A 576,716-nucleotide genomic window follows, 5' to 3' on the forward strand; every position below is an offset into this window, starting at 1 on the left:
AATGTTCAAAGAGATCACCCCCATGACAGAGGTAGATAACGGGAAGGAAAGCGAAAAACAAAACACGCATGAGGAGCCAAACGGGACCCCAAAGGGTGAGTGTACCACAACCATGACCGAGGGGGATACGACCAAAATATACCTTTTAATGACCAGACCAGCAGTAGGATACAGTGAGCCTCTATACATATCAGCATGTCCCACCCCCACTCCCTCACACGGAGCGGTAGCCACGGCACCACCGCCATATGATAAAGGAGGCCTATATGGCCCCACAAGCACGCCCCTGTAAATTTAGCACATCTAACTGGAGAACTAGATCATCAGTTAGCACATGCTCAATTGGAAATAACACGGCTGAGGGCACTGTGTGATAGGGGCCAAATGCTACCGGGGGGAGGAGAGGTACCACCATTAACTGCAGCAGACCTTGCACCTCCGTTAAGCACAACAGGGGAGTTAGCCACAGCCACCCCGGAGCCAGCACGATCAATATCATCCCAGGGGGGACACATACCACAAGGGCGAGAAAAAGAGTGGCAGTCGGGGGAGTTCCTGTTCCATCTAAACGACAAACCCGTGTGGATCATACGCCCACGCACCCCGGAAAGTCAGCAAGGGGAAGGGCATGAGGAGAATGACGAGCAAGAAGCAGAGTTAGAAGAAGTGTGGAGTGATCTAGACGAATATGAAGAAGCAGCCGCCATGACAGGGTCCCCACTGTCAAATCGCCGTTATGACCCAGAGACACCATCGCCACCATTATGGCAAGGTAGATTAAGGCAGTGAGTAGGGAATATGGTAGTAAGTAAAATAAAGAAAAGTGCGTTAAGTAAATTAGGAAAGAAACACAAGTTGCAAATGCCACTGATACATAAAGGAGCAGGTAGGCCACACTACATCCCGTGGGCCCAGATGGATAAAAACAATCTATTGAAGGTCCTCCCCCCACTGGCGGGAGGGGAAGGGAAATGGATACATGCATTCGAGAAGAACACAGCAGGAGTGACACTAGCAATAGGGGACGTGAAAAGCCTGTTAGTATCCGCAGTTGGTGACCAAGCAGACACAGTGTGGGAAAAGGCAGGGTTCCCTGGAGTAACAATGAGCTGTGACCGCCATGACGGATCACCCTTCAACAATGTTCGAGCACAGGTTTGGGACGCATTGCGGCACACATTTCCAGACATTCCAGATTTGCATTTGGTCATGCAGTGCTCAATGAAGGAAAACGAAGATCCTACGCAATTCATACTGCGGGTGCAAGACCTGTGGCAAAGTGAAACTGGTACAGCATGGAACCAATCCACTGCCTTGTTCTATTTTATCATCAAAAAAGGGCTTCCAAAAGAAGTACAGAAGGCCTTGGACAAGATAGCTGGGATAGAAGTCAAGGCATGGCTTGAAATTCAGAGCATAATTGTGCATCACTGTAGGAGGATCAAAGAGAGAGAGAAGGAGATAGCACAAAAACGGCTGGCAGACGAAGCAAAACTAGTACAAAATAAATTAGTGAAGGTCGCAGCCATAACCGCCAGCGTAAACACAGATAGAGAAGGTGAGGGGGATGAAGGAGCGGGAAATAGACCTGTGGGAATAGCAGCATTGCGTGCAGCAGAAGACGAAGGACAGTGGAACGGAGAGGAGCAATATAGAGGACAACAGTGGCACGAAAGGCCAGCAAGAGGAAGAGGTGGGTACCGCGGCGGCCAACGAGGGGGGTTCGGAGGTATGGGGAATAGAGGATTCGGTGGGCAAGGAATGAGAGGACAGCAAGGGTCATGTTGGAACTGTGGGAGGTGGGGGCACTATTCACGAGATTGCAGAATGCGACCCTTTGGGTATTTCCAAGGGCAGCCACCCATGGAGAATGAACTAAGTTGGGGATGCCCGCACCCAGGCAGCCCCTATGGATTACCGATGGGAAGGGGAAATTCACAGGATCAATGCCATACTGAACCCCAAATACAGCAAAGACAGCAGCTCTCACAGCCACACCACAATGCACCACAACACATGACAAGACAAAACGCAGTAGGGAACCCGAACAGCAACAATTTTGTAGCAACTGCCAATGGCGCACCTGCACCATGTCGCAGCGTAGCAGTGGTTGGAGATAACGTCATTTCGGCGCCAGGGCAAGAAAGGTATACAGATTAGGACAGCCCACAGGGAGCACTTGCGTGTCCAGTCCTATCCACCACCCTACGTGCAGAAGAGGAACCACTAGTAGGGGCTGAGATAGGAAATAAGAAGTTTATCTTCATAGTAGACTCAGGAGCAGAAAAATCATGTCTTATGGAAGGGCGGTTTCCGCTCTCGGGCAGGAATTTGGAAACGCAGGGGTTCTCTGGGGCTATTTGAAAAGTTCCTTATACTAAAGATCTTGACATAACAGTGGGGGGAAAACAATGCGCGCACCCTTACTGTACCACGAAGACGCGGCAATCAATTTACTGGGTCGAGATTTGCTGAGCAAGTTAAATATGATGATCTCTTTTACGGAGCGGGGAATAGTGTGTTCTACCCCAGGAGTGTGTCCAGTGCGAGCGATGCTGATGATCAGCACAGTGACAAATGACAGCGTAATACGGGGGGTGCCTATTGACATGGACATGTTCATCTACGGCATTAAGGTGCTGGCCCGAGTGGTACCAGAGATTACGAGGAAAGAATGGAGGACGCCATCAGACTTTATATTCCGCCCAATAACAAATGTAGATGTCGTGCCAGGCACGATAATGTCCATAGACATCGAAGCAGTACAGGTGTCTAGAAATCGTATTGTGGTCATAGGAATGGACACGCATGGGTGCGAGTGGAGAACTGTTCTGTGTGTAGGTCCGAACATAATGCTAAGAGAACTAACTGACGTAGAATTGTTCACTGATAGTGAAGATGATGGAGAAATAATAATGGAGATAAGCGTACCATGTGACATCATGATTCAACACAGAGAGGTACATAACCCACTCATGGCTAGTGTTAGCACTCCACCAACAATATTTAAGGAAGACATGACAAAGGTGGCACCAGAGATTTGGACCACAGGTCTCCATGATGTAGGGTTACTACACAAAGTAACACCCATAAAGATAAAACTCAAACCAGGAGCCCTTCCACCAAGAGTAAAACAATATCCAATTCCAGAGAAGCGGAGGAGGGGATCAGGGAAACACTAAGTGCACTCCTAACACAAGGTATCATAGTGCCATGAAATTCGCCATGTAACACAGCTATCTTCCCGATCAAAAAAGCAAAAGGAGGGGCATGGAGGATGATCCAAGACCTCCGCCCTCTCAATTATATAGTTCAAAAGGAGTTCCCTTTAGGGCCTAATCCGGCATCAATATTGTGTAGTATCCCCAAAGAATCTACCTGCTTCACTGTGGTCGATTTGAAGAATGCCTTCTTCTCCATCCCGCTCGACCCAGGATCGCAGTATCTTACAGCATTCACACTAGGCAACAACAGATATGAGCATCGCAGACTCCCACAGGGATATTGCGAAAGCGCGAGCATATTCGACAGGGTGCTACGCAAAGATATTGGAAATATAAATGTAGAAAGCACCATTATACAATACGTAGACGATGTACTCGTCTGCAGCAAAACAGAAGAAAAATGTAGAGAGGATTCAATAACACTCCTAAACGTGTTAGCAGGGAAAGGGTACAAGGATGAACAAAGGAAAATTGCAATACTACCTTGCCGAAGTACTATATCTTGGCCAACTGATATCAAAAGATGGAAAGCGAATACTCCCTTATAGAGCAGCTGCTATACGCCACATGCTCATACCCAAAACAGTGAAGGACATGCAAAAATTCCTTGGCATATGTAACTATTGCCGAGCATGGATCCTTGATTACGCAGCCTACACCCGGCCATTGCTGCAAGCCTTAAAAGAAGCACAAAAGAACAGGGCCCCAATAAAATTGACACATGAAATGATGTCACAATACTTTAAATTGCAAAACCTCATTGCAGATGCTCCAGTTCTCGCAAACCCAGATTATGAAAGGGAATTCTACTTGTTCTCACACTGCGATGGAACACTGATGACAGCAGTGTTGACACAGAAAACATCGTTAGGCCATAAGCCCTTGGCCTACTACAGTGGGACTTTAGACGCAGTGATGCAAGGCCACTTCGCGTGCGAGCAATCTCTTGCAGCTGCAGCCTTCGCAATTGAAAAAAGCGCCACAATCGTGATGGGATGTTCAGTGACATTATATGCGGAACATTCATTATTTGCAATACTTGAAAGAACAAAATCGACACTAACAACACAGAGAACCACTGCATATGAAAATATAATATCAAGCCCAAATGTGCATGTGGTCAGATGCAAAACAGTTAACCCAGCAACATTTATCACTGAGCCATGTACAGTGGAGGACATGCAAGAACACGATTGTGCGATATATGCGGGGGGAGGTTGATGACATTCCCACAGCAAGTGAAAATGCCCTGAAAGAAGGGGAAGTGTATTTCATAGATGGGTCAGCATCTATAAACCCAGAAACAGGGGAGAAACGTGGGGATGGCAGTAGTTCAAATGGAGGAAGATGAATATGTAACGATCGTCCAAAAGCGCCTCCCGTCCCACTACACAGCACAAGCAGCTGAACTGACAGCATTGATTGAAGCATTACGCACAGCCAAAAGATGTGCAGTAACAATCTATTCAGACTCTGCATATGCAACTACCACTGTCCATTCAGGACTGTCACGTTGGCACAGGAGAGGGTTCCGGAGAGCGGATGGCTCTCCAGTACAACACGCAGCATTAATGAATGAACTGATAGATGCACTAGCAGAGCCCTCGGTAGTGGCCGTGGTGAAATACCAAGCCCATATCAATAACACAGACGCGGTCTCATTGGGGAACGCGGCTGCCGACGCGGCAGCGAAGAGTACATTGTAAAAACAGCAACTTCAGAGCCAATAGAAGAAGCATACAGAAACAAAGCCATAGCACAGTTAATAGAACTACAACAAAGAGCCCCTCCTGAAGAACAAGAGTTATGGACTAAGAGAGGATGCAAACAATCAGCAACGGACCTCATTTGGAGGCAAGATACAACAGGGAAAGTGGTGATGCCCGTAGAATTATTAGAAATAGCATTCCAACAGCTCCACTTAGCAGCCCATGTAGCAAAACAACATATCGCTTCAGACATTCAAGAACATTGGTTCGTGCCTAACTTACAGGAACATCTGTCAAAATTTGTCATAGAATGTACAACATGTTAAACATATAATTCAGGTATGACTTTGCGAACATTAAGAGGAACTCTGCCCCGACCATCAGGCCCATTCCGAGAACTACACATAGAATACGCTGATATGGGGGAGAGGTGTAACGGGGCACGGTACCTAATTGTGGTGGTATGCACCTTTTCAAGGTGGGTGGAGGCGGGTCCTTGTCCCCACCCTGATGCGAAATGCGCAGCCAAATTCCTACTAAGAGAGGTTTTCTTAAGGTGGGGAATATGCAATGTAATACGATCAGATAATGGCACCCATTTCGTGAATGACCTTTTCAAAGAAGTGACTACACTCTTGGGGGTAAAACATAAATTGTGCTCCATTTATCATCCAATGGCTAATGGAGTGGTGGAAAAAATCAACGGGCCTGCTCAAATGCAAACTGTCAAAATTGTGTAACACATTGAAAAAGAATTGGGTGTATTTCTTGCCCTTAGCACTGTTCCAACTCAGAACGCAGCCATGAAAGGACCACCATTTAAGCCCCCATGGAATTGTAACTGGGAGGCGAATACACACACCAGTCTCACTGATTAGGAGAGCATCCGATGCGCACAGGGCTGCTACAGTGCTGGGGGAAGAATTTAAGGAATACCTAACCCAGTTAAAGCGCGCAGTTTGCAGTATAGCGCGACAAATAGCACCACCATTCACAGAGAATGTGGCCACTGATACCAATATGCCAGCCGCAGATAGCCCAAGCGGCCCGCTAATGCCAGGAGCACAAGTGTACGTCCGCAGTTTCGTGCGAAGGTGGAACTCACCCAGGTTCCATGGACCATATGAGGTTGTGTACAGCACACCGACCGCCGTTAAAGTGAAAGGACTGAAATATTGGGTGCACCTCGCTGACGTGAGGAGGGCACGCGATATCGCACTCCCCCAAAACGAAAACAGTAATGCAGTTAATGCGACAACTGGTAGTGAGAAAGAGTGAAAAATGTAAGTGATGTTTGAATGTACCCCACCTTATGACAATCTTACTATCTTATGACAATCTTACTACCTTATGGCAATCTTACTATCTCCTGTCACTGTCTTTTTCATCACTATGTATATATATCCTCCTTTTCCACCGTGCAATTAAACAGGGTTAAAAGTAGAGAAATTTACGCATGAAAAAAGTAATAGGTGAGACTAATGAGCAAGGGAGAAATGTATATATGAATAAGTAACTGTGCATAATGTGAGTACTTAACAATTTTGTATCACCCTTTCAGGTAACCAAAATGGCTCAACAGCCAAGGACAAAGGAAAATAACATAATGTTAGAGAGTGATAGGGATGCCATTAGGGCAAATAGATTTAGTAACATTGAATGTGTATTGAAATGTGCTGCAGTTTTATTTGCAGTAATGTTATTCTTTATGACCTGGTACTGTACAATTTTATCCCTGGTTAATGATATGCACAAGGGGGGGAGCAGGGCTCATCTGATACGAGAAGGATCGTACTTAATATGGACTGGAGTGAAAACTATTTGGGGGGAAGCATATGACGCGGATGTTAATGCTACAAATGTCATGCATCCTTCAGAAAATGCCACTGTCAACCCAACAATTACCTCCTTGCTACTCCTCGATGTAAATATGAGTATTGATTATGAACTGAATGTATATGATGGTGACTATTATTGGAGAGAGAATGTAACAGAGACCAGCATATATGCACAGACAACCACTCACCCTACCTCATATTATATTGCTGCTCCAGATGAATATATCCATGCTATACTAACTGATAATGACACAACCTGGGCTGGAATGTTCCCAATGCACTATCAAAGAATAAGAAACAACAAAGGGGAAAGGAGAAGGAGAGGGAAAAAGGGGGGCGGGTGAAAAAAGGTATGACTTCTATCATGGCTTGGGACTAGACGAAATAAAAGATCCTCGCCACCCTGATCAATCTAATAAATGGTATTCAGACATGAGTGCGACGGCAAAGCAAGCAACCAATGAGAGCTGCTATGTCTGCTCACTCATACCCCATGCGTCAGGAACACTGAAAATGTTAGTACCACAGGAAGAGCCCTTGTCGGAGGCCCAATGTTTGATTCATTTGGTTTTGTGCAGGATACAGAGCACCTTCCAGGCACGCACCATCACCATAGAGAAATTGGAAAATGAGAAAACATGCACGAGCCGACGCCAAGGAGTAATTTGCCTCAGAGATCCATTTCTTGTCATCAAAGGGACGAGGTATGCAGAGAATAAGTGGTATGATGAGACAATCGAATGCAAAACAGAAGCACTCAGGGGCCTACCAGAGGACAGTTTCCAATGGATAAAGGAAATGTGCGCCCCTATCTGGTCACAACATGTCACAAAACTAACATGGGTCACAGCACTGGAAAAACCCATAAAAGTACAAAAAGAAGTACCACATGAGCTTTGCTTCCACGGGGAAGGGAAGGTGAATATGGGAGAGGTAAGAAAGTGCAACAAGACCGTGATTATACCTGATATGAAGAAAGGCACCGCGGCACTAATGGACATGTACTTGATTTGTGGCAGACAAGCTTACCTACATCTCCCTGCAAACTGGAAGGGTACGTGTTCCTTGAACACCCTCCACACGGCCCTGATCGTAATACCAGAAAGCCACATCCAAGGAGCAGCAGGAGAATCGCTGGCAGATCGGCAGCAGGGTAATCGGCTGAGCCATCGACAGCGCCCCAACAAGCAGGAACAGAACCATCACCGTATGAGCTATTGTCCGAAAACGAATTGAAAACAAAGTTGTCACGAAATAAACGATCATACAACTATATCTCATCCGAATCGACAAAACTCCTTGCCGAGATACCGCAAAAATACAAACTCTTCTCCTCAGCAGAGACATTCTTTGCATCGCTGCTAGCTCCGGGACTCCCTGAACGGGCGAATGCCAAGTGGTTGCAGATTGTCCGCTGGGAGCTCATCCAACTGGCCAACGACACTGAAGAAGGTTTCAATGTCATAAAGACAGAGCTCCGCGCCTTGCGCCAAATGAAAATGCAGAACAGATACGTCCTAGACCTCCTCACAGCAATGGACGGTGGTGTTTGCAAAAAGATCGGGGAGGCCCTGTTGCACATTTGTGCCATCTGAAGATGCAGACAACGGGACGCTGTCACATGTGATAACTGCAGTTCACAATCTAGGAGAAAGGATGAGGACAGAGGGTGGCGCAGAAGAAAGCACATGGTTCGACAACATGTTCAGCTGGGTGCCATCTTGGATCACAGTAATGGTGAAAATACTCGTCCCCGTCATCGTTTTCGTGCTTCTACTGTTCTGTGTGTGCCAATTGGGACTCCGGTGCTGTGCAAACAGCATGCCTGCCTCAACTATGATGATGGTAACAATGGGCCGACCGACAACGGTAACAACAATGATAGATGCACAAATACAAACAGGGGAGTATAACACCCCAAAGTACAGAATGACTGCCATCTACAGGCAATATGGTGATAGGGTTGATAACTTGTACCACATTACTATTAAAGAGCCAACCGAATTGCAACGGTATAAAGAAGTTTGGGTAGATCTGGACGGGGATGGTGGAATATACCTAACATGTACCCCAGATGAGTATGCAAGGAGGGGACACAGTTTGAGAAGCGTATGCAGGGTGTGGATGCCCATAAAAGGAACTCCAGCTTGGGAGGAAGCAGTGGCTGAGGCTGAGTACTACCGAAGGGAGAATGACGAGAATAACAAAAAATGATTTGTTACTTTAGATGTAACGAAAGGGGGGAATGTGTGGTAGCGAGGGGCCATCAGGCCCGTCTATCCTTTACTTCCTAGTACATACTTGGACCAAGTGCCTCCAGTAGTGGGTACGCCCCTTGCCCTTACGCGATGTTGACTCTAGTTGACATTCGCGTAGATGGGACCACTGAGTAGGACACAGGGCCTCCATTTTTTGTGCCCCCTTTCGACTCCACCTTGGTAACTAGGCCTCACTGCGATAGTACAAAGGCGGTTCTCCTTCCATTCCTGCTACAGTCACGCACACAGCGCTCATAGCCCCCACCCTCATCCCCACTGGAAAGCTCCGTGGTTCCATTCTCACGCTGGAACCGGAGGTGTTAGCAACAAATAACAAATGTAACACATCTTTCTTCCCCTGAGATCATTGCCCTGCATGTGAACCAGCATGAGCTAAGCACATAGCTCGTCCATCTCCACAAATGTGTCCTTGCCCTCTTACCCTCGTCAATGGGAACTTACTGCCATGCCGACCCAATGCCCCGGCGAGGTATTCCTTTCATGTGCCAGAACACTGACCATGGTTTAGTGCCCACCCAATAGACCCTCAACTAACATCAGACCTCTGCCACCGTATATCGTGCCTCACATCAACAAATACCACATACTTGGGAATCTTGCAAGTACAGACCCACACTCTTGCCAATGTATTATAGCGGCCAAGACCCTTAACCTAAGACTTGTGTAATCCGATGTAATTGATAGTATTGACACATGTAAGACTTTTTATAGAGTTGTAATGAATTACTGAAAGGCCTCTTTGAACTAATGTGAATCAATGCATGACCTTGTTAGAATATACTTATGTAGCTCAGATAGTAACCACCCTGCTTCAAGGCAGCCTGACCTTCACCCGGCCAGAACAACAGATGACTGATGACCATCCTCCCGCCAGCTCAACAGCCAATCCAGAGGAGAGAAGTACGGTCCACTCCATAGGGGCTACCGCAAACCAACCAATCCGGAACCAATGGAGCACCCTATACTACCGGTGTCATCAGTGCGTCATTACTGCGCCATCAATGACTCATTTGCTGTATAAAAATGTATTGTAAAGATAATTCTGGCAGAGCGCTCTCAGAGATTTTTGGAAAAGATTTTCTTACATAAAGCCTTGCCTTGAACACTCGCAGCCCGCTCTCTTTGCCTCATTCCCAGCCCAGGGTGTGTCTGTTTATTCTTTTGCATGTCTGACAGCGGGGAGGGCACAAACACTATATTGAACAATTCCTCGGTCACAGTAATTTACCAGAGCTCCATTTAGCTCACACAAAGATTGAGATGACCATCAGAGGCGATTGCCTCCATTGTTGAGGTGTAGATTTTCCTGAAATTGAAAATGTTCAGGCCTGACACTCAGAGGATGAATAGTCCATTCAGTAACTAATTGATTATGATCACTATTATCATTAGAAAGAACTTGAAAATTGTCCATGCATAAGAACAAAGAGGCATTCACAAAAATGTTATCAATTGTCGATGAACTACAACCTCTTTTCCAGGTGGACTTAGGTGGCGTATCCGATGGAAAAGCTCCATTAAGCATGACTAAGTCATAGTTGGAGGTTAAGGTGCGCCATTTGGTTAGTCTAGATTTATTGTTGGCGCGTGGAGTAAAACAATCTAAATTTAAGTCTCCCGCAGTGATTACATTAGTAACCAAAGACTCAAGAGCAACCAAATCAAGTCATTCTGTAAAGGTCTTAAGAAAGCATCCTTCGGATATGCCAGCCACATTCCAATAAACATTAATTAATGCATATTCAATATCATGAATGGTTAATCTAATCATCTGCAGAAACTGATTTGGGAAGCACCATTCTTGGGCAACCATACCATGGCCCATTTTGACGGCTATTAAGAGGCCAGAGGTGGGTCTGCCTGAGGTCCCACGTTGAGCTGGATTGAGAAAAACATCATGATGATCCCACAAAGGGGCCGATGTCATCCAGGTTTCTTGCAACAAAAGTATGTTATGGCACATAAGACAATTGTTGTCGTTGTTAATTAAATGTGTAAAACCTCTGGTGTTCCAGCAGATGAGCGATGAAGATTGTGCATTATTTCCTGATCCTAGCTAATTTGATTGTGGGGCTACTGGGTGTGGCTGACCCGCTACAATGGAGGCTTGCTGAGTTTGATATCCTTGGGGAACATATTCACAATTAGCTAATGTGACAGAAGTTTGATTAAGGGCTAATTTGTTAAGCGTGTCAATTGATAGAACAAAACCCAAGGAAAGAAGTTCAGCTCTAGCCATCCAAATAAAATTTTGGATAGCTCTTGAGTGAATCCACATTCTCACAGAATTGACACTGTGCTGGGCTTGAAATTCTATTAGCGCAATATTGTTTGAGCTAATATCCTCAAGTGAGCAAATGTCCGAAAATATGGCCAAGAGTGAACTTCTATTCAGAATGTACTGGGTGGCAGGACTAGGTTTACAAGCCAAAAGGAGCAAGTAGTTTTCCGGAGGTTTGCCAGGGGACTTTTGAGGTGGAAGGGTCTTTTGATGAAGGGGGACATTGACCGCCTTCACGGGCAGAGTTTTCAATGTTTGTCTGGATTGGGTGGCTGTAAGTAGCATATCAATCATTTCGGGGGTGATTTTTGCCAACAGCGCATAGGGATCAGTCATGGGTGTTCCCACAAAATTTGTAGAAGGCATATGAGAAGAGACATTTGTGGGTCTTGAATGAGGCACATCAGGCATCCTGATTTGCGACTCATAACTAGACTTCATATTTTGGGCATCAATAGATGGCAAGCTATTTAAAGCATTAATGGGAGATGGTTTTTGCGCGATGGTAGATAAATAACCATCGACCGCCTTCCTAATCTCCTCCCGGTATACAGCGTCAGGATTGATAGTGGAAATGGTGCTAATTTTTGCAACAGGAGCCTCTATTAAAGCAACTTTAGAAGCAGAAGGTTTAGTAGACTCCAGTTGCAATTGTTGAGTAGCAATTTCCACTAATTGATCCAAAGGAGGATACGATGATGGAGCTTGAGCCTGATTTAAGGCATTATGTGACGCCTTAGATTGTTTTATCACAAGATATTTCTTGGTAACTGAGCGGGCCACATCAAGCGTAGTTTTTTTAGGAAGTTTTAAGTTCTTAATGAATAATTTTGATTTAGCAGTATTTATTTTGTTGTTTCCAGGGACATTTTTAGGTAATTTTGGAACAATGGGATGAGTCTTTTCTTTTTTTGAGAAAATGGTGTAGGTCTCTTTAATAGAAGGATCCGATGGAATTTGGCAAGTGGCCAAGAGGGGGATCTTGTGAGATGCATTCAAGGCCAAATCTACTTGCAAATTGGCTGACATGGGCATCAATTTTTTCTTGTGTTTGCCAGGCCGCGTCTGGGCTGATTCTGTGGGCAAGCACTAAGGAACCGTGGGATTTTGGCCAGATTCAATGGTCAGGCCGGTGTCAGGACACACAAATTCCACAGTTAATTCAATAGGGCGAATAATGCGATCAATGAATGGCAAACACTGATTCAAGGCATCCACAGAGACTTCAGTAGGATGAATAACTTGATCAATGCATGGCAAGCACTGGTTAGGGACGTTGCACAAAGGAGTTTGGGAGACAGTGACCAACAGGATTGAAAGACAATCATCAATTAGTAAGGGAGGGCCAGGATGAGAGCTGAAAGATGAGGATAGTATGCAGTTAACAGACACAAGTGGTGGGCCGGGGTGAGCAGTGCTGGGTAAAAGGGGTGGACCTGGCTTAGGATGCTCACTGGCCCACTCCGTTTGCCAAGCATTTATTTTCTCTAACAAAGTTGATTGAATTTGAAGTTTCAAATCTAGAGTGTCATATAATTTAGTTAGAGCTGTTAAGGACACATGCAAAGCATTAAGGGCAAACAGCGTGGGCACCGGGTTGTTATCAGTCAAATGCGCCTGTTGTACTGCCGGGCAGGGATTACATTTATTGCATGTACATTTCGAGAGAGATCCTTGCACCAGACTATTAACAGTCGAGGTGATCGAAATAGTAGTGGCATTATCAGGAGGAACCACTGGTCTTCGAGGAGTAGGCACACAGAAAGAAATGTTAGAATAGAAGAGCAGCAGCTCGAAAACATTATGGGTGATTTGAATAGGTTATCAGACAAGAGTTGTGGAGAAAAAGAAGAGTTAGATGGATTAAGGTCGATTATTGCAACATCAGAGACCTGTAACATGTTGGTGGAGCGGTTATGTAAAATCTCAGCAGTAGGGGGAACATTTTCTAGAATACTACTATTGGTAATTGCATTCGAGTCCCCAGGATGTTTGCTGATCAGGGCTCCGGCTGGCTTTAGCACGCTATGGCAAGCAGAGGCTTCATGTTGATTTTGAGAAGTAGAGTGAGAGCTCATGGGGACAGTGGAAGCCTGGCGGAGATTGATATTCATCTTTTTTAGCAAAGTTTTACGAGAGATGTCACAATGCACAGCCGTACAACACTCTTCCGTCAAAGCCTTTGGAGGACGAACGAGAGATTCTTTGCAAAATTTCCGTATGTCAGGAGAATTCGGTTTTTTTAAAGTGAGGTTCACGCCTCTTTTGAATCGCAAGGTTTTTGGGAGTAGAGTTCACTGCGGGTTTCTGTGGATTTTTTAATGCCACAACCCCAGGACCAATTTGCAGTTCTTTGGGCATGCCAGTTTTGAGTGCGGGAAGCATTTTTTTACAGAACAAGAGACGAAATCAAAGCAAGAAACCCACGGCCCCACGTCGCCGCGGCGAAGCGGCAAAGCAGGACTTGTTGGGACTTGCGTCGGTGCGCGTGCAGCTCTGCTTTTATGGCTCTGCCTCAAGAGTTATGCCAGAAAGCCTAAACAATGAGAAAATGATACGTGTTAAGCAGTCCTTTAGCACTAAAAGTGCTAACTTAAAGTCAATGTATATAATCACCTTCTGGTAATTGAAGTGATTACAGAAAATGTTCCAAAACACAAGAGAAAAGCGCGTCCAAATATAATCCAAAACGAAACCAGCAGGCAGCCGAGTCCGTTGCGGCAAAGCGGGACTTGTTGGGACTTGCGTGGTTGCGCGCGTGCGCGGTGCGCGCACAGCTCTGCTTTTATGGCTCCGCCTCAAGAGTTATGCCAGAAAGCCTTCTGGTAATTGAAGTGATTACAGAAAATGTTCCAAATCACAAGAGAAAAGCGCGTCCAAATATAATCCAAAACGAAACCAGCAGGCAGCCGAGTCCTTTGCGGCAAAGCGGGACTTGTTGGGACTTGCGTGGGTTATTAAATATTATTATAGGTATAATGCAAGTCATATTTTTCCATTTGCGACCAGTGTGAGCGCAAAATCGGCGGTACTCATAGACAGAAAAATAACCCCCGACATCCGAATCCTCCATGAGGGAGTCATTATGCAGTACTCCAAAAATGTGCCGTAACACAGGGGCCGGCGTGGGCACAGCCACGAGGTACGTTGAACTCAAATTCGTAGCATCGTGAACATCAGCCAAACAGAAATGTGAGATGTTTAACACATGACGGGCCAAGAAGACCCATATATTTCCAGGTTGCTCCACAATGGCGGCATAGCCATGCCGAGCAAAAGACATGGAAACTGCAGAAGGGGGCAAAACATCATATCCACGACGTTTCCTCCAGGAGCCACGATACCCCACAGCAGAACTGGCAGCAGGCGGCGTGGCAACATTAACATCGTCATTCGACATCCAGATCATTGAATTCAGCTGCAACATGGAGACACTTGCCACTGTTCCTCGCATGTTCCCGGACCCGCCTGAATGCACTCCACACACACCCACAAGCGCAAACACCACGACCAGGGTCTGAAAATAAAATGTCAAAAGAGAACAAGATATCAGTGGAGTACATCAGTCGCGTAAATAACCTTTGTCAGCCATAATATGACTCTATTTCCTCTTCCCCGGTTCCATCATAAGAACCACTTGGCCCTCTACTGCTGCAATTACATCTGCCAGAACCGGCGGACAACTAAGTTTCTCGAACCAGACTTTCGCTCCCAGAACCATTTTGTCTGATGAGCCAAAACCTCTATCCCCACGTGTAGTTATCACAGTGGGTGGCTCTCCCTTTTTCACCATAGACACTTTTACAGGTACAATGATTAACTGTACTACCCTATCACCCTTATGGATAGGTAGCATTTTCTCTCCACTATTAATCAGAATTATTTTTATTTCCCCTTGATAGTCAGCATCAACAATTCCTCCCATTACCTGGATTCCTCTTAAGGCTACCCCAGATCTAGGGCATATTAATCCCATATCCTCTGATGGAATTTGTACTCTGATTCCTGTGTCAATTACACCAATTGCCCTTGGTTCCCGTCTAATTTCTTCACTTGCATGTAAATCCACCCCTGCAGACTCTGGTGTAGCTCGATAAGGAGCTAGTGCTCCAGTTGACATTTCCCAATACACCAAGTTTCAACGACCCCATTTGGTTTAATTTGTAAAGCTGGCATTAACATACGCATGAAGGGAGTCTCTCCATTGGCAATTGGTCTGTTATTAAGCACTTGTACTGCATCGAAAACTCATTCACACCACCCTTTCAGACTGCATCCACCAGTTTTCCGCAACTGTTCTTTCAACAAGCCATCAATTCTCTCAATTAATCCCAAAGCCTCAGGTTGCCAGGGGGCGTGAAAAATCCATTCAACCCCCTTCTCTTGACAATAGTCTTGAATCATTTTTCCTTTAAAATGTGACCCATTGTCACTTTGAATTTGTAAAGGTATTCCATAGTACAATGCCACTTGATATAACAATTTAATCGTATTCAATTGGGTAGCTCTCTTCCATGGCATCAGCATCAAATATCCATAATATGTGTCCACAATAGTGCACGCATATTGACATCCTCTGCTAATTGGCATAGGACTGATATAATCGATCTGCCAGATTTGTCCAGGTAGTTTACCCCTTTTCAATGTACCCTGAATGATATGCGGGATAGACCTTTGTTTGTGATGTTGGCACACTGGGCATTGGAAAATCAAAGTTTTCACAATCCCTAACGGAAGGCTAATTCCTCGATCTTGTGCCCATCTGACAGTAGCCTTCTCTCCAAGATGCCCACTTTTCTGGTGTGCCCATTTAGCAAGCCCTTCCAGATCATCTTCCTCAGACCTCGTGTCCATGAATGAATTTTTGGCATGGTCATCTGCAACAAAATTTAACCAAGGTTCCAATGAGTCATTTGCTCAATGGGCATCTACATGATATACACAGTCACTGTACATGCATCAACATCTCAGCAATGTCTTGCCACAGCTCTTTCCCCACACCAATTTAGCATGAATCTTCGATCAATTTTTTTGCCATGTTGGCAGCCAAACTGCTAGTCCATTCGCCACTGACCAGGAGTTGGTGTATACATAACAACAACCAGGTGTCTCCTGCTTTAATGCCCGATATACTGCATATAATTATGTGAATTGACTACTCTTCCCTTTCCCTGATGTGGTCATTATTTTCTCCATTTTGGCATTATATGCCACAGCTTTCCAGCGTCGTTCGGTCCCCACATATTTGGCGGAACCATCAGTGAATCATACATGCTCAGTTTGTTCACTCATCAAATCTCCATACGGAACTCTTTCACAGGAGACTCCCTCACCTCAGTCCTCTTGTTCTCCACTCTTTTTGACTGCTTACTCTCTGTTCTCTCCTCCTTTCCCTTCTCCCTTTTCCTATCTCCTCCCCTTACTTTCTTCTATGCACTTACTCTATCAGAATTGTCACTGGACCTAATATGATAGCAACCTCGTCTGTTTCCTCCACCCTCCCATTACTGTTTTTTTCCCTCCCCACCCACCCTACAGCACTATCTGAAATGTCGTCAGGCCTAGTATGATAGTCGCTTGTTTTGTTCCTCCCCTCCCTTTCTGCACCCTTCTCCCTCACCTTTTGTTTTTCTCCGGCTCTACCAGAAATGTCGTCAGGCCTAGTACGGTAGTCGCCTGTCTGTTTCCATTTCCTTCCCACTCTCCCCCTCCCTTCCTTATCTATGTCTTAGCTCTTGCACTATCTGAAATGTCGTCAGGCCGAGTACGATAGTTAATTTCACATCCTTACTGTTCATGGCCTGTAAGAATGTCATCGTATTTTCCCTTGTTCCCTCCCTTGCCTTGAAGCGCTTTGAAACACATTGTGTATAGGCGCTATATAAATAAACTATCATATCATATCATATCACTCCGAAGGTTCCAAATCAACCAGCGGAACACCAGCCACTTACTCATGTAGATTCGCAACTCCCCCTTTCCCCGTTTTGCCACAATCTTGAATGTACCATTTCCATTTAATGATACTTGCCTCTTGTACATGTCCTATTCGAAGTGTCTTAGGAGAGCTCAGTACCCACTGCAAAATCGGAATTTCCGGTGGGATCAATCATGACCCACCATCACTTGCTCTGTATCCACAAGAGCCCAATAGCATGCCAATAATTGTTTTTCAAAAGGAGTATATTGGTCACCAGCGTTGGGTAACTTACGACTCCAGATTCCCAAAGGGACACGCTTCTGGTCCTGTTTCTGCCACAAACTCCAGTTTGCATAGTTCTCTTGTACTGATACATTTAACTCCACTTCCCCTGCCCTCAATGGCCATAAATCAAGCACTCTTTGTATGGTATCCTTTGCCAATTGAAATGCTTTTTCTTGTTCCTCTCCCCACTCAAAGTGAAATTTCTTCCTCGTCACCTTACAATGGGGCACAAGAATCTGCCTCATGTAGTATATGCTGTCTCCAGAACCCAAACAGACCTATGAACTGTTGAGCTTGTTTCTTATTCATAGGTGTGGAGAACTTAATGATCTTTTGTTTAGCCTTTGGCACCATCTCACGATGCCCATTGTGCCACTGAATCCCCAGAAAAATCACAGTCTCTGCGGGACCTTGGGTTTTCGTCTCATTAATTTCCCACACTTCCTTTCTCAGTCCCTCATTAATGAGGTCTAGGTGCATCCGCACATCTTTTCCATGTATCAAAATATCATCGACAGTGCGAAATGTGCACACCGGGTTTGCACAGAATCTTATCTAAGTGTTCTGCCACCAGCTGGTGACAGATGGTCGGACTATGCATGTACCCCATGGGCAAATGTTGAGATGTATATTGCCTTCAATTCCAAGAGAATGCAAACTGCTCTTGATATTCTTCTGCAATCGGTACTGTGAAAAATGCATTTGCCAGATCGATTATCACATACCTGGTTCCTTTGAGCCTTTGCACATTTTCAATCAAGGTAACTGCATTTGGAACTGCAAGGACTAACGGAGCAGTGTACTTCTTCAACTCTCGATAATCCACAGTCATCCTATAGCTTCCACCCGGCTTTTTAACAAGCCAGACCGGATTGTTCCAAGCCATAGTCACAGGTCATAACACAGCTGCTTCAACATATCCTTTAAAAGTGTCTGAAATCTCCTTCTGCCCCCCAGGAATATGATATTGTTTCACAGATACTTGTTTTGTGGCTGAGGGAATCTGTATGGGGGCATTTTCAATGTTCCTACAAGGACGGGCGTACAAGTCAATGCACTCACCCCAAATTGATAGGTTTTACCTTCTAACACGAGTGTCAACCCCTCCAGAATAATGTATTCTGGTATGGGAACAATCAGCACTTGATACTTGTTCCTTTTCAAATTGCCAATTTTCATGTCAACTCTGGTTTGGACTGCGGGAGTCTCTTTCCCTCCCAACCCCGTAATGGTGAAATGTTTACCATTAAGCCTTGAAGGATTCCCGTGAATCAATGAGGCCTCCTCCCGGTATCAATTAAGGTGCAAACCTCTTGTGTATTTCTCGATTGCCAAAATAATGTAATGTTCACATGAGGCTATCTGTCTACCTTAAGTCGGGCAGCCACTACGGGAGTTTGACCACAATTCTATTCGTATTTTGAATGCACGTATTGGAACTCTGTCTTCAACATTGCACTCACAACCTTCCGTAACTCAGCATAAGTCTGCTGATATGGTAAAGGCACTCCTTGCTTGTACCGCTCCTTTCCTTCTAGCCCTCTCTTTTTATAGAGCTGATACATTTCTCGGGTTTCGATCCCATCAATCTCTTCCAGCGGTACTCCCTCTTATAGTAGCACCAAAAACATATCTTTCCTGAATACTCGAGAATCTCGGCTATCGAACCTCCCTCCAGGGGTTCGTCTATCACTGCGCCCCTCTCTTTCTCTCTCTCCGGGTCTTTCTTCTGCCTTATCCCATTCCCCTAGATCAGCCAACTGCCTGATAGCACCTACCACCTCATTCGTTATTTTACTAGTCATCCCCACCAGCAAAGTCATAATGACATTTTTATATGCCGGAGGAGCAGTTTGAATAATGGTATTCCGGGCTGAGACCGATAATGCTACTACCCCCATATGTTCGGGCGTCTCAACACGAATGGCTTCTTTCATGGCATGTTCTCTCAACCTCTGAATCGCCTCTCTCTCAGTGTACCATTTTTTCTCCTCACTAGGCCAGTCCGACGCCATCGGATACTTGCGATTACACCCTTGTTCAGCTAACTGTAATAGCGATCATGAGGTGGTCCTGCACGCAAAGTCTCCTGAATATGTGTTTCCTGTGACAATGGTAGAAACCTTGCAGCGTCTGTCGCACCCATAAGCAAACCTGCCGCACCTCCATCAAATAATTAAACCCTCCATGTCAACAGAGGCTCACCAGCCCTCTGTTTCAATCGGTTGATTATCTTCCCAACCTCCTGCTGAGAGTAGTCCTCTAACGTTGTCATATCCACTAAACCACCTCGCGGATTATTCGGATTTGTGCCCAGCAAGACTGTGGATGACTGGTTTAACAGTCACTTCTTTCCGACCAAGTTCCAGTTTGGGCGGTGCTTCCCTTTCCGTCCCACTCTCTGAGCTGGTACTATCGAAAACATCTCCATCCCATTGGTCGGGGTCCCAATCAACCCCTGCGGAGGCAATTACTGTTGCCACCTTTTGGGTGTTCACTCCCCCTCTTCTCTTTCAATATTTATATCGAGCAACTCTCACAGCAGCTCACTCGGCTACTGCTTGGTATTTATCAGGCTTGTCATGATACAACTTCATTTGAAGCTGCTGCATTAACGCAATCTGTTTCTCAGCAGCTAGCTCCTTTTCCAATCTTAAATCATGCGCCTGCAACTCTACATTCTGGTGGTGTATCCTAAATGCATGCAACAAAATCAACCCTCGTCTACCTAGGGCGGAACACTCCTTCCCCTTTTCTACAGGCACCTGTTGCAGGCACCCCGCCACTTCATCCAGACTCCCCTCCCCTAAACTTGATTCCCAGGTCTCACTCAAACCTGCGCCACACGCCCAAGTCTGTGGCAATTTATCATATGGACTCTTTGTCCACCCTGGGATCGTCACCTCAGGACAGTCTCCACCTGCAGAGCTTCCCTTTTTCCTAAATAGGGAACTCATACTGTCAATGAATGTTTCAAGTCCCGATTAACAATACCTCAAAAACACACTCACATTCCTTCTGATCACAAAAAGAGAATTGCCTGTCTGAGTCCAAGCTCCAAGTTTGTCGGGTTCTTTCTCATCAACAACAGCACAAAGATCCTGCTCACAGTGCCAAAATGTTTTGATTTTCTGTTGTGTGCAGTTACCCTAGAAACCACTTACCAGACCACACAGACCAAAAGTTCTTGGACTCAGGGAGGCAATAACCCACACTTGGACCAATAGTTAGAATATAATTGGCTCTTTACAGGCCCTTTATTCACATAAAATATAAACACACACACCACTCTGTAAATGAATAGGGTTGATTATACATAAACATACACATAAGATAAGTAAGGATGGATATGTTACATCACTGTTAATGTAGTTGAAGAAGAGAACTTAATCTCGGCCACCACATCATTACCCAGGCGGATAAGCAGAGAGATCACACATGCTAACGGAGTCTGGAGCGGAGTGTCCTCCCTCTCAGCAAGACTTTATCACCAGGGCTTCCAATTCTGATTCTACTACCTGGATACCCCTTCTCTTATGGGGAAAAGATCCCCACCCACCGTAGATTGCCAACCGTCCCCGGCCGAACGACAGACAGGAAGCATGGAGCACAGAGTGGAAGAATTCAGTTAATCGTAAAAAAACACAGCTCGCCTCCTGCGTGCTTGTTCCCAGCACCCCTTATCATTGCACCTGCAGAACTCTGACTCCCTTCTTGGCTCGTCCTTGATTGAACAATGCACCAACTATCCTCCATAATGAGCGCATCTGCTTCCAAATATTCACATCACAACCGTGGTAGAACTCATGCCTGCTAATTAAGCTCACAGAAACGCAGACTTCCATTGTGGTTATGCAAGTGAATGTCCAAAATGGCTGCGCACCGGCACCATGTTTTTTAGCTCATTTTCGCACACGCATTACAGTTGGATAAATCAGGAGATCAATGTGGACATGGAGAACAGAAATGTTGCCATGGGTACAGGATTTGAGCAGGGGGGGCGGAAGCCGGCACCCTACAGTAGTGCTGAGTATGCTTCCGTGCCTGTAGAAGTGTCAGGGGAAGGGATAACAGGAGTAGGAGACTAAGAGGATTGGGAATCGGATGTAGAGCAGGGAGAGCAGGGTTTAGCAGTCCTACCTACCGATCCAGTAGCAGAGATAGAAAATACACCATGTGGTCTTAGGATATGCTATGGTACCCGTATGTCTGTAGTAAATAGCAGGGGAGAGATGGGGAGAGGCCCAGTGAAAGCGAGTGCAACCCAGGTTCTCTTCCTCCAGAAGGGTCGGGGAAAGGCGTGTTATAGTTTTTAGTTTATTTTTATTCTTACTTCCGGGGGTGTTTTTCCAGTGTTTTCAAAAAATGTCAGAATGTGTGTTTATCAGTGTTTCAACTGTTTCTTCCAGTGTAAACACACACATATATTCTTTCCATTTGTGAAAACAACATTTCTACATTGGCACTGGACAGGATCACATTTCAAAATGCTGTGAGGGCCCCCCTTACTATAGCTAGGAAAACCTATCTTTCAAATGTTAACAGAAATGCTTCGATTTGGTGTAGTTTAAGATGTTCAAACGGCGCAGCTGCAGCCCGCAGTTCATGTTATTGCCTTTGCCTGACCTCCCAGAGTTAGCGCGGTTTTAAGAGAAAATTGATGCTTCTGAAAGGCCAGTGGGGCTGAAGAGGTACCATTCATATAGCAAGCCTGTCAACTTTCCTGTAGGCTAGTCCGTCTGCCTCTGGAGCCAGATCCTCTTATTTCCAATGGGACACACTGATCACTTTTATCAGCCTTACAATCCCACCTTTAAAATGATCCATCGCTTGCATCCGGATCTGCTTATGTTTGCACCCCTCACACGCAACACGTAAACTTGTGCTTTCGAACCAGGAGCTACCTTGTCGGTAAATCCCTCCGTGCAGACAATCCTTCCTTTTGCATCCAGCACCAGATCACCCTCCATCTCCCCAGCATGCCACTGCTGATACCTAGTCTCATCTTTACACATCTGCATCACGAAGATATAGCAAATAATTCACTGTGCGAATAAGACGAAACTCCAGTGGAAGGCAAATGACCAGAAAGCAAACTCAAAAACCTGGAATTCATCCGTGCTCCCACGGTAAATTCTAGTAATGAGAAGCCAGGCCACAGCAGATGCAGGAAGCAATCATGCCTGAGGCGGGGGGCGTGTCTAAGGCTGCAAGCACTCACCGCCTTGCGTCAAACAATTTAAGAAATGAGCCACTGTGTAACTTATTCTGAACAAAAACCTTGCTCGCTGCGAGTTCCATAGAAATACATCCATGATCGGACTGGGGCATAACAGTGTCTCGGGCACCAATAAAAAAAGTGTCCCACAGTTGCAAATGGCAATTCATTCCTTTTGTGACAGACTGTTTGAGTAGTACCCGAGGGGGAGGTTTTTGATAAATGTGATGCAAATTGTACATTTAAAGACTATTTATTCAGTAACACTGGTCAAACCTACTAGCTGCATGGTGGAGAAACTTATCAAACTGGTCTATATGGACCAAAGAAACAGGCCCACACTAGCCTTTTATGTTTTTGGTTTCGGGCATTGGCCTATTGACCTATAGGCCAGTCTGAGGCCGATGACAGCCCAACTCTGTTCCATAATTGCTACCAGGTACCACACTGTTATAGAGTTGTCTGAATGTTAGCAATCGCCATACTCAAACTGAGTTGTGGACATTAGCATGTACAAGGGCCGTATGAGTGGAAAAGGAAGGCAGGTAAGGCTATGAAGGAAGTTGATGGAAGTGGAGGCCAAATGTGAATGGGACGGAGAGTATCGGACAAGCCCAGATCAGGACAGAGGCGCGGAAATGCTCCCACACCCCATCTGGGGAGATTACGCAAACCCACCGCCTCACTTCGAGACAGAAATGCCAACTAACCAATCCATTAACAATTTCCCCCTCTGCATACACCTCTCAAACTCCAAACCAAACACAACCACAAACCTACAGCACAACAAACCGCACAAACTTCACTACACTGCAACAACAAAACAAAAAAACACACATAGGGCCTCATTACGAGGTATGCCGGTAGCTGCCGAGTTCGGATGGCCCGGTAATTCCTCACCCGAGGACACCGACACGGTCCATCCCCATTCCCATTCCCATTCCAGCCCCCATAGGGCTGAATGGGAATGGGGGAGGGAGCAAACAACGGGCCATTACGAGATGGCCCGTTGTTTGCTCCCTCTTCCCCTCGCGGGAACCAGACGTGCAGAGCGGGTCCCGCGAGGGGAACTTGTAATCGGGCGGAACGGGTTGAACGGCGCCGCAACCTATTACGGCACCGTTTAACCCGTTCCGCCCGACTCGTAATGATGCCCATAGACTCACACAACAGTACACAATGATTACCGACCGCAAACACCCCAGGCCCAGCCAACGGACCCACCAGGCTGAGGCCGCCAACAGCACATCACTGCTCTCTTGCACTTTTCCAGCTACCTCCCACTAACTCACCCTCCCTTCTCCCCCCTTTCAGAGCCGCCAGAGCGCCAGGGGACCACTCCGGTGGTGATAGTGCACGGTACAAATGTCCTTTAACATTAACATTAACATTAACATAGAGCAGCTAGTGCGCTCATGTGGCGGCATTCGGACATTTCCTAACAGATGTAAATACTAGTCACATGCGCTTAGCAAAAAATGCATTTATTATTTCTAGAGCAGTCCGTTGGACATGTCAGTCATGAGCAGCCAACACATGTTTCGACACGTCGTCTTTATCAAGGCTGCCAATTGATACAAATTATACAATAAAACATGTATGTAGTTATCATTAGATAATTGAGTAATACATAAATCGGATCACATGAATTGATTAACATTGAAAAATATAGAAACAAGTGCATTCTATTCAATAAATAAATTACTAACACATACCAGAGAGGAGATGGGTATGCAGGTGGATTAACAGATGGAACATGAAAAAATAAAGTTCCAAATTATGGAAAATCATATCCTGTTACTATTGACACATTACACAATCCGTATCACCAAGTTGGTGCAGTCATTTATGCTACATAGCAATTAGAGTGATCACTGTGGCTAGAGTGCAAACAAGAGGTACCCAAATGCCAGAACATGCAAGGATTTCGATTCACCTTAGTGAATAGTTTAACCAATAAAACTAGTACTAATTCAGACCCCTACACGGAGTGTTGTATGGGTGAATTTCCGATTGCCAATGATCTTATGCATGCAAAAAAAGGGGACGGGAGTGGCAATTACCAGAAACCTGAAAATGAAAAACTCACCATTGGGCGAAACCTTGTCAATCTGTAATACAGATTCAGTCAATTGGAGGTTGTGTTAGTTAGTAACACGATAATTGGTAAGAAAATTCAATAAGAGACGAGGACCTAAAAACCTTTTTTTTATTGTTATGTGCATTTAAGACACAGTAGGTCTTTTCTCACAATAGTTAAATGTAATGTTAAAATATAAATATATTAAGCCTTTGACGTGGCCCTGTAATGATTATAAAAAATCAATAGAATACATCAACTACGGGTTACATTTGCTACTTGTGCATAAAAACCTTTCAGTTCATAATACAATTCATGCTTATACATTTCTTAAAAAAAATACATTAGGTTGGGTAATCATTCACACAAAGTTGCCTAAAAACGTTACTTAAAGATGTTGTGTTCTTAGTTAATTTTAAGCCACACATGGAAGGCAGAGGCAGAAATGACATGGGGTTCAGCAGAGTAGAGCATGCTCCAAAACTGATCAGATTCAAAATGAACAGATTTGGCATAGCCCCTTAAATATAAAGCATACAAGGCCCTGCAAATGGTCAACATGTGGCGGGCCGTTTCCACGTGTACATGGCATAGCTGACAGAGGCGAGCGTCTCTAGTGATTCCCATCCTAGCCCTGGAGTAAGCTAGTACCGGCAATAGATCAAAGCGCAGATGGAGTATAAATCTAGTAAGTGCCGGAAATCGGAGCGACACCAGATATTTGCCAGGGATGTCCCCAAATAAACCCTGTTGGGTGTAGGTAGCGTACTCGCGCGTCTCTGCCAATCTGCTGAGGGATGAGATCTGGTCAGCCATGCAAGATTTGGCCGTAAGCTTACTAAAAAATAAGGGGATATAACTCTTGTTGTGGCAAAATAAATTAATATCATAACAATGCATGCACACCGTGGCCTCCAATTCCCTAAACCATAGGCTTTTTTGTCAACTATCGGTGGGTTCCATTGTGGAAAAAGCAGAGAAGGCGTAGCACTCAAATGATATTTGATCTCTTCCCATAACTTACAGGCCGTGATTTTCCAGGCAGACAAAAGTGAGTGGAAGCCCAATTCATGTCTTACAGCCTCCACGGGAACACAACTAGGAAGGTTCAAAATAGACCGAAGAATCTTGGCCTCCAATATCGGGAGCCATGAGAGAGCCTTACCTGGGAAGACCTCAAGAGCATACAAAATAGTGGCTATAGAAGACACCCTATATGCAATAACGAGTGCTTTGATAGGCTTGATTCTGGGCGGCCATAAGAACAGAAGCGGGGAGCCTTTTAGTCTAAGGACCATGCAGTGTCACTTGGCGAGTGGCTCCATCCGAGAAAGTCTTTACTGCCACATATTTGCCCGTGATGATTGAAGCCACCTGACGGTTCATGAATGTATGTGTAGGAGGCTCAGCAGCTACCATAGCCTGGGTCACCCTTAGAAGTGGAGGGGACCCTCTACCGGACTTAGTCCTACGCCTCTTCCTCGGGGGGACTCCCGGGTCAGCAAGGAGGGACCGCTCAACATCAATAGCCTCCAGTGCTTGTTTGTGTGATCGGGCTGTTACTCTCAGCGAGAGGCCATGCAGGACCACCGGATTAGCGGTCACTTTCTTGTGTGGCACAAAAACTTGAGGAACACTTGGTTTGGCAGGCCTAACTGGCACTGCCTTATCCAGACCGTTCTTTTACTCCTGTAATTTATTGTAAGACGTATCACTAATAAGAGAGGGCATAGTTCTGTTGATCTAAGGTTCTTCTTGTCCGACAGTAGCGAGCTGAGCCACAATACATTTGATTGAGGAATTATCCTCAGCCAGCTTGGAGCAAAGTAGAAATAGGGCATCAGGTTTGGCTAAAATCAGCTCCAAAGAGGAGGAGCCTGCGATCACCTGAGTCTCCCCAAGGGTACATTTGAGACTAACCTCTTGAGCAAATTCAGAATCTCCTCCTGCCGTGTCGGTGTAGTATGAACCTTTCCGGTGAGACTAAATGCTCCAAATGTTTATTTGTTTTAATTTTATTATTTGTTATTAGTGCACAAGCACCTTTACAAATATTTCATTGCATAGCTGTATAAAACAATATTCAAATATGCCTAAAACATGCGTTTCTAAAATCGTACAAAACAAAGGTAACACATTACAACTAATATAAAAACACAATGCTAAAATCCATGTGAATAGCATAAGCCTTCGTGATCCATTATATCATAAGCCCTAAATCAGGGTGAATAGATAAAAAAAAAATAATAAAGAACAACAAAATTAGTACAAAACCAAAACAGGAAGAAGACATGCAAGAAACAGAAGGAGGTAGTCACATAAGACTCCTATTACATATTATACAAAATCTCATGGATCATTGAATTCAAAATAGGACATCCCTGAAAGGAAACTTTGTCTCATAGAAATCAGACAACTGTGCTCCAAATTAGTGGTGCCAGAAAGATTAGAGATCCCAGAGTTTATTTGACTGCAATCATGTGGAGTTAAGGAGGTTTGTTTCAGGTTTAGACAATGCTTCTAGAGGGATTGATTGTTATCAATCAGGAAGGAGCTTTGTAATAAAAATTGACCGGGTGGACCTAACATTGCTGTTGCATTGAGTTTGGACTTAACGCAGCAGAATTGGTGACTTTCGGGAGAATTTTCTTGAAAAATGCGGTCATTTTCTTTTGTGCAGAAGACAGTGGGCCTCATTACAAGTGCGGCGGTAAGGGGTTAACAGCACTGGTAAAGGTGCCGGAGCCGTCAACCCCTTACCGCCGCATTACCAGGCACCCTTAGCGGAACCCGCTAAAGGCCCAGCATGCTAACAACGGGCCCGTTATTAACGGGCCCGTTGTTAGCATGGTCCCCATTCCCATTCAGCCTTATGGGGGCTCGAATGGGGATGGGTTCCCTGAATGGGGAAATACCAGGTCCTCCAAGGTTGGAATGGCCCGGTATTTCCCCATTCAGGGAACCCGGACCCGGTATGTGGTATGGGGGTAGCCATGGCGCTTATAGCGCCATGGCTACCTCCAACCTCGTAATGACCCCCAGTGTTTATTTTTTATCCAGATTTCATTTGTGAAATAGTTTGCTTGACTGCTTTTATGTTATTTAGTGCACAGGGGCTGCGTGCCTGCTCTGCAGCCTGGGTGAATACCCTGCGTGGGACAGGTTTAGAGGGGTTAGCTTTTCCTATAATGCATTCAGCCCACGCACCATGTAATAAACAGTACGCTTGCTCGAGTGGCCCAGAGTACGTTCTGTCAGGGAGATGTAGTCGCCGGAGGCCACCACAATACAGAAGATCCCTCCAGCCTTTTCTTCAAGATGGTCTCTGCGGGTCCTCTTATGGCTCACCTGTGAGAACCACTGCAAGGAATTCTGCAGTGGCTCTAGAGTAAAAACGGCTGCTAGGAGGAGAGCGGGGCCAGGAGGAAGGGGAGAAGAAACCGAGGGCAGAGCGGGGGCCAGGCAGGGGGCGGTCTGCACTCACCGCCCTGCTCACGCTGTGCTACCCACACTCACCCCAACACCCTCCACCCCCGCTCACTAGGATTACCTCAACTACGCCAGACACCGGCAGCCAAGCAGCTGGTCACAGCCTCACGCTGTCTCTGTCCTATGTCCTCAGAAACGTGGAGCCCTGTTCAGAATGAACAATGGGCAAACCTGCAGGAGCGTTTGTGAGATCTGAGGAAAGGACCCTAGAGGAACATAACAGGAACACAACAGACCGCTGCTGACGAGACAGACCAACGCGAGCAGCCGCTTCCGACTTAAAATTAATATAAAAGGTATCTTACCCCATGCAGTGGGTGAATTCAGTCTGCCGCACTCTGTTATAGTATTTGGATGCTGTTGAGATAATATTCAAGCATGTTTTAATAATGTTAAATTGGGTAAACCTAACTCTCCAGCTCATGATTAGTGATAGCATGCACTAACCTTGTGTCGCTATGCCCTGCGGTATATTGGCAAATGAGCCTCCCAGAAAATGTATTTAGGCCATAATGGTCAACACCAAAATATTGGGTTGCGAGTAGATCTCCTGAAAGTGACATATTGTTCACTAAGAATGTATCATAATGAGCTCTCAAAATTAATAAAGGTATAACTTAACAGTGTAAAGAAATAGATCACCTACTGTGTAGTAGTAAACAGATGTCCTATCAGGAATCATCTGATGTGGCATTCACGGTCAATAAACGCGCATGCGCTTTACTGCCACCGTATTAATGCGTCGGCAACTAGACAGTTAACTTAGATAGATGTAACGTGCACTGGACCTCACTCGTGCACATTTAAACTGTTTGAAAAGAACAAACTGTCAAGAGATAATATTATACTCATGGAACCTGTTAGTTGCTGCAATCTACTTTGAATTTTTAGAGTACTATGAGACTAAATGATGCTGAGTTATCAGGTCCTAAATCATTTAGGACCTGATAACTCAGCATATTTTGAGTACCCTGAATGCACTTTCCAACATGCAAGTTTGAAGCTTGAAGTTTAGTTTATTTATAAAGCGCAACCAGGCCCAGGGGAAACCGGGCGCATACTCTTGCAAACAGGTTACAATAAACAGTAAATACACAAAGAATTTCAACAAATATATATAAAGAAAAATATACAGAAAAGATCATTAGCAGATTATATACAAGTACAGTGAGAGATGTATATACAAGCCTATATTACACAAGGAGGCAGGACTGACGTGAGGGCCTCATAAGTCATGGGAGAACAGCCAAGTTTTGGCATTGCTCTTAAAGGTTTGAAACAACGGTTCAGTTCTGATGGGAGTAGGCAGAGTATTCCAGAGTTTGGAAGCTAGGACCGGGAAGCTCACACCGCCCGCTTTTTGGAGTTTGAATCTCGGCAGTGTGAGGCTGTGAGTTTGGGCTGATCTAGTGGGTCGAGAGGAGGTGTGGAGTGTAAGGCGAGAGGAGAGGTAGGGTGGGGCATTATTATTCAGGCATTTGTGGGTCAAGACTAATGTTTTCAAGGCAATTCTTTGCTTTACCGGGAGCCAACGTAATTTGGATCTGATGGAGGAAATGTGGGAACGTCTCGGGATGTTTAAAGCTGTTCTTAAGGCATTATTTTGTACAGTTTGCAGTTTATTGAGATTGGACTGGCTGGGCACTAGGTAGAGGGCACTGCAGTAGTCAATTTTGGCCATAACAAGTGTTCTGGCGAGGGTGATACAGTTAGTAGAGTTTAGGAAGGGTCTACAAGTGGTGATAAGTTTACAAGTATAGGCTGATGCTGACCTTACTGCATTTGTTTGTCTGTTCAAGGAGAGCGTGGAGTCGAGATATTCGCCTAAAGTTTTCGTGTCTTTGGAGACCTTGATATCATTGCCGTCGATAGTGAAGGACTTGTAAATTTGGTCTAATTTTTTAAGACGATGGCTTGAACCAAGTAGTAGGAGCTCGGTCTTATCATCGTTAAGGCAAAGTTCGTGGTGAGCCATCCAGGCCTGAATGACCAGGTAGACATTATTCAGGGCTTTGGTGTCGGCTGTGTAATCACCTGTGATAGGAATGAATATCTGGGTGTCGTCCGCGTAGTTGGTGTAGGAGACACCCAGATAATCAAGCACGTCAAAGAGGGGCTTGGTGAATACGTTGTACAGCGTAGGGGACACACAAGAGCCTTGAGGAACACCACAGTAAATGGGGGAGGGGTCGGCTGATGCCGTAGGTGAGAAGACCCTCATGGATCTTGCTCAGTAATGAGTGGAGGTTCCCAGTCAATTGGTCGAAAAAATTTGGTCGACAGGACAATTGGTCGACACCATTTGGTCGAATGCCAAATGGTCGAATTTTTTTTTTTTTTTTTTTTACACTTTTTTTTTTTTTTTTTTTGGGGGGGTCCCCCCCAACCCCCTTTTTTTCTATTTTTTTTTTTTCGACACACGAAAACCCACAAAACACATATATATATATATAAAAAAAAAAAAATTCGACCATTTGGCATTCGACCAAATGGTGTCGACCAAATGTCCTGTCGACCAGTTTGCTGTCGACCAATTGACTGGACACCATGAGTGGATCCAGGCATTAGCAGAGTCAGAGAAATGGACCGCAGATTTGAGATGTTGGCAGAGTATTTGGTGGTTGACCAAATCGAAAGCCGCTGAGAGGTTGAGGAGAAGGAGTAGAGCTAACTTCCCATTGTCCTTTAGTGTCTCCATCTGAGTTTTCAAGTCAATCAGGGCTGATTCGGTGCCGTGTTTAGGGCGGAATCCTGATTGTCTTAAGCCCAGAAGATTGTTTGATTTAAGGTAGTCTTGAATCTGCAGGTAGGCTGCGCGATCCAGAATCTTGAGCAAGAACGGGACCGTAGTGATTAGTATAAAATTAGTTGGGATGTTAGGGTCGAGGGAGGGTTTTTTGAGGAGTGGGATAACCCATGCATCCTTTAGGTTATCTGGTACTATACCTGTCTTGAAAGAGGCATTTATGAATGCTGTGATGAAAGGGGCTAAGTCGTGAGATGCTTCCTTAATGGTAGGTGCCGGGCAGGGGTCACCTTGGCAGTTGGACGGTTTGAGGTGGTTTATAATTCCTTCTACTTCACGGGTGGTGAGCGAGGAGAAGGAGAAGGGTTTATGAGAGGGATTGGCTTGGTGAGTATTGAGTGTAGGTGTGGTCAGTAGGTGGTCAGACTGTAGGGATTTTTGTTTGTCTCTGATTTTAGTTTGGAGGGTGGCAATTTTACCCAGGAGTGCTGTCTGAATATTCATGCACCAAGTACTATCTTTGGTACACGAGTCAGGAGAGGCTGCAGGTGTCTCAAGTTCCTTAAGAATTTTGAACAGTTTTTTGGTGTTGGATTGGGCTGACACAATACGGTTGTTGTAGGAATCTTTTTTGGCCTGGAGTAAGGCTTCTTTATAGTTAAGGGTGGCTAGCAGAAGACTGTCCTTATGGGCGTCAGACTGGTGACTTTTCCAACGTGACTCTGCAGTACGTTTCTCTTTACGTAATACTCTGAGCTGGGGAGTGAACCACAAATTGAGGTGAGAGCATGGTTTAGGTTTCCTCAGTTTGAGCGGGGCAATAGAGTCGATGGCTGCAGGAACTGACTGGTTGTATATGTCGGCTAAGATAGTAGGATCCGAGCAGGTGTCAGGAACATTATTCAGGGTGGGAAGGATGAGTGGGAGTAGTTTTTCCGTGGTTATGTTCTTTGAGAGGCAGCTTCAAAACTGAATGTGATGATGTGGTGATCCGACCAGATGCAAGGGGTGTTTGAGAGTATGCAGATATTGCAATTGGTTTCGCTGAACCAGCCAAGGGACCGCCCTTTGATGTGGGTAGGTTCCTGTATATGGTGTGCAAATCCTAAATCTGTTAGGGTATTGGCGAGGTCGAGGGCCGCAAGGTCATTAGCATCTTGGTAACCTAGATTAAGGTCACCAAGAATGATAGTTTGACAGTTAGGTGTCGCTTTATCAAGTACTAAGGCAGGGATGCCGTCCACAAAGGATGTAGGAGGACCTGAGGGTCTGTATATTAGGTGGATGGTGACTGTTTGGTTGGCTGAGAGTTGGAGTTTGACAGAGAGCAACTCTACGGATTCCACCTCAATGCTTGGGAAGGTTCTAAGTCCTAGTGTGTTTCTATAGATAAATGCAATTCCTCCACCTCTCGAGGAGTGGTCACATCTGATGATGGAGTAATCTGTGGGAATAGCCAGCGAGAGCGCAGGGCCAGATGCGGTGTGTAGCCACACCTCAGAGATGGCAATGAAGTCAAGTTCTTGTGTCTTGATGAGATCAGCAATGTCCAGTGCGTGGGCAGCTAAGGACCTTGTGTTGATCAAAGCAGCCTTGATTAAGCGGCGTTGCTTGTTGAAGCAAGGTTGGTCTGAAGGCAATGGGGCGTAGGTGAAGTGGTCGTTAGTGGGGGTGGACTGAGTTTCAGCTTTTCAGGTGTAGGCTCAGGTACATGGGGTGACCCTTCTTGCCCATAAGTCTGGAGCCTAGTCTTTTGTTTCTTAGGGTGGTGGTGCAAGGTTGGTTAGGGGAGGGTTTTTTGGCGAAATGGTCAAGCCACAGGGCCAGAGCATTAAGGTAGATGTTGTGGTTCTGAGGTAAAGTGCTAGAATAGGTATCAGAGAGTCTGTGAGTGGAGGCCATGGATGTGGTGTGCAGGGTGCTGAATGCAGCTAAGTTGGATAATGATAGGTAGCCCAGCACCCACACTAAAAGTGGAGCTTGTAATAAGGTGAGCAGAGACCTTAGGGCGGACAGGTGTGGTAGCATGTTACCAAAGTTGGAGTGGTAGTGGGCACAAAGTTGTGTAGGAGTCACTGGATAAAGTTGCAGAGCTACTTGGATACACAGTGCGAGCTTGTGGGTTAAATTACTAGAAGATATGGGAGCAAAGGCAGTCAAGTTAAGACAAGAGATTCGGTTGTAAGAGTGTGGCAGTCTAGGCAGTTGAGGGCACCTCAAATCAGGCGTACAAAAAGGCAATGTAGATACCAGGGCTTACAACACAGTGGGCGTATCAAGCAGAGTGCAATGCGGCATACATGAGGCACAAGTCATTTGTAAGGCACAACAAGTTCAGAAAAACAGGTGCATGAAGGGTTGCAACAGATGTGGGCATATCAGTTGATAACAAAGCAATGCAGCGTATAGGGCACACGTCAAATGTGAGGCAAGGCAAGTTAGGCTATGCAGATACACTAGGGCTAGCCATAAGTGTGGGTAAATCAATATCAGAGTCAATTATAAAGCACAATAGGTGAGGCAGTGCAATCAACTGAGGCCAACAGCAAGTGTGGGTATATCAAGTAAGGAGCAGTGCAAACGTAAACCGGGCACAGACCAAAAAGTGACGCAACCGGCTGGGCATTGCACATCAAACGTTATCAAGCAAAAGCAATGTAATCTACGTCAAGAGCCGAACAGATTGTAGACACGCCAGGTTTTGACATGGTTTCAAGGTAGCTCAGACTGGGTAGCAGGGTAGCTAGGCGCATGCCATCCAGAAAGCAGGCCCATCTAGATTTGAATTATGGTATGGTAATCGGAAACCAGGCGCATTTAGAGTCAATGTGCAAACGGTTGCTTGTGAGTATGCGGAGGTTGGCCAAGGCAGATAGGTGAGTTCCACTAGGTGCGTGGCACTACAGCAGTGCATGCACAATGACGGGAGCAGTGAAGTACGTAGACGGGCGTACGTGCAACTACTAAACTAGAGGCAGCCAGGGGGGCACAGGATACATGGTGACAGCGTGCGTGCGAAAATGTCAATTCAAGGCACCGTTAGATTACATGAAGGAAGTTACCTTACACGAGTAAAGCAGAGGCTAAGTTGTCCAACCAGGGGTTCTGGCTGTCGGCGTAGGCGGCTTAGGACAGGCACAGGATAGGTGAAGTCCTTGAAACGCGGTCCTTTGAACGTGGGACGGCTCGCGCCTCACGGTTCTCATAGGGTGAAGAAAAAGGTGCAGACAGCCAATCAGATGGCTGTATGTTCGTGAAGATTCACAGGAGCTCGGAAGCAGCTCGCACTGGAATGGGGGTGGCCATCTTGGAATGGTGAATGCCGCGTGCACTGTAATGGTGCCGCAACAAAAACAAAGGCAACTGGCAACACCCACGTAGCGGCGGATTCCAAGCAGAGTAAGCAGTAATATAAACTGCAGGGACACGATCCTCTGCCTTAATGGGTAATGGCAGTAATAAGGAGATAAGCGAGTAGGTTAAGCCCTATGGCTTACCTACTGTGCTGGGAGCAAGCTGTAGGCTGTAAGCCTGCATCATCGTGGCTCCGTCGATGGAACCAGCACTGCTCCTGCAGTGATTCGAGGGAGGCTGCTGCTCCTCTGGTGCTGGGCTGAAGAATGGAGAGCAAGGATAGGAAAAATGTTTGGGGGGATATTAATTTAGTCTAATATTACTCTAAACATTCAAAGTAGATTCTCATCTCTTATTGAATTTTCTGACCAATTATCGTGTTTCTAACTAACACAACCTCCAATTGACTGAATCTGTATTACAGATTGACAAAGTTTCACCCAATGGTGAGTTTTTCATATTCTGGTTTCTTTTTATTGCCAGTCGTCTCCCCCCCCCTCCTTTTTTGCACGCATTAGATCATTGGCCATGGGAAATTCACCCATACAACACTCCGGGCGGGTAGGGGTCTGAATTAGTCCTAGTTTTATTGGTTACAATATTCACTAAGGTGAATCGAAATCCTTGCATGTTCTGGTATTTGAGTACCTCTCATATGTACTCTAGCCACAGTGATCACTCTAATTGCTATGTAGCACAATGACCGCACCAACTTGGTGATACGGATTGTGTAATCTGTGTAATGTGCCAATAGTAACAGGATATGATTTTACATAATTTGGAACTTTTATCATATTCTGTCTGTTAATCCTGCATACCCATCTCCTCTCTGGTATGTTATTCATTCATTTATTTAATGCAATGCACATGTTTATATATTTTTCAATGTTAATCAATTCATGTGATCTGATTTATGTATTACTCAATGATCTAATGATAACTACATACATGTTTTATGGTATAATTTGTATCAATTGACAGCCTTGATAAAGACAATGTGTCGAAACACAAGTTGGCTGTCATGACTGACATGTCCAACGGACTGCTCTGGAAATAATAAAGACATATTTTGCTAAGCACATGTGACTAATATTTATATCTGTTGGCTTATTTACTGTGGTGAAGGGTAGAACCACTATAATAGATGTGCAGCTGGCACACAGATTAACCTTTGGTCAGGGTTTAGGACACTGGGATTCCAGTTCATCAGAATTTAGTAGTTTGCACTTCCTTTCCTGTTTGGCATTTGTTTGAATTTTGAACCTTTCCTTGCACAATAGATGAATCTATCGTGAATGGTCCCAGGCACATTTCCCTGCTGACAGGCGCATTGAATCCTCTGAGTGAGTGTTGATTGCTCGCAAACAACTTAGCTCTTTGCATGCATTTCGTTAAGGGAACTATACACATGCTAATTATGTGATTAACTCCAGGTGCCACCACATAGAAGCTGCCATCCAGGAAGAATCCTATTCAGAGGAGCTGCAGGGTAGCTCAGGGGCAACACGTTTACCTTTCATGCAAGACAACGCAGGCAACACCGGTTTGAATCTTTCTCCAGCATAATTAATTCAATACAATAATCAATGTTTTTCAGAGTCCCCTGAAGGATCAAAAACCAATCCTGGCGGGCGCATATCAGAGTTTTTGGGAATTTACTGAAAGCCAGCCACCCTAATTATGTCCTGTGGTCGCATATGGACCGCAATCATTTGATATAAATCAATTCTAGCCAAAATGATGAAATTGGATGATGAGCTTGCCGCACACATCCAGTTAATTTAGGAGATGTGGAGGGCAAAGACAGGAGAAGCATAGGATACAAATGTGGCAATTTTTTAGCATATGATAAACAATTTTTATAAAGTGGTAGGGATGGAGGCCAAGAGTTGGCCAGAAATTTCGGCACAAATTGTGCATTTTTGTAAAAGGAGGCAAGAAAAAGAAAAGGAAAGTATAGCACAGGCTCAAAAGCAGAGGCCAAGATCATTCAGAAATGCAGCCCATAGGGGTATCTGATGTGTCCAGTCCTGTCCGTTACTACCGATCCGGAAGAGGAACCCCGGATAAGTGTGCATAGGTGACTGAACCGTTTCATTCATGGTAGACAGAGGGGCTACAAAATCTTGCATTAAGGAAGGTGAGTTCCCCTTGTCAGGCAAAACGATGGACACACATGGATTCTGTGGAGCTATCCTGTCAGTTCCATATGCTGAAGATTTACGTATTAAGGTAGGTACACAAAATTTATTTGCTCCTTTGTTGTATTGTACAGATACCCCAGCAAACCTTCTGGGTAGAGACCTCTTGTGTAAATTACGAATGTCGATTGCTTTCGCAGAGGAAAGTATAGTATGCTCGACTCCAGGTTTGTATCCGGTAAGGGAAGCAGCGCATTTGCATGCATACTGTAGTGACAGCCTGATAAGGAGGGGTTCCTTTACATTCAACTTTGTTTCTTTATGGGGTAATGGATTTGTTGAGTTGGGTCACAGGGATCAGAAATCAGACATGGTGGGTACTGATTTAATTTTTGTTTCAGGTTGTTGTGCATCAGGAAGGAACACCAGGCACCATTGTTACGATTCTCTTCGAGGCAACAGGGTGGTTCTCTCAGGCACAGATGAGGAAGGCAGAGAATGGCACACAGAGCTGTGCATCGATCCAACCTTGTCGCTAAGGGACGTGTCTGACAAGCAATTATTCAAAAACACTGAAGACACAGGAGAGATGGTTTTTGAGATTGGGGTACCTTGTCAGATAGTGATAGAGAAAAGGGAAGTACTACCACAGACCATGCTCATCATTAGAAATACATCACCACATTGGAAGGAGGATTTGGAAAAGGTGCCAGACCATTTATGGACTAGCAATCCTCATGGTGTGGGGCCGCTAAAGAGTGCTGGAGCAGTGCGTATACAATTGAAACCTGGTGCGATATTACCACAAGTAAAGCAGTACCCCATGCCTAGAGAGACAAAGGGATTTATGAGACCATTATGGCATTGTTGAAGCAAGGCATAATACAACGCGGCCATCTATCCTGTGAAGAAAGCGAAGGGGTACAGATGGAGGATGGTCCAGGATTTGCGCCCCCTCAATAATATTGTTGAGGCGGAATGTCCGGTGGTACCGAATCCGGTCACCATTCTGTGTAATATCCCTACTGGCCCAACCAACTTCACAGTGATTGATTTAAAAAATGCATTTTTCTCTGTCCCTTTACACTCCGATTCTCAGTACCTCACAGCCTTTACGTATCGTGGACAGAGGTTTGAGCACACAAGGTTGCCCCAGGGGTACTGTGAATCTCCGAATGTCTTTCATAGGGTGGTTCAAATGGATTTGGGGAATTTACATGTGTACAATACAGTAATCCAGTACGTGGATGATTTGCTAGTCTGTAGCACGTCAGAGGAGCAGTGTCACAGAGATTCAATAACGCTCCCCACCCGGTGTGAGGAATTCACCCATCCGCATGGTGGGTGTGCGCTTGTCTGGGCTTTTTCTAAATTTTAAATTAAATAGAATGCTGGTAGACCAACCTCATGAAAATGTGTGGGGCTAATCCACACACATTTTCCTATGCTCGCAGCACGACAAACGCATAGATGTGTGTACACAGCCTACAGGCACAGTCTGCCCTGTCATATTTAGTCGGGATATGACAGCAGGAGTACACGATGCATCTCCAGAAGGGGGAGGACCAAACCTTCCCCTGCCATGATTAACTAACAAAGGCTCCATGGATCTGCACGGCTCTTTCGTTGGGCCCTGCAGCTTGTGGCAGAGATTAGCATACCAGTTAAAGGGTACTTCAATCAGGCCCATCTGGGGCCTGGCTGCAGAGGTTAACAAAGGAGGCCAGAAAACCCAACAACTTTTTTCATATGCAACTGTGTCAACCTGAAGCCAGCTCCTGCCCTCAGTATCAATGATAGGGAACTGTCATGTCTGGGACTGCGTGTTTACAGTAGTCAACCCCGCAGGGGGAGCCCATTTATAAGGTACGAGAATGTGGTTTGCAGGAGCCAGAGTGTCTGGTCTTGCCACAGCTTCAAGGGAGACCTGACGCTTTAATCAGGAACCATTGAGAGATCCATTAACCAGAGAGACTCTTTGATCCACAACAGACAGGAAGGTGGATGGGACTTAGTATCACATGTTTTCACCCTTTTAACTTTCCTGTTGCAAAGCACTCTGGTTATGTCCTCACACATACAGGAGATTGTTTGTGGTTACCCCAGCATTGGTTCATTAAGGTAGGTTTTGTAACGCTCACCTGACTCCCACGGAGGCGCTGGCCTGGTTCGCGCTGCTGTGACCTCTTCTAAGGTGATGCGCAGGGTTCGGAAGACGGACTGGACCGGGCCCCCCAAATCTGGCTTGTCTGGCTCGCAGAAGTATCCTTCTGTAGGCGAAAATAGGGGATTAACTGTCTGCGGGGTAATGCAATCGGCCTCCCACTTTCCCCTCTCACCCTCCTCGAAACCCTTCTGTGATTCCTCGTAGCGTCTCACCTTAGGGTCTGGAAGGACGAGCTCTCCATCCTGCTTCTGATGCAAGGGCGCGTTGGTATCCAGTTACTTCACTGGATTTTCGGATTGGTGAGAACCAAACTTGCTTGGCTTCCAGGTAAGTTTTTTGATAAGAGGTTCCCCTTGTGTCCATGCATTAATGTACTAATGCTAGTGTCTTTTTCCCCATAGGGGCCGGGGAACGGAATGCCAGGGAACAGGCACCGACCCGAGATGAGAGGTGAAATCCTTGTAGAAATCAGGTAAGTCTTTAATGAGCGTTTTTTGGTAATGTCTTTTCATTCGCTCATTAACGCTGATGTCTCTTTTTCCCCTTAGGAGCCGGGGTCCGGAAATGCCAGGATGCGGCGCGGACCCGAAATGGAGAGGGAATTAATCAACAGGTAAGTCTTAACATGGAGATTTAGCTTTCCTTATTCCCTTCTCTCTCTCTCACCTTTTGTTCTGGTCTTTTCCTCCCTAGGCGCTGGGGCGTGACTGCGAATCCGGATGATCGCTGCTGAACATGGAGGCGCCCTGTAAAGGCGAGTGGAATGCGGCGCTGCAGCGATCGACGCGATGAGCTTTTAAATAAAAGTCTTCCTTTTCAGGATTGTCGGCGAGATGTCTCCGGGATGCGGTTTTAGCAGCTAAGGACTTTTCTTCTTCTGTTCTCTTCTTCTCTTCCTTTGCAGGTGATCCAGGATGCTGGCAGGCGTGGCAGAAGTCAGGATGCAGGAGCAGACACGGTGAGACTCCAGCTGCTAGATGCAGAACAACGCGAAGCACGTGTGGCTGTTCGGTTGGGGTTTAAATAGCCTTGGAAGAAGTTCCAGGTAGGTATCCTTCCTCCAATCAGGTATGTATCCTTTCCCGACCACGCCCGGATGGTAAATTAGTCCCACAGGTAAAGTAGTTCCTTTCAGGCCTCAAGGAGGCCGGGATCCTGCAGCATGGTCTGCATCAGGTAAGTGCACCCAAGCACTCCCATAATGAGCCTGGCGCCTATGGCGCCAGGACTGATGTCTTTTATGAGCCTTGCACCATAGGTGCCAGGACACTGTCCAAAGGGCCCCTATATAGGGTTGCTGGGCCCTTCCTTGGGGACTGGATGTCCGCTTTCGGGGACGCAGGGCTTGAACCGGATCCCCGGGAGCGGGCATCATGACAGGTTTAGCCAACACCAATCACTGTGGCCCATTTGGCTTTGAAAGAGGGCTGAGCGCCTCTTTTGGCAGATCATCTGAAGACTTCACAAGGAGTAGCAAGAATAAATCATCATTCGACCCTGGCTGAAAGTACAGTCTGCCGTACATCTTTCACCAGTGAAGGAAGGCCAGGACCTCCAAAGAGGGAAGCAAGATCCCTCCCCTGATTATCTCCCAGGGAACAGAGGGAGATACCAAATCCAAAGGGCCCTCCGTTCTCCTTCCAGAAACGGGAACCATGCCAGCAAACAGTGTGCCCTGCTAGGCTCTCCAGCAAGCTTCCTAGGTAGGAAGCGCCAGAAGGTCTCTGAACCTACAACCAAGGACAAGGCCGCTGCCTGCAACACACGCCACGGCTGTGGGCCGTCCACCTTAAAGGACACATGTCCATTGAAGAAGCTGGAAAAACTGCCTCGATGAGCTTCAACCGAAGTCTGCCTTAAATGAAATTTTCGAGCCAGTCGAGTTCCTTGAGCTGCAACTGACTGCAACGCTGACTGTTGTCAAGCTGCTGGCGTGTAAAGACATCAGAGGCATCTCGACCAGTGCTTCAGATCCACCTATCGGCAATGAGACAACAATTCCTGGCCCTGAGCCGCCGTGTAGGCCAGCCTGCAGCCGTTAGTCCAGCTTCGCTCTTCGAACCGCCTGATATTAGCAGCTCACTCCCATCTTTAACTCTGTCGCAAAAGCCTTCAAAGCGCCCTGAAGCCGACTCGACCCTGTCGCGCACCAAGAACTCCTACAGCAAAAGATACATTGTGGTTCTATCCCCCTAGTCCTTCCCATTGCTCCCTTTGTGCAGAAGCCAGGTAACCATAAACTGCTGCGGTTATTACCAATACCGACTACCGTCCTGTCAGTATTGTAATAAAATGCATGGTATCAAACAGTGAAGACATACAGTTCAAGGGTGTTTATTGAACTTCAATGGGTTGGAAAAGCACCCATCTAAACCGAAATCTAAGGATGGGAGCAAGCTATGACCCTCAAAATAAAGATAACACAGTCCTAGTAGTTTCTTCATCAAAATAAAAGGGCGGATACTAAAAAAAAAAAAAAAATATTGCTAATCCCTACTTCTAAACAACAAACAGTGTGGGAAATGATGTAGATAACAAAAGGTGCACCATGAAACAATATGTCAGGAAGACAGGATAGTTGGTTCCCCTTCCCCACGTTTTCACCACGGGACAAGGCGGTACACTTGGGCTTGCTACACACTTCAGTTTGGCTAATCACAAGGGCACGATTCCAGTTCATAATTCAGCTCTCCCCAACCAAAAGTCTCTTGCTCAATCAAGGAAGGCTTCTCCATTGCAAGACAAAAGTTCAACAAAAAGTGTTCAAAGTTCCTTTCCTCAGGAGTTTACTTTTCAATTAACAAAAGTCTTACTTCCACGTTGAGTCCCCCTCGACCGGGCTCAGACTCCCTTTTCACTTTACAATTTACCACAGGCCTCTCTCTTTCCGACTCGGGCCTCTGTATGGTTCCATTCTCAATTCACACAACTTTCACCTTTCTCTTCGAGTCCCTCTCTGTCGGGCTCAGACTCAGATTTATTTCACAACAAAGCAAAGACTTTTTATTGTGCAAAGGATTGGACTTAAACCCTCGCAGGACCACTTCGATTCTCTTCCTCATAAATCATATTCACATTTCATATGTTTTGTTAGCAGGATACATTCAGGCAGAGACCTTTCGATTGTGCACCCATGCAGTGCCGGTACACTCTGCTACTTAGTATTGTGCGTTCACTTCTCAAAGTTCAGAAAACAATTATCGGCTTTCCCTTTTCATTCGTGTCTTTCATCAAACGCTTTTCCAGTTCGACTTCATAGGACACTTAGTTGCCGACCGTAACCTTCGTTCATACGCAGCCCGGTTTCACACAGTTGCCTTCAACTCACCGGCTGTATACAAGGTTCGGGTTGCGGCTTTGTTCATGGAGCCAAGGGCGATACCACAGCAGATGCACTTCTCCCCCTACTCGACTAATCAGGCAGGAGGGCCAAATGGTATCTCGGATTACAGGATTCCCTGGCCTCACTTCTCCACCTCACACATGCTGCTTCAGAGTTTTCAACAGCCTAGCGATTACTTGTCAAATGGCCCAAGGGCATCTCCCTCCTTGGTTTCATTCCGCGACTTTCCACCTGGCTTCCTCGATTCAGCTGCAGTCTAGAATAGGCTGCTCCTTCATGTGCCCTGTCTCATTCCTTGCCTTGCTCGCAGTGTGTTCCCACACTCTGCCTTTTATCCAGGTGGGGAAGGTAAAGAGGATTCAGGTAGGAGTTGTTCCAGGCAATTGCCAGACTCTGCCTGAGCACGGCACTGGGACATGATCGAGTCGGTCTTACCCCATTGTGTAAAGGGAATGTATATGTGATCTAGGAGGTGATTCTTTAACAGAGTTTTCCATTTTCCCTATGGTGGGCTCTTGGTGAATGATGGGATTGATTTGCCTGAAGGGGCAATGTCATGCCACATGACCTATTTAACAAAAGGAATAACACATTTTGGATTTGGTACTGGAGAATGTCAATTCGCATTTATTAACTAGATTGATTTTTGAGTCATGAATTCCAGTCCCATAAGGCACCCCGCAGTTGGTCTGAGTCAGGAGGATAAAGTGTCAACTAGGGGTACGAGGGGACTCTGCTGACAATATCCCATGACAACTGAGGGGATGTCAGGTAGGGGTGTATTGGAATGGGAGGAATACCATGTCTCGCTCGAGGGCACGTCTCCCATAGACCCCAAGGACTCCCTGCCCAGGTGGTCCTCCCTCGCTCGTCTCCCCCCAGAGTTGGGATCCAAGAGCGATGGCCCTACCCTGGCCACCTAAACAAAGGAATCCTGGGGATAGCCTAGGAGAAATACCTCAGGTTTCTCACAGTATCCAGAGTGCATCACTTTTCCTTCTTTGAAACAGTCTGTCCTCTGCATCTCTTTACAGAGTGGGTTGCATTTTGTAGTGTTGCCAGAACTGTCTGTAGTGATATAATTAGATATCTTTATACAACCTTGACTGGCCAGTCCCTTCTATCATTGCGATTATTTATTATACTGACCACGCTCCTGCCAGTATCCCAAGTGAATCCCTTTTCCTTCTTTGAAACGGTCTATCTTCTGCATTCCTTTACAGGGTGGGTTGTATTTTGTAGTGTTGCTAGAACTGTCTGCTGTGATAATATGGTAGATATTTTTATACAACCTTGATTGGACAGTCCCTTTTATAATTGGGTAATAATAGTATTTTCGCTGTGTTGCAACTAACCAACGATCCACAACCTTTCGGAGATGAGCCTGCCGTTCCCTCCACGTTACCAAAATTGGACAAGGAGGTTTATAATTTGCTTGTGTTTCCAATCTGTTCAGATTCCTTCTGGTGTACTAGAACTGTGGGGCTGATTGATGGTTTAGAAACAGATATCCATCCTGGACCATTGGTGCCCCGGAAGTTGATTCATCACACCCTGCTTGCGCAGAAGGGGTACAAACTGGACGAAGAAGAATTGCAGTACTGCCAGACATAGGTAGTATATTTGGGGCAAGTGATATGATATGATCTGCCATTTATAACGTGCCTGTACACAAGTGTTTCTAGGCGTGACAAGACAAGGAGGGGGGAAACAAAGAGAGGACAAAATAATGATCTTACTAGGCCTTGTGTCATTCAGATTGCGCAAGTGCAGGGAAAAAGAAAGGGGAGAAGTGCCAGGGGGGAGGGGAAGGGGAAAGTGCAGTTAACTCACAAGTGCAGCCAGCAGGTGGCTCATAAGTGCTGAGAGAAGGGACTGTAGGGTTGCAGATACAGACCCTTAAGTGCTAGGGAGCCCAGAGTGAGTTCAAGGACAACTGGACATACAGCAGCCTGGCCCGGAGTTCAGAGGGGGACCAGTGCGCGGAGCAGTCAGTTGCATCAGCAGGTGAGTGGAAGAGAGAAAGCGGAAGCGAAAAGGAAGGTCTTGAGTTGCTTCCAGGTGGTACTGCTCAAGTTTGAGAAAGGCAGGGAGGCTGTTCCAGAGGGAGGCCTCAGCCGAGAGGATAGATCTGCCTCCAACTCTCTGCTTGGAGAAGCGTCTGACCCTTAGAGTTGGAAGGGGATGAGCAGAGAGCTCGAGAAGGACGATGTTTTGGAAGAGAAAGTTGGATGTATAGCAGTTCCAGGCCCCAGAAAGCTTTGTGGACGATACAGAGTGTATTGTACTTGATCCTTGCAGCTGTGGAGAGCCAGTGAAGATATTTCAGAGCTGGAGAGATACGATCGCAGTCCCATTCTGAATAAGTTGTAAGGGTCGAAGAGTAGAGGCAGGAAGATTTAGAAAGAGGCTGTTGCAATAGTCCAGCCTAGAGAGGACCAGAGCGCTGGAGACAGCGAGCTTCTGGGGGAAAGTGAGAAAAGGAAGAATACTCCTGAGGAGGAGCAGCTGATAGTTTGACTTCTTAGAGACGTCAGAGATGTGAGGAGCGAAGGAGATGGTGGAGTCAAAGATGACATCAAGGTTCTTAGAATCACCGGAAGGAGCAAGAAGAGGGCCCAGAGTGGGTGGCCAGAGAGAGAGAGGAAAGAAGAGAGCAGGTGTCCCAATGAGGAGGATCTCGGTCTTATTGGCATTAAGGCAGAGGTCTTTGGCAGCACACCATTCCTGAAATGAGGCCAGACAAGCTGGTATGAGAGAAGAAGCAGAGGTGGCTGAGGGGAGCCTGAAATAGAGCTGAGTGTCACCTGCATAACATTGAAAATTGGAGCAGAAAGTAGCAATGTGGTGTGCAAGAGGTGCCAGGTAGTGGTGAAGAGCCAGGGAGAGAGGTTAGACCCGTGGGGAACACCACAAGTAGAGAGTGAGATAGAAGAGAGGAAATACCCCAGTTGGACCCAAGTGGTTCGGTCAGTGAGAAAGGAGGTCAACCAGGCCAGGGCCTGATCAGTATTACAAAGGTTGTCATGGAGGCAATTGAGCAGGATGGTATTGTTGATCATATCACCTGCAGGAAGCATGGCAATGCCAGAGGGACCCACTGCAGTTCAGAATACGCCTCAGCCAGGCACTGTGAAACAAATGCAGCAATTTCTGGGGCTCTGTAAGTATTGTAGATCATGGATCTTTGACTACTCTAGTTACGTGAGGCCCTTACTGCAGGGTTTTAAGCAAGTTCAGAGGGTGAAGGGTCCGATAGAATGGTCTAAAGAAATGGTAACTTGCTTTCGGGAACTCAAGGCGGTGCTCAGCAATGCTCCGGTCTTGGCATCCCCAGCAGACATCACTAGGTCACAAACATTTATCGTACTATAGCGGACTCCTAGACTCAGTGATGCAGGGACAGTTCACTTGTGAGCAAGCTTGAGCAGCAGCGGCTTTTGCAATTCAAAAGTCTTCAACCATTACCATGGGTTGTCTGGTGACAATGTATGTGGAGCATGCGATCTTGGAAAATTCCAAGTCGACTTTGACGACGCAAAGAATTTTGTGATACAAGGGCATTCTATCAAACGCATCGATACATCTCGTACAATGTCACCTAGTCAATCCTGTGACATTTGTAGCTGAGCTAGTAAAACCTGATGACATTGTTCATGATTGTGCAACCTATTAGGGGGAAGAGAGGACAGATGTTAAAGAGGTTGCCTTGGAGGGAGGGGAGGTACATTTTGTCGATGGGTCTTCAACAATTAATCAGGACACTGGTGAGAGGCATATGGGTACAGCCATTGTGGGCCTTGTGGATGGGGGATACCAGGTCAGAATTAAGAAATGGTTGCCTTTGCATTACTCTGCGCAAGTGGCAGAACTAGTGTCACTTATAAAGGTGCTAGAAATTAGTGAGGGAAAGGCAGTCACTATTAATTCTGACTCTGCATATGTAACCTCCAGTGTACATTCAGGGTTATCAAGGTGACAGAGAAGAGGGTTCAGGAGATCTGGCAGGACCCCTGTACAGCATGCTGCGCTGCTATCTAGACTAATCGAAGCGTTAGCCCCGTCCGCAGAGGTGGGCACAGTTAAATGCGCTGCGCACACAAACCGCACTAATCCAACATCCCTTCGGAATGATGCCGCATACAAGGTGGCGAAGGAAGACGAGTACTTACCATTTACAGATTCCCAGAAAATAGGCACCATGTCCCAGCAGGTATAGTTGCCAGCTCCATACATCAGAGTGCTGGTGCTTCAAATCATAGAGATGCAAGGAAAATCCCCTAGAGAAGAACAGGAGCTCTGGAAAAAGAGTGGATGTGTTCTCTCACGCATGGAATTGCTGTGGAGACAGGAGTTAATGGGGAAGGTAATGATACCTGTAGAGCTACCTCCTTATGGCTCTGGAGCAACTACCTTAGCCGTTCCACACCTCAATGACAAATTGCAGCAGACCTCCAGGAGGAATGGTTCATACAGAGCGTCCAGGAACAGGTAAGTAGATTCATAGGAAATTGTGTAGTTTGTAAATAATTCAATCCTGAAAACACCATGAGGTCACTAAGGGGAGTCCTGCTAGGCCCTCAGGGCCATTTAGGGAGCGCCACATACATTTGGTGGACATGCTAACAAGATGTAACAATTATTGGTATCTCATTGTGATTGTTTGTCCATGTTCCCAGTGGCTTGAGGTTGGTCCCTGCATACATCCTGATGCTGTCTTCACAGTGGGGAATTTATGAGATCCTAAAATCCGACAATGGAACCCACTTTTTTAATGCCTTGTTCGCAGAAATTACTTTGTTTTGGGAATCAAGCACAGGTTGTGCTCAGTATACCACCCGCAATGGTCCTTAAGGCCTACCTGGCCAAAATATACAATGATTTAAGAAAGTCATGGTATTACTGCTTTCCTTTAGCACTGTTTTATTTGAGAAATCAGTCAGGAAAATAGCAGCAGGATAGGCATATAACTGACCAATGGAAAAAAATAAAATGTCTTGGTATTTATGTAGAGAAATCCGTTGTCGCAAGTTGCCCTTTTGTATTGTGCCTGCCAAATAATCAAGGAATTGTGTAAATGATGCTTAGGTCAACAAATTGTGCCAAAAACCCTTTATGTATACCCTTTATGTGTAATGTGCCCAGTAGTGCTCTGAAGGCAGTAAAGCAAATAAGATTCCACTAGTGATAGAGTTTTTCAATATTTTATTACTTCCTTATATTCAGATTCCATTTTTCTTTTTTATGTTCCGTTTTTAACTGTACAAATGTGGCTCCTTTGATTGTTTACAGGTTTGGTACTGCTTTCACCTCGTGAGTGTTTATTGAACTCTTCAAAGTTGAAAATGTTAAATCATTTGATGGCCTGAGCAATGTTTAAATTCCTCCTCATTTACTTTCCTCAAATTGTTGCGTTTTCTTTGTTAGCTATATATTTCCTCATATATGCTTCCTCTCATATATAGTTACTCTACACGTGTTTCACCGTCCTGTATGGAGGGCTCTTGAGGAGGGAACAATTGGTTCATATTTGTTTGATTCAATCAATTTATGAATTGAATTTGAGATGGCCATAGGTGTATGTAGCTATGTAGCTCCTTTGGGGCTGGAGGGGATTCCCTGGTCAGGTGAAAAGAGCCCCTTGTGATCTTTATGTCAGCTGCTGCAAAGTCTACTGCCAGCTACTTCTGCAGATCCTGTTAGGATGAGGAAAATAGCACCACCTCAGTCCTCACGTGATTGTGACGGGGCATAGACTACACACACCTCTCTCACCTGCACGCAATGCATCAGACGCACACAAGACCGCAGCTGTACTAGGTGAGGAGTTTAGGGAGTACCTTAGGGCTTTAACCAAGAGTGTCAAGATTATATATTGACAGGTTGTTTCTTTTCACCAACAGTTTACAGGAGAAAGCGGCAAGGAAACAGACGATCAGCACAAGCAACAACTGCTCCCGGGAGACCAAATTTACATCAGACCTTCATACGCTGCTGGATTGAGCAGCGTTTCCATGTGACACACTGGGTTATTTATGCGACTCAAACTGCTTTGAAGGTGGAGGACAACAACAGCTGGATCCACACCAGTGACACACAAGGGGATACTGGTACCCCTCCACCAGCACAGGGGTGGGAGCAGGCTTAAAGTTAAGTATGCCCTAAGGAGCTGCAGTTCATTCCAGTGGAAAAGAGGGGTGCGAACGGAAATCTAGGAATTTAATTTCTTTGTTTAGAAAAGGAAGAAAATATTTGAATTCATGATGTACATTAGGTTGAGTGTTCATATGTTCTTTGTGTTTCTTTTGCCATCATGTTCGAAGATGGCAATACGTGTAAATGTAAAAGGTTTACATTCATATGATTTTCCAGAACCTGAGGATATATTGTTAAGGTCGAAGAGAAATATTGATGTGGATTTCTTGGATGATGAAATAGATCCCACAGTAGATGCACATGGCTTTGCAACAGATAATGTGTTGTACAGCCACATGAGGAAAGTTGGGAGAGAGATTGGTAGAATTGTGCTACATTTACTCTCTCATCCCCCATGCTTCTGGTGTCCTTAGGGTGTTTATCCCAAATGAAGTGGAGTAGCAGACACACTGTGCCTAGTGTACCTAGCATTGTGAAGGGTCCAAGGGCAGGTTAAAGGGCAATCAGTCACAGCATCCATTTTACCTATCAATGAAGACTTTTCAGCCATAGATCGTAAAGAGCCGAAGAATGTTCGCTGTACACAAAGAGCCCAATTGAGAAGGGGTGGCACGGGTACATTGAGAATGTGGAAATTTGCAGCATCTGACGTGGCTCAAGGACCCAGAAAAACCTATTAAAATACAGACGCTTTCCCATTTTTCTCTGTGTTTTAAGGGCAATGGCACGGTGCACGTTTCACATCACCGATCTGGCTGGAGGTACAGCTGCCTTTTTTGATGTTTTGTGGACATGTGGATTATATGCCTATAGGCAGCCTCCAGCCTGGCGAGGTGTGTGCGATCTCCCTACACTCCTTGTTCCCATCTTTGTTATCTCCAAGGAACATTTAGTCCTGGCCTGCCCATACCCAAAGTCACACCCTTGTCCCGTGTGTCCCCTTCATCATCACATATGGACAAATCAATGACTTTATTCAACGACGGGAAGCAGGAACTATTAGAACTGACTAAACATTCTAACTACCTTTTGGCTGCATCATCGAAGGCTTTAATGGATGTTCCTGAGCAGTACCGACTGTTTAATCACACACAAACATTTTTCTCCTCTCTCCTAGTGCCCAAACCACAGCAAATGCCAAGTGGCTCCAGGTGACCAGGTATGAACTTCTGTTTATTAATTCATTTGAGTCAGCGTTCATTGCCATCAAAGAAAAGCTGTGGGCCCTGAGGCTCATGACTTTACAAAATCAATACATCCTTGACTTCCTCACTGCCATGGAGGGAGGAGTTTGTCAAAAGATAGGGCGCACATGCTGCACATTTGCGCCTCTCAATGATTCAGAGAATACTGTCACTGCCTTAAACAAGCTCAGAGTGATTATGGAAAACGAGGCACGAATAACAAATGACCCATGGCTAGATTTGCTTTTCTCTTGGGTGTCGACTTGGATAAGCCTTATGTAAAAATTCTCCTACCTAATTTTGTCTCGTTTCTTATTATTTTTTGCTCTTGGCAAATGCTCGTACGATGTTCTGCTCAAGTACCAAAAGCAGCTGCCATGATGGCTGTGACCCTGTCAAAACCCTGTTTTGTGTCCTCTAACAAGTTGGGATGATTGTGTGGAGCAGCGGGTAGATTTCAGAAATGGTGAGGGGGAAAAAGTTGGGTTTGTTCAGCGGAGGATGCCCATATCGGGACCGGTATGAAAGACGATTGTAGGGTTGTTCCACAAAATGATTTGTAAGTTAACATTTTAACTAAAGGGGGGAATGTTGCATGGTCAGGAAAGGTCCCAGTGAAGAAGACGAGTTCATGTTGTGCGTGCCATATTTGTGACTGGGGGTGTGGCGAACTGGGCGCAATATTGCAATTTCATATATATCCAGTGTAGTTAAATGTGAATGGTATATGTTACTTTAGTGTTACTTTTTGTTTGAATTTGATACATATTAGATTTGAATGCGCATGGAACAATAAAATGATAAAACCGCAAAATGAAATATAAACGATTTAGACAGAACGTGCTATTGAGTGCACAGAAGCTGGCCATGAGGAGTTTCCTAATGCACATACAGGAAAGGGAAGCCTGTCCTTTAGAACCCACTGTAAAGGAGAGATATTTATTAAACATTCATGCACACTGAGGAACATACAAAGGAATGTATAAATCTGTACGTAGTGAGCTTTTATGAATTCATTTAGACTCTGCAGCCAGCAGCTCGTGCATTGAATTTCAGCTGGCTGGGAAAATCTAAGTCTGCAGGATTGATGGTTAAAGGAGGTACAATGATTAATCAAGCAGATGGTCAGATGTTGAAAAGGACACAATGTTCATTGTTTGGTAGTCTCACAGGAGGTAGATGTAATCTCTTTAAGTAAGTGCATTGAGGTTTTGCAGAGGGACACAGCTATTTGTTTTGATCAGCAATAAAACATGGGGTGAAGTAATGCTCGAGGGAAAAGTGATCAATACGCAGGCGTTTCAATGGTATTCTGAGACGTGCTGTGTTTATTGGAATGGCAGTCATTTAGATTACAATGTTCCAATGGCGCCAGTAAGCTTGGGCGGATGAGTTAGTGATCGCCAGTTCAAAGAGAACCTGTTTCTTCAGCCTTCCTCATGTTACCTGAAGTATTCATGTAAATCATGTGCAATTGCGATTAAGGTTAAAGGACTCAGGCCATTTGTTACTAGTAATGAATTATGTTTGCACACACATTTTTAACTGAGTGATGATGTCATGACCTATAACCAACAAATCCCAAGAAGGGGTGTGCTATGAATACGATCTGAAGATGGTAGTTAAGATAACAAGTGGCCAATGAGACGAAGAATTGTAGAAAGATGGGATTTCTTTCTAGAGGTTTTGTCCAATCGCATGTCAGGGGTAGATTTTAATAAAATATATGGGAGTGCTTACTGTTGCAAAAATGTATATAATGTGTCACCTTACGTGGTTCAGCGAGCCCTTGGTTAGTTTGACTCCATAGGGTCATCTAGCTGCTCCCAGGATGATTGTACATAAACTTGCTTTAAGTACAAACGTGCACTCGCTTCTTAAGTGGTGGGCCTGCTTGGGGAAAGTGATTAGGGGCCCATCCATACACTGACCAATGCCAGTTTAAGATTCCAGAAAAAAAGAAGAGAGCATCAAGTTCCAGGTTACTCTCTGAAACCCGAGTTCCACTACTTAAAATATTGTTAGGTTTGTGAATAATGCTTGATCTCCTTTGAGAATGGTAAGTGACGGTTTGTCTCAATGCCAAGGTTGTTGGGGTCCAGAGTAGTATATTTAGAATGGCTGCCAGTTTCCATCCGTTCTTGTACATCCATGCTGTGGAATGTTCATGGCCAATCAAGTCCATATGTCAGGAAAAAAGCAGTCCCATGGCAACCATGGCTTTGTCTTTGTAGAGGAGATGATTGTCTTTTGTATATGTGTATATGTTGCCAGGGAGGTAGGATTGGACTAAATTTAAATAGTGGTCTGCCATCCCTGCAGGCTGTTTAGAAGGGTTTTGTTAAGCATCATACCCAAGCTGCAGAGGTGCAGGGTGAACAGCTCTGGGAAACATCCTCTAGGGAAGAAAATCATCCCTCTTTGCCAGTATGAACTCCAAGAAAATTAATGGACCAGAGTTGCCAGTCCATAACTTTTTCTTATGTTGTCAGATTTTGGAAGTGCACTATCCATACATAAACATGCTCCTGGTAACAAATGCATGCTTGATAGCATCATGATCTTCAACACGCATTGTCAGTAAAGTGTACATCCTTAACAGGCTATGGCCACACCAAACAGCCGCTTTGAATTCATTTTATTATGGGTTTATATGCAGAACATTCAACTGTTGCTTTGCGTTTACAAAAAGCAGCGGAGCATACAGCAAGATGATGTTGTAGGACCAATTTGGATAATCAGGCAGCTGCAATGATATTGAGATGGACTTTAGAGAAATAATGTCCCTTTGGAGATCTTTTATTGCAAATAGAACCTTGATCTGTGATTCGATTTGAGTCTTCATGTGAAGCCCAGGATTTGGAGCAACTGTAATTGGTTGTGAAACCTTATCACATGGCATGTTTTCCAGCTAAAGCTAATCTTCTAATAATATGGGTAAACATAAAAGCCCACCATTCCGAGGTCGCTCACTAGAACACCCAGCCTTTTGCTGAACACACTTGTGGCAGATATGACACCTACAGGTTTAAAGCATTACTAAACAATGTCCTGCCAACAAAAATAAAAATTTTACAAACTGTTGATTTGGAAGTATAGGTATTAAAACAATAAGCAACGATTACATTGATAGTTATGTATTCTCCACACTCCAGGACCAACATAGTATACTGAGAAAGTTAATACACAGAACATTTTGGTCTTAATTGATTTCTACTAGGAGTTGGGGCAAATATCAGATGAAAAGGACCTGTTTTTCTTTGGAATTTATTTTTAGAAGGCTCTTCTTTACCATATCCTAATTTGTACATCTCTGTAATAGGTCATTGATTCATACAACACTATTTGGGCCCAAGCATTTTCCTCTCAACACTGTACTGGAACATCTTTGGCTTAAACCAGAAAACGTTGCTGTGCCAAGTTCAACAGGAAGATGGTTTCAAGCACAGTACATATTTTCTTACAGATTTAATGTAGCTTCCCATTAAAAAGAGTCAAACAAAGCTCCACTGGGCCATATTTTGGCTTCATAAAATGAGCTACATTCTACTCAGAGCTGGCCCATAGTAGCCCACACCACAGTGTCTCTGACTGCTACCGCAACATCCTTCAATGAAGTTAATGCTTAAAGGAGGAGTTGTGACAAATTATAAGCTCCCAATCAGCATCCAAACGACTACTTAGCAGGATAATGAAAAGCATGTAAATCTATAAGAGAAACAACCTTCAAAAACATAGCTTTTAATTTGCAGGCTAAGGCACATCTAAAAAGCCTTCATCAGATGGAGATCCATATGGACATTCTTGAACCTTCAGTGTCATCCAGCCTATAAGAACCATTTCCCTTATCTGAATTACCAAGACTCAGATCGAGATTTTAAGGTAATTCACGGACAGAGCAGGAAATAAAGATTTGGTAAGGAGCTAAACACAGCTCCTTGGGGATCAGGTATTGCACAGTAAGAAGTAGCTACCTCAGGAAAAATAGATTTAGCATGCTGGAAATCTATACATTACATGTCAACTATAACCTTTTGTCTGACCAACTGTACGAGAGGTCTTAGAGATGTGCCTTATGCTCTTTGTGTCACCTTCTCAAAAATCCAGAGTTAAAGTCACATAGTTGTTTGTATGGCATTAGTTGGCTCCGGTAGTCAAAAGTAGATCATGTTGGTGTCAAGATAACCAGGCACGTCCAGGACATGTTATGCTATTTTTAGTATCACTGGTAACACGCACATTCACCCGAAAAGCATCATGGAGAGAGGATATCAAGGTAAAAGGCCATGCACAGAGTACTAAAAATGGAGCATTTTCAAAATCCACCTAAATTGAAGGTGGGTCTCCATCCCTCTCATCTCGGAAGGTAGACCATTCCACTTCTTTGCAGCAGCAAAGGAAAAGGCACGCAAGCAGAATTTTAGGAATCACCAACAAATTGGCTTTGCCCGAACAGAGCAATCGACCCGGAATATAAGGATGGAATTTATCTCCACTCCAAGATATTCAGCTCCCTGGCTATAAAAGGCTTGATGAACCAAACTCATGGACAAACTTGATTCTTTGGCCCACTGGGAGCCAATGCAAAGCCCAAAGCAAAGGACTGATATGTGCTCCGTAAGGGGAGTTGGTAGCCACCCGAGCTGCCAGATTCTACAACAGCTGCAGGCAGTGGACAGAGCCGACTGAATGAGCAAAATAAAAGGGCATTACAGTAGTCAATATGACTAGTGAGAAGCGATGCAACTACAAGCGGGTGCAGATGACATGGGAAAAAGGGAAGCCCTTTTCAGAGCACTCCCAGGAGGAAGTGCCTCGTTTTGCACAGTGCACTCAATTGCGGGGTCATAGATAATGAGGAGAGGAGTACTCCAAAATTTCTAACAACTGTCACAGGAATAGGAAGATCGCCAAACGTGGGGGGCCAAAGAGAAGATGTCCACATACCAGAACCAGACGGGGAACCCACCACCATGACTTCCATCTTGTCCTTGTTCAGCTCAAGCCAGTTCACACTCACCACTCCTCCACCGCCGACAAACCCCCCCCCCCCTTAGCCCTGACGATGCCCCAGCCTGGTCCGGATCTAATCGGACCAGAATCTGGGTGTCGTCGGCATAGGAGTAGCATTAGAAGCCATTGGAGCAGATAAGGCGGAGCAGCGGTTGACCATAGATAACAAAGAGCATGGGAGACCAGGCTGAGCCCTGGGGAACACCACAAGTAAGTGCCTGTGAGGATGATAAGAAAGGTGATAAAAGCAGTGATTGACTATCAATTAGGAATTAGATAAACCAGGCCAGGACGTGACCAGAGAGGCCTGCTGCTGTGAGCCGGGACAGCAAGACGGGAGTGGTCGACAGTGTTGCAGCCCGCTGATAGTTCTAATAAAATCAGGGTGCCCCCACCTCCCCAGTCAACCAGCATGGTCAAAACATAAACCACAGACACCAAGACACTCTCAGTGCCCGGTCAGAACCTCGACTGGAAGGAGTAAAAAAAAAATTAAAAAAAATAGCACCGTTTCCAGAAAAGAAGATAGAAGAGGGGACACTAGGGATTCAGGAAGTTTCATATAACATAGAACCAATAAGAGTTTGACAGTTCCCAGCACTCCATGCACTGATGTTATCATGACATGACAGATCATGCATGCGAAAAAGGAGATTTAGATACACAAATCACTCATAGAGGCTCAATAAGAGCCAAGTTCTCTCTCCAGTTGGAAACCTCAAGATCTTTCGGATTTTCTGGTGGCAACTAACTTGGAAATTAGCCTGCAATTGACAGTGCCATCAGTCACTCAAAAAATAGCTCTTATTACTATCACCAATATTTTCCAGTGTATAGAAGGTACGGGTTATAAATGCAAGGCCACCGGGAGGAGAGGGTAATGAATATAAGTATGGAGAGGGATCTGAGGTTTGTGGAAGGAGCACGTTTACATTTCATGAAGCAGTTTCTGAGAGTTGTGTAGAGGGGTCGATTGCGGTCTCTTGATGTCTACTTGCTGAGAACCAGCCACTCAAAGCAACATTAGTTATTTCACTGCAGAAAATAAATCTCATGCAGAACCAAATTGTGTGACCAATTATAGTCCTATATTTAATTATGTATCCAGAGTGAATGGAATGTGTAGCCTGTGAAGAATTTAATTCATTGGGAGTCATTACAAATTTCCCGCCAGTAATTCCGGCAGGAAACCGGGAAACTGAGCATACAGTTACCGGCAACAGTGTTAACCCCCATTCCATGGAGTTCCATAGGAATCCCTGGAGGGAAGTGCAAGTAATTCTGGCATTTATTTGCCGGTGGGGGGGGGACTGATTTAACTCCAGCTCTTTGCTGGAGGTAAATCAGAGCCCCACCGCAAACTTGTGTTTTGCCAGTCCGGGAAAATTGCCAGTGCCAGAATTACCAGCAATCTTCCAGGACCTGCAAACAAGTAATGACCCCCAATGTGTCCAATGACACTGTGAAATCTGCACAGGTTCAATTTTGCCATGCATTGAATGAAATCAGGGATTGTTTCTCTTCAGGATGACCACATTGACAAATCCATTGTTTTGGACATCTCTGCTGCCTCCAACAAGAAAGATCCCACTGTCCTGCATTGAATAGAGCTGAAAAGAGTTCCTAATTGCCCACAACTTTGGATAAGGTCCTCCTGCATGATGAAATAATCATTACACCAACTTTTTTGTCTTCTACTAATCTAAGCTCTATATATGCTTGTATTCCTCTCATGGGTTTGCATTATTTTTCCTTCTTTTAATATGATTGTTCTCCACTCCCCTGAAAACGCTGATCCACTTATATGGTCTTTTTTCCATGAAGATAACTTCTTCCACACCAAACTCTGAATTGCCCATTGCCACGAGGTCCTCTCTTCCTCATTCCAATTCTTACTCTATGAAGGCCATCTGCCTTCCGACAAAACTCTTTCCAAGAATCTTTTTTTTCTTTGACGCTGCCCCATCATAGCCCGGCATAATAAACATCTGACCAGTCCCATAATCATCCCTCCTTTATGTCCTTCCGGACAGTGAACCAGGGATATGCCTGCTTGTCTCCTCCCTTCCTGAAGATTCTGACCCCACTGCTGGGCTTTGTGGGTTTGTGAATCCTGTTTGTGAGTGCCCCCTCAGTCCATACTGGGCTTGGACTTCAAAAGGGGAGGGCAGTCTCAGGCTGGGTGAGTATTGGGCATCATTGAGTCTCTGCTGGGATGAGAATCAGGTATGCTCAGGCTTGAGGGTGGCTGCAGCCATATACTGTCCTTTTGCTGACGAGCATTTTTTTGTTGGATTTCTTGCTGAAAAATCTAATCGAAATGTATATGGGGTTGAGGGGGGAAAAGGGTATAAAGGAGGGGTGAGGGGGTAACAGCACAGGGAAATTGAGGGTTTGTGAGGGCCCCCCAAAATAAAAAAATACATGTCAATGAGTTTTTTCAATTGTCAGTGAAAAACCAATCAACAAAAAAAGTCAGTAAAATGATATAGAACCGGCTGCAGTAAGCCACACAGCTTGTCTATTGCTTCCAGAAACGTGGGCCCTGCTGCTGGGCTTCAGAGGTCTAAGTCTTCTGTTTGTATCCCCTCAGTCCCTGCTGGACTTGTACTTCAGGAGAGGAATGTAGCCAGAGGCCTGGTAACTAGGGGACACACCAGGAGCTGGGAGGAGCTCCATGGGCGCCCAGGCTTGAGGCTGGCTGCAAAGGACTCTCCCTGGACCCCAAAAAGGCAGGGCACTCTGAGTGATCGGACTCAACGGAGGGTGGAGTGCTACATTATGAAATGTGGACCGCAGACACCCCTCACAGGAGCCTCTATGTCACATCGAGTAGGAGAGAATTGGACTGCAGCCATGATGTTATTTTCTAGAACACGTGTAAATGGCCCCTATTCTCTTTAAGTGCCCACTCAAGTTTGAAAACAAGGTTTCTTGCAGTTCTGCTGGACTTCCCAGGTTCCTTGGTGGTGGTGCCCCATGTTTCAGCAGTGGCAGCTTGAAAATGGCAAAGGGGGGCGAGTGACATTTTGGGGATTCACAGCACAGTAGACAGATTGCCGGTGCTGCTGGGATAACAATGTCTCTGTCCCAGCCCCTCAATTGACGGAAGAAAAGCTGCATAGGAATATGTTGATGGCAGACACTCCTCCAAGGAGCCTTAAACTCACAGTGAGCAGGACTACTGCTACTGTGTTCCTCTCTTCTCTAACAGATTTGTTCTGTATTTTTGCTCCTCAGCACTTGGGGGCACTAGTCACAAGGTCATTTTGTACACATCCTCGTGTACACTGTACTCATAGCATCACTACCTCATTTGAGAAGAATCTCTTTTTCAATTCGTTTGAGTCCCACTTCCCGGACAGAGATCCAGCCCTTTGAAGGTATGAACCCATAAGCCGTATTTTTAACATCTAGTGAAATCTTAATCAACACCGTTTGTTCCTAACTTTAGATATAATCTGTCTCTTACACCTTTTGAGTGTAGGCTACAGCATTTGTTTTTAATTGCTGCGTATACCAGACCAACGGTACCGTTTTCAATTCCACAGACAGCCGTATTGATCACCCGTCGCTGAATCCACCACGGGTCGAGTAACACACCCCAGGAATTCCAATGCAGGCACTACAGGTAAACCATTAAGCCGCTTACTGCCACCTAGCAGACACAGATACTTTAGTCTACATGATAAACTCTGGCTATTGATCTCTTCTTCTCCCCATACCAGAGCGACTTCCGTAGTCCTAAACCAACATATGTAGATATCAGCACAGCCGCACCATCGGAACCCTGCGATTCCGGAAACAAGGTCACACCTCTCACACACCCCTGTCTGAATTTCAGGGCGAGTATAGAGGTGACCTTTTTGTGTATATATTTTGTAGCACATGTCTAGACTGTTCCTTTAGGAAAAAGTAATTACAGTTGTGTCTTCCACGCACTATTAACACATCTCTGTATCTTTTTCTCTCCGTCTCTCTCTCCTCCTCTTTTGCATTTCCTAGGAGACTGTGGTCGTCCTTTTTTTCCCCAAAGAAGGCTGAATTTAGATGCCGCCAATTCCGGCCAGCCGAAACGTGCTACATTGCTTCCCAAAACCACATTTTGTCTCTTTTTCTCTTGTGCAAATAGCTTGTGGTTTATTACTTTAGGAAGGTCTGTTAACAAAACAAGACATGATCAGATTCTGATCATGCACATACACACAACTATAACATCCACAGATGCAACTAGTTAGATGATCCAATTCTAACCTATGTGTATCATTGTTAGTTCACCTAAGCTCTGGATATAAATGCCTAACTAAATTTGTATTTCTTTGCATTCTTTCATCACAACTTTTTTTATGTGACTATCTAAATGTTTTTTGTGCAATAATTTTCCCTTTTGTAATCAATTGTTCTCTATTTATTTGCCTTCATATGTATTAATTGTTGATATGATCTGTGTTGGCAATAAAATTAGGCACTTCGAAGACACACCTGTACATTTTTCTTTCTTCTTTCTGAGGACTCGTTTGAGCATTCGGAATTGGTCTTTTCTAAACTACTACGACTAACACCCCTATTTTTCGCGTACCATGTTTCAGCAGTGGCAGCTTGAAAATGGCAAATGGGGGTGAGTGACATTTTGGGCATTCCTCCCACAGCACAGTAGACAGATTGCCGGTGCTGCTGTCTCTGTCCCAGCCCCTCAACTGACGGAAGAAAAGCTGCATAGGAATGTGTTGAAGGCAGACACTACTCCAAGGAGCCTTAAGCTCACAGTGAGCAGGACTACTGCTACTGTGTTCCTCTTGTATGTTGCCTCTATTCTGTCCAGATTTCATGGTTCCCCATGTTCAGGCTTGCAGACATGGCTTCTTGCAAAGTCCCTTGGGCTTCCCTGTTGCTGTCTGGGGGGTAACGATTTGGGTGCTACCCACAGTTACATCTGTGGCAGGCAGCAGTTGGCGTGAGAAATATTTGAGCTGTGAAGCAGAGCAGACTGGCTGTCAGCATGACCAGAAATCCCCTTTCTTCTGCCCCCCTTCAACAAAAAGGTGTCCCGACGCTTTCAACATTTTTGGTAAAAGAAACATATGACATGTATTACTCATCGTAATAGCATTTCTGATGATTGTATCTGCTTATATTCACATGCTGTGAGTATTGCATCTTGTCTTTCGGGGACCAAAAGGGGATGTCGGCATAGGCATGTCTGTATCACTATCCCTATCATGACGTGTAGTGTACCCAAAATCCCTCATGCGCAGAGGTTCCTCTGATTGTATTTTTTCTGCCATGAGGGAGCCCAAGGCTATTGTGAGGGAGTACATGAAGAGAGAAAGTAGAAAGACATCTATGTTCCTTCCACCCCGAGCAGGGAGGGCGCATGTGAATCTAAGCAGATACAATCATCAGAAATGCGATTACGGTGAGTAATGCACGTCTTCTGATGCTTGTTAATCTGCTTAGAATCACATGCTGTGCATAGACAAGTGAGCAGTAACCGGAGTTGGAGGTGGGTTGTGAGAAGGAACAGTAGAGAAAAGAGGTCTTAATAGTGCTTGTCCCACCTGAGAGTCAGATCTAGAATGAGTGTCTAGGCAATAGTGTCTTGTAAAGGTGTGTACAGAACTCCAGGTTGCTGCTTTGCAAATGGACTCCAGGGGAACATTTGCAATGAATGCTATGGAAGCCCCAGTGCCCCGAGTAGAGTGTGCTCTTGGCTTGACGGGCAATTCTCTCTTAGCAAGAGCGTAACACAGTGTGATGCATTTGACAATCCACCTTGAGATAGCCAATTTAGAGACAGGATCCCCTTCTCTACCAGCTGCCACTGAAACAAAAAATTGGTTTGTTTTTCTCAGTGGTTTGTTCTTTCCAGGTAGAACATGACTGCCCTGCACACATCTAGTATGTGTAGGCTTCTTTCGGCCATGCTAGTGGGATTCTGGAAGAAATTCGGTAGTTCGATCGATTGGTTCACATGGAACTTTGAGATTAATTTAGGCGCAAATCTGGGATGAGTGCACAGAACTACTTTATCCCTGTGGGCTGTAACAAAAGGGTTTAGAACCGAAAGGGCCTGTAGTTCGCTAACCCTTCTAATAGAAGTGATAGCCACTAAGAAGGCCATCTTGTAAGTAAGGTCTTTTAGACTTGCTTTATGCATTGGCTCAAAGGGAGATCCCAGGAGTCTGGTTAAAACCACATTTAGATCCCATCCAGGAGCTGGGTGAGAAATGGGGGGATGGATCCTTTTAACCCCTTCCATAAAGGCTTTAATCACCAGTATGTTCGACCATGACACTTTCTGTTGTGACGTGGTGTAGGTTGACAGAGCAGCAAGATGAACCTTTAGGGAATTGAAGACCAGTCCTGTGTCTAAAAAATGGGTTAGGTACCGCACAATGTGTGTGGGTGAGCAATCGATGGGATTGACACCCTTGGTATTACACTAGATGACAAAACCTTTGCATTTACTGGAATGGCAATAGCGGGTGTTCGGTTTCCTAGCTTCCCTGAGAATGCCCATGCATCACTGAGGGAGCTGAAGGTGTCCAAACTCTATGACCTCAGGAGCCAGGCTGCTAAATTCAGAGTTTGTGGGCATGGGTGTAGGGTCTCCCCCCCTGTCCTGAGACAACATGTTGTACGGGCAGGGTAGTTTTACTGGTGGGGAGAGGGCCATTTCCATTAGATGAGCGAACCAGGGTGGGGGGGGGCAACCAATATCATGGTGACTGGTTCCTGGTGCATCTTGTGCACTATCTTGTTGAGTAGGGGAGTTGGGGGAAAAGCGTAAACAAATTTCCCTGACCAGGTTATCCAGAATCCGTTCCCCTTGGAGCGGTTCTGGGGGTACCAGGAGGCGTAGTCTTGGCATTGGGCGTTCTCCTGAGTTGCGAACAGGTCAATTTCTGGGAAGCCCCATTCTGCGAAGACGTTGGACACGATGTCTTCGTGCAGACGTCATTCGTATTCTATGGGCAGTGGGAAATCTCTGCTGAGCACGTCTGCCAGAAGATTGAGTTCCCCTGGAATGTGGTGGGAAAACAAACATCTTGTGTTTGAGAGCCCACATCCAAATGTTTTGGGACAGCTTGGATAGCCCTGGAGAGTGTGTGCCCCCTCGTTTGTTCAGGTAATACATGGATGTGGTGCTGTGTTAGAACCAGCACTGTCTTCCCTTGTAGTAGCGCCTGAAAGGGTTTCAGTGCCTTGAACACCGCCAATAGCTCTAGCAGATTTATATGGTTGGATGCTACTTGTGGGGACCACACTCCATGCGCTGTCTGCTGAATCAGGTGAGCCCACCACCCCGTGAGAGATGTGTCCGTCGTAAGAATGGCTTCCACTGCGGGGGTGGTGAAGGACTTCCCCGTCAAGAGGTTTTCCCTCGACCACCACTGCAGAGAGAGAACAAGGGCTGGTGAGACAACTACCAGATCTTCCCATTGTCCGCTGGCCTGACACCACTGGCTGTTGAGCCACTCTTGCATGACGCCATCATACCTAGCAAGCGCATGGTTTCGCATACCGTCACCTCCCGACTGGCTACATAGTGAGGGATCTGAAAAAGCATGTTCTGAACCCTCTCGTTGAAGGGGAAGACTAGGCCATCCTTCGTCTGGATTAGAGCCCCCAGAAATTGTTTTACTTGACTGGAGACTAGACTGGATTTTTTCTCGTTGATAGAGAATCCCAGACTGAACAGAAGGTCTAAGGTCTTCTGGGTGTTCAAAAAGCATGTGTCGTAAGAGTCCCCTGTTATGAGCCAGTCGTCGGGGTAAGGGTAAACCAGGAAGGATAGTCTGCACAGATGTGCTGCCACTACTGCCAGGACCTTTGTAAACCCCCTTGGCGCCGAGGCAATGCCGAAGGGGAGCACCTTGAATTGGTAATGCCTGTCCTTTATCATGAACCTTAGATATTTTCTGTGCGCTGGCAACATTGAAATATGAAAGTAGGCATTCTTCATGTTCAATGTGGCCATGCGGTCCCCCTGTTTCAACAGTGAGATCACTTCCTGTAGCATTACCATACAAAACTTTTGAGATTTTATAAATTTGTTCGCTGGGCGCAGGTCTAACAGGGCACATGGTGAGGTCCTTTTTGGGCACAAGGAAGTACACTGAATAAATACCCTCGTTTACCTGAAGAATAGGGACGGCTTCTATGGCGTCCTTTCCCAGCAGCGCTTCCACCTCTTGATTCAGGATCTGCAGATGGTCTGGCGAGAGGCGCCGTGAGCGTGGCGGTCTGAACTGTGGTGGTCGAATTCCACGCAGTACCCATGGGCGACCGTCTTTATAACCCACTGGTCTGAAGTTATCCCCTCCCATGCCACGAGGAAAGATGTTAAATGCCCCCCGACCAGGGTGACATGGGAGGGGACCTGGATCTGTTGGTCATTTCTGACCAGAGGCTGCTGCTCCTCTGGGGTTGGGGCCTCTGCCTCGTCGTTGACCCCTAGGGGGTAGTTGGCAGGGTTTCCTGATGTTTGCCCAGAGTTCCAGTTTCCCGTGTTGTGGTTGTTCTGACCTGCACGGGACTGCCCTCGAAAGGACTGACGAGAACCGCCTCCCCTTTGGGGGGGTGGGGGGGGGAAGGCTTCCGAGTTATTTGTTGTAATGATTTAAGAATCTCATGCTCTTTCTTGGCCGTCTCCAGAGCATAGTCGACCGCTTTCCCGATGAGATTGGTCTCTTCTATGGGTTTATTAATAAGGGCGGTCTGTGTTTCAGGCTTGAACCCTGAGTTGTGGAGCCAAGCATGCCGCTTGAGTAGTGTGCCCTGGCCCGGGGGATCTGCCTGCTGTCTCAGCAGTGTCCAGTGTTTTTGATTATATTCTGATCGGTCACAATGGTGAGAGGTCTGGACCTAGCGGGTTCAGGGACCTCCTGGAGACCCTCTTGTACGAGGTTCCATTGTGCGTCTGCATAACTGGCAAGCAGCGTGGTGTTATTCGCTATGCGTGTGGTGTCTGCAGCTGCCGAGGTAACATTCTTACCAAAGGCGTACAATCGCTTAGATTCTTTATCCCAAGGTGCCTCCCCCGTAGCAAGGCGTACTCCTGCTCGTTTCCGGGTGGTAGTAACTACCAAGGAGTCGGGGGTGGCGTGGCCTTTAATATATTGAGGGTCTGTAGGAGCTGGCCGAAATAGTTTTTCCACTCTTGGATTCACTGCCTCGGGTCTGAGCTGGCGTGACCAAGGAGGGGGCCAACCTTCTCTTAACAGAGTTCAGGAGGGGAATGGATTGGCTTGAGGGGGGTTTCTCTTTGAGAATGTCTTCCACAAAATCTTGTTTGGGTACCGCCTCCTGGGTGGTGATCTGAAAATGCTCTGCTGCCTTCCTTAAAATGGCATTGAAGACCATTTGATCGTCCACAGGCGAGGCCTGGCAGGCCAGAGTGGTGGGAGGAGAATCCAGGCATAGGTCATCAGTGTCCTGATCTTGCGTGGGGAGCGTCTATGACTCAGTCTCCACTTGCTGGGTTTCTTCCCAGTTGTCCATGGCATCCGCCTGGTCATCAGGGTAGTCCTGCAGGAAGGAAGGGTCTTCTTCCTCGTCGTAGATGTCCTGGTAAGTGTCCATCTGGACCACATCTTCATGGTGTGCAGAAGCCAAAGGCTGAGTCTCAAGATTTTCCTGGAACCGTGAAGCTGACCCCAAAATAGGGTCTTCATGAGATCTCTTTGGGGAAGGCTGCTCAGAACGCTAGACGGTCCATGCGTCCTTCAAATTTCTCCCTGGTCCACTTAGATGAACCAGAAAGGCTCAAAGGTGGAAAAGCGTCATCTTCCTCTCTTTGGCGTCGAAATCTGTCCCCAAGGGTTTTGGACAGAGGCACCTGACTGTGCTCGTAGGTGTCGAGAGTACTGGGGCACCATGGCGTGTCTTTAGACTTGTCCGCGGCACGCTCCATGTGTTTCGACGGTATCTTATGCATCAGCCCAACCACCAAAGTAATCCTCGCAATACTATCCTCAATCTCCGCTGAATCGGCATGAGTCAATGGGACAGTGGTAGATCTACCGCCTACCGCGGCATCAGCGGACCTAGCTGTAGATTTTTCGCCTGTGGAAAGGCTAGAAGGCCTAGGAGTAGGTTTCGGGCCTACCAAGGCCTTAGGAGGCGCTGGAGCGTCGGATGACCACGCTCCGGTGTGTAAAACCGATTTAGAGGTAGCGCCCTTGATTTTGGAATGCCCAGTCGCAAGAAGCTGCTGCGGATGCAGGGAAGGCTGCTGATCTATCAGACCAGAGAATTCCGTCTAAATCTTTGGCGGTCCTGTTGGCGCTTTCACCTTTTCCAACGGAACCGTTCAAACCGGTGGTGGGGTTGTGCGTTTAGTGTTTCGTGGTTTCTGTACGCCCCTGTCGCCGGGTGTTGTCCCCGAAGCGAGACTTAAGTCAGGCCTAGAGGGGTCGGGGATGGGTGGGGCAGACCTAGAAGCATCTGCCTCAAGGTCGATGACATCTGATACGGATGTCTGGTCATCATCAGTGCCCCCTCACTTTCGGCGGGTGTGGCTTCGGGGGAAGAGGGTTCCGCCCGTGACATACCGTACACGGCCCACCGGTTTACACAGCGCTCCTTAAGGGTCTTAGGCCGAAGGAGATTCCACGCCACACATCGCTTCTCGTCGTGATCTAGGGGTAGACCAGAATTACACATTCTGTGCTCGTCTTTCCACGGGTACCTGACCCTACACCTAATTGGAGTCCTTTCCATAGCAAAAGGTATAAACAAAGATGACCATACCTAGAGGGGCAAAGAGGGGGGAAAGAGGAGAGACATAACGAAAGATATGGCCACCCCCGACCCCACTCTCCCTACTGTGTAGGCCGGCCTGAGGGCCAGGCCACGTGGATGGCTCAGATGCCGAAATCCACCGCCGTCGAAACTTCCCGCAGTCTCCGTCGAGGCTGCTTGAATTGCCGTCAGTGACTAAAGGGGAAATAACTGACAAAGTTGGTATAAAGATAAACAATGTCTCTTATGAAGAGCTCCGCTATAGGGCAACCAGTTATCTGGGCGGGAAAAAACTATCTGAGGGACCTCGGCGCATGAGGGATTTTGGGTACACTACAGGGTTCCGACCACATCCCAATGCAGGGAAATCTTCTCTGAACTGCACAAGCACTCACATTGCCATTAGGAGACTATGTTCAAGTTGCTGTGCGGAGGAAGCCCATATAGCATGCCTTTAGGGTTGACCTGCAGTCTGTCACAAAGATATGCGAGGTCAAAAGAGGTTTCTGATTCAATAACTGATCACCATCAATGCTTCCTTTTTTGTGCCCTGAAGAAGGCAGTGCGAGACCTTGTTAGTTTTCACACTGCTGGCCAAAACTCAAGTTGGCATGAGTCAATTAGATACCTTTGATTAGGGGTTTGCAACTATGAGTTTCATTCGATGCAATCTGTAATTTACACAGGTGCTAAAACTCACTAATTTGCACGTGGTCCAGAGAAATGGCACAGAGTGTTCCTTAATGACAGCACTTGCTGAATTTGTAAATCAGATAGGGGAGATGGTTGGACTGTTCAGCTCCTGAATTCAGTTATTAGTTTGTATCTGTTTTAACCAGTTTATTCTTTGAGTAGGTGTTTGGCACAGGTGTTAGTAAGAGTGTTAATGTGTGAATGGTGGTTGGTTGCAGTACCTCTCAAAAGACATTGTATATTTGGGGGGAGTCTATGGGTAACAATTATTTGAATGTTTCATCACATTAGGTGTACCCTTTTTGTGATTAATTATGCCATCTTGTGATTTGACCTTGTATACCTTTGAATACATTATCATTTTCCATATTACTGCAGTGCTTTATGTTTTTTCAAAAGTACTTGACAAATTGATTTCCCCGAAAAATTACAGGGGTTTCCCCTCCTTGTGTAGTCCATGAAAAGGTTTTGCAGGTGGGCTGACCGGAAAGCTACCACCTCTCCCACTTTCACTCCCCTATTGTTGAACCGGCAACATTTTTCAGCCAATCGCAGCTTGATCTAGATTACATAAGGAAGCTGGTGGAGGGTCTCTCCAGGGCACCATGCCTGGGGAAGCGGGGTTTCTTGGCAACTTAGAGAGACTGTTCGCTATAATTTTATTTTGAAGGAAACTAATAATTTTAGGTCACCTTACAGCCGCTGCGTTGGTAGTATTGGTATATCAAAATGGTTCAAGCATTGGACTACGAGCCCCACAAGTGAGCAATACCCACATAGTGCTGAATCTTGCGAGTGGGCATTCCGCTTCCTTGTTTGAAGAAGAACACACAGCTGAAATGTGTAGATGCACAGCAATTCTTACCCAACTATCATATGTGGAGCACATGAATGACATTGCTAGAAGTTCACATTTCCTCTGAAAGTGGGGAGACTTTAAGGCTCCAGCTGCAATCCGGCAGTATCTCTATTATAAAGGCAGAAGGTCAGGAAATAAGTGGTCTCTGTGCATTATGACTGATGCTACAGCACCAGAGAGGTTGGCAGGATGATCCTCTCTTGTTGGCTCCTGTATCTTGCTCTTCTATCGTCACAGGGCTTGCAGACTGGTTTAGGGCACTACGGCCAGGAGTAACGCTCTGGGTCCTAGAAACCACCAAGGACTGGTTGTTTGAACATGCTTAAGCGAAGGGTTGTGGGTGAGGACTCTGGTTTGGGTGAGCTTGATATCCCCTTGGGTAATCTCTGGGACCTGGTGTGGTTGGAGAATGCCACAAGGGATATGCAGAAACTCATGTAGGTGCTGGATGTCCTCCTTCATGATGTTTTGGCAGTCACCAGGTTTGCCACCTCCTGAATTGTCCTCTGGTACCTGCTCTGCCTTGTTTCTTTGGTGGCCCTAGCAAGTGGGATCCCCTGGTTTTAATGTGAGTTGCAGCAAAGTAGTTGGCATCGCCTTAAGTGCTCTCTGGGTTCTGCCCCCTGCCCATCTCAAGTTTCCGACTGCAGTATGGAGTGGGCACAATTTCCTCCCTCTCAGGTTTGGTGGTGCCCAGTTTCAGCAATGGGTTGCCTCCTGTCTGAAATGCATTAGACTTCTGGCCTCATTCCTGCTAGCATGTGGGTTGTTCCTGACTGGTATGTACTGGATGAAGTCCCTGTTTAAGGTAGATCCCAGTCCCTTAAATTGGAACGAGAGGCAAATGCTCCAAGTTCTCCTGAACCACTTGCCCCTCTATGAGGAAAAGTGGTGACTGTAGACCATCTTTGGGGTACTACCTTCTACCTGCAGGCTTGTGGCCTGTTCCTTGCAATGTGTCATTATTGGAACCTATGTGAATGGGTTCCCCCTCCCGGTCCTCAGACTGTTCTAGTAATTGTGATCATGAGGCTGCTCCCATGCTTGGTGAGGGGCGATTGCCTCACCCTTCCTGGTAGTTTGACCAGTTTTGCATGGCGGATTGGGGGTGCTGCCTCCGAATTAACCTCTGATCCTTTTAGTACTCATGGTATCTCAGCAGATCCTACTTGCTAACTAATAGAACCTGTAGATACATGCCCCCTATATGGGCACATTGGTACCTGTTTCCACTTTTGGTATCTGCTTCTTCAGCCCACCCTAGAGGTGGCTCTAAGGGCTGCATCCTCTTCAGGCAACCTGTTACTCTACCCTTGATCAGGGTACCCTTTGAGGGGGGAATCAGGGTCTTAAGAGCTTCTGCCTTATTGCCATCTTCACGTGACAAGTGCTTGCCCAGCTGCTCATTCGTCATCCCAGGACCCAGTCTGGCTTTGTTGAAGCCCTTTGGTTTCCTTTTGTTGTTCAGATTGGTGTCTTCTACACTCAGACTTTCACTGGGCAATAGTTGGATGGGGTGCTCTTGGATAGAATCTTCTAGCTCTGGGAATAGAGTTGCAGTTGTTGTCCCTTTTCTGTTGTAAGGAACGCTAGGCACCTGCCTTGCTCGGTTCCTCCTCTGGACTTCTCATGTCGGAGTGGACCTAAGCGTTGCTTTCTTCCCTGGCTGTTATGTTATTTTGTGGCCATCCATGGGTGTGGATGGTACAGGGCTAAAGCCCTAGGCCTACATGAAATAAGCGTATTGACAAGTCTGGTATAGCACCTGGCTTTTTACCTCTCCCAGGCTGATCTCGGGATCTGTGAGGGGTGTCTTTCAGGGGCCCCCAACCCCCTATCTTGTCTTAAAAGGAATTGCTGATGACTCACCAGGATGCACAGTAGGTAATTCCTTTTTCAGTCAAATTGTGTGCCACTCCTATCGTGGGGATGCTTCATAGAGTAAGTACTGAAACCCGAAAGAGATGGTATGGGAGAAATTATCTGATTAATTACCAGAACACCTAGTCCTACTCATCCCCGTCACAGTACCAACAACCCACCTCTACCTGCCCATTGTTAAGATTGTCTCAGTTCTTAGCAGTATAGACAGGAGGATTAGGGAACTGATCAGGTGCTTTATACCCCAGTCTATGGGTGGATGGGGCCAAAGAAGAATCTTGGGAAACTCAGAGTACAAACTGTGACAAGGAAGAGTAGGACTAGGCATAATGAAGATTAGCAGTAAGTGATCGGAGGATTGTATGTTAACAAGATATTTTTTTAAAAGACCCCATTCAAGAACAGTATCCTGGTTGAGCTTTAACAGACATCTGCCCTGTTGGAATATGCCATTAAACACTTGGAGATGTCCATTACCCGTTCACAGGATGAGAATTCTAGGGGCATACACTTGCTGCTGTCGGCCTTCACCTGCAATGACACTTCAATTTAGTTTGTTTCCCAAGTTAACTAATAAAATTCAGACTGTGCTTACACTGCTCATATCCAGAGAACAGGTCATCTGACTCTTTAGACATTCCTATACACTTCATGGTGCCCAGAAAATACAGCTGAAGTATCCATATCATGTAACTCTTATGCTCCATGAACCATGCACCAGTGAGTTTATTTCCTGCTTCAAGGCGCTTTGGTTTTTGTACCTCCCATTTCTCTCTAGAAAAACATACATCAAGCAGAAATCTTTGTGAATTGTGACCCTGTCCTTGGCTCTTCATGGGAACAGAGAAACATTATCTTTACAGGGAGCTATACTATGAAACAAACTATCTTCGTGTTTAGAGGAATAGAGGCCTTTGGCTCCTGTTTGGAGACTACTATAAACAACTTTCCAAGCCAACCAACATTCCCATTTGTGTTACATCTTCAATCCAGATTGTCTGACAGCACAAAGATGCAACTCTTGGCATAAACGCACTGTAGAACTAACCTGGAGAAGATAAAAGGATGTTATATACTCAAATTAATCTCTGGAACTCGATCCATCACCAACCCCAGAACAGGTGGATACTGCAGCATTAGTTCCATTTAAAGAAGTGTGTACTTCACAAAGACTTCAAACATATATATATATTTTTTTATGGTTACCGACTGAATATTTTCTTATAATTTGGTCATTCCCCAATGTTTTATGTATATACCATAGAGTAATTTAGAAACAAAGCGGCTTAGCGAGCTAGCTATTTGCACAGGCTCATACAATTGCAGGGGTATGGCCAGAAATAGAATTTAGATCTCCTGGCTCTATAGCCAATCACTTACCTACTGTAGATAGTGATGGTCCCAAGATGAGTAGGTTCTTTAGGCGAGGAGGCCAAGGAACGTGAGCGTCAGTAAGGTACATTAGTGGGATTCACCATAATAAGGGAGCACCAACGAACATACATAAGGGGAATTTTTCAAACGCAACACCATCACTTCTCTTTTGCTACAAAAGGTATGCCTTCCAAGCAGTAGTGGTGGTGGAAGGCGCGGGTGAAAGGGGCTGTGTTATACAGCATTTGAAAGAGGAAGGCCCCTCTCCAGCTTAATAACTTTGTTTTATTCATGAAAAAACAAATGCAAGTCGTATTTATATAAACACCGACAATACAAAGTACATGGGTTGGAGGGGAGTCAAAGTGTGTGGGTTGGGGGGGATAGAAGAGGAGGGACCAAACAAAAAACCCTCTACTGACAATTCAAATACTCTCACCAAACAAGACCACATGCCTTGCCCCCCCCCCCCCCCAATGGGCACCCACTTAAAGAGAATAAACTACTTGGAACTTTGTACACAAGAGTCTTCGTCTCTCAAGTTACATTTCCTCTCATGGACTCCTGAACGGAGGAGGCACACAATGTTCTTTTGGCAGTTCTGCTCAGAAAGTCATCACGTGTATTGCTGTGGCGGCTGTCAAAATATATGCTCCTCTGTAAAGCATTAGAAAAAAAATCTCCTTATGATGCCGCTGAGGTCTCTGCACCATAGTCGGATATCTCAAAACGCACCATGAGCATCTCCCAGTCATTCATCATTTCTTGGTCGTTTTGCGGATCAAAGCCATTCGCTGGAAATAAAGAGAGATGAGAATGATTAAGAGTACCCCTCCGCAAAGTGGATAATAAAAGAACGACAACCTCTAACCTTCCAAACCACCTTGAACATGTCCTGAACACTCACTAAACAAGCCAGTGCAGGCATACATGGTAAATACAAATAAAACTCCCTCTTCGTCCCAGAAAGACAGACTATTGTTCCAGGCATTGAGCTGGGAAATAGAGACATGTGGGGGATAGCCTTCATTACATACTGTGATCATGGTATAGAAAAGAGCTGTCTGGGGCCCCTTCGCACACCAATTGCAACAAAACTCTACAAATACGAAGTTTCCATTTCATGCAGTGAGGTAAAAAAAGTGAACATCTAGGAATAATTTTCTTTCATTTGAGTGCCATTGAGTTGGGCAGCAAACATCATCCCTCTCCTCCCCAAGGTGTAAACACACTCCACAAAATACAGCTATGTTATCCTGCAGTGAGATTGGAGGATTTATAATAGCCAAAAATGTTCTTTATTCTATTTTTTTTTGGTATTTTTATTGATTTTAACAACATAACCACAAACAAAACAACCAAACCATAAACTACAGTCATAGGCACGATTCCTAAAATGGCAAGTACACTTCCTTTTTCAGCACCGTCCACCCTCACGACCTTCCTCCGTTACTCCATCATTAATCATACCTCCTGTAGGTGTGTTCCGTCATGGGCTCATCGAGGAGTCATCTCCCCGCGTGTCAGTCCGAGCCGGCTCAAACATAGTGTAGACCAGGTGCTTCCAAGACATCAATGACTCTCCCGGGTCATCTCCTCTACCCGCTGCTTGGCTCCACACCACCATCTCCGCCTCCACCCACTTCTGGAGGTCGCGCCACCACACCTCTATCCTTGGGTCTATTGGCAGCTTTCCAGCCCATGGCAATTCTGCGCTTGGCTGTTATATAGGCTAAGTCCTTCAATTTACACACATGCTTCAATTTACATGCCCAGGGAAACCCTCCCACCATGCATGCCCACACCAAACCCACTTCCAGCTGGACATGAGGAGTTCATAAATCTGGGAGACCTCATGGCCACCATCAGATACGTCATAAATCGTTTCAATGGTTGCGTCAGGCTGACCTTCCAGCACCGCCTGCGTCCATGTGTCTTTAACTATACATACCAGCATGGAGTAAGTGATATATTGGCCCCGGTGCAGCCCGGTGTCCTCCACTAGCCTATCAAATTCCATTGCCTCCCCTTCTTGCCATATGTCCCCTAGCGTAGCAATGCCCACCAGTTCCCAATGTCTCCTGAGCACCTTACATAATTGCGCATCCACCCTATTCAGAGCAACCAACGGTATCTGCGGGGAGCATGGTGCGGGGATCTCCATAGCTCGGCATGCTCTATGCCATATTTTAACCCCCAAGTCTAGCATCCACGTGCACCCTTTCTGTTGCAATCTTGGCAGCCAAATCCACTCTCAAATAAAGCAGGGTACACTCCGCCTTATGTTCTTTACTCTAGTGATAAAATAAACCAAGAGTTACATATCTCACAGCATAGAGTTTTCAGGTGTTCCTAATTATTCAGTGATAAAGTCACCTACAAGATAAAACACTTCCAGGTTGTGGGTGCATGTTCAAATCAGTTTTTTCAAGTACAAATGTGAGCATTTATCAAGATGCCATGTCATAAGAACAAACAGAAATCCTAAGATGTTGACTGAAGATTCCAGCCGAGATAGGGGGCCTTTTGGAACTTTGACCTGCACAAACTGACCCTAGGGACCGTTGGAATCAATGGCTGAGGGGGCAGTGAGCACTGTAGCATAAGGATGTCCCCTCCATGTGCCACTGCCCTGAGCAGCCCTATGGATTGATTTGATTAGAGAGGAGGGGTTGGGGTTAACAGAGTGTACACATACTCCCCCCACCCCCCATAGGCGCCTTCACGCTATCAGTATCACAGAGGATGCCAACAAGCAATCATATTTAAAACACCATATTGCGTTAGGGATAATTTCCAGTTTCTGTGCCAATTCCCTTTAACCCCCCTGCACTACGGTTTGAAGGTCAGCGGCAGCAATGGGCAAACTTCAGATCAGCGGCACTTCGCGGTTTCAGATTCTCGTGAATAGCACCACCGTGGTTCTCGGACACCTTATGGGCTTTCCTCGCATCTGGGGTCCAGCACTCTGTTCAAGTGGTTCAGGCTTGGTCATTCCTGCTTCATGGGAGTCTGGTGGACCTTCCTGGAGCTTATGTCCAACTTAAAGACGACACACTAGATTCTTGGTGTTCCTCTCCCTGGCAATCGGTACCTGCAGCAGCAATAGGAGTACAGCCAGCTTCGAGAGGATTTCATGAGTTTGTCTTGGGGTCAATTGGCTCCACAAACCCAAGGTGAGAAGTCGTCCTTTGCAGGGCTTTTTGGTTGAGGCGAATTCAGGGCTTCACTGGGCAAACTAACAGTGCAGGTATTGCAGCAAGTGCCTCTTCCAAGTTCTTCGGATTCCTTCGTCCAGTGGTCGACTCTGCCTTCCAAGCAAAATATCTCTCCTTTTATGCAGGTATTTCCCATTCATTCGCAGCCTAGCTGTCAATCACACAGCAGGGTGGCTGTCCTCCAAGGGCAGCCAGCCGTCCAGTCACCTTTGGGTGTATTCCTGTAACAGAGGAGACTAAGCACAGGGAGTTTCAGGCACCACCCTTGGTTCCTGCCTTGCCAGACACCTCGGAGCCAGAGGCAGGCTTCGCCAGTAAATCCCAAGGACTAAACGAACAAAGGGACCAAACCTGGTTTGGTGCGCAGAGTAAATCTCAAGAAGGACCTTTCCACAAAGAAGACCAGGCCCTTTTGACAAAAATGGCACCCTTGGGTGCTTTACTGCAGCTGCGAACGCAGCCCGCGGTAAAAGCCCACCACGGTAGTTAAAAGTAAACCACTGCCACCAGCCATTCTTCGAGGAAAGGGTAACATAAAAATGTTACATGAGAAGCTAGACAAAGGGGATACCAAGTAACCCCTCCAGCACCCTATTGTAAGATAGGGTGTGCTGGGTCTAGAAAGTTCCAAATGTAAGTGAAGTCAATTTCACTTCACTGCTCTTGGAAACAGTAGTTTATCCAAGAGAAGGTATTTACACCTTTGGGAAATCTGAAAGACTTCCCTGTGCCACTGCACTGAGGGTGCTCTGTGACACAATGTAAAGATGATGCCAATGGAGCTTGTCAGACTCCATACTTAAAGAACCACAGAAAACTCATAGAATTAAAAGTACAAAGTCCCAAAGTTCAGCAAAAGAGCTGGGGGTCTCTAAGGTGGAAGGAATTTAGCACTAAACTGAACATTCTCCCTAACATCCCTACAAAAAGTCACATTCTATAACTTGTGTAGCAGGGAAATAGTTAATTTACTTTGCATGGGGGGGTTCAAAAGTACTTAACTGCTTAAGAATATTTGTTCACCATTGTTTCTTCCCTCTAACTTTTCCTTTTTACACACCAAATTCAATATTCATCTAAATGTGCCAGTGACATATCAATGTCCACAGTGCGTAGTTATTTAAGTAACCTCAGGGTGTAGGAAGTGTCTGTGTGCCATCCCAAATGGGTATCTACTGATTTATTGAAAATTAGAGTGTGTATATGTTTGAGTATATTGTAAGTGTTAACTAGTTGCTCCCTTCTAAAGAAGGCTTATTCAAACTGACTTAAATAAACAATTGTTTAATCAAGAAACCTGGAGCACGTTTTATTTGGATATTTGTCACTGTGAAAGTCTATGTTACAAACCTACAGCTCACATTGACCCCTCTTGAGATAAGCCTGGCTGCTCACTCTACCAACTTGTGTAGTACATGCTTATACCAAAGGTTCGGTTAACTATTGCTAAGAGGACAAGGCTGGTGAAGTCTCCCACAGGGTGTGCATACAATCTTGCCCAACACTAACAAACCTAAATGGCTGGTGGCAGTGGATACTTTTCTACATTTTTGTGCAGGTTACTAGCAGACTGATTTCTCAGCTGCAGTACAGCACCAATGGGTGACCTGGTTTCTCAAAATGGCCAGTCTTCTTTTCTTCACCATTTTTAAGTTTGTCAGTTCATTCTGGGCTCTCCCATCATTTTATGTAGATTTGAGTCCTTTGTGAGTTTTGCCTTTGGAAGGCTTCAGCCCTGAATCCCACCCAGGCTCCACTGTGTCTGGGAAAGCAGGAAGTGAGGGAGTCCCGGAACTTCACTGTCCTTTGTACGCGAGCCTGGCCGAAACCAGTTCTAACTGTGCAGCTGGCTGTCCTGCAGTACTCTTCAGGTACTGTGGGACTTGGGTTGTACTTACCTTAGGCCATTTTCAGCAGTCCTTGGCTTGGAGAGTGCTTGTTTTCTTCAATTTGGAGTTGAGCCCAACTCCACTGTGCAGGCCTTACAGCCTGTGTGTGCTATCATGAAGGCTCCCCTTGAGCTCCTGTATGTTCTACAAGAACAAGCGACTGGTTACTTAACTTGCCTCTGAAGATTTTCATCAGAACTGGTGCTGTCCATTTGCCTGCGGCTTTGCTGGTTTCCCAAAGGTACATCTTCTTGATCCTACTGGCTTTGGCAATGCTGGTTTCTCCATAAACCTTTATTGTGAACACTTTTTTTTGTTAAGAAATAAACTGCCTAAATGCCTCTTGGAGAGTGTACATTGTTATTTAACAGTTGCTAGCTGTGTTACGTCTAACCTTTACTTTCCTTCTAAACTGAATTTTGCAAAGGTGATACATAGAAGCACTTTTACTGACCTTAACTGAAGTCACTGTGTGATGTATATGAAAGGTTAACCCCCTGCATTATTGCTCCTTTTACAATCTTATTCCTGTTTTAATTAAATGTTATTAGCAGTTGCTACTGTTTAGATGTGCTTATGTGCCTTGTGTATATATAAATAAATTTTTTTAAACCATTTTTATTGAATATTTAAACAAACAATACAAACCAAACTTGGTGTATACGATAACATTTCAATTGTACATCATTCAATTGCGTTCCCTTCATCCCTTATCCCACCCCCCATTACGAGCCTACTTCTACTAATGTTCTATTCCTACATCTTGTGATAGGGTATCTTTCCGTGGGATCCGACGTGTCTTGCATTGACCCAAATAGTTCTGCTATCAGTAACTTCCAAGCCATCAGGGTCTCAGTCTCTTTCTCCCCCACAGCACTGCTAGCTTCTTGCCATACCATGGATTCCGCCTCCGCCCATTTCTGCAGATCCTTCCACCATACCTCCAATCGTGGTTTGTGGCATGTCTTCCACCCCATAGCAATTCTCCTCTTTGCAAGCGCATATGCCAGATCCTTCAGTTTGCTTACATGCCTAAGTTTCCGTGGCCTAGGGAACCCCCCTAACAGGCAGGCCCACACAGTATCCACCACGATCTTAATACCCTTTTCTGCCAGTTTGTGTGCGACCTCACCCCAGAAGCGCTCAATAACCGGGCATGACCAAAACATATGCACCATGCCCGCGTTTTCCTCATCACATTTAGGGCATTCCTGCCGTCCCGCATTTTCGAACTTGGCTATCCTCTGGGGTGTCAGATATGCCCTATGTGTAATATACAATTGCATCAAGTCTTGCGTTCCTCGACACCTTCTTGTGATACCCTTGGACTCGCTCCTACATCCCATCCTCCATCGGGGTTCCTACTTCCTCCTCCCATTCCAGTCTCAATTGCACCACCTCCTTCCCCACTATGGACATCATCATCTCATATATTCGGGATATCGCGTGTCCCCCCCTCTGCTATGTCATATATTGTATCTATTTTAGCATCTGGTTCTTCCTCAAGCACCGGTTCGGGGCACGTTCTCTTAATCTTCCACACCAGTCTATGGTACACAATATACTGGCCAGTGTGTAACCCAGTTTCCGCCCCGAACTCCCCAAAGTCTGTTATGGTCCCGTCCTGCCAAATATCCCCCATTGTTGCTATACCAACCGGCTCACAATGGTTTCTGATTATCATCCTTAACTGCTCTTCTCCACCCGCCACTGCAACCAGTGGTACCTGAGGGGAGCACTGGCATGGGTTCCCCATCAGTTGACAAGCCCTTCGCCACATCTTCCATCCTAGCACCATCATCTTTGGGCGCCCATCCATCACTGCTTGGGGCAACCACATAATCTCCTTCAGGTAAAATGGGGCACAGTCCCGCCTGAACAGCCTGGTTTCAGAGGTTTCGACCTCTGAGTGCCATTTGGCCACATATTGCAGCTGATTTGCAACATAATAAACTTCATAATTAGGCAACTTTATGCCCCCTGTCTCATAAAAATTCTGTAGCTTCCAGAGGGCCACTCTATTTCGTGTGCCATGCCACAGGAAGTCCCTACACATGCTGGCCAGGCTACTAAAGAACTTCTTTGGTATCATATACGGGATATTCCCAAGGTAGTGCAGGAGCCTAGGCAAGACCAACATCTTCAACATTGCACTACGTCCCATCATTGCTAAGGGCAGCTTTACCCAGAACCGCACGCAATTCTCAATTTTCTTAATGGCTACTTCTGTATTGCGCTTATGCTCTTCCTCCACTGCGTGGTATATATCTATTCCTAGATAGCGGAATGTACTTGCTGCCCATGGTACTTGCAGCACCGGTAGTTGTTTCAGGGGGATCCCTTTATATCCACCCAATGGGAACATGCTAGAATTCTGAGAGTTCACCGCTATACCAGACATTCCCGCATATCTTTCTATCCCCTCCAAAACATATTGGAGGTTTTCCTCTGGGTATTGCAAATATAATAGTATGTCATCTGCATATAATATCAGGTGTCGTTCACCACCCACAGGGATGCCTATCATGTCATATTGCTGCCTTAAATAGATCACTAGGGGTTCCAGGGTCAATATGTATAGCATAGGGGACCATGGACAACCCTGTCTGGTTCCCCTACAGAGTTTCCACCTTTCCGATATCACTGACCCTGTTTTAACTCTGGCCAGCGGTTCACTATATAACATTTTAGCCCACTGTAGATATCCTGGACCCATCCCATAGCCAGCCAGGGACGCCAACAACCATGGCCATTTGACCGAGTCGAAGGCCTTTATTGCGTCCAGCGACACAATTGCCAATTCGTCCTCGCTTTCGTTCCCATATTCAATGACCCTATGGAGCCTCCTAAGGTTATGGGATATGTTCCTATTAGGAACATAGCCCGTCTGGTCCGGGTGTATAAATTTGCCTATGACTTTCCTTAACCTATTTGCCAAAATGGCAGTCAGAATTTTACTGTCTTGATTCAACATCGACAGGGGTCTATAAGAACTACAGCTATGCCCTGGCTTATTAGGTTTGGGAAGTGGTATTATAATCGCTTCGCTGAGTGACTCTGGCAGTCTGCCTAGCTCATACGCCTCATTCAACATTTCTAACAGCAGGAGGAGCACCTCATCTTTAAATATTTTATAAAATTCACTTGGGAGTCCATCAGCCCCCGGGGTCTTACTAGTTGTCAACTGTCTCACCACCTCTTCTAGCTCCTCTAAGGTAATCGGTGCGTCCAGCTCCTCTCTTTCCTCAGCACTGATCTGTGGCAATCCTATGTCCTCCAGGGTTTCCACTACCATCGCGCGATTCTCATCCCCATATAGCAGCCCATAATAGTTTGAAAACTCCAGATTAACTCCCTCTTGGGTATCCACCACCCTTCCGTCTTCCCTTATTATTGATAAATACATTTTAATATAACTTTAAGTGAGTGTTTTCTTGGGTCCCTGTATGAACTGGTTTCTTTGTACTGCTCTACAGCTTGAACTACCCAAAGGTTTGGTAGCAATGGCTGAGCAGCCAGGTTTAGCCAAGTAGGGATAAGGACTGTAAAGACGAACACCATACTTGGAGCATACAAACTGGTTCAAGGAAGCACTGACACACTAGCAGTTATATCAATATATGTATTTATTTTATATACACTTAAGCTTTAGAAAAACAAAAGTCATGCAAGTACTATCCACACAGTAAAATCACAGCAGAATAAGAGGTAGCACACTTTAAATCAGAAATGTAAAGCACCACAAAAGTCTTGCAGCTTTAGGTAGCTCTTAAACACTCAAGTCCAACCTTATACTAAATGAGTCACAAAGTCAAGGGGGGCACTGGGGATCCAGTGACCAAGGGCAGAGGAGGAAAGAGATAGGTAAGCAGCAAACAGAACAAAGTCTATGAGGATGTCTTCAGGTTTGCAGGAAGGTAATAGTTTGTTTGAGTCATTAAGAGCCCAATGGTTTGTTTACCCCAATGGGACTCAGGGAGCCCTGGAGGAGGGTGCAATTAACAGCATAACTGCAGCCCTCCAAGAACACGTGAGCAACGCAACAAGACCAAGGTAAGTACCTAGGCTTGGAACAGTACCTTATCCATGAAGAACTTGGTGCAGCAGGTTGGCCCCCAAAGTGAGGTGACAGTTGTGCCCGGTTAAGGTATCTTGGCCTGGATAGCTGAGGAAGGAACTTTGGAGGGAACAGATGGATGCACTCTAGCAGTGGGACGCCCAGCAGTGGATCTTCACGGCACTGGTGCGTTGGAGCCCTTCACAGGCTTCAGTTCAGCAGCGGTTGTCATCCAGGAGACCTTTCTTTAGTTCTCAGTGTTAGGACTGATTTCCTATGCTCTGACCTTGTGGACATAGAAGGCCAACCTAGCTTAGTCAAATAAATATAAAGAGTACCTGGTACACTCTTGGGCCCCATCAGGCAGGAAATATATAAACACAAAAAATGGACCAAGAGCTAGAGGATTGCAGAAAAAGTATATCTAAACCCAATTTCCAAAAAATATATCTTTAATCTCATACAATATACATATTTCGTGGTTTCAACAATAAAACAAAATTATTTTTGAAAATCAATCACTAATGGTTAAAACTCACTTTTCTAACACTCTCCTCCATCATACCCACTCTTTCTCACACATTCTTAATATCCCTTAACTATACAGATTGTGTATCGGTCATGTGTCATACACGACCTTCAAACAAATTATTGAAATAATATGTTTGAAGGTCGTGCATGACACATGAGCCTCTAGCTCTTGGTCCATTGTTTGTGTTTATATACAACCTAGTTTAGTGACGGGGACAACTGTGAGAGCTGTAGCCAAACCAGTTCAAGGTAGCTAGGCGAGGGGTCAAGGCTAAGTGTCAAAGGGGGTGAGCCTGGTAAGGGGTCCTCACTGAGTACACAAAGTGAAAATTCAAGGAACACACAGAGAATGAGTTATAAAAATATTTATTTTTGGCAACATAACACTGTAAAATGACTACTAGCATGTAATACCACACAATACTAAATAAAAGATAGAATATACATCACTGGAGTATGGCAAAATACATAACAAGCCCCTGCATAGGAAGGTAAGTATTAGTATCGAGCATTAAGGGTCCACAGAGATACAACACTAACTTTAAAAGTACATCCCCAAGATGTATGGGGCCTTGTGGCCAGAAATTAACACTGTTCCACACAGTTTTGAGAGACGGGAAAAAGTTAGTGGAGGGCTTCTGGGGACCAATGAAGAGTTCCAAGGGGTAAAGGCCAAGTTGTTCTAGTGAATAAAAGGGTTCCCCATTTTTCGGAATGCTTGCACGAGCAAGCAATGGCAAAAAGAAACGGTTACAAACGTTTCTAAAAGTTACGAAACTTTTAAAAGAGAGATAGGGGTTTGGGTAAGTACTGCTAAAACTCACCCCGCATACTCCTACTTCTTACGACTTGGCAGGTCTTCAGAAGAGGGTCCAAGGTTGCTTTTACCGCTGTTGGCTCCGGTCCTGGATGCCCAGGGGTTGCAAATGTCGGCGACAAATGCTGGTGCAAGGTCCTCGGTATGCAGAGGAAGTCGATGAAGGGTCCCTCTCAAGCACAAGACTGGATGGAGGAAAGCTGTGTTGGACAACGACCACCAATGCATTGTGACACACATGTCGCGGTCAGACTTTCCCAAATGTTGTAGTACCAGCATCAAGGGTACTCGAGATACGAGGCAGAGACGAGTCCTGTAGCACAAGCAGTTCCAGGCCCCAACGCAGAATGGCAACGTCTGCAGCACAGTAGCCCAAACTCTGAGCTGGGCAGCCACTGAGTGATCCAGGCGCATTTCTGAGGGCTCTTCTTCCCAGGACTCCAAACTGATGTCAAGAATGGATGTTCCCTCCACTACAAGGGTTAAAGCTCCTTCGCAGGACTTCTGAAGATCACCTACAAGACAGGGCTCTCCCAGGACAGCAGCAGAAGTTGGTCACCAGGCCTTCTTCCAACGGGTCCACAGTCTCCTTACAAGTCTTGCAGCTGGACAGGATACTTGTCTCGTTTAGGTTTCTTCCAGGATCTCTCTCCTTCAGGTTTCTTCCAGGATCTCTCTGAAACAGGTGCAAGAGCGGTCCTCTTATCCAAAAGGCAGGTTAGAGTTGAAACGCCCACTAGCCAATCAAAGATCTGTGCCCCCACCCCCGCCCAGAGCAGTGGTGCAATCAGGGCCAATGGTAGCACAGCTCATGCATACTATTCAGACACACCGAAATCAGTTCGTGTATTGGGACCAAACAGTTCCAACCCACTTCCTGGCATCAAACACACATGGCTCCCGAGTAGCTCGTGAAAAGCCACAGCTTTCCTGGGCACTGGAAGTCCATATAAGAATTTCCCTGTCCTCACAGGTCAGGAAGAAGGGCTAGGATTGTTTCTTTTTAAATGTCCAAGGTACAAACAAAAACCTTGTGGCACAGCCATGTTTGGACAAGAGCCACCGTAGGTAGCCAAACACTGTAAACGCGGTAAGGTTAAATCAAAATAAACTAAATAGTAACTGCTGCCACCAGCTTGTCCCTTAGGGACACCGAAAGTAACCAAAAATTCCCTCACTGTTAAACTAGGGAAAAACAAAAAGTGTATCTCATTGTAACAAGACTAAGAGAAACAATGTTTCCCAGTACTGACAGCCTGAAGGACAAGTCAGTTTCCCCATGACAGATGAGCAAAGGCAAGTGTAGTGAAGGTGAAGGCTTCACTGCACTGAAAAAAGTACAGGTCAGATTCAAAAATATAAGGCAAAAAGTTTGAGGGTCCATAGAAATGGAGGGAAAGGTGCTGTAAAGAGAATATTTCCTAAAACTCGGTCCTCGATTCAGCTAAGGGGACATCAAGGAGTGGAAAAGTTTCACTGCAGGCCCAGAAGGATGCCCACAAGGTTTCAGCCCATTCCGCGCTTCACACAATGTTGCAGCACAAAATGGCACAGGTCCTAGGGTATTGGGAGTTTGGAGCCCGGGAGGGCCACAGCTCTTTTTGGGATTGTGCCACATGCAGGTATTACTCCCTGACTCCCATCACTTGCATTCCCTTCCCTCTATCCCTTCTCATCAGTCTGGTTCCTGCCTTGATTTCATTTTTTCCTCACTCCCTCCCCCCTCTCCTCTGTCTTCCTATCCCTTTTGTGCTCTGATCACCTACTACTTTCTTTGTTTACCCTCCTTATCTACCTATTTCTTCTTTGACTATCTTTACTCATTTTTATCCTTCCTTTGACTTTCTTTTCCTTCTTCTTTGCACTCTTCTCTTCCATCAATCTCGCTTTTCTCTTCTCTCTCCCCGATAAAGCTGCTAGTACTTTACTGTGCTTGACTCAACTTTTCCGCTGCACCCCTTTTCTCCTACTAAAATATGCCACAGCCCTGGCTCTCTCCCAATCTTGTTTCCCTTTTCCACAGCTTGCGCAAAGCAGCACGGCAAAGGATTCTCACTCCTTGTCACACTTTCAACTTTGCACTCCTCCTTTGACTCTGCCTTAGTCACTGCAAAAAAATATATATATATTTTTTGGAACTCGCACTTTATCTCTCCACTTTAGTCACCTACATCAGCTTCTTCACAATATTCTGTCTCCTAAAGCGCCTGATCCATCTACTTTTTCGTCCCTCTCTTCCACTGATATTGCAAACTACTTCACATCTAAAGTAGCAAATCTCTGCTCAGCTTTAATTTCTTCTGTTACTCCTCCTTCCACTCCCTGTCCTACCTCCATATTCTTTTTCCTCATTCACTCCTCTTGCTGACTCTGGCACCTCTGCCCACTTAGTTCTTGCTCACCCTACTGCTTCTCCTTCTGATCCGCTTACCTCTTCTCCCTCAAATATATCCTCATCTTCCTTATCTGACCTCTTATTAACTCACCCTTTGCAAATTCTTGCTGCACACCACTTTTGAGCATGCATTTATTCTTCAGATTTTGAAAAAAAACCACTTTTGACTCATCTATTCCTCCCAATTTCCGTCCTCTCCGTCTCTCTTCTGCCCTTTCTTTCCAAAATTATTGAGCAGGCTGCCTATGCTCAGATAACCCGCTATATGAATCTTCACTCTCCCCTCCAGTCTGGCTTTCGCCCTTGTCAATCTACAGAGACCGCTCTTCCTGTCTCAGATTCTTTCCTCTCTGCTCGTCACTCTAAGCTCCCCTCTATTCTTATTATTCTCGACTGGTCCGTGGCATTTGACACTATTGATCATTTCCTCTCTTTCTACCTTGAGCATCTCCGGGTCTGTTCTTGAATTGTTCCATTCCTAGCTCTCCCTTTGGTCCTACTCTGTAACCTGGGCTGGGTACTCTTCTCCTTCACTCCCTTACTTATATGATTGTTTTATTATTTATAATGCGCATCATACCCGGGGGTAACAGGGTGCAGCAGTTACAAGTATATGCAAGGCTTAGTTACAAAAGAGAAGGTATAAAATGTACATACAAGTCATTAATTACAAGAGGGTATATACAGAAGGTGCCTATTTACAGGCGTAGGATACAAGAGGGGTATATACAAATGATAGACATTTTACAGAAGCAATATATACAAGGTTTAGGGTGTTTATAGATAAAGCCAGGTGGGCTGAGATAAATAGAAGTATACAGGCAGTGAATGGGGCAGTTGTAGTTACCACAAGGGTAGCAGGTCGAGAGAAGCAAGGGAGGATACGCTCCATACAGGCATAGAGCACCGTAGCAGTGAGTCCTAGCTGCTTGCTGAGCAGGAGTTATTTACTGGTCATTAGATTTCAGCCACATAATGATGTTGGATCTGAAGTTTTGGTAGGATTGGTCTATTCTCAGTGTGGGAGGCAGGGAGTTCCACAATTTGGCTGCTTTCATGGGGAAGCTGTTGCCTCCGATTGTGGAGCATTTGAAGCTAGGTATGGAAAGGCGATCTCTGTTAACCATCTAGGTGGTCTCAGGGAGGTCTGTTTATGGAATCTCTCGGCCTGGTAGATGGGGCAGCATTGTTAAGAGATTTGTGGGTGAGCGATAAGGTTTTTGTATGTATATGGTGCCCCTCAAGGCTCAGTACTTGGTCCTTTTCTTCTCTCTTTATACTGCTCCTCTTTCTACTCTCATCTCCTCTTTCCATCTTTCTTTTCATCTATACACCAACGATACTCTGATCATTTTCTCCTTTTCTTCCTTTTGATTCTGCTCTTCACTCGGTTTCAAAATGTCTTTATGCTGTTCAAAACCGGATGTCCTGATTTTCTACATCTCAACCTTTCTATTTTTTTTAGGCATCCTGGTGTCCGGGGTACAGTTCTTGCCCCTACTCTCCTGGTGTCACTGACGGCCATTGTCAATTGGGTGCCGGCGGGATGGCTATATAGACTTGGGGCGGGTGTGTCTCGCATTGCGTGGTTCGTTCAGGGGGGTTCATCGTCAGAAGGGTGAAACATGTCCCACACCAGTGCTTTCCATGTGGCCCATTTGTCGTTGCCATCCGGCTCCGATCTATTGACCCCTTCCATCCACGCCTTGGTTTCAGCCTCGGCCCACCTCTCAAATTCCCCGTGCCATTTTTTGTATTGTGGCCCCCCCGCCTTTTTCCAGGCCATGGCGATGGTTCTCTTGTGCTCAGATTCATAGACCTGGCATGTATCTTAACCATGTTTGCATTTGATAACCCTGCAGTAAGCTCCGAGCAGGCACTCCCTCGGCGACCATTCATACCTTACTACGCCAGCCGCTCTGCAGGCTTGTTCTATCCGTGTCCAAAATCCCCTCACACGCCCACACCCCCAAAACATGTGTATCATGTCCGCTCCTTCGCACCATGGCCATCTTGAACTAGTGCTCTTATTGAATGTGGCTACCCTTTGCGGAGTCATGTAGGTGCGGTATAGCATATTAAAAATTGTATCAATTTAAAGTGGTGGTTCCGCAATACTGCTTTTAGGGTAACCCAATATCCTCTCCCATTCCTTTTCCGTTATTGTTGTGCCCAAATCTAACTCCCATTGCTCTTTTAATGTTGTGCTCTTGGGGTTGGGCGCGTCTATTAGCATGCTGTACAGCCTTGAAACTGGCTGCCAGTCGTCGCTCAGGTTGTACATCAGCGCGAGTATTGGTTTCGCTTGCGGTTCTTCCGAACAGCCCTCCCATCTATCTTTAGCCACCTTTCAGACTCGTTGGTACCAGAGGAACTGCCCGCTCAGGACTCCTCTCTCTTGTATTGTGTGGAACTCCCTGAATACAATGGAAATACATGCAAGGACTAACAATGGGGTGCCGTATGTCCCCCATTGTTAGTCCTTGTATGCATTTCCATTGTTTGACTGCATATTTCTGATTTCTTAGTCAGTAATCCGCAGACGCATCTGCGATTGCCGGCCCCCCCTTTGAGTGATCTCCTTCACTCACTCGGGGTTTCGGACATCCCAGTCGAGTTCTAGCAGCACGGACCGGTTAGACTGTCCGGTACTCAGACGAGCACTTTATTGTGATGCTCTTTATTCTTATATAAAAAAAACAAACTAGCCTACATTCTATTTTGTAGATTTAATATGTATTTTTTATGTTCAAATGACAATAAAATTATTATAGTTTTTTAAGTCTACTATGTTTTTTCTGGGTTGATCCGCAGTGTATGTTCTGGGTTTCTTTTTGTCATTTTTGTCAGTTTCTCTTTGCCTATTCAGCATTGTTCCACTTGATATGACTTGTTTAAATATTGTCTATTGCTTCCCCTCCGTCAGCGATGAAGGGGGTACCCATCTTCTGTTTTAATCACCCTGCCTAGTAGCGACAGCAGTAACTTAGACCAGAACTTCATGGACTTCCCCAGGCCTTGCACCACCTTTGCCGTGTTATGTTCGTGCATCTGTTCTGGCATGTGCTTTATGTTGACCCCATGGCATTTGAACGAGTCCACCTCCCAGTTGAGTCCCACTGCTGGTAGTGTGCTGGTGTCCCTCCCTCTTAGCCCCGCTATTGGGAATATGCAGGATTTGGATCTGCTAAAACTGATTCCGGACACCTTGGCGTAATTGTCTAGTATGTCTAGGATAACTGGGACGTTTAGATGTGGGTCCCTTACGTATAGCAGCACATCGCCCGCATAGAGTGACAGTAGTTGCCCCACTCCCCCAACCCAGATACCGGCATCTAGATACTGTTTCCTGAGGTATATCGCTATTGGCTCAAGGCCCAAGACATATAGCATTGGGAACAGCGTGCAGCCTTGTCTGGTCCCCCTCTTTATATCCCAGATTGCCGACACCAACCTCCCGGTTTTTACCCTGGCCCTGGGGTTCGTATATAGGATCCGAACCCAGGGAATGAAGACCTCCCTGAATCCAAACTCCCTTAGTGCCGCCAGCAGCCACTCCCAGTAAATTGAGTCAAAGGCTTTTATAGCGTCAAGGGAGAGTAGGAACAAGTTACTTACCTGTAACTGTTCTCCAGCATGGGTCTGGCATGGATTCACATGCTCATGAATATTCCCCGTCATCAGGCTGGGAATCCTCGGTAAAGAAACAAAATCAGTATCAGTTTCGTTTCTGATCTGTCTTTCGTAGTAGTAACCAATCACTGGTCTCTGCGTCATACTGACCACAGCCAATGACTGCCCTCTACCTAAGCCCCGCCTCTGGCAGCCATCTTTAGATTTGGTAGCACGTGAAGTGGCAGTATGACCAAGTGAAGAGCCGCAGAGGGGTAGGCGGGAGGGTTCACATGTGAATCCATGCCAGACCCATGCTGGAGAACAACAGTTACAGGTAAGTAACTTGTTCCTTCTCCAGCATGGGGTCTGGCATGGATTCACATGCTCATGAATAAAGAATACATAGCAGTACACACATGCACAACCACGGGAGGTGGCAAAGGCTCAACATTAAGCATTACATCAAACTCAACATTAAGCAATTCTTACCTCCTCACCAGGCTCACCTTAGGCAAACAGATTGCGCAGCACTGCTTGGCCGACCCTGGACTCCTCCCTGGAATCCCGATCGACGCAGTAGAATTTCGTGAAGGTGTGCGTCGACCTCCACGTAGCAGCCCTGCAGATGTCCAGCAAGGGCACACCAGATAGGAACGCCGTGGTAGCTGCGATCGCTCTGGTGGAATGGGTGTTGTAGTGCATCTCCTTTGGGGAGGAGATCTCTCTAGTGAATAGAGCATACATTATGATGTCATGGAATGTTAGTGCATGTTTCTTGTTTGGTTCTAAGTTGGGCAGTTGGAGGAGAGAGTTGAAGGGGAGGGAGCCCATGAGATGTGGGGTCTTCTTTTCCGATTTATTATCCTAAATAAATCCACTTATCTGACTTACCTGCGTCCGCCTCATCTTCATAACAATGGCGACGAGGAGGGGATGAGTTGCCATGGAACGCAGGTGAAGAGAAGACCCCAGCTGAGATATGCCGCTCCAGCGAGTTCAGTTTTGAGAGAGACGTCCTGTGAACTGGGCCCCGCTCCCGCTGCCAGCCGTACCCTCCAAGTCCTTCCTACATGTGCCGGCACGGCGCGAAAAGACCAACCCGTTTGGCCTCCCGTGTGCGGCCTTTGAAGTGGAACCCTGCCCACACGACGGTCGCTGAGAGGACTGCACCTCGTCGTTCGTGGCTGCTCGCTCGGTCCCGTGTGACCGGCTGACGCAATCAGCTGCAGAGATCAGAGCTGTGGAGATCAGCTTGCCATGCAAACCTTTAAACTGGGCAGGGGCTGTCGCTAAGAAGAAGTTCGCCGGCGTCAGAAGAACACGTCTGGGAGGGCCGCTCCGCTTCCCCGTAGCGTTGAGCAGCCACTGTGCAGAGGTCTTCGAGTTGGCTGCTCCGCTCCCCTGTAGCGTTGAGTGGCCACCGTGCGCAGGCCTGCGTGTACGCACCTCCCCAACACACCTCTCCAACGAAAAGTAAGTGCCTGAACTTGTTAATTAGCCCCGGCGCAGCGTTCGCTGTGTTGCCCGGCACAGACGGCTGAGGGAAGGCGTGGGGAGCGGACTCTGAACCAGAGTACCGTATTTCCCCTAACACAGGGACATGTGAGCAGAGGACTACCGTGGATTATATAATAGAGGGGCATTTCCCATTTTGTGAGGAGTCTTATTCCCTCATGTGTCATTTGTTGTATCAAAGCAACAAGGAGATAACTGAAGTGTTAGGGAAAAGCAATATTAGTTATTATTTAGGAAGATGAGCGGGACACTGCTGCATTTGCACAGCTCTCAAGAAGGTAGACATCAACCATAAACAAGATATTGTGTAGTGTGGTTTTGCAGTGTCAGTCCTTACTGTATGGACAAGCGAGCTTACAGAGGAACATTTTAGGAGACACCTGAAGCGTGGCAATTCAACTGTGCAATAGTAGTTCCAGCGCAGGGAGAACATAAAAGCACACCTAAGTGACGTTTTGCAATCAGATGAAATGGCAGCTTTGCCAGGGATATCGGGGCCCCCCATTTTTATGCATGCCCCAGGCGCGGCAAGAATTATGTGGCCCCAATGGCGCAAGGGTTTTCTGCACTACATGAAAGCAGCCGGCGGGACAGCCTATTCCAGCGAGAGGAAGTTGGCATTGTTGTTACATTTTTTGGGTTTTGAGGGCCAAAGAATTTTTGAAACTCTACCACAACTTGTGAGTGACGGAAGCGGGGATGAATTAAATGAGTTCGAATCCGCATTAGTGAAGCTAGATAGGCATTTTAACCCAAAAAGGAGCACAATTTTGGAAAGGTACAATTTCCGGATGCGCACACAAGCCCAAAATGAATCTGTTGAGGATTATGTGACTGCATTGCGACATCTGGCTCTTACATGCAAATTTCAAGGAAGTTTCGACGAACATATTCGTGATCAATTCATGACACATTGTCGATCCAACAAGATACGAGAGGAGTTGTGGCTAAAGGATGAGCCAAGTTTAGATGAAGTATTGGATTTGGCGAAACGTGTGGAGCATTCCATGGCATGTGTGGCCAAACTTTCCAAAACTGAAGGAGGGGAGCCCAAAGAAAGTAAACCGGAGGTATTGTCCGTGGCCGAGGGAAAGAACAAAAGGAAAGGAAGAAACAGACAGTCAGGGAAGAACAATCCGGAAGAAAGGAAGGGTCAAGATTATATGCAGAGATTTGAGAGGAAAGAGGATAGGAAGGACGAAAGGCTATGTTATCGGTGTGCTAGTGCAACGCACTTTGCATCCTCCGTTGTGTGTCCAGGGCGGAAAAGTATGTGCTCAAAATGCAAAAGGAGAGGACATTTAGCATCGTGCTGCAAGAACTACCAATTTGGACAGACAGGCCAACGGAGGGTCTTGTATGTAAATGAGGAAGAAGATGGAAGGTCATCAGAAGACGAAGTTGTGGTGCCATTACAAAATGTTATCGTGAATACGGTGAATGTTGTTACAAATGGTGGGGACCTTGAGGATTGTGAAAGGCCTTATGCTGTGGTAACGGTGAATGGGTGTAAGGTGTCAATGATGGCTGACTCAGGGTCGAAAATAACTTTAATATCCAGGGTTGCCTTTGAGTGCGAAATGAAAGGGGTAGTATCTGAGTAATCAGAGCCCGACATAAGTCCAGGAGGTTACAACCAAGATCGTGTTGATTTACTGGGTTATGTATGGAGTAGATTTGAATTCAAGGGACGCAGTTGTGATGGCAAAGTGTATGTCACCAAGAAGGGTCAATCTTTATTAGGGTGGAGAGAACAAAATAATTTAGGGATCAGACTCAATCCCAATCACCCAGAGCAAGTGCTGCAAATTTCCAAAGTATCTGCGAGTCATGATAGATACATGTCGGAGTTTGGGAAAGTGTTTAATGAGAAGTTGGGAAAGGTGAGAGGGTTTCAGCACCAGATAACATTGAAAAAGAATAGTGTGCCTATTGTGGCGAAACTCAGGCCCGTGCCTCTAGCTTTGAGGGAGAAAGTGCAAAAGGAATTACAGAAGCTGTTGGAGTCAGGTGTGATTGAGAGAGCTGGGGGGGGGGGGGTTGAATGGGTATCCCCAGTGGTGATTGTGAAGAAAAGTTCAGGTGACATAAGGTTATGTGTTGACATGCGTGAGTTAAATAAATGTGTGTTGGTGGACAGACATCCCCTGCCCAACATGGGTGAACTGTTGACCATGGTGGGTGGAGGAAGATTTTTCTCTAAGTTAGATATGACGTCAGCTTATCATCAGGTCGAATTGGTGGAGGCGTGTAGGAAGGTTACGGCTTTTGTAACGCATGAAGGTGTTTTTCAATTTAGGAGAATGCCATTTGGGCTGGCGTCCGCTTCATCAGTATTTCAGAAGATCATGGATCGTTTGTTGAAGGGACTTAAGGGACTTCTGTTTTCAGGATGATGTGTTGGTGAGAGGTGTAACGATGGAAGAACAGGACAGGAATTTACGCAAGGTTTTGAGGTTATTTAGGGGAGAGGTATTACTTTGAGAGGTGAGAAATGTGCGTTTGCAGTGACGAAAGTGGACTACCTAGGACATGAAGTGTCAGGGGATGGAGTTAAGCCCAAGGAAGATATGATTAATACCATTAAGAGTGTTGAGAAACCGAAAAGCAAGAATGAGCTGCGCTCTTTTCTAGGAATGACGGAATTTTATCACAAATTTGTGATAAATTATGCTGACAAAGTACAGGAGATGAGAAAGATTCTTAAGAAGGGCGCTGATTTTGTATGGAATAGCCAGTGTGACAGGGAGTTTAACAGGATAAAGGAAGAAATAAATATGGCCGGTCCATTAGGGTGTTTTGACACGAGGAAGCTAACTATGATCACAGTTGACGCTAGTGAGAGTGGACTGGGAGCTGTGCTATCACAAAAGCAGGAAGATGGTTCTGAAGAGGTAATCGCCCATGCCTCAAGGGGTCTCAAGGGAGCAGAGGTAAGGTATTGGGTACTAGAGAAGGAGGCTTTGGCATGTTTTTGGGCTGTGGAACGCTTCAGAAATTTTGTGTGGGGAGTAGAGTTTGTGTTGCGAACGGATCATAAACCCTTAAAAGCCATCTTTGAGAATAAGGGCCTTGACAAAGTATCTCGGAGAGTGGCAGGGTGGGTTACCAGGATGCAGACACATTGTTTTAGGATCGAGGTCATTCCCGGGAAGGAAAATGTTTTAGCCGACAGTCTATCAAGGATAAGGGTGGCAGCACCTGAAAGTATGGAAAGTGAGGAAATGGAATTAGTGTTTGTCAACACTGATGGTATTGTATCCAAGCAGGAGTGGTTGGATGAAATGGAGAGAGATGACATCATAAGGAGGGTAATCACATATGTTGAATCTACGGTATGGCCAAATAAGGTGGAATTGGCGGAAGAAGTGAAGCCGTTTTGGGAGGTGAAGGATGAATTATCCGTAAATTATAATATTTTGTTCAGATGGGGTAGAGCAGTGGTCCCGATGGGTTTAAGAAAGAAAGTGGTAGATTTAGCACATAGCGGTCATATTGGGATTACCAAGACCAAAGGAGTGTTAAGAGAAGATTATTGGTGGCAGGGTTTTGACAAGGAGGTGGAAGATCGTTTGGCAAATTGTCAGTTTTGTGTTAAGAGTGGAAAGGGAATAGCGGCCAGGAAACAACCTTTGGTGGATGTCGGTCTTCCGTCTAGGATATGGTGTGATATAGCCATGGACATACTTGGTCCCGTGGAACTTGGTTATGCCTGGGGAAAGTATATTGTTTTGGTGGTGGATTTGTTTTCCAGATGGGTGGATTTTAAGGTTGTGAGGGATATCACGAGTGAAAGTATGATAAAGGTTCTGCAGGAAATCTTTGCAAGTGAGGGTTTGCCTGAGACCATATTGACCGATAATGGTCCCCAGTTTATTGGAGAAAGATTTTCTAACTATTTGAGGAAGTGTGGAGTTGGCCACAAAAGAACTTCATTGTACCATCCCGAGTCAAATGGTGTGGTTGAGAGAATGAATAGGTGTGTGATGGAGAGTGTACGTATGGGAGAGGAGTGTGGTTTAGACAAGCTAGCTCTAATACAAAATAGAATGTGGGCTCTGAGGATGGCGCCGCATTCTACGACCGGTCTATGCCCGTTTGAACTCATGAGGGGAAGGAAGTCATATTCCATAGCTTGTCCGCCATGGCTGGGAAGGTGTAGGGAGACCGATCTTGTTGTGGATGAAGTGAGAAGATCATTGGTGAGGAAGAAGTCAGATTGGGTCAAGCGTGAAAACTTGAGGAGAGGAAAGAAGGAGTTGCGTGTGGAGTGTGGTAACTGGATTAGGATAAAGAGAGCAGTGATAAGGAGGAAGGGGGAGTCTCTTTATTCGGATCCTGTCAGAGTTGTGGCAGTCATGAAAGGGGCTGTGCGAGTTGCTGGAGGGCAAGTGTGGAATAAAGAGAGTTGCCTCTGTGAGGCGAGGCAATGTGTGAAAGCCATATGCGGGAAGATGCCCAGGAGAAAGAAGTAAGGAAATGGCAACTGAGCCGCTCATGGCGCTTTGTTTTAGATCAGTTTTTGAATTGTGAATTAGTTAGTGTAACATCTTTGTTTTAGATCAATTGTATGAAATGCGACGTATTTATTATAACATGCTGAAAAGGAGAAGGCGATCAGATGATATATATATAAAAAAAAAAAGGGGGGGAGATGTGTTGTAGTGCATCTCCTTTGGGGAGGAGATCTCTCTAGTGAATAGAGCATACATTATGATGTCATGGAATGTTAGTGCATGTTTCTTGTTTGGTTCTAAGTTGGGCAGTTGGAGGAGAGAGTTGAAGGGGAGGGAGCCCATGAGATGTGGGGTCTTCTTTTCCGATTTATTATCCTAAATAAATCCACTTATCTGACTTACCTGCGTCCGCCTCATCTCTCGGACGGCCAGGCAGCGGTCGGTTTGCCAACCGATGATAGTACATGATACAGCCAGAGAGCCATCTGGAAATGGAGGCCTTTGAGAGAGCCTTCCCCTGATTGACAGGTCCAAAGTTCACAAAAAGTTGTGACTTCTTCCGAAAACACTTCGTGCGGTCCACGTAAAACTTCAGCGCTCTAGCCACATCCAGCGAGTGCAAAGTCCTTTCGGCCGGCAACGAAGGCGACGGGAAGAAAACAGGCAACACCAAGAGTTCGTTGAGGTGGAAGTCTGACGGCACCTTGGGCATGAAGGAGGGGTGCGTCCTGAGAACTACCCTCGTGTCGTGAAAAGTCAAGTACGGGGGCTTGCAGGAAAGGGCCTGGATCTCTCCCACTCTTCGTGCGGAGGTGATGGCCACAAGAAACGCTGTTTTCCACGACAAGAACTTCAACGGAGCCGAGTGCAGAGGCTCGAACGGAGGTCCCATGAGCTTGGTCAGCACCACGTTGAGCTCCCACGCCGGGGCCGGAGCCGAACAGTCACTTCATGAATTCTTTCACCAGACGATGAGACCACAAAGATGTCCGCCCCGTGGTTCTGGTGTATCGGGAGATCGCAGCAAGATGAATCTTGGACGCGTGCACCAGCCCAGCCTTGGCCAGCGTCAGAAGGTACGGCAGTACCGGGGGAGCCGTAATCCGTAGAGGGTTAATCTTCTGTGCGTGGCACCAGACAGAGAACCTCTTCCATTTGTGTCCATAGCATTTAAGAGTTGAGGACGCCCTGGCCTTTGCAAGAACCTCTCTGCAGTCGGCCGGTATGTCGTATCCTCCAAACTCTAACGCTGCAGGAGCCAGGCCTGCAAGTTCAGCGACTTCGGGTCATGATGGAGGATGGCGCCTCCTTCCCTGGAGAGAAGATCCGCGTCCACTGGCAGCTTGATTGACGGGGACGCTGACAAGTCCAGAAGGTCCGGGAACCATATCTGCCTCGGCCACGCAGGTGCGACGAGGATCATCCTGCACCGTGACCTCTTGAGCTGGTTGATGAGCCGGATCAGCAATGGCAATGGCGGGAACGCGTATAGAAACAGGCCCTCCCATGGGAACGAGAAAGCATCGCCCATGCTCCTCGGCTGGGGAAACCTGCTGGTGAACCTCCGGCACTTGGAGTTTGTCGCCATCGCGAACCGATCGATCTGGGGAGTGCCCCACCGTCGGAAGAGGCGGACCACTAGATCCTGTCGTAGTTCCCACTCGTGGCACGAGCGCAGCTCTCTGCTGAGCGAGTCGGCGATGGTGTTTTTTATCCCTGCCAGATGAAACAGCACCAGAAACATCCCTTGGGCGACGGCCCAATGCCACAGATCCTGCGCCTCCTTGGACAGGGCTGGGGATCTGGTACCGCCTTGCTTCCTGATGTAGAACATGGTGGTGGTGTTGTCGGTGAAGATCCTCACCACCTTGCCCTTGAGGGACGGAAGAAAGGACCTGAGGGCCCAAAACACTGCACGGAGCTCCAGGACGTTGACATGGAGGGACTTCTCCGTTGGAAGCCAAAGGCCTCTCGCGTGCAGATTTTCGGTGTGCGCTCCCCACCCTTCCAGGGAGGCATCCGTGGTCACTGTCTCCTGGTGGCTGGGGGTCTGGAAGTCCATGCCCGCCGTCAGATGCGCTCGGGTGCCCCACCACCGGATAGCTCGTCGGAAACTCTCGTCGAGTGTGATCCTCTCCTCGAAGCTGCCTGTCTGGATCCAGCGCGCGTCCAGGAATTCCTGCAACGGGCGCATCCGGAGCCTGCACAGGCGGATGAGATAAATGCAAGAAGACATCATTCCGAGGAGGGACTTGATGGACCTCACCCTGGCCGAGTCCGCAACCAGCATTCGCTGCACCTTGCCCAAGATGGCCCTCGTCCTTTCCTCCGACGGAGAGGCCAGAAGCGACACTGTGTCGAGCTTCGCTCCCAGAAACAGAGCGTCTTGTGCGGGCACCAGGTGGGACTTGGCGTAGTTTACGGAGAATCCCAGGTCCGTGAGTAGTTGGACGGTCCTTGCCGTGTGCTCCACGGCGAGCTCCTTCGTCTTTGCTCGGATGAGCCAGTCGTCCAGGTAGGGGTAGACGTGGATCACCTCTCGGCGCAGCTGCACCGCCACCGGTGCGAGGCACTTGGTGAACACCCTGGGTGCCGACCTCAATCTGAAGGGAAGGGCTCTGAACTGGTAGTGACGCCCTTGGACCACGAACCTGAGAAACTTTCGGTGTCCCTTTAGGATGGGAATATGGAAGTAGGCATCCTCCAAATCCAACGACGACAGGAAATCGCCCTCCTCCAGTTGACCCAGGACGTGTTGGAGGGTGACCATCCGGAACTTCTGTGCCTTGATGAATTTGTTCAGTCGTCGTAGGTCCAGGATGGGACGCCATCCTCCCGTCTTCTTCTTCACGAGGAAGTATCTTGAGTAAACTCCAGAGCCCCGAAGCCTCTTTGGGATGAGCTCGATGGCGCCCTTCTTGAGCATCGCCTTTACCTCCAAGAGAAGTTGAGGGACGTGATGTTCTTTCCTGGCCACAGGGGGGACGCGCGGGCACCTCTTTAGAAACTCGAGCGCGTGACCCTGAGCTAGGGCGTCCAGCACCCAACGGTCGGTGGAGATGGACTCCCACACGCTGACGAACCTCGCCAGCCGGCCTCCCACCGGGGTGCTTCGGCCGGTTCAGTCCTGCTTCGACGAGGCTTTGCCGCCTTGTCCTCCTTGGCGACGACGGCGGGGTCCGCCTGACTTGACTCGTCCCCTGTAAGCTTCCTGTGACGAACGGGCCGCTTGACGGTAGGTGGAAAATCCGCCGCTGGAACCTTTGGAGGCACCCTGTTTGCCTCCGCCGCTCCGAAAGGGCGGCCGCCGTTGCTGGAGAACCCCAAGAGCCCGGGCCGTCTCCGTGTCCGCCTTGATGGCTTGAAGGGAATCGTCCACTGTTTTCCCAAACAGGTTGTTTCCGTCGAACGGCATGTCCAAGACTCTGGTCTGCACGTCCTGACGGAAGTCAGTAGCCTTGAGCCATCCACGCCGCCTAAGGCACACGCTGTTGCCCAACTGGCGAAATCCAGTGTCAGCGATGTCCGTCGCAATCGTAATGGCATGGTCCGACGCCACCTCTCTTTCCTGCAAGATCTCTAGGGCTTCCGCCCTCTTGTCGTCTGGTAGGAAGACCAGCAGGGGGGCCAGTTTGTACCATAACTCCCTGTCGTAGCGGGCTACGATAGCCAAGGCGTTGTTAATCGTCGTCGCTGCCGACGAGATGACTCTGCGTCCCATCGTGTCTAATTTCTTTCCTTCGCCGTCCGGCGGGGAGGTTGATGTAGAGGCCGCGCCCCCCCCCGCTTTCTTCCTGGCCACCGCGGAGACGACCGAGTCCGGGGTCGGCTGTGCCCGAAGGCCCAAGGGGGCCGCGTCTGGGACCCGGTACTTCTTCTCGTACCGATCCCTTCTAGCCGGCGTCGTGGATGGGTTCTTGAGGAGGGCGAGGCCCTCATCCCAAATATCGTCTAGTAGAGGTACAGCGAGGACTGTCTTCCTCTTGGTCTCGCGCCGTTGATAAAGGAAACCTTCCTTCTTCCTCTCTTCCGGGCAGAGCTGGAAAAGCTCGGATGCCCTGGCGATCATGGAGTGAAACGATCCAATCTCGTCGGGCGGGGAAGCCCGGGTGGGAGGTGACGACGGGAGATCCTCGTCGTAAACCTCGTCGTCTGTACCCGTCGCGGCCGTGTCAGTCCCCGTATCATCCCCACGTGTCGTGGACGGGAGGAGGGCTGAACAGGGCGCGATGGCTGAAAAGGAGGTGGAGGGTGAATCCTTCTTCTCTTAAGGGGAGGGCTCCCAGAAGGGCCTGGCTCCGGGTCCCCCGTCGGGAGCGGTTCCTCCGTTGGTGGTAACGGCAGTCTCGTCCTTATCTCCGAGCATAAGGACTGTATAGCCAACAAAATGGCCGCCGAGTTGTCTTGCGGCACTGGTTGAGGGAGATCCGACGGGCGATCAGGAGCCCCGTCGGCATCCTCGACGCCCTCGTCGTCTTCCACGTCGGGGTCCCTCCCGACTGGATGGCCTTCTTCCACGCCAGAGCCGTGGCCTAAGACTTCGATCAGCTCCTCCTCAGAGGCTGAGGCCGAGTCCACGACGACCTCCTGCCCCCCCCCCTTTTCTTCTCCGTCTGAGGTTTCACGGGGGTCCTGTCGATGGGCACGAAAGGGGACTCCCGCCGCAGTGGCAGAGAGATCCTGGGCCCCGGGGTCGCCACCACTGGTGTAGCCTCCACAGGCTGAGCCAGGGCCGCCGCGTCTGTCTCGATAGAGGCCTTGGCCGGATGGATCAAGGCTTTCACCACCTTAGGTGCGCTCACCGCCTTGGGGGGAGGGTCACCACCTAGCTCCCCCTCCGATGGGGCCTTAGGGCACGACCGGGGTCTCTCCAGGAGTTTCGCCAGGTGCTCGGCCTTCCTCTTACCCGAGCCAGAGCGTTGGCTCGTGGTTGATGGCGCCGGGGAGGATGCGCCCTGCCTGGCGCCCGTAGCGCCCGACCGTTCGGCGCTCCCGGTGCCAGCGGACTCGCGGTGCTTGGCCTTCTGTTAGACCCCCATCGCCGGGGCGCCCTCAGAGGTCTTAGAAGACCGCTCGGACTTCTTCTTCTTCTTCTCGCCTGGCGGGCTCTTTCCTTCCAGCCAGTTGGCGAGACGTTGATGGCGGTCCTTCATGGTCCGCTCCGACATATTGCCGCAAAACGCACAGTCCTTCTCCACGTGCGTCTTGTCCTCATGTAGGCAGTAAAGGCAAAGGGAGTGTTTGTCCTCCTTAAAGACATTCTGAAGCTGGCATCCAGGGCAGACCCTGAACAGCTTTCCGGGCGTCGAGCTTCCCTTCTCCTGGGCCATGTTCGAGATGGGCCTGAGAAACTTCTGGAGTCCTCCAAAAGCGTGGCTCGACGAAATCTTCACCCTTGAGGGGCGTAGACGAATCCGACATGGGTCCCCGTTGATCGGATGAAGAAACGGTGGAGCTTGAGGCTCTTTTGACCGAAAAAAGAGAAATTTTTCTGAGAAAAAACGTGAAAAATAGCGCTAACGCTCGAGAGCAATAGCACGAGGATCCCAACACTTGAACGTGCGGTAAAAATCTGAAGATGGCTGCCAGAGGCGGGGCTTAGGTAGAGGGCAGCCATTGGCTGTGGTCAGTATGACGCAGAGATCAGTGATTGGTTACTACTACGAAAGACAGATCAGAAACAAAACTGATACTGATTTTTTTCTTTACCGAGGATTCCCAGCCTGACGACGGGGAATATTCATGAGCATGTGAATCCATGCCAGACCCCATGCTGGAGAATAGCATATTCTCTTTGGGATCCCTCCGTCTGCGCCAGGATGTGTTGAAGTCTGCGTAGGTTTAACGCAGTACTCCACCCTGGTATGAAACCTGTCTGATCGCTATGTATTAGGCCCCCTATTATTCTGTTCAGGCGTTTAGCTAGTATCGTGGTGAGGATTTTAACATCATAGTTCAGCATCGCCAATGGGCGATAAGAATCACATTCTTCCGTTGGTTTGCCAGGCTTGGGTATCGGGACAATTTGCGTTTCTCTCATGGACCCCGGCAGTTCCCCATTGGTGTATGCTTCTCGGTAGACCTCAATCAACACCGGCGTGATGACCGTCTCATACGTTTTGTAGAACTCCAGAGGGAGTCCAAGGCTATCAGGTGTTTTGCTGGAGGCAAGGGACCTTATTGCCTCAGCAATGTCATCCCCCGTTATTTCCGCATCTAGGGCCTCTCGTTGTGCCGGTTCTACTTTGGGGAGACCCATTTCCTCCAGTGTGTCCAGTATGTCTGGTTGCGCCACTTGATGATCGTGGCTATAGAGGCTGGAGTAAAAGTCCCGGAATGTGTTGTTTATTTCCTGTTGTGTTTTGTGTACTGTGCCTGTTGCGTCTTTAATCTCTGTGACTTGGTGTTGTGGGTGTTCCCTTCTGCACAGCCACGACAGTAGCCTGCTCGGTCTATCTCCCTCAGCGTGTGCCCTGGCGGTTTTCACTGTGTAATCAAATTTGGAGAGCCTCCCCCATGCTTCCTGGCAATCCCCTCGCAGCTGCGTTAGTTCACCCTCCTCCTCCCGTGTCCCCTGCAGGTTAGCTTCTTTGTGTTTTATCTCCTCCTCCATTTTTTCCAGTTCCGCTCTTAGCATTTACCGCTCCTGTGATGGCCTTGCCCCTCACCACTAATTTCCTTGCTTCCCAAACTGTGCCCCATCGTTCAACGCTGCCAACATTCACCTCTATGTACTCCTCCAGTTTGTCTCGTAGCCCTTCTGCAAAAGCCTGGTCGGTCAGGGCGTCTGATGACATGCGCCATAGTGGTATGGGTGGCCTGGGGCCCCTTGCCTTCCATGTCACCAGCAGTGGCAAGTGGTCCAAGATTGACCTGCCCAAGTACTGTGCCAAGTCTATTTGTGGCTGGTGGTGCTTGGGCACGAATAGGTAGTCATTTCTGGTGTGTGGCGAGGAGAAGTGCGAGTAGCCTCCATCTGTTGGGTGGAGCTCACGCCACACGTCGACCTGGTCTAGAGCTTCTACCAGCGCATTTAATGCACCTGTCGCTGCATTGCTTCTGGTTGCTGTCGATTTAATCTGTCCAGCTCCCAGTCCCTGACACAGTTGAGGTCGCTTCCCCAGATACAGAAGCTGTCCTGATGGTGAGCTACTTTGGCCCCTAGTGCATCTAGGTGTTTTTGGATCCCGTAGTTGGGGAAATACGAATTTATTATGCAGACTTCTACCTGTTCAATCCATCCCCCAACTACCAGGTATCGACCCTCTGGGTCTGCCTCCCGGCCTATTACTTTGAATGGAACCGCTAGACTTATCCAAATGAATACCCCCCGGGCATACTTGGAGTAGGGAGCCCCATAACACTGCCCATCCCAGTGGTCTTTCACCGCCCCCATGGTTTGCTGCGTCAGGTGGGTCTCCTGGAGCAGTGCAACGGACACCATCTTCCTATTAAGAAAGGACATCACTCAGTTCCTGCGCATATAAGTTCCCAGGCCCCGGACGTTCCATGTTAGAATTTTAATTTCGTTGGCCATTCCAGTGTGTAGATCTCCACCCCCAGCCTTTTGACCCCTCTAGTCTTAGACCCCCTCCCAACAGCCCTTTTTGTCTCTCGCTCCAGGTGCCCCGCCCCCATCCGGTCGCGCACATCAACACACCCGCACTTCATGGTGCACACCTCATTTTGTGTAGGAATCAAACTGTTTACAATTCCAGAACAACTGTGCTCAGCAGCCACCTTTCGTCCGTGGCGCTCGAGTTCCCCCGCAACTGCCGGACCTTCCTGGGTCATGGCGTGCGGGCTGTGGTGCGTCAGCAACTGGCTGACGGCGAACGATTCGTAGGGCGTGTTCATTCGCTCTGTCAGAGGTGCTCGCCTCACTCCTGCCTTATAACAGAATGTAGTGCCATTCTTAGTCCTTGTCTCGCACCCGCGGGATCTTTCGTGACTATGTTCTGCCCTCCCCCACTTTCATCTTTTGGGTCTGCTGCTCTTCATGTGACCGCCTCTTTGCCATCGTCTAAGTTATTATGCTCCAGCCACATGTTGGCCGCAGCCAGCGTTTCCAGGAAAACGCCTCGTCCTTTGTAGAGTACCTTGAGCCAAGACGGGTACATCAGCATGTACTTGAGATTCAGTTTCCCGAGTTTCAGCTTGATCGGGACAAAAGAGTTCCGGGCCCTTTGCACCGCCAGGGTGTAATCCGGGTATATAGCTATGTTGGCATTATCTCGGCGGATCATGCCTCCTTCTCTGGAGAATTTCAGTATTGTTTCTCTGTCGCAGTAGTTCAGTATTTTTGCTATCATGGGGTGAGGGTGTGAGCCCGGTGGCGGCCTTTTTTGTAAGGATCTGTGAGCCCTTTCCACTGCAAACCGCTGTGATAATGCTCCTGCACCGATTTCCTGCAGTATCATGTTTTCGTCAAAATCCATTGGGTTGGATCCTTCCATCCCCAGCCGGGACTCCCAGGACGTGTATGTTGTTGCGCCAGGCGCGTCCTTCCGCGTCCTCCGCTCGAGCTTCCAGCGTCGTGTTCCTCCTTTCTAGCTCCGTCAGCCTTTTCCCCAGGTCACTAGTGATTTCTGTCATCTCCTTTAGCACGGTCTCAGCCATTGCGACTCTCTCGGTGAGGTTTCTCATATCTTGTCTCATCAGTTGTACATCCGATTTGACCTCCTCGATTTTTAGATCTATGAAGGATCGTAGGGCTGCGATTGCTTAGAGCACCTGGTCTTTAGTAGCAGTGTACTTTTCAGGCTGCTCGGCTTGTGTTTCTGAGGCGGTTTGTGGTTTTAGCGGCGTTGAAGGAGTTCATGATTGTTGAGTCCTCCTTATGTTTTGTGGAGGGCCTGCCCTCAGCAGTGTCAGATCGCGCGATGAGTGTAGACTTTCTTTTTTGGTGTGCGCTTTGCTGCTTGTGCACTATTGTCCTTCCCGTGAGGGGGTCCCTCAGATTAACTCAGCCAGGCGCCTTTCCTTGTCGTAGTTTGTGTTCTGTGGTTTATAGCTCTTCGGGCCACCATCAGCCTGTGGGGGTATGGCACTGTTTAGTGCCCCAGTGTTTCGTTGGTGGCGCCCTGTCCCCGGGCCCGAGTTGTGTAAAGCTCGAAGCGGTGCAGAGAGCCATGAGTTCCTGCACTTCGGCCAGTGCAGCGTTCCAGGTTTGCCCAGCGTTGTTTGTGCGCTGTTATCCCTCCCTTGCGGGGGTCCCCCAGGTCAGCCCAGCCGTGTGCCTTTCTGATTTGTGGTTTGGACTCGTGTGCTTATGACCCCTTGAACCAGCTGTGGCATGTGGGGGTTTGGCGCTGTTGTGTGGTGCCCTAGCGCTTCGTTGATGGCGCCCCGGCACCAGGCCTGAGTTGTGTTGTGCTCTCCACAGTGCAGTGGCCCGTGTTTCCCTTTGCTTTGGCCAGTATGGCATGCTTGGATTGCCCAGCGCTGTTTGTGCGCCGCTGTCCCTCCCGTGAGGGGGTCCCTCAGATAATTCTGCCGGACGCCTCTCTATCGTAGTTGGCGCTCTTTTGGTTTATAGTTCCTCAAGCCATCCGCAGCCTATGGGGGTTTTGGCACTGTTGCTTAATGCCCCAGCGTTTCAGTAATGGCGCCCCGACACCGGGCTTGGATTATGTTATGCTCACCGCTGTGTGATGGGCCGTCTCTCCCTTCACCTTGACCAGCGCTGCGTTCTTGGTTCGCCCAGTTCTTCTCCCATGTATGCAGGGCCCAGGGGTGGTAACTCGGCTGTAGATCGTTTACTGTGGTGTCCCCCTGCCCTCGCTAGGGCCTAGTCCTGAGCCTTCCACTATTGCCTTCTTGGGGGGCATGACGGGAATATTGTGCCCTGGTTTTATAGTCTGGTTCCATTCTCCCAGGCCAGCTCGCTATGGCTTTGCCAAAATGGCCCCCCTGCTCTCAGTGTCCCAGCGTACCTTTCCGCCGCTCGTGCGGTCCTCACAAGGCTCCTCTTCTTCGCTTCTGATGTTGCCAGGCGTGTGCGTTTTTCTTCAGCCTGCGTCGGTCTCTCCTCCTCCTGGGCGATTCTCTCCTCAGTCGCTCGCTGCCTGGTTCTCCTTACTGTCAGCCTCCTACTGCGGGTCGCTGGTGGCCCAATGCGTGTACTCGGCCCGTCTTACTGCTGCCTCCGCTCCGCCGCCTTGGTGCACCTTACACCTTTCTCGATTTCTTCTCCGAGCCAGTCCTATTGTGTCGGGGGATTTGGTAGCCACGGCAACAAGCGACTGTGCTTCCTTACGTTCGTCTCAGGCTCCGTCTGTTGTGCCGGAGCATGCAGCGCCGGCTTGCGCGGTCTGCCTCAGCCGCTCCTCCCCCTCACCGCCGGGCCTCCTCTTTGCCACCGTCTTTCTCCACCTCTGCTCTCCGTTTTTTAGATCCGTTTAGCCCGGGGGTTGGGGAATCGATTGTTGTACCCACCGTTGCGAGTGTATTCACTTGAATTAGTTTATTTGCAGGTCAGCGTCGGATCGTTGCATGATCTAGGCAGGAGCTCCGAGCAAACACGGCCTCACAGCATGAGTTTAGGACACGCACCCCATCTCAACCTTTCTATAACCGAGGTTCTGTTCTTTCCTGCTTCTATTTCTCCTAGTCTTCCCCCTCCGTCTCTCTCCTTTCCATCTCCTCTTTCTTTCTCACTAGCTGCACGTAACCTAGGCGTTATCTTTAATCCTTTCCTCTCATTTTCTCTTCACATTTCCTCTATTGCTTGCTCTTGTCATTACATACTTTTTAACCTCTGTCGTGCTCGTGCCCATTCCTCTTTTCATGCCACGAAACGTATCATTTCTCTTGTCTTTTCTCATATTGATTGCTGCTCATCTCTATTACTTGGTCTTTGTGCCTCCCATAGTCTTCCTCTTTGCTCAGTCTATATTCCTCGATTTGTCTCGCCTTTTCTTTACCCATTCGGTCTTCTATTACACCCTCCCTACTTTCCATTTCTTGACTCTTTTGAATCTCATCTTTACCACTTTCTCTAAAATGTTTTCAAAATGTGCCCATGGTCTGCCGCCCATACCCCCTTATCTCTCTGCCTTACTCTCATTTTACATGCCATCTCGCCCTCTAAGATCACAATGTATTTCTTTTAACTGTTCCTAAACACCCCCTGTGTTTCTCCTCATTTCCTTTCTTTTGCTCTTCTGGCTCCCAAACATTGGAACTCCCTTCCCCTCTCACTTCATTCTGCTTCATCTCTCCGTATCTTCCAATCAAACTTCAAAACTAATATTTTATTGTCTCATCTCTTAATCCTCTGGCTTTCCCCTCTTCTGTTTTTACCTAGGTTTACATTTTATCATGGTTGTACTGTTTTTTTGATTTACTTTGTTCAGCGCCTTTGGCGAAAGGCACTCTATAAATCCAATAAAATGAAAGACCAAATTCCTACTGCTAACCAACAACACCAACCTCACATTGCTCTTCTTCCTTTAAACATGCAGTGGTTCTCCCCATTCTTAAGAAACCTTCCCTTGGCCAAGCGTCTCCTGCTAATTTTCATCCTCCCTCTCCAAAATTCTCCATCGTATCATGTATTCACAGCTGTCTACCCATCTTCATCACAACTCTCTGCTTTCTCCACTTCAATCTGGGTTTTATCCTATCCACTCTACTGAAACTGCACTTATTAGTGTCTGTAACAATAATACAGTCAGTTAAAGATTGCAGAATTGGGTGAGGTTAAAGAGTTTATGTAGGGCAACTGCTGAGATGTGGGGGCGCTTCTTGAATAGGGTGTTACAGGAATCATCCGGTCCTGGAGCCCTAGAGGTTTTAGCACTTTTTATGATTTTTTTTTAATTTGTTGGATGGTGTGCAAATATTTCCATCTATTGCTAATGATGATGATCAAAGAATATTCACCCTCTGGTTGAAGCCCAATTGTATTAGTGCCATGTGTTGTCCAATCTGCATTAGAGACACCATTAACTAGTGCGGGCGTACGCTTGGGAGTTATTTCTGATATTCTAAAAGGATCTCTGATCTCCTGTATTGGCACAATTTGCCACTGAAAGCCAAAGATCTCTATCCTTGAGCCTAAAATTATCTCTTAACCATTTCTGGTAGACTGATGTTCTGTTCTTAACTAGTGTTGAGATAGATCACCTTGTCTTAGTTGGATTACCCTTTTGAGATGAATTTTCTCTTAACTAATTATCCAGCTCAGTCATATCCACATCTATGGTTTCTGCTTAGACCAGCTGAGATATTGATTGCCGGATTCTTCACACGTCATGATATTCAAGTCAAGAGTGTCTCGCAGTTATTTATACTGCTTTGTACCCGAAAAGAGTCTGCTAATTGTGGCTCCATCCGTGTGTTGGATTCTATAAATTCTCCTGGCAGCCTGCTCACTGAGGCACTGGCTTTAGTGAGGTTAGAAGTATTCCAACAAATGCCGTTAAGACCATTATTTATGGAGACAATACTGGTAGAGACTAATGTAGGAAAATATTTTTTTCAAGGTTCACAATGGTACATAAGAAAAGTGATTGCTTTCCTCTAACTACTTGCATATCTAAAACTAAAGGAAGAAGCAGGTGATTGAGTGTCTGTAATTTGCTCATCACACTAAACAACCCGCCATTTTATTTCTACTTGATCTATTAGCTCCTTTGAATCGGTGCATTGATATCTTTCATCTGCTTTTCTTCTTGGTTCGCTTTATGTATTTCTGGATCTGCTCCTAGCCAGTTTCAATCCCATCTCTAAGCATTCCTTTTCTATCCCCCAATTTACACTTCTCTTGCTGATATTATTAAAGCATTTTGTCTGTCCTGTCATTTTTATGCTGACTATGCCCAGTTCTCTCTTTTCCTTCTTTCTCGGATGCTATCCATACTAAGATTACTGCTTGCTTACTCCTACAATCCCGTATGCACTCTTGCGTTCTCCATTTTAAACCCTCCAAAACTGAAATCCTATTCTTCCCCCATCCTCTTCTTCTAACACTCCCACTCCTTCTACTAACTAGTTTCCCCTTCAGTTATTCACTCATCCCAATGTGTGTAGCCTTTGTGCCACCTTTGCCTCTTCACTCTCCTTCTCCAGTCACATCAACATCTCATCATACTTGATCTCTCCTCTGCCTTTGACACGGTCAACCATGCCATCCTGCTCAATCGGCTTCGCGATAACCTGGTTATCACAGATCAGGCTCTGTCCTGGCCAACTTCTTTCCTCTCTGACCAACCCTCCCAGGTCAAACTTGGGACCTTCCTCTCCATCTCTCTCTCTCTCCACCTGTGGGGTTCCCCAGGGTTCTAACCTTTCTCCCCAGTTGTTCAACCAATACTTGGCACCTTTCACCCACTGCATTGCTGCTCTCTGCTCCAACTCCCAGTGCTATGTGGATGACAGCCAGCTCACTTTCAGACTCCCCTCTGCCTCCTTCTCTCATCCCAGTATGTCTGTCTGCAATCCAAGAGTGGTGCGCCGCCAATGATCTCTGCCAGCAGCTAGATGGAGATCCTCCACATCAGCACACCGGCAGCTCCCTTTCCCTGCACTCTCTGGCCGACCTCCCTTGGGCCACTTCCTGCTCCCACCTGTGAAGGTATTAACCTCAGCATTATCTTCAACTCCACACTCGCCTCACTTCTCTGACGTCTCTAAGAAGTCAAACTACCATCTGCACCACCTCAGAGGTATTCTTCCTTTTCTCTCCTTTCCCCAGAAGCTCACTGTCTCTAGAGCTCTGGTTCGCTCTAGGCTTCACTACCGTAACAGCCTCTTTCTAAATCTGCCTGCCTCTACTCTCCGTCCTCTCCAACTCATCCAGAATAGGACCGCAAGACTTGTCCTTGGCCTCAAGTCCAAGGATCATATCTCTCCAGTACTGAAATCTCTCAATTGGCTCCCAGTGGCTGCAAGAATAAAATTCAAGACCCTTTGCCTTGTCCACAAGGCCTTCTGGGGCCTGGGACCAAAATATATCCAGCTCTCTCTTCTGAAGTATCTCCAACTCCTTGAGGGTCAATTGCTTTTGCAAGCAACAAGCTAGGGTCAGATCTCCCTCTTTCGGCTGGCGCCTCCCTCTGGAACAGCCTCCCTGCCTCTCAGAAACTTGAGCAAATCCATCTCCAGTTCCAGAAGCAGCTCAAGACTTTCCTCTTTTCTTCTGTCTTCTCTCTTTCTCTCCCCTGCTAATCTCCTGCCTGATACTACACTGGATACCTGGCCACCCTCTGAACCAGGTCCCTGCCCTCACAGTTGCACGCCTGCACTGCTCCCTGGCCACCCGGCACTTGGGGGCTGTATCTGCAACCCTACAGTCCCCCAACCTGCACTAACACTTGCTGTCTGCACTTAACCCCTGCACTGCCACCTGCTGGCCGCACTTTTATTTGTTTTGTTGATCCCATGTCCTGCACTTGCGCCTTCTCCCCTTCCCCCGGCACTTCTCCCCTTTCCTCTGTCCTGCATTTGCACGATCTCAATGTCACTAGGACTAGTAAGATTGTTGTCTTGTGCCCCCCCCCCCCCCGTTTCCCTCCCATGCCTCGTCATGCCTTGAAACACTGGTGTATAGGCGTGCTATAAATAAAATATCATAATAGTCCACTTTTGCAACTACAGCTTCTCAATACATGCAAAGTCCACTCCTTTCTGTCTTGTCAAGCCACCAAACTAAACTCTACTTGGATATTTTTGACTGGATTAATGTTCTGCTCTTTTGATTGGCCTTCCTGCCTACCTTTCATCTTCCACAATTCTATCTGCACTCTATTTACTCTCTCTGCTCATATTTCTAGTTCCTGTCATTCTATTTCCTGACTACCTTTTGAATCAAACGTATCCTTCAATTCCTGTACATTATTGTTTAATGCATACATGGTGTTGCTCTTCCAACTCCACACCCCATCTTTCTTCTCTTGTTTTTTATGTTCCTGTTTGATCATTGCACCCTCAAACTTTCTTCCAACAGACCCTAAACTACCCCACGCCGCCCCCAAAGAGTCTATCTGTTGTCGCTTTTTCTTTCTTTACTGGTCCCTAAACATTGGAACACTTTACCTCTCACTATAAGCTCTTCTTTGGACTAATTTCGAACTTCTCTGAACACTCCTTTGCTGTCCTTATAATGCTCTTTGTTTTTCATTAAATCTCTCATATTGTTGTACCATTTTATATTTCTTGTTCAGTGCTTTGGTGAAAGCACTCTACGAATTCAATAAATACAAATACACTTAACATCCAGAATTGGCTCTCTGCTATGAACCTCAAGGGTTTCACACCCCAGCTGAACAGGTCCCTTGGATTCTATATGGGCAGACACCTCTCCATCAAGTCACACAGCAAAAGAAAATAAAGACAAAACGGCTTGGCACCAACTTTCCTTTCCTATGGAAAATCGACTCTCATACAACAAACAACTTGGTGCTCCCATCTGCATGGTGGCAATGCCCTCCTAGAATGTACTCCAGCAGCCACCCTGGTACCCCTGGGATCAGTCCTACATGCTGCAGCATGACTACAAGCACTCCTTTCCTCAGGTCATTGGGATGAACTCAGAAGTTTGAAGTGCCAAGTACAGCTTATGATTCCAAGGCTGGTGATTGACTTGGGTGAGTATACTCTATTTGATGGTGACAGTCTCAAAGTTGAAGTAAGATGCTAGATCGTGAACCAGTTTTTGTGCAGGTAAGCATTTCTTGATCAGTACATTAAATTCCTTATAGATTTTTAATATTTCAGCAATTTTATTTTGGCCCACATTGACTCTCTGCTGGTGATATTGCATAAGATAACTCAAAGGTAGCCTATAGAGTGGATATTGGGACAAGATTAATTCTTGTCATTTGTTTGTCCCATTTTATTGGATCTCAGAATGATTATCTCTCCCCCCCCCCCCCATCTCCCTTTTGGTTTTCTTGATCTGACAATTTTTCTGTTCAGGACACTTTACTGAATTCCCTCTGCCACTGCAATTTTTTTTCCCCCTATACTGTCCTCAGGTAGCACATATGGCTCCTAAAGGAAGCATGTTTTTAAGCACCCAATTTTGGTCCTTAAGTGTTTTTATCACCCTACACTTGAGTTGTAAAGTAGGCAGGTGGCAGCTGCACCTTTAGTTTTGGCTTTCCCAAGTGTGCAGCCAGTTAGTAGCCCAATGTACTCGCCTCCAAGGAAGGCTTGAATAGCTTGAATGCTCACCCAAACCAAGGTACTCGCATAAGAGGTTTCAGCGATATAGGAGTATGAAATAACCCCGAGAGAAGTCTTTCCCACAGGTGCCTTTTGCAGGAACTTGAACCCTGGGCCAATGAAAGGCCCCAGCATCACAGGAAAGAAACAAAGGCTCCTCCTAGGCGCTTTACATTTAAGACGGTGGAGAAAAATCTGGCAAGGAAGAAGAGCAAACCAGAAGAAAGGTCTCTCAGCAGCAGGGTGGGCAATGAACGAAAAGATAAAATCTAAAATGCTGAATGCACATTTAGATTTTTTGTCCATAATACCAAACAGGGGAGCAAAGGTTGCAGTGGTGCAGTGCGGGGGACAAACGGGTGGAATTAAAAAGATCAAATGACAAAATACGGGCAAATGTAATTCGATCTTTTGGGATACTTTTTTTAATCTACATCCGCAGGGTGCACAAAAGAAGGCAGCAGCAAACGTTCCTAGGATGGAGACAATGGTTGGTGGCTCCCTTGGAAGTCCCAAGCTAAAGATCTGGTGAAAAGTTAAGACTTCAACCACCTTCTAGACTTCTGCAGCAAACGAGAGCCAACCAGAGGATTCTGGCAGTAAAAAAGAGCAGCGGCACAGCCTAGAAACTGTTCTGCTGTTGAGGCCTTGGGGCAGAAGTTGTGGGGGGGGGGGTAGAAGTTGTGGGGAGCCTCGACCTAAAGAGGAACCAAAATCAAAATAAAACACCTGGGCTATGCCCAAACCACTGTACCTACCGAGTATGGCCAGGTAAGGGTTAAAAATGGCAGACATCTCTGCAGACCCACTTCCAACTCATTGCAGAACAAGAAACCATGAGAGTGCATCAGGGACAGAACAAAGCCTAAATACCCTTGCACGAAGGGGCTCATGGTCCAATTAGTAGGAGTGTCACTCGGCCTTTGCCATCCCCACAAGAGGTGAGAGGCATAGTCCAGGGACCTATACTGGCCTAAAACAGATAGGACCAATATTTTGGCTGTTATTGTGAGTTCACAGAGAGCACATGATCAGAACAGCCATTTTAAGCCTGCCTTGTGTTAAGGAGATTTATCAGTTTTATGCTTAATCCCTCTCCTAGTGACACCCGCCACACTTTTTGATGGACTTCTGGATCTTTTTCTTGTTCTCCTGAATGAGGGCAGCTTCCCCCGCAACCTCTCATTCATTCTTTTCTGCTCTAATCATGTGAACCCTGTTCTATAGGTTTTACTTTAAAAAGTAGGAAGTAAAGCAAGATTCCATACAACAATGGCATCTGTGTTTCACTTTTGCAGCACACAGCACCCTAGCTGCAGTGCTGCTGGGAGCTCTTTGGGCTCTCCTTTTTATATTCTTTTATTTTCCTCAATAACTACTGTTCTAAAGGATTGAGGGACACTTTTTATACTTTCTAGCTTTTACATTTGAGGGATCAGCACTGTTAGGCAAGATTGTATGCAGTACCCTTTGGGTGCACTACAATAACCCTGACCTCCTGGCAATAGGGACCCAACCTTTGGTATAAGTCTGAACTACACAGGTTGGTAGTGTGGCTGGGCAGCCAGGCTTATCCCAAGAGGGTTCAATGTGAGCAGAAATGTTGTGACAGAGTTTCACAGTAGCAGTTATTCAAATAAACTCTTACCCTCAAGGTTTCTTGATCAAACAATTACTAATTTATTTCACAGTTAGTTGTATAAGCCTACTTCAGAAGGAAGCAATATACATGTAACACTTATAATACACTTCAGAACACACTTATTTTCTCTAAATCAGATGATACCCATTGGGGATGGCACACAGACACTTCCCTAACCCTCAGGTGACTTAAATAGCTAGGACACTGGACATTGATTTATCACTGGTACATTTAGAGCAATACTGAGTCTGGTGCAAAGGTTAGATAGGGGAATAAAACAAAGGTTAACTAATCATGAACTGAAGTACTTTTGAAACCTTACAATGTTCAGTTGGAAGGTTCCTGGGGAAAAGAAAGCACAAATTCAAAAGGTAAAGAAGAGTCACTTAGGGAGCCAAGACAGCCAATTTATATTGCACAATGTCTAGGGGAACTGAAGATGATCTTTGCAGGTAGGTAAAAAGTCTTGCAAAGTTTTTTGAAATGTTTGTTGAAAATAAATAACTTGAAGGGCCACAAGGTGGGAGGCTTGTGAGGGGCAACGCTATAGCAACTCTGCAAGGCAACCAAGACAGGTCTCAACTGAGAGCAAGCAGGGCTACAAATCAAGAGGCAAGTTCTTAGACTTTACAGTACCTCTGGTTAGAAGAAATAGTTCCAGCTGGCTTCTGTTCCTGTACAGCTCTGCAGATCCTTGTGTTCCTGAGCCTCAGTCGTGGGGACAAGAGGGAGGACGTCTGGGGTCTCCTGCTCTGCAATGTGAAGGTCAGCGGCAGCAATGGGCAAACTTCGATTCAGCGGTCCTTCAATGTTTCAGCTCCTCGCATCCGACAGCAAATAGCAACACTGAGGTTCTTGGATACCACTCTGGACTTTCCTCGCATCTGGGGTCCAGCACTCTGTTGAGGTGGCTCAGGCTTCGTCAGTCCTGCTTCAGGAAGTCCGGAGGATCTTCCTGGCGCTCGGGTCCGGCTTAAAAGCAACGCACACACAATCTGGTGTTCCTCTGTCTGGCACTTCGGTTCCAGCAGCAGAAGTACAGCCAGCTCCGAGAGGACGTCCAGACGGGCTTACTTTGGAGTGGATTGGTCCCACAAACTCAAGGGGATAAGTCGTGCTTGCAGGGCTTCTCTAGTCAAGGTGAATTCTGAGCTTCAGCACAGCATCAGGGCTTCACCGGGCAAACCAACAGTCCAGGAGTTGCAGCAGGCGTCTCTTCCAAGTTATTCTTCAGATCCCTTCATCCAGTGGTCGACTCTGCCTTCCAAGCCAAAAAGCCTGACCTTTTATGCAGGTTTCTCCCATTCATTCCAGCCTAGCTGTCAATCACACAGCAGGGTGGCTGTCCTTGCCAGACAGCCAGCTGGCCAATCACCTTTTTGGGTGCATTCCTGTAACCAAAGGGATTAAGCACAGGGAGTGTCAGGCACCTCACTCACTTCCTGCCCCTGCGAGACATATTGGAGCCAGAGGCAGGCTTCACGCGTGAATCCCGCCAAAGACAAAACGAACAAAGGGACAAAACTTGGTTTGGCACGCAGAGTAAATCTCAAGAAAGACCTTTCCAACAAGAAATGGCGAAAAAAGAAGGCCAGGGCTATTTTGACGAAATGGGCACCCATGGGTGCTTCACTGCAGCTGCGAACGCAGCCTGCGGTAAAAACACACAATGGTAGTAGAAGGTAAACCACTGCCATCAGCCATTAATTGTAGGAAGGGTAACATAAAAATGTTACATGAGAAACTAGACAAAGGGTATACTAAGTAACCCCTCCAGCACCCTATGGTAAGATAGTGTGTGCTGGGTCTAGAAAGTTACAAAATGTAAGTAAAGTCAATTTCACTTCACTGCTCTTGGAAACAGTAGTTTCACCAAGAGAAGGTATTTAAACCTTTGGGAAATGTAAGAGACTTCCCTGTGCCACTGCACGGAAGGTGCTGTGTGTCACAAAGTAAAGATGATGCCTATGGAGTTTGTCAGACTCTAAAGTCAAAAGAAACAGCGTCCAAATCACAATAAAAATACATGAGAGGGCGAGAAAAAGAGCTCACTCTCTCTAGGTTAGAAATTAAAAGTTCTAAAGTCGAGCAAAAGAGCAGGGGGTCTCTAAGGTAGAAAGGAGTCAGCACATTTCTGAGAATTCTCGCTAACACTCGTCCCCCCCAGACTAAGGGACAGGAGGATTTAATCCACTCCTGGATGAATCCCTTACTCCAGCCGGTCATATTTTCTGGAGAGACCATCAGCATTTTGGTGATTACATCCTGACCTACGTTCTAAAGTAAAATCAAACCATTGACGGCTGATTGACCATCTTAACAATTTAGGATTCTACCCCCTTCATCTGCATTAACCATCTCAAGGGTTGGTGGTCTGTTTAAATTACAAAAGTAGACCCCATACAAGTATGGTCTAAACTTCTTCAAAGACCACACAATGCCAAAACATTCACATTCTATGGTTGCCCACCTTGTTTCTTGGTCCTTCAGTTTCCTACGGATGAAGCAGACAGGGTGTTACCGGTCTTTCTCATCCAGCTGACTCAGAACTGTATCTATACCTGTATTGGCAGCATCAGTTTGTACAATAAAGGATTGGTTGTAGTCAGGAGCTCTTAAGACTCGAGCTTGACAAAGGGCTTTCTTAAGTCCTTCAAAATGCCTTGGTGCACTCATTCCACCTGACCTTCTTGGGGAATTTGGGTGAGGAGATATTCAAGGGAGAAGCTAAGGTCCCATAGTTCTCTATGAAGTTCCTATAGTAACCTGTGAGACCTAAAAAGGGTCTCACTTGGGTTTGAGCAGAAGGGGTGTCCCAGTCTTGTACAGCTTGTACTTTGCTAGTTAATGGCCTTATTTCAACTCCTCCTACCTTATGTCCAAGGTAGACCACTTTACTCTGGCCAATTTGACAATTGCTTGCCTTTATGGTCAGATGGGCCTGCTCAAGAGCCTGGAAAACATATCCTAGGTGGTCAAGATGTTCTTTCCAAGTAGGGCTGAACAAAGCAATGTCATCCAAGTATGCCACCCATAAGTCCTCCATCACATTCAGAACACGATTCACCATCCTTTGAAATGTAGTAGGTGCATGCTTTAGTCCAAAAGGCATAACCTTAAACTGGTAGAGGCCTCCTGGGGTGGAAAATGCAGTTTTCCCCTTGGCATGGTCTGTCAGAGCCAATAGCCTGAGGTTACGTCAAATGTACGGAGGTACTTGGCTGAACCAAGTTTATCCACCAGGCTCATCTGTCCTAGGTAAAGGATTGGCACCAGTCATGGGGACGAGCTCTATAGTCCACACAGAATCTCAAATCCTTGGATCCTACCTTTGGTACTAGTACAACAGGACTAGCACATGGACTTGTAGATCGCTCTATTACCCCCAAGATCAAGCACCTTTTTGACTTCTTCTGTTATGTGGGTTCTTACATGGTCTGACATTCTGTACCCCCTGCTTTTGACAGGTAAACAGTCACCAGTGAGAAGATCATGCTGGGCCAAAGGGGGCAAGCCTGGTGTCAATGAAATCAGGGAGGCAAACTGATTTAACAGAACCTTGCACTCCTCCTGTTGGTCCAAAGTCAGATCAGAAGAGAAATTAACTCCTATTTTTCCATCTAAAGGCTGTCCCCTGAGAAGGTCAGGTAGAGGTTCACTCTCCTCCTCCTCCTCCTCCTCTTGATCAGATGCTAAGAGCAAAGCTCCCATTTCTTGTCTGGATACATATGCCTTTAAGCAGATTGTGTGAAAGACCCTGGTGGCCTCCCAGGGATTGCCCAAGTCCACCAAATAATTAACCTCTGCAAGTTTTCCCACTAGCCTGAAGGGTCCAATCCATTTGTCCTGTAAGGCCCTCGGCCTTGTAGGTACCATAACAAAAACTAGCTGGTCTTGAGTAAACTCAACCATGTTGGCATTCTGGTCATGCCAATGTTTGACCACAGCCTGACCTGCTTTCAAGTTATCTGAAGCTTCTGTCATGGGTCTAATTTTCCTTCTGAGACCTAACACATAATCAGTGACTCTCACTGGCTTGTGGGAAGGAGCACTCTCCAACCCTTCCTTGATTAGGGCCAATGGACCTCTAACCGGATGACCATAGAGGAGCTCCAAGGAGCTGAAGCCAGCCCCTTCTTGAGGGACTTCTCTATAAGCAAAAGGAAGGCATGGCAGTAGAAGGTCCCACCCATCATGCTATTCATAGTTATATTAAACCTCTCCACCAACCCATGGGTTTAGGGATGGTAGGCTGTTGAGAACTTGAAGGTCACTCCAGTTTTTCCACATGGCTTGCATGTAGTGGGATATAAAATTGGTCCCCCTGTCTGAGATAACCTCCTTAGGAAAACATACCTTGGTAAAAATACCAAGGAGGGCTTTAGCCACTGCCTGAGCAGTAACAGTCCTCAAAGGTATGGCTTCAGGATACCTGGTAGTATGGTCTGCCACAACCAATATACATTGGTTGCCTGAAGATGTGGGAGGGTCCAAGGGACCAACAATGTCAATCCCTACCCTCTCAAAAAGGTACTCTTACCACTGGGAGAGGCACCAAGGGAGCCATGTTCTTGGCTCCACTCTTGCCAGAAGTCTGACAAGTGTGACAGCTTCTACAGAATGTATCTACATCAGACCACATCTTAGGCCAATAGAAATACAGACAACTCCTTTCCTTGGTCTTCTTAAAACTTAAGTGACCAGCTAAAGGAATCTCATGGGCTAACTGTAGAAACGGAGGTCTCACCACCTGAGGCACTACAAGTCTTCTGTAGTCCCCTGGGGTAGACTCAATAGGCTCACTGTAAAGGATGCCATCCTCCCAGTACAGCATGTGCTTACCTGGCTCTTGCCCTTCCAGCTGGGAAGCTGCCTGTTAGCAAAGTCCTTCAAGAGTAGGACACCCTCTTTGACCTCTGCTGAAGTCTGCCCTACAGGGGCCACCTCCTGCAAACAAAGTCTGCAGCTCAGGATGGTCTTTCGGATCCAGATTTCCAACAGGGGGGAAGGTCTTCTTCCAATACTGTTTCACCAGTAACTGTTTCACCTCCTCTGGTTGGTCCTCCCACTCAGCCTCAGCTGGTGGAGGGGTCACAGGTGTGACCTTGGACTGTCCTCTCAGGGATGTCCTTGTCTTGTGCACAGTGGTGATACTTTTCTTTCTTCCCAAGACCTTTGGTTTCCCCTTTGTCTCTTTCTTCTTAGAATTAGAAGTTTGTTCTTCCTGTGGACTGGATGTTATATGTAGCTCTGTAACAACCCATTGAAAGTCATCTAAAGTGAGCTTTCTGGCCGTCCTAGTCTGCTCCTGCTTCCTTTTACTGGGAAGCCTGGGGGTGCTTGATACAACTCCAAGAGCTTTTAAGTCATTCCCAAACAGGACTCTCCCCGGCACCACATTCTGTACACCGACAGGTATTCTTACAGTCACTGTTGCACAGGATGAGAGCTGGCGGTATTGGAACCATCTGGACAGGGCCTCCAGCAAGCTTAGTGGGGCCTTTGGGTGCCTTAGCAACATTCTCAGGTTTGAATAAAGTGTTATCCACCACTGTAATGCTGGCCTCAGTGTCTCTAATGACAGGGGTCTCCTGACCATTGACAAGTACACTGTCCTTGTAATATTCTTTTTTGTTATTTGGAATAGAGTTTATACACGTCTACATTCTGCTGTTCCCACAGACCCAGGGACACTAAAGAAACACTGTCTGAGACTCCAATGGGGTCTTCAGCCAATAGATGAAAGATTCAACTTGGCTAAGGAGGCAGTGTGGACCCCTGAAGGTTTACCCTTGCATCTGGGATCCCCTTTCACATGGTGAGTCGACCCACAAGCATAACATTTACCAAATGTTTTCTGGAATGGGGGCTTCTGCTGACCTCCCTCTGGTTTATCACTAGAGGTTTCACTAGACTGACCTGGTTTCCCAATATGGTTTACCCTTCTTATGTTTGTGGCCCTCTTTCGGGTGGTTGGATTTAGAATTCTCCTTGTGCTGCTTCCCCCTCATCCTTTTTGTGAGTGGCCCCAGAATCCTTGTCAGTGGCCCTGTCGGCAAACCACAAGTCAGCAGCCTTTGCTAGCTTCTTGGGATCAATCTCTTGAGTCAGCCAAGTGCTCTCTCAGCTCAGGAGAGCAGGAATCAAAAATAAATTACAAGAAAAACAGATTTCTCATTCCTTCAACGGTAGTTACTCTAACCCTTAACCCATCCATCTAAGTTTTTCAAACATTCACACACCCAGGTAGCCCAAGGGGTACCATCAGTCTTTTTGAGGGTCCTAAACCTCTTAAGGTACTGGGAAGGTGTTTTCCCAAACCTGGCTATCAAAGCCAGCATCACATTCTCATACTCTGTCCTTTCAAGTTACACCCCCCCCCCCCCCCAACTCCATTACAGCATCAGTTGCAACCTGGGGGAGCCTAGACAAAAGCCAAGGAATCAACGGATTCCCTGCGAGACCCTGAATCCCATGATTGTATTCAAAAGCACTCAACCAATCCAAAATATCGTTTTGCATCATACATACTCACTGCTTCTTTGGGCAGGTGAGGCCTCTTTGGACTGGAAGACCTAGAGGACTGTGGGATAGAACCATTTTCAAGAGACAATTCTTTCATTTCAAGAGCATGTTGCATTTCTAGCTCCCCGAGTTTGATGTCCTGATGTTTAGCGTCAGCTTGAGCCTGTATTCTTTTAAATTCCAATTCAAGTCTAATTTTTTCAAGAGACATTCTGGACTCTGTGATGGACCTTGTGGGGTCCCAGTGGACAAACGTTGAGGAAAAGGGGAGGCTGAGGCATAGTGGGGTTCCTATCCTGGGACTCCTCTCCCTCCTCTGGCTCTTCTAAGAGAGTTAAACTCTGAATTATCATCCTCATTATCAATTTCCACATTTTAGTAGGAGTTACAGGCCTACTATTCAACCTTTGGTGATCTCACAACCTTGTAGATAAGCCCTACGCAGAGAAAAGGGCTACGTGACTGCAGCTGCTGTTTTTGCTATGTTTTTGCTTCGTTTGCTGGGACAATTGAAAACGCTAAGAAAGTGTGTTTTCTGTGCTTTCCTGGGAGCTTATGTGCTCCATGACTACTGCTGGACTTGAACTATATTTAAAGAACCTGCCGCTTCCATCTGTCGGCTTTCAGCTGCTCCTGCATCCTTAAGGGGCTCGTCACCTTTGGCCACACCCCTCAACCCCCCCAGGGGAAGTAGCTGATTTAAGGCTGCTCACGTGACCCTTGCCGCGAGAAGCCCTACGCAGAGAAAAGGGCTACGTGACTGCAGCTGCTGTTTTTGCTGTTCGTGCTGGAGTGTCGGGAGGAGGGGCTGTCCCGAATCTTATTTGTATCCCTGAATGCCTGTGTTAAACACACGCTTTGGCGGATCACCCCCATCCAAACTATCATAAAAGGAAGGTAAGGTTGGTCAGTGTTACTGTATCCTGCAAATAACCCATTTAGGGAACCACGAGAGACTGCTGGATCTATATCCTTTGATCTCGTGCTCCCCAGGGTTTACCTAGCTGTAAACATTGGCTTCATCTCTGACTCTAATAATTCAGTAAAATCTGCTCCACACCATATTTGCAAAAAAGAGAACAACTTCTGTGAATTCTGCTCTGGTGCCACCCATAGAAGTTCTGACTGAGGACTGCGGGTCTAGAGACCTTTAACTCAGTTGGAACCTGAAAGCATAAATCACCTAGAGCAGATCCTGCGAAAGTGGTACGCTGGTGGTAAGAAAGGCAATGTCCACCACATATAATCTACGAAGTGCCCTAACGGCGGACAAACAACTGTTTCAAGAACCACAAGCTATATCTACTCCTGTTGCTCAGAGAATTTCAGGAACAAACCTCCCATTATCCCATTTCAAAGTGGGAAGCAGTACTTTTTTTTCCACCAATGAGCACCTTCATAGAAAATTTGGAAGTGCCTACTAGTTCGGGACCATTAAGATTGTAAAAAAAAAAAAAAAAAAAAAAAAAAGATCTACCACATGTTTCACATTTAAGTACTTCAGCACAAACTACTCTAATCTCCAATTTAAATGTTACAGTCACAGCCGCTTCAATGATAAATGCGATTGAAGATCATTGCTCTAGACCAACTGAGGCATTAACAAAGGATAATGCTCTTATACCCACAGATCAATTTCCTCAACCAAATCAAGCATCAGACAACTCAGACAACCAAATTGTGATTAATGCACTCTCCTTGACTGTCTCCTCACAGCTGCAAAACTCGGATTTATCAATGGAGCAGATTCCAACTTTGGAGAACTGGAATTCATCTATAAATACTGCTCCCTTAAAACACAAAACAACAACTCAAGCTTCTGAATATCAAAACGAGAATGCAATATTACCATCAAATGTAGAGGATGATCTGGGCCCTCCTACCACCATAGCTTTGAATTTTGTTCTAACCTCGCCCGGTTAAAGTGTTTGAAAATATTAAATCTAAAGTGGAAATGCACTCTGGCATCTTACTGGAACTATCGAAGGACACCCTTGTAATCAATTCATTTTTCGTTCCTTTAACAGAGAGATTCCCGATCCTGCACATATCTTTCAGTTGATCTACTGTTAGAATGATCAGGGCTTCCTGCTTGAAGTTATTCATATTAGACATGTTACAATTGCTATTCTAGTGGAGATTAGCCTTGAAGGTTTTTAGTGGAACAAAAGTAAAACAAACACTATGTAACAACTCTATAATAGATCCTCACCGCCTGGCACCAGTGTTAGGCAAGATTGTATGCAGTACCCTTTGGGTACACTACAATAACCCTGACCTCCTGGCAATAGGGACCCAACCTTTGGTATAAGTCTGAATTACACAGGTTGGTAGTGTGGCTGAGCAGCCAGGCTGATCTCAAGAGGGGTCAATGTGAGCAGTAATGTTGTGACAAGTTTCACAGTAGCAGTTATTCAAATAAACTCTTACACTCAAGGTTTCTTGATAAAAACAATTATTAATTTATTTCACAGTCAGTTGTATACGCCTCCTTCAGAAGGGAGCAATATATATGTAACACTTGTAAATACACTTCAGAACACACGCTTAGTTTCTCTAAATCAGATGATACCCGATGGCACACAGACATCTCCTACACCCTAAGATGACTTAAATCAATGTCCACAGTGTCCTAGCTATTTATCACTGGTACATTTAGATCAATACTGAGTTTGGTGCAAAGGTTAGCTAGGGTGAAAACAAAGGTTAACAAATAATTCATAAACTATAAGTACTTTTGAAACCTTCCACTGTTCAGTAAATTAAACCTTTCCTGGTGAAAAGATAAAGCACAGAGTTAAAAGGTAAAGAAGAGTAACTCAGGGAGCCAGGACAGCCAATGTTAATTGCACAATGTCCAGTGGAGCTGAAGATCATCTTTGCAGGTAAGTAAAAAGTCTTGCAAAATGTTTTTAGAAATGTTTGTTGAAAATAGAACACTTGAAGGGCCACAAGATGGGAGGCTTGTGAGGGGCAAAGCTATAGCAACTACGCAAGGTAACCAAGACAGGTCTCAACTGAGCGCAAGCAAGGCTACAAAACAAGAGCTAAGTTTTCTTAGACTTTACAGTACCTCTGGTTAGAAGAAATGGTTCCAGCTGGCTTCTGTTCCTGCACAGCTCTGCAGCCCTGTTGTTCCTGAGCCTCATTCATGGGGACAAGAGTGAGGACGCCTGGGGACTCCTGCTCTGCAATGGGAAGGTCAGCGGCAGCAATAGGCAAACTGCGATTAAGCTGTCCTTTGGTGTTTCAGCTCCTCGCGTCTATAGCAACACTGCGGTCCTCGGATACCATTGAACTTTCCTCGCATCTGGGGTCCATCACTCTGTTGAGGTGGCTCAGGCTTGGTCAGTCCTGCTTCAGGGAAGTCCGGAACGCACACAATCTGGTGTTCCTCTCCCTGGCACTTCGGTTCCAGCAGCAGCAGAAGTACAGCCCGCTCCGAGAGGATGTCCAGATGGGCTGACTTTGGAGTGGATTGGTCCCACCAACTCAAGGGGAGAAGTCGTCCTTGCAGGGCTTCTCTAGTCAAGGTGAATTCAGAGCTTCAGCACAGCAGCAGGGCTTCACCGGGCAAACCAACAGGCCGGGAGTTGAGGCAGGCGCCTCTTCCAAGTTGTTCAGATTCCTTCGTCCAGTGGTCGACTGCCTTCCAAGCCAAAAAGCCTCACCTTTTATGCAGGGTTCTCCCATTCATTCCAGCCTAGCTGTCAATCGCACAGCAGGGTGGCTGTCCTTGCCGGACAGCCAGCTGGCCAATCACCCTTGGGTGCATTCCTGTAACCAAAGAAACTAAGCACTGGGAGTTTCGGGCACCTCCCTCACTTCCTGCCCCTGCCAGACATACTGGAGCCAGAGGCGGGCTTCACTCGTGAATCCCGCCAAAGACAAAACAAACAAAGGGACCAAACCTGGTTTGGCACGCAGAGTAAATCTCAAGTAAGACCTTTCCAACAAGAAATGGCAAAAAAGAAGACTGGGGCAATTTTGACGAAATGGGCACCCATGGGTACTTTACTGCAGCTGCGAACGCATCCCGCGGTAAAAACACACAATGGTAGTAAAAAGTAAACCACTGCCACCAGCCATTAATTGTAGAATGGGTAACAAAAATGTTACATGAGAAACTAGACAAAGGGGATACTAAGTAACCCCTCCAGCACCCTATTGTAAGATAGTGTGTGCTGGGTCTAGAAATTTACAAAATATAAGTAAAGTCAATTTCACTTCACTGCTCTTGGAAACGGTAGTTTCACCAAGAGAAGGTATTTAAACCTTTGAGAAATCTAAGACTTCCCTGTGCCACTGCAGTGAAGGTGCTGTGTGTCAATGTAAAAATTATGCCTATGGAGTTTGTCAGACTCCAAAGTCAAAAGAAACAGCGTCCAAATCACAATAATAATACGTGAGAGGGTGAGAAAAAGGGTTCACTCTCTCCAGGTTAGAAATTAAAAGTCCTAAAGTCCAGCAAAAGAGCTGGGGGTCTCCAAGGTAGAAGGGAATTAGCACATTTCTGAGAATTCTCCCTAACAAGCACACATCGCCTTATGTCGAGTACTGAGTGGATACCCATTATCCCCCTTCTCTCTACTCCTGTAACATTTTAGTTACAGTAAAAACCCTATAGTTTTGGCCCCTTGGCAGTGGCAGTGTTCTACCGACCTTTTTTTTTTTTAAAACAATTTTATTAGTTTTTTCAAACAAACAATCCAAACCAAACATGCAGTTCATATATCAACAGTCCAAATGTACATTGCATAATTCTGATCACTGCTCCCCTTATCCCACCCCCCATTCCGAGCCTATTGCTTCCCCCTTTCCGTTCCTGCATCTTGTGGTTGGGTCTCTCCTTCCATGGGTTCTGCTGGGTCTTGTATTAACCCAAACAACTCCGCTATTAATTTCCAGGCCATCAGGTACTCCGTCTCCTCCCCCCCTGCGCTGTTCGCTTCTTGCCATACCATGGTTTCTGCCTCTGCCCATTTTTGCAAGTCTTTCCACCACACCTCCACTCGTGGTTTGTGGCATGTCTTCCACCCCAAAGCAATTCTCCTCTTTGCAAGCACATATGCTAGATCTTTCAGTTTACTCACATGCTTAAGTTTCTGCGATCTAGGGAATCCCCCCAACAAACAGGCCCACACTGTATCCGCTACAATCTTAACCCCTTTCTCCGCTAGTTTTTGTGCCACTTCGCTCCAGAAGCATTCCATAACCGGGCATGACAAAACATCTGCACCATATCCACCTTCTCCTCATCACATTTGGGGCAAACTTGCCGTCCTGCATTTACAAACAAAGATATCCTCTGGGGTGTCATATACGCCCTATGCGTAATATATAGTTGTATCTGCTTTAATCTCGCATTCCTCGACACCTTCTTATGGTACCCCTGAACTCGTTCCCACATCACATCTTCCATCGGGGCTCCTACTTCCGCTTCCCAGTCTTAATTGTATTACCTCCTTCCCAACCTTAGACATCATCATCTCGTATATTCTGGATATCTCATGTCCCCCCTCCATTATATTGTATATTATATCTATGGTAGCATCTGGTTCTTCGTTCAATACAACTTCGGGCCATGTTCTCTTAATTCTCTGCACCATTCTATGATACGTAATATACTGGTAACCCAGTTTCCTCACCCAGCACCTCAAAATCTATGATGGAGCCCTCTCGCCAGATATCACCCATCGTTGCCAACCCAACCGGTTCCCAGTGATTCCTGATTATCATCCTTAGCTGCTTATCTCCCCCTGTTAGTGCGACTAATGGTATCTGCGGGGAACATGGGGATGGGCTCTCCATCTGGCATGCCCTGCGCCACATCTTCCATCCAAGCACCATCATTTTAGGGCGCCCTTCCATTTCTGTCTTGGACAGCCACACCATCTCTCTCAAGTAAAATGGGGCACAATCGTGTCCAAACAACCTGTATTCGGAGGTCACTTCATCTGAAAGCCACTTGGCAACATACTGCAGTTGACTGGCTACATAATAGACCTCATAATTTGGCAGTTTTATCCCCCCTTTCTCATAAAGGTTCTGTAGCTTCCATAGTGCCACTCTGTTTCGCATGCCAATGCCTAGGAAATCCCTACACATACTGTTCAGTTTGATGAAAAACTTCTTGGGTATCAAATATGGTATATTCCCAAAATAGTGCAGGAGCCTAGGTAGGACCACCATCTTTAGCACTGCCCCACGTCCCATCATTGCCAAGGGCAGCCTCTCCCAGAATCTCATGCATTTCTCAATTTTTTTAACGGCTATCTCCGTGTTGTACCTATGCTCCTCTTCGGCTGTGTGGTATACATCTACCCCCAAATAACGAAATGTACTAATCACCCATGGTACCTGTAACACCGGTAACTGTTCCATTAGAATCCCTTTATATCCACCCAGTGGAAACATGCTGGACTTCTGGGGGTTCACCGCTATACCAGACAGCTCCGCTTATCTCTCCATTACTTCTAGAACATACTGGAGATTTTCTTCCGGGTGCCGCAAGTACAGCAGCATATCATCCGCATATAGGGAGATCAGATGCCGTTCCCCTCCCACCTCGATGCCTATGATGTCATATTGTTGTCTCAAGTATATTGCTAGGGGTTCGAGAGCCAATATGTAGAGCATTGAAGACCACGGACATCCTTGTCTGGTGCCTCTCTGAAGCTGCCATCTTTCCGATATCACTGATCCGGTTTTTACTCTAGCCAGCGGTTCACTATGTAGCATTTTCGCCCACTGTATATATCCAGGTCATCCTACAGCCCGCCAGAGATGCCAACAGCCATGGCCACCTGACCGAGTCAAAGGATTTTATTGCGTCCAAAGATACAATTGCCATTTCACCCTCGTTCTAGCCCCCAAACTCAATCACCCATTGGAGTCGTCTGTGATTATTGGATATATTCCTATTTGTCAATATCTTGCTATCCTGATTCAACATCGACAAGGGTCTATAGGAACCGCAGCTATGCCCTGGCTTGTTAGGTTTGGAAGCGGTATTATAATCGCTTCCCTAAGTGACTCTGGTAGTCTTCCCAGCTCAAATGCTTCGTTCAGCATTTCTAACAGTGGGGGAAGCACCTCTTCTTTAAATACTTTATAAAATTCACTTGGGAGTCCATCAGCCCCTGGGGTCTTACTAGTGGGCAACTGTCTCACCACCTCTTCCAGCTACTCCAATGTAATCGGTGCATCCAACTCCTCTTTCCTCCGCGTTTATCTTTGGCAATCCTATATCCTCCAATGTTTCCAATATCGTCTCGCGACTACTCTCCCCATCATCTCCATATAGTTGCTTATAATAGTCTGCAAACTCCTGATTAACTCCCTCTTGGGTGTCAGCTACACTACCGTCTGGCCTTGTTATTGTTCTAATCGTGGGTCTAGGGGTTTCGCTCTTCTATAACCACGCCAAAATTCTTCCTGGTTTATCACCTCCCGCGTGCTGTCTCTCTATATATTTCTTATAGTTGAGGTTACACAGTCTTTCCCAGTGATCCGCGCATGTCTGCTGCAGCCTGAGTATCAGTTCCATTTCTTCCTTAGTGGTATTTCCTCCTCTCAATGCCTTTTCCAGTTCCCCTTCCGTCACCCGTAGTTCAGCCAGGATCCCCCTTTGCAGACCCTTAGATTTTGCTATGGCTACCCCCCGCATCACAACCTTAAAAGCTTCCCACAGTGTGCCCGCCGAGTCCACACTGCCGGTGTTCGTCTCAAAGTAGGTATAATCTCTTCCCTCATATCGTCTCTAAAAAAGGGGTCTTTCAGTGCTTCCGCTCGGAGGCGCCACGACGGAATCCTTGCTCTCGGGGGGCAGTATTGCCATCCGAGGATCAAGGGCGAGTGGTCCGAAAGGACTCTTGCTTTATATTCTACTTGTGTGACCTCTGTTATTACCTCTAGTGTGGCAAAGACGTAGTCCAGCCTCGTTTGTAACTGCTGCGGGGCAGAATAATGCGAATATTGCCTTTCCTGAGGGTGTCTCATCCTCCACACATCTCCCAAACCAAAGTCATCTAGCAAAGTCTGCAGCGCTTTAGCAGCTGGGGCGGGTCTGTCCATCTTCCCGTCTGATCTATCTACCCTAGGGTTTAGTACACAGTTAAAGTCCCCTCCCCAGATCACTGCGCTCCCCATGCACCTGCTAAGATTAGTACATAATGTCCTAAAGTACGCCGCTGTATTCTGATTCGGGGCGTACGTATTTACAATGCTTATCTCCCCATTTTCCACTAATCCCCTCAGTAGGACCATCCTCCCATCCTTCTCAACTATCTCCTGCAACCCCTGAAAAGGGACATGCGGCACCACCCATATAAGCACTCCTCTGGCATAGGCAGAATATGATGAGCCCACCATCACTCCCTTCCATTTCTTAGCAATCGTCTCCATCTTATCCCGTGCCAGGTGGGTCTCCTGCAGCAGAGCAATATCTATCTTTTGCCTGCGCAGGTACAACATGACCATGTTCCTCTTTAAATAGCTATTAAGGCCCCTAACATTCCAGGTGATTACCTTAAGGTCCCCCATGGCTTGTTAGAATTCCACCTCGCTCCCCACCGGTGCAGTCCAGATCCAAGTTCCATCTCAATCTATATAGACTTGTTTCCCAATTTAAACTTCCCTTAACTAAAAACACAACAAACTCCCCAACCCCCCCCCCCCCCCACCCCCCTGTTGCCCAGCTCCATCCCTGGATCTCAGGCAACCCCGCATCTAGCTCTTTCTGGCAATTGCCTGTACCCGCAGCTCAGCAGGGTGAACAAGAACTACTACTACTAGGGGCAGGGTGTCTTCGTCCTGCCGCTCCAATCCACTTCAATTCGACCACGCATTGCTACTCAATTTGCTTATGTAGTCGGCATTCTATATTCCAGTCCATCAAGTTCAACAAAACCAAGGATATCACAGCCCAATATCAGCATTATTCATCCACATCCCACCATCGTTATCTCTATCTTAGTCTCTACCGGGGTGCCCCACTTTGTGTCAATTCAATATACATAATATTCCAATCACTTTCGTGCTCCTCATGGGCCTGGTCCGCATCTCGTTCCGGGCAGCCCTGTAGGTCCAGCCATGTCGCTGCTTCCTCTGGGGTGTCAAAAAAGAACATTCTGCTCTTATGCAACACTTTCAATTTTGCGGGATACAGACGCATGTATTTGATTCCAGCTGTGCGTAGCCTCCTCTTAACAGCCACGTAGCTATACCGTTGCCTCTGGACCAACATTGTATAGTCAGGATACGCCATGATGGCGGATGACGCTCTATCAATCGTTCCCCCTTTTACGGAAGTACTCCAAGACCTTCTCGCGATCTCTATAGTTCAATATCGTCGCAATTATCGGGCGGGGAGGGGCTCCAGGCCTCGGCTTCCTGAGGGCTCTATGGGCTCTCTCCACTGTAAATCCCTGCGAGAGTTTGTCGGCCCCTATTTCCTGAAGGATCATGTTCTCAACATAATCTGTAGGGTCCTGGCCTCCTCCTCCCTCCGGCAGGCCGACCACGCGGATGTTGTTCCTTCTCGCCCTCCCTTCAGCTTCCTCCGCATGATTCTCCAGGTTAGCCACCTGTTGCTTTAATATGTGGACCTCCTTTGCAACATTGGTGCTGGCGTCTGTTTGTTTTTACTGCACTCTCCAGGCTACTTGTTCTGTCTGCCAGCGCCCTGACATCCTGTCGCAGCAGAGTGACATCTATGCCCACAGTGTCTATTTTAGCCTCCGAGGAGGTTCGCAAGTCCACCATTGCTATTCCCCAAGAGTCCCGCAACTCCGTTATAGCTGTAAGTATCTGGTGGTTTTCAGTCACCGATGTACTTTCCGCAAGTGCGGTCGCACCTCTCTATGTCGACGCCGCCCGAGAATGCTGTGGCTTGGCAAATGCCTCCATCGTGGGTTGTTTGCTTTTGCCTCCTCTGCCCGTCATCCCGCGATCTAAGTTTGCCTTAGGTCACTTGGTCCGTGGCGTGGCAATTCTGCTTAGTTGACTTGCTATGCCACCCGTGAGTCACTTCCTCTCACGCGGCACCGTGGGTCAGGTTATGTCTCAAATGGGTTGCGAAGTGTTCTACCAACTTATGTGCAATTTTGCACTGCAGCTGTATTTACAGCTGCAGCTATGCACAAGAGGATCCCTTTTGTTCCAAAATGGTGGCCCCTGTTAGGTAAGATTTTCCTAATTATGATCCATCTTGTTGACCTGTGTCAACCCCAGAAAATTTTGCTTGGACTTGGTAACTATTTTACCTTGTCCCTAGGTGAAGGGAAATCTTTTTCCCCTCTCACCTAGTCTTTTACTCTTTCTATGGGTGACCTTTTTATGTCCCTCCATAGTGTATGGTTCGAGTTATAGTTTTCTATAACCTTTGGGCTTTGACTGGGTTGCCCCTTTGGGCTCCCCTGTTAATTTCTCTTCATGTACTTGTGTGAACTACAGTTTCCAAGTAGTACAGAGGGATTTCCGTCCTCTCTACATTTTGTATAAATGAGCCAGCACACCCCACCTTATGTGGAGTACTTGGTGGACACAATACATCCCCTTTCTTACTTACCTGGTAACATTTTGTTACAATTGCAAGTTTACTTGGATGGCTGGTGGCAGTGTAACTACTCTTATAACATTTAGTCACCATTACTCGCAGGCTGTTAATTCAGCCTCAGTAATGCACAGAAGGGCCACCATTTTGCTAAAATGGTGTTAGAGAGAATTTTCATTTTTGTGCCAATTCTCTTTAACCTTAGAGACCCCCAGCTCTGTTGCTGGACTTAGGGCTTTTTAATTTTTACTCCTCGGTGAGTGCGGCCTTTTTCTCAATGACTCATGTGTTTTTCTAACTATGATTTTCTATGTTCCTTACTGTTTTATCAGTATGGTACACTCCATTAGGCATCTGCTTTTGCATTGTGACACACAGCACCGTTTGTGCAGTGCCACTGAGAAGTCCCTTGGACTCCTCAATGTTTAACAACATTTATTTGGGTGAAATACTGTTCCGAAGAATAGTAAGATGACCCCTGTCTTACTTAGCTTTACTTTATGGGTCCAGCACACACCACCCTATGTGGAGTGCTGGGGGGTGCGGGGGTTACATAATAATAATTCCTTTAACCCATTCCTCATGTAACATTTCGTTACACTAACTCACTTGAATGGCTGGCGGCAGTGGTTTCTTTTCTACTACCTAGTGACATATCTGCAGGCTGATACCTCGGCTGCAGTGCTGCACACAAGGGTGACCATTTTCTCAAAATGGCCCGCCTTCTTGTTTCGCCATTTCTTGTTAGTTAGTTTCTTCTAGGCTTTTAATCTGTTTGCATCAGGTTTTAGTTCTTTGTATAGTTTGCCTTTGGCGGGCTTCAGCCCTGAAGACCACCCAAGCTCCAGTATGCCTGGAAAGGCAGGAAGTGAGGGAGGGTCCCGGAACTTCCCTGTCCTTTGTCTCTAGATGTGCCGGAGTGAAACCAGTTCCTATTGGGCGGCTGGCTGTCCTGGAGGACAGCCACCTTGCTGTGTGAGTAACAGCAAAGGGCTGTGAATGAATGGAACTTGCATAAAAAGCAAGGTTTTTGGGACGAGAAGCAGAGTCGACCACTGGAGGATAACAGCCGAAGCAGAAGATGAGAGAAGACGCCAGCAGCACCCTCCAGGACTGAAGTGCCCGGTAAGGCGCTGCGGCTGTGCTGACCCCATTTACGAATAGACAGGGAAGACCCGTAAAGAACAACATCTTCCCTTAGGCTGGTGGGACCAACTAGCCTTGAGACAAACTATTTTGGCGCAACCCCCGACTTGCTGCGACTTTGTAAGGCTGCAGAAGCCAATACCGGGGTACCTCGGCGACTTTGTGAGTGCATTGTCTTCCGAAGTCCGAACCCGGCCACATCTTCGTGGGCATCCAGAGTACCCAACAGAAGCAGGAAATCCATGTCCAGAATTCCCTCACCAGAGTCCAGGACCGAGGGATCAAGGAAATCCTAACAGGAGCTTTTCGTTCTTCGCTGGTGCAGAGAAAAAGGTGTCAAAACCACAAAGAGCCAATGAATTGATGAAAATCCATTGCTGCCGAATCCCTCTCTCGAGTGCTATCGCAGGAACCCACCAGACGTCCTTCCTTTCGTCACCACGACCAAGGACCAGGAACAAGGGTCTACTGCATTGCATCGTGAAGGCAACCAGCTAGAACACTTTCTTCATTGTGAAGGTACTGTGGGACTTGGGGTATTTTATCATTTTGCCATTTGGGGTGCTGCTTATCTTTGGGAGTGCGATTTAACCCTACACTAAGTTGACCTCAACTTACCTGTATTGGCCTTACAGCTTGTGCTTTCTAAAGGCGACTTCTCTTGAGTTGCTGTGAATTCTCTTTTGAACACTGACTATTTAAGAAAATGTTTCCAAGAGGAGCATCAGACTTTGGCTGTCCTGGCTCCCTAAAAATACATCCTTCTGAACCTATTGGCTTTGGAGTGCTTATTCCCTTACATGTTTTAAATGTTGAAAACTTTAATGCTGGGATAATAGACAAATTCTCCCAAAGGGATGAAGGCAAACTGTTCTTATAACTTATCAGTCTGTTCTGATCTAACTCCAACTCTAAACTTTCCTTCCTTAAATAACTCAATACTGCAAAGGTGATACTATATAAATGCTATACTGACCTCAAATGACATCATCTCCGGTTGTTGGAACACGTGTAACATATGAATGAATTACTCGCCTTCTTTATTGTTCACATTTTTAATTGAATCCTAACTTGGGATTAACGTTACAGCTAATTACTGCTTTTTTAAAGAATGCTTTCAATATCAGTGCATAAATAAATTATATACCTTTGCAAGTGTAAGTGTTTAATTGGATACTTGTGTTTAATGATTTCATTGTACAGCTCACATTACCCCTCTTAAGATAAGCCTGGCTGCTCAGTCACACTACCAACTTGTGTAGTACAGGCCTATATTAAAAGGTGGGTTACCCAATACCAATAGATAAGTCTTGTGTAGTTACACACCAGTTGGACTGCACTAATTCTTACCCAACACACACTACCTTATGTGAAGTGCTGAGGGGATACCTAGTATCCCACTTCTCTCTACTCCTGTAAATATAGAGGGTCGCCTATGTTCCAACATGGTGGCTCCTTTAGTTTTTCACCATCTCTTGTGTGGTTTTTCTTTCTTGAACCTTCTTCTGCCATCCTGGGAGGAGGAGGTCTTGATGCGAGTTTGGTCTAAAACGCAAAACTGGCTGAGAGCAGAATAAAAAAATAAAAAAAACAACGGCAACCAAAAAGTTATACTGAGCTTCTAAAGCAGTAAAATGGCTTACGCCCCTTGTGATTATGTATAGCTGCCACCAACCCACTCCGTAAAACCTGTGTAGGGTGATAGAATCACCATAGAGCAAACATGGTGAGCCTCACCTAACAGCACCTTAGGCACGACCCAATACCATACACCTTTCATAAGGTAAATAAAAAGGGACATAAATGCAGAAGGTCTTCAGGAGAAGTTCCTGTGGCCACCACAAAAATACAAGGGAGTTGGTGCGGTTATGAAGCAAAGATGTTGAGGGACGTAGAAGCGAAAAAAATAGGAATTCTGGCTTAAAAGGTTGTAATCCTAACTAATTTCCATAATGGATGGTTCTGTTCAGGAATTACAGAATGAACATTAAAGACATGGAATGTTACCCAAAGGCAAAGTAGTGTAGGTAATAGCCTTTCAGGTTTTGTTTTTCTCATGTTCTTTCCCCCAGGCTCCACACATAGTTTTTGCTTCATGTGTTTGTGATGCTGGCCGATTAGCAGTGCAAATGCTCCATGGCTAATTATGTGTTACATTGTGCAGTATTCCACCAATAGACACCCCATGTTCTTTTTGACAAACTCCAGGGATTCCAAACTTCACCAACTCCTGAAGCGAAGCATCAATCCCCAGTAAGAAGTCTGACGGGGTTGTTTCTGCTACTTGAAGCTTGGTGGCACACTTTCAAGTCCAAGAGGCCCACAGGTTTTGACAGGTACTTACTCATATGCCAATCCTATTCCGAAACCACTCACACATCCCCCTCCCCCCCCCGGCAAAAGCTTGGTTACGAGTGGGATACTGCATAATTCAATTGAGGCACCTACCCTTCACTTCAAGTTGGACTGTCCATGAATAGCTGGGGCACTGAAATCAAACACCCTTTCCCTGAAGAGCTACTCTCCTAAGGATATGCAGCCATGAGTTCACAAATAGCACAGAAATGAGAATTCTCCCTAAAAACTGGCTAATTCCCTTCAACCTTAAAAGACCCCAACCCCCCACTCTTTTGCTGGTCTTTGACTTTTTAGTTTTTACCCTGCAGTGAGTGAGCTCTTTTTCCTCACTCTCTGTGTTTTGACCTGATTTGGATTATGCGTTTCCTTTGTTTTTGGAGTCTGCCAAACTCCATAGGCATCTACTTTTTGTATGGTGACACTGGACCTTCAGTGCAGTATCACAGAGAAATCCTTTAGATTTCTCATAAGGTTTAAATACCTTTTCTTGTGTGAACTACTGTGAAATTAACTTTACTCATCTTCTCTTTGTAGGTCCAGCACACCCCATCTTATTTATTTAGACAGTTATATAGTGCATAAAGCCCAGAGGCATCTAGGCGCTTTTAGCTTAAGAATATGGTTACAGTAAGTGCTGAAAGCATTGAGCAACGGTAGTTACAGGCCAGATAAAACAATATACCTGGATAGTGCAGCTTATACGTACATGGAAAACTCGCCTCTTGTTGCAGGGAGCTACGTCATAGGTATATATACGGGACATGATGGGTTGGAGTGCTGGGGGGTTAGTAGCCCCTTTTCCTACCTACTTATGTACAAATGTTGATGTTACCCTCACTACTTTAAATGGCTGGTGGCAGTGGTTGAATTTTCCTACCATTGTGCTTTTCTACCGCAAGCTGAATCCTCAAGCTGCAGTATAGCACCCACGGGTGACCATTTTGTGAAAATGGCCGTGGTCGTCTTTTTTCACCCCTTTCCAGTTGTAAGGTCGTTCTTGGGTTTTACTCTGCGCGCCAAACAAGGTTTGAGCCCTTTGTTCATTTTGCCTTTGGCGGGCTTCAGTACTGAAACGCGCCTCTGGCTCCAGTGTGTCTGGAGGGGCAGGAAGTGAGGAAGGTTCCCGAAACTCCCCTGTTCTGCGTCTTTAGGAATGCCTGAATGCCCCCAGTCCCGATTGGCTGGCTGGCGGTTCTTGCAGGACAGCCACCCTGCTGTTTGAGTGACAGCTAACCTGTGCATGAATGTGAGAAACCTGCCTAGGAGAGGGTTTTGGGACTGAAGACTGAGTCGACCACTGGGAAGAACAACCCGACGAAGAAACCTTGAATGAAGCTTGCTGCATCCTCCTGTACCGTTGAACTGCCCGGTGAAGCCCTGCTGCTGTGCTGAAACCCCTTTTTCTGATCAACAATAGATGCTCCGGAAGCGAAGACTTCTTCCCTTGGGTTAGTGGTACAAACTAACCCCGAGACGAACTCCACTGGACGACCTTCCCCGACTGGCTGTAAATGTTTGCTGCGGCAGGAACAGAGTGGCAGGGGTCAAGAAATCTATAGTAGAGTGCAACGTCTGTGTTCCGGCCAGAAGTTCCAGGAGTCACCCCAGGACCCTCAAGAAGCAGGACGACCAGAGCTCAAGTCCCCTCATCGGAGTGCAGGACTCAAGGAGTGAAGGAAGCCCAACCGGTATCCAAAGATCCGCAGTGGTGCTGTTTAGCGAGCGCTGAAACCGCGAAGTGCCGCTGATCCGAAAAGAGCCCGCAGCTGCCGCCGACCTTCGAATTGCTGCTGCAGGAGTCCCCAGGCGTCCTCCCTCTTGTCCCCACGACTGACGTCCAGGAACACAGAATCTGGATTGCTGCAACCAGACAGAAGCCAGCTGGACCACTCTTCTAACCAAAGGTACTGTTCTGACTTGGGGTACTTACCTCTGTGTCTTTAGCTTGCTCTTCTCAGTTGAGACTTGCAGTAGCTGTTTTGCTAGAGTTGATTTCAGCTCTAACTTTCACAAGTATAACAGCTTGTGACGCTACAGTGACTTATCTTCAACAAACTCTCTAACTTTGTGCAAGACTGTTACTATCTAAGAAGGGCCTCAGCTCCATAGACTTCGCTCCAATTGACTGGCTGTCCCGACTCCCTGCAGACTCTATTCCATTTGACTGATTCTTACTGTCCCTCATAGGCGATGCATTGGTTTTAAACTAATATTACCGGGAAAGGTTTTTATCTAGACTTCATTGGAAGATTTAAAGTGCTCACATGCTCTGAGAACACGTTTAACCTTTTTCCTTCCTTTAACCTTTTCTTTCTACCAACCTCAGAATCTACAAAGTGTACCAGTGATATATAAATGCAATTACTGTCCTGGTTAGTGAAGTCAACTCAGGGTGTAGGAAGTGTGTAAGAAGCATCTCTAAAGAGTATCTACTAGATTTGTGTTGATTCTGGAAAAGTAATTTGAAGTGTATTTGTTTGCTGCATATGTTGCCCTTTTTAAAGAATGCTCATTTAAAAACGACCGTTAAATAGTTATTTTAACTAAAAACCTTGAGTGCAAGTGTTACTTGGCTACTTGTATTTGTGGATTTCATTGCTACAGCTCACATTTACTCCTCTTGAGATCAGCCTGGCTGCTCAGTCAAACAACCAACTTGTCTAGTACAGGCCTATACCAATAAGTGGGTTACCAGATACCAAAAGGACAAGGGTTGTGTAGACTCCCACAGGGTTACTACATCAATTCTTGCCTAACACCCGTGTCCAGTAAAGCAGCCCAAGTACTCAAAAGCTGGGTAACTACAGCACAGCACTACAAAGCCATCGCTACATTGTATTGTATTCGTCATTTATATAGCGCCTTTTCCCCATTTCCCATTTGTATGGCTTCAATGCGCTTTGTGGTAGGAACGCCCTTGGTGACCGCAGTCCATTTGTAGGAGGTTCTAAGAGTTTAAATTAGAAATGCAGGTGTCCATTTGCCATGTTAGGACTTAGGTGGGCTGGCTAGGCTCCCGTAAGCAACCCAGAGATCAGGCATGTGGGTGGGTGCTCTTGGTGGTTTAGAATAGTGTGTGAGTGCTGAAGATTCGATGCGTGTCCAGCTAGACCGAATTTTTGTGCTGTATACTAATGGCAGAGGTGTTGAGGTACATGAGGGGTTTCAGTGTGGACAGCTATGTGAGCTGCTAGACCACAATAGTATAGCCATAGCTGCATTATAGGGTGGCATGGATGGGTGGCCATAGACATGGTGTAAGGTATACGTACCGTGCACTTGGATGGATTTCGACTACAATGTTTATTTTCATGATCTAATGCGAGTTTGGTTTCGCTATTCGTGGTCTCCCTGGAACGAAGTGCTGAGCAGTGGGACAGGGGCCCGGGGGAGGGGTAATGGGAGGACGATAGTCTGTCACGATATACAGCTGCAAACATATTATGTGACTGAGTAGAGGGGAGCACATCCAACTGGGCTACAACAGTAGGTGTGAGCAGGATTTGAGAAACCTGGATAGAGAGGCGGGGGAGGCGGGTACCACAGTAGACAGTAAAACGCAGCAGCACCTAGATTTGGGACACCAGTTTAGGAGGGAGGGACCCCTAAATGGGGATACAGCTGTAATGAGTAAAATGCAATAGCACCTAGATTTGGGGCACCTGGCTAGAGGGAGATACGCCTAAAAGATATCAAATTGAATGTGGCTGCAAATATCAAAAGTAGTGCCATGCAACAAGCCTGATGTTAGGGAGATTTTTGTGCAACCCTCTGGTGATGGCTGTGTAATCATCTAACCTAAGGGCGGAGCGGTGAGTCACCCAAAAGGAAAGACCAGACTCTCCAATTGCAGCTGTAGCAGAGCAGTCAGCTTAACTTTAGGAGGAAGGAAGGTTGGAAGTGAGGTACAGATAGTACCAACAGACCAAACAAGGACGCCTCACACTGGTATACTGTAGGAATTTACACTGTAATAGAACGTCACACAAAATATTTATGATGTTGGGGAGTGGGGAGGAAGTACTCCGGTTACAGAGAACATAGTGTAGTTTAAAAAAACAGTAAATGGCCAGTAATGGCCTAACTCAATTCTTTACCTAAAATGTAGGCATCATACCTGGTGGTAGGTCCCATACAAATAAGCTCTCAGATGCAAGTTAAGAGAAAGACCCCTAGACAATATTACAAACGGTATTGAGAATAGGGTTCAGGTTCAGAATTCAAAAGGTACCAACAGAACTTGGTGCAAGCTTTGTATTACCTTCTACATGAAGTATTATACTTAACACATTCATCTAACACAGTATAGCACTTCGATGTTGACCACAGGGAAACACAATGTCCAACACAGCCAGGAAGGCTACTAAAGTCAAGGATTCATTTTAGATAGACAGGACCTAGGCCCAGACTGGCATACTACACATCAAGGAGGGAAACCATATTAATACACAAGAATACAAGGTGTAAACTATGAATGAATAATGTACAGATTTAAAAGTCCCTAGTACATGAGGGGAAGTCTCTTAAGATCCAGGGCTTGTTGAGGGACTCCTGGCACCCTAGAAGAACATCACACGACAGGTGAGTAACTTGCAGTGTCACTTGAAAGAGTTCCAGTATTGCGAACAGAGCCCACAAAGGAAACAATAGGAAAATTACGTTAAGTCGTTCTTTCAATAGGCAAAGAAGAAAGCAAATCTTCCCCCACTGGAGAGCCAGAAGAAGAGATCCAGCAAACCCAGGAACAGAATCAGTGCAGTATTCTTCAGGCTTCCCGCTACAACGTGAAGAGCTTCTCCCTAATTGCATCTCTGTCTGACCTCCCTAAAGAATTTAATCCTTCCTCCTGAATCCAGTCTTGCACATCCCAAGATCTGCGATATACTAATTGTGCATATTTAAGGATTTGTTGATGTAGTCATTGAGAGCTGCAAAAACAAACTCATGTGCCCTAGTAGAGTCAGTGGCCACATCCACAAAGCAGTCTGTGTTCGGCACTTGCAGGCTGAATTGGACACTGCATTCACTGTGCCATTCTGAGCCCATCTGGCGAGTACTCGGTGAGCGCCAAAAATCATAACTTCAAGTTGTACCAAATTGATATAGGCTCTTGTTCGGACAGCTTTTCTAAAGTCTAACTAAGGGCTTCATAAAAACCATACATCCAAGGCAGTACATAAATACACTCATTTATTGGGTATGTATAATGCACCTGTACAGCAAAAGGTGGTTCACAGCACACCTTAGTATAAGGCTGTACCACCTGAGAACATTTGGTAGGCTAGACAGAGCAGCCAGGCGTATCTCGGGGTGGAAAGTGAGAGAGAAGTGAAAGAGAAGAGAGAGAAGTAAAAGAGAAGCGAGAGAGAAATGTAGCTTGGTACAAAGAAATTGTAGCATACATATGGTCTAAAGAAACACTGAAACACTACGTATTGTAAAAATAAATGGTTCATTTAAAAACAAATAGGCCAAGATAAATCTTGCGAAAAGTACTATCAACATCATATATACCCAATTATAAAAAACAATTAAATACTTATAAGATACAACCCAAAGTATAACCTTATTAAGAATACTATCAGTAGTCAAGATTAGTCAAACCTACAACACATTCAGAATGGCAGTCAGCTATTCTTGGCAAGTAAAACCAGGTTATATATACTTTTATAATACAATCAGTAGACCCCATCCGTCATGCAGTGCCACTCCGTTATAGAGATCACATAATAAACTAACCCTGTTACAAGTATACAACCTTGCAACATTACTTTTTAGAATTCAGTTCAGAGCTAGTAAAACAACTCATACTTTCTAGAATAGCATCAAGCTACTACATTTTAAGTACGAACACTATTTTAGAATGAACTAAGCAAATGAGGGAAGGCAAAACCCAACTATGGTTTAAGAAAGACAATGGGCCTCATTACACGGTAGGTGGTAACCATGGCGCTATTAGCGCCATGGCTACCCCCTTTACCGCATTCCGGGTCCGTGTTCCCGGAATAGGGACTTACCGGTCTATCCGACCTTTGCGGGACCGGTAAGTCCCCATTCCGGGAACCATTCCCCATTCCCATTTGAGTCCCCATAGGGCTCAATGGGAATGGGGATGGAACTAATAACGGTACCGCAAATTGTGGTAACGTTCTTAGCTCTAGAGTCCCTTAGCGGGTCCCGTCCTTAAGCTAAGGGAACTCGTAGTAGGCCAGTAAGGGATTACCGGCACCGGTGCCCGTAATCCCTTACCGCCTACCGTGTAATGAGGCCCAATGTATTTTAAGGTAAGTAATTGACCTGTTCTTACATAACTATCCTTCATCTAAAAGCTAGTTATACTCCATATACATGTGAATAATACAGTTTCTAGGGTACGTAAGAACTGTAGGAAACTATTTCAGAATAGCACCAAAGCAATTCAGGGACGCATAACCCAGGGTTATAAGTGTAGAAGAGCAGCAGCTACTCAATGCAAGACCTAGATACTTATCAGAGGGGCTATCAGCAACTCAAAGCCAAGTATTAGCTCAGAGACTGTTTTAAATCTGTATAAAGCAGACCAGGGAAAGCAAAACCCAATGTTACACTTTAAGAAGACACAATGTATTTCAAGGTATGTAAACCCTATTGGTGAGCTTTTACACTCATTCAGTAAAGAAAACTAAAACAGTACCAACACTTATTACTTTTTAGAAGGGGGGCACCATTTAAAGTTAGTAAAGCAACTATTTTTAGAGGGGCAGAATGCAACTCAAAATGTTAAGCAGAAACTTAATGACACTTTTTTCAACAACTTTATTGAAAACCGGATGCAGCAGGTTACATGAATAACTTTGTGCAGTAAAGGTACCCAATGTCAAACCTGCCCTCCCCCTCACCCCCACCGTTACAGGTTGTAGATTCTTGTCCCCTCTCTCTCTCTGGTGCCCCCCCCCCCCTCCCTCTTGCGGGATCACGTGGGTGTTCTTAGGGCTGTAGGATGAGACTCTTGTCTTGGCTGGAAGGTCAGTCCCGGGAAAGCCTTGTCATATTCCAGGACCGGGCAATCTGTGAAGCGTTCCTTCTTTGGTCGCTGTGACCTTCTCAGCTACCAAGATGTCCCACACCTTAGTCCACCATAGTGGGAGAAGAGGGCCTTCCAGGGATTTCAATTTCAGAGCGTGTTACAACATTTCACAGAGATGCAGATAACACACTAACTTCTTTAGCAATTAAGTACGTTCACACATGTTATACTTTCAAGGCAGAATCCTTTTCTTATCCAGCCCTTCCCCAGTCTATTGCAGTTCTCAGAGGCTGATGAGGGAACTTAGCAGTCTAGGTGCCAGCTGCAGGCAGGGTGAGATGGGGTTCAGCTGCAGGAAAGTGAAGGTTCCATAGGAGAGCTTCTTAAACATAAGCATTCACTTTCAGAGTTAGTTAAAGTGTTCAGGGACTTCACAGAAGGCTCCCTATATGTGTTCCAGCATTAGGCATGGGGAAGTGGTATAGGCAAACTACCAACCACGCAAACACCCCCTCAGCCTCACAGGATGCACAACAGACGTAAGGTAACTATTACCCAAGCCCACACAGTGCCTTAGGAGAAAGGAAGAGCTTCAAATCAGAGTGGCTGCCTTCAGGATGAAGCAGCACAGGACCCTGCCCCTGGATTCTTGGTCTGGAGACGAAAGAACTGGACCCTGGATGGGAACTAGCAGCAGCAGTCAAGAGGAGGCTTCCAGCAAAGGTTTCTTCATGGATTCTCGTGGCTCTATGGATTTGGTACCTTTTTAAAGCAGCCAGATGAACAAATATTGCTATTGGATTCTCTTCACTCTCTCGGTCCTGCACTCTGGTGGGGGTTGGGGGGGGGTGGACTTCAGGGATTCGAATCGTGTCTCTGGAGGTCCAGCAGGAGTCCGCCAAAGTTTCAGACGGATTCAGACTTCGGAAGACCATGAACTGCACTCCGGTGCAAGGTCCAAGGGTATTGGCGGTTTGCAGCCCAGCAAGGTTGCAGCACGTTGTGGGATGGCTCAAAATCTCACCAGCCTCTGGGTAGGAGTTGCTGCATTCGGGACAGTCAGGTCGATTGGAAGGAAGGGTTGCATCAGGCTCTGTTTACACAGCAAGCTCTCCGTTCACTGGAAATCGCCCCATATGTCTGTCTTTTCTACATCTTCCTCTTCGGATTCAGCTCCAGTGGTCGACTTTTTAGCAGCTACCAGGTTCAGAGGTTTCATCAGAAACTACAGCACAACTTCTACAAACTCTCTGCAGTTTACAAAAAGGGACAGTTGTTAGGCAAGAACTGATGTAGTAACCCTGTGGGAGACTACACCACACTTGTTGTCCTGGTAATAGGTAACCCACCATTTGGTATAGGCCTGTACCACACAAGTTGGTAGTGTAACTGAACAGCCAGGCTTATCTCAAGAGGAGTAAATGTGAGCCGTAGCGCTGTAGCAATGAAATCCACAAATACAAGTAGCCAAGTAACACTTACACTCAAGGTTTTAGTTAAAATAGTTATTTATTTAACAGTAGTTTTTAAATAAGCATTCTTTAAAAAAAGGTCAATATAGGTAACAATCAAATATTATTTAAAATACTTTTCCAGAATCAACACAAAGCTTGTAGATACTCTTTAGAGATTGGTTTACGCACTTTCTATACCCCGAGATGACTTCACCAACTAGGACAGTAATGGCATTCATATATCACTAGTACACTTTGTAGAATTTGAGGTTTGTAGAAAGAAAAGGTTAAGGAAAGGAAAAAGATTAAACAGGTTCTCGGAGCATGTGGGCACTTAACTCTTCCAATGAAATCTAGATAAAAACCTTTCCCAGCAATAATAGTTTAAAACCAATGTATCACCTATGAGCTACAGTAAATATAAAAGTCAAGTGGACTAGAAGAGTCTGCAGGGAGCCAGGAAAGTCCAAGTCCATTGGAGCAGTCTATGGAGCGGAGGCACTTCTTAGATAGCATAGTATTGCACAAAGTTAGGCAGTGAGTCAACAAACTATCAGTCTATGTAACCTTCTGCAGGCCTCTACGCACCTCCGTTACCACAATTAACTGTTATGAGCGCTTGACCACGTGCATATAGACTTATCTATCTCACGTCCATCTTACATATCACAATGTGTAGGCCTACCTGGTCTTACTTTACGCTCATCCAGTTATTTTACATACCACTCGTCACTTGGCTTACTCTCACCATTACTATAGACAGACTGAGTGCTAGCAACATTGCTCAGCTGCAATGCACACAACAGAACCTCGTTAGTTAGCGTCTCTCTACCAATCCCCTATCCTCTCACCACTTACTACCATCTCCAACCACACCCAGTCTGCGCTTGCACAACCTAGTGCTCACTACCACAATTACTATGCCAGACCTCAATCCATACTTGAACTCACCAGGCTTCTGGTTAGAACATTTTGCAGCCAAACCAACGCCTAACCAACCGTGCACCACTCCCCTCAGAAATCAGAGACTAGGCTCTAGATTCTGCCACAAAGTCTACCATTCCCACTTACGCACTAATAGCAAACCAGCATCCAACCAGAATCTCCCTACTAATGCGACCCTTGCTATCGACACCACGACTCCTGCTCAAAACATCCTCTCAATCATTCATGACAGTAGCCATACCAGTGCCAAAACTCTAACAATCAAAAGGTGCCCTAATCAATGCCAGGTCTCTCCCAGCATACGCTCTTGACATTGCCGATTTCATCACAACGGAAGACCTTGACTTCCTTGCCATTACGGAAACATGGCTTCATGCTGCATCTGGCCCCGCCTTGTCCTTGGCTATACCAGACAACTATGCCATTATCAGATGTGACAGGAGTACCAACCAATCCAAAGGTGGCGGCATCGCCATAATTTTGAAAAGCTCCCTTGGGCTTAGACCTATTCCGTACTCGCAAATCCCCTCTGCTGAATGGTTATCAGTCAAACTACCTATTTCGCCTAACCACACGGCTTCTATGCACCTCATTTGCAGGCCATCAGGACCTATCTCCTCCTTCACAGAGATATTTCCACTATCCTTGCTGCTAACACAAAGCCAAATTCACAAATTACTTTACTTGGCGATTTCAACCTCGGCGTCCAAGACCCGAATGCCACCATAGTCCTTGACCTAGCCAACTCCCTAACGGATCTAGGCTTCACTTACCACATCCAGGAACCTACTCGTATCCAGGGTAGAACCCTCGACTGGCTAACAGACCTGAACTGCACAATCAACCCATTGGCAGTAACACCATGCTCATGGTCTGTCCACCACAAAATAACCTTCACCATCAAAGCCGCCCGCTAAGTACTAAAACAAATATAGCACCTGCCATTCCTACCCGTAACAAGAAGGACATCACTAAGGAGAAACTGCTCCCTTTAATCATGCCCCTTCTTAATAATAGGTCATCTAATTCTGACCCTATAGTACTTGTGGACACCTGCAACCTTACTATCCTGAAAGCGCTAAACACCATTGCCCCACTAAAACTGTGTAAACCAAAACCACATCCTCATCTGAACTTGTGATTCACACCTCATCTCAGAGACCTTCGCAAAGCAAAAAGAAATGCAGAGGCGCATTGGAAAAGTATCCCATCTTGTGCTAACAAAAGTTCCCTGATCACTGCATCATCCAACTACAAAGAAGTGATATTCCTCGAAAAAAAAAAAAAAGAAAAAAAAGATGTCTACAACAATCGTATCCTGCTGGCCGAATCTAATACTAAAGAGCTCGTTAAGATTCTTAAAGAGTTTCATTCGCCCATAGCCCCATTAGACCAGTGCAACACAGATTCTTCCTGGTGCACTAGCATCCAGAAAGCTCTTCTTGATAATGTCTCATCACTACAAACAAAAATCAATATTAAAAAAAATGGAGCTTAGTCCCAGATCCTGCACTCAACTCTGCATTTAACACCACAACTTCATCATATCCTGCCACACCATTCAGCTTCTCAACACTTTCCACATGGGAAGTAGAGAACATTATTAAAAAGCCCAAACCTTCTAATTTTCAAGGTGACTCTTGCCCAGCACCTATCATTAAGGAGACGGCCCACGAGCTTGCCCCCTTTATCACTGCCCTCAAACGCTTCCTTCAAATCTGAGATTGTACCAGACAACCTCAAGGAGGCTTGGGTTATCCCTCTAATCAAAAAACCTACCCTTGATCCAAGTAACCCGGCCAATTATAGACCCATTACCACGGTGCCCTTCCTCCTAAAAATTTTGGACAGGGCAGCCCATCTACAAATTTAGGCTTACCTTGAATCTAACAAACTTCTTGGTCTCCATCAATCGGGCTTTCGCCCTAGACACGGAACAGAAACTGCCCTTATTGACTTAAAAACACAAATTGAGGATTTAAAAGATAAAAGGTAAGCTGGCCCTACTTCTACTGCTTGACCTATTGGCAGCTTTCAATTTGGTCAACCACCAAATCTTATGCCAACTTCTTAAAACTGCTGCCCACTTCTCAGATGCAGCCACCTCCTGGATCGGATCATTCTTGGCAAACAGAACTATGCGTGTCTTCTCACCGACCGCTTCTGCGGAACCATCACCAGTCCTGTGTGGGGTCCCAAAAGGCTCTTGTGTCTCCCCAACACCATACAATGTATTTACAAAGCCCCTTTTTGATATTCTTGACTATCTGGGTGTCACCTATACCAATTATGCGGATGACACCCAGATACTTATCCCCATCACTGGCAACCATGCTATTGACTCCAAAGCACTTAATGTTTATTCGGTCATCCAGGCTTGGATGGCACATCATGGACTGTGTCTAAATGATGAAAAGGCCAAGCTGCTCATCTTAGGCTCACACACTAGACTCAGTAAACTGGACCTCTCCTTCAAATCCTTCATTATTGATAGAAATACCATTAACATTTCTAATGACACCAAAATATTAGGTATCTACCTTGATTCCACCCTGTCGCTCACAAGACAAACAAATGCTGTGATATCAGCATCAGCCTACACATGTAAGCTTATAACAGCTTGTAGCCTGTTCTTAACGGCCCCCAACTGTATCATCCATGCCAGAACCCTGGTCATGGCAAATATCGACTATTGTAATGCCCTATATCTAGGTACCAGCCAAAGAAACATCAACAAGCTCCAAGTCACCCAGAACAATGCTATAAGGGCGGCCCTTAACATCCCTAGGAAATCTTACATTTCTGACACGCGCCGAAGCCTACACTGGCTCCCTGTTGCCTCAAGAATATCACTCGAAACTCTTGCGTTGACGCATAAAATCCCAAGCTAACCAGGCACCTATCTATCTTTCCAACCGCTTCACTGCACACACTCCTAACAGACCTTTAAGATCTGCACAAGCCCACTCACTGGTAATACCTAGATTCAAGCTCCAAAAGGCTGGTGGATCCAGCTTCCCTGTCCTTGCCGCCAAACTCTGGAACACATTACCTCTTACACTCAGAGCAGAACCATCCTACTTCGCATTTAAGAATAAAGTCAAATCCTGGCTCATCGAGCAGGACCACACTACGTCTCTTATGTAAACTTGCTGCACCTTCATAATCACCTCTCCTTCTTGGTAAATACACTTGCCCACGTTAGCAACTGTGCCTCCTTAGCTTATATGTTACCCACTTCAGCTATACTGTCTTGTAGTAAATTTGTTTTCACTGTTGCATTTTGCGTTTCTTGTAAATTCACAGTTATTGTATGTACCTTTCCTTTGATACCCTCCCTGTAACTAGTGTGCCTTTCCTAAGAAATGCGCCCAGATGCCCGCGGGCCAGGTGCGCAATACAAAATAAATAAATACAAATACAAGAAAAATCACTGTAGGGTCACAAGCTGTTACACTCCTGAAGGGTAGAGCTGAAATCAACTCTAGAAAAGTAGCTACTGCAAGTCTCAACTGAGAAGAGCAAAGCTAAAGACACTGAGGTAAGTACCCCAAGTCGGAACAGTACCTTTAGTTAGAAGAGTGGTCCTGCTGGCTTCTGTCTGGTTGCAATGATGCAGATCCTGGGTTCCTGGACCTCAGTCGTGGGGACAAGAGGGAGGATGTCTGCAGGACTCCTGCGGCAGCAATTCAGAGGTTGGCTGCAACTATGGGCTCTTTTAAGATCAGCAGAACTTTGTGGTTTCAGCGCTCGGTTAACAGCACCACTGTGGATCTGGTTGGGCTTCCTTCACTCCTCCACTCTGGTGAGGGGACTCTAGCTCTGGTCGTCCTGCTTCTGAAGGGTCCTTAGGAGACTCCTGGAGCTTCTGGCCAGCTTACAGACGTTGCACTAGACTACGGATTTCTCCACCCCTGGCACTCTGTCCCTACAGCAGCAAAAGTACAGACAGTCAGGGAAGGTGGTCCAGTGGAGTTCGTCTCGGGGTTAGTTGGTCCCACTAACCCAAGGGAAGTTGTCATACATTCCGGAGCTTCTCTTGTCGATTAGAAAAAGGAGTTTCAGCACAGCAGCAGGGCTTCACCGGGCAATTCAAAGGTCCAGGTGGTTGCAGCAAGCTTCTTTCACGGTTTCTTCATTGGGTGCTCTTCCCAGTGGTCGACTCAGTCTTCAGTCCCAAAACCCTCACCTTTTAAGCAGGTTTCTCCCATTCCTGCACAGCCTAGGACAGCCAGCCAGCCAATCTGGACTGGGTGCATTCAGGCATTCTTAAAGACAAAGGACAGGGGAGTTTCGGGAACCTCCCTCACTTCCTGCCCTTCCAGACACACTGGGCCAGAGCCGGGTTTCAGTACTGTAGCCTGCCAAAGGCAAAATGAACAAAGGGCTCAAACCTGGCTTGGGGCGCAGAATAAAACCCAAGAAAGACCTCACAAACAGAAAATGGTGAAAAAAGAAGAGGATTCAGCCTGCGGTAGAAAAGCACAATGGTAGGAAAATTCAATCACTGCCACCAGCGATTTAAAGTAGTGAGGGTAACATAAAAAATGTTACACGAGTAAGTAGAAAAAGGGGCTACTAAGTAACCCCCCAGCATTCCACATAAGATGTGTGTGCTGGACCTACAAAGAGAAAAGGTAAGTAAAGTCAATTTCACTTTACTATTCTTGGGAACAATAGTAAACGCAAGAGAAGGTATTTAAACCTTATGAGAAATCTAAAGGATTTCTCTGCGACACTGTACGGAAGGTGCAGTGTGTCACCATACAAAAAGTAGATGCCTATGGAGTTTGCGAGACTCCAAAAACAAAGGAAACGCACGAACCAAATCAGGTCAAAAAACTCGAGAGTGAGAAAAAGGGCTCACTCACAGGGTTACAGTTAAAAAGTCATAAAGTCCAGCAAAAGAGCTGGGGGGTCTCTAAGGTCGAAGGGAATTAGCAAGCAATGAGAATTCTCCCTAACAGCTGTCTGGCTGTCCAGTTAGGACAGCCAGCCTCCCCCCCAACACCCCACCACCACCCCCACCCCATTGGTGCTTGGTTCCTTTCAGACTAGGTGAAAGACAAAAGGCTGCAGAGTTTTGGACTCCTCCCTCACTTCCTGCCTTCTCAGACACTCTGGAGACTTTGCAGGGAATACAAAGGAAACCCGCCGAAGACAACACTTCCACTGAGGCTGTTCCTGCCTAGAATGGCAGGGGAAGACCTCTGAAACAAGCAAACGGGAAATTGCAAAAAAAAAAAAAGGAGCCCACCATTCTAGCAGAAAGGTGGCCCTTCTGTGCATTACCAAGGCCGATTTACCAGCCTGTAAGTAAGGAGACTAAAAAGTCACTAAAATAAAATCACTGCCACAAGCCATTCAGGCAAACTTACAATTGTAACAGTAATGTTACCAGGTAAATAAGAAAGGGGAAACATGGTATGCCCCACCAAGCTCTCCACATAAGGTGGGGTGTGCTGGCTCACTATAATTAATGTAAAAGGGGTGAGGGATCCCACTTTAATTCTTGGGAACAGTAGTTCACCCAAGAAATAAGAATGAAAAGGAAGCCACTGCATTTAAAATGCAGTGTCGTGCCATAGTGGATTACAGTCAGTCCAAAGTTCTAGGAAACTATAACTCCAAACATACACTATGGAGAACCATAGAAAGGTCACCCACAAAAAGAGTTAGACTAGGTGAGATCGGGAAAAAGATTCCCACTCACCCAGGGGAAAAGGGAAAATAATTACCAAGTCCAAGCAAAAGGTTCTGGGGTTGACAGAGGTCAGGATGATCATAATTATGAAAATCTTACCCAACAGCTCTTTCAGTCTTTCACAAACATACCTCAATGTGGAGAGGAAAGTGTAACCAATGGTGTAGATGCAAACTCCAAAGCGCTCTACCAAAAGATCAAGATACATTGAAGCCCCGATAATGTAGGGCATTACGGCATTAACCACACCCCAAATTACCAGGGACCACACAAAGAAGTGGATACTTAGTGCAAGGTCTGTCAAATACAATACTTCACCTGTTTGTGAGCCTCTGTTGTGCATGCTTTCTTGTAGGGTCGGATTTCTTCTGACCCAAACCCTGGGATCCACATATTCCACTGTCGCTCTAGGTTTCCAAACAACAAATACATAAGTGAGGCCATCACAGATTAACCTGATAAACAACAAATGAATATGACATTCGTAACCACACAAGGGGTGTAAAAATAAAAAAATAAAATAAAAAAATAAAAACATTAACCCGTTGCCTGGTTGTGATTACAATCAGAAATATACTTTCTGGTGAAAATAACCCGTATCCCTGCCCTTAGCTGTCTACCTACTCCCTTTTGTATTATTTATGGAGGATACAGAGCTCTGAATATAAACCGATGAAAACAAACAGTATCCAAGGAAGTACCTTATAAAAGAACTTGTGAAACAGACTAAACCTGGTGGTGATGAGTTGGAACATAAATCGAAGGTGGTGAATATTTACAGCTGGAATTCAAAGGGTAGGAGGGTCAGTCTGAAATCCTTTCAATGTGAAGGAATTGGAGCCTAAGTGTTTTCTTGAAGTCATGGATGTTAAAAAGGTACTTACCTGTAAATACCAGTTTTACTTTCATAGATTGACATGTTGCTGAATGATCCCCTTCAGCAGGCTGGGAATCCTCAGTACTACTACAAAGCAGTTTACACACACCTATAAACAAAAGACTTCTTCCACACAAGTGTTTTTCAGTATCATGTCATGCCTTTTGGCCCCCAGCCAAAAGGCTAAAAGTCTGTTTAGCTCCACCAATCCGAGGCCATCTTCACTTTCTGGTACGTACGAAACTCAATTACATATAGTCTCAGGTGAGGTTGCTGGTATGTGATTCTATGAAAGATACAAATTCTGAAGAACTGTAGTTTACAGGCAAGTAGATTGTTCTCCAAGATTGAATACTTCATAGATGCACATGAATCGATTACAAAGCAGTAAAACATTCAATCGCATAGGTTGGAGGCAAGAAGTGAATCTCACTGTCTACAAATACGCTGTGCAGGATCGCCTGTCTGGCTAGGCGCCACTTTCTTATCAATCCAGTACTACTTTGTAAGGTGTACATGCTTCTGCATGTCATGGCTCCGCAAATATCTTCTAGTGAAATTCCCATCAGCATAGCCATAGTTGACAACATTGCCCTTATTGAAAGAGCTGTAGGCTTCCTAGGAATGGGGTTGCCAGACTTCCTGTGGCAGAAGGCAGCAAGCAGACAGACACCTGGTGATGTCAATATACCAGGGCCCAGGACTTTGGGGCCAAAGGCCCTAAAAGCTGATACTTTCGAATATGCCTCACTCGTTAAATGTAGTACCGTAGCATCCATCTGATGTCAAGAGAATATTAGTTTGTTAAAGAAAGCTGGGAGCCAAATGGGCTTGTTCAAAATGGTAGGAAAAAGGGAAATGTAGGTATGCATCTTGGATTGGTTTCTCAGGTTGACCATCTTGAGCAAATCTCTCAAATATGCATCATTTACAGCCAGTGCCGGAGTCTCACAGCTGTGTTAGCTGATGCAATGAAGACAGGAAAAGTAATTTGCCAGGATACATACTGGATATCCTGCGCAGTGGTTCAAAAGGTGCCTCCATTAGTTTTGCAAGCACTGTATGCAACGCCCATACTTTCTTGGAGGGAGAAAAAAAACTTTGCACCAGAATTATCCTGAATTGTTTAAGAAGACTTGAGTGAATCGCAATATCAGTGCAAATGTACTCTTCTGGAAAAAAAACAGGCCAAAAGGTCCACAACCAGCTGGCACAGATATTGAAGAGGTCTGAAGGAGCTACAGTAAAAAGAAGAGATTGTGATGGTGTCACCATATGCAGACACTTTTCCACTTCTTGTAATTAAAAAGCTTGGTGGAAAGAGCGGTCGCGCTGCCAAGATACCCTTGCATTCCTGATATTGGCGATATGGAACAAGTTACTAACCTGTAACTGTTGTTCTCCAGCATGGGTCTGGCATGGATTCACATGCTCATGAATAAAAAATACATAGCAGTACACATGCACAACCACGGGAGGTGGCAAGGCTAAACAGAAGCAATCTCTTACCTCCTCACCAGTCTCACCTTCAAGCGAACAGGTTGCGCAGCACTGCTTGGCTGACCCTGGACTCCTCCCTGGAATCCCTGTCGACGCAGTAGAATTTTGTGAAGGTGTACGTCAACCTCCACCTAGCAGCCATGCAGATGTCCAGCAGGGGCACACCAGACACGAACGCCGTTGTAGCAGCGATCGCTCTAGTGGAATGGGCTCTCGGACGGCCAGGCAGCAATCGATTGGCCAACTGGTGACAGTGGGTGATACAGCCGGAGAGCCACCTGGAAATGGAAGCCTTGGACACAGCCTTCCTATGGTTCACAGGACCAAAGTTCACAAAAAGTTGAGAAGTTTTGCGGAAACTCTGTGTGGGCCACGTAAAACTTCAGCGCTCGAGCCACATCCAGCGAGTACAAAGTCCTTTGAGCCGGCGACAAAGGTGTCGGAAAAAACACAGGTAACACCAAGGGTTCGTTGAGGTGGAATTCCGACAGAACCTTGGGCATGAAGGAGGGGTGCGCCCGCAGCACTACCCTTGTCTCTTGAAAAGTCAAGTAAGGCCGCTTGCATGACAGGGCCTGGATCTCACCTACTCGTCTTGCAGAGGTGATGGCCACGATGAAAGCCGTCTTCCACGACAGAAACTTGAGCCAAGCTGAATGCATAGGTTCGAATGGGGCACCCCCATGAGCCTAGTCAGCACCACATTGAGTACCCACGCTGGGGCCTGGGCCTTCACCAGCGGGAATGAGCGGAACAGCCCTTTGACGAACTCCTTAACTAGACAGTGCGACCCGAGAGAAGACCGTCCCAGAGATCTGGTGTAGCAGGAGATAGCCACCAGATGAACCTTAATGGAGGCATGAGCAAGTCCCGATCTAGCCAATGACAGTAAATACGAGTACTTGAGGGGCAGTGACCCGCAGAGGGTTGATCTTTTGAGAACGGCACCAAATTGCAAAGCGCTCTCGTTTGTTTCTTTATTTGAAATGCGCGCCAGACCCTAGGGTATCAGGGCGCAAGGTACAAGAATATTTTAAGCTTATGGTTCCAGAGTTACAAGGTTACACAATTATAATACAAATACACAGTTATGAAACATTCAGATACAGCAGCAGAGTATATACACACAGTAAACATAGTCAGAGGGCATTACATGGCAAAGATAGGATCAATATGCTGTATGCCTAGTGGTGTCTATTTACATTGTCGGGGAATAGGGATATTAGGATGGTGGCAGAAGTGCCTTTAGTGGTCGTTTTCTTTAAACCAGTTGATGTTTTGTCTGAAGTTCAAGTACATTTGGTCTGCTCTCAAAGCGGGGGCAGGGCGTTCCAGAGCTGTGAGGCTTTAAATGGGAAGCTGCCTCCCTCAGATTTTGTCAGTTTGAATCTTGGTACGACCAAGCAGTTGGTATTAGCAGTTCTGGTAGGTCGGTTGGAAGATTTTCTGTTAAATCTTTCTATGAGATAATGGGGTGCAGCGTTGTTTAGGCACTTGTGAGTTAGTGAGGCAGTTTTTAGCTGATTTTGTCGCTCGTGGAAAGCCAATTGTTCCGTCTTCTTAATTCGGAAATGTGCTCTTTCCTGGCTATGCCCAACGCTGCTCTGAGCACGTTATTTTGAAGAGTCTATTTTTCAGACGATATACTTATTGGCTCCTATGTATAGGGCGTTACAGTAGTCCAATTTGGACAAGATTAGAGCTCTGGCCAAAGTAATACAACTGGTTGTGGATAGAAATAGTTTGCCAGCTCTGATCAGCTTGCACGTATAAGCTGAAGCAGAGGCAATGAAGTTAACCTGTTTGGTAAATATTAGGGTGGAATCTATGTAAAACCTAATGTTTTTACCTCTTTGGCGACCTTGATAGTGTTTGCCATCAATAATAAAGGAGGTATATTTGTGACCAAGTTTGTTGAGATTGGATGTGGATCCCAATAGGAGTAGTTCAATTTTGTCATCATTCAGGCATAGACCACGGACCGCCATCCATCCCTGGATAATGAGGTACATTTTATTTACCAAGGCCAAATCCATATCATAATCCCCAGTAAGTGGTATGAGAATCTGGGTATCGTATGCATAGTTAGTGTAGGTGATACCAAGATAATCCAGATCAAAAAGGGGCTTAGTGAATATGTTATACATTGTGGGTGAAACACATGAACCCTGAGGCACTCCACAACTGATGGGAATAGGGTCTGCTGCTACTGATGGTGAGAAGACTCTCCTAGTCCTGTTGCTCAAAAGGATTGAATCCAGACTCTGGTCTTCTGGGAGAAGTGTGCTGCTGAGTCAAGTTGATTACATAGGATCTTGTGATCTACCAGGTCAAATGCTGCCGAGAGATCAAGGAGCAGCGGTAAGGCTAATTTCCCTCTATCTCTCAGCTCATCGACCCGATTTTTTCAACCTCTAAGATTGAGACTTTAGTTAAGCTAAAGCGTTGTGCTAGTTTAGGTGGTGGCGATGAGGTGTTAACATGTGTGGTCCTGATAGGTAGGTTACGTTTTTTATTGGCAATTTTTTCCTGAAGAGTGGAGATTTTGTTGGTAAGGGCCTTCTGTATGTCAGAACACCATGTTTTGTCCTTTACACAGTTGTCAGGCACAGGGATCGGGGCTACAAGTTATTTTAGGATGATGAAAAGTTCCTTTGTACTTAATTTGGCTTGCAGGATCCGGTTCTTGTATGTTTCCTGCTTGGTACGGAGTATTTCATTTTTGTACGTAGTTGAGATGTTGATACGATTCGCTTTATTTGCATCTGTAGGCGTCTGCCTCCAGATGCCTTCACATTTTCTTTTGTCCTTTCTTAGGGTTTTGAGGTGTGGGGTGAACCAAGAGTTCAGATGTGCTCTGGGTTTAATTTTTCTCATTTTAAGAGGGGCAATTCTGTCTAGGGCTTCTGTCATAGTTTTATTGTATTCATTAACTAGGGTGGTGGGATCAGAGGTATCTGGTAGAGAATTGGTAGTATTAGGGGTAGGAGTTTGTTTGTGGTAATGTTCTTTTTATTCCTAGTTAAGGTGGGGGGAGCGATGGGGTTATTTTTGGTTGAGAGAATTTTAGCATCTAATGCAAATGCTATCAGATGGTGGTCTGTCCAAATTAGTGGGGTTATGGCAGTGATAGCGGCATTACAATTGTAATCAGCCATCCAATCAAGTGTTCTGCCTTTGTCATGGGTTGGTAGTTTCACTTTCTGGGTGAGGCCAAGTTCAGAAAGGACATTGGCTATTACTACTGCTTGCGGGTCTTTAGGGTCGTTGAATCCCAGGTTGAGATCCCAGAGCAAGAGTACTTGCGAGGTATTTTTTAAATTGTTGGAGAGAATAGTGGAGATATCCTCCTCGAATGTGGCAATGGGTCCTGGAGGTCTGTATATTAGGTGAATGGTGAGCATTTGGGAATCAGAGATGGGTAATTTGGCTGTGAGGGATTCACAGGATTTAACGTTTGGGGATGGGGCAAGTCTCAGGGCTAGGTTGGATTTAGCTATGAGAGCTATGCCTCCTCCGCAAGGATCTGTTCAGTCTGCTCCAAGAATGGTATAGTTGGCGGGTACTGCGAGCATGAGGGCAGGGCCTGCTGCTGCATGTAGCCAAGATTCAGTAATGGCTAGAAAGTCGTAGTTTTCTGCCTGGATTAAGTCAGTTATCTCCGTAGCATGAGCAACTAAGGACCCGGAATTTATTAAGGCCCCCTTAAGGTTTGGAACATGATTCCCTGACAACGGTACAGTTGAGGTGTAGTTGTTGACTTCATCCGTCGTAGTCGGGAGATGGGGTTTGTTCTGCTTTCTATAGGTGGGATTGTCAATCTTAGGCATAGAGAGAGTGTTGGGATTTGTATTATTGGTTATGGTAATTTGCTTGTTGCAATTTCTCATAAGGCCAATGTTAGTTATAGAGGTGGCAGGTGGTTCGAATAATTTCGTTAGTCTGGAGCGGAGTCTATTATTTCTGGACAGGCAGTGGCAGGGTATATTAGCTCTAGGTGGGCTTTGGGTGGGATAGGCAGTGAATGTAGTTGTCGTTGGCACAGGTTACTAGATGCCAATGGGGTGCAGGTATCATCTGATATAGCTGTCATGGTATTCATAGTGATGAACTCTGGAACAGGAATGCTGTTTAGGTCTATGGAGTCCAGTACTAGTGCCAGTAAGATCCACCTTACATAGTGCACTGAAAGTTAGTTAGGATGTGGTGTTTTCACAAATAGGAGTTCAATGTTAAAACATGGACGGTAAGTAGGGTAGGTAATTTACGCTCTAGTAGCATAGGTTGCTTCACTTGGCCAGCCGTATAGTAGTTTCCACTTGGGTAGAATAGGCTTGTTAGGAGAGCAGGCAATAGCTTAGTTGTCTTATGGACAGCTATTTCTAAATTAGCTGTGTGGGTATTAGCATACAATCTATTTGCTAGCGTAGACAAATACACCATGAGTGCAATAGGCTAGTGAAGGTAGATTCCAAACGCATGAGGTGCCGTAGGCTGGTTTGGATCAATTCAAGAACACTGGAGATGCCCGTGCAATGCAGTAGGCTAGTTCAAATTAATTTAGGAGCACTGAGAATGCACATGAGGTGCAGTAGGCTTGTTAAAGTCAGTTTAGAACACTGGAAATGCTCAGGATGTGCAGTAGCCATAGGCTAGTTCCAATTAGTTTAAAAGCACTGAAAATGCACATGAAATGCAGTAGGCTGCTTAGGGTAGACTCACAAGCACACAAAGCACAGTAAAATAGTTAGACTCAGATACGTATAAAATGCAGTAGGCTAGTTAGAATACGATCCCATGGCAGGTTTGGCATAAATGCAGAACGTGTTGGGAGCAAGGAGGTGAGGAACATAGATGCATCCTTTAGTTTGTTAGATCAGATAATCCAAACAGGAGCCGTGAATGCTTTTGCACTAAACCCTTAGCAGAGGCATATATGGGCATGTGGGATACTTTTGCATGCAGCAGACTATCAATGCGAGGGTACAACAACTGCACTGCACCGCGGTATAGTGCGTCAGGAGATGGACACTCAGTTGAAGCAATTCGGCAGTGCTCAGGCAGACGTATTCATCTGCTAGGCATTTTGTGGTGACACGTGGCAATCAACGTGTCAGACATACAGCGTTGAGGTTAGATAGAGACAATAGCAGTGTGTATAGTGCGCTGATGGTAATGCTGGTACACGATTATAGGAAACGTTCGATAAAGCTAGTCATTGAGGTTGTGTAAGTTGCCGGGCTTCCGACGAAGTGAATAAACAGTTTCAATGATGGCTACGTAATAAATGTTAGAGCTCAGGTGACAAGGCAGTGTGGCAGTGTAGAAAGCTTACCATTGTAAGTCATGGATCATGAGGGAATGGCGCCACCACACACCAGTGTGCAAACATGTGCAAAACAGGGCCTTTGCATCGTGGGCCTTCACAGTGGTGGGCCGGCTTCTGCCTCACCGGCGGATGTGCGTCGGATGAAATTCAGATGGCGTTGCCTAGCAACACGACGCTGGCTCTGCCGTAGATGCGACAGCCATTTCAAGAGCGGCTACCATTCTGTAAACAGGCGAACGGTACAGATAGTAGATAAAAGGTGAATCTGGCAGATTGGGGTACGGAGCCTTTCAATGGCACCGATGTGCTCACCTTCGCCTCGCGTTGTGCGAGTGCTCTGCTGCTCCTGTAGGCGGTGTGGGGATCACAGCAAGTGTGTCAGGGCTGTGAGGTGGGACATGGCTCCTGCTTTGTGTCTGTAGCATTTTAAAGTAGATGACACCCTGGCCTTGGCAAGAATCTCTGCAATCCGCCGGAAGATCGTAGCCACCAAACTCTAATGCTGCAGGAGCCAGGCCTTCAGGTTCAGAGACCCCGGTAATGGTGAAGAATGGCACCTCCTTCCCTGGCGAGAAGATCCGCGACCACTGACAGCTTGACTAGCAGTGACGCTGACATGCTGAGAAGGTCTGTCTCGGCCACGCTGGTGCGAAGAGGACCACCCTCACCGGCACCGTCAGTTGATTAATGACTCGAAGAAGCAACGGAAGGAACGCATACAGAAACAGGCCTTCACAAGGGAATGAGAATGCATCTCCCATGCTGGAACCTGCTGGCGAACCTCCGGCACTTGGTGTTCATTGCGATCGCAAACAGACCGATCTGGGGATTGCCCCATTTGAGGAAAAGGTAGTCCACTTGATCATGTTGAAGCTCCCACTTGTGGCAAGAGCTTAGCTCCCTTCCGAGGGAGTAAGCGCCAGTGTTTTTTTACTCCTGCAAGGTCTAACGGAACGAGCAACAACCCCTGGGCGACGGCCCAGTGCCACAAGTCCTGCGCCTCTTTGGAGAGCGCTGGGGATCTGGTGCCCCCTGCTTCCGGATGTAAAACATTGTGGTGGTATTATCTGCGAAGACCCTCACCTCCATGCCCTTGAGGGACGGCAGAAATGACCTGAGGGCCCAAAATACTGCCCACAGTTCCAGGACGTTTATGTGCAACGTCTTCTCCTTCGGTAACCACAGGCCTCTGGCATGAAGACAGCCGGTGTGGGCTCCCCATCTTTCCATGGAAGCGTCCGTCGTGACCGTCTCCTGGTACGGGGCGGCGGGGGTTTGGAAATCCGTACCTCCGGATAGATTGGAGCGCACGCCCCACCACCTTATCGCTCAACAGAACTCCTCATCGAGCGCAATCTTGTCCTGGAAGCCTGAGGACACCTGGACAACGCGCGTCGAGGAACTCCTGTAGTGGGCGCATCCGCAACCTGCAGAGTCGAATGAGGTAAATGCATGACGACATCATGCAGAGAAGAGACTTGATGGCCCTCACCGTGGCGATCTTCAGTGCCAACAGCTGTTGCACCTTGCCCAAGATGGCCGCTATCCTCTCCTCCGACAGTGACGCTAGGCATGACACTGTGTTGAGCCGAGATCCCTGGAACAGAGCATCCTGCAATGGAGTCTAGCAGGATCTGGCATAATTCACTGAGCACCCCAGATCTGACAGTAGGCGGACAGTCCTCGCTGTGTGGTCGTCAGCGATGTCTCTTGTCCTGGCCCGGATGAGCCAGTCATCGAAGTAAGGGTAGACGTGGATCCCTTGCAGTCGTAGATGGCCCGCCACCAGCGCCAGGCACTTGGTGAAGACCCTGGGCGCCGACTTCAGTCCAAAAGGAAGGGCCTTGAATTGGTAATGTTTCCCCTACACAACGAAGCATAGAAACTTGCGGTGTCCATTGTGGATGGGGATGTGGAAGTATGCATTCTCAGGTCCAACGATGACAAAGTCTCCCTTTTCCAGCTGTCCGAGCACGTGTTGAAGAGTGACCATTCTGAACTTCTGGGACTTATTGCATTTGTTCAGTCGTCGTAGACCGAGGATGGGCCTCCAGCACCCGGTCTTCCATTGTACGAGGAAGTACCTGGAGTACACTCCGGAGTCGCTTTGGAATTAGCTCTATCGCCCCTTTCCTTAACATCGCCCGCACCTCCAGCAGCAGCTGAGGGACGTGGTTTTCCTGCCGGGCCACCGTTGTATTCGGGGACACTTTCGCTGAACTCTAGTGTGTGTTCGTGGGCGAGAGCACCCTGCACCCAATGGTCGGTGGAGATCCACACGCTGACAAAGTTCGCCAGCTGGCCTCCCACCGGGGTGCATGGGTGGGGGCCCCGACTTCGAGACCGGTTCAATCTTGCTTGAGAACGGACCGCTCTGTGGTCCCCGACAGCGGCGACCGCCCCCCGAAGGTCTTGGAGCAGACCCTGTTGGCTTCCTGGGTTGAGGAGCGAGAGGGCTGGCGGTAAGAGGTGGAGCCACCGCCGAAACTACTCGGAGACCGGCTAGACTTCCCTCCTGAAGAATGAAAGGACTGCCGTCGTCGTAGAGTGCATGTGTAGGGCACGTACCGTCTCAGTGTCCGCTTTGATGGCCTGATGGCTTATCGTTGGGGAGGAAGTCCAGGAGAGGAGCTAGCTTAAACCACAGCTCCGAGTCGTATCTGGCCGCAAGGGCGTTGGCAGCCTGGACCATGGTCGCCGCAGAATAGATAACCCTCCTACCCATTGAGTCCAATTTCTTCCCCTCGCTGTCTGGAGGGGTGGATGAAGCAGAAGACATTGAACCAGACAACTTCTTCCTGGTGGCTGCCAAGACCACCGAGTCTGGCGACGGTTGAGACCTGAAGCACCTGGGCGCAGAGTCCAGCACTCTGTACTTCTTCTCCAGCCGGTCTCTCTTTGCTGGGGCTGGAGAGGGGTTCTTCATCAGAGCCAGTCCTTCGTCCCAAACATCGCCCAGTAGAGGGACCAAGAGGATGGTCTTCCTCTTCGCTTCCCAGCGCTGATGCAAGAAACCTTCCTTCTTTTACTCCGGCATGAGATGGAAAAGCTCTTAAGCTCGGGAGATCATTGCGTGGAACGATCCTATCTCGTCCGGAGGAGAGACTCTGGGCAGAGGCGATGGGAGGTCTCCCATCTAGCCATCATCATCTGTGCCAGTCGTCGCTGTGTCCGATTCAGTCTCCCTTTGGGGGGAGAGGGGCTGTGTAGAGGATTGGGAAGGGTGGCATTGAGGCGTCAGGTGTCTCCTCCTCTTCTTGGTTGGTGGTTCCCCTGGTGGCAATGGGGTGACCAGCACTGGTGCCGCAGGAGGGGCGGACAGCGGGATCGCCGATATCCTCCTCTGTAACTAACGAGTTGAGGGCTGAGATGATATCCCTTGCAAAGTCTCTAGGCAGCCTCTGGAGCATAGGGGAAGGGCCGGGGCTGGGCCCCCCGTCGTCGTGGGGCCCTTCATCGTAGTCTTAGTAGTTGCCCCTGTCGTGGGGCGCGTCCACAAGCACTTCAGTCGTCATCGCCCTCCTGGATGGTATGGACGAAATGACCTCTTCCTCAGCCGAAGAAATGTCAGCTCCCTGCAGACCTTCCACAGAGTGTCTCGGGCTGAGGTCCGGCATCCTCTTCTCCGGAGTCTTATCAGCGGGCATGTTCGAAGCCTCCCTCCTGGGAGGCAGGGTCACACTTGCTGTTGCCGGCGCACTCTGCGGGTCCGCCCCTACGGCTTTTGAAAGCAATGCCACCACCACCACCTTGATGGAGGGTGAAGGTTTCGCCGGGTGCACCTGGGTCTTCACAGTGAGACCGGGCCCCTTGTCTTGCTTGGCCTTGCCCTTCACAGCCGAGTCAGAGGTCTTGGCCTTCTCCTTCAGGGCCGGATTAGACCCTTTGTCTCCTTTGGCCTTCTCTGCTGCGGGTAGGCAGGACACCGTACCCTCCTTGGCCTTCTCCTGCCTGGCCTTCTCCGGGTTCTCCCGTGGCTTAACTGGGTTATCCGACTTTCTCTTGGATATGGAACCAGAGCGTTGACTGGAGATCGACGTAGATGGAGATGATGGGCGCGCTGTGACTGCCGCGGGACTCGCAGCAGCAGCAATCCCGTCGGTAGTGGACTCGCAGTGCTTGGCCTTGTGTTGGGCCCCCACAGGTGGGGTGCCCTCAAAGGACTTAGCAGCCCGCTCAGCTTTCCCTGATGCTGGAGAGGCATGCCTTTGGGTACCACCCGGTGCAGAAGTCTTGGCCTGCAGCCACGCTTCCAACCGTTGTCGGTCCCTCAACGTGCGCTTCGAGAAGCCACAGCAAAACGCACAATCTTTCTCCTTGTGCGTCGGGTGCAGGCAATACAGGCACTAGGAATGCTTGTCGTCCATGTATACATTCCGCAAACTGCAGTCGCAGCAAAGCTTGAAGAAAGGGTTGTCCTTTTCGTCCTACATGATCCACGCGGTGTAGCCTGAAGAATCTTCTGGAAGCCTCCAAGGAGAAAACTCGATGAAAACAGCCCTTGAGGGGCATTGGAAAAAAAAAAAAAAAAAAAAATCAAAAAAACGGGTCCCTGTTAGTCGGAAGGATGATCAATGGAGCACACAGGCTCGATTGACCGAAATATAGAGATCAACTCTCAAAAAGCGAAAAACGCAGCAAAAGCTTGTGAGAGCACAGGACGAGGACTCCCAACACTTCAACGTGCGGTGAAAATCTGAAGATGGCTGCCTGAGGCGGGGCTTGGGTAGAGGGCGGTTATTGGCTGGGCAGTATGCCCCAGTGCTCAGTGATTGGTTGTTAGGAGAAAGACAGTTCAGAAATGAAACAAACTCATTTTTTCCTCTTACCGCGGATTCATGAGCATGTGAATCCATGCCAGAGCAGGTCCTGAGTTGGGTGAAGATGAGCCCCGTTTGATCTAACTGAAGGAGGTCTGAGAACCAATACTGGTGGTGCCAAGTGGAGCAAATTGCATCATTCTGAATTATTCAGTTTCAATCTGTTAAGGGCTCTTGAGGTATTTGGCAGAGTGGGGTGACAGAACCAGCGCTGGGCATTTAGGAACTAGTTGTTGTTGGGTAAGATTTTCATAGTAATGATAAATCTTCCTGACCTGGGTCAACCCCAGAACTTTGTTTTTACTGGTGGATTACTTTTCCTTATACCTCTGTGGGAAACTTTTTCCATACTCAGAATCTTTTACTCTTTCTATGGGTGTTATTTTTAGGACTCTCCATAATGTCTTTTAAAAGTTATCCTCTTTGACACCTTTTTGGCAAGAAGTGCCTATTGTTGCTGGGTTGCCTTAGGGGCTCCCCTTTTAACTTTCTCTGGCTAACCTTGTGAGAACTACAGTTCCCAAGGGTAGAAAGGATCTTTGGATCCATTTTACATTTTATTCGGTGAGACCAGCACCCCCACATTATGTAGATTGCTGGGGAGATACGGAGTTTCCCCTTTCATTTTAAATGTAACATTTATGTTATAAGGACAAACGTAACTTTAATGGCTGGTGGCAGTGAACCTTTTTATTAATTACGTGTACCTCTACCACGGGTTGTTTGCACAGCCACGGGTGCTCATTTAACCAAAATGGCCCCGGTCTTATTTTTTCGTCATTTTAGCGTTTGTCCATTCTTGTTCCTTACCCTGACCTCCATGGTGGGAAATTCCTTTGTGTGATTTGTATATGCAGTGGGAAGCCTCTGCACTCCGCGCCCAGGCTCCAGAGTCTGAAGGCAGGAAGCAAGGGAGGAGTCCAAAATTCCAGAGCCCTTTGTCTTCCAGCCTGCCTGTGAGAATCCAGTTCAAACTGGGTGCTGGCTGTCCTGAAAGGACTGCCAATCCCCCCCAGCTCCCCTTCTCCAGTTTGAATGTTGCATGCCGTTTGATTGGCTGGGTTCCTGCATAAAAGTCAGATCCTGGAAACTGAAGAGGTAGTCGACGAATGCAACCAAAACCAAAGAGGAACATGAAGAATTCACGGCCAAAATGATTTCCCGCGACCGGAGAGCTCGCTGTGTAACCAGAGTCTGCTGTTACCCTTCCTTCCAATCGACATGGGGACTCCGAAAACGACTACCCCAACCCAAAGCCTGGTGAGACCCGGTAGATTCAAGAAGACCAACATTTTGAACCATCACACACCGTGCTGCGATCTTGCAGGGTTGCAATACCCCAATACCCTGGACCTCGAGCCATTGTGCAGTGCACAGTCTTCTGAATTGCAAATCTTGCTGAAATTTTGTGAGCATCCCTCTGGATACCCAGAAATGTGAATAGAGTCCAAAAAGTCTCCTAATCAGAATGTCGGAACATGCCAACGACGCAAATACGACTGGAGTTATTCTGTCTTCTTACGGGCTCCTGAAAAAGGCGCCAAATCCATAGAGCCGCATCCAGCCGCGAGGAAAAACTTGCCTGAAGCCTTCTGACATGGTCCCTGCTGCAAATGTCCTTTCAAAGTCTTCTAGACAAAGGAATCCATCGACCAGGTTTTTGGCTGCATATCCTAAAGTCTTCCTGCTGCAACACTTCTTCTATGCCAAAGTGCTGTGTTGGCTGGGGTGTTTAGTTACCTTGAGTATCTTATGATTTCTGTGTAGTTTTGGGGTGTTTTCTTTGATTGGGAGGTCTTTCGTCCAGTTCACCCAGGCCCATGCTGGAACCCTCCTAGGGTGTCTTCTCCGTCCCTGACCCTCAACAAACTCTAAAGTGAAATACTTATTTGTTTGAACAGTGTTCCTTTGGAACTCTGAACTTTGCCTGCAACTGAGCCCCATCTCACCCTGCCTACAGCTGGCTCCTAGGCCACTAGGGCCACTCTTCTGCTTCAGAGAACTCATGTACTGGAACTGGGAAGGGCTGGATACTTTAAGGGGTCTGCCTTGAAAAGTAAAACAAGTGTTGACAAGTTTACTAACTTGTGGATGAGTTAGTTGGTAACTTTAAACTCAGAGTGAATAGTTATTACTTAACTTAGATATGTTTTGCCATTCTGAAAAGTATATATAGGATTTGCTTACATTGAATAAGCTGTGTGCCTTCTTAAATAATAATTCTCCAAGTCTAACTTTTCTTAGAAACTGTCTTGTCATTCTAACAGAAAGCAGATAGAAGGTTAACGTACTCGCCCGTGAATTGGGTTCCCCTCTTTCCAAAAGTAATGCTGTTGGGATAATTGTATGAGTGTCCCCAATTGGGTCTTGCTTCCCCACGACTTGCTGTTAGCCTGTCCAGAATAAGTCTGCCTAGGTCATACTTAACTTTTAGGTTGCTGGTAGCTCCTTACAAACGTTTATAGAGGTTGTACTTACCTTCACTATAACTGTGTTATCCTAAAATAAGTGAAGAGTTATTGCTTCCCTTCGTCTGTGAACTGAAACAAACTAATTGAAAACTACACCTCAAGGTCCAACTCGCCTAGAATAACTTATCCTGAAACAGAGTTATAGGTTGTTACTGTTCCTAGAATAAGTGTTGCACTATTCAGAAAAGTATATTGTCCCGTTTAATTACTATGCAATTTGTTACTGATCGTCACTGTACAACTGTTAGGGTCTTCTACCCATGTATTACTGAAGGTAATCCAAAAGTAACTATTGGTTTTTACTCCCAAAGAATAGGTGTGACCTATACTGAATATGTATGAAAAGGTTTGACTTACCTAGACTATTAGTTCTCTAAATAAGGTCTATGCTTTGGTCTGTGAACTTTAAAGCATAGTGTTTTATAATTTGGCTTACATATAATGTGATGGTACTTATTTCCCCTCAAGCTTTATCTGGGCCTACCTGTATTTAAATGAACCATTTATTTTTTACAATTTTTTTGTTTTGTTTTTATTGTGTTATAATTCAAAAGAACTTTTCACAAATCAGATATCAAAAACAATTACAGAGGAAAAAACAGATATAAAACAGAGATAAAACATGTAATCATCAATGATACAGTTTCACACTTAGAAAAATTAAAAGAGATTACAAAGAATATAAGGTAACAATATCAGATATATAAAATAAAATATTCTTTGTAGTTTGATTGCATCAGAAAAAGAAATAAGGCATAGCATACACTTAAAAGATAACAAAAGATCAAAACAAGGGAAGACAGACAACACAGCATGCTAATAAAGCATGACGCACTTATAACGCAGCTAATAATTTCTTATTTTCTTCAAATTCCCTGAGGCGAGTATTCGCCACCTTCCATATTTAGGTGATAGCAATAATAAGGCTCCTATTACACCCTGCTAGGCATCTCAACCAGAAATGTTCACTTGCAATATAGTCCAAATCATATTCATATTTTGCAAAGTATTTCTCATAGATGGAGTTCATACTTTTGCAGCAAGTGAGCACGTATCTGACTGTTTCAAACTCTGTTTCGTCACAGCACAATCTACAGAGCTTTCTTTCCATAGGAATTCCTGACCAGGCTCCTCGTACCCCCAGAACATTAAGTCGGCTGAGTCTCATGTCTAGAAATATTTTCCGGTTATCCTTAGAGGGCATCAGCTTTAGATAGTATTGGGGCTTTTTGTAGAGGAATGGCAGTTTAGCAAATGTACACAAGGAGTTTAATTCGGCCACCCTGTCATTACTGATGGCCAATCCCACTTGTCCAAAGAGTTCAGGGATTTTAGAACCACCCCCTCTCAGTGTTCCCATTTAGGGGAGAATGCAATTCTTTCAAAGATAGATTTTCTTTTGAGAAGTATTCAATACCTCCTTAGTTCCTCCCTCCAATCCTTCACGAAAATGTAGCAGCGTGCCTTAATGCGCATATTTTATTTTAACATATAACTTTGCCCTGTTATATTCAACCTGCGCAGATAAGTAAATTAGCCCCATTTCTAACCAAATGGCCTGTATCGGTGTATAATTAGAAAGACCAAGCAATCTTCTCCAGATCAGACCCTCAGTCACATCAGCCCAATCAGAGAAAAAGGCTTCCAGAGCATACAGAAAAACTGCAACCAACTTTTGCTTGTATATATTGACAATTCCCAGCAGACTGAACCCAGCTGTTTTCATAGAGAATGACAAAACAGCTGTTAGTGCTGCCATTACTTTAGTTCTTTTACCAAGTTGGACTAAGGGATTCTCGACATATCTCCTGGTCCAAATATTTATAGCTCTTAACTTTCCTGATCATTCCAAAGGAGCACGGTTTGGTCATTTCTTTTGCAGCAATGATGTCCCACCGCCATAAATTACGTTTTTTTCAGATTTATAGAAAGACCATTAGTTTTTGCATACCCACATAGGTGTTGTGTAGGATAATTATGTCATCTGCATAGCAGATCCAGCCAACCTTATTTGGGACAATTTCAGGAAAGGCACTCATTTTGTCTTTAAAGAAACACCCGAAATCAGACAAACTAATTGTACAGCGAGTGGGGTGTGGCTAGCTGGCCATGTAGGAGGCTGGGGAACTCCAGAGCTCCTGTCGATCCGAAATATATCCTGCCTTCCCAGCGGCAAAAACTTGGCCCCAAACACAGGATGGCGGATGGGAAGACAAGCAGCGCGTAATGCGGGCATCGATCACTTAAAGGGCAGATTACCGAGGAAGATATCTGAAGTTCTTTTTTCGGCAGACCTGAGCAGTGCCACTCAAAATAGCCGCTGTGCCCCAGGACAAAGGCTTTGGAAGCGGGGCGCAGCGGTGAGGAGGCAGTGGCATCCCGTGGCCACCGATTGTGGACCCGACGCGAGGGGAAACACCTGCAAGGAGATTGCACGGTGCTGCATAGGCAGTGCGCACGGAAGAGTGCGACGGGCGCCTGTGTCGGTGTTGTGCCCGGAGCGTACCTGGAGGAGAACGAGGGACGGAGACGGGCGATGCGAGGGGGCAGGAGTTGCCGACCCTCCCCTGCAGCTTCAGGGCGTGCAGGGCCTGTGGTCGCTGTCGGGACTCTGCAGCACAAGTCCCCTCACTTAAGACGAGCGGCGTCCAGGAGGCTGGTTGCAGTGCCGGGCGGGGCGCGCGAACACTGAAGCCTGTGGGGAGGAGCAGCGCGGGGCAGTGCCAGCGGCCCTCCCAAGCACAGGTGGGTCGCGGGCCACCTGAGCGACACGGGAGCCAGGGCCCCAGATTGTGGCTTGGTGCGGGGCACAGAGGAGACCCCCCAGCTGGAAATGGGGGGAGAGTTAAAGCGCCTCGGGTGCGCCCTGGGCGCCCCTGCGAGGCAGGCACCCACGTGATCACCTGGAAAGGAGCTGATCCTCCTGGTTCACCAATGTTAAAGCCACATATGGGTCTAGCGCAGCTACGCTCTGGCCCATAAACGAGTACCCAGCCCCCACACGAGGCAGCTACTATGAGCCGAGGCAGACAGGCCGGGGGACGCTGATGCACCGGCCACGAGCACGCACGAGTTGGGACTGTGAGGCCCATCAGGATATGAGAGCTGGGAAGCTACAGTAGTCTGAGAGGCCACAAGGTGGTAGGAACTGCGGCTCTGAAGCACGCCCAAGGGGCACAATCCGGGCCTGCTGTGCCAGGACCAGTGGACAGATCCTGCGCCTTACACGGGTCAGACCCCCCCCCCCCCATGCAGACACAGAGGGGTGAGGCCCCAACATAAGCAGATCACATGAGAATTGCACGGGATTGTCCGACAAAGTAACCCTGCTGGAGAGAATAGCAATTGGAGAGGATCTCTGCCCTGGGGGCGGGTTACTTGGTCACCCATGCTCACGAAGCTAAGCCCCTGACGGCGGCACTGAACCGCAATGCCCGAAGCAGGCAGCCGGCTTGCCTAGTGAAGCGATAGACATGGCGACCAAACTCAACAAAACCAAAGTGAAACAGCCCACGATGGAAGATTACACCAAGACCCCGCAACCTACAGAGGGCGCTAGAAGCAAGGACAGCAGCGCCCGGCAAGCAGTCTCCCCAGCAAGGGAAGACCGGCATATCCTGGAGGCTATTGCAGACCTGAAAGCTTTGTGGGAGACAAAATTGGAGGCCGCCATGACAACATTGAAGGTGGCGCTGCAATCAAAAATAGACGCAGTGCAAATAGACCTGAACCTCCTTCGACAAGATGTAAGGTTGATAGCTGATCGCACAGGAGAACTGGAAAAGGGAGTTGAGGCCAACTCTGCGGCTTGTGCTTCGCATGCCCTGGAGATCCATGCGTTGCGTCAGCAGGTGGGCAACCTGGAGAGCAGAGCTGAGGAAGCGGAGGGAAGAGCGCGAAGGAACAACATACGCATTGTGGGGCTTCCCGAAGGAGAGGAGGGTGCGAACCCTATAGAGTACGTGGAATCCTTGCTCCTGCAAGAGATCGAAGGAGGCACACTGTCTCAGGGATTTGCGGTGGAGAGAGCGCACAGAGCCCTGGCAAGGAGACCCCCCCCGGAGCCCACCCCGAGACCCATCATCGCTAAAATATTAAACTACCACGACAGGGAACGCATACTGGAATACTTCCGCAAGGGAGGCACAATCCAGAGGGCATCCGCCTCAATCACAGCATACCCTGAACTACACTCTTCAGGTGCAACGAAGGAGATTACATTTTGGTGCAATTAAGAGGAGGCTACGGGACTCGGGCCACAAGTATATGCTGATGTACCCAGCGAGACTGAAGATATTTCACAAGAACAGAACACTGTTTTTCGACACCCCAGAGGAGGCGTTGGACTGGCTGGACACACAAAACTGCCCAGAAGGAAGGGGAGATCAGAAGGGAAGCAGCGCGGATAAATGATGCAGCGATTCAACGAGTGAGGTGCTGTATAAAGATGCGCCAATGGGACTTGATTATAGTTGTACTAAATAATGCAAAGGCAGAGTATGATGATGCATGACCGGGAGCAGAAGAGCACCCGACCTCAAACCCCCTTAGATAGGTTAGTTCGGTTGCCAGTAGTGTGGTAACCTCCTGCTGGGTGTCCGGTACCGGAGTAGCTGGACGGAACCAAATGCGGGATCGCCTGAGATCCAGGGATGGAGCTGGGCAATTGTTAGGGTGGGGAAAGGAGGGGTGAGGGGAGGGAGTTGGGGTGTGTGTGGGGGTAGTGCTTAGAGAACGAGCATGTACCCGCGCGCCTGGGAACCCCGGAGCAAGGGAAAAGAGGAAAGACCGAAAGGGGGATGGGTGACCTTAGAATGATAACCTGGAATGTCAGGGGGCTCAATACTTATCTGAAGAGGAATAAAGTAATGATGTACTTGGAGGCAAAAAATAGATGTAGCCCTGTTGGGGCTAGACCCACCTTACGAAGGAGAAACAGGAGGTAATTAAGAAAAAGTGGAAGGGCACCACTGTGGGTGCCACTTACTCAGCATATGCCAGGGTGGTGATTATATGGGTTGCACCTCAGGTGCCTCTTCAGATATTACAGACTGTGGTGGAGCCTGATGGGAGGATGGTGGCACTTCGGGGACTCCTGGAAAACAGGGAAATAAGCATAATAAATACATACGCTCCTAATCAGGATACTGTGTCATACTATAAAATGCTATATAGGAAGATTACCCCCCTCGTAAACGAGTTGGTCATTTGGGGGGGGAGGGGATTCAAAGACTTAGCATACATCCTGGGCAAGAGGAGAATCGCCATGAGCTGGAAAGCCGCTCACAGACCTAGAGTGGAGAGGTGGTGGGAGGACCTCCGCAAGTGGGCAGATGCTGAGACAATGGCATGGTATGAGGCGGCTAGCAAAGGAGAGGGAGAGGAAGTGGGACCACTGATGGAATGGAGACAAATGATAGCCTCGCTACATGGGTGCACCCGTAGTGACCCCAGTGACGAGGACTTGCTTGAGAACCCTGAGGAGGACTTACCCTGAGCAACAGATACCGGAGGTACAAGGTGTAGTGCTCGAGTTTTTGGGGGAGCGAGGGGGGGGGGGGAGACATTATAGAGACAAACATGTAATGCATACTGTGAAACACATGAAATTGGAAATGTTGGGAGTGTTATATGTTGTGTGTGGAATTAATAAACAAATAATAAAAAAAGATTAAAAAACAAATTGTATAGCATGGGGGCTAGTTCAAAACCCTGTCTTACCCCTTTTTGAATAAGGATAGGATCAGATAGTGTGCCCCGATTATCTAAGCAAATCCTAGCCCTACTATCATCATAGATCACCATATAAAAGTAGAGCAGGTGAGCGGGCATACCAAAAGATTTAAGTTTCATCCACAACCTGCCCTGCTCAACAGAATCAAATGCGGAGGAGAAGTCGACAAAAAGTACATATAATGGTAACCTTTTATCACAATTAGCCTGCTCAATTAATGCACTCAGAATGAAGATATTATCCACCGTTGCACAGCCTTTCCTAAAGCCAGTCTGGGCCTTATCAAGATGTTATCCTTCTCAATCCACTTATTTATTTCCTGTAGGATGATAGTACAGAAGATCTTGCTGGGTACGTCAGTAAGGGATAAGAGCCTATAGCTCTCTGGGAGATTACGGGGGCCACTCTTAAAGACCAGTATATTATTAGCATCTTCCAGGAGTCAGGCACCCTCCCCGTATTAATGACCTTTAGAAATAATATTACCAGAATATCGGCCCAGATTTCAGGATTTTCTTTAATGATTTTACAAAGGTCATCCGGGCCTGAGGCTCTGGAGCACTTTAGGTTCTTAAATGCTAACAAAATATCATCACTATATATGATCATATTGAATATCGTTTGTTATCAAGCTTTAGGGAATCACCTTTAAATTTGTTAGTTAAGAAATTAGCCCATGTATGGCTGTCAATGGGAATTAGGAGCTCCGGGCTGCCAGCATTGTTAATGGTTCTAAAGCTAGCCCAGAACTTCCTGGCATCACCCTCAATAAGCAGGCGAACCATACGTTGCCATCTAATGTTCCTATCAGAGGCCAGATACTATGTATTGTACAAAATAAATGCTATTTCTTTGGACCATTTGTATTACAATTTCTTTGTACTGATTCTACAGCCCTCCCTCCCATTCCGGGATAATCCTGGCTGCTCTCTCTACCCTACCATGAACTCCGGTGGTACAGCCTTATACTAAGAGTGGAGTCTTGTACTCCCTCAGTTGAATGGTTTTACTAAGTCCTTCGTTGGACTTCAGAAAAACTGTCCCAACACTAGTTACTCCACGGAATGGCACATTCTCCTCTCCCCCCCCCCCTCTCCCCCCAAGCTGGCCTCAGGCCACAACTTGCTGGTGAAAGCTAAGCCCATAGATCTTTGCAACTTGAGAAAGCATGTTGAGTGGAGCGCCCCCCCCGCACTTCTTGAAGATAAAAGCTACTTTGATTTGTGTTTCCTATTTGCGATATAGGGCAAGGTCTCTGCTGGATAAGTGTGCCGATGTGTTTTGACCACCAGGGAGATGACATGAAATTAGACATCTTTGCTGGAGAGCTGTTAGGGAGAATTTTCATTTCTGTGCCAATTCCCTTTAACCTTAGAGACCCACAGTTCTTTTGCTGGACTCGGGGCTTTTTAATTTGAACTCCTTAGTGAGTGGGACTTTTTTTTTTTTTTTTTTACTCTCTCATCTCATGTGTTTCTGGCTATGATTTTCTATGTTCTTAACTGTTTTATGAAGTCTGGTAAACTCCATAGGCATCTGCTTTTGCATTGTGACACACAGCACCTTTTGTTAAACTATATTTTCTTGGGTGAAGTACTGTTCCCAAGAATAGTAAGATGACTCCTGTCTTACTTTCCTTCAATTTATGGGTTCAGCACAGAACACCCTATGTGGAGTGCTGGGAGGTTACATAGTAATACCTTCAACACTTATCTGCTTGGTATTAGGTAACCCACCTTTTGGTATAGGTCTGTACTACACAAGTTGGTAGTGTGACTGAACAGCCAGGCCTATCTCAAGAGGGGTAAATGTGAGTTGTAGAGCTGTACAAGTGAAATCTGTCAATACAAGTAACCAAGTAACACTTACACTCAAGGTTTCAGTTATAAATAGTTCTTTATTTAACATCAGTTTTTAGTAAAGCATTCTTTAAAAAGGCAATTTTTTAATAGTCAAGCAAACTTTGGAATTACTTTTCAAAAATCAATAACAAGGATAGTTTGAATTAATATACAACACCAGCATACTCTTTAGACTCATTTTCAGAAAGTAAGGGTTAAGGAAAAATAGAAAGGTTGGAACATTTACTTATAAAGTGGGGACAATGGGAATCCTCCAATGAAGTCTAGGTAAGCCTTTTCCAGCAGAAAAGTTCAACAAATTTCAACCTGTGAGGGATAAGCAATGCCAAAGTACATGGATTCAGAGAGGTGCCTTTGGGCAGCCAGGACAGCCAAAGTCATTTGGACAAAGTCAATAGTTCTGATGCACTTCTTGGATAAAAGTATTTCACAAAAGTCAGATAGTTCAGGAAATCAATGTAGGCGCACACACACACACTGTTATGCCTGTGCAAAAGGGAGTTGGAATCAACTCAAAGTTAAGCAAGTGCAAATCTCAAGTGAGACTGCACAACTTAAGGTAAGTACCCCCAAACCTAAACAGTACCTCTGGTTAGAAGAAAAGTGGTCCAGCTGGATTCTGTCTTGCTACAGCCAAGCAGACCCTGGATCCTGAGCCTCAGTCGTTGGGACAAGAGAGAGGACGTATGGAGGGCTCCTGCTGCAGTACTCTGGAGGTCCTCGGAAGCTACAGGCTTTTTTTGGTTCAGCAGCACTTTGCGGTTTCATCGCTTCCCAAACAGGCCTGATGCAGAAAAAATCTCTGGGTGGACTTTCCTTGCTCCCTTGGTCCTGGACTCTGGTGAGGGAGTTCCTGCTTCTGGAGTGTCCTTAGGAGGCTCCTGGAGCTTATGGCGAGGTTTGTTGTTAGGCAAGAATGTATGCAGTAACCCTACACCAGTCTTGTGCTCTTTGTATTAGGTAACCTACCAATTGGTATAGGTTCGTACTACACAAGTTGGTAGAGTGACTGAAGCCAGACTTATCTCAAGAGGGGTAAATGAGAGCTGTAGGGCTGTAGCATCGAAATCAACAAACAACAAGTATCCAAATAAAAGGTTTTCTAGTAAAATAATTATTTATTTAACTATCAGTTTTAAATAAGCCTTATTTAAAAAAGGGCAATGTGCAACAATTAATATATACTTCCTAACACTTTCTCAGAATCAAGATAAGCAGGTAGATATTCTATAGAGGTGCTTCATATACTCTTCATACACCCAATTGCCAGGACAGTATTGATATATATCTATCTCTTTTGCACTTGGTAAAATTATGAGATTGTGGAAAAGGTTAGGGAAAGAAAAAGGTTAACAGGTTCTCAGAGCATGTGAGCACTTTTCAATCTCCCAATTTAGTCTATAACAAACCTTTCCCAGTAAACCAATGTACCATCTATGAGGGGCAGTTAGAATCAAAGTCAATGGGTCAGAGTCTTCATGGAGCCAGGACACCCAAAGTCAAGTTGAAAAATGTCTATGGAGCTGAGGCACTTCTTAGATAGCACAAAGTCTTGCACACAGTTAGAGAGTTTGTAGACAATCATTGTTGGGCCACAAGCTGTCAGGCTTGTGAGGGGGTAGAGCAGAGATCAGCTCTGCAAGAAGTAGCTACTGAAAGTCTCCAGTGAGATAATGCAAGCTAAAGACAAAAGAGGTAAGTACTCCTTAGTTAGCACAGTACCTTAGGTTAGAAGAGGATCCATCTGGCTTCTGTTCTGGTTGCAGTGTTGCAGTTCCTGGGCCTCAGTCGTGGGGACACGAGGGAGGACGCCTGGAGGACTCCTGCACTGCAGTTCAAAGGTAGTCGGCAGCTACAGGCTCTTTCCAGATCAGTGGCACTCCGCGGTTTCAGCTACAAGCAAATAGCACCACCGCAGCTCTGGGACACTTTAAGGGCTTCCTTCACTCCTTGAGTCCAGCACTCTGGTGAGGTGACTCGAGCTTGGGTTGTCCTGCTTCGGGAGGGTCCTCCGGATCTTTGGTCCGGTTTAAAGACTATGCACTCTACCACAGATTTCTCAACCCCTGGCTCTCGGTTCCACCAGCAGCAAAGAAGTACAGCCAGTTGGGGAAGGCACTGCAGCAGAGTTCATCGAGGGGTTAAGTTGGACCCACTAACCCAAAGGAAGAAGTCGTCCATTCCGTGTTTCTCTAGTTGATTCGGAATTGGTGCTTCAACACAGCAGCAAGGCTTCACCGGGCAGTTCAACGGTCCAGGAGGATGCAGCAAGCTTTGCTTCAAGATTCCTTCGTCAGACGCTTCGTCCAGTGGTCGACTTTCTTCAGTTCAAGAAGCCTCGCCTTTTATGCAGGTTTCTCCCATTCATGCACAACCTGGCTGTCACTCACACAGTAGGGTGGCTGTACTGCAAGGCCAGACAGTCATCCAGTCAGCACTGGGTGCATTCAGGTAACCAAGGAGACTTAAGGACAGGGAGTTTGGTGCACCTCCCTCGCTTCTTGCCCTGCCAGACGCATTGGAGCCAGAGGCGGGTTTCAGTACTGAAGCCCGCCAAAGGCAAAACGAACAAAGGGCTTAAACCTGGTTTGGCACGCAGAGTAAAACCCAAGAAAGACCTCACTAACAAGAAATGGCGAAAAAATAAGACTGGGGACATTTTGACACAATGGGTGCTATACTGCAGCTGAGAATTCAGCCTGAGGTAGAAAAGCACAATGGTCGGAAAATTAAACCACTGCCACCAGCCATTTAAAGTAGTGAGGGTAACAAAAAATGTTACATGAGTAAGTAGGAAAAGGGGCTACTAAGTAACCCGCCAGCACTCCACATAGATGGGGTGTGCTGGACCTACAAAGAGAAAAAGTCAAGTCGATTTTACTTTACTATTCTTGGGAACAGTAGTTCTCACAAGAAAAGGCATTTAAACCTTATGAGAAATCTAAAGGATTTCTCTGTGACACTGCACTGAAGGTTCAGTGCCACCATACAAAAAGTAGATGCCTATGGAGTTTGTCAGACTGCAAAAAACAAAGCAAACAGAATCCAAATCAGATCAAAATACATAAGAGAGTGAGAAAAGGGGCTCACTATCCACGGTTAAAGTTAAAAAGTCCTAAAGTCCAGCAAAAGAGCTGGGGGTCTCTAAGGTTGAAGGGAAGTAGCACAGAAATGAGAATTCTCTCCAACAGGGGGTCACTTAGTAGACCTGTATCCTACTTTCCCCATGTAACATTTACTGGTTACCCTCACTACTTTAAATTGCTGGTGGCAGTGGTTTCAATTTTCCTTTTCTACCGCAGGCTGAACCCTCAGCTGCAGTACAGCACCCATGGTTGACAGATTTTGTCAAAATGTTCCCGGTCTTTTTGTGCCATTTTCTGTTCTGCCTTTGGCGGGCTTCAGCCCTGAAGCCCGCCCCTGGCTCAATTATGTCTGGAAGGACAGTATGTGAGGGAGGGTCACGAGACTCCGCCTGTCCTTTGTCTCTAGGAATGCCTGAATGAAACTAGTCCCGATTGGCTGGCTGGCTGTCCTTTTAGGACAGCCACCCTGCTCGGTGATTGACCGCCTAGGCTGTGCATGTGTTTGGCAAGATTGTATGCAGTACCCTTTGGGTGCACTACAACAACCCTGACCTCCTGGCAATAGGAACCCAACCTTTGGTATAAGTCTGTACTACACAGGTTGGTAGCGTGTTGAGCAGCCAGGCTTATCTCAAGAGGGGCCAATGAGAGCAGTAGGGGAGTTACATAGAGGTTCACAGTGACAAGTATTCAAATTCACAGTGAAAAGTATTCAAATTAACTCTTACACACAAGTTTTCTTGATTGAACAATTATTAATTTATTTAACAGTCAGTTTGAGTAAGCCTTCTTCAGAAGGGGCAATATAATAGTAACACACAAATACACTCCAAAATACACACTTAGTTTATCTAAAATCAGCAAGTACCCATTTGGGATGGCACACAGACACTTCCAACACCCTCAGGCGACTTAAATAGCTAGGGCACTGTGGGCATTAATAGATCACTGTTGCATTTAGGGCAATACTTAGGAGGATGTCAAAGAAAAAGTTTATTAGAATAAAACAAGAGCACTCACAAATATTCTGAAGTAGGTAAGTACTTTTGGTAACCCCCAATGCAAAGTAAGTTAACTCCTTCCTGCAAGGAAGGCAAAACACACATAGGGAAGAAGAGTCATTCAGGGAGCCAGGCCAGGCCAAAGTCAATTGGACAAAAGTGTAGGTGAGCTGAAGCACTTCTTGCAGGTAGGTAAAAGTCTTGCATAATGTTTTAGAAGTCTTTGTAGAAAAGAAAAAATCAAAGTATGGCCACAAGCTGATTAGGCTTGTGACTTAAAGAAGCTGTTAGCAACTCTACAGAAGCAACCAAGACAAGTCTCCACTGAGAAGAAGTGAGGTTACACAACAAGAGGCAAGTTCTCTTAGACTTTACAGTACTTTTGGGTTAAAAGAAAAACAGTTCCAGCTGGCTTCTGTTCCTGTGCAGCTCTGTCGTGGGGACAAGAGGGAGGACGTCTGGAGGACTCCTGCACTGCAACGGGACGGTCAGCGACAGAAAAGGACCATCTTCTATTCAGTGGCACTTCGCGGTTTCAGCTCCTCGCGTCTCAGAAAATAGCACCACTGCGGACTCTTGGCTGTTGAGATGAACCTTCCTTGTATCTGGGGTCCAGCACTCTGTTGAGGTGGCTCAGGCTCCGTCAGTCCTGCTTCATGGGAGTCCGGAGGATCTTCCTGGAGCTCTTGGTCACCTTAAAAACAACGCACACGATCGGGTGTTCCTCTCCCTGACTCTTCGGTTCCAGCAGCAACTGCAGTGGAAATACAACCAGCTTCAAGAGGATGTCCAGGTGGCTTACTTTGGAGTTGATTGGTCCCATCAACTAAAAAGGGGAGAAGTCGTCCTTGCAGGGTTTCTCTAGTCGAGACGAATTCGGAGCTTCAGTACAGCAGCAGGGCTTCACCGGGCAAACCAACGGTCCAGGAGTTGCAGCAGGCGTCTCTTCCAAGTTTCTTTGGATTCCTTCGCCCAGTGGTCGACTCTGCCTTCCAAGCCAAAAAGCCTTGCCTCTTATGCAGGTTTATCCCATTCATTCCAGCCTAGCTGTCAGTCACCCAGCAGGGTGGCTGTCCTTTGCCTGACAGCCAGCTGGCCAATCACCTAGGAGTGCATTCCTGTCCCCTAGGAGACAAAGCACAGGGAGTTTCGGCACCTCCCTTGCTTCCTGCCCCCGCCAGACACCATGGAGCCAGAGGTGGGCTTCACTCATGAATCCCGCCAAAGACAAAATGAACAAAGGACCAAACCTGGTTTGGCGCGCAGAGTAAATCTCAAGAAGGATCTTTCCACAAAGAAATGCTGAAAAAAGACGACTGGGGCCATTTTGGGTGCTTTACTGCAGCTGCAAGCGCAGCCTGCGGTAAAGCACACCACGGTAGTTAACAGTAAACCACTGCCACCAGCCATTCATCGAGGAAAGGGTAACATAAAAATGTTGCATGAGAAACTAGACAAAGGGGATACTAAGTAACCCCTCCAGCAGCTTATTGTAAGATAATTTGTGCTGGGTCTAGAAAGTTACAAATGTAAGTAAAGTCAATTTCACTTCACTGCTCTTGGAAACAGTAGTTTATCCAAGAGAATCTTGGGGAAATCTGAGACTTCCGGGTGCAGTGTGACACAATACAAAGATAATGTCTATGGAGTTTGTCAGACTCCATACTTAAAGAAACACAGAGTTCAAATCACAGTAAAAATACATGAGTGTGGGGGAAAAAGGGCTTCACTCTCTCCAGGTTAAAAATGTAAAGTCCTAAAATCCAGCACAGTTGCTGGGGGTCTCTAAGGCAGAGAGGAATTAACACATTTCTGAGAATTCTCCCTAGCAGCATAAATGGGAGAAACCTGCTTAAAAAGGCGAGGGTTTTGGGACTACAAGTCGACCACAGTAGGTGGTTTCACAGAGCAATTTGGGTTTGAGAGATCAGGAGTAGATTTGAGAGTGCAGTACCATGGGAGAGGGCTCTGGTTACGGATACAGTGGAGGAATTGAATTTTGGAACCCAGTATAGTGGGAGAGAGGCCTAGGTTTCACAATTAAAATTGGGTAGGGGGGGTGGAGGGGAGGGAGAGGGAAACACACCCGGAATTGAGATTCCTATATAGTGGGAGAGAGGGCTAGATTTCACGGTACAGTAGGTTTCACAATATAATGGCAGATATGGGGGAAATACACCTAGCTTTGGGAACCCTGCATAGTAGGCGAGGCCCAGGTTTCACAGTACAGTAGGGGTATGGGAGACACGGTTAGATTTGAGAGTCCTGTATAGTGGGGGAGAGGCCTAGATTTCACAGTAAAGTAGGTTTCACAATATAGAAGCGAGATAGAATCCATGAATATCAATGACCCTCTCAGTGCGGCGCAGGCTAGTGCTCACAGTTCTATTTCAAAGTGGCACAGGCCAATAATCACAGGTCTATTTCAAAGTGGCGCAGGCCAATAATCACAGTTCTATTTCAATGTGGCACAGGCCAATATTCACAGTTCTCTCCTACTGCGACGCAGGCTAGTCACCACAGTTCTATTTCGAAGTGGCGCAGGCGAATAATCACAGGTCTATTTCAAAGTGGCGCAGGCTAATATTCACAGTTCTCACAGTGTGACGCAGGCTAATACTCACAGTTCTAGCTAGTTGTTAAGCTGGTTGGTATTAACAACTTAGCGTGCTGTATTCTTAGGGTAGGTAGAGTGACAGGGTTTCTGGAGTACAGTGACTGCTCTACTCCCCACCCGGGCCACACCTACCTTGGTGGTTGCTGCTAGTTGACTGCTGGCCGCTGTCCTCACCTGCAGAGACAGACTGGAGCTGCCTATGTAGGAGCCGCCCTTTGCCTTGGCTACCCTGAGGGAGTGTGATATGAAGGACAGATGGATCGATCGAGGAGGAGGCGGGGGGGGGCTAGGCGGGAGCAGGCAAGGTATCAGAAAATAGGTGGGTGGGAAGTTACTGGGCCGCGCACAGAGCGCAATGTTATTTAAAATATAAAATTGGAAGTAAAAAAAGTCAGGCTTCAATGGGGAGCTGGCTTACCTTTGTAGAATTGCGCAGAGTGCCTGGCCTGCAGCTACACAGGGCCTCGAGCCTCGTTTCTTTTTTCCGGGTGGAAGATGGGCCAATCGGATGGGTTGTGGGGGCGGGGCAGGGAGGCGGGAGCAGGCCAGGTATCAGAAAATGGGTGGGTGGGAAGCTACTGGTCCGTGCACAGAGGGCAATGCAATTTAAAAAATAAAGTTGGAAGTGAAAGTCAGGATTCAATGGGGAGCTGACTTACCTTTGGAGGATTGCGCAGTCTATGCAGGAACCCAGACAATCAAACAGCCATTCAAGAATCAACTTGGGGCGGGAGAGGGGGTGGTTGGCAGTTGGGGGGAATTTTCATTTTTGTGCTAAACTCCTCCCACCTTAGAGACCCAGCTCTTTTGCTGGCCTATGACTTTAATTTTAACCCCCGAGTGGGACTTTTTTTCTCCCTTTCTCATGTGTTTTACCCGATTTGTATTTTGCGTTTTCACTGTTTTTGGAGTCTGACAAACTCCATTGGCACCTGCTTTTTGTATGGGGACACCTTCAGTGCAGCGTTTGGATTTCTCATAAGGTTTGAATACCTTTTTCTTGTGTGAACGACAGTTCCCAAGAATAGTAAAGTGAAAGTGATTTTACTTACCTTTTTCTGTTTGTAGGTCCAGCACACACCACCTTATGTGGAGTGCTGGGGGGTTACTTAGTAGCCCCTTATCCTACTTTCCCATGTACCAATGTTATGTTACCCTCACTACTTTAAATGGCTGGTGGCAGTGGTTTATTTTTCCTACCATTGTGCTTTTCTACCGCAGGCTGAACCCTCAGCTGCAGTACAGCACCCATGGGTGACAGATTGTCAAAATAGCGGTCTGTTTTCACCATTTTCTAATGAGAGGTCTTTCTTGGGTTTAACAGTGTGTTGAGACCGGTTTGAGCCCTTTGTCTTGCCTTTGGCGGGCTTCAGCCCTGAAGCCCGCCCCTTGCTCCAGGGTGTCTGGAAGGCCAGGATGTGAGGAAGGGTCCCGGAACGCCCCTGTCCTTTGTCTCTAGGAGTGCCTGAACAAAACTAGTGCTGATTGAATGGCTGGCTGGCGCGAAAGGACAGCCACCCTGCTGTGTGATTGACAGCCTAGGCTGTGCATGAATGGGAGAAACCTGCTTAAAAGGCAAGGTTTTGGGACTACAGGCAGAGTCGACCACTGGAAAAAATATCTGAAGAAGAAGCCGTGAACGAAGCCTGCTACAACCTCCTGGACCTTCACAATTGCCTGGTGAAGCCCAGCTGCTGTGCTGACGACCTTTTTCACCTCGACAGAGAAGCACCGCAGGAACGACTTCTCCACTTGGGTTAGTGGTACCAACTAACCCTGACACAAACTCCATTGCCGCCTTCCCAGACTTGATGCGTCTCTCCATTGCTACAGAAGCCCAATGCCTGGTGCTGAGTGTCCATAATAGAGTGCAGCGTCTACCGCGAATGAATCCGGCAAAAGCTCCAGGAGCCTCCCAAGGACCCTCAAGAGGCAGGATATCCCTCACCAGAGTCCCCTCACCAGAGTGCAGGACCGAGGGAGCACAGAAAGTCCAACCAGTGCCCAGCGTTCTGCATTAGTGCCGATTACAAAGCGCTGAAACAAAAAGAGCCCGTAGCTGCCGACGACATTCCTGATGGACTGCCGCTGGAGCCCTCCAGACATCCTCCTTCTTGTCCCCATGACTTAGGCTCAGGAACCAGGGCCAGCTTGGCTGTAGCAAGACCGAATCCAGCTGGACCACCTTTTCTTCTAACCAGATGTACTGTTTGGGATTGGGGGTACTTGCCTTCTCATCTTAAGTCGTGCTGTCTCACTTGAGTCTTGCACCTACTTAATTTCCGAGTTGATTTCAACTCCCTTTTCACAGGCTTAACAGCTTGTGGCCCTACAAGTGATTTTTATGAACTCTCTAACTTTGTGCAAGACTTTTATCCAAGAAGTGCATCAGAACTGTAGACTGTGTCCAAATGACTTTGGCTGTCCTGGCACTCTTCTAAATCCATTGACTTTGGTATTGCTTCTCCACCATAGGTTGTGGCTTGTTAAACACGGTTACTGCTGGGAAAGGCTCATCTAGACTTCATTGGAGGATTCAGTTGTCTTCACATTATTCTGAGAAACTGTTCTAACCTTTTCACTTCCCTTAACCTTTCCTTTCTGCAGCTCTGAATCTGCAAAGCATGTTAGTGTAATATATAAATGCAAATACTATCCTTATGATTGTCACCTCCGGGTGTAGGAGAAATGTATTAAGCATATCCAAAGATTATTCACTGGCATTATTGATTCTGAAAAGTAATTTCAAAGTGTATTTGTATCGTTACAAACATTTGCCTTTTTAAAGAATGCTCATTTAAAACTGATGTTAATTAAATACATAAATATGTATAACTGAAACCTTGAGTGTAAGTGTTACTTGGCTACTTGTATTTACAGATTTTCAATTGTACAGCTTTACAGCTTCCAATTACCCCTCTTGAGATAGGCCTGGCTGCTGTGTAGTAAATACCTATACCAAAATGTGGATTACCCAATACCAAGCAGATAAGTCTTGTGTAGTCTCACACAGTGTGACTGCACCAATTCTTACCTAACAGCAGTCCTTTCAGGAGAGCCAGCCGCCCAGTTTGGACTGTACTCTCGCAGGCAGGCTGGAAGAAAAATGTTGGTGAAGTTTTGGACTTCTCCCTCGCAACCCGTCTTCACAGACAATCTGGAGCCTGGGCAGGGAATCCAGAGCATTCCCGCCGAAGAACAAAATCACACAAAAGATTTTCCTGCCCTGGCGGTCAGGGGAAGGAACAAGAAACTCTAAAATGGCAAAAAAAGAGCGCTGGGCCATTTTGGTAAAAAGGGAACCCATGGGTGTGGAAACAGCCTGTGGTAAAGGTGCACCGAATCAGTAAAAAGGTTCACTGCCACCAGCCATTAACGATATGTTTGTCCTTGTAACATAAATGTTACATTTAAAATGAGAAAGTGGATACTCCGTATCTCCCCAGCACTCCACATAAGGTGGGCGGCGGAGGGCGAGGGGGTGCTGTTCTCACCTAATAACATCCAAAGATCCCTTCTACTTTTGGGAACTGTAGTTCTCACAAGGTTAGCCAGAGAAAGTTAAAAGCGGAGCCCCTAGGGCAACCCAGCTCCAAGAGGCACTTATTTAGGCATTTGTAGAGCGCATCTAACACGAAGGAATCTGGGCGCTGATATTTTTTTAGGAGTTACATACATGTTATCAGTAGCAGTTGAATTAGCATACTTGTTAAAGGTTGCAGACATGTTAAGCATAAGCGATTATAGGTTACAATTTTGTGGTACAATATAAATTGGCAGGAAGTTCAGCAGAGTGCCTTTAAATTTAAGATACAATGGATGAAGGAGCGTGCAAATACTGGTATCAGTGAGAATTAGAGGTGGGCAGTAAGCTGGGGATCTGATATGTGGTTGGGCTAAATATATTACTCTTCAGTGAATAGTCTGGCTTTCAGCTTTTTGCGGAATGTCCAGAGGGAGGATTTGGACCTTAGTGATGTTGGTAGGGCATTCCAGTGTTTAACAGCCAACACTGGGAAACTGATGCCTCCTGCTAGATTTGTTCAATGCAAACTTGTTGGATAGGTATTTGGGGGCCTATTTTTTTGCAGCACTCAACATGAGACTGGGGCAGGCGGCGCTGATGCAGTGGGTGCGAAGACGCTCATGGTTCTATTGGTCAGGAAGGATTTTATCCAAAGTATGGCATCAGTTGAGAAGTGGGCTGCCGTGGCGAGGTGATTGCAGAGTAGGTTATGGTTGACAAGGCCGAAGGCCGCTGATAAGTAGGAGTCGTCCATTTGAATTTTAAGATCCAGCAGCGCTGTGTTTCGGTATCATGCCCTGGTCGGAAACCTGATTGGCAGAGGCCTAGGAGGTCGCTGGTTTCAAGGTGTTTTTGGATTTGCAGGTAGGCTGCTCGATCCAATATTTTAAGGCGGAATGGGACCGTTGTTATAGGGCAGTAGTTAGTGGGAATGTTTGGGGCGAGGGTGGGTTTCTTTAATAGTGGGAGACCGCAGGAGTCTTTGAGGTTGGTAGGGACGGTGTTTGTTTCGAAGGAGGCGTTTATTAGTGTTGTAATGAACAGCATTAAGTTCGGATGCGCATTCTTTGATGCGTGAAGCTGGGTATATATCACCTTGACATTTAGAGGGTTTGAGACTTGTGATAATATTCAGTACTTCAGTTGTAGAGACTGAAGCGAAGTCAAAGTATGATATCGCGTTCTGTGCAGGTTGGCTGTGAGCCAGGTTAAACTTTTTTAGATCCATTTTTGTTTGGAGTGAGGCTATTTTGCAGAGAAGAGCCTTTTGTATACCTGTGCACCAGGCAGTATCTTTGTGGCATGCTTCTTGGGGATGCACTGGTGACTCAAGCTCACGTAGAATAGTAAATAACTCTTTGATGCCAGAGCTGGCTTTGGTAATTCTATCGCTGTGAGTGGAGCTCTTGGTTAGTACAATAGCCTTTTTGTAGTTCTTGGAAGAGCTAGTGAAAATGTCTTTGTTCATTTCAGTGGGTGCTTTTTTTCCAGTTGGTCTCTGCTATTCTCTTGTGGTGGCGTAGTGTTTTGAGGTCGGGGGTATACCAGGTGTTAAGGTGCGCTTGAGGTTTGGCTTTGCGTATGCTTAGTGGCGCTACCTTGTCGATGGCAACTAGGAGGGTTTGGTTGTAAAGCTCCACCATTGTAGTTGGGTTGTTGCTAGTGTTTCTGGTAATCAGTGATGTGGAGCATTAGTGGTAGAAGATTCTTTGGCGTTATGTTGTGAGAGTTTCTGGACGGTGTGTCTTGGGTCTTGATTTTGGGTATGGTGAATGAGATAATGTCCATGGTCCGATCAACACATTGGGTGTTAGAGAGCATCTCAGTCTGGCAATTATGGTATGCCAGCCAGTCGAGTGTTCGACCTTTAATGTGGGTAGAGCGAATGATGCAGTGGGTAAAGACAAGTGCTTCGATGGTGTTGGCGATAGTGGAGGCATTGTCATTTGGATCGTAGAGGCCCAGGTTGAGGTCGCCGACGAGAATAATTTGTGAGGAAGGCTTGGTGTTTGCTGATAGAAGTTGAGTCACATCTTCAAATGAGAGGACTGGTCTGGGGGTCTGTATATGATGTGGATAATCGCAGTGCTGCAGTGGGTTGGGACCAGTTTAATGTAGAGTAATTCCCCTGAGGGAAATGATTGGTTGGAAATTTCTCTTACGAGGAGGTGGTTTTTGCCAATGGTTGACACTCCTCCACTTTTGGCGTCCTGTCTGTTGGATCTGAAGACAGTCTAGTTATCAGGGATGGCCAAGGAAAGTGAGGGACCCGCTGCTGTGTGTAGCCATGGTTCGGTGATGGCTAAGAAATCCAGTTTGTTATGATGAGGTCAGCAATGTCTAAAGTATGAGCTCGGAGCGATCTTAGTCTAGTTTATTAACTTGTAGTGCGCACCAGACCCAAAGGTATCAGGGCGCATTGCATAAGACAGCTTGCTAGGTTACAGAAAGTACGTTTACATAGATAAATTTACATGGTACAGAGTATACAATCCGGATAAGATAAAATTGCGTAGAAAGGCTATAGATAGAAAACTATGTACTGTTGTGGTAACATAATTACAAAGCATACTTCTACATAGGTATATTTACATGAGACAGGTATGCACCTCCTAGATAAGAAGTCAGGATACAGGCAAAATACTATGTACAATATGGAACTACTTTGTTATGCACAGGGTAGACCAGAAAGTGGAGGGTCGTCATATGCCAGGATGATGGTTCTGGTTTTTCAACAGTCTTATGTAATTCTGTCGGAATTGTGTGTAGGATTGATCTTCTCATAGGGGAGGGGGTTGATGAGGGTGCCTTCGAGTGTTGAATCTGCTGGGTTATCGGTAACATGTGATGTTAGCATGCTGGTTCGGATTGCTGATGCATGTGGGGGTGTGGAACGTATGGTGGTGGCAGTTGCGCAGATGTTGGTGCTGGCAGTGTGATTAATAGGGTCAGTCTGGTTAGGTGTGATGGGTATAGCTTCCCGGGTAGAAAGCTAAGTGTTTCGACGTGTGGCTATAGGATGTGGTAAGTGGGCTCTCCTAATGGTAGGGTAGGGTGTTCTAGAGTTGAGGTATGTTTTTCTCCATGTTAGTGAAGGAGTCGTGGTTTGTGGTGGTAATGGGGTTGTAGCGGAGTGCAGTGTGGGCCCGCATTTGCATGACGGGAGTGGGTGTTGAGTGCCAGGTATGTTAGTCATGGGCATGGTGGGAAAGAGGCATGAGTTGGGAGGGTTTAAGATTATGGTCGCTAGGAACTAAGAGGCCATGGGGGATGGCAATATGGCTAGGTGGTAGGAAGCGCGTGGGAGAGATGGTGTAAGATTCTGGTAGGTTAGTTGCCATCCTTAGGGTTGTAGTGTGTATAGGAGTGGGGTTGTCATAATGGCAGGGTATGGTTGAGCTAGTAGGGATGTTGCGCTGACTAGGTCGTTCTTGATAAGTCTCGATATGGTTAGCGTGCATAGCTTCATGGGAGCAGTGGTTGTTGCGGTATAGTAGAAACTGACTATTAGCAAAAAGTTGTCAAAGAGGACAACTTTTAAAAGACACTATGGAGTCTTAAAATGACACCCATAAAAAGAGTAAAAGATTATGAGAGTGTGGAAAAAGGTACCCACTCAGAGGTATAAGGAAAAAGAATCCACCAGTAAAAGCAAACCCTTCTGCGATTGATACAGGTCAGAAAGATTCATCATTGCTATGAACATTTTAACTAACAGAAGGGTCAGCACAGCAGCAGTCACTCAGCAGGGATCTTCAGTCGCTAGAAGTAGCTAAAGGAGTCTTCCTCCCTTCTTCCTCATCAGATTCCGTTCCAGTGGTCGACTTGTCTTCAGCCTCAGGATCCAAGCCATTTATCCAGGAACTGAGCCAATCAGCACTCATGCTACATTCTGGGGGGTTGGTGGTCCTTTCAAAAACAGACAGCCTCCCAGTTGGCACTGGTTCCAGGCATGCATGCCAGAAGACAAAGCACTGCAGAGTTTCTGACTCCTGCCTCTGTTTCCTGTCTTCACAGACACTCTGGAGCCTCGGTGGGCTTCACAAAGGATTCCTGCCGAAGACATAAGTCAAACCAGGACCTTCCCCACAAAGGACCAAGAAAGAACAAGCACACAAGAAATGGCGAAAAAAGAATCCAATCAACATTTTTGGTCAATGGTGACCCTTCTGTGTATTACCGTAGCTGTGAACATAGCCTGCGAGTAAACATTACACAAAGGTCAATAGAATATGTCCACTGCCACCAGCCATTCAGGTATGCCTTTCACCAACTGTTACAGGAGCAGTGAGATACACAATGCAACTCCTCAGCATTCTGTTGGGAAGGAGCCCAGTGCTTTCCTTCATTCCCAAGTTTCCCCAAGCGCTTTAGAATTAGGCAAGACTTCTGTTAACTGTTTTCTAAGTACTACAAGAGTTCAAGGGAGAGGAGGGTCACTAAATAAAGATAGTTAGGATTGAAATATAAGGTGCAAATTATTATTTAGCTGAATAGATTTGTAAAACCGTTACATTGTATTTAGCTTATCTCAAAGCAGGCTCTCTGCCAGAAGGAATGCAGCCTGTGCTAAAAGTAGACTACAGGCATTGTGTCATCGAGGCTAGCTCTCGCAGAGCACACGAAGTGAATGAGCAGCTGTTTCTGTTCATCAAAAGCCCATGCAGACTAAGAATAGCAGAATGTACGTGCTCATGCACACAATGCAACAATATGTAATAAGGGTTTTTATGAGAATTACTGGACCAGATAAAATATAATTTTATTGAGTGAAGTGTTGAGAGAATGGCGGGAAGATGTGTTTATGTATGAATGTAAGAGCTACAATGTATTCCTGCAGAGGCAGCAGAGTGATAATGTAGGAATGGTCTAAATATAAACCTGGCCATGCAACACTGGAGACTGCAGCATCCCTTGTATGGCAAGAAGAACAGTTTTGGACGAGCTCTGCCGGTATCCAGTGACCAAGTTAAAGAGTATATAAAGGCGCCTGCTTGCCATTTAGTCTGCAGGAGCCAGCCAAGGAAGACAGAATTCTGGTCAGAATGGCAGAGTCCTCTGCCATTCCCCCAATCCTCATCTTTGTAAAGATTAAAGTTTGTTATCTCTTGCAAGATATACTCATGGCCTTAATTCCCTAGAGGGGTGCATTTACTCTGGTTTGAGCGTGATCAGGGGGTACCGCAATGTATTTAAGGGGTACAAGTATGGCCTACCATCCAATTCCACATAAGGTGGTGTGTGATGAGCTCACAAAAGGTGATGTGTGCTGCAAAAGTAAATTACAGATGCCTATAATGTTGGAGGAAAGTAGGACTACAAAGGTAAGGTATGGGGAGACACAAAGGACTCCCATAGCCTGAGTAAAAGGGGTGATTGAGCGGAAAAAGTTCCTCCTTTCTCAGGAACAGATAAAAACAAAAAAAAAAACAGGATAAAGTGCTGGGGTCTCACAGGAGAAAGATTTGGCATACATTTGAAAAATCTAGCCAACGCATGGTCCATATACAAGTAAGGCATTCATCATGGCTGTTCTCCATATAAACATTAAGATGAAAAACTGCACGGCATTTAAATAGGCTTTTCCTGGCTTTTCCTGGACCGATAATCAGATATCATGAGCAAAGAGGCATCACCACACTGGAGTTCAAATCCTGAGGGGTAGAGGTAGACCTCTACGATCCCTGTAGAGCTAGGGGGGTGGGAGGAGAGGAGCAGCCAGTGCCGAAAAAGAATATTCGTGTTAGGAAGAATTCTCATAAAAGGTGCTAATTGCTCTCTACCTTAGAGCCCCCCAGCTCTTTTGCTGACCTTTGGGACTTTGAACTTTTTAATTCTTTACGTTTTCTGTGTTTATTTCTTTTGGTTATGGAGTTTTAGGTAACTCCATAGGCATCATCTTTTCATGTGTGTTGCACAGCACCCTCAGTACAGTGACACAGGGATGTCTTTTAGACTTCCCAAAGGTTTAAATACCTTCTCTGGGATCAACTATTTTTTCCCAGAGAATGTAAAGTGAAATTGACTTTACTAGTCTTTCCAAATTCCTAGACCCAGCACACACCATCTTACAATGGAGTGCTGGAGGGGTTACATAGTATCCCGTGTCTAAACTATGTAGCAGTCAAATGCTACCCTTTCCTATTGAAAAGGCTGGTGGCAGTGGTTTTACAACGAACTACCATGTTTTTTCCCCGACCCCGAACACCGGTAGCTAAAAATCACGGGAGCCATGTTTTTCAAGATGGCACCTTAAGTCCCTTTGTTTAAACAGGTCCGGTCTTCTTTTTTCACCATTTCTTTTTCGAAAGGTCCTTCTAGTGTGTCTCTGCGCGCCAAACCAGGTTTGGTCCCTTTGTTTGTGTGCCTTTGGCAGGCTTCAGGACTGAAGTCCGCCCTTGGCGTCTGAGGTGGGCAGGAAGTGAGGGAGGTGCCCAAAACTCTGTGCTTAGTCTCCTAGGAGACCCAAATGCACTCTAGCGTGATGGGTTGGCAGACTGTCCGCGTTACGAAGAATTCTCATAAAGGTGCTAATTCCTCTCTACCTTAAAGACCCCCAGCTCTTTTGCTGACCTTTGGGACTTTGAACTTTTTAATTCTTTACGTTTTCTGTGTTTATTTCTTTTGGTTATGGAGTTTTAGATAACTCCATAGGCATCATCTTTTCATGTGTGCTACACAGCACCCTCAGTGCAGTGACTGTTCCTGGGAAAGGAGGAACTTTTTCCCCTCATTCACCCCTTTTACTCAGGCTATGGGAGTCCTTTGTGTCTCCCCGTACCTTACCTTTGTAGTCCTACTTTCCTCAAACATTATAGGCACCTGTAATTTACTTTTGCAGCACACATCACCTTTTGTGCAGTGTTACTGGGAGCCCTTTGGGCTTCCCTTTCTACTTTCTTTTATTTCCCTTGTGAGAACTATGGTTCCCAAGGATAGGGGGATACATTTTATCCTTCTTGCCTTTCCTTTTGTAAGCTCCTTTTGTGGACAGCCACCCTGCTGGGTGAGTGACAACTAGGCTGGAATGAAAGGGAGAGAACTGTTTAAAAGGCGAGTCTCGTGGACTGGAAGGCAGAGTCAACCACTGGAACGAAAGAACCGAAGAAGAGCTGGAAGAGGACGGCTGCTGCAACTCCTGGACCGTTGGTTTGCCCGGTGAAGCCCTGCTGCAGGTCTGAATTGCCAAACTCCATTCGACAGAGAAGCTCCTTCACGGACGGCTTCTTCGTTTGAGTTGGTGGGACCAATCAACTCATAAGACACCTGGATACCGTTCTCAAGGCTGGTTAGGATTAACCAGGGAGAGGGACCCCCCCCCACAGTTCGTGTTCTTGAATCTACAGCTACTGGTACTGAAGTGACTCCATTTTGTTTGCTTTCTTCAACGATCCCGTGCAGTGCAGGAGTTCCCCCGACGTCCTCCCTCTTGTCCCCACAACTGAGGCTCAGGAACAGCGAGATCGGCAGGAACTGCCAGGAACCACGACTTCAGCAACATTTGTGTTCTTCATACAAAAAGGTACTGTGACAACCCGATTGAGAGACCACCACTATCGCGGTGAAAGTTCGTGAAACCTTCCCAACTCGCAGGCCTAATCAGCTTGTGACCCCACAAATGATTCTTTTTCGCCTAACTGCTTCTGAGACATTTTGCAAAGACTTTGCCGTTTAATACCAGAACACTAGCCCATTGACTTGAATTGAACTCTTCTGGTGAACTGAAGCTATTTACACTGCCTAGAAAGTATATGTTATCTATTCTACTTACTTTTGTCCTTTTTGCTCAATGCTAAGTAACTGAACTGTCATTTGGCTCCTATTTCAGGGGACCTCAAATTGTCTCAAAAACATAAGAGTTTTGTATTGTAGTGTATTGGTATATAATATTAAGTTGCCTCCTTCTAGTGAAATGTTTTATAAATGATTGAGTAATAAATTAATAAGTGTTTTACCAAGAGACCTTGAGTATAAGTGTCTACTTGAACCACTGTGATTGAAAGTCCTCTGTACAACTACTTGTACTGCTCACATTCACTCTTGAGATAAACCTGGCTGCTCAGCTTGCTACCAACAAACTGTGTGGTACAGACTTATACCAAAGTTTGGTCTTGCTTACACCTGTAGTCCTAATTGTGTGGAGTACCCAGAGGGTACTGCATGCAATTATGCCCAACAATTCACAGTGCCTGAACCAGATCTACCTCAGAGGCTTTATGGAAATGGCACTTTGAAGAATAAAAGATTCGAAAAAAACATCAAATGAAAGTATAGTTTTCCAGAGGACTCCGCCGCCACCCTATTTGCAAAATGTGTGGGAAAGACTCTCCAGGGGTGGAGCTGAAGGGGCTTGCAGTCCACTGACTGAGAGCCAAAAGTATACTGATACAAATCAATAAAGTGGGATTTGTTTTTGTTCATAGGCACGTAAACTGTTTTCCAATAGTACAGAGGATTCCCAGCATGACAATGGAAAATATTCATAGCATGTATATCTATGAAAGATCCAATGCTGGACGACAGTGGTGCTTATGATTTTCTAATGGTAGCGAGTTTCAATGATTGCGAGCAAGAGGATACACATGGTGAGAGGTATGGAGAAAGTGGGACGGGTACAACAGTGCAGAGTGGGTGTTATCCAGTGATCTAGTAGCAAGATTGGGGCGAGGGGAGGAAAAACCATGTACAGATTAGAAGACAAGTGTTGGGGAGAATTCTCAGACATTTGCCAATTCCCTTCTACCTTAGAGACCCCCAGCTCTCGTTCTGGACTTTTAATCTCTAACCTGGAGGGAGAGACCTCTTTCCCCACTCTCTCGTGTATTTTTCTGTGATTTAGACTCTCTTTTCCCTTTGGAGCCTGACAAACTCCATAGGCATCATCTTTGCATTGCGACACACAGCACCTTCAGTGCAGTGACACACAGCACCTTCAGTGCAGTGACACAGGGAAGTCTCTTAGATTTCCCAAAGGTTTAAATACCTTCTCTTGGTGAAACAAAATTCACTTTACTTACATTTATAACTTTCTAGACCCAGCACACACTATCTTACAATAGGGTGCTGGAGAGGTTACTTGGTATCCCCTTCGTCTAGCTTCTCATGTAACATTTTTATGTTACCCTTTCTACAATTAATGGCTGGTGGCAGTGGTTTACATTTTACTACCATTGTGTGTTTTTATCGTGGGCTGCAATTGCAGCTGCAGTAAGACACCCATGTGTGCCCATTTTGTCAAAATGGCCCCGTTTTTTTTTCCCCATTTCTTATTGAAAAGGTCCTTCTTGAGATTTACTCTGCGAGCCAAACCAGATTTGGTCCCTTTGTTCGTTTTGTCGTTGGCGGGATTCACAAGTGAAGCCCGCCTCTGGCTCCAGCATGTCTAGCAGGGGCAGGAAGTGAGGGAGGTGCCCGAAACTCACAGTGCTTACTCTGTTTGGTTACAGGAATGCACCCAAGGGTGATTGGCTGGAGGGATGTCCTTGGAGGACATCCACCCAGCTGTGTGATTGACAGCTAGGCTGGAATGAATGGGAGAAACCTGCATAAAAGGTGAGTCTTTTTGGCTTGGAAGGCAGAGTCGACCACTGGACAAAGGAATCCAAAGAAGAACTTGGAGGAGATGCCTGCTGCAACTACTGGACCGTTGGTCTGCCCCGTGAAGCCCTGCTGCTGTGCTGAAGCTCTGAATTCACCTTGACTAGAGAAGACCTGCAAAGGGCGACTTCTCCCCTTGGGTTGGTGGGACCAAATCGATCCCAAGACAAGCTCATCTGGAAATCCTCTCGGAGCTGGCTGTACTTCCATTGCTGCTGCAGAGAGGAACACCAGAATAGAGTGAGTGTCTTTAAGTCAGACCCCAGCTCCAGGAAGATACTCTGGACTCCCAGGAAGCAGGACTGACCAAGCCTGAGCCCCCTCAGAGTGCTGGACTCCCAGATGCAAGGAAAGTCTGAAGTGGTATCCGAGAACCGCTGTGTTGCCATTTGCTATAGACGCGAGGAGCTGAAATGGCGAAGTGCAGCTGAATTGAAGTTTGCCCATTGCTGTCGCCACTTCCCACTGCAGGGCAGGAATCCCCAGACGTCCTCCCTCTTGTCCCCACGACTGAGGCCCAGGGACAACAGGATCTGCAGAGCTGTACAGGAACAGAAGCCAGCTGGAACCATTTCTTCTAACCAAGGGTACTGTAACACTAAGGGGACTTACCTCTTCTTGTGTAGCCTTGTCTGTTCTCAGTTGAGACTTGCCAGTTGTGTTTGCGAGTTGCTTGCAGCTTTGCCATTCACACGCCTTCCAGCGTGAGGCCCTTCTTATTCTTTATTTCTACAAAGACTTTGAAACATTATGCAAGACTTACTTACTACAAGAAATGCTTCAGTTCACCTAGACTTTTGTTCAATTGACATTGGATGGCCTGGCTCCCTGAAAGACTCTTCTTACCTCTGACTTTGTTTTTTAACTTTCCTCCAGGAAAGGGTTCATTTACTTTGCATTGGGGTTAAAATGTACTAACCTGCTGCAGAATATTTATATAACCTTTTGTTTTATTGCCAAACCCTTTTGACACCAACTCAGTATTGCTCTAAATGTACCAGTGATATATTAATGTCCACAAGTCACCTCAGGGTGTAGGAACCATCTGTGTGCCATCCCAAATGGATACTTGCTGATTTAGAGAAACTAAGTGTGTATTTTGAAGTGTATTTGTGTGTTGCTTATATATTGCTCTTCTGAAGAAGGTCTATTGAACCGACAGTTAAATAAATTAATAATTGTTTAATCAAGAAACCTCGAGTGTAAGAGTATGTTTGAATCTGAATAAAAACCCTATTGCTCACATTGACCGCTCTTGAGCTAAGCCTGGCTGCTCAGCCACACTACCAACCTGTTTAGTACAGATTCTACCAAAGGTTGGGTCCCTATTGCCAGGAGGTCAAGGTTGCTGTAGTCTCCCGAAGGGTACTGCACACAATCTTGCCTAACAAGTAGTAGAAATCAATATAAGGATCACAGAGCCAGTCGGCATGTAGATATGTGAGAATGAGAAAGCTGTACGTAGAGAGTGAGAGTAGGTTAGTTGAGAACTTTGTCAAAGGTTGTAAAAGCATACGGGGAGAAAGGACAAATAGAAGGCCTCAGCACTACTCAAGTCAACTTAGTACTAGAGTGCAGGTAACCTTTTGTGTAATAGGTGGTGAGAAGAGGTGGCACTTCCCGATAGTAAGTAGGTTGATGTGAAGGTGGAATTGTTGGAGCTTTAGATCTCTTTCGAAGAGGATCCACGATTGAAAGCCTTTGGGAGCGTGTGTGGTGGTCAGAGGAAACGGACAGTGGCGAGGGGATGACGAGTAGATCATTTTGGGCAGCAAGGTGGATGGGGTTGGGGATTCTCTCTGCATTTTAAAAGTATATATGTTTCTATAACATTTTCAATACAGTTTTCAAACACTTAAAATGTGCACTGCAAATCCCCAACATTTACCTGTGCCTCCACAGAAAAGTACGGGGATGAGAAAAGTTCTTTCAATATTAGGAAAGGTTCTTGAGTAGACGTGCCATAAGAAGGGGTTGGATTCACCAAGAATTGTTTCTACTTGAAAAACAACAAAAACACAAACACGCACAAATATGGGGATTTCTCATTTTAGTTGACTGATTTCTTGTGGTGTAAAGTATATTGTAGGGCGGGTTCCGCAAAGGATATTTCTTAAGCGTGGAAGTTACTTACTTTGGGCAAAGAACACTCGTTTTTATTTTTAAAAATCTGCTGAGGGCCAAGCAAACCTTTTTTGAATGGAAAAGGTGACGACCACAAAGTAAGAATTTCATTTCAAGGGGAAAGAATGGATGAATAAGGAAACAAAGGCATTTTGTTTTAACTGTGCTGGAAGCAGAGGCTTTGAAGAGGCTCAATTGTACCAGGGCTGAGGCAACAACTAGAATGCATGAGCACACTTATACGCTAGTTTCTTTAACAAGTGGGTGGAGAACGAGACAATAAGTTGAACCATTCCAGTGTAGTTTATATTGAAGAAAGGGAAGGGAGGTCATTCCTTTTTTTTTTTTTGTGTTTTAACATGAAGCAGGGCAGGGTTTTTTATTTTTACCCAAGCAGGCAACTGGTTCCACAAGGCAACAGTGGATTTATGGGACCAGAAGAGTATGGTCTTCAGAGCAAACAATGGAAAGTGGGTCATGTGATCTGGGAAGCAGAATTTCTTGGTTCAGGAGGAGGTTCTCGTCAGTGTACTGGGTATGAACAAAAAATATAAAAAAACATTGATGCTCCAGAGGGCCTCTCAACACCATAAATAAACTGATCTGACTATTGTCCCTGGCAACCTATTCGTTCTATGAAGTGTTTGTCATACATGCATCTAAAAAGTGCACTTAGACTGTGGAAGAGAAGAATGTTAGAAGAGGCAGAATTGATCTCACCAAGGTGTAGCTGCACATCTTTCACCTCCAGAGTATTGGACTTGCGGTGTCGGGCTAGCTGGCAGGCGGCAGTCACTACACTTTCTATGAAATCATCAGCAATCTGTAGGAGCATCTGCGAGAAGACATGGTTAAGAATTGAAGCCTTTCAGGAAGTCACAAAAATAAAAATATATAGCAGAAGGATCTCAAACACAAACTATAAATCCAGGGACAAACTAAAAGGCTCATTCTCCACCCCCACCCACCAATCAATCAATCAACCAGCCCAACCACATAGCAGGTATAGGTGAGACAACTGAGCAAATACTTCCTTCTATCATACACACAGCAGGTAGTTAGGCCCCAGCAGGAAAGGATTTCTTCAAACATCAAGTAGAGCATTGGTGGAATCTGCAATAGCTAAAGGATACCCGGACACACAAGCCAGTTACAGGATGGATCAAGGAAATGTCGCTTTCCGCACAAAACAAGGGTGCAGTATCCACAGCAGCAATACAAGATCCCATACATAGACACAACGATATCGCAGGGTGCAACACTACAACATTCCATCACACAGAAGAAGTTATTTACCCCTGGTAACCATCTTTCGACTGGATTTTCCTCATCTTTAGATATCTTCCCTTCCAGCGTCAGCTGCACCGGAAAAGAAATTTGGCAGAGGGCGGTGTGTGTGTATGTGGTCAAATCGATGTCACTTGAGGGCCTCTGTCTTGAGGTCGACGTTGTCATGGTTATATCCAACGCGAGCAGCGCCCATTACTTCAGTACAGTTTTTGCACCTTCCTCCCACAGGATTACCGGCATTAGTGTGTACAATACAGTATCAGACTAAGGAGAGCAAGGTGTAATGCATGGAAATTCTACTGCGGGGTAGGCTGGCTGGGGCGATGAGTAATACGTGGGAGGAACAACCAGTCAAAAGAACGTTACCAGGGGGATGCAACTTGTTCTTCGAATGGATTGTGTCCTCACACGTATTCCTCATCTTTGGATAGACTCCCAAAGCAGTGTAAGGTTTGGAGGAGGGAGAAAGAATTTTGGAATCAAGAACTTCATTCTCATGTTTTGTCCTGGGTAGAATACAAAAACGCCTTTCCAAATCCTCCTTCCTGGCCTGAAGACGAGTCCAGGCAGTAGTGTTTTGTGAAGGTATGAATGGTAGACCAGGGGGCTTTCGCACAAATGTCATTTATCAGCACCCCTCTTCGCAAGGCAGAAGACTTTGCAATGCCATTTGTGGAGTGAGCCCTCGGGCCTTCTGGGGTATCCTTTCGTGCAAGCCTATAAGATTCTGTGATGCATAGGATGATCCATCTGGATGTTTGTTTTGTGACCATCAAACCCAATTTGTGTCCGGTGTACCCAACAAAGTGTTGGTCATCTTGTCTTTTATTAGCCATACGTGATATATGAAAACTGTGCCCTATTTGGATTTAGACCGTGTAGCCTTTCCGCCTCCTTGCTAGGATGTGGAAGTGAGTAAATGTTGGCAAAACAATCTTTTGAGAGATGTGAAAGTCCGATACAAATTTTGGCAGATCGGTTTAACCCTTAAAACAACGGTAAAAAAAGTTGTTTGGTGGTTTACTCGATAAGGCCTGTACCTTGCTCACCCTGCGTGTTGATGTCAAAGAGACTAATAAGATGGCCTTAAAAGTCAGCAGTCTCAAGGGACATGACTGAACCAGCTCAAATGGAGCACACAAGAAATTTCAGCACTAGATTTAAATCCCAAACCAGGACTAGAAATGAGATAGTAGGAACACATTTGTGAGCCCTTTTAGAAATGGAATAATCGGTGGCATTTTGAAATATGAAACTTTCTCATTAATTCCACTCGTAGAATTTTACTTGAAAAAAGTTGCGGCTATTCTGTTGTATGGAGTTGAGCTTTTTTTATATGATTTGGGTCCTTTTTTGGATCAACTCCAAGGGCAAATCTGGAAACATACTTTGTTTACTCTTATCGATGCAAAATGCCATTATTAGACACAAACTTGGCCTTAATTCGCTTTCCGCCAGATATAACTGGCGCTTTTTATTGAATTTTGCAAAAATAATGTTTCCACCTAAAAATTCATTATACATAGATCTAAACCGAATGTTAGCGAATAATAATATACCTTCAATGATTCAATTTAAAGAAAGAATGTTGTCGGTGTTGGAAAAGATTAACCTCCCTGTTGAAGATCTGGAGTTTTTTCAAGAAAGGATTAAGAAAAAAATATTGCAATGTGATTGGGCTGAAACTTGTACGCAGATGGAAAGATACACTTCATTCGCAGAATATAGCAAATTCGTTCATAGGCAATTACCTCGCATGTCGTACTTAATATTGTGCCCTTTCTCTAATATTCTTCGAACCTTTATGTTGTTTCGATTTTATCTTTTTCACACACGAGCCAGAAAAAAACATTGGCATAAACAGACTTGTGACTATAATGATGAATTATGTCGATTTTGCAATTATGAACCAGACTTTAAAACATCTTTTTATTTACTGCATCTATTTTGAAAATGTTCGTTGTAAAATGAAGAATTCTTTTATACAATCAAAGACAATTACAGCTAGAGAATGGATTTGGACAAAATGTATGTGGGGCTCCACCAATGCTTCATTAATTAAAACAACAAAGTTGGTAAAGATTGAGAGCGAAATTGAAAGTGTTATGTAATCATGGGCGACTTAGCGGTGGTGAAATGGTTTTTGTTGATACTATATAATAAGACACTTATGTCATGTTTTTATGTTCTATCTCCATGTTTTTTTTTTTTTTTTTTTTAATTGTAACTTACTCATGAATTGAATTATGAATTATTTGTAAAGGTTTGACTAAAAACAAATAAAGTTTTAATAAAAATAAAAAAAAGAAGAAACCTTCTGAAGTGCGCTTAAAGATCAAAAGCGCAGACAAGTATCCTTGGATGGTTCCAATCTGGAACCCCAGATTTGCCAGGTGCAGTAAGAAAGACAACACCATAGGTGTATCGCACTGAAAAGGGTCCACATTCTTTTCCCTACACCAGCTGCTGTATTTGTTCCAACGACAAAGCAACCAGGACTCCGTTGCCGGCATTCTGGCCGAAAGCAAAATCTGCATTGCGTCTTCCGGTAGGTCCCAATCCTTATATCTGAACCTCTCAGAAACCATGCGTGAACGTTGAGTGCGTTGGCCTCTGGATGGAGAACCAGACCCTCTTCTCGCGAGAGAAGGTCCTCTCTTTGTGGAAGACGCATTGGAGGGCAGATGGACATGTCCAGTGTTGGGTAGGAATTGGTGCAGTCACACTGAGACAACACACAACTTATCTGCTTGGCATTGGGTAACCCACCTTTTGGTATAGGTCTGTACTACACAAGTTGGTAGTGTGACTGAGAAGCCAGGCCTATCTCAAGAGGGGTAAATGTGAGCTGTAGAGCTGTACAGATTAAATCAGTAAAGGCAAGTAACCGAGTAACCAAACAACACTTAGACTCTCAAGGTTTCAGTTATAAATATATTTGTATTTATTTACACACCAGGTTTAGTTAAGCAATCTTTAAAAAGGGCAATTGTTTGTAACAGTCATGCAAACTTTGGAATCATTTTAAAAAGTCAAAGTTGGTGAACACTCTTTGGACATGCAAATACATTTCTCCTACACCCTGAAATGACTTCAACAACAAGGATAATATTGCATTTATCTTAAACCCCAATATATGTTTTAGACTCTGGGTTTCAGGAAGAAAGGATTAAGGAAATAGAAAGGTTAGAACACACTTTGGCATAAGATGAAGAGTTTCACTCCTCTAATGAAATCTAGGTAAGCCTTTCCCAGCAGCAAATGTGTTCAACAAATTACAACCTATGAAGGGACAAGCTATGCCAAAGTCAATAGATTAGAAGGGTGCTTTTAAGGAGCAAGGACAGCCAAAGTCAATTAGACGCAGTGAATAGTTCCATTACACTTCTTCTTGGATAAAGTCTTTCACAAAGTCAGATAGTTCAAGAAAATCACTGAAGGAACACATGCTGTTAAGCCTGTGCAAGGGGAGTTGAAATCAACTCAGAAAAGGTAAGCCAGTGCACTTCTCAAGTGAGAAAAACAACTTGTTAGGGAGAATTCTCAAATGTGCTAATTCCCTCTACCTTAGAGACCCCCAGCAACTTTGCTGGATTTTGAGGACTTGATTTTTTTAACCTGGAGAGAGCGAGACCCCTTTTCCCCACTCTCTCATGTATTTTAATGTGATTTCGAACACTATTTCTTTTGGTTGTGGAGTCTGACACTCCATAGGCATCATCATTTACATTGCGTCACACAGCACCTTCAGTGCAGTGGCACAGGGAAGTCCTTCAGATTTCCCAAAGGTTTAAATACCTTCTCTGGGATAAATTACTGTTTCCCAGAGCAGTAAAGTGAAATTTGACTTTACTTACGTTTCTAACTTTCTAGACCCAGCACACACTATCTTACAATAGGGTGCTGGAGGGGTACTTAGTATCCACTTTGTCTAGCTTCTCATGTAACAATTTGATGTTACTCTTTCCTCACTGAACGGCTGGTGGCAGTGGTTTACTTTTTACTACCATTATGGGATTTTACTGCGGGCTACGTTCGCAGCCACGGTAAAGCACCCATCAGTGCCATTTTTGTCAAAAGGGCCCTGGTGGTCTTTTTTCGCCATTTCTTTATGGAAAGGTCCTTCTTGAGATTTACTCTGCGCGCCATACCAGGTTTTGTCCCTTTGTTCGTTTTGTCTTTGGCAGGCTTCACGATTGAAACCCGCCTCTGGCTCCAGGGTGTCTGGCAGGGGCAGGAAGCAAGGGAGCTGCCGGAAACTCCCTGTGCTTAGTCTCCTAGGAGACAGGAATGCACTCTTTGGTGATCGGCCAGGTGGCTGTCCGGCAAGGACAGCCATACTGCTAGGTGACTGACAGCTAGGCTGGAATGAATGGGAGCAAACTGCATAAAAGGCGAGGTCTTTTGGTTTGGAAGGCAGAGTCGACTGCTGCAACTCCTGGACCATTGGTTTGCCCAGTGAAGCTCTGCTTCTGTGCAGAAACTCCAAATTCGTATCGACAGAGAAGCCCCTGCAAGGACGACTTCTCCCTTTGAGTTGGTGGGACCAATCAACTCCAAAGTAGGTCACCTGGGCATCCTCTCAAAGCTGGTCGAGTATCCACTGCAGTCGTTGCTGGTACGGGATAGCCAGGGAGAGGAACACCAGTTTGTGTGCGTTGCTTTTAAGTGGGCCAAGATCTCCAGGAAGATCCTCCGGACTCCCAGGAAGCAGGACTGACCAGGCCTGAGCCCCCTCAGAGTGCGGGACCCCAGACACAAGGGAAGCCCAACTCGGCAGCCAGGAACTGCAGTGTTGCTATTTGCGGTAGACGCAAGGAGCTGAAACACCAAACAGCCACTTGTTTGAAGTTTGCCAGTTGCGAGCGGTGACCGTCCCATTGCAGGAGTCCCCACGACTGAGGCCCAGGAACAGCGAGATCTGCAGAGCTGCACAGGAACAGAAGTCATCTGCTGCCTAAAGGTACTGTAAAGTCTAAGAACACTTACCTCTTGTTGTGTAGCCACTTGTCCTCGTTGGAGACTTGATTGGTTAAATGTGTAGAGTTGCTTGCAGCTTCTTTACCTCACAAGCCTAATCAGCTTGTGGCCCTACTTTGATTGCTTCTATTCTACCAAGACTTTTTACACATTGGAAAAGACTTTCTACTTACCTGCAAGAAGTGCTTCAGTTCACCTCGACTTTTGCTAACTTAACATTGGCTGGCCAAGGCTCCCTGAATGACTCTCCTCGCTTCTGCTTACGTGTTTTGCCTTCCTTCCAGGAAAGGGTTAACTGACTTTGCATTGGGGAGGTGGGTTGTATTCAAAATACTTACCTACTTAAGAATGACTATGAATACTTGTTTTATTCTGAATTCCCTTCTCTTTAACACTACTCCTAAGAATATTCTAAATGCAACAGTGATATATTAATGTCAACAGTACCCTAGCTATTGAAGTCACCCGAGGATGTAGGTAGTGCCTGTGTGTCATCCCAATGGGTATTTGCTGATTTAGAAAGCTAAGAGTGTATTTGTGAAGTATATTTGTGTGGTGTTTTATATTGCTTCCTTCTGAAGAAGGCTTACTATAACTGACTGGTAAATAAATTAATACTTGTTTACTCAAGAAACCTTGTGTTTAAGAGTTTATTTGAATACTTGTCACTGTGAATCTCTGTGCAACTCCCCTACAGCTCACATTGACCCCTCGAGATAATCCGTAAACCACTGGTACCAGCCATTTAAAGTGGTAAGGGTAACAAAGAAAAGTTACAAGAGAAAGTAGGATAAGGGGCTACTAGGTAACCCCCCCCCCCAGCATGCCACATAAGATGGTGTGTGCTGGACCGACAAAGTAAAAATTTCACCTTACTATTCTTGGGAACAGTAGTTTACCCAAGAAAAGGTATTTAAACCTTAAGAGAAATCCAAGAGACTGCTCAGTGACACAGCACTGAGCATGCTGTGTGTCACTATACAAAAAGAAGATGCCTACGGAGTTTGTCAGACTCCAAAAACAGTGACAACATAAAATCCTAGACAGGGAAAAAACACAGCGAGTGAGAAAAAAGGTCCCACTCACTCAGGAGTTCAAATTAAAAATTCCCAAGTCCAGCAAAAGAGTTGTCTATAAGGTGGGAGGAAATTAGCACAGACATGAAAATTCTCCCGAACATCCAGAAGGTCCGGGTACCACATCCTCCTGGTCGAATCCGGAGCAATTAGGATCATGGATTTCCCTAACTAAGTCAACCTCCCAATTACCAGATGAATGACAGGGACTGGAGGAAACACTTACAGGAGTGGAAACTCCCAGTCCACTACAAACACGTCCCCTAGAAGTCTTCTTGGGGGAAATTCCCTGGAGCAGAACAGTACGCACCTCCAGTTGACACTGGTTGTGAACAGGTCTACCTGAGGGGTTGCCCAAAAAGTGAAGTACTTACTGAGCTAGTTCCCACTTGTGTGAGACTGCTCTGCCTGCTCAGAGCGTCTGTCGCTGTGTTCTGCTCTCCAGCTAGGTGAACTTCCGATAGGGAGATTCCATCTTGAATTGCCCAGAACCAGAACTGCATTGCCTCTCTGCACAGTGGTAGTGACCCTACACCTCTTGTTGAGGGAGTACATGGCCACAGTGTTGTCAGTCATTACCAGGACAATCTTTCCCTGTACAGAGGGCAGAAAAGCCTTCAGCACTAGTCTGATTGCTCAGCTCCAAAACGTTGATGTGTAGTTTGGACTCCGATGGAGGCCAACGACTGCTGACTGTCAGATTGTTGGCGTGGGCTGCCCACCCCGTGAGCGATGCATCCAAAACTACTGTCATCTCCGGCCATGGTTGTCAAAAAGGTTTTCCATTCAGAATGACCTTGCAGGCTCACCACAGGAGCTCATGTGCTCTGAACCTGGGGCAGATCCGACATCTTACCAGAGAACTGAGACCACTGGGATCTTAGGGCCCATTAGGAGGGATCTCATTCTCAGGCGAGGCTCTAGCATCAGAAAATGTACGATGCCATGAGCCTGAGGAACCTCAAAGTCGAAGGCAGGAAGATGCTGGGAACTCTGGAATTTGGTGACCATCTGCAGAATGTGTTGCACCCGTATCGCAAGTAATGCCTCGCCATTCTTGTAGATGCTGAGTGAGTCTGCCTCCAACTGGGGTTTTGTGGGTTAAGGCCTCAGAGATGTTTTGAGGCAGCTGAAGCAACCGATTAGGGTAAAGTAGCCGTTGCTTGGGCAGACTTGGCACCCCTTCCCCATCCACCACAAGGGAATTTACTTTGGCCCCTTTGACCAGCCAGTCCTCTAGCTCTACCAAAAGAGGAGTAGTAAAGGAGTAGTAACGAAAGGACCTACCCCTCCAAGATGGTCCACTGGGGTGTGACTGTTGTGGCTGTCTGATGGTGGCACCAAGTGATTTGGCTGCCGCCTTCGAGGTCTGCAGCATCTCCGGGCTCTCATCAGCCTTGCTGCCAAACAGCTGAGTGCCGTCAAAGGGCATGATGAGCAGTCTGGACTGCATGTCCGGTGCAAATCTTGACCTCAACCGCGCAAACCTGCATATCACTGTGCTCGCCACCATGGCTCTACTGATGCCGTCTGCCGAGTCCAAACCTGACTGGAGAGACTCGCACATCGGTTCCTTTCAGTCTCTCACAATGTTCAGAAAGCCGTCTCGCTTCCCTCTTCGGAATGTGTTCAGCCGCCATGTAGATTCAGTCCTACAAGGTGAACGAGAACTTTGGAACACTGCAAGTGGCACTTGCCGATTTCAGTGCCATACTCCCGGCTGAGAACCGCTTTTTCGCCATTACGTTGAAACGCTTATAGTATCTATCTGGTGGTATAGTGGGGTATGCCGCTTGCTTAGACATGGAAGTCGCCACTTGAACCACCAAGCTTTCCGGTGTTGCATGTCTGGATAAGTATTCCGGATCACTACTTAAAGGTCAGTATTTTTTGGTGAGATTTTTGTTGACAGCCAGACTTTTATTCAGTGCCTCCCAATTTGCCTGAACCCTCTTTTGCGACTTTTATTCAGTGCCTCCCAATTTGCCTGAACCCTCTTTTGCGGGGCAATGTGCAAAGGCAATACAGGGTCCTTTTCTCGTCCCTTATCTAGAATATCAGTTAGGAAGTCCTGTTCAAATGGAGGAGCTGGACTACCCCATCCCAAGCATTCAATTACCCTAGACATTAACTGTCTATAGGAAGCATCTGTGTGTTGTGCTGGATCTGGCTTGCCAAATTCTAGGTCTGGTGAAGTATCAATGCCACTTGCAGATTACACATTTTCATATAGGTCCTTTATTCTGGATTCCTCCAAAATCAAGGCCTCAGGAACATTAGGTGTCCAAACTAGAGTTTGAAGGGCGGTGTATCCTGGTCATTGCCCATGTTCCTCATATATGGAAGACAAGTACTTAAAGAAATCCTTTCTAGGAAACGGTTTTAATGTTTTTCCATTTCCTTCGATGGAATAAAAGGATTCAACGCTGATGGCGTGGATTACTTCAATGCTTTTGGTGTCACAGGCTTCGACCCCCCAAGAGCCTTCGACGGATGAGGACTGGTCCCGACGTTGAGTCGAGACCTCGACGGTTCTCGAGGGGTCAATGTCTTGTCTCCTGGGTGCGAGGGGGCGCAGGTTTTGGCCTTGGACTTCTCCTCGTCAGCTTTTGACAGCTTGACAGGGACAGGACTGTTTTCTACATAGAGTGGGGCAGGCTGCCATCTTGAATATTTCAAGCATCTTCTGGCCGAATACCTCCCATTCGGCTGGAGTCGCCGATTTACTTGGGCAGAATATTTTCCGTTCCGGCGAGGAATCCGTGGATGAGGAAGGGGAACGTCAGCGCTTCGGGAGCGAGAACGTTTTAGACCTCTTCCTCCGTGGCGTTGCCTTTCTACTTATCCAACAAGTGCCTTTTACAGTGTTGAAGGGGACTTTTTGATGGCCCTACCCCCTGCTAACTTCCACTTATACTCCTTCAACGCCTTACCCGTCCCTTGCGCTCCTTCAATGCCTTGCCTGTCATGGCCCACATTCCGTTCTCCTATGCTCGTCACCAAGACACCACAGACAGACCGCATGGTGTCGCAGTCATGACACTTCTTAAACCCAGTCTTCGGGGTCGATCAAGCCAATTAAGAGGCCGTTTCCTTGTGTGTGTATATATATATATATATATATATGATACATTACTCACCGTAATCGTATCTGCTTAGATTCACATGCTGTGCATGGGCCGACATCTAGTGGAAGCTACAGAGGATTAGTTTGTTTTTCGAAACTCGAAAAGGGGCGTCGAACCAGGGCATGCCAGTAATACTATCCCTAGTGTGACGTCCTCTGTACCCATGATCCCTCACGCGTGTAGGACCCTCAGATTGGATTTTTTCTGACATGAGGTAGCATGAGGAGTAGCGTGAGTACAGAGTATCCAAGCAGATAAGATAGATAAGACTACAAGCATCCATGCACCTTCTCAAAGAGGGGAGAAAGGGCGGGCGCATGTGAAACTAAGCAGATACAAGCATAAGAAATACGATTACGGTGAGTAATGTATCCCTTCTGAGGCTTGTGAAATCTGCTTAGATCACATACTGGGCATAGATTAGCGAGCAGTGTTAGGAGGTGGGATGTGAGAAGGGTCATGAGCGAACAAATGTCTTAGAACCGCTTGTCCCACTTGAGTATCTGTCTTGGAATGAGTGTCAATGCAGTAGTGCTGAGTAAAGGTGTGAATAGTAACTGCTTTGAAAATGCTGTTAGTCTAGAAAAATAGATACCTCATATGCTTAGTAGCAAGGTAGTATATTGGCCGAGGACCAACCGTCTCATGCTCCGAATATTAGAAGAACCAACTCATAACCAACTCATAAGCTTGGCCAATGAGCAGCCATTTTGATGTAGCTAGATTTGTCATTTTGTTCTCTAACAACTGCTCATTGCTTTCTGTTCAAACCTGCTTAGCTGAAAGCTCATTCTACTTATTCAGCTTTACTGAGACATTGTTGTCTAAAACGAAAGAGCAAGGCCACGAGTATTCGTTGAAACATGATGAAGGCAACCACAGAGAGGAATGCCCCAATCCCTCCTTTCCCTAGCCTTGGAGCAGAGCGCCACGGCATTTAATCATTCCCCTAATGCCAACTAGTCCCGTTAGACTGCGATAAGTGCCAGAAAGAAACAGCTAAAGGCTTGAATTATGCTTTCCTCACGGCCCCCCTTTCCTGAGCCCAGTAGATGTCATGATGCCTACCCCCGGGTATCCGGATCAAGCCCATAAGCCCCGGGAGCAGGCATCCAGACATTTACAAAAACCCCAGCAGCCCCAGCTAGGGGCTGTCTGGGTTCAGTCCTGGCGCCGTAGGCACCAGGCTCATAATAAAAATCAGTCCTGGCGCCATAGGCGCCAGGCTCATAGACATTACTTACCTCATGCAGACCATGCTGCAAATAAATCCAAGTCAACGTGAGGCCTGGATGGGACTATTTTACTACAGGGACTATTTTTTACTCGGGTGTGGTCCTGGGGAACTTCTTTCCTTGGACTACTTTGGAGGTTATTTAAACCATGCCCGAACAGCAGCACATGCTTCGTGTTATTCTGCATCCAGCAGCGTGACTCTCACCGTGCCTGCAGCCAGCATCCAGTCTTCTGCCACGCCCGCGTGCCTGCAGCCAGCATCCAGTCTTCTGCCACGCCCACCTCGAATCCGGAGCTCCTAGAATAAAGAGGAAGAAAAGGACAAGGTTAGAAAACAAACTTATTTCAAATTCCTCACCTGATTCTGGATCCATTTCATCTCCCGACCTGGAAAGTACATCAGTCCTGCACGCGTCACTTCGCCAGCTCCAGCACGGCACCATACTCACCAGTTCTCACAGCATCTTTCGATCCGGCACTGTCTCCATCATTTCTTCACCGTATTCCGGCACCTAGGGGCACAAGAACAACAAGGTGTGCCAAGAGAATCAACAGATACCTCTTACCACCATAGACTTACCTGATTTACCACCGGCGGTATTATTCTCCATAACTTCATATGCCGCATCTGTAAAGAGGGAGAAAAACAGCACGTTAACGCATGCAATAGTTACCGGACAGCGTTGGGTAACACAGACTCTTACCTGAACGCCAGCAGCAGCTACGAGACCACCTTCTCACAAACTCAGTTGCAACTTAAGGAAGGAAGGGGACAAGAGTGAACATCGGGCACATTGAACTCTTTGAACTTGATACTTACCAATCCCGCCTGGGACTTCAGAGACAATGCTTACCGGCACTCTCCCAACGCCTTCAAACCAGTGAAGTAACTGGTATCTACGAGCCCCTGCAAGATACGCAGGATGGAGAGCTCATCTTTTACAAACATAAGGTGAGGTTAATAAGGGGATATCGGAGGTCATTAGTGGGGGAGAGCAAGAACAACTGGGAAGCCATCACTAAAACCCACAGGTGGCTAATCCCTGTCTCCACTTGCAGGAAAATACTTCTTCGGGTCCAGCAGACAAGACTAGGCGGGCCAGTCCAAACAGTCATCTCTGCACTACGCATCACGTTGACGGAGACCGCAGCTGTCCGGGTCCGATCGACACCCCTGTGGGGTCCAGGTGAGCGTAACAGTAGAGCATGTCGACTCCCAGGCCACGAATAGCAAATACGAGATGGTAAGGCTGGAATGAGACTCTTCCCCCGTAAACAGCTTGCTCGCAAGAACAGAAGCACTGTGTTCTGTTCAACAAAGAAACATGTCTCTAGCGCTGTAATGTGGGACATTGTTGCTGCAATAGATATTTGAAGGTGTCATATTCGTCATATTCGTCGAATATGTCAATCATCGGACCCAGTTCAAAGAAACTATACAATGGGCGGTGGTAAATGTGTCATAATGTGTCATAACTGATTGGAAGATGTGCATTTTGTTTATATGTAACTGATGTACGATGTTCACTCTCTTGCGTCCCTCGAGGTCTAGAGATACACGTTGCGGGGCGTGAGACCGAGTTGGCCAACTGAGACTCTCTTGCTTTGCAATAAACCCTAGCTTTGGGGAATACAACCTTGTGTCTGGCGTATCCATCGTGTGTGGTAATTTGCCTTGTTTCCATAACACGAGGGACCCGTAGGGGCCCCTTTCAATGTCGTCGAGGGGTACATTTGCAATGAAAGCCAGAGTGGCTGCAGTACCTCTTGTAGAGTGGGCCCTTGGCGTAAAAGGCAGTGTTTTATCCGAAAGGGAATAGCACAGTTGGATACATCTGACTATCCACGTAGAGATGGCATTTTTAGAGATGCAATCTCCTTCTCTGCCTGGGGCTATGTAGACAAACAGCTGATCTGTCTTTCTTAGCGGTCTGGTCTTGTCTACATAGTAGAGGACCGTTCTCCTCACATCTAGTGTGTGGAGTTTCACCTCAGCAGAGCTCTTGGGTTCTTGGAAGGAGGCCGGTAGCTCAATAGACTGGTTAACAAGGAATTTGGAAATGAACTTAGTTGAGAACCTAGGGTGAGTGCATAAAACCAGTATGTCCTTATGAATAGGAAAGAAAGGGTCCAGCACTGACAGAGCTTGAATTTCACTGACCCTTCTTATGGAGGTGATGGCTACTAAGAAGGCAATTTTATAAGTCAGGTGTTTAAGACTAGATTTGTGCATGGGCTCAAAGGGAGGTCCCATGAGCTTAGCAAGTACCACATTAAGGTTCCAACCTGGTGGTGGGTTAGAAAGTTAGAAACTGGAGGGTGGAGTCTTTTTACCCCTTCCATAAATGCTTTGACAACTGGCACCTTCCACCATGACACCTTGTTATGGGAAGTGGTCTAGGCTGATAAAGCTACAACGTGCACTTTAAGTGAGTTAAACACTAACCCTGCATCCAGTAGGTGGAGCATATAGGTGACCACACTAGATGGAGTACAATCAACAGGGTTGATTTGCTTATTCTGGCACCAAATTACGAATAGTTTCCATTTATCATAGTAACAGTGCCTCGTGTTTGGTTTTCTTGATTCCTTCAAAATATCCATACATCTTTGAGGTAAATTGAGATGTCCGAACTCTATGACTTCAGGAGCCATGCTGCCAAGTTCATCGAGTTGGGCTGAGGATGCACTGTTAGACCCTCGTGCTGGGAGAGTAGGTTGTACCGGCACAGGAGTTTGATGGGGCCGCACACCGCAAGCTTGCGTAGGTGTGGATACCATGGTTGTCTCGCCCACATGGAAGCAACCAGGATGAGCGTCATCGGTTCCCTGTGAATCTTGTTCACCACTTTCCTCATCAGAGGGGTTGGTGGAAAAGCGTAGGCAATTATCCCTGACCAATTCATCCATAGGGCGTTCCTCTTGGAGCCTGGCTGGGGGAATCTGGATGCGAAGTCTGGGCATTGCCTGTTTTCGCTTGTGGCGAATAGGTCTATAGTGGAGAAACCCCACTGAGAGAAGAGGTCTCTTATGACCTCTTTGTGTAGTCACCACTCGTGTTCCTCTGGGAGGGAATCTCTGCTCAGAGCATCTGCTAGCGAGTTGAGTTCCCCTGGAACATGATGGGATGACAGATAAATCTTACGTTTGAGTGCCCATTTCCAAATTTTCTGGGCAAGCTTGGACAGATGGGAGAACGAGTGCCCCCTTGTTTGTTCAAGTAAAATATTGCAGTCGTGCTGTCTGTTAGGATCTGCACTGACTGGTTGGAAAGGAGGGGTTCGAATGCCCGAAGCGCTCTGAAGACTGCCAGAAGTACTAGCAGATTGATGTGGTTCTGAGCCACTGTGTGAGACCAGAGACCCCGAGCTGTGTGGTGAAGGTAGTGAGCTCCCCACCCAGCCAGGGAGGGGAGGCGTCTGTTGTGACGACAGCCTGTACCTCTGGATCGTAGAAGGGTTTCCCCTTCGTCAGATTTTCTCTTGTCCACCAGCGAAGACTCTGTACTAGTGTTGGTGAAATGACCACTAGATCGTCAGACTGACCACTTGCTTGAAACCACTGTTTCGCCAACCATTCCTGCATGGGTTGCATGCGCAGGCGCGCGTGGGGAACCAGGTAAATGCAAGATGCCATCATGCCTAGCAAACGCATAGCTTTGCGCACCCTTATTTGGCGACCAGCCTGATATTGAGGAATTTGCAGCAACAAATTTTGAATTCTCTCCTCTGACGGCAAGGCCAACCCCCCTTGGGTATTTAAGACAGCTCCTAAGAACTGTTTTCAGGTGTTGGCACCAGGCTTGACTTTTTCCCGTTTATTGAAAAGCCCAATTGGAAGAGGTGGTCGATTGTTCTTTGGATGTTTAGTCTGCAAATTAGGGGGGACTCCCCTGTAATGAGCCAGTCGTCCAGATAAGGGTACACTGGGATTGCCTCCCTGTGTAAGTGCGCCGCCACCACCGCCAGTACCTTGGTGAATACCCTTGGAGCCGAGGCTATTCTGAAGGGCAGCACTTTGAATTGGTAGCGCTGGTTGTCCATCTTGAAACGCAAGAATCTTCTGTGCGCTGGGAACATTGAAATATGAAAATGGGCATCTTGCATATCCAATGTTGCTATGTAATCTCCTTTTATAGTAGAGGGATTACTTCTTGTAGAGTAGTCATGCAGAATTTTTGTGGCTTGACATACTTATACTGGGCGCATTGTCAGATTTTTTTGGCACAAGGAAGTAGGTTGAATAAATACCCCTGTTTACCTGGTTGATTGGGACGACTTCTATGGCGTCCTTTGCTAGCAAAACGGCGATCTCCTCGAGGAGGCTCTTCTGATGTTCCAGCGAGTGTATCTTCTGTCATGGAGGATGGTCGTGGGGGCGCCCTAGCAACTCTATGCAGTATCCTCCGGACACTGGACATCACCTATCTGTCCGAAGTAATCCCCTCCCATGCGTGGGTGAAGGTGGAAATGCTGCCCCCCTACTGGGGATGCATGGGAGGGGACCTGAAGCGGAACGTCACTGCTTGTTGGGTGGCGAACAACCTTTGGCGGAGCTGCCTCTACCCCATAGTGTGTCCCCTGCACTGCCCTCTGGGGAAGCCTTGTGAGGATTGGGATTGATTGTTACCCCATGAGGTTCCCTGATTCTGGTAATAGTTTGAACCCCTTTGGGAACCCTGGCCCCAAAAGCGACGAAAATTGTTGTTACCCCTTTCTGTCCAGAGGGTTTATTGGTGAGTTGGCCAAGAGATTTTAGGGTCTCAATCATCCTTAGCCGTCTTTAAAGCTTCCTCCACTGCCTTGCCGAATAGTACTTTCGGCTCCACAGGCATATCTATAAGGGGTAGCTTGGGTTTCAGGTTTGAACCTTGACTGCCTCAGCCAAGCGTGACACTTAATCTCAGTGCCTTCGGTGATTAACCTTCCAGCATTATCTGCTGCATCAAAGTTCGTTTTTAGCATGCAGCCTGATACAGATCTTCCATCTGCTGCCAGTTGAGCCAATTGGCTCTTTAAGGATTCAGGTACAGAGGATACCAAAGCGGATAAGTCTTCCCACTGATGGCAATTGTAGCTTGCCAAAAGGGTGGCACTGTTGGCAATCCGTGCTTGATAGGCAGACGTGGAGGCAACCTTTCTACCCAGAGCGTACAGTCTTTTACTCTCTTTATCAGGTGGTGATTCCGAAGAAGCAAGCAGTGTACCTGCCCTCTTTCTGGTGGTTGTAACTACCAGGGAATCTGGTTTTAATTGACCCCTAATGTACAGGGGATCGGAGGGTGCGGGCCGGAACAATTTCACGACTCGCGGGTTAACCGCTCGAGTGAGATTAGTGGTTACCAGCGAGGGATCAATCCTACACTGAATGGATTTTAACAGAGGGATAGCCTGAGTAATGGCTCTCTTGTCTCCTAGGATTTCTTCAGCAAAATCCCAGTCTTCTTGGACACCTTGTGTGTCGATATGAAAATGGGCAGCTGCCTTACCTCATTGAGGAGAGGTTGATTATCAACAGGTGAGTCATGTACAGGGGGGTCCTTAGGAATCGGGGAGTCAAGATTGTAGGCTTCAACCTCATTCTCCTCCTCCTCCTGGTCCTCGTCATCCCCATAATAAGAGACCCCTGTCTGGTCATCCACCAATTGTGGTTCCGTTTCATCACAATATGAATCAGGTTGGTAAGGTTCAACCCTAAAAGGAGTCTGTGACCAAGCCCTGAGTCGGGGCATCAGCGCGAAGTTTCTTAGCAGGGGGCTGAGAGGAACTAGGTATTGCCTTAGACCCCGAACAGGTAGCAGGGGTGTTGGAGTAACTATGAAAATAATTAGGGTCCTTTTCATAGAAGTCCGCCCTGAATGACATCCTTCTCATTACCCTATCAATGTCAGCTGAGTTCCATTCTTTAGAGCTAGGAATCACAACAACATGTTCTGGTTTCTCATCACTGCCCATATCGTGAGCAGTGGGAGCAATGAGTTTAACCTTACTGGTAGGATCTGATACCTTGGACTTCCCTACTGATTTAGGGTCTTTCTGCTTCTCCTTATGAACATGGTGTTCTGAAGATGATTTTTATGTTTTTCACCCTTCCCATGACTAGAGGAGTGTTTTCCAGTTTTTTTAGGGGCCTCTGAGGGATTTGACGCCTCGCGTCGAGATTCGGGGGTGGTATTCGAGGAAGGATGTCGAATCTCGGGTGTAGACGCTACGCGTCTTGGCTGTGTAGAATAGAGGGCGGAATCGTCAGATGATCGGGCCTTGGGGACTATTGATAGTGCGACACCTTTGTCAACCGAAGACGGTTGGCCTTTGTCATGAGGAACGCTCAGAGGACACAGATTCGTTGGACCGCTCTCTTGGTGTCTTCCGTTGCCGATCGCTCGACACGCGTTTCGAGTCACAGCCGGGGCTGATGTGCTTAGTGGAGGTAGTATGTGTAGCGCTTTTGCCGCCGGGTGTTGTCCCCACAACGTGGCCGCCGGCCAGTCCTTCGGGGTCAAGGGCCTGCACGTGGGTGTCCGAAGTCACCCCTCTGCCCTCGCCGTCCGATTCGGTGGCGTTGCTGCCATCGCTGAATGTCCCCTCCACTTCCATGGCCTCTAGCTGCCTGGCGTAGTGGGCCCAGTGTTTAGTTGAGCGGTCTATAAGGGTTTTTGGCTTGAAGAGCTTGCACGCTCGACAGGTAGCCTCAGGATGGTCTCATGGGAGACACAGATTACACGTATTGTGCTCGTCTACCCAGGGAAACTTCCTGTTACACTTTGGGCAGAATTTGAACGGAGTATGTTACAAAACGGCAGCGGGTGGGTATATGTAGGAAAAAAGGTGGGAAGAAGCCTGTATGACCACCCCCCACTCGCCCTACTGTACAGGGCTGAGGCCCGAGGCCTTCCAAGGCCCGAAGTCCTTAGTGGTAGTCCTCGACGGCCGTCTTCCTCGATCTTCGGCGTACGGTGTGAAGTGAAAGGGGAAGTATTTAACAGTAATTGTAACTATAAACGGCTATGAGCCAAGGGAACTCCGCAACATGCGTCCGACTAGTATGGGTGAAAAAAACAATCTGAGGGTCCTACACGCGTGAGGGATCATGGGTACAGGGGACGTCACACTAGGGATATTATTACTGGCACTCCCTGGTTCGACGCCCCTTTTCGAGTTTCGAAATCAAACTGTAATACTCTGCAGCTTCCAATAGATGGCCTATGCACAGCATGTGAATCTAAGCAGATTCCACAAGCCTTATATGACAGACCTCGAGACAGAGGCCCTAAAAGGACAGAGTCAACCGCATCGACACACAGCAACTTCTGCCGAAAAAAGTGCAGAAGGAGACGACACTGTAAGAGAACATATCTAAAGATGAGTAATATGTGGGAGGAAACTATACATTTGAATAGGGGTACAGTACAGATTTCTGCAGTGCCCACTTCCCACACACAAGAGATACAGCAGAGGAAGCTCACTGAAAGATTCTTGATGCAGGACTACTTGATGAAAAGGTTTCCCCAGACCACATGGTCTACGCAAGATAGTGCTTTATGCAAACTTAGCATGTGAAAACTAAATTGTAACTCGGAGAGTCCACTGTCATTTTTGCTTCTCTCAACATTGTTAAGCAAGATTGTATGCAGTACCCTTTGGGTGCACTATAACAACCCTGACCTCCTGGCAATAGGAACCCAACTTTGGATTTAGTCTGTACTACACAGGTTAGTAGCATGCTAAGCAGCCACGCTTATCTCAAGAGGGGTCAATGTGAGCTGTAGGGGAGTTAGAGATTCACAGTGACTAGTATTCAAATAAACACTTGCACACAAGGTTTCTTGATTAAACAATTATTAATTTATTTAACAGGCAGTTAGACTAAGCCTTCTTCAGAAGAGGGAAATATAAAGCAATACACAAATATACTTCAAAATACACACCCTAAAGTTTTCTAAAATCAGCAAATACCCTTTTGGGATGGCCCGCAGACACTACCTACACCCTCAGGTGACTTCAATAGTTAGGGTGCTGGGGACATAATAATAGATCACTGTTGCATTTAGAATATTATTCAGAGGAGTGTCAAAAGAAGAGAGGTTTCAGAATAAGACAAGTATTCACACAGTTATTCTTAAGCAGGTAAGTATTTTCAACATAAGGGGAGAAGAGTCATTCAGGGAGCCAGGTCAGCCAATGTTAAGTTAGCAAAAGTCAAGGTGAACTAAAGCACTTCTTGCAGTTAAGTAAAAGTCTTGAACAATGTTTTAGAAGTCTTTGTAGAATAAGAAGAAATCAAAGATTAGGCTTGTGAGGTAAAGAAGCTGTTAACAACTTTACAGATGCAACCAAGACAAGTCTCCAACGAGGACAAGTGCAGTTACACGACAAGAGGCAAGTTCTCTTAGACTGTACAGTACCTTTAGGTTGAAGAAAAGTGCAGCAGATGGCTTCTGTTCCTGTGCAGCTCTGCAGATCCTGGTGTTCCTGGGCCTCAGTCGTGGGGACAAGAGCGAGTACTTCTGGGGACTCCTGCACTGCAATGAGACAGTCACCGACCGCAACTGGCAATCTTCGGAGTTTCAGCTACTTGCGTCTACCGCAAATAGCAACACTGCGGTTCCTGGCTGTCGAAATGGGCTTTGCTTGCATCTGGGGTCCAGCACTCTGTTGAGGTGGCTCAGGCTCGATTAGTCCTGCTTCCTGGGAGTCTGGAGGATCTTCCTGGAGCTCTTGGCCAACTTAAAAGCACGCACACAATCTGGTGTTCCTCTCCCTGGCTATTCGGTTCCAGCAGCAACTGCAGTGGAATTTCAACCAGCGAGAGGATGTCCAGGTGGCTTACTTTGGAGTTGATTGGTCCCACCAACTCAAGGGGAGAAGTCGTCCTTGCAGGGCTTCTCTTGTCCAAACGAAATTGGAGTTTCAGCACAGCAGCAGGGCTTCACCGGGCAAACCAACGGTCCAGGAGTTGCAGCAGGCATCCTCTTCAAGTTCTTCTTCGGATTCCTTCGTCCGGTGGTCAACTCTGCCTTCCAAGCCAAAAAGCCTCACCTTTTATGCAGGTTTCTCCCATTCATTCCAGCCTAGCTGTCAATCACACAGCAGGGTGGCTGTCCTTGCCGGACAGCCAGTCGGCTAATCACCTAAGAGTGCATTCCTGTCTCCTAGGAGACTACGCACAGGGAGTTTCGGGCACCTCCCTTGCTTCCTGCCCCCGCCATACACCCTGGAGCCAGAGGCGGACTTCACTCGCCAGGTTTGAGCCCTTTTTTCATTTGGTCTTTGGCAGGCTTCAGTACTGAAACCCGCTTCTGGCTCCAGTGTGCCTGGAAGGGCAGGTATGCACCCAGTCCCGATTGGCTGGCTGCTGTTTTGAGTGACAGCTAGGTTGTGCATGAATGGGAGAAACCTGCTTAAAAAGGTGAGAGTTTTGGGACTGAAGACAGAGTCGACCACTGGTCAGAACAACTGGTCGAAGAAACCATGAACAAAGCTTGCTGCATCCTCCTGGACCTTTGAATTGCCCAGTAAAACCCTGCTGCTGTGCTGAAACTCCTTTCTCTAAATCAACAAGCGAAGCTCCAGAAGGGACGACTTCTTCCCTTGGGTTAGTTGGACCAACTAACCCAGAGACGAACTCCACTGGACCATCCTCCCCGACTGGCTGTACTTCTTTGCTGCTGCAGGAACAGAGTGCCAGGGGTCGAGAAATCTGTAGTCGAGTGCGACATCGGTGATCCGGCCAGAATCTCCAAGAGTCTCCCAAGGACCCTCCAGAAGCAGGGCAACCAGATCTCGAGTCCCCTCACCAGAGTGCAGGAGTGAAGGAAGCCCAACCGGTATCCCAGATGGTGCGGTTTACCGAGCGCTGAAACCACAAAGTGCTGCTGATCCGAAAAGAGCCCGTAGCTGCTGCCGACCTCTGAATTGCTGCCGCAGGAGTCATCCAGATGTCCTCCCTCGTGTTGCCACAACTGAGGCCCAGGAACCTAAGGTCTGCATCACTGCAACCAGACAGAAGCCAGTTGGACCACTCTCCTTCTGTCATAAAGCACCAAAGTATTGACTGAAAAGGATACGGTACTCAAAAGGATACAGATGGTAGGGTCTTCCGGATCCCTGTTCACACGATTTGATAGTTGTGAAGTCAAGTTTAGACATTCCAAATGATACGACTGACTGATGAAACAGGCAGAGAGATGAATCACTGGAAAGGGCGTGGGTAAAGTATAGGAAGTCAGCCTAGAACAAAATAAAGTATCATAAGAAACTGCCCAAATCGACTCTCTATGATAGAACAGTATTTGGCATTAATTCACACACTGACCTTATGACTGGTGTAGAAGAAATCCAGCAGAAGTCTCTTGAGGAAAATCCGGAATTGGAACAAACGACAAGGAAGGGAAGATTAGTAAGGGAGACTTATCCCGAACGGCACGAGACTCACGCTAGATACCGGGTTGCTGCACCACAGGATAGCGTCCAAAGTACTGTTCACTGTCACCTTCCAACAGTCCTTGAAAAGCTTCCTTCCCACGTAGAGAAAAGTATAGAAATGAATAAATCCACCTGTTAATATCACAGATGCAGGAGTCGGAAATAGCACCCTTTTGTGGAATAAACAAAGTACACGCGTTTCTGAATAGCCGCGAAGAAAATAGGGTGCGCGTGTGGCATTACACGCGAATAGGATTCACGCAATCCAGGCCAGCCGCGCTTGAAGACAGCGTGCGCTTGTGGAATTGCACGCAAACAGGATTCACGCAGGCCAGCCGCGCTTGAAGACAGCGTGCGCTTGTGGAATTACACGCGAACAGGATTCATGCAGTCCAGGCCAGCCGCGCTTGAAGACAGCGTGCGCTTGTGGAATTGCACGCGAACAGGATTCACGCAGTCCAGGCCAGCCGCGCTTGAAGACAGCGTGCACTTGTGGAATTGCACGCAAACAGGATTCCCGCAGCCCAGGCCAGCCGCGCTTGAAGACAACGTGTGCGTGTGGAATTACACGCGAACAGGATTCACGCAGTACAGGCCAGCCGCGCTTGAAGACATTGTGCGCGTGTGGAATTACACGCGAACAGGATTCACGCAGCCCAGGTCCGCCGCGCTTGAAGACAACGTGCGCTTGTGGATTTGCATGCTGACAGGATACACGCAGCCCAGGACAGCCGCGTTTGAAGACAATGTGCGCGTGTGGAATTACACGCGAACAAACAGCTCCAGGATTCAGCGTGTGGCGGAAAACACTCTATAGAAGGCCCAAGAAGCAGCTGAGGAAAACTGCAAGGACGGAGATCGGAGGTTCAGCTACACAACGCCAAATGATTCGATCAGAAGCAGCGAGTGAAGTTTCCACGCTACTTATATACGTAATGCCATAGCTCACGTGACGAAACAGAATTCACGTGAATTTAGCGACGTGAAAAGTGCAGACGTCGCTTTCCCGGCAATTAATCGTACAACCGCCATTTGGAATAGAACGGTCTAGCTGTTCTATGAGCGTAAGAGGTAGAACCACGTCCAGCATGCATGACACCTTCTAACCAAAGGAACTGTTCTGACTTGGGGTACTTACCCAAGTGTCTATAGCTGTGCTCTTCTCAGTTGAGACTTGCAGTAGCTACTTCTCTAGAGTGGATTTCAGCTCTACCCTCCACAAGTGTAACAGCTGTTGACCATACAGTGATTGCTCTTCAGCAAACTAACTTTGTGCAAGACTTTGCTATCTAATTATTGCCTCAGCTCCATAGATTATGTTCCAATTGACTTTGTCCTGGCTCCCTGCAGGCTCTTCTAGTCCATTTGACTTTGATACTTACAGTCCATCATAGGTTATAACTTGGTTTTTAACTATTATTGCTGGGAAAGGTTTTTATCTAGACTTCATTGGTAGATTTAAGTGCTCACATACTTCGAGAAACCGTTTAACCCATTTCCTTCCCTTAACCTTTCTATAAACCTCAGAATCTACAAAGTGTACTAGTGATATATAAATGCCACTACTGTCCTAGTTAGTGAAGTCACCTCAGGGTGTAGGAAGTGTATAAGAAGCATCTCTAAAGAGTATCTACTAACTTTGCGTTGATTCTGGAAAAGTACATTTAATTGTTACACGTATTGCCCTGTTAGGGAGAATTCTCAGAAATGTGCTAATTCCCTTCTACCTTAGAGACCCTCAGCTCTTTGGCTGAACTTAAGGACTTTAAACTTCTAACCTGGAGAGAGTGAGACCTTTTTTCACACTCATGCATTTTTCTGTGATTTGGACTCCGTTTATTTTGGCTTTGGAGTTTGCCAAACTCCATAGGCATCATCTTTACATTGTGACACACAGCACCTTCAGTGTAGTAGCACAGGGAGGTCTCTTAGATTTCCCAAACGTTTAAATACCTTCTCTTGGTGAAACTACTGTTTTCAAGAGCAGTGAAGTGAAATTTACTTTACTTACATTTTGTAACTTTCTAGACCCTGCACACACTATCTTACCATAGGGAGCTCGAGGGGTTACTTAGTATCCCCTTTGTCTAGTTTTCTCATGTAACATTTTTAGGTTAGCCTTTGTACAATGAATGGCTGGTGGCAGTGGTTAACTTTTTACTACCATTGTGTGTTTTTACTGCGTGCTGCGTTCGCAGCTGCAGGAAGGCTCCCATGGGTGCCCATTTTGTCAAAATGGCCCGGTCTTGTTTTGTCGCAATTTCTTGCTGGAAAGGTCCTTTTTGAGATTTACTCTGCGTGCCAAACCAGATTTGGTCCCTTCGCTCATTTGGCCTTTGGCGGGATTCACAAGTGAAGCCCGTCTCTGGCTCCAGTATGTCTGGAAGGGGCAGGAAGTGAAGGAGGTGCCCGAAACTCCCTGTGCTTAATCCTCTTGGTTACAGGAATGCACCCAAAAGGTGATTGGCCGGCTGGCTGTCCTTGGAGGACAGCCACCATTTTGTGCGATTGACAGCTAGGCTGTAATGAATGGGAGAAACCTGCATAAAAGGCAAGACTTTTTGGCTTGGAAGGCAGAGTCGACCATTGGGGGAAGCAATCCTAAGAAGAACTTAAGAGACGCCTGCTCCAACTCCTGGGCCGTTGGTTTGCCCGGTGAAACCCTCCTGCTGGGCTGAAGCTCCGAATTCGCCTCGACTAGAGAAGCCTTGCAAGGACGACTTCTCCCCTTGGGTTGGTGGGAGCAATCAACCCCAAAGGGAACTCATCTGGACATCCTCTCGAAGCAGGCTGTACTTCCTCTGCTGCTGCTGCTGGAACCGAAGTGCCAGGGGGAGGAACACCAGATAGAGTGCATTGCTTTTAAGTTGGACCCAAGCGCCAGGAAGATCCTCTGGACTTCCCTGAAGCAGGACTGACCAAGCCTGAGCCACCTCAACAGAGTGCTGGACCCCAGATGTGAGGAAAGTCTGAAGTGGTATCCGAGAACTGCAGTGTTGCTATTTACTATAGACGTGAAGAGCTGAAACTGCGAAGTGCCACTGAATTGAAGTTTGACCTTTGCTGCCGCCGAGCTTACCTTTGTGTTGCAGGAGTCCCCAGAAGTCCTCTCTTGTCCCCACGACTGAGGCACAGGAACAGCAGGATCTGCAGAGCCACACAGGAACAGAAGCCAGCTGGAACTATTTCTTCTAAACAAAGGTACTGTAAACCTGCCTCTTGTGTAGCCTTGCTTGTTCTCAGTTGAGACTTGTCTTGGTTGCCAGTGCAGAGTTGCTTGCAGCTTTGCCCCTCACAAGCCTCCCAGCTTGTGGCCCTTCAAGTGAATCTTATTTAAACAAACTTTTCCAAAAACATTGTGCAATACTTTTACTTACCTGCAAAGAAGATCTTCAGCTCCCCTAGACTTTGTTCAACTAACACTGACTGCCCTGGCTCCCCAAGAGACTCTTCTTACCCCCGACTTTGTGCTTTTGCCTTTCCTCCAGGAAAGGGTTAATTTACTTTGCATTGGAGGGTTTAAAAAAGTACTACCAGTTTAAGAATTATTTGTTAACCTTTGTTTTGTTCCTCTATCAAATCTTTTGCACCCCAAACTCAGTATCGCTCTAAATGTACCAGTGATAAATCTATGTCCACAGTGTCCTAGCTATTTAAGTCACCTGAGGGTGTAGGAAGTGTGTGCCATCCCCAATAGGTATCATCTGATTTAGAGAAACAGAGCGGGTTTTGAAGTGTATTATAATTGTTACATGTTTTGCTCCCTTCTGAAGAAGGCTTATAGAACTGTTTAATCAAGAAACCTTGCGTATAAGCGTTTATTCGAATAACTGTCACTGTGAAACTGCGTTACAAACCTACTGCTCACATTGACCACTCTTGAGATGAGCCTGGCTGCTCAGCCACACTACCAACCTGTGTAGTACAGACTTATACCAAAGGTTGGGTTCTTATTGCCAGGAGGTCAAGGTTGTTGTAGTCTTCCAAAGGATACTGCACACAATCTTGCATAACACTGGTGGCAGGCGGTGAGGATCTATTGTAGAGTTGTTACATTGAGTATTTGCTTTACTTTTGTTCCACTAAAAACCTTCACAAGGCTAAGCTACACTAGAACAGCAATTGTAACATAGCTAGTAGGGATAATTTCAAGCAGGAAGCCCTGCTCATTCTAACAGTAGATCAACTGAAAGAATGTGTAAAGTCAGGAATCTCCCTGTTAAAGGAAAGAAAAATGAATAGATTACAGGGTTGTTAGATCACCAAAGGTTGGATAGTGGGCCTGTAACTCCTACTAATCCAGAAAATGTGGAAATTGATAATGATGACGATTCAGAGTCTAACTCTAATGTCTCAGAAGAGTCAGAGGAGGGAAAGGAGTCCCAGGATAGGAGCCCTTCTTTGTCTCAGCAGGCCCTTTTGCCTGAACCTATATCCACTGGGACCCCACAAGGTCCATCACAGCGTCCAGAATGTGCGTCTCTTGAGAAAATTAGACGAATTGGAATTTAAAAGGTTGCAAGCTCAAGCTGGAGCCAAATATCAGGACATCAAACTCAGGGAATTGGAAATGCAACACGCTCTTGAAATGATAGGAGTGTCTCTTGAAAATGTTTCCCTCCCAGAGTCCTCTTGGTCTTCCAGTCCCAAGAGGCCTTGCCTGCCCAACGAAGCAGTGAGTATGTATGATGTGAAACTTGATATTTTGGATTGGTTGGGTGCTTTTGAATACAATCATGGGATTCAGGGTCTCGCAGGAAATCAGTTAATTCCTTGGCTTTTGTCTAGGCTCCCCCAGGTTGCAACTGATACTGTAATGGAGGTGGGGGAACTTGAACGATTGGAGTATGAGAAAGTGAAGTTAGTTTTGATAGCCGGATTTGGGAAACTCCTTCCCAGTACCTTAAGAGGTTTAGGACCCTCAAAAAGACTGATGGTACCCCTTGGGCTACCTGGGTGTGTGAATGTTTGAAAAACAGATGGATGGGTTGAGGGTATGGGGATGGGTACAGAGTAACCACCTTTGAAGGAATGAGAAATCAGTTTTTGTTGGAATCGATTTTTGATGCCTGCTCTCCTGAGCCGAGACAGCACTTGACTGACTCAAAGGAGATTGATCCCAAGAAGTTAGCAAAGGCTGCCAACTTGTGGGTTGCCAACAGGGCCACTCACAAGGATTCTCGGGCCACTCACAAAAAGGATGAGAGGAAGCAGCACAAGAAAGATGACAAGGAGAATTCCAAATCCAACCATCCAAAAGAGGGACACAAACATAAGGGTAAGCCATTTGGGAAACCAGGTCAGTCTAGTGAAACCTCTGGTGCCAAACAAGAGGGAGGTCAGCAGAAGTCCCCATTCCAGAAAACATTTGGTAAATGTTATGCTTGTGGGTCAACTGACCATTAAAAAGGGGATCCCAGATGCAAGGGTAAACCTTCAGGGGTCCACACTGTCTCCTTAGCCTTCATCCCCGGGGGAGAAATTCATATGGCAAGTGGAAACTCATCTATTGGCTGAAGACCCCACTGGAGTCTCATCCAGTGTTTCTTTAGTGTCCCTGGGTCTGCGTGAACAGCAGAATGTAGATGTGTATAACTATTCCAGATAACACAAAAGAATATTACAAGGACAGCGTACTTGTGAATGGTCAGGAAACCCCTGCCATTAGAGACACTGGGGCCAGCATTACAGTTGTGGATGAAAACATTTTCAAATCCGAGGATGTTGCCAAGGCACCCAACAGCCCCAACTAAGCTTGCTGGAGGCCCTGTCCAGATGGTTCCAATACTACCAGCTCTCATCCAGTGAAACAATATGACTAAGAATACCCGCCAGTGTACAGAATGAGGTGCCTGGGAGAGTCCTGTTTGGGAATGACTTAAAAGCTCTTGGAGTTGCATCAGGCACCCCCAGGCCTCCCAGTAAAAGGAAGCAGGAGCAGACTAGGCTGGCCAGAGAGCAAACTTTGGATGACTCTCAGTGGGTAGTTACAGAAGTATCTAAAATTCCAGTCCACAGGAAGGACACCCTTCTACTACCAGGAAGAAAGAGGCAAAGGGGAAACCCAAGGTCTCAGGAAGAAAGAAAAGTATCACCCCTGTGCACAAAACAAGGACATACCTGAGAGGACAGTCCAAGATCACACCGGTGACCCCTCCACCAGCTGAGGCCGAGTGGGAGGACCAACCAGAGGATGGTGAACCAGCTACTGGTGAAACAGAGCTGGAAGAAGCCCTTACCCCTGTTGGTGATCTGGATCCTGAAGAACATCCTGAGCTGCAGACCTTGCTTGCAGAAGGAGGTCCCTGTAGGGCAGACTTCAGCAGAGGTCAAAGAGAGTGTCCTACTCTTGAAGGACTTCGCCAACAGACAGCTTCCCAGCTGGAAGGGCAGGAGCCAGGGAAGCACAGGCTATACTGGGAGGATGGCCTCATTTACAGTGAGCCTATTGAGTCTACCACAGGGGACTACAGAAGACTTGTAGTGCCTCAGGTGGTGAGACCCCAGTTTCTACAGTTAGCCCATGAGATTCCTTTGGCTGCCCCTTGAGTTTCAAGAGGACCAAAGAGGTTATCTCTGTACTTCTACTGGCCCAAGATGGGGGCTGATGTAGAGAAATTCAATAGAAGCGGTCACACTTGTCAGACTTCTGGCAAGAGTGGAGTCAAGAACGCGGCACCCTTGGTCCCTCTCACAGTGGTGGGAGTTCCTTTTGAGAGGGTAGAGATTGACATTATTGGTGCCTTAGACCCTCCCACATCTTCAGGCAACCGATTTATATTGGTTGTGGTAGACCATGCTACCAGGTATCCTGAAGCCATACCAATAAGAACTGTTACTGCTCAGGCAGTGGCTACGGCCCTCCTTGGTATTTTTACCAGGGTAGGTTTTCCTAAGGAGGTTATCCCAGACAGGGAGAACAATTGTATGTCCCACTACATGCAAGCCATGTGGAAAAACTGTGGCGTGACCTACAAGTTCTCAACAGCCTAATAACCCCCCAAGCCAATGGGTTGGAGGAGAGGTTTAATAAAACTATGAAGAGCATGATAGGTGCTTTAGAAGAACCCCTTACAAGAAACTGGGGCCTTCAAATGTCATGCCTTCTCTTTGCTTATAGAGAAGTCCCCTGAGGAAGGGGTTGGCTTCAGCCCTTTTGAGCTGCTCTATGGTCATCCGGTTAGAGGTCCATTGGCCCTCATCAAGGAAGGGTTGGAGAGTGCTCCTTCCCACAAGCCAGTGAGAGTCAGTGACTATGTGTTAGGTCTCCAAAGGAGAATGACACACAAGATGACAGAAGCTTCAGATAACTTGAAAGCAGGACAGGCTCTGGTTAAATAATGGCATTACCAGAAGACCAACATGGTTGAGTTTACTCAAGACCAGCTAGTTCTAGCTATCGTACCTGCAAGGCAGGGCCTTACAGGACAAATTGATTGGACCCTTCAAGGTTGTGGGCAAACTTGGAGGTCAATTTTTTGGTGGACTTGGGCAACCCCAAGCAGGCCCCCAGGGTCTTTCACACCAACCACCTAAAGGCATATGCACAACCAGTACTGGGAGCTTTGCTCTTAGCATCTGATCAAGAGGAGGAGAGTGAACCGCTACCTGACCTTTTCAGGGGACAGCTTTTAAATGGAAAAATAGGAGTTAATCTCTCTTCTGATCCGACTCTGAAACAGTAGGAGTGCAAAGGTCTGTTAAACCAGTTTGCCTTACTGTTCTCACTGACACCAGGCTTGACCCCTTGGGGCCAGCATGATATTCTTACTGGTGTCTGACTCCCTGCCAAAAGCAGGGGTTACAGAATGTCAGACCATGTAAGGACCCACATAAAGGAAGAGGTCAAGAAGATCTCCGGGTAATAGAGCCTTCTACAAGTCCATGAGCTAGTCCAGCTGTACTAGTGCCAAAGGCAGGATCCAAGGATTTGAGATTCAGTGTGGAATATAGAGCGCTTAATGCAGTCGCCATGACTGATTGCCATCCTTTACCTAGGACAGATGAACTGGTGGATAAACTTGGTTCAGCCAAGTACCTCAGTACATTTGACCTAACCTCAGGCTATTGGCAAATAGCCCTGACAGACCATGCCAAGGAGAAAACTGCATTTTCCATCCTAGGTGGCCTCTACCAGTTTAAGGTAATGCCTTTTGGACTGAAGAATGCACCTGTTACATTCCAAAGGATGGTGAATCATGTTCTAAATGGGATGGAGGACTTCTGCATGGCATAATTGGAGGACATTGCAGTGTTCAGCCCCACTTGGGAAGAACATATTGACCACTTAGGATATGTATTGCAGGCTCTTGAGCGGGTCCATCTGGCCATAAAGGCAAGCAAATGTCAAATTGGTCAGAGTAAAGTGGTCTACCTTGGACATGAGGTAGGAGGAGGTGAAATAAAGGCCATTGCCTACCAAAGTACAAGCTGTACAGGACTGGGCCGCCCCTACTACTCAAACCAAAGTGAGAGCCTTTTTGGGTCTCACTGGGTACTATAGGAACTTCAGAGAACTATAGGACCATAGCTTCGCCCTTGAATGCGACCTCCTTACCCAAATTAACCAAGCAGGTCAGGTGGAATGAGGAGTGCACAAAGGCATTAAAAGGACTTAAGAAAGCCCTTTGTCAAGCTCCAGTCTTGAGAGCTCCCGACTACAACCAATCCTTTATTGTACAAACTGATGCTTCAAATACAGGAATAGGTGCAATAAAGGCCATTGCCTACCAAAGTCCTGAGTCAGCTGGATGAGAAAGGCAGGCAACACCCTATCTGCTTCATCAGTAGGAAACTAAAAGACAGAGAAACAAGGTGGGCAACCATAGAACGTTAATGTTTTGCCATTGTGCGGTCTTTGAAGAAGTTTAGACCTTACTTGTATGGATCTACTTTTGCAATTCAAACAGACCACCAACCCTTGAGATGGTTAATGCAGATGAAGGGGGAAAATCCTAAATTGTTAAGATGGTCAATCAGCCTTCAGGGGTTTGATTTCACCATAGAACACAGGTCAGTGTGTAATCACAAAAATGCTGATGTCTTTCCAGAAAGTATAACTGACTAGAGTAAGGAGATTCATCCAGGAGTGATGGAGGGGGGAGGGGGGGGGGGGGTGAGTGTTAGGGAGAATTCTCAGAAATGTGCCAATTCCCCTTCTACCTTAGAGACCCCCAGCTCTTTTTCTGGACTTTCGGACTTTTAATCTCTAACCTGGAGAGAGTGAGACCTTTCTCCCCCACTCCCTCATGTATTTTTTCTGTGATTTGGACTCTTGTCTTGCTTTTGACTTTGGAGTCTGAAACTCCATAGGCATCATCTTTACATTGTGACACAGCACCTTTAGTGCAGTGGCACAGGGAAGTCTTAGATTTCCCAAACGTTTAAATACCTTCTCTTGGTGAAACTACTGTTTCCAAGTGAAGTGAAATTGACTTTACTTACGTTTTGTAACTTTCCAGACCCAGCACACACTATCTTACCATAGGGTGCTGGAGGGGTTACTTAGTATCCCCTTTGTCTTATTTCTCATGTAACATTTTTATGTTACCCTTTCTACAATTAATGACTGGTGGCAGTGGTTTACTTTTTACTACCATTGTATGTTTTTACTGCGGGCTGTGTTCGAAGCTGCAGTAAGGCACCGATGGGTGCCCATTTTGTCAAAATGCCTGGTCTTGTTTTTTCGCCATTTTTTGTTGTAAAGGTCCTTCTTGAGATTTACTCTGTGCACCAAACCAGGTTTGGTCCCTTTGTTCGTTTTGTCTTTTGCGGGATTCACAAGTGAAGCCCGCCTCTGGCTCCAGTATGTCTGACAGGGGCAGGAAGTGAGGGAGGTGCCCAAAACTCCCTGTGCTTAATCCCCTTGGTTACAGGAATGCACCTAAAGGGGATTGGCCGGCTGGCTGTCCTTGAAGGACAGCCACCCTGCTGTGTGATTGACAGCTAGGCTGTAATAAATGGGAGAAACCTGCATAAAAGGCAAGGCTTTTTGGCTTGGAAGGCAGAGTCGACCACTGAACAAAGGAATCCGAAGAAGAACTTAGAAGAGACGCCTGCTGCAACTCCTGGACCGTAGGTTTGCCCGGTGAAGCCCTGCTGTTGTGCTGAAGCTCCGAACTCACCAAGACTAGAGAAGCCCTGCAAGGAAGTCTTCTCCCCTTGGGTTGGTGGGACCAATCAACACCAAAGTGAACTCGCCTGGACATCCTCTCGGAGCAGGCTGCACTTCCACTGCTGCTGAAACCGAGGTGCCAGGGAGAGGAACACCAGATCGAGTGCACCGCTTTTAAGTCAGATCCGAGCGCCAGGAAGAGCCTCTGGACTTCCCTGAAGCAGGACATTCCAAGCCTGAGCCCCCTCAACAGAGTGCTGGACCCCAGATGCGAGGAAAGTCTGAAGTGGTATCCGAAACCCGCAGTGTTGCTATTTGCTATAGAAGCGAGGAGCTGAAATCGCAAAGTACCGATGAATTGAAGTTTGACCTATGCTGTTGCCAACCTTCCCATTGTGTTGCATGAGTTCCCAGAAGTCCTCCCTCTTGTCCCCATGAATGAGGCCCAGGAACAGCAGGATCTGCAGAGCCACACAAGAACAGAAGCCAGCTGGAATCATTTCTTCTAACCAAAAGTACTGTAAACCTAAGTGGACGCACCTCTTGTTGTGTAGCCTTCCTTGTTCTCAGTTGAGACTTGTGTTGGTTGCCAGTGCAGAGTTGCTTGCAGCTTTGCCCCTCACAAGCCTCCCAGCTTGTGGCCCTTAAAGTGAATCTTCTTTCTAAAAACATTGTGCAAGACTTTTACTTACCTGCAAAGAAGATCTCCAGCTCCCCTAGACTTTGTTCAACTAACATGGACTGTCCTGGCTCCCTGAGAGACTCTTCTTACCTCTGACTTTGTGCTTTTGCCTTTCCTCCAGGAAAGGGTTAATTTACTTTGTATTGGAGGGTTTAAAAAAGTATTTACCAGTTTATGAATTATTTCTTAATCTTTGTTTTATTCATCTAATCATTTGCACCACAAACTCAGTATTGCTCTAAATGTAGCAGTGATAAATCAATGTCCACAGTGTCCTAGTAATTTAAGTCACCTGAGGGTGTAGGGAGTGTGTGTGCCATCCCCAATGGGTATCATCCGATTTAGAGAAACGGAGTGGGTTTTGAAGTGTATTATAATTTTTACATGTTTTTCTCCCTTCTGAAGGCGGCGTATAGAAATGTTAAATAAATTAATAATTGTTTAATCAAAAAACCTTGAATATAAGTGTTTATTTGAATAACTGTCTCTCTGAAACTCTGTTACAACCCTACTACTCAAATTGACCCCTCTTCTGGCTGCTCAGACACACTACCAACCTGTGTAGTACAAACCTATACCATAGGTTGGGTTCCTCTTGCCAGGAGGTCAAGGTTGCTGTAGTCTTCCAAAGGATACCAGACACAATCTTGCCAAACATGCCCTTTTTAAAGAATGCTTATTTAAAGACTACTGTTAAATAAATATGCAAAACAAAAACCTTGAGTATAACCATTAGTTGGCTACTTGTATTGGTGGATTTCATTGCTACAGCTCACATTTACCCCTCTTCAGATAGGCCTGGATGCTCAGTCACACTACCAACTTGTGTAGTGCAGGCCTATACCAAAAAGTGGGTTAGCTAATACCAAGAGGACAAGTGTTGTGTGGTCTCCCACAGGGTTACTACATCCATTCGTGCCCAACACTGGTGGCAGGATACAAGTAGAGTGGTTACATTGATTATTTTCTTTACTTGTGCCCAACTAAACCAGCCACAAGGCTACGCCCCATCAAAAAGTGAAGCAATTGTAACATGCCAAGTATGGATAACTTTAATGAGGCAGCCCCGATTGTCCCGACAGTAGATCAACTGAAAAACATTTGTAAAACCAGGGGTCTGACTCAAAGGAAATTAATGTGAATTGATTACAAGGTTGTTGAATCACCAGTTTGGGTAGTAGGCCTGTAACACCTACTCACCCAAGTAATGTGGAAGATAATGAGGAGGACGAAGAGTCTCAGGAAGAGACCCTCTCTGCCACAGTCTGCCCTTATGCCTCAGCCATTTTCCATTGGGACCCAAGACGGTCCACTTTTAAGCACAGAATGTTTCTCTTGAAAGACTAAGATTAGAGTTGGAGTTCAAGAAACTAAACGCCTAACCTGAAGCCAAACATCAAGAGGTGAAACTAAGAGAAGGAGATGCAACATGAAATGGATATGAGAAGGATGTCCCTTGATTCTGCTTCCGTTTCAGGGTCCTCTAGGTCTGCTAGTCCCAAGAGGCCTCAACTGCCCAAAGAAGCAGTGATTATGTATGAACCTAAGCTTGATGTGTTGGATTGGCTGGGTACGTCTGAATACACATGCTCTTCAAGGAATCAGTGGGAATGATTTAATTCCATGGCTCATGTCTAAGCTCCCCCTGAATGGCTGTGATGCTGTAATTGAGCTTGGTGCCATTGAGAGAAGGGATTATGAATCAGTAAAACTGGCATTAATAGCCAGATTTGGGAAAACTCCTTCCCAGTACCTTAAGAGGTTTAGGACCCTCAAAAAGACTGATGGTAATCCTTGGGCTACCTGGGTATATGGATGTTTGAAGACTTAGGTGGCTGGGTTAAGGGGTACAGAGTAAACTCCTTTGAAGGAATGAAAAATCTTTTTTTGTTCGGATCTATTTTTGATGCCTGCTCTCCTGAGCAGAGACAGCACTTGGCTGACTCAAAAGAGATGATCCCAAAAAGCTAGCACAGGCTTCTGACTTGTGGGTAGCCAAAAGGGCCACTCACAAGGACCATGGGGCAACTCACAAGAAGGTAGAGGGGAAGCAGCACAAGAAAGAGGGAAAAGAGAATTTAATTCCAACCATCCAAAAGAGGGCTACCAACATAGCAAGGGTAAATTTCATGGGAAACCTGGTAGGTCTAGTGAAACCTCTGGTGCCAAACGAGAGGGAGGTCAGCAGAAACCCCCATTCCAGAGAACATTTGGGAAATGTTTTCTATGTGGGTGTGTAGATCATGTGAAAGGGGATCCCAGATGCAAGTGTAAACCTTCACGGGTCCACGCTGCCTCCTTAGCCTTCATCCCTGAGACAGAAGCTCAAATAGCAAGTGCATACTTTCAATTACTGGCTGAAGACCCCATTGGATTTCAAGCCAATGATTCTTTAGTGTCCCTGGGTCTGTGGGAACAACAGAATGTGGATGTGTACAACTCCATACCAGATAACACAAAAGAATATTATAAGGACAGCGTTCTTGTAAATGGTCATGAAACCCCTGCCATCAGAGACCCCGGGGCAAGCATTACAGTGGTAGATGAACGTTTTTTTTCAAACCTTAGGATGTGGCTAAGGCACCCAAAGGGCCCACTAAACGTCCAGGAGGCCCTATCCATATGGATCCTATTCTGCCAGCTCTCATCCAGTGCAATAATATGACAGTTAGAATTCCTGTTAGTCTACAGAATGAAGTGCCGCGGAGAACCATGTTGGGAAATGATTTGAAAACTCTTGAGTTAACTAGTACCCCCAGGACTCCCAGCAAAAAAAAGCAGGGGTAAACAAGATTGGCCAGAGAGGCAACCTTGAGAGATTCTCAGTTTGAGGAGATTTCCAATACCTCCAATCCACAGGAAGGCCACCCTTCTAAATCCAAGAAAAAGAAAGACAAAAGGAGAAATCCAAGGTCTCAGGGAGAAAGAAAGGTCTCAAACCTAAACCTGTTCACAAGACAGGGACATCCCCAAGAGGACTGTCCAAAGTCACCCCAGTGACCCCTTCCCCAGCTGAGGCTAAATGGGAAGACCAACCAAACTCTACAGAGACAGCTACTGGTGACACAGGGCTGGAAGAAAACCTTCCCTGCGTTGGAGATCTGCGCCCTGGAGACCATCCTGAGCTGCAGACTTACTTGCAGAAGGTGGACCCTCTAGGGCAGACTTCAACAGAGGACAAAGAGTGTCCCTCTCTAGAAGCTCTGCGCCAGCCGACGGCTTCCCAGCTGGAAGGGCAAGAGCCATGGTAGTATAGGATTTACTGAGAGGATGGACACCTCTACAGTGAACCAACCCAGTCTACCCCAGGGCACTACAGGAGACTGGTAGGGCCCCAGGAGGTGAGAGACGTTACTACAGTTGGCACATGGGATTCCTTTGGCTGGCCACTTGAGTTTCAAGAGGACCAAAGAGGTAATCTATGTACTTCTACTGGCCCAAGATGGGGGCTAATGTAAAGAAATTCTGTAACAGCTGCCACACTTGTCAGACCTCTGGCAAGAGTGGGTCCAGGAAGGTGGCACCTTTAGTGGCTCTCCCAGTGTTGGGAGTAACTTTTGAGGGTGGGGATTGACATTGTTGGTCCCTTAAACCCTTCAACTTCTTCAGGGAACCAATTTATATTGGTTATGGTAGACCATGCTACCAGGGATCCTGAAGCAATACCTATGAAAACAGTTCCTGCTCAGGGGCAGTGGCTAAGGCCCTCCTTGGTATCTTTACCGGGTAGGTTTTCCTAAGGAAGTCATCTCTGGCAGCGGATCAAGGTTTATGCCCCACTACATGCAAGCCATGTGGAAAAACTGGAGTGACCTACAAATTCTCAATAGCCTACCATCCCCAAACCAATGGGATGGTGGAGAGGTTTAACAGAACTATGAAGAGCATGATAGGCGCTTTAGAGGAACCCCTTAGAAGAATGTGGGTCTTTCTACTGCCATGCCTTCTCTTTGCTTATAGAGAAGTCCCTCAAGCAGGGGTTGGGTTCAGCCGCTTTGAACTTCTCTATGGTCCATAAAGTCAGAGGGTCCCTTTGGCCCTGATCAAGGAAAGGTTGGAGAGCGCTCCTGTGCTAGGTCTCAGGAAGAGAATGGCACTCATGATGACAGAAGCTTCAGATAACCGGAAAGCAGGTCAGGCTCTGGTCAAACATTAGCATGACCAGAAGACCGATATGGTGGAGTTTATTTCCAAACCAGCTTGTTTTGGTTATGGTATCTACAAGGAAGAGGGCCTTACAGGAAAAATGGATTGGACCCCTTAAGATTGTGGGTAAACTTGGAGAGGTCAATCGTTTAGTGAACTTGGGGCAATCCCAAGGAGGCCCCTAGGGTCAATAACACTAACCATCTGAGGGCTTACGATTCCAGACCAGAACTAGGAGCTTTGCTCCTAGCCTCTGATCAAGAAGAGGAGAGTAAGCCTCTCCCTGATCTCCTCAGGGAAGAACCCTCAGATGAGACAATTGAAGGAGTAAAACTCTTCCGATTTGATTCTGCAACAACAGGAGGAGTGCAAGGCTCTGTTAAATTAGTTTGCCTCCTTGTTATCACTGACACCAGGCCTGAACCCTTGGGGCTGGCATGATATTCTCACTGGTGGCAGTCTCCCTGTCAAAAGCAGGGATTACGGAATGTCAGATCATGCAAGATCACACATAAAAGAAAGAAGACAAGAAGTTGCCTGATCTTGTGGTTACTGAGTCATCTACGAGTCCATGGGCGAGTCCAGTTGTACTAGTACCAAACGCAGGAACCTAAGAGTTGATATTCTGTGTGCACTATCGAGCTCCTAATGCAGTCATCAAGATTGATGCCCATCCTTTACCCAGGACAGATGAGCTGGTGGACAAACGTGGTTCAGCCAAGTTCCTCAGTACATTTGATCTGACCTCAGGCTATTGGCAAATAGCTCTGACAAACCATGCCAAGGAGAAAACTGCATTTTCCACCAGTTTAAGGTTATGCCGTTTTGGACTGAAAAACGAACCTGCTACATTTCAGAGAATGGTGAATCAAGTTCTGAATGGGTCATAGGACTTCTTCATGGCATACTTGGATGACATTGCAGTGTTCAGCCTCACCTGAGAAGAGCATCTTCACTACCTAGGATATTTTTGCAGGCTCTGGAACAGGCCCATCTGACTATAAAGGCTAGTAAATGTTGGTCCGAGTAACATGAGGTAGGAGGAGGTGAAATGAGGCCATTTCCTAGCAAAGTACAAGCTGTACAAGACTGGGCCACCCCTACTACTCGGACCCAGGTGAGAGCCTTCCTAGGTCTCACTGGGTATTACAGGAACTTCATAAAGAACTATGGGACCATAGCTTCTCCCATGAATGTGATGATCTCACCCAAATTCCCCAAGGTGGTCAGGTGGAATGAGGAGTACACTTAGGCTTTTGAAGGACTGAAGAAAGCCCTTTGTCGAGCTGAAGTCTTGAGAGCTCCTGACTACAACCAAACCTTCATTGTACAAACAGATGCTTCTAACACAGGGATAAGGGCAGTTTTGAGTCAACTGGATGAGAAAGGCAGGGAACGCCCCATCTGCTTCATCAGTAGGAAACTGAAGGACCGTGAGACAAGGTGGGCAACTATTGAACGTGAATGTTTTGCCATTGTTTGGTCTCTGAAGATTAGGCCATACTTGTATGGTTCTGCTTTCATTATTCAGACAGACAACCAACCCTGGAGATGGTTAATGCAGATGACGGCGGGAAAATCAAAAATTGTTGAGGTGGTCAATCAGCCACCAAGTGTTTGATTCCACTATACAACAGAGGTCAGGGTGTAATCACCAAAATGCTGATGTCTCTCCAGAAAGTATGACCGACTGGATTAGGCGATTCATCCAGGAGTGGATTAAATCCTCCTGTCCCTTAGTCTGGGTGGGATGAGTGTTGGGGAGAATTCTCATGTCTGTGCTAATTCCCTTCAACCTTAGAGACCCCCAGCTCTTATGTTGGACTTGAGAACTTTTTCTCACTCTCTCGTGTGTTTTAACCTGATTTGGATTATGTGTTTCCTTTGTTTTTTGAGCCTGACAAACTCTATAGGCATCTACATTTTGTATGACACACAGCACCTTCAGTGCAGTGTCACAGAGAAATCCTTTAGATGTCTCATAAGGCTTAAATTCCTTTTCTTGGGTGAACTACAGTTCCCAAGAATAGTAAAGTAAAATTGACTTTACTTACTTTTTCTCTTTGTAGGTCCTTTGTCAAAATGGCCCCAGACTTCACCATTTTCTGTTTGTGAGGTCTTTCTTCGGTTTTACTCTGCACGCCAAACCACGTTTAAGCCCTTTGCTCGTTTTACCTTTGGCTTGCTTCAGTACTGAAACCCGCCTCTGGCTCCAGTGTGTCTGGCAGGGCAGGAAGTGAGGGAGGTGCCCAAAACTCGCTGTTCTTAGTCTTCTTGGTCACCTGAATGCACAGAGTCCTGATTGGCTGGTTGGGTGTCCTTGCAGGACAGCCAACCTGCTGTGCGATTGACGGCTAGGCTGTGCATGAATGGGAGAAACCTGCATAAAAGGCAAGACTTCGTGGACTTAAGACAGAGTCAACCACTGGACGAAACATCCGACGAAGGAATCGTGAAGAGAAGCTTGCTGCATCCTCCTGGACCGTTGAACTGGCCAGTGAAGCCGTGCTACTGTGCTAAAAATCTTTTTCCGAATCAACAAGAGAAGCTCTGGAAAGGACGACTTCTTCCCTTGGGTTAGTGGGATCAACTATCCCAGAGACGAACTTTGCTGGAAGACTTTCCCCAACTGGATGTACTTCTTTGCTGCTGCTGGAACCGAGGCCAGGGGTCGAGAAATCCATAGCCGAGTGCAACGTCTGTAAGCTGAACAAAAGCTCCAGGGGTCTGCCGAGGACCCTCCCAAAGCAGGACAACCCAAGCTCGAGTCACCTCACCAGAGTTCTGGACTCAAGGAGTGAAGGAAGCCCAATCGGTGTCTGCAGTGGTGCTGTTTACAGTGCGCTGAAACCACTTCGTGCCACTGAATTGAAGAGCCCGTAGCTATCGCTGACCACCGAACTGCTGTGCAAGAGTCCTCCAGACGTCCTTCCTCTTGTCCCCACGACTGAGGCCCAGGAACACAGGATCTGCAACACTTCAACCAAGACAGAAGCCAGCGGGATCCTCTGCTTCTAACTTAAGGTACTGTGCTGACTAAGGGGTACTCTTTGTCTGTAGCTTGCTTTTCTCAGTTGAGATTTGCAATAGCTGCTTTTCTAGAGTTGATTTCAGCTCTAACTTTCACAAGTGTAACAGCCTGTGGCCCAACAGTGATTTTCTACAACAAACTAACTTTGTGCAAGTGCTTTTGCTATCTAAGAAGTGCCTCAGCTCCATAGACTTTGCTCCAATTGACTTTCGCTGTCCTGGCTCCCTGCAGACTCTTCTAGTCCATTGACTTTGATTCTAACTTTCCCTCATGAGTGATACATTGATTTTTAACTAATATTGCTGGGAAAGGTTTTATCTACACTTCATTGGGCGATTTAAAAGTGCTCACATGCTCTGAGAACCTGTTAACCTTTTTCCTTCCCTTAACTTTTCCTTTTTACCAACCTCAGAATTTTACCAAGTGCACAGGTGATATATAAATGCCATTACGGTCCTAGTTAGTGAAGTCACCTCAGGGTGTAGGAAGTGTGTATGAAGCATCTCTAAAGAGTATCTAATTGCTGGACTTTGATTCTGAGAAAGTATTTGAAGTGTATTTTTATTGTTGCATATTGCCCTTTTTAAAGAATGCTTATTTAAAACTGACAGTTAAATAGATAATTATTTTGCTAGAAAACCTTGAGTGCAAGTGTTATTTGGATACTTGTATTTGTGAGCTGTAGAGCTGTTGCATCGAAATCCACATTTACCCCTCTTAAGATAAGTCTGGCTGCTCAGTCACACTACCAACTTGTGTAGGACAGACTTTTGTAGGACAGACCTATACCAAAAGGTGGGTTACCTAATACCAAGAGGACAAGGGTGGTGTAGTCTCCCACAGGGCTACTACTACAATTCTTGCCTAACCTTCGGTTACTTCAGCTTCCAGTGGTCGACTTGCTTTTCACTCCAGAAGCCTCATCTCGTATACAGTTCCACCACACACTCCTCTGCAATCTCTCTCAGCATTTTACAGAAAGGGGCGATTGGCTGTACAATCGGGACAGCCAGACACCCTGTGTGAGCTGGTCCTATTCAGGCACTCTGGCAGACAAAGGGGGGGGGTGGAAGACACCCCCCACTTCCTGCCTGCCCAGACACTCTGGAGAATAGTCTGGGATACCCAGGGGTTCCCGCCAAAGGCAAAACACAACAACCTCCTGATCCCAGAATGGTAGAAGAAGGGCTAACAAAGGACAACCATGCTAGTAATGGCAAAAAAAGAAGGGAGATCTGGTTCCCGACGCCGTCAACTCTCTAGAGCTGCATATACTACACTCTCCTCCCTTCCCCGCTTGGCCCTGATTGACGCATGGAGGCACCTCTATCCCGACTCCCGCTCTTATTCCTTTTATTCCTCGGTACACGATTCCTTTTCCCGGATTGACAGATGGCTAGTGTCTGATATACTCATAAGGAGTGTATCGGGCTTGGCGATCCTACCCAGGACTCTCTCTGACCACTCGCCAGTGACTATCACCCTGTGCTGGGGCCCAGACCGTGACCGTACCAGACACTGGAGAATGAAACCACTCTCCCTCCTCGATCCGGTCTTCAGCTCGGGGATGAGTCGGCAATCGAGGAGTTCTTCGAGATCAATACCAACTCTGTGTCTTCACAAGCCACCCTCTGGGAGTCTTTCAAGGCCTACATCAGAGGCATTGCCCTTTCCAAGGAAAACGGTATCCTCAAAACTATCCGCAGGGAAATCGCCGAGAGCGAGGCCACATTGTCCGCGTTAGAGGCCCAATATACACTAGACCAAACCCCTGAAATCCTTGCGTTAATCGGCACGGAGTTGGATACCTTCTGCGCGCTTGCGGACCGCGAACTGAGGTTTCTTGATAACCCGGGGCTTGCGAGGAAATATGGTGGGGTGAACGCCCAAGCCGTCTCCTGGCTAGACTTCTCCGCCGTGAGTTTGGTGCCCCACCCATTCCTGGAGTCGAGACCTGACGGGACCCTGGCCACTTCACCTGGTGATATCAATGCCGAATTCCTATATGCTCACGCGGACAACGCCACTACATCAGAAATCGACGCCCATCTTGATAAGCTTCCCCTCTCGGTCTCCCCCCCCCCCCCCCCTCCGACACCATCGGATCTCTCGAGAGCCCATTCACCCCTGAGGAGTTCTCGGAGGCCATAGACTCCCTTTCATCAGGCTAATCCCCAGGATCGGACGGTATACCTGTAGAGTTCTATAAGCACTTCAAATCACTCTTACTCCCTCGTCTGGTTGCCCTCTGGGAGGAGTCGGTGGAGGTGGGCCAGCTCCCCCCCCCCCCCTCGCTCCGCGAAGCCACCATAACCGTCCGACTAAAACCCGGCAAACCCCCCACTCAGTGCGGCTCTTACCGCCCACTCTCATTAATCAATTGTGACGTCAAGATTTATACAAAATTACTCGCTTTACGACTTGTCCCCTTCATGCCACATATCATTCACCCAGACCAAGCAGGGTTTATTCCGGGACGCTCCACCTCCTTGAATTTGAGGCGCCTTTTCAACATTATAAGTAGAGTGAGCCCAGGTGTCCACGCGGTGGCCGCGACACTTGATATGCAGAAAGCTTTTGACTCAGTCTCGTGGAGGTATCTCTGGCGGGTACTCGACAAATGCAAATTCGGCCCCTCCTTGCTCTCCTGGGTCAAGCTACTTTATTCCAACCCCGTTGCCAGAGTCCGCACTGAGGACCGTTGCTCCCCCCTCTTCCATATAGCTAGGGTTACTAGACAGGGCTGCCCCTTCTCTCCTTTAATCTTCGCTGTGGCAATAGAGCCATTTGCGGACATGCCTCGCCAATACCATGCACATAGGGGCCTACGTACCGCCGGTTCCACGGATATAGTCTCCCTATATGCTGATGATGCTCTCCTCTTCATTCGTTCCCCCGAAATTAACCTGGCCCCAATACTAGAAGATATTGTTCTCTTTGCTCGTATCTGTGGTCTCACGGTGAACTGCTCTAAATCAACCCTTTTTCCGCTCACTCCCAGCACACTCCCCCCACCCGATACCCTGGGATTCACATGGGCCCAGTCTGACTTTACTTATCTAGGCATAGTGGTGTCACGACACACTGAACGGGTCTTGGAAGAGAATTATCAAGCATACCTTACAAACCTTATGATAAAAATACAGGGCTGGAACAAACTTCCGATTTCACTGGCGGGTAGGATAGGATAGGAGTACTGAAGATGGTAGTACTCCCCCAACTTTTGTACAGATTCGCTAATGTCACGCAGTGGCCGGGAACCGACTTCTTTCAGGCATTGACACGTACCCTTAATACCTTCCTCTGGCACTCGGGTGCGGTCCGCCTTAAGCTCAAGACCCTTGCTGCCCGATGGAGGTTGGCGGCTTTGGGGCACCTGACTTCCTCAAGTACTGGCTGGCGGCACAACTTCAACACATTGCACATTGGTTTAATACATCAGACCCCCCTCCCCATGTCAGACTGGAAAAGCTATCGGTCAGTGACCGCGACATCCGATCTCTGATGATCGCACCCATGCCAGTGGTATCGGACTCACTGGATCCAGTGATGTGCACATCCTTGGCCTTATCCAAAACGTGGCAAATATTGGGCACCGCCCATCCCTTCCATGGTAACCTTCCAATCTGCAATTTTCTCCTGGAGGTCCCACAAATCCCTCCCTCGGTTGTTTGCACATGGGCTGAGGCAGGATATGAATTGCTCCGTGACATATTCGAACGTGGTAATTTCATAGAATGGCCTGACCTTCCACTGTCTCTTAGGCGGACACCCTCCGTTTGGCTTCAATATTCATCCCTCCGTAGAGTCCTCAAACACAAGTACACGTGCTTCCCAGCACTGCCACCTGATGAGCCTGCAATCTCTGAACTGTCCTCACCTTCCCCTATGAGGGGCAAAATTTCCAGGCTATACACCTTGGTCCAAACCAGATCGCCCCCTGCATTCTCCAAACTAAAGCGCTCCTGGGAGGCTGATCTCGGCCTGGAAATGACCGACGATCTTTGGACCCATATGTGCGCACGTATCCAAGGGGTCTCCTTCAACTTCCGATTCAAATTAATTCAATTTAAGTTACTCCACAGGTACCACTACACCCCGACTAGGCTACATCGCATCTCGAATGACTCCTCCCCTAGGTGACCTAGATGTGGCTATGACGACGCTGATTATATCCACATGATCTGGTCTTGTCCCCGTCTCACTCAATTCAGGAGCGCAGTGTGTTCCACCGTATCGTCCATCCTTGAATACCCTATCTCCCCATCCCCAATGAAGTGCCTATTCCACGACTTCCCCGAGCTCCACCGTGATTCCAGGAAACTAGCTGGCCTCTGTATGCTGCTAGCTGTGCGTGCAATTCTACTTTGCTGGCTTCGGCCTATCACCCCTACTCACACACAGTGGCTCAGGGCAGTTACGTGGGCTTCCGACACCGAAGAGTCCTGGGCGATACAACAGCCCACCCGCTCCAGACCTAGAGATATTTGGTTGAGGTTTCGCTCATTTATGTCCCCCCCTGACACCGATTCAGATCCTACATCCGCAGCTCTTTTTTCTCGCTCATCCCCAGTTGGTTCTTGATTTGTCCTCCACCTGGCCTTGTACTACCCTTCTATGTATCCCCCCATGTGCATATGATGATTTTTTTTGTACTCACTATATGAAGCTGTAACGTTTGCGTTGTTTTGATTCTATATGCTCTTTTGTTACTCACCTGTACCTGTGCTACCAAGCTGAATAAATAAAAGTAAAAAAAAAAAAAAGAAGGGAGGCCACAAGTTGGTACTTGGGTGCCCCTATTGTGCACTACCGAGACTATGGACATAGCCTGCAGTATACAAATTATACAATAGTTGGTAGAAGACGTCCACTGCCAGCAGCCATAACTAGGAGATTGTCCATGTGACTAAAAAGTATCCCTTTGGCACTCCACTGAAGGTAGTGTGTGCCAATCTCCCAGACTATAGAGTTTTGGGAGAGAGTCTAAGTATCTCTCCATCCTTAAGAACAGTATTTCTATCCTTAAGACCCTAAAGGCCCCCAGCATCACGGTCCATAAGGAGCTGTGTGCTGCAGTGGCAAGAACACAGATGCCGTTAAGAGCTATGGAGACAGAACCCAAAGTAAGGTAGAATACAAAGAATAGAGCTCCAAATGACAGAGCCCACAAGAATGAATGAATGGAAAAAGGCTCCACTCATTCAGGATTGAAAGAAAAAGGTCCAGAAGTCCAGCAAAACGTGATGGGGGTCCCACTAGTAGAGGGGATGAAGCATAAACATGATAACATTGCCCAAACAAAGGATCCGAATGGCTAAGGTTGAGGTGTTACTTGGAGAATAAACTCAAATTGGAAAAGTCAGCCTTGGAAGAGAAGGTGCAACAGGAAGGCCAAGGGACGAGGTTATTGATAGGTATTAGGACATATTTTCAGAGGTTCAACTAAGGGCTTAGTAAAACCATTCAACTGAGGCAGTACAAGACAACTCTTATTATAAGGCTGTACCACCGGAGTTCATGGTAGCGTAGACAGAGCAGCCAGGTCTATCTCAAGAGGGGTAAATGCGAGCTGTAGAGCTGTACAACTGAAATTCATGAATACAAGCAGACAACTAACACACTCAAGGTTTCAGTTATAAATAGTTGACAGTTTAAATAAGCATTCTTTCAAAAAGGAAATTTGTTGTAGAAATTCCAATACACTTTAGAATTACATTTCAGAGTCAAATAAAGTCAGTGGATAATCTTTGGATATGCTTCATACACTTCTCCTACAGCCTGAGGTGACTTCAAATCACAAGAATAGTATTTGCATTTATATATAAACACCAATATACTTTTGTGGAGTCGGAGTTGCAGAAAGGAAAGGGTTATGGAAGTAAAAAGGTTAGAACAATTTCTCAGCAATAGCGAAGACAGCTGAATCCTCCAATGAAGTCTAGAGACGCCTTTCCCAGCAGTACCGGATCTACGTGATCCGACCGCGGCTGATTTGCCCGCGGCCGGAAAGTTCGCATGAGAAAGGTGCGAACCACCAAAAGTTTGCACCTTTCTCATGCGAACACACGTACATACCAACACCCCCACCCACACCACACCCATGATACATCCCCCACCCACATCCCACACCCTCAACACCCCTCCCAACATAAACAAACCCCACTTAACTTTTTCTTCACGCTGAGTCCCTGCAGCGGCAGTTCCCTTTCATTTCCGTGATCGGGAACCAGCGCCGCCTTTTTTTTCCCGGGGGCTGCAGGGGTTTCCCCCACAAGCCCTGCTCACTATACTGTGAAGTATAGTGAGCGGGGTGTTGCGGGGGACACCCCTGCAGTCTTGTATTTTACTTACCTGCAATGCTACCACCAAAGGTTCAAACTTTTGGTGTTCGAACCTTTGGTGGTAGCATTTTTAGACCTTTTTGTACGTGCGACCGTTCAGATACAGTCAAAACATACAATACCACAGTACCAGTATAAAACAAGCTACCACCTATGAGGGACAAAAAGTATTAAAGTCAATGGATTTAGAAGAGTGCCTTTAGGGAGCCAGGACAGGCAAAGTCATTTGGACACAGTCTATGGATCTGATGGACTGCTTGGATAAAAGTCTTACACACAGAGTTCAGAAGAAAATCACTTTTAGGGTCACAAGCTGTTAAACTTATGAGACGGGAGTTGAAATCAACTCGAAAAAGGTAAGCCAATGCAATTCCCCAGTGAGAAAAGCATGGCAAAAGTCAATAAGGCACATACCCCAAGCCTAAACAGTGCCTCTGGTTAGAAGAAGAGTGGTCGAGCTGGATTCAGTCTTGCTACAGCAGTGCAGGCCCTTGTTCCTGAGCCTCAGTCATGGGGACAAGAGGGAGGACGTCTGGAGGGCTACTGCAGCAATACTTGGGAGGTCATCGCCAGCTCCAGGCTCTTTTTGGTTCAGCGTCACTTTGCGGTTTCATTGGTTAGCAAACAGCACTGATGCAGATCTCAGACACCAGTTGCACTTCCAGAGTGCAGGACCGAGGGAGTGAAGGATCTGGAGGTCCGGCTTCTGGAGGGTTCTCAGGAGGCTCCTGGTGCTTCAAGCTGGAATTGTTCTGCAACAGATGATACACTCTACTACAGACACTCGACCCCTGGCATTGGGCTCTTGCAGAAATGGATAAGTACAGCAAGTCGGGGATGGTGGTCAAGTGGAGTTCGTCTCGGGTTTGTTGGTTCCACTAACAAAAGGGGAGACGTTGGTCTGTCCGGAGCTCATCTGTCGAGGTGAAAAAGGAGGTCAGCACAGCAGCAGGGCTTCACCGGGCAATTCAAAGGCCCAGGAGCAAAGCTTTGTTCATGGTTTCTTCATCGGGTGTTTCTCCCAGTGGTCGACTCTAGCTTTAGTTCCAAAACCATTGCGTTTTAAGCAGGTTTCTCCCATTAATGCACAGCCTAGGCTGTCAATCACACAGCAGGGTGGCTGTCCTCAGGACTAGTTGCATTCATAGAGACAAAGGACAAGGGAGTTTCGGGATCCTCCCTCACATCCTGTCCTTCCAGACAAACTGGGGGGCCAGGGGCAGGCTTCAGGGGTTAAGCCTGCCAAAGACAAGGCAAACAAAGGGATCAAACCTGTTTCAGCGCAGAGTGAAACCCAAGAAAGACCTCACAAACAGAAAATGGCAAAAAAAGATGACAGGGGCCATTTTGACAAAATGGTCAGCCATGGGTGCTGTACTGCAGCTAAGACCTCAGCCTGCGGTAGAAAAGCACAACGGTAGGAAAAAGTAAACCACTGCCACCAGCCATTTAAAGTAGTGAGGGTAACATGAAAAAATGTTACATGAGAATGGAGGATACAGGGCTACCAAGTAGCCCCTGTTAGTAAGGATTTACATAGTAATGGTAAATCTTCCTGACCCGTGTCAGCCCCAGAGCTTTTTGCTTTACTGGTAGATTATTTTTCCTCCTACCTCTAAGTGGAAACCTTTTTCCAAACTCACAGAATCTTTTTATGGGTGTCATTTTTTAGACTCTCCGTAGTGTCTTTTAAAAAAGTTATCCTCCGACAACCTTTTGGCAATAAGTGCCTGTTGTTGCTAGGTTGCCCTACTGGATCCCCTTTTAACTTTCTCTGGCTAACCTTGAGAGAACTACAGTTCCCAAGGGTAGAAAGGATCTTCGGATCAATTTTACATTTTATTTGGTGAAGCCAGCACACCCCACCTTATGTGCAGTGCTGGGGAGATACAATGTATCCCCTTTCACACTAAAACTAACAATTTTGTTACAGGGAAAAATGTACCTTTAATGGGTGGTGGCAGTGATACCTTTTACTAATTGGGTGCACCTTTACCGCGGGCTGTACACACCTGCAGTAAAGGCACCCAAGAGTGCTCATTTTACCAAAAGGGTCCCAGTATTTTTTTTCACCATTTTAGTGTTTCTTGTACTTCCTTCTTCCTTCCCCCCTGACATCCAGGGTGGGAAATCCCTTTGTGTGATTTTTATCTTCGGCGGGAGTCCCCTGGACTCCCCGCCCAGGCTCCAGTATCTCTCTGAAGGCAGGAAGCAAGGGAGGCGTCCAAAACTCCATAGCCCTTTGTCTTCCTCCTTGCCTGAATGGGGACAAACCCAGTGGGGGGCTGGCTGTCCTGATTGGACAACCAGGCCGCCCCTTGTTGTAAAATGCAGGGAGAGAAAGCATAAGTTGTGCTGTAATTCCTATTAAATACTCCAAATCTGGAAGCTGAAGACAAGTCGACCACTGGAATCAAAACCAAAGAGGATGATGAAGGAAAAGCGGCTGAGACCATTTCCAGAAACTGGAGAGCCTGCTTTGTAACCCGAGTATGCTGTAGCCCTCGCTTCCAATCGACCTGGGGACCACCGACAACGATGACCCAGAGCCTGGTGAGACGCAAAAGACTCAAGAAGACCTGCATTTTGAGCCATCCCACCCTGTGCTGCGACCTTGCGGGCTGCAATACCCCAATACTTTGGGAGCTCAAGCCATTGTGCGGTGCACGGTCTTCCGGATTCTGAATCTCGCTGAAACTTTGTGGGCATCCTGCTGGATCTCAAGAGGCACGATTCCTGCCCGAAAAGTCCCCTCACCAGAGTGCTGGACCTTTGTAACGAGAATCTGACCAGCGATATTCTGTCTTCTTCTGTGCTCCTGAAAAAGGCGCCAACCCCAGCCGCAAGGAAAACCTTGCTTAGAGCCTTCCCTGCTGCAAAGTCCCTTCCAAGGTCCTGTTTTCAGTCACCACGACAAGGAATCCACCGACCGGGTTTTTGGCTGCAGATTCTGAAGTCCTCCTGCTGCAAAATCTTCTGTGCTGAGGTACTGTGCTGGCTTGGGTCTTTAAGCCTCTTGTGATTCCTGTGTAGTTTTGGGGTGTTTTCAGTGATTGGGAGGCCTCTCGTCCAGTTTACCCAGGCCCACTGCTGGAATCCTCCTACGGTGTCTTCTGTGAAGCCCCTGGACCCTCCGGACCCTCAACTAACTCTAAAGTAAAAAAACTCCAACAGTCTTCTCTAGGAACTCTTGTTAGGGAGACTTCTCATTTATGTGCTAATTCCCTTCAACCTTAGAGACACCCCAGCTCTTTTGCTGGACTTTTAATTTCTACCCTGGAGTGAGTGAGACCTTTTTCTCACTCTCTCTCATGTATTTTTGATCTGATTTGGACTCCGTTTCTTTGTTTTTGGAGTCTGAAACTCCATAGGCATCTACCATTTGTATTGTGGCACACAGCACCGTCAGTGCAGTTTCAAAGAGAAGTCCTTTGGATTTCTCACAAGGTTTAAATACCTTCTCTTGGGTGAACTACTGTTCCCAAGAGTAGTAAAGTGAAACTGACTTTACTTACCTTTTTCCTATGTAGGTTCAGCACACCCCATCCTATCGGGAGTGCTGGGGGGTTACTTAACCCCTTTTCCTACTTACTCATGTAACATTTTTTATGTTACACTCACTACTTGTAATGCCTGGTGGCAGTGGTTTAATTTTCCTGTCGTGTTTTTCTACCGCAGGCTGAATCCTCAGCTGCAGTATAGCATCCATAGGTGACCATTGTGTCAAAATGGCCCCCCGTCTTCTTTTTTCGCCATTTCTTGCTAGCGAGGTCTTTCTTGGGTTTTACCCTTTTGTTCATTTTGCCTTTGGAGGGCATCTTGAATAAACAATTATTAATGTATCAGTCAGTTAGAACAAGCCTTCTTCAGAAGGGAGCAATACAACAGTAACACTCAAATACACTTCATGAAATACACACTCTTAATATCTCTAAATCAGTAGATACCCTTCTGGGATGGCCCACAGACACTACCTACACCCTCAGGTGACTTCAAATGCTAGGGTGCTGGGGACATTAATATATCCCTGTTGCATTTAGGATCATATAGTAATAAGTCAAAGGAAAAGATTATTTAGAACATACAAGAGACCACAAATATTCTTAAGCAGGCAAATACTTTCAAATCCCCCAATAGGAGTCATTCAGTGGAAGAGGATAAGCCAAAGTCAACAAGCAAAAGTCTATGTAAGCTGAAGCACTTCTTTGTAGGTAAGCAAAAGTCTTTGCACAATGTTTTAGAAAGAAGTCTTTGAAGAAAAGAAGAATCAAATGTAGGGCCACCAGCTGATTAGACTTGTGAGTAGTAGAAGAGGCAAGCAACTCTACAGTAAGAGGTAAGTTCTCTCAGACTTTGTACAGTACCTGTTCCTGTGCAGCTCTGCAGATCTCACCGTTCCTGGGCCTCAGTCGTGGGGACAAGAGAGAGGACGTCGGGGGGACACCTGCACTGCGACCATCAAAAATCGCGACCAGCAAACTTCACTTTCAGTGGCTGTTCAGTGTTTCAGCTCCTCGCATCTACCACAAATAGCAACACTGTGGCTCCTGGCTGGCGAGATGGACTTTCCTTGCTTCTGGGGTCCCGCACTCTGTTGAGGGGGCTCAGGCTCGTCCAGTCCTGCTTCCTGGGAGTACGGAGGATATTCCTGGAGCTCCTGGCCAGCTTAAAAGCAAAGCACACAATCTGGTTCCTCTCCCTGGCTATACGGTTTCCAGCAGCAACTCTGTGGAAATTCAACCAGCTCTGAGATGATGTCCAGGCGGCTTACTTTGGAGTTGGTTGGTCCCACCAACTCAAGGCGAGAAGTCGTCCTTGCAGGGGCTTCTCGGTCGATGCGAACTTGGCATTTCGGCACTGCAGATTGGCTTTACCGGGCAAATCAACGGTCCAGGAGTTGCAGCAGGCGTCCTCAAGTTCTTCTTCGGCTCCTTCGTCCAGTGGTCGACTCCACCTTCCAAACCAAAAGACTCGCCTTTTATTCAGTTCTCTCCCATTTATTCCAGCCTAGCTGTCAATCACCCAGCAGAGTGGCTGTCCATGCCGGACAGTCAGCCGGCCAATCATCAGAGTGCATTTGGGTCTCCTAGGAGACTAAGCACAGGGAGTTTCGGGCACCTCCCCCACTTCCTGCCAACCCCAGACACCCTGCAGCCAGTGGCGGGTTTCACTCGTGAATCCCGCCAAAGGCAAAACGAACAATGGGATCAAACCTGGTTTGGCGCGCAGAGTAAATTTCAATAAGGACCTTTCCACAAAGAAATGGCGAAAAAAGAATATGAGGGCCATTTTGACAAAAATGGCACCCTTGGGTGCTTTACTGCAGCTGCAAACGCAGCCCGCGGTAAATGCACACCATGGTAGTTAAAACGAAACCACTGCCGCCAGCCATTCAGTGAGGAAAGGGTAACAAAAATGTTACATGAGAAGCTAGTCAAAGGGGATACTAGGTAACCCCTCCAGCACCCTATTGTAAGATCGTGTGTGCTGGGTCTAGAAAGTTACAAAATTTAAGTAAAGTCAATTTCACTTTACTGCTCTGAGAAACAGTAGTTTATCTCAGAGAAGGAGGTAGTTAAACCTTTGGGAAATCTGAAATACTTCCCTGGGCCACTGCACTGAAGGTGCTGTGTAACACAATGTAAAAGATGATGCCTATGGAGTTTGTCAGAAACAGTGTTCAAAATCACATTAAAATACGAGAGTCGGAAAAAGGGTCTCACTCGCTCCAGTTTAAAAAAATCAAGTCCTCAAAATCCAGCAAAGTTGCTGGGGGTCTCTAAGGTGGAGGGAATTAGCATATTTCTGAGAATCCTCCCAACATCAGGAAGCAAGGGAGGTGCCCGAAACTCCCTGTCCTTGGTCTTCTTGGTTACCTGAATGCACCCAGTGCTGACTGGCTGGTTGGCTGTCCCTGCAGGACAGCCACCCTGCTGTGTGAGTGAGCCAGGCTGTGCATTAATGGGAGAAACCTGCATAAAAAACAAGGCTTCTTTAACTGAAGGCAGAGTCGACCACTGGACGAAACATCAGGAGAAGGAATCTTGAAGAGAAGCTTGCTACTGCCTCCTGGACCGTTGAACTGCACGGTGAAGCCCTGCTGCTGTGCTGAAGCTCCAATTCCGAATCGACTTGAGAAGCCCGAAACGGACTACTTCTTCCCTTGGGTCAGTGGGACCAACTAACCCCAAGACAACTTTGCTGTAGGACCTTCCCCAACTGGCTGTATTTCTTTGATGCTGCTGGAACCTAGTGCCAGGGGGGGGGGTCGAGAAATCTGTGGTCGAGTGCATCATCTTTAAACCGGACTGAAGCCCCAGGAAGATCCTGAGAACCCTCCCGAAGCAGGAAAACCCAAGCTGGAATCACCTCACTTTAGTACTGGACTCAAGGAGTGAAGGAAGCCCTTCAAGTGTCCAAGAGCTGCGGTGGTGCCATTTGCTGGTAGCTGAAACCGCAAAGTGCTGGTGATCTGAAAAGAGCCTGTAGTCGCCGACGACCTTCGAACTGCAGTGCAGGAGTTCTCCAGGCATCCTCCCTCTTGTCCCCATGAGTGAGGCCCAGGAACCCAGGAGCTGCAACACTGCAGCCAGAACAGAAGCCTGCTGGATCCTCTTCTTCTAACCTAAGGTACTGTGCTGACTAAGGGGTACTTACCTCTTGTCTATAGCTTGCATTATCTCACTTGAGACATGCAGAAGCTACTTTTTGCAGAGATGGTATCAGCTCTACCCCCTCACAAGCCTACCAGCTTGTGGCCCAACAGTGATTTTCTACAAACTAACTTTGTGCAAGACTTTGTGCTATGTAAGAAGTGCCTCAGCTCCATAGACAATGTTCAAATTAACTTTGGCTGTCCTGGCTCCCTGCAGACTCTTCTGACCACTGACTGATTCCAACTGTCCCTCATAGATGGTACATTGGGAAAGGTTTTAACTAGACTTCATTGGGAGATTGAAAAGTGCTCACATGCTCCGAGAACCTGTTAACCTTTTTCCTTCCCTAACCTTTTCCACAACCTCAGAATTTTACCAAGTGCAAAAGTGATATATAATGCCAATACTGTCCTAGTGATTGAATTCACCTCAGGGTGTAGGAAGTGTGTATGAGCCATCTCTGAGGAGTATCTATTTTCTATCCTGATTCTGAGAAAGTGTTAAGAATTTCATTTTTATTGTTGCAAATTGCCCTTTTTAAAGAAGGCTGATTTAAAACTTAATGTTAAATAATTATTCTACTAGAAAACCTTGAGTGTACGTGTTATTTGGATACTTGTATTTGTGGATTTTGATGCTACAGCTCACATTTGCCCCTCTTGAGGTAAGTCTGGCTGCTCAGTCATTCTACCAACTTGTGTAGTACAGACCTATACCAAAATGTGTGTTACTGAATACCAAGAGGACCAGACTGCTGTAGTCTCCCACAGGGTTACTGCATACAATCTTGCCTAACAACTCTGACTTTTGCTACTTAACCTATCCTGACACTGCCAGTTGCCCACTAGACCCTAGTGAACCTCCCCTTCTGCCACTGAGAACACTCATGCACCAAGAATAAGGGAAAGACTTGCCTAGAAAAGAGAATACGTGTTTAAAAGTTACTTACTTATAAAAGAGTTAGTTGGTAACTCCAACTCTGAGAGTGAACAGTTACAAACGTTCTTACTTACCTTGAATGGGTGTTGCACTATTCTGAAAAGTATATGTAACATCTTTCTTTCCTTAGAAACTGTTTCGCCATTCTAACAGAAAGTAGATGCAAGGGTATACAACTCACCTGTGATTTGGTTGCGTCTCTTCCCAAAAGTAACGCTGTTGGCTTCAAGGTATTATTCCTGTTAGGATAATTGTATGAGTGTTCCCCAACTGGGTCTGGATTCCCCCGACTTGCTGTTATAGTCTGTCCAGAATAAGTCTGCATTAGGTTTTACCTACCTACAATAACCAAGTCATTCATACAGACACAAAAAGAGTCTTAGGTTTACACCTGCCTTTAAGTTGCTTGTACCTCCTGTTAAAAAAAAAAAAGTGTGTAGGTTTTACTTACCTTTAGTAGAACTGCATTATTCTAAAATAAGTTTGAGTTATTGCTTCGCTTAGTCTGAACTGAAAAGCAACTGTAATTGAATATTACACCCCAAGGTCCAACTACCCTCTAATATCCTGAATCAGAGTTATAGGTTTATACTGTTCCTAGTATCTGTGTTTCACTAGATCAGAAAAAGATATTGTCCAGTTGATATGACTAGGTGATTTGTTGCTGAGCGTCACAGTAATGTAAAAACTGGAAGGGGTTTTGTGTACTCCTGTCCTCTATATGGCAGAGTAAAAGCACAGAGCACCCCAGCCAAGATTCATTATTTGGTAGCTATGGACGAGCAATCAAGGCTTAAGCTCTCAGGAGGTGATGCGGGCTGGTTCTTAAGTACAGTATAGTCCCCAAACGCCCACAAAGGAATGTCCACAGACTATGTTCGTGATAAGACAGTTCTTTATATAAATAAGGTTCAAGTTATACACAATAACACACTTTGTGCTCAGGCAATAAATAAAATTTATACAGTCTATGTGGTACCACAATTACTCTCGATTCCATTAAAATGCACCAACTGCTGACAGTTTCAAATGGCATACAAATCAATAGCAAAAGGTATCAACAATAGACTAGGGAGGAAAACAAGTTGGTTAAACAATCGGCAGAATACTGGTCCCCTACCCCTAGGCACAGTTCGGTGTGAGGATCCCCCCCCCTGCCTGGGCAACCTGTAAATAAGGTAGATTGACATGCTCAGTTAGGGAGAATTCTCAGAAATGTGTTAATTCCCTTCTACCTTAGAGACCCCCAGCAATTTTGCTGGACTTCAGGACTTTTAATTTCTAACCTGGAGAGAGTGAGCCCTTTTTCTCACCCTCTCATGTATTTTTATTCTGATTTCGACTATGTGTTTCTTTTAACTTTGGAGTCTGACAAACTCCATAGGCATCATCTTTACATTGTGACACACGGTATCCAGTTATAATGTCGAAAAAAATTAGAATGTTTTTTTTTATTTGTATGTTTTTTTTTTGGTTTAGCTAGTAAAAATAAACGGGGGGATGGGGGATCCCCCAATTAAAAAAAAAAAAAACAAACATTTGGATTTTTTTTTCGGCATTATTTTTTTCGACATTTTTTGCATTCGACAAATTCACTATAAACCGTGACACACAGCACCTTCAATGCAGTGGCACAGGGAAGTCTCTCAGATTTCCTAAAGGTTTAAATATCTTCTCTTGGTGAAACTACTGTTTCGAAGAGCAGTAAAGTGAAATTGACTTTACTTACATTTTGTAACTTTCTAGACCCAGCACACACTATCTTACAATAGGGTGCTGGAGGGGTTACTTAGTATCCCCTTCGTCTAGCTTCTCATGTAACATTTTTATGTGACCCTTTCTACAATTAATGGCTGGTGGCAGTGGTTTACTTTTTACTACCATTGTGTGTTTTTACTGCGGGCTGCGTTCTCAGCTGCAGTAAAGCACCCATGGGTGCCCATTTTGTCAAAATGGCCCGGTCTTCTTTTTTCGCCATTTCTTGTTGGAAAGGTCCTTCTTGAGATTTACTCTGCGAGCCAAACCAGGTTTGGTCCCTTGGATTACTGAATGTAATCTGAAAGTAATCAATGGTTTTTACTCCAAGAATAGCTGCAACCTATACTGAATGTGTATGAAAAGGATTGACTTCCTTACAACTACTGTTCTGTGTTCCAAATAAAGTTATATGCTTTGGTCTGGTCTGTGTACCTTCAAGCATAGTGTCGTGTTTTTATAATTGTGGTTATATATAATGTGATAGTACTTATTTTCCCCAAGATTTATCTGGGCCTACTTGTATTTAAATAAACAATTTATCTGAACAATACATAGTGTTTGTTTTTCTTTGGACCATTTGTATTACAATTTCATTTGTACTGATTCTACAGCCCTCTCTCGCTCCCAAACCTGGCTGCTCTGCCTACGCTACCCTGAACTCAGGTGTTACATCCCTATACCCAGAGTGGAGTCTTGTACTGCCTCAGTTGAATGGTTTTACTAAGCCCCTAGATGGACTTCAGAAAAACTGTCCTAACAACCCCACAGCACTCCACATAAGATGGTGTGTGCTGGACCTATAAAGAGAAAAGGTAAGTAAAGTCAATGTCACTGTACTATTCTTGGGAACTGTAGTTCCCCCAAGAAAAAAGGTATTTAAACCTTAAGATAAATCTACAGGATTTCTCAGTGACACTGCACTGAAGGTGCTGTGTGCCACCATACAAAAAGCAGATACCTATGCAGTTTGTCAGACTCCAAAAACAGTAAAGACAAAATCCAAATCAGGTAAAAACACATGAGAGAGTGAGAAGAATTAAAAAGTATTAAGTCCAGCAAAAGAGCTGGGCGTCTCTAAGATTGGAGGATTTTTGCACAGAAATGAAAATTCTCTTTAACAGTTCATCATCTGCACTGCAAGACTGATCTTTGAACAGCATGCATATCAGCAAGAAAACAGTTTACAAATAACTGTGTGACAAGCCTTAAGATGTTACAAAGCGCTTCAAAAGAGCAAACAATTGGTCAAGAAGTCACAACTATTACAGAAGGACTTTTCTCCTGTGTATGTAAATCTGAATTGCACCTCCCCTGTACTTGGCGGAATTCCTACCCCCTTTCATTAGCAGTTACTACTTACTTCCTCCACATCCTCATCCAGCTGTTCACTTGGATCCACCTCTCGCACAAGATCCTGTAGCTTCTTTTTCGTTAGAACCTAATGTTAAGAAATAAAAGGCAGCAGTGTTTTCATATCTGCTTATACTCTAGCAATACAGAAACGCGTTTTCAAGTGCAAGTAATGAGAGAAAGCATTTTTTGGAAAAACACAAACATCCATATTTACTTTAAAGCCCTGCTAAGAAGGATTTCTAAAATGAGCCCTGGTGGGGGGGGGGGGGTGGAGGAGATTTTAGGAGGCCGTCCTAGTTATGGTGAACAGGCAGTCTAAGAGTTTAGCCAAAATCCAATCAATGTATTGTGGATGATCAGTCAAGGCTTGATCTTAGGAGTGAGTGGTTTAGGGCGCCAACGAGTTTGCACAGAACAACACAATAATTTAGCTTAGACAGTATGTATACAAATATAGTCATTAGGCCTTTTCAGAACACACTAAGGCCAGTTGAAAAAACACTTTTAGTAACGTGTTTTTATTGGTTAAAATTAAACTTACAACACAAAAAAAACAATATAATCACATAATAACATCCATCAGTTCAGTTAATCATGGCATTAAAACAATACATACTTTCATAAATTACGACAACCGAATCTTCAGAGCACCAAACGCTCAGAAAGAACTATTCAAAATCATAAACGAAATAAAAAACCCACCGGGCTGCAACAACACGCCAATTCCATCGATGAAACTCTGAGGACCTCGGAGATCACTTCAAAAACAAAATAACCACCATCCAACAAACAATTAAAAACAGACCAAGCGATCACAGCGCAAACCCCACCGACACTGACGAGGAACACGCAAACAAGCTACGAAACTTCCCAGAAGTATCAGTTGAGGCTTTCATCAAACTGGTAAACCAAAGCAACAAATCAGGCTCGCCTGAAGACCCCTGCCACCCGGACATATCCAAAACAATTCTCAAACAAGGAACCCCCATGGAATACCACAGGAACCTCCTCAACCTCTCAATCTCAACAGGTAAAGTACCACAGGCCTTCAAATCAGCCTACATCAAGCCGCTACTCAAAGACACAACAGGAAACGTAGAGGACTTATCCAACTATAGACCTATCTCCAACATATCGTACATAGCCAAACTGCTAGAAACGTACGTCTACCAAATAACCCAAGAATTCATAGAAGAGCATTGCCTACTAGACCAGGCACAAGCTGGTTTCAGACCTATGAGAGGAACAGAATCAGCTCTCCTCTCAATATGGGACGACCTAAAAACAAACGCAGACTCGGACAAAAGTACCGCCCTGATTCTCCTTGATCTGTCTGCAGCTTTCGACACTGTCAACCACACCATCCTCATAAAGGGATTAGGACGACTAGGGATAACAGACACTGCCCTACTGTGGATCAAATCCTTCCTAACAAACAGAACAGAAACAGTATGGATGAAACCTTTTAAATCCAAACCCAGAGACTCCACGTGCAGAGTACCACAAGGTTCATCCTTCTCCCCGCTGCTATTCAACATCTACATGTACCTACTAATCAGACTCATCAAAAAACACGGCCTCACATGCTACAACTACGCCGACGATACTCAAATAATCTTCAACATACAAGATAACCGAGAAGAAAACCCCACACTAGAGAATTGCCTTTGTGACATATTCAACTGGATGAACCTCAACCATCTCAAAATCAACCCAGGCAAAACAGATAATGATCGCTTCAAAAATGGGAGGAGATATAAACTACATCCCCTGGCCAAGAGAGCTCGGCACCACACCAGAACCATCATCAACGGTAAAAAACCTAGGGGTCCTGATGGATAACAATCTCACTCTAGAGCCACAAGAAAACTCGGTAGTCAAGAAATGTTTCTTCCTCCTGCGAGCAGCAAAAAGGATCCTACCGTTCCCGTCGTTCGCAAACAAAACACTTACCATCATCGCTCTGATCATGTCCAGAGTAGACTATGCCAACAGCCTATACCTGGGCATGCCCGAACGACTTCTAAAAAAACTGCAACGCATACAAAATGCAGCAGCCATAATCCTCCTCAAGCTACCCCGAAGAAAACACATCACACCTGCGCTAAAAATACTACATTGGCTACCACTAAAACAGCAAATAAAGTTCAAGTCCATGTGCATCACGCACAGAGCAATACACAAACAAGGCGCAGAATTCCTAAGCGACAAACTACACCTACATCAACCGACAAGAACACTAAGATCAAGCACCGACATACACCTGGAAACAAAACCCTACAACACAAAAAAAACTCAGAGGATCCTCTTTCTCCCACCAGGCACCCAAAACCTGGAATGACCTACCTAATAATATACGGAACACAACAAACCACCTAGCATTCAGGAAACTCCTCAAATCATGGCTCTTCACAGGGTAACCACAACGGAGACGCACCAGAATGCGCAGACATTAAAACATTGATGAAAATTACTCCAATCCCGGCCACTGCCAATCTGGACAAACACTCAAACCAAAGAACTAACCACTCGACAGAGCATAAGAGATCATGGAAATAGCCACAAAAGGAAGGCTCCAGAGACTGAACACATACTTAGACCTAGACGAAAGCCCTCAAGTGACTCACCCACTCGCACGTCCCGGACGCACCACATCCAGACCGGCAGAGGCATTTAGATAGAATTAAGAATATTAGCATGGCCACACTTGGATGGAATTGTGGACATTGGCCTGCGTCGCATCTAGAGGGGATTTTGAATACTGGCATGCCCGCCCTTAGATAGAATTGTGAATATTAGCATGTCCACATTTGGATAGAGTTGAAAATATTGGCCTGCATCACTTCTAGATGGGACCATGAATGTTGGCATGCCCGCACCTAGGTGAAAGCGGAATGCCAACATACCGACACCTAGATAAATTTGTGAATTTTGGCCTGCGTCGCATCAAGATAGGACTTCGAACGTTAGCATGCCCGCACCCATGCGAAATCCGAAGACTAGCACAGGCCACACATAGAATTGTAGACATTGGGCTGCGTCGCATCTGGATGGGATTGATTGAAGGATAGCAAGCCTAGCGCCTAGATGAAACTTGAATGTTGGCGTGTGCCACACTTGAAATTGTGAACACCAGCCTGCGTAGCATCCGGATGGGGTTGCGAATGATAGCATGCCCGCACCTGGACAGATTTCTAGACCCTAGCTTGCGCCGTATCTGGATGGGACTGAGTGTTGGCTTGCCCACACCCAGATAGAATTCTAAACATTGGCCTGCGCCGCATCCAGATAGAGTTGTGGGGGTCAACTGGTGCCACACTGGGACAGAACTGCAAATGCTAGCATGCCAAGGTCAGGTAACCCACTAACCAATATAAGCTCCAACTCTGCATACTTATCTCATTCAAAAATTCACACAATCATCTCTCGCACAACAAGCCGCACGCACTTCACCACACTGCAACAACACATAAGCCGGACCAACAGCACACGCGGCCTGTCACCGATCCAATACCCGCACCAATGCTCTGCATCTGGTGTATACCGAGTTGAAGCTGCCAACAGAACACCACTCCTCTCACTATTCTACTTCCTCTTCACCTTACTAACCCACCCCATCCCACCTTTTTACAGATCCGCCGGAGCGCCTGGGGACCAATACCGTTGGTGACGGTGCGCGGTACAAATACCTTTAACATAAAAAAATAATTTGAAAATGAATGTAGACCTTTTAGGCTAATTTCTTTAAAATCTCTTGCCATATGTTAAACAGTATAATTCAGAACTAGATTTTCAGCAGAATATATTAAAGACCAAAATTGATCCGAGGTGTATATGATGCAAATCATATCCTAACTTTGCGTAGCCTTTTTTTTTTTAATAAAGCCTAATAAGTAGAGTTCAGTCTGTTAATAAGTGGCGAGACGTCTCTAGCTTAATTTGGCACATTCTGCATAGTCGTAGTTGTCCTAATCTCCTACACATAATAATTGAGTTTTGTATGTTTTTATACAAGTACAGGGCATGTCAAAAGCAAATGGTTGTAAGACAACTATAGAGTAAGAAGATTTTTCGGCAAGTTCGTCGCTTCTATAGTTATGATCCCAAACAAGTGCCTTTTCTTTAAATCTTTTTACATTTTACTGCACAATTTTCTTCCACGCAAGGGCCAATTTCATCTAAAAAAAAAAAAAGAAAAAAATCATATCTCAACCCATGTTTCAATATCTCCTCAACCAGTGTTTCAATGCTAAGCAGGGAGATTTCAGATCAATCAGGCCTCGGTAATATGAATAGATAGTATTGTCATTAAAAAAGTCTTCTTGCATTTTGAAATATAATACACAAGTAAAAATCTTTTTCTGCGTACTTAAGCTAATAATACCAAGCTCGTTGCAAATTGCTTCTACCAGGACCAAATTTAATAATCCTAAAGCTCTCCTCCACAGCTTTCTTTTGAGTACTCCAAGCCACGTTACTTCCTTAGAGGTAAAAGCCTCAAGGCCATATAAAATGCTAAGACCTATACATGATTTATACAATAGCAACAAACATTCAATAGATTGGCTTGAATCCTTTTGAATAAATGCCTTAATGGCAATAAATCTTGCCTGGGGCTTGTTTATTATGGAGTTGGAGTGTATCTCATCTCCTGTTTTGTTAGTCATTGGGATACCCAAATAAATATAGGCTTCCACCTCTTTCAGGCGATCATTACTGATTGTCCAATTGTACCTTTCATTGCACCTGTGTTTCTTAAAAATCATAACTTTGGTCTTATCCAAATTAATTAAGAGGCCATGGCAGGTAGCAAAAGGGTCTAGTGCAGTTAGGCTACGCTGTAGCCCTATCGCGGTCTGATCTAAAATTAAATGTCATCCGCATGTGATAACCAAGAAATAGGATGCGGGCCAATCCTTGGCGTGTGACTGCCACTTTTCACAAACACTTTTTCCAAATCAGAAATATATATGTTAAACAAAGCAGGCGCAAGGGAGCATACTTGTTTTAGGCTGCGGTTGGTGGGCATTTCCTCACATAAAGAGCCTTCTTGGTTAATTCCAACTTGGGATCTGGTGTTGGTGTATAGGGCTTTTACAAAGTAGAGTATTTGTGCATGGAGCCCTTTTTCCTCCATTTTTTGCCAGAGCAGATTACGATTGACAGTATCAAAAGCTTTTGAGAAATCAATAAAACAAGCATACAAAGTTCTCAAATTAGAAGACTTAATGTCTAATAACATATCTTAATGTCCAGAGGTTTGACAGGTTACTGAAGCCTTTCCTAAAGCTCGATTGTTGACGATTTAGAATATTTTCTTTAGATAACCAGGCGTTTATAAAGCTTAAGAGCAGTTATGCAAATATTTTGGAGCTAGCGTCCATCATAGCCAATAGGCAATAGTTTGTTGGTAGATCACGTAGGCCTTTTTGTAGATGGGTATAAGAGTTTCATATTTCCAGCTAGATGGAATTTGGCTGGTAGCAATAATCTCCTGTAAAATGGTGAAAATAATTTGAGACCACATTTTAGGATTCTTTTTTAAGATGTTCGGCAGACCATCGGGGACTGGTGCCCTTGACTACTTTAGCCTAATAATAATAGCTTCGATATCATATTCTGTGAAAGTGAAAAATCTCTTTTCTAACACCTCCTGATAGTTGAGTTTGATAACAGATACATTATCTTTATAATACATACCGAGGATATATGCTTTCCATTTATTATTTGTGATGGGATTTAATTCATGTTTAGCCAAATTAACCTAATTATGTTTATTGTAAATATGACAGAATCTATGCATATCTTTGCCTCTCAATTTGTTTCTCATGATTTGCCAGTGGACTGATGCAACCAATCCTTTATGTAATTTGGTCCAGTTTTTAAAAATCGCATGGTCCGTTTATAGCCCTAGCTTGGGATTATCAGTGTTTGCCTTCTTTATGAGCTTAATTGATGTACATAGTTTTTTCTTTTCAGCGATGATGTAATCAAAATCGCTGTTCTTTTCTTTAATTTTCAGAAAAAATGTCTTTTGTGATTTGCCAAATTGTTCATAAGGAGAATGCATTACTTTGTAAAAATGTTCAACATTTAAATTCAACCGTTTATCGTCTCCTCCAAGCGATTTACTCCTCAATTCACTAAAACCCAACACATTTCTTTCAGACCATTTTATTCTATTACCTGCATTATTGAGGTAAATTCGAACACTACATGATCACTAAGGTCATTTAGAATAAAACGGTAATTGTTTAACATTTCATAGCCTCTTTCATTTGTAAGGACAAAGTCAATCCAGGAGCAACTCGTCTGATTAGACCAGGTGTAAAATGGGCTGTCTTTACTTACCTCTATTAGCTGAATGAGTTGTGTCAGGCAAATGAACGTAGACCAGTTATTTGTTCCGATGTCGGTCTCTTCAGCCTCAAAATCAATAGCCTGGAAAACCATTAACATTGGTCCTGACGGACCCTTCATATATTCTACAACCTTCTCTCTCCAGTGAATAGCGGGCGCTGCTAATCATTTCGATCCCCTACTATCCAATATAATGCTTCCGCGTGCTCTAACAACCATTTCTCAACTAGTAACTCCACATGTGTAATAATCATTGCAGTGCTTACATTACCCAGAAGATTATATACGTTGATGAATAGAACATTCTCATAGCCCCCAAATGGGAAGATAACCATGGTTGCCTGCACATTGTCTTCTTTTATATTACTACCGAATTCAGGAGGCATTCAAGTGTGCTGTAACACCAGTAATCAGTCCACCATACTCATGCCCTTCACATTTCGTTGAGCTAATGTTTGTGCGATATCGAACCTGTCTAAATAAAACTTTCATGAGCCACGTTTCTTGGAGCAAAAATATATTAGCGCTCACAAAATAATGTAGGCCCACAGAGTTGGAGACAAAGGACCTAAAACCTCTAGTATTCCATGATTTAATATTCAGATCTTTGTAGGAGCTGTTATTTGGTCACGCTACATCTTCCATCTCAGATTGTTCCAGCACTGCTTTTTGAGTATTTGTTCTAGTGCCATTTTCAGCATATAGAGATTTGCATATCTTGGCAACGATCTCTTTCATGGATTCTTTTGTCATCATATATAGACTTTTTCCCTAACTTGTTTCCAATGTATTCATTTTATTTTCCAGTTCTACCAGCTTCTCAAACCTGTATCCCATATTCAGGAATTGAGGATTGTGACATAATCCCCTCTGTTACAAACGGGGAGACCAGATGGAGCACTGACCAATTTTCTTCCCAAGAGACGTGTGAAATTTCACCCAAAGAAAGGTCTTGTGAAGAAATGACAATTTCTGCACTTGATGCATCAGCTCCAATACATTGGATCCATTTAAGAATAGACTTGCATTTGTGGCATATAGATCCACAATCTTTATCTTTTTAGAGGATTTATTGTTGGGTTTAGAGAATATTGTTTCTAAATCATTCAATGGGTCATAAATGGTAGGCGCCTGTGCTGCACTTATTTACCCTCAAAGCAATTACCGTGCTTGAGGGAGAAACTTCTGAAATTTCTACTACATTCTTCACCTGATGATCAGGACTTTCCAAGCCAGATAGCTCATAATTATTAGTATTCTAGCAACATTTCTTTGCTCTTATTTTTTCATCGATCAGCATTAATGTTTTTGGGCTTATTATTTCTTTCCTGACCGTTTAGCTTTTTTGTCAGCGCCCCTTTTTTATTTACCAAATGTTTTCTTTTTTGGGTTATTTTCTTATGTGGGAGAGTTTCCCTATTATTTATACCCGATGTGCTTGCTCGACTAGAATTTATGACCAGTTCTACATTGGTCAATCTAGTATTACTACTTGTTATCAGGTTAGCAACAAAGGGTATTTCAAGTTCCTTACAACCCTGAGGTAAAGCATCCCTCTCTTCATTCCTGCCCACCTAAATATCCCCATTTTTTTCAATTGAGTCATCGCTATGTTTTTCAACAACCAAGAAGTCATGAGAGGAAAGCACCACATCAACTAAATTGGTAATGCCCTGCTTAATGATTTGTTGGCCTTCATGTATACTGTTAAAGTGAATAAGGCATTCAGAATTATTAATAATTCAGGTTCTCTACAAAGCTCTAAATCAATGTCATCAATGTAATCAATGTCAGTATAGCTTTTGTGGTGAGTAGGTGATGAGGAATACGCTTTAGCTGCAATTTGTGTTAAATTCTGAGATTTAGATACATTTGTTGAATAAATTGAATTTCTCTCCGCTATTGAGATAGGATTGGATAATGGTAATGCCGATATGGTAATTCCATTTCTGTTGGCTTCTGCTTGTAGACTCAAAACCATATTTAGTAAAGAGTTATTGTCAATAGGATTTGCAAGCGACAGATAGAGAGCAGGATGTCTCCATTCTGAATTGTGTTGAGGTGGTTAAGAATCAAATTTATTTCACAATCTGCACATCTCATTTGCTTAGTTTCTTTTGGTTTTAAAAAGGCAGTAATTTACTTCTATCCCCAAGTTTGTCGCATCGCAGATGGTCTCAATAATAACCCCTACAGCTGACTTTGCGGGGTTGGTGCTTTTCTTGAGTTTTTTCCTTTTAAGATCTCTGGTGGCTGATAGTGCACGTTCACAAACCAGGCGCTCTTTACTGCGTAATTGAGAACTACATTTCACAGCAGACATAGTGATGTAGTAGGAGACCGCAGATCATTTATATATTTTCCAAAAAGGAGAGCAGGCATAGTTCATACGTCTCTGTTGTAAGCTCACCAATGTCAGTCTCAGGTGAACCTCAGACGAGTGGATGTAGATGTAAATGTGGGTGCAAGCAGCTTGACAGAGAATACAAGCTGATAGTACTCCGCTTTCTTGCTGTGACTAACACCTTACCATGCTCGCCCCGGTCACCTGATCCACAGGTAACCACTCGACTCACCACTCCGTGCATATTCAGTAGTTTTATGCTTCCAAGCGTTTGTTTCCAGCAACAAAAATGGAAGGGTAGGTAGACTCCCACAGGTAACCACTCGGCTCACCACTCCCAAACATACACAACAGTTTAGGCTTGCATGGCTAGCAGCCAGCCTCTGTGAGAGCTTTTGGACGGCATGAAAGGCTACACACTCCTACTAGGCCACAAAGGGCAGAAAGAGCTGAAGACAAAGCATGTCTCCAGATGCTACAAACATCTAGATAGGATGACTTTTTGTTATTAACATTACAGTAAAGTTCATAAGCCCCATGGGGGTAACAGAGCAATTTGTGACCAAGGCCTTGCAGACTAAGTTATTGGGATCTTAATGAAAATTATTTGGCAAAGGAGGGAGGGGGCAGTTGGCCCCACCATGTAGGTTATATGTGATCTTCTGAATGCCAATTGGTCAGACTTTTCATGCATACAGGAACTAAGGAAGTGAGTTCTGAGAGGGTTGGTTAGATCCAAGAAATGTGTAGGTTTTAGCATATAGTTAATTGGTAAATGCAAAGGAATTTTCATACTCTGGCTCTATAACGGTAGTGTTAAGACAGTTTTTGTGCAACCCCTCATTAAGGGCTGTACAACCAGCCACGCATGGAGAATGGGAAAATGCACCCAGCCAAAAACAAAGCCAAACCTCTTTAAATGGTAAATAAACAGAGTGACTAGGGCCTGCCGGTCTGCGCTCCCACAGAAAATGTAATTCAATTCAAGATTTAATTTGGTTAAGTGATTAGTCCATTCCAATGAGAATAGAGAAGTAAATACAAGTATTTATTCACACAAGTGGACACTGCACGCCAACACGTGTTTCAGCCCTCTCTGGGCCGTCCTCAGGGCGTATTAACATTAGGATAGTAAATAACTGATAATTGTAATTCGAAAGGGTAATAGCATCAGTCAATCTTCATTGAGAATATTTTCTAGTACCCAAGGTTAGGTTGCTTTAAAATGGCTCCGTGACAGCAATACCATCAAGTGCTACCTAGCACATTTTACAACATTCCCCCATGTATCTCTTCTGTCATAACAGATTTCGCTTGCATACTCAAGACGCTAGGACTATTCAGCAAACCACTTCTCACTGAGCTATTTTAAAACAACCTAACCTTAGGTACTAGAAAATATTCTCAATGAAGATTGACTGAGGACGGCCCAGAGAGGGCTGATACACGTGTTGGCGTGCAGTGTCCACTTGTGTGAATAAATACTTGTATTTACATCTCTATTCTCATTGGAATGGACTAATCACTTAACCAAATTAAATCTTGAATTGAATTACATTTTCTGGGGGAGCGCAGACCGGCAGGCCCTAGTCACTCTGTTTATTTCCCTTACATAGAAGGGGTACCGAGAACTCACCCTTCTACGCCTTGCCACTGCTGCAAACCTCTTTACACCATAGTATCACTAGTTAATCAGTACGAGGGTGTGCGCACCTACCCACACTGGGGACAATTTCTCAGTGTCTTTACCACTCTTTAAAAGGTAGGTGGGATAGCAGTGGCAATCAGGCTGGGAAGGGGTAGCATGCTGCTCTGCTTCCTTCCCGCTCGCAGGCTGGATTTCGAACCTAGCTCTGGAACTCTTCCGTCGTCCTTCACCTGTGGGGGTAGAACAGCTACTTACCTGCCTCTTTCCCCCCAATAACCTATGTACCTTGTCCATTCATTTCTAATAGGGGAACTTTGTTCCAATTTCTGAACTCCAAATGTGAGAATGCCCTCATGTAACCTCCCCATAGCAGGACTTGCGTCATGCCTATCGGGGCTGGGGACGGAGGTCTTGGAGCGAGTCTGTTCCGTTGTAAGGTCAATGGCGTCCATGTCGGAGCCATGGTCGTTATGGGCGTTGCTATGGGCCACGGTATGGGCCTCATCACTTTCGGTAGGCTTGTGGCGGCGGCGGAGCTACCCTCGGCATATGACATTGCGTAGGCCGCCCACCGTTTTACACAACGCTATTTTATGGTCTTTGGTCACAGGAGCTTACAGTGTCAACAGGACGCCTCAGCGTGATTGAGGGGGGAGACACTTATTGCACCGAGGGGGCTTGTCTTTCCAGGGAAATGTTCCCTTACAGGAAGGGAACAATTTAAAGGGAGTCCTGTCCATAGCGCATGTAAACAAAAGCAACGACAATACCTAAGGGCCAAAAAGAGGGGAGAAGGAAAGCCATTCTTAAAAGAAAGGAAACCCCCAGACTCCATTCTCCCTACTGTGTAGGCCGGCCAGAAAGCCGGCCACGCAGTCGACAGTGTCGACCGGAACGCCAGCCTTCGAAGTCTGCTGTTCTGTCGTCGGCGGCGGTTCAGTAATCGTCAAAGAGGGGACGAATGTTGTTATAAATGACAAAAGGTTGTGATTTTAACAAATTTGACATTTTAGGTAGAGCTCTGCATAAGGCGACCAGCTAGCTGGGTGGAAAAAAACAATCTGAGGGACCTCGACGCTTGAGGATTTCTGGGTACACTACACGTCACGTTAGGGATAGTGTTACAGACACGCCTATGCCGAAGTCCCCTTTCGATCCTCGAAGGACAAGATGCAATACTCTGCGGTTACCACTAGATGTCAGACTATATGCACAGCATGTGATTCTAAGCAGATTAACAAGCATCAGAAATACAATTACTGTATTTTGTGAGTGCACAGTATTACCAATAGTACTGTCAAACTCCTGTAACAATTGAATGCGTTCAGCAACTAACAACTTACAGCCCCCGTCAGCTACTGCCATCGAGATCTGGAGGCCCCAGCCCGCTGTAAGCATTTCCCACTCCCTAGCTACCCACACTAGGCAGACCAACACCCTTAGTCCTGTAGCAATACCCTTGCCCAACAAACCCCACCACATACTGACGTCACCAATAGGACACACACAGTCCAATTTTTGAGACTCTTGTTCCGCCCTACTGGTACACAGCTCCCAGAACCTTGACACATGACCTACCTAAACCTAAGACTTTCCTGCATCCTCTTGTGCACATCCCTCAGCCTCACTAGCAGGCCCGACAGATCACAGTACTCAAGACCAGCCACATCTCTGCCCCCCTTCATTAGGATGAAGGGCTCATCACTCATTTGTGTGTGAAACCGGACCGAGACCTCTGTCAGTTTTGCAGGCATAGAACCCTCTTCCCTTCATCGTATTTCTGCCATACCCCAATCCACCACGAATATAAATACCCGCTTAGGTGATCGCATAGTCAGCACACAGCTCAACATCTAAACAATCAGCCTTCCCCCAACCCACTACGAACAGAAACACCCGTCCTAAGGGACTGCATGGTCACTACTCCTATCAAAGGATCTAAATACTTTGTTCTGCCCAGTCCAAAATCACCCCACCAGACCTTTGAACGCCAAGGACGATGCAAATATCCTACTAGAGTAAATGCTTTTACAAGCCATCTTCGTGGGTCCTGTTGGGGAGAATTCTCAGAAATGTGTTAACTCCCTTCAACCTTAGGGACACCGAGCTCATTTGCTGGACTTTAGGACTTCACATTTTTATCCATGAGAGAGAGACCCTTTTGCCACTTTCTCATGTATTTTTCATTGATTTGAACACACTTTCTTTTGACTTTGGAGTCTGCCAAACTCCATAGGCATCTTATTACATTGCGTCACACAGCACCTTCAGTGCAGTGACACTGGGAAGTCTTCCAGATTTCCCAAAAGTTTAAATACCTTCTCTTGGTTAAACTACTGTTTCCATGAGCAGTGAAGTGAAATTGACTTTATTTACATTTTGTAACTTTCTAAACCCAGCACACACTATCTTACAATATGGTGCTGGAGGGGTTAATTAGTATCCCCCGTGTCTAGTTTCTCATGTAACATTTTTATCTTACCCTTTCTACAATTAATGCCTCCCAGCTTGTGGCCCTACAGTGATACTATTTTTCTACAAAGGCTTCCAAAACATTGTGCAATACTTTTACTTACCTGCAATAAGTGCTTCAGCTCACCTAGACTTTTGCTCAATTAACATTGGCTGGCCTGGCTCCCTGAAAGACTCTTCTTGCCTCCGACTTTGTGCTTTTCCTTTCCACCAGGAAAGGGTTAAGTTACTTTGCATGGGGGGGGGGGTTAAAAAGTACTTAACTGCTTCAGAATATTGGTTTAACCTTTGTCTCATTTCCAAACCCTTTTCTTTGACACCAAACTCAGTATTGCTCCAAATGTACCAGTGACATATTAATGTCAACAGTGTCTAAGTTATTTAAGTCCCCTCAGGGTGTAGGAACCATCTGTGTGCCATCTCAAATGGGTACTTGCTGATTTAGAGAAACGTGTATTTCGAAGAACCGGTTTGTTTTACTTACATATGGCTACCTTCTGAAGGCCTAGTCAACTGACTTAAATTAATAATTAAGAAACCTTGAGTGTAAGAGTTTATTTGAATACTTGTCACTGTGAATCTGTGTAAAAACCCAACTGCTCACAATCGCCCCTCTTGAGATGAGCCTGGCTGCTCAGCCACACTACCAACCTGTGTAGTACAGACTTCTACCAAAGGTTGGGTTCCTATTGCTAGGAGGTCAAGGTTGCTGTAGTCTCCCAAAGAGTACTGCACACAATCTTGCCAAACACCACCTACGAGGGACAAACAATATCCAAGTCAATGGGCTAGAAGAGTCTGCAGGGAGTCAGGACAGCCAAAGTCAATTTGAAACAGTCTATAGAGCTGAGGCACTTCTTAGATAAATGTATTCCACAAAGTTGGAGAGTTTGTAGAAAAAAATACTTGTAGGGTCACAAGCTGTTAAGCCTGTAGAAGGGGAGTTGAAATCGTTAATGCAATTCCCAACCGAGAAGAGCACAAAAAAAAGACAATGAGATAAGTACCCCCAGTCTAAACAGTACCTCTTGTTTGAAGAAGAGTGGTCCAGCTGGATTCTATCCTGTTACTGCAGTGCAGACCCCATGTTCCTGTGCCTCAGTCGTGGGGACAGGAGGGAGGACGTCTGGAGGGCTACTGCGGCGGTAGTTCGGAGGACGTCGGCAGCTACGGGCTCTTCTCGGTTCAGCAGCACTTTGCTGTTTCAGCGCTTAGTAAACCGCACCATCGTGGATCTCTGATACCGGTCGGGCTTCCTTCACTCCTTGGGTCCTGCACACTGGTGAGAGGACTCGTCACCCTGCTTCTGGAAGGGTCCTTAAGAGACTCTTGGAGCTTCTGGCCGGATTTCAGACGTTGCACTGGACTACGGATATCTCGACCCCTGGCACTCTGTTCTTGCAGCAGCGAAGTAGTACAGCCAATCAGGGAAGATGGTCCAGTGGAGTTAGTCTCGGGGTTCGTTGGTCCCACTAACCCAAGGGAAGAAGTAGTCCCTTTCCAGAGCTTCTGTGTCGAATTGAAAAAAGGAGTGTCAGTGCAGCAGCAGGGCTTCACCAGGCACTTCAAAGGTCCAGGAGGATATAGTAAGCTTTGCTCACGGTTTCTTCGTCCGGTGTTTCTCCCAGTGGTCGTCTCTGCCTCTAGTCCCAAAACCCTCGTCTTTTAAGCAGGTTTCTCCCATTCATGCATAGCCTAGGCTGTCAATCGCACAGCAGGGTGGCAGTCCTGAAAGGACAGTTAGACAGCCAATCAGGACTGGTTGCCTTCAGGCACTCCTAGAGACAAAGGACAGTGGGGTTTCGTGAACCTCCCTCACATACTGCCTTTCCAGACATAGTGGAGCCAGAGGCAGGCTTCAGGGCTGAAGCCCGCCAAAGGCAAAACGAACAAAGGTCTGAAACCTGGCTCAACGCACAGAGTAAAACCCAAGAAAGACCTCACAAACAGAAAATGGCGAAAAAAGACCGGGCCATTTTGACGAAATGGTCACCCATGGGGGCTGTACTGCAGCTGAGGATTTCACCTGCGGTAGAAAAGCAATGGTAGGAAAATTAAACTACTGCCACCAGCCATTTAAAGTAGTGACTAACATAAAAAAAAGTTACATGAGAATGTAGGTTAAGGGGCTACCAGGTAAACCCCCAGCACTCCACATAAGATGGTGTGTGCTGGACCTACAAAGAGAAAAGGTAGTCAATTTCCCTTTACTATTCTTGGGAACTGTAGTTCACACAAGAAAAGGTAGTTAAACCTTATGAGAAATCTAAAGGATTTCCCTGTGACACTGCACTGAAGCTGCTGTGTGTTACTATACAACAAGGTAGACGCCTATAGAGTTTGTCAGACTCAAAAACAGTGAAAACACAATACAAATCAGGTCAAAACACGAGAGTGAGAAAGGTCTCACCCCAGGGTAAAAATGAAAAAGTCCTAACATCAGCAAAAGAGTTGGGGGTCTCTAAGGTTGAAGGGAATTGGCACAGAAATTAGAATTCTCTCTAACACACACTATCAGGGTCCAATACCATTACCCTTCACACTATCTCCCGCCGCCCAGGTCCAGCACCTTCTTTTGAAGAGGACATCGTACATATATTGGGCGCCAACATCAAATCTACCTCGAAAATGATTCTCATGGGAGACATTAACCTACGATTCAATAACCCTGCAGATTTAGTCTCTGCCTCGCTCGCCAACTCTCTGAATGCATTAGGCTTCCAACAAAACTTCTGCAGCTCTGGTGAGGCATAGTCAGTGGGGGGTTGCGCCAAATGGAAGCTTGTATTGAGGCTAGTTGGTCCCACCAGCTCAAGGGAGGGAGTCGTCCTGTACATGTCTTCTAAGGCGATATGAAAACTGGGTCAGCACAGCGGCATGGCTTCACCAGGCACTTCGTGGCCCAGGAGGCTGCTGCTGGCATCTCGTGAGGTCTCCTTTGGATGTTCCTCTCCAGTGATTGACTGCCTATAGTCCCAAAAACCTAGCTTTTTATGCGATTTTCCATTCATTCACAGCCTATGCTGTTAATCACACAGCAGGGCGGCTGTCCTTTCAGGCCAATCAGTTAACCTGCACAATATAGTGCACATACGTATAAGTTAATAGAGGAGGTTAGTATAATGTGCGTTGGCACAGATTCATTCTAAGATTATCATTAAGGAGTAGTCATGATACCATAAATTCAATTAGGAATACCAGACCCCAACTCGGCATCACTTGCAATATTCACATACTGGTCAGTTTCAAATCCTGCAACACATAATTAACAATACGTACAACATAGGATGCATGTGTACGTTCTGATACTCTATTTTGTATTTATATATGCATCAGGCATGATGCCAAGACAGTCACTTATCACGTGATTGGGTCACAATCACATGATTCATTTGGTAGCACATTATCACAAGAGGTTCTGTGGTCATGAATTCACAGTTCATAAAAATGTTGACAAAATATCACAAATGAGTTGCATACCAGCTGATAACAGGAAAGGATGTGACAGAACACCTTTCTCATATGTGCAAGCCATTCAACACTGACCCCTTTGATAGTTCTGAATACTGCAACAAACTATTATAAATATGTATCACGTGTGATATAGTATTGAATTTTATTATAAATTACCCAAAGCACGCAACATAGGTTTGTATTTTGAAACTGTAGCCATAACCACTGCAAATCGCACATCAGGTACGTCACCATCGCACGCCGCCTACCACGTGATCGGGCCGCAATCACCTGATTGTTCGGCAGCACTGTAGTAAAGTCTCTTTGTAGTCACTCAGACACACAGGCCTGCTGTGGAGACTCAGATTGATCCAGGTAGACTTTATTGTACAGTATATACAATTTCTGTTACTCAAGTATATACAGTGACATAGATGACTGGACATGGACAGGTATAGGTAAGTACACTACATATGAAGGAGAAGACCCACCGGCCATCCTCTCACCCCAGCTCAGGCCCCCAACTGACTCTCTCAGAACATTCATACACTGATGCACTTAACATTCTCCTGAGCTGCATTCATACATCACATTCTAATGGAAATCACTCCAGGCCAGTGACAAGACTACTATGTACAAGACTATATATAACATCTCCCTTTCATACCAGATTCAACCACAACATAACAAGCACATATTTAAATGGTTAATAGGGAACGCGAGCTTAGCTCGCCAGAATACTATAAGGATGTGGCGGACACCTACATGGGGAACACCTAAGGAAACAAGGTAATTTCACAAAACGGCATGTCAAACAGACGTGTACTCGGAATTATAGTATGATGAAAATAGAGTCTGAATGAAGCACCTAATGCGCGCCTTTGCCAATACTGGTTGCATGATATTCAGGAAGCATCCATATGGAATTGTATTTTTGATGGGCCAGACGGAGGCCGGGACAAATAATTAGCAGCTAATAACGACCGTAAGGTAACTGACACAAGGCATGACTGTCATATTTTTGTTTAAGATGGAGTCAGAATGAAACACTTAATACGTGCTATTGCTAACACTATCAAGTACGTTGAGACATCCATATGGAATTGCATTTTTGATGGGCCAGTCGAAAGCTGGGAAAAATGATTAGCAGTTTCAACTCCTTGCAAGGTAACTAACACGAGGCACTACTTTGTCATATTTGTGTAATACAGCATCTAGTTCATGAACTACATGACGAGGAGTTTATTTTAAATCATTCTATTGTCTCCCCTTGACTTAGGTCAAACGAAGTTGATGACAGATTTTCTCATCATACATCAACCAAGCGGGCTAAGGCACTATCATTCAGTTTGGAAAAACATTTAGTGTGTATATATGTTTTTTAACTCACAATGGCAGCATGACGTTCACTGAACATGCACTTTGGCATTTGTGTTTTCTTCTCAATTTGTCGATAAGCACATTGTATGGTTAATACCTTAGCGGGGTATTCACATGGGCACCCCCAGAGGCGTAGACAGAGTAGGGCCTGAGCGGGCAAGGCCCACTCAAAATCTCTAAATGCCCACTCAGCAGCGTTGTGTGGGCATTTACAGACGTTAATGTCACTGCGTTGGGCCCAACTACACTAGCCTCAGGCCCCGCTAGTTCGACAATTCTGGCTACGCCTCTGGGCACCCCTGCAGGGTTAACTGCACAAAAGTTGATCTATTGAATGCAAATACTGTGGGAAAGGAACAAGTTACTTACCTGTAACTGTTGTTCTCCAGCATGGGTCTGGCATGGATTCACATGCTCATGAATATTCCCCGTCGTCAGGCTGGGAATCCTCGGTACAGAAAAAAATCAGTATCAGATTCGTTTCTGATATGTCTTTCTTAGTAGTAACCAATCACTGAGCTCTGGGTCATACTGCCCCCCCAGCCAATGACTGCACTCTACCTAAGCCCCTCAGGCAGTCATCTTCAGATTTGGTAGCACGTAAAGTGGCAGTATGACCAAGTGAAGAGCCACAGAGGGGAAGGCGGGAGAGTTCGCATGTGAATCCATGCCAGACCCATGCTGGAGAACAACAGTTGCAGGTAAGTAACTTGTTCCTTCTCCAGCATGGGGTCTGGCATGTACTCAAATGCTCATGAATATAAGAATACATAGAAGTATACACATGCACAACCACGGGAGGTGGCAACAAGGCTCAACATTAAGCAATACAACAACTCAACATTAAGCATCTCTTACCTCCTCACCAGGCTCACCTTAGGCGAACAGGTTGCGCAGCACTGCTTGGCCGACCCTGGACTCCTCCCTGGAGTCCCGATCAATGCAGTAGAATCTTGTGAAGGTGTGCGTCGACCTCCACCTAGCAGCCCTGCAGATGTCCAACAGGGGCACACCAGACAGGAACGCCGTAGTAGCAGCGATCGCTCTGGTCGAATGGGCTCTCGGACGGCTGGGCAACGGTCGGTTTGCTAACCGATGACAGTGCATGATACAGCCGGAGAGCCATCTGGAAATGGAAGCCTTCGAGAGAGCCTTTCCCCGGTTCACAGGTCCAAAGTTCACAAAAAGTTGTGACGTCTTCCGAAAACTCTTCGTGCGGTCCACGTAGAACTTCAGCGCTCTAGCCACATCCAGCGAGTGCAAAGTCCTCTCAGCCGGCGACGGGAAGAAAACAGGTAACGCCAAAGGCTCGTTGAGATGGAAGTCCGACGGCACCTTGGGCATGAAGGAGGGGTGCGTCCTCAGCACCACCCGTGTGTCGTGAAAAGTCAAGTACGGAGGCTTGCAGGATAGGGCCTGGATCTCTCCCACCCGTCGTGCGGAGGTGATGGCCACAAGAAAAGCTGTTTTCCACGACAGGAACTTCAACGGCGCCGAATGCAGAGGCTCGAATGGTGGCCCCATGAGCCTGGTCAGCACCACGTTGAGCTCCCAGGCCGGGGCTGGAGCCCTCACCGGTGGAAACGATCGGAATAGTCCCTTCATAAATTCCTTCACCAGGCGATGAGACCACACGGACGCCCGTCCCGTGGTTCTGGTGTATCGGGAGATCGCAGCCAGATGTATTTTGATGGAGGCGTGTGCTAGTCCAGCTTTGGCCAGCGACAGTAGGAACGGCAGCACTTGAGGGGCCGTAATCCGCAGAGGGTTAATCTTCTGTGCACGGCACCAGACAGAGAACCTCTTCCACTTATGTCCGTAGCACTTGAGAGTTGAGGACGCCCTGGCTTTTGCAAGAACCTCTCTGCAGTCAGCTGGGATATCGTATCCTCCAAACTCTAGCACTGCAGGAGCCAGGCCTGCAAGTTCAGCGACTCCGGATCGTGATGAAGTATGGCACCTCCTTCCCTGGCGAGGAGATCTGCATCCATAGGCAGTTTGAACGGTGGGGACGCTGCCAAGTCCAGAAGGTCTGGGAACCAGATCTGTGTCAGCCACGCCGGTGCGACCAGGATCATCCTGCACTGGGACCGCTTGAGCTGGTTGATGAGTCGGAGCAGCAACGGCAACGGAGGGAACGCGTATAGGAACAGGCCGTCCCAGGGGAACCAGAAAGCATCACCCATGCTCCTCGGCTGGGGAAACCTGCTGGCGAACCTCTGGCACTTGGAGTTTGTCGCAGTCGCGAACAGGTCGATCTGGGGTGTGCCCCATCGCCGGAAGAGACGATCCACTAGATCCTGTCGTAGTTCCCAGTCGTGACACGAGCGCAGCTCTCTGCTGAGTGAGTCGGCGATGGTGTTTTTTATTCTTGCCAGATGGAAGGGAACCAGAAACATCCCCTGGGTGACGACCCAGTGCCACAGATCCTGGGCCTCCTTGGATAGTGCTGGGGATCTGGTGCCTCCCTACTTCCGGATGTAGAACATCGTGGTGGTGTTGTCAGTGAAGATCCTCACCACCTTGCCCTTGAGGGACGGTAGGAACGACTTGTGTGCCCAGAACATGGCTCGGAGCTCCAGGATGTTGATGTGGAGCGACCTCTCCTCCGGGAGCCAAAGGCCTCTCGCGTGGAGATGACCGGTGTGCGCGCCCCATCCCTCCAGGGAGGCATCCGTCGTCACCGTCTCCTGATGTGCCGGAGTCTGAAAGTCTGTGCCTGCTGTGAGGTTCGCATGGGTGCCCCACCACTGAATCGCTCGACGGAAACCCTCGTCGAGCGGGATCTTGTCTTCGAAGTTGCCCGCCGCTTGCATCCAGCAGGCATCGAGGAACTCTTGTAGCGGACGCATCCATAGTCTGCACAGGCGCACCAGGTAGATGCACGAGGACATCATTCCGAGAAGGGACTTGATGGATCTCACCCTGGCCACGGCCGTGGCTAGCAGGCGCTGCACCTTGCCCAAAATGGCCTTCGTCCTTTCTTCCGACAGAGATGCCAACCACTCCACTGTATCGAGCTTCACTCCCAGAAACAGTGCCACCAGCGACGGAACCAGGTGGGATTTGGGGTAGTTGATGGCTAATCCCAGTTCCGCGAGTAGGCGGACGGTCCTCGCTGTGTGCTCGACCGCGAGTTCTCTTGTCCTTGCACGGATGAGCCAATCGTCCAGGTAGGGGTAGACGTGGATCCCCTGTAGGCGCAGCCGCGCCGCCACTGGTGCCAGGCACTTGGTGAAAACCCTGGGTGCTGACTTCAATCCTAAAGGTAGGGCTCTGAATTGGTAGCGACGTCCCTGGACTACGAACCTGAGGAACTTTCGGTGGCCTTTTAGAATGGGGATGTGGAAGTAAGCATCCTCCAAATCCAACGACGATAGGAAGTCGCCCTCCTCCAGCTGTCCCAGCACGTGCTGGAGGGTGACCATCCTGAACTTCTGTGCCTTGATGCATTTGTTTAACCGTCGCAGGTCCAGGATGGGGCGCCAGTCTCCCGTCTTCTTCCTGACAAGGAAGTACCTCGAGTATACTCCGGAGCCCCGGAGCCTTTTGGGGACGGGCTCGATGGCACCTTTGAGCATCGCCTTTACCTCCAACAGCAGCTGAGGGACGCGATTTTCCTTCCTGGCCACGGGTGGAATGCGGGGACACTTCCTTTGGAATTCTAGCGAGTGCCCGCAGGCCAGGGTGTCCAGCACCCAACCGTCGGTGGAGATGGACTCCCACGCGCTGACGAACTTCGTCAAGCGGCCTCCCACCGGGGTGCTTCGGTGGGGGCCCGACGCTATGGCCGGTTCAGTCTTGCTTGAAGTGGCCTTGCCGCCTTGGCCTTCTTGACTAAGGCGACGAGATCCTCCTTGCTTGCCGCGACCTCTGTAGGCCTCCTGGGACGAGGAGCGGGCCACTTGGCGGTACGTAGAGGAGCCACCGCTGGATCCCTTTGGAGGCCCCGTCTGCCTCCGGCGCTCCAAAAGGGCCGTCGTTGCTGAAGGACTCCCAGGGCTCGCGCCGTTTCCGTGTCGGTCTTGATGGCCTGGAGCGACTCATCCACCATCTTCCCAAACAGATTGTTGCCCTTGAACGGCATATCCAAGACCCTGGTCTGAACGTCCGGGCAGAAGTCAGTCGCCTTGAGCCATCCTCGTCGAAGGCAAACACTGTTGCCCAACTGGCGAAACCCGGTATCGGCAATGTCCGTTGCCACCGTTATGGCGTGGTCCGACGCCACCTCACCTTCCTGCAGAATCTCTAGGGCCTCTGCCCTCTTGTCGTCTGGTAGGAAGTCCAGCAGGGGAACTATCTTGCACCAAAGCTCCCTGTCGTAATGGGCCACAATAGCCAAGGCGTTGGCAGCCTTAATCGTCATTGCAGCCGAGATGACCCGGCGCCCCATGGCGTCTAATTTCTTTCCCTCGCCGTCTGGTGGGGAGGTAGGGGTTGAAGCTGCCGCCCCCGCCGCTTTCTTCTTGGCCGCTGCTGAAACGACCGAATCTGGCGTCGGCTGAGCCCTGAGGCACAAAGGGGCGGCGTCGGGCACCCGGTACTTCTTCTCGTACCAGTCCCTCTTGGCGGGCGTCGTGGACAGGTTCTTCAGGATGGCAAGTCCCTCGTCCCAGATATCGTCGAGCAACGGTACCGCGAGGGTCGTCTTTCTCTTGGCCTCCCGCCGTTGATAGAGGAAACCTTCCTTCTTCTGTTCCTCTGGGCAGAGCTGGATCATCTCGGATGCCCTGGCGATCATGGCGTGGAAAGAGCCAATTTCGTCGGGCAGGGAAGCCCGAGGGGGTGGTGATGGAAGGTCCGTCCTGTCATCACCACCGTCGTCATCCGTTCCCGTCGTCGTATCCGTCGCCGTGTCATCTCTGGGGTCCGGCGAGGGTGATGAAGGCTCCACAGGTTGTGTGGGCATGAAGGGTTGGGGCGGGGGGGGATGAACTCTCCTCTGCTTGGTTGGAGGGCTTCCTGACGGGCCCGGTTCTGGGTCGTCCGCCAGGGCTCGTGGTAATCTTGTCCTTATCTCCATGCATAAGGATTGGATTGCCATCAAAATGGCTGCCGAGTTGTCCGGAGGCAATGGTTGCGACGGGAGGGAAGGCTGCTCCTCCACAGGGGCCTCGTCGGCGCCACCGTCGCTTTCTTCGACCACATCTTCAGGATCGCTCCCGTGGGATTGTACCTTATCGAACCTCTCGTTTAGGTTCTTCACGGCTTCCACCAGCTCCTCCTCAGAGGCTGAATCCGTGTCTGTAATGGCCACCTGCCCCCCCCCCCCCTTTTTCCACCGGGGGCTTTACAGGGGTCTTGTCGATGGGCTGGAAAGAAGATTCCCTCCGCGGTGGCAGGGAAACTCTGGGCCCCAAGGTCGCTTCCACTGGTTTAGCCTTCAGCGGCTTTGCCAGGGCTGCTGCGACTCCCTCGATAGAGGCCTTCGCCGGGTGAATGAGAGCCCTCACCACCTTAGGTGCGTCCGAGGCCTTCACCTTGGGGGGGGGAGGGCTGACGCCTCGCTCCCCCTCGGCTCCTTTCGAGATCGACCGGGGCCTCTCCAGAAGCTTACCCGGGTTCTCGGATTTCCTCTTCCCCGAACCAGAGCGTTGGCTCGTGGTTTATGGTGCCGGGGAAGGCGCGCCCTGCCTGGCAGCCGAAGAGCCTGACCTTTCGGCGCTCCCGGTGCCCGCGGACTCGCTGTGCTTAGCCGTTTGTTGGGCCCCCGTCACCAGGGCACCCTCATAGGACTTAGAAGACCGCTCGGATCTTTTCTTCTCACCTGCTGGGCCCTTCTCCAGCCAGCTGGCGAGGCGGGAACGACGATCCCTCATGGTCCGTTCCGAAAGGTTCTTGCAGAACGCACAGTCCTTCTCCACATGCGTCTTGTCCTCATGAAGGGAGTAGAGGCATCTCGAATGCTTGTCCTCCTTGAAAACACATCCATTCTGTAACCCACATCCAGGGCAGTTTCCGACGAGCTTGGATCCGGGAGTCGAGCTTCCCTTGTCCTGGGCCATGTCCATGGTAGGCCTCAGATCTTATAGAATCCTCCAAGAAGCGTAACTCGACGAAAACTTCACCCTTGAATGGCGTAGAAAATTCTGAAACGGGTCCCCGTTGATCGGAAGTAGAAACGGTGGAGCTGGAGGCTCGATTAAACCGAAAAATGAGAAAATCTCTTTGAAAAAGCGCGAAAACGCAGTAAAAGCTCGAGAGCTATAGCACGAGGACTCCCAACACTTGAACGTGCAGTAAAAATCTGAAGATGGCTGCCTGAGGAGGGTCTTAGGTAGAGGGCAGACCCAGAGCTCAGTGATTGGTTACTACTAAGAAAGACAGATCAGAAACAAAACTGATACTGATTTTTTTCTGTACCGAGGATTCCCAGCCTGACGGGGAATATTCATGAGCATGTGAATCCATGCCAGACCCCATGCTGGAGAATGTCGTCAAACCTGCGCATCTATCACGACTAGACATTCAGTAAATATTGCCTCGAAGCATTGTAATTTCAGACAATGCGCTGGTCTACTTTACCTCACCCCGTTCATTTGGGTCCTCTCCAGATGTTTCTATTGTAAATTCATACAGGCTATGTACTGATAACATGGCACAATCATGCCCCTACAGTGCTACAATGATTCATATGGAATAATTACTGATACGATATGAGTGGCAATGTGGATTCATATGCTGAAGATGCCTAATCGTACTATCAGAATGTCATCATCACCCTTCTGTGCATGTGGTGGTTGTCATATTAGCCGCAACACTGATACTTTTAGATGTGGAGGAACACAAATCTGAATACTGCTACAATGGTAGATCGATGCAATTCATTTTATTCCATTTTGTGATGTAATCATTTTCTTGTCCCCTCTTTTGTCCCCTCTTTTTTTGTTTCTTTTTATACATTATTTCTTTTATATATCCTGTTTACATTTGTTTATTTCTTATTCCTTACTCCTTACGGTGAATTAACATCATTGGACGATTTATCCATGGCATGGTATGATCCTTTGTATTGATCTTGGCATTGCTAATGGCCAAACGATATTGTCTTTACCTTAATAATGACACGAATGAATGTCAATATGGTTTTTTACTCATTGTGTAACACATATGTGATACTATGCCTTGAGAAGTGTTGGCTACTACAGAATAAAATATGAACTTTTGATTGGACTAGACTCAGTATAATATTTATATGACAGCACGCGTTTATGGAACACTATTATCTTTGTGTATAATCATAGGTAGGGGTTACCTATTGTTATATACTAACTGCAGCAGTAATAATATAATCCTATGTGAATATAACCTCCAACGCTACAGGGCACCTCACCCTCGTTACCCCTTTTCACTTCTATTTTATATACAAACTGGACACGAACATATGAAAGATGTACATTTCGTAAATGTACACTAATATATACGTAACTCCTCCCATCAAAGTAAGGACAGACTTGGAAGCCACTTATCTAGAAATGTAAATTGTGCACCGTTCAAACTGTACAACACTTATACGCCTTCTATACATATTAAAAGTTAAACCCGATTTCAATGGAAGATTCCATAAGTATATTAGGTGTGTAGGGCATGTACATTTCACAACTTTGTATCAACACTCCTACACTCATATGTATTATGGACACACACTCTTATGACACATACTTTTTATATGCATATGAAGCATACTGGGATGTAAATTGTGTACATGTGCAAACTTTAAAACTTGTATAAACCTGACACGCACCTAGGACACAAATACCTATGCCACCCAGTAGCGTTTGCATAGAAGGGATAGAAGAAATGTGCTAAATTAATAGACCTGTTCTACAGGAACTCGTGTATATGTATGAAATGTGCATTACATGCAAGTACATTACTATACAAATAAGAACTGATAAGAGCAAGATCTGATGTTCATTTTCAGATGTATGGAACATGTATACAAGATGTAAATTGCATAATGTGTGAAATTTCAACTGTATAACATACACCAAATGCTCACACTCTGGTACACGCATACGGCATACACTTATGCAACATACTATATATAGTACCGCATTGTTCCCTGTCCTCTAGAATTGTATCTGTTGGCGAGCTTTAAGGCATGAGGCGTGGAGCTTTTTGAGTGCAATCCCCAGTTGCTTTTTTTCAATGTGACATGCATTACTCACCATAATAGCATTTCTGAAGATTGTATCTGCTTAGATTCAGATGCTGTGCATATAGTCTGACATCTAGTGGTAATCGCAGAGTATTGCATCTTTCTTTTGAAGATCGAAAGGGGACGTCGACATGGGCCCGACTGTAACACTATCCCTAACGTGACGTGTAGTGTATTGTACCCAGAAATCCCTCACTCGTCAATGTCCCTCTGGTTGTGTTTTTTTCTGCCGTGAGGTAGCCTTATAGTGAGCGAGTATATAAGAGAGAAGGTGTAAGAGGTTCCTTCTACTCCACGAGGGGAGGAAGGGTGGGCACATGTGAATCTAAGCAGATACAATCATCAGAAATGCTATTACGGTGAGTAATGCAGGTCTTCTGATGCTTGTAAATCTGCTTAGAATCACATGCTGTGCATTGACTAGCGAGCAGTACCCAGAGATGGTGGTGGGATGTGTGAAGGAACAGTAGCAAAGAGATGTCTTAGCAACGCTTGTCCCACCTGAGAATCAGACCTAGAGTGTGTATCTAGGCAGTAGTGTTGTGTAAAGGCGTGTAGAGAACTCCAAAAGCAGTAGTGTTGTGGAGAGAACTCCAGGTTTCTGCTTTGCAAATGCAATCAAGAGGAACATTTGCAATAAATACTATGGTAGCCCCTGTGCCCCGAGTAGTGTGCTCTAGGCGTGAAGGGTAGGTCCCTCTTGGCAAGAGTGTGATGCAGTTAACCATCCACTTAGAAATAGCAGATTTAGAAACAGGTTCCCCTTCTCTACCAGCTGTCACTGAGATGAAGAACTGGTTTGTTTTTCTTAGTGACTTTGTCTTTTCCAGATAGTAGATAACCGCCCTCCTTACATCCAGTGCGTGTGGGCTTCTTTCCGCCACGTAAGTGGGGTTCTGGAAAAGGGTGAGTAGTTCTATGGACTGGTTTACATGGAAATTCGAATTGAATTTGGGCGCAAAGCGAGGGTGTGTGCGCAAAACCACCTCATCTTTGTGAATCTTGACTAATAGGTCCTGAACTTAAGGTTTCCGTGCTTCTCCGAGTACGTCCATGCATCTTTGAGGGAGCTAGAGGTGCCCGAACTCTATGACCTCAGGAGTCAGGCTGCTAAGTTAAGAGTTTGCGGGCAAGGATGAAGTGTTTCCCCCCTGTCTTGTGACAGCATGTTGTACAGGCACGGTAGCTTCCTGCTTCCTGGTAGGGGAGACTGACATTGCCATGAGATGGGAGAACCAAGGCTGGCGGGCCCAAATAGGGGCCAACCTTGGTTGAGCAAGGGAATCAAGAGGTGGGGGGGTGGGGGAGCGTAGACACATTTCCCGGACCATGTTATCCAAAGACAGTTCCCCTTGGAGCGGTTCTGAGGGTACCTGGAGGCGTAATCTGGGCATTGGGCATTCTCCAGAGTGGTAAATAAGTATCTCTGGGAAGCCCCATTCTGCAAAGACGTTGAGTACAATGTCCTCCTGTAGCTGCCACTCGTGCTCTACGGGCAGGGGAAAGTCTCTGCCGAGTAAGTCCGCCAGAAGATTGAGCTTCCCTGGAACATGTGTTTGAGAGCCCACTTCCATATGTTCTGGGACAGTTTAAACAGCCCTAGAGAGCGAGTGCCCTCTTGTCTGTTTAGGTAATACATGGTCGTAGTACTGTCCGTGCGGACTAGAACTGTCTTCCCCTGGAGGTGTCTGGAAGGCCATTAGGGGCTTATACACGGCTAACAATTCCAACAGGTTGATGTGATCGGATGCTACCGCTGGGGACCACACGCAGTGTGCAGTCTGTTGAATGAGGTGAGCTCCCCACCCCGGCGGTGGGTCTGTGGTGAGAGTGGCTTCGACTGTGGGGGTGGTGAAGGTTTTCCCCTGCAGAAGGCTTTCCCCTTGACCACCACTGCAGAGAATGAATGAGGGCTGCAGAGACCACCACTAGATCATCCCACTGGCCTGACACCATTGGTTCGAGATCCACTCTTACGCAGCCCGCATGCGCAGACGAGCATGAGGTACTAGGTAGACGCAGGAAGCCATCATCCCCAGCAGTCGCATGGCTTTGCGTACTGTCACCTGGTGACTGACATAGTGAGGGATCTGGAACAGCATGTTTTGAACACTCTTGTTGGAGGGAAAGACTAGGCCGTCTTTGGTCTGAATTAGAGCTCCCAGAAACTGACTTGTTTGGGGTTTAGACGATTTTTTCTCGTTGATAGAGAAACCTAGGTTGAAGGAGATCTACCGTCTTCTGGGTATTTGTTTGGCATGTTCTGTACGAATCCTCTGTTATGAGCCAGTCGTCTAGGTAAGGATAGAGTGGGATGAACTGCCTGCACAGGTGAGCAGCTACTACCGCCAGTACCTTCGTGAATACCCGTGGTGCTGAAGCAATGCCGAAGGAGAACCTTGAACAGATAGTGGGTGTCCATCATGAGCCGGAGGTATTTTCTGTGCGCTGGCAACATTGAAATATGAAAGTATGCATCTTTCATGTCCAATGTGGCCATGTAATTCCCCCCCCCATGCTGCAGCAGTGGGATTACCTCCTGCAGTGTTGTCACCCTGACTTTGAGGTTTGACATACTTGTTCGCTGGGCGCAGGTCTAAAAAAAAAAGGCGCATGGTGAGATCCTTTTTGGGTACAAGGAAGTACACTGAATAAATACCCTTGTTTACCTGGAGAATGGGCACTACTTCTCTGGTGCCCTTTTCCAGCAGGATGCGCAGGTGTTCTGGCGACAGGCATCGGCTTCTCAGTGGGTGGTATCGAGGTGGCTGGAGAAACTATGCAGAAGCCTTGGGCAACCGTCTTCAGCACCCACTGGTCTAATGTGATCCCCTCCCAAGCGTGGATGAATGACAAGCGATCCCCCGACCGGGGAAGCTTGTGAGGGGACCCGAACCGGCAAGTCACTTTGCGGTGGAGGCCAGGGAGCCTCTAGGAGTAGAGTTCCTACCTCTACCCTTGCCTCTACGAGGGCTTCTTTGTTGGTATTGGTGGCTAGCAGATGAGCCTTGGCCAGAGGATCGGGGAGTATTCCCTGAGCCGTATTGTCCTTGGTGAGAGCAGGAAAAAGATTGGCCACGAAAGGACTGACCTGAGTTAGAGCCTCCACGTTGGTGGAAGGGTTTAGCCGTGATCTGGCTAAGCGACATTAGTGTTTTGTGTTCTTTCTTAGCCGTCTCCAGGGTATCATCAATAGCCTTCCCAAAAAGGTTGGAGTCCTACACTGGCTTGTTGATCAGAGAGGCCCGAGTTTCGGGTTTAAAGCCGGAGTTCTTTAACAAGGTGTGTCGTTTAAGTAAGGCCCACTGGGCTACGGTGCATCCAGCGGTCCCAGCAGACTCCAGGGTGTTCAATATGTTATGGGTGACTTGTCTGCCTTTAGCCACGACCGCCAGCAGGCGTGATCGGATGGGCTCTGGAGGAGCATCCTGAACTATGCCCCATTGTACATCACTGTAACTCGCCAGGAGAGTGGTATTATTTGCGATCCTTGTGGAATAGGCTGCAGAGGTGGTGACCCATTTGCCCAAGGCATAACGCTTTACAGTCTTTGTCCGGAGGGGCTTCTGCCGATGACAGTGGCACTCCTGCCCTCTTCCGAGTGGAAGTGACCACCAAGGAATCTGGTGTATCATGACCCCTTGTGTAGAGTGGGTCGGAAGGTGATGGGCGGAATAATTTTTGACCCAGGGGTTGACCGCCCATGTGAGAGATGGGGGTACAGCAAGGAAGGGGCCAGGCGGCTCTTTGTAGAGTTCAGTAGGGGGATGGCTTGACTAGTTGGAGCCTTCCCTTTGAGGCTATTTCCACGAAGTCTGAGTCTGGAGCTGCCTAGTTTGTTGCAATTAGGAAAGGAGTGGCTGCTCTTTTTAGAATAGCATTAAACATCTGGTCGTCAACAGGTGACGAATCCCTTTGTGGAGACGAAAGGGGATCTAGGCAGATGACGACCGGGTCTGGGGTATGCGTTGGCGATAGCCAAGGGACCTGATCCTCCGCCTGATCCTGATCCCAGTCTGGGTCTTGATCAGTCGTGTCTTGTGCAAAAGTATTCATGTCTTCATAAGTATCCTCCTGTGTTGGGTCCTCCAGGACATCCAAGATATCTTCCTGGTGTCCCTGTGCAGCGATAGGTAATTTCTGCAGTTTGTAAGGAATGGGGCAGGAGTCCCGTTAGGCAAAATTGTATGCAGTACCCTTTGGGTGCACTACAACAACCCTGACCTCCTGGCAATAGGAACCAAACCTTTGGTATAAGTCTGTACTACACAGAATGGTAGCGTGTGGAGCAGCCAGGCTCATCTCAAGAAGGGTCAATGTTAGCTGTAGGGGAGTTAGAGATTCACAGTGGCAAGTATTCAAATAAACTCTTACAGACAAGGTTTCTTGATTAAACAAGGATGAATTTATGAGTCAGTTAGAATAAGCCTTCTTCAGAAGGGGCAATATAACAGTTACACTCAAACTTCAAAAATACACACTCTTAAGGTTTCTAAATCAACAAGTACCCATTTGGAATGGCCCACAGACACTACCTACACCCTCAGGTGACTTCAATAGTTAGGGTGCTGGGGACATTAATATATCACTGTTGCATTTAGAAATACAAAGGAAAAAGGTTATTAGAACAAAACAAGAGATCACACAAATATTCTGAAGCAGGTAAGTACTTTTGGTAACACCCAATGCAAAGCTAGTTAACCCCTTCCTGGAAGGAAGACAACATCTAAGCAGAGGAGAGAAGGGTCATTCAGGGAGCCAGGATAGCCAATGTTAAGTTAGCAAACATCAAGGTGAACTGAAGCACTTCTTGAAGGCAAGTAAAAGTCTTGCACAATGTTTTAGCAATCTTTGTAGAATAAGAAGAAATTCAAAGTAGGGCCACAAGCTGATTAGGCTTGTGAGGTAAAAGAAGCTGTTGGCAATTCTACAGAGGCAACCGAGACAAGTCTCCAACGAGGACAAGGAAGGTGGCACAGCGTACCTTTAGGTTGAACAAAATTGCAGCAGACGACTTCTGTTCCTGTGCAGATCATGGTCTTCCTGGGCCTCAGTCGTGGGGACAAGAGGGAGGACTTCTGGGGACTCCTGAACTGCAATGGGCCAGTCACCGCTCGCAACCGGCAATCTGCAAACAAGTGGCACTTCAGTGTTTCAGCTCCTCGTGTCTACCGCAAATAGCAACACTGCGGTTCCTGGCTGTCGAGATGTGCTCTCCTTGCATCTGGGGTCCCCCCACACTGTTGAGGGGGCTCACTCAGTCCTGCTTCCTGGGAGTCCGGAGGATCTTCCTGGAGCTCTTGGCCAGCTTAAAAGCAATGCACACAATCTGGTGTTCCTCTCCCTTGCTAATCGGTTCCAGCAGCAACTGCAGTGGAATTTCAACCTGCTCCGAGAGGATGTCCAGGTGGCTTAATTTGGAGTCGATTGGTCCCATCAACTTAAAGGGAAAAGTCGTCCTTGCAGGAGCCTCTGTCGATACGAATTTGGAGTTTCAGCACAGCAGCAGGGCTTCACCAGGCAAAACAACGGGCCAGGAGTTGCAGCAGGCATCCTCTTCAAGTTCTCCTTCGTCCAGTGGTCGACACTGCCTTCCAAGCCAAAAGGCCACGCCTTTTTATGCAGGTTTCTCCCATTCATTCCAGCCTAGCTGTCAGTCGCCCAGCAGGGTGGCTGTCCATGCCGAACAGCCAACCGGCCAATCACCTAAGAGTGCATTCCTGTTGCCTAGGAGACTAAGCACAGGGAGTTTCGGGCACCTCCCTGTCTTCCTGCCCCGCCAAACACCCTGGAGCCAGAGGCGGGCTTCACTTGTGAATCCAGCCAAAGGCTAAATGTACAAAGGAACCAAACCTGGTTTGGCCTGCAGAGTAAATCTCAAGAAGGACCTTTCCACAAAGGAATGGTAACAAAAGACCGGGCCATTTTGACAAAAATGGCACCCTTGGGTGCTTTACTGCAGCTGCGAACGCAGCCCGCGGTAAATGCACACCACGGTAGATACAAGTAAACCACTGCCACCAGCCCTCGAGGAAAGGGTAACAATTTTATGTTATGTTTTATGATACTAAGTATCCCCTCCAGCACCCTATTGTAAGATAGTGTGTGCTGGGTCTAGAAATTTACAAATGTAATTAAGGTCAATTTCACTTTACTGCTCTTGGAAACAGTAGTTTTAGCCAAGAGAAGGTATTTAACTCTTTGGGAAATGGACGTGCCTGTGACACTGCACTGAAGGTGCTGTGTGACACAGTGTAATAGAAGATGCCTATGGAGTTTGTCAGGCTCCACAACCAAAAACAGTGTTCAAAATCACATTAAAATACATGAGAGAGTGGAAAAAAGGGCCTCACTCTCCAGGTTAAAAATTCAAGTCCTCAAAATCCAGCAAAGTTGCTGGGGGACTCTAAGGTAAAGAGGAATTCGCACATTTCTGAGAATTCTCCCTAAAAAGTCCTCTTCCCTGGGTCTTTTTGGTGTAATATACCTGTCCGACAAGTCAATAAACTGGGCTATATTGTCAATGTATTGCTCAAACCTCTCCCTAGTCCATAGAGAAGAGGCAGAAGCGTCTGGAGGTGGAAAAGGTTGCCCAGGAGGGGGAGATTTTCCCAATAAAGCATTGGAGAGAGGGTCAGGGGCTTCAGAATATTCCTCGACGACAGAGGGTGATCTTGTGCTCAGTGGCCAGCGAAATAATAGCTTCAAGGCTTTCGCAAATTTTCAGCGGTTGTATCAAAGGTTTCGATGCGCCCGACGGCACAGTTGGTGACTCCACCGAGGCCTTAGGTGTTTGTGCACCCCTGGACAGTGTGTCAACTATGTTTTTAGGGTGGAGGTCCATTCCAGGGGGAATCCCAGTCGCATTGCGCGAAAGTGGTTGCGTGGAGGGCACCGAACCACAAGGTTCGGAATGTGCGTCAACATTTTCAGCAGCGTTGTTGGCGTTCCATGCTTCTTCGATGATTCAGTCGAAGAGGCCTTAGGGGTTGTGTGTTTTTGTATCCGTGGTGCGTGGGTGCCCTTGTAGCCGGGGTGTGATCTCCCCATAATGTCAGGGCCGGGACGGGCATTTGGGAGCCTGCCGGCTCCGCCGAAAGTTCGATGACTTCCAATTCTGAGCCATGGCTGCCGACATGTTCCTCGTCCGAAGCGACGGCACCAACGTGGGAACAGCGCTCTACCTGCATAGTCTAGGCTGCCCACTGTTTAGTGCGCCTGTCTTTCAACGTTTTCAGTCGAAAGAGCTTACAGGCCTTGCATGAGTGCGCATTGTGGTCTCAAGGAAGACACTGATTGCAGCAGCAATGGGTGTCCTTCCAAGGAAACGTGCCGTTACACGATGGGCAACATTTAAAGGGTGTCCTCTCCATAGCAGTAGCGGCAGCGAGACCAAGAAGAGAAAGAGAGGGGTAAAGGAAATCCATTCTGAGAGATTAATAAACCCAGGGCCCCACTCTCCCTACTGCAAGGGCCTGACCGGAGGGCTGAGGCAACGCGGTTGACTGTCGCCGAGCAGTTGTCGGTGGCAGGAACCCACTAGGCAGTCGAGAAGATTAGTCGAGAGACTAGACGACCGTAAGACGTGGGGGCAACGTTAGCAATATAAAACTCTTGCGAGCTCTGCATAGGCAACAAACTAGGTTGGCGTAAAAAAGAATCTGAGGGACCTCGACGCGCGAGGGATTTTGGGTACACTACACATCATATTAGGGATATTGTTTGTCACGCCCATGTCGACGTCCCCTTTCGATCTTCGAAAGAAAGATGCAATACTCTGCGATTACCACTGGATGTCGGAATATATAAACGGAAAAGTCTGCAACGGAAATGTTAGCATGAGAAATGTACGCACCACAAAAGGTTTGTACATTTCCCATGCGAACAAACATTGCAAACCCCTACATACCTACACCCCCACCCACGACCAACCCCCCCCCCCCCAACACACCCCCAACACACCCACACCCTACTTCCCTTTGAAGACGCGCTGTGTCCCTGCAGCGCCAGTTCCCTTTCACTTCCCTGATCGGGAACAGCGCTGCAGGGTCTTTTTTTTTGGCCAGCTGCAGGGGTTTCCCCTGCAACCCCCGCTCACTGTACTGTAAAGTATAGTGAGCGGGGTGTTGCGGGGGACACACCCGCAGCCCCCGTTTTTTTGTTTTGTTTTTTCTTCGGGTGTGCTGCGGGGGTGTCCCCCACTCACTATACTACACAGTATAGTAAGGAACAAGTTACCTACCTGTAACTGTTGTTCTCCAGCATGGGTCTGGCATGGATTTACATGCTCATGAATATTCCCCGTCGTCAGGCTGGGAATCCTCGGTAAAGAAAAAAATCAGTTTCGTTTCTGAACTGTCTTTCTACTAATAACCAATCACTGGTCTTTGGGTCATACTGCCCCCAGCCAATGACTGCCCTCTACCTAAGCCCATCCGCTGGCAGCCATCTTCAGATTTGGTAGCACGTAAAGTGGCAGTAGGACCAAGAGAAGACCCGCAGAGGGGTTGGAGGGAGGGTTCGCATGTGAATCCATGCCAGAGCCATGCTGGAGAACAACAGTTAAAGGTAAATAACTTGTTCCTTCTCCAGCATGGGGTCTGGCATGGATTCACATGCTCATGAATACAAGAATACATAGCAGTACACACATGCACAACCACGAGAGGGGGCAAGGCTCAACATTAAGCATTACAACAACTCAACATTAAGCATCTCTTACCTCCTCAACAGGCTCACCTTCAAGCTGACAGGTAGCGCAGCACTGCTTGGCCGTCTCTGGACTCCCTGGAATCCCGGTCGACGCAGTAGAATTTCGTGAGGGTGAAAGTCGACCTCCACGTAGCCTCCCTGCAGATGTCCAGCAGGGGTACACCAGACAGGAACGCCGTAGTAGCAGCGATTGCTCTGGTCGAATGGGCTCTCGGATGGCCGGGCAACGGTCGGTTTGCCAACCGGTGACAGTGCCTGATGCAGCCGGAGAGCCACCTTGAAATGGAAGCCTTGGAGAGGGCCTTCCCTCGATTCACAGCGCCAAAGTTCACGAATAGCTGTCATGTCTTCCGAAAACTCTTTGTGCGTTCCATGGAGAACTTTAGCGCTCTAGCCACATCCAGCCAGTGCAAAGTCCTCTCAGCCGGCGACGAAGGCGATGGGAAGAAAACAGGTAACACCAAGGGCTCGATGAGATGGAAGTCCGACTGCACCTTGGGCATGAAGGAGGGGTGCGTCCTCAGCACTACCCTTGTCTCGTGGAATGTCAGATACAGAGGCTTACAGGAGAGGGCCTGGATCTCTCCCACTTGTCATGCGGAGGTGATGGCCACAAGAAGCGCCGTCTTCCACGATAGGAATTTCAGAGGCGCCGAATGCAAAGGCTCAAATGGCGGCCCCATGAGCCTGGTCAGCAACACATTGAGCTCCCACGCCGGGGCCTTCACCGGCGGGAACGAGTGGAACAGTCCTTTCAGGAATTCCTTCACCAGGCGGTGCGACCACAGCGACGACCGCCCCAGAGTTCTGGTGTAGCGGGCGATAGCCGCCAGATGGATTTTGATTGAGGAATGCGCCAGCCCCGTCTGGGCTAGCGACAGCAAGTACGGCAGCACTTGAGGGGCCGTAATCCATAGAGGGTTGATCTTCTGTTTGCTGCACCAGACAGAGAACCGCTTCCATTTATGTCCATAGCACTTCAAGAGTCGAGGAAGCCCTGGCCTTAGCAAACACCTCCTTGCAGTCTGCTGGGACATTGTAGCCTCCGAACTCTACTGCTGCAAGAGCCAGGCCTGTAGGTTCAGCGATCCTGGGTCGTGATGCAGGATCGCGCCACCTTCCCTGGCGAGAAGATCTGCGTCTGTCAGCAGTCTGACTGGAGGGGACGCCGACATGTCCAGGAGGTCCGGGAACCAAATCTGTCTCAGCCACGCCGGTGCGACGAGGATCATCCTGCACGTGGACCGCCTGAGTTGACTGAGTCGCAGAAGCAACGGCAACAGCGGGAACGCATAGAGGCACAGCCCATCCCAGGCGAAGGAGAATGCATCCACCAAGCTCCCTGGCTGGGGAAACCTGCTGGCGAACCTCCGGCACTTGGTGTTCGTCGCCGTCACAAACATATTGATCTGGGGACTGCCCCATCGTCGGAAGAGAAGATCCACGTGATCCTGCTGAAGCTCCCACGCGTGGCAAGAGCGCAGCTCCCTGCTGAGTGAGTCGGCAACGGTGTTCTTCACACCTGCCAAGTGGAAAACATTCCCTGAGCGCGGCCCAGTGCCACAGATCTTGCGCTTCCTTGGAGAGAGCTGGGGATCTGGTGCCCCCCTGCTTCACGATGTAGAACATCGTGGTGGTGTTCTCGGTGAAGACCCGTACCACTTTGCCCTTGAGGGACGGGAGGAAGAACCAGAGGGCCCAGAACACAGCCCGGAGTTCCAGGACGTTTATGTGCAGACCTCTCCTCCGGGAGCCAGAGACCTCTTGTGTGGAGATCTCTGGTGTGCGAGCCCCATCCCTCCAGGGATGCGTCCGTCATCACCGTTTCCTGATGCGTTGGGGTCTGGAAGTCCATGTCTGCCGCGAGGTGCACGTGGGTGCCTCACCAACGGATCGCTTGTCGGAAAACCTTGTTGAGGGGGATCTCGTCTTCGAAGCTTCCCGCCACTTGTATCCACCGTGCATCGAGGAACTCCTGCAGTGGCCGCATCCGCAACCTGCACAGACGCACGAGGTAGATGTAGGACGACATCATGCCGAGCAGGAACTTGATGGATCTCACCCTGGCAACTTCCATGGTCAACAGCCGTTGTACCTTGCCCAGGATGGCTTTTATCCTCTCTTCCGACAGTGAAGCCAGCTGCACCACTGTGTTGAGCCTGGCTCCCAGGAACAGGGCGTCCTGCGATGTCACCAAGCAGGACTTTGCATAGTTTATCGAGAACCCCAGTTCCATGAGCAGAAGGACGGTGCTCACTGTGTGGTCGCCGGCGAGTTCTCTTGATTTCGCTCGGATGAGCTAATCATCCAGGAAGGGGTAGACATTTATCCCCTGGAGGCGCAGCCGCGCCGCCACCGGTGCCAGGCACTTGGTGAAGACCCTTGGTGCCGACTTCAACCCGAAGGGCAGAGCCTTGAATTGATAGTTCCGTCCCTGGACCACGAAGAGCAGAAACATTTGATGCCCTTTGTGTATGGGGATGTGGAAGTACGCATCCTCCAGGTCCAGCGACGACAGGAAGTCCCCTTCTTCTAGCTGTCCCAGCACGTGCTGAAGGGTGACCATCCGGAATTTCTGAGATTTGATGCATTTGTTGAGGCAGCGGAGGTCTAAGATGGGTCGCCAGCGACTGGTCTTCTTTCGGACGAGGAAGTACCGCGAGTATACTCCGGAGCCCCGGAGTCTCTTCGGGACGAGCTCTATCGCTCCCTTTTTCAGCATCGCTCGTACCTCCAGAAGTAGCTGTGGAATGTGGTTTTCTTTCCTGGCCACCGGTGGAAAGTGTGGGCACCTCCTTTGGAACTCCAGAGTGTGCCCGTGGGCCAGGGCATCCAGCACCCAACGGTCGGTGGAGATTGAAGTTCGCCAGCCAGCCTCCTACCGAGGTGCTCGCCCGGTTCAATCCTGCTTTGCCGAGGCCTTGTCACCTTGGGCCCCTTGGCGACGACTGTCCACCGGCCTTGCTGCGCCCTCTGTAGGCTTCCTGCGACGAAGAGTGGGCCGCTTGACGGTCTGAGGAGCTGCCGCCTAATCCTTTGGAGGCACCTGTAGACTTGCCTCCGGATGTTCGAAAGGACGCCCATTGCTGATGAAGCGTGCCGCGACTCGTCCACTGCCTCACCGAACAGGTTGTTCCCGTCGAAGGGCATGTCCAGTACTCTGGTCTGTATGTCCTGACTGAAGTCGGTGGCACTGAGCCAACCGCACCGGCGAAGGCAAACGCTGTTGCCAATCTGGCAAAACCCGGTGTCGGCAATGTGTGTGGCTACCGTGATGGCAAAGTCCAGGAGGGGGGCGATTTTAAACCACAGCTCCCTATCGTAGAGGACCACGATGGCGAGAGCGTTGGCCGCCTTGAGGGTCGTCGCTGCAGACGAGATGACCCGATGTCCCATAGCGTCTAGCTTCTTCCCCTCGCCGTCCGGCGGGGCGGTGGAAGTCTATGCTGTCGCCCCTGCAGATTTCTTCTTAGCCGCCGCAGAGACCACCAAATCCAGGGGCGGTTGCGCCCTGAGGCACATAGGGGCGGTGTCTGGGACCCGGTACTACTTCTTGTACCGGTCTCTCTTCGCAGGGGCCGTGGACGGGTTCTTCAGCAGGGCCAGTCCTTCGTCCCATAGGTCGTCCAACCTATGGGACGAAGGACTGGCCGGGACTGAGTACGGTCTTCCTCTTGGCCTCTCGTTGATGGAGGAATCCCTTCTTCTGCTCTTCAGAGCATAGCTGGTAAAGCTCCGAGGCCCGGGCGATCATGGCGTGAAACGAGCCAATTTCGTGGGGAGGGGGCGATGGGAGATCAATTCCGTCGTCTCCGCTGTCGTCGTCTCAGTTTCCGTCTCATCCCTCGGTGGAGGGGATGGAGGTGCAGGATGGAAGAGTGGGGTCGGGTGGAATCGCATCCGCTTGGGTGGTGTACTCCCCGACGGTCCAGGCGTCGCTTGATCGTCTGCAGGAGGTAAGGATAACCTTGTCCTGACCTCTGTGCACAGGGTGTGCACAGCCAGCAAGATATCATCCGATCTGTCCGACGGTGGTGGCATCGGTTGCGACAGGAGCGTCGGCCAAGGCTCCTCCGGATCCTCGTCAACCTGCCGTTCGTCGGCTCCACCCTCGCTCTCCACGTCCTCCTCGTCGGGATCCTTCCCGTAGGTCTTGACCTCATCAAACCTCTTGTCCAGGACAGACTTGATGACAGACAGCTCATCCTCGTGGAGGTATCAGAGTCCGCTACGACTCTTGCGCCCCCTCCTTCCCCGGCCTGGGGCTTCACAGGGGTCTTTTCGATCGGTTGGAAAGACGATTCCCTCTGGGATGGCAGGGAAACTCTAGGCTTGGAGGCCGTCTCCACTGGGGTCGCCTCTGCGGGCTTCGCCAGGGACGCCACAATTCCCTCAATCAAGGCCTTAGCTGGGTGAATCTGGGCCTTCACGCCTCGAAACACTTGTGTATAGGTGCGTTATAAATGGCATATCATATCAACCTGGGGTGAGGGTCACTGCCTCGCTCCCCCTTGGCTTTCTCTGTCGGGATCGACCGGGGATTCTCCCGAAGCTTAGCCGGGTTCGCAGACTTCCTTTTCACCGAGCCGGAGCGTTGGCTCGTGGTTGACGGCGTTGGTGACGTTGCGCCCAGTCTGGCAGCCGAGGAGCCTGAACAAACGTCGCTCCCAGTGCCCACGGACTTGCAGTGCTTTGCCTTCTGTTGGGCCCCCATCGCTGGAGCGCCCTCAAAGGCCTAAGAAGACTGCTCAGATTTCTTCTTCTCACCTGCTGTCGGGCTCTTCGCCTCCAGCCAGTCAGCGAGTCGTTTATGACGGTCCTTCATGGTCCGGACTGACATGTTCTTGCAGAACGCACAATCCTCCTCCTTGTGCGACTTGTCGGAGTGCAGGCAGTAGGGGCACCGGGAGTGCTCTTACTCCTTGAAGTTGTTCTGTAGTCCACATCCTGGGCAGATCCTAAACAGCTTGGATCCAACAGGCGTTGAGTCTCCTTTGTCTTGAGCCATGTCCACGCGGGGTATGCCTCAAAGATCTTCCGGAATCCTCCGAGAAGTGAAATTTGATGATAAAAAATGCCGTTGAGGGGCGGAGAAATTGCCGAAACGGGTCCCTGTTAATCGGAAGATGAATCCGTGGAGCTTGAGGCTCCATTTGACTGAAAAAATATGAGTAAACTCTTTGAAAAAACGCAACACGTAGTAAAAGCTTGAGAGCTAAGCACGAGGACTCCCAACACTTGAACGTGCAGTAAAAATCTGAAGCTGGCTGCCAGAGGAGGGGCTTAGGTAGAGGGCAGTCATTGGCTGGGGGCAGTATGACCCAGAGACCAGTGATTGGTTATTAGTAGAAAGACAGTTCAGAAACAAAACCGAGGATTCCCAGCCCGACGACGGGGAATATTCATGAGCATGTGAATCCCTGCCAGACCCCATGCTGAAGAAGCGGGGTGTTGCGGGGGACAACCTTGCAGCCATCCTTTTTTTTTACTTTTGGTGTTCTAATTTTTGGGTGGTATGCATTTTTCGGACTTTTTGTAAAGTCTGACCTTTTTTTCGGTCATTTCATACAGTTCCATGTATATGACATGCATTACTCACCGTAATAGCATTTCTGATGATTCTATCTGCTTAGATTCACATGCTGTGCATATAGTCCGACATCTAGTGGTATCGCAGAGTATTGCATCTTGTCTTTCAAGGATCAAAAGGGGACAGTGACATGGGCGTGCTTGTAACGCTGTCCCTAACGTGACGTGTAGTGTACCCGAAATCCCTCACGCGTTGACGTCCCTCCGATTGTATTTTTTCTGCAATGAGGGAGCCTTATGACTATCGTGAGTGCGTACAGAAAGAGAGAAGCAGTAGTAAGATGTCCATGTTCCTTCCATCCGAGCGGGAGGTAGGGTGAGCGCACGTGAATCTAAGCAGATCCAATCATCAGAAATGCTATTACGGTGAGTAATGCATGTCTTCTGAAGCTTGTGAATTTGCTTAGAATCACATGCTGTGCATAGACTAGTGAGCAGTACCCGGAGTTGGAGGCGAGAGGTGAGAAGGCACAGTAGTGAAGAAATGTCTTAATACCGCTTGTCCCACCTGAGAATCAGACCTAGAGTGAGCATCTAGGCAATAGTATTTTGTAAAGGTGTGTACAGAACTCCAGGTTGCGCCTTGCAAATGGACTCGAGAGGGACATTTGCAATTAATAATGCCATGGAAGCCCCAGTGCCCAGAGTAGAGTGTGCTCTAGGCTTAAAGGGCAGATCTCTCTTGGCAAGGGTGTAAAAAGTGTGATGCAATTGAAAAGCCACTTAGAGATGGCCAATTTAGAGACAGTGTCCCTGACTCTACCAGCCGCCTCTGAAAAACTGGTTGGTCTTTCTTAGTGGTCTAGTCTTTTCCAGATAATATGACTGCCCTGCGCACATCTAGTGTTTGTAGGCTTCTTTCTGCCACGTTAATGGGGTTCTGGAAAAAAGTGGGTAGTTCTATTGATTGGTTCACATGGAACTTTGAAATGAATTTGGGCGCAAACCGTGGGTGAGTGCGCAGAACCACCTTGTCTTTCTGGATAGTGACAAATGGGTCTAGAACTGAAAGGGCCTGTAGTTCACCAACTCTCCTAATAGAAGTGACTGCCACCAGGAAGGCGGTCTTGTAAGTGAGTGCCTTAAGGCTAGCCTTATGCATTGGTTCAAAGGGAGATCCATTAAGTCTGGTTAGTACCAATTTTAGGTCCCATCCGAGAGCTGGGTTTGAAATGGCAGGGATGAAGTCTTTTAACCCCTTCCATGAAAGCTTTGATTACTGGGATCTTCCACCGCGACTCCTTCTGCTTGGACGTGGTATAAGCTGAGAGTTCAGCTAAGTGGCCCTTCAGAGAATTAAAAACCAGACCCGAGTCAAGAAGGTAAATCAGGTATAGTACAATAGGAGTAGAAGAGCAATCTATAGGATTGATGCTCTTGGAATTGCACTAGATGACGAAGCGTTTCCACTTATTGGAGTAGCAATGTCTGGTGTTAGGCTTTATTGCTTCTTTAAGTATATCCATGCATCTCTGCGGAAGGTGGAGGTGCCCGAACTCTTTGATCTCAGGAGCCAGACCGCTAAATTGAGAGTTTGCGGGCATGGATGAAGTGTTTCCCCCTTGTCCTGCGATAAAATGTTGTATGGGCAAGGTAGTTTCATCGGAGGGGAGATCGACATCTCCATCAGATGAGAACCAGGGTTGACGGCCCCACATCGGGGCCACCAATATCATGGTAACTGGTTCCTGGTGCATTTTGTGCACCATCTTGTTGAGAAGGGGAGTGAGCATAAACAAATATCCCTAACCATGCTATCCAGAGACCGTTCCCCCTTGGAGCCGTTCTGAGGGTACCTGTAGGCGTAATCTGGGCATTGTGAGTTCTCCAGAGTAGCAAAGTCGATCTCTGGGAAGCCCCATTCTGCGAAAACAGAGACTATGTCTTTGTGAGTCGCCATTCGTACTCTGTGGGTAGAGGGAAGTCTCTGCTGTGCACATCTGCCAGAAGATTGAGTTCCCCTGGAATGTGTTGAGACAGGAGGAACATCCTGTGTTTGAGAGCCCACTTCCAAATGTTCTGGGACAGTTTGGATAGCCCTGGTGAGTGTGTGCCCCTTGTTTGTTCAGGTAATGCATGGCTGTGGTGCTGTCCGTGAGGAACAGTACTGTCTACCCTGCAACTGTGTCTGAAAAGCCTTTATAGCCTTGACCACTGCTAACAGCTCCAACAGGTTTATGTGGTTGGATGCTCCTAGTGGGGTCCAAATGCTGTGCGCCGTCTGCTGAAGGAGATGAGCCCCCTCCTCGAGGTAAGGATAAACTGGGATGATAGCTTGCGCAGATTAGCTGCCGCTACTGCCAGCACCTTTGTAAATACTGTTGGGGCTGAGGCAATGCCGAAGGGAAGGACCTTGAACTGATAGCGTTTGTTTTCTATCATTAACCTTAGGTATTTTGCGGTGTGCCAGCAACATTGATATATGAAAGTATGCATCTTTCATGTCCAATGTTGACATGTAATTCCCCCCGAGTTAGTAGAGGGATTACCTCTTGAAGCGTTATGATTCAAAACTTTTGTGGTTTGACAAATTTGTTCGCTGGGCGCAAGTCTAGCAAAGGGCGCATTGTGAGATCCTTTTTGGGTACAAGGAAGGACACTGAATAAATACCCTTGTTTACCTGTAGAACGATTTCGATTGCACCCTTTTCCTGCATGATCTCGACCTCTTGCAGTAGGATCTTGAGGTGTTCCGGGGTGTCAGACGCCTGGACTTTGGTGGTCTGAATCGAGGTGGCCGGCTGAACACGATGCAATAACCGTGGGTAACGGTCTTGAGCACCCACTGGTCTGTGGTAATCCCCTCCCATGCGTGAAAGAATGTTATCCGCATTGTAGGGGACTCGGATCTTTGAGTCATTTCTGATTGGAGGCTGGGGAGCCTCTAGGGGTGGCACTGCGACCCCTTCCTTTGCTACGGCGCTGTCCTCTAGGTGGATACTGGTTACAGGAAGCTGAACCCTGTCCTGATGACCATGTACCCGTTCCATATTGGTTACGTGGGGCAAGTTGGTAGGATAGTCTGCGAAAGGAGAGGCGAGAACTCCCACCTCGCTGCTGAATGGACCTTGGAGTTATTTGGTTTAAAGATTTCAAAGTGTCATGTTCTTTTTTCGCTGTTTCTAGCTCCTCATCTACAGCTTTACCAACAGGTTAGCTTCTTCCACCGGTTGGTTGGTGAGAGACGCTTGTGTTTCTTGCTTGACCCCAGAGTTCTTTAACCGTGCATGCCTCTTTAAAAGGGTACCTTGGGCCAGAGTCCTCAGCAGCATCTAGGGTGTTCTTAAGTATATTATTATTTACCTGCCTCCCCTCTGACACAACCACGAGAAAACGTGAACGTACTGGTTCAGGGACCTCCTGCAGGCCCTCCTGGAGCAGGTTCCACTGAACATCGCAATAGCTGGCCAACAGTGTGGTATTGATGGCAATTCTGGTGGAATAGGCTGCCGCAGTAGTGACACGCTTTCCCAGGGCATACAGGTTTTTTGCAGTCCTTGTCCAGCAGTACTTCACCCGTGGACAAAGGTATCCCTGATCTTTTTCTAGCTGTAGCGACAACGAGGGAATCTGGGGTGGCATGTCCCTGAATGTAGAGAGTGTCTGTAGGGTAGGGGCGAAAAAGTTTCTCCACCCATGGGTTTACAGCCCTGGTTTGTGATGGTGTCAGTAAAGAAGGGGCGATATGCCTTTTAATGAAGTTCAGTAAAGGTATAGCCTGACTGGTAGGTGGCTTCTCCTTTAGAATATCCTCCACAAAGTCTTACACTGCTTCTTGCGTGGCAATTTGGAAATGTTCGGCTGCTTTTTTCAGAATGGCATTAAATGTCATCTATGAGAGATGCCTGTCTAAGAGGTGGAGATGTAGGAGGATCCATACATATATTGTCTGGGGTATTGGTAGGTGACATCCAAGGTGGGTTATCCACTGGTGACTCACCCCCCCCCCAATCTGGGGCCTGGTCAGTGGGGTCCTCAAAGGGATCATTCTCCTGTAAAACTGGTCCTGAGGAACCTCTTCCTGATCCGTCAAATCAAACACCTCCTCATGAAGAGGACAGGAAGTCCTCTGAAATTTTGACACAGTGGGCTAAAGGTCCTCCTCACTAGGCCTCTTAGGCGTGGTAAAGCTTTCTGTAAAGTCCACAGATTTTGCAAGCCTATATTCATAACCCCTCAAACATTCTCTGGTCCATAAGGAGGGGTATACAGGGGGGGGAAAAGGGTTCTTCCTGGGGATCTACCCAAGACCGTCGAGATTTATCTGAGAGGGTCTTAGCTAGTGGCTGGGGGCTTTCAGAATAGTCTTCCTGCCTTTCTCAGCGTGTGGACGTGTTCGTTGATCTGTCTTTGGGCTTATTGGCCGCCGAAATAATCTTTGCGAGACTCTCACGGATGTTCAGAGTCTCTGGTAGGGGTTTCGGCTGTTCTACTAGCTTCGCCGTAGTTTGATGTTGCTGGACCTTTTTGCGTCGGCGCGCTCTTGAGAGGCATCTCGACGGCCCTATGGATTTTGGTGCTGATGCACTTGTCAGTGGAATGCCCAGACCCATGCCGCTTACGCAGTTGCGGGGAGGGCTACCAACCACATGAATCGGCAGGTTCCGTCAAAGAAATCGGTGTACTCGCTGGCATCTTGGACCATCCCGACAAATCCGTCGAGGCAGTACGGGGTTTGTGCATTTAGCCTTGTGTGTAGTGGGTGCGTCCCTGTCACCGGGATGTACATACCCCATAGCAGAGCCGTCTGCCTGCCGGTACAGACGGCTCAGAGCGTGGTCGCTCCGATGATAGGTCGATGGCATCCGTATCGGAGCCACGGCCATCGCTCAACTCCGCGTCACTCTTGGCACCTGTGGTGGCAGTGGAGCTACCCTCGGCCTGCATCATGGCGTAGGCCGCCCACCTTTTAATTTGACGTTCTTTAATCGTCTTAGGACGCAAGAGCTGACAAGACCAACAGGACGCCTCGTGGTGATTGAGAGGGAGACACTTATTGGAACTCTGGTGCGCGTACTTTCAAGAGTACTTGCCTTTACAAGAAGGGCAAAATGTAAAAGGTGTCCTGTCCATAGCTCAGGTTTAAAGCAACGGCAAAACCAGAGGGGCAAAGAGGGGAGAAGGAAATACATTTGTGAAAAGAAATTGAAAACCCCCGGACCGCACTCTCCCTACTATGTATAGACCGACCAGAAGGCCCGGCCACGCTGTCGACCGGAGCACCAGCCGTCCAAGTTTGGGGTCTTCTTCCATGGTCTTCGGCGGTGAAGGGGACGTATATATATATATATATATATATATATATATATATATATGGTCGTGGACAAAGATTTTAATTAGTAATTTGTAAGAGCTCTGCATAAAGCGACCAGCTAGCTGGGCAGGAACAAACAATAAGTGGGACCTCGACGCGGGAGGGTTTTTGGGTACACTACACGTCATGTTAGGGATAGTGTTACAGGCACGCCCATGTCGACGTCCCATTTCGATCCTCGAAAGACAAGATGCAATACTCTGCGATTAACACTAGATGTCGGACTATATGCACAGCATGCGATTCTAAGCAGATTCACAAGCATCAGAAATATGTGGTACATTACTCACCGTAATCTCATTTCTGATGCTTGCATCTAATTAGTCACATGCTCTGCATAGTCTGACATCTAGTGGTAGTCGCAGAGTATTACAAGATTTGTTTTTGAAAGTTGAAAACTGACGTCGACAGGGTGTGTTAGTAATACTATCCTAGTGTGACGTGTACTGTACCCATTGTCCTTCACGCATCAATTACCCTCAGATTGATTGTTTCTCAAATGATGTTGTATGAAGTGTAGCGCGAGAACAGATGTGATGAAGCAGAAACAGTGAGACCAGAAAACATCTATGCCCCTTCGACTCTAGAAGGGGAGGCGCATGCGACTAAGCAGATACAAGCATCAGAAATATGATTACGGTGAGTAATGTATCCCTTCTGAGGCTTGTGGATCTGCTTAGATCACATGCTCGGCATAGATTAGCAAGCAGTATCTAGAGAAGGAGGTGGGATGTGAGAAGGTACAGCGGCAAATAGATGTTTTAGAACCGCTCGTCCCACCTGTGAATCTGCTTTAGAGTGAGTGTCAATGAAATACTGCTGTGTGACGGTATGAATGGAACTCCACATAGCAGCCTTGCAAATGGCGTCTAGAGGGACATTTGCAATGAAGGTTAAGGTAGCTTCGGTACCTCTGGTAGAGTAAGCCCTGGGAGTGAAGGGTAAAACTCTTTTGGACAGGGAATAGCAGAGCTGTATGCACCAGACTATGCATTTGGAGATGGCGTTCTTAGATATCTGATCGCCCTCTCTCCCAGATGCTATGAAAACAAAGAGTTGGTCTGTTTTCCTTAGGGGTTTAGTTTATTCACATAGTACAAGACTGCTCTCCGCACATCAAGTGTATGGAGGCTTCTTTCAGCTCAGTTAGATGGATTTTTAAAGAAGGTAGGAAGGTCTAGGGATTGATTAACATGGAACTTTGATATGAACTTAGGTGAAAACCTAGGATGTGTTCGGAGGACAACTGTCTTTGTGGATTATGAAGAAAAGGTCTTGTACAGATGATGGCTACTAGGAATACAGTCTTGTAAGTTAAGTGATTTAGGCTGGCATTGTGAATAGGCTCAAAGGGCGGACCCATGAGTTTTGAGAGCACAATATTAAGATCCCAACCCGGAGGAGGGTTAGAGATGGTAGGGTATAGCCTCTTTACCCCTTCCATGAATGCATCAATGACAGGATCTTTCCACCAGGAAACTTTGTCCTGTGAAGTGGTGCAAGCCGACAGGTGTACTTTGATGGAATTGAATACTAGGACGGAGTCTAGTTGGTGAATGTAGAATCTTAGCTGGGGAATATTGGATTGCGTTTATGGTTTGTGACCTGCACCATATCACAAATCTCTTCCACTTGTTGAAATAGCAGTGTCTGGTGTTGGGTTTCCATGCCTCCTTTAGGATATCCATACACCGTTGTGGAGGATTCAAGTGGCCAAACTCTGACTTCAGAAGCAAGGCTGCCAAGTTCATAGATTGAGGACGAGGGTGGAGAGATGCTCCCTTGTGTTGGGTTAGCATGTTGTAAGGACACGGTAGCTTGATCGTGTTGCACATCGCCAGTTTGAGCAGATGTGGAAACCAAGGTTGTCTCGCCCACAAAGGAGCAACCAGGATTAGAGTAGTTTGTTCCTGGTGCATCTTGTGCACTATCCTGCTGAGGAGGAAAGGCTTAAGCAAATTTCCCGGACAGTTATGAAAGAATTCTCTTTTCTGCACCTTTCCTTCCACCTGTATGGAACCTCCAAACCGTTTTATTTTTCAATCTGACCTGTACTTTTTACAGTGCAGTGAAGCATTAAGCTTTATTGCACTGGCTTTTGCTCATACGTCATGGGGAAACTGACATGTCCTTCAGGCTGACAGTACTGGTAAACCTTGTTTCCCTTAGTTATGTTACTGTGTTAACTTTTTATCAATGTACAATGCAGCTTACACTGCAGTACAATGGGGCACATTTTTGTTTTGCCATAGACTAACACTCGGAGGATTTTTGGTTACTCTAGGTGTAACCAAAGGATAAGCTGGTGGCAGCAGTGACTTTTCCCCCACTTTTGGAGATTTTTCATTTTAGCCTTACTGCGTTTGGCTACTAACTTTGGCTACTAGTCAAACATGGCCGTGCCACGCGATTTTTCGCATGTGCTTTTGCCATCCTGCCTTAGAGGCCAGGGAAATCTTTATAAGGACTTACAGTGCCCGGGAAAGCAGAAGCTTTTGGCGGACTACTAGAGGGCTGTGTGTGTTTGCTGGCAGGATGTGGGCTGGGATCGTCTGGTCCCAATCCACAAACTGATTTTAGTGTGTGAGTGGTATTCTTGAGTGTTCTTGCCAGTGGTTCTGGTTGGACCACTGCTGGGGATGTGTGTGGGCTTGTCCTGCTATTGGCTAGTGAGGGCAGAAGCTCTTACCTGGCTTTTAGGATACGAAGAGGACCCCTGCACCCATTCTTCAGAGATTCTGAAGAAACCTGAAGGAGCCAGGAATCCTATCCAGCTGTGAGACCCTGCGAAGAAACCCAAGAACTGACTCAAGGAGGCCTGGCGACCAACTTCCGCTGTTTTCCTGAAGGAGCCCAGTCTTGCTTGTGATCTTTAGTAGTCCTGCTAAGGATCTGCAACCCTTGGAATGGAAGGAACATCCATTCCCGACGCCTGCATGGTGCCCTGCCAAAGAAAGCCTTCGGATGTGCCCCAGAACCGTCCTGTGGCTGACCAGCTTCGATTTTGGGCTCCTGTGCAGCCAGCATCACCGTTCCGTGTTTCGACCTGGAACCTGGGGGATCCTCCGCTGGCCCTGCATGGCTCACCTCAGCGAAATGTTGGCGTCCTAGCATTGAGGGAACCAGAGATAGGAGGGAATGTGTGACAGCGTCCCTTTGCGTCACTGTGCTGCAGTGACCACCGCCCGAAATCGATTACCTGACCCGAGTGCAGTCCTGAGAGGGGTCCTGCATAGAGTTTTGCTACAATCTTCCAATGAGAGTCCTTGCAACAGTGAAAGATACCAACGAGAGTTCAGCTAGAACCTGCAAACTCTGAATAGAGGACAGCGACCTTCAGCAGGAAAAGCAACCTAGGACACTCTTCCTTTGTCCTGCCAAGTCTGGGGAACAATCTGGGTACGGGGGTAAGTTACAGAGCTTCTTACCTACCCCAATACTCACATTATAAGTCAATGGGCTTATAATAAACCTTTAATCTAACAGTTTTGGCTTTGCCATTGCTTGCTTGCGCAAGACCTGGGTTGGGGTCACTTTTGGTAGTTAGTTTAACTCGTACCCTAACCCTAAGAACCCTTCACTGGACACCAGAGACCCTACCTGCTTTTTTTCCTGCATCAAAGATTCTGTGGCACTTTTACCTGAACTATTGGGCAAAAGTCGCCCAACAACTTGGGGCTGGACAATTTTTGTTAGGGATCATCTCTGTGGACCTGGAGTGCATAATACTGATCTAACATTTGCTTTGCAGGAGTTTGATATGTATTGTGCCCTATAACAAGTGAATGTATATATACATCTGTTTATTAGTCTTGTGTGATAACCCTACTTGCTAGCAGTCATTTTGACCAATAAATAACTATTTGTATACATCCTGTCTAAGTGCAATTTGTGATTCCCATTGTGTGACCTCATTGTGGACTCTTTACAAGCTCACCACCACTTCAGAACTTAGCCTAGACCGCCTGTCACTGCTACCTGAACTGGTTTGGCTACAGCTCCCCAGAGTTGTCCCTGTCACAATATAGGTTGGCCTTCTATACATCTGTCCACCAGGACAGAGTATAGAAAATCATTCCTAACACCAGTTCATCCACAGGGCGTTCCCCTTGGACGCCAGTTGGGGAATCCTGGACGCAAAGTCTGGCCATTATGTGTTTAGGCTTGTGGTGAACAGGTTTAATGGGGGATTACCCCAATGGGGGAAGATTCCATCTAGGATATCTTGTTGAGTTAGCACTGGTGTGCTTCTGGTATAGGGTATCTGCTTAGAGTGCCTGCCAGAGCATGGAGTTACCCTGGAACGTGTTGAGAGGTTAGGAACATGTTCCGCTTGAGTGCCCACTTCCATATTCTTTGGGATAACCTGCACAAACTTCGAGCGTGTGTGCCTCCCTGCTTGTTTATGTAGGACATGGCAGTGGTTCCGTCTGCGAGGACTTGCACTGTCTGATCTGAAAGATGTTGCTGAAAGGCTTGAAGAGCCTTAGAACTGCCAGAGGTTCTAGGAAGCTGATGTGTTTTTGAGCTATCACGTGTCCAGGGGACGTGGGCTGTGTGGTGGAGGAAGTGAGCCCCACCATCCGGCGAGCGAGGCATCTGTAGTGTAAGGAAGGCATGGCATCACAAGTATGACACTGACAAAAGGTACAATTTGTAAAACCTTTATTGAAGCTTCAATGGGGGTTCGAGAAACTCCTACTTTGCCCTATAGCTAAAATGGGAATAGTCTCGACCATCAAATAATAAAAAGGTTTCGGCCAAAAAGACCGAATCCAAATGACCTACCCATCTAAAAGTTCAAACATCGGTACCACCAAATGTTCTACCTACCAAATGTTTGGTTGGGTAGGTCATTTGGATTCGGTCTAGGGGTGAGGGGGCTGCAGGGGTGTCCCCCCAACCCCTGCTTACTATACTGTGAGCGTGGGTTTCAGGGGTGTTCCCCCGCAACTCCCCGCTCACTATACTATAAAGTGAGCGGGGGTTGCAGGGACACCCCTGTAGCTGTCCCGAAAAAAAAAAAGCAAAGGACCCTGCGGCACCGGTTCTTGATCACGAAAGTGAAAGGGAACCAGCGTCGCAGGGACACAGTGCGTCGGAAAGAAAGGTAAGTAGGGTGGTGGGGGGGTGGGCGGGGGTTAGTGTTTCTATATATTTGGGGTTGTTTTACCGTGGATGTACGAAATGGAAATGTACAAACAATTTTGTATAACCTACATTTCTCATGAGGTCATTTCTCTCGCAAACATTTCATCTGCAGTAAAACAACCCCAAATCAAATAAAACAGTCCTTGTTGAGTCTGTCAAATTAAAATGGCCTAAACTAACAAAAATCGAATGCTTGCCCTATATCTTGTACAAAAACTGAAAATATAAATAAATGTGGCTGAGGCAGCTCTCCTCCCCACACTGGACTAACTTAGCTAAGAGGGTAGACCAGAAATGCCGCCGAGGATGCAACCTTTCTTCTGAAAGTGTGGATTTCTTTTCATCTTTGTCTGGCAGGGCATCTGCTGAGGCCAGAGGGGTGCCAGCCCTCTTCCCAGTAGCTGTGACAAGTGAGTCAGGCTTTAGCTGACCCCTAATATACAGGGGGTCTCGGGGCACTGGCCTGAATAATTTTTCAATTCTAGGGTTAACCGCCCTTGTGTGGTTAGGCAAGGAGGGCTGTATACGTCTTTGCATAGACTTAAAGTGGGATAAACTGAGTGGCAGACTTCTTGTCACCAAATTTCCTCCACTAAGTCCTAGTCTCCTTGTGCTTCTTGGGTGTCGATACTAAATGTTGGGTAGCCTTAAGCAGCAGTTAATTGTATTGGAGCCGATTATCTACAGGTGAATCGGCTACAGGCTGATCCTGGTGGTCGGGCGATTGGATGACAGATGTCATTGTAGTACTGGTCCCGACTGTATTGATCTCCCTGAGCGCAGGGTTCTCCCGACCCTGAGGGATCGATGGCATACAAGTCCCGAGAGGGGTCTTAATAAATAGATGTGGAGGGGCCTAGTGCGGAAGTGCTTGGCTGTGGGTCAAAACGTGTTTTTTTGGCAGAGGATTGATGTTTTGCAGCCCCTGACTGGGAGGCATCTCTAAGAGACGCAAGTTCTTCAGGGTTACTACCACAATGAACATTCTGCTGGTTTATCGCTCCTCCTCCTCCCAACTCTATGCCAGATTTTATGGTGCAATGGAATAGTCTGGTCCTGTCCCAAACTAAAGGAACAGCCAAATGGCTGATAATGGGAGACTTCAAATTCTGGATGGACGATCCTAAGGATTAAGCAGCCAAGGAGCTTGCCAGATTCATGGTCTTTGGGATTTATGCAACACATAAATAAGCCCACTCATTCCAAGGGTCACATATTGGATTGGGTCTTTTCACTCAATCTAAAAATTAGCACCCCTGATATCTCCATGTGCCCCTGGTCAGACCACACTTTTATAGAATTCGGTGTGGACATTATGACTCGGAGCAAATGGACCATATCCAAACCAAATTGAGTACAGAAATTTAAAGAAGGTAAATCAAGATTCCTTGAGAGATTGGATACCACCCATAACGCAAGATGACACATAGCCATCCTTGACGGTGGAAAGCCTAACTGCTTCCCTCTTGGATAGGCTAAATAAAGCTATCGATGTAATAGCTTCAAATAGTACAGGACGGTAAGGAGTCGCACTAAAAAATAACTGGTTCTCAGAGGAGCTTATGAAGCTCAGAGTAAATAAAAGGAAAACTTTCTATCAATGGGAAAGCTCAAAGAAGGAAGAAGATAGAACATCTAGCTGAAAGCAGCTAACATGTTTAAATTGGCAGTCATAAAAGCAAAATGTGAACCTTATGAATCACATATTCAAAATGATCAACAGGACTCTAAGCAAATCTTTGCAATACTTAGAGAGTTGGAGAAGCCTGAGGTCAATTACCAGGAACCCATGGTTAAAGATCAGGAGTGGTGCACTCGTATCCTAGAAGCTATGATAGCTAAGACTACTAAACAAAGACTGGTATTGAACAAGAACTCACGGCCTCCTGATTCTTTTATGAATGTCCAGGAAATGGAATCTATACACCAGTTTAATTTCAGGAGTATATCGGAAGAAGAAACTTGTACCATCCTAGCTAAACTTAAGCCTTCCTCCTCTAAAGGGGACCAGTTTCCAGCCACTGCCATTAAAGCCTGTTCTGAACTCCTGATTGGCTCCATTACTAGGATCGTAAATGCCTCCTTCAAAGAGGGTAGGGTTCCCACTGGACTGAAGGGTTCCTGGATTACCCCTTTGTTGAAATCGAACCTCGACCCGAAAAAAGCTACCAATTATAGGCCGATTTCCAACTCGCCCTTCATTCTTATGATAATGGACAGAGTTGCGTACAAACAACTGCTTTGCCATATTAAAGAGTATCCAATTCTGAATGATGGTCAGTCAGGATTTCAGCCAGGCTTTAGCACAGAGTCAGTGTTGCTAGAATTAAAGTCCAATATGGTGGGTAACATTAATAACGTCTCAACAAAGCTGATGATGTCTTTGGACCCATCAGCTGCATTTGATGTGGTCGATCACCCCCTCCTCCTGGACAGACTGAAGAAGGTTGCCAATTTCAGTGAACAAGCAAGAGACTGGATGCAGTCCTTCCTGGGGATGAGTACAAAGCAGGTCTGTAGTAAGGATGCAGAGGCGGACCCTGTTTTAGTTAGTTATGGAGTCCCACAAGGGTTCTCGCTTTCCCCAGTCCTATATAATTTGTTCACAGCCATTTTTTTTCCATGTTAGAAGACAAAGATCTGTTTTTCTAACTATGCGGACGATTCGCAGTGCCTCATCCCCCTAACAGGCAACTATGAGAAGGACGCTCTGGCAGTGGCAGAGGTTTATGACCTCATGCCCGAATGGCTGGCCATGAGTGGGATGGCATTGAATCATAGCAAGACTGAGCTTATGATCGTCGGATCTAGACCTAGAATTGGAAAACCTGCACCACAGTATGAATCCTTCCGCATTGCGAATCACGACATCCTTACAACGGACAACATAAAAAATCCTATGGGTGACTTTTGATCAGACCTTGAATATGTCCGATCATGTCAATGGCCTAGTTTCAACATCAGCCTATAATATCAGGCTTCTTTTGCACATTCGTACGTTTTTGTCCCAACAGGTTTGCGAACGATTGCTCGAGCTATTATCTCATCCAAAATTGATCACTGTGGCTCTCTTCTCATAGGAGTGGGTAAAATAAATCTTTGTAAACTCCAAGTGGTGCAGAACAGCCCATTGCAGAAAAGATTGAATTTAGGTTGCTCACCATTACGTAAAAGTCGTCTGATCGTTTACCGCCTATATATATATCAAATAGACTGAAGTACAAAACAGGTGGCGCACAACCTTCACTTCAATGGTGAAAAAAATGTGCAAATTATTCCAAAAACCTCATTGGTACTCGTTAGAAGGGTGCTTTTTGGGCAGCTGCCCCAGCGAGATGGAATGCTCTACCGTCAGGCCTTAGAAATTGTCCGATATTCGAGCTATTCAAGAACAAACTTAAACAGACCTGTTTAAATAAGGGGGTGCTTCCAACTCCTATAATTTGACAGATTTTAAGCAAAGTCTTCGGCGCATGTATGCCTCCAGGCCACTTTAGTACCGCCTAACAAATAACCAAGTAAGGTGCCTATCAATTAAGTCAACAAAGCATGACATCCGTTACATAATTTTGTTAAGTTGTTCAGGGGTCCACTCAAAAGGTGGGTGGGAACCCTGAAGGGGTATGGCTGGTTTGGGAAGAATTCTGCTCTTGGTGTTGCATTGCCCCTGTGAGTGTATCTGCAGCGAAGGTGGAATCCCTATACAGGAAGCTCGAGGTCCTAGAGACAAAGGCATCAAGGATTTGTTTTTTCAGTGTTTTTGTCTTTAAAAGAGTAGCAGGGACATGTTTTTTTAATAAGATCCTGCATTTTCAGCTTATGTTTGGGGGACGCCAATAAGCCTTTTGCCACTGGTTTTACAGGGCGCGAAAGGCAGGCTTTTTTGATGCGGTGTCCAAATCAACTTTTGAGGTCAGTTTCGGAGCCCGTTCATGAGGCGAAGGCATAAGCGATGGCCCAGAGGACCGGGAAGATCGAGGCTTTTTCAGCAGACATCACGTGGGTTTCGACGGTTAACAATTTAGTCGGTCAGCCATGGGCTATGGGCTATATGCTTGGTGTGTTTGGATGTGTGCGCGCTATGGCTGCCGGGTGTCTGTCAGAGCCACGGGCCCACACATGGGGTTCCGATGAACCCTGGTCGCCTCCAGCATCACTAGTAACACTGATACTGCCCTCGCTAGATTTCCCAGTCACGTCAATGGAGGCTTCGGACTACATGGCGTGGACGGCCCAAAGTTTGGTCTAGCGATCTTTAAGAGTTTTCAGACGGAAATGTTTGCAGGACTTGCAAAGCTTTTCTGGGTGGTCCCTAGGGAGACATTAATTGCACACTCCGAGTGCCCTTCCACAGGAACTTCCTATAGCAGGTAGGGCAACCTTTAAAAGGTTTTTTCCATAATAAAATGGAAAGGGCAGTTTGGCTACAAAAGGGAAATGGGGTGGCAGAATATTCATTCTCCAAAAGGTGTAGATATATGAAACCTCCCGCGCTCTCCTTACTGTAAGGGCCGAGGCCCGAAGCAGCCCGTAAATGCCATGTCTGGTCATCGAGACAGTCAGGCATCGACGACGATGTAGCTGTTTGCTGAGGGCCGTCGAGCAGTTGGATGATGCTGTGGCAAAAGCAGACAGTAAAAGAAAGAAAGAAGTCAACGAATAAACTTTAACTAGTCAAAGGCATCAGCCTGGAAAGGAACTCTGCAACCTGCGACCGACCACAATGGTGGAAAGAAACAATCCGATGGACCTAGACACGTGAAGTAACATGGATACAGTACATGTCACACTAGGGACTAACACACCCGGTCGACGTCAGTTTGACTTTCGAAAACAAACCTTGTAATATTCTGCGACTACCACTTTGGACCTTTTTATGTCTCTACAAGTGTGTGATTAGAGTTATAGTTTTCTATAACTTTTGGGCTTAAGCTGGGTTGCCTCTTTGGCCTTCCCTTCATCATTTTTCCTAGTACCTCCTGTGTGAACTAATCTCCTTTGTGAACTACTGTTCCCAAGAAGTAAAGTGGGATTCCTAGCCGCTTTAGATTTTATATAGTGAGCCAGCACACCCCACCTTACATGGAGTGCTGGGGAGATGCACTGTATCCCCTTTCTCTGATAATAGTTTGGTTACAATTGCAAGTTTACAGTGGCTGTGGTTTTACCTTAATGACTTTAGTTTGATTACCCGCAGGCTGTCAAATCAGCCGCAGTAACGCATAAAAGGGTCACCATTCTGCTAGAACATGTGCTTCTTTTTCGCCATTTTTAAGTATCCTCCTTTCCAAGGGTTTCTGCCATCCTAGGCGGGAAAGATCTTGGTTGTAGTTTTGTCTTCGGCAGGAGCCCTTTGTATTCCCTGCCGCGGTTCCAGAGTGTCTGTGAAGGCAAGAAGCAAGGGAGGAGATCAAATCTCTGCAGCCCTTTGGCTTCCAGCTTGCCTGAAAGGAACCAGTTCATACTGGGGAGCTGGTTGTCCCAATTGGCCAACCACCCTTCTGTCAACTGCAGGGAGAGTATGCAGAAGTTATGCTGTAGTTCCTGATAAAAACTCTGATCCTGGAAGATGCTGACAAGTCGACCACTGAAACCAAAATCGGAAGAGGAAGATGAAGAAACGACAGCGGTAACCATTTCCAGCGACCGGGGATCCTGCTGTTTAACCGGAGTGTGACAAAAGATCCACTGCAACCTAATCAATGCAAGGTAAATGTCCAAACATGCCACCGAAATATACGATCTGCTCTGCGACGGAGGGTTCGACATCCTATTTGTAACAGAAACATGGCAATACGACAACTACAAGATTACCCTCAACAACTGCCTGCCTAAAAGTTTCAAATGTGTCCAATCAAACAGAAAAACCGAAAGATGGGTGAGGGCGGGGGGGGTGGCTGGGGGGACTGGCAATCATCCACAAGAAACACCTGGATATCAAACTGGAAGACCCACTAAACATTGATAAATGCGAATCCTTAATCATACGTCTATCAGTAAGCCCCAAAACAAACCTGAAATTCATACTGATATACAGACCACCAACCTACGATGCAACCTTCGTAGACGCCTTCACGGAAGCAATCACCATCCTAGCCATCAAACACAATCACCTGATCGTCCTCGGAGATTACAACATCTTGTTCGAAGAAGAAACCACGACCACACAAAAATCTAACCAGCCACCTAGCAGCAATGAATCTACAACAACTAGTCAAAGGAGCAGGGGGGCGTGGCCAGCTTGCCATGGAGTAGGACGCGCTCTGGTGTGCTGCTCCTACGAATCCGACGATCCATGTAAAAGCACATAAACAAACTTAAATGTGGCAAAAATCAGGAGCAGAAGCGTCGGAACGTATCCCCAATCATGGCAGCAACGGGCGAGGGAATCGAACCAGATGCGGCGGAGAAAAGAACATTTTTGTGTTTGCCCGTAACGAACGGATGCCTCCCAAAATGGCTGAAGAATAACGACAAAGAGACCTCTAACGAACGGTCTCTCTGTGCTGCCAGCGGTGACTGTGGAGCGCTTTCTGACTGAAGCGCACAGAGAAACATTGGGCCCCTGTGGCACAAGCCCATGTTAAGTGACGGGGTGCGGGGAGCATTTGAATGGTGCACTCCCGGGCAACAACAATGAGAGTAGTCGGATTGGACCGAGTGCCTGTATTGCTGCGCCGCCGGCTCGGATTGTGCAGAAGTTGGCTTGAGCGAGGGGCATAGAGCGGGCACGACAACGTGAAGAACTCCCTGTGGAGAATAAACAGGGAGTTTGCAGTAACGCTCGCTCTCGCAGAACTACGGCGCGTGTCATTTCCGATGACATATTTTACTGTGTTCGAGAATCCCAAGCGTGCTGGAGGCCACTTGGATGCTTCCCAAAACGAAAACGAGCGCTGCTCACACAGACCTGGGATACAATGTATCATAACGTCCGTGAATAAACAAAGCGGGAGAGCCGAGCGGGAAAGCAGCATACGGCAGAAGGGGCAGCTGATGTAAAGTGAAGCTTTTTGCCGGCAATTTAAGCAGTCGGGTGATGGAATTGAGCACCCTGCAATAATAACAACCACTGATTAACACTCTACATGTTATTGGGCTGACATCAATGGAGTTGGCTTTACACATATAGGGGCTAGGGGGTGTGTAATCCTGAGCGCTGTGGGTTTGATGGAAAGCTGAGGGTTAGCAGGTCGCCTCAGAGAAGACTTATAGTTCAGAAGCAATGGGCACCGCAAGAAAAAAACGGCATATGGCGGTATGCTAAAAAGATTGCTGAAGACGCACCCAACAGTGCGCATTGCGTAAAGAGCCCCAAAAATCCGTGCTTGTAGCGAAAGACAGGATGATCTCTGATCAATGAAATGAGCTAATACGTGGAAGAGCACAACCCACTCCGGAAATAACCCGGTTACACAAGCCTACACGAAAGCTCACTTGGACAGCTTCTTCAGACCGGTGGCGTAACACTGGATTTGCACCGGGACAGAGGTGCGGAGTCAACGCGTCAGAAACCCTGAGGCCATAGACACAACTGCGGCTACAAGATGGCGGGAAGAGGGGCCAAGAGTAAGAATAAACAATCTACTATGGAAGTATTTGTCAAGACACAGCTGTCCCCTGCGACCATAGCACCCAAGGGCGGGACAGCACTGATGGAAAGTACCTCAACGACTGAAAACCACCAGGTGCTGGCTGCTATCACGGAACTTAAAGATTCATGGGGGTTAATGATGGCGGATTTGCGCACTTCCCTGGAGGCCAAGATAGATGCTGTGGGTATCGATGTTGCCCTGCTGAGACAGGACTTTAGGGCGTTGGCAGAAAGAACAAGTAGCTTGGAGAGTGAGGTGAAAATCAACACGGGTACCAGTAGCAGCAATACGAAGGAGATACACGTACTGAAGCAACAGGTAGCTAACCTGGAGAATTGGGCAGAGGAGGCGGAAGGGAGAGCGAGGAGGAACAACATCCGTGTGGGTGGCCTTCCGGAGGGGGAGGAGGGCCAAGACCCTACAGACTACGTCGAGAATCTACTGTTGTAAGAAATAGGGGCTGAAAAACTATCGTAAGGGTTTGCAGTGGAGCGCAAGCACAGAGCCCTCATGCGGAGGCCGAAGCCTGGGGCACCTCCTAGGGCGATAATTGTGAAAATATTGAATTATAAAGATCGCGAGAAGATATTAGAGTACTTCCGCAAAGGAGGAACGATCAAGAGGGCTTCATGTGCTATTACAGCATACCCTGACTATACAATGCTAGTCCAGAGGCAGCGGTACAGCTATGTCGCAGTGAAGAGGAGACTACGTATAGCTGGAATAAAATACATGCTTCTGTACCCTGCAAAATTGAAAGTGCAGCACAAGGGCAGGATGCACTTTTTTGATACCCCAGAGGAAGCACCGACATGGCTGGATCTACAAGGCTGCCCGTAACAGGAGGCGGAACAAGCGCAAGCGGAACATGATAAGTGATAAGTGATGGGGACATTGTAAATATACTGTGGGGATGCGGAATGAATATCCCAGCGGAGGCATTGATAGTGTTAAAGGAAGGTGATTGAGCAAGCTCACACTCTGCTGGGATACCCTTGACATTGCTCATTTAAGAGACTGGAATGTAGTGTAGTGCGCATATATGCGCAGATTGTGTAGCAATGTGTAATTATTCTGTTGCATATAGGAGCGGCAAGACACAAGCACCCTACTCCCCCCCAGAGTAATAATTGTAGTTGTAGTAGGTTGGTCATTAGGACAACCTCACCCTGCGGTGCTTCGAGTACAGGCGCAAGCCAGAAAGAGCTAGATGCGGGGGAGCCTGAGATCCAGGGATGGAGCTGGGCAACGGTTGAGTGTGGTGATGTTGGTGGGGGGGAGGGGGGGGGTGGAGATGAGAAAAGGGAGTTTGGGAAGTTGGGGAAGGGAAGGGTGGCGGGAGGGAAGGGGGGAGGGCTGTGTGGGGTGTTTGTAGTTATGGGTGGTTGGTACTGGGAAACGAGCCTATATAGTCAAAAATGGAAAGAGAACTTAATCTGCACTGGCGGGAGGGAAATGGGAATTCTAACAAGCCAAGGGGGTCCTTAAAATAATTACATGGAAGGTCAGAGGCCTCAATAGCTATTTAAAAAGGAATAAAGTGATGTTATACTTGCGTAGACAAAAAATAAATAAATAGATATTGCACTGCTACAAGAGACTCACTTGACGCGGGAAAAACTGGAAACAGTTGTGAAGAAGTGGAAAGGGATCGTAGTGGGCTCGACATACTCTGCATATGCTAGAGGTGTACTCATTTGGGTGGCACCGCACGTCCCTTTTTACAAATTACAAGAAACTACGGAAGCAGCCGGGAGGATGGTTATGTTGAGGGGACTAGTGGAAAATAAGGAGGTGTTTATTGTGAATACTTACGCCCCCAACCAAAACACCGACATATTTCAGAGCCCTGAATACAAATCTCAGCATGTATATGGGAAGCTCTGTGATCTGGGGAGGCAATTTCAACTGTGTATTAAGCCCCATGATAGATAGATCAGACCATAGATTTGATAGACCAGCCCCAGCAGCGAAAGCGTTACGGACACTGCTAGACGACTTTGGCCTGGTGGACGTATGGAGAGTAAAACATCCCCATGAAAGGCAGTATTCACACTGTTCAGCTCCGTTGCAGCTACATACGAGGCTAGACTACGTCTTTGTCACGTCTGAAACCATGGTAGAGGTAGTGCAAGCAGAATATAAGGCGCGGGTCCTGTCGGACCACTCACCTCTGGTAGTTGGCTGGCAATACCGCCCTCCTAGGGCGAGGATACCCACGTGGCGCCTCCGGGCGGAGGCACTGAAAGATCCCCTCTTTAGAGAAGACATGAGGGAGGAAATTATAAATTACTTTGAGGTGAATACGGGCAGCGTGGACTCAGCGAGCACGCTATGGGAGGCATTTAAGGTGGTGTTGCGCGGCATACCTATAGCGAAATCTAAAGGCCTGCAAGGGGGAATCCTCGCTGAGCTAAGTAATGCAGAAAGGGAATTGCAAGTGGCCCTGAAGGGAAATGATGATACAGGGATAGACATGGTGTTAATACTTAACTGGCAACATACATGTGCAGAGCTGTGGGACAGACTAACCTTAATTATAAGAAATATGTTGAAAGACAGCATGCGGGAGGTAATAAAACAGGTAGGCTCCTGGCATGGTTGTACAAGAGTGAGGTCCCCAGGCCCACTATTAGGACAATAACGAGAGAAGATGGCAGTGTAGCTGACACTCAAGAGGAAGTTAATTTGGAGTTTGCAAATTATTACAGGAACCTATATGAGGATGTGGAGAGAAGCAAGTGTCGAGAAATAAGAGACATTAGATGACATAAGTCTACCAACAATAAGCGCTGAAGAAAGGGAGGAATTGGACACCCCAATTACCATGGAGGAACTGGAAGAAGTAGTGAGGCAGCTGCCTACTAGCAAGACCCCGGGGGCAGATGGGCTTCCAAGTGAGTTTTATAAGGTGTATAAGGCTGAAGTGCTCCCTCCGATGCTGGACATGTTAAATGAAGCATTTGAGATAGGACGGCTGCCAGAGTCACTTAGAGAAGCGATAATAATACCACTTCCCAAACCTAATAAGCCTGGGCACAGCTGTGGCTCTTATAGGCCACTCCCAATGTTGAACCAGGACAGCAAGATACTGACAGCTGTCCTGGCCAGCAGATTGCGTAAGATCATTGGCAAACTAATACACCCAGACCAGACAGGCTATGTCCCGAACAGGAACATAACTCACAACCATAGGCGACTCCATCGTGTTGTTGAGTGGTGGAGCAGGAATGAGGGTGAAATGGCAATTGTGTCCTTGGACGCTGTGAAGGCCTTCGATTCAGTCAAGTGGCCATGGCTGCTTGCAGCCTTGGCAGGTTATGGCATGGGACCTGGATATATAAGGAGGGCAAAGATGATATATAGCGAGCCTATGGTCAGGGTCAAAACAGGAGCGGTGATCTCTGATAGATGACGACTAGGCAGGGGCACCAGACAAGGGTGCCCATGGTCCCCTATGCTGTACATACTAGCTTTAGAGCCTTTAGCGATATACCTTCGACAACAGTATGATATGATAGGTATTGAAGTAGGTGGGGAGCGACATTTGATTTCCTTGTATGCAGATGATCTGCTGTTGTACCTAAGATACCCAGAGGAAAATCTTCAGTATGTCTTGGAGGTCATGGATAGGTATGCAAAGCTGTCTGGCATAGCGGTGAACCCACAGAAATGTATTATATTTCCATTGGGCAGCTGCAAAGGGCTCACCACTGGGCGATTGCCGGTGCTGCAGGCCCCGTGGGCTGTGGATCCTTTTCGGTACCTTGGGATAGATGTGTACCATACAGTAGAAGCAGAGCATAGACATAATACCGAGGTAGCTATAAGAAAAATTGAAAAAAGCATGTCATTTTGGGTAAAGCTTCCTTTAGCAATGATGGGATGTAGTGCAATGCTTAAAATGGTAGTTTTGCCCAGACTCCTGCACTATTTTGGAAATATTCCGTACCTAATACCCAAGAAGTTCTTTATTAGATTGAACAGCCTATGCAGAGACTTCCTGTGGCAGGGTACCAGAAATAGGGTGGCGCTGTGGAAGTTGCAGAATTTTTATGAAAAAGGGGGAATAAAACTACCTAACTATGAGGTTTATTACGTAGCCAGCCAGCTGCAATATGTAGCCAAATGGCTATCGGACGAAGTGACACCAGAGTCTAGACTATTTAAAACAGATTGTGCCCCATACTATTGAAAAGAAATGATTTGGCTGCCCAAAACAGAAATTAAAACGTGTCCTATGTTGATGATGCTCGGGTGGATGATCTGGCGCCGAGCGTGCCAGATGCTGGAAAACCCGACCCCATGCTCCCCGCAGACACCGCTGGTGGCATTGACTAAGGGAGATGTGCAGCTACGTAGAATAATTAGAAGCCACTGGGAATCGGTGGGGTTGGTGACTATGGGAGATGTCTGGCGGGAAGGGGCGGTCAAATTTTGAAGAGCTAAAAGAGGAAACGGGGTTACATGCGGGTCAATATATTACATATTACAAAATGGTGCGGGAAATTGGAAAAACTTGGCCCCAGACAGTACTGACAAGGGAGCCTGATGATATCGTAGATATGATATATGATATGACAGAAGGAGGGCACGAGATTTCCAGACTGTATGAGATGCTGATGACCAGGGTCGGGAAAGAACCAACGCAATTAAGATCGGATTGGGAAGCAGAGGTGGGAGCCCCGATGGAGGATAGGATTTGGGAAGGTGCTCTGGGATACCACAAAAAGGTGGAGAAACGCTAGATTAAAGCAGATACAACTGTATATCACACATAGAGCATACATGACACCCCTGAAGATATCAAGGTTTGAAAACGTTGGCAGACAGGCATGCCCCAAATGTGATGAGGAAAAGGCTGATATGGTACATATGTTCTGGTCCTGCCCAGGGATTGGGCGTTTCTGGAGTGAGATAGCGGGTAAATTAGCGGCAAAGGGGGTTATTATTGTTATAGACTCAGTCTGGGCTTGTTTACTTGGAGGGTTCCCCAGATCGCAGAAACTTAAGCATGTTAACAAATTGAAGGATCTAGCATATGTGCTCGCAAAAAGGAGAATTGCCATGGGATGGAAGGCTTGTCACAGGCCACGGGTTGAGATGTGGTGGAAAGAATTACAGAAATGGGCAGAGGCAGAGACCATGGTATGGCAAGAAGCAAGCAATATAGGGGGAAAAGAAGAAGTGGGAACCCTGATGGCATGGAAATTGATGATTGCGGAACTGTTTGGAACAGTACAAGAGTGGACAGAATCCACCGGAAGAGAGACCCCACCACGCGGTGCGGATACAGAGTGGGAAGAAAAATAGGCTCGTAGGGGAGGGCGGGACAATGTGAGCAATGTTTAACATTGATTGATAATAATTGTTGCACTGCATATTTGGTTGGTGTGTGTTTTTGTTTATTTGAAAATAAAATTGTTTAAAAAAAAATCTAGTCAAAAGGAGCAAACCACTCGGCAGGGAATACACTTGACGCAATCTTCGCGAACTAACAGATCCTTACCACAGCACCTCCAATTAAAATACTTTGGAGCGACCACCTCATCATCCCCTTCGTAATAAAAATGACCACTCCAATAAAAAGGCAACCAGACAACACAGAACACCATGAAAAGAAACTGGAGAACCATCAAAAAATCCAATCTAATTGAACTCCTGGAGCTCAGCAAACCTCACCCAACATTTATGGAAGAAGGTGACCTGGACAAAAAAGTAGCCCTGCGGCACTCCTGGATTATAACAACATCGCCAAAGAAAAACCTTTCACTCCTTCTCATAAAAGGGCAATGGCAAAATGGTTCACCCCACTACTCAGCACCATGAAAAGGAAAAATCGAAAGACCAGAACTAGATTGGAGAAAACAAAACACTGCGAATAAGCTGAAATTCCTACAACACAACCGTGCATACAAAAAGGAAATACAAAAAGCAAAGAGGAAACACTACAACAACCGAATCTTTGAAGCACCAAACACCCAAATCATAAATGAAATAAAAAATCCACCGGGATGCAACAACACACCAACTCCATCTACGAAACTATGCAATGTACTTGCAGACCACTTCAAAAAACAAAATCACCAGCATCCAACAAACCATACAAAACACACCACCCGATCTTACTATGATCCCCACCTACACTCGGGAGGAACGCCCGAACAAACTACAAAGCTTTCCAGAAATATCAGTGGAGACCTTTGTCAAACTGGTGAATCAAAGCAATAATTCAGGGTCCCCCGAGGACCCCTGCCCCCCCGATGCCCATGGAACATCACAGGGACGTCCTCAACCTTTCAATCGCAACTGGGAAAGTGCCAAAAGCCTTCAAATCAGCATACATCAGGCCACTTCTCAAAGATACAGCGGGAACCGTAGAGGACCTTTCCAACTACAGACCCATCTCCAACATCCCGTACACAGTCAAGTTGCTCGAAACTTACATATACAAAACGACCCAAGAATTCATAGAAGAGCACTGCCTACTTGATCAGGCACATGTTGGCTTCAGACCAACAGGAGGAACGGCATCAGCTCTCCTCCGAATATGGGATGACCTAAAAATGAACGCAGACTCCAACAGCACTGCCTTGATACTTTTAGACCTATCCGCAGCATTTGACACAGTTAATCACGACATCCTCATAAAGAGATTAGAAGGAATAACAGACACCGCCCTACTATGGATCAAATCCTTCCTAACAAACAGAACGGAAATCGTATGGATGAAACCCTTCAAATCCAGCCCAAGAGATTCCACCTGTGGAGTAACACAAGGATCATCCTTCTCCCAGCTACTATTCAACATCTACTTATATCTACTAATCAGAATTATCAAAAGTCAGGGCCTCACCTGCTACAATTACGCTGATGATACACAAATAATCTTCAAAATACAAGACAACCCAGAAATAAACCCAACGCTAGAAAACTGCCTCTGCAATGTATTCAACTGGATGAACTCAAACTGCCTCAAAATCAACCCAGGCAAAACAGAAATAATGATAGTCACAAAAAAATGGGAGGAGAAAACCACTTCATCCCTTGGCCAAGGGAACTCTTGACAACCCCAGCACCTTCGCAGATTGTAAAAAACCTGGGGGTCATGATGGACAATAATATCGCCCTAGATCCACAAGTAACGCCCTACTCAAGAAATGCTTCTTTCTCCTGCGAGCGGCAAAGAGATCCTACCGTTCCTATCATTCACCATCAGAACAACCACCATCATCGCACAAGTCATGTCTAGAGTAGACTACGCCAACAGCCTATACTTCGTTATGCCTGAACGACTTCTAAAAAAAAACTACAACGCATACAAAATACGGCAGCCAGACTGCTTCGGAAACTACCCCGAAGAGAATACACAACATCAGTGCTAAAAACACAACATTGGCTACCAATAAAACAACGAATAAAGTTCAAAATAATGCATCATGCACAGAGCAGTACACAATCAAGGCGCTGAGTTCCTGAGAGACAAACTGCATCTACATCAACCAACAAGAACGTTCAGATCAAGCATTGACATCCGCCTGGAACCGAAACCGTTCATCAAAAGAAAAGTATCTTCTTTCTCTCACCAATCGCAAAAAACCTGGAACCACCTTCCAAAGTACATACGTAACACAAGCAACCACCTACTATTCCGGAAACTACTCAAAACTTGGCTCTTCACGTCATAACTAGACCTCCCAGAGGGACACACACAACTAAAACATCGATGAACGAAGAGACAGACCCTGACCCATGCCAAGCAATCGACGGGGAAAAGATCGGAAGGGAATTACTCCACGACATACCAAACGACTAACCGAGAGACCGCCGTAATAGGACCCAAAAGACCGAATACATAGCAAGACGAAGACGGAATCACCAGGACGACTCAATAGCACCCTGGCCCTAAACCATAGCCATTCCCCTACAGACCCAGTCACGGCAGATAGCAAGGGAATAGGGAACTCTCATCCATTAGCTCCAAACCTGAGGGTAAGAAACAGAATAAGCATTCACATTACACATGCTCATCAAGATACAACGGGAAGCATAATGCGCCATCACACACAAGCAACAACTAAACAATAGCTCTTAAGGAAGTCCCCCCCATGGAAAACCAAAGGACTAACTGAAAGATAGTCATGACAGGAGGAAACCAACGACTGAATACACAGGCTGACCAAGACGGAAGCACTAGGATGCCTCATCAACAGCACACTGACCCTGAACCATTCCAAGCTCCAACAGACCACTGTCACAATAGATAAGAGAATAGGTAGTACCAACCTCAGCTCCACCCCCGAATGAAAGGCTCAGACATACCTATCACTCCATACAATACTTACTAGGATACAGCTGGATCTGCGCCGCACCTTCACACACCACAGCGAGACTACCTATAAGGAATCAGCAACAACCCTACCCACAGGCATACAGGTCAAACAGAACCAGAAGTATCAGAATCAGGATACAGACCTGTTAGGGAGAATTCTCATACATTTGCTAATTTCCTTCACCTTAGAGACCCCCAGCAACTTAGCTGTTTTTTGATGACTTGATCTTTTTCCTGGAGAGAGAGTGAGCCTTTTTTGCCCACACATGTATTTTGATGTGTGTTTTACTCTTGTGTTCTTTGAGTATGGAGCTTTAGATAACTCCATAGGCATCTTTTCATGTGCATCACACAGCACCCTCAGTGCAGTGACACAGGAAAGCCTTTTAGACTTCCCAAAGGTTTAAATACCGTCTCTGGGATAAACTACTGTTTCCCAGAGAAAGTAAAGTGAAATTGACTATACTAGTCTTTTTAAATTCCTAGACCCAGCACACACTATCTTCCTATAGAGTGCTGGAGGGGTCAACTAGTATCCCCTGTGTCTAAATACTCATGTAGCAGTCCCCTGCTACCCTTTCCTATTGAAAAGTCTGGTGGCAGTGTTTTTACAACAAACTACCATGATTTTTCCCGACCGCGAACAGTGGTAGCTACAAATCACAGGAGCCATGCTTTTCAAGATGGCGCCTTAAACCCCTTTGTTTAAACAGATCCCGTTTTTTTTCGCTGTTTCTTTTTGGAAAGGTCCTTCTAGAGTTTGTCTCTGCACGCCAAACCAGGTTTGGTCCCTTTGTTCGTATGCCTTTGGCGGGCTTCGGGTCTGAAGACCGCCTCTGGGTGTCTGGGGTGGGCAGGAAGTGAGGGAGGTGCCCGAAACTCCCTGTGCTTAGTCTCCTAGGAGACCCAAATGCAATCTGGCGTGATTGGCTGGCTGACTGTCCAGCAAGGACAGCCACCCTGCTGGGTTAGTGACAGCTAGGCTGGAATGAAAGGGAGAGAACGGTTTAAAAGGCAAGTCTCTTGGACTGGAAAGCAGAGTCGACCACTGGAACGAAAGAACCGAAGAGCTGGAAGAGGACGGCTGCTGCAACTCCTGGACTGTTGGTTTGCCCTGTGAATCCCTGCTGCAGGTCCGAATTGCCAGGTTCATCTCGACAGAGAAGCCCCTTCAAGGATGACTTCTTCCTTTGAGTTGGTGGGACCAATCAACTGGTAAACCACCTGGATACCATTCTGGGAGCTGGTTAGGATTAACCAGGGAGAGGGGAAACCTGCTTGTGCGCTTGAATCTACAGCTACTGGAACTGAAGTGACCCCCATCTTCTTTGCTTTTTCGACGATCCCGTGTAGAGCAGGAGTCCCCCGACGTCCTCCCTTTTGTCCCCACGACTGAGGCTCAGGAACAATGAGATCTGCAGGAACTGCCAGGAACCAACGACTTCAGCTGCATTTGTTTCTTCATACTAAAGGTACTGTGCCAACCAGATTGAGAGAACGCCAACGCACACTCGTGAAACTTTCCCAACTTGCAGGCCTAATCAGCTTGTGACCAGACATAATTATTCTTTTTCGCCTAAGCTACTTCTGAGAACTTTTGCAAAGACTTTACCGTTTGATACCAGAACTGCTCTTTCTTATCCAGAACATTGGCCCATTGACTTTGGCCTAGCCTATTGACTTGAATTTAACTCTTCTGGTGAACTGAAACTATTTGCACTGTCCATCAAGTATTTGTGATCTATTCTAATTACCTTGTCCCTGTTGCTCACTTCCAAGTAACTGAACTGCCATTTGAATTTTGTATTGAAGTGTATTGGTACATAATATTAAGATGCTTCTTCTAGTGAAATGTTTTCTAAATGATTGTGCAATAAATTAATAAGCGTTTTACCAAGAAACCTTGAGTACAAGTGTCTACTTGAACTACTGTGATTGAAAGTCCTCTGTAATTACTTGTACTGCTCACATTCACTCTTGAGATACGCCTGGCTGCTCAGCTCGCTACCAAAAATCGTGTGGTACAGACTTATACCAAAGGTTGATTTGCCCAACACCTGTAGTCCTAATTGTGTGTAGTGGTCCCAGAGGGTACTGCATGCAATTCTGCCTAACAGTAGGGCCAGCTGAGGATCCCCAAAGGTCCAGGCCGCAACTTGGAATGGTGACGTCGGCAGCACGGTAGCCCAAACTCAGAGTTGGTCCTCCACAGGACGGTCCCAGGACACTTCCGAAGGCTCTTCTTTGCAGGGTACCCAACAGAACTGCTAAAGATCTTCAGCAAGACAGGGCTCCTCCAGGACAGCAGCAGTGGTGGTGGTGGTGGTGGTGGTGGTGGTGGTTGGTAGCCAGGCCTCCTTCAGTCAGGTCTCAGGTTTCTTCCCAGGTCTCACAGCTGGATAGAAGTCTTGGCTCCTTCAGGTTTCTCCAGGATCTCTAAAGAATGGGTGCAGGGGTCTTCTTATCCTAAATGCCAGGTAAGAGCAGCTGCCCTCGATCGCTAATAGCAGGATTAGCCCACACCCACACACCCACACACACACACACACACACCCCCACACACCCACACACCCCAGCAGTGGTCCAATCAGGACCACTGGCGGGAACACATGCATATGACTCAGACACACTGAAACCAGTTTGTGGATTGGGACCAGACAGCCCCAGCCCACAACCTGCCAGCAAACACACACAGACCTCTGGTAGCCCGCCAAAACCTTCTGCTTTCCTGGACACTGGAAGTCCTTATAAGGATTTTCCTGGCCTCACGGTAAAGCTAAATTGAAAAGTCCCATAAAAATGGGAAAAAGTCACTGCAGCCACCAGCTTATCCTTTTAGCACAACTAGAGTAACCAAAAATGTTTGTCTAGGGCAAAACAAAACAAAAAGTGTACCGCATTGTACTGCAGTGTAAGCTGCATTGTACAATGATAAAAGTTACCACATGTGATAACAAGTTACTAAAAGTAGTAACAAAGTCGCAAGACAATGTTTCCCAGTACTGACAGCCTGAAGGACATGTCAGTTTCCCCCATAATATATGAGCAAAAGCCAGTGAAGCTTAAGGCTTCGCTGCACAGTAAAAAGAGCAGGTCAGCATCAAATATAAAGCAACAAAGTTTGAAGGACCATACAGATTCAAGGAAAGTTGCAGTAAAGGGAAATCTTTCCTAACACCAACACAACCATGCTGCTTCTCGTAGCATTAGTCATGGACCTGGAGGTGCTGAATGCAGGAGTACAGCTTTATGAGCTGGAGCTGCAACAGTCTGACAGGCAATGAAGGACGACCAGAAGGAGAATGCAGGTGAATAATGGCATGCAAGTTGCACCCTACAGGAGTGCAGCCATACACTGCACAAGGCCCACACCCTGAGCACTGACTGACAGGCAGATCCACACACTATAGCATCCTGGCACTTGCGGAGCTCATGCAGGACGACATCCAGAGCATCATCGGCATCAGGACTGCCATAACCATCCCTGCTGAAGGTGGCGTCAGTGCTGCACTTTCTTGCCATGGGCACATTCCAACACAGTCAGCGAGCTGCATGGCATCTCGCTGTCCGAATTCAACTGTGCTGGTGCAGGATTCCCTCCTGCGCCATGTGTCCCAGCACATCGCCCTCCCAAGTACAAAGGCACAGGTAAACGCCACCAAGGTCCGCTTCCATGCACTTGCGGGCATGCCCAATGTACTTGGAGTAGTGGACTGCACACACATTGAGCTAATGGCGACCCATGCCACAGAGGTGGTGTATAGAAACAAAGTTGCATCACTCAATGAATGTGCAGATCGTCTGTGATGCGGACCAGACTATCACCCATTGCTGCACCTGCGTCCCAGGTTCAACCCATGACTCCATGGTCCTGCGTAATAGCACCCTGCCTGCATACATGGCACGTTATGGAGACGGCGGACCTGGCTATTGGGTGAGTAAAAAGCATCAACACACACTTTTGCATGTGCACCGGGCGGATGTTCACCGACACCAGTGCATGGCCCACATCCACCATGCCAATTCAGCGACACTATCGGCACGCAAGAGTGGGTGGCCATTACTGGCATCGACCACGTGTCACCACATCACAATTTGGGCACCGACGGACAGGCACATGCAATGCACAACAGGTACCAGAATGCATGACTGCCATGTCACAATAAGACATGCATTACTTACCGTAAAAGCATTTCTGATGATTGTATCTGCTTAGATTCACATGCTGTGCATATAGTTCGACATCCAGTGGTAACCGCAGAGTATTGCATCTTGTCTTTCGAGAATCGAAAGGGGACGTCGACATGGGCGTGCCTGTAACACTATCCCTACGTGACGTGTAGTGTACCCAAAATCCCTCACGTGTCAATGTCCCTCCGATTGTATTTTTTCTGCCGTGAGGGCGGCTTATGACTATCGTGAGTGTACAGAAAAAGAGAGAAAGTAGTAAGAAGTCTATGTTCCTTCCAACCGAGTGGGGAGGAAGGGTGGGCGCATGTGAATCTAAGCAGATACAATCATCAGAAATGCCTTTAGGGTAAACCCCATATTTCTGATGCTTGTTAATCTGCTTAGAATCACATGCTGTGCATAGACTAGCGAGCAGTACCCGGAGTTGGAGGTGGGTTGTGAGAAGGAGCAATAGTGAAAAGATGTCTTCGCACTGCTTGTCCCACCTCAGAATCAGACCTAGAAGGAGTGTCTAGGCAATAGTGTTTTGTAAAGGTGTGTACAGAACTCCAGGTTGCTGCTTTGCAAATGTTCCCCTAGAGTCCGTTTGCAATGAATGCTATGGAAGCCTCAGTGCCTCGAGTAGAATGTGCTCTAGGCTTGAAGGGCAGTTCTCTCTTAGCAAGAGAGAAACGGAGTGTGATGCATTTGACAATCCACCTTGAGATTGCCGATTATTTAGAGACAGGATCCCCTTCTCTACCAGCTGCCACTGAAACGAAAAATTGGTTTGTCTTTCTCTGTGGTTTAGTTCTGTCCAGGTAAAACATGACTGCCCTACGCACATCTAATGTTTGTAGGCTTCTTTCGGCCATGTTAGTAGGGTTCTGGAAGAAAGTAGGCAGTTCTATTGATTGGTTCTCTTGAAACTTGGAGATAAATGTAGACGCAAATCGAGGGTGAGTGCGCAGAACCACCTTATCTCTGAACTGTAACGAAAGGGTCTAGGAACTGAAAGGGCCTGTAGTTCACTAACACTTCTAGAAGTGATAGCCACTAGGAAGGCTGTCTTATAGGTAAGATCTTTGAGACTTGCCTTATGCATAGGTTCAAATGGAGACCCATAAGTATGGTTAGTACCACATTCAGGACCAATCCGGGAGCTGGATTAAAAATGGGAGGAGGATGAATCCTTTTGACCCCTTCCACGAAAGCCTTAATAACTAGTATCTTCCACCAGAACACCTTCTGTTGTGACGTAATGTAGGCTGAGAGAGCAGCTAAGTGAACCTTAAGGGAATTAAAAACCAGCCTGAGTCAAGTGAGTGAGTCAGGTACAATACAATGTGCGTGGGAGAGCAGTCAATAGGATTGATGCCCTTGGTATTGCACCAGATAAAGCGTTTCCATTTACTAGAATAGCAATGTCTGGTGTTCGGTTTCCTTGCTTCCCCAAGTATGTCCATGCATCTCTGAAGAAGTTGCAGGTGTCTGAACTCTATGACCTCAGGAGCCAGGCCGCTAAGTTCAATGTCTGCAGACATTGGTGTCCTGAGACAACATGGTGTACGGGCACTGGGGGACATAGAGACATCTCCATCAGATGAGCGAACCAGGCTTGGTGGGGCCACCAATATCATGGTGACTGGTTCCTGGTGCATCTTGTGCACAATCTTGTTGAGTAGGGGAGCCGGAGGGGGGTGTGCGGGGGGAGGTTCAGAGGGGCTTGGCGTAAACAAATTTCCCTGACCATGTGATCCAGAGTCCGTTCCCCTTGAAACAGTTCTGGGGCTCCCTGGAGGCGTAGTCTTGGCATCAAGCGTTCTCCAGAGTTGCGAACAAGTTGTTCTCTGAGAAGCCCCAATCTGCGAAAACGTTGGAGACGATGTCTTTGTGTAATCGCCATTCGTACTCAATGGGTAGTGGGAAATCTCTGCTGAGTCCGTCTGCCAGAAGATTGAGTTCCCCTGGAACATGTGTTTGAGAGCCCACTTCCAAATGTTCTGGGACAGTTTGTCAGCCCTGGAGAGGGAGCGCCCCCCTGTTTGTTCAGATAGTACATGGCAGTGGTGCTGTCTGTGAGGATCAGAACCGTCTTCCCTTGCAGTTGTGTCTGAAAGGCTTTCAGTGCATTGAATACTGCTAACAGTTCCAACAGATTTATGTGGTTGGATGCCATGTCTGCTACGAGAGGCTGTTTGTCGAAGCAGGTGAGCTCCCCACCCTGTGAGAGATGAGTCTGCAGTGAGTGGCCTCCACTGCGGGGGTGGTGAAGGATTTTCCCTTCAAGAGGTTCTCCCTCGACCACCACCGCAGCGAGAGAACAAGGGCTGGCGAGACAACCACTAGATCGTCCCATTGTCCGCTGGCCTGACACCACTGGCTGTTGAGCCATTCCTGCATTGGACGCATGCGCAAGAGGAACCAAATAAATGCATGACGCCATCATTCCCAACAGTCGCATAGCCTTGCGTACCATCACCTCTCGACTGGCTACATAGTGAGGTATTTGAAACATGTTTTGGACCCTCTCTTTGGAGGAGAAGACGAGGCAGTCCTTTGTTCGAATTAGAGCCCCTAGGAACTGCTTGACTTGAGTCTAAGCTGGATTTCTTCTCGTTGAGGGGGGGGGGGGGGGGGAATCCCAGGCTGAATAAAAAGTCTATTGTCTTTTGGGTATTTGACAGGCATGTCTTGTTGGAGTCCCCCGTTATGAGCCAGTCGTCGAGGTAAGGATAAACCGGGATGGATAGCCTGCGCAGGTGTGCTGCTGCCACTGCCAGTACCTTTGTAAATACCCTCGGTGCTGAGGCTATGCCGAAGGGTAGTACCTTGAACTGATAGTGCTTATTCTGTATCATGAATCTGAGGTATTTTCTGTGTGCTGGCAACATTGAAATATTAAAGTATACATCTTTCATGTCCAATGTTGCCATGTAATCCCCCTGTGTGAGTAGGGGGATGACCTCCTGCAGAGTGACCATACGAAAGTTTTGAGGTTTGACAAATTTGTTCGCTGGGCGCAAATCTAGTCCACGGCGCATGGCGAGATCCTTTTTGGGTACAATGAAGTACACTGAATAAATACCCTCGTTTACCTGTAGGAGAGGTACGACTTCATAGCGCCCTTTTCCTGTACGGTCTCGACTTCTTGTAGCAGGATGTGCAGATGTTCTGGCGTCCGGCGTCTTGAACATGGAGGTCTGAATTGGGGGGGGGGGGGGGGGAGACCTGCAGAATTCTATACAGTAGCTGTGGGCGACGGTCTTGAGTACCCACTGGTCTGTAGTTATCCCCTCCCATGCTTGAAGAAATTAGGTTAGCCGGCCCCCGACCGGGGAGGCATGGGTGGGGACCCGGATCAAGGGGTAGAATTCTGGCCCCTTCCTTTGCCACGTCGTTGACCTCTTGGGGGATACGTGGTGGTGTAGCTACTGGTTTCTTGGGGAGAGGACCAATTATTTCCCGAGCCGTATTGGTTCTGAGGGAAACACTGGCCACGAAAGGAACGTCTAGGCCCGCTCCCCCTCCTTGGGGATGGCCTCTGGGTGGTCTGATCCAGGGTCTTGAGGGTGTCATGCTCTTTCTTAGCCGTTTCGAGCGCTTCGTCAACTGCCTTCCCAAATAAATTAGTTTCCTCCACCGGTTTATTTATTAGTGAAGCTTGAGTCTCTGGTTTGAAACCAGGGTTTCGTAACCATGCCTGCCTCTTCAGGAGGGTTCCCTGAGCCAAGGACCTGCCAGCTGTCTGTCGCATCCAAAGTATTTTTGAGGATACTTTGGTTAACCGGTCTGCCTTCTGCTACCGTGGAGAGTAGGCGAGCCTGCAGCGGTCCAGGGACTTCTTGAAGGCCCTCCTGTATCATGGCCCATTGAGCATCGGCATAGCTAGCCAACAAAGTCGTGATATTTGCGATGCGAGTGGAAAAAGCTGCGGCAGCCGTGACCCTTTCCCCCAGAGCATATAGCCTCTTTCACTCCTTGTCAGGGGGTGCCTCCCGAGTTGATAGGGGAACCCCCGCTCTCTTCCTGGTTGTAGTTACCACCAGTGAGTCTGGAGTAACATGGCCCCTGATGTAAAGGAGGTAAAAGGGGGGGAAGGTGGACAGTTTTTCTACTCAAGGATTTACTGCTCTAGTTAAGGCAGGTGTCAATAATGAAGGGGCCAACAGCTTCTTGATCGAGTTTAACAGAGGAATAGCTTGGCTGGCCGGTGGTTTCTCTTAACATGTCCTCGACAAAAATCATTCTCTGGTACAGCTTCCTGGGTAGCGATCTGGAAATGTTCTGCTGCCTTCCTTAATATGGCGTTGAACGCCATTTGGTCATCCACCGGGGAGGCCTGTCGAGTGGATGTGGTCGTGGGGGAATCCATGCACAAGGCATCAGGTTCCAGTGTTGGATTAGGTGACTGCCAAGGCTGAGGATCAACCAGGTCTGGGTTGTCCCCCCAACCCTCTGTGGAGTCCATATGAACATCCTCAGTGTCAGCAAAAGAATATTCATCCTGATTGGTCCACAGGATCCTCATCCTCAGTAAGGTCATAAGTATATTCTTCTACTTCTTGAGAAGGATCAAAGACTTTTTGAAGTTTAGCCACAGGGGGAAAGGGACTCTCTCGAGGCCTTTTGGGCATGGACTTCTCTGAGAGTTGTACAAACCTCTCTAACCTATCCATACATCCCCTTGAACTTCTCCCTGGCCCAAATAGATGAACCAGAGGAGTCTGGGGGTGGAAAAGGCTTTTGTAATGGATCTTCCATAACAAACATCAGAAAAGTCCTTTCGAGGGACCGACGGTTGATGTGTGTCCTTGTGTTTGTCCTTAGGCCTCTCTGTGGGTTCCGATGAATCCGTCGGCCTATCCCTGGATTTCAACGAATCCCTAGGTGTGTCCATAGGTATCGACGAATCCCTGGACCAATGCTTCAGATTAGCAATGCTTTCGGCAACCTCTTCAGAGGCGGAAAGGTGTCTAGTTCAGGCCTGCAGTTGCGCAGTCGTTTCTGGTGGAACCAGGGCCTTCTCGACCGTGGACGCCTTCTTCCGATGTGTCTCGACGGTTTCCTGAATATTGGGGGCAGTGCCCTTCGATTTAGAATGCCTGGTCGCAAGGCGCAAATGCGGTTGCGGGGAGAGCTGCCGATCCCGACGATCGGTGGGCACGGCCGAAATATCCGGTGTGCCCGTTGGCGCTATGGACCGCTTCGACTGTTTTGTCGAAGACGTTCTGGGGGTTGTGTCATTAGTGTGTAAAGAGTGTGCGTCCTTGTCGCCGGGGTGTGCAGTCCCCATAGCAGGACCTGAGTCTTGCCTGACGGGGCCGGGGACAGGCTATGCAGGCGGGAATGCTCTGCCGAGAGGTCAATGGCCTCCGAATCAGAGGCCTGTTTGTCACTTAGCCCCTTGTTACAATCGGCGGTTGTGGCAGCGGGAGAACTAGACTCGGCCTGCAACATTTCATAGGCCACCCACCGCTTAACACAGCGCTCCTTTAGTGTCTTTGGACGCAGGAGCTTGCAAGCCGCACAAGCCGTCTCGTCGTGATTCAGGGGCAGACACCTATTACACGTAAGGTGTTTATCCCTCCAAGGAAATTTGGCCTTACAAGAAGGACAAAACCTAAACGGAGTCCTCTCCATAGCGGAGGAAAAATATAGAGTGACGAAAGGACCCAGGGAACAAAGAGGAAAGGGAAAGGCATTCTTAGAAAAGGAAATGTCCACCCTGACCCCACTCGCCCTACTGTGTAGGCCGGCCAGAAGGCCATGCCATGTGGTTGGCAGTGCCGACCGGATCACTGTCCGTCGAAGGTCCGTGGAACTGGCTTCGGCGTAGTTCAGGAAATAGCTGTCGAAGGGACGGTAGGTAATATTCGATAAATCTATAATATACGACCAAGGGTCGAAAGGATAACAATAGCAATGTCTCTGTACAAGCTCCGTATAAGGTGACCAGTATGCTGGGCGGAAAAAAAACAATCTGAGGGACCTCGACGCGCAAGGGATTTTGGGTACACTACACGTCACGTCACGTAGGGATAGTGTTACAGGCACGCCCATGTCGACGTCCCCTTTCAATTCTCAAAAGGCAAGATGCAATACTCTGCGGTTACAACTGGATGTCTGACTATATGCACAGCATGTGATTCTAAGCAGATTAACAAGCATCAGAATCAGCATATCCCGACTCAGCCCCACCCACCACCACCAACCCATCTTTGGGAGTCAGACTCTACAAATGGCCTGAACAGCAGTGCCCGTCACAGGATGCATCAATGTTATTGAGGGCCCGCAAGTGCACAGACCCAGATGCATGCGTCACTCACTCACATCCCAATAAGTATGCACTGCCCAGGAACCTCAGCGAAATTGCCCTCCCTGCGTCCCATTCCACGCAGGTGATTCAGGTTATCCCCTACTACTGTGGCCGACGACCCCTTTGAGAGATCCTCACACTCACCAGGAAATGACATACCATGGTGCACACATCAGAACACAGACAATTTAACAGACCTTTTGACTGTTGAAAGTATGTTTTCCGCGGGCTTCATTGTTCCGGTGGGGCACTAATATACAGGCCAGTGAAGGTGGGGGGTGGGGGGGAATAGTCCTGGTCTGTGCCATTTTGCACAATATGTGCATCAGGTGTAACATACCCCTGGCCCCGGACATGCCTCAAGCGGACGCGGAGGACGATGGTGACGGAGATGCACATGGACATGCAACACCACCATCACAGTAATGGGTGTACAGCACGCCAGGAACTCATCCAGAACTACATTTGAGCACTCAGGAACTGCGCACAACCCATGGAACACACTGCATGTGATGCAGTGCAATAATAAAGCACACCACTTCACAAATTGAATGTCCAGATGTGAATTACTATGCAGAACCATGTTTATTTATCAACAAACGTGTGGCTCACCACCCCTTACCAAACTAGGCCTCCCACCTAACCCTCCCTACCACCTGTGAGGAAGGCATGGTATTGAGCAGTAGACACAACACAATGGATACAAGTTTCAAAAACCTTCATTTTATATTTTAGTTGGGTTGGTAGAATTCCTTACTGGCGCCAAGTCTAAAATGGGAGTAATCTCTACCATTAAACAAATACGTCCAAGTCTGTCTGGTCAAAATAAAAACGACCCGAGTCTAAGAAAACTTAACCTTGCCCTCCTTCTCAAAATGACAAACGTGGTAAGGGAACACAAACGAATAACAGTTCCTTACCAACTAAAGTTCTTTTGAATGGATGTTCCTCCCACATATTCCTTATCTTTGATATTCATTTCAAGCTTGCTGGCCTCAGAAAAAAAAAAAAAAAATTCAGTATAGGGCACTGCGCGTCGATGTCCCTCGGAGGCCTCTGTGTCGACGTCATCATAGGTATAAATAATCGTGCTCAGTTCCATTTTGAAGTGCTACGTTTGTTCAGGAAGAGATGGTTAGTACCCTTGAGAGAGCGTAGGCTGCAACTACAAGGGAAGTTTTACTGCAGGGAAGGATGGGAGGGGCAATAAGGAATATGTGGGAGGAACATCCAGTCGAACGAACGTTACAGTTGGTAAATAACTTGTTCTTCCAATGGGTTGTGTCCTCCCACGTATTCCTTACATTTGATAGGCTCCCAAAGCAGTAATGTGTACAGGAGGCGGGAGTAAAGATTAGTATGGTTTAAATGTGCACATAGTGCAATACAGCTTTTCCAAATTTAGTTTCTTGACAAGGAGGAGTCTAGACTATGGAATCTGGTGAAGGTATGTGCAGACGACCATGTGGCAGCTGCACAAATGTCTTTAATAGGAACTCCCCTCTGGAGAGCTGACGACCCCTGGTTGAATGAGCCCTCAGATGTTGAAGGGGGTCTTTTCCTGCCAATTTATAGCATTCTAGGATAGTTAAAATTATCCATCTTGAGATGGTTTGTTTGGTGATGGCTAGGCCTAGTTTATGTCCTGCATACCCCACAAACAATTGGTCTGCTTGCCTAAGTCTTGCAAGTCTGCTGATGTAGAAACTCAAAGCACGCTATGGATCAAGTCTGTGCAATCTTTCCTCCTCTTTCCCAGGATGAGGGGAAGGGTAGAATGAAGGTAATGTTATTTTCTGCGTAATATGAAATTCTAACACCACCTTTGGGAGGAAATTAGGCTTCACTTAAAACTATTTTTTCCTTGTGGAAGATAGTATGTGGAGGATTGCAAGATAAAGCTTGTAGTTCACTCACTCTTCTGGCAGAAGTTATAGCCACTAGGAAACCAGTTTTGAGAGCGAGAAATCTTAATGGGCAGGAATGGAGGGGTTCAAAGGGAGTGCCCAATAGAAATTTTAAAACTAGATTTAAGTCCCACCAAGGAGTTGGAGGGTAGATATTAGTCAACCCTTTTAGAAATTGAATGACTAAAGGCATCTCGAAATAGGAAGGTTCCTCAGCCGTGCGTTTGAAAATTGATAGCGCAGCGAGATAACCCTTAATTGTGCAGACTTGTAGCCCTGAATTTGCTAAGTGTAGTAGGAAAGATAATACTGTCGGTGTGTTACATGAAAAAGGGTCAAAATTCTTATCTCTACACCAGCTGCAGAATTTGTTCCAATGGCAGCGGTATAGTGATTTGGTTGCTGGTCTTCTGGCCGAAAGCAACACCTCCATTACGTCATCCGGGAGGTCCCAATCTTTGTATCTCAGCCTTTCAGAAACCATGCGTGAAGGTTGAGAGTTCCGATATCCAGATGGAGAACCTGACACTCCTCGCGAGAAGATCCTCTTTGTGGAAGACGTATCTGAGGACAGATGGACATATCTAGGAGAAGATCGGGGTACCATGTCCTCCTGGCCCAGTTTGGGGCAATTAGGATCAAGGTTTTCCGGAATCTTCTCAACCTCCTTATTATGTGAGGAATGACGGGGACTGGAGGAAATGCATATAGAAGCAGAAATTCCCAGTCCACCACAAACAAATCTCCTAAAACTCATCTCGGAGGAAATTCCCTGGAGCAGTACTGTTCGCATTTCCTGTTGAGACTCGTTGCAAACAGATCCACCTGAGGGGTTCCCCAAAGGATGAAGATCTCTTGAAGGACTTCCAGAGCTAATTCCCACTCGTGGGAGACTGGTCTGCCTGCTCAAAGCGTTCGCTGCCGTGTTCTTCACTCTGGCTAGGTGAACTGCTGATAGAGAAATTCCTTCTCGAATTGCCCAGAACCAGAGCTGCATTGCCTCCCTGCAAAGTGGCAGTGACCCTACGCCTCCTCTTTTGTTGAGGTAGTGAATGGCCACTGTGTTGTCCGTCATTATCGGAAAAATAATTCCCTGTACTGATGGCAGGAAAGCTTTCAGTGCTAGCCTGATTGCTCTCAGCTCTAATACGCTGATGTGTAGTTTGAACTCCGATGGAGACCAACGACCGATGATGGTCAAATCGTTGGCATGGGCTCCCCACCCAGTGAGTGAGGCGTCCGTCACTACTGTCATCTCTAGCAATGGTTGCCAAAACGCTTCTCCTTTCAAGATGTTCTCCCGACAGGCCCACCACTGAAGGTCCTGTGCGACTGTTCAGAATTTGTAGGAGATCTGACATCTTTCCTGAGAATTGCGACCATTGGGTCCTCAGAGCCCACTGGAGAGACCTCATTCTTAGGCAAGCCTCTGGGCACTAGAAAAATGCAGGATGCCGTGAGGCAGAGCAACCTCAAAAAGTCGAAGGCAGGTAGATGCTGGGCATTTTGAAATCTGGTCACCATCGAGGGAGAAGCCCGTCTTGTGGAGAGAGTGGGTAACATAATCCAGATGATCTTGAGCATGTTTTGGAGACACTGCTCTGATCAACCAGTCGTCCAGGTAGGGGTAGATATGAACCCCTCCCCTCCTGAGACTTGCTGCCACAACCGGCATTATCTTGGTGAAAACCCTTGGGTGGAAGTCAGTCCAAATGGCAGAACCCGAAATTGATAGTGAGAGCTGCCAATGGCGAACCTCAGGTACTTTCTGTGCTCGAGATGGATTGGCACAAATAAGCATCCTGAAGGTCCAGAGATACCAACCAATCCTGAAGTTGGAGGGCCTGAAGGATCTGAGAAAGGGTTACCATCTTGAACTTGTCTTTCCTGAGGAATTTGTTCAATTCTCTTAAGTCCAAGATGGGTCTCATTCGTCCGTCCTTTTTCGGAACTAGGAAATATGGGGAGTACCAACCCTTGTTCCTCTCCGCTACAGGTACCGGTTCTATAGCACCTTTCTCTAGCAGGTCTAAAATCTCCTGCATAAGGAGTGGGTCTGGAAACATCAAAGAGTTGTTCCACGGTGGATGACTCTGAGGAGTGTGTAGAAAAGGCAGGCAGTAACCTTGGGCAATTGTTTCCAATGACCAAGCATCTTAAGTAATAGCCTGCCATTCCGTCTGATGTTGAGTTAACCTGCCTCCTACTGGTGTCTTGTGTAGTAAGACCTCAGAGGGGTTTTGGAGCAGCTGACACAGATGCTGAAGGCAAGGCAGCATCTGTGGATGCAGCCTTGGTACCTTTGCCCCGTCCACCAGGGGTGAATCGCCTCTGGGCCCTTTGAGCTGGCTGTCCTCTGCCTTTTCCAAACCGGAGTGAAAAGCAAAAGGACCTGTGGGGCGGTTTGGAGTTTGTCGAATTGCAGCTCCATCAGCTTTTTACCAAATAGATAGGTGCCGTCAAAGCGCATATTCAGATGTCTGGATTGCACATCAGGAGCAAAACCAGATTTCCGCAACCACGCAAATCTGCGTATTGTGGTACTATCCGCCATGGCTCTGCCGATGTCAAAGTCGAGACCGGTTTGTAGGGACTCGCACATCACATCCCTCCCGTCCTTGATGATGCTCAAGAAACAGTCTCTCTCCTCTCCTTCTGGGAGGTGGGAAGCCTCCATCGAAGCACACTCCCAAAGGGTGTGGCTGAATCTTGCCAGCATGCAAGTGGCGTTAGCAGACTTAAGAGCCATGCTGCAAGCCGAGAAGACCTTCTTGGCAATGGCGTCAAATTTCTTGTCACAATCCTGCGGTATGGTGGGGTATGCAGATTGTCAGGCTGATGAAGTTGCAGCTTGGACTACTAGACTCTCTGGAGTCGGGCGTTTAGATAAATAAGGAGGGTCTGTAGCCGATGACCTATATTTTGCAGACAGTTTACTGACTGCAGGAATTACTTCTGGAGTCTCCCAATTTGTGGTTACTTTTTTCTGTAATGCTATATGGAAGGGAACTATAGGTTCTTCTTGAGGTCCCTTATCTAAAATGTTGGATAGGTCATCTTGGTCAAAAGTGGGTGTGGGTCTCGTCCACCCCATGTACTCCATTACCCTGTTCATAAGTAACCTATAATTTCCTTCTGCATGGTCACCAGGCTCCGATTTACTAAAGTTACCTCTGGAGAGGTATCAATACTACCGGCCTCCTGTAAGGACTCTTGCAGATCCTTTAGCCTGACCTCTTCTGGTATAAATTCTTCTGGCAGAGGAGGTCTTGTAGATTGTAGACCAAAAGGCCTTTCTAAATCTGAGTCTCCCCCTTCTTCATATATGGAAGATCAAGCCCTGAAATAATCAGAGCATGGAAGAGGTGTGAAGCCCATCTCAAGTGATGAGGGGGCTATATTAGTCATCACTGGCCCAGAAAGACTCATAATCGTCGAGGTACAAGTCATAGGGCTCGTAATCGTGAAAGGCGTCGATATACTCTAGATTGGCCTCGACGTCGAGGGATTTTGGATTTTCTTCAATGGGGTTGACACCGTTCTCGAAGGAGACTCCGATGCCTTGGGTGCGGACAGCGTTGAGGGGCACGAGGCGCCGGTAATTTCTCCTTCGACGAAGTCGCTGATGACAGTTTTTGACTTTGGAGGTAAGGTCGACATCTTATGCATCGAAGAGGATTTCTCTCTACTCGAGGGTTCATGACGCTCTCGAAGAGTATGTTTTGCCGAGGTCAACACCTCACAGCTTTTATGTTCATCAGGTTTTTTACCCGGGTATCGCCTCTAGGTATCACCGAGGGGGGCAAGGCCACGTTCTCGAAGACCCTTAACATCTTTAAACAAAATTCTTCCCACTGAGCCGGGGAGCTGTACTTAGTGGGGCAAGCAACTTTTTCTGGGGAATTCCAGGACGAAGATGAGGGTGATCTATGGCGCCTCTTCTTATTGGGTCTCGAAGCAGATGTGTGGTGTGATCCACTCCGACATCTCGAACGGGAAAGCTTTCTTTTTCCACAAGGAAACAACGGTCTCGACTCGTCAGAGGTCAATTTTGAAGGGGTAACAGATTTTGCGGTCTTACCTTTCTCCAGCTTCCCCCTACGCTCCCTCAAGGCTTTCACTGTCATAGAAAGACATTCTTCACATTCTGAACATGGGTGCTCTGGGCCCAGGCACCACAGACTGATCCTGTGGGGATCAGTCAAAGACATTTTTTTTACCACAAATGGTTTTAAACAAAATGCCAGGATCAGGGTTGTTGATGGAGCCGACGAAGATGCCATCGTGGATTGAAGATTCAATGTTTCTTCTTCACGAAATACCGAAGTTTATGATTCACTGAGGAACCGAGCGTTACGTCTCCAAGGCTTACGAAGCACAGAAAAACGTAACTGAGCAACGGACGCTGTGCGTGACTATTAATACCTATGATGAAGTCGACACAGAGGCCTCCAAGGGACATCGACGCGCAGTTCCCTCTACTGAAAAAATATTTCCGAGGCCAGCAAGCTGGAAATGAATATCAAAGATAAGGAATACGTGGGAGGACAATCCATTCGAAAAATAGTGTCTCAAAAAGAAATGTCAGAATGGCTTCAGTGCCAACTACCTTCTCTAGGTTCAACCCCACGGGGTCTAGAGAATCTCTTAAGAAACAAAGGATAGGCAGATGGCATAATCAGTCTTGCACACTTTGGCTTACTGGTACAATTCAACAGTTCAATCTTAGGCTTCCATCTACTGGTAGTTCAATCACTTCTTTAAGCTTTGCCCGCCTTACCAACAATATTCAGTTCACATTCACTTTCTCAATTTCTCACAGTTCTGCTCAGGCTTCCCTCTGCCGGGCTCGAGCCAGTCTCTCATTCGTGGGGGTTCCCTTCCCCACGTTTTATCTAAAGTATCTTTTCACTGTCGAAAGAACTTTCTAATCCGCAAGGAATTAACATAGACCTCTGAATGACCACTTTGTAAATTGAAGGATTGTTGACAGAGAGGTCAATCTTCTCTTGCAGCACCAATGCCTCTTAGTACTTGTAGTTTGTATTCTCTTTAGCTTGCCTTCTTGAAAGTTCTTATATTCTGCCCTCCTGGCATATTCATAGTTCACATATTTCACTTTCCTCTTATTCTATCACGGTTGCCTTCTGTCCTTTGATCTATGCTGTAATATCTTTCAAAACTCACATTTCACAGAGACTTTCGAATGTGCATCATCACCTCGCAGGACCACTGTTACTTTGTATCCTTTCAACAATAGTTCTCTTCATTTGCGTTTTACTCGGCAAACGCGCAACCTTCAACTTTCAAATTACAGTCACTTTCCCTTTAACATCAACCAGACTTGTTCCCTTCGATTACTCACCGGTAGTGTTAATTGGATTTCTTTCTACTTTTTCCTGCAGCTCAAGGCCGTTACCAACACCTCCTGTACTCCTCCCCAACACTGCCTGTCACCTGGAAGGTGCTGCATTCTGACAACTTGAAGGTTTCTTTCTTCCGCTCACTCGGTTTTGCTCTTCGAACGCTCACCGCTTCCCGAAAGCATGGAAATCTTGCCTGGCTTTCTCTTGATCCTCTCAACTGCCGATCAGCCCGTTGGCCTTCCAACTTCCACCGCCTGGCTCGCATCAGCCTTGGAAAAGCTGTTCCTTCTCGTATCCAACCGCACTTCAAAGTGTGCTTGTGTGCCCCACCTTTTATACTTGGTGGGAAAGTCAATTGGAGTCAGATGCAAGTAGTTGCCTAGCCCTACCCTACCATTAGTGGGACATTGTTGTTTTCTAAAGTCAGTTGAATCCCCCCCCCCCATCCCCCATGTGATCTATAGGAGTAATCTGTAGCACCCTCGCTAGTCTGCGATGGCCCTCCCAGGCCACCCGTGTAGGAGATCCCCGGAAAGTAAGGTGGGAAAAGCTCTTAGGTTTTCCACACAGCCTCTCCCCAACTAAGCCTCCCCACTACCACCACCACCACCACCACCACCACCTCCTCTTCCTCCTCTGCCTCCTCCTCCTCCCAAACACACCCTCCCCAAAACACGCCCTAGGTTGCAGCAGTGTTACTGGAAGTTTTGTACTGGGTCACTTTCGTGGCAACTTCACACCGAACCCGTCCTTCGGTGACCTTGACAGTTGCAGGAATTGGCGCCTTGGATTGCTCTGTTGTGAGCTGGCAGGCGGGTTGAGGCAGAACCCGCAGTGTCTGTGCTCTAGGGCCACCTGCAGGGAGAGGGTGAGGTACTCTGCTAGTGTGGGGATGGTCTTGTTCCCCTGCCGGAAACCTCTGTGCAAACAGGACTGTTGCGCACGAGGAGCGGCCCAGGGAACATTCACAGCGCCGGCCGGTGGCCTGCACACACTCCCGCATCATCCTGGTCTCCTCCAGCTGCTGGCGCACAAGCCCAGCCATCTCCTCATGCCGTGCCTCGATACGCCATATGCGTGTATCCATATCACATATGCTGGGGAATCGGTGGTGGAGGCGAGTTGTGGAGGTCAGAGGAGCTGAATGAGGGATGGTGGTAGGGGGTATGTTCTGGCGACCCCTCGTGGTGTCCTTACCCTCCTGCATCATCGTCAGCTGAGGTGGGGACGTACATGGAAGGCTGGAGGGGGGGGGGGAATGGCTGTCTTTGTGGCACACACTGCTGTGTGTCAGGGGTAGCCGGCTGTGCCTCTGTGGGTGTAGTTGGTGTTGCTGTACGGGCAGATGGCATGCTCACTGGGCACGTGGCCTGGATTGTCCAGTGCTGGTGTGGCCTTGGTAGTGGTGTTGCGGGGCGTGGCTCTACTCCTCTGTGTGGGCGGCCGTGAGGTGCTTGGTCCACCTTTATTGCTGTCAGATGAGGTGCCTGTGGGGGGGGGGGGGGCGTTATTCACCTCCGACATCCAATGGCTTGCAACATGCAGTTCATGCATTGTGTAACCTGGTGCCTGTGCATGGAGTTTTTCAGTTCATACATTGGACATTTGTATGGCACCTATACACAAGTGTTTCCAGGTGCCACAAGACGAATGGGTGTGGACATAGGGGAAGAAATTAGAATCAACTGGGCCTTATGACATTCTTACCATGCAAGTGCAGGGAACAAAAGAGCGCAGGGGAGGGAGGAGTAAGGGGCAGGGATGGGAGGGAGATGCAGTGCCAGAGGGGCAAGTGCAAGGGGTAAGGGCGTAGGGGAGTACAGTGTGAAGGATGGGGTGGACCAGAAATGGGCTAGTCCAGGGAAGGGTGCCAAGGGCTAGTGCTGGTAAGGGATGCTGGGTGGAGAGAGGGGTAGGAGGGGGCGAGGATGGTGAAGGATTGGCTGGCCTAAGACTCATGAGGGACCAGGATATTGTACCTTATGGCCACTGGGAGCCAGTGGGGCGATTTCAGGTCTGAAGGGATGAGTCACGCAGCACTATTCTGGATTAGTTTGAGGGGGCAAAGGGAGGAAAGAGGTAGATTGAGGAAGAGGCTGTTTCAGTAGTCAAGCCTAGAGAGAACCAGATCTCTGGAGACATTGAGCTTCTGGGGGAAGGTGAGGAAAGGAAGAGTGCTTCTGAGGCGGTGGAGCTGTAAGTTGGACTTCTTGGCAAGGTCCATGATGTACGGGGAGAAGGAGAGGGTGGAGTCAAAAATGACCCGAAGGTTTCTAGCCTCACAGGAGAGTGAGGGGGCCCATGGAAGGTGGCCAGAGAGTGGGTGGGGAAACAGGGTACAGGCGTCACAATGAGAGGCTTCTCTATCTTGCTGGCATTAAGGCCGAGATCGTTGGCAGAGCACGATGCATGAATAGCAGTCAGTGAGTCATGTACGAGAGGAAGGAGAGGAGGTAGACGACGGGAGCTTAAATGTGAGCAGTGTGTCGTCAGCATGACACTGGAAGTGAGGAGAGAAGGTGGAGATCAAGTGGGCCAGAGGGGGCAAGGTAGGTGTTGAGGAGCCATGGCAATCGGATAGTGGCCTGAGGGACGCCACAAGTGGAGAGTGAGGAGGAGGAGGAGGAGAGGGAAGCGCCCAAGTGCACTTGGGATGGGTCGGTTTGACAGGAAGGCGGTGAACCATGCCAGGGCCCGGTCAGTCAGGACTGTTTTGAAGCGTGCATGCTTGCAAGTGTTACAGGGACACATTGCTCATGGTGCATGCACGGCACCTTGGCGGGTGCCTCGTGTAAGTGTTGCTTCTCATGTCGTCACTTTGTGCACATGACCAGTACTCATGTGGGCATGTGTGTTTAGATGTTACGGGGGCGGGGTGGAGGGGGGCAATGCTTGTGAACCCTTGGGCAACGGCCATTTTTCGTTGGTCACTCTGTTGGATGTGGTTTGGTGGCATGCAGTTGGACATGTCTCCATGTAGTGTGCGCTTCAATTGCCTGCCCACTGTGTATAGTGGTTTTGGTGTGGCACATTGTACTCACCGCCCTCTCCATGTAACCCTGAAACAGCCTCCACCGCTACCACTCCATCGATCCCCTCGAGGTGCAGCAAATTGCTACCTTTCTCCACCCACAGCATGAGCTTTATTGGTCAGGGCGTCCCACCGCTAGTGGCCAGGCATTTCTTCCTGTGGATCGACAGCAGGTTGCGGACCCTCAGGCGGAGGTCATCCCACCGCTTATGGCAGTCTCGTTCTGTGCTTGGTACGGGTCCCTCGACCGACACCTACTGCACCACCACCTCCCAGATGGCATTTGTGTGCAGTTGTGTATTGCGTTGGTGGTTGTAGCAAACAGACCACCAGCATGTTGCACTATGGTGTCTGTCAGAATGGGGAGGTTTTTAGTCTGAAAAGCATGGCTTCCGCTGCCGCACTTCAGGGACCAGAGTTGTCATGCCTGCTGTTGATATGCCGTTATCTACGTGTCCGTATGGCAACAGGAACTAGGTGATATTAAGTGGATTACGTTTCCTAAAATGGCCACCGGCGGGCTTCCAGTTCCTGCAATTATGTAGTTTCTGGTCCCGGTGTTTGTGAGCGACACGCCGGTAAGGGTGTAACCGGCATTTTTGGTGATGGGTCACCGATTTCAGTACACAGTGTTTCCGCCATGCCCATCGCACCGTTGCAGGCATACCAGATGGTTGTGCTGGGACAGTGATTCTGTGGTTGCAGTTGCCAGAAACTGTCACCGGCTCCACAGCATCACCAGCACATTACTAGCAAACTCGTAATGAGGGCCGTAGTGTTTCAGTGTTTCTTTGGACCATAAGTATGCTACAATTTGTACCAAGCCACAGCCCTCTCTCCCTCCAAGGATAGGCCTGGCTGCTCTGTCCATGCTTCCTTCATGCTCAGGTGGTACAGCCTTACACCAAGAGTGGCGTGTGTGCACTGCCTCAGATTTGGTTTTGTGACGCCCTTACTTGGACTTTAGAAAAACTGCCCTGACACAATTCCACACTGTTCCACCAATCTGCATCAAATGTTGCATAGTTACCCGTTCGGACCGTCAGGACATTACTGGCTACATGACATTAAACCTCACTGCTTTCCCTGGATTTCAGCACCTTCACACATGACCGCTACCTGAAATCAGCAAAACATCAATGTGGTCTTAGAAGGACCAGACAGAGCTCATTTTAAGCGGCTTGACGCGAGGAACACAACTCAAAGGTCCCTATGGGACCTAGAAAACCACGTTTCAAGGCCCAAGGACGCACAGTTTGAGGCATTTGCACAGCACTGCACTGCGCCAAAGTGAGGAGGCGGGTGGGGAGAGCGCATAGAAGGTCACAAAATGCTGCAGCACACCAACTCTTGCTTCCCACCCCCCCCCCCCACCCAAAGTCTGCTCCAGGGTAAGTCAGCCAGCCACACATGCCATTCTCAGTGCAGATAACTTCAGAGTGCAAAGTACATTAATCGATAAGCGACTCGAACAGCGACCTACAGGATCATAGATTTTCAACAATTGATGCGTTTTATCACATCGGTCTACCGAACCTGTGCGGAGTACTGGTACTTTATTAGTATTCTATAGGCCATACTCCTCGCAAAGAAAACCCCACAAACATTGAAATTAAAAAAACTCTCAAATTGATGAAGTGTACAAGTGGAAATAACAGTTAGGTACAAACACTCACTGTAAACTACTACAAATTGAAGCATAAAACTAATTCAAGTATCAGGCAGATTACATCAATACCACCGTTCAAGTGAGTGTTGATGGTAGATTTGCAGGGGTATGGAGCGATTTTGTATCTTAACTATGTAATTCTCACTGTTTGGAAATTACCTTTAACTTTGAACGTAAAGAGCAAATTATACATGCACAACAATGAGGGTACCTAATAAGGGTAAACATTTATACAGCGATTTGCAGCTTTAAAAGTTGTTGGTATTGGTTTGAAAAATCTATACATAAAATAGCACCCTCCTAGAAGAAACCAACTTGCATTTCAGCTCATTTGCATAGCCACATTGTATTTCTTATGTGGCTCTGAACTGGAGATGAACTTACAGTGATGGCTACTGGGCGACACGTACGACTTGGTGGAAATGGTTTATTCCACATCAGGTGGAAGGGTCTTCCAAGCCTTTAAAAATCGACAATAACTTTACTGGTGTGGGTTTGATATATTGATGTCTACATGTGTATTAAACTTCTTACTGTGTACAAGAGGTTGTGGAGATTACAGTGACTGTTTATGTGTTGGCAGTTTGGGTCCTAATTAGGACTATGTATATGCATTTTACTGTTGTCTAGAGTCACCTTTATCTCCCCATTTGTGACGAAATGACTAGTAAAGTAGTGACTAAATTGCCTGCATCAGCCCCACAGTACAAAACCAGCAGTGTTCCCTGAAGTTGAAACAGCCACAGTCCGACAGGTACACCTCATTCACCTCTTTTCATATCAGAAGCCAAGGGCAGGCTATATATTTCACACCCTTCGAGTGTGAGCCGATACAGGTGCAACACAAACAGTAGCATGGTGGTCCTAAAATAAAAGAATGTCCAACCAATGTTCTAGCAAAACAAACTAATTAAAAACTATCAATGCACACAATTAAAAACACTAAAGACCCACCTACATAAAACACACAGATAATGGATACTTTGAGAATAAACATCACCCTGGGTTGATAGGCAGGGGTGCTCAGGCAAAGGATTCCAGCTGTAATGTTAATGTTCAAGGTTAGTAGGGATTACAAGTCACTATAGTCCTTTAAGGTTTGGGGCTTGACAGCGTTGAGCCCGGCTTCTGGGCACTTTCCTGCAGTTGAACCAGAACCAGTGTCATGACAGTTGAGTCGCGTTGAACTCCAGGCGGTTTGAGTCAGTGGGTCCCAACAGCACGACATGACAATGCTTCTGTTGGGTCGAGTGCGTTACAGACCAGTTAAGGCAATTCCTCTGTTGGTCATGTTAGCATTCAAGATGCAGCGAGTCAGGTTTTCCCATAGGCTAGTGTGAGAAACCAAAGGGTGTCTCACTGCTAAGTCCCAAGGGAAGTGTCATCCAGGTGGCCAGGACACAGCCATCGCCTTTGGATCCAGTTCCTGGGGGTGGACCAGTGCGGGAGGACCACCTGGATGAGGGGTCTTTGGGGAGTAGGAGTGGAGCACCTGGAGCAGAGACGCAGAACCCCGTTCCCATTTTCCTGTAGAACACCCTTATTCGATGGACTATCTAGGAACTTTAACCACCCGCCCCCCTTTCCTACACACACTGCTGCACAGGCAAAGTGCTTCAGGGAAAGACTCACACACACAGCCAGTCCATTTGACGTGTCCCAACATCAGGGTCAGGCACTTAACCTTAACATCCCACACCTGAATCCTGTTCCCTTTCCCCACTGGGATAAAAGGCAGAGCATGAGAGCACCCAGAGAGCAAGGCGAGAAGGGCAACCGAAGCGAGCAAGACCAGCAGAACGGAAGGGCGGGAAATCCCAGGAAGACAACGCGACCATGGAAGCAGAGCAGACGGGACCAGTAGGCGAATGAAAGGCTGTAGTCCCACCAGCTGCGGGGCAAAGTTTGCTGCAGAATCCCAAAGGGGCAATTCCCTGCCACTGCAGGAGGTCACAGCGGTACCTCCTTCATGTGTGTTGTGAGGACCTGAAAGGAGGCTTGCCACGCTGGGCCAAAAGCCTTGACTACACGGAAGGTCTTGATAAACTGTATCAGCCGCTGCTGGTGAGTGAAATGTGAGACTGCCATGTGACGATAAATGTAAAGGGCATTAACGTTTGAAGTGGTCGTTGGGTTGTCGGGAAACCGCGAGCGAAAGCGCATTGTAGAAAGAATGAAGAATGCCTAGATTGTGCGTGTAAGAGAAGCCGCGAAAGAAAGTAACCGAGAAATGAGGCAAATAGTCAAAGTGGTCATACATGAGTAAAGTCAAGGGTACAAGACCCCCCCCCCTCGTACAGTCAAAAGTCTTTGACAAAAAGTGAAACCAAGTATAAAGCTAACCTAAGGAATTATTAGCGCTGTGATGTTATGAACTGCAGATACCAGAAGGCCTCGGAAGGGGAGGCCGGTACAAACCTTTGAACTGTATCCGGTATTGTGGGTTGCGCATAGGATGGCAGCCATGAGAAAGAGAAGCCGGATTGTTGAAAGTAAATGCACTTGCTACAATATAACAGTGACCCGGCAAGATGCGATCGCCTATCCGAAGCCTCTGTATTGAACTGGCAAGTACTTTGAAGTGAAAGCGTGAAAGATTGCAAAGTAACAAGTGTGATGCTAGTGGTTTGAAGACTCGCGCCCAATCGAGGGAAGCCAGAACTGCCTACAGACGAAGGTCTGAGCCTGGAGGAGTGGGACCGGAGTGAATCTGTGAAATTGAACCAAATATTTGTTTAAAAAGATATTAAGAGCCCCCGAGTGTTATAAGCTCGTAGAACTGGTAAAGTTAACTGAACTGTGATTTGAAAGCTACAGTGAACCCAACGGAGGGATGCCAAGTGAAAGCAAGGGAAAGTGAATCTCGCATTTTGATAAGGTGACTGAACAGTGGTGTAAAGACGAAGGTGAACATAGCGAAGGGGTATTAAGAGAAAGCTCTCGGGAGGATAGCCCAGGGGCAACGTGCTCGCCTTTGAAGCAAAACTACACGGAGCAACACAGGTTCGATCCCCAGGTCCGCGCTTAGAAACCTCTGGGTACTAAGCGCGTTATAAGTAACCTATCATATCATATCAAAGCTGGGGAGGAGGGGTGTTAGGGAGAATTCTCAGAAATGTGCTAATTCCTCTCTACCTTAGAGACCAGAGACCCCCAGCACCGTTGCTGGATTTTGAGGACCTTAATTTTTTTACCTGGAGAGAGTGAGACCCTTTTTTCCCCACTCTCTCATCTATTTTTGCTATGACTTGAGCACTGTGTTTTCTTTTGGTTGTGGAATCTGACAAACTCCATAGGCATCATCTTTGACATTGTGCCACACAGCACCTTCAGTGCAGTGGCACAAGGAAGTCTTTCAGATTTCCCAAAGGTTTAAATACCTTCTCTGGGATAAACTACTGCTTGCAAGAGCAGTGAAGTGAAATTGACTTTACTTGCATTGTAACTTTCTAGACCCAGCACACACTATCTTACAAAGAGTGCTGGAGGGGTTACTTGGTATCCCCTTTGTCTAGTTTCTCATGTGACATTTTTATGTTACTCTTTCCTAGATGAATGGCTGCTGGCAGTGGTTTACTTTTAACTTCCGTGGTGTGCTTTTGCCAATGCTGCATTCGCAGCTGCAATAAAGCACCCAAGGGTGCAATTCTTATCAAAATGGCCCTGGTCGTCTTTTTTCACCATTTCGTTGTGGAAAGGTCCTTCTTGAGATTTACTCTGCGTGCCAAACCAGGATTGGTCCCTTTGTTCGTTTTGTCTTTGCCAGGATTCACGAGTGAAGCCCGCCTCTGGCTACAGTATGTCTGGCGGGGGCAGGAAGTGAGGGAGGTGCCCAAAACTCCCTGTGCTTAATCCCCTTGGTTACAGGAATGCACCCAAAAGGTGATTGGCCGGCTGGCTGTCCGGCAAGGACAGCCATTCTGCTCTTTTGACTGGCAGCTAGGCTGGAATGAATGGGAGAAACCTGCATAAAAAGGCAAAGCTTTTTGGCTTGGAAGGTAGAGGCGACCATTGGATGAAGGAATCCGAAAAAGAACTTGGAAGACACACCTGCTGCAACTCCTGCCCGGCGAAGCCCTGCTGCTGTGCTGAAGCTCCGAATTCGCCTCGACTAGAGAAGCCCTGCAAGGACGACTTCTCCCCTCGAGTTGATGGGACGAATAACTTCAAAGTAAGCGACCTGGACATCTTATCGAAGCTGGTTGTATTTCCACTGCAGTTGCTGCTGGAACCGAAGAGCCAGGGAGAGGACCACCCGATCGTGTGTGTTGCTTTTAAGTTGGCCAAGAGCTCCAGGAAGATCATCCGGACTCCTAGGAAGCAGGACTGACCGAGCCAGAGCCACCTCAACAGAGTGCTGGACCCCAGATACAAGGAAAGCCCATCTCAACAGCCAAGAGTCCGCAGTGGTGCCATTTGCTGAGAAGCGAGGAGCTGAAACCACAAAGTGCCACTGAATAGAAGTTGGTCCTTTTCTGTCGTCGACCGTCCCGTTGCAGTGCAGGAGCCCTACAGACGTCCTCCCTCTTGTCCCCTCAACTGAGGCCCAGGAACACAGGATCTGCAGAGCTGCACAGGAACAGAAGCCAGCTGGAACCATTTCTTCTAACCAAAGGTACTGTACAGTCTAAGAGAACTTACCTCTTATTGTGTAGCCTCACTTGTTCTCAGTGGAGACTCGTCTTGGTTGCTTCTGTAGAGTTGCTATCTGCTTCTTTACCTCACAAGCCCAATCAGCTTGTGGCACTAGTTTGATTTCTTCTTTTCTACAAAGAATTCTAAAACATTGTGCAAGACTTTTACCTACCTGCAAGAATTTGTCCAATTGACTTTGGTCTGGCCTGGCTCCCTGAATGACTCTTTCCCTCTGACTTTGTGTTTGGTCTTCCTTCCAGGAAGAGGTCAACTTACTTTGCATTGGGGGTTACCCAAAGTACTTAGCTGCTTCAGAATATTTGTGAGATCTCTTGTTTTATTGTAATAACCTTTTTCTTTGGCATACTCATAAGTATTGCTCTAAATGCAACCGTGATATATTAATGTCCACATTGTCCTAGCTATTTAAGTCACCTGAGGGTGTAGAAATTACCTGTGTGCCATCCCAAATGGGTATTTGCTGATTTAGAGAAACTAAAGAGTGTGTATTTCGGAGTGTAGTACAGACTTATACCAAAAGGTTGGGTTCCTATTGCCAGGTGGTCAGGGTTGTTGTAGTGCACCCAACGGGTACTGAATACAATCTTGCCTAACAAGGGGAAACCCGCATGGCGAGAGCTTGGGGAAAAGTCTTGTGAGGCCAAGCAAAAGACATTGATTCGAGGGATCCTGCTTTTTCTGAAGAATCCGCTTCCTGGTGCCTATAGACTCAGGAGTGCATTAGTTCAGCAGTCCTGAACTACCAAAACCCTTTTGGACATTTCAGTATGCACTACACTCTTGTTATACAGATCATTGTCCCACACCCTTTTGTTTTATTGAGTAAGGATTTGGCAATCGGTTTATTAGTATAGGCCATTTTATTTTGACACAACAGCAATCGGACAGCATTTTCTTTGATGGTCGTACCTTGCTCCCATCTTAGATTTAGGTTTAGATTGGGCGTTTTTCTCACCCAAATACTGTTCAAGAAACAACCTTGGATTGTACTCCTTGTGTCTGTCGCACTTCTGATAACCATGCCTTCCTTACACTAGTCAGCGGTCGAGGTAGGTAGAGCTCAAAAGAGTGCCCCAGGCCTCACCACAGGTCCTATAGGGTCTTGAAGTGAGGCGACTATGGTTGGTCTGGCTCAGATGCGTCCAAGCAGCCAATGGGCTTCCAAGCTGCTTCTAGACTTCAAAAATGCTGCAAGGCCCCAATTCACAGTCTGCAGGTACAAGCGGAGTCCTTAGTACAGCACTTCTACTCCAGGTTTATCTGTGTTAGGTACATTTTTCTAAAGTCCAACTGGTGTGGGACTCTAAGACTTCTCTTAGTATTAGCGACCCCAACTCTTAATATATGCCTGTGCTACAAGTCAGTCGAGTGGCTGAGTAGCCAGGCTTATCTTAGGAGGGGGAATGTGAACTGTAGAGCAGTACACTGAAATCAGTAAACACAAGGATCCAAGTAAACACTTTATATTACATTATTTATTTATATATACACACAAAGCAAATCAAGCAAACTAAAAAGGCAGTAACTAACAATAACATTCAATGGAAGATGGATTTAATTTAATATAAGAATCAATAATGCAGGTGAGCAATTTCTTTCTATGGTTAACAGTTCAGTGTTACACAATTTAAAACATATGGAGGAACCAGCACTGCCAAAGCCAATAGGGTTGAGAAGAGGAGCCTTTAGGGAACCAGGATAACCAAGGTCAAGTGGATAGTTCTAGTTTGGATACAGTTCTTCAAAGAAAAAGGTTCACCAGACAGTCAGAAGTTCTTTAAGAATCACAGGAGCTCAAGAGGAGCCTACCTGCACACGCTGCAAGGCCTGCACAATTGAGTGGAGGTCAATTCTAGATGGGTGAAAACAGCAAGTCAGGAACCACTGAAAATGGCACAAGTTAGTTACACCCCAACCCCCACAGTACCTCAAAGATGAAGATTTTCCAGCTGGCTTCCTTCCTGATTCAGACCCCAATTCCTGCTCCTTGGTTGTGGTGATGAAAGGGGGGACCTTTGGCAGGATTCTACGGCAGCACTCGGGAGAGGGACTAAGCAGCAACGGATTCCACGGACTTCAGCGGCTCTTTCTGGTTTTGACGCCTTTTTCCCAGCGCCAAGAAGGAACGAATATCCCAGGTTGGATTTGTTGAAGGATTCCTGCTTCTGTAGGACCCCACAGATTAAAAGGTTTAGCTGGATTTGTTCTTCGGAAGACAATGCACTCGATGATGGTCCAGGTACCCCGGGTATTGGGATATAGCAGCACAGGAACATCACAGCAAGTCGGGGCTTGAGCGACAATGAAGCAGGTCTCCAGGCTATTTGGTCCCATCAGCCTAAGGGAGGAAGTAGCCCTTGGCGGATCTTCCCTGTCAATGTGAAAATGGGGCACGCACAGCTGCAAGGCTTCACTGGTGCTTTCGTGGTCCTAAACAATGCTGCTGGCGTCTCTGCTCGTCCTCTTCGTCGATGTCTTGCTCCAGTGGTCAGCTTCCATAGTCCGACTTTTATGCAGGAACCCAGCCAATCAAACAGCCATGCAAAATTCAAACTTGGGGGGGGTTTGCCAGTCCTTTCAGGACAGCCAGCCACCCAGTTTGAACTGGATTCTCGCAGTCAAGCTGGAAGACAAAAGGGCTCAAGTTTGAATCCTGCCTCACTTAATACCTGCCTTCACAGACACTCTGGAGCCCGGGCGGGCTTGACCGAGGCCTCCCGCCGAAGATGAAATTGACACAAAGGATTTTCCCACTGGAGATCAGGGGAATGAACAAGGAACACTGAATGTCGAAAAAATAAGACATGGGCCATTTTGGTCAAATGAGCACCCATGGATGCCTCCAGCGGGTCTGTAGAAACAGCCCGCAGTTAAGGTGCACCGAATTAATAAAAAGGTTCACTGCCAGCAGCCATTAAAGGTAATTTTGTCCTTGTAACACAAATGTTACATTTAGAATGAGAAAGGGGATGCTGGTCTCACCTAATAAAATGTAAACGGGATCCAAAGATCCTTTCTACCCTGGAGAACTGTAGTTCTCACAAGGTTAGCCAGAGAAAGTTAAAAGGGGAGTCCCAAGGGCAACACAGCAGCATGTGCCAAAGGTTGTCAAAGCGGATAAAATTAAAAAGCCACTATGGAGAGTCTTAAAAAGGACACCCATAAAAAGAGTAAAAGACAGAGTGTGGAAACATGTTCATACTCACTGGAGGTAGAAGAAATAATAATCCACCAGTAAAGCAAAAGTTCTGGGGTTGACACGGGTCAGGTAAGAAGTTCATAGCAATGGTAAATCTTCCTAACAGTCTGCCACCTGCAGTGGTTCCTTACACCTCCAACAAGCAGGATCCTGGTTCAGTGCACAGGTGCCCTGGTCCACAGCAGTCACCCCAATGATCCCTGGGGATGGCTGAGGTAGGGCAGGGGGGGGGGGGGGGCGGGAAGCTTTGCTCTGACTTGGAGCCCTCAGTCTTCACCTCTATGGCGGAAGACTTTGCAATAGATTGAATTCCCAACAGCGCTGCAGTGAATCCTCCTTCTGAGAGTCCAACAATAAATAAACTAAGGCCATGGAAGTGTTGCAGACACTGGCAGAAACCAAGATAGTTCAACCCCTCACTCAGTGCATACCCGTCATCTAGCTACTTTAACTACACCCTCTTAACATGTCGGATGACTCCAAAAGGAGTCCAGCGATAGTACCCTAATGTGAGAGTGCCATTGATATGCCAGAACTAGGTTTGAAGTACTAGTTCCCAGCCCCTCACCCCCTGGAGAGGATTCCTGTGCCCTGGGAGGATGGTGTTGCCTTTCTCAGGGGGATCAAAGAAAATGCTTCCTGGGCATTGTTCCAGGAGGCTCTGGAGACGACATCCAGGCCAGACAACAAATGCATATCGGCCCCCATTATGGCTGAGCAGTGCTCACCAAACCATCACAGCCAGTCAGGAGTAGGCAGGGTTCAGGGGGTCTATCTTGCTGCGATTTATTTGCAGCAATCTCTTGCATGCGGCTATCCAGTCTTCATGTATGAAATTGGAAAAAGCGAGTAAGAAGCTTCATGTCTGTACCCAGAGGTTTTAGAATGGATGCAATATATTCCGACTTTGTTTAATGTATTGATTCCAGAGATTATCAGGAAGCCTAGATTTTCCGGTTTGTGTATATTTGGGAGCATAAAGAACCTCCCATAAATTGGATTGTTTGGCATCAGATGGTTGTGTTGTGCCTCAATACTGCTTGGCATGGTCTGGAGTCTTTTGTACTCCATATGGTATCATTAAGTTCTTGGTATTTGTGTCAAGGTAGGTGTAGCCCGTGGCCCCACAGTGCCCTGCTACATGCTTGCCAAAGACACACCAGGGAAAGAAAGGGTTTATTATTAAAGGTGTAGTGTGCGTGTTCTAGGGAGAAACCATCCAGACCACCATGAGGCTGGATTGAATGTTAAAAATAGAAAAAAATAAAAGAAATACAAAGGAACTCCTGTGCCCAGGAATGGGCTTGGCAGGGGAGAAAAACAAAAAAAGAGGATTCAAAACAAACAACGGTTGGAGGGACAAAAGGAGATCAAAGACTTACCGGGTTGCGGCAGTGACAAAGTAGGCCGTGGGGCGCACCATTGATTTCGGGGGGCCCTACTGCCAACAGAGCCCACCCTGAAGCTAATGAGTTAGGGAGAATTCTCAATTCTGGGCTAATTCCATTCAACCTTTGAGACCCCCAGCTCTTTTGCTGGACTTTATGACTTTCTAATTTTAACCCTGGAGCGAGCGATACCTTTTTCTCACTCATATTTTTGATCTGATTTTGACTCTGAGTTTCGTCGTTTTTGGAGTCCGACAAACTCCATAGGCATCTACTTTTGTATTGTGACACACAGCACCTTCAGTGCAGGGTCACAGAGAAGTCCTTTGGATTTCTCATAAGGTTTAAATACCTTCTCTTGGGTGAACTACTGTTCCCAAGAGTAGCAAAGTAAAACTGACTTTACATACCTGTTTTTCCTATGTAGGTCCAGTACACCCCATCTTATTTGGAAGTACAGGGGGGTTACTTAGTAGCCCCTTTTCCTACTTACGCATGTAAAAAAATGTTATTTTACCCGCACTACTTTTAATCGCTGGTGGCAGTGGTTTAAAGTTTCCTACCATTGTGCGTTTTTACCGCAGGCGTAATCCTCAGCTGCAGTAAGCACCCATGGGTAACCCATTTTGTCAAAATGACCCCGGTCTTCTTTTTTTACATTTCTTGCTTGCAATGTCTTTCTTGGGTGTTCCTCTGCGCGTAAACCAGGTTGAACAGTTTTGTTAGTTTGCCTTTGGCAGGCTTCAGTGCTGAAACACGGCTCTGGCTCCAGTGTGTCTGGCAGGGCAGGAAGCGAGGGAGGTGCCCGAAACTCCTGGTCCTTAGTCTCCTTAGTTACCTGAATGCACCCAGTGCTGGCTGGCTGGCTGGCTGGCTGGCTGTCCTTGCAGGACAGCCACTCTGCTGTGTGAGTGACAGCTGGGCTGTGCATGAATGGGAGAAACCTGCATAAAAGGCGAGGCTTCTGGAACCAAAGAGTCGACCACTGGAAGAAACATCCAACGAAGGAAACTGGAAGAGAAGCTTGCTTCACCCTCTTGGACCGTTGAACTGCCCGATGAAGCCCTGCTGCAGTGCTGAAGCTCCAATTCCGTATTGACTAGAGAAGCCCCAGAACGGACAACTGCTTCCCTTGGGTTGGTGGGACCAACAGACCCAAAGACAAACTTTGCTGGAGGACCTCCCCCAATCGCTGTACTTGTTTGCTGCTGCTGGAACACAGTGCAAGGGGTCGAGAAATCCGTAGTCCAGTGCATCGTCTTTAAGCCGGACCAGAGCTCCAGGAAAATCCGGAGGACTCTCTTGAAGCAGGACGACCCAAGCCCGCGTCACCTCACCAGAGTGCTGGACTCCAGAAGCAAGGGAAGCCCATCAAGTGTCCAAGATCTGCGGTGGTGCTATATGCCGGTAGCTTTAAACAGTGACCTGCCGCTGATCTGAAAAGAGCCCGTAGCCGCCGACCACCTTCAAACTTCCTGACATCCTCCCTCTTGTCCCCATGACTGAGGCCCAGGATCTGCAAGTCTGCAACCAGAACAGAAGCCAGCTGGATCCTCTTCTTCAAACCTAAGGTACTGTCTGGACTAAGGGGTCCTTAACTCTTGTCTGTAGCTTGCTTGTTCTCACTGGAGACTTGCAGTAGCTGCTTTTTGCAGAGTTGATTCCAGCTCTGCCCTTTACAAGCCTAACAGTTTATAGCCCAAACAGTGATTCTCTTTCTAAAAACTTTAAAAAAAATTGTGCAAGACTTTTGTGCCATCTAAAGAAGCGCCTCAGCTCCCTAGACATTGTTCAAATTGACTTTGGCTGTCCCGACTCCCTGCAGACTCTTCTAACCCATTGACTTTGGTTTTAACTGTCCCTCAGAGGTGGTGCATAAGTTTAACTTGTATTGCAAAGAAAGATCTAATGTAGACTTCATTGTGAGATCGAAAAGTAACATGCTCTGAGAACTTGTTCACCTTTTTCCTTCCCCACAAATCCAGAATTGCATTACGTGTAAAAAGTGATATCAATGCCAAACATTGTCCTAGTAAGTGAAGTCACCTCAGGGTGTAGGATGTGTGTGTGAGAGGCATCCCAAAAGGGGCATCTACTTGCTTATCTTAAATCTGAGGAAGTGTTATGAAGTGTATTTTTTTTGTTGCATATTGCCCTTTTTAAAGAAGGCTCATTTAAAAACAGACCATTAAATGAATAAATATTTAACTAGAAAACGTTGAGTACAAGTGTTTTTTGGATACTTGTAATTGTAAATCTCAGTGTTACCTCTCTACAGCTCACATTTACCCCTCTTGAAATAAGTCTGGCTGCTCAGTCACTCTACCAACTTGTGAAGTACAGACCTATACCAATAGATGATTACCAAGAGGACAAGGCTGGTGTAGTCTCCCACAGGGTTACTGCATCCAATCTTGCCTAACACCAATCATATGAGACATCCATGACAGGCACAGCCTGCAACATTCATCAAGCCATCACCCAGCTGGTCACCAGGTCCAGCTCTGCACCCACGTGTCCGGAGCCAGCCCCACAAGAACAGACCTCAAGGTACTGCGATGGGTGACTGACTGCAGCAGTCAACCCCATTGTGACAGTTTTATGTTGCGAGTTAATGTATATATGCATGTGTATAGTTACTTCAAGTAAATGTTAAGTAGGTTAAGTGTTAAGTAGGAAGTTGGGGGTAATTAGTAGGGAGTTATGTTAAGTAGGGATAGAATGTAAGATGGCCATTATTTTTAATGGGGCGTAAAGGGGAGGTACTCCGTCGCAAGCTAGTGGGATAGGTTGGGTGCCATGCCCGAGGCCACCTAGCAAGATGGGATCACCCACAGATGCCATTCTTTGGCCTCACACTCCATCTGGGTGGTGCCCGAAATTAGGAAGGGGATCGGTTGAGACAGCCTCACCCTAAGGGTCCTGGAGACCCCCTCCAAGGAAGGGTGAGTTGACATAGCCAGTCCCTGCTTAAAAGGAGCTCATGCCAGGGGAATTCTAGGGTAAGGTTTTAAGATCAAGGGTGTTGTGACAAATCAACCTCCAGGGCACCATCAGTTTCTAAACCATCAATCAAACCCACACCTCTAGTACACCAGAAGGTATCCAAAAAATATCAGAATACAAGTGAATTAGAAGACCTCCTTGCCCAATTTTGCTAACTTGGACAGAACGGCAGGCAAGGTTGTGGATCGTTGGCCAGTTGCAACACAGCAAAAATACAATTATTACCCAAAAGGGACTGTCCAGTCAAGGTTGTATAAAATATCTACTTTATTATAACTACAACAGACAGTTCTAGCACACTACAATTACAACCCACACTGTAAAGGAACACAGAGGGCAGACAGTTTCGGAAAGGGATGCACTCTGAATACTGACAGGAGGGTATTTTGTAAAGTAATCAGTTCAAGATTATTTGGTTCCAGCACCAAAGGGGCAAAGGGTTGTATCTGTCTCTAGGGGCCTTCGGAGAAGGACCAGGGGGGCAGAACCACAATGTACCTGGTGCTGAAGAAGTTCTTGGTGCTCGACAGCATTGAGACAGTTCCAGGGCACCATGCAGCCCGTTCGGCAAGCGAGGCTGGACGGATGTCTGCAGGCTGCGGCGGTTCTGGGCCAAGAATAGTCGTCTCTGTGCTGGTTGGCGGATCTGGAATGCTGGTCGAGGCGTCTCGGATGGCTCTGGTGACTGCGGTGTGACAACAGTCAGCGGTGCAGCGGGATACGGTTTGAGGACTCGAAATTGTATTTAAAAAGATGGAAGCTGAATGATGCTTGTGTGGCACTCCTCTTAGCTTCTTCGCAGGGCTTGCGTCCTTTCAAGGCAGAGGACCCTAAGCTCAGGAGGGTGCTAACAGGCAACAGCCTTGTCCGTTGTCCAGAGACTCTCCGGCACTTCCAACCTAGGAAGCTTGCTGTCAGAACCTAGCAGGGCACACTGTGTGCTGGCTGGGTACCGGTCCTGGAGCTGCTGGACGGGTCCTCTGAGTCTATCTCCCTCTGTTCCCTGGGAGATGTTTAGGGGAGGGATCTTGCTTCCCTCTTGGAACTCCTGGCCTTGCTCCACTGGCGGAAGATGTAAGGTAGACTTTACAAACAAGTCTTTACTCCTTGCAAAGTCTTCAGATGATCTGCTAAGTGAGGGGTTCAGCCCTCTTTTAAAGCCAAATGGGCCCCAGCGATTGATGTAGGCTAAGCACACCTTAATGGACCAATCCTGGGCCCCAACCAACAATCTTCCGTTATGCATAAGGCCAGGACCAGAGTGCTCTGCAACAGGACAGACAAGGGGGTGACAACATATACTCAAGTCCCACCCATCTTCCTGGCTGTTGTAGATCAAAGTCTCTCTCTGGTTAATTGAGCCCTCTGATACTTGATTAAAGCGCAGGTTTTCCCCTAGTATGGGCTGGGAGCAGACTTCCCGTCTCCCCCAAACCACATACTTCTCCCCTCTGAAAGGGGTCAGCTGTGCAGGGGTTTGCCTACGGTAAATAGTGGACCCATACATGCATTTCACTGCCTTTCATACAGAGGGGTGGGACCTAGCTTCAAGTTGAGACATTTCACACCAAAGGTGTGTTAGTTCCGCCTTCCTGTTTCTCCGGCAACCAAGCGCACTCGGCAGGCTTGCCTAAATTATCTCTTGTTAGTAGTATGCACTTCCACCAGCCAGAGAAAAAAGGAATGCAGATCGATGGAGCCTTTGATATTTTGATTAGGCTGCTCATGGCTGGAGGAAGGTGCACCTTCCCCCTTCTTGGAATGTTTTGATGTACCCAGGGCTGTCTCATTCCATGTGAACATGACAGGGGAAGACGGCACCTGTAGGCTGTGTCTACCCAGAGTACAGGTGACTATGTGTTTGGTGCAGCAAGCAGAAGAAATGGGTGCAGAGGAAGTTGGTCTCCTATCATTCATATTCATTTATCTAAAAAGCCCAGGCGAGCGCACTCACCCTGTGCGGATGGTCAAGGAGTCTCATTTGGGATACCTATCCAATTTCACTCTGGTGTCTGTGTCCATTAGTCATCCAAGAACTATGGGAGTAGCCCATCTCCTGTTAACATTTTTGAGCAGGTGCAGCGTCCCTCCCTAACCAGCGGGCTGGGGTGTTGCAGGGTGGCATCGAGGTTGCAGGTGGGGTATCCAGTGTTTTTGTAGTCATTTTTTTTCCTGCGGATTCCCAGATATCATGGGGCTGTTTTTATCTCCTGCTCATTCATTCTTTATTTAAATCCCAGCAACAGCTGTACCATTGTCAGCTGGTTTAATTAAGATTTCCTGGTACAAGTGTTATTACTGCCCTTGTCTCTTGGAGGGAAAGGTTTGGTTAAGTTACCCAATTGCTGAATAGGTCAGGTCAGATCTTACTTTTTCTTAGACAGTCTAGGTAGACGTCAAGTTTTAGGTTACAGCCATACCGAGAGGTTAAGGCAGGAGTTTTTGCACCAACATTGTTTATCAGAGAGCCCAGTTTTTACCATATGTGGTAGTACCTTGTCATTTTTCTGGCTTTTATTTGGTTTGGACTGTTTCTCACAGGAAGACTTATTAGGGTATTATTGAGCGCGTACCTAGCTTTGGGAAGCAACGGAGCGTTTTACAACCACAGGGTGACGAAAAAGGTTAGGGAGCAGGGAAACTAGGGAGTGGTGATTCAACAGGGAAGGTAGGGCAATACAGCAATGGTCTACAAATGACCAGGGGAGGAAATGGTGGGGATCAGACCACCACCCAGTCTCTGGTAGGGTGGAGAGTAGATGGTGTATGGACCTAGGTGTTAGGGAGGAGCCATTCCTTTAAAAGGATGGTCTTGAGCTCCTTCCTGAACTGTAGAAGCGAGGGGGAGGTTGATGGGGAGGAGGTTCCAGAGTCTTGGGGAGCAGACAGAGAAGGCCCGTTTTCTGTTTTTTTCCTTTCTGCACTGGAGGAGTTCAATTCTACACAGCCTTATTTTTGGTGGATCATAGGCCTCAAGAGATGCAAGAGTTTCTCAGTGAGGAAGCTTGGAGACTTTAGGATGACAGCCTTGTAGAAGATGCAGTAAGATTGGAAGATGATCAAGGCTTGTAGCAAGATGAGGGTTGGGGTGATGTCAAGTCCTTTGATGAGTCTGGCTGCAGCATGCACAACATCTCCGGGGAGCCAGGGTAGTCGCCGGAAGGCCTCCCAAGAGGGCATTGTCACCATCCATGTGGGAAAGAACCAAGGCTTAGACAGCAGCTCTGAGGTTATTTTCTGGGATGAAGGTCTTGATTTTTCGCAGGTGAGAAAGTTGGTAGCAAGCATTTTGTGTTGATCGTGGATCACCTTGATGGTAGCCGTTTCTGTGCTGCATCTGGGTCTGAAGCCAGATTGGTAGGACTGAAGGAAGCTTTTGGCTTCAATGTGTTTGCGCAGCTACTGCTTTCTCAAGGATTTTACCTAGGAAGGGAAGATGGGTGACAGGTTGATAGTTGCTGAGGTCGTCAGGGTTCAGTGATGGTTTCTTGAGAAGCGGGAGGAGAAGAGGGGAGAGAGAGGAGAGAAAGAGAGAGGAGAGAAAGAGAGAGAGGAGAGAAAGAGAGAGAGGAGAGAAAGAGAGAGAGGAGAGAAAGAGAGAGGGGAGAAAGAGAGAGAGGAGAGAAAGAGAGGAGAGAAAGAGAGAGAGGAGAGAAAGAGAGAGAGGAGAGAAAGAGAGAGAGGAGAGAAAGAGAGGAGAGAAAGAGAGAGGAGAGAAAGAGAGAGGAGAGAAAGAGAGAGGGGAGAAAGAGAGAGGGGAGAAGGAGGAGGAGGAGGAGAAGGAGGAGAAGGAGGAGAAGAAAAAGAGAGAGATCTTCAGCCACTGGATGCCCATGTCCCAGGACTGGGGGCTGTATTTAGCCAGAAACCAGTTCATATTGGCAGGTGCAGGACTAGTGTGCGATTCATACTTCTGCATGAAAAGATCCTTCCAGAATGCACAAGTATGCTTGGAAGGATGGTCTGCCATTAGTGGGCCACCTCATTGAATGATTCTTGATGATCGACTGGGTGCTGGGTTCACCAACTGCCTTACGAGATGGATAAAAGCAGGCCCGCTCAGCCCCCAAACCTTCTGCCTCCTTGCTCGGTCACGTTGTTGACTGTTGGAACTCTGTACCTGCATTCCTGGAAGGCATGCTGCTCAAGGAAGGACCAAAGCTTTGCACCAGCATCCTTTGACACGCCAAAGAATCTAACTGCAAAGCTCTGCTGCTTCGGATGACCAGCAGGAACCCTCTGTGGCACTCTTCTCCCCTGGATCCGGTGAGGACACCTGGATGAAAGCTCATATTCGAAGTGCTCATCTCTCTGAAGTTCATGACCACGACTGCATCACTGGATCCAGAAGTAGGTGCACTTATTTGCCAGGACTCTGAAGATTCTCTGTACCAAACAGACCCAGAGATTAATACTCACACCCTAGTTCCATCTCCCCTATCTGGAAAGCTCCAGGGGCCTGTGTTGCCTATGTTCATGCAACCAGACTGCCAAACTTGCCTCCTGGTCCAGCTCACAGCCAAGCCGGCGTCTCTGCGGCATCTAACAACTCGGCCGAACTCTTCAAAATCTTCAAGGAGCTGGCCAATCCTGCTGCAGTCTACCTCTCCTGTTCCCTCCCAGGCTCTCTGTACGGCCTTGGCTTCTTTGATCACTAAACCTCAGGACATCCTGTCCACCCTCTCTTCCTCCACTCCTGGCCTACCAGTAGCCGCCTCTCCTCCTCCCTTCTCTTCCTTTTCCTGGTTCACCCGAGAACATTTCTAGACAAAGTCCGATCTATGAAAGTCTTGTCAAAACAGGTTCTTCCCTGTTCATCCAGAACCATCAAGGACCACATCGACACCCTTGGCCTATTTCTGCAATCCCTCTTTTGCAACAGGAACCTTCCCCTCCCCCTTAAGAACTCCCTTGTGCACCACCTCCTAAAGAAGCCCTCCGCTGATCCTTCCACTAAGGCTAACTATCGCCCAATCTCCATCACTCTTTCCTGGGTAAACTCTTGGAAAATCTGGCCATCTCCCAGCTTAATCTGCACACTGAATCTGTTGGTGGTCTCCACGACCACCGTCTGGCTTCAGACCAGCCAGAAGCACAGAAACTGCCCTCCTGATCATCTGTTAAGACCTTCTCTCTAACCTCAATTCTAACCTTCCTTTAGTCTTCATTCTTCTTGATCTTTCTTATGCTTTTGATACGGTCAACCATGCCACCCTGCTCAATCGCCTCTGCGATAACCTGGGTATCACTGATCTGGCCCTGGCCTGTCTGATCTCCTTTCTCACTGATCGACCTTCTCAGGTCCAACTGGAGTCTTTCCTCTCCTCCATCCCTCTCCCTACATGTGGTGTTCCCCAGGGGTCTAACCTTTCTCCCTGGCTGTTCAGCCAATACCTGGCACCTCTTGCCCACCGCATCGCTGCTCTCTGCTCCGCCTTTCAGTGCTATGCGGATGACAGCGAGTTCTCTTTCAAGCTCCTCTCGGGCGCCCCTTCTCCATCTCTCATTCCAGATTGTCTGACTGCAATTCAGGAATGGTGTGACGCCAATTATCTCTGCCTTAATGCCAGTCAGACTGAGATCCTCCTCATCGGACACCAGCTCCCTCCTTTCCTCTCTCCCTCTGGCCACCAACTCTGGGTCTTCTTCCTGCTCCTCCTACCTGTGAGGCTAAGAACCTTTGGTTATCTTCAACTCCACCCTCCCCTTCTCTCCTCACATCGCTGACGTCTCTAAGAAGTCAAACTAACAGCTGCACCTCCTCAGAGGTATTCATCCTTTCCTCACTTTCCCCCAGAAACTCACTGTCTCCAGAGCTCTGGTCCTCTCTAAGGTGGGCTACTGCAACAGCCTCTTTCTAAATCTTCCCGCCTCTACTCTCAGTTCTCTACAACTTATCCCGAACAGTACTGTGAGACTGGTCCTTGGCCTTAAGCCCAGGGATCGTATCTCTCCTGCTCTGAAATCTCTTCATTGGCTACCAGTGGCAGCAAGGATCAGGTACAAGACCCCCTGCATCGTCCACAAGGCTTACTGGGGCCTGGGACCGCACTACCTCCACCTCCCTCTCTCTAAACAGCTCCCCTCTCAAGCTCTCCGCTCATCCACCTCCAACTCTGAGGGTCAGTCGATTTTTCCAAGCATAGAGTTGGGGGCAGATCTCTATTTTCAGCTATGGCCACCCTCTGGAATAGGCTCCCTGCCTCTCAAACTTGAGCAGAACCAGCTCCGGCTCCCGAACCAACTCGAGACCTTTCTCTTCGCTCCAGTTTTCTCTCGTCCTCTCCCCTGCTGACCACGCAATGGTCACCTGACCACCATCTGAACTTGGGCACAGGTCCCTGCATTTCCAGTTGCACCTCGCATTGCCTCTTGGCTTCCCCAGCACTTGTGGTCTGTATCTGTAACCCTACAGTCCCTTCTCTCTGCACTGATGAGCCACTTGTTGGATGCACTTTCTGATTTACCCGCACTTCGACACCCACCCCCCCTCCACACCACCTCCCAGCACTTATCCCCTTCCACGCTCCTGTACTTGTGCAATCAGAATGACACAAGGCCTAGTAAGAGCTTTGTTTTGTGCTCCCTCTGTTGCCCCCTCCTTGTCTTGTCGTGCCTAGAAACACTTGTGTACAGGCGTGTTAAAAATGCCATATCATTTATCTTCCGTGGCTAGCTCCTCTCCGGTGTGACTTCTTTAACCCTTCAATATGCGTTCTTCCTTGTCGCTCCAAGACTAAGCCATCCTCAGAAGCAGAATAATATGCTCCGTACAGTGGGAACCTTGCAACGACTACCACTACCGAACACACTAGAGACACCTTTCTGCTACTCCAGCTCGGAACCTCGATGTAGGAATACCCAAATCGCCAACCAGCTTTGCTCCTCTGGAAAGTTAAACCTTTAATCGCTGCCTAGAGTTTCAGAATATTTATCCATACGCTGGTGATCTCCCACATGGATGGTGCTGAAGCGCTACTCGCAAGAGCCCCAGATGCCACATGGCCCCTTTGAAAGCTGTTCATTACTCAAGCAGAAGCACTACTACCCAACCCTTCCGAAAAGCATCATTTTTCAACACAGCCTGCATCCTCTACAGAGCAGTCACAAAATTAAAAAAAAAATTAAAATAATTAACACACACACCTCTCCTAGTCGAGAAAGTGAACATCCTGGAAAGCCAGCGCACCACCAGAAGCCACAACATCACTACAACGGAAAAAAAGACCTGCAAAAGCGGGATTCGGCTGGCAATGTTGATAAAAAAAATGCCAAACACACATTTACTGCACGGTCGGAAGTTAAGAAAATGCCCAATCACATTATACCGAAGAAGGGAAGCAGGGGCTGCGGGGGTATCAGCCGCTTCCATTAGATGGATGGGAAGTGGGGGGGGAGGGGTCTTGCGACATCTCACGTTGATTTAAACGTGACTTTTTGAGTTGCAGAGAGCAAAACGAATGAAGAAGGTCTGGGCAACCCGTAATTAAGAAGGTAAACAATATAGGGAGGAGGGTAGGGCTGAGGGCATTGGAACATTTATTTATTGCAATTTTTGTATGTCTGTCCATTGTACTATGTGATCACTGCGCCCGCCGTTTTCATGGTCAGTATTTTCTTTGTCAGAATTTTCAGCGGCACATGGATGTCACGGCTCGCTCCCTTCGCTCCCGTTCCTGCCACTTGGGGGCATGTTTTGGGGTTTCTTCCCTACTGGACATTTCCTCCGAACCTTATGCTACAGTGTCCTGATGAATTGGGAGCGCTAAAACCTTATTTCCCAAATTACTTCCCTTCCGGATCCATCCCAGGTTTTTGGCAGCCAGCATGCTACTGCTACTATAATCAAATGACTATGCTTCCCAAAATGCCTGGCTCACTGCCTCACCTCCTCCCTTGCAGGACAAGGCTGGGTGGAGGATAGGCAACACCTGTGGCTGCAGGTGCAGCAGGCAACACGTCTGAGGGGTGTGCTCGTTAAGCAGCTTTAAAAAGCCTCAGTCTGCTTCAGTCCAGCGCTGGTCATTGTTGCAGCGTTCCTGTCGTGACTGGTCCCTTGTTCCAGGTTCCTAGTTTTTGTGCCCAGTTCTAGTTAGTGCTTCTTGTTCCTTGTCCTGGAATTCGTATTTGTATGCCTAATTGATTTCTGCCTTTTGGAAATCCCTTTCTCCCTTTCTCTGTCTGCAGGCAGCCTTTCTCTGAGCTTTCCTTTTGCTGTAGCCCAATTGCCTGTGTTCACGGTTTCCTAGAAATTGCCCTTTGCTACTGAAAGACTTGTTGCATTAATCTTTCCTTTACAGGTTTAGTTTCCTGCCTTTTCACCTTGGATGGGTGGGAAGGTTTCACTTTTGATATTGTTTTCACTGCTCCTGATCCTTACCTTCTATTGGGATCCATGCCATGTTTTCCTTCACACTTTTGCATTTATTTCCTATTTTGTTATTAGGTGTGGGAAGCTGTTGTAACTAGCTCCTGTGTGATTATCTTTTGTTTTCCACACTGTATTATTCCTTCTTGCCTCTTGACTTGGGTTTAGGTATTTAGTCATCCTCACTCTTTGCCTTTACTGCCTTGTGGGTTCTTGTTTGATTTACAGGGTTGTGGGTTAGTACTGACTTTTGAGTGGTCTTTCCGGTCCTCGTGAATACGGACATCCAAGTGGTCTTTCCGGTCTTCGTGAGTACTGGCATTCATGTGGTCATTCCGGTCCTTGTGAGTACTGTTTCCAAATTCATTATTCAGTACCGTCTAAAGTGTCAGCTTACAGATTCTGTCCCTGCTTGCCCTCTACGTGGGCTTAGCGCTGTCAGTATCTGTAATAGCATAGTGGGTAAGGAGTTTGCCGACTTTCCTTTCAGTCATAAGGAGGTTCTAAGTGCTTACCCTACATTCCTTTTCTTATAGTGGTATACACGAGTCTTGGGTATTGAATGCACGTTGTTATATTCAAGGTTGTTTACTGTGTATTTTGTGCACATTTCCCCTGCCATATCCATCGCCTTCTTCCTTTCCTGACAATGGATCACATAGATCCCAAGAGTGAGGGGGGGGGGGGGGGGGAAATTAGGAAACCAGGATTTTCCCGGTAGGCACCTTGTCTCTGGAATGAGTTACCAATGCACATACGACTGTCTCATATCCATGCAACTCTTCAGGAAGGACCTTCAGACCCTACCTTTCAAAAGAACATCTCCACAATCGCTGATCGCGCCACTCAACACGTCTCATGATCTCGCCCCATCCCCTTAGCATCCCCAGCTCCTCTGCTACCCTAGCACCTTACATGAAATCTCCCTATGTACATAGCACCATTACACCCAAGCCAAGTTTGCGTTTTGAGTCACATACATACAGAGAACCATAAAGACATCACTGTTAAAAAGTGTTGCGTTATCCAACACAAAGGAGCAGATATTGTTTTCGGAATATTAAATCCTCCCCACTCAACCACCCTCAAGTATGGCAGAAGCTAAGCAAATAGCAAACCCAAAAACACCATTCCCCTGAGCCTACTCATTTTATTCCATGAAAGAAACTATTCAGAGGAGAAGATAAAAAGCCAGAGGAGAGGGAAGGTAGACCAACGTTAGGAAACCATCTCCTTAAAGAACTTCTTGACAAAGTCAAGATTTTAAGCTTCGAGAGAGACAAAAGGGATGATGGGTTGGTGATGGACAAGTCACAATCCCAGGGAAGCATGCAAGCCATTGGTATCTAGATCTACAATGGCATTTGCAGAATACCAACCAGACTCCGGCACAGAGCGTGTACCCAATAGTGTTCGGCTAGTAAGAAGCATGCCAGGGTTAGTTAGCCTTTGCCCAGACAAAAAAGACAATCAGTTTGGGGGTAATGCTTGAGTGTCTTCAGTGTAAAGCATAAAACTAGAAGTTCAGTAAAAAGATGTTGCTTTTTATAATGTCAATTTCCATTTTTTTTTTACATTATCTTTGGATTTTATGTGCAAATAGGCTTTGTACATAGAATTACAACGCTCTGCAGAACTGAACATAGATTAATGAAAATAGCAGCTGTGTCAGGTGGGGAGTATGTACCTGGTTGGTCTCAGGACTGATGCGGCCGCCTCCAACGCTCGTGGCACCTGGCATCTTGGCCACCACGGGGGAGCTAGCCATGGAGTTTTGTGGTGGGGTGCTGACGGGTTCTGGCTTCACTGACGAGAAATTTGACAGGTTGATCAGAGCGGATGGACCAAACTGGTTCATAATTTGCTGGGCCTTGGCCTTGAGGTCGAATAGCTTCTCCCGGTCCTGCTTCTGTTTTGGGGTGTGGGGGCCCAGACCAATCAGCTAAACAAAGCAGCAAGAAAGGACAAAAAGAAGAAAAAAAAAAAAAGATTGGTTATCAGCACTGCAAGGCATATAACCAGTTGTAAAGGCATTCAGAGCCAATGGCTCAGACAAGGTAAGAGATTCTTAGCACTACCAGCATTCACGCTTCACTTTCAAGAACACCACAAAAAGTAACACTTCCTCAAACAGTGCAATAAAGCTCAACAAGCCCAAACTCCTGGATTCCTGCACGATGCAGGAGGAAATAGAAATATCTTTGTTAGTAATAAGTGACAAAGGCACAATTTTAAAGAAGATTCCCAGTGATTATTAGGGCGGAGGGCCTGTATTTGGTATAGGATTTTTGTGACGCAAAGACAGACCCATCACCTTTTCTGCCACACGGAGGGTAGGACAAACCATGCCAACTGCAAACAATCTTGCAATAATCTGTTCACAAAGTATGTGTGTGTAAATAAACAGGGACAGCTAGGATGGAAACACAGTACTGGGCAAACTTTTAAATTGCAAGGCAGCTTTGTTTGTCCCACCCTGCCGTCCTTCACCAGATTTGGGTAGTGCTGATCAAAAGATGCAGGCCGGTCTACATTCAAGAAACAATATAGCACACATTTTGTTGTTTTCTGCAGTGCACACCATAGCTATCGCTCACCTATCCAGCAAAATTCAGTCAGGGGACAGCGGGGCATGGGACGGAGACAACATATCGATCTATATATTATTTTTATTAAAAGGCCCCGGCCCGACCAGAGGGACGATAAACAACAAAGGGAAATGACACTATTCTTTATATGAAGAATAGTATATCTGCCCCTGTTGGGGAAAATTTTCATTTCTGTGTTAATTTCCTCTCACCTTAGAGACATCCCAGCTCTTTTGCTGGACTTGGGACTTTTTAATTTTAGCTTCGGAGTGAGTGGGACATTTTCATTTTTTCCCTGTTGTCTTTTTCCCCGACCAGGATTTTAGGTTTTCACCGTTTTTGGAGTCTGATAAAACTCCATAAGTATCTGCTTTTTGTATAGTGACACACAGCCCCCTCAGTGCAGCGTCACTGAGAAGTCCTTTGGATTTCTCTTAAGGTTTAAATACCTTTTCTTGGGTGAACTACTGTTCCCAAGAATAGTAAGGTGAAATTAATCTTACTTACCTTTTTCCTTTTGTAGGTCCAACACACCATCTTATGTGGAGTGCTGGGGGGTTACTTAGTAGCCCCTAATTCTACGTTCTCATGTAACATTTTCTTGTTATACTACCTACTTTAAGTGCTCATCTGCAAGGAACTGGCCAACCCTGCTGCAGTCTCTACCTCTCCTCTAGCCTCCCAGGTCCTCTGCAATGCCCTTGCCTCTCATTTCATCTAAAAAAAAAAACCAAGACATCCTGTCCACCCTCTCATCCTCCTTTCTCTGACACTTCTGGCGCCCCTGCAACTGCCTCTCCTCCCCCTTTCTCATCTTTTCCTCTGTTCTCCCCAGACAAGTCCGATCTATGAAAGTCTCGTCAAAACAGGATCTTTCCTTTTCATCCAAAACCATCAATGAACACATTGACACCCTTACTCCTGCTCTGGCTGACTCCTGCAACCTCTCCTTCGCCTCTGGAGCATTCCATTCCCTTCTCCTCCCCGCCCCTCTCCTCCCCTCCCCTTCCCTTCCCTTCCCTTCCCTCTGAAGCACTCTTGTGCACCCTCTTCTCAAAAAACCCAGCGCCGACCCATCTTGCCCAGCTAACTATCGCCCGATCTCCATCACTCCTTTCCTGGGCAAACTCCTGGAAAAGCTCGCCATCTCCCAGCTTAATATTCACACCAATTCTGTTGGCTGTCTCCATGACCATCAGTCTGGCTTCAGAGCTACCAGAAGCACGGAAACTGCTCTCCTGAACATCCGTGAACACTTGCTCTCCAACCTTGATTCTAACACCCCATCTGTCCTCATCGTACTTGATCTTTCTTCTGCCTTTGACGAGGTCAACCAGGTCATCCTGCTCAATCGCCTCTGTGATAATCTGGGTATTACTGATCAGGCTCTGGGCTGGCTGACCACCTTCCTCTCCAACCGACACTCCCAGGTACAATTTGGTTCCTTCCTCTCCTCCATCTCATTTTCTACCTGTGGTGTCCCCCAGGGGTCTAACCTCTCTCCATGGCTTTTTAACCACTAACTGGCACCGCTCGCCCACTGCATAGCTGCTCTATGCGCATACTTTCAATGCTATGCGGATGACAACCAACTTGTTTTCAGGCTCCCCTCTGCCACCTCTTCTCCCTCTCTCATCTCCGACTGTCTGTCTGCAATCCATGTGTGATATGCCGCCAACGACCTCTAATGCCAGTAAGACAGACATCCTGCTCATCAGCACGTCTGGACCTTCCTTTCCTGTCACTCTCTGGCCCGCCTCCCTTGGCCCTCTCCCTGCTGCCACCTGCGAGGCTAAGCAGCTCTGGGTCATCTTTGACTCCACGCTTTCCTTTTCTCCTCACATTTCTGACGTCTCAAAAAAGTCTAACTACCAATTGCACCTTCTCAGAGGTGGTATTCTTCTCCTTCCCCCAGAAGCTCACTGTCTCCAGAGCTCTGGTTCTCTCTAGACTGGACTATTGCAACAGCCTCTTTCTAAATCTTCCTGCAACCACTCTCCGTCCTCTACAGCTCATCCAGAACAGGACTGAGGGACTTGTCCTTGGCCTCAAGCCCTGGGATCATATCTCTCCAGCTCTGAAATCTCTTCATTGGCTTCCAGTGGGTACAAGGATTAAATTCAAAACCCTTTGCATGGACCACAAAGCTTTCTGGGGCCTGGGTCCACTACACCCTTAACTCTCCCTCAGAAAATACATTCCGACTCAAGCTCTTCACTCCTTCACCTCCAACTCCCTCCGGGTCAGTCGCTTCTCCAAGCAATGAGTTGGGGGTAGATCCCTTTCCTCGGCTGGGGACTCCCTCTGGAACAGCCTCCCTGCCTCTCTGGAACTTGAGGAGAACAATCTTCAGTTCAGGAAGCACCTCAAGACCTTCCTCTTTGCTTCGGTCTTCGCTCTTCCTCTCCCCTGCTAATATGTCTGCTTTGGCACCGCGTTACCCTCTGATTTCGGGCCCAGATCCCTGCCCTCCCAGCCACACACCCGCTCTGCCTCCTGGCAACCCCCGCACTTGGGTCTGTATCCGAAACCCTACATTCCCATTCCAGCACTATCAGACACCTGTTGTCTTCACCTTATTCTCGCACTTAGCCACCTGTTGGCCGCACTACCCGTTGTCATATCACATGTTCAGCACTTTCCACTCCTCCCCTCTCCCCCTTCCCTCTACCCTGCACATGCACGTTCTCAATGTCACTGGGCCTATTAAGATTGCTGTTTTGTCCTCCCTGGATTCTACTCCCTTGCCTCTGAAACACCTGTGTATGAGCACGATACAAATAAAACATATCCTATATCAATGCCAGGTGTCGAGTGTACATAACCGAGTGCAACGTCTTCCGCGGAACTAATCTGGCCAACAGCTCCAGGAGTCTCCCAAGGACACCCAGAAGCAGGACATCCCGATCCAGAGTCCAGGACCGAGGGGGCAAGGAAAGTCCAACCAGAGATATTAGTTTTGCATCAGTGCTGTTTACGAGGCGTTGAAACATGAAGAACCGCTGAAACGAAGGCAACCCGTAGCAATAAAGTCCTAGTTAACCCTCCCCCTGCCCAACCCCCCTGCCCACTTTGTCCAATTGACTGCCTGTACTGGCTCGCAAAAGGCACCTTTCTGAATCCATTGACTTTGGCATTACCTGTCCCTCATAGGTTGGAATTTGCTGAACACTTTCATTGCTGGGAAAGGCTTACCTAGATTTCATTGGAGGATTCCAACTGTCTTACTCTTATAAGAAAGTATGTTCTAACCTTTCTATTTTTTCCTTAACCCTTCTTTTCTGAAACTCAGTCTAAAAGAGTTTACTGGCGTTATATATAATTGCAATACTATCCTTGTTATTGAAGTCACTTCAGGGTGTAGGAGAAATGTATCCAAAGAGTGTTCAACAACTTATTGACTGTTGGAAGTTACTCCAAAGTTTGCTTGATTGTTACAAGCAATTGCCTTTTTAAAGAATGCTCAACTAAAGCTTGGCGTGAATAAATAAATATATATTTATAACTGAAACCTTGAGTGTGTTACTTGTATTGACTGATTTCATCTGTACAGCTCACATTCACCCCTCTTGAGATGGTCCTGGCTGCTCGGTACACTACCAACTTGTGTAGTACAGACCTATACCAAAAGGTGGGTTACCAAATACCAAGCAGATAAGTATTGTGTAGTCTCCCACAGTGCGACTGCACCAATTCTTACCCAACAGCCCCAAGAATCATAACTTTAACATACCATTTAAGGGGACACACTTCCCATCAGTGTATTATTGAGGCATCTTGGCCTATACAAACTCAATCTACCCAGGTTTCTACAGAACACTTTCAAGTGAGTTTTTTACTCAGCATTTTGTTTCAATTGGGAGTAAACTTATTAATTATTCTAGAACTGACAGCTGAAGGAGATGGCTGCTTGAGAGCTCTGCTCCTGACCTGGAGATCCTGTATTGAAGATGACAGACCAATCCTCTGTTGAGATGCCAGACCCTCCCTCCTACAGAAGAGCTGGGCAGGTGGCTGAATCATCTGAACCCCATGAAATTGGCACTCAACCCTCAAAAAGGGTCAAGGAAGATGGACTGATTGCCAATCGAGCGGAAGGCCAATCTGCTGAAGATTATCTAACACAGATCATGGACAGTGTTGTTTTATGTATTGGCAAGATTAAACAAACTGTTCTAGAAATGAAAAATGATCACGCTACGGTCAAAAAGTGCACTGAAGACCTAGAGTGCAGGGTCTCAGATTCTGAAGATTATCCCCATGCACTCAGACAAGATTTCACACCTAAACCTGCGTTTAGATTTCACTCAGAAAAGGATTTGTGAGCAAGACAATTATTCAAGACGCTCCAACATAAGGATTACCGGTTTTCCTGAAGGTGTTGAGGGTGGTCGCCCGGTGGAGTTCCTGCAAAAGACCTCGCCAAAACATCTGAAACTTCCTCCAGATCATCAACTGGAGATTGAAAGAGCACATCACTCCCTAACCCCAGACCAGCACTTGGACAACCACCCATAGCCTGCCTGGTGAAATTGCTAGGATTCCCTGTTAAAGAGTTGCTCCTGAGAAAAGCTAGAGAATTAGGGGATTTGAGATGGAATGAAAAGCATAGGATTATGCCCTTTAATTATTACAGCAAGGATAGAGCACTGCAGAGAAAGCTTATTATGGAATCAAAGCGGTTGGCAAGAGAGAAGCCCCTCTCTTATTACATGGTTTATCCAGCAATCTTCAAAATTATTGTGGAAGGTACTTTTACGGACCATACAAAAGCCACTAACTTTCTAAACGCCTTGCAGCCAGGAAGGGAGGACAGGCCACTGCATAGAAAACCAAGACATTAATAATATGAAGATTTACTGGATTTGCATGCCCACAGATATTTTTATTTTATTTTTTTTTTACTTGGTGCGAGTGTAAATTATAGGTATTTTACAGCACTGCGACATATTGTTGGAAACGTCAATTAATTTGGAGACTTGCCGCATGTTTTGAAACTGTTAAAAAGGTCCCCTTCTTTAATATCCTCATGGACCACTAAAAAACCTGGATGTTGAATACCGGAAATGTCTTGCTGACGAGACTCCAGACGGAATTGCGAGAGAGGAGATACTGAGTCACTGCGTTTGGGGGATGACCCTCACTTTACTTTCTTCCTTGATCCTGTGTGGCCAACCGACGTGGATACCGAGGGGACAGCGAGTCGGAGAATTGCGGGTCATGAGGGTAGTAGGCCGAGTTTCGTAGTTTGAATACTGCGACCCTGGGTTTTGTTGTGGGGATGCTGGGTCCTGCATGGAAAAACAGGCAAGATTTTGTTCCTTCCGACTGTGCCGTGTTGCTGCATCGTAATGCATTTCTTGATTATTCTCCTCCCCTTGTTCTACATGGCTGACGCAGAACAGACCTGTAGAAGTGCACGTGTTTATGAGTGCTGCATGCTAGGGAAGCCTCTTGGTGATGTTTGCTGACGGCACAGCTTCACTGCAACTGGTGGCTTGCGGGTGCCGAGACACTCCCAGGCAATGTGGTGAGACGGGCAACACCGCTGGCACAGGGTTGGAGCTCAGCACAACGAGTCGTTGAAGCATGAGATCTGCAAAGCACTGGCAGATGTAGTGTTTTTTCAAAGACTGTCATAAATGACCAGGATTTGTAAACTATTGGCCCCATGTTCTGCTCTAGACCACAATTACACATGCGCACAGCCCTCTAAGATGTCATCTGACACTCCTTTGCTTGTCAACAACTTCAACGCTAACTTAGTGTCTCACCTGAAGAATGCAACCGTGATATGGCCCAAAGAGATAGATATAACACCAAACGGATAGAATATACTATGTATGTGGATAAAGCTTCACACATGCCTCATGGAATGCAAGTTTTGAAACCTGGTCATGTGTGTGTTCACCGGGGCAGCAACTGTTCCTTCTATAACCGAAATATATTTTTTATGAGTGTTTAATCTTTTAGATCTGCATTCGCAGGAGGTAGATGGGTGTTTTGCTGGCACTGGCCTGGTTGACCTCCTTTCTCACCGACCGACCCGCTCCGGTCCAACTGAGGCCTTCTTCTAGCTCTCTCTCTATACTTGTGGTCTTACAGAGGGGTCTACCCTCTCTCCCTGGCTCTTCAACCACTATCTGGCACCTCTTCCCCACTGCATTGCTTCTTTCTGCTCCAATTTTCAATGTTATGCGGATGACACTCAGCTCTCTTTGCGGCTCCCCTCAGCCACCTCTGCTTCTTCTCTCATACCACACTGTCTAGACGCAATTCAGGAATGGTGTGCCGCCAATGATCTCTGCCTTAATGCCAGTAAGACTGAGATCCTCCTCATTGTGACACGGGTCCCTCCTTTCCTCTCTCTGGCTGCCCACATTGGCCCTCTTCCTGCTCCTTCCTGTGAGGCTAAGAACCTTGGTGTCATCTTCGATTCCACCCTCTCCTTCTCTCCTCCCATCTCTGACGTCTCTAAGAAGTCAAAGTATCAGTTGCACTTCCTCAGAGGTATTCTTCCTTTTCTCACTTTCCCCCAGAAGCTCACTGCGGCCAGAGCTCTGTTCCTCTCTAGGCTGGACTATTGCAACAGCCTTTCAAAATCTTCCTGCCTCTACTCTTCGACCTTTACAACTTATCCAGAACAGGACTGCGAGACTGGTCCTTGACCTCAAGGCCAGGGATCGTATCTCTCCAGTTCTGAAATCTCTTCACTGGCTCCCCGTGGCGGCAAGGATCAACTTCAAGACCCTCTGCATTGTCCACAAGGCTTTCTGGAGCCTGGGACCACTTTACCTCCAACTTTCTCTTCCAAAACATCTCCCTTCTTGAGCTCTCCACTCATCCACCTCCAACTCTGAGGGTCAGACGCTTCTCCAAGCAGAGAGTTAGGGGCAGAGCCATCTCTTCAGCTGGGGCCTCCCTCTGGAGCAGCCTCCCTGCCTCTCTCAAACTTGAGCAGAACCACCTCCGGTTCCGGAAGCAACTCAAGACCTTACTTTTAGTTTCTGCTTTTTCTCTTCCTTTCCCCTCCTGATGCACCAGATTGCTCTGTGCACTGGTCACCTTCTGAACTCTGGACTAGGCTCCTGCATGTCCAGTTGCCCCTGTACTGCCTCCGAGCTACCCAGCACTTAAGGGTATGTATCTGCAACCAGTCCCTTCCCTCTGCACTTATGAGCCACCCGCTGGCTGCACTTGTGAGTTTACTGCACTCCCACCCCCCACTTCCCCTTGGCACTTCTCCCCTTTCCGCTTACCCACACTTGCACGTTCTGAATGATACAAGGCCTAGTAAGATAGTCATTTTGTCGTCCTCCTTTCCCCTCCTTGTCGCGCCTCGAAACATGCGTGTACAGGCGCGTTATAAATGCCATATCATATATATATCACTGATGAGCAACATTTTTGAGTAGGATAATGCCGGTGTGCATTGCTGCCAATCTACCCTTCTACATCCAAAAGGAGCGAGGGGGGAGGCGGGGAGCTTATTAACTAAACGTGGCTATAGAGGTTACTAGAGGGTATGTCCTGATTGTGCGTAAAAGGGTGAGGCGGTTGCATGGATGAATGAACCTTGCAGAAAAGAGATTTTGTTAATAAGTCTCAGGTCGCCTACTGATTGCTTACACAACTAGACTTTCGAATTGCATGCATAATTTGTTGATGCCTCTAGACTAGTAGTAATATCTATTGTTTTTTCGCTGCGATGCACCCTATATTTAAATTAAATTGTACATCATTATGCACTTCTACCGAGAAAAAAAACGAAGAGATATGATTTGCTTGGAACATAATGAAGTTTTGATTTACTGCTTCACACACAATGTTATAGTGTAATTCATGAACTGTAAATGAAAATGAGACGAGAGAAGAATAGAGGATTGTATGTGCTGTTAATATCCCGTAATGTCATACTACGGAAGATGATAGGTTAAATATGCTGCCTGTATATTACCCCCATTCTTAAAGACTTAAAAAAATATATAGATGTATTTATTGCTGAAATGCAAGATTCCCCAATATATATGTATCGGTTTTTTTTCTATCGCTCCTTGAGGGTTATATGTTCTATAGGATACTTGTTAAGAGTTATGAGTATGTATTAAAACTCGTTTTCGGGATTGATGTTATTGATATTGGGCAGCTGATGCTTCTCTCTTCGCTATACTCATGTTCTGGCCTCAATCTTTTTCTTTTATTTACATCGCTTCTTTTTTTGTTTTATTCCTCTATATCTTATTTACATTTTATCAGTTGGCTCCTCTCTCACATCTAGTGATGCTAATCATCTGATGCTTAATACCCTCTTGTTTGTTGGGGATTTATCCTTTTGTGATCCCATCTTCAGTGTATTGATGGTGCAGTTTGAGTGGAGCAGACCCACACTTGCGGGCTTGCATACCTCTGGGGAGGTTTCGCCGCCTGCCTATGTAGGTTAGTTATGGGACATAGTTTGTTTGTATGGCAAATTTTAAGTTGGCAAGTAAGAGGAGTGAATTGTCAGAGAAAGGAAGTACTTCACTTCTTAAATAAAGACCCAACATTGTTTTACTCCAGGAGACCCACCTGTACCATGATAAAGTTCATTATATTTTCAATAGTACATATGTGAAAGAATACACAAGTGCTTTTGCTAGCAATTCTAGGGGAGTGACTATCTTATTTAAGATTAATTTACGTGCCTCAGTGGAAAAAGTCAGAATTGACTATGGCGGACGATTTGTGGTGCTTAAGCTGTTGGCGGGAAATAGATGCTTAACAATTTTAAGTGTATATGCGCCCAATGTAACCCAAATGTGAGTTTTTGGGAAAACTGAATGATTTACTCAAGGATATGGGTAACAGGCATATACTTCTCAGAGGCGACTTTAACACCATCATAGATAAAATCTTGGATAAATCTGAAATGTCACGTTCTCATGCAGAAGAGAAGGCTAGAAAAGATCTCATGCAACTCATGCAGTCTCGGGACTTACTTGATATTTTGCGAAAATTGAACCCTCATAAAAAGCAGTATAGTTACTATTCACCTTCACACAGTACTTCTTCTAGAATCGATCTCTTCCTGGGAAGCAGAGTTTTATTTGGTGATTTGATTGCATCCGATATGGGTGATATTATAATCTCTGATCATGCTTGTGTAAATTTAAAATTAGATCGCTCTTTAGAAGGTGGAAAGAATAATAGGCAATGGAGATTCAATGCTAGATTGCTGATGGATAGAGATTGTATTAAATAAATTGAGACTGAAATCTCTTCATTGAAGAAAATACCAGAACTGTTGATAGATTGTCCACACTGTGGGATGCGTTGAAGGCCTTCTTGCGGTGTAAGATAATTAGCTATGCCTCATATAAAAAAATAAAAAAAATAAATGAGGCAGAATTTGTGCACCTGGAAACTATTTATAAGCAGTCGGTGGTTGTACATACGGCCTGCTCTTCAGCTACTAACCGTTCTTTTATGCGAAGCAGTCCCTTGATAAAGTGATACATGCGAAGGCCGAGGGAGATTTATTTCATACAAGACAGACATTTTGGGAGCCTGGGGATAAATCAGGGGCTTTGTTAGCCAATAGAATGAAAGGTAGAGATACGGGGGAGAAAAGTACTTTTTAGTTCAGAAAGTAACTGGCAATTGTTGAGGAAGAACCAATACATTTATGTGCATTTAGAAAATGTTATGCATCACTGTATTGTGAAAATGAGGCAGTGGCTGATGAGATAATAGAGTTTCTTGAACATATTGATATCCCGAAATTAAGTGACAATGATAAACCTTGTTTAGATGGTGAAATTTCAATACAAGAAGTCACTGGCTGTATGGGGTTAATGTCACCTGGTAAGTGTTCGGAACCAAATGGTATTGAATTCTATGCCGCTTTCAGTTCATCTCTTGCTCCAATTTTGGTTGAACTTTCCACAGAGATTATCAGTTCCGAGCAGGTGGCCGACTCAAAGAGGACTGCAGTGATATATGTGAATTAGTCCCATATTCTTGCTGAACACAGGCGTCAAACTTCTGGCGAAGATTTTTGCAGTGTGATTTAATCCGATACTGCCAAAACTAATTCACCAAAATCAAACAGGTTTTGTGTATGGTAGGAATAGTTTTCATAATCTAAGGGAACTATTGGATGTTATACACCTCAAGAGTACTTCGCTAGATCCCTACACTGCCATCAGTATTGACGCGGAGAAGGCGTTCGATATGGTCAGTTGGACATTCCTCTGACACGTATTGATCAAAGTGGGTTGTGGATCACGTTTTCTGAAGCTCTTCAATGCACTTTGAAGAGCCGCAGAAGCGAAAGTCTTAGTAAATGGTTGTCTGTCAGAGTGTTTCTGTAACGCTCACCTGATTCCCACGGAGGCGCAGGTCTGGCTTCGAGTGCTGATGCTTCTTCAACGGTGAGCGCAGGACTCTGAAGATGGACAGGAAGGGCCCCTCTACTCTGGCTTCTCCGGCTCGCAGGAATATTCCCCTGTGCGTGAAAAGGGAGTATTACGTACTGATTGAGTTATGCTCAAGCCTCCCACCCTCTTCCAACCCTCCACGATACCCTACCACGATTCCCCGTGAAGTCTCACCTTAGGGTCAGGAAGGATGAGCTCTCCATCCTGCTTCTGATGCAGGGGCGCGTTGAAACCCAGTTACTTCACTGGATTGAGGATTGATGGGAGTTCAGGTAAGCTTGACTATTCAGGTAAGGCTCTGTAAAAGTTCTGTTGCAAGTTCAAAAGTCCAAGCTTAATAATAATGTTCATTGTCTTTTTCCCCTTAGGGGTAGGAGTTCGGAATGCCGGAGATATGGCGCCGACCCGAAGTGAAACGTGCAGTTCCAGTAAATGACAGGTAAATTCTGGATGAGCGCTCGGGTAATGTCTTTGCATTCGCTCATTCAATGTCTTTGTCTTTTTTCCCCATAGGGGCTGGGGTCCGGATGCCTGGAAGCGGCAAGACCCGAAATGAAATGGGAATGACCCAACAGGTAAGACTTAGAAGGAAACTGAGATTTTCCTATTTCCTTCCTTCTCTCACCTTGTTCTTGTCTTTCTCTCTAGGCTCTGGGAAGTGGCTGTGGATCCGGATGATCGCTGCTGAAGATGGTGGCGTCCAGGAAAGGTGAGTGAAATGCAGCGCTGCAGCGATCGTAGCGAAATGCTTTTAAAATGATGTCTTCCTTTTCAGGATCGTCGGTGTGATGTCTCTGTGGTGCTGATTTACCAGGTAAGGTCTTTTGTCTCCCTTTGCAGGTGACCCAGGATACTGACAGGCGTGGCTGAGGTCCAGATGCAGGAGCTGACACGGTGAGCGTCCAGCTGCGAGGAGCAGAACAACGCGAAGCGCGAGTTGCTGATCGGGTGTGGTTTAAATAGCTTTGGAAGAAGTTCCAAGTGTGTATCCTTCCTCCAATCAGGTATGTATACTTCCCCCGACCACACCCAGGTGGAAAGTAATCCCACAGGTAAAGCAGTTCCATTCAGGCCTCAAGAGGGCCTGGATGTGGCAGCATGGTCTGCATCAGGTAAGTGCACATTAAAACACTTGAACACATGTCTAGCTTTATGAGCCTGGCGCCTAAGGCGCCAGGACAGAGGTCCAACATGAGCCTGGCGCCTAAGGCGCCAGGACTGCGTCCAAAGGGCCCCAGCTTGGGCCCGCTGGCACTCCCCTGGGGGAAATGATGCCTGCCTCTGGGGTTGGTGAGTCGGACCTGGCTCCTTGGAGGTAGGCATCATGACAGTTTCTCTATTCACCGGGATACACGACAGGGATGCCCTCTATCCTCGCTCTTTTATGATCTCTTTATTGAGCCCTTGGCGATCATTATGGAAAATGCTGAAATTAAGGGCATCTTGATTAACAGCTGTATCTCCAAGGTCCAGCTATATGCAGACGACCTTTCAGTCTTGCTCTCGGACCCGGAAATATTTGTTTCAGATACTGCTCTCGACATTACAGGCATTTGGTCGAGTGTCAAACTATAAAGTTAATGTTTCAAAGTCATTGGTCTTTTTGATCTCGTCAACATGTCATAGAGGTCTTCTTGGAGTTGATCAAGATGTCTGGACAGTGAATGGATTTAAATATCTGGGTATTCAGCCTACACTTCTGGCTACACGATGATGCGAGTTGCCCGAACTGGGTTAGTATGGAGAAGGCATCTGTGCATCCAATCCCTTTGGACAGCCTCCTTAGTATGGAGAACAAGTTGGTTGTTGACAAGACCCCCCTTTTGTGAGACCTATTTTGAAATATTGGAAAAAGTGCTGTGAAAGCTCTAGAGTCAAATATCTTCTGATCTCAGAGACCTCAATTTGGAAAAACCCAGCGATTCGATCTAACAATCAAAACCCTGTCATAACCCTCTTGGCAATCGATGGGTATTTGGAATTGGGACTGTCTAGGATGGTACTTCGTTACCCAGTTTGATTTCCTTAGATTTAAGTCTAAGCTGCGCCCATAAATCTGTCGTTACTGTATGCTTTGTGAGGTGTCCGATCTATTTGTTGCTCCTCTGAACGCGCCCTTGCATGCTGTCGCCAGTATATTACATTTATCTACAAGTGCGCCACTCTCGGCTTCTACTTTATATAAAAACTTCTCGCACCAGCAGATATCACTTCTGCTTCAAAACAAGGTAGAGAGACATGGTGTTCAGATTTGAACTTTATTCTTTCAGATAGGGAATGGAACCAAATTTGCACAGGACCTACTAGATATATTTTATATCTAGATCCACGGTTTACTCAACAAGTCGTGCTGTATTGCATCTATTGAACTCCTTACAGGGCGAAGCGTTGTGATCTCTTGGATGATGCATGTTGGAATTGTTAATGGGATGTTGGTACTGGTTTACATATGTTTTGGTCTTGTCAAAAAATGTGTGATTTCTAGGAGGCTGTATTGCAGCGTATAGATCTTGTGTTGGGTCTTCCACTCCCTCGAACTGTGTTATTGTTGTTGTGTGTGTTGGGTCTGTTTCCCGTTAACCTTGGTTTGTCGGTTGACTCCCTCTTTTTAGGCATACAGAGCATTGATTGGGGTCGAAGAAACCAATATTAAAAATGTTGGAAAAATGTAACTAGACCTTCTGTTGATGACTGGTTGCATGATCTTTCTACTCTTTCAAGTAGGGAGTTTGTTACTTATCAGAGATTAGAAAAAACTGACTAATACTCTGCAATTTGGAATGTATTTAATGAGTTATATACTTAAGGAGTGCACCCCCCCACCTTTTTTTCTTCCTTTTCATTTTTCTCGCTGTTGTCTGTCCCCCCCCTTATTTGTAAATATTACTTTTCTATTCAGGATACATTTGGTTATATGTGTCACTTGTTTAATTATTATACGGGTTGTTCAGCTTTGAAAAATCTTAATAAAAAAATATAGTGAGAAAAAATATATAATTTATGATGGGCTATTTATAACGCGCTGAATACCCAGAGGTTTCTAAGCATGGACCCCGGGGATCGAACCTGTGTAGCTTCCCGTCGTCTTGCTTCCAAGGCGAGCATGTTGCCCGTGCGCTATCCTCCCGAGTCTATTTGGGGAGTAAAATGTAAAGGCCAACACGAGGGATATTCAAAACGTTCCTCCCAAAATGGCTAAAGAATCTGTTAGCTGGTTAGCCTATGCGGATGATACACTCCTGATTGATTGCACCCAGATCGGATTACAGAGCAGTATGCACAGTGTAACAATCCCTTAAAGGAGTGGGTGGAGTATGTTCGACTGTTCTTTGTAGAGAAAGGCTTCCAAATTAATGTTGAAGATCCAATTGGGGTGTTGGAAAAGAAACTTAAAAAAATGTGCCTCAACTTGGGACCGTGGTGCAAATGTCTCTTACTTGGGAACATTTAAAAAATGTGGATCATATGTACGACAAGGATTGCCGGTAGATTCTCCATGACATTACAAAACTGATACCAGGGTGAGAAGATTTGTACTCTTCTTACGTTTGGAATTGCTTCCTACGCTTTCCCGTACTGGAGCCTGCGTGGGACAACCATATGAACTTAGAACTTTTAGGCTATGTAATCAAGTAGTCCAAACCCTCAGACACTCGCTTATTTTATGCCCAAAACTGGAGGAAATCTATGAAAAAGGTTATGGAATGTTGAGATATAAATTTATGAATCCAACCTATGATCATGTTTGGACAATCCTATATTCAGGGAAATCAAGGATATTAAACTTTGTGGCTTACCATATGTGGACCAAAATACTGGAGTTATGAATTTTTTATATTTTTATTATCGTGATGCATTAGTGAAAATGAATTGTATAGGTAGACCTGTAGATCAATTTATTGTATATGGGTATTGTTATACATTAGATGTTTTAGCCCTTTATATATTCTCATGTCTTTTAGAACGAATAAACTAATGAATTTAAATGAGCTGTTGTCTCTTAAAATGTCATAATGTATGGGTTTTATGTGTTATAAGGTTTAACTGAAACACAATAATTTTTTTGTTAAAGAACTTTACTTCTAAATCTTTTTGTTTAAATCCGTACTGGATAGCTGCTAGATATTCATACAAATTAAAACATGCTTTATTACGCTCAAGGTCATCTTCAGAAAAGGCAGTGCTAACAGGCAAGCTACTTGTGGCACCCCTTTGCTGGTAATGATTCAACATTTGGAACTAGGGGCCCAGACCCTATGCCTTGGTTTCCTATTTTGTATAGGGGGTATTGCAACTCCCTAATTTGTTTGAAGTATTATCTTGTGTATAGTCAGCAAGAGTATGGTATGCAGTTTTTCTGTAGGGCTTGTGCTGCCAATAACAACATTAAGGTTAATGAAGATACCTATCTTTGCACCACTCTGCAAAATGTGTAGGCTAAAGGGGGTCTATTTTACAAAGGCATCTAATGGGAGCAGCAGCTTGTGAGGCAGGGCTTCAGCAAACCTCAGATTTTTAGAGTCCTCCATCTGTTTATTTAGTTTTATTTATTTATTTGTATAGCGCCGACAGCCCGCAGGCATCGTGGCGCTTACAGTAAGATAGAGAATATATGAAGGACGAACAGTGATTACAGGACAGATTACATAAACCAGAAGAATTGTGGTGGATTAAGAGATAGCTGGGAGCGCACCATGCTAGTGTTTTTTATTTAAAAGGGAACGTTTTTAGCTTCTTTCTGAAGGCAAGGTGGCTCGTCTCCAGCCGGAGGCTGAGTGGGAGTTTGTTCCAGCTTGCTGCTGCACGGTTTGGGAAGGTTCTTTTGTGCGTGGGACCTGTTACAAACCCAAGGGCTTCTGATCTTAAAGCCTGGGGGGGGGGGGGGGGGGGTTGGACGCAATGAATTTGGATTTCTAGTATGCAAGTGCTTTTCCATAGTATGCAGGCACTTGTGTGTCAAAGTCAGAGATTTGAAATGTATGCAATCTTCTATTTTCAACCAATGCATCTCACGTCTAGCTTCACTTTTATGTTCAGTCCTAGCTTTTTGTTTGATTATTCTAATCGTGTTATTTTGAATCAGTTGGAATTTGTGCATACTTTGTTTGCTGGCTCCAGCTAAGAGAGCATTTCCATAGTCTAGGCGGGATAGAATAGTAGCTCTGGCTATATAGTTGTGCAATTTTTCCTCACTGAGCAATGGTCTAATTGCCTTAAGCAATCTAGTGAAGTAGGCACAGTTTTTGCTTACATACATTGCTTGGGCATCTGCATTTAGGGAGGCTTCTAGTGTCATGCCTAAGGTTTTTACCTTTTCCCGAGACCTCAATGCGGGATTCTTTGATTTTAAAAGATTGGTAGTCCCGAGAGAGTTTGGCTCGTGCCTCTGGGGACCCCGAAAATCATGAGCTCCGTTTTATTGCTATTCAAGCACATCCAGTTATTATCCACCCAATCTTCTATGATGCTATAAAGGTCGTTAAGAGATGTACTGTCCTTAGCATGCTCTCCACTCAGTTCCATAATAAGCTGAGTGTCATCAGAGTAGTTGGTGAAAAACAACATGGTCCAGCAGTTCACATAGGAGTCGAATGTACAAGTTAAATAACAGCGGCGAGAGGCTGGCGCCCTGTGGAACACCGCAGAAAATGTTGGATTCTGCAGGTAATTTGTCACCCCAGTGCACTCGGGAAATTCTATTCTCAAGGAAAGAGGATAGCCAGCCAATAGCTTCCTTGGAACAGTTAGCAACTTTTTCTAGTGCTTCTAGGAGTAACCGATGGTCCAGCAGATCGAAGGCAGCACTAAGATCTAGCAGAATTAGTAAACCCGTTTTACCCTTATCCATGATCCCCAGCATTTTGGTCTGCAAGTCCAGCATTGCTGTCTCAGTGCTGTGGACAGGTCTAATGCCCGATTGCTGTGGGTGTAGAATTTCATTACTTTCCACATATGCCTGGAGCTGTGCAGTAGCAATTTTATCCATAACCTTGAGAGTAAAATTACAGTTCGTAATAGGTCTCAAGTTGTTAGGGTCGCGTTGGTCTAGATTGGGCTTTTTAGCCAAAAGGAGTAACAGTGACCTTTTTTTTATATTTTTGGGGACTGTTTGAAAAGAAGAGTTTACTATTTTAGTAAGTAAAGGTGCAAAAATGCTGTTGGGACAAAGGTTGAAGATCATGTCACCTCCAATTCAAGAGACCAACAGAGACTGAAGGCCACTATTCTTTTGCTGTGGGAGGTAACCGGACTGGGATGACATTTGATGTAAGTGTGTTCCTTATTAACAGATAGCCATATTGCAAACATTAATTACACTAAAAAGTAGGTGTTGGCATGTTCAGATTATAAAAGGGATAGAAACAAGGGCAGAGGACAAAGCAGAAGTTCAGAAATATTTAATCGTACTACACCAAATCAGAATGACTCAGGAGGAGGGGGGGTGTGCGGGGGAGTGGGGAGAGGGATAGTTGGAAAGACTTCAGTCAAAGCTTGTTTCTTAAAAGTAGCAATTCCTGTTCAAAGAAGAATGCTGCACGCAGCTTCAGACACAAAGATGTTTATTTGTTGCTTCTCAAGGTATTTTTGCGCTAAAATGTGCCATCAAGAAGTCTACCTCAAAACATTGTGATGCCTAGAGCTGTGCATCACATTCTGCTTTCAGTACATAAACCTGTTATGCCTTTCTGGGGGAAAATGACTACCAGCACTGGGCGTTCTCGCGCTGCCCGTTCTCTCTCCTGTGGCTGTGTGCAGGACCTTCCATTTACAGGAGGAAACTCTTCTTGTTTTTTTAGTTCTTCTCAAATCCATCACACTTTGATTTGACCACTTATAACCTCATAGTGAAAAGAATCGAGCTAGGAATAGGAAAATTGAAAGCGGATATGACAGTGGAACTGAAAGACCAAGAAGGTTAGCTGGACCGTAGCAGCATCACTGGTCAAATAAAACCACAGGGGACAGAACTGAAAAATAGAGCAGGGAGGATGTGGTTCATCCATTTAAAAGGGTAGATTAGAGTGACCTCAGGAAGGAGTCCAGTCAGGCTCTAACTTGGCTGATGGAATGAATTTATCAACCGTGAAATATCCAGAACACAATTGATATGCCAATTAAACCACTGAACAATGAAGAGGAACAAAAGCCACCACAGGGATGTGATGCACTTTGGATTATAAAAATAGGTCTAACAGTCTGACTTTCAGAACAGCTGTTCATTTTAGAGTCTCGCAAAGATGCTTAAGAGATTACACTGCATACTGGAAAGCAAAAAAAGTAGTGTGTCAAAGGTTTTAGAACCCATCAAGCGGATGTCAAAACAAAAATGGCACATGCAGGCAATGGGATGGTATACTTGTTGACAGATAACCCCCACAGACAGTTAAGCAGTCACTCTAGTAGCAGAACACATTAGGAAGAGATCAGTAAGAGGAGCATAGGTTGTGAAAAAGGCAATCAAACAAAAGAATCACATGCGCACTCTGGGAGCTGTGCCGAAGTACACGGGATGGTTCTGGTGACATCTAGTGGAGCGACCAAAGTAACAGGTCTCCTCCCTAAACTAGCACAAGATGTGCCCGAGAGGTACACAGAAGATACCACTAGTCACCCTTAAGTCCCCTTCAGATGGCAAACAGCACGTGGCCCTTATAGCTGGAAGTGGAGACAACCCAGCATCAAGGAAATCAAGTTCTCCACAACTCCAATGTTGAGACAGGTGACCAGAGGTGTAATGAAGGGGGAGTAAAGAGCATGCAGAGAAATGGAGAACCAGGAATTTGGTGTTCAAGAAGGTAAGCGGCAAAGAAGCCAGTTTGGAGCAAGAATGGGGCCAAGAGTGGCACAAAAAGATGAAGGAGCCGAGAGATGTTGGTTGAAGTGGGTGGCGCTCAAAAGGGGCAAAGAGGGAGACTGGCTGAGACATGAGAGAGGTACTTTGGTAAGAAGTGTATCCAAAGGCACGAAGAAGACAAAAGGATCAGAGAGAAGGGGGACAAAGTTGAAAATGATTGTGTTCAAAGGAGAAGAGGGGGCAAGATATTGTGCAAGAACTGATTTGGGGAGTAGATTTCAGAACACAATATGTCATGACAATAGATCAGTGGATAAAGAGGATGTGTTGGGGACCCCTAAACGCGGGAGCAAAGGTAAGGTAAACCATTGAACCAGAGTTGGGACTGACCATTGAAACTGCAGAGACATTGCTTTAAGACTCTTTTGGTGCATTCTGGGAGGGGGAAACCTGCCACTTCTCAAAGCCAGAGACACATCAAACTTGACCCTCTGTATTTTAGTTTGAGACCACCACAGCATCCTGACACCGAGTTGCACTTTGTGCCTTCCATGTTTATTATACCTCCTCCCCTGGCAATGCAACAGTCCCCAAGCAAACCACTTTAGATATAATTTAATCAGCCTGGTCTATTTATCCACATCACACACAGAACAGGTGTTAAGAAGAGTGGGATCCGAAGTCTAAATCACAGATCAACCGGCATTACCCACCAGAAAATCGAACCTCCAGATTTAAAGCCCAAGTTGGGACCAAAAGGGGAAGCTACTGAAAAACAACAATATCCACTCATTCCACCCCCACTTCCTGTCTGCTGTAATGACAGGGTGGACCTCTCCACTTTCAAAGAGAACCGTCCAAACATGAGGCCAAGGGCACCAAAGACTAACTTGAAATCATTTGTGAAGGAAACGCTGAAGTGGAACATCGCTGCCAAAACCTCACTGGCCCAGTTGCCAACATTCTGAAAGCAATCGGTGTGAACCGCCAATTTTATTTTGCTATTGGAGTGGCGGGCCCCGGCATACAATGGGACTTTCCTCCTTACCCAGCTTGCAATGGTCTATCCTGGAGGTGGCTTGCTAAGGGTTTTTGATTTCACCCTGGCCCATGCAGATGAACAGGAAACTAAAACTTTGTCACTACTCTGAAATCACCATACCAAGTAGGGCTGCTGAAGACATCGAACCGGCCGATGCAGACCAAGTGGGAGTAGTGGCCTATTTGCAGGCTGAGCCCAGTCACTGCATACAGGAGTGTTTGAGAGGTGACAGTGCTGGGGTAGGCATCACCTGGGGACAGAGAACTTGAGGTGGGAGGAGAGCAGAAAGTGGTCAGTCCAAGAGAGGAGTGGCGAGAGTGGGATTTCAGAAGAGAGGAGAAACTCCAAGGTGTTCAGAGTGTGTCGTGCCAGAGGGTAGAATCCAAAGAGAGCATTTAGCTCCTGCATATAGCCTAGAGGAGCCTGGTTAGACACCAACATCTACTTTTGGCTCTCCAAGCCAACTTATGCCGAAAACCCACACCTTTGTGAATTTTAACTGTGCGTTTGGGACACTATACATAAACATGATAGCACAACTATACAACATTTAAAGCACAATGGGTCATAAATAATGGACAAAATGGTAAGTGTGCACTTTATGTGGAAGTTTATTTGCGCAACGCTATGTACTAGCTCCTGGTCACTCATTTATGCTGGCTACCCAGCAGCTGCCTTTAGCTCCTGCCTATCCAGTGCCAATTTAGAGTGTTGCAGTGATTGCGGAAAAGCCAAGAGGAGCGATTGGAAGCATCCAGATGGATGTTGAGGTGTCAGAGTTGGAGAAGTTGAGAGGTAGCGGCAAGGAAAGAAGGAGCGGTCAGCCCATTCTGAGAGTAAGAGGGTGACCTGGCCAGGTGGCTTGTAAATGGTGGCCACAGAGAGAGGCCAGGAGAGATAGAGAGCCTGCAGACCAGGCATTCAAAGGAGGAGTAGGCCTTTGTAGGGACGAAAGAAGCAGGGACCCACTCTGGAAAGAGAAGGGCTACTCCACCTCCAGGACGGTTGGTGGGTTCGGAGAGGATCTTGTAGCCCTCTGGTAGGAGAGTGTCAAAACTCGTGACAGAACTGGCCGTCAACCAGGTCTCGGTGAGAGCAAGGCCATCCAGGTCGAGTTCAAGGAGCTGACAGATCTCAGAGGATTGTTTGACAGCAGAACGAGAGTTGACAGTAGCGATGTGGAGCAGGTTGCCACATTTTTTTTCAGTGGAGGGGTACAGGCGTGAGGTATGCCCTGCTGAGGTGGTCGAAGGCCCGAGGGTGGGCAGAGGAGGGTGCCAGAGAGGTGGCGGAAGGAGTAGCAGGAGAAGGGAGGTAGTTGATAAAGATGCAGGAAGTGTATCAAAAAGGAGATTGGGCTAAGGGCCCTGGACCAAGATGATGCCATTAAGATAGACATTAATAAAGGCCTTGGAGGAGTGGAAGGAGGTCAAGAGTACCTCCCACCCCACCCAGTACCACCATTAATGGGAGAAGAGGAAAAAGCAAAGAGAACAGAGACCGTATGAATGGGCCCATAAGTCTGGAGATGGAACTACAATGAGGATGTTGGTGAGAGTCTGTCTGGAGGAAGCAATGTCCCTCTTGAACTTCTTCCTTCCAAAACAGCAGAGACTTTGCTTTAAGAGACTTCATTTTTGTACACCGTTTTCCACATCTCGCAGGGGGAACCCTGGCACTACCTGAACTACAAGAGTCCATTTGCAACGTTTAGTTACCCCTACATTTTAGGTGGAGACCACCAAATCTCCCACAGGGTTACAAGTCATCCCTTTACCGTTTGTTATTTTTGCCTCCACAGAAAGTATCCAAATAAACCATTTTAAATATAAATTTGTGAGCATCTGCTTTGAGCCAGTCACCTATGGGACAGTGCTCATATCAGATATAATGTGTCCATGAAGGAAGACTAGCTACCATGCTCTGGGGGCAATAACTGCCAGGACAAAAGATGCAGTGATGCTTTTGGATAAAATCATTAGTGAGCTCACCCTTGTAGATTGACAGGTTTGCCCTTATAGATTACACGTGTTTCGGCCGTACATAAGGCCTTTCTCAAATCAGGGCATTAATATTGGTCATTCACGCGAATGTATGCGTTTCTTATACGTTTCATGCCCCAGATAATAGACACACGCGAGTAGAACGCGAGATGCGACCAGTCAAGGGATTGAACACAATTATTGAGGAGCACCGATAAGAAAATAACGTGGGGGCATGAAACGTATAAGAAACGCATATGTTCGCGTGAATGAAAAATATTAATGCCCCGATTTGAGAAAGGCCTTATGTACGGCCGAAACACGTGTCATCTATAAGGGCAAACCTGTCAATCTACAAGGGCTAATTTGTCTGAATAAAAGAATTATTTTTGTTTTTGCAAAACTACTTCTTTGGCACTGTCATCTATCTGAGTTATTTTTCTACATTATTCTTATTAGTGGTTTCTTTGGCTTTGTTAACCACAACTCAGTAAGACGCGACTTTCGGTACAGTACTTTTGAAAAGTTCTACAATTTATTATTTGTTCAAAGTTTATTCATGTCGCCTTGATAAACCGGACCACCAAAGCCAATAATTTTCTAATTGCACCAGCATTAGTCGACAACCACAGAAGTGGCCGAACTTGCAACCCATGGGTATCGAGGGATGGGGCTGACGGCGGGAAAAATCGACCTTGGACCCTTTTCAACCATCCTTCCAAGTCCTGTGAAGAATCTGAGTACGGGGGAGGGTGGAAGTGAGTTGTAGCCATACTTACCTGAACCTCTAACTCCCCTTCAAAGGTTTGGGTAACTTTTGTATTACTTTGGCTTTGCTATTACTTGCTCACACAAGCACTCCAAAAGTTGGGAACACGTTTGTTAGTCAGATTAACTTGTCCCCTAACACTTGGAACTGTTCACTGGACCCCAGAGACCCTACCTGAATTGTTCCCAACTTCACAAAACTGTATGGAACTGCTGAATTTTTGGGTACAAAGCTCCATACATATTAAGGATGGTCTTCTGAGGTTAAGATTGAATCTCTGTGGACCTGTAGTGCTAATACTAATCTGTACCTTCCTTTTCATGGGTTTGATATGCATTTTGCCCTACCCTAGTGATTGTGTGATGTTATTACCTGTTAGTAGTCATTTTTCACTGTTATTTGGCCATAGGCAAAGAAGTATGTTTATACCCGTTTGTCTAAGTGTGTTCCTTGACTGCTTAACTCTGTGTGCTCATTGTGGACCCCTTTCTAGCTCACCACCTCCTGAGACTTAGCCTAGACCACTCGCCTAGCTACCATGAACTGGTTTGGCTACAGCTCCCAGAGTGGTCTGTCACAATACTAGGTTTGCCTTCTATACATCTGTCCACCAGGCCAGAGTATAGTAAATCAGTCCTAACAGGGAGCAGACTATTGTCACCACTGGCTCCATGCGTTGCCTGACATGCAATTCTTTCACTCAATGTTCTTTTGGCAAATATTGATGAATTTAGTTTAAATTACAATTAGGAGATGGGTGGAGAGGTAGTGCTACTGCTTTATAAGCACCAATAAGCCATAAAAGCTATCCCAGGATAATCACATTATACTTCAGAAGAATCGCAATGATTTCCAGTGGGCATAAACATTAATAACATCTTTAAGCGGGGTCAAAGGTGTGCAAAACATACTAACAGGTACAATAATTTCTAGAATGCACTCGGGCAACCCAGGGATTCAGTGCCCACATTGTGCATGCCACACACCTCCATGCCCACTGCAGACCAGCGCAGGCAATTTACTTACAGCTATCTGCGTGTCTAGGTCTTTAATTACATCAGCTACTGCGGTCGGCCCGGTGAAGGGAGAAGCCATTTTTCCATGAGCAGCCTGGAAATAAACAGTAATTAAGGAGGCCATTTTCGGACCTTGTTCACCAATTGCATTGGTGATCAGACTAAAACACAGCAAGCTAAAATCAGCATATAGTGCATCACAAACTAAATACAATCAATAGCAAAATACTATGTAATATTTATCAAACAAACATGTTTATTGATGTTCGTCGATACATCATGCGCTAAACTCTAAAAATCTCACACGCACACTTATGATAACTAAGGTATTTACTCGAACAAGTTAGACAGTTTATACATAAAGATGTGGGTGTGTTCTTTGTTCAGAACAGGGTGAGTGAGACAGAAAGATGTTTTAGAACTCTCATGGTGTGCTGCGGAAGGGAAAAAGAGTGGGCATTTTAGTAGAGTAACAAAACAGTGGATTACTGATCACATGCTGCCACTGCAACAAGTAGGGAGATTCATTGGCAGGCATACTTTGTAGTCCAATTTCTCATGGTTAGAAGGCATTCCAATTATTTAAAGAAAAAAAGAATCCTTAATATACTAAACGCAATTTAAAGAGGGACAGTACAGTTACTCCGACAATTAAAAGTATACCAATGTGAGCACAGTAATATTGTCAACATCATCATTAGCTCAATACTATCCAGAAGAATTACATATTAATAAGCTTGAAAGGGTTTTGATATGTACTCTTTCACCCAAGTTATTTGCAATTTGGCTGTATTTCTCTTAATCAGGAAAAAAAACGCACACCTATAGGAAGACTTTAAGAAAAAAGACACAATGGTTTGGGCCATATGGGATGAGGGTCTCCTCCCCGCATTTTGAGGTCAAAATAAATTGGTAAATGTATGAAGGAGAAAAAAAAAAAGTTTAAAATTTACACAAAAAATAAAACAAACTTATTTATGTATTTATTTATTTTTAAACGCACAGTAAAACACATGGAGCCCTCCATAAACAAACGTTTTGATTGAAATGTTTTTTTTTTATTTTTTGTTTTGGCTACTTAGTTGGTGGGCCAGTCACCAATTACTGCTGTATTCAGTGTGGAGAGCTTAAATGGGCTTATTACGACATGCCAAACAATCTGCGCACGAGCGTCCACATGCAAAGTATTATGTTGCAAAAGTATACTCCCAGCATGGAATGCTGTGGACTGCATGCACTGATGCCAGGAGGGTCTGCCCTTACAGTATAACAGGTCAGCGGTGTGCTGCAAAAGGCATTTTAAGTTTCGGCTATTAGGTAGTGCCTCGAGCAGATTCTTGGAATGGGAATTGAAGACACGAGAGCGACGGGATGAGGGGATGGACACAACCTGTGGGTGTTATTTTTTGTACCCACTTATTGACCACCTAAGGCAACTTCCACTTATTACGTGCCCCTCCCTGCCAAAAGCACCAACCCATAGCAGGATCTCTGAGATAGCTTTGTGCCTTTAGAGGGATGCACATGTTATTTCTAAGTAGTCTTCTGAAGTGTAATGGCTTAATTGCAACTGTAAACCACCTCTATTTTTAATAGAAATGGCTTAACCAAGTGAGCCTTCAGCCATTCTATTTATAAGAAATATGCCCATACTTGAACTGAATTCCTTTCAAAAGAAGCACTGGCAAAGTCAACAGTTCTGGCTTTTGTACAGGCATTAGATTGGTCAGGGGGTACAACAAATTCAATTTAAAAGCTACTAGCATGGAATTTTCTGAGTAATACCATAATGGCACCCAGGTACAAGCACTGTTTGCCGGATGTTGCCATAGCATCGCCAGGTAGTACCGTCATTGCAATGTGTGAAAAGGGTTTACCCAATGCCTAAATAAAGGTAAAATATGTTGTTTTTGCCAATGCTGGTTTCATTTGTCACCAAAGTTTTAAAATAACTGGCTAATGATGCAAGAATATGGGTAATGATGCAAGAATCTGGGCATTTAATGGACATTGTAGGCACCTGTGTTTTTATTGCATAAGCTGGTATAGGATGGCAACCATGTTGTTCGGACTGATTTTTTATACTCTTGTCTGTTGGACAGATGTATAGAAGGCCAACCTATATTGTGACCGGGACAACTCTGGGAGCTGTAGCCAAATCAGTTCAAGGTAGCAGCGACGAGAGGTCTAGGCCAAGTCTCAAGAGGTGGTGAGCTTGTAAAGGGTCCACACAGTGAGTACACACAATGGGAATCAATTACACCTACACAGTATGCATACAAATACAGTTATTTATGGCCAAATATCACTGAGAAATGACTACAAAAAGGTAATATCACTCAATACTAAAAATTAGATACATATATACAATTACTGGTGTAGGGCAAAATACATATCAAACCCCTGAAAAGGAAGGTACAGGTTAGTATTGGCACTACTAGTCCACAGAGATTCAATCCTAACTTCAGAAGTCCATCCCTAAGATGTATGGGGCCTTGTGCCCAAAAGTTCCATACAGTTTTGTGAAGATGGAAAAAATGAAGGTAGGGTCTCTAGGGTTCAGTGAACAGTTGCAAGTGTCAGACGAGTTAAACTAGCTAACAAACGTGTTCCCAATTCTGAGTGCTTGTGTGAACAAGCAATGGCAAAGCCAAACTGTTGGAAAATGTTTATTAAAGTTATCAAACTTTTAAAGGGGATTTAGGGATGCAGGTAAGTAGCGCTATAACTCACGCTCAGTACTCTGATTCTTAATAATCTGCAAGGTCTCCCAGTTGAAGAATGCAGCAAAACTCTATGCAGGGCCCTCTCAGGACAGGAATGGATGCCGGCAAGCAATTTCGGAGGACGGCCACCGATGCACGTCGACGAAATGGGATTCACTTGCCACGATCAGACTTTCCCTCCCATCTCGGGTCTCCTTGACACTAGGACCACAACATTTCTCAAAAGGTAAGTCTTGTTGCACGAGGTGAAGATCCCCCAAGTTCCAGCCCTCAACTCGGAACGGCAACGTCTGCAGCACAGTAGCCCAAACTTAGAGCTGGACAGCCACAGGGCAGTCCTGGGGCACATCTGAAGGATCCTCTGCTTAGGACTCCGAGCTGACGTCGAGAATGGATGTTCCCTACACTCCAAGGATCGCACCTCCTTCGCAGGACTGCTGGAGATCTTGCACAGGACATGGGTCTTCCAGGGAAGCAGCAGAATTTGGTCACCAAGACTCATTCCGACGGGTCCACGTCTCCTCACAAGTCTTGTAGTCTTGGCTCCTTCAGTTTCTTCCAGGATCTCTCCAGAGTGGGTGCAGGGGCCCTCGTCTTATCCTAAAAGCCAGGTAAGCACGCTTTTGCGGGCACTGGAAGTGCATATAAGGATTTTCCCGACCTCACAGACCAAGAAGAAGGCTAAAAGACAAGATGGCCAAAGGAAAAGCAAAGGCAAAAAACCTTGCGTCATGGCCATGTTTGACCACTAGTCAGAGTAAGTAGACAAACGCAGTAAGGCAAAAACAATACACCAATGGTAAAAAGTCACTGCTTACTGATAAATACAAGGCTAAGTGCAACATAGAGAAGGCGTAGCGCACTGTTAATACCCATTTGTTACCCTGGTCCCCCACCTTTGACCGATTAGACACTGAGCTCACTATTAAACTAAATTATTCACGAGCATCTGGTCCGGACGGGGTGATGAACGGTATCATTAAGAACAACCCTGTACTTTGGGCAGACACATTATTATTTGTTCACTCACATCATTAAGGATTCCATCTGCCCGACTTCTTGGACCTCCTCAAAACGCGTCACAATCTTTAAAATTGGTAACAGGGAAGATCCCTCCGGTTACCGACATCTCATTGATTGACACAACATCCAAAATCTTTGCAACATTATAAGAATTGACGGTGTGGGCTGATGGGGCCAAACCTCTGAGCCCCTTACAAACAGATTTTAAGAGAAGAAGTGACAAGTAGTGAGTGGGCTGGCCCCGACTGGCTGCCTGTCTGATTGTTTTTTGCAACAATAGACCCATCCTCAGCCTTTGACAATGTGGATATCTCTAGATTATGGCTCAAGCCGTCTAGTTGGGGGATAAACTTGGTTGTATATACATTGGGTGAATTATCAAGCATCATCTATTTAAACAGGGATATACGCCATGGGTGCATGTTAGCTTCAATTTTTTTTTAACATATATCTGCCTGACCTTTTGGCTAAAAGTGGGGACTGGAGGTGGGGGGGGGGTGTGCTCCAATGTGGCCAGGTCAGAAAGTGAGTTGCATTGCCTACGCTGATGATCTGACATTAATGGACTATACACTGGCAGGATTACAGCGGCAGCTTGCAGGCGTAGAGAAATATCTTAATGCTAACCACTTGCTGATTAACTCCAGGAAATCTTTGTAATGGTTAGCACAAAGCGCAGGAAAATCAATAATTTCAGATGGAAATTAAACAATACTTCAATCCAGAGAGTGGAATCGATCTGCTATCTGGGCTTTATCATTTCTGTAAAAAAAAAAAAAAAAACACATCAGGTAAACATTAGATCACGAATGGATGAAAAGATTTGCTCATGCACCTCACTCCAGAAGGCCATAATGAGTACATTGAGGGCCTACTCACTAATACCACTTATTGAGTTCTACAAAGTTACGGTGTCATCAATCTTGTATGGCTGCGAATTGTTAAATATTGGCGATGGCCGTCTTGACGTCCTCGAGTCAAACACTGTTCTCAGTTCCAATTAGTGTCATCAGATTGGAACTGGGCCGGACCTCCTGGTGGTCACAGTACATCAGGATAAGCCTCTCCTTATTGAGCAATTTGGAGTATGCAGGCAAATCGTCTTTGGGGTTTTATTTAATTGCACTGCTCTCAAAAGAATCCCCGTCTAAAAAAATGTAAAAGGCGATGTGAAAAGATGAAGGAGTTGGTGGATCTGAATGGTCTAGACTCTAGAGCCTGAGGGCGTGCTGAAAAAGAAAATCAAAAATATGGACAGAGCAACGGATCTGCAAGATCTGGGTAGATTGAAACTTTACTCTGGAAAGGAGTTTCTTTATCTACCTCCAATGGTTTTGAGATTATATCTAGCTGTCTATCTAGATAATTTCCCATCTTTGACATTTCGGTACTGGTATCTCAGGTTCAGACTTCAATGCCTCCCCACTGGAGTTCATTGGCCCAAGCTTGGCATCCCTATTGAAATGCAAACTTGCAGATTGTGTAATATGGGTTCTGTCGAGACTTTATTCCACCTTGTGATGTGCTGCCTGCATTTCATGGACTTGAGAATCGGACACTTTGAGCGATTTCTCCATTCAACGTCCCACATTTTCATCTCCCGATTTATGGTGTAGGCGTATGATGAGTTCCCAAGTATCACTTAGTATTGCCCTGGTCAGAATGTTAATGGACATTTTTTCAGAGATGACCAAGGTATCATGGGATACCATAGCATAAGGAACATGGTTGGCATAGATGATCCTTAATTTGAGTGATCTCTATAGTACACAATCAGTAAACCAGTAATACTACAAAAATGAAGTAAGGTACCCTGGATAAGGCGCTAGTCCCGTTGACAGTATTTAGCAACTCCATTCTTCTTGGAAGAAAACAGTATTTGTTGTATGATTTAAGGAAAATGCCTTTATTTCTTATTTTTAAAGGGTGCCCTTTGGGTTGACACGTGTTTCGCCTTCTATGAGGTCTTTTTCAAAACTGGGTACAAGTTCTGAAAGTCTCACTAGGAGGTTGCAAATGATTCCATTCAATGCGATCGCGACACGCCATTTGGCTTAAAGATCCCGCAGTTACACAGGGTTCGTACTAAGTTGCAAAGGAATCAGGGGATTGGCCCAAAACATAATAACTTGCACGTAAAATGCATTGAATGGAAACATTTGAGCTCTTATAGTGAGACTTTCAGTACTTGTGCCCAGTTTTGAGAAAGACCCGATAGAAGGCCAAAACATGTGTCAACCCAAAGGGCACCCTTTACAAATAAGAAAAAAGCCATTTTCTGTAATCATACAACAAATACTGTTTTCTTGCAAGAAGAATTGTTGAGTTGCTAAACACTATACTAGCGCTTCATCCATGGTACCTTACTTAATTCATGCTTATCGTGACAAGGTTGGGTAAACCCGTAGGTACCTGGGGCAGCTAATGTCCACTGATCATTATTAGCCAAGCAGAACAACGTGAATGTTTGGGCGCAGAGTGAGCAGCAATACCCACCTTGTTTTCTTCAGTAATACTACTGGTTTGAAACTCTTAAGGAAATGTTTATTTTTATGTTTTTTTTTTTCTCTTTTTATGTTTGTTATATTCATTTGTATGCACATTTGTGTAAAATATACCATTTGTACAGAAAAATACAAAATATATAAAAAAAAGTCATCTCTTCCACCAACGTGTCCATTTAGCACACCTAGAGTAACCAAAAATCATCCGAGTGTTAGTCTAGGGCAAAACAAAAAGTGGTCCCCATTTTACTGCATTGTAAGATGCATTGTACAATGATAAAAAGTTACCACAAGTGATACTTGTTACTTCATTTAGTAACTTGTTAACTAGACTAAGGGAAACCATGTTTCCCAGTACTGACAGCCTGATGGACATGTCAGTTTCCCCATAACAGATTAGCAAAAGCCAGTGTAGTGAAGCTTAAGCCTTCACTGTACTGTAAAGAGAACAGGTCAGATACAAAAATAAAAGCAAAACGTTTTGGGGTCCATAGAAATGAAGGAAAGGTTCAGTAGAGACGGATTTTTGCAAACACTCGCCCCTCCCAGACTAGGGACAGGGGGAACTAATCCACTCCTGGATGGGTACTCTGTTCCAGTCGGTTATACCAGTTGGACAGACCATCAGCATTGCTAAATTTGGGATCTGGTCTAAGCCCAATAAGTCAAGTTCAAGGCCTGTAGACTCATGAACCACCCGAGTCACTTTGGATTCTCTTCCCTTAATATCCACCAACCACTTAAAAGGCTTACAGTGAGCATATCACTGTGAAGTGAGTCTCACAGGACCTCAACTTCCTAAGGCACCATTTAATAGAAAAGCATCTATTCCCCACCTCGGGCCACCTGAGTTCTCCACTCAAACTGGTAGCTGATATTATATATAGGTTGTTCCTCACCATTTGTCATCAAGCTGTGAACGTTTTCCCACTATCCCAGTGTCATAGGCCTCCGTCTGCACTATGAAAGGTCTTTTCCAATCAGGTGCCCTTAAACCAGGGGCCTGACCTATAGATTCTTTCAGGGTCCTTAAGAATTATGCATGTCCTTTTGAAGTTGTGTGCGTCGTGCAGTGAGAGGGACAGCTGTATTTCTATAGTCTGCCACTTTAGTCCTCTGTTTTCCAGTGAGGTCCAGAAAATTCCTCGCTTGAGTAGTGGGGGTTGCCCAGTTCTGTACATCATGTAAGTTTTCACCGACAAGAGGTTGCATCTTGCATCCACCAAAGTTATGCTGAAGGAAGGCCACTGTTCAGGTTGACCTTTGGTTGTCTATCAGGCCCACTTGTTCTGGGAAAGTTCCACCCAGTCGCTTGAATTATTCCCAGCTCCTTTCAAGTGGGGGTTGAATCTGCCATGTTATCCAGACATGTATTGCTGAGATCCTTTTTCCTCATTCAGAACAGTGTCTAATCTCAGTTGACAGGTGTCAGTTGCAGCCACCCATTCAGAAGTCAATACAGTAAAGTAAGGATCTGAAAAGGCTGAAACGGCTGTCTCCTCAACATAAACTGCCGGCGATAGGTTTCCATACCCTGCAGAGAGAAAAAAATGCTACTGTACTTTTCAGTACAGAGCTGATCCACAAAGTTGTCACCTCTTGGTGGGATGTGTGCATCTGTCTTGGGGACAGAATACAGAGCTCGAGTGTCCATACAGAATCCCAAAGTGGCTGTACTTGTATGTTCCTCAGACCTGGACTCTAAACATTTCGAGGTGCTCAAACATCCATTGTTCCAGCACAGGGTGGATCTCACACCAACTGTCAGAACTTCTTGGTTGTTCTAAACCACCACAACACCCAAACCTGGTGGGTTCACCAACTTCCATTATACAGTCTGGTTTACACCAACCTGATATCAGGGGTATCAGTGACAAGAGAGGTTTGACAAGTCTCTTTCTCAGACCATCTCCCTGTGGATGACAGTTCAGTGACCCCCAACTGGTCACATCACCCTCCTTCCACTGGGTCTGACCAATACTGAGCACAGCAGAGGAGCCAACTCCGGGACCATCATTCAGTAAGGGGTCAATGACTGACTTGGCAGTCATTCTCTGTGGGCTGGCACAAGGACATGTGGGACTGTGATCAGCAATCACCAATTGTAACGTATTGCCTGAGGGCTCCAGGGTCAAAGGGCTAATCAAAGTAGGCCTTACTTCTGGTAAAAAGGACTCCGTTCCTAAAAGTGAACTCAGGGATAGCAATTCCGCGCTCATACTTGTGAACCTGGTGACAGATAGTGAGACTCCTACATTGCTTTTCTTCTGGGACCCCCCCCCCATCATAGGCCAGAAAGAATGTGTAAGACACTATGGTGGCATTCTCACACTAGGAAGATCCACAAGGGGAATGTCACACCAACTGCAGTAGGAGGGCCTCACATCCTGAGAAACTTCCAACCTCTCAAGGTTTTCTCTGGTGGGCTCTGTGGGCTTACTTTCCAGTAACCCACCCCGTTGAATTCTTTGCTTCACTGGAGGGCAACCCTCGTATTGGAAGCAGTCCTTTCGCCATAGGCTTATCCATGATGGTTTTCTTTTCTGTTGACCCATACTTCTCTCTCTCCTAGGGATCTCCTCTACCAGCATGTTAGGTAGCTCAGGAGTCCTATAGGATATCAGATTTTCTGGGGGTCTTTCTTCTAAACTTGGAATAGGGACTCTACCAACTACCTCAACAGATGTTGTAGGTAGGACAGGAGAATATTCCCCTTCCTTCTGCCTCCTCTGGCCATGGGTTTCCCCTTAGGCCTAGGCTTTACCTTAGGCTTGGCTAAGGCAGCCTGAATCTGAGAACAAGTGCTCGAAGGGCCTGGCGAGTGTCCATCAGGACCCAAGTCTTAAAGACTAACCTGACCCAGAACTCTTCTAGGAACCACTCTCTTAACATTGACAGATGCCCCGACCATTTCTCTTTTTACAGCTCTAATGGCAGGTGCTAATAGAACTTTGAGAGAGGCCTACCAGCTGAGTATCCTCCACAGGATCTCTGGCAAAAACCTGTGGGTTTAAAGTGGAGGAAGATACATCCGTAGGACTGGGCCCAGTATTCCCAACAGTAGAGGTACTTACACCTGCTACCTGAACACTACCCTCAGAACAATTAGGACTAAGGGACAGTACTGGAAAGGGAGCAGAAGATCCGGCACTACAAGTTACCAAGAAATCTAGACTAACTTCAGACTCTTCACCTGTGGGGAAGGAATCTAAAAGGAAGGTCACCCCTGCAAGCTCTTCTTCCTCATACAAAGCGAAAGCCAGACTTGCAGAGTGGACCCCCAAGGTCTTACCCTTAAACCTGGGGTCCCACTTCTTGTGATCACTGGCTCCACAAGTGTAACAAGTGCCGCTGGATCTTGACACATAGGGATGCTTAGAGAAACCACTCATGCTTGTGAGGATTAGTCCCACTACCCTGACCGGACTCTTGTAACTTCCCCTTATTAAACCTTTTGTGGGCCTTCTTGAACAATGTTTTATCAGTACCCACACCCCCCTGTCTCTTTCTGCTTCTGCTTCTTTCCCTCCTCCTGCTTACCTGAAGCAGGCTTGTCCTTATGGATCACTTTATGTGAAAGCCTTAAGTCAGCAGCAATGGCTAACCTCAAGGATTTAACTCCTTAGAGTCAGCCAAATGCTGCTTAAGCTCTGGGGGTGATGGGGGGGTGCAAAATATGCTCAAGCATGACCAAAAGAATCATGTCCTCAAAAGGCAGTTACACCGGATAACCCTTTACCCAGCGACACAAGTTTTTCAAAGAATCTGTATCAAAAAGTAACAAATCGCACATTATTTTGTCTTGCACTTTCAAATCTCCTCATGTATTGGGCAGGAGTCTTCCCAAACTTTAACATAAAAGTTTGCTCAAGTTCTGCAAAATCTCTCCTCTCAGCTTTTGACATTTCAATAATGGCACTACAGCCTGAATGTGGCAGTCTACTGAGCAACCATGCAATACTATCAGCATCACTCACTCGCTGTACTTCACATGCAGACTCGTCTCACCCCTCGCCAGAAGCCAGGTAAGGCCCCAGACCCCCCCCGCCACCCACCAGACAAGGAAAGGAACACCCACGGCCAGGCCCGCTTCCCTCCCCAGCCCGCCACCCCCATCCCAGCTCACCTCCCGCATCCCAGCCCTCCCGCGAGCCCCGATTGGAGCCTAGCTCTGTGTGTGTGCCCAGGCCTCCTGAGCCACTCGGCTCACCCCTCGCCAGAAGCCAGGTAAGGCCCCAGACCCCACGCCACCCACCAGACAAGGAAAGGAACACCCGCGGCCAGGCCCTCTTCCCTCCCCAGCCCTCCACCCGCATCCTAGTTCCCCTTCCACATCCCAGCCCTCCCGCCTCCCATCCCACCGAGGTCGCCAGGTGAGTTAGGAGTGTTTGCCTGGCCCAGCTCCCCCTCTAAAGCACCTATTTGCCCATCCAAAGCGGGCCCTAGGCCTGCAGCGCCCCTCCAGCCGCCTCTCCCCCTTCACGCACCGTCCTCCATCCCTGATCCCTCCCGCCTCCCGACCCGCCCCCCCTTGCTCCGATTGGTCCACCCACACTTCATCACTGGTCCTCCCAGGGCAGCCCTCTGCCCGTGCAGCCCTGCGGCTGAGGGCCCCAAGGCCAGGGGCGACTCCAACAGAGGCTGCTCCGGGAGGTGTCAGCGGGTGTCCACAGGGGAGGCCAAGCCAGTGGCCAGCCGTCAACCAGCAACTACGAGGACCAGTAAGGTAGGGTGGCTCGGATCGGGGAGAGTTACAGCTCTACCCTAGCTACCTGGCCACTAGGCTAAATCAATGTCTACCAATATGATCACCCCCAGTCACCCCAAACTGCATTCTTAGGCCTCTCTCCCACTATACAGGTGTCTCAAACTTAGCAGGGCCGCTGTGCCCAAATTGCATTGTCTGTCCTCCAAACTGCATTGATAGCAGGGTCGCAGTGCCCAAATTACATGGTCTGTCCTCCAAACTGCATTGATAGCAGGGTCGCAGTGCCCAAATTACATGGTCTGTTCTCCAAACTGCATTGATAGGCCTCTCTCCCACTATACAGGTGTCTCAAACTTAGCAGGGACGCTGTGCCCAAATTGCATTGTCTGTTCTCCTAACTGCATTGATAGCAGGGCCACTGTGCCCAAATTGCATTGATAGCAGGGCCGCAGTGCCCAAACTGCATTGTCTGTTCTCCAAACTGCATTGATAGCAGGGCCAATGTGCCCAAATTGCATGGTCTGTTCTCCAAACTGCATTGATAGGCCTCTCTCCCAATATACAGGTGTCTCAAACTTAGCAGGGCCTCTGTGCACAAATTGCATTAGGTTTGATCCCAAACTGCATTGTTAGGCCTCTCTCCCACTATACAGGTGTCTCAAACTTAGCAGGGCCTCTGTACAAATTGCATTAGGTTTGATCCCAAACTGCACCGTTAGCCCTCTCTCCCACTATACAGGTGTCTCAAAATTAGCAGGGCCGCAGTGCCCAAATTGCATTGTCTGTCCTCCAAACTGCATTGATAGCAGGGTCGCAGTGCCCAAATTGCATTGTCTGTTCTCCAAACTGCATTGATAGGCCTCTCTCCCACTATACAGGTGGCAACAAACTTAGCAGGACCGCAGTGCCCAAATTGCAATGTCTGTCCTCCATACTGCATTGATAGCAAGGTTGTAGTGCCCAAATTGCATTTTCTGTTCTCCTAACTGCATTAATAGTAGGGCCGCAGTGCCCAAATTGCATGGTCTGTTCTCCAAACTGCATCGATAGGCCTCTCTCCCACTATACAGGTGTCTCAAACTTAGCAGGGCCGCTGTGCCCAAATTGCATTGTCTGTTCTCCAAACTGCATTGATAGCAGGGCCACAGTGCCCAAATTGCATGGTCTGTTCTCCAAACTGCATTGATAGGCCTCTCTCCCACTATACAGGCGTCTCAAACTTAGCAGGGCCTCTGTGCCCAAATTGCATTAGGTTTGACCCCAAACTGCATTGTTAGGCCTCTCTCCCACTATACAGGTGTCTCAAAATTAGCAGGGCTGCAGTGCCCAAATTGCATTGTCTGTCCTCCAAACTGCATTGATAGCAGGGCCCTGTGCCCAATTTGCATTATGTTTGATGCCAAACTGCATTGTTAGTCCTCTCTCCCACTACATAGGTGTCTCAAGCTTAGCAGGGCCTCAGTGCCCAAATTGCATTGTGTGGTTCCAAACTGCATTGATAGCAGGGCCTCTGTGCCCAAATAGCATTGTGTGACCTCCAGACTGCATTTATAGGCCCCTCTCCCACTCCACAGGTATCTCAAATCTAGCTCACTTGCACATTTAGCAAACTCCCAAGTGAGACAGAAACCATCAGCGAATTACGATGGTGGGTCGCTCTGACTAGGGCCTCTCGCATCACAAGGCGAAAGTCCAAGCTACGCCCGTCCAAGCCACCTCCAACCAGCTGATACCCTACCCAACCCAACCCACACAGCCTGCTCACCACTATGAACCGCGCTTAGGCGGACGGACAGTAAAAGAGAGCCACCTATAACACCCAACTTAATAACCCTTACCACCCCTCTTGCCCCCCCCCCTCCAGGACAGCGACTGAACGAGTCGTCAACTCCAACCGGAATACCACCCATAGACGGAGCCAAACTAGTAGCGGACACCCCCTCACCAGCCACTACACCACAAGACAACTGGTCCAAAGCAGGACCAATTAGACATAACCAAACAAAGACTAAACAACTCTCAACCCTACAATGCCGCGCAAACGACCAATTCCGAGAAAAAGACGAAGAGAGGAAAGAACAAACACGCCAGAACAGCAACCTAGAACAACCATAGACTGGACCCCCACAGGCAGGAACACAAACCGAAGGAACTCTGAGAGAAGAGAAAAATCCCTCTACCTAACTCCATACCTCGCAGACAACTGGCCACCACGCCAATCCAACCCAACATTAGAAGCAGCAACATCAATCAACCTAACACAAGCAAGTAGAAGAAGGATGACCAAAACAAACATACAGACGACAGACCCAATAACCCCCTACATCACCAAAGCAAGAGGAACTTCCAATCAACAACCAGAACCCCCGGAAGACGTACCCGATGAAAACACAAAAAACCCCAAGACAAAACCTAGAAGAACTCTTCGAAGACGCTGACACCCCAAACCCCGCAGCCCAACAAGTGACCGACCAAGAAGGAAACCTCAACACCGAGCGGAAGACGGCCCCGACAAAACCCAAACCAAAGAACACCTCCAAACTTCACTGCAATCTAATAAACGCAAGATCCATGTCAAAACACTCAGAGATCTTCGACCTACTCGACGACAACGGCATTGACATCTTGTTCATCACAGAAACATGGCTGGACGACAACTACAAAATCACACTCCAAAGCTGCCTTCCGACAGACTTCAAATGCCTACAAATAAACAGAAAAAACAAAAAATGAGGAGGCATCGCTATAGCATTCAAAGAACACCTGAAAATAAAAAAAGTGACGAACCACTCAACATCCTCAACTGCGAAACCATGGTAATTCACCTAACAGCGAGCCCAAAAACCAACATCACATTCATCATGGTATACAGACCACCAACATATGATGCAACATTCGTCGATAACTTCATAGAAGCCATCACCAACTTAGCCATCAACCACGAACACCTAATCATCCTGGGGGACTTCAACATCTGGTTTGAAGACAGCCACGCCAACTCCCAAAACTCACTAATTGAACAACTCAGCACCATGAAACTACAACAACTAGTCAAAGGAGCAACGCACTCGGCAGGTCACACCCTAGACGCAATTTTCGCCAAAGAAAAACTAATCACCACGGCACCTCCGATCCAAATACTGTGGAGCGACCATCTCATCACCCCATTCGTGATCACTCTGCCTACCCAAGCCTACATCCAACATCGAAACTCACAACCACCACCAAAAGAAACTGGAAACGCGTCAAAGAAAGCAACCTATTCGAACAACTGGAATTAACGAAACCCTCAACTACAGAACTGGAACTAGCTGACCTAGACGGCAAAGCAGAAATACTGCACAAATGGATCGCAGATACGATAGACAAGATCGCCCCGGAAAAACAGTTCACCCCATCAAAAAAAGAGCAATGGCAAAATGGTTCACCCCACTATTAAACGACATGAAAAAGGAAAACAGAAAGATGGAATTGGAATGGAGGAAAGAATACAGCCCAGAAACAAATCCGTGCATACAAGAATGAAATTCAAAAGGCAAAGAAAAGACACTACGATGACAGAATCAACAATGCCACCAACACACAAAAAGAAATGTTTAGCATCATTAAAGAAATGAGAAACCCACCAGGCTGTGATAACACCCCAACCCCCTCAGAAAAACTATGCAACGACCTGGCAGATCACTTCAAAAAAAAAAAAAAAAAAAAGAAAAATCAACGACATCCGTCAAACCATCAAAAGCGACCAACCAACCACAACATGCAACCCAGCGAACCCAACTCGGAACCACAACACAAACTCCGAAGCTTTCCTTAAATATCAGCAGAGGCATTCGCAATGCTGGTTAAACGAAGCAAGAAAGCGGGATCACCCATGGACCAATGTCCCCCAGACATCTACAAATCCATCCTTGCGCAAGGATCGCCAGCAGAACACTACAGAAACCTTCTAAATCTATCACTATCAACAGGGACTGTACTGAAGATCTTCAAATCAGCATACATCAAGCCACTCTTAAAAAACACAAGTGGTGACGTAGATGACCTTTCCAACTACAGGCCGATCTCTAACATCCCCCACCCAGCGAAACTTCTAGAAACCTACGTATATAAACTAACCCAAGAACACGTAGAAAAACACCACCTGCTGGACCAAGCTCAAATCGATTTCAGACCAGCGAGAGGAACGGAAACAGCACTACTATCCATCTGGGACGACCTCAAAACTAACGCAGACTGAAATACTACATCAGCCCTTATTCTGCTCGACCTCTCCGCAGCCTTTGACACAGTTAGCCACGACACCCTGACCAAAAGACTAGAAAACATAGGCATAACAGACACAGCACTACGCTGGACCAAATCATTCCTAACAGACAGAACAGAAACCGTATGGATAAAACCTTTCAAATCCACTCCACGAGTTAACGACTGCGGAGTACCACAAGGATCCTCACCATCTTCACTATATTTCAACATCTACCAGACTCCGGTCATCAGAATCTTCAAAAAATACAACATTACATGTTACAACTACGCAGATGACACTCAGATCATATACAAAATCAAAGACACTGATGCCGACCATTCAACCCTTACCGACTGTCTAAAAGAAGTCTTCGACTGGATGAATGCCAACAACCTGAAAATCAACCCAGGAAAGACAGAAATCATGATCATATCCAAAGACCAAGAGAACGAAACCATCATCCCATGGCCTACGGAAATGGGAAACGCACCAACACCATCAAAGGTAGTAAAAAATCTGGGAGTCCTAATGGACAACAACCTAACCCTGGAGCCACAAATAAATGCAACAGTGAAGAAATGTTTTTTCCTCCTCCAGACGGCAAAAATAATTCTACCTTTCCTCTCCTTGGCGCACAAAACACTCACTATCGTCGCCCTAATCATGTCTAAAATAGACTATGCAAACAGCCTCTACCTCGGAATACCTGAATACCTCCTGAAGAAAATGCAACGGATCCAAAATGCAGCAGCAAGACTACTCCTCAAACTATCCAGAAGAGATTGCATCACTCCAGCCCTAAAAACCCTACACTGGCTCCCAGTTAAACATCGCATTACCTTCAAAACAATGTGCATAACGCACAGGGCAATCAGTGGACAAGGAGCAGAATTCCTACAAAAGAAAATAACAGTCTACAAACCAACGAGACCCCTCTGATCGAGCAACGAAATCTGCCTGGAACTCAAACCATACCTCAAGAAAAAACTTGGAGGCACCTCCTTCTACCACTTAGCCGCAAAAAACCTGGAACAACATCCCAAAGGAAATAAGAAACACTGAAGATCACCTAAAATTCAGGAAATCACTAAAAACCTGGCTCTACAACACCACAGACTAAACCTGAAAAACGAAACTGGTAAAAAGGATAACTAAACCGAAAAGACACAGACATCCTTGACCAGGGAGAGTAAAGCCCACGGCAGCTGGACGGGTGACATCGGATAGACAGGAACACAGGCGGCACACACGGAGACTGAGTCAACTAACCCAGACAATCCCACCAACTCTTTCACCCGCACCATAATTTAATTACTGCCAGGTACCACGTTGGTGTGGAATTATCGAGACATTGACAATCCCCCCCACTACCTGAGAGGTTGTCATTAGCAGATGCACTGGCCTCTAGAGTCTAAATGGAGGATAAGGGGAGCCATGAGAGAGCATGTTAGAGGTGGGGGCCAGAGGAGTAAGGAACCGGTAGGCCAGTCAGACCCAGATCAGGACAGAGCCGCAACAGGGGAGACTACGCAAGCAGAGCGCTTCAATTCAGGATAGAGATGAAAACTAACCAACACTACTAACAACTTCCCTTTCTGCATACACCTCTCAAACTCCAAACCAAACAACCAAAACCTACAGCACAACAAACCGCACAAACTTCACTACATTGCAACAACAAAACAAAAACACACAGCCTTGCACAACAGTACACGACGACTACCGGCCGCAAACACCCCAGGCCCAGCCAACGGACCCACCGGGCTGAGGCCGCCAACAGCACATCACTGCTCTCTTGCATTTTTCCTGCTTCCTCCCACTAACTCAACCCCCCTCTCCCTTTTCAGAGCCACCAGAGCGTCAAGGAACCACTACGGTGGTGATAGTGCGCGGTACAAACGTCCTTTAACATTAACATACTCAAACGTTACAAGCCAATCAATTATATCATTCCTCTCTGCATACAAATTGAGCAGATCTTTTGGGAATCTTGGATGTGAAGGACTGAGAAAAATCTCTAGCTTCTCTGGAAGACCCCTGTGAAGCCTTTCTTTCAAAGTATGACCTAGCCAAGGTAAACTCAAGTGCTCTCTCGTTGAGCCGGAGCTTCTTTTTTAAGTCAAAAATTTGACTCGGCTTCGGAGGTTGTGACAGAATATAGTCCAGAGGACAGTGGCAGCAACTCCATTACTGTTGCTGGGTCCAGCCCCAGCTCCACTATCAGTACCATTAGTTAGGGGAGGTACACTCTTACTCTTCACAAAATCATTTCTTTTACAATTAGTTCAGCTTTAGTGCCAGAGACTGTCAGGTCTCTGTCACTTAGCAACTTTTTCAAGTGAACCACTTTTGAAGAACTTAAGTAGTGAAAGTAATTGTTTCCATATTATCAACTCTAGTAGGGGACTTAGCTACAAGGCAGACAAATATCACAGTTTACCAGGTAAGTGTTATCCAGACACTCCACCAGTGTACAACACTGGAGGTACCCAATTCTGATCCTCATCCACTAAACACCTAAATGTTAAGTGGAGAGGGTCATCCCACTGCTGTACACCAATTTGTTAGAACTGATGTTCTATACTCTGGCCTGGTGGACAGACGAATAGAAGGCCAACCTATTACTGCGACAGGGACAACTCTGGGAGCTGTAGCCAAACCAGTTCAAGGTAGCAAGGCGAGTGGTCTAGGCCAAGTCTTAGGAGGTGATGTGCTTGTAAGGTGTCCACAATGAACATACAGTGAAATAGTCAAGGAACACACTTAGATAAACAGGTATACAAATACTTCTGGCCAAATAACAGTGAAAAAGGATATATCTATATATCTATTCTCCTGAAAAGAAAGGTAGAAAGGTACACTTTAGTATTAGCACTACTAGTCCACAGGGATTCAATCCCAACTTCAGAAGTCCACTGCGTTTTCATCTGCCTTGCTTTAGTTTTGAATTTAGCTGTGCCCATTCCATCTCTTCTGCTTGCAGCCCCCCCCCTTGTGTTCTCCACCCTCCACCTTTGCTCTTCTTCCTCCGTCTACCCCCTCCACTGCACTCATGGTGCAGCCTGTTTCTCCTATCTTCTCCAACTGTTTATCTATCGACTACCCTTCCCTTCTCACCAAGTCTGGTAGGAAGAAATTCAAAAAAAGATATCCTGGTCTCCAACCCAGGCCTCCTTAACGCCGATACCTACACCAACGCTTCCTGCAGACACACCATCACTGACATCCTCTTTGTCGTTCCTTCGCCAGACCTATGGACTCTTCATTTGGTCTCCGTGCTCTCTCCTCACTCCCTTTAATGGTGGCACCCAGTGGGAGGCCCGCCTTGCCTCCTTCCCTCCTCTAAGGTCATCATTAATGTTTACCGCAATGGCACCATCTTGGTCCAAGGCCCTCAGGTGTTTCCCGCGTCTTATCAATTTCCTTTCCTATCCCTGCTGTTCCTTCTTCGGCTTCCTTGCCCCACATGCCCCCTTACCACTTCCTTGGCACCCTCTTCTTCCTCCTCAGCTACCTTGCCCTCTCCTCCTACCTCCTCTGCACTCCCTCAGGCTCCTTCTACACCTCTGCAGTAAGAACCTCTGATTTGTACCCCTCCTTGGAAGTCTCAAGGATGACAACCTTCTTCACCTCACCACTCTGAACTGTCACTCAGCTGTCAACACTCCTGACATCTGCCGTCTCCTGGAAGAACACAACCATGCTGTCCTTGGTCTCACCGAGACATGGTTCGCAGCCAGCTGTGTCACAAGCTTTGACACTCACCTTCCTGATGGCTACAATATCCTCTCTGCGCCCAGGTCCAACCGGTCCAGTGGGTGGGTGTAGCCCTGATCTTCCCAGAGTGGATTCCTGCCCCTATCATTCCTATGCAGGCCTACTCCTCCTCTGAATGCCTGGTCTGTAGGCTCCCCCTTCCTGGCCACTCTCACAGTGGCTATCTACCGGCCACCTTGTCGGATCACCTCCTTCCTCTGAGTGGGCGGAATCCTCGTCCTTGGATACTTCAACATTCACCTGGATGCTTCTGCGACCTTATCGTGAGTCCCTCTCCTCCTCCCGACTCAATCTGCAGGGCACACCTTTGATGTTCTGATCTCCTCAGATCTTCCCCCCTCTCTTACCCTCTCACCACTCTCTCCTGGAGTGACAACTTTCTCCTTTCCTCTCATCTCCCTCTTCCCCTCAGTCCAAGCCTACCCCCACACTGCCACCCACCTTCTCAGTCATTCGACCCATGAAGCATGTGTTGGAGGATTTCGCCTCCCCTCCCGCACCTCTGGCTGACCCACACCCTGACACAGTCCTTTCCATGCTTCACTCTGTTATCTTTTATACTCTCAAAGCACTTGCACCCCCATCATGAGGATCCACATGACGCCTAAAATCAAGTTCAACTGCTGGTACCACTCAGACCTCGTCACCCTTAAACGCAAGTGTAGTGGGGCTGAGGGGAAATGGTTGGCATCTTGTACATCCTGAAAAACTGACCTGCCGCCTGCTCCAAAAGGCAATATCGACTCTGTCCTCACAAAGAGGAGAACTCGCACCCTCTCAGCCTCTCCCTCCACTCATCCTTCGGCCCCCCTCCCTCCCGTCTCTGCCTTTCTTCTCTTCTCCCCTGGTGAGGTTTCAAGACAAGGCCAATCTATGCAAACCTCTTCTAAACAGGTTCTTCCAAAACCATCAGGGACCACATTGACACCCTCCGCCCTGGCTGACTTCTGCAACCACTCTTTCGCCTCCAGGACCTTCCTCTCCCCCTGAGGCACTCTTGTGCACCCTCTTCTCAAGAAACCCTCAGTCGACCCCTCCCTTCCGGCGAACTATCGCCCGATCTCTTATCACGCTTTTTGTGGGCCAAGGCTTGGAAAAGCTGGCCATCTCCCTGCTTAATCTTCACACTGAATCTGTTGGTTGTCTCCATGACCATCAGTCTGGCTTCAGAGCAGCCAGAAGCACGGAAAGTGCTCTCTTGAACATCCACGAAGATCTGCTCTCTAATCTCAGCTACTTGATCTCTCTTCTGCCTTTGACATGGTCAAACATGCCATCCTGCTCAACTGGCTCCGTGATAACATGGGTATCACTGATCATGCTGTGGCCTGTCTGACTTATTTCCTCTGACCGACTTGTGCTCCCCCTCTCTCTCTCATGTGTTTGTTCTGTCCCTCTCCGCCCCTCCCCCCCCAGGGGGGAGGGGGGATCTAACCTTTCCCCTGGTTGTTCAAGCAACACCTGGCACCTCTCACCCACCGCCGCATTGCTGCTCTCTGCTCCAGTTTCCAGTGCTATGCGGATGACACCAAGCTCGCATTCAGGCTCCCCATGAGTGGTGTACCGCCAATGATCTCTGCCTGAATGCAAGCAAGATGGAGTCCTCCTCATTGGCACACCCGCAGACCTCTTTCCGGCCACACTCTGGCCTGCCACCCTCTTTCCAGCCAAACTCTGGCCTGCCACCCTCAGCCCTCCTCCTGCTCCCACTTCTTGAGGCCAAGCACCCCGGGGTTATCTTTGACTCCTCGCTCCCTTTCTCTCATATTTCCGACATCTCTAAGTCGAACTACCAACTGCTACTCCTCAGAGGTATTCTTCCTTTCCGCTCCTTCCCACAGAAGCTCACCGTCTCTAGAGCTCTGGTTCTCTGTAGGCTGGACTACCTTAACAGCCTCCTTTTAAATCTGCCTGCCTCTACTCTACGTCCTCTGCAACTCATCCAGAACAGGACTGCAAGACTTGTCCTTGGCTTCAAGCCCAGGGATCGCATCTCTCCAGCACTGAAATCTCTCCATTGGCTCCCAGTGGCTGCAAGGATCAAGGTCAAGACCCTTCGCATTGTCCACAAGGTCTACAGGGGCCTGAGACCAAAGTATCTCCAGCTTTCTCTTCTGAAGTATCTTCCTACTCAAACACTTTGCTCCTCCAACTCCTTGAGGGGGCAGATCTCACTCTTCGGCTGGTGCCTCCCTCTGGAACAGCTTCTCTGAAAATTCAGCAGAAGCATCTCCGCTTCCGGAAGCAGCTCAAGACTTTCCTCTTTGCTTCTGCCTTCTTTCTTCCGCTACCTTGCTGATCTCCAGTCTTATTCTGCACTGGCTACCCTCCGAACCATGGGCCCAGGTTCCTGCCCTCCCAGTTGCACTCCTGCACTGCACCCTGGCAACTCTGCACTTGGGGCTGTATCTGCAACCCTACAATCCCCCCCATACTTGCACTTATCACCTGTTTTTCTGCTCTTTACCCTTGCACTGCCACTTGCTGGCCACACTTCTTGTTTTGGATGTTTGATCCATGTCCTGCACTTGCTCCTCCTCCCCTTCCCCTGGCATGTCTCCCCTGCACTTGCGCAACCTCAATATCACTGGGCCTAGTAAGAAAGTTGTCTTGTTCCCCTCACTCAGCTGGTCGCGCCTTGAAACACTTGTGTATAGGCGCCATATAAATAAAATATCCCTAAGATGTATGGGGCCTTGTGCCCAAAAGTTCCATACAGTTTTGTGAACCTGGAAAAGAAGGGTCTCTGGGGTCCAGTGAACAGTTCCAAGTGTCAGGGGACGAGTTAACTAGCTAACAAACTTGTTCTCAATTCTCGGAGTGCGGGTAAGTATCGTTATAAATCTCCCCCATACTCCGATTCTTCATGAGACTTGGCAGGCCGGTTAAAGAAGGTCCAAAAGGTTGCTTTTCCTACCGTCAGCCTCAGCCCTAGCCCTCGATTCCCAGGGGTTGCAGGTTCAAGCTGCTCTCTCTGGTCGGTGTCTAATGCTGGAACAAGGTCTCCCAGTTGAAGAATGCAGCAAAACTCGAAGCAGGGCCCCTCTCGGAACAGGAACGTATGAGGGTAAGCAATTTCGGATGTCGCACGTTGACGCAAAGGGCTTCACTTGCCACAGTCAGACTTTCCCTCCTATCTCCTATTCTTGATGCTAGGACCACAAGATTTTGCAGAGGTAAGTGTTGTTGCACACACCGAGGACCACCCTAAATTCCAGGCCTCAACTTGGAACAGCGACATCTGCAACACAGTAGCCCAAACTCAGAGCTGGGTCAGCCACAGCGCGGTCCTGGGCCACTTCCGAAGGCTCTTCTTGGTAGGACTCTGAGCCAACATCGAGAATGGATGTTCCCTCCACTCCAAGGGTCGCAGCTCCTTCGCAGGACTGCTGGAGATCTTCCACAGGACAGGACTCTACCAGGGGAGCAACCAATGGTCAGGGAGTCCCTTTAACGGCACAAACACAAGCCACTGAATGCGTTTTCACCTGGTCCTTTTAAAAATCTACTTTAGTTGTGCCCAGTTGCTGAATGTGTTTTCACCTTGTCCTGCTGAAAATCGAATTTAGTTGTGCCTAGTGGCTGCTTGCGTCTTGACTAGCTGGTGCGCTACCCTCCATCTCCACCCCTCCATTGTGCCACCCCCCACTTCAGCTGACTCCCACCCCGACCCAGCCCTCTTCCACCCTCCCCCAATCATGAGGGTCCGACTGAAGCCTTCCAAAAAGTGCAACTCTTGGTACGACTCCGACCTGGCTGCACTTAAACCAAGTGTAGGGCAGCTGAGCAGAAATCGAACACGTTGGGCGATCCATCTGACAAACTGGTCTGCCGTCTCCTTCAAAAGGCAATATCAACTCTGCATCCGCTCCAAGAAGTGTTTATTCAAGCCTGCATCTCTGCGGCTTCAAAGAACACGGCCAAACTTTTCAAAGTCTGCTAGGAACTGGCCAACCCTGCAGCAGCCTCTTCTTCTGTGACACCCACCCAGGACCATTGCTCAGCCCTGGCCACACACTTCACCATAAAAACCCAAGACATCCTTTCCACCCTCTCTTCCACACCACAGCATACACCAACACTGGAGCGTCCCTTGCCCCCCTTCATTCCCCCCACCCCTCCACTTACACTCTCCTCTCTCTCACCAGTCACACCTGATGAGGTCAGCAGACAAGTCCGATCTATGAAGGCTTCATCCAAACAGGTGGACCCCTGTCCCGCTAAAACCATCAAACAAAATATTCACTCCCTCGCCCCAGCCTTGGCTGATCTCTGCAATCTCTCCTCACTGCCCTTAAACACTCCCTTGTGCACACTCTGCTCAAAAAAACCCTCTGCCGACCCCTCCATTCTGGAAAACTACCACCCTATCACCATCACTCCTTTCCTGGGCAAACACCTGGAGAAGTTGGCCATCTCTCAGCTGACCCGCCACACAATCTATTGGTTGCTTTCATGACCATCGGTCTGGCTTTAGAGCATCCAGAGGCACGGAAACTGCTCTTCTGAACACCCGTGAAGACCTGACACTAACACCCTCTCTGTCCTCATTCTCCTGGACCTCTCCTCTGCCTTTGACACGGTTAACCACAACATCCTGATCGCACGTCTCTGACACCGAGTATAACAGGTCAGGCTCTGGCGTGGTTAACCTTCTTCCTCTCTGACCGCCCATCCCAGGTGGAACTCAAAGCCTTTCTCTCGACCATAGCTCTCTGAACCTGTGGCATTCCCCAGGGATCTAACCTATCCACCTTATTCTTCAACATCTATATGGCTGTTCTTGCACGTGTAATTACCACTTTCACTGCCAAATTCCAGTGTTACACGGATGACGCGCAACTTTCTTTCAGGCTATGCTCAGCCACCTCTGCCTCGCTCATATCTAACTGGCTGTCCACGATTCAGTCCTGGTGTGCTACAAACAACCTCTGCCTTAACGCCAGTAAGGCAAATCGTTTGCATTGGGACCCCTGCACCGCTTTCCCATTTCACTCTGGGCGGCCTCCCTTGGCCCTGCGCCCACACCCAATTGCGAGGCAGGAATCCTTGGGGTCATTTTTTGACTGCACTCTCCTCCTCTCACATTTCAGACATCTCTAAAAAGTCTAACCATCAGCTACACCTCCTCAGAAGTACTCTACATTTTCACACTTTCCCCCAGCGGCTCACTGTCTCCAGAGCCCTGATTCTCGCTAGGCTGGACTATTGCAACAGCCTCTTCCGCAACCCCCCCCCCCTTCTTCTGCCCTCTGCAACTCATCCAGAATTGTAAGACTTATCCTGGCCTAAAGCCCAGGGACTGCATCTCTCCGGCGCTGAAATCCCTTCATTGGCTCCTCATGGCTGCATGAATCAAGTTCAAGACCCACTGCATTATTCAAAAGGCTTTCTGGGGCTTGGGACCTACCTATCTGCAACACCGCCAGCCTAAATACTGTCCCTCACGAGCCCTCTGCTCATCTACCTCTAACTTTCTGCGTGTGAGCCGGTTCTCCAAGCAGAGATTTGGAGGGAGATCCCTATCCTCAGCAGGTGCCTCCATTTTACGTGGGGGGGTGCCCTCTCCCTCTCTCGGCCCTACACCCCACCCACACTCACTGCACTTGAGAACTAACCCAAGAGAGTGGTTCTCTCTGCACTTACCCCAGTCTCCACTGACCAGGTGCACTTGGATCTCCTACCTCCCTGTGACCGTGTGCACTTGTACGATCCATACCCCCCCCCCCCTTAATTGTACTGGAAAAACTGCAGAATCGTCGTCAGGTCTATTTGCTGCATCTCAAACTGTTAAATGCATTTTACGCACTTACTCTGCCTGTGCACACTTATCATTTAAGAATTTCAAAGGGTCTGAGCGATTGTTGCTTCCCCCTCCCCCCGTTCCCACCCTCCTTGAGCGCTTTGAAACACCATACCAACAATACCATACCACTGACCTGTTCTTGGGTGGATGGCCCCCGGGAGAGACTCAATCACACTTCAGCTCACTGCGCTTTTCACAGAGGAGACATTTCTATATGCTTAGCAGTCTTTGTCCCCACCCAAAGGCAGCCCAGAACTGAAATGCTAGGCAAATCTCCTCTGAACAAGAGTACCAACAGCAACCCTAGAAACGTGCTTCGGCCTAATGGGGCCTCATAGGTGAGGTGGAGCTGTGCCTCTCTGAGCACAGTGAGCAATGGGCCCACGTCTGGAATACCCTGGTAAATTAGGGTGAGACCCCAAGTACCTCAAATTATGCAAAAGAAGGGCTGGGAGCAGCAGAAGGTGGTCGACTAGCCTTCTTCCGATGGGTCCATGGTCTTGTAGCTGGACAGGAGTCTTGGCTTCTGCAGTTACTTCCAGGATTTCTCTAGAGTGGGTGCAGGGGTCCTCCTAATATCCTAAAAACAAGGTAAGAGCAGACACACTGGCACCAGTTTGTGGATTGGGACCAGACAGTCCCAGCCCTCTTCCTGGCAGCAAACACATAGCCCTCCAGCAACATTGTGGGGTCCATAGAAATGGAATTAAAGTAAAGAGGGTCTTACCCAACACAAAGCCATTCAAACAGCCCACTTTCTCATTGAATAATTGGGAGTGCAATCTTTCACCGTCACAAAGTAGGACACATTCTTCATTGTTGGGATTCAATCTAATTTTTAAACTTTTCCGTTACAGCCAGCTTAGTTGGGGGAACTGATCCCTTTTCATTGACCCATGCTTTTCCTGAGGCTGTTCTCTCCTTGAATTGGAAGTTTCCTTTAAACCAGCCCAATACATTAAGGTTGGCGCCTCCATATGCTCAAGAGTTTATATCAACTTCCATTAAAACTCTTTTGGCAATATTGAATGTGTATTTTGCCACTGAATCCATCATCTCGACAATGATCAATTGTTACTAGATCTCTTGGGCCATTTATTTCCTCAGTCTTCATTATCCACTGCAAAAACTGCATCTTCTGAAGGATCATACCATTCAAGCAACCAGGTTTATAGTGTGAGACTTGCAGCATTTTGTCAGATGCCTTTTTCTTTTGCACCTAGTGCATTTTACTTGGACAGGAGGGGGCGTTGACGAGATGGCCTAGAGCAACGCACCAATAACACCTTTTCGGAGAGGAGGTATTTTTTTTAGATGGTTCGAGTTTGGTAGCAGCATGTGTCATTTTTCGGTTTTGAGGACAGCTTGCTCTTGGAGACAGCCACCACGACTTAACGCTTCCCTTCAAGTTGCTTGCCGTGTTGCACTTGTTCACACATTTGCTTGTGTGCTCCACCTCCTTAGCAATTCATAACACTTCTTCCAAGGATGGCTCTCCCATTTCCCCACAGATGTTTTCCAATCTTGCTGTCCCAACATTCAAGCATAAACTGATCTCTGAAACACTCATCGGTTTGTTGCGCAAAATTGCAGTTCCTCGCTAAATCTCTTAAAGCAGTGATGAACGTTTCCAACAATTTGTTTCCCACTGTACCCTTTTGCCAAACTAGTACCTTTCTAACATGATGCAGAGTTAGGTTTCATAATGTGTATCCAACATGGCAATGCATTTTTCATAAGGTTGGCTGCCTCTCCCTCTAGGTCAGGTAGGTCGTCACATTTTTCTTGTCTGGGAGTGCCTAGGCAATGCCTGAGGAGTGTTTCTTCTTTTCTGCGCCAAATCTGGCTCCACAAACTGCCGCTGCATAGTGCTCAAAGGACTTCTTCCAACGTTTCCAAGGATTTGGAGGCTCCCCCTGTGCTGGCGAGAAATATAAGTGGAGGGGCTATATTCTGAATCATTTCCTCATGAATGTAATCCCCTGATGCAATTTTGATGTACAGTACTTTTTATTTCCTACTCTCTGTATGTTTAGTTTGCTTGATTTAGAGGTTATGTTCAGTTGGCTTGTGGCAATGCTTTGTGAACATCAGTAATATCAAATGTGTAATAATTATTGAATTTTTCCTTTTTTTTAAAAAAAAGACAGGAACTCTGTCCCAGTGCACTGACAATGGAATTGGTTTCCTTTAGATCAGTTTACGTCCGTTACGCTGCATCGCAGCGGCTGTGTAGTAGACCTCTGTTTCCTGTTGCTAGGCAACAACCAAGACTGCAGGGAATGAGCATTGCACAGTGGGTGCTTTTCTTTAGCATGCTCGTACACCGTTGCGCTCAAGTCACGCAACGGCCTTCCCCAATTCCCTTTATTAGCCTCTTTATTCATTTCGCTTAAAGCGCTGACGCCCCAATGTGCCGGGGGAAAAGGACTGGGAAAGCGAGAAATGCAGCAACAAAGCTGGGCTTACCCAGAGTGCTCCCAGAGCTGCTGTACTGCACCAAAGCTCACACGTGGATCCAGGCTGGAGGGATGGGGGGGCGCTCATCGCCAGATTGAAGTATGCAGCCAAACGAGAGGATGTGTGGACAAGTAGGTTAATTTGCGATCCATTACTTCTTAAAGGCCACCAGCACAATCACTGATGGTTCTTCCTTCATCCACTCACTTACTGTCTGCCAACCCATTCCAGAATCTCCCTTGTACTGACACATTCCAAACATGGCAACAATCAACACAATCCAAGCGCACTAAAATTCCCTGGGCTTGTCTTCCCCTCTCGGAGAGTGGGTATTCCTTCGAACCAGAAAGAATCCACAATACAGAAAGAGAATTTGGACCTAGAGGTTACAGCATGCATTAAGAGTCAAACTCCAATTATGGAAAGCATACCTGATGTAAATAAAATTATTACAATGCCTCTTAAACGCGGATAATGCAGACAAAGGGGGGTGGGAGGTTTGTTAACATATCCCATTTAATACTGTAACAGGCATGAAACACAGAAAGATTGAACCAGAGAAGTTTGCCGATCTCAGAAAAAAACTAAACTCCGAAGGAATTCACGCACAGAGCTAACATCCAAGTAAAAGGCAGAATATTCAAGGTCACTTAAACAGTGGGCTTTGCATGTCCGCTGCACACTGCAGAAACCAGTCCACTCCCGTTTAAATATCCAAAATGTGGGTTCAGTCACTGATAAAAGGCTTGGGATGGACTGTTAAGCAATCAAGACAGCAATAAAATCTCATTCACCCCTTCGCGACACGGAAAACCACCACTTGGTAAGAGTTTGTACTTTTGCTTGTTTCTGTACAACAGTTACTTTGTCATGGGTATTCCAGAGTTGCAACCAGAAGAGCTGAAGCTGTGTTGGAGAGGACATAGGGAGATATCCTATCCACAGAGTTTGATACCAGAGGCAAGGCCCGATGGCAAGGCACTTGAAAAACCTGAACCCCCTTCGGGACAGTGAGATGTCAAGTTACAAATTACTTGCCAGCCATAAAAAGTAATATGCCCCTTCACTTGTGCATGCACACACATCAGCCCATTTCTTACTTGCCAAGAGTCATTCATCACTAGCCAATAGCTAGAGGCAAGTGCAAATTCTGAGCTCTGGTGAGAATATAGTCTGGCTGATAAGTACCCTGAACGTGGGTGAGAAGGGATAAATACCCATTACGGTCAAGAGTGTTGCGAGAATGCCATGGTCTTAAAGAAACCTGAAAAAGTTGGAGAACAGCAAGGTTGTGGAGAAATCACAACTCATACTGCGAAGGACCCCACTTTAGAGATGAACCAGTGTGAAAAATACCTAATTCCCAGAGGGATAAAACTCAAGGACTGCAGAAAACACACCTCCCAGAGGGGAGAGGAAAAAGTAGTAACGTGCCCTACCCAATGAGAAGACAAAAAAACAGACTTGGATATCGAGTCCCTAAAGTAGTGCGCAGAAACAAGAATAGAAAATACACACATCCAAAGAATGATGGCTTAAGGATAGACTCAGACTACTTGAAGAGTGTGATGAGCAGCTAGATGGAGAGTACCCCCAGAAACATAGAACTTTAATGGCTGCTACAAGAAGACCCAGCAGCAAGGAAAAAACACATTATGCAGAGAGTGAAGTCGGTTATGGGTCAAGAAAATGGTGGTGGAATTCAACTCCAACAGGCAAGTCTTTGATGGGACGTAACCTACACTGCAGAAGCGGGCAGTGAAGTTAACCAAGTCTCAAACAGTGGTAGACTAAACTCTCGATGGGCAATTAAATGGGTCTGATCTGGAGATGAGCAATAGTAGAAGAAAGGGGAATAAACACTGGGAGAACAACAAGGGGAAAGCAGTGTTTCAGGGGTCGCCTGTTAGGGAAACAAACTAAGGGGAGAATAGTAAAGGAGAAAGGCGGTTGTAGGGAGACAAGCAGATCACCCAAGAAAATAAAGACCCAACAGAAGGTAGAATAGACACAGAAACAAAAAGGTCAGACCAACCAGGTTGGAGGCAACAAAGGAGAGACTGGATGGTCTGCCCACCGCGGGAGAAGGACAGACTAGTAATACAGTGGCCGGCTTCTGGAGGACAAAGAAACAACAAGGGAAGTAGTCAAAAACCTCATTGTTAAGCTCCAAGGTTCACAAAGCCCTAATGGATCTGAATCCAGTAGTGAAATTATCCTCAAGTTCTTGTTCCTATGTTGCTTCTATGGTGGCCAACTTTGAAACAGACCTAAACGAGATGAACCATTTTGCTCTTGCATTTCTCCAGGAAGCAATCCGATATATGTTTTGTTTGTAGAATGGAGAGAGACTTCAAATGATAGGATTCAAATGATAGGATTATGAACATTTTGTCAGCCAAATCGGGAAAACATGTACTGTACATTGGGTTTAGCCTGGAATGTAAAGGAATATGTTGGAACTTTCTGCTGGCTACAATTTAAACAGGGTGTGCTTTGGAGGCCGAAAGACTTCCAAGAATAGATTCAACATGTTTTATGTTAAGCCATTTGAACAACCTGGAGTTACAGTGAGCCCACAGCAAATCTTACTTTGTTAGCCAGTCCTTGACACTCACATGTTCACAAAATAGTTAGAGCAATTCCCTAGTACCTTAAGGCGTTCATCCAATCCAAGACTCTTATAAATTCTAACAAAAATTGGTATCTGAATATGTTATACATTGTGTCACCACCACACAACCCACACTTGTTTTTAGGTGTGTTTTGTTCACCACGATATGCAGACATCGCAGATCTACTACAGCATGTAATGTGCTCTTACTGGCTATGGGCATAGGGTAAAATAATGCTGTTATATGGCCGTTCATTCGTTTCAGAATGGCGCACAGTTGACTAAACCGTGATCTACCAAAAACTCAATTGTGCAGCACCATGCCGCTTGAAGGAAAGCCCCTGGAGTAGGTATAGTTTTGTAAAATGTGATGTCTGTGTCCACAAATAGCATGTTCAGTGGCTTAATAAATTAGGAAACGCATGGCCCTACTACATTCTTAGACAGATCACCAGAGTAATGGGCAACCATGCATATGGAGGGCTATGGATATAAGTTGTCAGCCCTCCCAAGACTATAGCATCAAACGTATTTACTGAAGAAATGTGAGCTCTTTGAACAGAATGCTTTACAAGAGAACACCGTTCATGAGAGAAATCCCTATGAAGGGTGCTCTACATCACAGCAAAGGGATAAACAGGTAGGTTGAATTCCAGTTCTTGAAGGGGGGTTGGGGAGCCACAGAATGGACATGAAGTGGGTACAGTGTTGATACACGACTTAAAGTGTAGTATGTACAGATATTTACACCTGGGAAGCAGAGGAGCTCATAGTAGTAGGATCAAGCTTCTTGCGGTCTTTCTTACAGATTACTTCTCTAGCAAGAGATATTTGACTCTTGACAAGTAAGGAATAGTTTACGTTGTGTACGTGTAGGTATGAGGTGGCATGTGACTTTCTATGCCTAAATAAATTGGGGATATTGAAGCTCGAGGGAGAGGACACAGAGCTTAAGGACAGATTTCAAAGGCAAGCATAGTAATACTTTATTTGGGGGAACGGATGGCAAAAGTGCTGAAGCAGTATGAAGCACAAGAGGGATGGGGAAGAGAGACTGAGTAATGAACTGGAGCGAAGCAGCAGCAGAAGATGGTGTGAGCAATGCAAGGTGAGGCTAGGCAGTTTATAGAATTGAAAGGGATATACAGTTTTTACAAAAATAAAATATGACCCCAAGTGCTAATGATTGGTCTTTGGTTTCTTTTCAAAGATAATTTTTGTAAGCCTTTTGCTTGCTGCCGATGTCCCACATGCGATCTGCTTTCACATCTCCAAAAAAAAAAAAAAGGAAGCCAGAGGGGGATCAGGGAGGCGAGTAAACGCTGCTGATCCATCATCGCAGCAAATTGGCACACTAAAGGTTACGCTCTTATTTTACACTACGCTTGCTCGTGTACCAGTACTGCCCTACCAAAAGTAGGACCAGCCTTTAAAGGATTAGTGCTTCTATTAGTAGTAGTATTAATAATACTGCCTGAAACAGTAGCACCACTAATACCAGCAAGTTAAATTATGGCTAAGAGTGGTACTTTCAGCATCAATAATATTCCTATTACTAAGTATTATTAGCAGTAATAGTAACATCAGGTCATAATAGCACTAAACAAGGTAGTAGTACTACTAGCTCCACTATCTTCACCAGTATGAGTATTATTGACAGTATTAGTGCTCCTACCTTTACTAGTTGTCAGGCAACTGGGTATTTTTACGCATTAAAATCTTGTAAATACGACACCTTTTATCTTTCTATGCGTATCATTTACGCCCCAGTTGAGAGCAGAGTACAATGCAAAGGGCAAGTCACTTGATAGAAACCAACGCACATCTTTTGATTTGTGTCTGCATGTATGAAATTGCAGGCAAAAATGTCTCTGAGCTGAAGTGCACCGAGCCTGTCAAACAGCACACAGTGAATTGTTTCTTTCTGTTCAGTTTCTGCTGTGTTTTGTTTGTAGATGCTCATGGAAATGATGCATTTCATAGTGCATTCATATTTATTTATGTAGCATTTTAGGATCATAGCCGTAATAAGATGGAAAACATAAAAGGGGAAGTTTGCCCAGGAATTCTATTGTCCCAATGGATAGGGCATGTATTCTTTAACATATAATCAACAATTCCAATGCATCTTATCATAGATTGTCACATTTACACATTCAAAACTCCCACGTTGGAAACCGCCATCTTCTGCTAACCCTATCGCCCTAAGTTAAAGTGCCTTAGCGGCAGTGCATCATAAGACCCGCCCCTCAAGCTGACATCAGAAGCATACGCCCCTTGTCACAAGGCCAGCGCACGTCTCATGTCAATGTCTCCCACCCGCAAACCAACCTAGGCCAAATTCCGCTTAGCTTCACCGGCAGCAGGGTGGAACCCATCCAGTCTGTAAAGCAGAATACAATCAGTGTTTCATATCAGCACCCAATTTTCCTGCCGCCCCCGTTAAGCTAAGCCGTATCGGCCCCGGTTGGTTTGCGGATAGGCGAGCGCCTGGGAAATACCAAGCTTAGTGATTGCACATTGTTTGCGTTTATACATTTTAATTTAAATAACAAATGGCTCTAGAGACCCACTAGCCGACAGGTTAGAGCCTGGGTTTACCAGGGGCAGGTTCCAGTGCAAGCAATGACTCATTTGTGGGGAAGTTCACTCAAAAATGTTATCATTTAAAAAAGTTGGCCATCCATGTGCAGCAATTACCAAGCCTGGTATTTCCCCTGTGGCAAACCAACATACCAACCAAGACCACAATCATCACTGCCCCCAGCCCAGGTCAGACCCCACTATACTGCTGCGCCATAATCAATGCCAGATCCATGGTGGCCCACGCACCATACATCCTGGACCTCATGGTCAATGAAAACCTCAACATCCTAGCCACCACAGAAACCTGACTCAACCCCTCCCTTGCCATTTCCGTCCCGCCAGACTACACCATCCTCCGCTGCGACAGACCCCTTAGACAAGGCAGTGGGGTTTCGCTCATTTACAGTGTCAACATCCCTTTGCGCTCCTTCACCAACACACAACTTCCCCACTGTGAATCCATTGCTGCCCCATCGCCGCCTAACCTGCTCGCCCAACTCCACCATCACCCTCCACCTCCTCTACCGTCCTCCAGGACCTAGCACTACATTTGAAAGTGACGTCTCCCAACTCATTTCCACCAACCTAAAATCATCAACCCAAGTGGCAATCCTGGGCGACTTCAGTCTAGGATTCAACGACGCAGTTGCTTCAGCCCTTGCAAAAATTGGCATCTAACATTAGTTCTACCCAACAAATCCTCAATCCCACACATATACGTGGCTGCACTCTAGACTGGCTTTTGGATCAGAACTGCAATATCTTGATCACAGTCAACCTACCGTGCCCATGGTCAGATCACCACATCATATTCAGCATTCCAATACCAGACCAAAAAATAAATACATTTAAAAATAAAAAGTCAAATCAGCACCCCTTTGCCTCCCACTCTCGTCCGCAGTTCGCACAACCTCACCAGCTCCCGCCTCATTCCACTTCTAAACCTCTCCCTTCCATGACACATCAGCCCTCGTGGACCACAACAACTCGCTATTAGAAAACACCATTAAATCTCTAGCCCCCTCTTAAAGCCCGGAAAGCTAAATAGTCATCGCAACTCGTAGTTCACCACTCGTAGCAAAAAAAGGGTAGCAGAAGCTGCCTGTCACAAAGACCCAACAACCGCTAACAAAGCCCTCTTCTACAACATCTCTCACCAGTATAAGCAAGCCATCTATGCTGCTAAAGCCTCCTACAGCGAACCAATAGCAAATGCATCCCCACCCCCCACAAACCCCAGAGAACTCTGAACCATCCTCAGAGAGTTCTAAACTCCTGCTACCCTTCCCTCCTCTATGGTGAAAGAGCACCTCTGGTGTAACAAAATCCAAGATGCCCTCAATGAAAGAAAAAAAAAAAAAGTCACCCACTACAATCAAAAATCAGCAAGAAATCCACCAGTATTTCGGACCTCCAACTACCCAACCCCATTGAACCCAGATCCCAACACTCGTGTTCCTCCCTGTCTGGACATCTGACCTAACAGCTGTAATCAAAGGGCTAAAACCCTTAAGCTGCAAAGGTGACTCCTGTCCAGCCCCTCCCCCATGTTAAGGTTGGTCTCCCTCCTACTCAAGAAACCCACCCTCGCCAACTACCGGCCCATCACCACTATCCAGTTTCTCCTTAAAATCACTGCAAAGCCACCTACCTTAAAATTCAGGCAAACCGGCTTCCGAAACAGCTCGCCTCAACCAGAAATATCAACTCGACAAAACCATGGATGCCAGCAACCTCTATCGCCTCTTACTCCTTGACCACTCAGCCGCCTTTGACCTAGTCGACCACTCGACCCTTTGCCACCACACCACTTCCTCTGCCCATTTCTCCTCTAAAGCGGCCAAATGGAACTCATCCTTCCTAGCTAACAGATATTCCAAAGTCTTCCCATCTCCAGCATGGACCCACAAGGCGCCTCCATCTCTCCCACCCTCTATAATGTTTACACTAAGCCCCTACTTGACCACCTCCACTTCCTGGGCATCATCAACACAAACTACCCAGATGATACCCAAATCTTCATGCCCCTCTCTGGGATCCACATCCAGGACACCGCCAAAGTAAACCGCATATACGAAACCATCAATTTCTGGATACCCTGACATAATTTTTGCCAGAATTATGAAAAAACTGAACTACTGCTCATTGGCTCTCCTGCCCATCTCGCAAAGCTCGACTCTACCTTCAGCCACACCATTCTAGTTGCCTACTCCGTAATTATCTCGACGCATCCCTCACAATGACACGCAATGGCAATCACATCGCCTCAACCTCAGCTTACGCTACGAAGTTCATCACCACCTGCAAAACTTTCCTCTACGCAGAGAATCGCCTTAATATCACACAAGCCTTCGTTTTGTCCAAGCTAAACTATTGTAATGGACTACGCTGCAGCATCTCTGAGACAGACCTATCCAAATTACAAGTCCTGCAAAACAATGACCCAAGAAACCACGATCACACCTCAGAGGCAAGAAGATCTGCCAAATGGCTCCCCGTACGCGAACAAATCATATTCAAAACCCTTGCCATTACCATCAGATGCCTGTTCAATGATGCCCCCATCCCTCGCTCGGAAGATCAAAAGACATATGCCCAGCAAAACCCTCCGATCCTCTCACACCCACCCACTGCCTCAGCACGCTAGAATTCAAACTCAAGAGAGGGTGGCTCCAGCTTCCCCGTCTGCTCTGCCACACTTGGGGCAATCTCCCCCTCACACTTTGGGAGGAGCCCTCCTTCCATCCTTTCCCCAAAAAAATCTGAATACCTACCTATTCATTTGCCTATCAACGAACTTTGCCTGCTATGGCCCCACTCAGATAATTGTTTTAATGCCTATACTGTCCGTCTGCACGTTTTAGTGCCTAGATGCCCACGGGCTTTACGCACTTCTAGAAAAGTAAAAATAAATACAATTAAAATAAATAAAACAGTATCAATAGCTGCACTTCTGGTACTAGCCTTATATTAGTGGGGCAGGATTAGTAAGTAAACTGGTTAGTGTAAAGTAAAAGAAAACGCAGCCCTTCATTTTACCCCTTTTCTGCTACAATGGATCTGCAAACAGCATGTTCTCCCCTCAGACGACAATTCTCATTGTCAGCAGCAGCCGACCCTACACCGATCACTTGCGGCGTGCCTCAAGGATCTTGCGTCTCCCCTACACTTGATGATTTAGACGATCTGGGTATCACCTACACCAATTACCCCGATGATACCCAGATCCTCATCCCGTTGTCGGGGGATTATGACAAGGGTTTGGCCTTCGTTAATCAAGTGTACCTCATCATCCAGGCATGGATGGCCTCACACGGTCTATGCCTGAATGATGACAAGACGGAACTCCTTATTCTAGGCTCTACACACTACCTCAACAAGCTGGGCCACAAATACTCATCGTTCACAATTGACGATAACAAGATCAAGGTAGCTAAGGAGGTTAAAACCCTCGGCTTCTATCTAGATTCCACCCTTACCTTCAACAAGTGAATGCAATGGCCTCCGCCACCTCCTACACTTGCAAACTCATTAGGGCAGCCAAACCCTTTCTCTCCCCCACCAACTGTACCACCTTGGCCAGGGCGCTGATCCTGTCCAAGCTGGACTACTGCAACGCTTTATATGTAGGTTGTAACAAATACATCTCATATAAAATCCAAATCCTCCAAAATAATGCCCTTAGAGCGGCCCTCAACAACATCACGACATGGACTGGTTGGAGAGGATGTTTGTTTTGTGCTATTACCTGGAAACAGATGGATGTATAATAACTGAGACCAAGATACAACCCTCCCAGAGACAGAATCTACAAGTCGGGTCCCATTTGCATGAATGCAAAGAGGACCATGGAACTCAATGCAGAGTTAGGACATGGTACAATATGGCTCTGTGTTGAAAGTGTAATGTCATCAGTTCTTTAAACTTTTGTATCCGAGTGCAGTTTATAGATATGTGGCTACCGCGTTCTAAAATGCAGGGAGCTACTTAGCTCCTGCTTGTAGCCCAGAATAGCCTGGTTAGCTTGACACCAATAGCAGCAAGGAGCTATTTCTGGATCCCCAAGCAAATGGTACCTATTTAACACACAAAAGTTCATAGTTTTCCTCGCATGTGGAAGTTAGATTTGTAACTTACTATGTACTAGCTCAATGTTCCCCCGAGGTGATGTCCAGGAGCTGCATTTAGCTCCTGCTCAACAAATTCTTATTTCGATCCCTGGGATCGAACACAACTTTTTTTACTGGGTGATTGCATGGGATAAACAACAGGGTTTGCTACATATTAAAGGTCACAGCACTTCAGCAGGCATACTCCTACGAGTGTCAGTCCTTACTTTTGAAGTACAACCAAAGACACAAAGGTTTTTACTGTGAAAACCCAGTAAAATGTTCCCTTGAAAATAACCAAAGTCTTAGTAGTGTACTGCCTTAACAATGCACACAGGTACCCAGGGCAATCCAGGGGACATCCTACACATTTCATTGCAAGACACTGTTGAAGCCTCCGCCCAGAACGCAGCCATCCCCCTAGTTTAGCACTACTGAATCCAAGAGGCAAAGAAGTATTAGACAGTGCACACACCAGTGCAATAGTGTCTCTCAACAATCTGCTAATGGACATGAGGGTGGGGCGGTTTGGAGAGGGGCTGCTTTCCTGCCTTTTTCTGAAGCTCCAAAAAGGAGAAATAAAAATGGAAAGAAACAGATACTGTGCTCTCAGGGTAAATCAAGATGGACCATCTGACATTCAGGAGATGCCTCAGTGCTTAACTGATTCAGAGGAAAAGGCTGGGAGAACATAATCTTGTATCATATGGAATTTAGAAACCACATTTGGTTTAAATGGTGTGTCTTGTTGCAAGAGCACAGGCTTGAGCAATCTCGCCAAAAATGGGGAAGGGGTCTATAATACCAAGAGTTCCCATAGCCTTCTAGCAGAGGCGATTACCATGAGAAACCATCACCTTAATTATCCGAAAGTTTACATTACTTGTGGCCAACAAGTAATGTGGCCATTCAAACAAAGCTCTCTGTACCTGTGGCCGATTCCAAGTCACAATCAAAGATCTGATCAGGGGGTTAAACCAGAAGCATGCTGCCTAAAGATAGCACCCACCCATGGCTCTTTGAAGGTTTGATTCTGTCCCATAGAGAGAAGGTCAACCCCAACTCAAATCCAACATGGAGGAGGTGCAAAATACATGGTATTCTACACTCCAAAAAGGATTATATCCCTGGACTGACATTATACCTCAAATAAATTCCGATGTTGAAGTAAGATTTCAGACCAGTTCCTGGGAGCAGCAGTGGGGTCTGGTGACTGCACCTCTCCTCTTGCACAGTTACAGCCCCAGAAACGCACATTTCAGCTGCAGTAAATCATGGCAAAGTTCCAGAAGCTTCTGATCAGGATGTCGCAAGCCTGTTAGGCCTGCGGATCACACTGTTTCGTTGCTGGAGCCCTGCTGAACTTTTTCCCATTGGACATTTTTGGGGCCACGCCCCCTCTGCGCATCCAGCCGGCGTTAAAATATCCAGGGCTCGCGCCCTTGCGCGCGTGCCAGAAGTGCCCGCCTGTTACACCCGTTAGACCTGAGGCCGGGTCCCCCTACTCCCTCACAGGTGTCGTCCTTCTGGTGGGCAAAGCAGAGGGGCGGAAGGAAAGGGAAGCATTTTCTCCATTGTTTTATTCCCTCCGTGCTTTTGGTTTGCTCATCTGCATTTTGCATTGTTGCTCGCTTTCAGCCACAATGATTACACGCAGAGCAACATCTTAAATAATACATTGTGCGGGCATTTGATAAGCAATGTCGAGAAGACGTAATAGTATCGAGTAAGTCTATACTCGACCCATTTCCACGGGGCCTGCAAAAAGAAGCTGAAAAATACAGGGGGCGCGGTTGTATGAGGATATACTGTCCGCGCCCCTTGGATTTACTCCCGTGAAAAACACGATGCGCATGGCAATGAACATGCCTCTTTCACCATCTCCCCCAGAACCTAGTGACTCCTTGTTGCTGGACTCAGAGGCAATGGCACATTCCTCGATGTTGTCGATCAGAGGACATGCGCAAGCTCATCAGGAGGAAGCCTCAAGCTCTTGTCTCTTTGTAACTCAACCCAAAAAAAAAAAAACTTCCATTCTACCGGATATATCCTTCCTGGATACTCCTCAGGATTTTTTAATATTTTTTTTACAACTGTTCCAGCATACTTGCATTGTCTCAACACCTCCAAGAGCCCTCTAGTTACATAGAGCATCAGCAATCACCTCAGAATGCGGATTTGGCAGGGACCCTATACAGGAATTAAAAGTCCACTCTACCTGTGGAGCGCATAATAGCGCAATCTAAAGTAGGTCTGGACACATTGGAATTGCTTCCAGCCAAGTTGGTTACCCAGCTGGCTGGCTCGGATAGAATTATAGATAAGAGACTAGATACTAAATTAATGCAATATGTACCTCCCTCTAATTTCCCACTGGGATCATTATCCCTGGAGTCACAGCTACAAACAAACAAAAACCTCTCTGGGGAAAAAGCAAAAATAAGTAAATAAAATAAATAGATCCAGAAAAATAAGAAAAAAATACTGAATTCCTCTATATACAATCAGAGGAATACATTTCCCAAACATACTTGACGAAATTTCATTAGAGAGGAAAAGAGCAATCTCTGGTCCCGGATGTGGAAGTGTTTGAAAATCCTCCTGCGAATCTGTCCACCAATGCTGGAGCTTATATTATTCCCACCGACACACTCTCAGATGAGATGAGTCATAAAACTGCAATGAAAGAGACGATCTTTAGTCCAAAAGTAAAGCAAGGCACGGGTATCACCCATTCGGCAATCCCGCATCTTAAGAGCAATTTGCCACTCTCTTTGGGAGAAAGGGAAACTTATGGCCTATCCTCTAAAGCCAATCCGATAAATCAGGTAAAGTTGACTAGCTTTCCTTCCGTCCAAGCGATCCCGCCTCAATTGGATCTGACAGAACCATGGTCCCCCAATTCGAATCAGCCTTCCAATCCAATTGAGGGCCTCCCTAAGATAGTCGATCTAACAGCACAAAAGGCTTCTCCAGGTAACCTATTAGAAGGTGATCTGGACAAATGAACGATGTACACTTGGAATTGCTGATTCGCACAGCTGTGGAGGAAGTGCTGAAGGCCAGCGGGGCCTCACTGGATATAGCTAAAATTGATGCTTATCAAGTCAAGATGCCTCATGCATCCATTAATGAGGCTCCTCTAGAAGAGAAAAAATAATAGAACTGACTGGAGTACCAAATGGTATTATCCCACTACACATTAGTCCTCCTCACTTGTCAAAAGTACATGATAAAGCACAAACACCTCCTTTTTTGAGACCTCCGAACCCAATGCTACCACGCCCGAGAGAAACTCTAGGGGAAGTAGTCATGAGGTTCCCAAAAAATTATCTAGAGACTGAGCTAAGACATACGCTATGGAGAAAGCCATGTCATCTCGAACTTCCAAGCATCTTACTATATCCCCCTTTGATTGTGGTAAGCAACCATCAATGAATAGGGCAAGATCCCTGAAACTCCTTCACGATATCCCTTCTTTAGGAAATCTGGCCTCGGCCGATATTAAGAGGATTGATTTTATTCATCCAATGTGCTACGATCATGTGAGGATAGTTTTTCATTCCAAAATTGGTCTACCAAAAAGTGCTGGCCGAATTGGACCAGTTTAACAGCAGGGGTTTTGACATATTGATCTTTGGGGAGGGACTGGTACAACAAGATGGAATTAATCAAAACAAACTTTCCCGATCCCTAAACCCTGTGGTGCAGCATCAAAAAAAAAAAAGAAAATGGAGAGTGCCTCAGATCAGGAAACGAGTTGGAGATGGTTGGCATTGAGTTTACGGGATTCTATATCGTAGCTCCAATCACTAAAACAGCAACTTTAACCCAGACAATACATTATCCATACTATGTTGGAACTCCCACAGCAACTTTCATCTTTCATCTTCTCTCCAACTATGTCACAAGTTGAGAGGTAAAAATAAACTGTGTATACAGGAAACTTGTATGACGACCCAGCGCAGCTTGATGGCTTTGAATGCTGCCACCTATTAGCCACCAAGGGTCTCAAAAGGTAGACCCTCGGTGGCCTTCTCATCGCCATTAGACTGGGCGGGGGCCTACATCTTATTGAAATCTTTCCTGTTCCGCCTCATGTTTTGGGCGTTTTGGTGAAGTTGGATGGCAATACTCATGTTTCTCATTCCTTGATCTTGAATGTTTACTGGTCCCCAGGCTCTAATCTCTATGATCTAATTACAAAAATGGAAACAATCATGGAGAATTGCCTCTCCAAATGGATAGGCCTTCAGATATTGATCATTGGTGATTTAAATACCAATATGAAGCTTCTGACTGATCATCTAGAGGGTGCCCTTGCTGTACCGATGAATGTGATCCGGGAACCTGTTGGGGACAGTAACTCAGATTTCTTGGGGGCATGTACATAGGAAATGTGACTAGGTTGTGGAATATGCTATTTAAATCCTGGGATTTGAGATCGGTGCATTCAATCTTGGGGCTGGAAGAGAATTATATAACCTGGTCATTGGGAAACAGGTCATCTGCAATTGATTACATCTTCACCTCTGATTATATTCTTAACTTAGTGGACATTTTTGCCACAAACTCAACGATATTGAGTGACCCACAAGATGCTCAAACTGGATTTACTGATACCGAGATGTGTTGCTCCCTCTAATTCTATGTCCACAGAACTAAGCATGAATACTGCCAATAATCGGATCATAGGGCATCCTGGAAATGTCCAGGCATGCAATGACCCGTTTCGAAATGACCACTGCATATCTACCTACGAAGAAAAGCAAGTAAGATTCCCCCATGCCAATTTCACTCCCCATGTTAAGACCCTTATAGACAACTCCATAAAGCAAATTGGCAAAAGTCAGATAAAGAAACTTCACGCTCATAAATATGACAATATTGTCCGGACTAATAAAATCTTGCTGCGCCGTTCTAAACTTAGATTACTAACAATTTCCAAAAAAATCAAAAAAAGGAGGGGGCAAAATATTAGAAACAACTTTACAAAAATTGGCTAAGAGGCCATAAAAGTTCAATGTTTCAAGCAAACAATGAAAAAAAACTGCGATCATTGAAAGATAATAAGTCGCCAGAATTGTCACCCAGAGTTAACAAGTTCCTCCGCCAATATAGACTGTGGCCTCAATCCAATTACTGAACAGGTATGGTCTGGGCATTTTACTGATCTTTAGAAACGGGGGGGGGGGGGGTTGGGGTTCTTCTTGCATAATCACTAATATTCTGTCAACCATTCAGTGGAACTGCAATTTTTCAATTGCCAAGATTCGGGAAAAGATTCTCCTGGCTAGCCCCTCTAGGGCTGCTGGCCCTAACGGATTATCCAACGCTTTATTGAAGGGTGACCCAGACATCTGGTCAAGAGCGCCATTTCTTCTTTTTGCAGACATAAGTCGAACTAAGCGCATTCTGCATTCGTGGGATATGTCCCTTATTATCCCAATTTATAAGAAGGGTGACAGATCCTCGCCATTAAACTACCGACTGATCGCGCTATTAGATGCAGACTCTAAAATCTTTGCCAGTCTTCTACTACAGTAAGTTGAGGAGTGGTCGTCTGATAATGCAATGAATAACTCCAACTCCAGCACAATTTGGCTTTAGGAGAGGGGTGGGAACACTTGCGGGGCGACTCCTAATATCTCTCCTACAAGAAATGGGATGTAAAAGAGGGGCTGCACCTATCTATTTAGCGAGTATGGATTTATCCTTAGCGTTCGACTTGGTTGATCGAGCCACATTATGGAGGAAAATAGATCTATTAGGCATTCCGCAAGAGATCCTGGCAATATTGATCTATCTTCATGAAGGTTCCAAAATCCAAATTCGCCTAAATAATGAAGGGCTCCTCTCTTTTCCAATTACAAATGCAGGCCTGCATTTTTGATCCCGTTCTTTATAACCTGTACACGTCTGATATAGGCCCCTGCTTACAGAATGCTTCCATTATCCAACCTATGTTAGAAGGGAAAAGAAGATGAGCTGGTGTTCTTATGCGGACGACTTTTTGTTATTTGTTAAGACTCCACTGGGGCTCCAGCGCTTGTGTAATGGATCACTACGAGCCGGTGTTATGTTCAACAAAATGGTAGTCTTTATTGACTTTAAGCTAAAGAAAAAACTAAATTATTAAGTGGGGATTTCAAGTCCAAAATTCGTTGTTAGCAGGCTTGCTTAAAGAATAAGGCAGAAAGCGTTGGCTAGTCTTCATACACCCAACGGAATGTATCTGCTTCTTCCTCGCAGGCTGCTGACCTGTGAAACACAAAGGAAACGAATCTCTCAGTTCTTCCTCATTTCCGTCCTTAAATAGGGGCTTGAACCCCTTTACCCAATCAGGAAGCTTTCCTGAACTAAAGCTTGAAAAGCCCCTCCAAGCCCTGCCCCCTTCTTCCGAGGATTTTGGTCGCCATAATGGAGCCTGCACTCGTGCCTCGTGGGGGGGGACGCTGGTTTCCACCCTTTTCAGTTTTAAATGCAACGGTAAATTGTGCACTGGTTCAAAAGTACGTTGGACAGAAATGATGCTTTTTGGTTTGCTTCACCTTACATCAATCCGCTCTTAAGGTTTTCTGCTGCTTGTGTAATAACAGCGGTTCGTCCGAAGTCTCCTGCTGATTGCACCATACGGAATGTTTAAAGGTTTCCCTTCTCTTCTCGTTATTGCCGACAGACCCGTTTTATGTACTGGTGTTTCTTTGACATCTGTTTTCACATGACAGAGGTCGGAGCTTTCACTACATGTATGCGTTCCTTTCTCCTGTTCTGGTAGCTTTTTATTGTCTGTATCCTGGCCCCACCAAGCCTCCTTGAGGTCTTCGGTGCCCGGGCTGTCAGTCAGGTTGTCACACACACCCCGTTCGGCATCAAGCCGGTCGGGCTGATCCAGGCTCCTTGACAGAGTCTGGGACGACCTGAAACACAGCGGGCTTATGTATGGTTTTAAAACACTATGCTTGGAGCGTAAGGAACCATCTTGGAACCCTCTGATTTGAATCCTTATGTATGGCTAGCCATTGAAGCGGTGCATGGTCGGTGAACACTGAAGGATCTTCCCAAAAGATAGTAACGTAGACTTTCAATGGCCCATTTAATGGCTAGACATTTTTCTAACGTCGAGTACGCCACTTCGTGGGGAAGTAGTTTCCGACTAATGAATGCCACTGGAATTAAATCATCTTCGGTGCCTCGAGAAAGTACGGCCCCAGTCCGATACCTGAGGCATCTGTTTGCACATAGCCTCACTCCTCCTGATTTCGGAAAGGAGTTCTATGTGATTTTTTTTAACTCCCAGAAGGCTTTATTTGCAGCAGTGTTTTGTGAGACATCCTCTTTGTAAGAAGATTTAAGGAATTCAGTTAGAGGACTGGCGGTGCTGGAGAACATGGGGATGAATCTTCTATAATACCCAACGAACCCCAAGAAAGCCCTCATTTGCTTCTGGTTGCAGGGCACTGGAAGCCGCATTATTGCCTTCACCTTTTCAATCTGAGGTTTGATGAACCCTTCGCCTACGAGGTATCCCAAGTATTTGGTTTCCTTAGCCGCCAGTATGGTTTTCTTTGGATTTATGTGTAATCCGGCTTTTCCTAGGGCGGTGACCACTTTTGTCAGGTGACTTAAGTGTTCTTCCCATGTTTCGCTGAAAACGATAATGTCATCTAAATACGCCGAGCTGAATTCCAGGTGTGGGGCTAAGACACGGTTCATCAATGCTTGGAAGGTGGCTAGGGCCCCGTGCAGCCCGAAAGGTGGACCGTAAACTGGTACAGCCCCGAGGGAGTGGAAAACGCTGTCTTTAGTTTGTCCTCGTCGCGTAATGGGATCTGCCAGTATCCTTTTGTTAAGTCTATAGTGCTAATGTACTGGGCTGTGCTTAACCGTTCTAGAAGTTCATCAATCCTAGGCATTGGGTATGCCTGATAGGTTGAAATTGTATTCAATTTTCTATAGTCCATGCAGAACCGGATGGTCCCATCCGGCTTGGGCACCAATACTATGGGTGACGACCAGTGACTGACTGATGGTTCGATTACCCCTAAGCGTAGCATCTCTTCCACTTGGACTGCTGCTCTCTTTGCCTCCAGTAGCCTATAGGGTCGGACCCGCACGATTTGGTTGGGGTCTATACCAAGTGCGTTTTTCCGGGAAAAAACGAGAACACGTTATTCAATGGCTGCAACTGGCTCTCCAACTCCCTCCTCTGATCTGGACTGAGTTGGGGTCCCCATTGTACCACCTGCAGAGCGGATTCTGTCCCAGTTGCCTTTGGTTGGCTCATACTCAAACTAGTAACCTCGGGCTCTTTCCATTCTTTCAAAAGGTTGACATGATAGTTTTAATGTTTTTCTCTCCTGTCTGGTTGTTCCACCAGATAATTCATTGGTCCCAAAACCTTTACGATTGTGTAAGGGCCCCTCCACTGTGGCAACATTTTATTGGAAGGTGAAAACCAGGACCTTGTCCCCCTCTTGGAACTCTAGCCCGGGTATGACAGTTGTAATACTGAGTCTGGATTGACTGTGCTCTCCCCAGATTTTCTCTGGCCAACTCGCTTAGCTTGGTAAGATGTTCTCGCATCTCAAGTACATAGTCGGTAAGATGGGTTTCCTGCTCTTGCTCTTCCCATTCCGTCTTGGCAATATCTAGGACTGTTCTTGGTTTATGGCCGAACAACAACTCAAAGGGGGAGAACCCCGTGGACGATTGGGGGGGGGGGTTGGAGTCTCTCAGTATCATTAACACCCAGGGTAACACTCTGTCCCAATCTTTCCCCGTGGGTGCCGTGATTCTTTTGAGCATCATCTTGAGGGTTTTGGTATACTGCTCCACCAACCCATCCGTTTGAGGGTGATATATGGAAGTCCATATCTGTTTGATGCGCAACTGTTGGCATACCTTCTTCATCACCCCTGACACAAAATTGCGTCCCTGGTCCGTCACTATTTCTGTTGGCAAACCAACCCTTGAAAAAAACAGGACTAATTGGTTGCAGATTTGGGTGGCACTAATGCCCTTCATAGGAAAGGCCTCCGGGTATCTCGTGGCATAGTCCACTATGACTAGGATGTAAGCATACCCATGACTGCTGGGTTCTAACGGTCCAACCAGGTCTATCCCAATTCGGGGAGTTTTTTCCTTTCCCAAGTGACCACCTACAACATCGTCATGGGCCATTCTTTGTACGGTCTCTCTAAAGACCAGTGGCACTAGTAATTGTTCCATTTCGTCCTTTATTTGGTCTAGCGTTACACGGTATACCAGCCCGCTTCTTTATCGATACCTGATCTCGCTTGGTCTCGGGCATGTTTCAAAGTAGGGTCTTTTAACAGTTCATTCCGGAAGGATTTGGTCCCTGATTCCCAGTCGATTATTCCTACATATCGTTTTTTTTCTTGCCAGTCTTTGTTTCCCATTACTTCTCTTTTGTTTTTCCTAGGTTTCTGGTGTATGCTAAGTTCAACCTTGGTTTGAGAAAAGGGAGCTGTACATTGCCATTCCTGATCTCACACACATTCTTCAAATAAAGGCAAATCCTTACCCACTAGCACCTGTGCTGGTAAATGGGGCATTATGGCGACCTTCATCCTCGTGCTAACTCCTTTTACCTCAAGTTCCACTTCCCAAGAGGGATACTCCCTTGTGTCCCCATGCACACAAGTAATAGGGTATCTTCCCTCCCCCGCCAACCCACTTACTTCCGGTTTTATGGCGGTCTGCTCGCTTCCGGAGTCAAGAAGAGCCTGTCTGGGTTTTCCATCTACCCGGACCTCCATCATATACGGGTCTCTCCTTTTTCAGTATTCCCAGGACTGTGCAAATCCTATTTCCATTGGTTCCGGCTTTAGTTTTCGTGGACAATACCTGGCAATATGCCCCCACTCTCCACAGTAAAAACATTGTGGTTGTCTGATCGTAGTATTCCATCCGGGTCCCTGCGCAGGTTGGGTGGTCTTTACCTTGGGGAAGGCTGTTCTTTTGGGTACAGGTTTGTAGGGCGGCTAGCCCCGGCTTTTTGGAAGGCTGTTGCGATGTCAATGGCCACAGCTAAGGTTGGTCTATGGTGTTGACGTACCCATCTTTGCATTGCTGAGGGTAGGGCCTCGATGAATTGTTAGAGTTTAACCTTCTCCATAATATCCAGGCCTGACCCGGAAGCTGGCTTCAACCACTTCTCACATAGATCATGTATCCGGTAATACAACTGTCTGGGCGTCTCTCCATTCCGTAGGCGGGTGTCCCTTAGCCTGGCCCTGTAGGCTTCTTCGTCCACTCCCCTTCGTTCTAATATGGTTTTCTTGATATCGGCGTATGTAGCCTCTCCAGTCGGATTGGCCGCCTGGTAAGGGCCTTGCAAGGGACCCGTCAATAACGGAGTGATGAAGTGTCCCCATTTTTCAACCGCCCATTGTGAATTCCTGTCCACTCTCTCGAAGTTGGTAAAGAAATACCCGGGGTCTTCTCCTTGCTGGAACTATTGTAGTACATTGGTAGGGGCTATGGAGTTACCCCTAGTGGCAGTCATAGTCTCAGTGATTTGCTTGATGGCGTCTTGTGTGGCTGCTTGCAACTATAGAGCCGGCTGTAACGCCTGCCTGTCAGTCTGCGCTTGATGCGACTGCACCTGCATCACTTGTTGTAGTTGTTGCTGTCCGTCTGTAAGGGCTTTGATTATGGCCTCGATAGCATGCTCGATCCCACCGCTGCCACCACTGATGTAATGGATCACTATGAGCCGGTGCTATGTTCAACAAAACGGTAGTCTTTATTGACTTTAAGTTAAAGAAAAAAATAAATTAAGTAGGGATTTTCCCTTTTCAAGTCCAAAATGTGTTAGCAGGCTTGCTTAAAGAATAAGGCAGAAAGCGTAGGCTAGTCTTCATACGCCCAACGGAACATAGCTTCTTCCTCACGGGTTGCTGACCTCTGAAACACAAAGGAAACAAATCTCTCAGTTCTTCCTCATTTCCGTCCTTAAATAGGGGCTTGAACCCCTTTACCCGATCAGGAAGCTTTCCTGATCTAAAACTTGAAAAGCCCCTCCAAGACCCACCCCCTTATTCCGAGGATTTTGGTCGCCATAATGGAGCCTGCACTCGTGCCTCATGGGGAACGCTGGTTTCCACCCTTTTCAGTTTTAAATGAACGGTAAGTTGTGCACTGGTTCAAAAGTATGTTTAATCAATCCGCTCGTAAGGTTTTCTGCTGCTTGTGTAATAACAGCTGTTCGTCCGCGGAAGTCTCCTGCCGATTGCACCATACGGAATGTTTAAAGGTTTCCCTTCTCTTCTCGTTATTGCGGACAGACCCGTTTTATGTGCTGGTGTTTCTTTGAAGTCTGTTTTCACTACATGTATCCGTTCCTTTCTCCTGTTCTGGTAACGTTGTATGGTCTGTATCCTGGCCCCACCAAGCCTCCTTCAGGTCTTCGGTGCCCGGGCTGTCAGTCAGGTTGTCACAGCTTGTTAACAGCCTTTGCAGATTATATGGCTATAAATGGTTTGATTGTAAATGTGCAAAAATACCATGTTTTGCGCCTTGGCCGAAAGAAAAAAGCAGTTACAGGAAAAATTGTTTTTGGCTAAAACTAAATTAGGAATTAAGCATTTTATGATATATCTTGGTTTTTTGGTAATCGATAGCCCAAATATTTCCCCCAGTCAGAATTATTATCTCATGGAAGCTAAATTATGCACTATCCAAATGCGAATAGTGGATCGTAAGTTTGGCACATTTTCCTGCCTACCTTTCCTTAGATACTACAAACAAAAAGCTATTCCGAAAATGTCATATGGCCTTGAAATCTTGTTTATAACAAGTAACTCGGACTTGAATAAATTGGAAGCTAGTATATAGTTAACCAAAATGAATTCCTCTAGTAGCTCTGAGATACGAATTCGGTTTGCAGTCACTATATTATAGAGTGGAAATGTCTCACTATATCGAAATCGCATAAGACAAAATGGAAAAACTTTGTATAATGATTTGGGTTACCATATGAAACAAGATGTCACAAAATACGATTTCCTCAAGAAATTAATGGAAATGTGCAAGCAATTACTGAGTATTGCTGGAGCTTCCGTGTGCACATTATTAAATAACCAAAAAAGAGTAAAACAATTGCTTCAGAATAGAGACTGGGCTAACAATTCAAAAATTGACTGATTATAGACTATACTCTCATATGTTTTCTTACTACAAATGCATGGGTTCTCCGTAACCATATCTAATCTGTTTCCCAAACAGATGTTGGAGAAACATAATCATGAGATTTCGATTCAATGTGTTGTTAACCGGAGAAATTATAAACAGTGCGAGCCAAATCTTTGACTCTTACTATCCTATGCAGACACTGTAGGCAGGTGTCAAAGAAACATTGAGACATCTGTTGATTGATTTCCCAGCCTTAACCAGACCACTTTATTTTGGCCATTTCGTACCGAATCCAAGTAATGTGGACCTTGATCTTTTATGGAAGCGCATGCCATACGACAAAAAAAAAACTTCTCTGCAATTAGCGGTCGTTAGATTCCTAAAGATGGAGTGTGATCTTCTCTAGTTCATATACCATCCTCAGCATGTTAAGAGAAAGGTTTAATTGCCCTTCCTTTGCTAGATAAGCTACTGTACCTGTTCTATATGAAATTGAATGTAAATATATGTTTTGAGTTGTCATAGGAATCTCTTTACACGAAATCTGTTGAAATTTTGTACTCTTAGAACTATTTATTTTTGATTTTATCTTTTCCTTCTCTCATGATGACCTATTTTATCAGTTGTATTTTAGATAGAATTTTAAAAAGCAACAAGTTTGTAGAATCTTACTTTTGTATTGTTTGTTTCCTTTTTCTACAATTTTGTAAAGGTTTTGTAAAGCCATATACAAATAAATAAAAATTTTAAAAAAGTAAGATTTCAGCACAGTGTGCCTTTTGGAATTTTGGATAGCATTTGCTGGGAAAATCCTTTTGCCAAACCGTTGAAAAAAAATACTGGGCAAAGAATTCCTGAGATGGAAAGGATCTGCTCAGAGAATCAGCAAGGGGGAATAGCCCTATACATGCAGAATACAGAGGGCTACAAAGTACCTTAATGTCCCTAGTCCCATAGCTACAGAGGTTTGGTACCCATCCTTTGCGGATCACTGCCCAGTGTCTGTTTGAGAGCCTCAATTTATTTCCAGGAAGGGGGGGGGGGGGAGCAGGACAAGGACATCACCCCCAGTTCAAGGACATTCTGAACGGTTTTGACCAAACACCCTGTATTGCTATGTTCAAAATTGTCTCCCCATCCCAGAGCACTTTTCACAGTTGTGATCACCTTTAGAATGGGTGGGTTTAGAACAACTCCCCTGCTCGAGTTCTTAGGTTCTAGTCATCAGTGAAATGAGCTCTTCGTCGTGGGACAGACGGGAGGAGAGCCGTATAAGCTTGTGGTCTTGGGAAGCAGGGTCTGTGAACATGAGCAATCAAAGGCCAAAGGAAGAAATCTGCAACCTTTGGCTATCCAGATGCAAGGTTTGAAATCAAGATTCGATGAGCGGGGGGCTAAAAAGAAGAGTCCTGTGTGACTGGCATCACCCAATAGGTAGGAGCTATCACTGGGGAACTAGGAGCAAGTACTGACTTAACTGCAAAATCAACTTCCACATAAAATGCACACTAATCTTTTGCCCACTATGTATGATTGATAACATTTCAGTGTGTCCTAGATGTGTTCCAATTCCTTTTTATTTGCATTCTGAAGTGTTCAAGTTAAAGCCACATCCATTTTTGTACGGCACCAGTTGGCCTACGAAGGTAAAGGGTAGCTCCTGCCAGCCCTACAGATAAGGGGTGTATCGTCCACTTTTACACCCTAAAAATAGCCAAATACTCCTAAATGATAAAATTAGGGAGTAAAAATAACCAACAAAAATAGGAAACAGACACAGATGCCCGTACCCTGGTTAATGTCCAGACAGATCCATGGATATGGTTGGCCCAGTAGTACACAGAGTGCCAGAGGAAGAAACTACTGATATTACTGCCTGATCAAAGTGTAAAAATGTGCACAAATAACGCAAAGGAGTGTTTATTACAAATATATTACTGTTAAGTTAAAACATTTGTACTCTCTTATTAAATACTGCCATTTGAAATGGTACTTTTTTACTCGCTAAAAAATAATGTTACTCCCAACTTTAAAAAATAGGGAATAAAATACTCCCACAGCAAAATCTTATCTGGAGCACTTGCTCCTGGTAACTGTTGGCTTTAAGCCAGCCAGGTTCTCCTATGGTAAAAGCAGGAGCTAAAGGCTACCAGCAATTTTGAACCCTGCAGATGAGCAGGTGAACTCCCATCAGCCCTATCCAGCAGTCAGTGGTGTGGTATTTGGATTTGTAGTTCAAGACACCGGGAGAGCCACAGGTTGCAGAACCATGGATAAAGATTCAGTCTTTCCCATGGGGTGGCATAAATAAGACACTATGAGGCCCTGCACTTGCAGCCACTGTTGGGTCGGCAACTCTTCAATGATCCCCTTGCATGGCTCTGACCTAGACAGCTGCATCAGACCTTGTTCCAGTGTGAAGCAGACCCCATTAAAAGTTAGATCCTAAGACGTGTGGAGCAACAGGGAAAAAAGGTAAAGGGCTATGGTTGGGGTAACATTGGTACAGGTTTAGACGATTTGGAGAGCAACGTAGCTCTAGTAATATTGTGTCTGTACTAGTGTGGGATGCCATGAAGGCAGTTTACGAGTCATAATCTAGTAGTAGTAAAAGTGGAGTGTCCGAGAGAGATGGGCCCGAGATGTGCTCAAGTAAGCCTTTGTAGCGTGAAGACTAATTTGTTTGGGCTATAACAACCAGAACAAATCCCTGAATAACTCTGGGGTTACACAGCCTGGCTGCCAAGTGTAGTACAATCAATTGTAAACCATAAAAAGGAAACGCAGATGGAAGTGGCAAGGATAAACAGGAGGAGGAACATGAATGATCGGAAATATATCGTACACCAGACATAAATTCGTTTTAAAAAATTGATAGTATAATTTGCTAGTTGTTATTGATTAGCAGTTTTGTACTGATATTTTTAATGTCATCATAAATTATTTCTAACCAAGACATAAAATGAGCAACAATGGCATTTTTTGTACCTCTAAAGTAAGAGATTAGTGAGAGGAGTGCCTGTAAAATGTACAGGTTAGTTGCATGAATTTTCGTATATATAGGGGGCGAACCCCAAATTAGCTCACTCAAAGTGGGCGCTCTACCTTTTTCTGGGGGGCGTTAGACTATTAGTATAGCAGGGGGTAGTTAACAAGTTTTCCAACAGTTAGACCAAAGAAATTCAATTAGTCTAATATAGATCAAACTACAAAATGTTCATTTATTTTAAAAAAAAAACAATTTATTAACATAAAAGACAATTCAGCTTGTCAATATAGTAATAAAAACATTCTAAAACCAGTCCTAATGGTGACAATGTGCCCTCTTGAGTGAAGACAAGTGTTGAGTTAATAAACACAGCAAATAGTGGACAACATTAGCACATCTGCTAATTTCCTGTTCTCATACTCTACCAAGGAGTCTAGTTTAATAATTCTAGCTAATCAATCTACTAGAGCTTAGGACTCAACATGTTTCTGTTCTCATGCGTTGGTATCTGAACATTCGTCAGGAGGATGGTCACATTAGCAGTGATAACTTTAAAACATACATATCGCCAGTATTACACATTTGACGACTGGCGAAGGTTTGATGGTTTTCTTTGTATGGTGTAGCTGTTGGAAACATACAAGAAAGAAAAGAGAAGCTTTAGATGCTAAATTTCTTTTCTGAGTGATTATTATAATAAAGCTCAACTAGGCTATGAAACTACCTGTTTGAGCGTATGGTTAGTCTCTGGTGGATGCTGTCCCCTTATGTGTTAGGACTAGTCATCAAGGGTCAATTGCGGCCATCTGTGCCGTGGTATCGACCTAGGGAAGAGTGTCAAAGAGACTTATCTTGACTTTGCTCGATCTTACTCGCTCCTACTCATGCACTTCCTTAAATTTGTTGCCTGTGATCAGAGGTCTGTGTATGGGTTCACATACCTGGTAATTCTGTAGTCTTGTGAATTCCCTTTTAGTGTCTTTAAGGTCGAGATTTCCTTTATATATTAGAATCGGGGTCTGTCAAATTCAGGATCTCTAGAAGGGTCGAGAATGGACATTTAAGAAAGGCTGTTCTAAGGGGTCTTACTTAAATACTGTCCAAGATAAAAGTCTATGTTGTTATAAAATGTATTTACCTTCAAGATCTTAACTTTTGAATCTGAGCTCGTTGCTAGTTAACATCGTTGTCTAGGTTCAGGATCTTCCGTAGTCGAACCTTGTGGGACTAGGTAAGTCCTATATGAAAATGGAGAAACATATCATTGCCCCTCTCTATGTATATACAATAGTATTATTTAATTACGGTTGACATCATTTAGATCTGGGGTCTGCTCAGTCGCACTTCTTACCTTCCTCATCTGTGTATTTCTTCTCCCGATTGAATTTGGTCATTTAGATCTGACGAACTGGTTGTCGGTCGGCTCCTTTCTGTGAGATGTATGTTTATATCCCTATCACGTTGCTAAAGAGAGGAGGGCACTTCTAGTTAAGCTCCTGTTGCGATTATTTCTGTATTACAATAATCTCAAAAATCTCGTGGAGCTAATTGAAATTAATAGCATCTTTCAAAGTTACCTGTAGTGGTGTATTCAACGTGATAGGGATATAAACATACATCCCACAGAAAGGAGCCGACCAACACCCAGTTCGTCAGATCTAAATGACCAAATTCAATCTGGATAAGAAATACACAGACAAGGAAGGTAAGAAGTGCGGCTGAGCAGACCCCAGCTCAACCGTAATTATTTATTAATACTATTGTATATACATAGAGAGGGGCAATGATATGTATCTCCATTTTCATATAGGACTTACCTAGTCCCACAAGGTTCGACTACGGAAGATCCTGAACCTAGACAACGATGGTACCTAGCAACGAGCTCCGATTAAAAAGTTACGCTCTTGAAGGTAAATACAATTAATAACATCGACTTTTATCTTAGACAGTATTTAAGTAAGACCCCTTTTGACAGACCTAATATACAAAGGAAATCTCAACCTTTAAAGACACTAAAAGAGAATTCACAAGACTACAGAATTACCAGGTATGTGAACCCATACACAGACCTGTGATCACAGGCAACAAATTTAAGGAAGCGCATGAGTAGGAGCGAGTAAGATCGAGGAAAGTCAAGATAAGTCTCTTTGACACTCTTCCCTAGGTCGATACAACAGCACAGATGGCCGCAATTGACCCTTGATAAATAGTCCTAACACATAAGGGGACAGCATCCACCAGAGAGTAACCTTACGCTCAAACAGGTAATTTAATAGCCTATTTGAGCTTTATTATAATAATAATAACTCAAAAGAAATTTAGCATCTAAAGCTTCTCTTTTCTTTCTTTCTTGATTGTTTTCCAACAGCTACACCATACAAAGAAAACCATCAAACCTTTGCCAGTTGTCAAATGTGTAATACTGGCGATATGTATGTTTTAAAGTTATCACTACTAATGTGACCATCCTCCTGACGAATGTTCCGATACCAACGCATGAGAACAGAAACATGTTGAGTACTAAACTCTAGTAGATTGATTAGCTAGAATTATTAAACTAGACTCCTTGGTAGAGTATGAAAACAGGAAATTAGCAGATGTGCTGAATGTTGTCCACTATTTGCTGCGTTTATTAACTCAACACTTGTCTTCACTCAAGAGGGCACATTGTCACCATTAGGATTGTGTATTAGAATGCTTTTATTACTATATCGACAAGCTGAATTGTCTTTTATGTTAATGAATTGGTTTTTTGAATAAATGAATATTTTGTACTCTGATCTATATTAGACTAATTGAATTTCTTTGGTCTAACTGTTGCAAAACTTGCTAACTACCTCCTGCTATACTAATAGTTGCATGAATTAACACAAATAAATAGATATGATAAAAAAGCTCTGAAAACAGTTTTCAGTCAAAGGTTCTGTGCAACCGGTTGCAGCCCGTGTTGCACAGGGCAGTGTCTCCTATTGTATGGTTGCCCCATCATTTTCTGTGTAAGGAGAAGTTCACAAGTTTCATGAATTTAAAAGTTCACAATGTTTAAAGGAAAGTCATAGCTTGAAACTAAATACATTCTATGGTGTTGCGGCATGCAGGGTAAATATGACTTCCGGTGGTCATGATGGCCCCTGCCTGTCATTAATATCAACTGTTTTCAGTATAGCATTCAATACAACTTTCGCAGGAGGGCAAGGCCACTAACGGACCTCAAGCCTGAGCCAGGTAGGTTCAAGCACAGCATTCCAGCCCTGCGCACACATGAAAGCAATATTTATTGCCATTAGCACTTTGTGCCACATTTGGAGGCAATGCCATGTTTTACTTCAGCAATACTGTAATTAAGAATTATGTATCATCTTCCATTTTTGGGAATGGAATTGCAGGACTGTCTTTAAAACAAATTAAGTACATACATACTGGTCTTTGAAACAGGATATAGTTTGCTTAATGCATCCAGATTACTTATGGTTTGCAATTATTTGAAAAATAACTTTTCTTGCCTAGCACGCCCACGCAGGTCTTTGCCACTTAAGAGTGGAGCAGATGATACTGCTGCACTTAGTCCCTTTGAACTTACAGTGAACAGAGATCAAAGGGTGGAGAAAGACCTGAGGGTAAGAGGAATGCAGACGGAGCTGTGCTTTCATTGAACAGGAACATTTAATTAGCTAGCTATGCTACACAAGTCACAGTTTAATAAGCAAACCTTCAGAATTGCATAGCAAATTGCTATGCAGCACCGCTTATTTTATGCCTTGGTATATGCAAGTCTAAATCAATAAAAGGTGAGGGAATGTCCGGTGGTAATACATTACAATGTTGCAGGAGTTAACCGTCACAAATATATTGGTCTAGATAACACAAGTGCGCATAAATACTTGCATGCAGTATTAATATGGTTTTAAGCTTCTACTAGTATACCAAACCCAGTTGAGCATTAGTTAAAAAGGAGTTGGAAATGGGATTCAGGAAACAGAAAAACAATCAAGGTAGAAATAAGGCATGGTTAATGAAATGGGATCATAACTGTAGTTGTGTGAAGCTTAGAAGCAATACCAGTTGTCAGTCCAATGTTAAAAAAGGGAGCCAATCACAGCTTGCTCACAGGGGTTGGGGCGTCACATACAGCATTCCACACATAGGCCACATCAAAGAACGTTCACATATACACACACAGCAGATGCTTCAGGGTCAGAGTTTGCATCACAGATACAACCATAATATTACAGGTGAATCAAATAAACTAAGGCTACCCAATTAAATAAGGGCAAATATGTTTATGGCAATACGTAACAGGGTTCGAAATGGAGGGGTGATGGGAGCTATTTAGCTCCTGCTTGTAGCCTAGAAAAGCCTGGTTAGCTCGACACCAAACAGCTACCTTAGGCTCCCAAGGCCAACGGATGCTGAACAAACATACCAATGTGAATTTAACTCTCTGCATTTGGGTCAATGTATAAATAAATATTAGAACACGTTGATACATCATTAAAAGCATTAGGGGTCTTTGTTACCAACAAAATTATAAGTTTGCATTTTATGTGGGAGTTAAATTTGCAAATCGCTATGTAATAGCTCCTCATTCCCCAGTGGCAGCTCCTGGTTAATGGTTAACGTAGGATACCGGGGAGCTGCTTTAATCTCAGGCTTACTCAATCTTAATTTCGATCCCTGATGTTAATATCCATCGAGGTCAGGTTTACATAATGTTGGGGCAGGTGTAAACTGCACCCATGGTCCAGGCCAGAGAGGACCACAATGCTAAAGTTATCAGGTGAAAGTTTGCAGTGAGCAATGTAATAGCTTCTGTGCCACCACAGGGTCCCCCATTCCCAAGAGGTAGCAACTGCTTACTAGGCAATGCCAGATACCCAGGGCTGATTTCAGCACCTGTTCATACGTCCATTTCCCTCCCTGAATTTGTATTATTCAAATGTGCCCATTGTAGAAGACCTATTACATTGTGCAGAGTTATTGCCACATGATTGTAGAAGCTATTTTACAATACACAGATTAAAAGTGCAGAATGGAAAAGCAAATGTGCAAAATACTACTATGACAACTTGCATTTTTAGATTTGACTACACTAGCAGCAGAATCTTTCAGATATAGGTACAAATTAAGAAATCATGTGCCATTTACCCAATATGCTCTGTATGCATAAGAAATAACAGCATTGGCAAAGCCAACAACTGGCAAGTGTGATAATACCCGGGCATATTGAGGCCTGTCTGGCAAATGCCTAAGCCCTACACAAGAGCCAAAACTGTTGGGCTTTGCCAAAGTTGGTTTGTAGGAATTCCGTGCAAGAGCAGATGCAATGACACTCAGTGCTTCTAAATCAAGTGATTGGAGGCACACTTCATCACATTTTTTGTGATACAGGGGAAAAAAAAAGTCACATAACATACATTGCCACAGAGGACATTTTCACATACAATCCATTTTTTTACAGCAGAAGCTGATTTGTAGCTGCAATTGAGCCATTACTTTTCAGAAGGATGTTCAGAAAGCACAGAGCTAGCTTAAAGAAATTCTGTGTTTTAGGCATGGAAGGACAGGTAACGGGTGGTTGAATAACCAAACACCGCCGACGCCCGGCCCTCAAGGTTGTCTCTCCCCTCCACTCCACTCTCTCCCACGTCACATGATAGAAGATTTGTCTTATCCCTGGTCTAAAAGGATCACTTTAGAGACCATCCTGGGGTCATATGATGATCATCGAGCTACACTAGAGGTCCTTCCCACATCATCAGACGTCATCACGCTGTTAAAGTCATTAGCAAATATCTCAGAATGGTGGACGATGATTTGGGGATGAGCTTAGGATGAGTTAATGAATATGCTAACATTAGCCCCATTTTAGAAAACTCTTTCCTGATGCTTTTAGGATGACCTACTGATCAGGGACAACCGTGTAATCTTTTAAAGTGATGATTTGGGGATGATTCTGGGATGACCTGCTGATTACTTCAAGAACATGGCCATGAAAAATGTTTGTTCTTGATGATTTGGGAATGACTTACTGATAACTTCAGAACATCAAAGTTTGTAGGATGATATGCGGACCAATACAGATTGTCATTCTGCTTTTGCTTAGTTGCACTTATGCTGAATGATCCCCCATTGCGGCAAGTGTAAAGCTTGAGACTATGGTGGGCCAAAGTAGAAGCCAGAGGCCTAAACATAGCATGCACCCGTGGGAATCCTTTGCCATCCCAGTCAAAAGCAGGCACCCATTACCTTCACAATCCCCAATGTAGCATGGCTAAAGCCTGAGACCATGTTGGGCTAAAGTGGAAGAAATAGGCCTAAACATAGCATGCACCCCCTGGGTGAGAATCCTCTGCCATCCCAGTCAAAAGCAGGAACCCAGCTCCCTCACAAGCAGTACATGTCCATGCTGACTTGTTAGGTAAGAATTGGTGTCCCACTGTGTGAGACTACACAACACTTATCTGCTTGGTATAAGGTAAGCCCACCTTTTGTTATAGGTCTGAACTACACAGGTTGGCAGTGTGACTGAGCAGCCAGGCCTATCTCAAGAGGGATAACTGAGCTGTAGAGCTGTACAAATTAAATCTGTAAATACAAGTAGCCAAGTAACACTTACACTCAAGGTTTCAGTTATAAATAGTTATTTATTTAATTAACATATTTTTTTAAATAAGAGTTCTTTAGAAAGGCAAGTCATGTAACAATGTAAATATACTTTTAAATTACTTTTCAGAATCAGAGCAAGTTAGTGGATAATCTTTGGATATGCTTCATATACAATTGCTACACCATGGGGTGACTTCAATCACAAGGACAGTAATGGCATTTATATATAACACTTGCAGATTCTGAGGTTGCAGAAAGGAAAGGTTTAAAGAAGGAAAAAGGTTTAACAGGTTCTCAGTATATGGGAGGACAAATAAATCTTACAATGAAATCTAGACAAGCCTTTCCCAGCAGTCTAAAAAAAAGTTACCTCCTATGAGGGACAAACCATGTCAAAGTCAGTGGGCTATAAGAGTCTGCAGGAACCCAGGACAGCCAAAGTCAATTTGAAATAGTATGTAGCTGAGGCACTTCTTAGAATCAAAATGTCTTGCACAAAGTTAGAGAGTTTGTTAGAAAATCACTTGTAGGGTCGCAAGCTGTGAAAACAGAGTTGGAATAAACTCTAAAAGAAAGCCACAAAAATTCCCAACTGAGAAAAGCAAGGCTACAAAACAGTGAGGTAAGTACCCCAAGTCTAAACAGTACCTCTGGTTTGAAGAAGAGTGTTCCAGCTGGCTTCTGTCCTGTGACAGCGTTGCAGACCCCGTATTCCTGAGCCTTAGTCGTGGGGACATCTGTAGGGCTCCTGCGGTGGTACTTGCGGCTACGGGCTCTTTTCGGTTCAGCGGCACTTTGCGGGTTTCAGCGCTTAGTAAACAGCACTGTTGCGGATCTCTGGTACCGGTTGGGCTTCCTTCACTCCTTGGGTCTGGTGTGGGGACTCTAGCTCTGGTCGTCCTGCTTCTGGAGGGTCCTTAGGAGACTCCTGGAGCTTCTAGCCGGATTTCAGACGTTTCACTCGACTACGGATTACTCGACCCCTGGCACTTGGTTCTTGCAGCAATGAAGAAGTACAGCCAGACAGGGAAGATGGTCCAGTGGAGTTAGTCTCTGGGTTAGTTGGTCCCACTAACCCAAGGGGAGAAGTCCATTCCGGAGCTTCTCTTTCTGAAAAGGGTGTTTCAGCACAACAGCAGGGCTTCACCGGGCAATTCAAATTTCCAGGAGGATGCAGCAAGCTTTGTTCACGGTTTCTTAGTCGGGCGTTTCTCCCAGTGGTCGGCTCTGCCTCTAGTCCCAAAACGCTCGACTTTTAAGCAGGTTTCTCCCATTCATGCACAGCCTAGGATGTCAATCACACATTAGGGTCGCTGTCCTGAAAGGACAGCCAGCCATTCAGGACTGGTTGCATTCAGGTGTTCCTAGAGACAAAGGACAGGGGAGTTTCGGTACCCTCCCTCACATCCTGTCCTTCCAGACACACTGGAGCCAGAGGCGGGACTCGGGGCTGAAGTGCGCCAACAGCAAGACAAATAAAGGGCTTCAATCTGTTTGACGCACAGAGTAAAACCCAAGAAAGACCTCACAAACAGAAAATGGCAAAAAAAAAAAGACGGGCCGTTTTGATAAAATGGTCACCCCTGGGTGCTATACTGCATCTGAGGGTTCAGCCTGCGGTAGAAAAACACAACGGTAGAAAAAATTAAACCACTGCCACTAGTCATTTAAAAGTAAGGAGGGCAACATACAAATGTTACATGAGAATGTAGGATAAGGGGCTACTAGGTAACCCCCCAGCACTCCCCATAAGATGGTGTCTGCTGGACCCACAAAGAGAAAAGGTAAGTAAAGTCATTTTCACTTTACTATTCTTGGGAACAGTAGTGCACACAAGAAAAAAGGTATTTTGAGGGGGGCGCTGTTTCGCTCGTCACGAATGGCTGCCTGACGTCGAGCTCCGTCCCGAAGGCTGATATTCTTGCCAAAATTCCCCCGTGGTGCATCGTCTTTCCTCTTTCCGTTAACCCCAATGCAGCGCTATTGATCCAGCGCACCCGCTGCCTTAATCTCGGGGCCAGGGACCACGCCGTCACCGAGATACGCGGCGTTGACTCCAGACCGAGAGCCGGCGCTGTTCCGACCCGCTCTTCGGCTCCGGTGCGTCCCCTCTCCGAGGCCGGGGATCGGAGGCCTGCGGGAGTCGCACGCCACGGCCTTCTCCCTCATCCTCCGGAGACCTGCTTAAACCCGGGCGTGGTGCCTGCCCGGGAGTCCTGGACGCTGTGCGGGGCCTCTGCCCTCCTTGGAGGGGTGTTGCGCGCTGTCCCTCCGGCCCTGCCTGGCCCTCCATCTCGAGGTCGGGGTGTGACCGCCTGGTGGCCGAACCAGCTGGAGGCCTTCCTGGACCCAGAGCCCGGGGCATTGTAGAGCGCCCTGCTCCGCCGCCCCTCCTGGGCGGTGTGCTGTTCCCTGGAGCCCCGTGGGACTCTGTGGTGGGGGCCCCTCTTCTGGACCCTTACGGCGGGCCCATAGGCCCCCCGCCTTTATCATTGCCAGCGCCCAGGTGCCATCCATCCTTCCCAGGACTGGAGTCCTGAAACAACGTAGAGCACCCTGCTCCGCCGCCCCCCCTGGGTGGTGTGCTGACTCTCGGAACCCCGTGGGACTCCATAGCGGGCGCCTCTCTCCTGGGCAGTTGTGGTAGGTCCCTGGGCCCCCTGCTCTCATCACTCGCAGCACCCAGGCGCCATCTATCCTTTCCTGGACCCGGAGTCCCGGAACGTCGCAGAGCACCCTGCTCGGCCGCCCCTCCTGCGAGGCGTGCTGACCTCCTGAGCCCGCGCAGGGACCCGCGGCAGGCGCCCCCTTCCTCGACTGTTGCGGTGAGTTCCGGGGCCCCCAGCTGCCATCACCCTTGATCCCGGGGCACCACCTATCCTCCCCTGCCCTGGGACTACCATCGGAGGCTACGGAGATCCGTGTCATTAAGTAAAGAAACTATGCTGTACACCACTCTGCGCACCCCATACTCTCACTCGGTGTTAACACACCAGGACGGCCCTGCACTGTCTGGCGGAGGTCTCTCCCCTTGTCTGAGACCCTCCGGCCTCCCTGGAGTGCCTCGTGGTGGTGACTTACCCCTACACATCTAGGCTGAACTCGAGGACCCTGCGGACTACTATCTCACCACCAGAACTGCACTTACCGCCTGGATGGCATGGCGGGCGGATCCCCCGCCCCGCTGGGACATCCTCTGAACCGGGGACCTCTGCCCTCGACCTACCTACAACCAGGCCTTGATCTCCAGTCTACCTCCTACTTGCCCATATTCAACACGCTGCAGCAAGTCAATAGCCTACTCAGTGGCGGGGGTGGTGCTCTTCCTGACCTCTCCATTGGAGCCCACAGATCCTGGACAAAGTCACTGCCCCGGCCCTCTAGTCTTTAACCCCTATTTCATTCCCAAGATCACTCACTCTGGCAGCCTCACCTGCGGTCCGCTCCACCTGAATCCGTTGTATTCGACTGGAGGAATCTCCGCTGGCCCTGGTGCTGGCTGACCACCCACATCTCGGCAGACTCCACTCCTCTATACAGCGTGGCAGTTAGACTTACCTCTGAGCTCCCGAGTACCCCAATTTTCGTGTCTGACCTTCCCCGGAAGCTCCCTCTCCTCTTTGATTCGCCTTGGTATATTAAATACTCCCCTAGACCTTCAGGCCGCCAATCCATTTGGCGCCATGACTAAAGGGGCAGGGAAGAAACAAAGCTCGATCAACATGTTCACGAAGTCGTCGTCAGGGGCTGTGGCAGCGGAACCTGAACAGGAGCCACCCAACTCCTCGACCTCGACTCCCTCTGACTCTCAGAAAATTATGGAATTCATTCGAGAGGGATTCACCACACTCCACAGTAAACTAGACGACATCAACGGTACTATATTGTCTATTAAAGCCCACATGGAAAGAACTGATGGTCGGGTGACTGAGGTTGAGACACGAGTCAGTGCCACTGAAGATCACCTGGGCACTCTCAGGGCGGAGATATCCTCGCTCTCCACTCGCGTCACTGACGTTGAAAAAAAGAACGAGGACCTTGAATCGCGCTCACGGCGCAATAACCTCTGCATAATCGGAATACCCGAAGATAACAAAGGAGTCTATGGAGGACTATGTTGAGCGCATCTTACTAACCCTGCTTGACTCTCCAAAGCTTCCCCCACAATTCGCGATCGAGAGAGCCCACCGGGCCCTTATTGCAAAACCCAGACCTGGCGCGTCTCCCTGACCTATTATTGCCAGAGTCCTGAACTTCCGTGACCGCGACACCCTCCTTGGGGCAGCAAGAGCCAAGGGCGAGCTCTTGTTGGGGGCTGCTAGGATCCACCTATACCCAGACTTCTCGGTGGCGGTTCAACGAGAGCATAAAACATTCCTAGCTGTGAAGAGAAGACTACGCGACCTAGAGGTCAAATACTCCATGTTATACCCCGCCAAACTGAGGGTCGAACACTCCGACCGGGTATATTTCTTCACAATTCCCGAGGAAGCGTCCAGGTTCATCGATGAACACTTCCCTGGCTGATCCTCCCTTCCGGGGAGCCCAGCTGGCCTTGTGGAGTCTCTTAACAGCTTGTATCCTGTTCTAAGTGCCCTCCAGTCTGGGACACTCATATAGCCTTGAGGGGTGCAAGTAATCAACCAATATATGACCTACCTTACCTCCACGGCTCCCATCCACCACTCTGGAGTTCCAGTTCCAAACACTGTTGGATCCAGTTACATGTTCTATTTGTTTGTTAGGGGGGTCCTTCCTCCCGACCTCGACTATATTGCTTTCACTCTGTTGTTCGTGCCTTCCCCACCCGCATGGAGCCCTCATCGGGTTCTACACTTGGCCATTACTAGCCGCCACTTCTATCCTTCATTTGCCTTACGGTTCGGAGCATCGCCGCCTGGCCAGTCTTCAGGCCCCCTCGGCATTGATGCCACTGGTTTGTATTTGGTTGTTTGGGGTTGGGGTTACCATTCCTCTGTTTGGGGGAGGGATGTGAGAGGGGGTGGGTAATGTTGGGTTGTATGTTAAAAAAAAGGCTTGGCAGTCGCAGGAACGATGGAGTATGGCAGCACGGCCCTGCCGATGTTCCAGTGTTGGGCAGACAGAGCACAATCCTTGGGGATCACTGCATAATTATCCAGTAATTACTAACAAACTCTTCTGAACTGTTGCCTGAAAACAACTTAACACTCATGAGCTGGAATGTGCGGGGCCTGGGAAACTATAAAAAAAATGAGAGAGTTACAACTACAGGCCGAACGACACGGGACCAAAATCCTGTTTCTGCAGGAAACACATGCCTGCACTGAACACTGGAAAGTTTGCCAAAACATGGGGCCCTCAAAAGGTATTCCACCAACTACTCCACTCAAAGCCGTGAAGTCATGACTCCGATCCATAAGAGCCTTAAGTTTAACTCCATATTTACACAAATTGACCCCCAGGGCAGATATGTCCTTCTCCATGGTACCCTGCAGAATAAAGAGATAGTTCTGTTAAACATCTATGGTCCCAACATTGACGATCCAGATTTCTACTCACACCTTGCGTCCCGTCTCGACAGTTTCCCCCCAATCCCAATTCTTTGGGGAGGTGACTTTAATACAATATTTGACGTAGACCTCGACAGGTCGGGCTCTAGACCCCGTCACCTCTCCAGAGCAGCCTACACTACACTGTTATGTCTCCCCCGACTCTCTATGGTGGACGTATGGCACCTTTTGCACCCCGATTCCCGCTCTTCCTCCTTTTATTCCTCGGTACACGACTCGTACTCTCGAATCGACAGGTGGCTGGTGTCCAACATACTTATAGGAATGTATCCAACCTTAAGATCCTCCCCAGAACCCTCTCTGACCATTCGCCAGTGACCATTACCCTCGGTTGGGGCCCAGACCACGACTGCGACAGACGGAGAATGAAACTCTACTCTCTCCTCGATCCTGCTTTTAGCTCTGAGCTTGAGACTGCCATTGAGGAGTTTTTCGAAATCAACACCAACACTGTATCCTCGCAGGCTACCCTCTAGGAATCTTTCAAAGTATATGTTAGAGGGATTGCACTATACAAGGAAAATGGTATCCTGAAAGCAATTCGCAGAGAGATCGCGAGGAGCGAGGCCTCCCTATCCACACTGGAGGCCCAATGCTCGCTTCACCAAACTCCGGAACTTCTAGCATCAATTGGTGCGGAGCTCGACACGTTCCGCTCCTTAGCGGACCGGGATCTGAAGTTTTTGGATAGTCCGGGCCTTGCAAGGAAATACGGTGAGGGTGAGCGTCCAAGCCACCTTCTGGCCAGGCTTCTCCGCCGTGAGTTCGGTACTCCGCCAATTCCTGGGGTTGAGAAATCTGATGGCCACGACACTGCAATAAATCAATTTTGAATTCCACGCATTCTACAAATCCCTATATTCCAATGCGGATAGCGCCTCGTCCATGGAGATTGACTCCTTCCTTGGCAATCTCCCTCTCTCGACCCTCTCCCCTGAGACCACCGCGGCCCTCGAGAACCCATTTACCCCTGAGGAATTCTCAAACGCCATAGACTCGCTCTCATCAGGTAAATCCCGGGGCTCCGACGGTATTCCCGATAAATTTTACAAACACTATAAATCTCTCCTCCTCCCCCACCTGATGGCCCTCTGGGAAGAATCAGTGGATGCGGGCCTGCTCCCTCCTTCGCTGCGTGAGGCCACGATAACCATCCTGCTGAAAACCGATAAACCCCCCACACAATGCGGCTCCTACCGCCCACTCTCGCTCATTAATAGCAATGTCAAAATTTATGCTAAACTCTTGTCCCAACGCCTTGTTCCCTACATGCCATACATTATCCACCCAGATCAAGCGGGATTTATCCCGGGTCGATCCACCTCCCTGAACCTGAGACGCCTTTTCAATATTATAAGCAGAATTAGCCCAAACGTCCAGGCAGTAGCCGCGACACTTGATATGCAAAAAGCCTTTGACTCCGTCTCATGGAAATATCTCTGGTGTGTGCTCGAAAAATGCAAATTCGGTCCCTGTTTCCTCTCCTGGATCAAACTGCTGTACTCCAACCCAGTAGCGAGGGTCCGTACCGAAGATCGGTGCTCCCCCCCTTTTCAGATAGCTAGAGGAACTAGAAAGGGCTGTCCCTTCTCCCCCCTGGTCTTTGCCATTGCAATGGAACCATTTGCAGATATGCTTCGTCAATCCCATGCACACAGGGGCCTACACACTGCAGGTCAATCAGACATAGTATCCCTATACGCGGATGATGCCCTACTCTTCATTCGCTCTCCCGACACCAACCTGGCTCCAATACTGGAAGACATTATCCTTTTCGGACACATCTCTGGCCTCAAAGTGAATTGTTCTAAATCCACTATGTTCCCACTCACTGCCAGCACGCGCCCCCCCCCCCCGACACTCTAGGGTTCACTTGGGCCCAGTCAAACTTCACCTACCTAGGTATAGTGGTGTCTCGCCACCTTGAAACTGTCTTCGGGGAAAATACCAAAAGTACCTTACAAGCCTCACACTGAAGACACTGGGGTGGGATAAACTCCCGATCTCTCTTGCGGGCAGGATAGAGTGTTGAAAATGGTGGTACTACCCCAATTGTTGGCCGGGCTCTGGGTTCTTCCAGGCATTGAATCGTATCCTTAACACTTTCCTTTGGCATTCAGGGGCGGTCTGACTTAAACTCAAAACTTTGGCCGCCCCAATGGAGGTAGGCGGCTTTGCTGCACCTGATTTCCTTAAATACTGGCTAGTCGCACAGCTCCAACATACTTCTCAATGGTTCAATGCGGTGGATCCCCCACCCCATCTTAGACTCGAGAAGCTATCGGTCAATGACCGTGATATCCGCTCCCTAATTGTTACACCCTTGCCGGTAGAACCGGAGTCACTCGACCCAGCGACCTGTACATCGCTCGCCATATCAAAAACTTGGAAGCTATTGGGAATCGCCCTCCATTTCATGGTAATTTACCACTTTGGAACTTCCTCCCTGGGGTCCCGCGTGTGCCTCCTATCATTGTCCGCCGCTGGGCAGAGGCTGGCTTTGAGCTACTTCGTGATGCCTTTGAGCAAGGCAACTTCTTTGAGTGGCCTGATCTCCCATTGTCCCTCAGACAGAGACCCTCAGTCTGGCTCCAGTACTCATCCCTCCGGAAAACCCTCAAACACATCTACTCCAGCTTCCCAGTGATGCCCCCCGACGAACCCATAATCACGGAGCTGACCTCCCCCACACCCTTGCGAGGGAAAGTTTCCAGAACCTATACCCTATTGCAGTTCAGAGATGCCCCACCATTCGCCAAACTGAGACAGTCCTGGGAAGACGACCTCGGGCTGGAAATGACCGACGAACGATGGTCCCGTATGTGTTCCCGCATTCATGGTGTGTCCTACAATTCCCGATTGAAGCCGATTCAATTCAGGGTACTCCATAGATACCATTACACCCCAAACAGACTACACCACGTTTCTAACGACCTACCATCGAGCTGTCCTAGATGTGGCTCTGTCAATGCTGGCTATATCCACATGATCTGGTCCTGCCCGCGCCTCGTTCATTTTTGGAACGCTGTTTGTGCAACAATGTCTGATATGCTTGAAGCCCCCTTCACTCCATCTCCTGTGCGATGCCTTTTTCACGAATTCCCCGAACTCCATCGAGATTCTAAGAAACTAGCTGGTCTATGCATGTTACTCGCAGGACGCTCTGTACTAATTTGTTGGCTCCGGCCTGCTTCACCCACCCACGCTCAGTGGCTCAGGGCGGTTACTTGGGCCTCGGACACTGAAGAATCCTAGGCCATACAGCAGCCTACCCACTGCAGGCCCAGAGATGTTTGGTCAAAGTTACGTGCATATGTCTCCCTCTGACACTGTCTCTGATACCTCATCTTTAGCCATCTCCCCCTGTCGCTCCCCCTCTGCCTGCTGAACAGACCCCCCCTCTGCTTCATATCCACCCTCGCACATCCCGGATGTGTTTATATTGCCTTGATTTACAATATATGCCTGCGATTCTTTCTTTTGTGCACTGTTCCAAATGTATTTGCCTATATGCTTCCGTTTGTTCTTGTATTGCCATGCCAAATACATAAAAGTTTTTTTAAAAAAAAAAAAGAAAAAAGGTATTTTAAACCTTATGAGAAATCTAAAGGATTTCTCAGTGACACTGCACTGAAGTTGATGTGTGTCACCATACAAAAAGTAGATGCATATGAAGTTTGTCAGACTCCCATAACAGTGAAAACACATAATCCAAAAGGTCAAAACACATGATGCAGTGGGAAAAGGGTCTCACTCACTCCAGGGTTAAAATTAAAAAGTTCTAGAGCTGGGGGTCTCTAAGGTTGAAGGGAATTAGAACAGAAATGGGAATTCTCCTTAACATGACTGCACCAATATATGCCAGTATTCACATGCACTCCTTCACACAAGATTCATGTTTGCTTTGCGCAAAATCCAATAATCAAAAACCATAACGAAAAGTACCTCCAGGATAAAAAAAAAAATCAAAAGAAAAAGGATACAAAAAAGAAAGAAGCAATAAACAAACGGAACCACAAAATCCCATCAACTACCCACAACCTACCAAATACAAGCAACAACAAACCAAACAGCAAAGACTAAACACAAAAGACCATGAAAAACACTAATCGAAAGAGGACGCCCACTAAGGAACACAACCCACGCATCATGCCTCGCCACAAGAAAGGCAAGGAAGCCAGAAAAGACAATAGAAATAATAAGAAATCCCAAACCACTCGGGAAGGCACGGACCAGCATGATCCCACAACCCCAAAAATCTCGACAAACGCCTGAGATGGCCCAAGGAGACATACAAATAACAGAGCAAAGAGACTACAATGCTTGCCACCTGTCCACATACGACAACGTGGTAACCAAAACAGTACAGCAACAATGAACCGACAGCCAACAAGCTTCACGAATACAGACCCAACCAGGACACCAAACGGATGACAACTAATAAACCATCCCAACCCGGTCTCCACCATGGACAATACCCCAACCAGAGCAAGGAACAAATTGGAAACCATCACACTCACGCTACACCCCCTTTATCACTAAAACAACAGAGGGGTAGCGACCCTATCCATGGCAAAAGACTCAACAGAAACCAATGACCTAAGCGAAGGAGGCACAGACGTGCTCTTCCTTACAGAAATCTGGCTATCAGACAACTATAAAGCCATCGCGAACGAAGCAATACCCAACAATTATAAATTAATTTATGCCAACAGAGAAAATCGAAGGGGAGGTGGAATCGCAATTATACACAAAAACACACCTGAGCATCTCGAATCACCACAACCAACAGGGAAGACTATGAATCCCTCCTAACCAAGATAGAACTCATCGACCAATCCAACACAGTATTCCTACTGATCTACAGACCATATTCTTACAACCCCAACTTTGCAACAAAACTAGCGGACGAGGCCACCATGCTATCAACCCACCACGACAACCTACGTGAAAGATCCCACCGATACAAACATAGATACAACAGAAGACACACAACAATTGGATCACCAAGGCCATTGACCAATTACCACCAGCTAAAACATTCAAAGCAACACCACCAAAAAAAACTGGCAACAACATGGTTCACAGAAGAACTGAAAAAACACCAAAAAACAACCGCAAAATGGAAACAAAATGGAGAGAACAATACACCAGACAAGACTAAATAAAATACCAAAGACAACTCAAATTGTACAAAGCAACAGTCCTCAAAGCAAAAAAAAAAAAATTAAAAACTCCTACGCCACAAGAATCCCCAAACAATTCATAGAAAGAACTCCATCACCCCTACACAAACACTTTGTGAGGGTCGCTTACACCAGAGCACGGTCTGTGTAGTAGCTGCACAGCAGTTACTGCGTCTGCGAGCATTGGCCTGCGCAGGTTTTATTATATATGTACAGGGTCTGTGTAGTAGCTACACAGCAGTTACTGAGTATGCAAGCTTTGGCTTGCGCAGGTATTATTATATATGTACAGGGTCTGTGTAGTAGCTGCACAGCAGTTACTGCGTCTGCGAGCATTAGCCGGCGCAGGTATTATTACATATGTAGTCACTTACACCACAGCAGGGTCTGTGTAGTAGCTGCACAGCAGTCACTGCCTCTGCGAGCCTTAGCCTGTGCAGGTATTATTAGATATGTAGTCACTTACACCAGAGCAGGGTCTGTGTAGTAGCTGCACAGCAGTTACTCCGTCTGCAAGCAGTATCCAGCGCAGGTATTATTAGATATGTAGTCACTTACACCAGAGCACGGTCTGTGTAGTAGCTGCACAGCAGTTAGTGCGTCTGCGAGCAGTATCCAGCGCAGGTATTATTAGATATGTAGTCACTTACACCAGAGCACAGTCTGTGTAGTAGCTGCACAGCAGTTACTGCGTCTGCGAGCATTAGCCTGTGCAGGTATTATTAGATATGTAGTCACTTACACCAGAGCAGGGTCTGTGTAGTAGCTGCACAGCAGTTACTGCGTCTGCGAGCCTTAGCCTGTGCAGGTACTATTCTATATGTACAGGGTCTGTGTAGAAGCTGCATAGCAGTTACTGCCTCTGCAGAGCCTGAGCCTGAACCGTACCGTACCGTACCGTAAATAAACTTCGGAGCAGCTACTGTGTCTATACCAACAACAGGCTGTCCCGTGGAATTTCAAAACCAGAAGTTTAGAAAATCACGTACTTACAATATTTAATTTCAACAAGTGATAAGTGCAACACAAGGAATTACAGCTTCAACGTGCACTCCTAGAGGATTCAAAGGGGCTCCTCTTAACAAAATAACAGCATACATGCCAACCCTCCCGATTTAAGAGGGAAACTCCCGATTTTTCAGTGAAAATATTGCTATTTTTCACGTTCTCACGCCTAAAAGAAATCTTTGCCCAATACATTCCTATGGGAACATCTTTTTTTCCCGATATTTCGGACGTAATCTCCTGCACAGGTGGGTTGAACTTGAAATGTTGGCATTTATGAAAGGGATAAGAACGTCTAAGTTGGTGGATGCTAAAAGAAATGCATATAAAATTCACTACAAGAGCTGGACTGCATGCACTCACCTGATGCTACCTGGAAACGGGACACGAGCGTTTCGTAAAGGGTAATTTTCTAGTTCCCATTCGAGAAACGGACAATAGCAACACTCCGCCTCCACTTCATCACGTGGGCTGCTCTGCATCACGTGGGTTTCAACGTCCGCTTCATCACGTGGGCTGCTCTGCATCACGTGTGTTTCAACGTTCACGTCATCATGTTTGTAGGCGCTGGAAGGAAGGTTGGTACTAGTTCCCATCCGAGAAACGGACCATCGGTTGTTAGGGCCATTTCTTAGATGGGAAATAGCTGCATCAGTGTGAGTGAGCTAGTTCCCATTAGAGAAATGGCCCTTGTTTGCCCCCTAGTGGCTAAGTCCTGCATAATAATGGGAACTAGCCCACTCACAGAGAAGGCTAGTTCCCATTAGAGAAATGGCCCTTTTTGCTCCCCTAGTGGCCAAGTCCTGCTTAATAATGGGAACTAGCCCACTCACACAGAGAAGGCTAGTTCCTATTAGAGAAATGGCCCTTTTGCCCCTAGTGGCCAAGTCCTGCATAATAATGGGAACTAGCCTACTCAAACTGAGAAGGCTAGTTCCCTTTAGAGAAATGGCCCTTTTTGCTCCCCTAGTGGCCAAGTCCTGCATAAGAATGCAAACTAGCCTACTCCCATTATTATGCAGGACTTGGCCACTAGGGGCAAAAGGGCCATTTCTCTAATAGGAACTAGCCTTCTCTGTGAGTGGGCTAGTTCCCATTATTATGCAGGACTTAGCCACTAGGGGGCAAACAAGGGCCATTTCTCTAATGGGAACTAGCTCACTCACACTGAAGCAGCTATTTCCCATCTAAGAAATGGCCCTAACAACCGATGGTCCGTTTCTCGGATGGGAACTAGTACCAACCCACACTGAGAAGGCTAGTTCCCATTAGAGAAATGGCCCTTTTTGCCCCTAGTGGCCAAGTCCTGCATAATAATGGGAACTAGCCCACTCACACAGAGAAAGCTAGTTCCCATTAGACAAATGGCCCTTTTTGCTCCCCTAGTGGCCAAGTCCTGCATAATAATGGGAACTAGCCCACTCACACAGAGAAGGCTAGTTCCCATTAGAGAAATGGCCCTTTTTGGCCCTAGTGGCCAAGACCTGCTATTTCCCATTAGAGAAGTGGCCCTTTTTGGCCCTAGTGGCCAAGTCCTGCATAATAATGGGAACTAGCCCACTCACACAAAGAAGGCTAGTTCCCATTAGAGAAATGGCCCTTTTTGCTCCTCTAGTGGCCAAGTCCTGCATAATAATGGGAACCAGCCTACTCACATTGAGAAGGCTAGTTCCCATTAGAAAAATGGCCCTTTTTGCCACTAGTGGCCAAGTCCTGCATAATAGTGGGAACTAGCCCACTCACACTGAAGCAGCTATTTCCCATTAGAGAAAGTGCCCTCCGACCTGGAAAGGCAGAAAGGTCCTCTCGTCTAATGGGAACTAGCCCACTCACACTGAAGCAGCTATTTCCCATTAGAGAAAGGGCCCTCCAACCTGGAAAGGCAGAAATGTCCTCTCGGCTAATGGGAACTAGCCCACTCACACTGAAGCAGCTATTTCCCATTAGAGAAAGGGCCCTCCGACTTGGAAAGGCAGAAAGGTCCTCTCGTCTAATGGGAACTAGCCCACTCACACTGAAGCAGCTATTTCCCATTAGAGAAAGGGCCCTCCGACCTGGAAAGGCAGAAAGGTCCTCTCGGCTAATGGGAACTAGCCCACTTACACTGAAGCAGCTATTTCCCATTAGAGAAAGGGCCCTCCGACCTGGAAAGGCAGAAAGGTCCTCTCGTCTAATGGGAACTAGCCCACTCACACTGAAGCAGCTATTTCCCATTAGAGAAAGGGCCCTCCGACCTGGAAAGGCAGAAAGGTCCTCTCGGCTAATGGGAACTAGCCCACTCACACAGAAGCAGCTATTTCCCATTAGAGAAACGGCCCTCCGACCTGGAAAGGCAGAAAGGTCCTCTCGGCTAATGGGAACTAGCCCACTCACACTGAAGCAGCTAGTTCCCATTAGAGAAATGGCCCTTTTTGCCCCTAGTGGCCAAGTCCTGCTATTTCCCATTAGAGATGTGGCCCTTTTTGGCCCTAGTGGCCAAGTCCTGCATAATAATGGGAACTAGCCCACTCACACAAAGAAGGCTAGTTCCCACTAGAGAAATGGCCCTTTTTGCTCCTCTAGTGGCCAAGTCCTGCATAATAATGGGAACTAGCCTACTCACATTGAGAAGGCTAGTTCCCATTAGAAAAATGGCCCTTTTTGCCACTAGTGGCCAAGTCCTGCATAATAGTGGGAACTAGCCCACTCACACTGACGCAGCTTTTTCCCATTAGAGAAAGTGCCCTCCGACCTGGAAAGGCAGAAAGGTCCTCTCGTCTAATGGGAACTAGCCCACTCACACTGAAGCAGCTATTTCCCATTAGAGAAAGGGCCCTCCGACCTGGAAAGGCAGAAAGGTCCTCTCGGCTAATGGGAACTAGCCCACTCACACTGAAGCAGCTATTTCCCATTAGAGAAAGGGCCCTCCGACCTGGAAAGGCAGAAAGGTCCTCTCGTCTAATGGGAACTAGCCCACTCACACTGAAGCAGCTATTTCCTATTAGAGAAAGGGCCCTCCGACCTGGAAAGGCAGAAAGGTCCTCTCGGCTAATGGGAACTAGCCCACTCACACTGAAGCAGCTATTTCCCATTAGAGAAAGGGCCCTCCGACCTGGAAAGGCAGAAAGGTCCTCTTGTCTAATGGGAACTAGCCCACTCACACTGAAGCAGCTATTTCCCATTAGAGAAAGGGCCTTCCGACCTGGAAAGGCAGAAAGGTCCTCTCGGCTAATGGGAACTAGCCCACTCACACAGAAGCAGCTATTTCTCATTAGAGAAACGGCCCTCCGACCTGGAAAGGCAGAAAGGTCCTCTCGGCTAATGGGAACTAGCCCACTCACACTGAAGCAGCTATTTCCCATTAGAGAAAGGGCCCTCCGACCTGGAAAGGCAGAAAGGTCCTCTCGGCTAATGGGAACTAGCCCACTCACACTGAAGCAGCTATTTCCCATTAGAGAAAGGGCCCTCCGACCTGGAAAGGCAGAAAGGTCCTCTCGTCTAATGGGAACTAGCCCACTCACACTGAAGCAGCTATTTCCCATTAGAGAAAGGGCCCTCCGACCTGGAAAGGCAGAAAGGTCCTCTCGGCTAATGGGAACTAGCCCACTCACACTGAAGCAGCCATTTCCCATTAGAGAAAGGGCCCTCCGACCTGGAAAGGCAGAAAGGTCCTCTCGGCTAATGGGAACTAGCCCACTCACACTGAAGCAGCTATTTCCCATTAGAGAAACGGCCCTCCGACCTGGAAAGGCAGAAAGGTCCTCTCGGCTAATGGGAACTAGCCCACTCACACAGAAGCAGCTATTTCCCATTAGAGAAAGGGCCCTCCGACCTGGAAAGGCAGAAAGGTCCTCTCGGCTAATGGGAACTAGCCCACTCACACTGAAGCAGCTATTTCCCATTAGAGAAAAGGTCCTCCGACCTGGAAAGGCAGAAAGGTCCTCTCGGCTAATGGGAACCGGCCCACTCGCACTGAAGCAGCTATTTCCCATTAGAGAAACGGCCCTCCGACCTGGAATGGCAGAAAGGTCCTCTCGACTAATGGGAACCGGCCCACTCGCACTGAAGCAGCTTTTTCCCATTACAGAAACGGCCCTCCGACCTGGAAAGGCAGAAAGGTCCTCTCGTCTAATGGGAACTAGCCCACTCACACTGAAGCAGCTATTTAGCCCACTCACACTGAAGCAGCTATTTCCCATTAGAGAAACGGCCCTCCGACTTTTCTGCCTCTCCAGGCCAGAGGGCCGTTTCTCTAATGGGAAATAGCTGCTTCAGTGTGAGTGGGCTAGTTCCCATTAGACAAGGGGATCAATTGATCTCCTGTTGATCATCAACTTGTCCCGAATGTCCTCTTTCTGATAATGTTCAAAACAACACTTTATAGCCAACCCTCACAGTGCTGTAACAAACTCCTCAATGGTCTCACAACATTTCTGTTGTCTGATGGAAAATTGATAACAAGCCAAAATGTTATTCCCCTTCCCTCGTAATGCTTGTCCATCTTGGCTATGCATACATCAAGCTGGTTGCCCATCTTGATGCATTCAGCTTGTTTTAAGAAATTGTTGTCCAGCCCGACCTCGACAAAGAAACAGTGCCTCTTTCTTTTTACTCAAATAATTAGGACCATATACTGCTAACATATACTTCTGGAATCTTTCTTTCAATTTAATAACCTAGGAATAACCCAGTGCCTGGTATATTTCCCATAATCTTTGAATTCGTTTCTGTTGCTTCCCTATTTTTGTGCTCTTGGTATTTGTCACCTTGTTCACAGGGATAAATGTCTGTAATCTCCCTTTTAAGGTGCAATGAAAAAACACCTCTCAGAGTAACATCCAATTGTGCTGCGGCATGCTCCCTTCTTTATGTGTGCAAGTGTTTCTTTCGGTCGCTACAGTGCACGTGGGACAGGCACAGCACGGAGCGCAGTGCCCGCAGTGAAGGACTTCAGCTTGTTACATAGCTAAGCAACAGACATGTCAACTCCTTATCATGTCTAAAATTGCCAGGTAACAACTTGCAACACCGAACGATGCGTCCTTGGATCACGTGTTCTGTCGTCTGCATGCACGGCTATGCTGCTAGGGTGCTTCCTGTGTCCTCATAGGCTCACGCACAGTCCAGATAATCCCCAATACATGCCTGGAGAGTCCCACTGAGCCACCTTTTTGACTGTGCAACTAACCCTGTACCTGTTCAGCCAGGGCAACCACACTCAATGGCAAGTGCAGGCTCTTTGTCATTGCCGCAACTCATCACCAGTTAAGGAAGTGAACCAGAACACAGCCAGTATGTGTGACTTAATTTCTTTTAAGTTCATCTTTATGCTGTAACAACTCTCTCTGTTCTCACCCTTACACCAACCACCATACAACTTGCCTTGCATTCTCTTCTAGTGTTCTCTGTTCACATTCCACACCCATAAGATTCCCTCTGCTGACATTCCTAACACTGTAAGGAGTCCCCCTTTCTTCTAGAGGACTTTAATCCCATGGCCACTTTCCGTATTCTAATATTACTCAACTAGAGTTGTATTGCCAAGTGGGAATGGTTGGTTCAGGTAGTCCCCCTCTAGTGCTCTATATGAGCATAGGTTGATACTCCTCGGATTGACGACGCATAGCCCCTATTGGGCATGAAGATTTGTTTGCTCTCCTGGCCAGAAAGACCATTTGTCTGTCCCGGGCTTGAAGATGCGCTGGCACTCCTGGGCTTGAAGACAAAGATAGGCCCTTCCAGGGGCCAGAAACTGATGATGTGATGCATCGGCAGGGCCAGAAACCGAAGAGAGGCCCACTCAGCTTGGTGTTGAGAGTTAAACCACGGTCAAGTGTGTTTACCCTACGGTACTGCACCCCTCCTCATCTTTCCAATACCCCTCTCTACTTTTGATGGGCTAGGTATTAGGTTAAGATGTACAACAAGGCACCAGCTAACATAATACTTAATGGACACAGGCTTTCGTCCACACCATTTACCTTATTTTCAGGGTCCACCTTCTGCACTTCTTCCTTCCTCCACCTTCCTTTTCTTCCACAGTACCTTTCCTAAAATGTTCCTCCATCGGTGGCCTCCTTCCTACACCGATTTTGTCTGTACCTTTTAAACTGTTCTCCAAGTAATTTCTTCCTTTCTCTTGTGTCTCACCTTCCATCTCTGCTTTTCCCCCTTGATAGTTTTCCCCTTTTCACGCTGCTCTCCCCTTTCCCTTCCTTTGACGCATCTTCACCGTCCTCTCCCATTCACCTCGTCTTACTCTCCTTCAACTCCCTTCGCCTTCCTTCTTCCTCTTTTACTCCTCTCTTTACTGCAACGCTTGTTTCCAAACTCCCATACCAGGCCTTCTACCAAAGCCTCCCTGTATAGTCCTGCCCCTTTTTATACTGGAAAAGGAAAGGTGTTAATTAATGTGCCCAACTCCTTGTGTGTACGTGACAAAGTGATTGGCTCTTCTGAGTAACTCGCCATCTTCAGATCTAGGGATTCGTATCAGTTATAAATTGTCAGCTGCCAACTTGAAGTCAAGCAGCGCTGTCATGGTAGCTGCCTGACCCCACCATGGTGCCTCCTGCAGGCAGCTGCACAATAACTCTGCCAACCTTGAACCTCCTCATATGCCAACTTCATTGCATACCCAAGCTCAAGTAGGTCTTTTCCACAGTCCATCCTGCAGACTGTGTATTCAAATGTACTTTTAGTGGGATCAAAGACGATACTCACAAATATTTTGACCTTCTAATGCAGAGTTGTTCATTCTTCAAAACTCTACCAGGTCTTGAATTACAGACTGGTACCTGGCAAAGGATAAAGTGGATAGGGTAGACGCCTTGGGAATACCTTATGTACTGGCTATTATCTTTCTGAAAGTACAGGCCCCTCCAGGGTCTCGTAGCTCCATTCCCATATGGCCACCTAGAAACATGGTCACAGTTCTCTCCTTTTTTATGCTGTCACTCAGTTCATTGTTGTACTCAATATGTAATTCTTTCCATTGACAGTTTCATATTTTAAGTCATTTATATTCCATGAAAGTATTTATATTGTTAAAGTAGGCCTTATTTTCATTTATTTTATTACTTGAGTTATCAGTTCATGGTTCTTACATATTTATCATATTCAAGATTTATTATAACCATTTAATTGGACCAAAGTGTGAAATATCTTAGTCGTTGGCATAATTATGGATCTATGTGTTGAAATTGAACCTGAAGTAGTTGCATTTTTTCCAAATGTTTTGTACCAATTTTTTTAAATGTCAAATTTTGGGGTAGGTCGCTGCCACTGCACTTGGGGATGGTGGACTCACATGGGAGACAGATGCCGAAGGCCGGGGACATCACCTCCAGCCGTCCTTGAGTTTTGGCTGGGCAACATTACAGCTTTTCCCTTCGTGGAGGTTTAGGCACACTGCTGGGGCTCCCTGGTGGGGGAAAGCTGTAACATAGGTCAGCCAGAGCTCCAAGATGGTTGCAGGTAAAGTGCCCGGCCTCGGGCAGCTGTCTCCCATGTGGGTTGACCATCCCGCAGCCCAGCAGCGGTTCCAGAAAGCCCCAGAAGGGTGCCACTCCCTCAGGGTAGGTGACCCTGTCAGGGCTCCCTGGGACAGCCGCTGCACTTGGACATGGTCACTCCATATGGGAGACAGCTGCCCAAGGCCAGGAACAAACTATCCTGGAGTTCTGGCTGGCCTGACTTACAGCTTCTCCCTCTGGGAAAGGTCGGGGAACCTGCCGGGGCTCCCTGGGAGTCCTGCTGCACTTGGGGATGGTGGACCCACATGGTAGTCATCCAAGGTCGGGACAAACCCCCCCAGACCATCCTGGAACTCTGGCTAGGCAGCATTACAGAATTTCCCCTCAGGGAACTGATGGAGACCCTGCTGGTGCTCCTTGGGACTGGCGTTGGACTTGGGGGATGGTCAACACTTTTTCACCCAGGTAGGTACACCCACACGAGGTACTGTTTTCATCCAGACACCTTTGGGAAGGTAGGCCATGTGTTGGCGGTATGTTTCAGTAGTTTCCAGGTTGGAAATGTCTGAAAATTGTGTTTATTTTCCCTAAAGTTCAGACTTTGCCGGGCTTTTGGGTAATAAGTTCTAGGGCAATTGGCACAAGTCAGACCTCTGTGTGTTCCTACGGGAGTCTGCTCTCCTGAAACACTTGGGTTACCAGTGGTTTAGCCTTTTCCATTTGCACCCAGGTAGTTGCACCGACACATGAGGTACAGTTTTCATCAGGATATGTGTGTGTATGTAGGATGGTAGGACATTTGTTGTTTTCTCTTGGTTTAACATTTTCATACATTTGCTATTGCACTTTGTTACATAACCCTTTAATTTCCCAAATGTGAACTACATGTAGTTGCCGATTTAAGCACTGTATGCCTTTGTAACCTGCTCATGTCACCTACCCTTCAAAAGGGCTGCCTGTGCTCTTTCAAAAATGGTATGCTTGCCATTCCTCACATTTATTTTCCTTATTTACACATGCTGAGTATGTCTGTTTAGGCCATCAGCATAAAATTCCTGTGTACTATGCTCCGTTTTTGGCTTATGGTACATGCGATTTCCTAACTGGAAAAGTCAGGGGAATGTAGCGGGGCACTGCTTTTCTCAATATTCATAGAAGCCATTACCTTATAGGTCCAACCATGTCCAGCACATACCTTTTTTAACTGTCATTTTTCAAATCTTTCCCCAAACTATGGGCATTTTCCCTACATAGATGTTGCCTCACCTGCGCAAATCACTTTTCCTAAACTTGGAATTTTGTCTACTTTTCAGAAATGTATGCCTTGGTCTTCCCTTTCAGCTTTCCTACCCTCCTCTTCCATTCCGTCCACGTATGGACTATTGGGGGGAAAGGGGTAAACTCACATAGCTCTCACAAAATTGATGGTAACCTTATTTTTTTGGTTTTCACTCAACCTGTTCTTGAAAGCCTGGAAAATGGCAAATTCAGCACAGCAAATCATTTTTTCCTAGCTCTTACAAGGAAACACCCACAGGCTTCTTTGTACATAATTTTATTGGCATTGTCTGAAAAAACACAAAATGTGCTCCGTTTTTGGTTATTTTCTCTCACTCCCATACAGCAAACTAGGATTCCTAGGTGGCGTTATGATCACCTACATGTGGGAAGAAAGGGGGCAAAATTTGAGCGAGATATCACATGTAAATAAAGCATTACAAGGGATTGAATGGCGACATACCGAAACCACCAAAAAAGGGCTTGGCGCGCGGGGGGTGGGAGGCATTGGCAGTTAAGGGGTTAAAAACAAATAACACATTAGCTTAAAGAAATAGACAATTGGGTAATTAAGTGTTTTTATTATGACAAGTGCTTACACTGTAAAGCAACAAATAGTACATATACATGTGTAAACCAAAGATCAAATTGGTGGAGCCATATGAAGTAAACCTGTTTTACCTGGGGGATTGGAAGGAAAAAGAAGCCGAATAGAGAAACATTTATGGAAAAACAGTTCTCATAACTGCACATGAGTCGTTGCAAGAATTGGATCAAAGAAAAAGTAAACTTTATTATTGCAAATGTTCACAATCTTTTGTCACAATATTTCCTGCAAGGGCTCAACAGATATCACGATTTAACACCTTCAGCAGGGGCACGATGATACACAGTGCCAGAGGTTTGTAACGCAATTATCGATCTATAAATTATTTGCTTTTCATAATGGTACTGTAATGTGAACTAGTACAGGTAAACTATAGACAACTAAATGTCTCATAACATTTCCAAGATAAAAATGTCACTTGAAATATGGATTTATAGGACAGTGAGCTAAAATAACATGAAAAGCAACTCACACTGCCTAAAATTAAAAATGTGATTAGAGTGGAAGGAACTCAGAAACACTTGACACTTTTCTCAAGCGCACCTGGCACTTTTTGAATCTGTTATACTCTTTGCACTTTAATCAGGCATTTCCAATAGTTACGATTTGCCTTGGAGTAATATGGTTCTGCTTTGACTTTATGACGCATTTGCACACAGCACTTTTATATGGATGTATAATGAATTTATATGTACCAGGCAGTTTTGTCAGTATTTAATATCCGGCATTCCAAGTGGAGTGGCCGAGCACAAATGTACAAACAGAATTTGGCCTGTAGATATTCTGTCCCAGTTCCATAAAAGGCATGATGTACTAGACATTAGCCCTTGACCTGAACGGGCTTGGCCATGGGTAGCCAATGAAGATGGTGCACACATGGAGTAATGTGAGCACAACTAGGTGTGTAAGTGGCTACTCTGGCTGCAGATTTCTGCAGGACCTGAAGGTGCCATAAGAAGTAGCCAGTTTGTGCCAGAAATGGGGCGTTGCAGTGTTCCATGGAGGACATAACAAGTAAGGACACCACAGGGGCATGTAACTGAGAAAGGAGTAAACAAATAACCTTACTATGGGGTTTTCAGTTGAAGATGGCCCCTTTGAGATACTGGACTTAGCTTTTCTGTCTGCGGAATCTCAGATGACATATTTACCCGTAAAGATGGCCAAAAAGAGGGGGTCCAAAAGGCAGCAGAGGAAAGAGGGCCCACCACCAACACCACATTTGTTTCCCTTGAACCAGCTATTACACATCCATGCACCCACAGCTTTGAGACAGGACCTAAATCTGGTCGCTGCCTTGACAAGAGAGATCTAAACGGACCAGGATCTGTGTGATCTGTTAAGAATAACAGTGGAAGCCGTGATAGCAGATAAGCTTGGTAAGAGGTTACATGTACATGTTAAACAAAACCTGGAAGATGGAGGAAACCTGAGGGAATCCACATCTCAAGGCAGACGGTACAGAGTGAAAAGGGGGGGATGGAAATTGACTGTTCGGTTAGAGAGAAGCAAAGAAAACCAGGAAAGTACGGCACCAGAAAGGCCGGGCCAGACGAGCAAGGCGGCATGGTCAACGGTATCAAAGGCGGCAGATAAGTCAAGTAATAAGCACCGACGCTGCCAGAGTTGTGCAGCCAAGCCGCATCATCAACGTTGGAGACCAGCACCCCCTCTGTGCCACATCCTGGACGAAAAATGGATTGAGAAGTGTGGAAGAAAGACTCAAGAAAGGGTAGATGAAGGTTCAAAAAGCTTCATAAGAAGATTCCAAAAGGGCCCCCGTGACCACCCCACCGTGAGAAGCGCGCTCCTCCCCGGCCATCCGAAAAAGGAGCAATAAGCGGCGTTACAAGACCCCAGAGCAGCAAAAGCAAAGGGGACGACCCGTGAAGCGAGCGGTCCCCAAGAAAACTCCAACTGCAGCGTTTGGGGGCAGAGTTAGTGGACCTGAGACCGCCAGCAGCGATGCCTGTGTGGGGACTGGCAGTCGAGCCGGAGGAGATCAGCGAACCCACGCGGGTGGTGCAGAAGACGCAGGGTGCCCATTCAGCCAAGGCAACATAGGCGAGACTGGGGAGTGTGAGTGGACCACCGCGGACCCACTGGCAGTACAGCAGAGCCGGCGCAGCCCGGACAACCAGCTACAAATGAGAGGGAGCGGGTAGTATTCCCCTGAAATCCTGCGCCTGCCTCTGCCCCATACAGCAAGCCCGGCTCCACGCAGCGCAGGGCCTCCACAAACCACGCGGCGCAGGGCCCCCATGAGCTGTGATGCGCCCCAGCTGGCGCAGGCTAAGTAGGCATAATTAAGGGAGTTGGCAGCCATGAAGCAGGCGCACGCAAGACGCTCCCCTCCCAAACAACAGACATGGAGGTTTATGAAAGCATCTACCCCAGCGCACCATAACCTATACTTGGAAGGGGACCCCCCTATGGCAGGAGACCCGCAGCATACACAGACCCCGGCAAAGGCCCATGCCCATACCATTCAGCAACACCAGAGGCAAACTGCAGTAATAGAAGGGTGACAGCACTAAGTCTCCTGCAGCATCCCCCCCGCTAACGGCCAGGGAAGGAACCCGGGGGAGAGGGGTGGGGACGGCACGTGCCCCCAACCCTCAGCATTTGACTCTGCAGGAGAGCGCTGCTTCGCTCCACCACCCACCCTTATGAAAACTAACCCTGCCATGCAAGATTAACCGAGAAGGAACCTCCATGGGTTCAAGAGCATACTTAGAGGCTCAGGAGTGGTGGGAGCACGGGGGCCCCCCGGGAAGAAATTCAAGAAGCTCCTGGACTCCAGGCCAGTGTGACACTGCGACCATAACCACTTTCACCTTTGAGCGTATTAGCCCCACGGACCCCAGGGGGGCAACCAACCTAGGCTCTAAAGGGGAGTTAGACCCCCGCTGCACACAGGAGGGAGAGAAAAGCATCCCCTTCGTACAGAACAACTGGCCAATACCCCGGGGTCAAGAAGAACCTCAGAGGCCTGGGAAGAAGCCCCCTACAGTAGGGTGCAGGCAGGCACTCGCCATCAGCAGGGAATGTTGCGCAACAAGGCCAAGGAGGCCAAAAAAGGCCCCTCAAGGGCCAAGATCTCAAGAAAACAGAAGGGACCCTCCAAAAGCTATGGAGAAATGAGGGGGAAGCCCCGGAGGAAGAGGATCCATCGGTGACAGAGAGGCAGCAGTTGGAGGAACCCCTGACGCTACCACAGGGGCAAGAGGTCACGAGCAAGGGGCTGCAACAGTGCTTTAAGGCATTCAGTGACCAAATGACTGCTACCCTTCAGACACAATTAAGCCTAATACGCACAGAACTTGCACAATCCCTGCAGGAAATCAAAGGCGACAGTTGAATTGATATAAATGAAACGCAATTCAAGAACTCACTTAAAACACCCGGAAGATAGATGTATTAGCGAAGCAGCAGGCGGTAGCGACACAACCTGGAGCTCCAAGCCAAGGACTTGGAGAACCGCTCGGGAAGGTCCAACATCAGGGTGAAGGGGCTGCCAGAAAGTGTGAGCGATGCCGACCTCAGGGAAACAATGCAGCACGTGTTCAAAGATTTGCTGGGCATGGCTGGGGGAGAAATTCTCAGATAGAAGGTTCGCAGCGAGAAGAACCCGGGGCCAGGCCAAGAGAAGTGGCGATGGCTTTACAGCAATACAACCGAAACTAATGGATCCGCCAAGCGACGAGGAAAGCAACCCTGATAAAAGTGAACGGCGCCGTCAGAACTTTTCCAGGACCTGGCCAAATCCATACTAACAATGAGGAGGCAAATGGGCCCGGTGACCAAAGCCCTTACCAAAGCCCAGATAAGATCCAGGTGGACATTCCCCTTTGGAATGGTCTTCAAGTGGGAAGGGTGCCAACACCTCATCACTACGTTGGATGAGGGGCCCAAGATCCTGAATATTGAAGAAGAAGGGGATGCAGGGGGAGGACCTAATAGGAGGTCAGAAAATGAAAGCCACCAAGAGAAGCCATGGGAGTGGAGAAGAGTAGAGAGGTCAGAGCCGAGACACAAACAATTGCGGGGTCCGGGGGGGATAGCAACCGAAGCCCCAGGCTGAATAGGCTGTCCACTTAACAGCAGCAGGGGCAGGGGGATCACAAGACAAGGGTTAAGACCCGGTGGGGTTACACAGGGAATGTCAGCCTAAGGGTCGGCTCCGGGAGACGGGGGGGCTAGGGGGTGACGGATCATGGAAACAGGGGAGAGCAGAGGAATGGCTCTCCCCGCACAGTTATTCTCTGGGATGGGAACGAGATCCAGCAACCTAGGACGATGTTACGGCTTGCGGAAGTTGAGCAGAGTCCAGCCGGAGGGGGCGTTGTTACGGCCTGGGGAAGTTGAGCCGAGTCCAGCCGGAAGGGGCGATGTTACGGCCTGGGGAAGTTGAGCCGAGTCCAGCCGGAGGGGGATCGTTTCGACATGGTTACTCTCAGAACGTAACGGGGTATGGGTAGGGATCCAAATACTAAAACTCAATGTTAGAGGACTAAACACACCGACTAAAGAGACAGAAACTGGAGAACCTCCTCCAGGATACCAAGCCCGACATTGTGACGCTCCAGGGGACCGATATCCGTAAGCAAGACAGATACAGAATGAAGTTGAGGATAACCCCAGGTTCTGCAGGCCAACGACAAGAGCAAAGCTTGAGGGGTCCTCATAGCGTTTAGACACCTACCTGACGTCGAAATAATAGGCACAAAAGTCGACAAGGAAGGTAGATTCCTCTTCGTCCAGCTACAATGGGGGGTGGCCTCTCATAATCGCCACAGTGTACGCCCTCAACTCTGGGCAGGACGAATACTTGCAGGGGGTTTTGGAGAAGCTAAACCAATTAACAACAAGCCAGCTAATACTGACGGGATTTTAACCTGGCGTGGCGCCCATCCACGGACAGAAGCGCAGACAGGACACCCACATCTGAAGGCACCGGAGAGTGACCTCCAAAAGGCCTTCTTAAAATCTTGCTGGCTAAAAAGATTAGAACAGAGCCAGCGTGACGCTTTAGAAGGGACGATTAACTAAGACGAGGTGCGTGCAGCGATCCAATCGCTACAACCAAATAAAGCCCTAGGCCCGGACGGGTACCCCGCCACATTGTATAAAGCATTCCATACCACATTAGTCCCGTTAATGACATCCCTGTTCAACTCCTTCTCCGATACGGGCCGCATCTCCCAGTCCATCGAGGAGGCCAAGGTAATCCTCTTCCCTAAGCCAAACAAGAAACAAACCCTCTGTAGCTCCTACCGCCCTAATAAACCTTGATGCCAAAATCTTTACAAAAAATTCTAACATCTAGAATGGATAAAGTAATCACTGACCTGATCCACCCGGATCAAGCAGGCTTTGTCAAGGGGCGACAAACGTTTGTCAACATTAGGCGAATATCCCACCTGATAGAGAAGTCAAACAGGGCAGTCCTGAGGGCAGGGAGTGTTAGCACTAGATGCAGAGAAGACATTTGACCGAGTCAAATGGTCATTCTTGTTTGCTACTATGATGGTTATGGGGTTTGGTCCGGGCCTTGTCCACCTGGTCAAAGTCAACTATGGAGCACCACTTATCAGGCTGGCTATCAATAGGCATGTCTCCCAGGCGATAAGGATCACTAGGGGTACTAAGCAGGGCTGCCCATGTCACCATTCCTGTATGCAAACTTTCTCGAACCCTTCTTAGCTAGAATTAGACAGGAGAGGGGAATAAAAGGGATTACATTCGGTGGGGAAGACCATAAGGCAATGGCCTTTGCCGACGACCTCCTAGTCGTACAGACATGGACACTTCCCTCGGGAAGTTAACAGCACTCCTAGGGGAATTTGGAAGAGTGGCAGACCTGAAGACCAACAACCAAAAACAACAGTCGATTAATGAAAACATTATTGGCTAATGCTTTCACTTTGGTTCGTCTTGCGCTGGTCCAAGAATGTCACCTCTAGCGGCACAATACCAATGCCCACGGCTGTCCCTCTTAATCACGGCCCCAGTTCCGAAAAACAACAAAATAGAACCAGTGTCCTATTCCATTATTCCTAGTTTAAGTATTCAGGCGACCAGCCTGCTTGGAACACTGTACTTTTTTCAAAGTAAACGCTTCAGACCCCCAGGACGTTCAGGCAGGGGCTGGGACAGGCAGTGGTAGCTCGCTTCACGGAGGACCGCCAGCTCAATCCCAAGATCCAACTACAAGCTTTTTAACTGCAGCAACTTTAATATATGCTATTGGAGCTGGAATTACTGTGGCTGCTAGCACCAGAATTGCCCACCAATGGGTACTCGTTAAAGGATTTAAAAATTGTACTCATTCCAATTACAGTGTCTCGAAAGAGTCCTGTACTGTTATTTTTCGTCACTAACTCCCAGAGTCGGGATTGGGTAATTTCGGCGCCTGCTGCATTCCTTGATGTGGTAGCCGTTTCTCAGGCTCCCTCTCCAGAATCAAACCCCGATTCCCCATTGCCCGTGGTCACCAAAGTACCATCGAAAGTTGATCTGAATGCATTGTCGCGGTCACATGGATGTGCGATCGGCATGAGGTTATTTAGAGTCACCAAAGCGGCCGGGCGAGCCCGGATTGGTCTTGGTCTGATAAATGCATGCATCCCGGGAGGTCCGCGCTCGTCGACATGTATTAGCTCTAGAATTACCAGTTATCCAAGTAACAGATGGCACGATCAATGGGACCATAACTGATTTAATCAGCCATTTTCAGTTTCACTGTACCAGTCATTTGTACTTACACGTGCATGGCTTAATCTTTCAGACACGCATATGCTACTGGCAGGATCAATGAGGTAGCCGCACCTGATGGAGGGTGGCAACGGGGGGAGCCGCGCGACTGCCTCAGAGCCAACCTTCGCACCCTCTGGGCCTGTCTGCAGGACCCGAGCGCCAAAGAGCATCCCTAGACGTGTGCGTGTCGGGTGGACAGGTTGGTCACGCGGGTGCCGGCGGCCAGGCCTGCTCAGCCATGCCACAGGGTGGGTGGGAGAGACCAGGCACAACTTGAACCGGTAGGGGGGGTTTGCCAGCACGCTGCCACTGGTATGGCGACAGAGGGGGTCAGCAGCCATCGTGTGTTCCGAACTGCTGGAGAAACGTGCTTGGTGGAGGAGGGGCCGCGTCGTGGCTTGCGAGGGGATCCCGTCTGATCTGACCACTGGGGAGTTGCCGGGCTGCTTAGCCTTCGCTCTAGAACTGCCCACACGAGGGGGCCCTCCCCGAGGGAAGCAAACCCTTGACACGGTCCCAAGGCGGGTGGAAGCAAATTGCTTGAAACAGTCGAGGATGGCCAAGCAGTCCAACCCTAGACAGACCAAGTGCACCAAATCGATCCCATGGAGTGCTCGGAAGAGCACCCCCAGCAGGCCAGTCTCTGCTAGGGCATTGCGTGGGGCACGCCCCCTGGCTGGCCCGGGTTTTCACCATAGAGCCCGGGTTGGGCAACGAGAACCAAGAGGAGCACAGACAGGTCCTTCTCACCCAGTCTATAGTAATCCGGAGGAAGGAGACTACGTTTTGTCATCTGTGTACCCAGAGTGACAGAGTGGGACCTTTCGGCAAAAGCGTTGGGCTCCTTATAGACCCAACTGGAGAAACATTTTAAACCGACGCCCATCAGAACTTCCAGAGCAGCCAAGCCGCCTGGTCCTTGCAGACATTCCTCTGGCCAATAACCAGATGGCCGGGCTCGGAGAGCGGCCATCTGGTAGGTCAAAGCATTCCAATGGGCCTGGATGGGAAGGGCCTTTGGCCCCCCCCAACTGACAAAGGACAGGGCACTGGCAGGTGCCCAAAGGCATGGACCAGCACCAATCGACATCCTCGAGCTCTGGTAAGGCCACCTTAGAGTTTTTCTCCCCCCCCCCTCCACGTAAGAGGTTTTTGATCCACCCTGGAGCTTATTCCTCTGGGGAGGGACAGTCGCCCCACATGTGAGACAGGTACCCAAGGCTGGGTGCTTGGGGGGACCAGCACCCCCCCTAGCCATCCTGGAGCTTTAACAGGGCCCATTTAGAGCTTCTCCTTCCAGGGCTCCCCGCAACTACCGCAAGGCTTGGGGACTCCACCCACACGCACAAGGCTGGCACCCAAGGCCAGTGGGGGCAGCAGCCCCAGCCACCCTGGAGCTCTGGCCCGGGCCGCCTTAGAGCTTTGCCCGCCACATTAGAGCTTTACCCTCCAGAGAGGGACAGGGCTCCCCACGATCACCACCAGGCTTGGGGACAGTCAACCCAGACGTGAGACAGGCACCCAAGGCCAGGACACCCCCGCCGCCAGCCACCCTGGAGCTTTAGCAGGGCCCCTTTAGAGCTTTTCCCTGTGGGGAGCGATGCGACTACCACTGGGTCCGGGGGCTTTCACCCTGGAGCTCTGGCCTGAGCTGCTCCCACAACATTAGAGCCTTTCCCTCCAGGACTAACCCACAAACACTGTGGAACTCAGGGCCGGCCACTACGAGCGCATTTACCCCCACGCGGAGGAAAGGGACCCGCTCAGGGCACCCCTTGACACACGCACCTCGTCTTGGACCTGACCACACGTGGTTGATACTTGCCAGAGGACCGGGAGCAACCCACGAATGCCATTTAACTAAAGCCGGTAATTGCACCACGGCCGCCCTGAAGGCCGCAAGGTGGCACTTCCATGCCAACCGTAGACAAATGCAGGAGTCAGCCGCGGCAACCACAACTCGGGCCATCTGGGCCTACTCCCCGGGCCAGATGGCCCAGCGGCCGTTATTGCCCCCACCGCCCGGGGGCACAGGCTAAAGGTACCACCCTGCGTGCTCTGGGGTGGGTGCTTAAGCTGCTGCCCCTCTTCCCCGCCCTGGGCTTAAGGCACCACCTCAGTGCTCTCGGGCCGGGAAGACACTTCCACGCCGACTATTAAGCTTACGGAACCCGACCGGAGACAAATGCAGGAGTCAGCCGCAACTCGGGCCATCTGGTCCACCAGCCACAACTTGGGCCATCTGGGCCTACTACCAGGCCAGGTGGCCCAGTGGCCAGCCGGGCCTGCCCCAACCCCACTGTCCAGGGGCACAGGCTTTAGCTACAACCCCGCGCCCTGGGGTGGCTGCACCCTCTCTTCCCCTGCCCTGTCCGGGGGCTTGAGGCACCACCTCAAAGGCCCGGGCCCAAGGCCATCTGGTCTGCCAGCCTGACCAGGAAAGGTGAGAAGAGTGCTCCCAGCCCAGCCCGCACACCCCCACGGGTGCGCCCCTAGGGTGGGTGGTATTTTCCTGTGCACCCCGCAGCCCCCAGGAGGAAGGATGGAGAACCTTGGCGGTGCTGCCGCCTTGCAACAAAAGCTTGGCTCAGAGGATGATTTCCAATAGATCGCAGCGACGTAGCTGCTCTGCTACTTACGAAACCCTGAACCAGAATCAGGTTGTCGATGAATGATTTAGCACCAGATTCCCCACAAACATGCGGTGCACTATGGGTGAGAGAGGTGGCCCCCTTCTGTCCACACTCAAGTCCTGAGGCAAGCGGCTCTACACACCGGCCCCCGAGGCCGGCTATCCTAAGCTAACCGATGCTCGACAGCGCTGCAGTATCACGGTCAGGGGTGGAGGGGGGATTTCGGACGAAGAGGCGTTCGGTCATAATCCCACAGATGGTAGCTTCACCCCATTGGCTCCTCAGCCAAGCATGCACACGAGATGTCTGAACCTGCGGTTCCTCTTGTACTGAACAGGATTACTATTGCAACAACACATCATCAGTAGGGTAAAACTAACCTGTCTCACGACGGTCTAAATCCACCTCACGTTCCCTATTAGTGGGTGAACAATCCGATGCTTGGTGAATTCTGTTTCACAATGATAGGAAGAGTCGACATCGAAGGATCAAAAAGCGACGTCGCTATGAAGGCTTGGCGCCACAAGCCAGTTATCCCTGTGGTAACCTTTCTGATACCTCCTGCTTGAAACCCAAAAAGTCAGCAGGATCGTGAAGCCCTGCTTTCACGGTCTGTATTCATACTGAAAAATCGAGATCAAGCTAGCTTTTGCCCTTCTGCTCCGTGGGAGGTTTCTGTCCTCCTTGAGTTCGCCTTAGGACACCTGCGTTATCCTTTGACAGGGTGTACCACCCCAGTCAAATTCCCCACCTGCCACTGTCCCCGAGCGGGTCGTGCCCGGCAGGTGCCGGGTGCTTGGAGCAAGAAGCGAGAGCCCCACGGGGCTCGCCCCCCGCCTCACCGGGTAAGTGGAAAAACAATAAGAGTAGTGGTATTTCACCAGTGGCCCGAGGGCCTCCCACTTATCCTACCTCAAGTCTCTTCACAGTGCCAGACTAGAGTCAAACTCAACCGGGTCTTCTTTCCCCGGCGATTCTGGGATAGGGACAGTGGGAATCTCATTCAGCCATTCATGCACATCAATAATTAGATGACGAGGCATGTGGCTACCTTAAAGGTCATAGTTACCCCAGCCGTTTACCCACGCTTCATTGAATTTCTTCACTTTGACATTCAGAGCACTTGGCAGAAATCACATTGCGTCAACACCCTCCACGGGCATTCGCAATGCTTTGTTTTAATTAAACAGTCAGATTCCCCTGGTCCGCACCAGTTCCAAGTCAGCTGCTAGGTGTCGGCCGAGGCAGAATGCCGGCCCTGAACCCCCAGAGGGGGGAGATTGGCGAACACTGCAGCTGGGGTGATCCCCAGGAATGGCCCGGCTCGCATCCAGAGGCAGAGCCGCCCCCGGGGGGCGGGGAGCGGGGGGAGACGCCTCATCCAGCCATGGTGCGCACCCAGCCCTGCTTCGCGCCCCAGCCCGACCGACCCAGCCCTTAGAGCCAATCCTTTTCCCGAAGTTACGGATCTAACTTGCTGACTTCCTGTACCTACATTGTTCTGACATGCCAGAGGTGGTCCGCCTTGGAGACATGCTGCGGATATAGGTACGGCCTGGCGCGAGATTTACAAAATCTCACCCAGATTTTTAAGGACCAGCGGGAGCTCACCAGACGCCGCCGGAACAGCGACGCTTTGCAAAGCTCGGGCCCCTTTCTCGGGGCAAACCCATTCCAGGGCGCCCTGCCCTTCACAAAGAAAAGAAAAGAACTCTGTGCGGCTGGGGGCGTGGCTACAGAGCCATGTAGGAGGACGTGTTTCCAAGGAGGCTCCTGATGATCCTGAAATGAACCTAGAAAATGTGACACATTGAAACCATCCTGGTCTGAATACATCGTTTGCCCGAGTTCATGAACTAACACTGCCCAACCGGAGCTTGAGATGGTGAGGATCAGCGCTGTGATGCGAGCGAAATCAGCCAGAAGAATTTTGTGGCGGTGCGCTTGTGAGGAATCCAAAATGGTGATCCGCCAACAACAAAGAGATGTGGAGGACAGCTGACTCGCGAGCAGCCCATTGTAGGAGAGCGAGCTACGCTCAGATCGGTTCTGCCAGAAGGGGCCATGAGTAGAGCAGAGCTGTGAAGACCCTCTGTGGCCACAGCGCGGGACCCGGGGGAGAAGCCCGACGTCGGATTAAAACGGCAAACGAACAGTGCCGTGCCCGGTGCGCAACGAAACGGGACTGGAACCCCAAGCAGTCCGCGTGTATGCGTGATAGACTACAAGGCTGCTCACCCACGAATATGTGACAGTACAATATACACTGCAATACTCGGCAGTGTATGCGCAACACATACGAGGCACCGGCGTGCCCACAAGCAGCTGTAGCTAAGTGACGGCGTGTGAGCCGTCCAAGCATTATGGGCGGGTTCGCTTGCAGCCGCAGTGGAGACTTGGCCATTAGACAGGCCTATGATGGGGCAGCCTTTCAGGTCGCGCATGGTGCCCACGGCTGCAGGCTCCGTGTTGCGGCCATCCGGATGGAGGTACAGGGCCAGCTTAGTATACGGAGTGCCACACAGGAAGACCCTGAAAAGGATGCAATCAAGTTTCACTGATAACAAAGCCGAGCACAGCCCAAGGGTTGCCGAGACCTGACGGAGGCACACAGGGGCACCCTGATTAGATGTGATAGCAGCTCCTAGCAAAACAGATGTCAGCTTAATCATATTACCCTTTGCAACGTGTATAAGTTCACGCATCCACCGGGGACAAGGGAGTTGATCTTGCAATTGTAGCACAGGGCAGGGTCATGCACAGCGCTGACCCTGCAAACATGGAACTATTGCATGGTGGAATGTGGAACCAGTAACTAGAATGAACCGGTGGCGACCAGAGCACTACTGATTTATATTGAACTAACTATCACGTTGCCAAGCAATTCTTTGAATGGGCTGCGATGCAGAGCTTGGATAGCGCATTCAAAATTGCACCAATGCGCGCATGTATATAGACGCGGGGAGCTTCCCGGTACGCTGTGCACCAAGCGGATCGCTCAGAGGGAGGAGACGCTGGGAGCGTCCGTCTCCTTTAACGAGGTGACGGGAGGAGAGAAAAGAGCACCGTAGCTGCTCACAGACAGCTGATGATAAGTTGAAATGCCCATGACACAATAAACCCACCGGCCCACCGTGAGACAAAGAGGCGCAGGCACACATCTGCAACCCAACCTGCAACAAACTCCACTAAACCATCCTGTGGAGGCTAGTAAACACAATAGCACAACGAAGCACAAGACATGCCTATGATTGATTTACGAATGCTGATCCAGCTACCCGAGGGGCACAGGCAGGCATAGACAGAAACACAGAGACTTGCAGCCGCCTGAAGTAGGAACAAAGAGACGCACACAACGTGCCCGAGGTGGCCGCAAGAGGTAACTGCAGATGAAGGTGTACGGAGTTGCCCCATGAAAGTGGGGACCGGCAAGAGTGGCCACCGAAGCCCGCAGAGCCACACCAGCGCCAGGCAGACAGCCCGGGGAGCCAGATCGACTGGGGCAGGGTCCTTAGTCCTGTGAAGGAGGAATGAACCCACATGGGTACGTGGGAGGACACAGTCCATTCTAGAAATAGGGGAGGTCACTGGAGGACACCCCTGAAATGATCAGGCCGGTCATAGACATTTTGGGCAGTTTAGCACGTTCTAAAAGAGGACAGCACGTTTTGGGGCCGACTCACTTTACAAACCCATCAGACAGAAAGGCAAGCAGCCCACACTGGACGATTTTGCTGCTGAAGGGGCCAGGAAGAAGGACAGGACCCCGCTGGGGGCCCAGACATTATGGGCAACCAGGAGGTACTTGCGGCGATTGCTGACCTGAAAGTGGCCTTGGAGACCAAACTGGGCCTGGCAATCAGTGAATTGAAAGCTGCACTTGAGCTCAAAGTTGGAGCAGTGCAGGAGGACGTAAATCTTCTCCGGCAAGACGTATGATTGTTGGCTGAGCGCACGGAGGACCTGGGAAAAGAGGTGGCCCCGAACACAGCAGCCTGTGCTGCCCATAAATCTGAACTTCACGCCTTGGTACAACGTGTGGGCAATCTGGAGAGCTGGGCGGAAGAGGCGGAGGGACGCGCCCGAAGGAACAATATTCGCATTGTCGGAAGGAGCTGAGGGAACTAACTCTACGGAATACATGGAGTCTATGCTATTACAGGAGATAACCAGGGGAGCCCTGTCCTAGGGGTTCCCTGTAGAGAGGGCACACAGGGCCCTGATGAGGAAGCCACCGCCGGGGAACCCCCCCAGGCCGGTGATAGTGAAGATCCTAAACTACCGGGAAAAAATCCTTGAACACTTTCGGAAGGGCGGCACGATACAAAGAGGTGCTGCGAACATAACGGCATACCCGGATTATACCTTGCAGGTACAGCGCAGCCGCATGAACTTTGGGTCCGTGAAAAGAAGATTGCGGGATGCGGGCCATAGGTACATGCTACTTTATCCAGCTAAACTGAAGGTTTTCTACAAGAGCAGAACCTTGTTTTTTGACACCCCAGAGGACGCCATGGGCTGGTTAGATGCACAGAGCTGTCCCCAGGAACCGGACATCCAGGGAGTAGAAGGTGGTGATAAGTAACATGCGTCAGTAAAGCGCCCTAGGTGCTGCAGCTCATGACAATGGGACTTGAATATAGCATTGCATATACCGGCAGAGGAGTGTGTTCAGAGCTACAATTATAAATATGATACGGTGGCACTGGAAACCTTGATATAGATATAGGAGCTATACGGAGCATGACCTCACAACCCCATAGCGAATAGTTTAGTTAGGTCACTGGTAGTTCGGTGACACCCTGCTGGGTGCTGGGCCGGGGCCTTTTAGGGCAGAACCAAACGCGGGGAGGCCTGAGATCCAGGGATGGAGCTGGGCACTTGTTGGGGAATGGGGAGTTGGGAAGGGGGTTGGAGGGAAGTTTGATGGGAGGGAAAGGGTATTGAGCCAAAATGTGACCCTTAACAGGCGGGATAAGAGGCGGGGAAGGAGTGCGGGATATCATGGTGATGGAACCAGGGTGCCTTAGAGTGGTTACCTGGAATGTCAGGGGCCTCAACAGCTATTTGAAACGTAACAAGGTGATGATGTATCTGAAAAAGATGAGGACCGACATAGCATTATTGCAAGAGACCCACCTCACTAGGGAGAAATTGGAGGTGGTTAAGAAGAAGTGGAGGGGGTGTCTGGTGGGATCCACATACTCGGCCTACGCTAGAGGAGTTCTCATCTGGGTGGCGCCGCAGGTGCCATTTCAGCCGCTTCAGGTCACGGGTGACCCAGATGGCAGATTGATTGTTGTGAAGGGTACATTGGAAAACCGAGAATTGTGTATTGTAAATTTATATGCCCCTAACCAGGACACAGCGGCTTACTTTAGGACCCTGTACGGTAGAGTCAGCCCTCTGCTGGGTGGTGGGATTATTTGGGGAGGTGATTTTAACTGTGTACTTAACCCTAATGTTGACAGATCGGATAGTAAGATAGACAAACCAACCCCAGCAGCAAAGGTGCTACAGGCCCTCCTGAGGGACTTCGACCTAGTGGATGTCTGGAGGCAGTTGCATCCAGTGGATAGACAATACTCGCACTATAAGGCACCACACGCCCTTCATACAAGATTAGACTATGTGTTTGCCTCCACAGAGTTGGCAGGAGAGATGGAAGGTGCGGAATACAAAGCTAGGGTGCTTTCGGACCACTCCCCCCTGGTCCTGGAGTGGTGGCATCAACCTCCCAGTGCACGGATTCCCACTTGGAAACTCAGAGCCGAGGCTCTGCAGGACCCAGGATTCAGGGAGGATTTAAGAGAGGCGATCACTGAGTACTTCGAGATAAATACTGGTAGTGTAAGCTCTATGGGAACTGTTTAGGAGGCGTTTAAGGTGGTTTTGTGGGGGGGGTTGCCATTTCGAAGTCTAGGGGGCTCCAGGGGGGCATAGAGCAGGAGTTGAAGGGAATTGAGGAGGAGGTGGAGGGCAGGATGCGTACGGAAGGCACCGCTGATGAGGACAGAGACAGGATAAGGCAATTACAACAGGCCAGTGGGGACTGCTGGGACAGGTTATGTAAACTAAGCTATAAGAAATACGTGGAGAGACAGCACGCAGGGGGAGATAAGCCGGGCAGGTTGCTGGCCTGGCTATACAAGAGTGAGACGCCGCGAACGGTGATCAGGGAAATTAAAGGCAAGGGAGGGTGGACTCAGAATACCCAGGAGGTGGTGAATGAGGAGTTCCTGAGATTCTATAAACATCTTTATGGGGACCCAGGTGGCCCTAGAGACCACGAAATTCGGGTAACATTGGAGGACATGGGCCTACCCACCTTAGATGAGGCAGAACGCGCAGACCTAGATGCCCCTATTCGATGGAAAAACTTGAACTAGTGGTTCACTACTTGCCCACCTGTAAGGCCCCCGCGTCCGATGGGCTTCCAAGTGAATTTTATAAAACCTATAAACAAGAGTTGCTTCCCCCGCTGCTGGTCATGCTTAACGAGTCGTATGAGCAAGGCAGGCTACCAGAGACCCTGCGAGAGGCGGTGATTATCCCGCTTCTGAAGCCGGGCAAGCCTAGCACTGATTGTGGGTCGCACAGGCCCTTATCGATGCTCAATCAGGATAGTAAAATCCTCACTGCTGTACTGGCAAATAGGCTTAAGGCTGTCATTGGTAAACTGATACACGCCGACCAAACGGGCTATGTCCCGGGCAGGAACATAACTGATAATCTCAGAAGACTGCATCACATCCTTGACCAGACAAAAAATGACCCAGGTGAACTGGCAATAGTTTCACTAGACGCGGTCAAGGCCTTCGACGAGTGAGATGGCCCTGGTTGATCGCGACCTTAGAGGGCTATGGAATGGGACCGGGGTACCTCAGGTGGGTGACATTGTTATACAGCTCCCCGATCGCCAGGGTCAAAACGGGTGCCATCATTTCGGACAAATGGCAACTAAGCAGAGGCACTAGACAGGGCTGCCCGTGGTCGCCCATGTTACACATAATGGCACTGGAGCCATTGGCCACCTGCCTGAGACAGCATTACGAGGGGATAGGCATTCGCACTGCGGGTGGCATGCACCTGGTTTCTTTATATGCGGACGACATACTGTTATATTTACGCTACCCAGAAGAGAACATGAAATATATTCTAGACATGATGGAGCAATTTGCCGTTCTCTCTGGCATAGCGGTTAACCCCAAAAAGTCTAGCATGTTCCCTCTGGGGACATACAAGCTTGTCTTGCCCGGGAGTCTGCCAGTGTTGCCGATACCCTGGCACACAAAGTCGTTCCGATATCTCGGAATTTACATATACCATACGGCAGAAGAAGAACATGCACGCAACACGGTTAAAGCAGTAGAAGGAATTAAGAACAGCATGGGATTCTGGGCCAGGTTACCCCTGGCTATGGTGGGGAGGGCTGCTCTGCTAAAAATGGTAGTTTTGCCCAGACTGTTGCATTTCTTTGTTAACATCCTGCATGGGATCCCGAGGCGCTTTTTCGCTAGCCTCCATAGCCTGTGTAGGGGCTTCATCTGGGGCAACTCCAGGAACAGGGTGGCCCTCTGGAAACTACAGAACTCGTGTGATAGGGGAGGTATCAACCTGCCAAATTTTGAGCTATACTATCTGGCAGGGCAGCTGCAGTATGTAACAAGATGGCTGTCTGACGAGGAGACGGCAGAAACAAGGCTGCTGTGCAGGGAACCGCTCCCCTTCTTCCTCAAAGAAGTGGTGTGGCTGTCCAAGTCGAGGGTCCGGGGGATGGCGGGCTGCTGGTACTGGGATGGGAGATATGGCACAGAACGTGGCAGATTGCGGGACACCCGGTTCCGTACTCTATGCAGGTGCCGCTTGCAGCACTATGTGGAGAGGATCCCCAGCTGATACAAGGGGTCCGCAAGTACTGGGAACCAGTGGGCCTGGCCACCCTGGGAGACATATGGCTGGAAGGGGAGGCATTAGAGTTCCCGAACCTGATCGAAGATACTGGGGTGCATAAAGGGCAGTACATAACTTACACCAGACTTTTCAAGAGAGTACGAGCGAAGTGGCCAACAGAGGTGCTCACCGGACAACCGGATGCCACCATGGAGGCTATATATGATATTTCAGAGGGTGGCCATGAGATTTCCCGCATATACGAGCTGTTGGGGTCCAAGGTGGGGAAGGACTTGACCCAACTGAGACAACTTTGGGAGGATGAGGTGGGAGAGCCTATGTCGGATGGGCTCTGGAAAAGAGCCCAAAGATATCATAAAAAAGTGTCCCGGAATCAAGGCTCCAGCAGATCCAACTATATGTCACACATAGAGCATATCTCACCCCCAGTAAGATCGCTAGGTTTGGTGGCCATACGACTCAGAAATGCCCTAGGTGTGGGGTGGAGGAGGCTGGGCTACTCCACATGTTTTGGGCCTGCCCTGAGGTGGGGCGGTTTTGGCAAGAAGTGAAGACACGCTTAGCAGGAACCGGTATTACACTGGAGGTGGAGTCGACCTGGGCATGCATGCTGGGGGGATTCCCTAGGCCACGTAACTTATGGCACATAAGCAAAATGAAAGATCTAGCATATGTCCTGGCCAAACGAAGGATAGCAATGTGCTGGAAGGCAGCCCAGAGGCCGAGGATAGAGTTGTGGTGGGCTGACCTCTTAAAATGGGCAGAGGTAGAAACGGCTGTTTGGTGGGACACGGTTTGTAGGGGAGGGGAGGAGGAGGTAGTACCCCTAATTGAATGGAGGCAGCTGGTGGCTACCATTAGTGGCCCCCACAGTCTGATCAGAGCGATGATGAAACGGATAAAGAGACGACGATAAACCCGTCTGAAAAATCATAGGATGATGACATGGACATATTGGCTCAGGTTAGGGGGGAGGGAGGGAATGGACGGGACAATGCTGATTGTAACACTGACGCTGAATCTGAATCTGATGATGGAAGTCCCAAGTATTGTAATGTTTAATGTTTGGTGTGTTATATAAAATAAAAATTGTTTAAAAAAAAAAATCTGTGCGGATCCCGCCGGCTTCTCTGGGATCATTTGCATTACCGCACTGGACGCTGCAAGGGCGCCCGTCCCTGCCACTCTGGGTTCGGGGATCTGAACCCGACTTCCTGTCGATCGGCTGATGGCAATAGAGGCCATAGCCCATCCCTTCTGAACGGCGCTCGCCCATCTCTTAGGACTGACTGACCCATGTTCAACTTCTGTTCACATGGAACCCTTCTCCACTTCATCCTTCAAAGTTCTCGTTTTAATATTTGCTACTACAACCAAGATCTGCACCTGCGGCGGCTCCACGCGGGCCCTCGCCCCGGGCTTCTGTGCGTACTGCAGCAGCCCTCCTACTCGCCTGACTTAGCTCCCGCGGCTCTCAACGCCGGCCTGGTATGTGCCTGATGCTCCAGGGCCATCCATTTTCAGGGCTAGTTGATTCGACAGGTGAGTTGTTACACACTCCTTAGCGGATTCCGACTACCATGGCCACCATCCTGCTGTCTATATCAACCAACACCGTTTCTGGGGACTCATGAGCATCTGCATCATGCGCCTTAACCCCGGGTGAGCTTCATCCCGCAGCGCCTGTTCTGCTTACCAAAAGTTGCCCACTGAGCACTTTCATACAATACCCGGCTCCAAGCCAGCAAGCCGGGCTTCATATCCATTTAAAGTTTGAGAGCAGGTTGAGATAATTTTGGCCCCAAGACCTCTAATCATTCGCTTTGCTAGATAAAATTGGGGTTTCCGTGCACCAGCTATCCTGAGTGAAACTTTGGAGAGAACCAGCTACTATATCATTCGATTAGTCTTTTGCCCCTATACCGAGGACGGATGACCGATTTACACATCAGGACCGCTATGGACCTCCACCAGACCAAGTTCACCATCTTTCGGGTCCTATCACACACGCTCATGCATCATCTCTCTGACAGAGCGGGCGAGACGGGTCGGTGGAGGGCCCACCGCGACAGTATGCCACTGCAATCGCCAGGCACCGGCCCTCAACATCATAACATCACAGGGTTTCATTCATCCCTCTGACTCGGGCAGGCGTCATACTCTTAGTGTTTCCAGACAGGTCGGGTGGTTAACCGACATCACCTCAGACCCCTGGCGCCCTTTGTGGGCCTCCCCGCCCGGCAGCACGACGTGGTTGAGGCGTATTGAGGGCAGTCCACCACAGTCACATCGAGAGCCCCGTCTCCCGTGGCCACTCTAGCAACCCCCAGGAGGGGCCAGGACAGTTGCCGGATAAGGGCCCGGTGGCGGTCTATCTCCCTCAGCCCCGTGGACACAGAAAAACTGCTGTCAGGGGGCTGTAACACTCTGCTGGAGCAGAGAGCCACCTGCCCCCTGGGGCCTTCCCAGCCGGTCGTGTTGCACCGATAGACAGGAAATGCGCCCTGCAAGGGCCTCCACCGTTCCAGGTGACCAACCTGCCTGCCGTGTTGAATCCTGTGGGTGGACTGCACAGACCCCACCAGTTTACCGCTCAACCGTTTCACACCCTCTTGAACTCTCTTCAACTTTCCCTTACGGTACTTGTTGGCCACCAGTCTTGCGCCCGTATTTAGCCTTAGAGTTTACCACACGCTTTGGACTGCATTTCCAAGCAACCTGACTCCAAGAAGACCTGATCCCGGTGTGCAAGAGGCCGCTATCGGCCTAACACCATCCGCGTGGGGAGACTCGATCAGAAGGACTTGAGCCCCCTGAGCGATGCCGGGGAGTTGGTCTTCTGTACGGCACATTTCCCACGCCTGCTGCTGAATGGGGATTCGGCGCTGGGCTCTTCCCTTTTCACTGGCCTTTACTGATGGAATCTTGGTTAGTTCCTTTTCCTCTGCTTAGTAATATGCTTAAATTCAGCAGGTCACCACGTCTGATCTGAGGCCGTGGTCGGGGAGCACAAAGCTCAGGGCAGCTGGCCTCGGGCCCATACGGGGGGTTGCCCCAGCGCTTAGCGCAGGCGAGTGTATTCTGTCCCAATCTGTGAACGAAGCCCACATGGTCACGAGATCCGCGCTCCATGGTCATACTGCGCCGGCAGCCGTGGGACACCAAAGACAGCCACACACACAGCACGTCCAGGTGCCCCAGGGTGGGGTGAAGGTGCGCCAGGCTTTTTTAAAGCCTGCTGCCGCTGCCACCACATCCAAGGCGCGTCGGCCACCTGGCCCTCCTGAAACCAGCACGAGGAGGGGAAACTAGGGAAGCCAGGACGCGTCGGCAATGAGCTTGCGCGCCAGATCCAAGGATCCAGCGACCGTGCTGATCGGGGTCTGACCTTAGGGGGATGAATGGAATGGGGTCCCTGCGACAGCCCCAGCCACGACCCTGGGAGTGAACCCCGGGGCGATTCATGTACAAGCGACCCTCAGACAGATGTAGTCCCGGGAAAAACCCAGGGCCACATGTTGCGTTCGACGTGTTGATCAATGTGTCCTGCAATTCACACTAATTCTCGCAGCTAGCTGCGTTCTTCATCGATGCACGCGTCGAGTGATCCACCGCCAAAAGCCACAGGCAACTCTTTTTGTCCTAGACGTCGGCCTGACCCTGCCGGTGCAGGAGAGGTTGGGGGAGGCAGCGCTGGCTGTGGCAGGACAGCCCAGCTCCCTGTCTAGCTCGGCCGAAACCGAGCTATAATAATAATAATAATAATAATAATAATCCTCCAGGTGCTCAGCCTGACCGCCAGCTGCAACAGCACAGCGCTTCCTAGGGGGATGGAGGTAGGCCGCTCCGCCACCTGCCCACACGGCCCGATCCACTCATCCTTCCCCGACCCCTTCCCTTTTGGGAGGGGGGCTGGGAGATGGACAACGAGGCAGGCCAGAGATAGCACAGACAGGGGGTCGGGTGGGACCACTAGAGTCTTCAAACCCCAGCCCGGCTGCATAGGGCCCAGCTCCAGGTACCTGGGCAAGAGGGAAGGTCACCCACTGTGCCAGCGGGCCTGGCCATTGCTCACACACAGATGTGGGCGGCTGGAACCTTGGCGCCCACCGTCAAGTGAGCCAGCTGCACCATGGCTCAGGGCTCATGCCTGGCGTGCCGGGCGCCTGTCTGCCTGGGGAGGCACCCCTCGAGAGCAGTCAGGTTTCCCTCGGCTCCCGGCTGCCCCCACTCGGGGCTTCCCTGGTGACCGGGGTGTGCCCACTAATGCCCAGCCGCTGGCAGGTCAGAGAGAGGAATGTGCGCCCCCGGCCAGCGCAGATGCGGGCTCAGTGAGGAGAGGGGGCTGGTTGACCACGCGCACCGTACCGCTCTGCGAGAGGTGCCCCGGGCTGTGTGTGCACGTCTGGGATGCAACCGAGGTCGGGCCCACGGCTCTCCCTCCCGCTGCTCCGCTGTTAATGATCCTTTATGCCCCCACCCACAAGCAGAAACCATTCACACTCAAACGCCCCATTTCTCCTTCCAAACACGTTCCAGATTCAAATGCCACCTCCCTCCTGACCTACATGCCACCATCCCTCCATCCGAACCCACACAAAGACACCAACATCTGTCCCTCCATACCTACACCAAGATGCTCCACCCCTCAGAGCCACACCCATATGCTTCATCTCTACCTCCACACTCAGATGGCGCCATTCGCCCTCTCTCTATACCCACACCCGATTACCCCATCCCTTCGACACACACATGCTCCCACCACTCCAATAAACCAACATCCTTCTCTCCAGACAAACATACCCCATATCCCTCCATTCACACCCAGATGCCCCCTTCCTTCCCACCGGATCGCTCCAGCCCTGACCCACATGCTCCACCATTCCCTGACATGCCCCCATTATATGCCCTGTCCCTCCATTCCAGATCAACAATGCCCCCTCCGATCCAGACGCCACGATGCCCAATCCCTTCCTCAAGACCCATACCATGATGGCCCATGCTCCCTCCACACAGAAAGATGCCCCTATCCGTCCTCCGACCAATGAGCCCCAATCCTTCCCTCCAGACCCACACCAATGTGCCCCATCCCTCCCTCCAGATGCACACCAATGTGTCCTATGCCTCCCTTCATACCCACAGCAATGTCCCCATCCCTCCCTACAGACCCACACCCATGTGCACCATCCCTTCCTCTCAGAACCACACCAAGATGCCCCATCCCTCCCTCTAGACCAATACCATAATGCCCCATCCTCCCTCCCCATAGCAAGATGCCCCTTCCCCTTGCATCAGATGCCCATGTGCCAATCCTGAATCACATGCAGATAGCCCCAGCCAACCCCCTCTAAAACCACCCATCCTAGTATGCCCTCATCTGCCCAGACCCACACCAATGTGCCCCGTCCCCTCCTTCCAGACCCACACCAATATGCGGTCATCCCTCCCCAGACCAATGTCCCCATCCCTCCCATCAAACCCACACCAATGTGCCCCCAACACCTCCCTACAGAGCCACACCAAGATGCCCAGTCCAACTTCCCAACCCACACCTAGATGACCCATGCCACCCTCCAGAACCACTGTGCCCCATCTCTCCCTCCAGAAACGCACCCATGTGCACCATCCCTCCACCCAATTCCACACCAATGTACCCCCACCACCTCCCTCCAGAGCCACACCAAGATGCCCACCCAACTTCCCAACCCACACCTAGATGACCTATGCTACCCTCCAGACCCACTGTGCCCCATCTCTCCCTCCAGAAACACGCCAAGGTGCCCCATCCACCTCCCTTCAGAGCCACACCAATGTGCCCCACCACCTCCCTCCAGAGCCACACCAAAATACCCTGTCCCACTTCCCAACCCACACCTAGATGACCCATGCCTCCCTCCAGACACACTGTGCCCCATCTCTCCCTCCAGAAACACACTCATGTGCACCATCCCTCCACCCAGATCCACACCAATGTGCCCCCACCACCTCCCTCCAGAGCCACACCAAGATGCCCCGTCCAACTTCCCAACCCACACCTAGATGACCCATGCCACCCTCCAGACCCACTGTGCCCCATCTCTCCCTCCAGAAAAACGCCCATGTGCCCCATCCACCTCCCTCCAGAGCCACACCAATGTGCCCCACCACCTCCCTCCAGAAACATACCAATGTGCCCCCACCACCTCCCTCCAGAGCCACACCAATGGGCCCCCACCACCTCCCTCCAGAGCCGCACCTAGATGCCTGTACCACTTCCCAACCCACACCTAGATGACCCATGCCACCCTCCAGACCCACTATGCCATCTCTCCCTCCAGAAACACACTCATGTGCACCATCCCTCCGCCCAGATCCACGCCAATGTGCCCCCACCACCTCCCCCCAGAGCCACATCAAGATGCCCCATCCAACTTCGCAACCCACACCTAGATGACCCATGCCACCCTCCAGACCCGCTCTGCCCCATCTCTCCCTCCAGAAACACACCCATGTGCCCCCACCACCTCCCTCCAGAGCCACACCAAGATGCCCTGTCCAACTTCCTTACCCAGACCTAGATGACCCATGCTACCCACCAGACCCACTGTTCCCCATCTCTCCCTCCAGAAACATACCCATGTGCACAATCCTTCCGCCAAGATCCACACCAATGTACCCCACCACCTCCCTCCAGAGCCACACCAATGTGCCCCCACCACCTCTCTCCAGAGCCACAACAAAATGCCCCTTTCCACTTCCCAACCCACACCTAGATGACCCATGCCACCCTCCAGACACACTGTTCCCCCATCTCTCCCTCCAGTAACACACCCATGTGCACCATCCCTCCGCCAGGATCCACACTAATGTGCCCCACCACCTCCCTCCAGAGCCACACCGATGTGCCCTCACCACCTCCCTCCAGAGCCACACCAAAATGCCCCGTTCCACTTCCCAACCCACACCTAGATGACCCATGCCACCCTCCAGACCCACTGTGCCCCATCTCTCCCTCCAGAAACACGCCCATGTGCCCCATCCCCCTCCCTCCAGAGCCACACCAATGTGCCACACCACCTCCCTCCAGAGCCACACCAAGATGCCCCGTCCAACTTCCTAACCCACACCTAGATGACCCATGCTACCCACCAGACCCACTGTGCCCCATCTCTCCCTACAGAAACACACCCATGTGCACCATCCCTCCGCCAAAATCCACACCAATGTGCCCGACCACCTCCCTCCAGAGCCACACCAATGTGCCCCCACCACCTCCGTCCAGAGCCACACCAAAATGCCCCGTCCCACTTCCCAACCCACACCTAGATGACCCATGCCACCCCCCAGACACACTGTGCCCCATCTCTCCCTCCAGAAACACACCCATGTGCACCATCCCTCCACCCAGATCCACACAAATGTGCCCCCACCACCTCCCTCCAGAGCCACACAAAGATGCCCCGTCCAACTTCCCAACCCACACCTAGATGACCCATGCCACCCTCCAGACCCACTGTGCCCCATCTCTCCCTCCAGAAACACACCCATGTGCCCCACCACCTCCCTCCAGAGCCACACCAATGTGCCCCACCAAGATGCCCCGCCCAACTTCCTAACCCACACCTAGATGACCCATGCTACCCACCAGACCCACTGTGCCCCATCTCTCCCTCCAGAAACACCCATGTGCACCATCCTTCCGCCAAAATCCACACCAATGTGCCCCACCACCTCCCTCCAGAGCCACACCAATGTGCCCCAACCACCTCCCTCCAGAGCCACACCAAAATGCCCCGTCCCACTTCCCAATCCACACCTAGATGACCCATGCCACCCTCCAGACACACTGTGCCTCATCTCTTCCTCCAGAAACACACCCATGTGCACCATCCCTCCACCCAGATCCACACCAATGTGCCCCCACCACCTCCCTCCAGAGCCACACCAAGATGCCCTGTCCAACTTCCCAACCCACACCTAGATGACCCATGCCACCCTCCAAACCCACTGTGCCCCATTTCTCCCTCCAGAAACATGCCCATGTGCCCCATCCACCTCCCCCAGAGCCACACCAATGTGCCCCACCACCTCCCTCCAGAGCCACACCAAGATGCCCCGTCCAACTTCCTAACCCACACCTAGATGACCCATGCTACCCACCAGACCCACTGTGCCCCATCTCTCCCTCCAGAAACACACCCATGTGCAACATCCCTCCGCCAAGATCCACACCAATGTGCCGCCACCACCTCCCTCCAGAGCCACACCAAAATGCCCCTTCCCACTTCCCAACCCATACCTAGATGACCCATGCCACCCTCCAGACACACTGTGCCCCATCTCTCCCTTCAGAAACACACCCATGTGCACCATCCCTCCACCCAGATCCACACCAATGTGCCCCCACCACCTCCCTCCAGAGCCACACCAAGATGTCCCATCCAGCTTCCTAACCCACACCTAGTAGATGACCCATGCTACCCACCAGACCCACTGTGCCCCATCTCTCCCTCCAGAAACACACCCATGTGCAACATCCCTCCGCCAAGATCCACACCAATGTGCCGCCACCACCTCCCTCCAGAGCCACACCAAAATGCCCCTTCCCACTTCCCAACCCATACCTAGATGACCCATGCCACCCTCCAGACACACTGTGCCCCATCTCTCTCTTCAGAAACACACCCATGTGCACCATCCCTCCACCCAGATCCACACCAATGTGCCCCCACCACCTCCCTCCAGAGCCACACCAAGATGCCCTGTCCAACTTCCCAACCCACACCTAGATGACCCATGCCACCCTCCAAACCCACTGTGCCCCATTTCTCCCTCCAGAAACACGCCCATGTGCCCCATCCACCTCCCCCAGAGCCACACCAATGTGCCCCACCACCTCCCTCCAGAGCCACACCAAGATGCCCCGTCCAACTTCCTAACCCACACCTAGATGACCCATGCTACCCACCAGACCCACTGTGCCCCATCTCTCCCTCCAGAAACACACCCATGTGCAACATCCCTCTGCCAACATCCACACCAATGTGCCGCCACCACCTCCCTCCAGAGCCACACCAAAATGCCCCTTCCCACTTCCCAACCCATACCTAGATGACCCATGCCACCCTCCAGACACACTGTGCCCCATCTCTCCCTTCAGAAACACACCCATGTGCACCATCCCTCCACCCAGATCCACACCAATGTGCCCCCACCACCTCCCTCCAGAGCCACACCAAGATGTCCCATCCAGCTTCCTAACCCACACCTAGATGACCCATGCTACCCACCAGACCCACTGTGCCCCATCTCTCCCTCTAGAAACACACCCATGTGCACCATCCCTCCGCCAAGATCCACACCAATGTGCCCCACCACCTCCCTCCAGAGCCACACCAATGTGCCCCCACCACCTCCCTCCAGAGCCACACCAAAATGCCCCGTCCCACTTCCCAACCCACACCGATGACCCATGCCACCCTCCAGACCCACTGTGCCCCATCTCTCCCTCCAGAAACACCTCCATATCCTCCATCCCTCCCCAGACCCACACCAATGTACCCCAACCCATACCACTATCCCTATCCCTCACCCAGACCCACACCACTATGTCCTATCCATCCCTCCAGACCCACACCAATGTGCCCCCTTTCTCCAGAGCCACACAAAAGTGCCCCATCCCACCAGACCAGGGGTGCACAACTGATTTTGACAGAGGGCCGAAAGTACCTTACATGATGGCTATAGTGGGCCAAAAAGTAAATGTGGGTGGGGCGGTAGGCGCGGTGGGGTGTGGTGTGGCAGGAGGCTTTTTCAACCCCCTATTTTTATTAAACACTATGCCCCATAGCCCCCACCCCTCAAGCAAACACTATGCCGCATGGCTCCCACCCCCAAACACTATGCCCCATGACACCCACCCCTCATGCAAACACTATGCCCCATGGCCCCCACCCTTCATGCAAACACTATGCCCCAAGACACCCACCCCTCAAGCAAACACTATGCCCCATGGCTCCCACCCCTCAACCAAACACTATGCCCCATGACACTCACCCCTCATGCAAACACTATGCCCCATGGCCCCCACCCATCATGCAAACACTATGCCCCAAGACACCCACCCCTCATGCAAACACTATGCCTCAAGACACCCACCCCTCATGCAAACACTATGCCCCAAGACACCCACCCCTCATGCAAACACTATGCCCCAAGACACCCACCCCTCAAGCAAACACTATGCCCCATGGCCCCCACCCCTCAAGCAAACACTATGCCCCATGGCCCCCACCCCTCATGCAAACACTATGCCCCAAGACACCCACCCCTCAAGCAAACACTATGCCCCATGGCCCCCACCCCTCATGCAAACACTATGCCCCAAGACACCCACCCCTCATGCAAACACTATGCCCCAAGACACCCACCCCTCAAGCAAACACTATGCCCCATGGCCCCCACCCCTCATGCAAACACTATGCCCCAAGACACCCACCCCTCATGCAAACACTATGCCCCAAGACAACCACCCCTCAAGCAAACACTATGCCCCATTGCCCCGACCCCTCATTCAAACACTATGCCCCAAGACACCCACCCCTCATGCAAACACTATGCCCCAAGACACCCACCCCTCATGCAAACACAATGCCCCAAGACACCCACCCCTCATGCAAACACTATGCCCCAAGACACCCACCCCTCATGCAAACACTATGCCCCAAGACACCCACCCCTCAACCAAACACTATGCCCCAAGACACCCACCCCTCATGCAAACACTATGCCCCAAGACACCCACCCCTCATGCAAACACTATGCCCCAAGACACCCACCCCTCATGCAAACACTATGCCCCAAGACACCCACCCCTCAAGCAAACACTATGCCCCATGGCCCGACCCCTCATGCAAACACTATGCCCCAAGACACCCACCCCTCATGCAAACACTATGCCCCAAGACACCCACCCCTCAACCAAACACTATGCCCCATGGCCCCGACCCCTCATGCAAACACTATGCCCCAAGACACCCACCCCTCAACCAAACACTATGCCCCATGACACCCACCCCTCATGCAAACACTATGCCCCATACTCATACAGACCCCAACCCCCCACCCCTGCATACAAACTAACAAGTATACACCATGCACCCATACAGACCTGAACCCCCACCCCCCAACTCAGCACACAAACCCACAAGCATACACCATGCACCCATACAGACCCGAACCCCCACCCCCCAACTCAGCACACAAACCCACAAGCATATACCATGCACCCATACAGACCCGAACCCCCCACCCCCAACTCAGCACACAAACCCACAAGCATACACCATGCACCCATACAAACTCGAGCCCCCCCAACTCAGCACACAAACTCGCAAGCATGCACGCATACAGACTCGGACCCCCCACATCTCAACATACACTGAACGTGCACACAACGACAACACACATTCAGGCAGACCCGACCTCACCCCCCTACCCCCCCACCCAGCATCTCAACATACACTGCACTTGCACACAAACACATTCAGGCAGACCCGACACACACCCCACACCCGCATCTCAACATGCACTTTCACACAACAACAAACATTCGGGCAGACCCGAAACACACCCCCCGTCCGCATCTCAACACACACTGCACTTGCACACAAACACATTCAGGCAGACCCGACACACACCCCCTGTCCGCATCTCAACACACACTGCACTTGCACACAAACACATTCAGGCAGACCCAACACACACCCCCTCTCCGAATCTCAACATACACTGCACTTGCACACAAACACATTCAGGCAGACCCGACACACACCCCACCCCCGCATCTCAACATACACTGAACTTGCACACAAACACATTCAGGCAGACCCGACACACACCACACCCCCGCATCTCAACATAAACTGCACTTGCACACAAACACATTCAGGCAGACCCGACACACCCCACCCCCGCATCTCAACATACACTGCAGACATACAAATACAAACACACCCATACACACCCGACACACACCCCCACCTCCGCATCTCAACATACATACAAAAACAAAAAACACAGGACGGAGCCGAGACAGACACACACACAAACATACAGCCCCCCCACCATGTACTTACCCAGACGTCCTGGAACTCCGGCGAGGCTTCTGGCACTGCCCAAATCGTTTTGGGTTGGGTGTACCTCTACATCTGTGCACCGCGGTGCACAGATGTAGAAGTATACCCAACCCAAAACGATTTTTAGAAATGGAGGGACAGATGCAAAACAAGAGCCTCTTGCTTTGCATCCGTTCCTCCATTTTTAAACATCTTTTTTCTCCGGCTTTTACCCGGGCCGCAAGAGAGAGACAGTATGGATGGAACAAAGGGCCATCCATACTGCCCCTCTTCTGTGCGGCCCGTGGGGGGGTGGGGATTGCTCAGCCCCGACTTCATTCTGCCAGGGGATGGGGGGGGAGGGCCCCGCAGCCCCCCCTACTCTGCACCCATGCCAGGGCAGATTAGGTCACTGAGCCCCAGCTTCCCTGGCAGCATGCACACACACACTGCGTGACTCACGGCCCGGCAAGGAAAACAAAGACTTTCTTAATGGAGGGCGACCTTTGCTGCTTGCGGGCCGCCTTCCATTAGGAAAGTCTTCAACCCTGCCGGGCCGCATCCAGCAGCATCACGGGCCGCACTTGGCCCGCGGGCCGTATGTTGTGCACCCATGCACCAGAACTACACCAGCATGCCCCTATTCAACCATTCAGACCCCAGCAAGATGCCCAATCCCTCCCTCTAGTCCAATACCATAATGCCTGATCCTTCTTCCAAATAGCAAGATGCCCCTTCCCCCTTGCAACAGATGCCTGTGTGCCATCCCGAATCACACGCAGATAGCCCCAGCCAACCCTCTAAAACCATGCATCCTAATAATCACACCCTCATAAAACATTAAATCACTCTATTAACCCCGTTGATCAGTTAAACACAAGCATACACTGTCTCCCTATTCCTTTTCTTAGCCCTCCATACCTTTCATGTTGAATAGCTGAGCATGATTTTTAAAGTAAATGTAATTTCCTACTCCCCCGTCTAAATCGGGTGTCTTGAAGGAACGTTCACGGTATCCGGAAGAAAATTCCAATTGTATTTACAGCCAAAAGCACACGAGTTGCTGCTGTTCCTCCAGACTGGCAGCCAGAGCCTTGCCGCTCAGGACGCTCCAGGGCATCCTAGAAATGTTCCTGGTGTTGAAATGCCAACCCCAAACGTTCCAAGCAAAAGGCTGGCAGGGTCCGGTTGCACTTGCACCGGCGGCAGCCAGAGCGTTTAAAATTCCCGCTCAGCCCCAGCCTGCTTACTAAACTGCTCCGGAACCGAACCGCTTCTCTGCTCTGGAAAGCACACGGATGACATCAGAGGTCACGTGACAACGAGGGGGTGGGTCGTTGATATGGTCCTTTTCTCGGGTGGTAACTAGTCGCTACCCCATCAGAACTAAAGACTTTCATCCATCCGAAATACGAGTTTTCATTAATTGCAGAAAGAAGAACAGCGGGAGATTAGCAGTGATCTATGGAGCTTTTGTTCATGCACGGAGACCTGTCAGCCGTGATTAATGGAACTGTTTGGAACGTTGTAAAACCCGGAACAGGCCGGAACGGGCCGGAACGGTACCCTAACATATAAAATGGCAGCAAAACTCACATGAAAATGATGCAAACAAACATGAAGAACATTTTGAAATGGCAAAGGATGAACAATGTGCTGTCATTAACCCATTACTGCCCAAAATCTAAATTTTCAGACGAAAAAGTACCCGGAACGGCCCGGAACGGTACCCTAATATATAAAACGGCAGCAAAACTCACATGAAAATGATGCAAACAAACATGAAGAACATTTTGAAATGGCAAAGGATGAACAATGTGCTGTCATTAACCCATTACTGCCCAAAATCTACATTTTAACACGAAAAAGTACCCGGAACGGGCCGGAACGCTACCCTAATATATAAAACGGCAGCAAAACTCACCTGAAAATGATGCAAACACACATGAAGAACATGTTGAAATGAGAAAGGTGCACCAATATGCTGTCATTAAGCCATTATTGCCCAAAATTTACATTTTATCACGAAAAAGTACCCGGAACGGGCCGGAACGGTACCCTAACATATAAAATGGCAGAAAAACTCACCTGAAAATGATGCAAACACACATGAAGAACATTTTGGAAATGGGATAGGTTGAACAATGTGCTGTCATTAACCCATTACTGCCCAAAATCTAAATTTTCAGACGAAAAAGTACCTGGAACGGCCCGGAACGGCCCGGAACGGTACCCTAATATATAAAACGGCAGCAAAACTCACATGAAAATGATGTAAACACACATGAAGAACATTTTGAAATGGCAAAGGATGAACAATGTGCTGTCATTAACCCATTACTGCCCAAAATCTATATTTTCACACGAAAAAAAACCCGGAACGGGCCGGAACGGTACCCTAACATATAAAATGGCAGCAAAAAGCACCTGAAAATGATGCAAACACACATGAAGAACATTTTGAAATGGCAAAGGATGAACAATGTGCTGTCATTAACCCATTACTGCCCAAAATCTACATTTTAACACGAAAAAGTGTAACGCTCACCTGATTCCCGCAGAGGCGCCGGTCTTGACTGGGTGAATGCCGTATCTTCAAAGGTGATGTGTAACACACGGTTGGCTCTTTGGGCTGGACCTCTGTGCACTGTATGTCTGACTCGAAGAGTAAGATGTCTGCAGATAGAAAATATGGGATTAATGAACTGGGGTTATTGGGTGCCTCTCTCCTCTTCCCTTTCTCTTCTCCTGTAGAACCCCAAAGGTTAACGCCCTCACCTTAGGTAAGTGAACGCCGAGCTCTCCATCTGCCTCGGGGCAGGGTGCCGTAACCAGTTTCTTCCCTGGATAAGGGTGCAGGCCTCTTGACCTCAGAGGACTGCTGTCCGTCGTTAACTGCACGAACGGTAAGTTCTGGGCACTTCAAATGTCTTAAAAGTCTTTTGTAATGATATCTCTTGTTTTGCAGGGTTCCGGCGATGGCGGATGGCGGGCTGATGAGAGTTGAGGATCGAACCCGCGTGAGGAATAGAAGCGCCTGGAAGCACGTAAGTAAGCGCTTGTAGCCTGCTTCACGATGCGCACTAACTGTCCCTTTTATCTTGCAGGTTCAAGTTCGGAGCTTTAGAGAAGCTGAAGGGTGCTGGAATACCCACTGGATTCGGCGTGGGAAGGAGTAATGGCACGTGAGTAATAAAGTTGCCCAATGTCTTTAAACGCACCTTCTTTTGTCTTTCAGATGCGGGATGCAGCGCCGAAGGCCTCCGGAGCGTGCGAACAGCTGGTAAGCTTTTGTCTTTCAGATGCCGGAATGCAGTGCGAAGACCTCCGGAGCATGCGAAGAGTAGGTAAGCCTTTGTCTTTCAGATGCCGGAATGCAGCGCGAGGCGTTGGTGACAGCCGATGGACCAGGTAAGAGATGCGCTGCCACTGAAGACCGTAGTGCTAACCTGTTCTTTCTTTGTCTTTACAGGTGCTGCTGAAGACTGGATTCCAGGATGGTAAGCCTTTGTTCCCTTAGGCCCAGGATCAGAAGCAGAAGACATGATGAGCGTTCTGCTGCAGAGAATGCAGAATAACGCAAAGCAAGATTCATCCATCGGGTGTGGTTTAAATAGCCTCCTGTAGTGCTTAGGTGTCTCCTTCCACAGCCACGCCTAGGTAAGAAAAGAGTTCCTGCTTTCCAGAAGAGTTCCAGTGTTCTGAACCTAGGGAGTGGCTCCTGCCCCACCCAACAGGAAAAGTAGTCCCAAACAGAAGAGGATCAGGGGTTCAACTGGCAGGTAAGTAAGCAGCATGGTCTGCTGCAGGTAAGTCCACCCAAGCATTATGAGCCCGGCGCTTCCAGCGCTGGGACTGGGCCTCTTTATGAGCCTGGTGCCACTGGCGCCAGGACAGGGTCCAAAAGGTCCCAATTGGGACTGGCTGGCACTCGGAACCGGGGTTATGGGTCTGCTTCCAAGGGAGTCGGGCAAGTCCTGATCTTTTGGAAGCAGAGATCATGACAGCACCCCCCCTCAAGGCCCCTCCCAAACCGGGCTTCTCCGGGGGTTTGGGCTTGTTAGGAAATGTTCGATGAAATCTTTTGATTAGACGAGGCGCGTGGACATATTCTGCAGGTTCCCAGAGACGTGGAAGACCGGATGTATCTTCATGTGAGGGGACAAGTCCAACTTGACCGCTACTGGATTTACTATGGTAGTGATGGAATAGGGACCAAGGTATCTTGGGTTGAATGCGCGTGGTCCTTTTAGAGGTAGATATTTGGTGGATAACCAGACTTGATCTCCTACTTGATATTGGGGGGCTTCCTTCCGATGTTGGTCTGCTCCTTTCTTGTATTGTTCTTTAGCCCTTTGAAGGTGAGAAACGGCTTCCTTAAAGGCTTGGGTGATTGTAGAATGCAGGTGGTCTACTGCTGGTGTTCCAAGATCTTGGAGTGGATCCAACTCCGAGCTTCGAGGGTGACTACCGTATAAAAGAAAAAACGGGGTCTTCCCAGTTCCCGAGTGGACAGAGTTATTGTAGGCATATTCGGCTATCCAAAAGATATCTTTCCAAGTTTTTTCAGTTTGTTGTAGCATGCAGCGCAAACACTGTTCCAGAGTTTGATTGGTCCTCTCGGTTTGTCCGTCGGTTTGAGGGTGGTGGCTGGTCGAAAGTCTCACATCAATTTGAGCCGACCGACAGCAACTTCGCCAAAAATGAGAAATAAATTGACTACCTCGATCCAAAATTAGAACTGAAGGAAAACCGTGCAGTCGGACGATGTTTTCGAGAAATTCTCGGGCCAGAGTTGCTGCTGTTGGTAAGAATTTGAGTGGAATGAAATGCGCTATCTTGGAGAATAGGTCCACGATTACTAGGATCGTATTGTATCGGGAGCATGGAGGTAGATCGGTGATGAAGTCCATAGAAAGCGTATGCCAAGGGCGAGGCGGGATGTCAATAGGGCGTAAGAGGCCGGTTGGTTTTTCCTTTTGACTCTTGTTTTGGGCGCATACTCCACAGGACATTATAAAGTCCCTGATATCTTTTTTCCAAGACGGCCACCAGAAGTAGCGCTTGATCTTTTCCGAGGTTTTGGTCATACCGGGATGTCCTTCCATTAAAGAATCGTGATAACAAGAGATTACCTTTTTCTGTAAATCTGTGCTGGGCAGGTATAACCGTTCTTGGAAATATAATAGGTTGTCCTTCACCGTAAAGTCCTTTCCCTGCAGATGCCAATTCTGTATGTCTGCTGGAGTTACCAGTAGCCTGGCTTTATCCTTAACTTCCTCTATGGATTGTGTGGCGATTACACCTAGAATTCTTTGTTCGGGAATGATAGATACAGGTTTAGGATTGATCAAATGTTCTTCCACTCCCATCCGAGAAAGGGCATCAGCTTTACCGTTTTTTGTACCAGGTCGATAGGTAATTATAAAGTCAAACTCGGCAAAGAATAGTGCCCAACGGAGTTGCCTAGAGGATTGAGCTTTTGCGGTTTTCAAATATTGCAGGTTTCGGTGATCTGTAATCACAGTAACGGTGTGTCGGGCCCCCAGAAGATAATGCCGCCAAGCCTTAAAGGCGGACTTGATAGCTAGAAGTTCCTTATCAGTAATAGTGTAATTGATTTCAGGAGGCGAGAATTTGCGGGACCAAAATGCCATGGGATGCAACTGATTGGTTACTGGGTCCTTTTGTGATAGAACTGCCCCCATGGCAAGGCTCGAAGCATCAGTTTCAACGATGTAGGGGAGTTCTGGGCGAGGATGTTTTAAGATCGGTGCAGAGATAAATCTAGTCTTCAAATTCTGGAAAGCTTGTTCCGCCTCGGTAGACCATTCAAAACGTTTGTTTTTCTTTAACAAGGCGGTGATGGGCTGGACTATTCGAGAAAATTCGGGGATAAACCTGCGGTAAAAGTTAGCGAAGCCTAACATGCTTTGAACACCTTTTACGGAGGATGGCGATGGCCATTTGAGAATTGCATCGACCTTCTTTGAATCCATACGCACTCCGCTAGGTGATAATATGAATCCCAAGAATTCAACTTCAGTCACGTTGAAAACACATTTTTCCAACTTAGCGAAAAGTTTGTGTTGACGCAATCTCTCGAGGACCATTTTCACGTGTTTCCGATGTTCAGTTTCCGATGAAGAATAAACGAGGATGTCGTCAATGTAAACAACAACACACACATCTATGAGCTCTCTGAGGACATCGTTCATAAAATATTGAAAGGCGGCCGGGGCATTGCAAAGTCCGAAGGGCATGACCTGATATTCAAAAAGCCCATACTTGGTGCGGAAGGCCGTCTTCCATTCATCGCCCTCTTTTACTCGTACCAAGTGGTAGGCTCCTCTAAGATCCAGCTTTGTATATATGCATGCTTTTCTGACTTGGTCCAGGAGTTCAGGGATCAAAGGTAACGGATATCTATTCTTAACGGTGATCTGGTTCAGGGCGCGATAATCTATACAAGTCCTAAAGTCCCCTTCTTTTTTTGGAACGAAGAACAAAGCTGAGGAAGCAGGGGACTTGGAAGGATGAATAAACCCATTCGCTAGGTATTGATCCAGGTATTGTCGGAGGTGAAGATTCTCAGGCTCGGTGAGGGCATAAATTCTACTACAAGGAGGAGTAGATCCAGGTATCAGGTCTATCTGGCAGTCATAAGACCTATGAGGAGGTAGAGAGTTAGCCTGATCCTTCCGGAAAACATCTTGGAATTCTAGGTATTCAGGAGGTAACTGGGGAGCCTCTGAGGAAATTGCTGCCAGTGCAACACCAGGTCGAGGGTGACAAGTAGAGACACATTCTGGAAACTGAACCGTTCTTGCTCGCCAATCGATCTGAGGATTGTGCTTCTCTAACCAAGGAATTCCTAGAATAATCTGGAACTGAGAGGCCTTGATCACATCGAACACGATCTTCTCATGGTGTCCATCTTGACTTACTAGCGTCACTTCTTGGGTGGTATGCGTTACTGGTCCGGAGGCTATCTCCGTACCATCCACCGTAGTAATGACGTCCTTTACAGCCTTTGGACAAAGAGTCAGATTCATCTTCAAAACCATTTCATGATCCACATAATTGCCGATGGCACCGCTGTCGACGTAAGCTTCAATCGCATGTAATCAATCCGGATGTTCAGGGCTAATGAGGACCATAGGTATCACGAAATGCGAGGTCACGGAACTGGTTTTAACGCTCGGCAAGAGGACCTCTATTCTTGTCGGGCGAGGTCGTTTCCCTGCTCAGAGTTTGTGACCCTGGTAACTGCAGCTCCTACTGCCTTCTTGGCTGGTTTCACCGGACAGTCTCGAAGAAAGTGCCCCGAGTGTCCGCAATAGAGGCATAATTGCAGCTGTTTTCTCCTTTCCCGCTCCTTTTGTGTTAGTGGTCCTTTCAGGCCCCCTATTTGCATGGGTTCCCCGGAGTCTACTCCTTTGGTAGGAGTTGGTGGTTTGGAAAATACTCGAGCATCAAACTTGGAACGATCGGCCTTCCTGTTCTGCAGTCTGTGGTCAATTTGAACGACTAAGTCAATATAGTCCGAACAGTCTTGCGGGGGATTCACTACTTGGGCTAACACATCTTTGAGCTCTCCACGTAGACCTCTATAAAACAGCGTAATCTTTTTGTCCTCAGGCCATCGAGTTTCCACTATCAGTCTGTTGAAAAACGCAATATAAGCCAAAAGGTCTTGATTACCCTGTCGCAATGAAAGGAGCTCATTGTCCAAGGCCTGCCCCTTTGAATGTCTTGCAAACAGTTTTTCCATACTGAGCTGAAAAGCTTGAAAATCATGGAGAACCGGATCATCTTGATTAACTAGAGGGATCGCCCAGTCTGCCGCATTGCCACTAAGGTACGAAAGCACGAAAGCTACCTTAGCTTGATCAGTTGGAAAGGCTGCTGGCCGGCATAAGAAGTGCAACCGGCACTGATTAATAAATACTGCAAACCTCTTTGGGTCACCAGAAAATCGTTCGGGCGGAGCCAGAGGTACATTCCCAGGTAGGTTGATCTGCACTGGGTTCGTAGAGGATGTTGAAGGAAGATTTGCCCCTGATGCGGGTAACGGAGTTTGTCCGGCTTGTGACTGTAGCAATTGTCTAGCGAGATCGTCTGTTCGCTCCTTGGAAATAATCAGTTCCCTTCTTAGAGCATTCGTTTCCTGACGGGCTGCATGCACTTCTGCTCTTAGTTCCCCAAGTAACTGGGCTAGCTGGTCGGTATCCGAGGTTTCCATAGCGCCTGGGTGGGAGTTTTGCGGTAGGCTTTGCGTTCTGTAACGCTCACCTGATTCCCGCAGAGGCGCCGGTCTTGACTGGGTGAATGCCGTATCTTCAAAGGTGATGTGTAACACACGGTTGGCTCTTTGGGCTGGACCTCTGTGCACTGTATGTCTGACTCGAAGAGTAAGATGTCTGCAGATAGAAAATATGGGATTAATGAACTGGGGTTATTGGGTGCCTCTCTCCTCTTCCCTTTCTCTTCTCCTGTAGAACCCCAAAGGTTAACGCCCTCACCTTAGGTAAGTGAACGCCGAGCTCTCCATCTGCCTCGGGGCAGGGTGCCGTAACCAGTTTCTTCCCTTGATAAGGGTGCAGGCCTCTTGACCTCAGAGGACTGCTGTCCGTCGTTAACTGCACGAACGGTAAGTTCTGGGCACTTCAAATGTCTTAAAAGTCTTTTGTAATGATATCTCTTGTTTTGCAGGGTTCCGGTGATGGCGGGCTGATGAGAGTTGAGGATCGAACCCGCGTGAGGAATAGAAGCGCCCGGAAGCACGTAAGTAAGCGCTTGTAGCCTGCTTCACGATGCGCAATAACTGTCCCTTTTATCTTGCAGGTACAAGTTCGGAGCTTTAGAGAAGCAGAAGGGTGCTGGAATACCCACTGGATTCGGCGTGGGAAGGAGTAATGGCACGTGAGTAATAAAGTTGCGCAATGTCTTTAAAAGCACCTTCTTTTGTCTTTCAGATGCGGGATGCAGCGCCGAAGGCCTCCGGACCTTCCGAAGAGCTGGTAAGCTTTTGTCTTTCAGATGCCGGAATGCAGTGCGAAGACCTCCGGAGCATGCGAAGAGTAGGTAAGCCTTTGTCTTTCAGATGCCGGAATGCAGCGCGAGGCGTTGGTGACAGCCGATGGACCAGGTAAGAGATGCGCTGCCACTGAAGACCGTAGTGCTAACCTGTTCTTTCTTTGTCTTTACAGGTGCTGCTGAAGACTGGATTACAGGATGGTAAGCCTTTGTTCCCTTAGGCCCAGGATCAGAAGCAGAAGACACGATGAGCGTTCTGCTGCAGAGAATGCAGAATAACGCAAAGCAAGATTCACCCATCGGGTGTGGTTTAAATAGCCTCCTGTAGTGCTTAGGTGTCTCCTTCCACAGCCACGCCTAGGTAAGAAAAGAGTTCCTGCTTTCCAGAAGAGTTCCAGTGTTCTGAACCTAGGGAGTGGCTCCTGCCCCACCCAACAGGAAAAGTAGTCCCAAAGAGAAGAGGATCAGGGGTTCAACTGGCAGGTAAGTAAGCAGCATGGTCTGCTGCAGGTAAGTCCACCCAAGCATTATGAGCCCGGCGCTTCCAGCGCTGGGACTGGGCATCTTTATGAGCCTGGTGCCACTGGCGCCAGGACAGGGTCCAAAAGGTCCCAATTGGGACTGTCTGGCACTCGGAACCGGGGTTATGGGTCTGCTTCCAAGGGAGTCGGGCAAGTCCTGATCTTTTGGAAGCAGAGATCATGACAAAAAGTACCCGGAACGGGCCGGAACGCTACCCTAATATATAAAACGGCAGCAAAACTCACCTGAAAATGATGCAAACACACATGAAGAACATGTTGAAATGAGAAAGGTGCACCAATATGCTGTCATTAACCCATTATTGCCCAAAATTTACATTTTATCACGAAAAAGTACCCAGAACGGGCCGGAACGGTACCCTAACATATAAAATGGCAGCAAAAATCACCTGAAAATGATGCAAACACACATGAAGAACATTTTGAAATGAGAAAGGTGGACCAATATGCTGGCATTAACCCATTACTGCCCAAAATCTACCTTTCATCACGAAAAAGTACCCGCAACGGGCCGGAACGCTACCTTAACATATAAAATAGCAGCAAAAATCACCTGAAAATTATGCAAACACACATGAAGTACATTTTGAAATGAGAAAGGTGCTCCAATATGCTGTCATTAACCCATTACTGCCCAAAATCTACATTTTATCATGAAAAAGTACCCGGAATGGACCGGAACGGTACCCTAATATATAAAACGGCAGCAAAACTCACCTGAAAATGATGCAAACACACATGAAGAACATTTTGAAATGGCAAAGGATGAACAATGTGCTGTCATTAACCCATTACTGCCCAAAATCTACATTTTAACACGAAAAAGTACCCGGAACGGGCCGGAACGCTACCCTAATATATAAAACGGCAGCAAAACTCACCTGAAAATGATGCAAACACACATGAAGAACATGTTGAAATGAGAAAGGTGCACCAATATGCTGTCATTAACCCATTACTGCCCAAAATCTACATTTTATCACGAAAAAGTACCCGCAACGGGCCGGAACGCTACCCTAACATATAAAATGGCAGCAAAATCACCTGAAAATTATGCAAACACACATGAAGTACATTTTGAAATGAGAAAGGTGCTCCAATATGCTGTCATTAACCCATTACTGCCCAAAATCTACATTTTATCACGAAAAAGTACCCGGAACGGGCCGGAACGGTACCCTAACATATAAAAAGGGAGCCAAAATCACCTCAAAATGATGCAAACACACATGAAGACCATTTTGAAATGAGAAAGGTGCACCAATATGCTATCATTAACCCATTACAGCCCAAAATCTACATTTTCACATGAAAAAGTACCCGGAACGGGCCGGAACGGTACCCTAATATATAAAACGGCAGCAAAACTCACCTGAAAATGATGCAAACACACATGAAGAACATTTTGAAATGGCAAAGGATGAACAATGTGCTGTCATTAACCCATTACTGCCCAAAATCTACATTTTAACACGAAAAAGTACCCAGAAGGGGCCGGAACGCTACCCTAATATATAAAACGGCAGCGAAACTCACCTGAAAATGATGCAAACACACATGAAGAACATGTTGAAATGAGAAAGGTGCACCAATATGCTTTCATTAACCCATTATTGCCCAAAATTTACATTTTATCACGAAAAAGTACCCGGAACGGGCCGGAACGGTACCCTAAGATATAAAATGGCAGCAAAAATCACCTGAAAATGATGCAAACACACATGAAGAACATTTTGAAATGAGAAAGGTGCACCAATATGCTGTCATTAACCCATTACTGCCCAAAATCTACATTTTAACACGAAAAAGTACCCGGAACGGGCCGGAACGCTACCCTAACATATAAAACGGCAGCAAAACTCACCTGAAAATGATGCAAACACACATGAAGAACATGTTGAAATGAGAAAGGTGCTCCAATATGCTGTCATTGACCCATTATTGCCCAAAATTTACATTTTATCACGAAAAAGTACCCGGAACGGGCCGGAACGGTACCCTAACATATAAAAAGGCAGCCAAAATCACCTCAAAATGATGCAAACACACATGAAGAACATTTTGAAATGAGAAAGGTGCACCAATATGCTGTCATTAACCCATTACAGCCCAAAATCTACATTTTCACATGAAAAAGTACCCGGAACGGGCCGGAACGGTACCCTAATATATAAAACGGCAGCAAAACTCACCTGAAAATGATGCAAACACACATGAAGAACATTTTGAAATGGCAAAGGATGAACAATGTGCTGTCATTAACCCATTACTGCCCAAAATCTACATTTTAACACGAAAAAGTACCCGGAACGGGCCGGAACGCTACCCTAATATATAAAACGGCAGCAAAACTCACCTGAAAATGATGCAAACACACATGAAGAACATGTTGAAATGAGAAAGGTGCACCAATATGCTGTCATTAACCCATTACTGCCCAAAATCTACATTTTAACACGAAAAAGTACCCGGAACGGGCCGGAACGCTACCCTAACATATAAAAAGGCAGCCAAAATCACCTCAAAATGATGCAAACACACAAGAAGAACATTTTGAAATGAGAAAGGTGCACCAATATGCTTTCATTAACCCATTATTGCCCAAAATTTACATTTTATCACGAAAAAGTACCCGGAACGGGCCGGAACGCTACCCTAATATATAAAACGGCAGCAAAACTCACCTGAAAATGATGCAAACACACATGAAGAACATGTTGAAATGAGAAAGGTGCACCAATATGCTGTCATTAACCCATTACAGCCCAAAATCTACATTTTCACATGAAAAAGTACCCGGAACGGGCCGGAACCGTACCCTAATATATAAAACGGCAGCAAAACTCACCGGAAAATGATGCAAACACACATGAAGAACATGTTGAAATGAGAAAGGTGCACCAATATGCTGTCATTAACCCATTATTGCCCAAAATCTACATTTTATCACGAAAAAGTACCCGCAACTGGCCGGAACGCTACCCTAACATATAAAATGGCAGCAAAAATCACCTGAAAATTATGCAAACACACATGAAGTACATTTTGAAATGAGAAAGGTGCTCCAATATGCTGTCATTAACCCATTACTGCCCAAAATCTACATTTTATCACGAAAAAGTACCCGGAACAATACCCTAACATATAAAAAGGCAGCCAAAATCACCTCAAAATGATGCAAACACACATGAAGAACATTTTGAAATGAGAAAGGTGCACCAATATGCTGTCATTAACCCATTGCTGCCCAAAACCTACATTTTATCACGAAAAAGTACCCGGAACGGGCCGGAACGCTAACCTAATATATAAAACGGCAGCAAAACTCACCTGAAAATGATGCAAACACACATGAAGAACATGTTGAAATGAGAAAGGTGCACCAATATGCTGTCATTAACCCATTATTGCCCAAACGCTACATTTTCACACGAAAAAGTACCCGGAACGGGCCGGAACGGTACCCTAATATATAAACCGGCAGCAAAACTCACCTGAAAACTATGCAAACACACGTGAAGAACATTTTGGAAATGGGGAAGGTTGAACAATGTGCTTTCATTAACCCATTACTGCCCAAAATTCAGTAAAAAGGCAGCTAATAAATAAACTCAAAGAGGGACTTTGTGATGACATCTATATTGTACTAGAAAATCCTCATCTACCTAAATATACTCTATTCACATAAAGGTAGAATTGTAACACTTTTGATTTGATTGACATGAAGGGAAATTATATATTTCAAAATATTACTGGAGGGTGACTACACCTTACTGAACACTAGAGGGAGCAGTAACTATTTAGTTGTGTTCATAGTCAGGTTTTCCTTTATCACTTCCATATCCTTGTTTCAGGAAGTGGTAACATTTCACATGTTTCTTCTTCACTTAAATGTTGCAGCTTCATCTTGTCTGTGCTGATCACCTTGAGTTTAGATACAGGTCAGATTTATGTTTTTTTTCTCTCTGCAAGCCTTGAGCATAAGAGTGCAACAATGGATTGCTTCATGCTGACCAGATAATTTCTTATAGAAAAGCTCTGCTGCAGCAACTTTGACAAATGTAGGACCACCCTGCCTTTTCACTACTTGGTTGGAAAGAGGTCTTCAAGTGGACAGTGCCCAGCCTCGTATGTGACACAGCAAAGATCATAAAAGGTCTTCAAGGTGGCTCAGCAGCTTATAAACACATTTCATGCAAACAAGGAAGCTTGAATCATTAAGAATGGCCCTTAAAAATCGGACACATCATCTCTTCCTAGGAGAAACCTAGATGTGCATCATGAAGAAAGCTGTTTCATTGTTTTCTCTGTGTAATGTGTTATGTCTTGCTTTCTCCCCTGTTCCTGTGTTGTGAGCCTGGGTGCTGTGGAATGCTTGTAGAATGCCTGCCTCTGGAATGTTGAGAGAGTGTTTGAGAGCTCCTTGCAGTTTGGAGGCTGGGGCTTGAATGATGGCATTGAGGCTTCAGCGGCCAATCAGAGAGGATGTTGTGACGTGGCTAATGGCTGAGGATGTCGAATGATGTACCATTGAAGGGGATGGACAGCATCACACACTGTAGAACGGTTTGCCGCTGCACGCCTCTAAGGGTTTGAGCTGAGTCTCAGAGGAGGAGATGTGTCCTGATGGTAATGCTGCTGAAAAGAAAAAGCGGCAGGTAACATCTAGTGCGGCGCCCAGCATGGAATGCTATCCGAGCCGGAGCTGGGAGTTGTTTCAGGAGAGCCGTGTGTGTGCTGTCAGCATAGTGAACAGCTGGGTGCTGTGTTTGGAGACCCATGTGGGCACAGACAGCTCAGTGAACAGCTGGTACCTGAAACAGTCAAGTTGGCAGTGATGGAGGTTGGGCCCAACTTGTGTTGGGGTCGGGGTCACAGGTACCAGCTTGACAGCTGCTCCGGGTATGGTGTGGATGGAACTATGCTGTATCCTGACTGCGTCTCTGGGAAGCAGGAATTGACTGTTCGCTGGGAAGAGCTCTGGGGTTTTTGCCTTGGTTGTGGGGCTGACCTGGGTGATTCAAGAAGTCAATATATGGCAGTTTTCCACAAGCTAGATCAGGGCTTTGTCATTTTTCAGGGAGCTGTCCATGCTGAACCGTGAATATTGATCAACAGTGTTATATGAAGTGAAGCCTGTTTGGGTGTAAGTTGTCCATTGGTACGTTGTGGATTGTGGTGGATCTGGGACGTGTCTGGTGTATTTTGGTAAAGACATGTCCTCTGTTAGTTGAAGGAAGTTGAAATTTGGTTTGTTCTTGCATGTTGATTTAACTTTTGCCTCCACAGGTCTGTCAGAATATGGACGTGAGAATAGGGCATGGACTTACTGGGGGTTACTTGTGTATGTGGTGTGTGTTGTGCTCACTGGGTGGCCTGGCAAACCACCTTGTGGGGTTGGACAGTTTTTTTTGTGTTTTGTGTGGCAGGGTAGTGCCAGCCACCTGGGCTGCTAGCTGCCAGCACATGGCACACCACAGCACTTTGGGGAGGTATTATGTGCCCGTGCCATTTGCGTTCATGGTTGTGGCTGGAGAAATGTTGTTGAGTGTAGTTTGTTTCTGTGGAGGTGGACCCCGCACTCACATGTTTTTTTGCCATTTGGTCAAGTGTGCTTTGCCATTGTGTGTTGGGGGGACCCCAGTACCCTTTGTGGGGGTGTCGCTCCCACACCTTGAATGTGGTGGTCTCAACCTATGTGTTGTTCTTGTGGTTGGGGTGCTCCTTGTTGGGGCACTGGTGGTGCATTTTCATGCGCCATCTATTTGCGGTGGTGTAGTGTTGCTTGTCTGTCGAGCAGCCTCAGTGTTGGTTTGGTTAGGTGATAAAGTGGTTTTGTTTGGTTGAGATGGGTAGTCAGCAGTCGTTCCGTGGGGTTTGAGGCCGGTCCCTTGTGTGAATTCCTGCTGTTTGGTCAACGGTGTGGATGGTGACGTGTTTTCAGTTGTGATGTTTTTCTAGCATTTCATTGGTAGGACGGTTGAGGGGATTTTATGTATTTAAAGTTTATTTATTTATTTAAATATGGTGGCGAAGGCCCGCAGGCATTGATTGGGGCTCCAGGTCTGGGGTACGAAGGGGTCTGTGGGCGCACAGGAAGGGTTGGCAGAGCAGAGGATGGGAAGTGTAGAAAAAATCTGAGTGAATGGGGGATAGTGGAGAGAAGGTACTGATGGGTGGGAGGGAAAGGAGGCTAGTGAGATCACAGATTTTTAAGCCTTTTGCAGTGAGAGACGAAAGAATGAAGAGAGGTCGGGGGAAGAAGGGTAAAAACTGATGGTCCTGGATAGTTTGTGACGGTAAAAATGGAGAGAAGAGATGAGGTTGGTGTAGCAGTGTGATGTGACAGAGTGCAGGATGTAACAGAGTATGGGGAGTGATTCCTTGTAGGCGACAAAAAGAACCTGGGAAAGGATTTTACAGCAGCGATGGATGTCCATATAGTATGATGAATCAGTAGTGATTCCCCCCAGAATCTTGACCTGGGACCCTTCTCGTGTGGCCAGGGGAAGGCAGATGCTTCCTGATCCCAACCCTGGGGGTGGTGTTCTGCGGGAGAATCACATGGGGTGGGAACAGGCCAGGAGGAAGGAGAAACTCCCTTGTTTAATTTTCTCTGAACCCCCAATCTTGGAATGGCTTGTTGTAAGGTAGAAGAAGTTAGGAAAACTAACTTGGTTGGCAGGGACTTCAAGTCCCATAATTCTTCAGTACTGGGACGAGGAAAAGGGATGCAGAGGAATATTGCTGTGGGAGCAATCAGCTAATTAGTGTAAACGGCCTACACCTGAGGGAGACTGAGAGGCATAAAAAGCCCCCTCAGGTGCAGGAAGAGGGAGAACATGAACAGCAGGAGCAGCAGGAGAGGAGAAAGCAGTGCAGGCTGCAGAGGAAAGTGAAGCTGGCACGAGAGAAGACGCCGGGACCATTGTGCAGCCAAGAGCGGTGTCAAGTCCTGTGAGGGTCTTTGCCTCAAGCTATTCCTGTTGCAGAGGTTGCGCAGTGGGAAGCGTAAGAACGGGACGCTTGCCCATTGAAGGCTTGTTGTGCAGAGGTTGTGCAGCAGGAAGAGGAAGTAGCAAGGGAAGTGTACCCTCGTTAAAGGCTTTAGGTGGCTGGGTTGCACCTGAGCCTCTGCCGAGTGGAGGAAGCTCCAATTTCGAGTGGCGTGAGCGGAGGTGGACCAGACGAGGCTGTTTGCCTGACCGCGAGGAGCCACAATGACAGAAGACCTGCGAACACCAAGCGGAGCTAGATTGAGCGACTTACCTTGTGAGTTCACAGCTTGCAAGTGACTCCGGATCGCTCTGACACTATCCACGGCAGGCAGTTTCACTCGCGTGTGAGTGAGAGAAGCAGTGATTACAATTCTGAATACTGAACCGTACAAAACCAACAAATGTTTTACTTATTAAACCAAAGTGACTGTGCAAGCAAGCATGTGAGTTGGTGGAAGGGCCAAAATCCCTGTGGTGAAGCTTTAGTCCAAACAAAAGCATACAAACAATACCAAGCAAAAGAGTATTTAAAAACCCGGCAATACCAATATAACAACCATTGCTCAAGATTTCGGGAGGATAGCTCAGGGGCAACGTGCTCGCCTTACAAGCAAGACGACATGGAGCACCACAGGTTTGTCACAATTGTCACATTGTCAATTATCACAATTGTCACAAGCTTTGACACTCTCCTCCCGATGACTGTAAGATCCTCTCCGTGCCCAGATCCAACCGTTCTGGAGGGGGTGTAGCCTTGATCTTCCCAGAGTGGATTCCTGCCTCTGTCATTCCTATGCAGGCCTACTCCTCTTTCAAATGCCTTGTCTGAGGCTTTCTCTCTCTCCTTGCCACTCACTTACCATGGCTACTATCTATCAGCCACCTGGTCAAATCACCTCCTTCCTCTCTAAGTGGGCGGACCTCACTTCCGCCCTCCTGGCCTCAACTACTCAACTCCTCGTTCTTGGAGACTTCAACATCCATCTGGATGCTTTCGCGACCTCTGTGACTCTCTCTCTCTTTCTATTCTCCCCTCTGGCCCAACTCACTCTGCTGGGCCCACTCTGGATGCTCTGATCTCTTCAGACCTCCCCCTCTCTATCCCTCTGACGACTCCTCTCTCCTGGAGTGATCACTCTCTCATTTCCTCCCATCTCTCCCTCTCTACCCATCAGGCCAAGCCAACTCCAACACTGCCATGTACCTTCTCGGTCATCCGACCCATGAAGCGTGTCAGTTGAGGCTTCCACTTCCACTTTCTCTCCCCCTCCTCCTCCTCTGGCTGACTCACATCCTGACACAGCCCTTTCCATGCTCTACTCTTCTATCTCTGATACTCTTGATGTTCTTGCCCCTGTCATGAACATCCGCTTGAAGCCCAAAACCAAGTGCAACTCTTGGTATGACTCTGACCTAGTTACCCTTAAACGTAAGTGTAGGGTGGCTGAGAGGAAATGGCGGGCTTCTTGTGCATCCTCTGACAAACTGGCCTGCGCCTGCTACAAAGGTAATACCAGCTCCTTGTCCGCACTAAGAAGGGAGCCCACATCCAAGCCTGCATCTTTGTGGCATCTAACAACTTGGCCATACTCTTTAAAATCTGCAAGGAGCTGGCCAACCCTGCTGCAGTCTTTACCTCTCCTGTCGCCTCCGAGGCCATCTGCAATGCCTTTGCCTTTCATTTCATCTCAAAACCCAGGACATCCTGTCCACCCTCTCGTCCTCTCCTCCTCCTCCCGCTTCTCTCTCTGGTACCTTTGGCCCCCCTGCAGCCGCCTCTCCTCCTTCTTTCTCATTTTTTCCTCTGTTCTCCCTTGAAGAGATTTCCAGAAAGTCCAATCTATGAAAGTATCGTCAAAACAGGTTATTTCCTGTTCATCCAAAACCATCAAGGACCACATCGACACCCTTGCTCCTGCTCTGGCCGACTTCTGCAACCACTCCTTCGCCTCTGTAGCCTTCCCCTCCCCTCTGAAGCACTCTCTTGTGCACCCTCTTCTCAAGAAACCCGTAGCCGACCCCTATTACCCGGCTAACTATCACCCGATCTCTATCACTCCTTTCCTGGGCAAACTCCTGGAAAAGCTGGCCATCTCCCAGCTTAATCTTCACTCCGATTCTGTTGGTTGTCTCCATGACCACATCAGTCTGGCTTCAGAGCTGCCAGAAGCATGGAAAGTGCTCTCCTGAACATCCGTGAAGACCTGCTCTCCACCCTTCATTCTAATATCCCATCTGTCCTCATCCTACTCGATCTTTCTTCTGCCTTTCACATGGTCAACCATGTCATCCTGCTCAATCGCCTCCGTGATAAGCTTGGTATCACTGATCAGGCCCTGGCCTGGCTGACACCCTTTCTCTCCAACCGACCCTCCTAGGTCCAACTTGGGTCCTTCCTTTCCTCTATCTCACTTTCTACCTGTGGCGTTCCCCAGGGGTCTAACCTCTCCCCTTGGCTTTTCAACCAATACCTGGCACCACTAGCCCACTGCATTTCCGCTCTCTGCTGAAACTTTCAGTGCTATGTGGATGACAACCAACTTGTTTTCAGGCTCCCCTCTGCCACCTCTTCTCCCTCTCTCATCTCTGACTGTGTGTCTGCAATCCAGGTGTGGTGCGCCGCCAACAACCTCTTCCTTAATGCCAGTAAGACAGAGATCCTCCTCATCGGCACACCTGCACCTTCCTTTCCTGTCACTCTCTGGCCGGCCTCCCTTGGCCCTCTCCCTGCTCCCACTTGCGAGGCTAAGAACCTCTGGGTCATCTTCGACTCCACGCTTTCCTTTTCTCCACACATCTCTGACGTCTCAAAAAAAGTCTAACTACCAACTGCACCTCCTCAGAGGTATTCTTCTTTGCCTCTCCTTCCCCCATTAGCTCACTGTTTCGAGAGCTCTGGTTCTCTCTAGGCTGGACTATTGCAACAGCCTCTTCGTCAATCTGCCTGCAACCACTCTCCGCCCTCTGCAGCTCATCCAGAACAGGACTGTGAGACTTGTCCTTGGCCTCAAGCCCTGCGATCGTATTTCTCCAGCCCTGAAATCCCTTCATTGGCTCCCAGCGTCTGCAAGGATTAAATTCAAGACCCTTTGCATTGTCCACAAGGCTTCCTGGTGCCTGGTTCCGCAATACCTTGAACTCTCCCTCTGTAAATACCTTCCTACTTGAGCTCTTCGCTCCTTCACCTCCAACTCCCTCAGGATCAGTCGCTTCTCCAAGCAACAAGTTGGGGGTAGATCCCTTTCCTCTGCTGGGGCATACATCTGGAACAGCCTCCCTGCCTCTCTGAAACTTGAGGAGAACCATCTCCGGTTCCGGAAGCACCTTAAGACCTTCCTCTTTGCTTCTGCCTTCGCTCTTCCTCTCCCCTGCTAAACTGTCTGCTTTGGCACCGGGCACCTGGTTACCCTCTGATATCGGGCCCAGATCCCTGCCCTCCCAGCCACACACCCGCACTGCCTCCTGACAACCCTTGCACTTGGGTCTGTATCTGCTACCCTACAGTCCCCTTCGAGCACTTATAATACACCGTTGTTTACACCTTATTTTCGCACTTACCACCTACTGGGCACACTACCTGTTGTTCTATCACGTGTTCAGCACTTTCCACTCTTCCCCTGCCCCTCGCACTTCCCCCTTCCCTCTCCCCTGCACTCGCACGTTCTTAATGTCACTGGGCCTAGTAAGATCGTTGTTCTGTCCTCCCTTGTTTCCCCTCTCTTGCCTCGTTGCGCTCTGAAACAATTGTGTATTGGCGCAATACAAATAAAATATCATATCATGTAAATATCAGCCTCAGAAGGAAGGTGAGTAACAGCAATATTCGATTGAATAGAAATGATTTCATCCATAAAACATGTGGACAAGGAATTACAGAGGGCCTGAGAGGAGGGAAGAGGAACCGGTAAGCTAGTAGAGAGATTACGAACCACTTTGAACAACTCCCTGGGGTGATTCACAGAAGTTTCAATAGTAGATGCAACGTAGACACGTTTGGCACATGTAATGGCTAGGTGATACTGGGAGGTGACCAGAGACAAGGCGAACTTTTTCCTGGGGGTATAAGAGGGCCTCCACTTTTGCTCCATCTGCCTGCATTGTAGGCGAAGGGCACGCAGCTTGTCCATGAACCACTGCTGAGAGGGGCGTGAAGATAGCCTAGATGTCTTGAGCTGAGCAAGGCTGCCTGCAACTGCGGTCAGAGTACTAGTTAAAGAATTCATGTCCACAGGGGACAGCCCTGAAAGTCGGGCAAGTATCAAAGAGGTCATATCAGATTTAGATACTGAGCGCCATCCACGCCGCTGGACTAATTTGGCTGGTGGAGCAGATTGCGGGACCTTAATGCCCCAGGGGAAGGGAACAAAGAAATGATCAGACCACAGGATTTGAAAGGCCACAAAAAGAGTGATCTCAGCATCTGCTGAGAAAATCAGGTCCAAGGTGTTACCTAAGGAATGGGTCTGTTCATGAACCTGCTGGGGGAGGGAGAGTTCTTTCATAGAGGACAAAAAGCTTTGAATCTTAAAGTTCTCCACCTCATTGACCTTAAGATTAAAGTCACCCACAATTGTAATTGTTTATTTATAACATGCTTAATACCCAGAGATTTCTAAGCGCGGACCCGGGCATCGAACCTCTGTTGCTCCGCGTCGTCTTGCTACCAAGGCGAGCACGTTGCCCCAGAGCTATCCTCCCGACACAATGGCATATCATCCTGACAAAGACAGTGTTTGTTTACTTGAAGGAGATGAATTTAAATCCTGTTCTTACTCCAGGAGAAGTTGGAACCTATCACTTCTTTTCGTACATTGTTGATACAACTGAACTTTTTATTATCAAGTTTTGAATCCGAAAGAACTGTGTTGGAACTTTGTGGCAAAACAGAATTTCCTGATTTCTTTTGAACTGTGGAGCAAGTCCTTGCTCAAACCTGGGGAAGGGGAATTAACCCAGGCTATGAGAAGAGGCAGTGGCCACATTGTGATGTGGTTTTATGTTATATATAATTGTTGGATTAAACTGCCATACATTTCCTTATTGATTTATTGAGTATACAAGTGTGAGGGACAGATATCCTTTTGTAAGAGTATTTTCTTTAGTTTATTCTAGGCAGGAAAATCCTTGTCAGGGTAGGGATAGAGTGGCGTTTATCCTACCTTTTTATTTAATAAAATGCTAAAGTTGAAAACTCTTTACAAAGTTGTCGGCCTCACATTTCTTACCCCTCACAATAGGTTCTGAGATGCTGGATGGTTGGGGAAATCCAAGGTTCAATGCACAGGCAAGAGGGATAATGGTACTCAACGAGAGCACTAGTGCTAGGTTAAAATCTGGGAAGGCCTTCTCACTGGAGTTGGTAACAGATGGAAAGAGCACCTAAAGGAAGGGCCTGAATTTATTCAGATGAGGAGTTATTTAGTCCAGTGAGTTTCAGAAAAATTGGGCCGACTGATTGTGGAGGGTGACCAGAAAATGGTCAGAGTATGAGGAGTCAAGGTGAAGACAGTGGCTGTAGTCATGTTTACGGCAGGTTGAATTGACAGGTGTTCAGTGTCAGAGATTTGATTAAGAGGTCTAAGTCATTGGAAAAGAGATTGAAGACTCAAAGAGGTCAATAGATGAGAATTATGCAAGATGTAACGCTCACCTGATTCCCGTAGAGGCGCCGGTCTTGACTGGGCGTATACCGTATCTTCAAAGGTGATGTGTAACACACGGCTGGCTCTTTGGGCTGGACCTCTGTGCACTGTATGTCTGACGTGAAGGGTAAGATGTCTGCAGATAGAAAATATGGGATTAAGGAACTGGGTAATTGAATGTCTCTCTCTTCTTCCCTTTCTCTTCTCCTGTAGAACCCCAAAGGTTAATGCTCTCACCTTAGGTAAGTGAACGCCGTGCTCTCCATCTGCCTCGGGGCAGGGTGCTGTAACCAGTTTCTTCACTGGATAAGGGGAGCAGGCCTCTTGACTTCAGAGGACTGCTGTCCGTCGTTTACTGCACGTACAGTAAGTTTCGAGTAATTCTAATGTCTTTAAAGTCTTTAGTAATGATGTTTCTTTTTTTGCAGGGTTTCGGCGATGGCGGATGACGGGCTGAAGTGAGTTGAAGATGGAGCCCGTGTGATGAATAGAAGCGCCTGGAAGCACGTAAGTAAGCGCTTGTTGCCTGCTTCACGATGCGCTCTAACTGTCTTTTTATTTTGCAGGTACAAGTTCGGAGCGGCTGCAGGGTGCCGGAATACCCACTGGGTTAGATGTGGAAAGGAGTAATGGCGCACGAGTATTAAAGTTCCCCAATGTCTTTAAACGCACCTTGTTTTGTCATTCAGATGCGGGATGCAGCGCCGAAGGCCTCCGGAGCGTGCGAAGAGTTGGTAAGCTTTTGTCTTTCAGATGCCGGAATGCAGTGTGAAGACCTCCGGAGCGCACGAAGAGTAGGTAAGCCTTTGTCTTTCAGATGCCGGAATGCAGCGCGAGGCGTTGGTGACAGCCGATGGACCAGGTAAGTGAAGAGCTGTCACTGAAGACCGTAATGCTAACCTGTTCTTTCTTGTCTTTATAGGTGTTGCTGAAGACTGGATTCAGGATGGTAAGCCTTTTTCCTTAGGCCCAGGATCAGATGCAGAAGACACAATGAGCGTTCTGCTGCAGAGGATGCAGAATAACGCAAAGCAAGATTCATCCATCGGCTGTGGTTTAAATAGCCTCCTGTAGTGCTTAGGTGTCTCCTTCCACAGCCACGCCTAGGTAAGAAAAGAGTTCCTGCTTTCCAGAAGAGTTCCAGTGTTCTGAATCTAGGGAGTGGCTCCTGCCCCACCCAACAGGAAAAGTAGTTCCAAACAGAAGAGGATCAGAGGCTCAACTGGCAGGCAAGTAAGCAGCATGGTCTGCTGCAGGTAAGTCCACCCAAGCATTATGAGCCCGGCGCTTCCAGCGCTGGGACTGGGCATATTTATGAGCCTGGTGCCACTGGCGCCAGGACTGGGTCCAAAAGGTCCCAATTGGGACTGGTTGGCACTCGGAACCTGGGTTATGGATCTGCTTCCAAGGGAGTTGGGAAAACCCTGACCTTTTGGAAGCAGAGATCATGACAGTACCCCCCCTCAAGGCCCCTCGCAAACCGGGCTCCTCCGGGGGTTTTGGCTTGTCAGGAAATGTTCGGTGAAATCTTTTGATTACGCGAGGAGCGTGGACATATTCAGCAGGTTCCCAGGATCTCTCTTGGGGGCCGTAGCCTTTCCAGTCAATTAGGTAAAATAGTTTAGATTTGGAGATCTTGGAGTCCAGAATGCTTTTGACTTCAAACTCGAGTTCTCCATTAACTAGGATAGGTTTTGGAGATTTAGTTAGTCGGGTTTGAGGTTGCACGGGTTTTAATAGAGAGACGTGGAAGACCGGATGTATCTTCATGTGCGGGGGCAAGTCCAACTTGACCGCTACTGGGTTTACTATGGTAGTGATGGAATAGGGACCAAGGTATCTTGGGTTGAATGTGCGTGGCCCTTTTAGAGGTAGATATTTGGTGGATAACCAGACTTGATCCCCTACTTAATATTGAGGGGCTTCCTTCCGATGTTGATCTGCTCCTTTCTTGTATTGTTCTTTAGCCCTTTGAAGGTGAGAAACAGCTTCCTTAAAGGCTTGGGTGATTGTAGAATGCAGGTAGTCTACTGCTGGTGTTTCAAGATCTTGGAGGGGATCCAACTCCGAGGTTCGAGGGTAACTGCCGTACAAAAGAAAAAACAGGGTTTTCCCAGTTCCCGAATGGACAGAGTTATTGTAGGCATATTCGGCTATCCAAAGGATGTCTTTCCAAGTTTTTTCAGTTTGTTGCAGCATGCAGCGTAAATACTGTTCCAGAGTTTGATTGGTCCTCTCGGTTTGCCCGTCGGTCTGAGGGTGGTGACTGGTCGATAGTCTCACATCAATTTGAGCCGACCGACAGCAACTTCGCCAAAAATGAGAAATAAATTGACTACCTCGATCCGAAATTAGAACCGAAGGAAAACCGTGCAGTCGGACGATGTTTTCGAGAAATTCTCGGGCCAGAGTTGCTGCTGTTGGCAAGCCTTTGAGCGGAATGAAGTGCGCCATCTTGGAGAATAAGTCCACGATTACTAGAATCGTATTGTATCCGGAGCATGGAGGTAGATCAGTGATGAAGTCCATAGAAAGCGTATGCCAAGGGCGAGGTGGGATGTCAATAGGGTGTAAGAGGCCTGCTGGTCTTTCCTTTTGACTCATGTTTTGGGCGCATACTCCACAGGACATTATAAAGTCTCTGATATCTTTTTTCCAAGACGGCCACCAGAAGTAGCGCTTGATCTTTTCTGAGGTCTTGGCCATACCGGGATGTCCTTCCATTAAAGAATCGTGATAACAAGAGATTACTTTTTTCTGTAAATCTGTGCTGGGTAGGTATAATCGTTCTTGGAAATACAATAAGTTGTCCTTTACTGCAAAGTCCTTTCCCTGCAGATGCCAATTCTGTATGTCTGCTGGAGTTACAAGTTGCCTGGCTTTATCCTTAACTTCCTCTATGGATTCTGTGGCGATTACACCCAGAATTCTTTGTTCGGGAATGATTGGTACAGGTTTAGGGTTGATCAAGTGTTCTTCCACTCCCATCCGAGAAAGGGCATCAGCTTTACCGCTCATTGTACCAGGTCGATAGGTAATTATGAAGTCAAACTCGGCAAAGAATAATGCCCAACGGAGTTGTCTAGAGGATTGGGCTTTTGCGGTTTTCAAATATTGCAGGTTTTGGTGATCCGTAATCACAGTAACGGTGTGTCGGGCCCCCAGCAGATAATGCCGCCAAGCCTTAAAGGCAGACTTGATAGCCAGAAGTTCCTTGTCAGTAATCGTGTAATTGATTTCAGGAGGCGAGAATTTGCGGGACCAAAATGCCACGGGATGCAACTGATTGGTTACCGGGTCCTTTTGTGATAGAACTGCCCCCATGGCAAGGCTTGAAGCATCAGTTTCCACGATGTAGGGGAGTTCGGGGCGAGGGTGTTTTAAGATTGGTGCAGAGATAAATTTAGTCTTCAAATCCTGGAAAGCTTGTTCCGCCTCGGTAGACCATTCAAAACGTTTGTTTTTCTTTAACAAGGCAGTGATGGGCTGGACTGTTCGAGAGAATTCGGGGATAAACCTGCGGTAAAAGTTAGCGAAGCCTAACATGCTTTGCACACCTTTTACGGAGGATGGTGATGGCCATTTGAGAACTGCATCGACCTTCTTTGAATCCATACGCACTCCGCCAGGTGATAATATGAATCCCAAGAATTCAACTTCAGTCACGTTGAAAACACATTTTTCCAACTTAGCGAAAAGTTTGTGTTGACGCAATCTTTCGAGGACCATTTTCACGTGTTTCCGATGTTCAGATTCCGATGAAGAATAAATGAGGATGTCGTCAATATAAACAACAACACACACATCTATGAGCTCTCTGAGGACATCGTTCATAAAATATTGAAAGGCGGCCGGGGCATTGCAAAGTCCGAAGGGCATGACCTGATATTCAAATAGCCCATACTTGGTGCGGAAGGTCGTCTTCCATTCATCGCCCTCTTTTACTCGTACCAAGTGGTAAGCTCCTCTAAGATCCAGCTTTGTATATATGCATGCTTTTCTGACTTGGTCCAGGAGTTCAGGGATCAAAGGTAACGGATATCTATTCTTAACGGTGATCTGGTTCAGGGAGCGATAATCTATACAAGTTCTAAGGTCTCCTTCCTTTTTTGGAACGAAGAACAAAGCTGAAGAAGCAGGGGACTTGGAAGGACGAATAAACCCATTTGCCAGGTATTGATCCAGGTATTGTCGAAGGTGAAGGTTCTCAGGCTCGGTGAGGGCATACATTCTACTACAAGGAGGAGTAGATCCAGGTATCAGGTCTATCTGGCAGTCATAAGACCTATGAGGAGGTAGAGAGTTAGCCTGATCCTTCCGGAAAACATCTTGGTATTCTAGGTATTCGGGAGGTAACTGGGGAGTCTCTGAAGAAATTGCTGCCAGTGCAACACCAGGTGGAGGGTGACAAGTAGAGACACATTCTGGAAACTGGACCGTTCTTGCTCGCCAATCGATCAGAGGATTGTGTTTCTCTAACCAAGGTATTCCTAGAATAATCTGAAACTGAGGGGCCTTGATCACATCGAACACGATCTTCTCATGGTGTCCATCTTGACTTACTAGCGTCACCTCTTGAGTGGTATGCGTTACTGGCCCGGAGGCTATCTCCGTACCATCCACCGTAGTAATGACGTCCTTTACAGCCTTGGGACAAAGAGTTAGATTCATCCTCAAAACCATTTCATGATCCACATAATTGCCGATGGCACCGCTGTCGACGTAAGCTTCAATTGCATGTAATCGATCCGGATTATCAGGGCTAATGAGGACCATAGGTATCACGAAATGCGAGGTCAGGGAACTGGTTTTCACGCTCGGCAAGAGGACCTCTATTCTTGTCGGGCGAGGTCGTTTCCCTGCTCAGAGTTTGTAACTTTGGTAACTGCAGCTCCTACTGCCTTCTTGGCAGGTTTCACCGGACAGTCTCGAAGAAAGTGCCCTGAGTTTCCGCAATAGAGGCATAATTGCAACTGTTTTCTCCTTTCCCGCTCCTTTTGTGTTAGAGGACCTTTCAGACCCCCTATTTGCATGGGTTCCCCGGAGTCTACTCCTTTGGAAGGAGTTGGCGGTTTGGAAAATACTCGAGCATCAAACTTGGAACGATCGGCCTTCCTGTTCTGCAGTCTGTGATCTATTTGAACGACTAAGTCTATATAGTCCGAACAATCTTGTGGGGGATTCACTACTTGGGCTAACACATCTTTGAGCTCTCCACGTAGACCTCTATAAAACAGCGTAATCCTTTTGTCCTCAGGCCATTGAGTTTCCACTATCAGTCTGTTGAAAGACGCAATATAAGCCAAAAGGTCTTGATTACCTTGTCGCAACGAAAGAAGCTCATTGTCCAAGGCCTGCCCCTGTGAATGTCTTGCGAACAGTTTTTCCATACTGAGCTGAAAAGCTTGAAAATCATGGAGGACCGGATCATCTTGATTTACTAGAGGGATCGACCAGTCTGCCGCATTGCCACTAAGGTACGAAAGCACGAAAGCTACTTTAGCTTGATCAGTTGGAAAGGCTGCTGGCCGGCATAAGAAATGCAACTGGCACTGATTGATAAATACTGCAAACCTCTTTGGGTCACCAGAAAATCGTTCGGGCGGAGCCAGAGGTACATTCCCAGGTAGGTTGATCTGCACTGGATTCATAGAGGATGTAGAAGGAAGATTTCCCCCAGATGCGGGTAACGGGGTCTGTCCAGCTTGTGACTGTAGCAATTGTCTAGCAAGATCATCTGTTCGCTCCTTGGAAATAATCAGTTCCCTTCTTAGAGCGTTTGTTTCCTGACGGGCTGCATGCACTTCTGCCCTTAGTTCCCCAAGTAACTGGGCTAGCTGGTCGGTATCCGAGGTTTCCATAGCGCCTGGACGGGAGTTTTGTGGTAGGCTTTGCGTTCTGTAACGCTCACCTGATTCCCGTAGAGGCGCCGGTCTTGACTGGGCGTATACCGTATCTTCAAAGGTGATGTGTAACACACGGCTGGCTCTTTGGGCTGGACCTCTGTGCACTGTATGTCTGACTTGAAGGGTAAGATGTCTGCAGATAGAAAATATGGGATTAAGGAACTGGGTTATTGAATGTCTCTCTCTTCTTCCCTTTCTCTTCTCCTGTAGAACCCCAAAGGTTAACGCTCTCACCTTAGGTAAGTGAACGCCGTGCTCGCCATCTGCCTCGGGGCAGGGTGCTGTAACCAGTTTCTTCACTGGATAAGGGGAGCAGGCCTCTTGACTTCAGAGGACTGCTGTCCGTCGTTTACTGCACGAACGGTAAGTTTCGAGTAATTCTAATGTCTTTAAAGTCTTTAGTAATGATGTTTCTTTTTTTGCAGGGTTCCGGCGATGGCGGATGACGGGCTGAAGTGAGTTGAAGATGGAGCCCGTGTGATGAATAGAAGCGCCTGGAAGCACGTAAGTAAGCGCTTGTTGCCTGCTTCACGATGCGCTCTAACTGTCTTTTTATTTTGCAGGTACAAGTTCGGAGCGGCTGCAGGGTGCCGGAATACCCACTGGGTTAGATGTGGAAAGGAGTAATGGCACATGAGTATTAAAGTTCCCCAATGTCTTTAAACGCACCTTGTTTTGTCATCAGATGCAGGATGCAGCGCCGAAGGCCTCCGGAGCGTGCGAAGAGTTGGTAAGCTTTTGTCTTTCAGATGCCGGAATGCAGTGTGAAGACCTCCGGAGCGCACGAAGAGTAGGTAAGCCTTTGTCTTTCAGATGCCGGAATGCAGCGCGAGGCGTTGGTGACAGCCGATGGACCAGGTAAGTGAAGAGCTGTCACTGAAGACTGTAATGCTAACCAGTTCTTTCTTGTCTTTATAGGTGTTGCTGAAGACTGGATTCAGGATAGTAAGCCTTTTTCCTTAGGCCCAGGATCAGATGCAGAAGACACGATGAGCGTTCTGCTGCAGAGGATGCAGAATAACGCAAAGCAAGATTCATCCATCGGGTGTGGTTTAAATAGCCTCCTGTAGTGCTTAGGTGTCTCCTTCCACAGCCACGCCTAGGTAAGAAAAGAGTTCCTGCTTTCCAGAAGAGTTCCAGTGTTCTGAATCTAGGGAGTCGCTCCTGCCCCGCCCAACAGGAAAAGTAGTTCCAAACAGAAGAGGATCAGAGGCTCAACTGGCAGGCAAGTAAGCAGCATGGTCTGCTGCAGGTAAGTCCACCCAAGCATTATGAGCCCGGCGCTTCCAGCGCTGGGACTGGGCATATTTATGAGCCTGGTGCCACTGGCGCCAGGACTGGGTCCAAAAGGTCCCAATTGGGACTGGTTGGCACTCGGAACCTGGGTTATGGATCTGCTTCCAAGGGAGTTGGGAAAACCCTGACCTTTTGGAAGCAGAGATCATGACACAAGAGGAGGTGGAGCAAGGAGCTGAATACAAACATACTCAAAAGAAAATGAGATTAAGTAATTGGGGAGAGAGGTGGATGGCGTGTCTTTACTGATCATAAGACCTCCCATCCTGCCATCCTGCTACCCATTCTGCCATCCTTTTAGGATAATCAGTAAGAGTAGGGAAAGTTAGAGGAATCAGTGTGAAGGGCTTCTAGTGAGGCTGATGAAGATATGGGGCCTCATTACGACCCTGGCGCTGTGTTTAACAGCGCCGTAAAAGGCGGCGGCGCCGTTAAACACTTAGCGCCTAATTACGAGGTCCCTTTGCGGGACCCGACCTTAACGGCTGGTTTTTCCAGCCGTTAAAGTAGGCACCCGCAAAGGGACCTTGGTGCTAATTACGGTACCGCAATTTGCGGTACTGTAATTAGCGCCTTCCCCATTCCCATTGAGCCCTATGTGTCAAAAATGGGAATGGGGAAGGGCCATGGCAGCATGGGGAATTACCGCCCCACCAACCTCGGAATGGGGTGGTAATTCCCCATTCCGCCATGGCGGACACCGGCATGGACCATGGTGCTAATAGCACCATGGTCCTCCGCCTAGGTCGTAATGAGGCCCATGGTGTTTACCCCATTGATACACACAGGTAACTGGTTATCAGGACATAGAGACCCATTTTATGATATAGTGTGGAATTTAGGGCCCAATTCTGCTAGAGGTGTAACACATCCATGGCCCTTAGGGCCATATTCTGCCTGGGTTGTAATTCATGAGTGAATTCCTGATTCGGAATGTACATTTGCTTTTTACACCAGTTTTCTATCTTTATAATGGGACCTATTCTGCTAGAGGTGGAACAACCCCATGGGGATATTACACCTCTAGCAGAATAGGCCCATTATAAAGATAGGAAACAGGTGTAAAAAACAGGTGTACATTCCGAATGGGGAATTCACCCATGAATTACACCTCTAGCATAATTACACCTCCATCAGAATAGGCCACTAAGTCCAGACATGCTTCCTTTATCACTATGTCCCGACATCATCCCTTATCACTGTGTCCCTTCTTGAGTAACAAACCCACTGCCTGTGTATTTGTAATGATCTTAGGGTGTGAGGGAAACAGTGTTCATTTTTAATTTAATTCATATTTTTACTTTATCCTCCAGAATGTGCAGCATAGTTTATATGAACAAACAAACGCCGCTTTCACCACAAGAAGTATTCAACATTTTAAGGCATCACCTAAAAGGCAATATTTCCACACTTCCGGCAACTAATCCAGAAAATGGTCAGGTGTTCCTATACAGTTATGAAGGACAAAAGCATAGAAAAGATGATTGGAGATGTGATCAGTATAAATGGATTCAGAAAGGAAGGCATGCTCTGCCGAGGGCCAGTCCTCTGGTGTGGAAGACCTACTTCCAAAGATTAATTGGTAGAGAGGAAGTTACATTTTACAGATATGGCTATGAAGTTCTTGATGGAAGTGTTGAAAAAGTGATTGTCCATTATCTAGGTGAAGACAAAACACCTGAGCCATGCATGCCTCATGGAAATATGAGAAATACCCCTTCGCACAATGCAATCTGTGCTGATAGAAATTGATGAAAATAAAGATTCAGGTCCCGCTTCAATTTACCAGAAAATAATTGCAGAATGCGATGCTTCCCCTACCCACATGAGAGTTACAGTGCCGAAAAATACAGAGCAAATAAAAAATAAACTTAAGTATGGGAAACAGAAATGTAGTATCAGTCATGATGATTTATATAACATCTTCGAGCTTCACTATGCACTGGAAGGGTTTGTATGCCATTACTCTCTGGTTCCCGAACTTATTGTAACTTTGGCTCTTCCAGACATTATCAATATTTTTGAGGAACTGATGAAGTTGAATTCAAGAACCCTAATTTCATATGACACAACATTTCAATTAGGTGATTTTTACCTCTCTCCACTAATATTTCAATGTTCATTGTTTGAGGAAAATCCTGCAATCCCTGCCTTTGTACTGATTCATGATAAACGCACAACGATTGTCCATGAAACATTTTTTTCTTTTGTAGCAAAGCGTATGCCTCAAATTAACCAGAGTTCCATTACTATAGTAACAGACAGAGAAGCTGCTATTGTGAAATCTGTAGAGAATATAATTCCAAGATGCAAGCATGTGGTTTGTTGGAACCACATACTGAAAGACGTGGAATTCTGGGTTTCAGGTCATGAAGGAGGAAAAGCAGACAGAAAAGTGTACACCAATAATATTCTACAGCTCTTAGACTGCAAAACTGAAGAAGACTTTCTAACATTGTTGGAAAACTAAGGGCCACATGGAGTGCTTCTTTTGTGAAATATTTTGAGGAAAAACTGAGCAAAGACATCTTGACAAAGGCAGGCAGATGGGTCTTGGAAACAGTTGGCATTTATAGGAAAACCAGTGGAGTTACGACTAATGTGTCAGAAAGCATGAATGCAGTGATGAAAAGACTGACTAAGCACAAAGAGGTTCACATGGATGAAATGGTATTGGCAATCTACTTTTTGCAAACATTTTATCTAAAGGAAGTGTTGAGAGGACAGTGTGGTATGGGGAATTATCACCTGTCAAACAGGCATGCTGGCAAAAAACTTAATTCTGGTGATATTGAATTCCCATTTGATTACATACCTGTGGAAAAGATAGTGGACTTTATAAAGAAGGGTCACTATGATGAAGAACCTGTAACAATATCAAAAGGTGATGAGCGCAAATCAAATGCAATGGAAGGCCTAGCAGACTTGATAGTTAAGCAAAACCGAGTATTTCTTCAGGCACAGTCTGGATGTTTCATAGTTACCGGATTACGAGACAAAAAGTATGTGGTAAAGTTATTCCCAGTTGAAACATGCTCTTGCAACAGTTCACGAACATGCTACCACATTCTGGCTGCACAGAAGTCAATTGGTAAGAGTTCAAGTAAGAAAAGAATAGTGTATTCTCTGAAAAAGCTCAGGATGAATGTCAGAAAAGGCAAATCTGGAAGGAAAAGAATTAGACAGAAAGATGAGCTGCAGACTGTAGCCGCAATGGATTCTATTCTGATGAGTGAAACTAAATTTGATGACACTCAGGAAGACATTAAAGCAAAAAATAAACATACTAAACAATTGAACCCATATGAGAATGTTCCCAAGAAAGAACATTTTACCTCTTTTCTGGTAGACGAGTATGATCTGGGTGTACCGCAGCGGTCAAGCTCACCTAAACCAACAAATAAAACGGTGCCCCTTCCATGGGACTTAATACCAGATTATCCACGCATCCAGAGTGTCCTAGTTCAAAATATTTACATCAATGTTGAAGACATGAAATCTCTCTTAGGTGATAACTGGCTGGTTGACACAGTCATTGAAGGCTTCTTGCTTACTAGAGCTTCTCTAAAACATGTCACTGAATGTGATGTACGTGTGAGTGTTTTCAGTCCATTCATAATTCATTCCATTGACTTACGTGGATACTCTTCAAGTGTTCACGAGTTTGGCATCAAATCAGATATTATGGCAAAGGACATCTGGATCATCCCCATAAATGTGCAAAATACTCACTGGGTACTTATGCTTGTGTTCATGAAGTGGAAGATTATTCTATATTTAGACTCCAATAAAACCCTCTACACAAAGTACATAAACATACTACAAACATTCATGGACATGCAGGTGGCATCCACAATTGACTGGTCTAAGTGGACAATCCATGCTCCTCATGATGTACCAGCTCAGCATGATTCATCCAGTTGTGGACTATTTCTCTGCTTATTTGCACATACATTGTGTAGTGGGTCACTTGTACCATTCCCTGTAGACATGACTGCTGTGCGGCAGTGGATAGCTATGGAATTAATTAGAAGAAAATCCTTTCTCCCAAAATCACAGTTGAAGAAACAAAAATATTGCAGAGCAAAAAAAGAGATTAAGCAGAATATTAAGAAAGATTTTAATACACCTTTTTCAAGGAATCCTCCAAAAGAGGCAACATCCACTGTTGAATTCTTATCTACAGCATTAGATGACTATTAAACAGCAACTTGGTTCCTCTGTTTCATGGGTAAACTCTGTAAAAAACCAACAAAATCAAAAATGATACTCTGCCAGGGACTATGCCAGGAATGGTATCATTTGTCTTGCCTTGACCTAGCTCATTTCCCTAGTGGTCTGTACAAATGTCCGAAGCGCATTTAGGGAAGCACTATGTATTTGAAAAAACAGAATAAATATCTTCAAATACACACAGATGTCTACCAAAAGACCAATAAAATATGACACTCATACTGCATCAAAGTTTATGGACAACCTTTGAAAGACATTTTATGTTAAGTTTTATGTGACTTGTTAGCACAACATTTGCCAGATGCAGCTGGTTCAGGCAACACAATCTGCTTGTCTCGTGTGCTAGATTAACAGGAATAGAAGGCAGGTTTTACTGACATCCTACAAGTGAGATGATCTCCCAAGGCTCTCAGGTGGCTTGGTCAAGAGTTTGAAGAAAGGGATGGCATATATTGCGAAAGAGAGCTCATCCATACATGTCTTATTAGTAGCTTGAAACCATGTTATAGTATCTCATTTACAATGTTATTTCATGTATTTACATTTGGTTAAATGTTATAAAATCTATGCTAACATACAAGTACTAATGTCTCTCGCCTTTGCTGATTTATTACACTGAGGGTGGTAAGTGACACTGGTGAATTGTACTTAGTGCCATTGCTGAATTTGGGTATTCATTGCAGTCATACCCAATGCCCCATCTTACAAACTTGTCACACAAAGTTGCACTCCTCTGCCTGTGCCTTCTACTTGTGCAGTGGAATGTATATAAACATAAGCATATCCACAGCACTAGCCAAGTTATACTGAGCGAGTCACTTGTCCCAACAGGTAGCGAAGAGCGGAGAGTCTTCTCCTTTGCATGTGCTCCCCTCACCCACTTGATTCCACTTGCGCAGCCCTACCAGACACTGCTGGTGAGTGCCCCTGCTCTTGTGTTTCCTCTTACTGTCCCCCATCCCTCCACTTTCATTTCGTCTTAGTGTTTTTTTGCTTGTTTGGTCCTTTCCCAGTCCCTCCCTGACCTTCACCCCTGCACACCCTGGTCCGCCTGCAACTCCTGGATTGGGCTATGAGCGAATCACGTGTCCCTCATCCTGAAGAACTCCAGGGCAGCCTTGCCTGAACAGCCATCGGCTAATGCTTCTGTGATAAGACTGTGCTCTTCTACCATACAGCATACCCTCATACCTTTAACTGACAAGTTCTACTCCATATAACCAGGTACTGGCAGACAAATCACTATAGACCATGTTTGTGAGTAATGGGTTAATGACAGCATATTGGTGCACCTTTCTCATTTCAAAAAGTTCTCCATGTGTGCTTGCATCATTTTCAGGTGAGTTTCGCTGCCGTTTTATATACAAGGGTAGCGTTCCGGCCCGTTCCGGGTACTTTTTCGCGATAAAATGTAGGTTTTGGGCAGTAATGGGTTAATGAGAGCATATTGGTGCACCTTTCTCATTTCAAAATGTTCTCCATGTGTGTTTGCATCATTTTCAGGTGAGTTTCGCTGCCACTTTATATTTTAGGGTAGCGTTCCGGCCCGTTCCGGGTACTTTTTCGTGATAAAATGTAGATTTTGGGCAGTAATGTGTTAATGACAGCATATTGGTGCACCTTTCTCATTTCAAAATGTTCTTCATGTGTGCTTGCATCCTTTTCAGGTGAGTTTCGCTGCCATTTTATATTTTAGGGTAGCGTTCCGGCCCGTTCCGGGTACTTTTTCGTGATAAAATGTAGATTTTGGGCAGTAATGGGTTAATGACAGCATATCGGTGCACCTTTCTCATTTCAAAATGTTCTCCATGTGTGTTTGCATCATTTTCAGGTGAGTTTCGCTGCCATTTTATATTTTAGGGTAGCGTTCCGGCCCGTTCCGGGTACTTTTTCGTGATAAAATGTAGATTTTGGGCAGTAATGGGTTAATGTCAGCATATTGGTGCACCTTTCTCATTTCAAAATGTTCTTCATGTGTGTTTGCATCATTTTCAGGTGAGTTTCGCTGCCACTTTATATTTTAGGTTAGCGTTCCGGCCCGTTCCGGGTACTTTTTCGTGATGAAATGTAGATTTTTGGCAGTAATGGGTTAATGACAGCATATTGGTCCACCTTTCTCATTTCAAAATGTTCTTCATGTGTGCTTGCATCATTTTCAGGTGAGTTTCACTGCCATTTTATAGGTTAGGGTACCGTTCCGGCCCGTTCCGTGTACGTTTTCGTGATAAAATGTAGATTTTGGGCAGTAATGGGTTAATGTCAGCATATTGGTGCACCTTTCTCATTTCAAAATGTTCTTCATGTGCGTTTGCATCCTTTTCAGGTGAGTTTCACTGCCACTTTATATTTTAGGTTAGCGTTCCGGCCCGTTCCGGGTACTTTTTCGTGATGAAATGTAGATTTTGGGCAGTAGTGGGTTAATGACAGCATATTGGTCCACCTTTCTCATTTCAAAATGTTCTTCATGTGTGCTTGCATCATTTTCAGGTGAGTTTCGCTGCCGTTTTATATATTAGGGTAGCGTTCCGGCCCGTTCCGGGTACTTTTTCGTGATAAAATGTAGATTTTGGGCAGTAATGGGTTAATGTCAGCATATTGGTGCACCTTTCTCATTTCAAAATGTTCTTCATGTGCGTTTGCATCCTTTTCAGGTGAGTTTCACTGCCACTTTATATTTTAGGTTAGCGTTCCGGCCCGTTCCGGGTACTTTTTCGTGATGAAATGTAGATTTTGGGCAGTAGTGGGTTAATGACAGCATATTGGTCCACCTTTCTCATTTCAAAATGTTCTTCATGTGTGCTTGCATCATTTTCAGGTGAGTTTCGCTGCCGTTTTATATATTAGGGTAGCGTTCCGGCCCGTTCCGGGTACTTTTTCGTGATAAAATGTAGATTTGGGCAGTAATGGGTTAATGTCAGCATATTGGTGCACCTTTCTCATTTCAAAATGTTCTTCATGTGTGTTTGCATCATTTTCAGGTGAGTTTCACTGCCACTTTATATTTTAGGTTAGCGTTCCGGCCCGTTCCGGGTACTTTTTCGTGATGAAATGTAGATTTTGGGCAGTAATGGGTTAATGACAGCATATTGGTCCACCTTTCTCATTTCAAAATGTTCTTCATGTGTGCTTGCATCATTTTCAGGTGAGTTTCGCTGCCGTTTTATATATTAGGGTAGCGTTCCGGCCCGTTCTGGGTACTTTTTCGTGATAAAATGTAGATTTTGGGCAGTAATGGGTTAATGACAGCATATTGGTGCACCTTTCTCATTTCAAAATGTTCTTCATGTGTGCTTGAATCATTTTCGGGTGAGTTTTGCTGCCGTTTTATATATTAGGGTAGCGTTCCGGCCCGTTCCGAGTACTTTTTCGTGATAAAATGTAGATTTTGGGCAGTAATGGGTTAATGACAGCATATTGGTGCACCTTTCTCATTTCAAAATGTTATTCATGTGTGCTTGCATCAGTATCAGGTGAGTTTCGCTGCCATTTTATATATTAGGGTAGCGTTCCGGCCCGTTCCGGGTACTTTTTCGTGATAAAATGTAGATTTTGGGCAGTAATGGGTTAATGACAGCATATTGGTGCACCTTTCTCATTTCAAAATGTTCTTCATGTGTGTTTGCATCATTTTCAGGTGATTTTTGCTGCCATTTTATAGGTTAGGGTACCGTTCCGGCCCGTTCCGTGTACTTTTTCGTGATAAAATGTAGATTTTGGGCAGTAATGGGTTAATGACAGCATATTGATGCACCTTTCTCATTTCAAAATGTTCTCCATGTGTGTTTGCATCATTTTCAGATGAGTTTCGCTGCCACTTCATATTTTAGGGTAGCGTTCCGGCCCGTTCCGGGTACTTTTTCGTGATAAAATGTAGATTTTGGGCAGTAATGGGTTAATGACAGCATATTGGTGCACCTTTCTCATTTCAAAATGTTCTCCATGTGTGTTTGAATCATTTTCAGGTGAGTTTTGCTGCCGTTTTATATTTTAGGGTAGCGTTCCGGCCCAATCCGGGTACTTTTTCGTGATAAAATGTAGATTTTGGGCAGTAATGCGTTAATGACAGCATATTGGTCCACCTTTCTCATTTCAAAATGTTCTTCATGTGTGCTTGCATCATTTTCAGGTGAGTTTCGCTGCCGTTTTATATATTAGGGTAGCGTTCCGGCCCGTTCCGGGTACTTTTTCGTGATGAAATGTAGATTTTGGGCAGTAATGGGTTAATGACAGCATATTGGTGCACCTTTCTCATTTCAAAATGTTCTTCATGTGTGTTTGCATCATTTTCAGGTGAGTTTCGCTGCCACTTTATATTTTAGGTTAGCGTTCCGGCCCGTTCCGGGTACTTTTTCGTGATGAAATGTAGATTTTGGGCAGTAATGAGTTAATGACAGCATATTGGTCCACCTTTCTCATTTCAAAATGTTCTCCATGTATGTTTGCATCATTTTCAGGTGAGTTTCGCTGCCATTTTATATTTTAGGGTAGCGTTCCGGCCCGTTCCGGGTACTTTTTCGTGATAAAATGTAGATTTTGGGCAGTAATGGGTTAATGACAGCATATTGGTCCACCTTTCTCATTTCAAAATGTTCTTCATGTGTGCTTGCATCATTTTCAGGTGAGTTTCGCTGCCGTTTTATATATTAGGGTAGCGTTCCGACCCGTTCCGGGTACTTTTTCGTGATAAAATGTAGATTTTGGGCAGTAATGGGTTAATGACAGCATATTGGTGCACCTTTCTCATTTCAAAATGTTCTCCATGTGTGTTTGCATCATTTTCTCGTGAGTTTCGCTGCCGTTTTATATTTTAGGGTAGCGTTCCGGCCCGTTCCGGGTACTTTTTCGTGATAAAATGTAGATTTTGGGCAGTAATGGGTTAGTGACAGCATATTGGTGCACCTTTCTCATTTCAAAATGTTCTCCATGTGTGTTTGCATCATTTTCAGGTGAGTTTCACTGCCACTTTATATTTTAGGTTAGCGTTCCGGCCCGTTCCGGGTACTTTTTCGTGATGAAATGTAGATTTGGGCAGTAATGGGTTAATGACAGCATATTGGTCCACCTTTTTCATTTCAAAATGTTCTTCATGTGTGCATGCATCAATTTCAGGTGAGTTTCGCTGCCGTTTTATATATTAGGGTAGCGTTCCGGCCCGTTCCGGGTACTTTTTCGTGATAAAATGTAGATTTTGGGCAGTAATGGGTTAATGTCAGCATATTGGTGCACCTTTCTCATTTCAAAATGTTCTTCATGTGTGTTTGCATCATTTTCAGGTGAGTTTCACTGCCACTTAATATTTTAGGTTAGCGTTCCGGCCCGTTCCCGGTACTTTTTCGTGATGAAATGTAGATTTTGGGCAGTAATGGGTTAATGACAACATATTGGTCCACCTTTCTCATTTCAAAATGTTCTTCATGTGTGCTTGCATCATTTTCAGGTGAGTTTCGCTGCCGTTTTATATATTAGGGTAGCGTTCCGGCCCGTTCCGGGTACTTTTTCGTGATAAAATGTAGATTTTGGGCAGTAATGGGTTAATGACAGGATATTGGTCCACCTTTCTCATTTCAAAATGTTCTTCATGTGTGCTTGCATCATTTTCAGGTGAGTTTCGCTGCCGTTTTATATATTAGGGTAGCGTTCCGGCCCGTTCCGGGTACTTTTTCGTGATAAAATGTAGATTTTGGGCAGTAATGGGTTAATGACAGCATATTGGTCCACCTTTCTCATTTCAAAATGTTCTTCATGTGTGCTTGCATCATTTTCAGGTGAGTTTCGCTGCCGTTTTATATATTAGGGTAGCGTTCCGGCCCGTTCCGGGTACTTTTTCGTGATAAAATGTAGATTTTGGGCAGTAATGGGTTAATGACAGCATATTGGTGCACCTTTCTCATTTCAAAATGTTCTTCATGTGTGCTTGCATCATTTTCAGGTGAGTTTCGCTGCCGTTTTATATATTAGGGTAGTGTTCCGGTCCGTTCCGGGTACTTTTTCGTGATAAAATGTAGATTTTGGGCAGTAATGGGTTAATGACAGCATATTGGTGCACCTTTCTCCTTTCAAAATGTTCTTCATGTGTGTTTGCATCATTTTCAGGTGATTTTTGCTGCCATTTTATAGGTTAGTGCACCGTTCCGGCCCGTTCCGTGTACTTTTTCGTGATAAAATGTAGATTTTGGGCAGTAATGGGTTAATGACAGCATATTGGTGCACCTTTCTCATTTCAAAATGTTCTTCATGTGTGTTTGCATCATTTTCAGGTGAGTTTCGCTGCCACTTCATATTTTAGGGTAGCGTTCCGGCCCGTTCCGGGTACGTTTTCGTGATAAAATGTAGATTTTGGGCAGTAATGGGTTAATGACAGCATATTGGTGCACCTTTCTCATTTCAAAATGTTCTCCATGTGTGTTTGAATCATTTTCAGGTGAGTTTTGCTGCCGTTTTATATTTTAGGGTAGCGTTCCGGCCCAATCCGGGTACTTTTTCGTGATAAAATGTAGATTTTGGGCAGTAATGCGTTAATGACAGCATATTGGTCCACCTTTCTCATTTCAAAATGTTCTTCATGTGTGCTTGCATCATTTTCAGGTGAGTTTCGCTGCCGTTTTATATATTAGGGTAGCGTTCCGGCCCGTTCCGGGTACTTTTTCGTGATGAAATGTAGATTTTTGGCAGTAATGGGTTAATGACAGCATATTGGTCCACCTTTCACATTTCAATATGTTCTTCATGTGTGCTTGCATCATTTTCAGGTGAGTTTCACTGCCATTTTATAGGTTAGGGTACCGTTCCGGCCCGTTCCGTGTACGTTTTCGTGATAAAATGTAGATTTTGGGCAGTAATGGGTTAATGTCAGCATATTGGTGCACCTTTCACATTTCAAAATGTTCTTCATGTGCGTTTGCATCATTTTCAGGTGAGTTTCACTGCCACTTTATATTTTAGGTTAGCGTTCCGGCCCGTTCCGGGTACTTTTTCGTGATGAAATGTAGATTTTGGGCAGTAGTGGGTTAATGACAGCATATTGGTCCACCTTTCTCATTTCAAAATGTTCTTCATGTGTGCTTGCATCATTTTCAGGTGAGTTTCGCTGCCGTTTTATATATTAGGGTAGCGTTCCGGCCCGTTCCGGGTACTTTTTCGTGATAAAATGTAGATTTTGGGCAGTAATGGGTTAATGTCAGCATATTGGTGCACCTTTCTCATTTCAAAATGTTCTTCATGTGTGTTTGCATCATTTTCAGGTGAGTTTCACTGCCACTTTATATTTTAGGTTAGCGTTCCGGCCCGTTCCGGGTAGTTTTTCGTGATGAAATGTAGATTTTGGGCAGTAATGGGTTAATGTCAGCATATTGGTGCACCTTTCTCATTTCAAAATGTTCTTCATGTGTGTTTGCATCATTTTCAGGTGAGTTTCACTGCCACTTTATATTTTAGGTTAGCGTTCCGGCCCGTTCCGGGTACTTTTTCGTGATGAAATGTAGATTTTGGGCAGTAGTGGGTTAATGACAGCATATTGGTCCACCTTTCTCATTTCAAAATGTTCTTCATGTGTGCTTGCATCATTTTCAGGTGAGTTTCGCTGCCGTTTTATATATTAGGGTAGCGTTCCGGCCCGTTCCGGGTACTTTTTTGTGATAAAATGTAGATTTTGGGCAGTAATGGGTTAATGTCAGCATATTGGTGCACCTTTCTCATTTCAAAATGTTCTTCATGTGTGTTTGCATCATTTTCAGGTGAGTTTCACTGCCACTTTATATTTTAGGTTAGCGTTCCGGCCCGTTCCGGGTACTTTTTCGTGATAAAATGTAGATTTTGGGCAGTAATGGGTTAATGACAGCATATTGGTCCACCTTTCTCATTTCAAAATGTTCTTCATGTGTGCTTGCATCATTTTCAGGTGAGTTTCGCTGCCGTTTTATATATTAGGGTAGCGTTCCGGCCCGTTCTGGGTACTTTTTCGTGATAAAATGTAGATTTTGGGCAATAATGGGTTAATGACAGCATATTGGTGCACCTTTCTCATTTCAAAATGTTCTTCATGTGTGCTTGCATCATTTTCGGGTGAGTTCCGCTGCCGTTTTATATATTAGGGTAGCGTTCCGGCCGTCCGGGTACTTTTTCGTGATAAAATGTAGATTTTGGGCAGTAATGGGTTAATGACAGCATATTGGTGCACCTTTCTCATTTCAAAATGTTATTCATGTGTGCTTGCATCATTTTCAAGTGATTTTTGCTGCCATTTTATAGGTTAGGGTACCGTTCCGGCCCGTTCCGTGTACTTTTTCGTGATAAAATGTAGATTTTGGGCAGTAATGGGTTAATGACAGCATATTGGTGCACCTTTCTCATTTCAAAATGTTCTCCATGTGTGTTTGCATCATTTTCAGGTGAGTTTCGCTGCCGTTTTATATTTTAGGGTAGCGTTCCGGCCCGTTCCGGGTACTTTTTCGTGATAAAATGTAGATTTTGGGCAGTAATGGGTTAATGACAGCATATTGGTCCACCTTTCTCATTTCAAAATGTTCTTCATGTGTGCTTGCATCATTTTCAGGTGAGTTTCGCTGCCGTTTTATATATTAGGGAAGCGTTCCGGCCCGTTCCGGGTACTTTTTCGTGATGAAATGTAGATTTTGGGCAGTAATGGGTTAATGACAGCATATTGGTGCACCTTTCTCATTTCAAAATGTTCTTCATGTGTGTTTGCATCATTTTCAGGTGAGTTTCGCTGCCACTTTATATTTTAGGTTAGCATTCCGGCCCGTTCCGGGTACTTTTTCGTGATGAAATGTAGATTTTGGGCAGTAGTGGGTTAATGACAGCATATCGGTCCACCTTTCTCATTTCAAAATGTTCTTCATGTGTGCTTGCATCATTTTCAGGTGAGTTTCACTGCCACTTTATATTTTAGGTTAGCGTTCCGGCCCGTTCCGGGAACTTTTTCGTGATGAAATGTAGATTTTGGGCAGTAGTGGGTTAATGACAGCATATTGGTCCACCTTTCTCATTTCAAAATGTTCTTCATGTGTGCTTGCATCATTTTCAGGTGAGTTTCGCTGCCATTTTATATATTAGGGTAGCGTTCCGGCCCGTTCCGGGTACTTTTTTGTGATAAAATGTAGATTTTGGGCAGTAATGGGTTAATGTCAGCATATTGGTGCACCTTTCTCATTTCAAAATGTTCTTCATGTGTGTTTGCATCATTTTCAGGTGAGTTTCACTGCCACTTTATATATTAGGGTAGCGTTCCGGCCCGTTCTGGGTACTTTTTCGTGATAAAATGTAGATTTTGGGCAATAATGGGTTAATGACAGCATATTGGTCCACCTTTCACATTTCAAAATGTTCTTCATGTGTTGTTGCATCATTTTCGGGTGAGTTCCGCTGCCGTTTTATATATTAGGGTAGCGTTCCGGCCCGTTTCGGGTACTTTTTCGTGATAAAATGTAGATTTTGGGCAGTAATGGGTTAATGACAGCATATTGGTGCACCTTTCTCATTTCAAAATGTTATTCATGTGTGCTTGCATCATTTTCAGGTGAGTTTCGCTGCCATTTTATATATTAGGGTAGCGTTCCGACCCGTTCCGGGTACTTTTTCGTGATAAAATGTAGATTTTGGGCAGTAATGGGTTAATGACAGCATATTGGTGCACCTTTCTCATTTCAAAATGTTCTTCATGTGTGTTTGCATCATTTTCAAGTGATTTTTGCTGCCATTTTATAGGTTAGGGTACCGTTCTGGCCCGTTCCGTGTACTTTTTCGTGATAAAATGTAGATTTTGGGCAGTAATGGGTTAATGACAGCATATTGGTGCACCTTTCTCATTTCAAAATGTTCTCCATGTGTGTTTGCATCATTTTCAGGTGAGTTTCGCTGCCGTTTTATATTTTAGGGTAGCGTTCCGGCCCGTTCCGGGTACTTTTTCGTGATAAAATGTAGATTTTGGGCAGTAATGGGTTAATGACAGCATATTGGTCCACCTTTCTCATTTCAAAATGTTCTTCATGTGTGCTTGCATCATTTTCAGGTGAGTTTCGCTGCCGTTTTATATATTAGGGAAGCGTTCCGGCCCGTTCCGGGTACTTTTTCGTGATGAAATGTAGATTTTGGGCAGTAATGGGTTAATGACAGCATATTGGTGCACCTTTCTCATTTCAAAATGTTCTTCATGTGTGTTTGCATCATTTTCAGGTGAGTTTCGCTGCCACTTTATATTTTAGGTTAGCGTTCCGGCCCGTTCCGGGTACTTTTTCGTGATGAAATGTAGATTTTGGGCAGTAATGAGTTAATGACAGCATATTGGTCCACCTTTCTCATTTCAAAATGTTCTCCATGTATGTTTGCATCATTTTCAGGTGAGTTTCGCTGCCATTTTATATTTTAGGGTAGCGTTCCGGCCCGTTCCGGGTACTTTTTCGTGATAAAATGTAGATTTTGGGCAGTAATGGGTTAATGACAGCATATTGGTGCACCTTTCTCATTTCAAAATGTTCTCCATGTGTGTTTGCATCATTTTCAGGTGAGTTTCGCTGCCACTTTATATTTTAGGTTAGCGTTCCGGCCCGTTCCGGGTACTTTTTCGTGATGAAATGTAGATTTTTGGCAGTAATGGGTTAATGACAGCATATTGGTCCACCTTTCTCATTTCAAAATGTTCTTCAAGTGTGCTTGCATCATTTTCAGGTGAGTTTCACTGCCATTTTATAGGTTAGGGTACCGTTCCGGCCCGTTGCGGCCCGTTCCGTGTACGTTTTCGTGATAAAATGTAGATTTTGGGCAGTAATGGGTTAATGACAGCATATTGGTGCACCTTTCTCATTTCAAAATGTTCTTCATGTGTGTTTGCATCATTTTCAAGTGATTTTTGCTGCCATTTTATAGGTTAGGGTACCGTTCTGGCCCGTTCCGTGTACTTTTTCGTGATAAAATGTAGATTTTGGGCAGTAATGGGTTAATGACAGCATATTGGTGCACCTTTCTCATTTCAAAATGTTCTCCATGTGTGTTTGCATCATTTTCAGGTGAGTTTCGCTGCCGTTTAATATTTTAGGGTAGCGTTCCGGCCCGTTCCGGGTACTTTTTCGTGATAAAATGTAGATTTTGGGCAGTAATGGGTTAATGACAGCATATTGGTGCACCTTTCTCATTTCAAAATGTTCTTCATGTGTGCTTGAATCATTTTCAGGTGAGTTTCGCTGCCACTTTATATTTTAGGTTAGCATTCCGGCCCGTTCCGGGTACTTTTTCGTGATGAAATGTAGATTTTGGGCAGTAGTGGGTTAATGACAGCATATCGGTCCACCTTTCTCATTTCAAAATGTTCTTCATGTGTGCTTGCATCATTTTCAGGTGAGTTTCACTGCCACTTTATATTTTAGGTTAGCGTTCCGGCCCGTTCCGGGAACTTTTTCGTGATGAAATGTAGATTTTGGGCAGTAGTGGGTTAATGACAGCATATTGGTCCACCTTTCTCATTTCAAAATGTTCTTCATGTGTGCTTGCATCATTTTCAGGTGAGTTTCGCTGCCATTTTATATATTAGGGTAGCGTTCCGGCCCGTTCCGGGTACTTTTTTGTGATAAAATGTAGATTTTGGGCAGTAATGGGTTAATGTCAGCATATTGGTGCACCTTTCTCATTTCAAAATGTTCTTCATGTGTGTTTGCATCATTTTCAGGTGAGTTTCACTGCCACTTTATATATTAGGGTAGCGTTCCGGCCCGTTCTGGGTACTTTTTCGTGATAAAATGTAGATTTTGGGCAATAATGGGTTAATGACAGCATATTGGTCCACCTTTCACATTTCAAAATGTTCTTCATGTGTTGTTGCATCATTTTCGGGTGAGTTCCGCTGCCACTTCATATTTTAGGGTAGCGTTCCGGCCCGTTCCGGGTACGTTTACGTGATAAAATGTAGATTTTGGGCAGTAATGGGTTAATGACAGCATATTGGTGCACCTTTCTCATTTCAAAATGTTCTCCATGTGTGTTTGAATCATTTTCAGGTGAGTTTTGCTGCCGTTTTATATTTTAGGGTAGCGTTCCGGCCCAATCCGGGTACTTTTTCGTGATAAAATGTAGATTTTGGGCAGTAATGGGTTAATGACAGCATATTGGTCCACCTTTCTCATTTCAAAATGTTCTCCATGTGTGTTTGCATCATTTTCTCGTGAGTTTCGCTGCCGTTTTATATTTTAGGGTAGCGTTCCGGCCCGTTCCGGGTACTTTTTCGTGATAAAATGTAGATTTTGGGCAGTAATGGGTTAATGACAGCATATTGGTGCACCTTTCTCATTTCAAAATGTTCTCCATGTGTGTTTGCATCATTTTCAGGTGAGTTTCACTGCCACTTTATATTTTAGGTTAGCGTTCCGGCCCGTTCCGGGTACTTTTTCGTGATGAAATGTAGATTTTGGGCAGTAATGGGTTAATGACAGCATATTGGTGCACCTTTCTCATTTCAAAATGTTCTTCATGTGTGTTTGCATCATTTTCAGGTGAGTTTCGCTGCCACTTTATATTTTAGGTTAGCGTTCCGGCCCGTTCCGGGTACTTTTTCGTGATGAAATGTAGATTTTGGGCAGTAATGGGTTAATGACAGCATATTGGTGCACCTTTCTCATTTCAAAATGTTCTTCATGTGTGTTTGCATCATTTTCAGGTGAGTTTCGCTGCCACTTTATATTTTAGGTTAGCGTTCCGGCCCGTTCCGGGTACTTTTTCGTGATGAAATGTAGATTTTGGGCAGTAATGAGTTAATGACAGCATATTGGTCCACCTTTCTCATTTCAAAATGTTCTCCATGTATGTTTGCATCATTTTCAGGTGAGTTTCGCTGCCATTTTATATTTTAGGGTAGCGTTCCGGCCCGTTCCGGGTACTTTTTCGTGATAAAATGTAGATTTTGGGCAGTAATGGGTTAATGACAGCATATTGGTGCACCTTTCTCATTTCAAAATGTTCTCCATGTGTGTTTGCATCATTTTCAGGTGAGTTTCGCTGCCACTTTATATTTTAGGTTAGCGTTCCGGCCCGTTCCGGGTACTTTTTCGTGATGAAATGTAGATTTTTGGCAGTAATGGGTTAATGACAGCATATTGGTCCACCTTTCTCATTTCAAAATGTTCTTCAAGTGTGCTTGCATCATTTTCAGGTGAGTTTCACTGCCATTTTATAGGTTAGGGTACCGTTCCGGCCCGTTCCGGCCCGTTCCGTGTACGTTTTCGTGATAAAATGTAGATTTTGGGCAGTAATGGGTTAATGACAGCATATTGGTGCACCTTTCTCATTTCAAAATGTTCTTCATGTGTGTTTGCATCATTTTCAAGTGATTTTTGCTGCCATTTTATAGGTTAGGGTACCGTTCTGGCCCGTTCCGTGTACTTTTTCGTGATAAAATGTAGATTTTGGGCAGTAATGGGTTAATGACAGCATATTGGTGCACCTTTCTCATTTCAAAATGTTCTCCATGTGTGTTTGCATCATTTTCAGGTGAGTTTCGCTGCCGTTTTATATTTTAGGGTAGCGTTCCGGCCCGTTCCGGGTACTTTTTCGTGATAAAATGTAGATTTTGGGCAGTAATGGGTTAATGACAGCATATTGGTCCACCTTTCTCATTTCAAAATGTTCTTCATGTGTGCTTGCATCATTTTCAGGTGAGTTTCGCTGCCGTTTTATATATTAGGGAAGCGTTCCGGCCCGTTCCGGGTACTTTTTCGTGATGAAATGTAGATTTTGGGCAGTAATGGGTTAATGACAGCATATTGGTGCACCTTTCTCATTTCAAAATGTTCTTCATGTGTGTTTGCATCATTTTCAGGTGAGTTTCGCTGCCACTTTATATTTTAGGTTAGCGTTCCGGCCCGTTCCGGGTACTTTTTCGTGATGAAATGTAGATTTTGGGCAGTAATGAGTTAATGACAGCATATTGGTCCACCTTTCTCATTTCAAAATGTTCTCCATGTATGTTTGCATCATTTTCAGGTGAGTTTCGCTGCCATTTCATATTTTAGGGTAGCGTTCCGGCCCGTTCCGGGTACTTTTTCGTGATAAAATGTAGATTTTGGGCAGTAATGGGTTAATGACAGCATATTGGTGCACCTTTCTCATTTCAAAATGTTCTCCATGTGTGTTTGCATCATTTTCAGGTGAGTTTCGCTGCCACTTTATATTTTAGGTTATCGTTCCGGCCCGTTCCGGGTACTTTTTCGTGATGAAATGTAGATTTTGGGCAGTAGTGGGTTAATGACAGCATATTGGTCCACCTTTCTCATTTCAAAATGTTCTTCATGTGTGCTTGCATCATTTTCAGGTGAGTTTCGCTGCCGTTTTATATATTAGGGTAGCGTTCCGGCCCGTTCCGGGTACTTTTTCGTGATAAAATGTAGATTTTGGGCGGTAATGGGTTAATGTCAGCATATTGGTGCACCTTTCTCATTTCAAAATGTTCTCCATGTGTGTTTGCATCATTTTCAGGTGAGTTTCGCTGCCGTTTTATATTTTAGGGTAGCGTTCCGGCCCGTTCCGGGTACTTTTTCGTGATAAAATGTAGATTTTGGGCAGTAATGGGTTAATGACAGCATATTGGTCCACCTTTCTCATTTCAAAATGTTCTTCATGTGTGCTTGCATTATTTTCAGGTGAGTTTTGCTGCCGTTTTATATATTAGGGTAGCGTTCCGGCCCGTTCCGGGTACTTTTTCGTGATAAAATGTAGATTTTGGGCAGTAATGGGTTAATGACAGCATATTGGTCCACCTTTCTCATTTCAAAATGTTCTTCATGTGTGGTTGCATCACTTTCAGGTGAGTTTCGCTGCCGTTTTATATATTAGGGTAGCGTTCCGGCCCGTTCCGGGTACTTTTTCGTGATAAAATGTAGATTTTGGGCAGTAATGGGTTAATGACAGCATATTGGTCCACCTTTCTCATTTCAAAATGTTCTTCATGTGTGGTTGCACCATTTTCAGGTGAGTTTCGCTGCCGTTTTATAGGTTAGGGCACCGTTCCGGCCCGTTCCGGGTACTTTTTCGTGATAAAATGTAGATTTTGGGCAGTAATATTGGTGCATGACAGCATATTGGTGCATCTTTCTCATTTCAAAATGTTCTTCATGTGTGTTTGTATCATTTTCAGGTGAGTTTCGCTGCCACTTTATATTTTAGGTTACCGTTCCGGGTACTTTTTCGTGATGAAATGTAGATTTTGGGCAGTAATGGGTTAATGACAGCATATTGGTGCACCTTTCTCATTTCAAAATGTTCTTCATGTGTGCTTGCATCATTTTCAGGTGAGTTTCGCTGCCGTTTTATATATTAGGGTAGCGTTCCGGCCCATTCCGGGTACTTTTTCGTGATAAAATGTAGATTTTGGGCAGTAATGGGTTAATGACAGCATATTGGTCCACCTTTCTCATTTCAAAATGTTCTCCATGTATGTTTGCATCATTTTCAGGTGAGTTTCGCTGCCATTTTATATTTTAGGGTAGCGTTCCGGCCCGTTCCGGGTACTTTTTCGTGATAAAATGTAGATTTTGGGCAGTAATGGGTTAATGACAGCATATTGGTGCACCTTTCTCATTTCAAAATGTTCTCCATGTGTGTTTGCATCATTTTCAGGTGAGTTTCGCTGCCACTTTATATTTTAGGTTAGCGTTCCGGCCCGTTCCGGGTACTTTTTCGTGATGAAATGTAGATTTTTGGCAGTAATGGGTTAATGACAGCATATTGGTCCACCTTTCTCATTTCAAAATGTTCTTCAAGTGTGCTTGCATCATTTTCAGGTGAGTTTCACTGCCATTTTATAGGTTAGGGTACCGTTCCGGCCCGTTCCGGCCCGTTCCGTGTACGTTTTCGTGATAAAATGTAGATTTTGGGCAGTAATGGGTTAATGACAGCATATTGGTGCACCTTTCTCATTTCAAAATGTTCTTCATGTGTGTTTGCATCATTTTCAAGTGATTTTTGCTGCCATTTTATAGGTTAGGGTACCGTTCTGGCCCGTTCCGTGTACTTTTTCGTGATAAAATGTAGATTTTGGGCAGTAATGGGTTAATGACAGCATATTGGTGCACCTTTCTCATTTCAAAATGTTCTCCATGTGTGTTTGCATCATTTTCAGGTGAGTTTCGCTGCCGTTTTATATTTTAGGGTAGCGTTCCGGCCCGTTCCGGGTACTTTTTCGTGATAAAATGTAGATTTTGGGCAGTAATGGGTTAATGACAGCATATTGGTCCACCTTTCTCATTTCAAAATGTTCTTCATGTGTGCTTGCATCATTTTCAGGTGAGTTTCGCTGCCGTTTTATATATTAGGGAAGCGTTCCGGCCCGTTCCGGGTACTTTTTCGTGATGAAATGTAGATTTTGGGCAGTAATGGGTTAATGACAGCATATTGGTGCACCTTTCTCATTTCAAAATGTTCTTCATGTGTGTTTGCATCATTTTCAGGTGAGTTTCGCTGCCACTTTATATTTTAGGTTAGCGTTCCGGCCCGTTCCGGGTACTTTTTCGTGATGAAATGTAGATTTTGGGCAGTAATGAGTTAATGACAGCATATTGGTCCACCTTTCTCATTTCAAAATGTTCTCCATGTATGTTTGCATCATTTTCAGGTGAGTTTCGCTGCCATTTCATATTTTAGGGTAGCGTTCCGGCCCGTTCCGGGTACTTTTTCGTGATAAAATGTAGATTTTGGGCAGTAATGGGTTAATGACAGCATATTGGTGCACCTTTCTCATTTCAAAATGTTCTCCATGTGTGTTTGCATCATTTTCAGGTGAGTTTCGCTGCCACTTTATATTTTAGGTTATCGTTCCGGCCCGTTCCGGGTACTTTTTCGTGATGAAATGTAGATTTTGGGCAGTAGTGGGTTAATGACAGCATATTGGTCCACCTTTCTCATTTCAAAATGTTCTTCATGTGTGCTTGCATCATTTTCAGGTGAGTTTCGCTGCCGTTTTATATATTAGGGTAGCGTTCCGGCCCGTTCCGGGTACTTTTTCGTGATAAAATGTAGATTTTGGGCGGTAATGGGTTAATGTCAGCATATTGGTGCACCTTTCTCATTTCAAAATGTTCTCCATGTGTGTTTGCATCATTTTCAGATGAGTTTCGCTGCCGTTTTATATTTGAGGGTAGCGTTCCGGCCCGTTCCGGGTACTTTTTCGTGATAAAATGTAGATTTTGGGCAGTAATGGGTTAATGACAGCATATTGGTCCACCTTTCTCATTTCAAAATGTTCTTCATGTGTGCTTGCATTATTTTCAGGTGAGTTTTGCTGCCGTTTTATATATTAGGGTAGCGTTCCGGCCCGTTCCGGGTACTTTTTCGTGATAAAATGTAGATTTTGGGCAGTAATGGGTTAATGACAGCATATTGGTCCACCTTTCTCATTTCAAAATGTTCTTCATGTGTGGTTGCATCATTTTCAGGTGAGTTTCGCTGCCGTTTTATATATTAGGGTAGCGTTCCGGCCCGTTCCGGGTACTTTTTCGTGATAAAATGTAGATTTTGGGCAGTAATGGGTTAATGACAGCATATTGGTCCACCTTTCTCATTTCAAAATGTTCTTCATGTGTGGTTGCACCATTTTCAGGTGAGTTTCGCTGCCGTTCTATAGGTTAGGGCACCGTTCCGGCCCGTTCCGGGTACTTTTTCGTGATAAAATGTAGATTTTGGGCAGTAATATTGGTGCATGACAGCATATTGGTGCATCTTTCTCATTTCAAAATGTTCTTCATGTGTGTTTGTATCATTTTCAGGTGAGTTTCGCTGCCACTTTATATTTTAGGTTACCGTTCCGGCCCGTTCCGGGTACTTTTTCGTGATGAAATGTAGATTTTGGGCAGTAATGGGTTAATGACAGCATATTGGTGCACCTTTCTCATTTCAAAATGTTCTTCATGTGTGCTTGCATCATTTTCAGGTGAGTTTCGCTGCCGTTTTATATATTAGGGTAGCGTTCCGGCCCATTCCGGGTACTTTTTCGTGATAAAATGTAGATTTTGGGCAGTAATGGGTTAATGACAGCATATTGGTCCACCTTTCTCATTTCAAAATGTTCTTCATGTGTGCTTGCATCATTTTCAGGTGAGTTTCGCTGCCGTTTTATATATTAGGGTAGCGTTCCGGCCCGTTCCGGGTATTTTTTCGTGATGAAATGTAGATTTTGGGCAGTAATGGGTTAATGACAGCATATTGGTGCACCTTTCTCATTTCAAAATGTTCTTCATGTGTGTTTGCATCATTTTCAAGTGAGTTTCGCTGCCACTTTATATTTTAGGTTAGCGTTCCGGCCCGTTCCGGGTACTTTTTCGTGATGAAATGTAGATTTTGGGCAGTAATGAGTTAATGACAGCATATTGGTCCACCTTTCTCATTTCAAAATGTTCTCCATGTATGTTTGCATCATTTTCAGGTGAGTTTCGCTGCCATTTTATATTTTAGGGTAGCGTTCCGGCCCGTTCCGGGTACTTTTTCGTGATAAAATGTAGATTTTGGGCAGTAATGGGTTAATGACAGCATATTGGTGCACCTTTTCCATTTCAAAATGTTCTCCATGTGTGTTTGCATCATTTTCAGGTGAGTTTCGCTGCCGTTTTATATTTTAGGGTAGCGTTCCGGCCCGTTCTGGGTACTTTTTTGTGATAAAATGTAGATTTTGGGCAGTAATGGGTTAATGACAGCATATTGGTCCACCTTTCTCATTTCAAAATGTTCTTCATGTGTGCTTGCATCATTTTCAGGTGAGTTTCGCTGCCGTTTTATATATTAGGGTAGCGTTCCGACCCGTTCGGGTACTTTTTCGTGATAAAATGTAGATTTTGGGCAGTAATGGGTTAATGACAGCATATTGGTGCACCTTTTTCATTTCAAAATGTTCTCCATGTGTGTTTGCATCATTTTCTCATGAGTTTCGCTGCCGTTTTATATTTTAGGGTAGCGTTCCGGCCCGTTCCGGGTACTTTTTTGTGATAAAATGTAGATTTTGGGCAGTAATGGGTTAATGTCAGCATATTGGTGCACCTTTCTCATTTCAAAATGTTCTTCATGTGTGTTTGCATCATTTTCAGGTGAGTTTCACTGCCACTTTATATTTTAGGGTAGCGTTCCGGCCCGTTCCGGGTACTTTTTCGTGATAAAATGTAGATTTTGGGCAGTAATGGGTTAATGACAGCATATTGGTGCACCTTTTCCATTTCAAAATGTTCTCCATGTGTGTTTGCATCATTTTCAGGTGAGTTTCGCTGCCGTTTTATATTTTAGGGTAGCGTTCCGGCCCGTTCTGGGTACTTTTTTGTGATAAAATGTAGATTTTGGGCAGTAATGGGTTAATGACAGCATATTGGTCCACCTTTCTCATTTCAAAATGTTCTTCATGTGTGCTTGCATCATTTTCAGGTGAGTTTCGCTGCCGTTTTATATATTAGGGTAGCGTTCCGACCCGTTCGGGTACTTTTTCGTGATAAAATGTAGATTTTGGGCAGTAATGGGTTAATGACAGCATATTGGTGCACCTTTTTCATTTCAAAATGTTCTCCATGTGTGTTTGCATCATTTTCTCATGAGTTTCGCTGCCGTTTTATATTTTAGGGTAGCGTTCCGGCCCGTTCCGGGTACTTTTTCGTGATAAAATGTAGATTTTGGGCAGTAATGGGTTAATGACAGCATATTGGTGCACCTTTCTCATTTCAAAATGTTCTCCATGTGTGTTTGCATCATTTTCAGGTGAGTTTCACTGCCACTTTATATTTTAGGTTAGCGTTCCGGCCCGTTCCGGGTACTTTTTCGTGATGAAATGTAGATTTTGGGCATTAATGGGTTAATGACAGCATATTGGTCCACCTTTCTCATTTCAAAATGTTCTTCATGTGTGTTTGCATCATTTTCAGGTGAGTTTCGCTGCCACTTTATATTTTAGGTTAGCGTTCCGGCCCGTTCCGGGTACTTTTTCGTGATAAAATGTAGATTTTGGGCAGTAATGAGTTAATGACACCATATTGGTCCACCTTTCTCATTTCAAAATGTTCTCCATGTATGTTTGCATTATTTTCAGGTGAGTTTCGCTGCCGTTTTATATTTTAGGGTAGCGTTCCGGCCCGTTCCGGGTACTTTTTCGTGATAAAATGTAGATTTTGGGCAGTAATGGGTTAATGACAGCATATTGGTCCACCTTTCTCATTTCAAAATGTTCTTCATGTGTGCTTGCATCATTTTCAGGTGAGTTTCGCTGCTGTTTTATATATTAGGGTAGTGTTCCGACGCGTTCGGGTACTTTTTCGTGATAAAATGTAGATTTTGGGCAGTAATGGGTTAATGACAGCATATTGGTGCACCTTTCTCATTTCAAAATGTTCTCCATGTGTGTTTGCATCATTTTCAGGTGAGTTTCGCTGCCGTTTTATATTTTAGGTTAGCGTTCCGGCCCGTTCCGGGTACTTTTTCGTGATGAAATGTAGATTTTGGGCAGTAATGGGTTAATGACAGCATATTGGTCCACCTTTCTCATTTCAAAATGTTCTTCATGTGTGTTTGCATCATTTTCAGGTGAGTTTCACTGCCACTTTATATTTTAGGTTAGCGTTCCGGCCCGTTCCGGGTACTTTTTCGTGATGAAATGTAGATTTTGGGCAGTAATGAGTTAATGACAGCATATTGGTCCACCTTTCTCATTTCAAAATGTTCTCCATGTATGTTTGCATCATTTTCAGGTGAGTTTCGCTGCCATTTTATATTTTAGGTTAGCGTTCCGGCCCGTTCCGGGTACTTTTTCGTGATGAAATGTAGATTTTGGGCAGTAATGAGTTAATGACAGCATATTGGTCCACCTTTCTCATTTCAAAATGTTCTCCATGTATGTTTGCATCATTTTCAGGTGAGTTTCGCTGCCATTTTATATTTTAGGGTAGCGTTCCGGCCCGTTCCGGGTACTTTTTCGTGATAAAATGTAGATTTTGGGCAGTAATGGGTTAATGACAGCATATTGGTCCACCTTTCTCATTTCAAAATGTTCTTCATGTGTGTTTGCATCATTTTCAGGTGAGTTTCGCTGCCACTTTATATTTTAGGTTAGCGTTCCGGCCCGTTCCGGGTACTTTTTCGTGATAAAATGTAGATTTTGGGCAGTAATGAGTTAATGACACCATATTGGTCCACCTTTCTCATTTCAAAATGTTCTCCATGTATGTTTGCATCATTTTCAGGTGAGTTTCGCTGCCGTTTTATATTTTAGGGCAGCGTTCCGGCCCGTTCCGGGTACTTTTTCGTGATAAAATGTAGATTTTGGGCAGTAATGGGTTAATGACAGCATATTGGTCCACTTTTCTCATTTCAAAATGTTCTTCATGTGTGCTTGCATCATTTTCAGGTGAGTTTCGCTGCCGTTTTATATATTAGGGTAGCGTTCCGACCCGTTCCGGGTACTTTTTCGTGATAAAATGTAGATTTTGGGCAGTAATGGGTTAATGACAGCATATTGGTCCACCTTTCTCATTTCAAAATGTTCTTCATGTGTGCTTGCATCATTTTCAGGTGAGTTTCGCTGCCGTTTTATATATTAGGGTAGCGTTCCGACCCGTTCGGGTACTTTTTCGTGATAAAATGTAGATTTTGGGCAGTAATTGGTTAATGACAGCATATTGGTGCACCTTTCTCATTTCAAAATGTTCTCCATGTGTGTTTGCATCATTTTCTCGTGAGTTTCGCTGCCGTTTTATATTTTAGGGTAGCGTTCCGGCCCGTTCCGGGTACTTTTTCGTGATAAAATGTAGATTTTGGGCAGTAATGGGTTAATGACAGCATATTGGTGCACCTTTCTCATTTTAAAATGTTCTCCATGTGTGTTTGCATCATTTTCAGGTGAGTTTCACTGCCACTTTATATTTTAGGTTAGCGTTCCGGCCCGTTCCGGGTACTTTTTCGTGATGAAATGTAGATTTTGGGCAGTAATGGGTTAATGACAGCATATTGGTCCACCTTTCTCATTTCAAAATGTTCTTCATGTGTGTTTGCATCATTTTCAGGTGAGTTTCACTGCCACTTTATATTTTAGGTTAGCGTTCCGGCCCGTTCCGGGTACTTTTTCGTGATGAAATGTAGATTTTGGGAAGTAATGAGTTAATGACAGCATATTAGTCCACCTTTCTCATTTCAAAATGTTCTCCATGTATGTTTGCATCATTTTCAGGTGAGTTTCGCTGCCATTTTATATTTTAGGTTAGCGTTCCGGCCCGTTCCGGGTACTTTTTCGTGATGAAATGTAGATTTTGGGCAGTAATGAGTTAATGACAGCATATTGGTCCACCTTTCTCATTTCAAAATGTTCTCCATGTATGTTTGCATCATTTTCAGGTGAGTTTCGCTGCCATTTTATATTTTAGGGTAGCGTTCCGGCCCGTTCCGGGTACTTTTTCGTGATAAAATGTAGATTTTGGGCAGTAATGGGTTAATGACAGCATATTCGTCCACCTTTCTCATTTCAAAATGTTCTTCATGTGTGCTTGCATCCTTTTCAGGTGAGTTTCGCTGCCGTTTTATATATTAGGGTAGCGTTCCGACCCGTTCCGGGTCCTTTTTCGTTATAAAATGTAGGTTTTGGGCAGTAATGGGTTAATGACAGCATATTGGTGCACCTTTCTCATTTCAAAATGTTCTTCATGTGTGCTTGCATCATTTTCAGGTGAGTTTCGCTGCCGTTTTATATATTAGGGTAGCGTTCCGACCCGTTCCGGGTACTTTTTCGTGATAAAATGTAGATTTTGGGCAGTAATGGGTTAATGACAGCATATTGGTCCACCTTTCTCATTTCAAAATGTTCTTCATGTGTGCTTGCATCATTTTCAGGTGAGTTTCGCTGCCGTTTTATATATTAGGGTAGCGTTCCGACCCGTTCGGGTACTTTTTCATGATAAAATGTAGATTTTGGGCAGTAATGGGTTAATGACAGCATATTGGTGCACCTTTCTCATTTCAAAATGTTCTCCATGTGTGTTTGCATCATTTTCTCATGAGTTTCGCTGCCGTTTTATATTTTAGGGTAGCGTTCCGGCCCGTTCCGGGTACTTTTTCGTGATAAAATGTAGATTTTGGGCAGTAATGGGTTAATGACAGCATATTGGTGCACCTTTCTCATTTCAAAATGTTCTCCATGTGTGTTTGCATCATTTTCAGGTGAGTTTCACTGCCACTTTATATTTTAGGTTAGCGTTCCGGCCCGTTCCGGGTACTTTTTCGTGATGAAATGTAGATTTTGGGCAGTAATGGGTTAATGACAGCATATTGGTCCACCTTTCTCATTTCAAAATGTTCTTCATGTGTGTTTGCATCATTTTCAGGTGAGTTTCGCTGCCGTTTTATATATTAGGGTAGCGTTCCGGCCCGTTCCGGGTACTTTTTCGTGATAAAATGTAGATTTTGGGCAGTAATGGGTTAATGTCAGCATATTCGTCCACCTTTCTCATTTCAAAATGTTCTTCATGTGTGCTTGCATCCTTTTCAGGTGAGTTTCGCTGCCGTTTTATATATTAGGGTAGCGTTCCGACCCGTTCCGGGTACTTTTTCGTTATAAAATGTAGGTTTTGGGCAGTAATGGGTTAATGACAGCATATTGGTGCACCTTTCTCATTTCAAAATGTTCTCCATGTGTGTTTGCATCATTTTCAGGTGAGTTTCGCTGCCATTTTATATTTTAGGGTAGCGTTCCGGCCCGTTCCGGGTACTTTTTCGTGATAAAATGTAGATTTTGGGCAGTAATGGGTTAATGTCAGCATATTGGTGCACCTTTCTCATTTCGAAATGTTCTTCATGTGTGTTTGCATCATTTTCAGGTGAGTTTCGCTGCCACTTTATATTTTAGGTTATCGTTCCGGCCCGTTCCGGGTACTTTTTCGTGATGAAATGTAGATTTTTGGCAGTAATGGGTTAATGACAGCATATTGGTCCACCTTTCTCATTTCAAAAAGTTCTCCATGTGTGTTTGCATCATTTTCAGGTGAGTTTTACTGCCACTTTATAATTTAGGTTAGCGTTCCGGCCCGTTCCGGGTACTTTTTCGTGATGAAATGTAGATTTTGGGCAGTAATGGGTTAATGACAGCATATTGGTCCACCTTTCTCATTTCAAAATGTTCTTCATGTGTGTTTGCATCATTTTCAGGTGAGTTTCGCTGCCGTTTTATATATTAGGGTAGCGTTCCGGCCCGTTCCGGGTACTTTTTCGTGATAAAATGTAGATTTTGGGCAGTAATGGGTTAATGTCAGCATATTCGTCCACCTTTCTCATTTCAAAATGTTCTTCATGTGTGCTTGCATCCTTTTCAGGTGAGTTTCGCTGCCGTTTTATATATTAGGGTAGCGTTCCGACCCGTTCCGGGTACTTTTTCGTTATAAAATGTAGGTTTTGGGCAGTAATGGGTTAATGACAGCATATCGGTGCACCTTTCTCATTTCAAAATGTTCTCCATGTGTGTTTGCATCATTTTCAGGTGAGTTTCGCTGCCATTTTATATTTTAGGGTAGCGTTCCGGCCCGTTCCGGGTACTTTTTCGTGATAAAATGTAGATTTTGGGCAGTAATGGGTTAATGTCAGCATATTGGTGCACCTTTCTCATTTCAAAATGTTCTTCATGTGTGTTTGCATCATTTTCAGGTGAGTTTCGCTGCCACTTTATATTTTAGGTTAGCGTTCCGGCCCGTTCCGGGTACTTTTTCGTGATGAAATGTAGATTTTTGGCAGTAATGGGTTAATGACAGCATATTGGTCCACCTTTCTCATTTCAAAATGTTCTTCATGTGTGCTTGCATCATTTTCAGGTGAGTTTCACTGCCATTTTATAGGTTAGGGTACCGTTCCGGCCCGTTCCGTGTACGTTTTCGTGATAAAATGTAGATTTTGGGCAGTAATGGGTTAATGTCAGCATATTGGTGCACCTTTCTCATTTCAAAATGTTCTTCATGTGCGTTTGCATCCTTTTCAGGTGAGTTTCACTGCCACTTTATATTTTAGGTTAGCGTTCCGGCCCGTTCCGGGTACTTTTTCGTGATGAAATGTAGATTTTGGGCAGTAGTGGGTTAATGACAGCATATTGGTCCACCTTTCTCATTTCAAAATGTTCTTCATGTGTGCTTGCATCATTTTCAGGTGAGTTTCGCTGCCGTTTTATATATTAGGGTAGCGTTCCGGCCCGTTCCGGGTACTTTTTCGTGATAAAATGTAGATTTTGGGCAGTAATGGGTTAATGTCAGCATATTGGTGCACCTTTCTCATTTCAAAATGTTCTTCATGTGCGTTTGCATCCTTTTCAGGTGAGTTTCACTGCCACTTTATATTTTAGGTTAGCGTTCCGGCCCGTTCCGGGTACTTTTTCGTGATGAAATGTAGATTTTGGGCAGTAGTGGGTTAATGACAGCATATTGGTCCACCTTTCTCATTTCAAAATGTTCTTCATGTGTGCTTGCATCATTTTCAGGTGAGTTTCGCTGCCGTTTTATATATTAGGGTAGCGTTCCGGCCCGTTCCGGGTACTTTTTCGTGATAAAATGTAGATTTGGGCAGTAATGGGTTAATGTCAGCATATTGGTGCACCTTTCTCATTTCAAAATGTTCTTCATGTGTGTTTGCATCATTTTCAGGTAAGTTTCACTGCCACTTTATATTTTAGGTTAACGTTCCGGCCCGTTCCCGGTACTTTTTCGTGATGAAATGTAGATTTTGGGCAGTAGTGGGTTAATGACAGCATATTGGTCCACCTTTCTCATTTCAAAATGTTCTTCATGTGTGCTTGCATCATTTTCAGGTGAGTTTCGCTGCCGTTTTATATATTAGGGTAGCGTTCCGGCCCGTTCCGGGTACTTTTTCGTGATAAAATGTAGGTTTTGGGCAGTAATGGGTTAATGTCAGCATATTGGTGCACCTTTCTCATTTCAAAATGTTCTTCATGTGTGTTTGCATCATTTTCAGGTGAGTTTCACTGCCACTTTATATTTTAGGTTAGCGTTCCGGCCCGTTCCGGGTACTTTTTCGTGATAAAATGTAGATTTTGGGCAGTAATGGGTTAATGACAGCATATTGGTGCACCTTTCTCATTTCAAAATGTTCTTCATGTGTGCTTGCATCATTTTCGGGTGAGTTTTGCTACCGTTTTATATATTAGGGTAGCGTTCCGGCCCGTTCCGGGTACTTTTTCGTGATAAAATGTAGATTTTGGGCAGTAATGGGTTAATGACAGCATATTGGTGCACCTTTCTCATTTCAAAATGTTATTCATGTGTGCTTGCATCAGTATCAGGTGAGTTTCGCTGCCATTTTATATATTAGGGTAGCGTTCCGGCCCGTTCCGGGTACCTTTTCGTGATAAAATGTAGATTTTGGGCAGTAATGGGTTAATGACAGCATATTGGTGCACCTTTCTCATTTCAAAATGTTCTTCATGTGTGTTTGCATCATTTTCAGGTGATTTTTGCTGCCATTTTATAGGTTAGGGTACCGTTCCGGCCCGTTCCGTGTACTTTTTCGTGATAAAATGTAGATTTTGGGCAGTAATGGGTTAATGACAGCATATTGATGCACCTTTCTCATTTCAAAATGTTCTCCATGTGTGTTTGCATCATTTTCAGATGAGTTTCGCTGCCACTTCATATTTTAGGGTAGCGTTCCGGCCCGTTCCGGGTACTTTTTCGTGATAAAATGTAGATTTTGGGCAGTAATGGGTTAATGACAGCATATTGGTGCACCTTTCTCATTTCAAAATGTTCTCCATGTGTGTTTGAATCATTTTCAGGTGAGTTTTGCTGCCGTTTTATATTTTAGGGTAGCGTTCCGGCCCAATCCGGGTACTTTTTCGTGATAAAATGTAGATTTTGGGCAGTAATGCGTTAATGACAGCATATTGGTCCACCTTTCTCATTTCAAAATGTTCTTCATGTGTGCTTGCATCATTTTCAGGTGAGTTTCGCTGCCGTTTTATATATTAGGGTAGCGTTCCGGCCCGTTCCGGGTACTTTTTCGTGATGAAATGTAGATTTTGGGCAGTAATGGGTTAATGACAGCATATTGGTGCACCTTTCTCATTTCAAAATGTTCTTCATGTGTGTTTGCATCATTTTCAGGTGAGTTTCGCTGCCACTTTATATTTTAGGTTAGCGTTCCGGCCCGTTCCGGGTACTTTTTCGTGATGAAATGTAGATTTTGGGCAGTAATGAGTTAATGACAGCATATTGGTCCACCTTTCTCATTTCAAAATGTTCTCCATAAATGTTTGCATCATTTTCAGGTGAGTTTCGCTGCCATTTTATATTTTAGGGTAGCGTTCCGGCCCGTTCCGGGTACTTTTTCGTGATAAAATGTAGATTTTGGGCAGTAATGGGTTAATGACAGCATATTGGTCCACCTTTCTCATTTCAAAATGTTCTTCATGTGTGCTTGCATCATTTTCAGGTGAGTTTCGCTGCCGTTTTATATATTAGGGTAGCGTTCCGACCCGTTCCGGGTACTTTTTCGTGATAAAATGTAGATTTTGGGCAGTAATGGGTTAATGACAGCATATTGGTGCACCTTTCTCATTTCAAAATGTTCTCCATGTGTGTTTGCATCATTTTCTCGTGAGTTTCGCTGCCGTTTTATATTTTAGGGTAGCGTTCCGGCCCGTTCCGGGTACTTTTTCGTGATAAAATGTAGATTTTGGGCAGTAATGGGTTAGTGACAGCATATTGGTGCACCTTTCTCATTTCAAAATGTTCTCCATGTGTGTTTGCATCATTTTCAGGTGAGTTTCGCTGCCATTTTATATTTTAGGGTAGCGTTCCGGCCCGTTCCGGGTACTTTTTCGTGATAAAATGTAGATTTTGGGCAGTAATGGCTTAATGTCAGCATATTGGTGCACCTTTCTCATTTCGAAATGTTCTTCATGTGTGTTTGCATCCTTTTCAGGTGAGTTTCGCTGCCGTTTTATATATTAGGGTAGCGTTCCGACCCGTTCCGGGTACTTTTTCGTTATAAAATGTAGGTTTTGGGCAGTAATGGGTTAATGACAGCATATTGGTGCACCTTTCTCATTTCAAAATGTTCTCCATGTGTGTTTGCATCATTTTCAGGTGAGTTTCGCTGCCATTTTATATTTTAGGGTAGCGTTCCGGCCCGTTCCGGGTACTTTTTCGTGATAAAATGTAGATTTTGGGCAGTAATGGGTTAATGTCAGCATATTGGTGCACCTTTCTCATTTCGAAATGTTCTTCATGTGTGTTTGCATCATTTTCAGGTGAGTTTCGCTGCCACTTTATATTTTAGGTTATCGTTCCGGCCCGTTCCGGGTACTTTTTCGTGATGAAATGTAGATTTTTGGCAGTAATGGGTTAATGACAGCATATTGGTCCACCTTTCTCATTTCAAAAAGTTCTCCATGTGTGTTTGCATCATTTTCAGGTGAGTTTTACTGCCACTTTATAATTTAGGTTAGCGTTCCGGCCCGTTCCGGGTACTTTTTCGTGATGAAATGTAGATTTTGGGCAGTAATGGGTTAATGACAGCATATTGGTCCACCTTTCTCATTTCAAAATGTTCTTCATGTGTGTTTGCATCATTTTCAGGTGAGTTTCGCTGCCGTTTTATATATTAGGGTAGCGTTCCGGCCCGTTCCGGGTACTTTTTCGTGATAAAATGTAGATTTTGGGCAGTAATGGGTTAATGTCAGCATATTCGTCCACCTTTCTCATTTCAAAATGTTCTTCATGTGTGCTTGCATCCTTTTCAGGTGAGTTTCGCTGCCGTTTTATATATTAGGGTAGCGTTCCGACCCGTTCCGGGTACTTTTTCGTTATAAAATGTAGGTTTTGGGCAGTAATGGGTTAATGACAGCATATCGGTGCACCTTTCTCATTTCAAAATGTTCTCCATGTGTGTTTGCATCATTTTCAGGTGAGTTTCGCTGCCATTTTATATTTTAGGGTAGCGTTCCGGCCCGTTCCGGGTACTTTTTCGTGATAAAATGTAGATTTTGGGCAGTAATGGGTTAATGTCAGCATATTGGTGCACCTTTCTCATTTCAAAATGTTCTTCATGTGTGTTTGCATCATTTTCAGGTGAGTTTCGCTGCCACTTTATATTTTAGGTTAGCGTTCCGGCCCGTTCCGGGTACTTTTTCGTGATGAAATGTAGATTTTTGGCAGTAATGGGTTAATGACAGCATATTGGTCCACCTTTCTCATTTCAAAATGTTCTTCATGTGTGCTTGCATCATTTTCAGGTGAGTTTCACTGCCATTTTATAGGTTAGGGTACCGTTCCGGCCCGTTCCGTGTACGTTTTCGTGATAAAATGTAGATTTTGGGCAGTAATGGGTTAATGTCAGCATATTGGTGCACCTTTCTCATTTCAAAATGTTCTTCATGTGCGTTTGCATCCTTTTCAGGTGAGTTTCACTGCCACTTTATATTTTAGGTTAGCGTTCCGGCCCGTTCCGGGTACTTTTTCGTGATGAAATGTAGATTTTGGGCAGTAGTGGGTTAATGACAGCATATTGGTCCACCTTTCTCATTTCAAAATGTTCTTCATGTGTGCTTGCATCATTTTCAGGTGAGTTTCGCTGCCGTTTTATATATTAGGGTAGCGTTCCGGCCCGTTCCGGGTACTTTTTCGTGATAAAATGTAGATTTTGGGCAGTAATGGGTTAATGTCAGCATATTGGTGCACCTTTCTCATTTCAAAATGTTCTTCATGTGCGTTTGCATCCTTTTCAGGTGAGTTTCACTGCCACTTTATATTTTAGGTTAGCGTTCCGGCCCGTTCCGGGTACTTTTTCGTGATGAAATGTAGATTTTGGGCAGTAGTGGGTTAATGACAGCATATTGGTCCACCTTTCTCATTTCAAAATGTTCTTCATGTGTGCTTGCATCATTTTCAGGTGAGTTTCGCTGCCGTTTTATATATTAGGGTAGCGTTCCGGCCCGTTCCGGGTACTTTTTCGTGATAAAATGTAGATTTGGGCAGTAATGGGTTAATGTCAGCATATTGGTGCACCTTTCTCATTTCAAAATGTTCTTCATGTGTGTTTGCATCATTTTCAGGTAAGTTTCACTGCCACTTTATATTTTAGGTTAACGTTCCGGCCCGTTCCCGGTACTTTTTCGTGATGAAATGTAGATTTTGGGCAGTAGTGGGTTAATGACAGCATATTGGTCCACCTTTCTCATTTCAAAATGTTCTTCATGTGTGCTTGCATCATTTTCAGGTGAGTTTCGCTGCCGTTTTATATATTAGGGTAGCGTTCCGGCCCGTTCCGGGTACTTTTTCGTGATAAAATGTAGGTTTTGGGCAGTAATGGGTTAATGTCAGCATATTGGTGCACCTTTCTCATTTCAAAATGTTCTTCATGTGTGTTTGCATCATTTTCAGGTGAGTTTCACTGCCACTTTATATTTTAGGTTAGCGTTCCGGCCCGTTCCGGGTACTTTTTCGTGATAAAATGTAGATTTTGGGCAGTAATGGGTTAATGACAGCATATTGGTGCACCTTTCTCATTTCAAAATGTTCTTCATGTGTGCTTGCATCATTTTCGGGTGAGTTTTGCTGCCGTTTTATATATTAGGGTAGCGTTCCGGCCCGTTCCGGGTACTTTTTCGTGATAAAATGTAGATTTTGGGCAGTAATGGGTTAATGACAGCATATTGGTGCACCTTTCTCATTTCAAAATGTTATTCATGTGTGCTTGCATCAGTATCAGGTGAGTTTCGCTGCCATTTTATATATTAGGGTAGCGTTCCGGCCCGTTCCGGGTACCTTTTCGTGATAAAATGTAGATTTTGGGCAGTAATGGGTTAATGACAGCATATTGGTGCACCTTTCTCATTTCAAAATGTTCTTCATGTGTGTTTGCATCATTTTCAGGTGATTTTTGCTGCCATTTTATAGGTTAGGGTACCGTTCCGGCCCGTTCCGTGTACTTTTTCGTGATAAAATGTAGATTTTGGGCAGTAATGGGTTAATGACAGCATATTGATGCACCTTTCTCATTTCAAAATGTTCTCCATGTGTGTTTGCATCATTTTCAGATGAGTTTCGCTGCCACTTCATATTTTAGGGTAGCGTTCCGGCCCGTTCCGGGTACTTTTTCGTGATAAAATGTAGATTTTGGGCAGTAATGGGTTAATGACAGCATATTGGTGCACCTTTCTCATTTCAAAATGTTCTCCATGTGTGTTTGAATCATTTTCAGGTGAGTTTTGCTGCCGTTTTATATTTTAGGGTAGCGTTCCGGCCCAATCCGGGTACTTTTTCGTGATAAAATGTAGATTTTGGGCAGTAATGCGTTAATGACAGCATATTGGTCCACCTTTCTCATTTCAAAATGTTCTTCATGTGTGCTTGCATCATTTTCAGGTGAGTTTCGCTGCCGTTTTATATATTAGGGTAGCGTTCCGGCCCGTTCCGGGTACTTTTTCGTGATGAAATGTAGATTTTGGGCAGTAATGGGTTAATGACAGCATATTGGTGCACCTTTCTCATTTCAAAATGTTCTTCATGTGTGTTTGCATCATTTTCAGGTGAGTTTCGCTGCCACTTTATATTTTAGGTTAGCGTTCCGGCCCGTTCCGGGTACTTTTTCGTGATGAAATGTAGATTTTGGGCAGTAATGAGTTAATGACAGCATATTGGTCCACCTTTCTCATTTCAAAATGTTCTCCATGTATGTTTGCATCATTTTCAGGTGAGTTTCGCTGCCATTTTATATTTTAGGGTAGCGTTCCGGCCCGTTCCGGGTACTTTTTCGTGATAAAATGTAGATTTTGGGCAGTAATGGGTTAATGACAGCATATTGGTCCACCTTTCTCATTTCAAAATGTTCTTCATGTGTGCTTGCATCATTTTCAGGTGAGTTTCGCTGCCGTTTTATATATTAGGGTAGCGTTCCGACCCGTTCCGGGTACTTTTTCGTGATAAAATGTAGATTTTGGGCAGTAATGGGTTAATGACAGCATATTGGTGCACCTTTCTCATTTCAAAATGTTCTCCATGTGTGTTTGCATCATTTTCTCGTGAGTTTCGCTGGCGTTTTATATTTTAGGGTAGCGTTCCGGCCCGTTCCGGGTACTTTTTCGTGATAAAATGTAGATTTTGGGCAGTAATGGGTTAGTGACAGCATATTGGTGCACCTTTCTCATTTCAAAATGTTCTCCATGTGTGTTTGCATCATTTTCAGGTGAGTTTCACTGCCACTTTATATTTTAGGTTAGCGTTCCGGCCCGTTCCGGGTACTTTTTCGTGATGAAATGTAGATTTTGGGCAGTAATGGGTTAATGACAGCATATTGGTCCACCTTTCTCATTTCAAAATGTTCTTCATGTGTGCATGCATCAATTTCAGGTGAGTTTCGCTGCCGTTTTATATATTAGGGTAGCGTTCCGGCCCGTTCCGGGTACTTTTTCGTGATAAAATGTAGATTTTGGGCAGTAATGGGTTAATGTCAGCATATTGGTGCACCTTTCTCATTTCAAAATGTTCTTCATGTGTGTTTGCATCATTTTCAGGTGAGTTTCACTGCCACTTAATATTTTAGGTTAGCGTTCCGGCCCGTTCCCGGTACTTTTTCGTGATGAAATGTAGATTTTGGGCAGTAATGGGTTAATGACAGCATATTGGTCCACCTTTCTCATTTCAAAATGTTCTTCATGTGTGCTTGCATCATTTTCAGGTGAGTTTCGCTGCCGTTTTATATATTAGGGTAGCGTTCCGGCCCGTTCCGGGTACTTTTTCGTGATAAAATGTAGATTTTTGGCAGTAATGGGTTAATGACAGGATATTGGTCCACCTTTCTCATTTCAAAATGTTCTTCATGTGTGCTTGCATCATTTTCAGGTGAGTTTCGCTGCCGTTTTATATATTAGGGTAGCGTTCCGGCCCGTTCCGGGTACTTTTTCGTGATAAAATGTAGATTTTGGGCAGTAATGGGTTAATGACAGCATATTGGTCCACCTTTCTCATTTCAAAATGTTCTTCATGTGTGCTTGCATCATTTTCAGGTGAGTTTCGCTGCCGTTTTATATATTAGGGTAGCGTTCCGGCCCGTTCCGGGTACTTTTTCGTGATAAAATGTAGATTTTGGGCAGTAATGGGTTAATGACAGCATATTGGTGCACCTTTCTCATTTCAAAATGTTCTTCATGTGTGCTTGCATCATTTTCAGGTGAGTTTCGCTGCCGTTTTATATATTAGGGTAGTGTTCCGGTCCGTTCCGGGTACTTTTTCGTGATAAAATGTAGATTTTGGGCAGTAATGGGTTAATGACAGCATATTGGTGCACCTTTCTCATTTCAAAATGTTCTTCATGTGTGTTTGCATCATTTTCAGGTGATTTTTGCTGCCATTTTATAGGTTAGGGCACCGTTCCGGCCCGTTCCGTGTACTTTTTCGTGATAAAATGTAGATTTTGGGCAGTAATGGGTTAATGACAGCATATTGGTGCACCTTTCTCATTTCAAAATGTTCTTCATGTGTGTTTGCATCATTTTCAGGTGAGTTTCGCTGCCACTTCATATTTTAGGGTAGCGTTCCGGCCCGTTCCGGGTACGTTTTCGTGATAAAATGTAGATTTTGGGCAGTAATGGGTTAATGACAGCATATTGGTGCACCTTTCTCATTTCAAAATGTTCTCCATGTGTGTTTGAATCATTTTCAGGTGAGTTTTGCTGCCGTTTTATATTTTAGGGTAGCGTTCCGGCCCAATCCGGGTACTTTTTCGTGATAAAATGTAGATTTTGGGCAGTAATGCGTTAATGACAGCATATTGGTCCACCTTTCTCATTTCAAAATGTTCTTCATGTGTGCTTGCATCATTTTCAGGTGAGTTTCGCTGCCGTTTTATATATTAGGGTAGCGTTCCGGCCCGTTCCGGGTACTTTTTCGTGATGAAATGTAGATTTTGGGCAGTAATGGGTTAATGACAGCATATTGGTGCACCTTTCTCATTTCAAAATGTTCTCCATGTATGTTTGCATCATTTTCAGGTGAGTTTCGCTGCCATTTTATATTTTAGGGTAGCGTTCCGGCCCGTTCCGGGTACTTTTTCGTGATAAAATGTAGATTTTGGGCAGTAATGGGTTAATGACAGCATATTGGTCCACCTTTCTCATTTCAAAATGTTCTTCATGTGTGCTTGCATCATTTTCAGGTGAGTTTCGCTGCCGTTTTATATATTAGGGTAGCGTTCCGACCCGTTCCGGGTACTTTTTCGTGATAAAATGTAGGTTTTGGGCAGTAATGGGTTAATGACAGCATATTGGTGCACCTTTCTCATTTCAAAATGTTCTCCATGTGTGTTTGCATCATTTTCTCGTGAGTTTCGCTGATGTTTTATATTTTAGGGTAGCGTTCCGGCCCGTTCCGGGTACTTTTTCGTGATAAAATGTAGATTTTGGGCAGTAATGGGTTAATGTCAGCATATTGGTGCACCTTTCTCATTTCAAAATGTTCTTCATGTGTGTTTGCATCATTTTCAGGTGAGTTTCGCTGCCACTTTATATTTTAGGTTAACGTTCCGGCCCGTTCCCGGTACTTTTTCGTGATGAAATGTAGATTTTGGGCAGTAGTGGGTTAATGACAGCATATTGGTCCACCTTTCTCATTTCAAAATGTTCTTCATGTGTGCTTGCATCATTTTCAGGTGAGTTTCGCTGCCGTTTTATATATTAGGGTAGCGTTCCGGCCCGTTCCGGGTACTTTTTCGTGATAAAATGTAGGTTTTGGGCAGTAATGGGTTAATGTCAGCATATTGGTGCACCTTTCTCATTTCAAAATGTTCTTCATGTGTGTTTGCATCATTTTCAGGTGAGTTTCACTGCCACTTTATATTTTAGGTTAGCGTTCCGGCCCGTTCCGGGTACTTTTTCGTGATAAAATGTAGATTTTGGGCAGTAATGGGTTAATGACAGCATATTGGTGCACCTTTCTCATTTCAAAATGTTCTTCATGTGTGCTTGCATCATTTTCGGGTGAGTTTTGCTACCGTTTTATATATTAGGGTAGCGTTCCGGCCCGTTCCGGGTACTTTTTCGTGATAAAATGTAGATTTTGGGCAGTAATGGGTTAATGACAGCATATTGGTGCACCTTTCTCATTTCAAAATGTTATTCATGTGTGCTTGCATCAGTATCAGGTGAGTTTCGCTGCCATTTTATATATTAGGGTAGCGTTCCGGCCCGTTCCGGGTACCTTTTCGTGATAAAATGTAGATTTTGGGCAGTAATGGGTTAATGACAGCATATTGGTGCACCTTTCTCATTTCAAAATGTTCTTCATGTGTGTTTGCATCATTTTCAGGTGATTTTTGCTGCCATTTTATAGGTTAGGGTACCGTTCCGGCCCGTTCCGTGTACTTTTTCGTGATAAAATGTAGATTTTGGGCAGTAATGGGTTAATGACAGCATATTGATGCACCTTTCTCATTTCAAAATGTTCTCCATGTGTGTTTGCATCATTTTCAGATGAGTTTCGCTGCCACTTCATATTTTAGGGTAGCGTTCCGGCCCGTTCCGGGTACTTTTTCGTGATAAAATGTAGATTTTGGGCAGTAATGGGTTAATGACAGCATATTGGTGCACCTTTCTCATTTCAAAATGTTCTCCATGTGTGTTTGAATCATTTTCAGGTGAGTTTTGCTGCCGTTTTATATTTTAGGGTAGCGTTCCGGCCCAATCCGGGTACTTTTTCGTGATAAAATGTAGATTTTGGGCAGTAATGCGTTAATGACAGCATATTGGTCCACCTTTCTCATTTCAAAATGTTCTTCATGTGTGCTTGCATCATTTTCAGGTGAGTTTCGCTGCCGTTTTATATATTAGGGTAGCGTTCCGGCCCGTTCCGGGTACTTTTTCGTGATGAAATGTAGATTTTGGGCAGTAATGGGTTAATGACAGCATATTGGTGCACCTTTCTCATTTCAAAATGTTCTTCATGTGTGTTTGCATCATTTTCAGGTGAGTTTCGCTGCCACTTTATATTTTAGGTTAGCGTTCCGGCCCGTTCCGGGTACTTTTTCGTGATGAAATGTAGATTTTGGGCAGTAATGAGTTAATGACAGCATATTGGTCCACCTTTCTCATTTCAAAATGTTCTCCATAAATGTTTGCATCATTTTCAGGTGAGTTTCGCTGCCATTTTATATTTTAGGGTAGCGTTCCGGCCCGTTCCGGGTACTTTTTCGTGATAAAATGTAGATTTTGGGCAGTAATGGGTTAATGACAGCATATTGGTCCACCTTTCTCATTTCAAAATGTTCTTCATGTGTGCTTGCATCATTTTCAGGTGAGTTTCGCTGCCGTTTTATATATTAGGGTAGCGTTCCGACCCGTTCCGGGTACTTTTTCGTGATAAAATGTAGATTTTGGGCAGTAATGGGTTAATGACAGCATATTGGTGCACCTTTCTCATTTCAAAATGTTCTCCATGTGTGTTTGCATCATTTTCTCGTGAGTTTCGCTGCCGTTTTATATTTTAGGGTAGCGTTCCGGCCCGTTCCGGGTACTTTTTCGTGATAAAATGTAGATTTTGGGCAGTAATGGGTTAGTGACAGCATATTGGTGCACCTTTCTCATTTCAAAATGTTCTCCATGTGTGTTTGCATCATTTTCAGGTGAGTTTCGCTGCCATTTTATATTTTAGGGTAGCGTTCCGGCCCGTTCCGGGTACTTTTTCGTGATAAAATGTAGATTTTGGGCAGTAATGGGTTAATGTCAGCATATTGGTGCACCTTTCTCATTTCGAAATGTTCTTCATGTGTGTTTGCATCCTTTTCAGGTGAGTTTCGCTGCCGTTTTATATATTAGGGTAGCGTTCCGACCCGTTCCGGGTACTTTTTCGTTATAAAATGTAGGTTTTGGGCAGTAATGGGTTAATGACAGCATATTGGTGCACCTTTCTCATTTCAAAATGTTCTCCATGTGTGTTTGCATCATTTTCAGGTGAGTTTCGCTGCCATTTTATATTTTAGGGTAGCGTTCCGGCCCGTTCCGGGTACTTTTTCGTGATAAAATGTAGATTTTGGGCAGTAATGGGTTAATGTCAGCATATTGGTGCACCTTTCTCATTTCGAAATGTTCTTCATGTGTGTTTGCATCATTTTCAGGTGAGTTTCGCTGCCACTTTATATTTTAGGTTATCGTTCCGGCCCGTTCCGGGTACTTTTTCGTGATGAAATGTAGATTTTTGGCAGTAATGGGTTAATGACAGCATATTGGTCCACCTTTCTCATTTCAAAAAGTTCTCCATGTGTGTTTGCATCATTTTCAGGTGAGTTTTACTGCCACTTTATAATTTAGGTTAGCGTTCCGGCCCGTTCCGGGTACTTTTTCGTGATGAAATGTAGATTTTGGGCAGTAATGGGTTAATGACAGCATATTGGTCCACCTTTCTCATTTCAAAATGTTCTTCATGTGTGTTTGCATCATTTTCAGGTGAGTTTCGCTGCCGTTTTATATATTAGGGTAGCGTTCCGGCCCGTTCCGGGTACTTTTTCGTGATAAAATGTAGATTTTGGGCAGTAATGGGTTAATGTCAGCATATTCGTCCACCTTTCTCATTTCAAAATGTTCTTCATGTGTGCTTGCATCCTTTTCAGGTGAGTTTCGCTGCCGTTTTATATATTAGGGTAGCGTTCCGACCCGTTCCGGGTACTTTTTCGTTATAAAATGTAGGTTTTGGGCAGTAATGGGTTAATGACAGCATATCGGTGCACCTTTCTCATTTCAAAATGTTCTCCATGTGTGTTTGCATCATTTTCAGGTGAGTTTCGCTGCCATTTTATATTTTAGGGTAGCGTTCCGGCCCGTTCCGGGTACTTTTTCGTGATAAAATGTAGATTTTGGGCAGTAATGGGTTAATGTCAGCATATTGGTGCACCTTTCTCATTTCAAAATGTTCTTCATGTGTGTTTGCATCATTTTCAGGTGAGTTTCGCTGCCACTTTATATTTTAGGTTAGCGTTCCGGCCCGTTCCGGGTACTTTTTCGTGATGAAATGTAGATTTTTGGCAGTAATGGGTTAATGACAGCATATTGGTCCACCTTTCTCATTTCAAAATGTTCTTCATGTGTGCTTGCATCATTTTCAGGTGAGTTTCACTGCCATTTTATAGGTTAGGGTACCGTTCCGGCCCGTTCCGTGTACGTTTTCGTGATAAAATGTAGATTTTGGGCAGTAATGGGTTAATGTCAGCATATTGGTGCACCTTTCTCATTTCAAAATGTTCTTCATGTGCGTTTGCATCCTTTTCAGGTGAGTTTCACTGCCACTTTATATTTTAGGTTAGCGTTCCGGCCCGTTCCGGGTACTTTTTCGTGATGAAATGTAGATTTTGGGCAGTAGTGGGTTAATGACAGCATATTGGTCCACCTTTCTCATTTCAAAATGTTCTTCATGTGTGCTTGCATCATTTTCAGGTGAGTTTCGCTGCCGTTTTATATATTAGGGTAGCGTTCCGGCCCGTTCCGGGTACTTTTTCGTGATAAAATGTAGATTTTGGGCAGTAATGGGTTTATGTCAGCATATTGGTGCACCTTTCTCATTTCAAAATGTTCTTCATGTGCGTTTGCATCCTTTTCAGGTGAGTTTCACTGCCACTTTATATTTTAGGTTAGCGTTCCGGCCCGTTCCGGGTACTTTTTCGTGATGAAATGTAGATTTTGGGCAGTAGTGGGTTAATGACAGCATATTGGTCCACCTTTCTCATTTCAAAATGTTCTTCATGTGTGCTTGCATCATTTTCAGGTGAGTTTCGCTGCCGTTTTATATATTAGGGTAGCGTTCCGGCCCGTTCCGGGTACTTTTTCGTGATAAAATGTAGATTTGGGCAGTAATGGGTTAATGTCAGCATATTGGTGCACCTTTCTCATTTCAAAATGTTCTTCATGTGTGTTTGCATCATTTTCAGGTAAGTTTCACTGCCACTTTATATTTTAGGTTAACGTTCCGGCCCGTTCCCGGTACTTTTTCGTGATGAAATGTAGATTTTGGGCAGTAGTGGGTTAATGACAGCATATTGGTCCACCTTTCTCATTTCAAAATGTTCTTCATGTGTGCTTGCATCATTTTCAGGTGAGTTTCGCTGCCGTTTTATATATTAGGGTAGCGTTCCGGCCCGTTCCGGGTACTTTTTCGTGATAAAATGTAGGTTTTGGGCAGTAATGGGTTAATGTCAGCATATTGGTGCACCTTTCTCATTTCAAAATGTTCTTCATGTGTGTTTGCATCATTTTCAGGTGAGTTTCACTGCCACTTTATATTTTAGGTTAGCGTTCCGGCCCGTTCCGGGTACTTTTTCGTGATAAAATGTAGATTTTGGGCAGTAATGGGTTAATGACAGCATATTGGTGCACCTTTCTCATTTCAAAATGTTCTTCATGTGTGCTTGCATCATTTTCGGGTGAGTTTTGCTGCCGTTTTATATATTAGGGTAGCGTTCCGGCCCGTTCCGGGTACTTTTTCGTGATAAAATGTAGATTTTGGGCAGTAATGGGTTAATGACAGCATATTGGTGCACCTTTCTCATTTCAAAATGTTATTCATGTGTGCTTGCATCAGTATCAGGTGAGTTTCGCTGCCATTTTATATATTAGGGTAGCGTTCCGGCCCGTTCCGGGTACCTTTTCGTGATAAAATGTAGATTTTGGGCAGTAATGGGTTAATGACAGCATATTGGTGCACCTTTCTCATTTCAAAATGTTCTTCATGTGTGTTTGCATCATTTTCAGGTGATTTTTGCTGCCATTTTATAGGTTAGGGTACCGTTCCGGCCCGTTCCGTGTACTTTTTCGTGATAAAATGTAGATTTTGGGCAGTAATGGGTTAATGACAGCATATTGATGCACCTTTCTCATTTCAAAATGTTCTCCATGTGTGTTTGCATCATTTTCAGATGAGTTTCGCTGCCACTTCATATTTTAGGGTAGCGTTCCGGCCCGTTCCGGGTACTTTTTCGTGATAAAATGTAGATTTTGGGCAGTAATGGGTTAATGACAGCATATTGGTGCACCTTTCTCATTTCAAAATGTTCTCCATGTGTGTTTGAATCATTTTCAGGTGAGTTTTGCTGCCGTTTTATATTTTAGGGTAGCGTTCCGGCCCAATCCGGGTACTTTTTCGTGATAAAATGTAGATTTTGGGCAGTAATGCGTTAATGACAGCATATTGGTCCACCTTTCTCATTTCAAAATGTTCTTCATGTGTGCTTGCATCATTTTCAGGTGAGTTTCGCTGCCGTTTTATATATTAGGGTAGCGTTCCGGCCCGTTCCGGGTACTTTTTCGTGATGAAATGTAGATTTTGGGCAGTAATGGGTTAATGACAGCATATTGGTGCACCTTTCTCATTTCAAAATGTTCTTCATGTGTGTTTGCATCATTTTCAGGTGAGTTTCGCTGCCACTTTATATTTTAGGTTAGCGTTCCGGCCCGTTCCGGGTACTTTTTCGTGATGAAATGTAGATTTTGGGCAGTAATGAGTTAATGACAGCATATTGGTCCACCTTTCTCATTTCAAAATGTTCTCCATGTATGTTTGCATCATTTTCAGGTGAGTTTCGCTGCCATTTTATATTTTAGGGTAGCGTTCCGGCCCGTTCCGGGTACTTTTTCGTGATAAAATGTAGATTTTGGGCAGTAATGGGTTAATGACAGCATATTGGTCCACCTTTCTCATTTCAAAATGTTCTTCATGTGTGCTTGCATCATTTTCAGGTGAGTTTCGCTGCCGTTTTATATATTAGGGTAGCGTTCCGACCCGTTCCGGGTACTTTTTCGTGATAAAATGTAGATTTTGGGCAGTAATGGGTTAATGACAGCATATTGGTGCACCTTTCTCATTTCAAAATGTTCTCCATGTGTGTTTGCATCATTTTCTCGTGAGTTTCGCTGCCGTTTTATATTTTAGGGTAGCGTTCCGGCCCGTTCCGGGTACTTTTTCGTGATAAAATGTAGATTTTGGGCAGTAATGGGTTAGTGACAGCATATTGGTGCACCTTTCTCATTTCAAAATGTTCTCCATGTGTGTTTGCATCATTTTCAGGTGAGTTTCACTGCCACTTTATATTTTAGGTTAGCGTTCCGGCCCGTTCCGGGTACTTTTTCGTGATGAAATGTAGATTTTGGGCAGTAATGGGTTAATGACAGCATATTGGTCCACCTTTCTCATTTCAAAATGTTCTTCATGTGTGCATGCATCAATTTCAGGTGAGTTTCGCTGCCGTTTTATATATTAGGGTAGCGTTCCGGCCCGTTCCGGGTACTTTTTCGTGATAAAATGTAGATTTTGGGCAGTAATGGGTTAATGTCAGCATATTGGTGCACCTTTCTCATTTCAAAATGTTCTTCATGTGTGTTTGCATCATTTTCAGGTGAGTTTCACTGCCACTTAATATTTTAGGTTAGCGTTCCGGCCCGTTCCCGGTACTTTTTCGTGATGAAATGTAGATTTTGAGCAGTAATGGGTTAATGACAGCATATTGGTCCACCTTTCTCATTTCAAAATGTTCTTCATGTGTGCTTGCATCATTTTCAGGTGAGTTTCGCTGCCGTTTTATATATTAGGGTAGCGTTCCGGCCCGTTCCGGGTACTTTTTCGTGATAAAATGTAGATTTTTGGCAGTAATGGGTTAATGACAGGATATTGGTCCACCTTTCTCATTTCAAAATGTTCTTCATGTGTGCTTGCATCATTTTCAGGTGAGTTTCGCTGCCGTTTTATATATTAGGGTAGCGTTCCGGCCCGTTCCGGGTACTTTTTCGTGATAAAATGTAGATTTTGGGCAGTAATGGGTTAATGACAGCATATTGGTCCACCTTTCTCATTTCAAAATGTTCTTCATGTGTGCTTGCATCATTTTCAGGTGAGTTTCGCTGCCGTTTTATATATTAGGGTAGCGTTCCGGCCCGTTCCGGGTACTTTTTCGTGATAAAATGTAGATTTTGGGCAGTAATGGGTTAATGACAGCATATTGGTGCACCTTTCTCATTTCAAAATGTTCTTCATGTGTGCTTGCATCATTTTCAGGTGAGTTTCGCTGCCGTTTTATATATTAGGGTAGTGTTCCGGTCCGTTCCGGGTACTTTTTCGTGATAAAATGTAGATTTTGGGCAGTAATGGGTTAATGACAGCATATTGGTGCACCTTTCTCATTTCAAAATGTTCTTCATGTGTGTTTGCATCATTTTCAGGTGATTTTTGCTGCCATTTTATAGGTTAGGGCACCGTTCCGGCCCGTTCCGTGTACTTTTTCGTGATAAAATGTAGATTTTGGGCAGTAATGGGTTAATGACAGCATATTGGTGCACCTTTCTCATTTCAAAATGTTCTTCATGTGTGTTTGCATCATTTTCAGGTGAGTTTCGCTGCCACTTCATATTTTAGGGTAGCGTTCCGGCCCGTTCCGGGTACGTTTTCGTGATAAAATGTAGATTTTGGGCAGTAATGGGTTAATGACAGCATATTGGTGCACCTTTCTCATTTCAAAATGTTCTCCATGTGTGTTTGAATCATTTTCAGGTGAGTTTTGCTGCCGTTTTATATTTTAGGGTAGCGTTCCGGCCCAATCCGGGTACTTTTTCGTGATAAAATGTAGATTTTGGGCAGTAATGCGTTAATGACAGCATATTGGTCCACCTTTCTCATTTCAAAATGTTCTTCATGTGTGCTTGCATCATTTTCAGGTGAGTTTCGCTGCCGTTTTATATATTAGGGTAGCGTTCCGGCCCGTTCCGGGTACTTTTTCGTGATGAAATGTAGATTTTGGGCAGTAATGGGTTAATGACAGCATATTGGTGCACCTTTCTCATTTCAAAATGTTCTCCATGTATGTTTGCATCATTTTCAGGTGAGTTTCGCTGCCATTTTATATTTTAGGGTAGCGTTCCGGCCCGTTCCGGGTACTTTTTCGTGATAAAATGTAGATTTTGGGCAGTAATGGGTTAATGACAGCATATTGGTCCACCTTTCTCATTTCAAAATGTTCTTCATGTGTGCTTGCATCATTTTCAGGTGAGTTTCGCTGCCGTTTTATATATTAGGGTAGCGTTCCGACCCGTTCCGGGTACTTTTTCGTGATAAAATGTAGGTTTTGGGCAGTAATGGGTTAATGACAGCATATTGGTGCACCTTTCTCATTTCAAAATGTTCTCCATGTGTGTTTGCATCATTTTCTCGTGAGTTTCGCTGATGTTTTATATTTTAGGGTAGCGTTCCGGCCCGTTCCGGGTACTTTTTCGTGATAAAATGTAGATTTTGGGCAGTAATGGGTTAATGTCAGCATATTGGTGCACCTTTCTCATTTCAAAATGTTCTTCATGTGTGTTTGCATCATTTTCAGGTGAGTTTCGCTGCCACTTTATATTTTAGGTTAGCGTTCCGGCCCGTTCCGGGTACTTTTTCGTGATGAAATGTAGATTTTTGGCAGTAATAGGTTAATGACAGCATATTGGTCCACCTTTCTCATTTCAAAATGTTCTCCATGTGTGTTTGCATCATTTTCAGGTGAGTTTTACTGCCACTTTATAATTTAGGTTAGCGTTCCGGCCCGTTCCGGGTACTTTTTCGTGATGAAATGTAGATTTTGGGCAGTAATGGGTTAATGACAGCATATTGGTCCACCTTTCTCATTTCAAAATGTTCTTCATGTGTGCTTGCATCATTTTCAGGTGAGTTTCGCTGCCGTTTTATATATTAGGGTAGCGTTCCGGCCCGTTCCGGGTACTTTTTCGTGATAAAATGTAGATTTTGGGCAGTAATGGGTTAATGTCAGCATATTGGTGCACCTTTCTCATTTCAAAATGTTCTTCATGTGCGTTTGCATCCTTTTCAGGTGAGTTTCACTGCCACTTTATATTTTAGGTTAGCGTTCCGGCCCGTTCCGGGTACTTTTTCGTGATGAAATGTAGATTTTGGGCAGTAGTGGGTTAATGACAGCATATTGGTCCACCTTTCTTGTTTCAAAATGTTCTTCATGTGTGCTTGCATCATTTTCAGGTGAGTTTCGCTGCCGTTTTATATATTAGGGTAGCGTTCCGGCCCGTTCCGGGTACTTTTTCGTGATAAAATGTAGATTTGGGCAGTAATGGGTTAATGTCAGCATATTGGTGCACCTTTCTCATTTCAAAATGTTCTTCATGTGTGTTTGCATCATTTTCAGGTGAGTTTCACTGCCACTTTATATTTTAGGTTAGCGTTCCGGCCCGTTCCGGGTACTTTTTCGTGATGAAATGTAGATTTTGGGCAGTAATGGGTTAATGACAGCATATTGGTCCACCTTTCTCATTTCAAAATGTTCTTCATGTGTGCTTGCATCATTTTCAGGTGAGTTTCGCTGCCGTTTTATATATTAGGGTAGCGTTCCGGCCCGTTCTGGGTACTTTTTCGTGATAAAATGTAGATTTTGGGCAGTAATGGGTTAATGACAGCATATTGGTGCACCTTTCTCATTTCAAAATGTTCTTCATGTGTGCTTGAATCATTTTCGGGTGAGTTTTGCTGCCGTTTTATATATTAGGGTAGCGTTCCGGCCCGTTCCGAGTACTTTTTCGTGATAAAATGTAGATTTTGGGCAGTAATGGGTTAATGACAGCATATTGGTGCACCTTTCTCATTTCAAAATGTTATTCATGTGTGCTTGCATCAGTATCAGGTGAGTTTCGCTGCCATTTTATATATTAGGGTAGCGTTCCGGCCCGTTCCGGGTACTTTTTCGTGATAAAATGTAGATTTTGGGCAGTAATGGGTTAATGACAGCATATTGGTGCACCTTTCTCATTTCAAAATGTTCTTCATGTGTTTTTGCATCATTTTCAGGTGATTTTTGCTGCCATTTTATAGGTTAGGGTACCGTTCCGGCCCGTTCCGTGTACTTTTTCGTGATAAAATGTAGATTTTGGGCAGTAATGGGTTAATGACAGCATATTGATGCACCTTTCTCATTTCAAAATGTTCTCCATGTGTGTTTGCATCATTTTCAGATGAGTTTCGCTGCCACTTCATATTTTAGGGTAGCGTTCCGGCCCGTTCCGGGTACTTTTTCGTGATAAAATGTAGATTTTGGGCAGTAATGGGTTAATGACAGCATATTTGTGCACCTTTCTCATTTCAAAATGTTCTCCATGTGTGTTTGAATCATTTTCAGGTGAGTTTTGCTGCCGTTTTATATTTTAGGGTAGCGTTCCGGCCCAATCCGGGTACTTTTTCGTGATAAAATGTAGATTTTGGGCAGTAATGCGTTAATGACAGCATATTGGTCCACCTTTCTCATTTCAAAATGTTCTTCATGTGTGCTTGCATCATTTTCAGGTGAGTTTCGCTGCCGTTTTATATATTAGGGTAGCGTTCCGGCCCGTTCCGGGTACTTTTTCGTGATGAAATGTAGATTTTGGGCAGTAATGGGTTAATGACAGCATATTGGTGCACCTTTCTCATTTCAAAATGTTCTTCATGTGTGTTTGCATCATTTTCAGGTGAGTTTCGCTGCCACTTTATATTTTAGGTTAGCGTTCCGGCCCGTTCCGGGTACTTTTTCGTGATGAAATGTAGATTTTGGGCAGTAATGAGTTAATGACAGCATATTGGTCCACCTTTCTCATTTCAAAATGTTCTCCGTGTATGTTTGCATCATTTTCAGGTGAGTTTCGCTGCCATTTTATATTTTAGGGTAGCGTTCCGGCCCGTTCCGGGTACTTTTTCGTGATAAAATGTAGATTTTGGGCAGTAATGGGTTAATGACAGCATATTGGTCCACCTTTCTCATTTCAAAATGTTCTTCATGTGTGCTTGCATCATTTTCAGGTGAGTTTCGCTGCCGTTTTATATATTAGGGTAGCGTTCCGACCCGTTCCGGGTACTTTTTCGTGATAAAATGTAGATTTTGGGCAGTAATGGGTTAATGACAGCATATTGGTGCACCTTTCTCATTTCAAAATGTTCTCCATGTGTGTTTGCATCATTTTCTCGTGAGTTTCGCTGCCGTTTTATATTTTAGGGTAGCGTTCCGGCCCGTTCCGGGTACTTTTTCGTGATAAAATGTAGATTTTGGGCAGTAATGGGTTAGTGACAGCATATTGGTGCACCTTTCTCATTTCAAAATGTTCTCCATGTGTGTTTGCATCATTTTCAGGTGAGTTTCACTGCCACTTTATATTTTAGGTTAGCGTTCCGGCCCGTTCCGGGTACTTTTTCGTGATGAAATGTAGATTTTGGGCAGTAATGGGTTAATGACAGCATATTGGTCCACCTTTCTCATTTCAAAATGTTCTTCATGTGTGCATGCATCAATTTCAGGTGAGTTTCGCTGCCGTTTTATATATTAGGGTAGCGTTCCGGCCCGTTCCGGGTACTTTTTCGTGATAAAATGTAGATTTTGGGCAGTAATGGGTTAATGTCAGCATATTGGTGCACCTTTCTCATTTCAAAATGTTCTTCATGTGTGTTTGCATCATTTTCAGGTGAGTTTCACTGCCACTTAATATTTTAGGTTAGCGTTCCGGCCCGTTCCCGGTACTTTTTCGTGATGAAATGTAGATTTTGGGCAGTAATGGGTTAATGACAACATATTGGTCCACCTTTCTCATTTCAAAATGTTCTTCATGTGTGCTTGCATCATTTTCAGGTGAGTTTCGCTGCCGTTTTATATATTAGGGTAGCGTTCCGGCCCGTTCCGGGTACTTTTTCGTGATAAAATGTAGATTTTGGGCAGTAATGGGTTAATGACAGGATATTGGTCCACCTTTCTCATTTCAAAATGTTCTTCATGTGTGCTTGCATCATTTTCAGGTGAGTTTCGCTGCCGTTTTATATATTAGGGTAGCGTTCCGGCCCGTTCCGGGTACTTTTTCGTGATAAAATGTAGATTTTGGGCAGTAATGGGTTAATGACAGCATATTGGTCCACCTTTCTCATTTCAAAATGTTCTTCATGTGTGCTTGCATCATTTTCAGGTGAGTTTCGCTGCCGTTTTATATATTAGGGTAGCGTTCCGGCCCGTTCCGGGTACTTTTTCGTGATAAAATGTAGATTTTGGGCAGTAATGGGTTAATGACAGCATATTGGTGCACCTTTCTCATTTCAAAATGTTCTTCATGTGTGCTTGCATCATTTTCAGGTGAGTTTCGCTGCCGTTTTATATATTAGGGTAGTGTTCCGGTCCGTTCCGGGTACTTTTTCGTGATAAAATGTAGATTTTGGGCAGTAATGGGTTAATGACAGCATATTGGTGCACCTTTCTCCTTTCAAAATGTTCTTCATGTGTGTTTGCATCATTTTCAGGTGATTTTTGCTGCCATTTTATAGGTTAGTGCACCGTTCCGGCTCGTTCCGGGTACTTTTTCGTGATAAAATGTAGATTTTGGGCAGTAATGGGTTAATGACAGCATATTGGTGCACCTTTCTCATTTCAAAATGTTCTTCATGTGTGTTTGCATCATTTTCAGGTGAGTTTCGCTGCCACTTCATATTTTAGGGTAGCGTTCCGGCCCGTTCCGGGTACGTTTTCGTGATAAAATGTAGATTTTGGGCAGTAATGGGTTAATGACAGCATATTGGTGCACCTTTCTCATTTCAAAATGTTCTCCATGTGTGTTTGAATCATTTTCAGGTGAGTTTTGCTGCCGTTTTATATTTTAGGGTAGCGTTCCGGCCCAATCCGGGTACTTTTTCGTGATAAAATGTAGATTTTGGGCAGTAATGCGTTAATGACAGCATATTGGTCCACCTTTCTCATTTCAAAATGTTCTTCATGTGTGCTTGCATCATTTTCAGGTGAGTTTCGCTGCCGTTTTATATATTAGGGTAGCGTTCCGGCCCGTTCCGGTTACTTTTTCGTGATGAAATGTAGATTTTGGGCAGTAATGGGTTAATGACAGCATATTGGTGCATCTTTCTCATTTCAAAATGTTCTCCATGTATGTTTGCATCATTTTCAGGTGAGTTTCGCTGCCATTTTATATTTTAGGGTAGCGTTCCGGCCCGTTCCGGGTACTTTTTCGTGATAAAATGTAGATTTTGGGCAGTAATGGGTTAATGTCAGCATATTCGTCCACCTTTCTCATTTCAAAATGTTCTTCATGTGTGCTTGCATCCTTTTCAGGTGAGTTTCGCTGCCGTTTTATATACTAGGGTAGCGTTCCGACCCGTTCCGGGTACTTTTTCGTTATAAAATGTAGGTTTTGGGCAGTAATGGGTTAATGACAGCATATCGGTGCACCTTTCTCATTTCAAAATGTTCTCCATGTGTGTTTGCATCATTTTCAGGTGAGTTTCGCTGCCATTTTATATTTTAGGGTAGCGTTCCGGCCCGTTCCGGGTACTTTTTCGTGATAAAATGTAGATTTTGGGCAGTAATGGGTTAATGTCAGCATATTGGTGCACCTTTCTCATTTCAAAATGTTCTTCATGTGTGTTTGCATCATTTTCAGGTGAGTTTCGCTGCCACTTTATATTTTAGGTTAGCGTTCCGGCCCGTTCCGGGTACTTTTTCGTGATGAAATGTAGATTTTTGGCAGTAATGGGTTAATGACAGCATATTGGTCCACCTTTCTCATTTCAAAATGTTCTTCATGTGTGCTTGCATCATTTTCAGGTGAGTTTCACTGCCATTTTATAGGTTAGGGTACCGTTCCGGCCCGTTCCGTGTACGTTTTCGTGATAAAATGTAGATTTTGGGCAGTAATGGGTTAATGTCAGCATATTGGTGCACCTTTCTCATTTCAAAATGTTCTTCATGTGCGTTTGCATCCTTTTCAGGTGAGTTTCACTGCCACTTTATATTTTAGGTTAGCGTTCCGGCCCGTTCCGGGTACTTTTTCGTGATGAAATGTAGATTTTGGGCAGTAGTGGGTTAATGACAGCATATTGGTCCACCTTTCTCATTTCAAAATGTTCTTCATGTGTGCTTGCATCATTTTCAGGTGAGTTTCGCTGCCGTTTTATATATTAGGGTAGCGTTCCGGCCCGTTCCGGGTACTTTTTCGTGATAAAATGTAGATTTTGGGCAGTAATGGGTTAATGTCAGCATATTGGTGCACCTTTCTCATTTCAAAATGTTCTTCATGTGCGTTTGCATCCTTTTCAGGTGAGTTTCACTGCCACTTTATATTTTAGGTTAGCGTTCCGGCCCGTTCCGGGTACTTTTTCGTGATGAAATGTAGATTTTGGGCAGTAGTGGGTTAATGACAGCATATTGGTCCACCTTTCTCATTTCAAAATGTTCTTCATGTGTGCTTGCATCATTTTCAGGTGAGTTTCGCTGCCGTTTTATATATTAGGGTAGCGTTCCGGCCCGTTCCGGGTACTTTTTCGTGATAAAATGTAGATTTGGGCAGTAATGGGTTAATGTCAGCATATTGGTGCACCTTTCTCATTTCAAAATGTTCTTCATGTGTGTTTGCATCATTTTCAGGTGAGTTTCACTGCCACTTTATATTTTAGGTTAGCGTTCCGGCCCGTTCCGGGTACTTTTTCGTGATGAAATGTAGATTTTGGGCAGTAATGGGTTAATGACAGCATATTGGTCCACCTTTCTCATTTCAAAATGTTCTTCATGTGTGCTTGCATCATTTTCAGGTGAGTTTCGCTGCCGTTTTATATATTAGGGTAGCGTTCCGGCCCGTTCTGGGTACTTTTTCGTGATAAAATGTAGATTTTGGGCAGTAATGGGTTAATGACAGCATATTGGTGCACCTTTCTCATTTCAAAATGTTCTTCATGTGTGCTTGAATCATTTTCGGGTGAGCTTTGCTGCCGTTTTATATATTAGGGTAGCGTTCCGGCCCGTTCCGAGTACTTTTTCGTGATAAAATGTAGATTTTGGGCAGTAATGGGTTAATGACAGCATATTGGTGCACCTTTCTCATTTCAAAATGTTATTCATGTGTGCTTGCATCAGTATCAGGTGAGTTTCGCTGCCATTTTATATATTAGGGTAGCGTTCCGGCCCGTTCCGGGTACTTTTTCGTGATAAAATGTAGATTTTGGGCAGTAATGGGTTAATGACAGCATATTGGTGCACCTTTCTCATTTCAAAATGTTCTTCATGTGTGTTTGCATCATTTTCAGGTGATTTTTGCTGCCATTTTATAGGTTAGGGTACCGTTCCGGCCCGTTCCGTGTACTTTTTCGTGATAAAATGTAGATTTTGGGCAGTAATGGGTTAATGACAGCATATTGATGCACCTTTCTCATTTCAAAATGTTCTCCATGTGTGTTTGCATCATTTTCAGATGAGTTTCGCTGCCACTTCATATTTTAGGGTAGCGTTCCGGCCCGTTCCGGGTACTTTTTCGTGATAAAATGTAGATTTTGGGCAGTAATGGGTTAATGACAGCATATTGGTGCACCTTTCTCATTTCAAAATGTTCTCCATGTGTGTTTGAATCATTTTCAGGTGAGTTTTGCTGCCGTTTTATATTTTAGGGTAGCGTTCCGGCCCAATCCGGGTACTTTTTCGTGATAAAATGTAGATTTTGGGCAGTAATGCGTTAATGACAGCATATTGGTCCACCTTTCTCATTTCAAAATGTTCTTCATGTGTGCTTGCATCATTTTCAGGTGAGTTTCGCTGCCGTTTTATATATTAGGGTAGCGTTCCGGCCCGTTCCGGGTACTTTTTCGTGATGAAATGTAGATTTTGGGCAATAATGGGTTAATGACAGCATATTGGTGCACCTTTCTCATTTCAAAATGTTCTTCATGTGTGTTTGCATCATTTTCAGGTGAGTTTCGCTGCCACTTTATGTTTTAGGTTAGCGTTCCGGCCCGTTCCGGGTACTTTTTCGTGATGAAATGTAGATTTTGGGCAGTAATGAGTTAATGACAGCATATTGGTCCACCTTTCTCATTTCAAAATGTTCTCCATGTATGTTTGCATCATTTTCAGGTGAGTTTCGCTGCCATTTTATATTTTAGGGTAGCGTTCCGGCCCGTTCCGGGTACTTTTTCGTGATAAAATGTAGATTTTGGGCAGTAATGGGTTAATGACAGCATATTGGTCCACCTTTCTCATTTCAAAATGTTCTTCATGTGTGCTTGCATCATTTTCAGGTGAGTTTCGCTGCCGTTTTATATATTAGGGTAGCGTTCCGACCCGTTCCGGGTACTTTTTCGTGATAAAATGTAGATTTTGGGCAGTAATGGGTTAATGACAGCATATTGGTGCACCTTTCTCATTTCAAAATGTTCTCCATGTGTGTTTGCATCATTTTCTCGTGAGTTTCGCTGCCGTTTTATATTTTAGGGTAGCGTTCCGGCCCGTTCCGGGTACTTTTTCGTGATAAAATGTAGATTTTGGGCAGTAATGGGTTAGTGACAGCATATTGGTGCACCTTTCTCATTTCAAAATGTTCTCCATGTGTGTTTGCATCATTTTCAGGTGAGTTTCACT

The 576,716-nt window shown here is 46.6% G+C and overlaps 1 protein-coding gene and 1 non-coding gene across 4 annotated transcripts; both read right to left on the bottom strand.

Annotated features, from left to right (window-relative positions):
- Window positions 1-70,245: 70,245 nt before the first annotated feature.
- TAF12 (TATA-box binding protein associated factor 12) lies at window positions 70,246-453,471 on the bottom strand. Of its 3 annotated transcripts, XM_069622970.1 has the most exons (7): window positions 453,303-453,471; window positions 382,891-382,974; window positions 358,958-359,212; window positions 247,688-247,765; window positions 191,244-191,358; window positions 146,298-146,386; window positions 70,246-70,774 (listed from the first exon to the last, which is right to left on the bottom strand). In XM_069622970.1, the coding sequence occupies exons 2-7, from the start codon at window positions 382,957-382,959 to the stop codon at window positions 70,739-70,741; spliced, it is 642 nt and encodes a 213-aa protein (XP_069479071.1). In that variant the 5' UTR covers window positions 382,960-382,974; window positions 453,303-453,471; the 3' UTR covers window positions 70,246-70,738. The 3 variants fall into 3 exon arrangements, with proteins under 3 accessions (XP_069479071.1, XP_069479073.1, XP_069479072.1); XM_069622972.1 differs by lacking the exon at window positions 382,891-382,974 and having other exon boundaries at window positions 453,303-453,437; XM_069622971.1 differs by lacking the exon at window positions 146,298-146,386 and having other exon boundaries at window positions 453,303-453,416.
- Window positions 453,472-483,056: 29,585 nt separating this feature from the next.
- LOC138505257 (5.8S ribosomal RNA) lies at window positions 483,057-483,207 on the bottom strand. The gene has a single exon (XR_011280084.1). It is a non-coding gene; the product is annotated as a 5.8S ribosomal RNA (ribosomal RNA).
- Window positions 483,208-576,716: the final 93,509 nt, after the last annotated feature.

Source organism: Ambystoma mexicanum, chromosome 11 (assembly GCF_040938575.1).
Source record: "Ambystoma mexicanum isolate Mex_15411 chromosome 11, UKY_AmexF1_1, whole genome shotgun sequence".
Taxonomy (NCBI): Eukaryota; Metazoa; Chordata; class Amphibia; order Caudata; family Ambystomatidae; genus Ambystoma; species Ambystoma mexicanum.

What these genes read in the sequence shown, in the direction of transcription:
- TAF12 (XM_069622970.1), bottom strand. Translation starts at nt 382,959, where the DNA reads ATGGCTTCTCCCTTCACCGGGCCGACCGCAGTAGCTGATGTAATTAAA. An exon ending in ACCTAGACACGCAGATAGCT is followed by an intron (nt 359,213 to 382,890) that starts GTAAGTAAATTG and finishes TGCTTTGTTTAG; the next exon opens with CTGATTGGTCTGGGCCCCCA. An exon ending in TGGATGAGGATGTGGAGGAA is followed by an intron (nt 191,359 to 247,687) that starts GTAAGTAGTAAC and finishes GTCTTCTCGCAG; the next exon opens with ATGCTCCTACAGATTGCTGA.